A 576,716-nucleotide genomic window follows, 5' to 3' on the forward strand; every position below is an offset into this window, starting at 1 on the left:
TTTACTTTCTCATTGAAGAGAGTTAACACTCGAGTGAGCAGAAGAAATAGACCCTATTTTGTGTAACCTCAAATGCATCTGCTAGCCATTAGGATTGTGCCTGCATGAGGACTGGACTTCCTGAGAGCTCTCTTGCCCCAGCAGCGACCTGGCCTGGCATCACCTCTGCTAGGAGCAAGCAGAACAAGAAACCACTGCTCCTGCTGGAGATAGTGGCTTGAGATCTGAGCACCTTGACCTCTCCACAGGTGAAGAATTAAGTTATTAGTGGGGAGCCTGGCTGAATTAATGGGATTTTCCTAATGGTTAAATAGTAAGACTAAGCCTCTGAACAAGACTTCCCAAGTAAGCCCAGGTTTTCTCTAGTAAATGATGTCTTAAGACACTTCCTGGTGTTTCAGCTTTCCTCTTTCCCATCAAGTCAGTTCTTCTCTCAGTAGCATCACAGAGCATCCCTGTAGCAACTCCTTTCTCACAAAATTTTGCCCTGGAGATGGGTCTTATGGCAATTTTAGCTTCTTGGATTAATTTAACATCTAAAAGCACTGAAGATATGATGTCGTTATCTCTCCATACATCTCAGTTTGGAAGCCCAAGATGGGGCCACACTCTCCTCCGTGGTGCCCAGCAACAGGACAAGAGGCAACGGGCACAAACTGAAGCACAGGAAGTTCCACCTAAACCTGAGGAAAAAATTCTTTACTGTGAGGGTGACAGAGCATTGGAACAGGTTGCCCAGAGAGGTTGCGGAGTCTCCTTCCCTGGAGATATTCAAAACCTGTCTGGATGTGATCCTGGGAAACATGCTCTAGAGGACCCTGCTGGAGCAGGGAGGTTGGACTAGATGATCTCCAGAGGTCCCTTCCAACCTCAACCGTACTGTGATTCTGTGATTCTGTGAGTTTCTAAAGGAAAATCTAAATGGACTTGGCTATGAATTGAGAATTTGTCTGGTTAATGCTGGGACATGACATGTCCCTTCTCTGATCATATTACCTTCTAAGCACTTATTTTTTCACTTGTATCCCCACATATGTTTAATTTTCATGTATGCTTAAAGTCCCCATTGTAAACAGCCCATTTCTTGTGCTCCTTCTCCCCCCACCGTACAATAACCATCTGTTTTTCCTAAAGGATAAACATAGCTTGTCATTTTCATTCTGAGGCATAAAATGTTATTCAACAACCCCCAAAGAAAGATGTGCATTTTTCATACAAAACTTGCTAAAATCTACTTTCTGCGGTCTTATATCCAGCCTTGCCTGCTTCAAAGTTAATTCAAGTGCTATCCAAAAGCTAATAAAAGTTCATTAACGCTTGTTGACGTAAAGAACACAGGGTTTCTAACATCAGATATGTTAGGAAGCAGGATAATCAGGCACCAATTCTGGGTGCCTATATCACAAAGTATTTCAAATGACTAGAGTCAGACCGTCAGGAACAGCTAAACTTTCCCCTAGACATCTAAATTTGAAGATGTGCGTTTCTCCTGATGCAATGGCTAACATTATTGATTCTGAAAGCAGCAGCAGAAGTGTACCTCTCTGCCTTACTTTTGGCATTAGAGATTAAATCAGTTCTACTGGCTCTCCGCAGGTTGAAAGAGACCAAAAAACTCTTAACATATCAGTTCAAAATTACAAACAGCACACTTAAAGAATAAAAGGGTCTAAATCCAACTACTACACCCTTAGCTATCTGAACTTGTAGTTTGTACAAGTTTAACCCCTAAGATATAATGAGAGGGATGGAAACCCTAAATCTAGGCTTTTCCAAACTTGCATATCCAAATCTAAATACTGCCCCTTGAGTCTGTCTTTCTTTTGGAGCCTTTTCCCTGATTAAAGGCATACCAAATAGACAGTGTCAGTAAATCAAGCCACCAGTCATTTGTTAGGCAGAATTACTTACTGATTTTAATACAGAGACACACTTTAAAATCAATCTCATGATGTGGCCAATATTTAGGAAAAAATGTCCTCATCTCTAATATTTATATCTCATTCAATTTATACCATCTGAAGTGAACTAAATTCAAAATAAATCTTTTTTCACTATTTCATATCAGTCAGTGAGATGGCTGATTTATATGATCATCTGTATCACCACAGTGTCTAGAATTACTTGCCTACAATTTACTTTCCTGGCTCACGTGGTTTATGCAATTGGAGTTTGCAAACAATGCAAAGAAATAATCACACACAGATAAAAAATAAATACAAATGAATTATATCATTTTGATTAGTACCAAGCCCTGCAACACAAAAAAAACCACCCCATGACTAAATGAAAATGTGGGCCCAAACTACTCAGACCCTATCCTTTAAATTACATAGTCCCTCTGAAGATACAGCTCATTTATTTATTCTAAAAGCTTTTCAGGTTTTCAGTTCACCTTCATTTTCATGCAATTATAGGATGGCGAATTGTGGTAGCAATTGATTTGTCTGGACTCATACATCGCTAGTTCTCTGTATCTGCCTCCCATGTTACTATAGTTTCTCCCTGACACCTACCCTTCTTTGGCATTTTTCTAGGAAGCCAACCACTGTGTTCCAATTTATTAAGCCCTCCTCGTGAAGATATCAATGGCCTCCTGGCAACAGGAGCATTTTATTTCTTGTGGAGGGAGGGAAGGTTCGAGAAAATTTCCTGAGTGAGGTAAGCCATTTGCTGTTACCAAGGAAGGGAAGAATTTTACTTTTATCAAAATCTTATGAAGGTAGAAATACTGTCTTTTCTCTCAAAACAGTCTCTCACAGGAGAAAGAGCCAGCTTTAGAGCAGACATGTGCAATAGTTGTGTCCTGTGTTTTTAGAGCAAAAAATCTATTGAAGAGGAAAAGCATACATGACTCTGTGCCTCTGGTACTTTGTGGTTTTGTCTGTGAAGCTTGCACAAAGGTCTGACACCTCCAGGAGCCCCCGATGCGGGGGGCACGTGCACCCGGTGCTGATCTCTGCACTGGGCAAGTAGGAACCATAGGTGGTTTCACACACCCCTCTAAACACTGAGCCTTAACACTGCTCTCAGCTGCACTTAAGAAATTTTACTTTGTTCCTGACTGGCTTTTACAGACTGTTCTTTGCTTACGTGGAGGAAAACAGTGAATCTAATCTTACCAATAATTTTAAAGACAATCACTGAACTAGCTCTTTGGGATGTTCCTAAGGGACTAGATACTAACTAATAGACAAACGTATTCTTGATTCAAATCTACTAGTGTCAAGAGTTTGCAACCATTGCAATGCTGAGGGTATATATTCATATGACTGTATGAATTAAAAACATCATGTTTTCAAGTGTATATATTGCAAAACTGACACTAACTGGAAACTTCAGTTGCTAGCACCAGGCCATAGAATGCCTTTGCCAAGGCAAAATGATGTGACACTGCCTGCAGAGAACTTGTAATCCAGCGCTGGAGCCACATAAACGCTTAAATATAAAAGGTAAACGATGAGATAGAAATCCCCCTGGCAGATATTAACTTGTGAAGCCACAAGCCTACATGTGCCAATGCCACAAGTCCCAGGAGGGATTTTACCTAAGAACATGACTTCTCCCATCTTGGTCTTTACTGAAGGAAAATCTCCACTGACCACAAAAGTAGCTTTGTCTAACTGAGAAATTCAGGATTTCATCTTCTCTTATGCACGAGAAGAATAAAAGGACCTTCAGGACCATTTGCACACAGCACCTACCTCACAGCTGCCTTCATCATCCCCTTATTGCCATGATCTCTTCCGAGGACGTCCCCAGGACACCCAGCGAAGAGCAGCTCCCTGTTCACGCAAGCTGTTGTGCAGTTGTAGATTCCTCCACCCTTGCGCAACGCTTAGCGCTGAGTCAAGCCCTTCATGCCAAATGTTTCTTCCTGTTGCATGTTTCTACAGCACTGAGTAGATGAGGCCCAGGTTGAGCACCAGATATTTTCCTCAGGTGGATGCAAGGGTGGGCAGCAGCATGGGGGGAGCTTATCCTGGCTGCCAGGTGGGGTGAACCCCCCTGGAGAAGCAACAAGTCGGTGAGATTGCTCCTTCCCAGGAGCAGCGGGACATGGCCGAGCGTCCCAGAGTGAGGCGGGCAGAGAGCAAGGAGGCAGCAAGCAGCAGCATGGAGCAAGAAATGCCTGGGAGGAGCAGGAGGCTTGCCCACAGCACAAAGCAGAGTCCAAGTCAGGCCCCAGTTAGGGGCAATAGAAGAAAAGATAACTTTCCTAGGAACCTACAGAGGGCCTTAAGGAATTTGTACATCCTGGAAAGCAACTGAAAGTTGCTGGTCTGGAGCAAAGCATAAGCACCCTCTGGCATACAAGAGCCAAGCAGCAGCTTTGCTTTAAAGCTTTTTATTTGGTCTGACTCACTCATCAGTATCCCTGTTTGTTTTTCTGCAGTTGCTTCTTTCTGTGGTTTATTTTGTGTATTTTTTTATTCAGTTGTACATATTTGTGTAACAAAGCACAACTTGGGACAATGGGCGTCTTTCTTCTCTTTTCATGTTCTCACTTCAAAGAAAAGGGGAGATGAATTCGTCTTAAAGTGTTAGCCAGTTTGTTGGGCCAACCAAGTGATATAAATGATAGAACCAGGAATAAAGCCTAATCAAACAGGCGTCGCAAGGCTGTACATCAAAGAGCGTCCAGCAACTGATATGCAAGGCTTTTCAATAGCCTGCCACTGTGAGTTAACCAAGTAATCTACTAAATCTAGAAATACCCTCCATTTCACAGGCTGTTAAACCCACTTTAAACGGCAGATTACTGGAAAAAATTAAGATGGGATGAGGACTCCATTCATGTGATCTTCAAATGGCTCTGGGCACTAACAGGGCACTAGAGTAAAACCAAATAGTCCCTGGGCATTAATTCAAAGGCCCTATATGAGGAGTTACAGTAAAGACAGTTTCTTGAGACAAAAAGGAACCTTAGATACCTTGCCGACCACCCATTTGTGGCTAAGTGAAAGGACATACATCACTGGAAAATATTAATAGCTCATCTTCAGGGAAAAACAGTGGAATACAGTCAGCATTAATCACATCCCTGACTCTATCTCAGGAGCCAAGAAGAGGTCATTTTTTTTCCATCAGGAACATCTTGGTACTTAAGGAAAAAAAATGCATTCACACTTAAAGGTTTCTGTGGTGTAACCATAGAGATGTGTTAATGTAATAATCACACACAGCCGTGTAGGGGCTTGTGCTGTTTTGTGCAAAGGGAGTTAGCAAAGTCCAACCTTTCGCTATACAAATATACCTTTTTTAAACTAAATATAAGAAAATATGTAAGTTTTACAAAAATATGATTTTTATTTAAAATTAAACTAACTTAGCTCCACTAAAACTCACATTGTTTATGGTCTAAATAGGGGCCAGAATCTTCACATGGTGCAAATCAGTGCATCCATCACAGCTCTGGGGATTTGCATATGCTATAAATCCGGTCCATCAATTCCACAGGGCTCTGACATTTTAAAGACTGTGCTATGACACACACAGCAACTCTGAAATGCCAAAATGATCCCACTTTATCACTACGTGATCCCACTGAACACAATAACAAAGCCTAATTCTTCATGCACATGCAGAGTACAATTCAGCACACGTGGGTTTTTTTGCCGCAGCAAGAATTTGTCTACTTCTCCAGTTTTGCCAAGAATTGCAATAGGCCTTAACGTGTACCCATCAGGTGATACTAGCTCAGCAAACAGATCTGGAGCCACAAAACTTAAGGAGCAGACACAATAAAAACCCACAAAATACATTATTTGCCATCTTCATAAGAAGCGAGCCCACCTCTGCAGGAATCAGTCCCAAGCACAGTGCAAAGATATCAGGTACAGCAAAGCCACAAGTCATCTCTAAACTCACCTAGACAAAGCTACAGCTGACCTCATTTAGGGCTGGTGATAGAGCTGCTTTGAGTAGGAGGTTGGTCTAGGTGACCTCCAGCAGCCCTATCAGGCTATCAATAGCAAAAATAAATCCTTTTGGGCTTGAAATGAACTGAATGGGAATAATTGAGGGGGGAAGGAGAAGTTTAAGAGAAAAATTACACAAACCTTCCCCACTTACTCATGAATCCGTGTCCTTTAATCCTGAAAAAAAATTAATTTCCAGCTCTCTGACAGGTTCAAAAGCATTATTTCTATAAAAGTGCGAGGATAATAATTACCTATCTGTGCAAGAAAAAGTATTTTTCTACCTTTAACTGGTTTCCATTCCATTTATCCACACAACTCCTTTGTGTTCTTGATTGCCACTATAAACAGAATACAGCAACAATATGTTAGGTCGTTTTTCTGCTCCAAAGAGTGTTGTGAATTGCCTGAACTGTGGCACTGCAAAATATATATTGTTCTCATTGGCAGTCTGTTCTCTGCTCTTTCACTTCCTCCGGCTTACAGTAGTGCTATTGCTTATGTCAATATTTCAGCACTGAATACGTATGCAAGACCGGACTTCCACACGGCTCCAGCCCTGCTGCTCTGGCAACTGACACCACATGGAGCCCAAGTTTGCTTGGTCTATGCTGCTCTCATCGTGGCTGCAGAAGGAGGAAGATTTGGAAAATTCTCTAGAGCGTGGTTTACCCTTCAATCTGCATAGAAAATCCACTCTGCCCTAGGTTGTCATATCCTCTCCAGGAACTTCATTTACCCAAGAAAATCTGGCATAGAAGCTAGGGAGCAGTCAGAGCTCTTCTATTTCTCACTGAGCTTCAATGCCCAAACATACCACCAGCAGATAAAAGCAACGAGGAAAATCCTACTGAGTATCCATACTGAAGCAGGGAACTAACTTATTCAAAACTTTTTTTCATTAAGGTGTTTAGGCTCTTACTAGGGCCACCTCAAGGACTCAAAAGCAGAGATCTTGCTTGGAAAGCACCCCTGAAAATACAGGTCTCAAGTCCACATAGAAGTTGTCCTTTGTTGGCAATAAGGTTGTGTCTTTTCAGTTGAGAGCTGGTGATCACCAACCCTCCCTGAGGATGGGGGTCCACCCACATTTCAGGTTGGGGTTTTCAAAAGACCCCAGCGTGGCTCCACGCTGGCCTGCACCTGTCCTCGTGTAAGCTCTCATTTTGCCGTATGGTAGGCATATCAGGGAAACAACCCAGCTCAAAATGGGCATGAATAAACAATGCAAACAATCAGATTTCAGGCATCACAAACCAGCCACAGAAGCACTAGTGTCACCACAGGAAGGTGACAGCTTTGCATGGCCAGAGATGAGAGGGCAGGAGGGAATCATCCCATTTGATAATAGCCCACACTGATAATAGCCCACCAGCTTGAAATGATTGTAGGCCTGCAGCCTCTGACAACAGCGATCTAAACTAATATGAGGAACCAGTTCATTTATTACTCAGCAGCTGCAGTGGGTAGGCTTGGGGAAGAACATATCCTCAGCTGCATTGCACTGCTACTGTTTACAGTAGCAGGGATGATAACAACGAACCTAAATGCTAACAGAGCTCGAAGTCTGTCAATTTTCATTAAAAAAAAAACTTATCTGAGAAAGGATGCTGTGGGAGAACTGTGAATTTCCTTCCTCTTCTCCGTTTGAAGTCATGCCCAGTTCAAGTTACATGAACGCATGTATCTTGGATCTGTAAGGCCTTTGTTGTGGTTACCAGGAAAAATAGAAAGGAGTGACTATATTGATGATTCTTTTCTACTATGAAATAAGAGCCAAATGAATATAAAAGATGAGTGACTTATGTGGCATTTTTCCTTCCTTTGCTGGCTGCTGCCCCTATAATCATATAAGTAATTGAGCAGAGAGTGCAACATACCTTCTAATCCTTCCTCAAGGTGCTTATAATTAGGAATGAGAGAACTCATTTTGCCTCATCTTGAGTTAGTTTGACCTTTGCAGTTTTGAGAGTTCCTACCCCAGTAAATCAGATTTACGAGATAAAAGAATCATAAGGGGAATGTGAGTCTGGTGGAGAAAGAAGGGAGTGAGGGCTGATTAAGTTAGTGGTCCGTCCACAGTGTTAACTATGTTTAAATCGAGGCCAGGGAACAGGGCAATGTCCTTACCAGGCCTCCTCAATCACTCCCTGTAGTAAGAAAGTGGAAGGAAGAGAAAAAGAGAAATCCGAAGAAGGAACATAGTGGAAATAACGCAGAGCAAAGTAGAATAAGAAATAAATACGGGAACAAAAAGGAGGAAGAGACAATATTGTGCCAAAAAGCAGACACAGAGCGTTACAATATCCCATGTAACAGGAATCTCCTTAGGTCAGTCCAGCTTCTGGTTTATTCTTTTACCCTTGTTAACTGTGCAGAGTGCCTATTCACTGTATTAAAAAAATAAGATGCATTTCTTTATTTTAGGGGGTTTTTTTTAAGTTCAAACCAACTTCAAAGTGCGCTAGCAATCCTTCAACACCAAACACAGAGGAAAGGCCAACTACAGTTCTTCCTCCCCAATACAGCCGATCCGCAGCGCTGCACTCTCTGCCCCAAAAATACATGGTAAGAAAGAGGCATTCTAATCTCTACAGACCATGGACTTCAATGGGCTTTGGACTGGTTGAGCCATTCCCTTTTGTATTCTAAAGAAAATATGAGAAAGTGCTTGAAGATCAGAGGCAGCTAAACTTCTTTATGTGTAAAATAACTTGAAAGACAGGGCTTAACCCAGCAAAAGGGAGAGAAAATTCACAGTCCACCTACTCTATCCAGGCATAGATTTGTAACTGTGTCACTTGTGATAAAACTAAAAGAAAAAAGTTAAAATTACATGGAGGGTGGGGGGAGGGTCATGAGTGTGAACTAAAAGCTTGAAAAAAAATGATTTCATACTAATTTCGTTTTAAGACTGACAGCATGCCACATTATCTTACTCTAATTTTCTCCAGGGGAAAAAAATGACAGAGTATTAACGCTAAATTAATCAGAGGAGCCAAATATATCTATACGCACAACCTATCTGCATCTCTCTATCTCAGAAAACTTTCTACCCTAACCGAGCACCAGCTGGAAGAGAAATTCTTGCAATGGAGCCCTTTCTGCTTAATCCCTTAATCTTCTCAACATCCTCAAACAGTAGGGCCTCTCTCTCAAACCCAGCTGGAAAGTAACATCTGCACTGTTGAAAGAGAGGAAGCACCAGAAGGCAATCCACTAAGGTCTGAGCTCCCTCGCTCTCTCTAAGTAATTTTCTCTTAAAGATGCTAGTTAAGGCAGTTTCTAGTTAATGACAACGACACAGGCCAGGCAAGACCAGGGGGTGAAATACTTTCCAATTGTGTTCAGTTCTGCCTTCCCCGTGCCTATGCTGTGGCAAAGGCAGGGGAAATTTTTATGCCGGCAAGACCACAGGGCTGGATTAACCCAGTAAGTGCTGCTATGCCCTCAAACCTCCCCTTATCCATCACTTTTAACTTTTTATTCACACACAGTATTTTCATAGCTTAAACCACAGTGATATTCTTCTCCATGACTAGTCTTCACTGTCAGCCCTGGACCTTTATTAAGGGTTGCAGTGCCTCTTCCAGACTAGCCTGAATTCAGGGTTAAGCTACGTGGCTGCCCTGAGCAGCTGAGGAGCTGCTTCTCAAATGTGAGGCCTCTGTTTTATGAGTCTCCTGGTTAACACAGCCTTAACAAGATGCTGTGAGAAGTCAGGCACAGAGCTCACAGACTGGCTGTATCCTTTTGCAGTTTGAAAGGGGAAAAAAAAATCCCTTGTCAATTAGAATTAGATGTAGAACGTGTATTAGCGTATAGGATTTGTATGTATTAATGCATTCATTGTATTAATGGATGGCCAGAGTGGAAGTAAATTTGAGGTGAAGAATCACAAATGTCACTGATTTCATCCTAGTCTTTCTTCGAGTATCTGACTTGTTTCCTCCCTGTCCCTTTTTTAGTTCTCATAATGCTGTAGGACTAGTATCACTATTGCAGAAATGAGAGGTGACTGTAAGTAGTCTTACATTGTTAGATGGCCTGTTTCTGAAATGGCACCCACAGCCAATTAAGGTAAACTTTTTACCGATGCTCAAGAAAATTTTCAAAGAAATTCTCCACGCTTCCTTCCTTAACAGGCCTGCAGCTTTATAATAGTAACCACTTTCTCTAGAGAACAGAGCCTGACCCATGAGATACCTCAGGGTAAAAGCTAATTTTTGGAAGAAATATGAGACTAGGAGTCAAAATCAGGCATATGCTGAAAAGGACAGTTGCCCAGGGATTACAATGTACTGTTTTGGTCTTTGACACTTTCCTTCATCTATCTGAAATCTGTAACTTCTTGTAAGACATACTGGTGGTACTCTGACTTTTGGTGGGGATTAAACATAAAGAATGTTCTGGTTTAGCTTTCTGGAGTGAAAAGCTGTGACTCATTTCATGTTTGCCGTGAAACCAATGCACAGGTCCAGAGCTTCCTTCAGTCTAGATGGTGGACGCTGGAAAGTTTTTGGCTGCTCGCTGTGGTGAAGTCTGTTCTTGAACCAGTAGGTCACTGAATCATAACACCACAGAAAAGAAACCCAGATGAGACGCTTGGATGGCACTGCAGCACTGGTCGAGAAAGATATTTGGAGGAAATGGGTGCACCAGCTAAGCCTGCAAGCAGCCCTAGAGCCTTGTAAGCCTGTATGAGGCACAATGCTTCTGGGTAGTCAGTTCTTCTAAGTGAAGCTGATAACAGTAACCACTTTCTCCAGAGAGCAAAGCCCGTTGTGGGGGATGTGACTGACCAGAGCCTTGCTGCATACCTTTTTATCCTCTCCGACTTCCAACTGAACCCATCATACAAACACCAGTGTATGCCAGTTTCTCAAATCCGCTTTTATTAAAATATATACATAGTAAACCAAACAAGGGTAAGTTATTGAAAGGGGGAAAATTCAGGTCAAATGGGTGAAACAGATGATAAACTAGGAAGGCTGGTAAACAACCTTCCCTTTATCCACTGGGTCCTGGAACGGTGGGCCCATTCCTCCAGCTGTTGTTCAACTTTCTGCAGAGAAAATCCCACCAAAGCTTGGCATTAGGCCTGTTCCCTTGCCATAGGCAAGCCTTTTCCTTTCAGGCACTTCTCAGTCTGCTCCCTGCTTGCTGCCCCATTCGCATGCTGCCCACCACACCCTTCCCTCAGGAGGGCTGTGCCATGCCCACTGCTTCTTAGGGAAAAAGAAATTGTCCACTCATCTCCTTTTCAGGGGTTTTGGCCTGACCAAGTGTGCAACAGTGATGAGCTTCTTGCTCTCATAGTCTCTGTAACATAACGTGCAATAGACAAGAGTGGACAGCAAACAAATTAGACAAAGGATATTTGGGTTCCAGCTTTCCTGAGGCTGCTCTAGCTGCTCGGCACTCCAAGGTTGTGGTATGCTCCACTGCTTTCATATCTGCAGTGTTTCCAGGGAGGGTCTTTAGAAAACCAGAGTTAGTGCAACAGTTCATGAGAAACAGAGTGCAATTAATGAAGGCTCCAGGAAGGGTGCAAAGAAGGAAAATCAGTCCTTGCAAACCTTGATCTTAGCCTGCAAGGAAGTAGTTTATGACCACGATGTTTTCTGACTTATCAGTATCATGGTAGGCTATAACCAATGCTGCTGGTCTTCCTCCTTGGAGCTGCACTGGGAATAGGGTGAGAAAAGGGGCAGAACACACTGTATGGCCCCCTCAGCTACCCAAATGCAAAAAGAGATATGCTCCATAGCCAAGAAGAGCTTCTAAAAGAACAGCCCAGCGGTCCTGTTGACATACCAGCCCAGGAGAGTCCCCATGCTTTGGCATTCAGAAGATTGGATACCTTCCCCACAGTGACATAATCACGAGGCTCTGTTTCATGATGAACTCCTGTTTGTCGTCAGCATCTTTCCATTTGTGTTCTGACCCAAATCCTGAGTCCTTGCTCCAAATTGCCATGAGATCGGAGGGATCAGGAGTCATTGTGCTCTGCTGTTGGCAGCTGGGTGTAGGATTGATGGAGGAGGGAGAGGGCCTGCACATGAGGCACATTTTGAAAACTCACTCCTTTACCTGGGAAATCCTAAAATGCCACTGTGTAGTCTGAGGGTGCCATGGACATGCCATGCTCTGCCTTTGGGAGCTGATAGCTCTACTCTGCTCACAGCTTTAGTGGAATAGCAGTTGGGTAGTGAGGTAAGTACATGCACCTCTTACTTCCAGTTCTCTTGATCCCATCGCTTTGATTTCCAGATTCCATACTTGGAGAGTCTGTATAGAACAAGTTTTGTGAGAATATCTTTTTTCCTTTCTTTTTTTCCCCCTCCCTAATGAAAATCTCTGCAACTGAGCTGAGAATGGGGAGGGGGAGTGGGTTCTGCTGCAATGTTTTTACTAAGACCACTTGTGACACTTTCGCATTAGCCTGTGTAATGAGAAGCCAATCTGCTGCTCAGGAAGCAGCACTGCGAATGATTTTCAGCCACAGATGATGCAGCCTGGCTTTGAACTGCTTAGGCCTTGTTATAACAGAAGCACCAGCAATACTCATTTAATGTGCATTGACCTTTCCCTGACCTGGGAGACAGAGACGGCTCCTGCTCTGGCTTATTGCCATGCCTTTTTTTTTGTTAAGGTTTCTGCTTGGCAGTGTACAAGGAGAAAAATATTAAATTCTATCTGCAAAAGGTGTAGAGTTTGTTTGCCTTCGACATAGCTGGAGGAGAGAAGAAAGCTTTATTGTTTCCCTCCTGCAGGCAAGCTGAAGGCACGTGCCGACTCTGGAACCTTAAAGGCAAGTGATATGGGGTGAGGGCAGAAGAGTATATCTGGCCGATGGGTGCCCCCAGAGCATTAAAAAGAACTATTCTCCAAGTCATCTGGCTGCTGAAGGGGGCTGACACTGCTTGTCACTCACTGGGGAACCTGTATCACACAGGATGAACCCGGGGAAGGGACAGAGTTCCTCAGCATAGACAAAACCATGCTTTGAACACGAAGCTCTCTGAACTGCCTCATGCCTTCCCTGCTCCTAAGCTTGAATTTGCAGTTGCAGAGCCATAGGCTTTTCATTTCCATGACCTGTCGGAGCAGGCGAGAGACTGGGGAAGTGCCATCATAGGGGTCCCCGACCCCAAAGAAGCCTGGTAAATGACATATCACCCAGCAGCAATCTAACACCGCCACAGGACTTGATGCAGCAAAATTTGAGCCACCTACCACACAGTTCTAATTTGGAGAAGGGGAAACATGAGACGGATACGAAGGCACCTGTAGAAAACATGTTTTCCTTACAAACTGACCAGGGAATAGACCACAAAGGAGCAGAACAGAAGGTAAATGATTATTGAGCTTCCAAAAGCGTGAGACTTCACACCTGAGTTGAAAAAGACTTTGCCAACAATGCCACACAGGGAAGTTACTTGCTACAACCACCACAGAGCCCAGCTGGGCTGACCATGCCTCAAGCTCCCATGCCATAGTTTTATCAACTCATTCACCATTAGAAGGTCACTTTTGATCTATTTAGTCCAACTCCATCCTGTTTTATGCTTCCTTGCTCTACACATTACTCTGAAAGTTGAGAAAAATACACTGTGGTTTCAGCTGCCTCATTGCAGGAAGGTCATTTTATTTCCACCTACTTCTTGGCCTTTCTCGCTTCCCTGGGTTATGGATTGCTGACCTACTCTCATGGCCTTTGTTCTGATCTCTGCGGCACATGCCAGGGTTGGGAGAACTCATCTGAGGAGCAAATGGGCATTTCTGTTAGAAATGTCTACGCAAAGAGAGAGCAGAATAGAGCCAGTGATGTCTCGAAGAGTCTACCCTGGATGTGAAATGGTTGCACCGCTTGCATCAAGCTTTGAACAGCTCTGGCATCGGCTGTCACCGTGACTGATCAGACAGGCAAATCCTGGACTACTGCCTGCTGCAAAGGAGCTGAGAAGAAAGGTCTCACTTTTGCAAAGTGCTGGATTATTAGCTGCAGGGCTAAGAACCCCCCTATATGTGCACAAACTGCGAGGTTTAGAAGGCGGTTACTCCAGCTACATACACTTTGTAGAATCAGAAACCCAGAAAGAAGGATATAAACGCATTTCTGGCAATAAATCATTTTAAACAAATTGCAGAGCACCGCAGGACAAAGCCTTGCTGCACAGAAAGCCCAAGAGGGGACACATGCAATATTGGAGCCAATTGCATTCACCTGCTAACTCTGGCACTTGCAGAGCTCACCTCTCAGTGGTACCGCTGGCTGCTTTTTGGATAGCAAGCTTCAATGTTTACATAAAATTTATAAAAAACAAATGTTTGTAGCATCTATTTCTGGGGTTGGTGTTTCTGGTCATGTTCCTACAACGTGCAGAAAGCCTTCCAGTTCTGTACAGGCTCCAAGTCAGATCAGCTCAGTATATTCGCTGCCCTCTGTTCTGAGATGACCTCTGGGTCATTGACCCAATTTGAGATCAAGCTGAGCATATTCTCAGACAAAATGACTATATCCAATCTCAGCACACTCCTGCTCCACATTCTGCTAAGTTGATTATAGAGCTAATTGGACACAAAGAACAAAGTAATTTAACTTGCCTAGAAGATGACAGCACTGAAATGCCCATAGCCACTGAGAGTAGCTCTGCTGCAGGAGCTAATTGTTCCACGTCACTTACCACAGGCAGCCTTCATGCACTGGAAGTTTTAGGGCAATACTTTTCATCAGCAAAGAAACAAAGTGCTCAGAAACACACTGCACCAACACAGGATGTTAATTTGCTCAGTCTCTAATCTTTGATGAGGTGTGTCCCAAATTGCCTTTTTCGCTACTGGGAAACCAAAGAGCCAGTCGCCTTACAGCTCCTAAGAAAAATGATGTAGAAGGTGGAATGAGGTCACTGCCGCCCTCTAAAGATAGCAGAGGAAAATGGAATGAGAACGGGGAAAAAGAGGAAAGAGCATTTGGAGAAAACTAAGCAGGGAGGTAGAGGAAGGAGATAGGCAGTCAAGACGGGAGGCTTCTCCTTCACTACCTGTTTCTTTTTTCTGGACACATAGACCAATGGCATTGAACAGTTTTGGGAAGAGCTCTGGTCACCAGCTAAGAGTCTGCTTAACAAGGGTAGCTGAAAACTGCTCTTAAAATCAGCACCTATGGTTTCTGAAGTCTCTTAAAGGACTTTTTTCTTCCTGGTACTTGACAACGTTGGTTCCCTTTGGGCATGATGTGAAGGGGAGCCCTTTTTAAAGAGTTTTAACCTCCCAAAGGTCACCGCAAACCCCATTCTGAAGACCACAACGCAGGTAGATGTTGCTTAGGCCTGACACAGTGGCTCCAGTGGGGACACTGGCAAGTCCTGCTGCTTTCAACGGTACCAGGTGCTGCCCTGTGAAAGGAGGACAGCCCGCATATCCAAACCACCTCAAAAAGCCCCTTGTGCAGGTGAAGCCCTGCAGCAAGCCTAAGCCATATTCACACCTATGTGCCCAGCACACCGTATTCACACCTATCTGCAGGTGTGAGGCTCCATAGCGTGGGGCACAAGCCTCCTTTCCCATGCCCTGCCTTGGGAAATGCAACCTGTTGTGCTTCAGTATGTTACCCCCCCCCACCACCACCCCTTTCCCAAACAAAGAGCATCTGGGAGAAAACCTCTGTCCCTAAATGTAGATTCATCAACACTCAGCACCAGGAAAGCCAAGGTCAAGGGTTAAAGCCTGCCTTTATCCATCACCTCTCAATATGACCTTGGTGGGGCTTTTTGCAAAGGGCAGAGATAGTTGACGCCATAATGAGCTGCTTTTCCTGGGGGACCCAGCGTGATGAAACAGTGCAGAACATCCACCTTCGTGTACCGGTGCAAGAATACGGGTTTGATTGGTAATAAGTTTCCCATTAAAAATACATGGAAAATTACCTCAGAGAAAGAGAGAGAGAGAGAGTAGACCCCACAGGATAAAGTCTGCTCAGCCAGCTTTTAATGAAAGCAATTATATCCACTTATTTGAGGCTTTCCTTCCTCATTCTTCTCCGAAGAAAGCAGGCTCATTTCATGGAGAAAAACTAGAATGAAAAATAAATTCACAACTGTTATGCTTTAACTGTGTCAATTACCTTTTGATATTTGAATGACAGGTTTTTTTAACACAGCTAAGATGGTGTATACTTAATATTAGCTTACATGCAGGCATAATAGCCACTTTTCAGAGAGATTTTTTTTTTTTTTTAATCCAAGGAAATTAACAGATACTAAAGAGAGATACAACTTGGGTTGTTACTAAGACCATTCATTTTAATGAGTTAGCCAATATATCAAATCACAGGAGGAAGGATCTAATGCTATTTTATTCTGAGGAACTACTGAGGTATTTATTCATCTCTCAGTCAGACTGGTTGCCACAAGTTTTGTCGTTTGTTTGAACTTAACTTCAAAATCCAGTAGGTGAAATCCGCTCTTATTTCGATGCTCTCCTTCTCTTTCTCCTGCCCACACACACACACACACACACACACTCTAACAGGCATGGAGAACCTGAAACAGTTTGCATTGTGGATCTGCATTTTTGAACTTGAACTCCAATCTCATATTCATAGTAGACCCGATTTGAAGCAAGGAAATTCAGGGCAGACAGCAAACATCTTTTTCTGTTCTGCTGGTCCTTTGTTATTAGCGACAGTACACACATTGTACCTTCTGCACAGTAGACCATCCTGTGAGGTGAGGTTGGGGATGTGGATGGAGTTCAAGCATCTGTCTTGAAAAAAGAAGAGCTGCTTTGGAGTACTCAGCTCATGATACCTTTAAAGGTGCCCAGCAAGTTCAGAGCAGACACTGTAAAAATCAGCTCTTTTAAAGCTGTCTCCAACTGGGGACTAAAAGACAAAAGAACCATAGTCACTACCCTTTTTGAAAACTTTGGCCTTAGTTTAAAGAACTGAACTGAGAACATAGCATCGTGTGAACCGTAACAACCTCATAAACCTAAAACAGACATATGCAATAAGCCTAGCAAATGGCCAGAGAGGCACGGCCAATCCCTTCTGCCCCGACCCCCAGCAGTGGCACTGGTGAAAACAGAGGCACAAAACATCTGCCATACCATGCACATGCTCCCATCTCAGGGACCAGTGCACCAGATGGTATGAAAAACCATTAAAGGCACCCCTGGCAGGAGCCCTGGGCAAACAGAAATGCGAGCTGCGCTGAATCCCGGCTAGCATCACGGCTGGGTAGAGCTGGACAAACAGCCCGTTGGCTTTGCTGACTTTCTGCTCGTTCAGTCTCTCCAGGGCTCTCAGACCCCCTGCCCATGATGGCAGGCCACCCTTATGGCAGTGGGCTGTGCCTCCCCAGCAAGTCGCAGGGTACCGCCACAGAGGAGCTCCCTCGGTAGCGCCCATCACTGCCTCTCCCTCCCAGTGCAAGCCTTGGGTTCAAATGCTATTAATGTGCAAAATCCTCTGAATCCCCCGTGCTCCTTCTATGTGGCTGAGGCAAAGTGTTTATCTCAATACACTAGTCTTTCTTGATTGTGCACTAATAACAGGAATTTCCTGACCCAGATGCAGGAGATACCTCCCCCCACTCTACCCTCCTCTTTCCTTCCCCTCCTCCCCACTATCCTCCATAAAACTGTTATTTAAAAACAGGAAAATATACTCTCGCTAACCACCTTCTCTCTACCCTCCCTGCTATCTGCTTAAATATCCTTGACTGCAAGACATCCAGTACAGAACAGTCATCAATTTTTAATTAATTTAATCTCCTGGTAACAGTGTTCTCGTGAACCGAAGGGCCCCTGAGGAAGCTTGAGAGGAGCCTCAGACTAGTGTTTTTCATGGGATTCAGGGATGGGCCTTTGTGGATACAGTGACTCTGCCCAAATGAATGTACGGGTTAACAGGAAAAAGCTATTTTAACATGAGTACATTTCGCCTCCGACCAAATCAAAACATGTATCATAAAATGGAGCTCTGTACGCTAACACAGCACTCAGTGTAACGTGCACAGGTGAGAGAATCCCTTGGGTCAGAGCTGTTCATGATGCAGCAAATTGGGAAGGAGCCCTCCGAGTTAACATGTGGTTTGTCTGCACTCCTGGTCCCACTACTGCTTCGTTCTTGTTCCAAGAAGCTCAAAGAACATCCAAATATATTGTTGCTAATTAAATTCTGCCTGCTTAAGTGCCCTGGAAGTCTCAAGAGGGGATGTTTTTTCTCTTCAAGCCTGTAAATGTGGGGGTAGCTAATTCCATGTGTATACGCACAGCTCTCAAAAAAACTGTCCTTCAGGGATGGGCAAAATGGTACCTACAAACGGTGTGAGTGTTAATTGAGTCTGCAGGATGCTTCAGGGCAGGGAGCAAGAGGATTTTCAGTTACATTCAATCATGTCTTGTAATGGTAGCACCCAAAGGCCCCAGTAGGCAGTAGCTTTTGTTGTGCTGAGGTGCTGCATAAAAACAGGAAGAGCAAATCCCTGTTCCCAGCGTCTTACAATCTAATGAGACAAGTTAATTAACAATCTACAGCACCAGTTCTGTGACAGCTAGAAATAGTCCATTTTATCTGAACCCAGGCACCCCCATCTTCAGATATAGTAAAAAACATGGTTCTCTGTGAAGACTTTTTGCAGGAATTAATAGGTCTGATCACACTGGGTACAACAATGAACTTACTTAATGCATATATCCACGTAACTTCTACAGCATCCAAGAAACACCGTTGAAGTGTGCATGCATACATGGGTCTGGATATCGAAATTTACTGCCCAGACTTGGCTGGAAATCTCAAACACAGCACTAAAGAAAGGCAGAAGGAGAAAGGGGCCTAAAACCTTTAGACTCTCTTCCCACCTCCCTCAACCCTCCTCCCCAGTACAAATCCATTTCCAGTAGCCCTCCATTACATTGCCTGCACAGACCATGCAGAGAGGCTTCCTGGCAGGCTCTTCCGTAGTGGCAGGCCCACAGCCCAGTCCCACTTGGCTTCCAGAGGTCAGTGCTGAATAGCTCGTTCGAGAGGTTTAGTTGCCAAGACACTTGTTCACAGCTACACTGAATGACACTACATAATTTCCTGTCTTTCCACATGCACCTTAATGTAACAGGTAGACTTCTACTTTAATGAGAGGCAGCACAAGAAAAAAAGGCGTTACGCTACAGAGTAACTCAGAAAATGAATGTTTTTCTCAGGCGCCTCGAGATTATGCAATGAACAGGACATTTGGGGATTTCATTTTCCCAAAATGGTAACTAGAAAATTGTGATGCAAAATGAGTGCTCAATATTTAATGCTAAAGCTTTCGTTATGATGCACTCTTGGAGAGCTGCAGTTCAGTCAGAGATGTGGATGCTGGGACAATTTGCTTTGTTACTATTTCTTGCACAGACTTTCCCTAATCTGTGATCCCTTTTCCACCCAGGTTATTTGTCATCTGCCGACAGCAACCCCTGATTCTTTGTCTGTGAACCTCCAGCTCTGTTGCACGCTATTAAGAGTGTTATTTTCCATTCTCCTGTCAGTGAAGAGCGCTGGTGATTAGCACTGCAATATCTGGTCCCCTTTATTGTAAATGTTAATCCTTCCTTTTTGCAGGGTTTCTTTAGCCAGGGGTGTTAATACTTGGTTAATAGAATCAGGCTGCCTTTTTCTTCATCTTTTGTGTGTGTATGTGTGTTGGGGTGTCGTATTTTTTTTTAATCTTTTGGTCAGAATTTATTATAGTCTTTCTTTTGATTCTCTTTTCCCTGGAGTGTTTGCTTTGCATTTCCTTGCTTTTTTGCCATGATTATGTATTTCTAACATTTAGCACCTAGAACACTCATTGTGTCTAATTGCTCCGTGTCTCTTCTGATTTCTGCAGTCTTTAAAGAATGTTTAAGAGTACGTCCTTGAAAGAGAAGTTACCTATGCTCATCATCACCCTTTCACACTTCAGGAGGAAGGCTGGGAACCTTTCCTCACTTGCTGCGCAAATAAGGCTTTCTTTGGCACTGAACAAGCCTCCCAGCAACTTGAAGATCCTTTCTTCGTTCAGATGGTACATGGCATGAAAGATCTCCTCCCATAGCCCATAAGACATTCTTCTTTGAAAAAGGCTTGATGTGGAGCATCTGTCATCTGTTGTAACTTCAGCAATCCGTAGGTCATGTCACATGTGAAAGGTGAGGCTGCTGACATCCAAACACAGACCAGAGAAGGCTACAGGGCGAGGTGCAGGCTGATGTGCATTGTTATATTGATACAGTTTTTTAATGCTACTCAGGTACTAGTTCAGTGAAAGGTCCTCTTACTTTAATGTAAAAGAGCACGGATCCTATCTCCCACAAATTGCTATTGTGATGACTTTAAAAAAGGAAAGGCATCACCTGGAGCAAAGTAATACCAAAGGAAGAAAAGTGCAAAGTCATCTGAAGCTTTGTCTCACCTGATTGCAATCATATCTTATTCTCAGGTAAAGAGAAGCTCCCTGTAGCAAAGTGGCTAGGAAGCAGTGGTTGTTCAGCATCTGTCTGATGTGGATATAGGATTGTGAAGCAAGTTTCCACAAAGCCCCAATAAAGAGATGTTCCCTCAGCAGGGGCAGTTTCAGCAGAGATACCTGGGACTGGATGGAGCTATGGAAACTGGATGACTCTCTCCAGCCTTCCATCCATCCATGCAGCTGAGGCAGCCAGGGGGACACTTGGAGCCCTCCTTGCCTGTTCTACAAATAAAGAGCATGAGGTTGTCAAAAATCACCATTTTACCCCTTCCTTCTAAATTTCCATTAAAATATGTCTATGTTACACCCCGCACACATTAAAACACATGAAGCTCTTGGTCGCAGAGGTGCACAGCTCCTGATATCTGACCCACTTAGAAACGCAACAAGCTCCGCAAGACCCCTACCATGAAGATGGCACTTCAGGAGCCTGTAGAAGATGCCATCCAGTGGCAGGAAAGTAGTATTACAAGAGCAGGCAGTGAAATCTGCCTTTGACAACACCATCCTCGAAAAAGTTGGTCTCTGGCTGTGACTTAAATTACATAATCAAAATACCCAGGATATATTGTGGGCCGTGGTGAAGAACCGAGTGACATCCATCTCCAATTATGCTAATTGCACAGTTTTTTTTTTTCCCCACAAGTCCTTAGGCTTTTGTTTGCAGGGAATAAATAAAGAGGGATTAGTTACATTTATCCGTGTTTTCCTAAGTCTTTACAGAGTAACTGTTATGTGTAATTAAGTAATTTGACTATTCTTGACCAAGGTGATGGTAAATTACCAGCATAGGATAATATATTACTTACCAACTCCCATTCCATTTTATGGATTGATTACACGGATCTGGGATTTACTGATTTTTGTTTCTTTTTGACAGGAACAACTGGAAATAATGGTCCTATAAAGGTGAAAATGTAATCTGCTTTGACAAGTTGTCTTGGTCTAGCAGCATTGCTTCGCTATCCGTCTGTCTTCTACACAAAGACTCTGTACTGGGCCAGCTGGATAACAGGCCTTTTATTGACAGCTTTCAAGCATCTCCCTTGGCCAGTGTCAGACATGCGCTGGTGCAATATTTTCAGGTTGCCTTTGCTCAGCAATATCATCCTGGATTTGCTCTCCATGATCCAGTTATCTGATACTTGAATATTTAATTTACACTCTTCTAGGATCCCTTTTTGCTCCTTCCTGATGCTTTGCTGCCTCTTATGTCACTAGTCCGTATACTCTCTTTTTAAATCTGCTTTCAGTGAGGTTTTCTGTATAATTGTCACCATCGATTGATGAATTTCTCTTCAGGAGTCAAGAAGCACTGATGTGCAGAGAGAATGCAAGACTCCTAACACCCATCTTTTTCAAAATAGATTTTCTTGTCCAAGACACAGATAGCATTTCATTTACTTATCTTGAAGGTGTTTTTTTTTAGCATGCTTGACCCTTACAGATTCTCAGGAAATAAGTTCTCCTTAAAACAAAGACTGGATACTCAATCCAGTCAAGTATCATTTTAAGAATGATACTTAAAATGTATCATTCTTATTCCACACTTGTTTTGTAGGTAATATTAATTTTTTATAATCACATAAACATACTTCATACTAAACAAAACATACTTCATACTAAACATTCTCACCACTCAGGCAAAAGAAGGCTTGGAAACATGTCCACAGCTCCCAAGAAACGGAAAAAAGAGAAAAAGACCTTCCAAAGACACACTGGGTTGATGTGTTTGCCAAGAGGCCTAGCCAGAATTGGTTACAGTCAACCACCGTGTTGTAGAAAAAGTGCCATCAGGGCTAGGGTATCAAAACCGAAAGGCAGCAACTCATCATAATTAAAGGGTATTTGCTTTGTCTTCCCCTGGCAATTGTGCTCAGAGTAGAAAATGAAACTTTTAGTAAACCCCATTGTATGGCTTTGTCTTCCAAACCCACTGGTGGAAATAAGGGAAGGAGATTCAGTAAGTGCAGCTAGCAGAAACTTGGGATACAGCCAAGAGTCATGATCTGGACAGTGCGAAGATCACAGGCAGCACAGGAAGGAGGGGCTGCTTCCAAAAAGATTTTTGATGGGTTTTTGTCACCCGCTCTCCCCAAAATCAAGCCACGATGACAATGTCTTTTTTAGTGTATGCAAAAATTCTACTCCAGAAAAACTCTGATGTGGCCATGACATTTCTGTTGGTTGGGGAAGTCTATGTGAACTTCCCCAGAGAAGTAAGCAGGACTCATGGAGAGTAACGCACAGATGGCATTTTGTGTGTTCTTGCTCTAGAAGAGCATGAGGCAGCTAGCATCTGTAGTCACGTGGGCTTACACAGTCTAGCCTCCTGGGACATGGGACCTCAGGGTTTGCTTCTCTAATGACCTGATCTAGTACACAGATGCCAGAATATGCTCCAGGGAAGGCAACTACTTTCAACAAGAGAAGTGGGAGCCCAACCTGGGGCAGCCACTGTAGCAAGTTGGACTGAAGTGCTCATAGCCCCACGCTTTGGGTAAGGTTTCACAGGAGGGGATTGAACTAACCCTAACTGCCCACTGCCATAGCTAGAGGGTGGTCCTTCTTCCTGCTCCTCTCCTCCTCCCTCCCCTGCATGCATTTAGACATGTGTCTGGCCAGTTCCTCAAGTCAGCTCTAACTCTCAGTCTGCTGGTGAGCTGATTTAGCTCATTAAACTGGGGCCTGCGGTAGGGAAAGGGCAGGAGACACTCCTGAAAGGCAAGGGGAGGGACAGCAGGGGCCCCGGAGATGTATCTTCAGGCTGTGACAATGGCCAACCTTAACCTAGCTTCTCCTTGAGGTGAACCAAGGAGAGACGAGCAAGCAGGTAGGGTCCTCTCACTCCTCTCCCTATTGCACTGGCTACTTCCTCTGAGACTGTGTGCCCTGTCCCCCGGCTTGCATGGCCATATATATATGGCTAGCATGGCTTGGGGGATCATTTCATCCTCAGGAAAGCTGGCAGCTGAAAATGGCTAGGGAACTTGATCAGCCCCTCACACACCAGAAAGACCACCTACAGCCTGAAGGCACTGCTCCTCTCCATCTTCCTGCACACAACATCCTGGGATGACCAGTCCTTACAGCTTGCCAGGAGTCAGCCAACGGTAGCCATAGCTGTGCCACCTTACACTGAACAGAGATGTCCAAGGAAGTTTTATTCCCCCTATGTATGCAAGGGGGGGGGACACGTCACACATGTCCCTAAGGGATGATGGCAACTATTTGTTTTTAGGAGTTTGTATAATGCTTGCTTAGTCCTTGACTAAAACACAAACTTCATCATTCACAATGTTAGACACGTTGTCCTTTCCCATCCAGGAGACTTAGTTCAGTTTCCTTTTTCTCTGCCATGGGGACATGCAAAGCTGTTTCTCCAGTAGCCCAGTCATTTCCCCTTCATTCTGTCTATATAAAGCAAAGGTACAAAGAATCCTAAAAAACTAAACAACCACATTAAAATATTCTCATATTTTCATGATAGAGAATAAGCAGGTCAGAAGCCTTTTGCTTTTTCCCTTGGAACCTGTATTTTTATGTAGGCACTTGCTAAAACAGAATAAAAAAATAAAAAACCTTTAATTTACTTCCGTTTTAAATTGGAATGAGGGGAGAATCATACAACAGAAAACTTCACTTTCCTAAATGGTGTTTTAAAACCAGCAGTATGGCAACTCGGAGCGGACACTGTCTTTCTGGATCCTTAGGTCTTGGCCAGTTCACTGGAGAAAAAATAAAACAAAACAAAACAAAATACACACTTATCTGTATTCTTTGCAACAGCTTTTGCAAGTGGCTGCTCCTCCTGTTTTGCAGCTGCACCCCTATGCTTCACTGGAGAGCACTGATATGCCCTGAGCTGCTCAACTGCTCCTCAAAATGGCCTTTCCTTTTCCAGCCCTGGCACAGCTTTTCCCCATCCCTGCATGGTCAGCAGGGCTCTCTGGCAGTCCTACATGAGCACTGTCCAATGCTCTGGTCTCCCGTGAGCATGCTTGCCCTGATACCACATATTGACTGCCTCCCCAGCAGGCAGGGTGAGCTGGCAATGGCTCTGTACTCAGGTGTAGTCCACTGGACATGGCTCCCTCCACCTCTAAATGTAGCCATCTGCTCCTCCTAGTCAGCAGCTTCTCTCAGTGATACACACTGCGTTTCCCTCCTGGCTCAGACTCTGATCATTGCTGCCTTTGACCCATTCTCCCCAGGAAGTATTTTGCAAATCCGCCGACTCTTGTCTGTTCCTACATCCTGTGCTCCCCTTACATGGGGTAGGGAAGACTATCACTGAAGCATAGTCCTGTCAAAACTGTTGTAAAGTTGACCAAGAACATAACTCACACTGGTCAAAAAGATTCAAGAGTACCTGACTTCTGTCCTTTAGGAAAAGGGAGTGTCTTAGTCTCATTACACAAACTTTCTTTCCTTGGCTGCTTGAAGGTCCTGTGAACAGTGGCTAGGTGTTAGCTAGTCCCTCCTTGCGTCTCCAAGCTTCCACTGAAAAGCTCCTAAGCTGGAAAGATGCCTTGGATCAGCTTTTTCTCTCCAGACAACTAACCTGGGTCTCTTGACTTCATTTTCAGCAGAATAGAGGCCACCTGGAAAGGAATTTTCTCTTATCCTTTTGCCAAATCTGTAGAAGCTCTTGCTGTAAATCCTTCTCCCTTCTCAATTTTGTAAGACTTGTACACAAATATCTACTGCATTCAGACATGCATCATCACTCCTTTCAAAATCTTGAAGGGTTTGGGGATAGCTTTTAATTCGGAGGGCTGCAGATAGCATTGTCTCTCTCTAAGTTCTGAGTTTTCAGCTGTTGCAGGGATCAGGGACAAACAAAATGGACAAATACTGACTGGACTTCCCTCCTATTTAGAGATAGTTCCATCTCTGTCAATATTTTGCTCGTGACAGAGATGCTTTACACTAATATTTTTAATGAGCATTTCTCACAGAAGTTGCATTTGTCAATACCTGGTATGTACTGGGCACTCTTGAGATCTAATGTAGGGAAAGATGATGATTGCTTGAATTCCTGGTGAAAGATTAAATTCCTGTAGTCTCCTGAAAACAGAAAACATTATTTAGTTCTTCAGCTTTTCTTACATAGCAATGCCCATTCTGTTTAACATGATGCCAACGAGACACTTAAAAATTTCCTGGACATAATAACCCCTTCTACCTTGGCAGCTCAGCAAGAACAGCTTTTGCTGAAATCTCCCTAATCAATTGACATTGCCAAGTCTTTCGCTTAACAAATCCTGCATTAGCTTCCAGCATTTTCCCATAAGTGATACCAAATTAATGGGTTTGTAGTCTCCTAGTGGGTTTCCTGGACTTTCACTGTGTTACTAGGCACACTCTGGCCTGCTGTGAGAAATGTACTGAATTGATAAAGATGCTGGATGAGATTCATTTCGTGTCCCAGTTTCCTTCAGCCTTCTTGGACCCATGCATGTCAAAATGTTATTATGAACGTGGATAAGATAAAAAGATCAAAGTCTATCGATATGAATACATCTCACTTCACGATTAATCCAGTGTCCTGTAAAGTCAATATACGGTACTCCAAATCTGTATTGCATTGAAGATCTTGGCCCAAATTCAAAAGAACATATTCTTAAAATGTATTTGGGTGCATAATTGTGGATGCAAATAAAACATTCATACAATGTTTTGGACAAATATAAGGACCCAGCATAAACGCAAATTTAACCTTATGTCTCAGTCAGGTAATCCAAAATAAAATAGTATATGAAGCCGTTACATTTTTTTAAGCAACGATATTTTGAGAACACAACTGCTTTCTGAATGCTATTTTCTCTGTCATATGTTTAGAGTCACTGTCCTTAAACAACAGACTTTTCTTAGAAAGAACAGCAACAAACAGGGTTTTGTTCTTTTTCTAAACAATTTCATTTTGATTCCTGCCTTTTACTAGAAACTATTTCTCTCTCAGATATTTCACTACCACGCAGAAATAACCAATGGCTGCACACCCTTTGCACACTGAAATACTCACACTTTACATTCCACACTCTTCTTCTGGTCATCAAACACACTGCATCTATGATAGAGTTCTTCTTTCTTCCTTGAGGGAAATGCACCAGTGAATCAAAAAGCCAAGAAACAGCCCCCCAGCCTAAGCTTCAGGGAAAAGTTTCTTCCACAGGTTTTGAGTTCAGACTGCTGATAACTTCCAGTTCATTTAACTAGGTGTCCAACTTAACTGCTCCCCTAGAACTTGAGACACCTAGCTTGGAAGTCGATGAGAACTCAGTCCACTTTGGCTGGTTGCCTTCACAGTCAGCAGGGAGATGGGAGACATTTCTGAAGGAAATTTCTAGGCCACCTAACACACAAGCGATGACCCATGTCCACTGACTGTTTTAGAAACATCAGCAATGTCAGAGCAATCCTATTCCTCAAAGTTAGGTACCCATCTTTCCACCAGATATTCTGGTCCTAGCCTTCCCACCACGACAGATGCAAAGTCAGTGGTTGTGGGGTTGGGGAGATGTTCTAGGACTTGAGGGGTTCTGAGACCACTTTCTTCAGCATCCTTTGAGAGGGCTCCCACCACCATGGCACAAAGCCATTGAATAGCCAGGAATACAGCCGTGACAGAGTGAGGAGGAAGGGCACGCACAGATTTGTACGGCCTTGTTGTTGAGACACCAACCTGGCAGCAGAGAGACGTGTCAGTGGCTGTTTCTATTTACCTTCTGTCCAACAATAGTTCACCATATAAAAAAGAGCACAGTAACTAGAACTATGTCTGGTCCTCAGTGTGATTATTGCTTGCTCAAAACAGCCTTGGATGAAATAGGTGACTTTTACTTTCCTTTATTCTGGTGTCTGGAGAGGGCATTGCACAGTGCTACACAGCTATACCCCTGTCTAGGGTAATCACTTGGGACAGACACATTTCATGGGAAAATACAGAATATTTTTCATGAACTTGTAACCGGTCCCTGGATCTCTAAATCATGACAAATGTTTGCTTGGCTTTGCATGCCAATCCCATGCTCACAGATTATAATCCCTGATTTTAACAGTGGTATCTACAGTGTTCTTCAGTTGGCAGTTAATCACCTCATCACCAGCTGACCCATTAGACTTGAGAAAACAGGTACTTGAGGCAGTAGAGCTAAACTTTTACCTTGCTGCACGCTGTCACATACACCTTTCCTCTACCACTAAAATACATTTGATTTGCACAAATTATAATATCAGGTATCTCAGAGAAGTGAAAATAAAAGTTAGAAACCTATAGAAAATATATTTCAAAGCCAATTTATGCATACTATGGTCTAGACAATTTATCTTGTTCTATTAGGTGGTGCTTGGTAGGTGTTGCATCTTGTAACATTTTCCTTAAAGTCCACATGCAGCCTCTGTGTAGCCCCTGAGGATGCTGATGGCCCCCTTTTGCTGGTTCCTGGGTGCTTAGGTCCCCAGATGTCTGAATGTTCTAGAGATCTGAATATCTAGGAGGCCTTCTTTCAAGAGAGTACAGAGAATGGTCCTGGAGCCATTCTCTACTGACACCATTTACATTCACTCTTGGGCAGTGACAGTGTTAGGCAATCACTGTCACGTCCAGAGCAAAATCTGGCACCACTGCAGAGCAGAGCCAGCCCAGTCAAGTCCTGTGGCCGGTAGGACCAAGAAAGGATGCAATCAGGAGAACAAACATCTGGCAGCCCCTCTCATAGCCTAAATGTCTGCATCCTGTCACATTTCACCACGCAGGAAACTGGCTTTTGCCTCTGGCACCAAGGCAAAAGAAAACAGCTTCACCAGGAACTTCTCCTTCCTTACCTACATGGAGGAAAAAGGAAAGAGGAGGGCAAACAGGGACCCCACTAAAGGCATCAATATGTTCTTTCTGTTGTCTTGACTGCTGGTGCTTGCAGATTCTGGCAAGGCAGGAAGGGCATAGCAGCTTCTGGATATATATTATTTTTCCGCCACTGGTTATCATCATGCCCTGTGCATTTTTCCACAGTTTAGGCAGTGCCATGGTCTGTTTTCATGGTCTCTAGCTTTGTGACTTGCCTTCTTTTCTGCCTCCAGACTCTCTCCCTAAGATATTTCAGATTCTGTGTAAGTCAACATTGTGGGAGTACTAGTGTTATTCTTAAGCTTCAACATGAGCTAGGCAGCTGCCCTTTGCTCAGGAAATTCTTATTTTATTGTCAGGGGTTAATTAGCTTTTCAGTAGTCCTTTGTCTCTCAGTCTTTTGCTGTCTCTCTGAGTTTTAAGGGAGATTTTTTGTGATAGATCAGAGCATGCTGTTTTACCAGCCCTCAAATTGGCAAGATTGACTCTGAAACCTTAGATCAATCACACACTCTACCAGGTCTTCACCTGCTCTTTACGCTATCAGTTTAAGAACAGTTTGCTCATTTCAAGGGGAGTGCAATACTTTTCAAATATCGGTAGCAGTTTCATAGATAACCATCTCTCTCTGAGTGGATAGAAAATGATTAAAAACATCAGGTTCCTCAGGACCATCCATTGTCAAAAGTAAAGCTGTCTACTGTCTTCTTTTTCCTTTGCAGAGATATCCTAAAGCTCTCTATACTTGCCTCAGCCATCTACCATGCTTCTGGAAAGTTGAGCACAGGCATGGCTTTCCTCTGCCTTGTAATTCCAGGAGAAATGGTTGACTAGCACAGCCTACCTGTGGTGTGGTGTGCTGCTCGGCTAGTGCTTGGAGCCCTAGAGTCTCACAGATACGGGCTTCCTCTGACATCTTGCGTTCTTCCTGGTCAGCACTGGGTTAGCATGAGCCTCTGAAACACACTATGGCTTGTTCCAACTGGTTCTTGGCAGACCACTTCAAAGCTATCATCCCTTCTTGCCTTTTGTGATCCTTTGCTGGTCAGATTTACCTACCATTTCCAGAGGACCTTCTCTGGTCCTGGCCTCCAGGCAAGCTCGGGGGTTAGCTTTCATGATTATGTCAGAATAAGGGAAGTCAGCTCCCTCCAGTGGAGCAGGGTAGCTGATCCATTGCACTGGAGGAGACCAGAATAATAGAGATCTTCCTGGACAATATCCTCGATCCCTGTGGGATCATTGCTTGCATCCTTCTAAAGCTGTCTCCTGTCTTCCTGGATCCAAGTTTTGCAGTTAAAGATCCCCTGGTATTTCTTGTCTTATCCATACTCCCTGACCTAAGCAGTAGAATATTTATATGTCTGTCCATTTACCCCAGCTTCAGTCACATTTTCAGTCTGGCTGCAACCAGAGTTTGTGGAACAGAAAACCAGAGGGCGTACCCATGCATATGCCAAATGTAAAACCCAAATGGATTTTCGTCAGCGTATTTCCTGTAGTGCGAAGCAACATTCTCTCTTGTATAAGGGATGAGGCACTGCTGAACCAAATGAGGAAAGCTGTAAGTAGATGCTACTGTCAGTGCAGAGCCACTTAGCTCCTTATCATTTAGTAATACACACACATTTCACAGTGCTGCATATTCTGTCACAAGCAGATATAAGATTGAAGTGACATTGGTAGGCTGGAGGCAGGGCGAGGGGAAGCAAAAGGAAGATCTGGGGCATGATAGGAGTCTTCTAAGTAAGAATCAGGCTTTCAGGTGTCGGCTTTCCCTGCCTGAAATGTCAAAACATTTGAGCCTTGTGATAGGCAGTGGCTACACTGGGCGATATGATGAAGGGGTCATAGGCTATGTCCTAGGAGTGTGCCTTTAAACAAAGTGCTCTGCTAGGTGTTAGGCAGGGTTGTGTGAATACAGTGCTGTCCCAGCCTCTGTCCCGTTCTGGACCCCACATGCCAGCTGAGGCTGGTCAATGAATAACCAAAGAGGCTGACCTGATGCCCATCGTCACAGAGCAATGGAAAACCATAGTCTTTGGCTGCAAATGAATGAGAAGCAGGCTTGTCTGCCATCCCACAGAGGTGAGAGGCAGCTATGTGATGCTGATGTCCAGCGCAAGAGATTTACTGGGTTACTGAGACAGAGAAGGGGTACATCAGCTCAATGGACTTCTGAAGAGAAAAATCAAAAGCATTTTAGATTAGATCAGCTCAATCAGTTGAAACTAACACAGGACTTCTACACAAAACACACACTGGAACATCTAATGAGAATGGTTGTTTACTTAGCTTATTTCCTAAAAGTCTAAGTATTCACTTGCATGGCTTCATTGCGACTTCAGGGACATCCAGCAGCAGGAAGATCTCAGGAAAGTGTGTGATAAGCTTAAAATTCTCCTCTCGAGTGCCAGCTGCTGAAGAGGCCAGAGAACTTCCAAATGCAATTACATATCCAGTTCAGCTGCCAACTATCAGTAAGATAAATGTTAAAATGCAAAAAGGAACCACTTATGTTTTACTAAGTACTGTTATATAGCACCTCCTCCTGCAAATTTCTGACAGTGTCAAGTCTCATCTACAGGCAAGGCACAGTTGGAAAAGTACCACAGCTTCTTCTAATAAGTTCCTTTTCTTTTTTTAGAAAATTCCAAGATCAGGAAGTATTTTACAAATGTGTCACGGAAAATGAATCTAATTTCTTGTCATATCCCTTAATTGGATAGCGTTTTAATCAACCATTTAGCTAATAATTAAAAATATTTATATTTTGGGATTTTCTGTCTCAAAAACTACTCCTCCTCACAGATCCCACTTTAAACCCATAAACAAGAATTGTGACATCACAGTCATTTCCATGGAAAAAGCATTTACATCATAACCTTCGATGTGTTATCAGACAGAAGCAGCTGGGTAACGTGGCTGAATAATCCTGTTCTGTATGTTCAGCAGTCCCAAAATGAATACTGAAAATTACTAGCAAACTAAATAACTACTTCTATAAATACTCTCTTTTCAAAAGTTCACCCTATTTTAAAAGCCACTTGTTAAACGCTATTTAGTATATATATAAAGGCTGATGGATGAAGACCAAAGTCCTTGGTGCAGACACAGGAAAAATACCTCCTAGCTAAGCATTATGTAAACTTCGCTATCAGTTTGTCTCACCCTGTAGGACTTTTTCATTTCAGCCACGAAAAGGCAGCCTGCTTCTACCTATACCCAGTGTTTGGGCATCTGGGTTAAAAAAAAAACACAAACAAGTGTCTAATGTGTCAGCTGTGACAGCTTTCTCTGCCACTGCCTTTCACTCTGCTCAGTGTTGAAAGGTGACACGAAACCCCTGCACAGAATTAGAGCCACCTATTTTCTCCATGACACCAAGACAAGTGATGAGCAGTGAGTGAAGAGCACAAAAATCTTTTCTGGACCCACAAAGAATTTGGATTGATCTGTATCAATGGCATGCGGTACAGTGGGAAAATATCTCCAGAGTTTTATTAGCAGCCTAATTGGGACCAAATGCAAAGCTGATACTGGTGGGTACACTACCATGAGCAAAACCACTTCTGTACGCCATGATCCGAGTTGTCATGCAATCTCAGCAAGTGCATTTTAATGCCACTATTTTAATGCCATAACATTATTAAAAAAGAGAGTCCAACAGCATCTGGGCACCATGATATCACTTAGGCTGGATCAGTGAGCTCAACTGACCTCAGACCTTGAAAACAAGTTCTGAGGAAAGGTATCCTTCCCTATAGTCAGAAAAACTTTACTCTATTGAGAGATGTCTTGCCTGTGTGCCTAGATTATGAGGTAATTCATTCCAAGAATTAAGGCATACAGTGCGTATTGGATGCAAAATCCAAGCTGTAGCCAAATGATTTGTCACTGAAGGCAAATCTGTCAGCACGTGGAGAGAAAATGTGCACCAAATGGCATTGAAAGCTTTGGAGGAGATTTTGGATAACAAAGCTATTCCCCTTCCTTCACACTAAAACGAGTGAATGGGATCTTTATCCCCTCTTCTCTCTTGAAAATATTAGAAATCATTACCAAGCTTGGCTATTACATTCCCTGCGCTTAAAAGCCTGTTTTCTTCTTCATGTGAAAAGAACGTTGAATGCATCACATTTGCTGCTGAACAAATGCATTTGTCAGTTCTCTTAAATACCAGCACAATTGCTTTAGCAGAGTTAATGGGGGGGGGGGGATAATCTGAAATGCCTTATTTTTGTCCTTAATGTTCACCCCAAAAGGAAATGTGTTGCTTACTAATAATAGCGTATGTGACAGAAAATACCAAGTACGTGTAACTGTTCCCATTCACACGCCAAAATGGATAATTCGCATCAGGGCTTAAAAAAGTAAAACAAAACAAATTAAAAAACACCCCTCCAAAAAAATTAACCCTTCCTCCCCTACCAGCAATTCCTCTAAACCTGAAGCTTGAATATAAATTATTTTGCCAGTAACCAGAGAATGAGTTAAAGGGAAGAAGAACAGAGCTCATGTTTATATTCCCTGAGGCCCATGTAAGAAACCATCCTGTCTGTCACATTTTTACTCCAGCCAACCGTTAAGCGCACCCTGCCAGTGTAAACCAGACCTGCAGAGGAAACAGCTTATTCACACCCAAATTTATTTCTAGTCATCCATTTTTTGCAGTGCTCAGTATAATTCTGACAGGCTCAAATATTCCTCAGTCGTATGTCCACTTTCCTCCTACTTTCCCCAAAAATTCATGTAGTTGGGCTTGAAAACAGGGGGACTTAATTCTAATTAATCAACACTGTAGTGTTCTGTTTATTGTGGTTCCTCAATTCTGAAACTAGAAGGTGTACTCACAGTTGCACTTCCATGGTTTCCCGTAACTGCAATGACTAGGAATGATGTTCCTTACACCCCCTTATTTCCAGTGGCTGAAGATGTAGGGGGAAAACAAAACTGATTCAGTATCACACGAACTCCAGATGAAACCGAGATCTGGCAATGCTGCTGTCATGGCGGTTTGGGCCCAGTATGCTTAAACCCCAAAAACCCAGCATATAGCCCTCCAAGGTGCTGGAAGTGAATGCCACAGCTAGCTCAAGGGAGTGAAATGGTCTGAGATAGCTGGATGAGAATATATGTCTGTGTCTCATTAATTACTTGTCTCATATCCAACTCTCAAAGTCCTCTGCTAAAAATTTAACAGATAGCATTGCCTCTGCTACCTAACCAAACGTCTCTTCGCCTAACTAGAGAGACTTGATCCCACCAGGAGAGTTACGCAGACAGCAAGGAGCCCCCGGGCCCTGTGCCCGGACTGCCTGATCTGCCGCCAGTTGCAAAGGAGCCTCTATTTACTGAGCGTTGCTTCGTGGCATCGTGTTGTGCCATCTGGCAGAGCACACCAGGAAAGGGAGCTCTCCTGCATCCATGTTGCCTGTGACACCGAACCCAATTTTCAGATTGGTTCAAGCAACATGTTTCCTCTCTCGTCTTTGTATTTACAGCACATGCCCGTTTTCCGAAGAGCCATGCTTCGTCCCCGGCTGTAGAAACACAGAGGCCACCGATGCCATGAGCAGAACTGAGTGGAGCTCTTTCCTGAGAGACTTGGGGACAGCTACTCCAATTAAAAGTCTGGCCAGCCAATTTGCAAGTTTCTCATACAGGTGGAAATGGTTAGCTTTCAGTGATAAGTTGAGGAAATCTGCCTGTCTATGTGGGCCAGGGGCTTCTGGGGCTGGTGGGGGGCTGCCAGCAGGCCAGGGTGAGCCCCAGGTGGAGGCTTTGGGCATCGCTGCAGGGCCAGGTGCAGGGGATCCTCTGTCCAGGCAGGGGCTGGGGCTGGGGCTGGGGCTGGGGCTGGGGCTGGGGCTGGGGCTGGGGCTTGAGGGAGAAAAGGCTAAGGAAGGTGGACAAGGACAGGCAGCCCTCAAGGCTCTGAGGCAGGTAAGCACAGCCTTGGCAGTGGGACTTCTGTCAAACAAGGGCCCTTTTCCCTTTGGTAGAAAGAATATAGGCATGTTTAGGAGTTTTACTGTGTATGTGCAAACTTCTAAATACATAAAGCCTTCCCTCTGAGCAATAATAGGCACCCCTGAGGGAAAGATAAATTCATAAGCCCCATGTTTAAAGGGGACTGGGGGCTTGTAACAAGTCTAAACCCTCAGGATACTCTGGCTGAACCCACTGAGTACCCAGCACTAGCTTAACAGTCAGCTCCTGAAACTGCATTTTTGACAGCACAAGATCTCAGAACAGTTTCTTCATTTTCTTCCTGTTTGTGTTATTTCGGAGGCTTACACTTACCCTGAAAAGAGGGATTCCTGGCAAAACAGGAGCTGATCTACACCAAACATCAGCAAGCTCTCTGGCTAACATACCCATGACCTTAGTACAAGAGTTTCACAGCCAGGCCGCTTCTGGGGACACAACGATCTGCTGTGGTTAGGTGCAATTGCTGAGCCCATCTGTAAGTCTCAGCTCCCCTCTATTTTGCAGCTGGTCACTGTATCTACACTGTTTCTCTCAAAGGCATGTTTTATTTGTGCAGGAGGACCACAAAGGCTGGTCACATGTCTGCGTCCTTTCTAGTCTTTGGTTCCGATGATATATATCTTCTTTCTGCAGAAACTCTGCTTTTCTACTTAAACCCTCCAGGAAGAACATACCAAAATTGTGGTCAGTGGTGCAGAGTCTGGTTGGAGGCTTGTAGCTAGCGGTGTCCCCCGGGGTCAGTCCTGGGTCCAGTCTTGTTCAATATATTCATCAATGACCTGGATGAAGGGACAGAGTGCACCCTCAGCAAGTTTGCTGATGATACTAAACTGGGAGGAGTGGCTGACACACCAGAAGACTGTGCTGCCCTTCAGAGGGACCTGGACAGGCTGGAGAGGTGGGCGGAGAGGAACCTCATGAAGTTCAACACAGGCAAGGGCAGGGTCCTGCACCTAGGCAGGAATAATCCCATGCACCAGGACAGGCTGGGGGTTGACCTGCTGGAGAGCAGCTCTGCAGAGAAGGACGTGGGAGTGCTGGTGGACAACAAGTTAAACATGAGCCAGCAGTGTGCCCTTGTGGCCAAGAAGGCCAATGGTCTCCTGGGGTGCATTAGGCAGAGTGTTGCCAGCAGGTGGAGGGAGGTGATCCTGCCCCTCTCCTCAGCCCTGGGGAGTACTGTGTCCAGCTCTGGGCTCCCCAGTATAGGAGAGACATGGCACTCCTGGAGAGAGTCCAGCGGAGGGCTACAAAGATGATTCAAGGGACTAGAGCACCTCTCCTAGGAAGAAAGGCTGCAAGAGCTCGGCCTGTTCAGCCTGGAGAAGAGAAGACTGAGAGGCGATTTCATAAACGTGTACAAGTATCTGAAGGGGAAGTGTCAAGAGGATGAGGCTAGCCTCTTCTCCGTGGTGCCCAGCAACAGGACAAGAGGCAATGGGCACAAACTGAAGCACAGGCAGTTCCACCTGAACCTGAGGAAAAACTTCTTCATTGTGAGGGTGACAGAGCATTGGAACAGGTTGCCCAGAGAGGTGGTGGAGTCTCCTTCCCTGGAGATATTCAAAACCTGTCTGGATGTGATCCTGGGCAATATGCTCTAGAGGTCCCTGCTGGAGCAGGGAGGTTGGACTAGGTGATCTCCAGAGGTCCCTTCCAACCTCAACCATACTGTGATTCTATGATTCTGTGAAAACAGAGCAAGGAGTAAAGGCTTATTAAATAAAACTCTTACCCTTGACACATTAATCTGCAGTAGTATAAAGTATTAGCAACCAGTGGAGGGAAAAGAGCTGATCTGAATCCTTCCTCCTCGGCAGTGCCTGTACCCCATGGTAGAGTTACTCAACCTTCACTTCTCTCCAGGCCACTTCGGAAATACTTGGCTGTGATATCCTGAAGATTTCTTTTAAAACTGCGCTTGTTCTACATCTGCCTTGCAAAGCAAGGAGCTCCAGGCTCTCTTAGCTTGGCGTGCTTGGGTCCAACATGCTAGAGGGTTGGAAAGGCCACCAGTGGACGTTCAAAGGCAATGATGACCTTTGATGGCCGCTGATATCTCTTTGGGACATCCCACACCTCAGTTGAAATATGCAATGGACAGAAAGCAACTAACACCACCTAGGCCATCTTAACACCTAGACTGAGTAACATTGCAAACTGAACATGCATTACTGTCAAAATGGCATTCCCAGTCTGACAGAGACATGTATCCCATCTGCACAAATAGACTGTATTCTTTATTCACTTTTCAGTGGGCTACAAACATTAGCAAAAAAGGCTCATCTCCACAGTAGATTAGATTTTGGGACAAGTGATGAGGAATCTGGGATCTGCAGAGCTACAGGGAGGTCTATGGGCTTCGGGGCAGTGCTAACAGCCCTTCTACCAAAGAGCATAGGGCATCAAAGTCCTGCAGTGAAAACAAAGTCCCTTTGCCATAGCTGTTTGGAGTAAGAGGCCAGAGGTACTGGCAGCTTTCTGAATGCCTCTCTTACACCAGCCCTAAAGCATGAATGAATATGACTTCCCATGGCTGGGAAGAAATGAGGCAAGTTTATGGCCCAGGTGGTAGAAGTAATATCTTATTAAGCTATTTCTGAAGGACTGGACACAGGCAAGATTCTAAATACTGGGACTATTTCTAGCCTTCCTAGGCTTGTGGTCATTCCTAGCTCATGTAGATTGCTAACTAGCCTAATAATTTTCATCTCCACCTGTTAAAATGCAATATTCAAAGCTGCTTTCTTATTAAAGACTCAAGAGTTTGAAATGGAGAAAGTATTAAGACAAACAAAACAAAAAAACAAAGCAGAAACAAAATTAAAGCTCTATAAGGCTTGTTTCGCAATTGCTGAAGGTTTTTTTAGACTCTCTTTCAACTTCTTTCCCTTTCGAAGACTGTATTCTTTTTTTTTCTGCCTTCTGAAGACATTTGTTCATTGTGAAGGGCTCCCTGGGCAGGGCGCTGTCAGCAAACCCAGAGAGCTGCCGTGCAAACCATGCCCCACATGAAAACTTGTCACATGTCTTGGGAAGCTGTTTCAGAGAACAGCCATTTTCTGAGAGGAATGTTGTCTCCTTTCCCCCTTTCTTTCACCATCCATATTTCTATGGGAGCCCTTTTAGCACAGTGCTTATTTCTGACTCATACAAATCAGCGCCAAAGCTTGGGTAATGCCAAAAATGGGCTATTCATATTCATTCACGCTCTTGTATGCATCTCTGCTCTCATAAATTGGAACATGTGTCTGATGAGCTTATTTACTTTCTAAATGTGCGGCTAGGAAAGAGAGAGAGCGTGCAAGATATAATGGTAGTAGCACTGGAATAACATCAGTAAGGCACCTGCAAATAGGAACTTCCTAGTTTGCCTGACCTCTGCCAAGTTCTGTGCACTCTGGTTAAAATGGTGTGGAAGAAACTCTTTGGTGTGGGTTTTATGGTGTGGCATAATAATGCCCTTTACAATATAGAGACACATGCTCAGTTGGTTCATTCCCGAAATAACGATGCTGCTTGGTACAGAGATGACTCATTCCTAATATGCCACTTGACTCGATGCTGTTCACTTCTTACAGGGGAGAAAATATTTAAGATCATCACAGTGCTATCAGGTAGGGCCCCTTAGGGTCCATGGCTGCCTGAGTACCCCCATCTGCAGTGGAGCAAGTCTGCTGTGACTCAGCCTGCGCACAAAAACTCACACAGTCAGCTCCCACGCCACAGACCGGTGGCTAAGGCAATATAGCAAATGCTTGGGGAGAAAATCTCTCCCACACCCTGGTGCGTGTGTGCCCCATATGCACAACCTCCCTGGCACGGACAAACTGTCCTAGGGGAAAGGAGAGTGCCCACCGAGCTAGGCTTCAGCCATGGGACAGTTCCCCTAGCAAGACCCCACACTCAAAGGAAACATGCTTCCCACCCGCTGCCTCAAAGCCTTATCTTAGGACCCCCCGTTCCAGCATGGCCCCTCACCTGACTTTTGCCCTGCCTGCCCACATGCCAGGCTGCGGTGCTTTCTCAGGTGCCCAAGAGGAAGGACCTCTTGCGAGCTTGGTCTCTCAGCATGGGATGTCAGGGTACCACTTCCTCTGCAGGGCACTGAATAGCTGCACTCATTAAATTGCACTGCAAAATGGCAAACTGTCATCCCTCTGCTCCTTTTATTTCTTCCTCTTTTCCTTTTTCCACTGAAGTGACAGCATTATATAAAATTCTGGTTGGTTTCTCTTTGAGAAAACGTGTCAAGCAAGACAAACTTTCTCTCCTCCTTCCCTCCTGTTTCTTTTCTTTTCCCATTTCTTTTTTTCCCTAGTGACAAATGTCTTTCCATAATGAAAGCTAAATGGTCCTTCTGATCAGAAGATAGGTATTGCCTCTGACACAGCTGCTCAGGATACGCAAGTAACTCAGAAAGGCTCTTCTAACACTCTGCGGGGTTTCCTCCTGTTTGTGGCTAGCTAGGAGCACAAGCTGTTTTCCTTAGAGTCCAGGACCGCTTTGGAAAGCCTGTTGCTCCTGGCCCAGCAGTAGAGTCTCCCTGGTTGAATGACTTTGCCCAGAGATTGATTTCTGGCCCAGTTCAGCACAAAAAAATAATTTAGAAAAGAGGGAGCTCCTGGGGACAGAGAGAGGCAAAATTTTGTTCTATTCCAGATGAAGGTCAAGAGCAGAGAAGTTTGAACAAGAAAGACGCACTTTTCTCCATTGCCTTGGGCCTGCTGGGAAGCTACTGCCCAAGTACATTTCCCACACAGCATAGCCAAGCTTTGGAAGCCAGCCATGTGGCAAACTTATCCTCATGCTCACAGCAAGCAAGGGTGGCCCAGCAGGCTAGTTATGTTGCAGAGGCCTGGGAAATGTCATCAGTGCCTCTCCAAGTCTCTGCTCTGACTTCTTTCATATATAAAAATGGACCAGAAGACTCCAGCATCCTGCTAACACAATGTAACACCACTGTTAAAGTCAAGTCCATTGATCAGCGCTGTAAGATATGCAGCATTTTTTGCCAGGATAAGTTAATGTCACTTCTGACTCTTTTATATTTAAAAAATCTCTCAGTATTTAATAACTCCTTTTGAATAGCCCTCAAGTTTATTTCTGCACAGAAGGAAAAAACACTGGTATTTGCTAAAGCTGGGATTTCTGGTATTACTTTTAATTAAAACATCTTCTTCTTGTATAAGCTAGTAAGGATTCCAGAAATAAAACATCAGGCGACACTGCAGACCTCTCTTCACATGGTATAATCTCAAAATGTGAATCTGAGATAGTAGTAAACTGGTCAGTGTTCAGACCTTTCTCTGAGATTTCTCTTTGCTGATGAGAAAGCGTGCTACATAAACCACTGTCTACCAAGATATCACAGTAGAAACCACCATCCCTCTCTTTTATCCAAAAATAAGGTTTTGCAAGTGTCTTTTCTCCTAGCATTGCTGACATGGTGTCCCCTGTATCACAGGGATACTTACATTTCTGCTAAAAATGTGATGGTGCTAAGGAGGATTCAGGAAGACCTTTCCTTAGCAAATTATTTTGAAAATATGTATCTCTACTCAGAGCTATGAGTCCACTTCAAAGATTAAAAAAAAAAAAAAGTGAAAAAAATTAGCTATTCAGAAGTATTTTTATGAAATTCAGGAATGAGTCATCTCTGGCAGAGGAGATTTAACAGGATGCAAAGAGGGGCTGACTCCACCCGAAAGCAGGGAAATCGCCATCCCTTCAGTCTGATGGCTGTTTTTTTTTTTTAACAAGGGCTCCCTTTACTACCACAAAGGGCCCCTCTGTACATGACTGGCAGAGAGAGTCCTCTTCTCTTCCTTGAGGTGTATGGCCGGCCTCGCTCCTAAAATGGCCCGGGGAGTTGAAAATAACAGTGACAGGCGCTCACAGTTACCTTGAGAAGGATCTGGCAAGGCTGTTTCCTTTATTTGCAGAAAAATACAGCTTCTCTGATAAACACTTTCAGCTTTCTTCATCAGGCATGGGAATTCAGTATCAGACAGAGCCATCTCTAATCTCTCAAGCACTTTTCAATCTACTCTCTGGTAGGGCACCTAGAGTCTCCTCTATCTCTCTGGCAGACAAAATGAGCTTGAAGTTAGGCTTTCAGAGGTGGAGGTCAGTTCTCTTAGACATCTAGGCAGAAGCCTGTAATCACTTCAGTTTTTGTCTGAGTGAGAGGTGAGAATGCACTGCATTTCTTAAATCCACTTATTCAGACAATAACTAAGCTAATGGATGCCTTCAGATGTGTGAAAGCTAAAGGCAGGAGAGAGTGTGCCTACATATCAGGACAGCTTCTATATTCTTAAGCCAATTTACTACTTGCCTAGAATTAAAAAGAGGAAGTCCAGCTCTGCAAAGAGTCTAATGGGAGCTGGCAAACTAACTACAGCTAACAGCGCTGGAAGTAAAGGGGGATGACGTCTTTACTACCACACATAGGATTTTTAGTCACACGCTCAATTCTTTTGCCTGTAAATATTAAATAATGAATTCCTATCTGCCAGTATAGTGTTTGCATACAGCTTTCTGTAATAGATTTGTAAGAATCCACTCCTCTTCATTTTCCAGTCAACAGGTAAAAGCAAAGGTGAAGTGATCCCACATACTTTTGCGATACGTCTATTTTTCAATAGCAGAACATATATCCTAAGAAAAGCCATGGTTTTTATATGACCTCAAGAAAATCTTCCAACTTCTCACTTATGACAAAGACATAAGAGGAATTTGCTGTACAGAGCAGAGCAGTCCACCTCCCTTGGTAGCAGGGCACCCTTTTCCAAGTGTGGGTCAGGAACGACTTTCTAGGCATCCTCAGCACTGAATGGCATTTATCCACTTGACTTCTCCACAGTCCTGGTACAGGGTCAACGCTGGAGGGTTACCTGCGTGCCATCCAGCAGGGAAGGAGGAGTCATGCACCTTCCTACATCAATATAATTAATACACACTTGTAAACAACAAATACGTTCAGTTGCTAACTCCACAAGCAGAGTGTGAGGGAGGGTCCTCAGAGGCTTTCTCAGTCTTGGATCAAATTGCTACTTACAAGCCCTAAGTAATCATTCTCTTTAAAGTATTGTTTTACCTGGGCCTTGACCCTCCAAATACAGATAGTAAAATGCAATTTTATGCAAATATCTCTGTGGTAACTTAAATCTTCATAGAATCAGGGCCACACATTGCAAAGCTCCTTGGGGCAGAAGCAGCGTCTTTTCTGCCCCAGACACAGTTATATTATGCCATATGACTAAACAATAAGGCAAAGCAAGAGAGCAGAGAAATGCAACAGTGCTCTGACACCTCAAGTTTGGATTACTTACAAACCGCCTCAAGTCTTGGCACGGCCAGCCTGGCTTATGATCCTGAGAGCTCGATAAATTGAGTTCCACACAGTTCACCGTCTATTCGTGTTCTCATGAAAACTTTAAAAATCAAGGGTCTTTTTGCTCTCGACAGCAGTATAATTCTAACTGTATTGTATAAGCACTGTGATTTCCCTTGCTGTTCTGAGCCAACTTTCTTTCCATGCCCCAACTGTGCTATGCACCAAGCTTTCCTTGGTTTTTGCTCTCCACCCCAGAGGAAGCTAGGCTTCCATGATGTATTATTAAAATGCGTATGTTGTTTGTGAACTACTCCGGCATCTTTCAGTGGAGAGACACAATCTAAATGAAAAATAGCATCACTGTGATAAAGAAGGAAAATTCAGAACTCTGTCATCTTTACTGCATGTATGAGAACCGCTTGGATGATAAAAGTTATCCTCTTCTGCATGTAAAACACTAGTATTTTGTAGTTTCTTTGCTGAGATCTGGAAACACAGGAGCAAAGTCTGACTTTAAATAATTAATGCATGAGACTTGCTGCAGGTCTGAAAAGTTCATTTTACACCCACCTGAAAATGACTGACTGGTTCATAGTAAACAGCATTTAATAACAAGAAGAAATGCCTAAATTAGAACATGATCCTACCCCATCAGTTGACAGGAAGCCTATTAGACGTTTTGTTGATTCATAGCACATAAATGTGAGAACTGGGGGAGACAGAGGCTCAGGACCGAGAATACTTTATTCACATTAACCAGACGCCTCCCAGCCTGACGGGTGTAATTCCCGCCCCAGGAGAGCTCCTCAGGGACCGCATACAAGAGCCATCAAAAGTGAGGCAGCGATGACCCTGCTCTGTGGCACTCCTTCGACTTAATAGGAACAGCTGGTCAGTGAAGTGTTTGCTAGAAATTTAACAAGGCTCAAACAGTGAGAAGCATCTGCCAATAAATCAAAAGGGAGCACCCAGCTAAATGAGGTTTAATTTAAATTCATATCTAGGGCTGACAGATGAGAGCTTCATTGCTCTTTCACATTGCACTAGCGCAAGCAGGTCTATACCCGCATCAGCATCAGCTCCGGGAAGATATTTCTGAGTGACAGCACAGGATCTCGGGTTAAGCACACATCGACTGTGCAAAACCGCACATCAAATACAACCAGGGAAGAGAGAGCAGGGAAGTTATTTCTCCCCAGCGGTACATTTCCAAGCCATTTTAATGTGATGAAAGTAACTGAGGCCACAGACATTTTCAGATGGTGACTTAATTCCACAGCCACCTGAAAGGGCAAACTGCCATGTCAGAAAAGGTAGTTTTGATACAGCGAGGATCACCACAATGGCAGCCAGGGACAGCGAGGGGACGGAAAGCATCCAGCATCTGTATTTCCTTGCCTGAAGGGCCCAAAATAACCTTTCACAGAAGCCAAAGGAGACCTCCCCGGAGACGCCGAGCATCCAGCTCGAACTGGCCCTGCTTTGCATCCTTGCCGCCAAGACTGCAAGGCATGCTTGAAGGAGGGTGGCATTTGATCACTGGCTACACTGGCAAGGGATTTCTCTAATATATATGGGGGCGGGGATTCACCTGTTGGAAGAAACTTCACCAAACTTCTTGTTTGTAACAAGACGTTGCAGAAGTCTGAAGCAGAAGAAGCAATAGAAGTTGAAAATAACACACAACAGTGCAAATGGAAAGAGAAATTGGGAATAACTGACTTATTACATTTATTACAGTCATTATACTAGTACACTGACATTCTAGTTTGCTTTTTACGTATGAATACCTACGCATGTGTGCACACACACACACACATATACACACACACACAACATGAGTTAGTTAAATTCTGAAGCTTTTGAGAACAGCAGCTACACTTTTTACAGTTCACAGGCAGCCATATCCCCTTCAAAAATCATCTGGTAGGAAAATATCAAAAGCAGAATGTGCAGACTTTTAAAGAAATGTGTAGGAGCGAATCAAGCTTATTTCTGTTTTAATCCAAACTGAATCATATGTCTTATGTCAAAGCTATAAAAAACAAGGAAGGTAAAAGAGGTAATCCTTGTACTCCAAACTTTTTTTTTTTAATTTTATATTAAAATATTTCCTTCCCTTACACAAAGGAAGCAAAAAATTGTAAATTCCCAGCAGGGTAATTTCACCACTTTCCTACCAATAACAAGAAATCAAGGAGACTCATCCTTTTCTGGTGCAGCCTGTTACAGCTCCTCAGGCTTCAACGGAATTAGGACAATTTCCAGCAATGGAGGATGTGATCCTCAGATCTTTAGTAAGTGAAAAAGCATCCTGTCTGAAACTATTTGGGAGAGGAGGTTTCTCCTGAGCCAACTAATAAGAACAGCTGCAATGTTCTGTAAAGGAGATGAGTTGATCGCTTTTTCCTAAGGAATAGAGGAGGTGCTCGGTGTAAGGTCACTGCTGCTCATTGCCTGACAGGAGTCTTGCTCTAGCCCGTGGCCTTCTCCCAAAGCCCTAGCAGAGCAGCATGCAGGTCAGACGAGTTGTTCTGCTGGCAGTAGCTGCCATCTGTCCCGTTGGCCACCTCTGCTATTACATAATGGGCACATGTCTGGTTGACTGACCAGGAGGCCTCTGAGAAGGATGGCTCACAGATGGCAGTCTGTTGCCACCACAAATATTTATTATATTACTCCTTGCTCAGGTCTGAGGAGCTTGGGGGAAGTACAACATCCAGAAACAGTCTATATGAAGTCTTTAGGTGCCAGTAGCATGCTTCCTCCCTCCATTTTTCACGGGGACTTCAGAATCTGCCAGAGAATGGGCTGTGCAATGCTTACACCAGACTTTCTTTGCTCTGCAAAGGTACTGTGAGCCAAGTGGTTCTGAGAAGTACAGACACACTCTGCATACGCACTCTGCATGTACCATCTGCATATGCTCAACATGTATTATGCAATGGGATGGGAGACGCTGTCTTCTCTTCTCTAACACTTAGAAGAGGCTTGGAGCCTGCCTAGCTGGGACAGTCAAACACCAGAGAATTTACTGGACTAGTACACAGGGAGACTGAAAGACCTAAAAACCCTGGAGCAACCTAAAAACCTTCCAATAGCCTTAAAGCCATATTCAGATAAATGAACTAAGGCACTGATGCACCAAAAAGATGACGTGAGGTCCAGAGAGGATTTACAGGGCTTAAATTAGGATCCTATAGGACACACATCCATAGATTTTACAGACAGCTTCAGTGCCACCACAGGAGGCTGGAAACTCCCTGCTCTCCGGCAGGACCCAGCTCCATTCAAACAATAGTAAACTCCTGGCACTGCTGCCAGGTTGCTGCCTGCTCAGAAGCTGCACTGTTACATAGGTAGATCCTGTAATCTCTCTCTCCACTGCTGCAAAGCAGTAGGAATCCATTCATCTCTCTTGACATTGTATGATGGAATATCAGATCAAGACAGCACAGCTAGGCACAAACAGTCAAAGAGGTTCCTGCAAAGCATTGATGATAATTTCTTGACTCAGGTGGTGGAGACGCCAACGAGGAGAGGTGCAATGCTAGACCTTGTACTAACGAACAAAGAAGGTCTAGTTGGAGAGGTGAAGGTTGGGGGCAGCCTTGGCTGCAGTGACCATGAGATGGTGGAGTTCAGGATCCTGCGAGGAGGGAGCAGGGCAATGAGTAGGATTGCAACGCTGGACTTCAGGAGAGCTAACTTTGGCCTCTTCAGGGACCTACGTAGGGGAATCTCATGGGGTAGGGCCCTGGAGGGAAGAGGGCTCCAAGAAAGCTGGTTAATCTTCAAGCATCACTTCCTCCAGGCTCAAGATCAGTGCATCCCTCTGAGGAAGAACTCCAGCAAAGCGGGCACGAGGCCTGCATGGATGAGCAAGGAACTCCGGGCAAAACTCCAACAGAAGAAGGAAGTACACAGAATGTGGAAAAGGGGACAGGCCACTTGGGAGGAATACAGGGACGTTGCCAGAGCGTGCAGGGATGCGACAAGCAAGGCTAAGGCCCAGTTGGAATTAAATCTGGCAAGGGATGTCAAGGACAACAAGAAGGGCTTCTTCCAAGACATCAAGAGCAAAAGGAAGACTAGGGAAAATGTGGGCCCGCTGCTGAATGGGGCGGGTGCCCTGGTGACGAAGGATACAGAGAAGGCAGAGTTATTGAATGCTGCCTTTGCTTCCGTCTTCACTGCTAAGGCCAGTCCTCAGGAATTCCAGACCTTGGGGACAGGAGAGGAAGTCTGGAGAAAGGAAGACGCTCCCTTGGTGGAGGAGGATCAGGTTAGAGATCTTTTGTCCAAACTTGACATCCACAAATCCATGGGCCCCGAAGGGATGCACCCACAAGTGCTGAGGGAGCTGGTGGATTTATCGCTAGGCCACTCTCCATCGTCTTGGAAAGGTCCTAGAGAACAGGAGAGGTGCCTGAGGACTGGGAGAAAGCCCATGTCACACCAGTCTTCCAAAAGGGCAAGAAGGAGGAGCCAGGAAACTACAGGCCTGTCAGCCTCACCTCCATCCCTGGAAAGGTGATGGAGCAGCTCCTCCTGGAGGTCATCACTAAGCACATGGAGGACAAGAAGGTGATCAGGAGTAGTCAGCACAGCTTCACCAAAGGGAAATCATGCTTGACCAATCTGATAGCCTTCTATGATGGAAGGACTGGCTGGGTAGATGAGGGCAGAGCAGTGGATGTTGTCTACCTGGACTTCAGCAAGGCTTTGGACACTGTCTCCCATCACATCCTCCTAGGGAAACTCAGGAAGTGTGGGCTAGATGAGTGGACGGCGAGGTGGATTGAGAACTAGCTGGATGGCCGAGCTCAGAGGGTTGTGGTGAATGGCGCAGAGTCAAGTTGGAGGCCTGTGGCTAGTGGTGTCCCCCAGGGGTCAGTCCTGGGTCCAGTCTTGTTCAATATATTCATCAGTGCCCCTAGATGAAGGGACAGAGTGCCTCCTCAGCAAGTTTGCTGATGATACTAAACTGGGGGGAGTGGCTGACACACCAGAAGACTGTGCTGCCCTTCAGAGGGACCTGGACAGGCTGGAGAGGTGGGCGGAGAGGAACCTCATGAAGTTCAACACAGGCAAGGGCAGGGTCCTGCACCTAGGCAGGAATAATCCCATGCACCAGGACAGGCTGGGGGTTGACCTGCTGGAGAGCAGCTCTGCAGAGAAGGACGTGGGAGTGCTGGTGGACAACAAGTTAAACATGAGCCAGCAGTGTGCCCTTGTGGCCAAGAAGGCCAATGGTCTCCTGGGGTGCATTAGGCAGAGTGTTGCCAGCAGGTGGAGGGAGGTGATCCTGCCCCTCTCCTCAGCCCTGGGGAGGCCTCCCCTGGAGTGCTGTGTCCAGTTCTGGGCTCCCCAGTACAAGCGAGACATGGCACTCCTGGAGAGAGTCCAGCGGAGGGCTACAAAGATGATTCAAGGGACTAGAGCACCTCTCCTAGGAAGAAAGATTGCAAGAGCTCGGCCTGTTCAGCCTGGAGAAGAGAAGACTGAGAGGCGATCTCATCAACGTGTACAAGTATCTGAAGGGGAAGTGTCAAGAGGATGAGGCCAGCCTCTTCTCCGTGGTGCCCAGCAACAGGACAAGAGGCAACGGGCACAAACTGAAGCACAGGAAGTTCCATCTGAACCTGAGAAAAAACTTCTTCACTGTGAGGGTGACAGAGCATTGGAACAGGTTGCCCAGAGAGGTAGTGGAGTCTCCTTCGCTGGAGATATTCAAAACCCGTCTGGATGTGATCCTGGGCAATGTGCTCTAGAGGTCCCTGCTGGAGCAGGGAGGTTGGACTAGATGATCTCCAGAGGTCCCTTCCAACCTCAACGATTCTATGATTCTGTGATCAGCTGCCATAGAGGCAGGTAATGTTGTTTCAATGGTACCACCAGTTTTTGCCTAGGCCCCTTCCCTCCTAGAGCACACTGAGAGCTCTTTGCAGCATGACTCCTCTCCATGGGTCTTGGCCCATGGCAGGGGCTCCTAAACGCAAGAGCAGAAATGAATTTAAAAAAAAAAACACAGGGCTTCTGGTTACCTCCTGCAGCGTCTTGCCTTCTCATCTCCCTCATTCGGGTTCTGCAGCAATAACAACAGCAGTAGAATTGAAGAGGGAACAGACCAATACTGAGAAATTCTGGTTATCTCTGGAAAGTCTTCCCAGAACAGCCTGAAGTGGTCACATTATTTTAGAAAAGATGGGGTGATGTCCCCTTCACTCCAAGGCCAAGAGCAATTGCTGAGCTGGATCCATTAATGTCTTCTGCACAGTATAGGTCTCCAAATCTCCTGCCCTTCTAGGAACATTAGTACAATATCAAACTGATATAAAAACTATTACCACCCCAGACTATCTTCATCCAGCACTGGGAAACTATCATCTCATGCCTTTTGCACTAATTATACTGGTTCCTTATGCTACTGAAATAGCCTTTTTTAAAAAAGATTTAACCAAGTTCAGAACAAAACAAAGATCATTTGGCAGACCAGGAAGTTGCTTAAAATTGCTACCTTCACAAGGAATACATTTTTGAGCTGCTGTCTGTCTATTTATTTTTTTGCTTATGGAATCAGTCATTTTGTATGCTTGATAAAATCAAGGACGATTAAACTACACTGAGCTTTACTTTCAGATGGAGGCACACGTCTACGGCTAAGCATTCCTTCCTGCAATGTCTGGAATTACTAACCAGCAGCACAATCTAAGCTCAGATATCAGACAAGCTAGGAACAAGCTCGTTGCTTGTCAGAAAGCAGACAATGATAAAGGTGTTGGAATACCTTGTGTTACTCTGAGAAAAGAAGAGTTCAGACAAGATCTAGATTGCAGCCTAGTGTGTATTTAGGCTGAGAAGCAGGACAATAAGTGTTTCAGGAGTTGGGGACGGCTAAGACAAGGTCAAACAGAAATGACCCTGCTAATGAGGACTCCTACCTTCCTGTGCAAGAGGATAGATAAATGAGCCCCATCGAGGGCAGAGTCCTCAGAATTCATGAATGTCAACACTAGCTGTGCTCTCAGCTTCTGTCATGCTCAGCATCACCTCTCTGAGCTGCAACACTGAAGGTCTGTGAAGAGATGAACCCTTATTGCAAATACACAACTGCAACAATTATTTTTAATCGCAGCCTCAAATCCAACCTCCCTATCTTAAAAAAAAAAACAAACTTTTTTTGTGTTTCTTTTAATGTCTAATGCATAACGTAGCTGCCTATTTCAGAATCTGGCTCTTCTCTGAGTAGCTGGCATTTCCCTGTGAACTCACTGGACAATCAATCGTCCGTACAAAGTTTGGAAGTGCCGCAGACATTATTTCCGTTCTACATTAGGTGTCTGTTTGACTCCAATCCTGAAATGTCCCCTGCTCCTACACCTTTGAAGGCAGGTCTGGCCTGACTGTTAGCCTTGCACAAAGTGCTGGGTTTTGGTGATTTTGATCTTTTGCTTTCCTCCAAAATCCTCAAATGACCTATGAGAAGAACAAAGCTTTCCAGAACACAGAACTGATCAGATAGTTTGCAAGGGGATACTTGTTCAGGAAGGGCAGGCTGTGCTAATGACTTTTTCAAAGTCCCACTGTCTAGTTGCCAGTAACATCATTTCCAAAAACTGAAGCCTGATGCAAGGCAGCAAGGGAAGGAGCATTCTAACAATGCAGCACTAGGCTGTTGGTGTGCATAAGTTGTAAAGTCATTAAGGTAATACAAACACTAATCAAGCTGAATTTTCTAGAGGCTCTGGTGAGATAAGTCTTACAGTAGCGGGGGATGATGAAGGGAAGGGACTAACATTTTCTGGAAAAACTAATTCAGTTGAGGCCAATGAGTCTCAGTGAATCATTTAATTAGAGACCACATAGTGTTAGAAAGAGATTTTGATTCCAGCCAAACCTTCTCTTATCACAGGAAGCCACAGAGTAAAATACTACACAGCTTTGGAGAAAAAAAATTAATAAATCAAACTCTTTATTAAGTCTTTCTATTCCTCATTTGTGAAAAATCCATCCAGCTCACTCTCTAAGGCACCATAGCTGGCCTCCCAGTAAGTCGTTGTTCAAATCATCCCTATCCAGTGATGGCTGCATTACAGCAGAGGAGGTGTTAGATGTCTTACTAGAGTTTCACAGAGCAGCTTGCTAGGAACTGTGGGTCCTAGCATTTGCCCCTCATCTCTAATGAACACTCACATCTAGAACAATAAAATCTCCTCTTATTAGTGATCTCTTTGAAAGAAAAATCAACTCAAGATGATTAAGATGCAGTTCAGGTACAGTAAAACTTTCTAATGTACATTTCAATCTACCTTTGACATGCAGCCTGCTACACAGAGTCAACCAAATGTCCTAGTTTAACCTCTTGTGCAGTTATCAAATGCAAAGGAAGAACAATGAGAAATTCAGCAAATCAAAGGCTTTGCAAGAACATTCAGGAACATCAAAACAGTCTCTTCTCACATGCAATACTTGTGTGGGAGAACAGGAGGGGGAAAACAGACCATTCAGATCTTCAGTCAGTTTAGGACTTACTCTTATCAGTTTCTGACAGCTTCTTCTGATATAACAGAATTTGATCCACTTCACAGGTGTGACTATTATTTCCAGTTCTGTTTACCGACACAGGGTGCCAAGCAAAAAACTTCATTACCCAGAGATCAGCTTCCTGTCTCAATCTGCAATAACGAACTTACCAACTCAAACTAAATCTCCTGACAGCAGGAACCTTATTTTCTACTATTAATTTTTTTGAAGGAGATGGGCGTGCTTTTTGAATGATTAGCTGCTCAAGCACATCGGAGGGCAGACTATAAACAGGATACACTTGCAAAATGGAGGTAGAACCAACCGCTTGAAATTTGTTGAAAGGGGGTTGACTATGCCTTGTTTTAAAAAAGCAAAAAAACCGTGCCAGTGAACTTTGTAACTCAAACATCACAGAAATTTGCAATTCAGTGAAGTATTCAAAAATATTAAATTATACACTATGAACAGATACAGTTGAGAAATTACCCAAAGATTTATTTAAGAAACATCAAAGCAGCTAAATTCAATCACATTTAGCCTGGGCCGGTATTCTCTTTCATTTTCAGCAAGTTTAGGGAATTAGCAGTGTTATTGGCAAACATTTATTCAGATAAGTTGCTCTGTAACACTCCTAGTTATGGCATGAAGCCTCACTGGATCCCAGTTTATACATTATTCTATCCACCCAGCAGCATTTTGGAACACAGATCTAGGTGCTGAGGAAGTTGGCAGCAATAGAAAATGTTAGCATTCATATCCAATAATATGGATGTCATTCCTGCTTATCCACAGAAGTAAAGGAGGATCTGAGTGAAGCTGCACCAGCTGTTCTGGGTGCCCCAGGAGGTCCAGCTAATTCCTGTTAGGAACAAGCCATACCTAGAAGTTAGTAGGATGACCTGTTCAATAGGACCCTTCATAGGCACCTTACTTGTGACAGCCTTCCCTACTGCAGGTCATCAAAGGCCCAGTCTAAAACATGCCGGTAGAAGGTATCACCTCTGCTTCACTGTGTTTTGGATCATCTATTGTGTCTGGAGCAATAGAAGTTTCCTCAGTACTGAGCGAAACAGAAATAAGTGGTCTTTGTGAGCCAACAGGAACTTTGAGTTCCTATTCAGGGACAGTCAGGCATAGAAATGATCTTGGCATCACAGACATGAAGGAATGAGCTTGGTTTCTTATTTGCCAAATTACAGCATTTTAAATATAAGGCTGAGAATGAAGATATTTTTAGTAAAATCATCTCATAAATACCCCAGGCTCTTTGTATGTGTGTGTCCTTCAGTCCTCACGTCCTTGAGAAAATGCAGGAGAAGATTTTGCGTTGTCGGAGAGGCTATTCTTGTAGCATATCACAGGAGCAGGGTTCAGCAAAGAGGGGCTATAATCAGCGCAGCTATAGCTTTGCCAGGTGGCCTTGGAAACATTACTTACCGTAACTCCTCTGGTTTCTTATCCGCAGCTGTAAAACAGGACAAACACTTTACCATCTCGCAGGAGTGTGATGGGGCATAATCCACTGCCAGCGCTTGTGAGTTTACAACCCTATAACGGGAGATACTCTAGAAGTACAGAATTTTATTCTAGGTATTTTTGCCAATTAATGCATTTGTGACACCAATTAAACACGTCTGAAAGAGCATTGGCCTGGAGTACTTCGAGCTGTGAGGGACATTCACAACGAACTTGTACAGATGACATTTTTTAGATTTGATCTGAAACAGCTTTTTCCATTCTGGGTGTGCTGCTATCCCAGGCACTGCATAGTGGCAGTTAATTTACAATAGAAAGTAACCGTGGTATCCTAGATGATGATTTGTTGACTGGTTAATGGCTGTCGCTGAACATAGTGTATATACATTAGCTGTCCTGTTTTAATGAGGAACAGAAGTCTTTAACGTTCCTCTTCTGCCATTTTTTCATTTTTAATATGCAATTAAACAGTGACAAATGTAACCCTCAAAAGGGGTTGGGCTAGATGATCTCTGTGATTCTCCTGAACTATTTAAACAGCATTAGGGAGATTATCATAACCTGTGCATTAATGACTAGCTAAGCCATCAACATGGTCAGTGACACAAACGAGACTATGGTGAAATGCTTTCATCGTTATAGTAGAAGTGCCTCTGCTTTGTCACAAAATATGCAAGTGTTTGAGTTCATCATGTACTATTTCAGACAGATGTTTGTTCCACATAACTTGTTAAAACTTCACCTGAAAAGCATGAAAGGGTTCTTGCTATAGGCAAATAGCATATTAAAGAAGTACAAGGCCAAACAGTGCTCATTCTGCAGGAATGTTAGCGCAGCCATCAGAACAAGAGTCAGAAACTTGTAAATACAGAGCAGAAGTTGTTCAGGCTGAAGGCAACACAAGTTTTTCCATTCTGATTTGTGTACAGGACATCAGACCTTTGAAGGCTAGCTCTGAACGAAACAGAGAAATCAATTCCATTTTCACTGGGACTCAGCTCGGCCCCGTCGCTGGTACGCTGTCCTGCAGCACTTCCCCAAGACCTCCTCCCTCTGAAACACCTTTCAAATATTGCCCTTCAGGATCTGCAGCCAGATACAGCAGCAGTTAAAAAGCAGACTCCACTGACCCCTGGACAGTTTTGTCTGCATCGAAGAAAGCACCCTGTTATCTCACCTTGCGTAAGATCCTAGACTAGAACCTAAAGGATCAAAATCTGTCTCTTGCCAAAAATGTTCGCTCTGCTCTGAGGAAAACAGTGTCGTCTTCCTTCCCTACAGCCCTATGTGCATCATGGGCACAAGCCATTATTTACTGGTTACGTTTCAACTGGCCATTAGCCTTTCTGAGCCTTACTCAACACCTGCACACTAAATGTGTTTCTCTGTAAAGGACCTAAAGAAAATTTCACATTTCCTTAAAAAAGTACACAGCGCCTGTGCGTATCTCTGTGCTGCTGCAACAGAAAAAGGAAAGTGTATGCACCCTCTGATACAGCTGCCTACCTCCTCGAGCCTTTGGACTACCACCACCTGCCACAGCAGTACTCTGGTACAAGTCATGCTCTGCAGCAGTAAGCCTAGGCTTATTGTTTTCAGTCAGCAACATTGGTGCAGGACATCCTGCTAAGCTTGTGCTTGAAAATGATTCCCACCTCTTTCTTCTCTGTCCTATCACCAGGCCACTTCGATAAAGTAAGAGGAGACCAGCCTGTGATACAGATACACTAGTTTACTGAAAGTTATCTTCGTTGTTTCTTACTAAAACTTTTGCTTCTTGCAGCTTCATGTCAACATGATCTTCTGTGGTTGATGGTGCTCATTTTCTACTGAATAACAAGTCCAAACAAATACCACTATGTCTGTGAAACAAAATTACTGGTGTCTAATTCAGAACAGCTTGGCCAGCCTTCCAACAGCCTAATAGAATGAACGCAATCTTGCGTTGTTAGCCACCTTCGTCTGGGGCTGTAGCACTGATCACTTGTCTGAACATCAGAACAAATCTTTCCATTAATCTACTTGCAGCCGGGTAGCAGGGAGATGATGTGACATGTCTGATACCATTTCTTTTAAAAAACAACAGGAACTCTTTGGATGTGAATTGAGTCCCATTGTCACTTCAAATCTGTCCAGGAACTTGAAAACAAGAGTTTTAACACTTCTAGTGTCTGCACTAAAGTAATTTGCACAGAGCATCACAAGCCATTTTGAAAGAGCATCTGCCAATGCTGAAAAAATATGATCTATGAACAGTGCAGGAAAGGCTTTCTGGGCTCTACCTACCACAGGATAGCTGGTTATTGCTTCTTAAGAGTAGGTAGTGCTTGTATGCAGTCTTGACACTGCATTAGCTTTACGCAGTCACCCCACAGACTGCCTGGCCAGCACTTAGTTAAATAATCCTCTCATGCTTTTGGCAGCACAAAGGATCTCAGTTTTGGAAGGAAAACCATTCCATGACCACATATTGGGCAATTTTGAACGATAATTTGCATATATTCTTCAAGTAAGGGAATCTGGAAACGGCCATTTATGTGCATGGCTCTCCTTACCCATCATCACAGTGCTCAGCTCATTGTGAGCTTTGCCCTGTGGCAGGACATGTCCCTGGCAGGAGGTCCATAGGACATACCAGCCACGTTTGTTCCCATTGCAATGTCTCCTGCATCCAGTGGCAAGGATAACAAACTTCCCACATTTGCCCACTGACTAGTACCTTCAGATTCGGGCAGCTGACTACAAACATGCCCACTGCTATAACAGGCTGAAAACATTGCTGGTTCACCTTCCTGGGGGATATGGGACAACGCATAACCGGGTATTTTCTGTAAAGGCAGGCAAAGGCCATTTGACTTCTAACCTCTCTAGAAAGCAGCTATGCTAAAAGTGTTGGAAAGAGTCTCAGCTCAGCAAATGGCAGGCAAGCCTTTCAGTGTGACAGTCCATTATGCTGAATCTGCCTGTTCCTACTCCATTGACTGGGAAATGGCACAAGCAAAGGTGCATTGCAGGAGGTAACAATCTTTTCAGCTGTCAGTCCATTGGTTTTAGCAGAAGAGCTAGTGCACTGGGGAGAGGATGAGGAACTAACGCCAATTTGCTCAGGGAATGAAGCCCTGCTGCTTTGGGAGGGAGGAATCCATAGCAAGAAATGACTTTTCGAGAAATGAGCATAATTGTGAGACATTTTGTAGTCGTGATGCCTCAAGGATAGATTTGCATTTGCATATCGCACACTAACCAGTCCCTTGTGCATCATTTAAACTCTCTCCGTACAGGCAACGCTCTGTTAGTTTTCATAACCCAGCTGCCTATACAGGAATTGTTCTGTTTTGCCATCTGAAACTACGTATGAAGGCAGAAATGTTCTGCGCTCACAGCTGGCTTTAGGGAATGGGCAATTCTGTCAAACCTCCATGAACTCAGAAAACATTTCGCCTGCCGATTTAACAGCAGCGGCTACGTAACACAGTGAATCTTGTGCTTTATACTTAGAAAGAGCTGTTCTTTTTTCCTCTTTGCAGCTATCATTAGCCAACGTTCCAGGCTTTTGCTATCAGCCACACAGTCCTAGCGTGGATACAGGCATACATGCTAAACCCTCCTCTCCTTCAATGTGGCAAAGAGTCCCAGTGTTGCAGGCTGCTGTTTTCCCTCTGTTTCTGGAAGCCTCACTGTTACTCCCTGTTCCTCTGCAGCTCTGTGCCAGGGTGGCCACCTCTTAACGTTCGTGTCTGCAATTTTCTGTACAGCATCAGGAAGCCTCACTGGCTCAGCCAGACTCCAAGGGAACACTTACTACACAGAAATATACAACGCTTTATTACGCATGTATCTACTCTTGTACCAGGGGGTCGGTGGCTCCTGTAAATTGGAGGGATACAAAAGCTACATGAGTTGTGTAGTTATGTTAGCTACATAGCTAGAGCTAACAGTCACTCCCTTTTGCTTCAGAGCCTTGTGGCTGGCACATTTGTTACTGATGGACTGCAGGACCCTTTCCACTAGTGAAGATGCCTCAGTCCTGCTCTTTGCCCCTTGCTAGAGCTCAGCCAGCCTCCCTTGCTGCCTTGAGAGTGATCTGCCTCCCTTGCTGATAAAACGGTGCCCTCTGGGGACAGCAAAGGGGCTGTCCTACCACCCCATCAGACCAAAGTACCCCCTTAAAACACCCACATTTTTCTTCTGAAAAGCCCTGAGCCCTAATCAGTGGGATCCAGAAGTATAACAAAGCTGGGTGCTCCAAAAGCTGTGCAGTGGGCAAACACACACAAGTCCGCCAGCATCCAAATGACTCTCCTCCCCTCAAGGGAGCAATGTACTGTTGCAAGGTCATGCTGGAAACTGCTGAGCTTATGGAGTGGAGATGGCTGCTCTACAGCTGTGGAGAAGGCCATATCCAGGCTGTGCAGCTCTCACATTGCTCTGATTTCATTGTTGCCTTCAGCACGATGACATGATTAAACTGAAAGCTTCTCAGGAACAGGGTCATAGTGAGCCCTACTTACCTGTGCGCAGCAATAACGCTGCATGAATAGCAGTGCACGCACTTCTGTTTCCTTCCTGTTACGGCCACAGCTTTTGGGAGCATGGGATAATACCCTTCCTGCAGAGCCAGGGGTATGCCAGGATGTGGAGGGCAGAAGAAAGGGTCAAGAACAGTTTCAAGCCTTTTTTTTTTTTTTACTTTTTCTGATACTAATGCTGGGGGGGATTGGGCTGGAAGAATGACTTTTTTCCAGAGATCAAAAGCTCTGTTCCAGATATTTGAGGAAAGGAGGATGCACCATCGCCCTTTACCCTTGTACATACGCCCTTCTCCCCCTGTGCCCTGGAGGCAGCCTCATGGAGAGACTCCAGCGCTGCCTCATACGGGTTTACCGGGCTCAGCAACTGGAAGTCCCCGTCCCCATTTAACTACATGCACTTTTGAAAAATTACTTAAGCATGACACTAGAACTAAAGGAGGGCGCGTTATTCTTCTTGATGTTTGTCAGAGAAAGAGAAAAGCCAGCCAATAGGCAAACTGGCTGGCACAGGCTCCGCTCAGTTTCAGGGAAAAAATACACAGCTTTGATGCAAGCAACAAATGGTCAAAGTGCAAAGCCAAACACAACTGCTTCAAATTTCAGCATTTGTCTGCCACAGATTATTTTTGCAGAACACCAGCGGGCCACTCACTCAGATGGATAAGTATTAGCTGCCAGCAGAATTATCATTGATTTCATCAGATTGATTTTTCAGCACCGCAGTAACTTACTAAATCTTTTCTTTTAAAAGAACAAACTGACATAGCAGGAGAAAGCAAATTATTCCAAGAGCCCATTGCTTTCAAGACCAGAAAACCTTTCACAAATGTGAGTTTTCCACTGCCTGATGGAGACAAGAGGCTGCTTTTTTGCTATTTAGTGCTTTCTTAGCAGTTATTTTGTGCATCTCAAACTGCTGTATTGTCAAACCAACATTCTTCATTAAAGAGGTCTTGCATAAGATTGTAGCCTGAACCAAAAGAGAAGATTTTTACATACTTAAATACATACTGAAATAGCATCGTTTGCCAAATAAATTGACAGAGGGAATTCAAACAAGGATTTTTTATTATTATTATTATTATCTGACCTCATCACAAGTCAAGAGTTTTGCTTACCCTGGAGAGAAACTTTTTTCTTGTGTGCTTTCCTGCTGCCCCTCTCAGAATCCGTCCCCTTCTCTCACGGCCCATGCGAACAGAGATATCGCATAGCAGCGATTGCGGCCAGTTGCTGTGGCCGCTCACTCTGGAGTTTGTCAGAACAGTGCTTGGCAGGGGCAGCTGCCCGTAACTCATTTTACACCTCCCTAGTCCTGGGACCAGCTCAGATCCTCAGCATTTACACTGGCAAAACCTGTGTATCTTTATCGGCAGGATATGAAGTCAGAGGAAAGTGGAGCACGTAATGGCCCTGCTTTACCAGAAGCCCTATTCACCCTGCCCATGTGCTTGCTGATGGAGCAGGTGGTGGGAAGGTCAAGCACATACATACCCTGATTTTGGAGGAGTAAAATCTGTAACCGTGAGCCCTCTTTGGCACTCCAATACTGTGCAGATGTTTCTACAGCACTGATTTTCCTAATGGATTCAAAAGCATCCCCATGTCACTGCGCTAATGTGCAAGGATGTGCCTCACATACCTGCTATTCTCAGTTATCTGCCCCTCACAAAATCCATTGGTGAGTGTATAATTGCACCCCAGAGATTTCAGAGTTCAAGAGTAGAAGTCTCTACTCTCAGTAACTCCTGAGAAATGGGGAAATGGCTTACTTGTTCCTCTGCTCTTTCAGTACTTCATCCTGTACAGCTTGGCTCTTGGTCCTACCTAATTGCTTCTGGCCCCCTTGAGAGGCGGCTCATTTCAGTCTTCTAGCTGAAGGATAGGTACTTGCTCCTCATCCCAGACCCCATTGCCTTCATCTGTTCCCCCTCAATCTCCAAGTCATCTTTTTGCATTTAAAATGCAATGCCTTTTCAGTATCACTCAGGTCTGCTCTCCTCTGTCCCCCATTTTGACAGTTGCCTCCCGATCTCGCTCCCTCTTCACCTCTCACCCTCTGTAGCACAGGAGACGATACTAGTTTTCGCTGCCTTTCATGCCCTTTCGCAAGACCACACCTGTAACGTCAGTAGTGGAATTCCCTGTACTTTTGCCTGGCCTTCAGTTGCTCTCATTACAGCATTTACACTGCTGATTCTCAGGTCATGGAAACATTCAACATCTCCTCCCAAACTTGCTGAGGGAAAACACTCTATACTTCAGTCTTACCACAGAAGTTTGTACTCTTCTTCTTCAACACTACTATCTTTCCTGTTGAACAATCCTACCATTTTGAATTGAATTTTTACCCTTTGGATTAAAATTTCCCATCCTTTGATGACCAAATTAGCTTAGAAGTGTCTTTGAAGTGTGTTTTTGGTAATAACAAAAAACTGTTCCTCCAGTGTTATATACTTAGTGTTTATACAGAGCTATTTAATATGATAACCCTTATCACCTCCTCACATTAGAGAAAGTTCTGTGTAGAAGAGTTAATCAAAATTTAATTTTCTCAAAGTATCATAGTTGAATGCTCCTGAACCCAATTTGTGTGCTTTCTTCTAATCAAATAGGCAGAAAAATACTGAAGGTGGGAAGGACGGAGGAAAAGGACATGAACAGTATTTCTGATTAAATAAGTTCCTATCATGGGAGTCGATATGACTATAATTTGATTTTATTAAAAACTCTTTATTTTTTTATATCCAGTGTTTTCCAGATGAACTGCAAATGGGTCGCATTTAGGGTTTATTTTGGTTTTTGCCACACCGGGAAACAGATTACTTCCTGTAATCCGGTCTGTTGAGCGTCTTCCACGCTGTCACACTAACAGAGGCACCAACATCACTGGAAGGTTGTTGAGGTAGTGCTTCTTAGAAGGTGCTCATACACTCCCCTACTGCTGACCGCTACAGGCTGAAATAAAGCAGGTTAAAATGAGCCCCTGACTGAGGGAAAAAGTGTTCTGTAAATGTCTCAACAGACCTCAAGCCTCAGCCTCATCTGGAACATGTTTTCGGCATGTTGGGAAGGTTCATATAATCTCACCAGGGGAGCAGAAGTTAATTTATATTCTCACTGTAAACATTAACTAATCTATCCACATGTCAATGCAAAGACAATATGACTTATCTTTGTTTATACGTGAAATAGGGAGGCATGAAGGCGACAACTGGGAAACGCTCCTCGCTCATACGAAGAATACTGTCACATCTGATAGATTCTGCTTTGATTTCCCTGCATGAGCATGACGTGTAGGGACAGTACTGCCATATTCACCAAACTTTTAATCTGAAAGGCTGTTATCATACAGGGAAGAGTGTACAGGGCTAGGGTGGAGCACTGTCCCCGTGGAACATGAATGGAGGGTCAGCCATGGGTTTCACTCAGTCTTACATCTGATGACATGACAACTTGAAAAGTAGCTAACTAGGTGTAACAGAGGAAACGCAAGCTTGAAGTGCTATGCTGTATGCACAAACTGTAGACATCTGACAATGGAAACAAAGGGATATAGGTGAAATCTAAACTCTGTAGAAGTAGTGATTCTTGGAATGTGCGGTAGTCCCAAGACAAGGCGAAAGCAGACACTGTGCCATCATGTAGAAAGACTGGTGAAGTCCAGGTATCTAAGGCCTTTCAGCCTAACGTTCATCTTGTGCAAGTTAAGAGAATTGCTTGGATTTAGGATTTGATTAAAGAGGTCCAAAGAAAAACAATACAATTTATGGAAAATGAATAGCTCTTGATCAGCTAATTCATACTTTTAAAGAGATTATAAATTCGATTATCAATGCAATAATTTTGATGCAATAAAATATACCCTTGATAAAATATTTAACACTGTGCTCACAAAATCTCAGTAACACAGAAAAATATTACAAAATGATACTCTATAAGGGTTATAAAAGAACTGATAGAGGAGACACCAAGGAGACAGACAGACATCTGCAGAGGAACATATCAAACTTCTGCTCTCACTCTCGCCACTTGTTTGTGAATACTCTTAGGTCATAACATACAATTATGCATTACACATTATGCAAATATAAAGTTACACCACTTGGGCACAAAACTGATGAGCTGCTACCTTGAGGAGCAGTGATTCTGAAGGACTCCTCTGGAGAACAATCAACTGAACCGAACCACCCAGTACAACGTGGTGGCCAGGTGGGCCAATCTGCCACCTTCATGCGTACAGGGCAGAGCAATGAATACAGTGTTAAAGAAGTTATTGTACCTCCTCATGTGTGTGATCTGGTTTGGTATTCACACCCAAACAAACACTGGTAAACTAGAAACGGTTGAGAGAAGCACCACAATAATGCTTTAATGAACTGTAACACACACTCCACTGCAAAGCACATTAGGGGCCTGAACTTTCAGGTTATCAAACAAGCTGCAACATGATTTGTTCCTAGCCTAAAAACACCTATATGGCAGATAGAATTTTTTCAACAGAACTTTCCTCTAGTAGAGCAAGGCATATCAAAAGCAATGGCTAGAAACGGAATCTGAAAATCTTCATATCAGAAATCAGGCACAATTACTACACATTACAAGAACATACCAGCAGCTGAGGTAGGATTTTCTTTGAAAGAAATTTTTAAAAATCAAAATGAGATTTGTAACTCCTGAAAGATGCACTCTAGACAGAGATAGAATTTGAAATAGGACGCTCACCCCTTAAGACCAGGACTTGTTCCAAGTAGGTGTTTGCACAGCTAGGCACAAACAGTCAAAGAGGTTCCTGCAAAACATTGATGATAATTTCTTGACTCAGGTGGTGGAGACACCAACGAGGAGAGGTGCAATGCTAGACCTTGTACTAACAAACAAAGAAGGTCTAGTTGGAGAGGTGAAGGTTGGGGGCAGCCTTGGCTGCAGTGACCATGAGATGGTGGAGTTCAGGATCCTGCGAGGAGGGAGCAGGGCAATGAGTAGGATTGCAACGCTGGACTTCAGGAGAGCTAACTTTGGCCTCTTCAGGGACCTACTTAGGGGAATCTCATGGGGTAGGGCCCTGGAGGGAAGAGGGCTCCAAGAAAGCTGGTTAATCTTCAAGCATCACTTCCTCCAGGCTCAAGATCAGTGCATCCCTCTGAGGAAGAACTCCAGCAAAGCGGGCACGAGGCCTGCATGGATGAGCAAGGAACTCCGGGCAAAACTCCAACAGAAGAAGGAAGTACACAGAATGTGGAAAAGGGGACAGGCCACTTGGGAGGAATACAGGGACGTTGTCAGAGTGTGCAGGGATGCGACAAGCAAGGCTAAAGCCCAGTTGGAATTAAATCTGGCAAGGGATGTCAAGGACAACAAGAAGGGCTTCTTCAAATACATCAATAGCAAAAGGAAGACTAGGGAAAATGTGGGCCCGCTGCTGAATGGGGCGGGTGCCCTGGTGACGAAGGATACAGAGAAGGCAGAGTTATTGAATGCTGCCTTTGCTTCCGTCTTCACTGCTAAGGCCAGTCCTCAGGAATTCCAGACCCTGGGGACAAGAGAGGAAGTCTGGAGAAAGGAAGACTCTCCCTTGGTGGAGGAGGATTGGGTTAGAGATCATTTGTGCAAACTTGACATCCATAAATCCATGGGCCCTGATGGGATGCACCCACGAGTGCTGAGGGAGATGGGCCCTGATGGGATGCACCCACGAGTGCTGAGGGAGCTGGCGGATGTTATCGCTAGGCCACTCTCCATCATCTTGGAAAGGTCCTAGAGAACAGGAGAGGTGCCTGAGGACTGGGAGAAAGCCCATGTCACACCAGTCTTCCAAAAGGGCAAGAAGGAGGAGCCAGGAAACTACAGGCCTGTCAGCCTCACCTCCATCCCTGGAAAGGTGATGGAGCAGCTTATCCTGGAAGCCATCTCTAAGCGAGTGAAGTATAAGAAAGTGATCAGGAGTAGTCAGCATGGATTCACCAAAGGGAAATCACGCTTGACCAATCTGATAGCCTTCTATGATGGGATGACTGGCTGGGTAGATAAGGGCAGAGCAGTGGATGTTGTCTCCCTGGACTTCAGCAAGGCTTTGGACACTGTCTCCCATCACATCCTCCTAGGTAAGTTCAGGAAGTGTGGGCTGGATGAGTGGACAGCGAGGTGGATTGAGAACTGGCTGGATGGCCGAGCTCAGAGGGTTGTGGTGAATGGCGCAGAGTCAAGTTGGAGGCCTGTGGCTAGTGGTGTCCCCCAGGGGTCAGTCCTGGGTCCAGTCTTGTTCAATGTATTCATCAGTGCCCCTAGATGAAGGGACAGAGTGCCTCCTCAGCAAGTTTGCTGATGATACTAAACTGGGAGGAGTGGCTGATACCCCAGAGGGCTGTGCTGCCCTTCAGAGGGACCTGGACAGGCTAGAGAGGTGGGCGAAGAGGAACCTCATGAAGTTCAACAAAGGCAAGGGCAGGGTCCTGCACCTAGGCAGGAATAATCCCATGCACCAGGACAGGCTGGGGGTTGACCTGCTGGAGAGCAGCTCTGCAGAGAAGGACGTGGGAGTGCTGGTGGACAAGTTAAACATGAGCCAGCAGTGTGCCCTTGTGGCCAAGAAGGCCAATGGTCTCCTGGGGTGCATTAGGCAGAGTGTTGCCAGCAGGTGGAGGGAGGTGATCCTGCCCCTCTCCTCAGCCCTGGGGAGGCCTCCCCTGGAGTGCTGTGTCCAGTTCTGGGCTCCCCAGTACAAGCGAGACATGGCACTCCTGGAGAGAGTCCAGCGGAGGGCTACAAAGATGATTCAAGGGACTAGAGCACCTCTCCTAGGAAGAAAGATTGCAAGAGCTCGGCCTGTTCAGCCTGGAGAAGAGAAGACTGAGAGGCAATCTCATCAACGTGTACAAGTATCTGAAGGGGGAGTGTCAAGAGGATGAGGCCAGACTCTTCTCCGTGGTGCCCAGCAACAGGACAAGAGGCAACGGGCACAAACTGAAGCACAGGCAGTTCCACCTGAACCTGAGGAAAAACTTCTTCACTGTGAGGGTGACAGAGCATTGGAACAGGTTGCCCAGAGAGGTGGTGGAGTCTCCTTCGCTGGAGATATTCAAAACCTGTCTGGATGTGATCCTGGGCAATATGCTCTAGAGGTCCCTGCTGGAGCAGGGAGGTTGGACTAGGTGATCTCCAGAGGTCCTTTCCAACCTCAACGATTCTGTGATTTTGTGATTTACATGGTAGACTTGTGCCACCAGCTTTAGGGTTGTGCTGGATGATAAATAGGCAGTGAAAACCTCTGAAGCTGCCTCTTCCACAGCTTTTTGATAGAACTGCAGTTTAAGCTAACCCTGAATAAATAAGCTATACATATTAACCTGCCATAAAATATATACGTCACATACCTTTTTGTTTCTTTCTGGTTCTAGTGGAAGGAAGAGCAAATTGTACTTTAGAAACGGCAGAATGGATCACGACTTAAAAAGACATTATTTACTGGCTTGGGGGTGCCGGGGGCTCCTAGCTTAGAGAAGAAACATTGACTTCTGAAAACTGTCAACAATCTTCTTGGAGGACTGAACAGTAATAATAACATAGTACTCTGCTGCTTTTACTGTTACCAGGAAAGCACAGGAATCGAAAACAAACAGATCCTTAGCAGAACTATTTTAAACCATTGACTTTATTAAAATACTTAATACACAGTTTGTAGAGGAATGTACTTACATTTCATGGAAACTCCATTGAAACCAAATTTTAAGTATATATTTAACAAATGACAAATGATGGAGTCATGCTGTACACCAAAGAGCAGACAAGTTAGGGTTTTTTTTATTATTATTATTTTCCTGGCACAGACTCTTCTTTGCTTCTTAGTTTCAATCTCCGAGCATCTAGTAGCAGAAGAAGGGAGTTTAAATTTCTCATAGCATTAGAACCCATCTGGTGAAATGCCATTTGTTTTCATCAGGTTCTTCATTCTACCCTTCCCAAGTAGCTTCCTTTTCCAGAAAGCACAAGTGATTGGACTCACTGAAAAGCTACCAGGTGTTAGTGCAAGAAGACTTCTACAGTCAGATGTGAATGCGGAGCTCTAAACCAGTTCTCAGTGTCATTACTCTTTCAAAATATTCATTTCAAGCTGAGCATGGAAAAAAGACACTGTCAAAACGCAAGAAGGGCCACAATGCATTCATCAGCTTGGTGGAATACACGTGGAAGACAGCCTGTAGTGCTGCTGCTCGAAAGCAAAAGGTAAATCAGAAACTAAGTCTTGCTGAAATACAAGATGCAGGGGCTCAGAAGGAGACAAAAGGAAATGATCTCGATACATCCTTAGAACAATGAAATGTTCCAACTCATTTAAAATGTTCATCTATGTAATCATCATAGACATTGCAATTACCAGACCATGAAGATCACTGACAAAAAATGTTATGACAATCTCAATGACCAGAGTATAATCTAGGGGAAAATACTTAAACTAAATGAAGAAATAAACAACTGTGTGTTTCAACGCAAGATGCAGAGAGGTTGCATAGGTTTTCACATCAAATTCATAGGGCTCCTTTAGGAGATAATTTTGCAACCTTGCATAGGTGATATTATATCTTTTCTAAAGACAATATGCAGAAAGTATGTACAATTTGATGAACACATTTTTTCCCCTCACTTTTTTACCACAGTATAAAAAGTAACTTATTTAACTTCTTCAGTTCTCTAAAACACATATGGAATATCCCAGAAAAGGACACCAGGAATGCCATCTAAATGATTCGGCATGTATTTATACAACAGGTTGAAACAGCTGGAGAAGCCACCACAAAGCATAGTCTAGTTCCCATAGAAAAAAAAAATGTAGAAATTTAAATAAGTTTTATGCTTGTAAACAAAATTAATAGAAATGCATTTTAGTTATTACTCCAAATTATTGATGTTCACTAATCAGATTCCTGAACATGTGGATGACTTGTACTTACACATGACAAACTATATAAACAGACAATGAGATCCCTGCTTGTGAAAAGTACAGTAAACTTTAAAATCTGCATTAGTTTGGCTTCTAATTAATCCTAGCTCAGAACAACTCCTCCATTAGACAACCAGAGTGCAGCTTCTCAAAATTAATGCTATGAACAACTGTCGGCACACTGCACCAAGAGCCATCAGGGTATCTGCTTCTTCATTTGGTAAGAAAGTCAGTCAGTCAGTGGATTAGGACGCTATCATAGGACAGCCTACCCCACCTCTGAAGAGGAGCGTCCTATTCCCTGGGATGCTAACTCACTGCCAGAAATGATTTATCTTTGTCCTGCAATTATCTAAAACAGGAGACCTTCCTTGCGACATGGCTCTTTTCCACTGAAATTACTTTCTCCTTTACACAGGAGTTGTCTGGCATTTCTTTTGCCCTTTTGTGCCTGGATCTAAGACGTCGTTATGAGTACTGTTTAATACTCCTGCACATTACAGTGAAGTGTACTTTTTAATAATATTTACAATGGTATCACCACGGAGGAGTAAGCCCTGTACTAGAAACTGTCTCATAACAGAGACCTCAATACTAAGGATTTGGTGTGTATTCCTTATCTACAGAGAAACTTAAAAGCCAAAGCTAGAATCAGCCCACTATACATTTGGTGTGTTAGGTTCAAACAGGGAAAAAAAACCACACACACACATACCCAGCACATTTCCTTTCAAAAGGATGGATGCTATTTACAAGAAGAATTCACTTTTTTAATATTTCAACAACAAAAACCCAACTAATTTTAAAATTAGTGAAATCTAAGAAGGCTTTGTTTTTAAGCAACATAGTGCACAAACAACACTGCTGTTTGCTTTTAAACACAAGTCTCAAGAAATGCAGGGAAACTACGATAAATTATACTACGGATTACAAATCCCAACCAGTTGAATAACAATAATAAAAAAAAACTTTTTTTTTTTTTTAAACACAGCTTCTAAAAAGTACAGCATTCCAATGTTTTCTCAGTTCCAGACTGCTGACATTATAAATTAAAGGTGAAAAGAGATCCGTATATAAACAAGGCAGCTTTCCATTGATTCCATTGTACTGTTTTTGTTTAAACCTTTGGAAATCTCATCTTCAGACACCACAACGTAAGGTTGAATTTTTCAGTTACAAAAGAATGTCCATTCATGATGCGGAATTTGAAAAAAAACACACCTAAGTATTTACAGCCATTCAGATATTTTTTCTTCCAGTCCTCACACTCGCCTTTCACCTTCTGCCCAACTGTAAACACGCTGTCCGCCGAGACCAAGCCTTATGTTATGGTACGCGGCCTCTTGGGTGGTGGGGGTGGCATGAGCTCAGTGTCGGGATCGAGGTGATGCTTGCGCGTTTGTCCTTGCAAAGCTGCCGTACACCTGTCAATGAACTCAAACAGCATCTCCTTTGTGACCGGATTTTGGATACTGTTACACACAGCTGGGGACAAAGAGCATATTCTGAAGTTACTAACCCAATTTGTTGCAGTCAGCGCTCAAACAATCTGACCCCCTCTTTGCAAAATAAATAACGTTAATTTGGCATAAATATTGAGCCTTTAACACGTATTTTCACAAGGCTGTTGTGTCAGAAGTCCAGTGTCTCTGCTTTGCCCCAGAGGACTGTGGAGTACAGAGAGCAAAGTAACTATAAAAAGGCAGTAACTATAAAAATGCCAAGAACTGGCATCCCATTGAGGCAAGCAACAGCAACAAAGGCCTTGTGAAACTTGGCTTTAAAATGCTAAGCAAAGTATAGTTGATTAAACATAACTGGCTAGAACTGAAAAACTTCGAATTAAGGTCACCATTTTTCCCCTCCTAAGTACTACAAATATTACAAAACCACAATGTGCAGTACTTGTTTTATTACCCGCATACCTTCATGTAGCAGAAAGGACATAGAACATCTAGAACGTAAAAAGCTTATGTCTGTAAAAAGATTCAATTCTCTTTAAATAAATGAAATTTTTACACTTTTCACATGCAAATTTAATTTCCTCTAGTTAATCATGAGACTTAGGGAAACGGAAAAAAAATCCCCAAAGAGCAAGAAATTAAGTAGGAATCCTATGACTTATCCTGAAAATAGTATAACATCATTAGAAAATAATGCACAGCACAAAAAAAGCGCCACAGTATGGATGAAAGTTCATGCAAAACAGTCTATTGACTCTACGTTTCTGAACAAAATTAAATCTCCCTATGATTGACTTGAACTATAGCATTGTTACAAGTAACAATCAACATATGATTTCCTGACTCCTAAAAACACTCCTTTTCTGCAGAACCATTCACAGCATTAATTTACAATTAAAAAAAATACCTTCCCAGCATTATTTTTTGATTATCATATTTATTTTTGGTTATATACGTTTGGTGAAAACACGCTTTACAAATTCTATTATATGCGACTTCAGCAGTCAAAAAGCATTTTGGTTGTAAGTAGTTTTGGGGAAAACTTTTTTCAGTTTGAAAGGGATCAAAGTTCAAAAGCAAGAAGGAGTCAGAGACTTATTTTGTTGCTTTTTCAATCAGGGGGAAAAAAATTAAACCATATTTTTCACAATAAGATAGCAAATAGAGGAGAGAAAAGATATAGAGAAAGGAACAATGGAAGTCCCAAATGAGAAAATGGAACTTTTGGAGATTTCAAAAATGGTCAAAAATGGAAAATGCGACTCAAAAGAAAACTTTCTGTTCTAAAATTTCCCCACAGAAAATGTGAAATGTTTCCTATAAAATACTTCTGTCTGGGGCATTTTGTTTAGGAAGCTGATGATGTTTTGGTGGGAAAAAAACAGGAATAACATTTCAGCTGTTCTAGAAAAGGAGAAAATGGGCAGCTGCATATGCCTTCATGAAAAAAGGAAAAGAAAGAAGAAAGAATATGGTACTACTCAGAATAGAAAACTCCAAGGAAAAATAACTGTTGAAACAATAAGGTGAAGAGAAGTTTGGGTCCCTGTGGCAAAAAGAAGCCATCGTACTTCTATGAGTTTTGTGGCCCATTCCTCTTCCCCAGGCAGGACTGTTCAGCAAGGATTTCAGCTACATTTTCAGCTGGTTCCCTAAGGCGCCAACAGACTTATCGTCACCTGACGAAACGAACTTTTTTTTTTTTTTTTTTTTTTTTTTTAAGAAAAACTACTTACTACTCAGGCAGAAATGCAAGTGGTACAATGGTTTAGAGAAAATCCTACATCTTTTATATAAACGTCCCAGTAAATAGCACGGTCTTAAATATGATTAAACCTCATTTTGGCACTAAACAGAAGTCAGTATCAACATGACTATTATTAAACATACTCTTCAGCCTTGCCCACTATCATTCAAATTCTTAAATTCCAACCTGGAAGTAAACAACAGGGTTTTATTTCCAGAACTTGAACGAATGATTTTCTGTAGGTAAACATAAAAGTATCACAATTGTATGGGGATATGCCCTCATCTTTCATTTCTTTCCCTCTTCTTTGCTGGAAATACTATTTTAGGACTTGAGCTGAAATTTTTTTCCTATTAATTTTCTATCCCATCTGACAAATAATGTTTTTGGTGTTTTGAACAGAGGTGAAATCATCACAGATTTTTTGTTCAACTCAAAGTGTGCCAGTTTGCATTACATCCGTACAAGACAATACAGTTCTGGGAATAAAGGTTTGCTAGTTAACTGCTATTGCAGGGCTATTGTAAATAAAAATATCCTTGGATCTCATTTAAAAGGCATATCCTACCATTTAAGAATCTGTCCGAATAAGTGTTTGCAGTTCTGCAAAGACATAGGCACTTGTTTCTCTATTATCTGTGAAATACTGCCTCAGAGTATTTGTTTAACTGACTTCATTAAACAATCCTGTTGAAGCCGAAGGACTCATGGCATATAAATGCTAAACATGATATAAGCCATTTGCAATGTGAGGACCTACTCTTATCAGTTAGACACATCAGGACTCAAAATAGGTATGAGAATGCAGAATACTTTTCCTCCTTAAGGTAGAACAGAGTTAAGAAATTAAACTTGGAACCTGAAAACCTTTTAAAGCAAATTATTCTACTCACCCATGGCAGTGCTGTATGCATTTGGAAAGCTCTTGTCTATTCTCTGTCTCATGAAGACCCAACTGTTGTTTTCAAACTTGCACTCTATAATTTTATTGTCATACTGTTTCAGCTCTTTTGTCACCTGTTTAAAAAAAACAGTTTGGGATAAACATTTTCTTTCATGTTTCTTCTTTCTTTTTGTGATAAATAACAGAAGATCAGAAGCTGGTCTTCATATTTCTCAGTAACATGCCTCCATCCTACACAAAAAAACTGCACAGACTACATCTCCATTATACATATGCTCAGCTACTCAACATTTTAAAAATACTTTTCAAATCTGCTGTCAATATACAGCAATTATATTATGCTAAAACATCAGCAGCTCTAGCAGAGGGGAAAAAAGTCACTTCTGGCCCAAATGCAAATGGGTTTCCATGGGAATAAACTGCTTCCAGTGTAAGTGCTACTGCCAGCCTAAGTGCATGAAATGTATTATCCATGTTTCATCAACCTTCTTTGTTGAAGGTCTCAAAGTCAAATGTCAGATTTCAATACCAGAAAGAGCTTAGGGAAAATCATTCCACTCCTTATATTATCATGGTTTTTCTTTTTTCTTCATTTTTTTAAAAAAATATAAAATGATAACTCCAAAATAACACAGAATTTCAGATCACATACATTGAAATATCCTTCAGGCCTCCTTGTATTGATTCATAGATTTGTCAGCAGCCAATATCCTGAGTTATTCTGTCCTTCTATTTGGCAATACTGGGTGACTTGGAAGTGTAGTTTGTATGCAATGGACTTCCTAGTTGTTTTGGCTACTTCATCCTATGCATCCTAATCTACGACACAATGCAAAATGTTCAAGTAACCATGGTAACCTGAGATCCTTATCAAATGCTTTTAACAATTTTACCCATACGCTTCATTTTGTTCCAGAGAGTCTCTTCATAAGTATAAACCTGTATTTAACTGCTAGTTGTGCCCAACTCTGCTACAGTTCACCAACCACATAGAAGGTAATACAATATTTCAGACCCAGTATCCGATGGATAAGTGCTCTTACACAAAGAGATTGGTTATTTCAGTTCATTAGCATATTTTTTCATCTCTGTTGTCGACTTACTCATGAGTAGTGACACATGAATTTACTACTGTCAAAGGGATACAGATTTGAAAAAGGCCATGACTGTCTACAGGCAACTTAATAGCACATACAGTGAAAAAGCCCAAGAACCTGCCTTGCATTAATTTCCAGATAAAGGCAATTAATTAAGGGAACTGCACCCTGAGCCAGGACTTACAGTCCTCCTACACTGCATGGAACAGGTCTGATCCTTAAACCGACGAGCAGAATCATAACATCTTGCTTGGTATTTACTCTGAATACTTCTGTTCATTCCAGGGAGCCCTGGGATTTTACTTGTCAAGAGAAAATAACACTGTGAGACAATTCTGTTAAACCTGCTTACAGCAGAGGCCTGTTACGGTGTAGGGCTGACAGAGAGAGTCAGCGGTACAATTCCATCCCCCACACTATACTTTCATCCCTTCCCTCACCCGAAAAAAGCTTTTCTCTCAAATCATTTAACCTCTCCAACAAAGTTTGTGTCTGCTGATGATCACCTGGATGGAAATAACCAGCTACCCGTATCGTCAATGTTTTCCTTTTTAGCACTCGCTGTACAGCACATTGGTTCTTTATATACATGTTGAAAAGCTATATAGAGTCCAGATGTTTGACTGACACATGCAGTGGACATATTTATGCTTCTTTAGTGTATTCAGGAAAACACAATATCCTTTTCTAACCCGCTCTGGATATATAAACACAGGAAGAATCTTTTGGCTGCACACTGATTTGGGAAGGTATATTACTCTGAAAACAGCTGCACAGCGCAACTGGGGGCAGTGAGGGGTACAACTCTGTGTTCGTCTTTCTGCCAAAGCCGGAAAACGTTGCAAAGATCACCTACTAGAGAGAGATACATAAAACTGCAAGCAATTACTTCAACTAACAATCTCATAAGGCTTTGTCAGAGTTTATCATTCTCCTAGTGTCTGGATGCTCAGAATAGCAATAAATTATGTGGCAGCTCTATCTGACTGTGGCAATTAAGCAGTATTATTAACTATCTGTATAGTTGCTTGGCCATTCATTAGCAATCTGGGAGACAGATCTTTCCAGAAAATATGAACACCTGCCAAAGGACTGACTTAAGTGAATTTTCCTGAAAGGAAAGTGGTGATCATCGTTTTTAACAATTGCAAGTTGTAGCAATTATTTTAGAGAAGAAGAAATACAGCACCTATCGTTTCCTGTATTATGTTAAGTGATCTCAGTCTTGTAAAAGCAGCAATGTTTATCTACATTTTAGGAACTGCTGGGCGTTTGATCAGGACTACAAGTACTCTGAGCCCAGCACACTTGCAGCATTAAAATACTTCTCTACTCCTGTATCTTGGTAGAACCCTACACGCACATCGTCTACGCACAGGACTGAACAAGCCCATAATGATCCTTGTATCTATAATCTGCACCCACACTCTGCATATCACCTGCACGCTACTTTCTGGTATTTAGCTTTAAAGAGGGACAGGGAACCTTCAAATCTAACGAGTGTTGCAGTCTGTAAAGGCATCCGAATAACGCACCATCACCTCTCTTCCTGAAAGGTACTTCCTCCAGCTTGCGCTTAACAGAAATGGGAGAAGTGTCTTGAGAATGATGACAGTCCTCAGCCAAAGCAGCAATCCTCATCAGCAGTGATGCTTTTGGTAGGATGCAATGCTTCTGCCATATTGTTGATAAATCCCTCGAACCAGCATTCAGGGATTTTAAGTTGGAAACTTCCATCCCACTAAGGATTCTGTAGAGCCTCCCTTAATTAAATATTTATTCCCTAGCCTATTTTCAGAGAGTCAGTCAGAATCAGAATCACAGAGGAAGACGTATGAGACACGGGGCTGTCAGAGGAGCTGTACATCAGGACACTATTTCTGGTCAGGGCCACAACTGCGTCTTCGGGAAGGACGAACACCAACCTGTAATTTCCTTCCCTGTAAATTACTTCCCTGTGCTCCCCAGGAGGGACACTCGCTGTTCCGGACTGCATTTGATCTAGTTATCAGGAATCAGCATCCTCACTCCACAGGAATCACCTACCAAAAATACAGACTAGCTTCCTGTTGGAAACTCACTACATTACTGAGCTGCATCTCCCTTTCAGCAATAGCTCGCCATCAAATCAGACCTTATGTAATATAAGGCCATGCCCTAAGAATGTCTGATTACATGAAGAATACAGCTATCTTTTCTTCCCTGCTGAAAAAGGTTTCCCGCTGCCATCACTATCTATGTTATTCACTAGGAAAAGCTTTGGGGTGATAATATTATTCCTTTTTGCAAGAATGGAGATAGTTAAAGTTTAGGAAACCTCCCAGCTTCCATTCTCCCTCCCTCCATCCCCAATTTTCCAAAAGAAATTCAAAATACAGAAGAAAGTGAAATATCTAACCCATCTCAAATCATCTCACCCAGCAGAGTATTGTAGTCATTTTGAGCTGAATCACAACAGCTTGTTTATATGCAACCATATCTTATAGTCATTTGGAACACAACGTGGAAAAGTTGAAAAAGTGGAGAAATCAGTGACCTAGAATGCAGTTAGCCCTACTCCTGTGAGAACAGCTGTATTATCTGGGCTGACTACCAACGGTCAAGGATTTTGCATTTACAACCTCATATAGTGCACTTTATCATCAGACTGGGCCATAATCCCACCTGTTGAGTCCTTCTTTCCTTTACTTAAAGCATATGTATTTTCCCTGAAGATTTCATTCAAACATTAGTCTCGTCAGTCCCCGACTAATAAGAATGAAATTCCTGTGTAAGCTACTACTTCATATAAGAGATAATAACAATAAGAATTTAGATTTTAAGGCAAGTAAGCTAGTATTTCAGATAGTATGTCTACAACAGGAAAACTCAAACTTATCAATGGATCTATTTTCCCCACATTCCAGTTCTTTTGAAAGAAAAAAGGAGGTACATTTTTCGATGAATGAAGACTTGACTGAAAGAAGTCCTATGTCACGTTTCTATATGCATAATTTTTCAGAGCAATTAAAATGATTTTATTTCAGTACAATAAAGAACCCACTTTAAAGGCAGGGATGTTTGTAAGGAAAACCTTAACACATTTCCTTTCCTTTCTCTTTTTAAATTGCCTTTTTACTGCACTTTCCCCTCTATTACCAAACATTTATGGAAAGAAAATCATTCTTCAATTCACCTGTTTCTATTGCTTATTCCACCTCTAAAGCCATCAGCCTGTTTCGGAGACCCCAGAAGAAATGATCGTAATGGTAGACAGAAAATGTTAACTTCCACAAGAGAAAATGAGCAAAAGCAGCAGCTGAATTTTTATGAAATGAGAAAGATCTTTATTTTTATACTTTTATTTCTTAATATAGAATAAAAAAAGGAATCAAAATACACACACAAGATAGACTCTAAAGGTAATGGCTTTCTATTTTCTAAGCAGAATCTGCTTTCATAATAGCTGACATGCACAATGAAGCATTCCTTTTTGCTATGCTCAGATACACAAACCGGTTTTCTTTTTGTTGCTTTTTTTTTTACACAAGTCCAATGGCTGGAGTGAATAAAAGTTTAGTGCTGCCACGTCAAGTCTGGAAAGTAATTCTCCCTCTTTCTGATAACATAACTAACTTCCCTTTATTAAGATCTATTTTCATGGCCAAAGCAAACAAAAGAGTCAAGGCAACACATCCCAAAATAAGCCACCAGCTGTTGGTACATAAGGGGGAAACCTTTGGGTTGCTTCCCAGTCTCCGGCTGCAAGAGTGCTGACGCCCACACCACTAGGCAGCCATCCCGCAAAAAGTAAACCACATTTTTCTAAGGCAAGTGTCAAAAGAATTTGACATCTGTGAGCTCCTGATCCTCGATGTTTCAGGGTACACTCAGGCACAAATGAGAGTTTAGGAAATGAGACCTCTCAGCAGAATAGCACATCTCAAATCCTGACTTCTACACTACTTTCAAATGCTGTGACTGCCTCACAACACTCCTGTAAAGTATTAAAAAGACATCATTTGAAAACGTCTCAAACAATGTGGAATGTCCTAGACAACAGAGAGAATTAACCTTTCCACAGGTACTATGACTGTAGCAGCAAGGACATCATCTGAAGACCAGGCAGGAGCAATGACAACAGCAAGGGAACAAAAAGAACAATTACATAGGCATTTGAGGAAGTGAAGAACAGTCAAGACTTCTTGAAGGAATAGGATGGAGACAGAAAGGAAGAAGGGAGACAAAAAGGAAGAAACAACAATAACAAAATAAACAGCTTCTGAAAGTATAAAGATAAGCCAAACTCAAAACGAAACACTTTGAAGGCTCAAGATTTAAAGGGGATAAGCAAATGCCAAAGAACATCACTTCAAACCAAGGCCACGGAGAGGAAACAAGCTGTGAGAAACAGTGAGGGTTCCTATTTATTTTAAGAGTATAGCTAAAACGAAGCTTCCAGTGATTTAAGTGCATGTACATCCTTCCAGGAGGGGAATGCACAAGGACTGCACCAGGAAACTATTTCCATGTGTGACTGCAGAGGAGGACATGAAGAAATTTCCGTGATTTCACTGAGAACGTCCCAGAGAGCTAATGGTCAAGGTGTTATTATTTAGCCCTAAAAATCCAAAATGTAAACTAGGTCTGAAGAAGCTACATCTCTAGGTCTCAGTACTGAACACTCTTGATACAAAAAGACCCAAAGTGAAAAAAAACCCCAACCCTCTAACTTCTAAACGTTCTTTTAAAAAACGTTTTTCCTCTTTCAGATAAAGTACCTCATGTATGAGGGTAAAAGCAAAGCCTTCCAAGGAAGTAAAAATATAAGCGAGGGTTATTAAAAGCCTGTTCATGCAATTAATGTACACAGGACCTCAAATATTAACATGGCCAACTACAGAAGTTAATTGGTTAAGTGCGTCATATTTTCGTTCAAGCCAAAATAGATTTTATGATGTAATTTAACATCCATATCTTAATATGGCTTACAAGATTATTTAATCTTCTGGATAAAATGTTGGAAGTGTTGGAAATAAGATAAAAGCACTGGTAATCAACTCGATTGCTAAATTACACATATTGCTTGTGTGTGTTTTAAAGTAATATATTACCCAGTAAATAGTTATCAGCTTGGGTAAACATAATGCAGCTGATATGTTTATTCAATATTAAAGAAGGTTTCTAAGTGTAACTACAAAGTATCTTGTGTACATAAGAAATGGAAGTGCTCCAATTTTCAGATCTCATTCCTGGAAAGGAACATTAAGAGAGAGAGAAAGAGATGTTCTAAAATCACATGAACAGTTTGACTTCCAGTGTCTAGCACTCATGGTTCATGATTTGTTCTTTCCTGTTAACATATGAGAGTAAGAGATTCTCTGAAAACATCCTATATATAATATTTTCAAATATGGATACAATCTTCTGATTCATAGAAGAGGATGGGGCATTGGGTTTTTTTCTGACAAGAGATTGATGAGAACATCAGAAGTAAAAAGCCTTCCTCTTATCAGTGATATTACAAGGTTAATGACTCTCTGTGCCAGCTGGAAATAGATTTCTTATTGTATCCTGGAAGGTCTCCTGTACACGTGCCCTTACAGCACCATTTGAACTATCTGCAAGACCTCTATAAGAAACCAGTGTTCTTTCTGAACTTTGTTTGAGACTTTCAGTGGAACAGAGGTATCTGCAGTAAAGCAGACCTCCCTTGCAACTGTTTCACCAAAAATGGCTAGACCTTGATGTGGGAATATATACGTGTTTGCACAAACGTTTTGTTTCTTGATGACGTAAATTCTTCAAAATACGGACCTTTTTCTAATACTCAGCTCAGAGTTGGCACATCAAGAATAATGATGACACTAATAATCACAATGCTGAAACTTGAGGACATTTGTCAAAGTCTCAAGGAAAACAAGGCAGATGCAAGCAAAGCCACAAAATACCACAGAGAACTGCAAAATCGTTGAGCAGATTATGCAAAAACAAATAAATGACAAAAAAAAATCTCTTGAGTGAAGGACAAAGAATCCACTGGAGTTCTGAAGGAAGCTACCCCCCCCTCACAAGGAATGTAAGCAACTATATGAGAGGAGAAGACAGGGCTGGCTAAACGAGCAAGAATATGCAGTGAGAGTCGATAGAAAAGCTGTAATGATAACAGAGCAAGGATTCCAGGCAGAAACATTGCACCCACAGACTGAAATATTTTGAGGACTATATTTCTACTCATGAAAGCCAGTCTCTGCCCCAATTTCTGTTTTACTCACTCAATACTGCTTTTGCAAAAGGGAGCCAGTCCTAAACTGGGAGCACTTTATGTTAAGAAATCAAGATCCAGATAGAAGAGTCACCCACAAATAATAAACTTTGAAAACAACACTTAGCTTATTCATAAATTATGAATTTCATAACACTTATTATTCTCAATTCACAAATGGGGAAACAGAAAGAGATGGTTTGTGGTCACACAACAGGTAAAGCATTTACCCAACATCAAGTTGTCTAAACCCTGTCTTAATTACCCTTCGGGAACTTACTCTCATGCTGCCAAGAAATCCAGGGGCACAGGGCTATTGACATATCTTTAATAATTTATCAGCAAAAAAAACCCAAACAAATTTTCCAGAGGCAAAACAATGCTGTCACTGTTTCACAGACTTTGGCAACTCTACTTCTGTATCTCAAAACAGAAGAAAGAGAATCTAGAAGACTATGTCAGAACAGGACTAAGGAGAATTTATTCTGACATTTTTCTGCCGTTTGCATGTTGGACTTTACTTCTATAATAATGGTTCTTTTAACAAATGTTTGTGCTTATCATACATAGATTTTACAGTGTACTTTCTCATATGATTGTTTTCATGTTTTCTTCATAACCAAGTTCTTTTTACTGCAGTATTCTAAATTTATCTCATTTAATCTGTTCTTCTTACATTTTACAACAAGTTCCTTCACTTCCTGTCATACGACTTTGGATGGGTTTACACAGAGTATCTCCGTATGCTATTAGGAGCTTTTAATCAGCTTTTCTGCATCGTCAGAAGAAAAAAAAATATTTCCACTATTCACTTGGCCCCAGCTGTAAAAACTCTTATAAGTTGCATATCTCTAAGTACAATCATAAGATCAATTAGCTTGCATTAGTGTTTCTCAGGATTGGACCCTAAACCTACTTCTAGTCATTGCTTATCTAGGTTCTGAAATGTTCTTTGAAATGGCATTTTCTTATTCTTTCTAAAAAACATTAGCTGACACCAGAATAAACCAAAATAAATTTAAACTATGCTACACCAAGTAGCAAATAATTACAAGTGAGTCTTGTAAACCCACCTTTACTTCTAACAACATACAGCTTTCAAATGACAATCAATATGAATCATATTCTTTCACGCCATTTAGCTCCCAAAGAAGCTAGTTTTATATGCTTAAAGGTTTTTTCATAAATCAAAACTCACCACTGAGAACAATTATGTGAACACTACGAGGAAATTTGTTTGCTTTGCTAAATTGAGCTTCAAAAGCATCAATTGGACATACATTTGTGATTACAAGTAATGCCTATTCTTATATCCATTCAAAATGTTTACTTTATTACAGCTTATTATAAATGTACTGTCTAAAATGCAGCAGCATGACTGTTCAATTTCCAGGCCATAATTTTATGATAATCATATGTAATATATTCAAGTGTCTACTCCACTGCCTAACAAAGCCCAAACTGGTTTGCTAGCAGCTCTGCTTTCCTCACGGCTCAAATTTCTTTGCTTCAGAACATTACTGAATAGCAGCATTATAAAAGATTTAATCATAATTTTGCTTTATATTCCTACACTATGGTAGGCATAGAAAGAAACATATAACATTGGAAGCGGAATTTGGAATACCGACATTATCAAATATTGGTATCTAAGTGATATGTAAATTATTAAACATGCTATGCAAGCATTATTAGAAAGGTGGGGGTAGGGAGCAAGACTGTAAATTTATAAATGTGTTCAACATCTAGAAATGCTATTACTACTTGGAAATGTTGAGACGGACAATAGAGAACGTGCAAAAACTTGGGCTAAGCGCAAGACCTAAGAATGTGTGAAGACCAGAACTAAGTACACGTGCCTTTAATCTCCAATATTTAACATCCTTTTCAGTTTTTGCCTAGAACATATTTACAGAAAGTAGTAAATGTTTTTCCTTAACATATTTCAGACGTAATTTCTAGTAATTGATAAACCTGATACTAGACCATACAGAACATACAAACAGGTTTAAGGGGCTTGTTGGAAATAAAAATTCAGATTTTTATTCAGTCAACAGACTGAGTGAGTTTGTCATCAACCCAGTCTCCTAAGAACCAAAGGGTCAAGCTGGAGAGGATAGCTCTGTCTTGTCTGTTGTAGTTTTTACACAATACTCATAATATTTAGTATTTTAAAAGAGCATCAGATCTTGAAATTATACAAGGCTCTTAGATTAGAATAATATATTATTTTTTAATGTTAGTTTTCAGTTTTTGTACCTATGCATAAGAAAGAAATAACTTCATATTTTCAAATATAAAATGATAAAAAAAAGTCAAACTGCAGCAATTTTTAAAATCTTGCTATTTGGAAGGGCAAGGCTCACACCAATTGCCGAGAGCTTGGCGTTCGCAGCACTGCTGACTCAACCTTCATTTCCATAACTAGTTTCAGGTTACTACCAGGACCACTTCAATGAGAAAGCTGATAAATGCCTTAACAAAACACTGCAATATTATCAAACATAAAACCAAGAAGAGTCAAACAATAACAAAAAATAAAAATCTGTTCAGCAATCAAAAAAGCAAAGATGCAGGGGAAAAAAAGCAGTGAATGCCATGTTAGGGATACTGTGGAATTTTCATTGCATTTTTAATCAGTCTAAGCTTTCAATTAGAAGGAAAATAAGCTTTTAACTTTTTTCATTACTGATATTTCTGTCTCACCATACTCACATCAGTGGCTGCTGCCTTAATGTAGACTTTCAAAAATTAGATTTGATCAAAGTAACTGCTGTAATGAAAGTCCTCAACTGCCCTAACTCACTTCTCAAATGCCTTCACAGCTTTGAGCCAGCATGAACTGCCTCCCTTTCTTAAATAGTTTGCCTTAAACTTCAAAGCCTAACCGGCTTTGAAGCTAAAATCACGGAAAACTTTTCTCCTTCTTCTTTAAAAATCAATTAAAGACATTGAGTATAAGCTTACCCATAATCTAAAATCTAAGTGTGCTGGTCGTCTTAATCACCGGGGGACTATGGAAAGGAAGGGGCTAGATAGGGGGAGCAATGGTGGTTCACATACTGCAATTTGTTTTATGGTGTCTGCCAGCTGATGAGGTCAACCCTTTAAAAAGAAAGGTAAGGAAGGGATAATCTATCAATGGCACACATTTGATGGCAAATGAGGCAGTAGGGAGGTTCTTACCGCTCTACCTTTCACAGCATCTCCCTCTTTTCCATTCCTTGTTATTAATGAATCCGCAGATTTGGGACACCAGATTTCCCAGGACACCATGGCAATGTGTGTTGGAGTGGAGAGACAGGCAAACTGCAGTAATTATGAGGCAGAGGAATGCACAGTAATTGACACACAATATTTATGGACTTAGAAGAACTACAGCTGGCTTCAGAGGATTTTATGGATTTTGCCAGAGGTGATCCGAGAAACCTCTGAACTTCTTGGTCTGTTTGAGCAGCAGTCTACGTAGACAAATCAGTATGAATTTTATTTGAGTTTCTGCTTTGCCATCAACTAAATAGGACTACAACTTTGAACGATAAGCGCCGACAAAAGGAGAGATACTTCACGGTTTGATGAAGTATCATGGTTGGTCCTCCCAAATCCCTGAAGGACAGGAAATTTAGGAAAGCCTGAGCACAGTTTTCCTGGCTTTCCTGCTCTTACACTTTGCTATTGTATGGTAGATCAATAACAAAATAAACAAGGAACAAATTTTTAGTCTTCATTCTTGTTTCACACAATGACCTCAGACAGTTAGCCTGTGTGAGCTAAGGTATACAAATCAAAGAGAAGTCTCTTGGGTTTTCTAACCAGGTAACATTTGCCAAAACCTCTGGTGTGCAAAGAGTTCTGCATGGGCTGACCCTTAAATCCTCCCAAATTCAGTCCAATGTGAGCTCTCTGCTCAAGTGCTTAAATTTTGTTTGAGTGGTCCTCTTCCCACACCTGAGGCCCAAGACTGAAACAGGATTATTTCTTTAACACAGACAGCTTAAAGAACATGATTTGCTTCTCACATGAGGTAACAGCATGGCAAGTAACATCATAAACCTATTCTAGAGAGAGCTAGTGTCAGAAACAATTCTTTAATATTCCAGTCAGGAGAAATCAGTAGGAATAAATTAATTTTTAAAGGCAAGAATCAACAGCACTGGAAAGAGAAAAGGAAGAGAAATAGTAAACAGGTAATAGCATGGCACCTCTGTAACCTGTTGCCTGAGATTCTCAAAGTATGTTTTTAAACTTATAAAACAACTTCATTACTCTCCTTTAGATAAAGAGTATTACAGTATTACATACATCATTCTGCAACTGAAGAACCCAAGGTAAAAAGGAATGGATTTGTCATGCAGGAGTGCACACAGCGGGGAAACCCATGAATTGAAACTAAAAGCCTTGTTTTGTACTTTCCTGCTATAACTACTAGCACTAATTACTAATTACAGACTTTTTCCTTAATGTTCTGAATGAAATATTAACAAGCTAGTAATTAAGCTTTTATTTAGAGTCTGTTTGCTTTAGCGTTAACTTTAATGTTGTAAGTCCAAAACCTCTGATGCACTGGTCTATAAAAGTCCTTCTAAATTATTCAGAGATGTCCTTTGTTTTGCCTTCTGTTGTAGTTACGTTACTGTGAGACCTCTTTCTATGCATTAATGGCATCCAAGGTACAACTAGTGGAAGCTCCTACACAATGATGTAGAAAAATACAGTAAGTCGTATCTTGCGCTACTGTGTAAAAAACCAAAAACATTCTTGCCTCTGATTTTGCTTTTGCATATTCCTGTACATTGCTTGAAGGTATCTTCAGAGCTTTTGCTTATATAAAAGAAATGCTGCACCACATAGTTAAACTGCTGCTGCAGTGGTCAGCAATCAAGCTTGCCTAACCATGACCCAATAATGAAATGAAGTGGAAACAGGTTTGGATGTGTCTGTATTACTATTAGATTACAACTGGATAGGTTAACGTACGACACCAATTGGGTGTTTCATTTCTTGTGTGATGCAGCATGAAATAGCAGGCAATGGGAAGCTCCCCGCTTTGGGAGAGGACCCTGGTTGAAGTCAGACGCCTGTGGAAGATGCCCGAGTACCAGCAGACTTGGCTTGAGCAGCCATACCACATTTTGCTGTAGCCTCGTGTCCTCTGTCAGGGCCTCAAGGGAAGACACTGCAAAAGAAACCCCGCAGATGACTTTTGCAGTGCTTAACTGAGAAAACTGTCCACCAGCAGAATCGAGGCCTTTATTCTGACTGCTCTGCTTCACATAGGGGCTGAAGAATAGATAAAAATCTTGCATCAATGACTCTACAGAATCTAGCATGGCATCTCATGAGTCTACCAACTGAGAACATACTCAAATATTTTTTTACAACACATGAAGCTAAAAATCAATAATTCCTTTACTGAAACAAATTTTGTACTTCACCTAATCAAGAGAAAGTAACATATTTCTGAAAAGAAGTGACATTTTATTATAGTATTTGGCTGTAAAGTCACTGGCAGAAAATTTTTTATGTACCAATTAAATAGTAATTCAATGGGGTTAGTAACATAAAAAGCAGTATGGCATATCTAGAGTTTCCTCCCCAGTAAATGAAAGCTTCTATAGTGCTTGGCAATACAAACAGATTGACTACACAATGGTTCTAATGACACTGCCACATCTTTGATCTTCCCTTTTCTAACATTTTTATCAAATGAGAAAAGATATAACGTGCTATTTTCTCTATAATCAACCCTTTTTTCCTTTGGAGAGAAACAGAACTGGCATTTGGAAAACTTCAATTTGTTGAAATTTAACAACACCACTGAGCTCTATTGCTCTTCACCTTTATTCTCAGTTTACGCTAGAAAGATAAAAATGCAATAGTTTTACTGTTATCTAGCAAAAACTAAATAAGTCAACTTTTTTTTTGACATTACATAACACGAGACTGCATCACTATTAACTATTATTAACCTGAGTTGTAGTGTATTTTTCTCTTTCTCAGATGTGATATTCTACAATTACTGTAATAATTCTGGACTACTTCCAAGCAACGACATCTGTGAGCCTTCCAATGACACCCGTGAATATGAAAAAACCCCTTGTATTTAGATATTTCACTGTAATTCCTGTAACTAGAGGATTGAAATAAGAATGCAAAAAGAGAAGATCTAACCTGGTTTGCTGTCTGAATACAGTTTCATTTTTTCCTAGGGTAACTCCTTTCTGGGTATCAAAGACATTCTTCAAATTGTAGATGTGCTATTTATCATCTCCTTGTGTAGGAAATAAACATCTTTCTATTTTTATTAGTATGGAATTTCATCTTTTCGTAGACTGGTAAGCTTCTACTGGGCACAGTCTAGTTGGATTCTTTCTTCCTCCTTATTTCCTAACTTTCTGCAGGAGTCACTAATTTTCTCATCAGAGGTCCAACAGGGCCTGAGCTTGCAGGACACATCTGGTCTTATAAGTTATATTTGAGAACGTAAATGGTGGAAAGGACTGGATTTTAGGAAATCTATTAGCAGTAGCTAAAGTGACACTTAAACCACAGTGCTTGTCTGTGGGGAACGCTATACTGGAAATGCTCGCTTGTAGTTAAAACAGCTGTACCGTAAGAATTTGTTTTAGACCAGCCTTTAATCTCATGATTGAAAATGTCCAGAGAGGCAGGTGAGAAGGCGTATTTAAGAATTACTTTAGGTACTTAAATTCAGGACCTAGCTTCTCCCTATAATCCGCTGCAAGAGACTGGCACCTCTCGGGAAAGGATTCAAAGGACCATCAGAGGCAACTGTCAGGCTCTTTTCTTAGAGGTTCTCTGATCGCCCCTCTAGAGCTGACTATCCTCCACTGCCTACACAGGCAGCCTAGGGAGTATATGGTAGCTGAAATTAGGCAATGTGACTATCTGCCTTTATGAGTATTATAATTACACAGGATATTATCCACAACCCTTTTTCCTTTGTAAGCTGATATCCTGCATAATTATCTCATTTGATATTTCTTCTGCCTTGTGTGTTATTGTTTGTGGGCTTACACTTAATCATTTATCTAAATTTAATCTGCATTTGTCTTTTACTAGCCCTAAAATGGCACAGTACCCCTCAAGATGATAATTTTGCTGTCAACCGTTTTTCTCCAATCTTATCAGTATCCGACATTTAAAATATTTCTCATTCAGAAAGTTCACTATGTGTTTGATATATATTATAAAGAAAGGTCTCAGCAACAATTTCCTCATCAAAGAATTTCCCTGTTAGAACATCTCTCACCCTTTACAACTTCAATATCTTGATTTATTCATGGGTAATTTATTTTAAAGAGATTATCATTCTCATTTTGCAATGGTACTACAAGTTCAAGCTCATTTATCAGGTTCAACCTCATTTGTTCAATTTTGACTCAAAATAATTTAACTCTAAACAGCTTTTAAAAATTAGATCTGTCCTGAGTATTAACCGTTCAGAACGGTCCTCTCCCCTGCTCCCTTTCCCCTCCAACAAGCCTGATCTTGGCTTTTGTTCTGGAGCTACTTTAAAATAATAAATAACTAAGAAATGGTTAAAAAAAGACCTAAAGGATTTTGTCCAGACACTTTTTTATTGTCTTGTTGCATGAGAATAGATTTCTAATAGAGTCTCATTTTTATAATTTTTTTAGAAAATATTTTTGTACCCATTCTTTCTCCCCATTATCCATTCTACTGCCTTAATATCTTTTATTTCCTTTGCCTAAAGTACCAAACGCTTCCACTCTAATGCAGAAATAAAAGACAAAGAACTGACTTCAAAAATCAGAACAGAGATTAATCACAAATATGACAGGAAAACGAGAACTACTGAAGGAAACAACAGTAAAGACAGACAAATAGGACATGACTTTCTCAGAAAAGACAGTATCTGCAATGAGTTTTCTAAACTGCCTAAAACTCTGAGAAGCTTGAGTGCTTCTGCTATACTGTTTGAATATTGTGTTCTAGTCGAAAGAAAATGCAAATGCAATTGCATTGATGGAAACTAAGCATGATGATGTCTATATTAAAAGAAAAACTGTGTCTGCTGCAACTCAGTCAAGCACAGTAACTAGCCCCAGAGACAGCTGTTGTCAGCAAGGTATCTACAGTTACTCAGAACAAATTAGGGTACATACAGAGGTACATCCAAAGCAGCTTTGACAGTGCAGTGATAACAGGATTACAGCTGCAGAAACAAATTATCAAGTTCATAAGTTTAAAGATCTTTTTTCTTGGACAAATTATCCTTCTTTTGCAAGGTCATTTTTGTAAAACATAAGAAAGTAAAAAACAAACAAAAAACAAACAAATAAACAAAAACAACTGTGCCAGCTCAAAATCACAAGAGAGCCAGAATGCTCTTGAGCATGGAAGTCTGGGAAAGAACACTGAGACAAAGACGATGAGGACAATAAGAAACCAAATCTTGCTCTAAGACACGACAAATGCAGCAGTGTTTACAATGAACTGATCAGTTACTCTACTGTGACAAGTGTGATGATCAATGTAATGCAGATGAGAAACATCTGCAATGTCTATGCTCATTTATTGCTAAAACAAACCTCTCATTCCCAATATTTTTGTCAGTAATTTTTCACTTGGTAGTAAGCAGTAACTTTGTGGTTCTGTGATATAGGTTAGCCCATTTATTTCGCCATCTCTTCAATTCAGAAAATCAAACAATTTTCGGATTAATAATAAGATTTTTTTTTAATAATGAGATGTAATTTGCATGTCCCAATGTTTACATTTATCATAGTATGTTTCCATATCTCTTGGCACAGGAAAGCTACAAGCACAATCTGCATATCACTTTGAAAATTCAGTTTTCTGTATGACTGGTATTTCTCAGAATAGTATCCAGTATGGGGTCAATTGAGAATAGTGAAATATTTAGAAAATTACTCAGAAAGGTACGACAGCAGGGAATTCAAGAAGAACGAATGCTAAGACAAAAGGAGAGAATTGTAAAACGGGAAGTGTGATGGCACGTATATTGGCTCCTGCTGGTTTCAAATCTCATTATTTATAAAATGAAACAAAACAGGAAACTCCGAATCAACCATCCCTACTGTGATGCAGCATTGCTGGCTGCCTTTACCTCATAGGTATTATGGCAAGAGTATGGCTATCAAAATAGCTGAAGAATGAACAGATGAACGGCCCCTGGGATTAATTTGGGGGTGCTGCTGAAGAGTCACTGTAGGCGAGTGTCACTCCCGGGATAGGGGACACAGAGGAGAATGAGAAGAAGGGAAGGTTCACGTCAGATGGCGTGAACGCACTTTCCAAGCATATACGCAAGTTTTGTTTCCAGGAAACTCAGATGTCCTGGGTTGTGTTTTGCGACTTGCCGGTCTTCCCTTTCTAACAGCCATTATGCACAACACCTATGCACTATTCCACTCATTTACAAAATCTCCGTGGCATTATTAGACATAACAGTTACACAGCGGCAGCTCTTGTATCAACCTGTTACTCTTGAACTTTGCCACTAATACAGCCAATCTTGCCACTTTCAGCTTCTTTTCCTCTTTGTTATTATTCTTCTGAAATTAGCTATACAGCTTTGAACAATACATAAACCTCTTAAAATTTAGACATTACTGAGAACACCAGCTTCTCCCAGTTCTAGTTATGCTCACAAATTGTTACTTTAGCCAGATCCTTTTTCTCAACATATACCACACGCTCCATTTAAAAATCCATACTATCTCATTATGTGAAAACAGCTACAAAATGACTTCAAAGGAAGAAACACTTTGCTCTTCTAAATAAACTTTTTAGTGAGGAAAATATAGCATGTTTTATGAAAGAGGATTATACAGTCTCTGGAATGTAATGCAATTCTACCTCTTAATGGAAAAAAATATGTCTTTTTATATTTTTTATGTTAAGACAAAAGCACTCATTTACAAAGGTAGTCATTTAACATGGGGAGGGCAAAGAATGAAAGCACTGAAAGTCTTGTTGTATAATGCAGTAATGGTTGCAGCTATAGGAAATAATGAGGAAAAACTTACTAGTATACTGTTTATTAATATTATTGATAGAAATTGACTTCTGTTCAATCAATAATGGATGCTCAGAAACATCCAACTGTACAATCTTCTAGTAAACACAACAAATGATACAAGTTTCACACATCCTTAAGAACTAGCTACATTTCACAGTGATGATTCCTAATACTCTTGAATGTCATAGAATTCAGAAATTTTAGGTTAGACGGGACTTACAGGGATCACCTATTCCAACCTCCTGCTCTAGAGAGGGCTAACTTCAAGGTTCAGCCATGTTGCTCAGGGCCTTGCCTGCTTGAATTTTAAAAGTCTCCAAGGACAGAGATTTCACAGCCTATTGCACCAGTTCACAATCCAGGCAACCTTTTACTGTGCTTAACCACCCCTTACTGTGAATTTTTTTTCGTTACATCCAGTTGGAATTCCCCTTGTGCCACTTCTGTTCGCTGTGCCTTCTCCTTCACTGTGCACCTCTGAGAAGTGCCTGACAGTTTTTTCTGCAAACCTACCTTGAGGTGATGGAAGATTGCAATTAGCTCCTGCCATTGCCTTCTCTACTCCAGACTAAGCCATTCCTTTTTCTTTAACCTTTCCAAATATGTTATATGCTCTACCCATCCTAGTGACCTCCTGCAGGAATCACTCCAGTTTGGTGATTTCTCTTGCACCGACGAGTCCAGAACAGCATACAGTACTCCAGACGTGGTCTCATGAGTGCTTGACTAGAGGACAATAAAGATTTTCCTTGATCTACTGGCTATGCTCTAGCTCTAGGAGTAGAGCTAGCTAGCTCTAGCTCTAGCCAGGATGAGGCTGGCCTTCACTGCAAGGGCACACTGCTAGCTCATGTTCAACTTCCTGCCACCAGGACCTTCACGTCCTCTCTGCAGACCTACTCCCCAGCCAAGAAGCCTACAGCCTGTACTGATGCATGGGACAGTTCTGTCCCAGGTGCAGAACTCTGCATCTGCCTGTGTTAAACTTCAAGACGGTCCTCTATCAGCACTTACTTATCTTCCTGAGTTTGCTGAGAAATAAGGTGTTATCACGCTGATTGTCTATTGCTAAGATGTATTTGTATTCCAAAACCCAGGAAATGGGAGGCTTAAAGAATTGCAATATGTTCATTTTTACAATACTCATCAAAAAAAGCATTTGAAGATGTTTTTCTGAAATAGACAATAATAACTTGAAAAAAGTATTAAAATCTAAAGTAAATTAGCTATTATTTTAATATTTCCAGAAGGCTTAATCCACTCTATGCCTAGCAAGAACAAACTTGGATTGATTTTCAAAAAAACTACTAGGAGCTGAAATAGCAAAAGCTGCCCAACAAAAAAAGAAAGAGAGAAAAAAAGAAAACATAGTCCAAAACCAAGCACCAATTATTCTATCTCATTGGCAGCAACAACAGAAATCTGCAGAGGTAATCTTCCTAAATCTGTGGACTTCTATGGAACACCACATGCTTTGCTAAGAACAAAATTTTTAACTGAATTCATAGGCATAATCATGAGAAAAAGTAAAACTGAGGACTATCTGATCCATGAGAACACAGGGAATTCATAAATTACAGCCCATTAACATTTTGTTCTTATAGACAGCGATTGTGACAGTATATGAAATCACTGCTTCATTTTTTTGTAATGTTCATGTAGATTTGTTAGCTGCCACTCGTTTTCTGCTTACATGGACATTTTGAAGGCTAGATTTTTTTTTCTTTTGCAAGAAAGTCTATAGAGAGTGTGCCCACTGTGTGCTGGCATTTATGTAATATATACACACACAGAGCAAATGTATTACTGTTCATTTATATTATTATTATAGTGTATAGCATTCCCAAGCATGATTGAGGGCTTTCATATTCCAGGGACTATACAAACACACAGGCAATCAGGACCCCTCATTCCTTAGAGCTAACAATCGCTTTTGAGAAAACCTGCAACAAAGAATGCCAAGATGTAGAGAAGTGAAAGGAAGTCAAAGGATATAGAATAAAACCATTTTTAAATTTAATTCTTAAAGTAATGGTTCAAAAGTATCCTATTCTCAAAAAGGAATTAAATTTGTTATCTTTAACAACCATTTATCTTAGGAACCAGTAGCGGATGATTTCTTGCTAACACCTTATAACATTTTCTAACTTGCAGTTTGTTCAGTGAGTTCTCTGTAGCACCTTCCCTTTTACTCTTTACAGAAGAAAAGCTGTGCAAGTGGTGTAGTGTTTTATTTTCTGTTATTGCTGTCACTATTTCAGAATTATGTTTTTAAACAGGTTCAGATTATTGCTTAAGTCACAAAGTTAAAGAAATACACCTTGAACGTAGGAAGGATGATTTTGAGATATGTAATCACTCTTCTATTCTGTGAAGTTCACTTGAAGCCCTAGGCTGTCCTCTTCAAAACCCTCTTGCTACTGAGAATTAACTTTACTCTTTAAGTAAAACCTTCCTGCATTCCTGATGAATGCAAACACAGCCCTTCAACTAAAGCAAGGTAACTTGTTAGGCATTGTAGACCGTGCAAGTGCCTTGAAGATAAAAACTAAGATGTTGAATTTGACTCAGCCCTTCATGTGAAATCAATACAAAGGAGTGGAACGAGTAGGAAAGAAGGACAGGTTCAGGCACCTGAGGACATTTTCTCCATATTATATAACTCTCCCACAAAGAGCCTGTGGGAGACCATAAACATTAACCATAAACATTAGGAATGCTTAAATTCCCACTCAGTTCCAGTTTGGAAGTTTATTTTGAGAGACCACCTGGCAATTAGCCCCACTTCTCCGGTGTTGGTGCTAAAATTACTTCCATGTGTTGACTTCTACAAGACACACAAATACAGGTAGTTTCCAAGAAAGACAAACAGAAGAAGAAAAAGAAGCGAAATAATTCCTTCTAGCGTTTCTCAACAGCTAAATACTAGCAATTTCAATGACGCCCAGTGCAACTGCCAGGTCTACCAAGGGCAAAGAGGATGTGAGCAAATCTATTGCAACAGCCCACAAAACTCTCTCTAAAATATTAGAGCCACCACTTCTGTTTGGAAACCGTTAACAATAACAAATATATATTAATAACGTTGACAACTTTATCTCAAAGATATATTTTCAATTCCAGAAAAAGAGAGAATATAGCTTTATCACAGGCACTTTGGTTTGTGCTTTAATTCAGAGTTACTGTGACTGTGTTTAATGAAACAGAGACTCAGACTTAGATTATGAGGTCTATCTTCTTTTTTCACAGTCATCAAATCACATAATGATCACATTCCTTCTCAAAACTAGAAAGGTGTTTGCCCCCAGAGGAAGTCGAATCCAGATCTGTTGTTCTCAAAAGTCAAAATTATTATTCAGTTTTCAGAATAAAACGACTTATGTCAAACATAATCCATTTTTCTTCCTCTACTACTTTTCAATAGTCTAAATTGATTTTCTCCCATGCTTCTTCCAATTGCCCATGTTAACTCTGCTAATATTTCTGCAGATAGAAATCATAACTCTTCTCAGATACTGTCTTGCTAAGCTAAATAAGCCAAGTTAACGATATTCCTTTATTTGACAGGCCTCTGTTCAACCCACTGGTGTCTCTGTCCTCTTTCAGTTTGAAATCACTTGTCTTTTACGTGGGCAACCAGAACAGCACAGCTGCAGATGAACCTCTGCTTCCTTTTTCTCAAGAAGGGCTCCCTCCACAGATTCTAGCACTATATTTGCCTTTTTCATGGCTGCCCCAGTTCCATTTCTCTTACCCCCCTAAGCTAAGATCTTTTTTTGAGTCACATCACTGTCAAATAAGGAAGCCTCAGAAGTTGGCAGACTTGCTTGTGGTCTCGGGGTCTCCATAATTTTACACTTTGACCTATTACTACATTTCATCCTACCTCTGCTAGCTAAACTGAAGGTTCAGCCATTCCTCACTGTGCCAGTTCTCCTTTGTACTGGCGCTGCTCTCAAACATTCATTATCAGTACAAAAAACCTTAACCATACCTAGCTCATTAATAAAATTAAAATCAGCCTGTTCTCAGCGTTATATCCTCGGGTAGCTCCACGAGCAATACAATCCCAGCCTGACAGCATCCCACTCAGTAGAACTCACTAACAACTGAACGTGATTTTTCAAGTGTACTGGCAGCTTATTTTCTGGATAACTAAATCAAGAGTGAACTGCAAAGTCATGCCAAGGTAACCAGTTATTTTCTCCAATCTAAAAGCATGATATCCTTATGTTTTATTCTACGGCATTTCGTATCACATAGAATACACTAACTGTGCAAAATAATAGGAAGGGGAGACAGGCAGCAGAAATAACACTCAGATTATGATAAACTGGAAATCCTTTCCTGCTGTGGTAGTGAAGGTTAAGAACTCTGTCAATATTTACAAAAATTCGATAAGCAGAGTGTCTTATAATTACAGTGCCAACATACTGTTAGCTGCTGCCAATAGGCATAGGGGTAAAACTTTTACAGATACTTTGCTAAAAGACTACACAGACCAGGTTGCTGTCGTGGAGCTTTGTCAGGGTAGCAATTATGTGGGTGGGGAAAGCTGGACCAATTCTCTTAGCAAACTTTGAACAGTCTGGAGATCTGTGCTCAAACAAGGTTCTACGTATCTGTGCTTAAGGGTTAGACTAGCCAGCAGTAGCCTCCCCAGCTTTGGGATCACTAGCTGACAGTAGAAGTCATTGGCACACCATGGAAGAAAAACATGCCAGGTTCAGTCAAGAAGTCAGCAGCTGACTCTGGCTTAAGAAACGAGCTCTTGAAAACAGCAGGTTCACCAGTTCATGACACTGTAGTCTTCTTTTTGGAGAAGACTGTTGTGCAAATTGTGGACAATCACTCTGGCAATCACCTGCAGATACATATATCACCTATTTGATATTGCTGAAGGAGTCATGAATGAGCTCTACCTTGGTCCTCCAGACAGAAGCCTTAGTTCATTCCCTATGTCTGGACAAGGATGAAGCAGCTGTATTGAAGATATTTCAGCTTTTGGGAGCATTACAGTAAAATCACTGAGGTGCTGCTAAGTTGCTCGTGGACCTTAGAGAGTAAGGGTGGATCAGTTCACATCTGGAAGATCTACTGGTTTTGATGTGACCAGAGAAATTATTTTGGGGCAATTACCCATTGCAAGGCCTGTCTTTGCTAGAACTCTGCTATGTTTTAACATGTTTTTAGTTAAATGTGTATTTACTGAAGGAAAATGAGGCAGTTGGGCAAATAACAGCTTAGAACAAAACTGTAATCCCAGAGCGTAGGTTTTATCTACCAAAATCAGCAATACTGTTCTCAAGTTTGATAAAATTGCAGATAACAGCTACTGAGCTGCAGGTTAGAGCACAGAGCTTTATGCTCTGCTAGTCCTTGGCATAACAACTGCCGTAACTACGGCAGCATTTTCCCCAGAAGCAAATTTAAAACTTTCAGAATCTTTCCACTGGGCTCATAGCATAAAAGCAAAACATTAAGTACATATCACTACTTCCAAAATACTCTTTTCACCGTAACTGTCCTCCTATTCTATTAAATCGAACAGTTCTATTGTGAACAAAGTAGTATTTATTATATAACTTTTAAATAACTACTCTTAAAATAAATCTAAAATAAAATAGCAGTAATTAATCTTTATTTAAATGGTAATTTAATGTGTTAAGAGCCCAAAATGAAACTAGTTATTAACTCGATAGTAAAGACTGCCAGAAGATTCATTACTGATTAATAATGGAGAACCCAGTGTACTGAATAGCTTCCTTTAATCCCAGAAACAACTAGAAACTGAACTGCAAAAACTTTCAATCATAATAAATTGGTGAAGCAATATAATTTTCTTTATAGAATTTATAATTACCAGATACAGCTTACCTAAGTTTTCATTTTAATCTACATTGATCAAGTCTCTCTTTTAAAAACATCTGGACATGCATATTATGAAAACCTCTTGTGCTATAAACAGTTTAAAAATCCTACCACATACCCTTTCATCAGGTGATTATTGTGCATGCTAGAACTACTTACTTAATCACTTCTAACGAACACAAAATGTATATGATAAAATTGTTGCTTTAGTAACTTTACTGTTAGTAAAGATTACTAACAACATTTAATGTAAATAGATTTAAGAAAGTTTGCCAGTTAATCACAAGGGATGTCAATATTTTATTTTGCTGATCGAGATACTGATCTTCAGAAAACGTCTCAATTTCACCTAGTTTGTAAGACAAAGAGATTTAAATATGACCACACTTAAGATGCAAAGAAAGCTGTAAATCACTGAATTGCTCCTAAGTAGTTTGCATGGACATGTAAGTATGCAACAACAGCCATTAATAAATGTTTATATATAAATACCTAAAGGGGAAGAGATACAAAAAGCAAACATATTTACAGTGAAACTGTTCTACAAATCCTTTAAACAGATGCTGGAGTTAAACAAAAAAATAGAATAATTTTATTTAGAAATAGAATAAAATAATAAGGGGAACTACCCTATACTAAATCAATTCCTTCGACATAACCTTAAAGAACAGCTCTCTGAAAACGCAAATGGGAATTCACTGCAATTGTGAATTTGACTTTCAAATCATTAATTCATTTAATGCTCTCATCACCTCACTGGTATAGACATCACTTTTATTAGGTCACTGAACTTACTGAAACTCACTGAATAAAAACTCCAAAACAAAAGAAATAATAAACATTTTACAACTAGTTAAGGGCTCCGTATCAATAACTCCGTTCAAAACAGTAATGGACAAAATCCTATAACATCTATGAACAGTCACAGAAAGTTACATCACTGGAAAGAAAAATTCCAGGTAGATTCTTCTTGTTCTAGCCAGGAAAGCACTCTTTTTCCATTTCTGCTAATTTACCTGCTATCAGATCCAGGATTCAAAAACTTCAGGAACGAATACTTCACATTCCTTTTCTATAATGAAGTACAGAGATCAAACATCTAATGCTATCACCGATATCACTTAAAGTAAGCCAGGAGGAAGGCGATAAGGTAATTTCAGTTAATATAACCACTTCATCTATGTCTCAGAAACATTATAAATATTAATTTATATAAATATTAATGAATTATTGCATATGAGAAAAAAGACAGAGAATAATGGTCTTAGAAAAGACGTTAGTATTTCAAAAATCTTCTCCCAGACTTCTACAAACTTCATCAAAGACACTGTGCAATTATCTTCTTGTATAGTTCTGGAAAATCAAATTTGTTTGCCTTTGGGCAGGGGTACTTTAATAAGGAGCCTCTCTCTCTCTCTTTCTCTGCAGTTACATATATGTACATAAACTAAAATAGGAATTTATGAGTACTAACATGGCAGTTTATGTCTAGTATGAATATTGCAAAGAGCTGGTAACATTCCTATTTGTCCTACTGAAAGTACACTAAAACGCATTTGAAGTACTGGTATATAATAATGGTTCACTTTGAACAATAAATCTACATTCACAGAGGAGCGGTAGTGGTTTTGTACACTCCTTAATGCACAATTTTGGCACGAAATGCCTAACCTTAACAGAATACCTCAATACTCAGGATGTTTGCAAATGAACATGAGGGGGTAATTTATATTACAAGAGACACCAACATATCACACAGTGAGCAAAAGCTAAGCTAAACTAAAAGGTTACAGAGAATCAGTTTTAAGTATATTCCAGGACAAAGTTTGGCTCACAGGTCTTTTAACTGATAGAATTATTAGCAACCACATCTTAAAGATCCGAAAAACTACTGAAGTAAGAATTAAAGAAACTTGTGTCAACAGTTCCTAAGGAGCACTGCATATCTCCAAAATACGTAAATTTATTCTAGCAGCACCAACTCTTATGGTGGCACCAACCCTATTTTTTGCTGAAGATATCAAAAAAGTTGGAAGACCATCGCTATGTACCAACTCCTCCTGTCAAGCAGCTGAAGTCTCTGGAATCTCCAAACAGCCGAGGAGGAGCCTCAATAAAAAAGGTTTATCTCTTTGGTAATTGTATGCCACTTCCCAGTTGTAACTAATAATACAAGCCATAAAAAAAATGTTTCTGAGACAAATTAGCTTACCATTTCAGGATTACCTTTAGCATCAAAAACTAAGCTAAGCAACAGTGTGCAAATTTACACCTTACTGATGAGGAACTATCCTTCTGTAGTTCCAAAAATAAATGCTAGGCTTTAGATAGTAAAGTCATGTTGAATTAGCCCCATCAAAAATGTTTATGTAATCTACACAAAATTCAGTGGATAAATAAGGCTTTGTTTTCTCTAGGTAGTAAGTGAAAGCTATTTTGTATATCCAAAGTGTCTTTTCTGTGGTAAATACAACATTTAGCATGAAAATGCAGTGGTACTAGAAGTCAAATATTAATCTACTTAAATTAAATGCATTCCAAACATTTATCAAGCATCATACCATAAATAAGGTACGAGTGGGAAACAAAGCAGAAAACATTGCTGTGCCCATATATTGAATACTGTGTGCATTTCCCTACCTTAAAAAAGGCAACAGCAGAAATACAGAAAGGTACAAAGAATAACAATGGTGTTGTTCAGAGGTACTGAACAGCTTGGATACAGGGAGCATTAAATAGATTAAATTTTTTCAGCTTAGAAGGTGTAACACTGGGGTAATGCGAAAGGATAAAATCAAGAGCAGAGGACGACTGCCCACCATTTCTCATAACATAAGGCCTAAGTTGAACCAATAGGTTTAAAAGAAATAAAACAATACTTTGTATACACTGCATAACTCACAGTGATAGTATGGCTTTGTATATAGAAAATATAGTGGAAAATGCTTAGACAAATTGAAGGAGGAAGGTCCAACTAAGTCTATTAAGTACAACCGTGCAGACACAACTTCCAGCTGCGAAGTCCCTATACTGCAACTTGGTGGAAAGAGGACGGGCGGCATACTTTGCATTTATCCTGTTCTTATACTCCTTCTCTAATCCTAACACCGCTACAGGACGCGATACTCAATCCTGCAGTTTGACCCTGCGCGCCAACAGCTCCATAGCCAGTCTGCGAGCAGAAAGGCTTCTGCTTGGCTGCAAGTGACGGGCAGAGCACCACGGTTGATTATAAATACCTGAAAAAGAGTGCAGCATAAGCCTGTTAGCTTTCCAGTCCACTCAGTGAATTTATAAGCTCTTCAGAATTGTGGGGAACCCCCCCCCCCCACTTTGCTTCTTAGGATTAGAAGAGGATGAGATAGCTGGTGGGGCCCAATTTAGAAAGGGAGAGCAGTAGGAGAAGTCCGGCTATATCATGCCAGTCCTTTTTCTGTGGGAAGGATGAGATTTTTCCTTTGCTGCCTGAGAGGCCTGGGTAGCACGGGCTCTGTCTCCTCTGCTCTGCCTAGAAATTACGCATGTACAATACCTGAAAGATTCCTGCTGTCAAAACTTGGATGACACCTACAATTAGTCATTCAACACAGGTTTTAGTTCGCCGGTCAATCAGAATGCAATTTGGGGGAAACAACTCCCTGGAAGATGGCTGTGAGTGGGACCAGCTCCTAACGCTCAGCAAAAAAAGAAATAATCACTCAGCCCAGGCACTCCACTCCTTAGGTGTTCACGGATAACGGCATCTTAGCAAACGGTACTGGGACGACAGTAAAGGGATGGAGACTGATGGCAGCCCTCGATGGAGATTACGAAAATGACATACATTTCAAAGGAGGTATAATCTTCACTAGGTAAGTTATTGCCAAATCATCCAGAAGCATGGTCTGCAGAGCTGCAGTTTATTAAAGCAGATTCCTGATATCTTTTATCCTGGAGGTGATAAGGCAATTACAAGTTGTCTTGCTGACCAAGTGAGTTAGAAGTCCCCTGGAAACTTTTTGTATTCTTTATATATTTATATACAAACATCATTCTGAAGGGTTATAACTAAAGTTATACAAGTTTACTTGTGATGAAACTTCTTACAGCACAAGATTTTATGCAGGAAACATTTAAATTGCTTATTAACCAAACCAAACAATATACATGTAGGACCTGGGTGGGGGAGTCGGGAGAGGAAGCAGGAGGGAAGGAACAGGGGAGATGAAAAGCCTGCGTCTCTTTTTTAAAGCAATCTTAATAAAGTGCTCAGGTTTTAAGTTAGAAAAAGCAAGTATTTGCCAGGTACAGTTGGGAATGCTGTTCTTTAGTAACGTAACTAGGGATGGAAAAGGAACACATCTGAGTTTTAGAAATTAAGTTTCATTTTGATGTAAAACTAAAACAAGGCCTTTAAAATTCAGAGAGGCGCAAGCGTGTGCACACAGTGCAGGGAACAACGCCGCCAGCAGTGCAGAATACGCTTCAGTGATTACAGGTATCAACTGGGACAGGCACACATTTCTGCATTCCAAAATAAATACCACATTTCCACATCCCAGCATCATGACTGACATACTAATGGCGCTCTCTCTTTGCCCTAAGAAAAATCCCAATGAAACTCCTGAAAATCAGTCCATATATTATTGTAAAACAAGTTTTGTTTGCAAGGGATATGACAATAACTAATTAGCAACTGGCAATTAGAAATGTAAAAGTATTACAGTTCATCTTCCAAAAAAAAAAAAAAAAAGGAAACAATAAGTCACAAAAGACGATTTTTTTCAGCAACTGCATAAGTCTTTCATAATAAATCTAATAATACTGGGAATACAAGCTGGCTGTGCTTTTACTGTAATGTCTTCCCTGTCAAGGATCTCTTGAAAAATTACAGAGTTCCAAAAGTGGCTTTGTTTTGAAATGTCACTGACAAAGTAATCTAAAAGGAAAAAAAGAAAAGAAAAGAAAAGAAAAAAACAATAGAGAACATTTTGCTTCTGGTAATTAAATCAAATTCAAAATTAATCAAAAGATGACGATAGGAAACACTACACCTACGCTTTGACAAGCTAAGTACATAGATGTAACTAGAAACACACCCACAATATGGTAAACACCACAAAAACGACAATATTGCCCACTATTTTTCCTGAAGTTGTATTGATACGCTTGAAGCTCTTCTAAACCACGACTTAAAACAAACAAGTGAAACCAATTAAGTAGCCCCTCCCCCCTCAGCTTGTTAATCGTACCTTAATTTGTGCAAAAGGTCTGTCAAAGTTTCCAACATAAAGAAGACCAACATTCTGCGTGAGTAGCCTAGAAAAACGAAAAGAATCTTTTAAGATATCACTTTACATCCACATAAGCTTTCCGCATCTCCAAAAGCTGCTGCTGAACTCCAGCAGGGTAACCAGCCTCATTACGATACAGCAAGAACTACCTGGGCAAATGCAATCACAGCGTTCTACTCTTGCTAGTGCAAAAGGAAAGATACGCATTAAAGACGGATGGGCCCTAGTAATTTGCGTTTATTGTGCAAGAAACTCTCCAACAAAATAACTTCACAGGCTCTTTTGTGATGGATGTCATTCAACGACATGCAAGAACAGCAGGGTGCATGCCTATTCCATTTATCAGATGCCATAAGAGACAGGGGAGCAGCAAGAGAAAAAGACAAGCGTAAACACATTCAGAGCAGCAAGCTTAAGAGTTAAAACAGATTAGGATAAATAGATGTATGTAGAGTAACATGAAAGTAACAGCACTGCAAGAAGAGAAATAATAGAGAATTTCTGCGATATTTTCTAATGGCTTCCGAAACAAAGGGAGCACTAGACACAGTTTGTGCTGGTTATTCTCTTAGTCAGTACGGACACTAGCAAGATTCAGAAAGACAGGAGGCAAGAGGATTCAAAGGAGTGTTGGTACTTCTGAATAAAAGTTAGTTTGATTTCTGCAAATAGTGTGCAAAAAGTCACTTCTACTACAACACAAACCCCAAACACCAGAGGAGCATTAGGGTGCCATTCCTAAGAAAACAAAGACAAAAACACTGCAGACAAGTGACCAGCTATCAGTGCATAAGAATACTGTGCTGTCAAACGGCAGCATCACTGTGCTGCTATTGCTAAGCAAAGGTACAGCTGCCATCTCCTCTAGCTTAGAAGTTCCTAAGTGCTGGAGTGCAGGAACCCCATAAGGAGAACAGACTGGTGACAGACAACTGAAAGAGCGTGTGCTGTGATTAAAAGGGACATTCAAAACCCATCATAAGCTTCAGTAGCTCCATATTTGCACGAAGTTATCAAACACTGTATTTTCCTTTCATTCCATATCCCATTTGCCCTAATAATAAGGCACTACATATAGACTACATTTCCCTCCAGCTAGAAATATCCAGAAAAAAGTAGGAACGCAGAAATCATTCTGCTCAAGTCTAACAGTTTAATTACGGTATCTCTTTTTAATAACATGTTTATATTTTTATGTATATATATAATAAATATGTATTTTTAATTCAGAGAGCTGCAAGTTTTTTTTTATATATAAACTTGTCATTTTAAAATTAATTTCTCACCATCTCTAGACTTTTTTTTTTTTTTAACAAAACAAAACACAAACTTAGATGAAAATAAATCATTGTTTTGGCATTCATTCCACACAATGAACACATGCTACTATGATTTTGAGTCTTCTCAGTTCTCATAACATATACACATAACCTTAAATTGTTCTGTAACAATGTCTATTGGTGCAACTCAGCAAAATGCCAAAGTCGAAGCAGTCAAGTATATAAAACAGTAAGTGGTGGTGTCAAACTGTGTATCATCTTCAAAATCCTTTTGTAATTAGATACTGTATACAAAAATATCATTGGGATTGACAGAAATACCCAAAGGAAGGAAAGATTAGTAAAGATTGGAGAAAGTCAGTCACAGCATGGGCAGGCAAGTGGCTCGCTTCCATATATTTTGCCCATTAATGTGCCGGACTCAGTCTGGACGACTTTCATTGTTTCACGATGGTTCTGCAGCATTGACATATGGAACTCAGGATAAGCTTGTCAAACTCGTTTTCAGTCACGATAAATCAAATTCATTCAGAATGCAGGTCTCTGGAGATGAAAAAGCCAGCATATTGATCAAACCTTTTTCTAGAAGCATAAAGCAAATTCAGAAAATATTTAAGTGTTTTCTAAATGAAAAGAAATGTATGTGAAACAATTAGTGAGAACTAGTTGAAAGAGAACCTGTAAAAAGGATTCAAGGTATGTCAGTATACGTGAGAGAGGATTATCTTAAAGCAACAAAGTGTTTTTAAAAAGAACAGCAAATAATTTTTGTAAGGCAGACAAAGGAAAAAAAAAAATCTACCAGCTGCATTTCTATTAAGGGACGTAAAGAAAAAAAGATATACAGTGCGATTACTCTCTTGCGGTCATGTCGTTTTCTTTGCAGAATAGAAACGCAAGGTCATTATAAATTTGAGTCTTCAGGATGGCTTCATTTAGAAGTAATGAACACCCAGAGAACCTCAGGACTGATCTCTCCAAGAGACCTCACAGCTGTCTTTGTTACTTAACTTACTATTACTGGTGTACATCCAAAATTTGTAAACATACTGTAAGGACTGCTTCCTTAAATAGATTGATATGGACACAGAATTACAAGCTTACTACTATTTATTCATATTTCACTACCCCAGCTGAAAAATATTTCCTTTTTTTTTTTTCCCCCTTCTGCATTCACAAGTAAATTCACAATTCAATGCAGATTTTAGCAAAATGTTTAGGGAATGGAAAGTTGCTTGCAATTCTCCTCTGCATTCTTCTTAAAGAAAAGATGGCATTGTTTGTTTCCTCGTTTTTCAAGACTCCTATTGAGTTCTGAAGTTCAAAATTTACTAACGTGCAAAGCTGGTCAGTTTTCCATATAAGCACTTAATGGTCTTGAAATGAGCATCTCCATATGATCATAATTTACTCTCTAGAAATACTGGTTTCTCCCTTGAATAGTCCGAGCAACTAAAAAAATCCACATCTCACAACCAGTATAAACTCACTCACGTCACGGTCTTTCTTATCAGCACAACTCACACTTCTCAGGGATTGGGCTCACATTGAAGAGCCTGGAGAGGTGAGAAGAGTGCAGTAAGAGACACTGTTGTGGCTCTAGATATGCCAATCTACAGCAAGAACGTTACCTCCCCCTCAGTAACCACCAGTCGCAGTATCAAAAAAGCCTATGGACATCAAGAGGAGAGGGAAGAGACAGAGCAGGATGTAAGCAGAGGGAAGAGACAGAGCAGGATGTGTCAATCCCCAATCTACCCATAGCAGCTGGGCTCAATTGATCTCTAAACTGCTCAATTGATCATGAAGATGTGCTCCTCACCCATGAGAAAGTCTGAATTATATTTATTCTTTCTTTTTGTTCTTCTTTATGGCAAAATAAGGCTGCATCTTTAAGTACCTAAAATTAACTTTATTCCATATAGTTCAACATGTCTAAATTGATATGATATTCTCTCCTAATGCTCTCAACTAATTACCCTTTTAGAATAACAAGATAAACATTTGCCTTTGAAGACTTTTCAGCTGTATGCAGTTATGGTTATAAACACTTAAATGTTTCCCTTTGCCAATGCCCTCTTTTAAAATTACAGTCCCCTATTTCTTTTCTAATTCCACATTTGCATAGTTCTATGCTCAAAACATACCATTAACAGTACTCAGCACCTAACCATGCTATCAGCCGGACATCACCACGCCATTCTCGTCTGTATTTCGTTGAAGTCAGTATCAGCTTATGAAATAGTGGCAGTAGTATCTCAGTGCAATTATAATATTTGAATTCACAATCAAATAATTACTCCTTAAAATTACAAAACGCAATCATCAAAAAAGTATATTGGTGGGTCAATGCATATATTTAGTTTTACTTGAAAATCTGCAACAGTATATACAAAGTTGCCTAAGGTAACCATATTAGCTTATAGACTGCAGTGTATTTTATTCGTAGTCTATATTATCATTACAATTCTTATTTTTTCTGTGAATAATAATAAATAGAACAAAGAAAAGAAAATATTACTCTGAGAAGTAGCAGCTCTTTAAGATGTGTTATCCATTCACAACATCCCACTGTTGGTACTGCTGTCCCATATACTCCAACGAGGAGAGTTCTAGCCAGATAGGGCATATTAGGGCTATACCATTTCGTTCCACACAAACAGCATAAAAAACGCTTCAGGGCCGACTGCTGCTGACTTTTTCCAATATAATGTCAAGATCATTAAGGCCTTCCCAGCACGAAGACAGGGCTACCATATAGTTACAACCAGATGCCCTATTTTCTCCCTTCAGAATCCCAGGCTCAGCCTTTTTTGCACTGCAAAAATATATCTGCCCGTTCAAAATCCTACCTGCAGGAGCCACGTACTACGCATCTATGAGGGAAGCTAATTGAGGGAGAGGCCTGGCAAACCAATACTAAGAAAGTGGTGGCAATAGCGGGCACGAGGGCCAAAATTTGGCACATGAGGGAATTTGATAAATGGTGGAAACTCTGAGTTAAATGCAAATATAACACAGGGTCGAGGGCTCAGGTGACAGGAAATTTGGCATAAGGAGGAGTATGTCCTCCTATTGTAACTGAACAGGTATGAGAAGTCTAAGGGAGCAATAATACAGCCTGGATTGGAAAGCACTGGGGCAGAGCTCTGGGATGGGAAATTTTGGTGCGTTAGTGGTACTCGTGCAGCAGGGGCTGATTTACCAGAAAGCTCACCCTCCCCAAACACAGCTATGACCTTGCTTTGGGAGCTAGGGCAGTTCCAGTACTGTTGCCCTCTTCCTAACAACTCCTCTGGCCATCAGAAGTAGACCTACCCTTGGCTGTGCGCTTCATAAGCGCAGCACATTTCAAAGACTTTTCTTCTCCATACATATTCTATTCCTGGTAATAACCTACAAAGAGTTGTCTATTTCAGATGAAGTTGGGCATTTCAAGATACCCTCAACAAAGATTCAAGCACAAACCACTGACACAAAAATGCTTCCGTGAATAAGTAGTACTTCATGAAAGTAGAAAGCAGGAATCAAACAGTTCCTCCACGTGCTGTTGAGAGATAGGCTTCAGCTTGATCAGAATCCTCAACGTCTACCCCTTCAGACTCAAAGGGTCATCTTGCAGATCTGCGCTGGCTATCCCACAGTCCTATGCAAACCATGAGTCTGAAAGCATAACTTGAGACTGGTTCACACATAGTCTGTCTACGAACTACTAGCTTTCCTCTGGACTATCTGCGTCCTAGTGCTGCTGTGCAGAGCGTAGAAGCTTTCCAGAAAGGAGCATGCACAGAAATAAAGGGAGCAGGGGTGGAGCTAGGAGCCGCTACCTCTCACAGGAGCAAGTTACTGCAGATTAGCTGAACGCGGTAACTTGCTCCTGTGCGAGGCAGCAGCTCCTTCGCTTGCTCTGTTGCAAGGTTTGTGGTGTACTGTGCAGGAACACAGCCAGTGCTGGGACTTGCAGTTTTAGCCAACAGCACAGAGGTCAGACAGGCTTGGAAAAGAGGGAGTGTAGAGTGGAAAATGCAGGGTGTGCAGTAGAAGGGTTGAAGGCGCACGGCTTTAGAAAGGTCAAGTGTCTAGTAGGAAGACAAAGTACAGGGACAGTGGCTCGAGTTCCCTGTTCTTCCAGGAGGAAAGCTGCCATGAAATAGGCACAGTATCAGAGGCATTCAGAGCTGCCTAGAGCAATGCTTCCAGTATCCACTATCCCTCTGAAATTATCCCTCTGAAATGGAAAATGTAACTTCTTCCTTAAATTCCTGTAATAATGCATCATCAAAATCCAAGAACTGATGACAGCTATTCAAATAATATCTTGCAGCATCTGGCAATCCTAAAATTTATCTTGACATACATCCTGGCTGATGAATAGTTCAGCACTCCACATGAAATCAAGTCACTCGACTCTGTATTTTTTTGTTTTACTCTTGACTGTTGCCTGCTGCCTTCACTAGCTTCTGCAACCAAAAGGCCTGATCCTAGGTGAGTACACTGCATACCAGTAGCTAGCAGCTGGTGCTTTTTGTCTGGGTTTTGGGTGTCTTTTTTAAGAACTCAGTAGCGCCACAGCCGGCCTCAAGGCTTTGTTAAGTCTAACAAGACCTCAGTGTTCTATAAGATAACCAAGCAAGTCAGGCAAGAACTTGAGTGATTTCACAACTGCAGAAACTTCTAAAAACCTCAGCTTCATGCCTGTGCAAATCTATTCTTCTAAGGATGGTGTAGACAGAATTCACTGCTTTCATCAGCGGATGAGGAGCAGCACCTAGCATGATTTGTTCTGCTACCAGAAAGAACTCTCTTCAGATCAGACAGAGTTTTTTGGTTGATCAAAGTGGTGGACTGACACCTGAAACATCCTTGGTGTCTGTGTGGAAGGGATTTCACCGTAATAGATATGATTATATAGAAATAACAATTCCACTGATGAGATAGCAGGATTAAGATGTGTGTCCTAGTTCCACCTTACAGTCAGAAGCAGCAAAAGACAGCTAAAATAGGGCTGGGATCTGATCTAACTACTTTGTCCTTCACATGCTGCCCAAAGACATTTGCATCAAACGTGGAGTAGATATGAAGCAAAACTGAAAGAAAAAAGATCCCTGATGCTCAAAAGTGCTACTGACCTTTGTGCACATCTTATCTTTATTATTAAGAACAACTCAGCATATGCATTAGTGGATGACCAAGGCCAAAACTGGAATAAACGAATTAATACACAAACGGGACAGTCAGATAAAATTTAAGGACAATCACTGTAACCACACACATATTCTAAACCCCCATATGTAAAATAATATAACCCTAAATCCCTACATCAACAGGGATTAATATTAATAATGGTATGAATGCTTCTACCTTTTATTTTAAAAGACACCATTTTTGTGATAGGAATATACAACAAATTCCAGTGTTACGCTCCATATATGCTTTTAATTATTTCTAAAAGTTGCTCCTGATGCATTATCACATTCTGGGCAGAAATAATTGCTGCAAGTTACAAACACTGAAGAGCAGCAGCCCTGAGAACAAAAGCAACATTCTCATATGTTCGGTAAGTATATTTTCATACATAATTTGAATAGAGCTTTCACAAATACCTGTGAAGATAAAGATAACAACATCGTTTTACTAATTTTATACTCCATTATTCAAATAAATTATCCTAGTATGTCATTATTACAGACTAAGGCATGAATGCAAAGAAAGCTTTGTGCCATGGCAGAGAGGCCACCAGATTCACAGGATGCTGCTGGCACCCTCTTAAGAACAGAAAAAACAAACTGTATTTATCCTGTGTTCACTTAAACTGTCAAGCAGAACTGTGCACTGTGCTGCAATACCTTAACCAAGGAAAGAGAAGCAGTTTCTTAAGCAGTCTCTTAAGCTATAATTTTGATTGTACTATAGTGACGTGACAATTATATTTTGCTTCTTGCTTAGGCTAATCATTCTTCGCTGCTTTTCAACTGTTCTTATCATGTTGTCATATTTCTAGAAATATTAAATTGAAAGAAAAAGCAGAAAGAAAATCAGAAAAGTATAAACAGGAAATTATAAAAAATGGTATTAGAGTCAAAATAATTAACTTTCTACATTCAGAATAATTTTTAGCATTAATTTATTATTTTATTAATGTATTTCACAGACTATTATAAGAATAACAGTGAAAATACTACATTAGGTTATCATAAAATATAAAAGTATAAAAAAGGATCCAATAGAAATTCTGAAAAAGGCTAATATCAGTGCATGGGTAAGCTTGTAAATTTTAACTGAAAGGCATATATGGTCAGCAAATAAAATGCATTTATTTTTGCTTGAAAAGTATACAGAGCCAAAGAACCCGAGAGCAGAGACAAAAAAATGGCAGTTTTGTATATGTAAATGGGGAAGATTGTACACAGAACATTAACGGATGGAAAAGCAGCAGCTTCAAGATAGAAGCACGCACAAGATAGAAGACCTCCTTCTTCCGTTCTATAGTGCAGTTATCAAATCCCCTTTTCAGGCTATTGCAATACTCTAACACAAATTTTTCACTCTTCAGTCTTGCAAGAGTGTTTTCTGACGGCAGAATATAAGCTGTTCTAGTAAAACCATCATGGTAAGGAGCAGGCAAATAGACTATATATCTGATTTAGAATATTCTTCCTCCAATTAGAGCAAACACTGAAAAAAATTGTAAGGTAACTAGGAAAGACACTAAGCACAGTTACTCACATGGTAAAGATGGAAAAAAACTGGGTTTGTACTCAGAGGCGAAAAAGGTTGAGAAGAGATACATCTAAGTAGTATGGAAGAGACTGTAAACAGAATTTAGCACTGTAAAATTATTTCTGGAAAAAAAAATCCCCAAAGAAATTTAAGCAAAATCTTCTCATTCAGGGGATTCTGAATTTGCAGAATATCTCAAGTCAAGTTGACTGAGCAATCCATTAACACAAAATTGTATTTTAAGTAACACTCATGGAAAAAAATGCACTGGACAGCACAAACCACAGACTTGAATTCAACTCCCTCAGCCTTCCCACCACTAATAGCTTTCCGACAGTGTACATTGTGAGTCATATTAATAACTGTGCTGCTTTCTGAAACACACACAAGTCAGGGGAGATATCAGTGTTACACCTTAATTGCCTTTCACAGGAAAAGCTCCTATGCGTAGTACTTTAAAGGCTTCATGGAACTACCTCAATCTCTACAGATAATAGGAGTCTAGGAAGTAACTGATCCCTGAAAGACACACTTCCACTGAATAATGTGACCGCCATTACGTACCAAATGCAAAAAAAAAAAAAAAAAAAAAAGACATTTAGAGAGCTTGAAATTGTAAAACAAAGAAGTGACATATTCTCTCACTCAAACATGAGGTGACGGTCTGTAAGCGACTCCAGACCAAGGTCAAAAAGAAAAACAAAAGACCAAAATCGAGGTTTACTTGAAATTAGAAGAGCTTAAATGGCATTAGTTTTGATGATAAGTTGTCAGCTGTTTTGGGTTTTTTTTTTTTTTTTTGTATACGAATGTTCTCCTAGAGAGGGAGATTTTTAATAAACACTCTTGTACTTTATGAAGAAAAATATACCAGATGTTTCCAAAAACACTTTCTTCTGTTTGCTGCATTTCTATCTAGTGCTCATAATACCTTTGTGCTAATATGATGATGTTTGTCCAGTCTTTGCCTCACAAGAAAAGCACACAAAGAAGCATTTTTACGACGTTTACATATAGCTTATTCAAGAGAAGTAGAAAGGAAAAATAATAGAAAGAAAAAGTACCTATTAAATAATCATGTCCATTCCTCCACCAATGGAATATTATTCCCTCTGGTATAATGAGCAATTTGGCCAGACTGGCCATAAATTATTTGAAAAATGAGGCTGCTTGCCTCTTCCTTTGGGAGATTATTGCGTAGTCTAAGAGAATTCACTAATAGAACCTATTTCTGCTAGTAAACCGCAGCTTTCCTTTCTGAATATCATGCCTTCCATCTCACTGAAATATAGGGCAGGAGTTAGGAAATACGAGGCACTATTCCCAATTTTACAGAAGACAGCCTGTGTGACATAGGCACACTCGGCACAGATTTAACTACACGTCACAAAATAAAAGCACTCACATACACCAGCAGTAGATTAGCTGAAATGTAAATCCACATTCTAGTTTGCACTTAGTGTCCTGTCCGCTTGACCATCTTTTGAAGTAACACAGACCACAATACTAGCAACTTCAACACAGAATTAATACAAAAATTGATACTGTGAAACTAAACTTTACAACAGGAGATTTCAGTAAAATAAGGAGTCTAGTTACAGATGTTCTAAAGTTGTAATAAGGACATTTTAAAATAAGTGTCTCGGGAGCTACATAAAAAAATAGATTTCTAATAGCAAATAGATAAAGAAGAAATAAGTGAGATAAAGGCAAAAAAGTCTCAGGTATATCCAAGCACAAAGCTCGTAAAAAATTCAGTAGATTTACTTGGTCATGTGGAACTACAAGGAACAATTAAGGAAAACAGGGATACTGCTGAAAAGCTAACTGATTTGTTTGTTCCCACGGCAAAGCAAAATTACAAAGACATCTAGTCAGGGCCATATATTTCTAGCAACCAAAATGAAAAGCCAACAGAAATGGAGGTATTAAAAGAAAAGCTAGGCATAAATTGATAATTAAAGTGAAATAAATCACTAAACCCTGATGCTATATATTAAAGATTTCTGAAAGAGCTTCATATGAAGGGTCTGAATTGCTGGTAAAAACATGTCATCAGTCATTAACTTCTAAATAGGCTGCTTTCTGGAAAGTTCTGTTAGGAGCTTGGATTTGCACTCTTTAGTACAGCGTGGTTCAGCATGCCCACCTTGGCCACGTAGGGCTGTGCTGCTCGTGAGGCTGCACAGCCCCTGCACTCACGCTGTGGCGGCATCTGCCTGCCTTTTGATCATTTCAATGAAAAAGTGTTCAAAAAGAGGGCGCTGGGGAGGCAGCACCACACTGACATAATCAATTTAGACTGTCAAAAGGCTTCTGCTACAGCCTCCCACAGTAATTTATAAAAAAACAAAAAAATAAAACGCACACACACAAAGTACTTTATATATAAGAAACTACTGACGGTTATGGATCAAACCCTGATTAAGAGATTGGAAAGGCAGCATAAATGGTCAGTTTTCATCTTGGCAAAGGCCAAGTGACTATTCAATCTGTGTAACAGACTTTAATATATTTATTAGGAATCTGAAAAGTTGTGAACAAAGAAAGTCTGCTGATGAAGCAAGTCATGAAGCAAATGCAAGCAATTTTAGCTATATTACAAAGTTCATCACTTTGAAAGGAAGCTGATGCCATACTTTCAATCACCCATACAACCTTAACTCTACTTTCCTCTGCAATGAAAGATACGGGCTCCTGTGAATATGATTTAGGGAAAGGAGCTTACATCATTTAATTAAGGACTGTATCATAATGTATACAAACCTGGCAACTAGAACTCAGCAATTTCCTGATATTCAAAGGCTTGACTTTGAAGCTAAATGAACATTCTTTCCACAAGAGGCTTGGCCATGGCTTTGTCCCTGTTTTTTCTACTAGCAACAAAAAAAAACAATTCTGCATAACTATTCATATTACCAGGGCAGAGTTGAAAATTTAAATATTCAACAGTTTTAACAGTTTGTTATTGCCGAAAAACCACGACAAAGCATTGGCAGAAAAGACATGATGCGGTGGTCTCATCTGGCTATAAGCTCTGCCCTTCTGTCCTTCATTTGCCAGATGCAGCTACTCCAACAGTTTGCTGGTGTTCCCAGTGCTCCGTCCCAACGGTAGCACAACCTCGCGGCAGTCCCCAACTTTGGCTGCTAGCACTTCTGAGTGACACAAAAAGGCCATTCTGCAGGGTGGCCAAACTTAGAAGGAACTTCTCTGAGACGAGGAAAAGGCACTTCTTGTAACCTGTGGAGGTGGCTCTACCACATATCAAAAATTTGTGGAATTATGCATGCAAAAGCTTTTCAAAGAAAACACTGTAAACCAGTCTTAAGCATAAGAAGGTCTCCCAAGAAAATCAGTTGGTATCAGTATCCTTTTGACAATCCAGAGCAAAACAAGGATTGATCAGGTGCTCTGTACTTCCTTTCTCAAACCAAAAGAACAAGGAGTGGCTGAGTCAAGGAGAATTCAAACCTGATAAATACTTCATCATAAACCACACAATTAGACTGAAGCTCATTGGTGCTGCCGTAGTAGAATAGGAAGGACTGAACACGTAGATGCATAATAAAAATACAGAGAGCATTAACAACTTCTCTTTAAAATATAGTAGAAGATTTAAAATTCTCTAGTATAGATAGATCACAGACATAATCAGTACAAAAACTCCCATATTCCTACTGCAGATCCTCAGTGGGAAGGCGTCATGAAAAAGCATTCTCAGCCATATGCATGTGCATTACCAGACCGCTCTAAGCAATTTCTTTTCTTCCTGACTCCCCACATCACTTTAATGATTTATTCAAAATAAATACTTTATTAATTAATCATGTGCAACCACAACAATGATTGACTTACAGTCTAAGAAGCATTTAGGTAGTTCATGTGGGACTATGCAAATCATAATCCCAAAGTGAAGCACATAACAGACAAAGGATTCTTTCTTTCAGATCGGGTATGATGCACACAGCCATCGCCTACCCAGACACAAGCGCCACCAGCAGAACCCAAAAAAAAAAAAAAAAAAAATCTGTCATGAACAAATCTAACACCCAAAATATGGCAGGAAGACTATTAGACACTTCCTAAACTCCTCTAAAAACTTCACTTTTATCTCTGTTCTTTACAAATTAACATGACCTTTTTATGAACTCCTCTTTTACACGAATTCTTCGGGGAGTAAGAAATGGAGAATGAAGTAGTCGGCATTCTCTAGGATTCGGAAAATTCTGTAGTATTAAGAAACGCACTTGAAGTATTTGCCTGAGTGCCACAGAGGATTACTACCTCTGTAGTACTAATTGCCAACGCTGTAATACTGATTATTGCATCTGTGATCTGGAAGGCATCTGCAGCAAAGCTGCACTGCCTCTCTGGTGCATTGCTCTGCTCAGAAACCAGCATCCTTACCTGTAAGGTTGCCTTCGCTGTAAGAGAAACCACTGCTCTGACATCAAGGTGCTCTGCTTCACTTCACAAGTGCCACATCTCCAGTGGCACTTTCTCTATATCTCTTTCTTCTCTTTACTTTTAACTTGAACATGCAGCAGCTCCTCTAATCCATTGGTCCCCGGCTTTGTTTTCTACAGGCTTTTTAAAAAGATTCTCCCCGCTAATACATTTTGTGCCCCTCCTTCTTCTTTCTCCAATTTGAGAGCCATTTATTCTACGGGTCTCAAATTGAGGGAGAGGAAACATACATTTCCGGAAATGCCTTGGAGCTGCTCAGAGGGGAGCAGGAAATGCACTGGGAAAACGGCAGCCGGGGCAATGCTAAGAAATAGAGGGCAGTCAGCGAACAGACGAGGAACAGAAGAACTTCTCAGATAATCCTACGGAAAGGAGCAACAGCGCTCCCTGCCTAAAACCCACGGCCCTTCTGCGCCCCCTCAGCACTCCCAGAGCCCAAGATCTGCCTCCACTCCACACGCAACAATGGTTGAGACCGGCTCTTCCAGTCTCTCCTGAGCAGCCGCAATCTCCTTGAAAATCGAAATCAGAGCGCGCTACCGAAACACGTGTGGCGCTAGCTGCACTCCTCCTTTCCAGGCCCTCGGGGCCACAGTCACACCGGAGGTCACAAACACGACGAGAGCGCTCCTGCAGCCAGATCCACTTCCTTGCATTTGTACGGTCCAAGTAACAGTACCAGAAAGCACTGTGATCTTTCGCTTGCAGCCAAAACGTGCATATAAGCAGATGTCTCATAAGAGGTGAAGTCAAATAGGCTGTAATAGGCCATCTCCAAAGCACTCTTGCCCCGACACATTGTAATTTTGTATTTCTAAACAAAGTGGCAAACAACAACCAACTGTAAGTTAGTCAAAACCCCCTGCACTTCAGATACAGATGAAAAGTGGAAAAAAAAATTCAAGGTCATTTGCAGCAACTATATAATGAAGACGAACATAGAAAGAAAACACAATTAAAGCAAAGAAAGCACGTAACAGTGAGCTGCTTCTACAAAATCTCTGGTCTAACAGAACCATTTTGTAAGTTTTGCATATGCTATCAGTATTCCTAGTCTCTCCTTTTTCAATGCCAGTTTCATAGACTTCAAATGATTAACCTATTTTGTGACATGCTCTCTAAAAAGTCAAAGCAGCTGGGCGCTAGATGATAAGCACCTTGCAAAAATCTCTCTCCTATAAAACATGAGAAAAAATATTGAATTCTTCATAAAAATCGCTATACTATTATTACAGAAAGAGAGCATCTTTTCATTGACTGTCCTGATTTCTGCATTTTTACTATGTAGGGCACAAGCAAAAGAGCAACAATGACTGGACGCTAACTAAGCAGACAAAAAATTAGTTACTTCCAGTCTCTAGCTGATAACTACTGCTTTAACTGGTACCAGGATGACCTGCTCTGTCTCTTCTTCCGTCTAGTTCCAAAAAGTTTTATGTAACATAAATTATTAAAGCATTAATTAACAAATGTACAGTAAAGCATTTTTTTCTTTTTGCAATGTGCCTCCAAGACATCATTTTTATACTGCAAGCAATTTTGCACATCCTTTTAGACTATATTTTACCCGTACCAAAATGCTTGCTAGAAAATCAGCATAAGATTACTCAGTACATTTTGATTTCCCAAGCAGAAGATCCTCTTGGCAGTATGATAAGCTACCTGCACAGATAATAAGCCTTTTTATGCATATAGTTTATTCCAATTAATTCTAGATGTTGCAGGAAAAAAAATTCACATCATTCATTATAAACACCGTGAACTTCACTAAAAACTGTGAATTCAGGTTTGACTTTAGATAACACAAAGTCCGCAGGAAAAAGTAGTACGTTCTATTACACTAACTGATATAGCTGGGAAAGAGGAGTACAGGAGCATGCATATTCATCTTAAGTCTGAAGACAGGCTTTGATGTCTCAAAACTTGTCTATTTTTAAATATAGCAGATGGGTTTAGTAAAAGCTATTGCATTTTCCTATGTGTCTAGTCTCACCTACTTCTTCAGACCATCACAGATAGCAACACAACAATTGGTATATAAGAATGCAATTTCACTTATTTCATGGAAATCCTATGGATTTTAATTAGGACTTTAATCACGTCAGAGTAGCAACTGAGAGCAAAAAAAAAAAAAAAAATCACTTCTGTTGTAACACCAATCCTGAAAATTTGCATGCAAGTTTGGAGGAGAGAGAGGAAGAAAGGAGAAAGAATGAAACTTCAGCAGGAACACAAATGTTGTGAGTCTGTATGGGGACAGCATTACAGAAGTGAAGAGAAAAAAAGGGTAAACTTGTAGAGCACGTTCCTGTAACAGATTATGGGAAACCTACATTTTAACACATCCCTGCTGTCAAGTTTTATAACAGCTGGGAAACCCAACAAAGTGTCTCATATCTCCTTTTACAACCTGGTTTCCTCAGAGAACTGCAATTTAGGAGTGGGAGAAGTTATTCCATTTACTCAGCTACTATAGATCTGTACTTTGCCTCTAAGGGTTCCAGCACAAGTAACGTAGAGCCTCTGGGGTCAGTTCTTGTGGGGGGAATTTGAGTGCTTTCGAATGTTAGGCTGCAATCTTAATGTTCCTTTGATGCATTTTAAGTGTACGGCCGAGGGACAACGTGACTACTTTGGCAGTTCCTATAATTTTGTATTTTTTGTCTAATATATTTAATTTTGAACTCTCTTTTTTTTTTTTTTAAAGCCAGGACTTACACAGGAAGAAGACTTACCTATGACTGATACAAAACGCTCCATTGTTAAGCAGAGAAAGAATTAACTCTAGATTTACTTTACGAGCACACACTTATTTTCCTGAACGAGTAGAACAACATCTATCTAACATCTATTAATATAAATGCTGTAAAATCAAGTTTTAATTGTTCTTTTAGAGAAATCCTTTATCTGTTTAAAAATTAAATAGGCTATTCCCATCTTTGAAGCTACTTTCAACACCACCTTGTTATTACGGCAAAGAAAAATTATCAGACAGCAAACAGCCACTTAATTCAAGCATAAATCACTCAAGACTAAGATAGAATGTAATTACTGCGTTTGACATTTGAAAACTAAAAGGAAGGGATGGAAAGTTATTTTCCATAGTACTAGAACATAGGAAGAAGAGCTTTTAGACAAGCTAGAGCATTCTTCTTCTCTTAGCTGTTATGGAGACAGGCTAAAGGAGTCCGCACGTGGACAGGGGGTCCAACCTCATATCTGAGAGCTCGTGTGTTGCAAAATTCCTAACTCAACTTTGTCAAGCTCCTGCACATGGCCCAAGCAGATTTTCTGCAATTGCCCCAATATCCCAGCCAGTTCTATAGATCCAAGCCAGTCCCAGTTTGCACAGCAGCTGAAACAAGGGCTGCTCTCCTCACTACATCTTATCCTTCCTCTATCAATCAATTTAAAACAAAAACCTACCTATACATAAAGTTTATCAGCAGACTTTCCCTATGTAGAGCCTGGTAGGTATCTACAGAACACAAGAGTTCCCAGGGATGGGGGGTGAGGGGGTGTTAAGCAGGCAAACTTGAGAAAGCTGCTGCAGCTACCAGTAAATAGACAGATTATCCAAAACAAGGTCAGAGATAGCTCTCTAGAGAGAGTAATTGGAAGAGGCGCCCACCCCCCCCCCCCATTTCCCCAAATCATCCTTTCTCACTGCTGACATCATATCTTCTGCACAGCTTTTCCATCTTTACAGGTCCCCTTAGTAATTAAATTTCAGAATGAGATTTTTGTGAAAAATAAAACACCAATAACAAAAAAAAAATTCTCTTGTTGCCACACTTGCCATTTTAGAGCTTCAGAAACCCATCCAGTCTAAAAAATGTATGAAGTTGATTCCCCTCTTTCTCATTTAAAGTTTAAAAATTACTTGTGATCCTGGAACTACCACATCAAAAGAGTTAACTTAAGGTTTCTATCGTTACATTCTTGCCCTTCCATCATGGCTACCTCTCCTTCTATCATAACATCTTCTGTGCACTTTGTCTCGCAAGAAATTCAACTTTAATGAGTCAAAGGAATAATTTAGGTTGAGCTATAATAGAAATATATCTTCTATATTAAACAAAAGTACCAAACTACACTTCACTGTTTAAATATTCCCTTGGTAAAAACAGCAACAGAAAAGGCACTCTGCAAAGTCCATATCTCTACCATTTAAATGCTGTGAATTTCTGAATTCTTTAAAAATATTTCTGTATGTAGCTTTCATTTAAAGAGAATCACCAGTTTCATAACACTGCTTCTAGCAATAACCACAAGTTCAGACCAAATGCTATATAAAATCCGTTGCGAAATGAATGATCCTCAGACTACGTAACAGAAAGCAACAGAACAGACAACGCTATGTAATTTCAATATTAGTCCTGTAAAAGAAAGCCTTATCTGCGCTAGTTAGGGATCATTCTTCTTCCGTAGGCTTGTCTAGTAATCTTCCGTAACAAAGTAAGGTAAGTAATTTGTCCAACACCTTTAAAGCATGCCATACGCTGTACCAGTCTATTTTTACCCAAATGACAGTGCTTTACAAGACTAAAGCTGGACTTTCATCTTGTCATGAACTAAATACAGGTGCAGCTCTTGTCTCTACACGTTCTATGAAACCACAAAAATTAACCAGTCAAACGACATCAGAGAGCCTTAATTTTAGCTCTGGCACAGGCAGCGTATCTTTAGAAGACATTTGGAATATTCCACTGTAGTGCATGTCTCTCAATATTATACAGAGAAATAATCTGCAAAGGATAGGTGAAAGAATTTTTAACTTACATAATAACAGCTCCCTTTTATTTTTAATGTAAAATAGAAACTAAAGTAAACAACAGATTATCATAGTTTGGACAAAAAACATTCATCATTTTTAAAACTGAGTAAAGAAAATGCCCAGTTTTAATCATCCAGTCTTTAATGACATAATTAAAATAACTGAAATCTAATACTTTTGCTATTAAAAAAAAATCGTATTTATTACATGCCTCAGTTGGAAGAAAGCATTTGTATGTCCTATCATGATCTCTTCTAGAGACAAAAATCAATCTAATCTATCCAGATGCACAATTCATCTTTCGAAATACAATTTTCTTAACGCATAAGTAATGCATGAAGATTTTTATTGAAGAGAATATTGTGCAGAAATGCAAGTACATGCATCTTGGTCAGCAAGTCTTGAGAGACTCTTCTACTTTTTTCTTGAATGAGAGTAGAAAGAATAGTGAGTTCTGAATCAGATCTTTGTACAGACCATCGTCATCTTCAATTAAGACATCAGAAGTGTTGTTATTACAGTAGTTGGGAAGCGTTAATTATGCCCATAACGAATTTTCCCTTCTGAAGGGCAGAGAATAGTTCAGAGCCTTCAATAAGACTTATCCAATTCACTCCTGAGTTCGTCTGTTCTGAAATCCCTAAATACTGTGATCTCCTACACTGAATGTCTGTTTTTACTAGAACTTTGAATTACTTTAAAAAAGCATAGAAAATCTGAGCATTTGAGATTTGCTGCTTTAACAGAAAAATGAAATACTATTATAAGTATTGGGGATAGATGATGGTTTTGATATGCAGACTGGGGAGGGGGAGGAAGGAAATCAAGTTCATATGCTGCTTCACTCTCCTCGTTTCAATCTTATCTAAAGTATCCTGTACTTAGAGGCATACATACACATATATTAGAGGTATACATAATGTATCCCAGTTATAATCCACTGATAAATATTGGCCCACGGTGGAAACTTTTAATACTTTGTGAAAAAGTTTTAAGTATGAAAAAATGCAAGGATTACAGCTTTGAAAATATTCAGTACTTTTAAGGGAAAAAATGCCATCTGCTGGGTACAGCTGAAGACTGAGAGATGATTTCTTTTTCTTTCCTTACTAACATGCCATACTACCCTGAGTATTCTCTTAACTTTGGACTTAATTTTTCTCATCTTACAAATTGATACAATAAATGCAATGCTCTGGGACAGCGTGCAAGAGCTGCTTCGTTAGGACTGTGTAACACACAAAACTTCTTGCCGTGTCATTCAGAGAGCAGGAGGCCTGACAGTAATAGGTATGATGACTAGAATACGAATAAGGGTATTTTTAATCTTTCAAGAACATTGGAATTGTCTCCAAAAACCCCAGCACTTCATATGCTATTGTATCTCCATCTATATAAATTTTATGTTTAGACAATAAAACAATCTATTCAGCTTCTACCTACAAAGCAGAGCATCATACCGTGATTTTTTTCTCTCGTAGTCATATACAACTTTTCTATCACTCATAAGCCAGCAATGGAATATTTACTATTAGAGTATAGATGCTGAATGAATTAGTTATCTAGCTTAAAAGACTGAAGGATAAAAAACTTCAAACATGCTGAAAGCCATACCGCATAAGCAGAAATCAAAAACAAAATGGAGAAGTCAAGAGTGTCTGCTTAAGAAAGATACTTACAGAAACATTTTCAAGAGCTAAGAATTGGAAACAGCAAAGTCTGCTTTAATAAAATAAATAATTTTTAAAATAAACAAAAAGTACAATGAAAGAAGGACACGTTACCCATATGTAGCATGAGGAAAAGAAGAGAAGAGTTCTGTTTTGATTTATATGAGCCAAGGGGATTCTTTTACATTTTGGTCGTCTTTTTAATCTTATAATAGAAGGAAGCAGCTGTCATCTCTGTGTGCATGTGTGCGCACATACACACCTATATCTGTTCATATAGGTATATATATATTTATAAATAAAAAATAACTGATTCTTTTCACTTAAAGCTGAAGCAGCTTAGAATCTTGCAAGTCTGGGTTTCAAAATTAAAATAAGAACTTATTTCTTATATACACAATGATGCAAAAAACAAAGGTGTGAATCAACACATCTTCCTTGTGTTTAAGATAAAAGTCCGGAAGTTAATTTCATAATAAAGTTCAATATGAAACTTGGCACTTCCCAATCACTGTCATAAAACTTCTTGGTAAAAAGCAAGCAAGCAGCAACATAAAAGGTATCAAAATAAGGAATACTGGCCTTTTTAAGAACCGCTGGTAGGATGACATGCTTATATCTGTTGTCAGATATACCAGCTCTCTAACGAGAACTGTTGATGGCTTTTCACAAGGCATTTAGATACTTCCCTAAGTGCGCTACGCCCACAAGCTCCATACCCAGCAGTTCCTGTTCTTTCCTCTATTAGATAAGTAACATAATGGAACCTTCGTTACCATTGAAACATCAGGCCTTGGTTATGCAAATTGGACTCACACAGACACGTATAGTCTCATCAACTATGTTTCTACAATGGGATGAGCACCTTTTCCTAGAAAAAAACTACAAGCTGAGCGTAAGCCCAAAAGATGACAAATGTGAATTACCAAACCTAGGGTAGATCCTAAGTCATTGAAGAAATAGATATTAAAAATCCAGTTTATTTCCTCAGAAGGCCAATGTCACTAAAAATGCTAAATTAAAAAAGCAAAAATCAAACTCATAATGGACATTTTTATCAATCATCAAAACTGGAAATCCTATAAAATCAGAGACATTGGACAATTATTCTAAAAATAATTACGTAGGCTTCTTTTCTAATGTCTCTGGGGTTTTAAGATAAGCATACGTACCAAGAGTCTCTCTTGGCTATCAAACAGAGAAGGTGAAACTGCTGATAATCTCCCTGTGTTTTAGAATATCACAGTGGCATGCATACCATATTGATAACACTGTCATGGCAGAAATGCAAACAACCGGCATCAGGGTCATTTATTTTGTTGACGTGCTTTGCTGACTCTAAAGTACTTGGGAGTTCAGTAAGATACAAAAAGCTGGGCTTCTGTTTTGAAAATCCATTTCAAAACATTTTTTTTGATGGTATCAAAACAAACTGAGCAATATACTTGGACTTATGATTACCATGAATTATTTTTTTTTTTTATCTTTAATATAGTCATTACTCAGTACTTGTATCTATTCTTTTATGATTTGTGTTTGGTATTATCAGAAAATTAAATAATAAAATGTTCGGAGTAAGATCGATGAAGAGCGCAAAACATGTACAAATATCTTTTGTTCTCCAGGTTGTTCGTGTAGTTCTAGCATCATGATTTTTTTTTCTCCCTCTAAGTTTTCTTTATTCTTCTTTCAACTATACATTAATTCCAATTTCATTACATTAGTGATTTGCACTAGTTCTATACTAATGCTCTTTTCCAATTACAGACATGGTACGTCTTTAAACGCACCAGTGTAAACACTCAGAAAAACAGACAATAAAATCTCTTGTTAAGCAATAAACTAAAAAAAAGTCCAAATATTAACGATACTATAGGCAATTAATGCAGTAAAAAAAACCCTCTAAATTATCATTTACAGTATATTCACAAAATCTAGCAAATACTTCTTGTCTGAAGAAGACTAAAAAGATATTGCATGCAAAAATGCATTTCAAAGAGGTTCACACTGAATAATCAACTCCAGATTTAAAATCCTTTGAAAAGGATGTAAAATGAGCTTTAATAATACCAAAAATCCATCACTGATACCTTCTATTAACGTCCGTAATTTAATAAGTTAATTTATACCAGTGCAAAAGAAAAATATGTTCACAATTGAATTTCAATAAGTCTGAGAGCAGCACACTTATTCCTCAAACTATAGCAAAGAAAGATGAACATTTTTCCCTATTTAAATTAGTATTTAAATTATGCATCTGGCTAATCTTTACAGTATATAACACAGAACAATACCAAATTCCCCATTATGAAAAATACATGTCATTTTACTTTGTAACTTAAAAATCTTCTCTGAAAGGATAAACCTCAAATTTGTAAATTAAATATAGGTATAGTAAGTATTCTATATCTCTATACAAAAAAGAAAAGCATGAGGAAGGAAAAATAAAATTTTAAAAGACTTAGCTGTTAGATGCCTATATCGCTCCATACTATTTGCAAAATATATCACATCTGATCATTATGCAGATAATTGTATAATAATTCTGATTGGAAGGGACCTTTGAGGGTTGTCTGGTTCAGCCTCATGCTCAAGGCAGGGCCAATTTAAAGTCAGATCAGGTTGCTCAGGGCCACAGGCAGTCAACTTCTGAATATCTCCGAAGATGGAGAGTCCACAACTTCTCCTGGTAACCGTCTCATCATGAAGAATATCTCCTCATGTCCTTCTACAATCTATGTCCTTTACTTTTCATTCTTTCAATATGCATCTCTGAGAAGCCTGGCTCCATCTTCTCTATAGCCAGCCATTAGGTAGTTGTAGACAACAAACTATGACTTATTCTTCTCTTCTTTGGGCTGAACAAACCCTGTTCTCTCAGCCTGTCTTTGTATGTCATGTTCTCCAGTCCCCTCACTGTCTCAGTGGAGCTCCACTGGAATCACTCAGGTGCATCAATGTCTTTCTGGTACTGAAGAGCCCAGAACTAGACAGATTACTCCAGATGCAGTCTCCAAAATGCTGAATAGAGGCAAAAAATCATTTCTCTCCACCTGCAGCCCAGTACACAGCTGGCCTTCATTGCCACAAGGGCAAACTGCTGATCTGTTTCCAAAGCTTTGTCCACCAGGACCCCAAGTTCTTTTCTGCAAGAGCTGCTTTCTAGCCAGTCAATCTCCAGCCTATACTATTGCATGGGGTTATTCTGTCCCAGGTGAAGCATTTAGCATTGCCTTTGCTGGAGGCTTCTGTTCAACCCGTTTCTCCAGCCTCCTGAGGTCCTTCTGAACAGCAGCCACGCCCTCTACTGCATCAGCTCTTTCCTCCAATTTGGTCCCATGCATGAACTTTCTGAGGGTGCAGTCTGTCTCAGCAGCAAGTTTGTTAATGAAGATGTTAAACAACATCCTCAGCCTCGCTGTCAACCACTGAGGAACAACACTCAAAACTGGCCTCCAGTTGGACTTTGCTGACTACTGCCCTTTGGCAGTCCAGGCAATGACTGGAGATGCATGTTGCAGTCCACCTAATCAGTACATGTCACTCATTTGGCTATAATGACACTAAAGGGAAGTGTGCTGAAGGCCTGTCTAAAGCTGAAGTAAACAACTTCCACTGCTTTTGCCTTCTTCAGAGAGCAGTCTTCTCATCACAGAGGGCAATAAGATTGGTCAAGCATGATGTGCTCTTGGTAAACCATGCTGGCTGTTCCCAGTCACCTTCTTGTCCTTCTCATGCATGGGTTTGGCTTTCAGATGGATTTGCTTCATAATCTTGTAGTTTCCCAGATTCTTCTGTCCCTTCTTGAAGACAGGTTTGATATTTACCTTTAAAGATGACATAAGTCCATCTGGTTCCATGGACTTATGTATGTATGTATGCATTGCTTAAGTAGTTCCTAACCTGAACTTCCTTGCCTGATGGTAGTACTTCACTTCCCTAGACTCTGCCATGAGATTCAGGGACCTCACAGACAGGCCTGAGAACAGACCTTGCTGGTCAAGACCAATGCAAAGATGACTGAGTACTTCGGCCTTTCCTATGTCTTTTGTAACTAGGTCTCCCACTGCGGGCCATTTTCCTTAATCTTTCTTTTACTGCCAGTGTACTCACAGAAGCCCTTCCTGTTGTGCTTCACTTATGTTCAACTCCAGCTGAATTCTGGCTTTCCTAAATCATTCCCCATACACTCAAACACTGTTTTTACGTTCTCTAAGGTTGCCTGTCCCTGTCTGCAGCTGCAATACTCTTCCCTTCTGTGTTTGTCTTCAGTCAGGAATTCCCCATTCAACCAAGCCTCCTGCCGTACCTGCTTGACTTCCTGCACACTGGAAAGATGTGTCCTTATGCATGGAGGAGGTTATTCTTAATCAGCTCTTCCGGGCATTTCTGCCCTTTAGGGCAACCCACCCTGGGATACTACCTACCTGTTCCCTGAAAAAGCCAAAGCCAGTTATTCTGAAGTCCAAAGTCATTACCCTACTGCCTGCCTTCCTCACTTCTCTCTCAAATTTTCACTACCTTACAGCTGCTTAGCCAGGGTTGGCATCAGCCCTCAATTTCCCAACCAATTTTTCCTTATTCACGAATAGCAAGATCAGCAGACGGTCTCCCCTAGTTGACTCAACCAACACCTATATCAAAAAATTATCCTCAACGCAATCTAGAAATCTCCTGGACTGCTCGTGCCTTTCCATGCCGCTAAAGCTCCCCATGAGTTCAAATGCCAGCAGTCATGAGGCTTCTTCCAGTTGCTTAAAGAAGGCTAACCCCCCCTTGTTGGCCTCATCTCTGATCCTGATCCAGCAGCTTTGGACCAGCTGGCCCACCACTCCATAGCAGAGCTCTGGGCATTCCAGTTGCTTTTTTGCAGAGGGCATACCTTGCCCCATAACCAGCTATATTTACATCTGGGTTATTTCACTTGTTATTTTAAAAGGGCATGATTTTATTAACATGCGTGGATTAGTATAGGAACATGGCTAGATTTGTAAAATTATTAAGAAGGTATAATAAGAAAATGCATAATGGAAAGCTTAAAAAAATCCTATGTTGTTCATATTTCCCTGCAACTGGACACACCTATAAATAACTCAAGTATCTGGAATCCTAAGGAGCTTAATGTGAAACTGATTGTAAAACTAAATTAGTCACTAACATCTATCTCCTAATTAGCATTCATACAGGAAAAGTTGTTATAAGATGGGCCAAATACAGCACAGAGGTTGTTACTAAAGCAGCACAGCACTGCTATGGTCCAAGAGACTTCTGGTCAAACTGCTCAAAGGCAGTGAAGTAAAGGCCAGAGGTAGCATATCAAGTATCTATCTGGGAAACGTGATCACAAAACATTGCCAGGCAAACTACTGAGGATCCCATTCACTCCATGAGTTCTCCATTGTTCCATGGGAGTGAAAAGCCTTGTTAGTGCTGTTTTTGTACATCAAAATCATGAAGAAATTATCTTTTCGTTACTTTGATTTGTGTTACTTCACCCTATACACACACAGTCCACCAAGCACTATTTCTGTACCCCTAAATCTAAGCTACATGGCCAAAAAGGAAATTTAGAATAAAATATTTATCTAAATGTATAACAGGACAGAGCAGTGCATGAGAAATAAGTACATTTTAGAGGCGTATGGTATTTGGGAGCTTTTCTTGATCTCATCTATGGATAGGAGTAGGCAAGGAACTCATCTTTAACAGAATGGATAATTATAATGACAGTTGACATTAGCAACTGGAAAGACTACTTTAAGAAAGCAGCAAGTTCAAGAAAAAGAAGCAGGTTCTACAAAATATGCAAGGCGACATTTACATTCCATTTTGCAAGCATATAGATAATTTTAGGATGGTATGAGGCAAAGCTTTCAAAAATCTGGAGAAATGAGTAGCTAAAGTAGAATAATTATCTGACAGATGGAGATTGCCCAAGGCTGCCACTTGAACATATAAAAAGATGAGGCTGAGTTCATTTTTGAAATCCAACATTAGAAATTCCAAGAGCATCTTGAGTATTAGCTGTGGAAGGTACAACAGTATGTTCAGTATACCAGAGTATAAATACTGTTTAGTTTCAAAAGCCATACTTTGAAAACAGTTTTTAAAAACTGAAGCATTACAAAACAATTTTAAATACCCTTATATAAGTAACACAAGCACAAGTACTGACAGCATAGGAGACCTGAGGTATCCAGATAAAATGTACATCCTTTTACAACTTTCCCTCACAATGACAACGGTGTCAGTTGTCCATGCATATTCTACCACAGTAATATTTGTGCTTTTCATCCCCTTCCTGTTCTTTCTACATATAATATCCTCTCTTAGACAGCTTGCACAGTTCTATCTTTAAATTTGTTCAGATCTAGTAAGGCCGACTGTGGTAACAGTTGACTGTCTAAAAACAATAGCTAAACAAATCACTTGTTTACTTTCATTTGCAGCTCTTTCATTCCACAAAAAGTAAGCAACTTAGAAGCATACATTTGCTTTAACAACAGTAGAGCCATAAACGCAGCTAATACATTCAAACCTGCACTCCCTCCTGCTGTCATCCCAGCACTGTGCATCTTTGCATCTATTTGCAACATCTTGTCCTTATTTCTTCCATAATTGCTGTGGGACATCATCTGCATTATGCTTCATAACTCCACTGTATTCAACATAAACGCAGCCCTAATCTTGACTTTGCTCTCTGGAGGCTACAAGAATAGGGGATCATTATTTTTTTACAAGCAGGGTACTCCTTGTAAAACTCCCACCTGTGATGGACACCATGCACAAGAACAGGCTTGGGTTCTTTGAGAATGGGGCATTCTGCAAACAGGTAAAAAGGAAAAGAACCCACAGCCCAAGCTGGCAACTCATGAATCAAATAAGACGGGGAAGGGAAAGAGGGGAGGGAGCAATGAAACACAGGCCAAACAACTATCAGGTTAGTTCTGCAGTTCTTAGCCTATTCAATTAACTTTTTTTATTTTTACATGTCCGACTCAGATAAAAACTAAAGGAATTGCACAGGACAATTAAATATCTGTAAAAGGAGGCATGGGCATTTTAAAAATTCTGTCTTTGTCAGCTATTATAAATCTGGCAGTTTATAGACACTTTCAGCTGATATTTGCGACATTTAAAGAAGGTTCACAATTGGCTGAGGTTTTTTTTTTTTTTTTTTACTTTTTAAAGAAATATTCTTAGAGTCAGACATTTTGAGAAAAGACTTCTCTACTGTTTAAAAATAGTCTTCTCTATAACATAACTAAAGTTTTGCAGATAGCAATTAAGTACCCTCCACATTCTCTTCTGATAAGGTCATTTAACTAGTAGCTCATTTAGCAACGCAGCTGATGAGTTTATATTCCTGAAATTTTATTTTCCATGAATATCATAATAATTTAGGATAAATATAGGTTACGGTCATAAGAGCAAATGGTGTGCCTTCATATTGCTGATGTGAAACCACCACCTTAGTAAAGCTGAAAAGATACAAAAGCGTTGCAAGGTGGTGCTACCTTTTTAAAGCACAGGGAAAGTGAGGGCTTTTCAGTTCAACTTCTGTGTTTCACCAGCCAAAAGCAACAAATACTCTTTCATTCAGCTGATATAATAGTTATTTATAAAAGTAACTATACTAATGTGACCAGAATAGATTGAGCAAGCATAAACTGAAATTGTTGCAAACACAAAGTAAAAAGAGTTAATCTAAACTCATCATTCCTAATGGTTGACCGAGCTGAACTATGGGAATACACAGGGGACGGTTACCATGGCCCAGCCGATAAGCTGTAACCCACTAAGGTGCAATAACGCAATTTCTTTCAAGTATGTGCACTGAACTGGATTGTCAGGATTATGTCATCTGGGTTACAGAAATCCTGCCTTTCCTTGGGTAAGAATAGTAGTATTTTTCCTTTATTTTCATTCACTGTTATGCAGTATTCATTTTTTATAAGGAAACTTTTAGTCTAAAAGTACTTCACAGATGATAAGCCTGATCCTTCTTTTTAATTCAGTGGCAAAACTCCCTCAGTTTTCAACAGTGAAAGAACTGAACCCTCGATAAAAACAATTGCTCGTTCATGCATAACTGAATTACAGCCATATCTGCGCTGAAACACAGCAACTATTTTGCTGTTAACGTTACCATTACAGGCTGATCTATGGCTAGAAATGCACAACTGATGGAAATGCACAGAGGAATGTTAGGTAGGTGGAAAATCATACCAACTAAACTCTGGCAAACTCCCTAGAGATAAGTCCCTTATTCATATGAAAAATGCACAAGACTGTTTACAACTGTTCAGGATCTCAATTACATTTGCCATGCAAAAGGCAGGTCCAACAGCTGACAGTGCACTAATCTCATGCTAAGGTACCGAATAAGTAATGCTCCTATATGATTCGTTCCTTATTTAAGTGAACGGGGAACTATAAATACAAGTGCTGCAAAGAAAGAGTTTGGAGGCTTTTGCATGTGAGTTTTATTTTTTTTGAACATGGCTCAACCTGTATCACCATGAGCTAGACTGTGAACTGTGATAAGCTCACACACACTTGTAGCACAGATGTAGATTTCTGTCTGCATTTCACGGTTTAAAGATGAGGCTGTGAATCAGAAGAGAGGACTTGGAAATTACAGTCAGTCCCCATGCTCAACATTTCAGGCTGTCAAGTGTTTGAGATCAATATTTTGGCTTTGGCTCCTCGTTTGTCAGTAAGAGATCAATATAGAGAAATACATTCTGTTTTCATAAATAATATTGCTTAATTGTATCAAGGTAACAAACGAATTTTATAATAATACATTAAACACACTGAATTACTCTGCTGTCAACTGTATGCCAAATTTATTTCTGGATTACGGGAAAAAAAAATCTTTTTCATCTAAAAAGCTGAAACCAGTATCAATTCTCTCTTTTCTTCAAAAATCTCAGTGGGGCTGGGGAGAGGCGGGAAGCCTAATGTTGTCCTGTTTGAATTGCCAGTAGCAAGACATTCAGTTCATCAGGACAGAATTTTTAGTTATACCAGAAATCAACCGAACAAGCTTTTGTCATAGCCATTTTATTCCAGCAGTGCTCAGAACTCTGGAGCTGCCTCCTTCTAAGTCTAAAATAAAATATGCTTCTTTGGAAGCTCTAGCCAAGAAACATCAGAATTGCACTGACTTCGAACAAGTTCATCATCTTACGATTTTCCAACCAATAAACGAGATACTCAAATTAACAACTGAAGCAGTTAATCCTGTAGTATTCTATTCATTGTTTGTGTTTAACTAGGCAGAAGCTACTGTTTCATAGGTCGTTACTCAACATAAATACCTCTCTCCCAACAAAGGCAAGTTATTTTTTCCACCCAGTACTTCATTAGCTTTTCTTCTTGTTGGATGACTGCACTTGCACTTATGTCACTACTAGCAGTCAACTGTCATATGAGATGAAGTAAAATATATTTGGAAGAATTGTACTTTATTAATCAAACGTCATTGTTTTCCCCCCTCAGGCAGGTGAGAGGAACATAAACATTAAAGTACTTAAGTAAACCTATAGACTGATCCAGAAAATTATTTCCACAATATGAGCAATGCACTTATTTTCACATAGCTGGGATATGAGAGAACATTTTTCAATGGTAGAAAGTGTTTCCAATTCCATACGGGAACAACCATTCTTTATCAACTTGCTACTAACAGCTTTCAATCCAGCTTTTTAGGAACAGTTTTTGCTGCCTAATGTTTTACAGTGTTTTCGTATTCTGATCAAATAATCAGTAAACTATTAAATATAATAACACTGACATTTTTCTGTTTGAAATTAGTGTTAACTACTCAAATACTTCATTTCTAATGTAAAATGAAAACAAACTCATGTTTTGCTTTTGAATTACAGACTACGGTACATTTATAAGCTTCAGAAGAAGACATAAGAATCCCATACTAAAAATAGCCTTTTTGTCAAACACAGGGTAATTTTCTTTATAGATAGTCCTGTGACTCAAATAAAAGCTAGGCAAACATAAAACATTTGTAAACAAACACATCCGATTTTTTGAAGTCAAACTTAAATGTTCCTGTATATTCTCTAAAATAGCTGTGGTGATACTGAGTACTTAATATTCAGTTTTCATACACAAAAATCTGAATAGCTACTCCTGACCTTACGAAATGCTCAGAAGTTAGCAGCTGAGTACATTTTGTTGAATAATCTCCATATCCTTAGGTTACCATATATGCACCAAATACGTTCATCAACACGGCATACACGTGCCTAAAAGTTAGATGTGCCATTATTAGCACTCTGGAATAAGTAATATATGAATTAACTGTTAAATTCTATTCAGCTGCCTGCAGCATCAAGAAAAAATAAAAGGCTAAATGTCAGTATTTCAAACTGTCAGCTGAAATGAGTCTCAGATGTTAAAATATTAAGCAACCTAAAAATCAATTAACTTCATTTTAACAAAATCTTTTACGAGGCGAACTTAATCTAATGACTCATAATCTTCCCGTTCTCTTCCTTGCCACAACTGTACATGAAAAGTGCCCCTGTTTAAAATATGCAGTGACTGGTCTAGGCAAATAATATGTAGAATTAATGTAGCCTAAAGACTTAAATGTCTTATGTTATTAGAATTCTTTTTTCTGATAAAGATTTTCATGGCTTTAAAGACAATATTGAAGAATAACTATCAAATAAAAATATACTTATGCATAATTTTTTTTGTTTAAAAGAACATGTCATTTGTCATTGTACACAATTCTGAAAAGGAATAAAGCTTAGGTGGTTACTGTTTTCTATAAAAACAATGGAAAATATTCATTTGATGTAAGAATTTAATTAAGCTAATATAGCCTACCTAGTTTTTAAAAACATAAGGGGTATTGTCAAATCCAACAGGACTTACTTTTTTTTTAATTTTATGAAATTTAATTTATGAATGAGTAGATTCACATTACAAAGATCAGTAATTCTTTTCAGTGCAGCACTGATGTAAGCAGCAACATTTGCCTATATTTGCAGTGGAAAAATGCTAGAGAATATGTAGCTTAGCCCCAGAAAACGGACGTCAAGAAATATCAGAGGAGACATTTATTACTAAGGGAGACCCATATAAATGTTTTATATTTAAAAAGGGAAGAAATTACATACCCTTCTCCACCAATTCTTGTTATCTTTAGACGAAAATCAACAGAGTTCAGACTGGGTGGCTTCCATTTCAAGATATCATCACATCGGCCAGGCTTGTATTTCTGAAGCAAATTAAAAAGGTAGTTTAATTATGCTTATTGTCTTTTACTGGGTTTTAAAGTTACAACTCAGAATTTCAGAACTATATTAGTTGTCTCTAATATATTGCAATACTTAGACTAAAACAATGCACTCCATTACTACAGAGATAGCTGTGCTTCAGTACTTTATTTGCTTTTATAACTCCTTAGCACTGAAGCTAAGTCATTGCATATAATAAGGGATGGAGAACAGAACATAAATTAACATTCTTTGTTGTATCTACCTGGCCAATGGAATATTTCAAAGAAGAAAATAAGACAGCACAGTAACAAACAAAAATGCTGATGGGACATACGTAAAGACACGGCTTAGATAACCTCAACATTTCGAACAATTTTATGAGCAATGTTTTTGTTACCCATATTGTTAGCTGACACAAAAAGCCAGCCTCACTATACTGCCAATCATTAAAAAGGCCAGTCAGGAACATGGCTTTTCTCTATCAAAGAAATCTACTTTATGTAAAAATTAGACCATCATAATATATTATAACAGAATTAAGGGAACATTTATTGCCTAAGAGAAAGGGCGCACACTTGAGTGAACCAAAAGATGCCATACTTAACATAAAAGGAGCAATTTTCTCTTAAATTAGAGCTTTGGCATATCACAATCTCTTTCATCATCGGCTTGTTGCCATTAAGCTGCTGTTTTGTTCAACCTAGGCTAATAGTGAGAGCCAAGCCAATAGCAGACTGCACCCTTTCTTCCTCAAATATCTTCATGGCAGAAGAATAAACCAAAATGAATATGAATAGGGCAAAAATAAAAGAATGTAATTTGGAGATACACAGAATGAGAATTTTTAGTTATTAGATTCTTAATTTATTAGTCCACAGTGAGAAAATTTAGGTAAGTTCACTTTAAAAAACAAGAGGGCCCAGTGTCTTTTGGTAACATGGTGACCACTAGCCTCACATAGCACCTACACAGTGTTAAATATTTGCAAAATGTAAAAACTAGTGGTGATAAATGTAACAGTTTTAAATTTAAACTGACAAAAGCGGATGAACAATTTTGTTCTCCGATGTAAAAATGGAAAGTTATCCTTCCTAAGGTAAATACAGCATATCTTACTTATTATCTCCGAATGAAAAGACCACCCATTTCATGTGTGACTTTTGCTGGACAATTACTAAAGACAAGCTTCAGACAACTAAACCAGCTCCAAACTTTTTTAGCCTGATTTCTGAAAGGCATGACAATAATAACCTATCGGATCCTCTTCTGGTATTTGAACATGGCCAGCAAGAGTGTGCTTTCCTCTCTCATTTTTTGACCATGGCCGCAGACTGTTTGAAGCAGTCTTGTTCCGGTTCCCACCCCGGGCATTATAAACGCGTTCCAAACGTCAGTGTTAAATCACCTAACCGACTTACTATTCTAATCATGCACAGCTCTGCACTGAATTTCTCCACAATCTTCTCCTCAACATCTGAATAAAATTTAAATTATTTATCCTTGTTCTCAGTACAACACACAGAAGCTGTTTCTGACACTTCTTATCTATGCCTGCTTCCCTTCTGCTTCTTTCATTTCATTCTTTCCCAGCTATCGTCTAGCTGCAATTTGTCTCTTGGAAAGCAACTTTCTCCAGCAGTCCTTCACATCTGGAACTTTTGCCAGACCAAATCAAACATCCTCTTTCCGCTTGAATCACCAAACTAGCAAGATACAGTTTGATAGCAAGTGTGGTTTTTTCTATCTTCTCTTCTCACCTGATTTCTCATTGGCATGGTTTCTGTATATCAGCAGCTTTTTGAGGAAGGCTGGTTGTCTCTATACCTTTCCAAAAAGGAACTTAGAAAGGTACGCTTTGAGCAATTTAAAGAAAATAAATGTTTCCCAGGTCAACTGGAAATATTCCTTTAGTTGCTATCATCCCGCTATCCTCAGCAATCCTCCTGCTCACCTTTCTCAACACTGACAGGTTAAACTCTCCTAAAACTCGTTGTGAAACTGATTTTGCAATAGAAAAAAAAAATCAAATATTCCAAGATCACTGATGAAAAGAAATATTTTGATAGGATACATCTGCATACGTGTAACTGTATGGATCTACAATTTTGACCTAAGCTTCATTATAAAATTAATTAGACGGTTTGTTTGCAAGGGGTTAGGGGGAAGTGGTGGCAGTTCTTTAAAACAGAGTTACCATTTCTGCTTTTATCTCCAGGACTAGCACAATGTGAATCAAATTTCAGCCAAAATTTTTGTCCTATTAATAAAAAAATTGTTAAAAAAAAGAACGCACTCCACTACACTTCATAACAATTAGCCAATCCAAATGATCTTGGCTAGGAAACAATGGCAATACAAATATACTAATTTGGACCATTATCAAATAAGACCTTGCTCACTTTACAGCAGATTTGTTAACAATGAACACCTGGTATAGGTATCAAGTATCTTATAAATGTTTCAGAAAAATATTGGCTTAAAGGTAAAGGCATAGATTAGCAATCAGACCTTAAATCTCATATCAAGAACAAGTTGTACAGTCTCCATACTTCTCCTGTTACCATGAAAGACAGCAATTCACAGAAATTTAGCTTAAAATGAAAATTCAACCTAATAAAGGCCACATAATCCCTGTGAAGGGAATTCATTTTTGTAATGGGCGAGTCTATATGTACAATAGAGCAGTAGCAGGTTTTTGAATTTGAATGCTAGGTGCTAAATCAAGAATTCTTCAAATATCAGCAGGAACCAAACAAGAATTCTGATACTAAAGTATGTGAAAACTTTGCCTTAGATGAATCATTGCATACTGCAGGCCTGTTCTGCCTGAAGCTATTCTATATTCTAATTCCAAAACAAAATGTGAAGCAATCTGTCTGAGATCAAACTACTCCCCAGAATTTTAAATATAGCATTCATAGCAACGATATCCTAAGCATCCCTCCCCCCTTAAATATGCAAGTACATGACTATTTCTAAAACACATCAGGTCACATAATAACTGAAACAAAGTTCATGCTTCTGTCAGAACTCTTTCAACCTAGAATAAAGGCACACTTGCCAAGGTAACTTTATCTTCCTCCTCTTGATGAGGCAAGAACTGCAGTCCTGATCATCTCCCTATCTCTTCCTTTACAGTTGTTAGGAGAAATTATCCATTTGTTGTGTCTAGGCTTTGGGCTGAAGTTACTGCGCTCTTCCAGCACCCAAGATGGTCCAAAACTCTGGTCAACAAGGTATACCAGAGTTGTAAAAGTGAAGACTCACGAAAGTTGTCTACCTCAGATATGCTATCTCTTCCATGACGAGTCTTTGTTGAGCTGCTAACCTAACTTGGAGACCAAAGGGTATATAGACAACAGGCACTCTAAGGAAGCGCTGCCTCATTCATAAATGAGCTGAAACAGGAATGAGACTTGTGAGGCCTTATATAGTGACAGTAATGGGTCACTGGCACCTCCACTATCATCTGTGTGAGATGCCAAAAGGTCAATGTGGCATTTTCTACAGCGGCCCACTGCGGGGCTGGCAATCCACAATCCAAAGGTTTGTGGAATAACTCTCCTTTTGACAACTTCATATCACGCATTCAGTGAGAATCTTTGGTTCAAGGGGAGGACCAAGACTAGCTCTAATCTCCAGGAAATTTCTAAAATGACAGCAGAGACATAGGTTCCTCAGTGCCAATTACTTCCTGCTACTGACCAGCTTCTCTTGCACCATGTTACTTGCACCACTTCTAGACATAAGTCCTCTTACACCCAAAGTTTGTGTCTACAGCTCAGAGAGTTATAGAGAGGTACTGTCTCCTAAGCGCTGGATGCATTCCACTAAAATTCAAAGACTTTAAGAATTACATTTTAAAATCAGCTTTCACTGCTAAGGTTAGTTGCATAGCTGTCAAAGCATGCTGACTGTTACCTTTGCTCGACTACAGTCCTTATCCTGCCAGCAGTGACACAGTTTAGAAATCTGTCTATCTACAAAAGTCAGAAACGCAGCACAAAGGAATAATAGCAAGTATCTGCCTGAAATTTAGGAGGGTTCATACTTTTATAAAATATATAGGAAATTCATTTGCCCTGGTGGCGCAGTCATTTCAAACATATTTTTATATTTTGTTAAAATCACAATTTCTATTAAATAGTGGAGTAGTAAATAAAAACTGATTTCTGTCATGATGATTGTTTAATTTTTTTAAAAATGACTATTAGATTATGGTGCACAACTACATTTTAAAATGATAATGCATACATTAGCGCTTCTTCCTGGAAAAGGATGCAATAACTATGCCTGAATATGCAGTACGTTGTATAACTAAAATTACCCTTGAATATGAAATTGATTTAAATCTTCACGTATCTAATAATGTTAAGTTTCACAGAAAATATTCATATTTTAGTATCAGAAAGAAACTTCTACTATAATGTAAATGATATTCTAATATTTGTCAGCCTTACTTAACAGGATAAACACACTAAAATCACTGTAAAAACAATTCTAAAACACCTCAGGTTCACAAATATTTGTTATGTTGTAAAATCTGCCCATTTCAGGTACCATATTCTTGTGTTTTATTTAAACTGTTTGTAAGCACCTTTGTATTAAACATGATATTAAACCTTTCACTTGAATGGAAAAGGTTAACTATTACAAACTTGCATATACAAAAACAAGTCTGTTCTCACCCACTCAAAACGGTGGTTAAATGTTTTATCTGAAATGTTCTATTTTATTCTTAACTGTCTTAATATCCATAAGGCAGCTGCCCTGCCCAACGTGACAGTTTTCATTCAGTTGTGTAAATATAAAGACAGAATAATTATCATAAATGTGTTTGTTTTTTCTTGTATTTAAGCAAGACCCTGGATCATTTTAAAGACCCAAAAGGATTGACCATTAAGATGCCTCAATCAATCATTTCAGGCTATATCTCATAGAAAAAATGAGCCAAAGAATAGAAAAGTTCCTAATATTGTCACATTATGTAAGTAAGTTGCATCAACGGATCAAAAAAATCGCAAGATGAAAGGCAACCCTTAACTAAGTTGTATGCTCTCAGATTCTCCAAGGCTGGAAAGCATCACTGGGCTCATCAAGCCCCCTCTGTTGCATAACAGGGCAGAGAAACTCAAAATAATTTTTGATCAAGCTTATAACTTCTATTCAAATTACAGAATATTTTTCAGAAAGATACCAAATGATGAAGAAATTACAACATATATCTAGGGAGGCTATCATGATCATTTATTACTCTTATGGTTAAAACCGCATGCTTATTTATACACTGAATGCCACTGAATCTTGTAATGCCTTAGTTTAGCTTGAAGCCCATCTCTCCATGTAGTTGCTTAAAGAATATAGTCCAATAGCCCCTAATCTTCTGTTTGTTAAATTGAAAGACTGACAGTCTCACTGCACAGGTAATTTTCCAGTTGGCAAACCTTTTTGCCACTGCAAAATTTGATAAAGTTTTTAGAAGAGCAGACAACAGAACTGAACCTACTATTCCAATATTATTTCCACTGCTTACGTATACAATAGCATACAAAACATTTATACCTACTTTGCACTCCTTTGCATTGCATTGCATTGCATTGCAAGGCACTGATAACCAGCTGAAATAATCCTTTCTGGATTAGTTGTGACTTAATACTCTTGCTCATGGATGTATACTCCACATTTGGCTGTACTGAAACACTGACATAAAACCAGGTGATTCAGGCTAGTCTATACAACTGGTCTTCTGGGAAACTAAACAAGTTTGCTGAAAAAGTTAGAAATAATCACAATAGGATCACACACAAAAGTGTACATTAAAAAAGATAAAATGGGCAATGTGCTCTAGATAACCCTGCTTGAGCAGGGGGGTTGGACTAGATGATCTCCAGAGGTCCCTTCCAACCTTGGCCACTCTGTGTTTCTGTGATTCTTTTTTCAGTTCCAATTCCCTCTGTTCTTCAAAATCCCCACAGAAATAACTTATGTCCTTTCCATATTCACCATAGCCCCTCATTGCTATACCTCCAGTTCTCTCCCACGTAACCTCTTTACCATCCCAGTCAAAAGCTATGCAAAATGAAAGGTGGCACCACTTCTGACAAAGACCAGAAATGCCTTGGTCATTGATGGACTCTCGCATGAAGTAATCGTATTTGGTTGCTATTTAAGACACACCAGAGCTGATCGAATTCATTATCTACTGCAAAACAAAATCTTTATGAGGTCAAGACTTGCCAAAAACATTCCACGTACGTCAGAGTCAAGAAAGTGAACGCTAAGAAATTCTCTCACTGTGGTTTAGGTCTGCAAAGGGTCACAGGGCAGCCCACAGACACTGACCATACCAGTTCCCACCTGGTTCAGTTCTTTACATAGCTGGAAATAAACCACCACCAGAATCCTCTTCTTTGGACACATATTGTACTTGTCACTTCAGCTCACCGAATACCAGTCGGCCACCCCTTGAGTACATCAAACCACTTGTGCATAGCCCAAAGACTCTAAAACAGGTTGGAAATGAACTAGCTGAATTACAGAGTAAAAATACAGCCTAATTAAAATCAACTTATATATCACAGTTCTGCAGCTTAGAAATTTTATTTAGCTTTACAAAAGATGAGGGACTAATGTGAGCTAACCATAGTTTTTAGGAATGAGAACTTTTCAAATCACTTAAAATAAGAAAAATAAATGTGACTGCTCTCCAGAGAAAGTATTTTCCCCCAAAATAGTTTGCAGAAATTCAGTCCTATTAAGAAAACATTTGATACATAAGAACGAAGTTGAGACAGCTTACTTAGATTTCTAGAATGCCTTCCAAAAAAAAAAAAAGTCATGTGGGACCACACAGTAAAAGACATTTATATGCAGGGCTTCAAGTTAAGTTTAAGTGCTCATTATCTCTGAAGGCTAAGAAATACACTTGGGTGCTTAAAATTAGTATTTAGGCGCAGTACAGTTTTTTTAGATGCAGACAGAAAATGATTACAAGCAGGCAATGAAATAATAAGATGCTGATACTGAGGTATAAACAAAACTGGTTGATCAAGATTCGAGGAGATTCTGAAGAACTCAGAGGCAACTCAGAAATTTATATCAACGGATGCAGTAAATGAAATTCATTTATGACAAACGCAGGTTAACAAGGGGAAGATTTGTTGTATTTAACTTGACTACATATTCAGCTAAGAAAAGGTGCTTCAACGGAAACTCTTCAATGGCGCTTAGTGTGCCAAAGATAATTAGGGTTCATTTATTATTTAGAAAGACAAATCAAATGTACCCAGGACTGCTTTCTTTCATGTAGATGCTTTACATAATTTCTGTACAAGCTCTTGAATTTTTAGAGCAGGCAATTTTTATAAATACGAACCAATTTTTCCTATATTTGCAAAGGAAATACACAACGATGTGGTTTTTAAGTACCCCTAAGAGCAATCAGGCTGTAAGAAACTCCTGGGTAAACATCAGTACTTTCCAAACACCTGTCATTTGTGAAAGGCATTTTCATAGTTGAGGGAAAACAGAAGAATCTGAACACTGAATGGAAAACATAGAAGAACGTTAAATGCCTGCAAAATTTGTACCTCTACAAAACATCACCAAACACCATCCAGCTTCACGGAAACACTTCATATGCCTTGTATTAAGCCCTTCATCCAGCATAACCTATGTCTAAACATGGACAGATGGCCCTGAAGGCACTATCTAAAAGAAGAAAACAAAAGCAAATTCCTCCCTTTCAAAAAAAAACCTGTCAACTAAAAAATAAAATAATAAATGTCGCTTTTAATGTTTCATGTTCTAAATTGATTTGAACCACCTGACCAATCAAAGAACTGCAGTCCCCATGAAACATCACCTTTTTGCCTGGCTCTGTAATTTGATCAGAAAACAGAGACATGCTGATGTTCAATAACAACCTTATTTTAAAACTGATCAACTGCTTAACGAATTCCAAACATACAATTTTCTCTTGTCACAACACTGGAAGCAAATCTGTAGGCAATAACTTTTGAAGCTTATGAAAGATAGGGAAAGAAGGCTTTATTGGCTAAGCCAAAGAATAGCAGAGCTAATTCCTGATATAACTCATTTCTTGACAATGAACACTGGAGTAACAATGATGCTTTAACTCCATGTAGTCAGCTGATTCTTTCCTTTCTACACGTCAAAAAGTAAAATAAAGAACACCGAAATTAACACACGCTCTAAGACATACTAACTTTGGGGTATTAAGGAAACTCCTCCCTCAGAAAGGAAAAAAACTAAATAGGAATGACACTTTTTAATACGTTAACACTGGCTAGCCAGGATAAAACTAGCAGTTTTTATCATGAAAGTGTTATTGCACAATAATTTTTCTCTTAGGAAAACATGACTTGACGCTTACAAAGTAGAAAGAAAATGGTTATAATCAAAAGAGCTTCTGAAATATTAAGCTTAACTGTCAGATCAGTCTGACAGGCAAAATATGCTACTAATATTCACTCATTTAAATAGTGCTAGACTATGTTGCATACAATGGGTATTAACATTTGCATGCAAATAAGGTTTAGGAAGCTAACCTGTATGCACAAATTTTTCTGTTAATATTTTAATAGATATTTTTCAATTGCCTTTTCCAAAGGCACCTGCGAGTTGCAAGTCAATGTAATATTTATTGGACTTTTTTTTTTTATAATTATTGGGCTAAATGTCTTCTAGTCTTGCACTTTAATTTAGCTTTATACCTCCAGCTTCATTAAACATCTTGTTTCATAACTATACTAATAGCTTTTCTTAATATTCCATTAAGCAAGGAGAAAAATGTGATGAAATTTTCTTCACAATTAACTACATTTAAATATTAAACCTATTAATATTTGATAAATGAACTTAAGCTCACAGCCAAAGTCCATGTTTATAGCAATCAGAATATAGCAGTCAAAATTATTCATTGCTCATTTTTTTAAGCACACCACTGCAAAGCAGGAGAAACCTATTCTCATTCACTTCTGTCTGCAATCATCCTTTCATTTACTATTATGAACCTAGAAATTCCAATACCCGGTCTGAAGCAAAAAGGATAAAACAAATTCAACTTGCTGGCTAAATACATATGATCCAAAATGGACTAAATGCTGTCTGCCTTCAAATCTAAATTCTGCTTTTGAACAGAGGTAAGTTAATGTAACTATTAAAAAGTTGCATATTTTCATCTTTATGACAATAGTACCGTCCCCACAATAGAACTATATGCCATCAGTCAAAGGAACTCATGATATTCCATGGTTGCTACTTAACAACTTAATATAGTTTCATATTGCTACTGATCATTTTGTAATTTTTTTTAATTCTTCACCATCTAGCATTTATTACCTCTTTAAATCTGTGCTAGGTCTTCAAGAAAAATTAATGTAATACTACAAACAGTTTGCTTTCTATTACTTTTTTTGGTTTCATTTTGCTTATTTCACTTTATCACTTACGTGTACTGAGATGATCCTCAGAGTATAACTGCAGTGTTTGCTCTAACCAGGATGCCAACGTGACTACACAATACTACTGCATTTACTTCTCTGGACGAAAGTTTCTTTTAAATTAAGCTTCATAACTCTCTAACAGCCTTAAGGTGAAACTGATATAATGGTAAAGACCAAAGTCTACATCATTTTACCTCAGCCATACACTGTAATTTTTTGTTCCTTTAGAAACACAGATATAAATAAACCCAGAGGTAAGAAACTAAATAGTTTAAAAAATAACAACAACAACCAAAAAGCCTGGTAATTAAGAGTTTCACCCTGATCACCATAAGACCCTATGAAAATTACACAGTAATTAACCACCTTTTCCCCAAAACAATTAGACAACTCTCTCATGTGATAAGGGAACCCTTTTCTTCTTGAAGATTGCTAAAAATTATTGCTAAAAATTACCAGAGTTAGCTTGGTACTAAGGTTATGGTTATGTTTACTTTTAATTATCTTAAAAGAATCATAATTATTGAAGACTACGGGTGAAATCCAGTCTAACTTAGGCACAAATGAGATATTAGAGTTGTGTGCTTCATAAGGCAGCTCTCCAAGTGCCTGTTCCCTATGGAGTCAATGGAGAAAGGTGAGTTAACTGAAGCTTTACATAGGTGTATATATATCTAATGTAGAAGGACAGTACTCCCCGCCACATGCTCACTGACTACATTAAGTACTTACGCACCTCCTTTATGAGGTTTATCTCATGCCCTGCTCTCTATATTTTCATACTCAGTTACTCCTCTCCATATATATAAATATCTGCACAGATATAGCTACAGTGTGTGTATATATATATATATGTATATATGTCCAAGTCAATATATTACTACATATGTGAAAAACCCAATTGTTCCTTAAATAATTGAAACTTGCTTGATATCACTAATGCTGCTTATTTTTGCTATTTTTTCAGGCCTACTCCAGCTTATTAACATATCTAACAGAAATGCAGTGCTTTCCACGACAAGTCACAGTTTGGACTGTGAAAGAGAAGCAATTTTAATTCTCTTGAATTTATTAGCTGATTTTATTATTTTTGGTCTACAATTCTTGAAATTTAAAATGAAATAGAACAACCTTTGGACAATTGCACTAAATACCACAACAATGCCCAGCTTGTTTTTTTGTGAGCAAACTATAACCTTTTAAAACTATTATATAGCTAGTAACTTCAAATTTTAAATGTTCACATTCTCCTTCACTACTCTCCTTCCAGAGTGTAATATGACTCTATCCAAATTCAGCCCCAGAGGCCTGCTGAAGACATTGTCCCTTAATTCACAGATATAGAAGTTAGTTGATGGCCAAAGATGAATGGATGAATTCAAAGCAAACTGTTGGACAGCCGAGATAATACAGAAGTGTTCCTGGCACCCAATCCTTTACATTTGTTTTTAATCTCCTAAATCAATGTTTATTCTTCCTTCTCCTCTCTCCCAGGGATACTTCAACTCATCAAAAGATTCTTCAGGAGATTATCTTCCTTCTTAATTTTAATTTCACATTTTTACTGTGAAAACATCATTAGTTACATGAAGACAGTAATGTTAGAGAAAACATCGATTTTCATTCCATGAAGTGACAGATGCTGCTGCTTCATTAAATCACTTGTTTTATGAAACTCACCTTTTTGTCTCTTTATATGGTTAAACTTTTATATTTACATGAATTCATATTCATAACAAACCAGTTATATGAATTATTATACAAATAATTAGTTTCGTATCTATCATCCTAAAACTTTCATTTCTTAAAGCCCCAGTGCACCAGTCCCCAGCTCTTCTCCATATTCTATCCTTTCGTTTTTACTGCCTTGTCCCAACTCAGGCTTAAGTGTAGCCTCTTAAATTTACATCAGAAAAGGATGTAAAGAGGAAAGTTACTCTCACAGATGACAGATGAACTTACTTCTTTGGGCATGGTTGGTTTGTGGTCAAAGGCTCCTAGAAATCTTACAAAAACTGGATTAGACCAGCAGAAAGCATGAACCGCGTGAAGCCTGACAACAGAAGGATCCTCACTGTAACAAAAGAATCTCCATGAAATAAGAACTACTGCTCTTGGCTGACTATTTACCATAACCTGATTTGCAAGTTCGGGGGTTTATCAGTATTAAAGACCACATTCACAGCAGCTATAACCTGTAAATTTAAGGTCTCGTCATAACATTGGTTTTGTTGGTATTTTTCTTCTCAGTACACCAAGAAAAATATTTCAGCCAGTCACCTTAGAGTTCATGAAGATTAACGAAACGTAGCAACCCTATATAGAAAGATGTGAAAATATATCAAAATACTCTTTGAGGAATGTCAGTCAAAAAAGAAAAAAAACCACATCAAGGCAGACAGTGAGCTGTACCTTTAAGCTAATCTGAACATAAGGAGAAATGTACAAGAATAAACTAAGAAACTGCAGATGTAGTCTAATTTCTCTTTTTAATTCCAGAGCTGAAAAGCCCCTAGAGCTGAACTGATATGCATGAAAGATGATGTAGAGAATTGCCAGCAGGATTTTTTTCTACATGTTGCCAAATGTATGTTACACAAAATTGTCATTAAGGGCAAGCTTATTACATTTTACAGGGCTACAAATCTCATTGAATTAAACATTTATGAGTCTTGCTTGGAATACTGAATCTTGCAGTATTTTTAAAAAGAAAAAACAAAAACTAGCCTTTTAAGCTATATGTTCTAATATATAAATTATAAAAGACTCATCATTAAATTCATCATTATGTATCTAAATTAAAACTGCAAGAACTATACTTGACGTCCTCAGTTCCACAGGAAAACATTCATATAATTATTCTCAGGAAGGAGAGAGTAAATCCAACCCGTAGAACTCAGCATGTGCTTCACAGTCCAACTGCTTCACAAGTAGTAAGCTGATGTATTTGCAAAGGTAAAGCAAAGTGGGAAAAAAAAGTGTATGTTGAATAAATATTTGAGAATATTTTTTCCCTTTCAAGCGTTCTGCTATCAGATTAATACAATTAAAACCTTCATTTTGAGGAGAGTAATTTGGATAGCGAGAAGGGAAAAATCCTCCTGCAAGGAGAAATATCGCACGCTAAAGGAGAAAATGAAAGGGTCCTGCCTGCTTTTTGTGGGAAATTAATCCTTGCAGTTCTGATTTAGGCAAAAGAAAGTCAGTGACTCCGGGTAAGTGCCAATAATTTGAACAAAATAGCTACTTCCTGAGCACTGCAAGTAAAAGGCAAAAATGTGTAGGCTGTTGAAAAAAAAGTCACTCAAAGAACTTTAGTTACTCTAAAGATTAGTTGTTTTCCTTCTTAAGGACAGATACTGTCACATTCCACTTATGATGACCTAAAAGCAGCGGTTCCAAAATGGTTCATCTTGCCTTACAACTTGTAAGCAATTTGAAAACGCAACAAAACTATGGTTTCACAGCCACAGCAGAGGTTTCATCCCTTCCACAGGGCATGACCACACAAATGTCTTCTGCAATCTTGCAGAAGAGAATTATAAGTAAGTATGTGACTGCAATCAGAAATTTTCTGTGCAGGAGACATGCAAAAGCTGCCAGCAGATTACCATTACATTGCCATAATTATTGTTCTGGGGAAAATCAGTTAGCGATGAAAGCATCCCCTTTATGAAGATAGCTACCAAATATTTCACATCTCAAAAGCTGTGTTTCTTTCATCCTAAGGAAAAAATGGCTTTTGTAATTTTACCTCTGAGCCAATAACTGATTCTTGAACAGTGGAATACCTCAGGACTTGATTTTAAATCCTCCTGTTCTCCACAATTTCACTCCATTAGAAAGCAGACCTCACAGTATAAGGCCACCAGCTACAGAGCCAAACAATTTTTTCCTCAAACCAGTAAAAATCTGCTTTACTAGCTGTGGGTTTTTGTAATTAACAAAAGCGTATACAAGCAGAGTAAACTTATCCAGTTAAAACCAAGCCGTAAAGTATAATCCAACTAAAAACAACTTGCATTCTGGATGCTAAAAGTTTTAATAATTTTTTTTTCCTTTTTTTCCTCCTCTTTTTTTGGTCAGTCATCATTCATATTTCTAAATAATTAATTAACACACATTTGCCTTGAGATGCTGCAGAGTTTGCAAAGTAATGGAATAACACCCACCAAATCTGACAGAGGACAAAACTCTACTCCTTTCAAAGGCCTACCAAAATATGCAAGCAAATGTCATGGAAACAGAAGCTCTCTCCATGGTAACATCATCACTGGTATGGCAGCTAACCACTCTGATTTCTAACATGCTCCAAGGCAAGGTATTAGCTTAATTCCAGTTTTCATTTTATAGTCTTTCCATAAATCTATCCGTCGTAAAGATTTTTTTAAAAAATTAATAGTTCACAAGTATGCAGTATTAAAGCCAAAGCTGAACATAAGTATAAGGGTAAACCGATTAACTGTGACAAAGCAAGTCTGAGCAACACTACCTTGGAGAAAAACAAGAAGCTGGTGACAACATAAACGATAGTTATATTACAGCTGTTTCCCATTACACCACCTGTCTCAGTGCAACAATTGTCAGACATGCTTTAGTGTCTTGCACAAACATACAGAAGGAAGTGCAGTATAAAAAGGCACAATTCATAATTACAGTTAAGCAGTCCTTGCTACCTGCCTTAATAGCATATTTTAAATTTTTTATCAACCAATCCAAGCAACCAACATTCTCAAATATAGCTGAAGACTGTTACTAGTATTGTGGAATCCACAGCGATGGACCAGCTAAATGCGTAGCAATTAGAGCTGAGTAAATGATTTTCAATGAATAATTTATTTGATAAATTAGGACCTGTTTGTGAAATATCTGTAAGCAGCTCATGATTCTGACAAAATTACTATCCAAACTTATTCTACAACGGTGCTTGAAAGTATATTTTCTGATTTGCTCACTAACGCAATACACTTCATTTGTACCTAGAAACAGGTAGTCAGATAAGTCACGTGGTGTTATGTGCCCATCTGATCAAGAAACAGAAAAGACGTAGCATTGAAAATATGCAAAAAACAGATTTCTTATAATATTGTTGTAAGTAAAATACTATGTCTTGCATAAACATACAATACATACAAAAGGCTGCTGATCCTGCAGAAGACAATTTGTTTTAAAATGTGAATAAATATTCACAAAAATACCCTACCTTGTTTTTCTAATTCATATGCAAATTATTAAAAGTACACTTAGGTTCTTTTCTGGTTCAAATATTTTAATGTAAATGTAAAGTTGAAACTAAGTGACGATGAAAGTAGCATGATTATATTGCTTAAGCCTTTTAAAAGGCAAAAAATCACATTAATATCCTTCATTTCAAAAATTACACAGAGAAGGTTCAGTTTTGTTCATATACTTAACCAGTAGAAGGGAGAGGTATATTTTCTACAGTCTTATTACACGGAAATGGTACTGGACTCTTTATTTTACAGAGGGTTTCTGATTCTGATTCTACCCTAAAACATAACCTCCCAAAACCTTATCAGTGCTCTTGAAAAAAGACTTGAATGTTTCATAAATACAACAGATCTGATGTGGCTCACTTCATACATGATTATTTGCCTAAGAGAAAAATCTACATTGCTTAGAAATGATACTTTTTCTATTTTGTAAATTGCACACACAAATAATAACGCTTGCGTCTGCTGTTCTTTCATATTCATCCTTGGAGCCAGAGGCTTTTTTTTCAGAGCCAATGCAATCTGAATTTGCTTAAAAGCTAATTCTGCTGATGCTAAAACCATTGCAGAGGAACATCTTGCTTAAAAACTAGCAAAATCTGACCTCTACCATTCTTTTCTCCAACTGAAATTTCAGTTTTTTCCCCATCTCTGTGATACCACAGCATCCAACAGAAATCTGTTTAAAGGTATCTAGATAGAAAATCAGAGCTTTACATTGCATATATCAAAACATAAGGAACAACCTTGAGACCACTGTTTTGCTAACCACATATCAGAATTTTTCCTCCTTTTCTGAGCTCATCCTATGACCACCAGTTCTTGTGACAGATTTACATTTGCTAAACAACAGAGCACTTCCAAAACTATACTACTTTGAATTATTTTTTATTCTTCTGCTGTTCCAGCTATTCATTACTAGTGGAACAAGCCATATTTTCACTTAACAATAGCAACATCAATTCACAACCTGACAAGTCCCAAAGACATGTATTTTAATTGCTCTCATAAGTTGATAGCTCTCTCTAGAGAACCTAGTGATGCATAAAATACATGTTTTCTTTCAGTAGTTGGATGAATATAGAGATATGAGATCTTCTCGGGATTTCCAGTAATCATTCCTTGGAAACAAACTACTTACTATCTGTCACTTCAAACTTTTCAAAACTTTCAAATAGTGTTTTATGAGCGTACTAATTGTTTCTTGAATGACGTTGTTCCAAGTATACAGAACATCCACGCTTCTGAAGCCTGGGATATTTCCAGCTAAGACTTCTACTCATTTTTCTCTTTTGGAATGAACTAACAGATACTTCAGAGTTCCTCTGTCTTGGTGGACAGCTTCTAGAGCAACACGGAAAAAGAGAAGTTCGTTTCAGAAACACAATTATCAGCACTAAGAGAAAAATAAGATTTTGCTTTACGATTATCTGCAGTAATTACTGAAGCAGTCGTCACTCACATTTCTGACTTCTTCAGTTATGGCATGAAGGCCAGCACTGCTCTTCTAATCCTATATCTGGAAGCATATATCCTGTTTGATACAGTCATCTCTGAATTATTCAGTATGTTTATCAATGGGAGACAGTGGAATTTTCTTAAAAGCAATTTATAACTTTCATATGAAGTTCAAGACTTGCATTTTCAATTGTACATTAATAGAGCTGGTCTTCCATTTTGGTAATGTCAAAGTCTAGGAGAGCTTTTGAATTACTTTGATGAATGGAATAAGGAATACAATTATAACTGAAATGAAAGTTACCTGCAGCCAAAATGAGATCAAATTACCACAGTTATGTTCTGCCCTACCTTCTCAAAACAGAATATAATTCAGCAGGCACCACTGAGCCTTGGAGAGTATATTATGCTCTGCACATTACAGTGCTAGATAGCTAAGTGAACAACCTGCAAGTGCATTGATACCAAATATACAGGGCTACCTTCACAGATATATCTGACAACAAATCCTAGCAAGAAAACTAAAATACATGTTTTGATAAATACAATAACGCAGTTACCCATTTGTGATACTGATCCTCCACTTTCATATTCACTATTAGAACGTTGACCCAATAAACCTTTCACACTATGAGTAATAATGTAAAATAAAGCATTTCACTTTTTAAAGAAAGTATGTGTCTTTACATTAACCGTTTTGAACATCCAGATAATAAAATACAGTTACTGTTATTCCTCTGAAAGCAACCCTGCTTTCACAATCTTCAAGTGAATATACACCATCCTCCTGACGTGCTGGGCTACTGCTTACACTAAAACAACAAGATTAAGACCTAGCTAAATAGTTTTCCTTATCCTAATAAAAACTACAACATTTTGCTTTACTACACCCTTAACTAAGAAAAAATAAGGACATTTTATGAAAGATCTTCATGGAAACTTAAGAGGTCTACTGGTTCTCTTGGGCACGCACCGGTGAAAGTCCTGGGAGAAAATAACCCAAACAAGGTTGTTCTTCCAGATATTTTGTTAAATCTTTTCAGTTTGATAGAAAGAGTATAGAAGAATCATACATGAGGCATCCTGTTTATTGATAGCTCTTCCAGTATCTGAAGAAAAGAGAGTGCTGATATACTTCCCACTGTATCTTCCAATTTCCAAGTCATCATTCCTGATGAGGACCAAATCCTCAGGATAGGTAGATGCTGTAAGAGTCAGGATAAGTAGGAACACTGCCATGGAGACAGCTGACCGATTCCCTAATGGCAGCTTGCGTTAAGGCCCATGAGCAGAACCAACTAATGGAATCATCCAGTAAAAAGCTCCCATTAATTCGAAGCAAAACCTCTCCCAGACTTCCTTATCCAGCCATAGAAGAGATTTGGTTTTCAAAGTTGATCCACCACACAAATAAGTTAACCTAATTTGGGGGAATACAATTTTATTCCCTTAAGAGCACGTATGTTTGCCGAGGCTGAAAAATTGCTTTGGCATTCTCACTTGAATACCATGTTTACAGCATATATTCCGAACGTTCACTCGTTGTCTTTCAGCTAGAAAGCATGTGCAATCTGGCACAGCTGGGAGCACAATAGCAAGTACACTCAACAAGCCCCTTGGCATCTAACTTTAAGACACAGGAGCAACAAAAAAAAACGTATCTGAAGGGCTTAATGAGTAACGATTCTGTCCTACTACAAAATCTATCTTTATTTTCCCAAGATTTAAAACAGTAGCATTCAGAAAAAAGCATCTTTTCAAAGAACCTCGCAAACGACACAAATGCAGATGCCATCTTTTTTAATGGCAATTGACAATCCTGAGGATGGCTAGCCTATACAACGTAGAACGTAAGAAATAACTCCTGTCTAATGCCATTGGCAAGTACTGGCTGCAGGATGATTTAACTGCCCATCAGAAGTTTAAGAACCTTTTAGATAACTGCCGTAAATGCAATTTATTGCCTTTTAAATTAGAGAACTTCAGATGGCATAGGTCATAAGCAAACAAAGGAGATAACATATCAATTAGAACTAATGCATTCCTTAGGAAATCAAACTTACGGCACTGACAACTATTCAAACAAAAGGAGGAAGTCGGGCTAAACAATTCTGGCAAACAACATACACATTTGCATCTCTAAATATACTACAAGACCCACAGTAGAAAGTTAAGCAAGGAAAACTTTTGAGATGTTATTTCCCTACTACATTCAGAGCTAAAAGTCACTCATTGCTTCCCCTACTTGGCCATTTCTTGTCAAGTGTGGATGCTAGGAGTTTGTACCTATAAGAAACGTCCTAATTTCCTGAGGTGACAGTTATCTCGGGTTCTTAGAAAGTCAGTGGAAATAATAAGTTTACTATGTTTGAAAATCTTTTTTTTTTTTTTTTTTTTTTTTTTTTTAAGAAGTCTAGCAATTTAATTAGATGAGGACTCTCATGGGTGTTTATGTTGTATTTTTAATATAAAGAAGGGAATAAAACAAATCACCTGAAGATAGCAAAGACAAACTTGAATTGGCATAAAAATTACTTGTGTATTCACAGAAAAATACTCAGAGAAATACTGTGCATCGCTAGTATATTTTAGCATGTTTATAAAGCATATGATAGGATGGTATATTTGAGATACGCGTAGCAATTTACAAGAACAGCTGCTAGGAACATTGCCATGGAAATTGAACGTAACAGCTATTCATAGACAGAACAGAGTTGTAAAGCTCGGTGGCATTCAGGAGACTGACAGCAAGTTCTCCTTTAAGGGAAAGTCTACCACAGCACAAGAAGTGCACACTTACATGACAACAGCAACCACTGTGACTGGTAATAGATTCAGTCAGGAGCGTTCCTCTTACAGAAGAGATCACTTTTAGCTATGATATACTCTAAAGAAACATAAAAGGTTTTAGTAGTAGGGGTCAATACAAAGGCTGATGAAAATTCTTCTGTCCAGATTCTCTTCTGCTGTAAAATCTACAAAAAGCCAGGCAATCTACATTAAGGAACCACCAAAAAATCGGAAAACTAAACCAGGAAGTTGTAAAAGAGCAATTTATTATGTACGTGATTGTTAAAAGCAAAAATCTGTTATATACGTGATGGTTCCTAACACCTTATACGTCAGCTTTTGTACTGACACTACATCTGTAGCCAATACCTGCTATTGCAATAGAAACATTTAACAATAAGTGATGCCTCTTCACTGGCAAACATGATGTCTGCGTTTCAAACATTTGCCAATAACTGACCTGGTTTATGTTTTAAAATTCACAGCAGAGTTCACAAAACGTATTCTATGCTAGGAAAGGCATACCAATTATATAGGGTTATTTAGGAGAAACTGGCACTGTTTAATGAAATAAAACATGACCTTTTGGAGATACTGCACTCGGTGGTACCTTTCAGAGATATTTCATTCAATTTCAGTAATTGAAAGTTGAGGTAACTTTAGTGATTTGGGGTGAACTTTTACAATGATGAAAAATGATAATACAGCCTATGACACAATGGGAATAGTGCAAATAATTAACAGGCAATGAAGCATTTCAGACCACCACTAAGTCTGCCAAGGGAAGGGAAGGAAGATGTATTAAAGTCTCATGCAATGTTAGTCAGTAATAAAAATCTGTTTATTATTCTCCTTTCAGCTTAGAGGCTAAGCTTTTTGTTAGTGCTCAGTATTCAGAGTTATGAGATAAATAATTCATCTATTCTTTAAAATAACATTTTTCTTAGAAGAACGGAGCTCAGCAACTGTCCTTCTTCCTTCCCCTCAGAAATCCTAAACCCACACAACTGGACTTTATTCCTCATCCAAAATAAGAGCACAGAGCATCAAGCAGAAATCAGCCTAAGCCAAAACAAAAACATCATAGAACTCAGGAGGCAAAAAGATGAAATAGAAAAGAATAAATCCTGATACAAGCTTTCCACAGATGCTGGAAAAACGTCCTTAGGCCTTCCTAAGCGATGGCCAGCTAACCTGCTTTTAGGTTGCTCAAGGAATAAAATAATTCTTTCATGCTTCTTCCAAGCAAGGCAAAATAATAGTTCTAGCCAGCAAGAAAATCAGTTATGAAGAGACTGCTAGCATAAAAATTAGATAGCCTTAGGCAGATATCTAGTGAAGGTATGATTTAGAAGGCAGACAGCAAAAGTAATTTCACTGATGAGTGGGTACAGGTCAGCGAGCTGATTCTGCCATCCAAAGATAAGAGGCCATTTTTGAGAATTCAATTAAAAACACACAGGTTGGCAAATTGCGAGCATTAAAACAAATGTACAAAATTGTTCAGTGTTTGGAAGTAGCCTTTTAGAAAAAATGATTGTAAGTTTTCAATCTTACATGAGCATTCAGAATCTGTGAATAACGCATGAGGCTTTTACCTGTAAACTACTGGGCAAATTCATTCATGGTCTGGTCATAATCACAGGGCAACATACCTGTCCATGAAGTTTCCTGCTGGCCTGTTTCACTCCTCCTAATTAGCACTTAGCTTCGGTCCCTGCTCTGCCAACCTGTTACATGTAGAGGGATCAGAAAGCTGATCAGATGGAATGGGGCTGACTCAGCAGTATGGGGGTTATATCAGTAGCATCTTAAATGGACAGAAAATGATGAAGAGAAAAAAAGCATTAGGGAGAAAAGACATAAAAGGGAAACCAAAAGGAACGTGGGAAATAGGCTACGGGGCAGAGAGGAAGCATGGAAAGGAAACAGAGGAAAGGAAAAGAGTACAAAGGAAAGAAGAGAAACAATAGTAAGAAAACATTGTCTTATATTTGTCTCTCACCATGGAGTTGTTAGAGGATGGTAGGTATGACAGGGGATGTGCAGGGGGCACTATGATGCACACATCACATCAAATCACCTACAAAACGTTCTTAGGTTATAAACTAGGCAATCACTTCCACTAAACACACTCTTCTCATGATCTGTGAAAGCATTTAGCCTCTGGAAAACGGGGAAGAAAGGAGGTCTTAGTCATTGACCTTTTACAAAGTTAAAGTACTTGCATGCCCTGAGTAACATCTCAATAAATAACAATTCAGGTAATTGGTGAATTAGTTAGGAATAATCATGCACAGTTAACATGATCTCGCAAAATAAACTAACCTGCACAGGCAGAATACAATCTTCTTACTTCTTAACGACGTGTCTACCATCACCAGTCACAGTGCAAAACAATTTATGTTTCAGTACAAGGAGCTTACAACTCATATTATGAGTTTAAATGGAGATGCAAAGACCCTGTTACACCTAGCTGAAACACTAAATTTAGTAGCAAAACTTTTCACAGATCCTTTTTCATCAAAACATCCTGATTTCTCCAAATTGAACTAACTCTCACGCACTATTATGCTGAAGGTCTTGATATCTGAGACAAAAGTGAGAAAAAACAGAGCTTTCAGAGGCTGCGACTGCAAGCACCATTCCTATTCACAAATAATTTCAGGCATGCTGATTTTCATTACAAGTCATTCTTAAACCAAACTTCAAAGTAGCAACATCTTCTTTCTCCGCCCTTCTTTACTGTCAGTATCACTGCTGCCTACAGTTAGTGAGGACTGTATTCAGACACCCAGGTCCAGATGCCTGTATCCAAGATCACAGATCAAGAGAATAACATCTTTGAATAGACTAAAAACACTTTCACCAAACAGACTGAACTAATAATCTCAATTTTCATTATAATAAATAGTTAGTTAACTTAGGTATTCTGCTTTAACTACCAAACTTATGGAAAGTGTTTTTCCCCTATCTCAAATTTTCCTTTCTGTAAATGGTCCCATCCCATTCAACCTCCTCTGCTGCCACTTTATCCTTCTTCATGACCTTGCTTAAATTCTTCTCCACCTCTGCTTCCCTCTTTCTCAAAACGCACACAAGACTTTACGAGCTCCCACAAGAAATTCCTTAAATTTCCCTGCTTCTCCAGAGGTCAACATCATGTCTGTCTCTTTTTCTACAAGATCAAACATGTCAATAAAAATGGTTACTGAAATTGTTTTCTTCTGGATATGCCATGGATGTTTTGCCATCTGGCTTACTGTGCTTTCACTTGAGACAAACTAGTTTTATCAAGGTTTCTAAGTCTCACCACGACCAAAACTCAGCTGTCTACCCCACCCAGCAATAAGCATCTTTCTCTACGAAAGCTACTTAATAACATCACAGATATCACTGCAGCTCCAAGGTGAAAAGAAAAATTATTTCAGTTAGTATTCTCAAGGGATCATTAGCGCATTGTTATACTCTGTTGCCCTTGTATTGTTGCCAATTATTCTATGCTCTCTGTAATGCTTAAAATAAGAAAGCAATGTCATCTATATTCCTTCACTTTTTTCAGTTAAACAGGCCTATTATTTCCCAATTAATAGGTCTATAATCATTTCTTTTCACTAAATATTTTATCTATATTTTCTCAAGTCCAAAAAACATTGAGAAAACTGCACACTGCTTAATCTAAGGAAAAATCAGTTTAACCACAGGTACAACGAACTTACATATGAAAAACCCAGAAATAATACTGAATTGTGAACAATAAATTAGACTAAACAAATACAATCCATATTTTAAAGAGAAACACTTATATAAATATTTATGCATCAAGAGGTAGTTTTATTGAGTCATAAATCTCCCAGTATGCTAAATCAAGGAACACAAATTCTAGAACGCAAGACGTTATCAGATATTAATTTCCTGCAACAATAACAAAGATCAGAGACACATTTAGGCAATTTCATTTCAAGTGGAAAAGGTAATTTCAAATTTAATTGTAGTAAATCTGAATAGCATAACCTCTTATATTCAGAAAAGCAGTCCTGGGAAACTTTTACAGCCACTTTAGATTTTAACAACATTCTGTGATAACACCAGGACTTCCTACAAAAACATGAATTTTCTTCACCTTAGTATTTCACTTTAATTTTTAAATAGCTATATATTAAAGTAATAATAAAATATGTTTTATAACTAACTGATAATTTATTTCATGGTTAGCTGATGCAGAAGTAACAATGAAGAATAAGGTTAATCTTATTTCCAGATGGCAGTGTCATCATCACCCTTGCTAAGATCTACAATAGAGAAAGTAGACCAGGAGAACCCATATCAAACTAAATACAAATGATTTTAACGAGCAGCTGCCCGGGTAGAAGTTTTAGTCCCCTTTAAAATAATCAAAAAATGATTCCTTGCTTTACAAGGTAAGCACAAACGTCAACATGGATGATGTTTCAGTAATAAGGTGTAAGTACATAGATTGTATTTGCTGTATCAGAGTCAGCAGTAGTATTAGCAGATTGGACGAGGCCATGTTACTGCTTTACCTTTTATAAAGCCACTCTTCCTGCTTGAGAACCTTCTATTTATACCCTTTTTTGGTTACTACGAAGTCTGCCTGCAATTCTTCTGGTGATTTTCCCCATCCCATCCCAGTCACATATGTTTATATTGCTAAGCAGGTTTCAAAGACATATCATGCTTTAATTTCACTAAAAATAGTATGCAACACACAAATTTTACTAAAATTTTAGTGTATGAAACATCCCGGAGGAAGAAAAATAACTTCAGGGCTCAGATCAGTGGCTGAAAGAGCTATGGAATTCAAGCAATCACAAAAAGTCCTTCCTAATTTAGTAGCACATTATTTTACACAAGTGGAAAAAGCCCATCAGTTGATTCTTGGAAAATACTATCTTGGATCAATCTAAAGTCATACATGCTACAACTTAGATTGCAACTAGCTGAATTTAAGCAGTTTGCAGAAACAGAAAAATCAGAATCAATTTTGAAAAGTAATCTTGACTGAAACAAAGATTAGGCCCTAGATGAAGGGGGGAGAGGGAGGGGGGAAAGGGGGGGGATCTCATTAAAAAAAAGAAAGAAAGAAAGAAAGAAAGAAAAAAAGAAATTCTTATATTACTTACTCCTGTAGGCTGAAAAATCAGTCCATCCACTTCATGGCTGACTTCTCTAGCAAAGTTTCCTTCAAGGAGCTGTAGAACAAAAGGAAAATACAACTTTTTGGCATAGAAAAATATTTCCCTTAGAAGATTCCACACTGAAGCAGATTCTAAACCGCTCCTGTAATTGCTCTCTAGTAAACAGCTGCAGTTAAGATTTACTGTTACAGCTTGGGAAATGTCAACATAGAAAGCCTCAACTAGCAGCTTGAGGCTCAGACAAGTTTCAGGGAGGCTACCGAATACAGCATCACTTTGAGAAAAAGCCTTTGTCCAAAACGAACTGCGGAGAGCATTCCACCTAGCAGAAGAGAGAAACAGATGATGAAAAAGCAGTTCTGAGATGGGACAACACAGTCATTCGTGGCCAAATTAAAAAAAAAAAAAAAAGCCAGTTCAAAAAACATGTAGCACCTATTTTTGCTTGAAAATATGTATTGAAATATTTCTAGGAGCATCATTCAAAATTCCAGTTTGGCAGATTCCTTTACTGCGGTGTATCCCAGTAACGCTGCTACACTAGTGCTAAACAACCATCCGAATTAATTCGGGTCGCAGACATTCTGTTCCACATTTTGAAAGACTGAATCCCACGGAAGTGAGCAACAAATTGTTTTTACCTCAGAAACATATCTAACTAAACAAACTAATTAAACTAGCCAGTCCACAGTTATGGGAACTGATGATATATTTCCGTGTTTAATTTTGATGTGCCTAAGGAGAAGCAAAGAATTAGTGAGGATCACTATTTTCATAAGCAATAAGAAAATTAAGAGTAATTACCGGGATGTCTCTTTACTAATTTCAATTTATGTTTTACTGTAGAAATGAAGAATCTGTCCTAAAGTTGCAGGTGCATTTAATAATGCTTGGAAAACTTTAACAAATTAACGTGTGGTCATACAATACATCAAATACAGAATTCATTAAATCATGCTCACTTTTAAAAGCAACACTTTGACCTAGACCATGGTAAATTTTGCACCATTCCAGCAGCACAGTCCAATTTACCTGAATGAACTACCGATTTCAATTTAAGCAAACTCCACCTTCAGTAAGGGATTAATTTTAAAAGCATGAAAGGGGTTGAGGATTAACATTTCTATCCTAGTATATGCTGCATGACTCAAAGTAGTGCAGTTCAACATCTAATAAATCAAAAAGCTTTATGATCAAATATTTTAAAATAATAATACATTCTATCATATTTTATCCAAAATCTGTAGATACTTGCACATAATAATTCATCACTTTGCTATAAAATAACTAACTTTTCTTACATAGATGCTGATTAGAATATTTCTGTTTATTCTGTATAGTTACAGCTTTCATTATCCAATTTTTAGATACAATGTAATTGAAAACCACATTTTATGGGAGTATGCCTAAGTGGTAAAATACTTACGGATAGATGCTAAGCCAAAAATAATCCAGTGAAAGACTATTTTTCAGCATACACAGCCCTAGTTCAGAATTTGAAGTTCTAGCATGTATTTACCTAATTATCATCTTGAAATTTACAACTGAGGCTCACAAACAGGCGATCTTAAGAAAAAAAAAAAAATCTGATCTTCAGAATTGTACGATTACATAGGAAACCCAAGTATGTAGAAAAATAAACCATTCTAGATTTAATGCATTTTGTATGAGACGATTATAAAAAATCCACCCCCCATTGTTAATCTTTGCTTCAGCAGAACAGCGAGTACATTGGAAATCTTTTAAACAAATACTCCAAGAAATTTTTTTTTAAATCATCTAAATAAGTCAAGTCTTCTGGGGATCACTTTCAAGATTGCTGTGTTGAGAAATATTTCCAAAATTTACAGGCCAGTGAGAAATCTGTAAGAACACACTTGATGCTTACAAAAGCATACGGGAAATATTTTTTGAATTCAAGTACCAAAAAAATTCCCTTCAAATACAAAGATACGTTCAAAATAAAATACAAACTTCAAATTAGCTGAGACCATACTTCTTATATATACATTTCTACCTATATTGTTAAAAGGTACTAATCAAACTGACAAATAAAAATCAATCTCACTTTTACTTTAGCTGAAGTCCTTAAAGGGATTTTAATTTGAGGACAGTGTTACTTCAGTATTGGAGATTAAATAAAGCGTATTATTTAGTCCTCCCCAAAATAAAACTTAAGAATATAGGAACTATCTTTTAATTCAGAGTGCTCGACTCTTTCAGATAAAACATAAAATCATTATTGCTCGCTGTTTTACCTGTAGCTCTCTGTACTCTGATCTAAATGTAGCTTTAGAAAACTAAAGTATTATTAGAAGTTTAAAAATGGGAGGAAAATAATAAAACAAAAAAAAGAAAAATTTACCATTTATAAAAGTATACTCTGGTATTCCCTTTTATTCACGTAATTTATAAAAGCACTACTCTCCCAGAATGACAAAACGCAAGGGACTCCCTCTTATCACGCTGACTTCCAGCTTCAGATTTGTTAGGGACTTGAACTCATTCTCCTCATTTGGGAGGCACGTGGTATTCTTACTAAGATATCTTCTCTCAAGTGTCCATTAGATATTGAAGATAAAAAAGATATTAGAAATTAGCATAAGTCTCAACAGATAACTAAAACTTCTTCGTGCTCCTAGCTACTCCACTTTCAGTCTCCTTACATCAACTACAAGTAATTCAGTGACACTATTCTGCAATAAAATTTTTCTACTAGAAAGGATCAGCAATTTTGTTTTGAGGGCAGGCAAAAAAATAAAAGCTTCTTTCTATATACTTTTTCTTGAGATTTTAACTATTTAGACAATATCTGCGAACAACAGAATATAAACCTATTTGACAATCTGGAAAGTCTGAAAAGAGTAGAATGAACAGGAACAGGTACTCGACTTCTAAGTAAAAATATTTTTGACACTAAAAAATATAGTCGACATCAGGTTTCTAGTTTCACTAATTTCTATACGCAGATATACATGCTTCATCTTTTAAAAAACCTATCTTCCTGTTTAATTTACCACACATGCTAACATTTCTAATTAACTTGAACAGTATAATCTTTTTAATAGGCACCATGATAAATGGCACACCTGCTTGACTGGGACCACTGCCAGGGACCAGATAAAATGCAACGCATCTCAATGACGTTTTATAAAAGATGGCTAAATGATGCATGCAAGCCAATTCTTCTGGCGTGCTGTTCCTTGTAGCCTACTGGTATGTATTTCCACCCGCAAAATCCTTCGTTCACGTCTTACAGCTTCCTGCTTTATTGTGAACGTTGCAGGGAACCATGTATTCACATTACAGCTTATTAATCAAATTTTGTTTTCATTATTACTTTAAAATTAAATCAAACTGAAAATAATTGCTACACCTAACAAGAACGTTCCTCTGATGAAAAGAGTGGTAGAAGCACACGAAATGACTGGAGCCGGGTGGCAAGTAAAAGCATTTCTCCTTACTGTTGAACCGCTGTGATTAGGCGCAGCAGTATGACACCAAAAGCAGTACTAACAGCCTGAATCACTGAAGCTGATTTTGCTCAAACTCTGAATCAGTCAGCAGAATTTCTCGAGTGGATAAGTGAACAATCACACTTTAGAGATCTCTCTGTACTTTAGAGTAACAAAATCACTTGGCTCCTCCAGCAGGAAGAGGAGGAAATTTCCATGCATACAGATTCCACATAATCCTAGTCATTTTTAATTAATTTTTCCTGTAATTCCAAGGCAACTCACACAATTCTTATGAGCTTTCAGATGTCATTTTATTCATAAAATAAGCAAGTCTTGGAGGTACTACTGCGTCTGCCTTTTCCTTTTAAAAATCATCTCACGGAAATACAGATTACTGTGAGTTATGCAAAACATAAAACATCTACTAATGTCCTTCTGCTAAGTCATATTGACTTTCTACACAAAAAATTTGTCTAGGGTCACTGCACACAATTATTACTTGGAGATACAGAAAAAAATCACTTTGTAATACAAGACAAATACATACCTGGTTTTCTTGCTTCTTCAATTTCAGAACTGCTATAGGCTTTATTCAGTTTTAAGCCAAGCTACAGCAATTCTGCATGCATCAGCCCTCATGTGGTTTTTCAGTTATCTCCAAGTTACTAATCACCTATTTCTTCACTCCACAGTGAAACTTGTGAAAAGGAACATGCTTTCTTGAAAAGTAATAGATACAAATAAATGAACAGTTGAATTAACTGTCCCTTGACTAGAATTTGAAAGACCTTCAGACAGGCACATACTGTTATTCCTGATTTCATATAGACAACAGCTTAAGTTTCAGCTCAACTTCAAGGCCACTAATTTTATCTAACGATAAAAGTCTTCAACATGACACCACAGACTAATCCTCACATCTTGAGAACGGTCAGCTTTTACAGACGTGGTTCCATAAATGGTATAATCTCTGTACAGATATTGTAGCTTTTTTTCAAACGCATTGTACAGTTTTCAGAAAAAGATTTAGAAGTTACCAGCACTAATTACCACCTTATTTAAAAGGAAATGATTATTCAGTCTCTTTCCTTGCCCTTCTCTAAAAGAGATGGCATATTCCTTTTTGAAAATAGGATATTACTTCTGGTTTATTTTTGCATTAATTTTCTTGGTCTTGCTTGCCAGTTTTTATATTTCTCTAATTTCTTCTGTCTCTTTTTACATGACAGCCTCCTCAATCTCTCTCTCTCACCTCAGTATACCCTGTTCCATGATGCCTCAATTTTACAAGTTTAATATAAAAATTATTTACTCTGACACTGGTGCTGAAGTGTTTAAGAGGTCCCAGAACAAGCATTACTTCCAAAATGGGAGGCACAGATTTTTTAAAATGTATGGTGGTTAATAGCATTCAACCAAACTGAGGAATATATTCAAATGAATTTAATGTATGTCTGCTACTAAGAGAGTTAGTTAATGCATGTCTGCTAAGTCATAAGATCAAAAATAAATTTTCACCTCTATTATTGCATGCAGGAGTTTTTGAAGAAACAATCTCTGAACCACATAAACAGTTGAAAAACTGTGTAACAAAACCAATCTTTTTATTGGTCTTTATATATTTCCAACTTCCAATTTGCCATTTTCCAATTTTTTAAAAAATATCTCCAATATTTTAAAATTTCCAGGGGTGGCCTCCCTGAATATAACTTAAGAATAAATAGTCCAAAAAAGAAAAAAAAACCTGCTTGGCAAAACTATTTTGCTTAAGAATCAGGACAGAAATCTGGAAGTCCTTTATTTTGGGGGATGTCCTTTATTATGGGGAGGAGAAAAATATACTGAGAATAATCTACCACATAATATTTCAGAAATCCTAATTTTGAATGACACCAGAAATTCTACCAATAACATCATATATGTTAAGTTCAGTTAAGTTAAAACAACACAGAAAAGTTTGGCTCAGATTCATCCCAAAAATTACATCTCCCAAAATAAAGCAATTAAAAGTAAGTGGCAACAATAGAGCCGTCATCCAAACTATTCACATTCTAACCTCTGGTTTTCCAACGTTACCTTTTGAACAGGAAGCCTCCTGAAAACATTATCGATTGCAGTGTAACATCAGATGACTGGAGCTGGTTTCTATAGGCTAAGGTTAGTCTTTGCTGTTCCCTTCTCCCCAGAATCTTCCCCCTCTCCCACAGCATATTTTATTTTATTTTATTTTATTCTTATAATCAGAGAAGGCATCAAGAATCAAACGGCTAAAAAGCTGCTTTCAGTCCCAAAGTTAAATAGCATGAAATAGCACGTGATTCATTATATATAGTGTGTGGGGAAGGGTTAACATATATTGAGGAAAAAGCTCAGAATTTCAAACTCTCTGCATAAAGTTGTCTAATTCATATTTTAAGAGAATTACCCAAAATGAAGTGTTAAGATCTGATTTTGAGTCTCTGACAAAGCAGATATTTACTGGGACTGGAATTACTTCAACTATATTGTAAAACTTTCAAGAGTCTTTAGGGACGCAGAGGAACACACAGCTTTTGGGAATTAATGAGAGCAATTCCCTTCTGAAAAAATGAGACAAACTGAAGCCACTTAGATTTTTATCTTTTTCGTACTTGGAGCACAATTCACCTTACCTACCTTCAGCATCTAAAAGCAAAACTGTTAACCTAAACAAATCTAGTCTAATTTAATCAGTGTTGAGGGAGAGAGAGGAAGGCTCAATTACCTCTGACAATTCTACTGCTTCCTTCCTTCCCTCCCTGCCTAAAAACAGATCATCAGTCTAGATTAACTTTCAGCTAGCTATAAGGAAGATGAGACAAAAAAAACTACCCTCATATGAATATTAAAGTAACTTTTAAAGTGATCTTTTGGAAAAGTGTTCAGTCTCAAGTTATAGCAGGTAGTGATGGAGAACCGCAATCTCTGTTCAAAGTTGCTCTTACGAACTATTGAATGCATAATTAAAAAAAAGATTTTCCCTCAAATCTTTTCTTGCCTCAACTTTTCTTCCTTGTTCCTCCATAGGTGTTTAGACTCTGAACAAGTCTCCTCTTAGCGTTTTTTTTTCCTGAGGAAGACACAAGCTGCAGATTCCAAAACATCTCCCAAGTAAGTTGATTTTACTCTCTGAACGTTTTCATGGTTTTTCCCCCAAACTTTGATGTATCAATTTTTTTCCACTAACTGAAGACATCAAAACTAGACTAGACAGAGTATTCCAGAAGAGCTGTATCATCAAGAAAAAAAATGCACTCCCCATTGTCCTACTCAAGAGTCTCCTTTCAAGAAGATCCTTGGTTAAATTAACACGTGCCAAAGTATTTCACCAGCTGATTCTTCATTACATCTGGATCCTTCACTGAAAGTGACTCCTAAGCAACCGTGAAGGTCTTGAAAGCACGGCCTATGATCTCAGAAGTGTGACTCGACACATAGCCATAGAAGTAAACATTTTTTGCTTGTATCCAGTGATTCCAAATGCCATAAGTGGTATTTCAATATTAACATTTACTATTCACATACAAACACATAAATGAGAGACAGATTACTAATTATTTCGTGTTTCTCTCCAAATCACCAATAGGAATGCTAAGAGCAGACTTAATCAATTTTGCATGACCCAGTTTCCTTTGCATCATTCTCATTTCCTAATCAAAATATAATATGCTATTTAATGTCAAATAAATGAGGTGAAAACAGTGCTTAATGTATGAATAGAAGTGCATCTTTATGGCAGGTTAAAGTCTGATTCTGTAATGTATTTTCAATCATTCATTGTATTTGGCTATATTTATCTTAAAATCTTTGATTTGCTGGGAAACAACAGTCTTTTAGGCAAGAAAGGCATGTAGCACGTTAACTGAGAGTAAATTCACGAAACCACAGCTTGTACTACATATTCTTAGAGTAAGACACTAAAAAATTATCAAGTGAAAAAATATTTTCTGTTCCATGGTAATGGTCTAAAATATGCATAAAGGAAGAGAAGGATTAGAAATTGTAGAATTTAAATGAAAAAATTCAATTCCCTAAAAATAGTTATCTAAAGAAGTTTTATATGCTCATTAAAAAAAACATCAAATACTGAAAGGTAACTGCTCCATTTTCAGTAAATCAGTGAAATAATCTGCTTTGCAGTAACGGCATAAGGAACTCCAAGTGTAAACTTTTTGGTTGCTCACTGCTTGCTTAAAATGAAATTTCATGCTCTTTGGCTGTAAAATCAGTGTGCAATTCAATTTGCACGAAAATCCTCTAAAAAATTCATGCATGTAGTTCAAATCCTAGTTTCATGCAGCCATCCTCTCAAGATGTTGATTCATATAGACAGAGAAAAGCTGTGTTATTTTGTCTACATATGTATGTGTTGAAAGTATCTTATGTTAACCAGTAACTTGGTCCTACACAGGAAGAATAAAAGCAATCTTCAAAGGCTCAGCCATTTAATAAAATTGCTACTATTTTAAGTAGTATTCTGTTGCAATAGTTGAAACATATTACGATGAAAATTACACCAAATGGCTAGGTTAAAAAAGGAGGGGGGGGGGGGATTTTCTCAGCTGATAAAATTAAAAAACATTTATTTTTTATAACATATTTTATGGAAAGCTTTTCAGCTTGATAATTTACTAGAAGCTCCAAAAGCAATCATACCGAGAGACCAAAAGACTAAAAATAACCTCTTTGCCAACTTAATCATACAGAACATTTTGGCTCAAAAGACATCAAAAACACCTAATTACTGCAATGGATTTGTTCCCTATCAGAATGAAAGCAGATAATGGCAGCAATGTGAGACTGATGTTCACTAATATGATCAAGAGACTAATTATTATCTATGAATCATTTGTAGCATTCAAAACTTGATTAATGTCAGGTCAAGTTTAACATGTGATAGGTTTTATTAGTAATGCTCGGCTATCCCACAGCTTGTCAGTTTAAGCGAGTACCATCTGTTAGATGCAGGAATAGCCAACAGTCAAAACAAAAGCACAGCGGACACGACTGGTCATTGAAGTACACTTTAAGAATTCCGTAAGGGAGCGACACTAATAATTTTAAATATACTAGACCAGAATCCAGCACAAAAACACCTGCTAAAGATAGCAAATTTGTAGCCCCAAAAACAAGCACGAAAGGTAGGCTTTTACCCCTTCAAAGCTCGACGGAAGCCGTGCTTAATACTACTGAATTTAGCTTCACAGTTTGATCAGTGTCGAGTAAGAAAAATTCAGTTGCAAGAGGAACATGCACTGCTTCCTCTCTATAATTGCTCATCATCTTTAGTAAGCGTTTTCTTGCATAGGCTGCCACTTACTAGAACAGTACTTTTCAAAGCATCGCCCACTGTTTTCACACACGTATGGCCCTATGGCTCACGGCTCACGTAGCAGAGCACTGTTAGAGGACAACAAACCTGATAGTCACATTCCACAAGAAAACACACTGACAATCTTTTACTTGTTTTAATTATAGATAATTACAAGAAGAAATCTTTTTGCAATAGGCTCACTTTCTAGTATTGTACAGCTACTTTGTGGGAGGCCAGTTTTACTAGCGGTCCCTTTGCCCATGTACCAGCATAGTCGCAGTACTTCCAGCACGATGGGAGCTCACCTGGTCACCTCCACGCGACCTACCCCAGCTCTGCACTAATAATAGCAGGAGCAGCAAGGCTGAACTAACACGAAGAGGCACGAGCCAGGTGCAGGCACAGAGAGGAAGGAAAGTGACCTCATTGCATTCGGTGCTGTTCTTGCACCCACCTACTCTCCTTTCTGGCTGAAAACTGGTTAGAAACTCAGCAGGAGCATACATTTATTTACCTCACAGTTACAACAGCCCTTTCAGATGTACAATAGATCTGTTCTTTTGCCGGCTCTCTTGCGTTCTAAGCGGATAAGCCGAAAGCCGGTAGATTCAGGCAGCCACTAGCAGCATTTGTGGCCTGCACTTCAGCTCCACGTGTTTGGTTTTCTGGCATGCAGGGCTCCCAAACACGCCTTGGTGTCTTCATGCATAAGGCAAGTATTCTGAAGACTTGGCACTAGTAGGCCACAGACCATAAGTAACATCGCAAATCAAAGAACCACAGTCACTGTATGGTTTCCTCTTTGATCATTTGTCCATATAATTTCATAGCTGATGGACCACAATGACCCAAACTAATAGCGTGTGTGCACTGGCCTTCTAACTAATGACATGACTCTTCAGTAAGTCATGCTCTTTTCAGAAGAGCAGTTCTGTGGAAAGGTCTTTACAGGAGTAGGCGTATTCTTCCCAGGTGAACTGGGGACTACCTAAATGACCATGGAGGAAGCCAAAATACTTTTTAGAAAGTCTTATTTTAACTTAATTCACAGTCAAGTCCAATATGGCTAATACCAATTCAAAATAAGCACAGCAAAACCTGCCAATCATTTACCCTTCCTGTAACAGCCACAAAATAACAGCAGTATCACCTAGCCCTTTCATTCTGGAGATAGGTCGCATAGCCTTTTATGAATATTCAAGAACTATATGCCTCAAAGCCTTCCTTTGTCACAGAAGCACATTTATCATGCAATCTGATGTACACATCAAATTGCAAGGACACATGCTCTATAGCTATGCTTTTTGTCAGACGTTCCTGTTTGTGCTCATGTGACAAGGAAAGAGCAACACCTCCAAGCAAGAAAGCCAGAGAGATTGATCCATCCAGTCTGCAACTTTTTCCTTGTCCACGATCATTCTTACAGAACGTAAAGCAAGAGAAGACCAAATATATCATCATCTGATACTTGCTTCTTAATCCTTTCTATTACCTTCTAAAGGATTTAAAGAAAATCTGTTTTCAGATACGAGATTGCCTGGGAATTACTATAGTTGGTAACGGGATACAAGTTCTGGTATTAAAAATGTGAAAGAACCATGCTACCTTGATTTCATTACCCAGCCACAAGGGGGGGGAAAAAAAAAAGTGTTACAGTGGACAACAATGCAATATATTGCATTGGGTTAGGGGTGATCAAGTTTGATGGTTCCTTTTGTTCTATTTAATTTTTGGCTTAGGAGCTAGTTCATTAACAGTGTTCATATCCTTAAAAATATTAACACTAGTTGTATGTTTTCTTCCTTATTATTTGGATAGGGAACTTCAGAAAAAGGAAGAGAGCATGTTGCAGTAAGAGTCCCACCGAGTTATCACCAGTTTGCTGGTTCTGAGTGTACATACCCAAAGGTCATGCACCTAATATATGCAAAACAATACCCAAGAATACTACAAGTGCTGTGTGTGCTAATACTTAATTTGACAGCACATCTGCATTACTGAATTCAAAACAGGCATTAGGCATGTCTCCCTGTCAATCTCTTCTCAAAAACACAATTGAGAAATTGACATCAATTACCTAAGATGTTTTCCAATGCTTCTTTCAAATAAGAGAAACAGGCCACACGTAGAAAGTTTAAATTACTTTGGTGACAATTTCAAAAGGAGAGATACAGGGATTCCTCAGTGCTATTGAGGAATCTTCCAAAAGGTAATAACCTTTCATATTTATTTTAACTGACGGAGAAAGAGGTAGTACATTTAATAGTTTTTCAGTTTAATTTACTGTATTCTTTTCATTTCTCTACTTTAACCCACAAGGTACCTTCAATTTTGTATTTCAGGGACTGAGAATTTGCACCCATCGCTTTCCTCACCTCTCACCACCATCCTTGGGACATAACGATTACGGGTGTCAACACATTGTGCACAACTGGAAGGACACACCTGTGTGAGACTGGAGTTCTTCCGGAGCTCTAAGACATTAAATAGGTGTCATTCACAAATTCTTTCATCTACTGGTAAATGATCTACAATCTGTGACATCAGTGAATGGATGGCAGAGGTTCTGTAAAGGCTGTGTCCTCAGCTCACCGATTCTGCCCATTAACGCTGAGAAGGTCCCCAAAACTCTGGTTTTGATCAAACATAACATTTGAAAGTTTCATTGTCAAATGAAAAAATGGCATTGAGTTGAGTACAAGACCTTGCAAATGTGGCCAAGTACATTGTAATTTGTTCTCTAAATGATCTTCCAACATTTAAAACTTGATAGGCTTTATTTGTCATCCAACTCCTGAGTAAACTGCTACAATATGATCCAGTTTCCATATGTCAAGAACTGAGGCAGGCCTGTTTAATTAAACCAGATAATTAAGGATCAAGTTTTATTAAGCATTTCCACTAAGACTCATCAACAAAGACAAATTTGTATATACAATAATTCAATTAGATATAAAAGCGATATTCAACAATACAAAGTCTTTGCACATTTACTGTCACACTGCCTGATTCAAATCAGGCTAATGTATTCCACTGGGCACAGATGCAGTGATTTTAACACAAAGATTAAGATTTAACATTATATTCTGGATGCCTAAAAACATCTGATTCTCCAGATACGCAACACCACTTGAGGGCTTAACTTGCTAAGAAGCTGAATTAAAACTTGCTACTGTAAGGCCATAGCAGTAAAATACCACAATTTTATTACTTCTTAATTTAAAAAATAATTATAATAATTTTGTACTTTTTTTTTTTTTGGCAAAATCAGGCATACCATAAGAAAAGAAAGATCTAGCAGGGATGTCCTATAATCTTTTGTCATAATAAATTGCTTTAAACTTCACCCCCACCTTCACTATTTTCATTGTGCTTTTAGCCAAATGAAGCGCATGCCTCTTGAAAATCATTCCACTGCGAGAAGGCTGATGGCTTCCCTGTGGAGCCCTATTGCCAGGAGGCAGTTTGGAAAGTGACAGGCTGTGAAGTGGCACAACGGACAATATTAAACAGTTGCCCCTCAATTAATGAGTAGAGTGACCCACTTAGCCACCACAGCTGAGCCCTCTAACTACTTCAGAAGACATCAAATATACCAATTCAACTGCCCACACTGGGATACCAACTGGTAATTAGGTCCAAACAGATTTGCGTTTTCTCTATTTAGCTAATATAGCACAATGGTGAAAGTAGAAATCAGTGTTAAACACCTATGCGCTTTTTTCCTACAGAGGAAGGTATATTATTTCCATTGCACAAAATACAGAAGAAATAATTTGTAAATTAAAAAAAGTGAAGGATGTTACCAGCTAAACTGAATATGTACTGTTCTAATGTTTAAACTCACAATGCGCACTGAGTATAATGGCTCGTCCACATGTGCTTATTTTTCTGCTAGTTTCATTGTTTTCTTTTCCATGTTGTAATATGGCAGGGCAGATTTTAATGATATATTTCACATCTGAATTATTCTACGTTAATTTAATTTGCACCAGTAGCAATATCAAACATGGGTCACTAGTTAAGAAAACAATCCTTCATGAGAACATTCAAGATTGCTTGTTTTAACTTTTCAGGTCATTTCCTGAAAAACGTGTAACGTAACTGAGGTGCAGAATAATTTCTTAAACCAAAAGCACAAAACTATTCACCCTCCTCCGTAATCAAACTTACACTGTGCTGAAATATTATACTTGAAGTTCAACATCACAAATAATATAAATAATCAAAAGCAAGCAGCCTAATCCTTCTTTGTTAACTCTAGGAAATGAACAGAGATTCTTGTTCTTGCATAGGTCTCCTCAAGTGACCTCACCAGTGCAAGGAAGCTGAAAGTTAGGCATAGCTGAGTCATTTTTTTCTGGCACAGGGGAAAACTTCTGGGGGTAAACCTGGAAAACCTAGCTCTTGAGATGGTGTTACACTGCTAGGAGATGCTCCTTGAGCAAGGAGGGAGCAAAGCAGATTTTTCCTATGAGCTATGCCAAACTTCAGGTGGTACTTGAAGTCTCCACAAAGAGGTATTTTCCCCACATCAACTCTTTTCCCCACCACGCAGGCTTGCCTGGGCTAAGCAGATTTTTGAGGGGAAATATGGTCCATAAACTGCTTCACGAATAAGATTTCTGAAACTACAAAGGAGTAACCCGTCAGACATCTCTGACTGCATGGTTAGTGCTCACTGTGCAAAATGAGCCGTTCATCGTGCACAACAGTCTCTGCCTATCCAACTTCTTTCATGTAATTAAGGAATAGCATATAGTATGCTTCTATTTGATATCACCAGAGGTAGTCTAAAGCATATAAACAGAGTTACAAATTCTGCTTGGTGTTGGGAAGAGACTAGAAACTCTACCTTGATCGTGGAGGCAGGATGTGAATGTTCCGAGTGCCTGAGCACTGCCTTCCCAATGGAATAAATACCTCCACTGAAATTTCCAAACAGTTATTCGGAGGTGATAAAGATTAATCATAAAAGCATGATTCCCACTCTAAGTGGAACACCCCTTTGCAAGAAGATGACTTGAAAGACTTGAGAGAGGGGAGAAAAAAAAAAAGTAAGTTTTCTCCAGTTTCATTATCTGATGTCAAAGGCAAAAGAATTTCCCTACAGTTGCATCCCTTCCTCAAAGTACTAGAGTCTAAATACTGAGCTGTTAGGGGAAATTACAGATACTGGAAGCTTATACACGGTCACAGTGCAAATGACAAGGTATTTTCATACAGCCCCAGTAGAAAGGGGAATACTAGGATCCCTATAACACATGGTATATATCTGAAGAACGATCTAGAATAATACTGAAATTAAGGCGGAGAAAAAAAATTGTACTCATTATTTTAATGGATATGTAATTTTTGAGCTAAAGAATAACTATTTAATAATTCTTAGAATCAGTGTGCTTTCAAATGTTTCTGAAAAATTGAAGAGGGCTAATGAAGGAGGTTCAAGCAGTGGTCACAAAACCCCAGACAGCTGGGTCACGGGACCTGAAAAGACAGTATCGCAGCTTTTCTGGACCACAGACAGCGAAGAACACGCAGAGGCAGCTGGATGCTCCTTCAACGCTGGCCTTAAGACTTCCTCCTGCTTACCCTCTTCCTCCCACAGCCAAAATTATGTTTATTTAACAGTATCTATATCATTCCAGTGCTGCAGCTGGCTGCATGAAAAAGCTCCAGTTAAAACATGAAATTTTAAGTGGTAGTAATCTACATTCGGCTCAAGAGCCACAGTTTGGTCATGTATTTCATATTATAATTTGCAAGGCTTCCATTTGGTCTGGTTGGTGGTCCTTATCTCTACAAATAAATTGAAGTATCGTATTGCTCAACAGGTTTAACATTCACATGGTAAAGCATTGTGAAAAATTAGCCTGAAATATCTACATGCTGGGATACAGGGCATCTGTAAATTGAAGATTTTTGAATTTCAGAATGTTCTAATATGAATCCGAGGTAACATCTTTCCAGCTTCTTATTCACTATTTATTTACTAAGTTCACCAGGCCAAATATTATTTGCATTGGCAGGAAGAAAAGCAGTCGAAAAAAGATTTGAGTGTGAATAATCATCAGCAGAAAAGCACAGAAGAGTGGATTCAGGCAACGCTGCCTTGATAGCATTTAACTTTCAATTTTTAGGGAGACAGCATATCACAAAGTGAGGAAGGAAACATATAAAGTAAAGAAATAAAAGCAAACACAAGCAAAATGGTAGAGGGGAGACAGTTAGCAATGAAGATAATTAAAGGAGATGATACACAGGCCAAAAACCTGGAAGAGAACAGATGGAGCGAGGACTATGGTGTAGGCCAGACACTGAAGAATGGCTGCCAATTTTGGGTCAGGAAATGGAGGATTGATAGGTGAGCCGATTAAGCTACTCCTCAAGGCATTGAAAATAAAAACAAAAATAAAAACAGAGGAAATAAGTCTTTTTGGCATAAAAAGGCTTCCAGATGGTACCATTCTCCCTCCACCTAGATATGGAGTTCTGAATCTCCAGTAAGTATATAGAGATTATTTGACACTTCTTCGGCTGCCATATCTACCATTTAATTCTTCTGGTTTTTATCCCATGACTGCAACCCTTCTCCATATCCTTGTCAATAGGCTACTTGGTGACCTAAGGAGATGGCAGTCACTTTTGCGTTACCAGCTCTCTAAGCAGACAAGAATGACCTATGTTATATTTTGTCTTTTATTAGGGCTCAGTTTTTCATGCCTGCACCTCATGAACTCTAACCGTGCAAGTACTAGTTTATAACTGTCACAATTGGCCGCAACATGTTGTATACCATCATCAGTGTATCATGCACTTACACCATTTTCTTCATCATGACAGAGGTCCACAGTCACTTAATTCTCCAAAGCAAGCCACCTCAACAGTGGATATAAGATTATCAGAATAACCTTCTAAACATGTTCCCAAACTATGAAAAAAAGAAGTTTCAAAATGAAAAAAAAAAAAAATCTAAATGTCAAATAAACCAGGAAAACAAAATAAATGATCTGTCAGTTCACAGATTTGGCCGAAAACTTTCAAGAAGGTCCTAGACCATTTAATCTTCTAGCAGAGATTACTCATCTTCATTCTAATCCCTCTAGGACAAACTGTCATTTTAAAATCAGATAATCGTCTAAGAACTGACAAGTCATTGATATAAGTGTGCTAGCATTTGAAAAAGGTTGTTCATTTGACCTGTACCATTGTTTAACCTTTAGCCCTATTGCACCATTGAGAGCCATCAGCAACAATTCTCCACGGGACCACGGACTGCACAGAATGAAACTTTTTTCCACTTTTGCTAGACAGCATATTCACTAGACAACAGGCTCTGGAGATGACATCCTGGCTGTGACTGCCCACAAAGAAAAGCTTTGCAAAGGAATTCTTGGTTGTCTTTGGCAATGAAAGACAAACACTTAAACCACTTTTAAGAGTTTTATTTCCTATGTACCTATACTTCCTGTTCAATGTAACAAAGATAACTTCAGTTTTGAAAATCATGAAGTATACCTATAAATAAAAATATGGCTCCCGGGCTAAGAATATGCAGCATATAAAACATTAATCTTACGGGTCTTTAATGTTTTAGCATCAGGGAAGATGGAAGACAAGATATTAACATTATTAACTTTTAAAAAACATAAGCCAGAGAAAGCATTTCAGCTGTGCCAGGTACATCTATACAGTTAGTAATTGAAAACAGATTCATTTCAAAAAATATTTCAGAGCCTTTGAGTGAACCAGAAACCAAACAACAACTGGCAGGGACCTTTCTGCTCCTGATTTGCTTGAAAAAAAGAAGAAGAAAAAAGAAAGAAAGTACACATTACACAGATTCACATGAAAAATCATTCATTCTTAATAAAATCAGTTTAAACTATAGCCTGAAGTTTCTGGGCAACAATGAAAGTAAACCAGAAAAAAAACTAAATAGTTTTATGAGAAATCCTAAAACTCAGCTTATTCCACAAACTTCTGCCATCCTTCATGAGGGGATGGAGAACTGATTGATTTGACCATATTACCCTTTGAATTCAGTTCCACACTAATTAATGAAAAGAAAACAAGCTATGCAACCAAATCATACAAGTGTAATGGCAAAGAGCAAAGATTCAACACTGCTTACAGATACCTTCCTAAAACGTACATATGAAGAATTTGGAAGTTACATAAAAAGGTAGGCTTGCTCACAGAGTAGTTCTGTTCCCAGCTAAAAGAATAAACTGTGTTTAATAATTTTTTGACTCCAGGAGTTGACAAATTTAGTGATATTAGTGATATTGTAGGAGAAAACCCCAACAATACCAAATTTCAACACAGTAAAAGAGATGCCAAGGGTATATAGCCCGTCAGCAGGTGACTGTCTCTTTCTTTCCTTCTTCTTACAATGAAATCTTAGTCTTACCAAAAGAAACAGAAGCTCAAAAATTGTCTTAAAATAATGTCCGAGACAATACTGTAAAGATACAGTCCTTGTTTCTGAAATCTAGTACAACCAACAGACAAAAAGATAAAACTATAGATGCTACCATAATATTTACTAATTGCAGTTTGAAGAACACACTTCATTTCACAAAAATGAATTTTCAGATCAGAAGAAAACAGCCAGTGCTCTAACTCTAGTATTAGATTCCCAAGTCCACAACTTCAAGAATAATTTCATCATTTGATATATAATATATGCTATAAAAATTTACTGCTGCTTCAGGTAATTACTTTCACATTTTTATGAAGACAGAACATAATCAAATCTATATGGATAACATTTGTTTTTGCCAGTATAATTAAAATCACTTCTGATCACTCATTCAGCTATTAAATATAGAGCTGAGACTCCTGCCCTTTTTCAGCATTCTTCCTACAATCCACCCAAATTAACCCACATTTCTTGATATGTGATATTGTTAGTAAAGAATTCCAGTTTGGAACACTATAGCTCAACTCATTTTACAAAAAGGAATGAAGGAGCCAGCCCATGGAAAAACAGGTCCAAATTGTTTACTTTTGTGAAGATCAAACTGGGTCCGGGGAGCACATTTCAAATATTGAACTTTCTCAAAAGAAAACTAAGATGTGATGTGTGGTTCCAAATGAGATGATTCAGAGGTACACTTGATTCTTTTTCCTAAGTCTAAGTAAAATTCAGCTAAGTTTCAAAAAAAAAAAAAAAAAAAAAAAAAAAAAGAGCGAGCTATTCGGCTGATGACACATTCTACTGTTTACATGTATTACTCCAGGCACTCAAATTGAGATGCCTATTTTCCTCTAACAGCAGCCAACCACTCTACATATATCCTGCTTCTTTTCAGGCTCTGTAAGGAGTTAAGGAGTACAAAGTATAACATACATTTTTCTCCTCGATTTCTTCTCAAATGGAGCTGCTGAGATTTTGCAAGAACAGAGGGAGGGCTACAGAACGTGCATGCATATTTCACGCTACAGAACATGTATACATATTTCACGTCAAAGTCAGCCTATTTGCTTTTCACACATACATTGGCTTGCAACTCGCAGTGCACAATTACAAGGTACCACCTATTTCACAGGCTGAATCTCAGAGTCCCAGATAAACTGGACAAGACCTGCTTCCCAAGCACAGCACCTGACACAGAGACAGCAAAGCGGTGCTTGGCAAAAAAGTTGAAGTTGTGCAAAGAACTCTAAGCAACTGACTTGCAGATGTCCGTGATGAAAACATTATTAAAAGAGACTGTCCACTTCCTGAATTCTGATGAAGTACCTTCCAATCAGTGGTATGGGGTTTCTACTTTCAATCTCACATACGCTGATGTTATCAGAGATCCATCTTTCTCTCTGGCCAAAAACTGCTATGTCCTTTGATCTTCCTATGACAATAATGAGCCTTGATGACCTGAGCAGCTACATCTTCTTGCAGTTAAGTGCAAGAGCTGGAGGTAGCAAAGAAACTCATGCTTATGAAACCACATACTTTTCCTGAGACCACTAAAAGAAATCCTGAAAGACTGACACCATCCAGTCAAGGAGGAAAGAATCCTGTCGGATCTTTCTAAAGAAGAAAGGATCCTGCTGTTCTTGAAGAACAAGTGAAACAGCTGGTTAAATGCAAGGAAAAGATCTACCTTGAATGGTCCCATATGGTTATTTCTTTAACATTCATTCAAGTGCCACCCTCTCTAGAGATGCATGAATGGACATGCTGAATCAAGGTGAATATGAACCGATTTAGAAAGTAGAAAGAATTCCTTGCCTCCCTCCAGACCCTTGCTGTGCTGCGCACAGAGCCAGTAAGCCTTATCAAGACACTTGTCACAGATGCAAAAGAAACCCAGCTTGCTCTCTCAGCTATACTAACGCTGTATTCAGATCTATGAGTTCATTTGTTGCTATAGTTGCAAAGATGACTGAATAAATAGAGGAAGACTATTTCTTGCGCAGTGATACTATTTTTAAATAGTCTTTTTCCATAATAAGACAACTTTTTTTTTTTTTTTTTTTTAATAAAGCGTCTTCTGGTCATATGTAAGGAAAAATATTTTTCATCAAGTGGTAAACAATATGAAGATGTTATCCTTGCTTCATTATATTGAGGGAATGTTAGAGGAATTGTATGTCCACCAGTCTTTTACCATCAGGATAGGGAAGCACAGCCCAATACTTTCAGAATTTGGCAAGGTTCCAACGCCGTCTTATCATTTTCATACCAAGTTGCACAATATGACTTATGTCCTTACAATTGTTGAGATATAAATTTGTATTTTTGAGGTAAATAAGAGCAATAATTATTATTACTCTAAATATGATTCTTTTGAGACTAAAAGCATTCTTATAATTATTACTTCAAATCTTTATCTCCTCAAAAAAATAAATTTTGGTCTATAATGATTCCTCTTAACCATTTTACACAAAACTCCACATCAGTATTGATACTACCACCTAAAATTCCCTTACTTGTCACAAGGTGTACAAACAATATCTACATAGTGGCATAAAACTTTTTACCTATTTAAAGTAATTAGCAGATTTAAAGCCTCATTAGCAGTTTTCTGTTCTAACAGTGGTACAGCGAACATGTTTCACTAGCGAACAGTTATTTTAAGTCCGGATAAAGACTCTTCAAAATGTAAGAAATACATTGTACAAAATGAATATTTAAAAGTCTACATTATTCCAAATCCAAAAGCAGAAAGCTTTAGAGTTTGCCCTGCTCACTGACCAAAAAAAAAAAGAAAACACACTACTCACACCCCAAAATACCACAATAAAAACACAGTCTTAACTTAAAGATGCTTTTAGCTGGTGGTAACATGAGGATGAGAATTTGCTCACTGAACTGTATTTGCAATACAGTAATATCAGGTGCAAATTGTAACGTCCTTGAAGTTTTATCTAGTACTGCAGCCTTACCGGCATCTACAAATATTATTTTTAAAAGTTTGAGGTAAGTAACAAAGAAACGTCCATGCCTCATATTTTCAGATGTCCTGCTCTCTTAAACCATATGTCACCACTCCATCTGTTCCAATGGTATATTCATCTCAAAAAAGTAGCAGAACTCTCGCAGTCAGAAGAAACAGGACTCTCAGGGAGGTGGGAATATTACAACTTACGCTGTAAACCAACAGTGACATTTTACTCTATTTAGAGGGAAGAGAACTGTGTAAAGGAGCCCTATTAAAGGAAAAAAACTAGGAATTTTTGGTGAAAATAATCTTTCAAAATATACAGTTGAATAAAACTCAGGATATGGCTCCTCTTTGCTGTATTTTCTTACCATATTTGATCTAGTATAGAACGGATAAAAGACAAGTGGTTTGAAATAATTAAAAGAGGAGAAAAATAGCACTGAAGCTTGCTCTGCACAGAAGAGCATCTCCTCTGCTTTCTGTGTGTGTATCTGATCGCTGCATACAGTCATATTCTTCACAGTAATGAAGAAAATTCACCAGAAAAAAAAATGCTTCTTTTCATAACGCACAGTTTAACCAAATCTGGTAACAAAGACAAGGATAAAAAAAATTGTCCAATCATCAAGGTCAAAAGCAATTATAAATGTATTTTCAAATAAATTCTAGTGCTGTATAACACTTTTTTTCCTTTCCCAGCCATAATACATTGAGACAAGGAAAGTTAAAACAGACAATGCATGCAAAAAGCAATTGACAGTCTTTTTTTTTTTTTAAATAGCAAAAAAAAAAAATATTTGACATTTTACTGATGGTTGATAAGACAATCACTGTCTTAAAGACTTTATGAGGTTTGAGAAAGAAGAGAAAGAATACTAAATAGCATTATTTCATTGCTGACTTTGAAAAATGCCACAGTTGCAAGTGCTAAAATCCAATATGTTGGAAACGATAGGGACAATTAAGAAATCTTATTTAAACAGAAAAAAGAATGCAGTTGAGTAGTTAATTTCCTAGGTTTTGGGAACACAGCTTCAAGAACATATGCCCAATATCTGCTTAAGATTCCCAGAGGATCATCTGCTGGCAACTCATTCTGAGTTGTACCAATTCTGATAGAACTACAGTACAAAATATATTTTGCTGAATTTTGAACTCTACGTCCCGGCAGCAACCAACTCTTAATGAACGTCAACAGTTAACAATTTCATGTAAAATAAGCATTTAGGCCTTTTTCCCTTTTTTGAACTTTGCAGATATTGTTTTCATGTTTTCTGGCACAGAGATTGATGCAGTTCTTTAATTTCCTTACTATTCCATTACCGTAAAAAAGAACAATGATTATCGGTCACATTGATAAAAATGTCATTGGCAATGCATACCAATATATTGTTCTACCTCTAACAGAAACAGTCACTGTAATAATTCCTCACAGTACATAAAATTCATTATAGAACTAATTAGCAGCTTCTTAATAAAAAATTGTTATCTGAATTGACACTTAAATCCTATACTTCTTTGAGACACTTATCTTCTTTAAGCTGGTCTACTTGGTATGTTAATTTCTTTTCTTGTTGATAAAGCTACTCTTTTGCCCTGCAAATTTTGATATATTTATGCCCATGTATTGTTAGATAAAAGAAAAAGTTTGAAACAAAATTCTTATTTAAAAACAGTTTCAGGTTGATGTCTGCTTATGCAAGTACGTGCTATTTTTTGCAAGTAAGATAAGATTACTGGGGTTGCTTTTAACTGTTAGGTCTACCAAAAAGTTTTGCCAAATCAATGGGTTTTTCCTCTAGTGTAAGAGTCATTCACAATTTTAGAAACTAGCATCTGTCCTTGTTCTGCTAACAAATCGAAGAAAATATTTTTCAAAGAAAATTCACTATTCTGGAATTATTTCACTCTTCTTGATCTGTTTTAGGAGCTATTTCAGTGACTTAAAAAAACCCTAAAACTCTAGAGCTCCCACACGTATCACTAGACTGGAAATAGCCTTAAGGCATGCATGATATTAAAGGCAGGCTTCAGTTGAAGATTAAATTCAGGTATTTATGCGTGTACTATATGGCTAAACTCCCATAATAGTCAATAAAAATGTAGTTAGTACAGTCACTGGCATTGTGACCAGAAAACAGCTGTTTTCTGTAAAGGGTGATTGTACCACTGGCCACTGCCTCAAGGGTTCCCCGGACTATATGGGGAGCGTAGACATTCAGCACTACTGAAGATCTCTACCTTTAGAAATCTTTAATGTAAGGGGAGCTGCAGTTTAACACGTCAACAGCTGAAAGCGTAAACAACAAATGCTAGTTCCTCAGTTTAGAGGACAGTGCGTATCTTTTGGATCCAGATTACTGTAGGAACAATTTTGGTCTATGTCTACTAGAAATCCCAAATAGACTGTCTCCTTAGAAGATTTCAAAGATCTTCCACTGTGCTACAGAATCAGGTATCTGAAATACACGTACAACTTATAAATGCTCTAAAAAAAAAAAAAAAAAGGATACTCTAGTCAGTATGCAAGTTCAAGCTAAAATACATTCCTAGAGCTCTCACAATTACCACTTTTTAAAATAATATTTAGGTACATGTCTCATGTTGGTAGAAATATGTTTTACAAAAAAAAAAGAGGCCACAGGAGAAGGATGGAAATATATTTCATATGTTTATGATCTCTTATAGAAAAGCAGTTTTAAACTTCCCACGTCAGAAGAACTCAAAATCCACTGAGTTACTGGAGCCTCTGTAGTCCAACAAAGGAAAAGGACTATAGCCAGAAGCTGCTGCTCTTCTGTGACCGTTGTTTTGCATTAGAACTCTTTCTTGTTGTTAAGTACCATCTACTCTTACAGTAAGAAGGATAAAAAGAATGAGGTGGAAAATAGGACCCTTCCACTGTATTATTATACTTTCTCATTTTTTCCATCATTAACTGGCTTGGGTTTCCCAAAAAGTGGAATATATACACCCAGCCAGGCTAACTGAGGCTGCAGTTATGTTGTAAGAATTTCTCAGCCAGCTAAAGATGCCTCAGTCTCTCAAGTGCTTTCTTCCCACTGGCAGAATCCTTAGTGAGAATCTGCTGTTCTTTCTCTACTCCATTACTGCATCTTCACAAGAAGCATGAGATCACCATTAGTACTGAACGTGAGGAAAAAAAAGCAGTCTCAATATCTTCATCTTGTTGAATTTAAGGTATTGTGTCTCACCCTGTTCTTATTTCCCCAGGATGACCCTCTATACATATGTATAGACGGTCATCATATATGCATAGAGATATATGTGCATCTCTATACATATAGAGATGTATGTACATATGAACATAATCTGACTGTTGGATCCCATCTACTTGAATAGGCAGTTACCTTTGTTTCCACTGTAGTTTTTGCTTTCTTTTCTAACTGAACCTCTACCCCTGTAACCACTTGGGAACAAGGATTCAAAGAACGCATGTCAGCAGCTTCTGTGCATTTTTTTTTCCCCCTTCTCCATCTGGGAGGAGAATATATGTGGAAATTTCACATCATTCTGGGGAAACAAGAATTCCTTTCTAAAAAATGTGACTTATTTTTTATTAATACTTTCTCTTTACTTGCTTAGGACTAAAAGGAAACAAAAGGGAAACATATCAAAATCTTGCTTCCAAAGGATGACGACATACCATATTCCTCTGCTCGGGAGTATGAGGGTATTAATAAAGGTTTAACCGACTTCAGTACCTCCTACAGGAACCATATAAAGAAACTTCTATATGGCACTTCAGAACCACCAATTTAGATTGGCACTCTGAAAGGCTAAAGCAAGCCTAAGCTGCCTCTGTTTTCAAGAGGTGTACACTAGAAGACAACCCAAGACACAATCTTAATTCAGCTATTCTGAATCTCCCTACAAAATGAGCTTCAACAAGGTTACAGTTAATCCTTGAAATTACCCCTCCCCCTACAGGATATATTTTTAAAACATGGGGAGACCTTGTCACATTCTCTTTAGGAAAAAGCCATAAAAGCTGTTTTGATCTGCCTAGAAAAATCTATCCCTGATGAAAGCAGGCACAGCTCACAAAGCCTGCATCTTGCTTACTTATTACTCTGTCAGGCTGTGGAACAAGGTATCTTTCTCCATTACCCTGGATTTTAAAAAGATTTGAAAGGGGGAGGGGGGAATGGAACAACCTGACCATAAGAATTAGGCTTACAAGGTTTTTAAAAAAAAAAAAAAAAAAATCTAAGGCCACATTACACCTGAATTACTAGGGGAAGACAATAACCAGGCAGCAGCAGGAACGAACCTTGGATTTTAAGCGACTAAATGAACTGACCCTTCTAAAAGAAACTGAACTGAGGAAGAAGCTAGGATCCAGCAAGAAAATGTTTAGATAACGATAGTAACTAATTCTTCAAACTATTCTTAAGACCATAGCGTCCATTGAAAAAGATCGTTCAAATCTTCTACGAATGCTTTCTGGTTTCTTAAAAGAGACACCAAGGATCTTAAGCGCAGGGTTCAGGACTCTTATGTGAGAGGACAGAATGGCTATACTCAAACAGTGGATCCAATTTATATTGGTTGAAAAGCTGCAAAACTCATCTTGGAAAGAAGTCAGTTGTTGCTCATCAGATAAAGCCTATCTTTCTCAGTGTTTTCCGAATAGCCTAAAGAATGAAGAAAACAGGACAATTTCCTCTAAATCCGAGCCCATTATGTCCTGAGACCGACATAAAAACATGGTGAAAAAGCATACTGGTTAATATTTTTTCCTCAGACTACAACAGGAAAAATGTATTTCCATAAAATGTGACTTTTTACCTTAAAGTTCATAATTTATCCAGAACACAGTTCACAGAATGATTTGACATAACTAGCAGGAGATTTGCTTATAGATGTGTTTCACTTACAGATTTTTCTAGAAACACTTCTGAGTCTGAGTTTTTCCTGTCTTTTTTAGATTCCGTTACAGAGTCTGAAACCTCAGAACACTTCAAGCAACTATAAATTTATGTAAGACAGTAATTTTTAAGAAATTGGTTCCTTTTATTCTAGTTTCTTTTAATTTCAAGCTCACAATGTGTTCTAGATGAACAGCCTTTTTCCCCTATGAAAATTTACTTTGAATTCATGGTGTCGATAAATACTACCTTAGTTGGACAATATCCCAACCTGACAACCAAAAAATGCGACAACACAAATAAAAAGACATGATCAAAACGGTGCTTTATCTGTACAACAATCGGATACAACTTTTCATGGCTTAAACTTTCCCAGGACTCCTACTTTTTCAGAGCCCAACTTAGGCCTTATCACGTTATTTAGTTTTCAGCCACCACCTAGTTAGCCAAAAATTCCACGATCACTCCTCCTGGGAGGAGACTCATTACCTGCTACACGCTCAAGGAAAGGACAAAAGCAAGCGGAAGGAGACAATTTGAAGTTTATTGTTCTGTGTCGATGAGACACGGGACTACTAACAGCAGCGCTAACCAGAAAACTGGTTACTCTAGGAGGAAGTATTATCCATGGGCTACTTAATTCACAGAGGAGAATACAAATATTTTACACAGTGTTAGGATATTTCTATACGGAAGGAAAGAGCGCACAATGACAGATAGGAACTAACATATTTATAAGCCATATACTTTACCTAAGATGACCTAGGGCAGTCTATTAATAAAGTAAAATGTGGAGACTTCAGCTACCATGGGTTCTTAGTAATCACTGCTGAACATGAAGTGGGAGTTCAAACACAACTCATGATTCTTATACTATGGCCAAATTAGGACTGGAAGCAAAAAGAAAATTATATTCTTACCTATGAAGGAGACTAGTGGAAACAAAAGAGCTTTCACACATTCCCATATGCTCAGAGACATTTCCGATTTAAGCTATTAACTTTCTATGTCATCACTCAACATATGAAACTAAATAACTAGATTTTGCCACAGCAGTTTTTTAAAAAGGGAAACAGTAATTTAGGAGGAATAGGCAGCCTAAAACCACCTTCAGAATATCCCAGCCAAGGTTTGCTGAACACTTGCTTTGCAGAGAAATTTGCTGGAAGCTAAAAAAGCTAAAGGAAAGCTTTTACTGCATTACTGCCTTCAGCACCACAACAAAAACAATAACTAAAATCAAGTTTACCTTTCTCGCAGTGTAAATGTCAAAAAATGGTTTGTTTCGAACACTGAACGGCTCCTGAGCTTTGTCAATAAGACCAGTCTTCATCTTTTCATGCCGTGGAAATATTATCTCTTTTTCTATACATGCGAGTCGAATGTTAAAATCGCAATCTCCAACCGGCTGTCCCTGCCAAAAAAAAAAAAAAAAAAAAGTATTTAAACTAATACTTACCAAATTATTTGAACAATCTGACATGTTCCTTATAAAATGTTTATAATTATACAGATACACAAAATATTACCAAATATTATCAAAATACTATCACTAATGTATAGGTTTTTGCTAAATATTTAGTTTTCAAGCATTTGTCTCAGGTTATAAGAGGTTTAACCAAATCAAAGGTCATAGAAAAAAAAAAGTCTATAATTTGTATTCAAGCATATAAGAGCTAAATACCTTTTAAAATTTAGCTACACAGTATTTAAAGTTAAATAGTTCTTAATTACAGCTTTGGATATAGGAATCACATACTACTTTTCTATACAGTTTACTTCTGAAGTAATTCAGCTCATTTGTTCATAATACTTTCAACGTCAACATAACAATGAAGTTTACAGAGCTAAGCAAACTCACTGCTTCAAATGCTTTGAAAGAAGCATTATTTGTGTAAATGTTAGCTTTTCTGTTACAGAAAAGAAAAAGATATAGCTGTAGTTGGAAAATTTTCCAATACACAGTGGCAGCAAAAACCTGCAAAGCATGTTACAAGGCAGCCACAAAAAAGTATAAAAGTTCTTCTTTAATTCTCAGTAGTATACTGACCTTTCAAGATCTGAAATAAATCACTGACTTTACATTGTTCTTTATACATTTGGTGCATTGCACCAGATCAATACAAATGTTCAAAACACACATTCGTCGCATTAATAATTACCCATAATGGAGTTTATTACATTTTGAGCATTAGATAGTGATGACAACACACTGCAGATATCATTAAGTGAAAGGGAGCAACAGGTAATACATAAATTCTAAAGTTAGGGTCAATAAGATGTGCCACTTTTAAGCAGTAAGGCACCAAACTCATACATTAGCGTTGTTTCAAGCACAATATAGCATTGGAAGTTATTTCAATGAGATCATCCTTCATTTTGCCACCTCATTCGCACACAGAAATAACTTTGAAAAATCCTCCCTTTCAAGGTCCACAGAGAATAAGCCCACAAAGTTTCAGCTTCAATTACAGAATTTTTCAAAAGCTAGAAGCAATGAACACAGGATCCTGGCACTGCAGCGTGTATACCTCCAGCCATGATTCTCATCATGAATGGCAGTTGCACAGCTGAGCAGGAGAACCAGGAACCACAGATTCCCTGTATTAAACACAACTAGAGGGGAAAGGACAGAATCTAGACAGAAAACAGCCCCCCACTCCTCAGCACGGATCAAAGCAAATCAGAACTGCTCAGTCAAAAAGAACACCAAGTCATTAAATGGCAAAATGACAACCTGAAGAACTTCTGAAGAGAGAAAAACTGAGAGCTAATTTTAGATTCACTTGAGTTTAATCAAGTTCTTTTCAAATTTATCACCCCCTCATTGACGACACTGGCTTTCTCCAGAATCTTCTAATTCTCGTACTCCCAAGAGGGGCATGAAGTTTTTCTTGGACTCCCTTCTTAGCACTAAATCCCTACTGGACCTCTACCAAAAGTCCTCAGTTTTTCACTGTAACAGCTTGAAGAACTGTTCATTGGTTACATTCCACACTGCTCGGAATAACTCGCAAACACTTTCTTACATGACTCAGCTTGGATCTATACCAGGAGAGGCAGCAGAGCCACCATCATATGAAGGGGAAGCACGTCCTGTGCAAAGCCAGGACTAAAACAGGTGAAATGCCTCCGATGTTGAGCTCTGATCGTTAATCTGTGCTTATTAAGAAGAAGAAAACGTATTTGGTCATTAACAACTTGCATCTGACACTTCAGAGGCCGGACAGTCAAGCCACACTGCATAGCTTCAACTTTCCCTTCCTTTCATATATTGGAGCTGTTATTAATTTAAAAAAAAAAAAAAAAAAAACACATGTAATGAATGGAAAAATCCTAGAAGCTGGATAGCGGCACATTCTTTATTCACCCTTCACAGAACACGGCTGCATGATCCAGAAAGTTTTAAATGCTGCAAGTACAATTCCAGAGATTGATGTACTCCTTCTGCCTCCACGTACAGCATACTTGAGAACTCATCTATAAAGTGACTGATCTTGTGTTGTTTTGTATTTCTAATTAAAGGACAGAAAATATCACCATCTTGACCTCTGTAATAACCACTGGAAGATTGCATAATTCTATAATAATAATAAAAAAAAAGTATGAACCTTTTATTATTTTGAAGAACACCGTAAACTGTTCCCTAAGTAAGTTTGAGCAAAATCTGGTGCACGTCTAGTCTTTCCTAAACTACCTTTCCCACTTGGTCACATTTTATGTGTAGTTCTGAAAGAGCAGAAGAACTAATTAACGTTTCAAACACTTGAACCTGCAATAAACAGTAAAGCTATTTAGAGAGCTTCTTTAGAGTGATTCATTCAAATGTGTTTAGTATAGTCAAAAATTTATTTCAATCATTTAGTAGTGAAAATAAAAGCTCAGACAACCTTATACATTCCACAAAGTAGTCTAATTTTCCCTTAAATAATCCTTTCATTTTTCACGTCTACTCAGAACTAATTATTTCCTGCAGCTCTGCCAATCATATATTTTTATTTGAAAGCTTGTTAAGCAGAAGACTATATTACCAGTAGGCTCCATCATATAAAGGTCAGAGCTAGGCTGACACAAGATCACGTGGGATAGGAAAATACAGACAGTGCTGCCAAGCAAATTCTTCATCAGCCAAGTAAACTGAGTAAACTAAAAAGCTTAGGAGTATTTCATTCTCCCAAAAGCACAGGATGGTAGCAGTAAGAAAATTAGCATAACTTTGAATTTAAATCAAGGACATATTGAATAAAACGATATTGGGGGAGTGGGCTTTTTCTTTGTAGTTTTTAGAAGCTTCTTTTCTAGAAGCTTGCCAAAATTACAAAAAGTGTTGCTAATACAGGATATATTTATCCTAGACAGATCTAAAACTTTCAAGCAGTAAAATCCTAGCTTTTAGCAAAAAAGTAGGAGGGTAACGTAGGCTGCAATAAATAATTTGCAGACATTAACAAAAACAGGAAGAGATGATTTAGTATGTAAAGCACCCATTTATAAATTATCCAACAACAGACTGCAATGCATTTATAATCTAACTTCAGGCACTGAACATGAGTATGTTTCTAGGCAATACAGACATATTATTAAACATTAAGATAATCTCATTTTATTTCAATATGCAAGCTTTTACTCTTTTGAGAAGGATGACGGTCAACACTGCCTAAGGGCACAATTACTGAAGATTTTTCAGTGGGTTAGATAACACCTTTTCTACACATTTTTGTCCCACAGTTAAGTTAGTTAGCGTAAGGTAAAACATAAGTATCAGGTAGCATGTGTTTCCTAGCTATCCTAGAAAGTAAAACTTCCCCCTCCCTTACAGTAAATAAAACCTCCTCTAAAGCAAAATATCATTTAGACAAGCCACCAGAGAGAAGATTCATCTATTGAATCAACACCTTTTGCCAGATCAGCTGAATTTTCTTCACCTATCGAAACTTGGCGCACTGCACTAAGAGGTCACAGCATAAAGTGGGCTTGCAGTCGATATGACATTTAAAAACATACAGTTTTGATTTTAAATACACTCCTCCACAAATCCTCAGCATTTGAAATGAAATAGATTTCAAGCCCAACAGCTTTCAAATCTATACAGATTTGAACTCTTCAAAATTTGAACTTACAATAGATCAAACGAGCTCATCAACTGAATTCATACACAGTAAGTCACACAAGAATCTGGTGTAAAACAAAAGAAAACAGTCTAGAGCTCATGTAGTATCTATTGTGCAAAAAAAAAAAAAAGGGGGGGGGAGGGGGATCTTATTGGATGAAATGAGCTAAAAGCAAAAAAAAAAAACAAAAACAAAAAAACCCTCAATCTCAACAGGATTCTTCAGGATGGATGCTGAGAGACTGAATTTGGCCAAGTGTCAGCCTGTCCTGTTCAGGTACATCAGAGGTGGCCAAATCGCAGCTTCTCAGCTCCATTTGGCTCTGAGGGTTGGTGAGGAATTCAAATCTCAGGTCATTAAATGAAAGCAATGCAGAAAGAACTGTTGAGACGGGTTTCACAAGATAACGGGAATCCTGTTGTGCACCCAGCTCAGGCCCCTCTCTTTTGAAAGGGGAAAGGTACCTCTGAGGAGCCACTGCCATCCTCCAATTTGAAGTCTCCCTCCCCCCTGCCTAAGGCAGGCCTGGTGGCCACAGCTCAGGAAATTTGGTAAGTTTTAGATACACTATGGAAAGTCTTTCTACTTAGATTGATGTGGCACAGATGGTAAAGCAGGGTCTGCAAGGGTATGCTAAATCCCATTAGAACACTTTCTAAAAGAAATCGATACTTACCTGGCTTCTGTCAGACGCAACCATAATAAAAAGCTGTCTGGATCTGTGTACAGTTGATAACTAGCTTGGTCTAAGATAAATTAAGCATGTTTATTCTCTTCTTCTATGAGATATGGTTTGAAGTCTAACTGCCAGCAAAGCACAATCCGTTTGATTCCTCAAAGCAGTAACTTAAACATGAATAATTCAGTACATACATGCATATACGTTCCACACACGTCTTCACTTATTGAGCCATAACAAAACCTATGTCAAAACTGTCTTAGCTTTAATGATTTTGAGAGAAGAATAAAGACTAAGTGCAGGCTGATATTCTACTCTATGTTTAACACTGCTATTGACAATCAAGGCACCCACAGCTGACATCTGCATTTCCAACTAAAGCCTGCTATTAGTTCTTTCTCGTCTAATATTTTGCATTTCATATTAATGGTATAGCATGTATTTCCTCTGACTGTGGATTTATAATTGCTGCCAATTGTTTTTGATGCACATAGTTTTTAAATTAAAAAAGCTAAAGGTACTGTTGCATCCTCCAAATAAGATTATTACTACATACAATCACTTAACAATTTATTTCCCCATTTCTGAAGTTTTCTTTCTAAAGGCAAGAAAATCATTATTGTCTGAAAATACAATTTAAAATTTGAATGAATCAATCATTCACATATTCAAAACAGATATGTTAATGGCAAGGAATTTAGTAGTTTCAGTATGTTTTCTAGAATTTATTTTGGAATCAGTGAGGTACAGCATGTGAAATATTAGCTGAATTGTTACAAATGAAACAATGGGGTACAGAAACATAATTCCTATTTATATCTTGTCAGTTTATACAATGGAATATTGCATTGATTTACCACAGATCAAAAATGGTTTGGGGAGTCAGACCTATTAAAAGGAATACTTAAGACAAGTATTGAATTATTTGCATTTCCTTTTTTGAAAAAAAAAAAAAAAAGAAAAGAAATGCAAATACGTAAGAATAAACAAAAGAAAGAAGTTTATATCCCACGTGTAAAGGCCAAGGCCTAACAGAACAGACAACTGTAGCTGAACATATGGCTTACTAGCAAAGATAACTTTAAGGAAACAGCATGACAGTCAGAACTGTGACTAAATGGTAAGAAAAACAGAAAATGTAAATTGAACTACAAACATTGCTCCCTTCCCCACGTTTTTCTTTCTTGGATTGCTCAAAACAAAATACAAATGCAAGAGGACAAGAGGTACACTTCACAAGTGTTAAAGTAATGCATATAAGGCAAAGCATTTGTGATCATCTAAGTGACTGAAATATGATTCTTATTCTTAATGGTGTGTAATAAAGAGGCAGACTTACGGAAACTGACATCTACCATGGATGAATGCCTGAACCATCTCTTTTGAAAACAAGCTCTAATTAGGCACCAAAAGAAGTGATCATTCTGGCTTAGTAGATGTTAGTTTGGGAACACAAAATATAGTCCAATTCACTGTTTAACTGTATATACAGTGGGTTCATTGGGAATCCTTATAATCCTTATAAATCCTTCTTGAGTCTTCAAAAATAAAATTCAATCTGTGGTTTTACTGAAATGTAAATGATTAAAAGCAACAGGAATGATGTTCTGTCTAGACTGGTTGCCTCCCTCAAGTAATCTGAGGAATAGGTCAACTTCCCATTTTTAATTACAGAACTAAAAGTCATAATTCTAGTAATCCATAAATGTCCAGTAGATTCTCCATCAGATATTTACACACACAAAGACTGCATATGATCTTCCTATGTGCATATAAATCTCAAGATTTATTTGGCACTCAATTTAGGCTATGTACAAAATAAAATATTGAGCACAAGGCTTTTACTGCTTTTATCTTTTTCCTTACCATTTTTACTACTGCTATTGTTGCATGTAATATAGAGGCACCCAGCTACAGCCATGAGATGGTTCAGTTTTCCTCCTGCCAACCTCCTCCTTTCCCAGTATTTTCTCCTTCTGCCCCTTCAGACTCCTCCTCTTCCTACTAGCCATTCACAGTAACTTTTCATGAGAATAGTTCTTGTTGGCTTTTACAGTGCTGTCCTTATGAGAAAGGATTATCCTTCCAGCGAGTTAAAGGACCATGGGAAAAGCCCAATATCTTAGAGACATTGTTCAGGATCTTTTAGTCTTGAAAAAGATTGTGGTTTATCCTTGCTTCGCATTCAGTATGTCATGCGAAACTTTCTTCTGAAGAATCAGGGCCATGAAATCTACTTATATAGCTCAAGTGTTTGATATTGCTACCTAGGCACTGGTTCTTTAGGATGGTAACCACTTCAGAGTACTTAAAATAAGGCTCTTACAGTAAGCACAAAGTCCCTTGCAGGGGGAGGGGAATCAAGCAACAAATAGCACTGGTTCGTAAGGGCTGTCTTAGAGGGAACCATATACCTTTCACAAACCATGACAGAATTAAAACAAATAGCTGCTTATAATAGATATTTTTTTAATACCTGAATTTAAAAGAAACATGAGTACACAATCTTTTTGTCTCTCTGGTATCTAGCTCATTGTATGCATTGCTAGTTTACAAATAAGTAATACTTAATAATTGCTATTGCATTTATTTCAAAAGAAAAGTATCATTTTACTTCATCTCTCTTCTAATTAAGAGAAATAATCTAAACAGGATGAAAATATGGCCTTCATCCTCTTTCTTACCACTAGTCCTACACTAAACCATAAAAGTAATTCAAGTTATCAAAAACATTGAGAATAAAAAAGAGAAGATATTAGAGAGGTCCTGCTTTTACCTTTATAAACTCTATCCTAAATTATGTGGTTATTTTAGATTTGGCAACTCCTTCTGATTAACTCTGATTTTTTTTTTCTTTAGTACTTTTCTGATGTAACCCCTCATAAAAAAAAGAGGAAAGAGACGGGAGGGCAAGACACAGAGAAAGCTAACACTACGAAATATTAGGGATGGGTTAAGTGTAGAATGGGAGGAATCAAAATTAAGCTAGAGAAATAAGATGTGACAAAATGTGAACATGCTCCCTTTGGTTTCCTATAATCATCAGCCATCCTCTGTTTTGCCTACTTTGATGTATAAGCTCTTAAAAGCAACATTACACTTTTTCCTTGTTTGAAATATACTGGACAAAAAGCCTTGTGTTAGCCTCCATGTCCACTCTCCTAAGGCCTGGCAATGACCTGCCCGTGACATGCCCCGCTGTAAAGTTTTTCACACTTTGCACTTCAGTTGCAACCACTGCCAGATTTTTGAGAGGATCCAAGTACCTGACTGAAACAGAAGTTGGGTCCAGTTCCACTTGGCAATTCCTGTAGTATCGGCTATTACTAAACTGCAAGGAGAGGGAGATACTTTTTCTATTTAATCACATATCACAGTCCCTTAGACAACAATAAAAAGGTACAAATAAATAAATAAATAAATGGTGATTTTTAAGGCTAGAAATATGAGAAGTAGAAAACACAGACCTTAGCAAAAATAGGGAGAAAAGCTCTTCAAAGAAACACTCCAAGAACAAAAGGTATGCGGACTTTCTCTGAATTGTGTAAGGTCTGAAATATTTCAGGATTACTTTCCATGTAGAATGCAACTTAAACATTCAGGTCTTACTACAGTTTGCTGAAAAAGTGTCATGTCACGATAAATAAAACTTATATAACCCAAGCACCTGAAAATATAATGGATTTAATATCATGATAACTTCTACAGCTGTTCCTGGAGGACTACTTGTAGTAGTCCCCTTGTAACTCCCCCAGGAGCAACATTGCGTCTCTCCTCCTGACAATTACACTGGTGGTAATCTGCTATTCAAAAGGCTCTCATGAACCACACTTCATATTAAGGTAGGGAAATATTGACCTTTGGGAAATAATAAGACATGACAAAGTTTGAATGCACTCCCTTTGCTTTTAAATAACAACCTGTTAAGCATCCTCTATTTCATCAAACATGAGAAATATCTGTAGTGCCCCTGAGGTTGGGAAAAGGAGGATCTAACCCAGAGGTGCAGAGGAAAGGAAGAAATTAGTTGCATTTTTCAAACAAACAAATCAGCAAGTAAAGCTGTCTTCCTTCAGACGAATCACACTGTAAAAAGACCGCTTCCCCACAACAAGTAGCTTATTAGATTTAAAATATATATATATATATATGAAAATATATATTAAAAGAAACAAGAAAACACCAAGGCTATCCTATTCAGCATTCACTAGTTATAACACTCAGCAATAATTTACTTTTTGTAGGCCTCACAGCAAAAGTTTTAAAGAGGGGTGCAAAAGTGCATAAGAACGCAAGTTTTCAGTTGCTTATGCAATTTTCTGAAGCATGAGGAGCCACAGGGAAGAAAGTTTAGGGAAGAGGTGAGAAGACTTGCACATTTTGCTGACCAGACATGCAAGTCCATTTTTCAAGAATAAATAAAAGATGAACAACAGAGAAGAGGGATAAGTCAGGTAAGACTGAAAAAGATAACTAACTAAAATACATTTCTGTCCTGTCTTCATAACCCTGAAAGCCTCTGCACCACCATTCCCTTATTCTGTGGAGATTCTATCTTACAAGCTCTCCTAGCCCGCTATTTGTTGCCCTCCCTATTCTGTGATACTACCCTATTAATACAGCCTAAAGAAGAGTAGAGGATATTACTAGGTTTACCTGGCCAAGCTCGCCCTGCTCTCTAATCATCATTCAACAAACTGCACTATAAAAATCAGAGGAGGAGAAGAAGCAAGCAGTGGAGCTGCATGAGTTCAAGTACAAAGTAGCTGAGAGGCTCTACAAGGTTATCAGAGCACTGCAGCAACAACCAACCATAATATACCTTTTCCAGTGTTACACCAGAAAGCAAGAAGGAGGTACAATTTATCCTACATAATTAATGGAGTAGACGCTCTGTATTTCATTTACCTGACAGCTTTTAGCCATGACAGACGAAAAAGAAACATTAAGATTTTCAGGTCATAATGCAAGGTAACATCATGGTTAAAAATATCTGGGCCACTTGTTAAGTATGTCTCAGCACAAAGTAATTAATAGAAAGGATGCAAGACTAAACATATACACAGCATCTTCATTTTCCAGGGTACTGTTAGTAGCAGAAACATTCTAAACCCATATCTGTATCACCAAAAGTGATACCATTTGAGAAATAGGAGTGGAGGCTCATTGCTAGTCAGATACATTTGTAAAGAGAAAAGATTCTGCAATTAAAGTTGCTTTTTTGAATTGTGCCCTCAAAATTTTCACAGTACATTTTTAGATAAGGCTAATAGACTAATAAATGAGAGACAGCATGTACTGTGAGCTTTAAATCACTTTAAAATGAGGTTTATAATGGAAAAGTCAGATATGGTAGTATTTTACAGGGATTTAAGCAAAAATTTTTCATGCATGAATTCAATGAACACAATGGCTGTGGGCAGAATTTATAACCAGAATATCCGTTTACAGTGACAAATGTTATTTAATAGCAACTACTTTGTTATGTATATTGACAACCAAAAAAATGTTGATGTTAAATATTACATTTTAAGCATAAAATTTAAGGAAAGTCAAACAAAGTGCTGTCTCCTTCCCAAACATTAAAATTATCATCATTTTCCTTTCAAGCATTCAGTCTATTCTTACCATTGCAATCTGCTCTCATGAAATCTTGGCTAGAATTTAAAAAATTTAAAGGCCGAGGTTAGAAAGGAAAAGGAAAGTACTATTAATTTTCAGTTCCTCTCTTAAGAATGTATTAATTGGATCGCGCATCACGCCAATTTTACTTTTTTTTAACTTTACTAAAGAAAAAAAATAGTTGCTTAGCTGTAGTGTCTACACACCTATATGTAGCTCCTGAATAGAGATCTAAGAAAAAGCTTCTCCAAGTAAGGTTTCTCATGAAGAGCTGTCTCAAAGATGACTGATCAATGAAGACATTTCCTTTAGGAGATTGCTTCTGATGAACAGGGACTTGAATTTACTTTTATTTACTTCTACAGCTGTTTACTATTCTCTTGTCAGCTTCCTCGCTTACACTAGAATAACCCACCAAATCTGAATTTTTCATTAATTATTTGGATTAAAGCGGTAATGTTATACAACTACAGTTACTATTAAGATGTACTCAACTACATGCACATACTTTTCAGCTTCCTGATTTGTAACAGGCATTGCAGAGATTTATCTCCGTACTCATTAAGAATAAAAACAATAAGGGATGTTGTGCACTGTTAGCCTTTTGTGTTCATAGGAATATGAAAAATTCAGATTTCATGCATAAAATGAGAGTGCATGCATAACCAGTGACAAAAATGTGGACAAAGGACTGCAATTAGGATTTTAAAAGCCAAATAAATACATGCACTTGTAATTTGTCATTTTTCAGTAAGAGAAAGATTCTTAGAAAAAATTCTATTTAGATGGCCTTGAAAAATAACTGATACAGTTGTTTTCTACTTCCAGAAATATTCACACGCCAGACACAAGACTTGACATGATAGTGACATCTTCTCCATAGACAAGCAGAAGTGACGCACTAGTTTGAGCTTGACGTTTGGGGATGAACAGACACCTTAGGTATATTTACACTGGTGAACGGAACACTGTCCTGGAGCCATTTGGCAGTCTGACCACGTTCATACTACTAAATTCGCTTACCCTCCAAAAGAGGATGGCAGCATCTCAAAAAGCTTGCTAAGTACAGTCCCGTGAGCTCTGCTAACTCTTGAACTATTCCTAGGAACTGTTTGAGAGTACGCTAGCCAGCCAGGACCAAGACTGTGCCAGGGATCATTCTAACTACTTAAAAGAGGATTAAGTTTCAGTACCTGGACCCTGTCCCTTGCATAGTTTAATTTACTAGTATAAGCGTAGCCTCCTAGGATGAGGTTTGAGACATGATTTTATATATGTTGAGTTGCTTCTTCCAAAAGAACCAAATGAAGCAGGAAGAAAAGTAGGGATTGTTATAGGTTTCCTCAAAGACTGGAGGTTGCGAGGTTGACTTCATTCTACTTCTGTATAGCTTCCTTTCTGTAAACTTGATTTTAGTATGCCAGATGAAAGCAGTAATATGGCAATGTCATATTTTGAATTGCTATTAAAGTTATATTCAGACTGAAGAAAATGACAGTAAGAACTTTTTTTAATCACCTAAACATGTTTTTCCTGACACAGGCATCCCTTGTAACACAATGGAATGCATTATCACAAGCTTCTAGAGATGTCACAGAAACAGTGATTAAAGATGAAGGAAATCAAAGTGTTCCATAAGCATCCCTGAAGACAACTTTTTCAGCAGCTACAGGTGATAAGTATCAAAACTCAATACAAAATTTATCATGGAAGCAGGCTTCAAGGCAGACTGTTTGCATCCCCTAAGAATTCCAGTACAGATCTCCCCCAAACATAGAAATCAAATATTTATTTTTCTTTCTTCCTAATATTTTTCCTGTCTAGACATCTGGAGCCAAATCTTCAAAATATATTCCAACCACAATCTATCTTCTCTGCTTCTTTCACTTCTTTCTAGACGCCTGCTGTAGTTTCTTCCTGACACATCATACCCACATTGAAGCAAAAGCTAAGTAACAACAAGCTTCGCTGATAACAATGTGATTAAAATTTTTTAAGAGTAGGTCTTTTTCTACTCTCCCTCAGTATTCTCCTTCATCTGCTCATATAGCCTCCAGTCCCTGTAAAGTTTATGTTATCATTCTTTCCTGATGACCACTTCAACTTTACTTTCCTTGCCTTGTCTTCGTCATGCTCAAATGAAATGCTGACTAAGCCTGAAGACACTCAGGCTCACTACGTAGTGAGTCACTGACTCCATGATTCCGTGAAGTTCTCCCAGATCACCATATCACACATGAAATGGAAAACGTTATTTTTTACTCCCAGCTAATCCATCACTGGCTGCCGCTCTTAAATCTTAAATCAACATTTGTCTCTTAAACAGTTAACTGCAAAGTGGCACAAAGTTGCAGGGAACAATTTGAATGCAGCTATTTAGGTTTTTTTTCTCTTGTTTAAGGCTGAAACTTTGCACGTAGAACTTGAAAATTCTACAGAGGCAGTACGTTTATTTTTAACTACTGCTCATGAAGGCAACGGTAGTCACAATATTCTGTGACCCTACAGAAAGAGAAGCCAGGCTAAGCTCCGTGGGCTTCATTTAGGCATCAGTCTTCGTTTTTTATGTCCCCTTGTTAAAGGTCATAAAACTATGGCATACAACAGAGATAAGGTTGCCCTGCGTCACCTGGTATATTTCCAAACAATCGTAAGAATACTTAACTCCCTGAAAATAAGAGAATGAAAAACTAAGTACAAAATTGGGATATACTCCGTACTTGAAGCACAACAATAGTGCTAGTTGAAAACACTGAGAATAGCTCAAAGCCATATTACACTAAATGGTATTTGGAAATTTTAAGTTATATGGCATTATTTTGCTGTGGTCTAAACTTTTAATTCCATGATTTTTCTGTATGCAATGTTAACAGTCTTCACTGTACTATTTACAGCCATACCAAGGGGCACAAGGTGACTTAAATCTTACTAGAAATATACAATCCATTCGGTAAAAGAACTATATATCACCTTATTTTAGTACTAACTGCTGTATTATTTATTAGCACCAATCATCCTAACACACAAATTCTCATCAGTGTTAATAGCTCGCGTAAGTCTTTGGGACTTAGTGTGGAAATGCAGTTTTTCAGAAGGAATTTTCTTGACAAAGCCAAAAGAAATCACAACTTTTAACTAGTATGGGAGGAAGTGCATGCAAAATAAGGTCAGCATTTGAGAATGAGGTCACCTGAAAGTACCTCTGGTGCTCCATATTGACTAAATATGAGGTTTGGCTGAGCAGACAAAGGTGTTTACGGGTGGGGTTCATGCTCACATTTCCTCAAACGCAATGTAGCATCTCTACGCTGTACTGTGTCTCAGAGCATGCCGAGTCACTGCTCAAAAAGGGCAAGGGCAAGGTTGGCTCCCTGAGTTACGTATCAGCTCTGTTTAGAGTTATCTAACATGATGCCTCATAGGACAAACAACCCATATAGAAGCACTGGTACTTGAAATTTTATTGCATTTTCTGAATTTTGCTGCTTCTTAAAGATGCCTTTGGCCCCTATACACCATAGATTCAGTTCTCTGCTTTTATGTGCATGTTGACTGCAGGCTTTCTTGGCTCCTCCCTTCAAATTAAGGCTAAACTCTTGCACTGCACAGTGAACGTGCGTATAGCTTTCCACCCAAAGTAGCTTTTGCTCCTCGCAAGAGTATGCTCTGCTTTTGAATTTGGGATTTTCAAAGTATATGAGCCATCATTCAAGCTTGTCACTCCTATGCTGACACTTTAATAGGTAGGCCAGAGCGTAACGTGAAGATGTAAACATTGGTAATGTAATAGATTAATATAGGCCCACCATGGGGAGTCACTATCACTGCAACAGATGCCTTGTTTAGGACTATGATCATAATTTCATTCTAATATGATTTTGTAGATTGCTGATTAGGACAGAAGATGAGGTAGGGGGCAGGCTGGAAATCCTTTCATTTACACAATGACCAGTCAGTTCAGGAACTCCACTATTCACCTTCAGAAGGCACAACTACTTTCAAGATCAAAAGAGCAACACAGAATTTTTGAGCACATCGTATGGCCGTATGGGTTTTCTTTTTTTTTCTTTCTGAGAAACAGAACTGATGCTGTATGCAATTATTTGATTTGAAGTTCTACTACAAAAATGCTGAATTACACAATCTAACCTACGCAACTTAAGCAAGGAACTTATCCGGTCTTGCCAACTACAGGTTTTCAATACACCTACCTCTCTTACTGATAAAATTCTGTTGATCACTTCTTGCCAAGCCAAACATCCTCGCTTGCCCAGTTTTGTAATTAAGCTTCTAAAATTAACCTAAAAGCCGCTGTGCTTTTTAATCTTTCTAGTAGGACCACTGCTAATGACTTCTTGCAGCTGCAGCCCTGCTTGTACTCATACACTCTCTTAATTTGTCCTTGACGTTGAAGTTGTAGTTGAAGTTGTATTACTCTCACATTCCCAATGCATCCAAAAAAGGAAAGGATGGGGAGGACGACTTGAAGGGGGGGGGGGGGGGGGGGAACTTTACAGCATTTGTAGCCCTTTTCTCCAAACCTTAACAATCCTCTGAAAGTACTCTGATCATTTTTGCTGTTTGCCAAGCAGGACTTTTCATGTTAAGTCTGAATACTTTGCTATATATGAGGGTCTATTACACCCCCTCATACCCCTCCAAAAACGTCCATCAAAATATTTGTGACTTTTGAAAAGCTCCATTTTGCTAAGACAGTGTATGCATATACTAAACTGAAGGAAGAGGGAAACTGTTCACTTTTTACCTTACTTTTGTTTTTCAGAGGGAGAGAAATATCAGTGAGTGATGGACTAGACAGAGTAAGACCAGAGACAAGGATTATGATGACATGAAGGAGAATAAATGTGGAATGACAGGTGGAAGGGACAAGTGAAAAAATGTAAAGGAAAAATAAGAACCCAGGAATTATTATAGAAGATCATATTTTTCAGAATTCTGCAATGAATTTTTGCTTATTGAAAAGTCTAAACCATAGAAAGATCCAGGAAACCACCAGCTACTTTTCAGAAGAGGTTTAAAAAAAAGTTCATCAAGATTCAGCAATTAAAACACGTTAACAATAAACTTGTATTCCTAATTTAACACGTATTCCCACAAAGTATTACTTCTAAAAGCAGATATCCAGAATGACATAAACAGTAGCTGTTCTAATTCACAGTGTGGCTATACTGCTCAGAATAGTATTTTTCAAAACACCTAATTCCGCAATTTCCCCTTACACTGAGTGACCTACTCAAGCTGAATAGTAGCTTGCTCAAGTCTAGAAGAGTCGACGATAGTTTAAGAATTCTGAAATGCATTGTGTCTTAGTAATAATGTTTGTCCTGTTAGGAAGATTAAAACAATAATTCCATACTTCCAGAAATATTAACAGATACTACAGCATTTTTCCACGGACTATTTAGTCACAGCTCTAGTGACTAAACAATTTAATGCATTCTGCTTTCACAAAGTTATTTTAAATAGTTTAAAATATATATATGGTTAAATTAATCCTTCTTAAAGAACATTTTCTCTGACTTCGACACAACAGACCAATCACTAGAAAATTTATTTCATGATAAGGGTGACAAGTGAAACACTTTGTAAAGGCTATTGCTTTAAATAAGCTAGGAGATCACGCTGTAAGACCCCCATCAACTTTAAATTCCTCGTATATTTCAGGGAGGGAAATTAACAAGAAATAAACAATATGGAGAATGGGATGAACAATTTATTTTCTTTAAAGCAGCTTTCAAACGTAGAAAACACTGGAAAGGGACTTGAAGGGCTCTTGCATGGTTTTTTTTCATTTTTATTTTTTTTAAACCACTCTGCCGTGACCGTACACTTTCTTCCCAGCTGTCAGCAAAGGCTCCTCCTTGCTGACAACTCCTGTAACATGTTTCTTCCTTACATATTTGCCCTACAACCTGTGTAAACAGGAGAACCTGCTGTTGAGCACCTAGAACCTGCTGCTGAGTACCTAACAGAGGACCAACTGCCTGGTTTCAAAGAGAAATTTGAGAAAGAGGTGATGGAGTAGCCTAACAAGAAGCACTGTGATGCTCTGGGCACATATATATAGCATTTTCAGGCTAACTTCTCCATCCCCTCTCAATCTCCCTATCTACATAAAAGATAACTGTCACTATTGCAGTATAGGTTCACCTATTAGAAACCTAGACTAGGTAGACCTTGCCAGCTAGACCACCTGTTTCAGAGAGAGAATTCCACGCTCATGCAGTGGCTTCTGCACTAATTTTGGTATAGTAGGTTCATTATATGAAATAACATCAACAAATTGTTCTTGGTTTTTATCCATTCCAGTCAAACTATGACAAAATAAGATGACTACATGTCTGTGAAACTTTTCTGCTTCTTTGGGACTGCAAAAAATGTCAGAATTTCAAATCATGCCCAGACTCCAACTGAATTGCTTATCTAATAGTCAGTTTTACACTGGGGGAAAAAAGTTTGATTTACTATTGCGAAGACCTAAACTATTTTTAAACATGCTCAAACATGCTCTAGAAATGGAAAAAATTTTAAATGGTGTTTAACAGACCTTTTCAAACCACCACCTTTCATTGAGCATGTGGAAAAAAAATCTGTAAATACTATAAAGCTGCTTTCTGTCTTAATTCTGATGCATTACTTGTTATCACGCTACACAATACCCAGACACTTTCGATTATTAAACTTACTATCAATTTCTTAATTATACAAATAAAATTAAAATAGATATGCAAATCAATAACTAATGATACATGCAATAAAAGTGAAAAAGTACTTACATTAAATTTAATAATGTCATATATTAAGTACCGAGGGACAACCTGTCCATTAACCTTGTCGATGATCATTTCCTTAAAAGAAAAGAGATGACATTTACATTTATTTCATGAATATAAAAGAATGTCAACACATTTATACCTAGTGCATATACGTGTATGCATTATGTAACCAAGTGCTGGCCATATCTTTATTACAAAAAAGATTTTACAACAGATCAAGATTATAAAAATAACATTATGGTATATTAAATGCTTCTCATGAAGCAGTCAATTAAAATCCAGAAAGCTGTACTGAGAATCCACATTCTGATCCGCAACATTTATACATCAGTTTTCGCCCAGCTTTCAAAATTGTTACCTTTCCTGAGTGAATAATATTTTTTAAAAAAATCTCAGTAAAAACTGTGATCAGTTGAGTAATGACTTTTGGAAATCTCCACAATAACAAGCAAGTAGAACAGCAAGGAAGTAAAGAACAAGCATCAATGTTCATTTTCTACGTTCAGATTTTGTCTTTCAACGTGTTCTAAGCAACAGTAACAACTGCAACTTGCTTGAATGCTGCATTGTGACTAAGCAGTGGGACTCCTTGAAATGGAAATAACACACACAATAGCTATATCACATGAAATTATTTAAATTTCAATATACACTGGTAATCTTGAAAATATGTCTGCAAGGAGAGAGTCTATTAACTGTCAACATACAAACACAAAAGTGTTTCCTGAAATTATGTTACAAACAAATACATATACATCTGACATGCTGATGCTTACATCTGTAACTCAGACTTGCTATTATATGAATTCCACATCGTTTATTAATAAACTAATAAAAATGATTTTGTTTGATAGAAATTAGTCATGACTGAAAACGGTTACATCTTCGTAGACAATTCTGAAATAGTCCCTTCTCTAAATGCAAGCAAACTCCCCCTGTCCCCCTTTCCTGGAAAAGGGGAAAGTTGTGCCAGCTAAGGATTTTTTGCTGCTAATAACAAATTAAAATGCCCAATTTACACGTGACATGAAACAGAAGGAAAAAGTAAAAATAATTCACTATCACATGAGGAAAACAAGATTATGAGCTTAACAACTAACCCAAAAGAGAACCTTAAATCAAATTTGTTTCTTGCTAGGCCAGTAGAATTTTTACATTTATAACGTTTTAACCTCTCTTAGGATCCATTACATCTACAAAGTGAACCAAAACAAGACCGCCAATGTAATTTAATTCAATGAGTGAAAAATACTCCTTGGAAATATTACACCACCTTATTCTTAACTTTAAAAATCATTTAATCATAGATCCTGTCAAAAAAACATTGAGAAAAAGTCTATGTAGATGTGATGTAATGAAATGTCATTCCACTACTTCCCCAAAAAAAAAGATGCTGGCAGACTACCAAAGGAACAGCAGAACTTCTTCGACACTAAATTTTACAATTAACTGTGAGAAGACACAGAACTGGTACACCCTACAACAGAAGATGACATGATGCCTAACCTTGGAAGAGCGTGTAAAGATACCACTATTTAAAAATAAATATAAAATCCTGACATGAATCAGGTGAGTGTTTTCCCATTAGAAATGAGGAGTAAAGTAAAAAGAAAACAAAAAAAGCTACCATATTCTTTTAAAGTTTCACTTGCATTACGCAGTAAAACTAATTTTTGAAATATAATTAACATATATTCTAATACACCACCACTTAGGATTCGGATTTCAAAATTTTCCTTGAAATTATGTGAACTGAAGAATACCATGGGGATTACATCTCAAAAGCAAGTCCATAGCGTAAACTACTGGAAAAATGTAGTATTTGACACACTAATCAAATTTGGGCTCAGTAATTCTGATTTGATAAACAACCTGATACTACTATATCTAAGTCAATTGTTAGATAACTAAAACAAAATTTTAACCCCAAAAAACTCAGTTGGCAACATAATAGAACACCATGCTAACAAAATACACTCACATCCATGCATTTCTATTTACGTAGCTTGTGTGGATTTACAGTCACTATAGTGTGTTTTAAAATTCCCACTGCTAAGAAACAGGATCTTTACCACCTGTCCATTAGCCGTTACTTTGAGTCTTAGCTTAATCTTCAGGTTTGCAAAACAAGGTCCAGTGGCCAGCTCCTTTGATGCAAACTGACAAAACTGTGCGAGTGTTAATCTCCATTTCTTAATCTTCTGGTGTTGCAGAACACAGTCTTCGAGCATATTATAACAGCAACTGTGCTAAGAGCTTCTGGATGGACAAGTGCCAAAAGAACAATGCTGGAGTGACAGCTCAGTTTTTTCCTTGAATCATGTATCTAGCAAACAGCTTGGACTTAAAAAATAATCCAAAATTTAATCATAAATCAAAGGACCTTATTTTACCAGCAACTTGCAGAATGTATTTTTAGTTGAGACAGAGAATGAAATCAGACCTAATCACACTTTTTTTTGTTCCTTTCCCCTCCCGTCCCTTGCCTTTCTTCTACCCATTTACTTTCAATATAATTTTAGCTGCTGCTGTATTTCAAGAATGAAAAGAGCTCTTTTTTTTTTAATCTATATTGCACAAAGTGCCAGTCTTTACAGGCTTGCAAGGTTGTAAGTTATGCCATTTCCAACAGAACTTACAGATAAGTGAGGTCTATACTGATTAAAAAGAAAGAAAGAAAGAAAGAAAGAAAGAAAAGCCTCCACACAACGAGCTCTTACCCTACAGTAACTGCAGTTCTTCAGGATGCTGTCACCAGCACGGATCTCACACTGTGCTCATGTGCCCAGTAAGCGCTAAATTAGAGCTCCATGAGAGAGCCATGTCCAACTCCGACCACGTGTGTCAGGTACTCCACCTGGAGGGCATTAAGGGCAGAGTGGCTGCAAGTTTCCGTTAGCTCCTCCATTTGAAGACTAGGCTAGGCAAAGACTCCAAGAGCCGGGAGTGATAAACTCTCAAGAACAACACATATGCCTATATCACTTTTGCTGTCTTTAAATTTAAAGTAATAAAATTTGACAGCCTTAACTGCTTGGAGAAAACCAGAAACGTATCTGTTTTCTCGTAGTGTGGAGTTACTAAGGAAACCCTCACACAGATGAATTTTATTGGACCTTCTGCCACACTCGTGAGCAGTTTTGAGCACCAGACGTATTGCTCACAAACATAGACGGCTAACAACCAGTTTTACTTGGGAGATGAAAGGAACATCCTTGCGGCTCAAAGATTAGTTTATCACATTTGCTGAAAAAGAACATTTTTAGATACTTAGATGCTTTTATATTTACAATAAACTTACAAGTCCTTGTTCACACAAATATTAAACAGCAAATCAAACGAACAAAATATGTCAAGTCTATGGGCACCTCTGCATTTTCTAAGCAATTGTTCCAATGATAAACAGAATGAGAAGAAAGTTCCTGAAAACAACTAACTAGTTTTCTACTAAAACATTGAATTCATAGAAACTGCCTTTATGAAAGTTTTATACATGTGTCATTTTAAGTAAAGGTTGGGGGTGGTGGGAGTACATACTCTTTCACACTCTTAATACAAAAAGTTGTTTCACTGCATGGCAGTGATAGTCAGGATAGGCCTGTTTTGTCTTTTCTTCCTTCTAATGCATGAATATTAGCTCCAAACTTTGTAGGATTAATATTAAGCAGTGCCACTTGGGTCACCTCATTCTACACTTTCATTCTCTTAAAGTGAAGGAGCTACTTCAAGGGTAATATGTATGAACTACTTCAACGTGTAATTAAAGAATTAACTTTAACAACCCTTCAGCATTAGTTAGCAAAATACATTAATGCAAAAAAAGCTAAATTTTTCTTCCCATGGATTAAAAAAAGAAAGCAATCATACACATACATCCAGACTAAAGGAACAGTGATAGAAATAATCATTTGGCACCAGCATAAGGAAACATTCAACTACTAAGTTGAGCTGTTGTGGTGCTTCAAACAACAGGCAAATTCTGTTCTCCAACATGTTGACAGGAATTTCTGAACACATAGAAAAAAAGTTGATGATGGAATTTACTAATTCATCTCACTTAAATTAATTTAGAAATCTGAATTACAAAACGTATCTTTATCCATAGAAAAGTTTTAGTTTTATCTCAAAGTACTTCACTCGACCAAGATTTCTTAATTTCATTCTCTTTTCCTTTTCACTTCACAAAAAAAAAAAAAAAAAAAAAAAACAGAAAAAGACCACATTAAGACTAGCTTATGGCAATAAAGTGAAATACTGTGATGCACTGTAACAGTCAAATTTTTAGAAAACAACAGATTAGATGAAGTTACAGTTCATGTCCTGGGTAACTGAGAGAATCTGACATGATCAGTAACTGGTTATGTTTTTCTAAATTCATCTATTCTTAAGAGACTTCGGAAACTATAAATCTGGGAGTTACTGGCCTCACAAAACACAAGAGCAGAGCATTCCAGTAGCCACTGCCACATCTACGCACATTTATCAGTAAATATGCATCCTGTCCTCTACTCTGTACCTACTAGCCAGCCTTACTACATCATCCATTTTGAAGTGCATGAAGAGAAGCAGCTTCCCTCAAACACACCCATCTGAATCATCGTTTCCAAAGACTTCCTTATACTGACTGCTGCAAAAGCCTGACAGCAAACAATTTGCTCCTTTACAATTATGTGGTGAGAGACAATGAAGGTGAAGGCAACCTACAGTTTCTCTTGGAGACTTGCCAAAGCTCAGTCTAAAGACTTCGCCCTAGCTTAGTAACTTCCGTGCAACTTTTGCCTCCTGAAGTGTTCTTTGTTAATAAAACTCTCGGTCACCATCCTGGGTAGGAATGCTCTGCACAGGTCATGGCGGCCGTTAAAAGAAAGGCACCAAAAGGACAGGATTTATTTTACAGCTTATTCCCCACTGGCTGATGGCCATAATCATACAGTAGGTACTGGCACGGTACGCCTCTCATATTCTTAAAAGTGTCATGAACCAAAAACATTTCTGAAATCTTTCTCCAACTTATCAGTTTTTCCATTATCTCCTCCAGTGGCTGTCTGGCGATGCCATCTTCCTCTCATAAAGGAGAAGTTCAGTAGTTTTCTTCCTGATACAGTTAAGACCTTACCCAGACTCAGGTTCTAAAAGAAAGCGCACTTTATTCTGTGATTACCTCTGATCATTATTAGCAAGATGATCCTGCACATACAGACCTCCTTCATCCAATGTTAATATGACTCTCAAGTTCTCTCCCCTCTATTTCACCCTCTATACAAAACTTACTTTAGTCTCCCTTCCCTCTCCAAACACCCTGTACATCACCAGTGTTATTTCATGAACTCCAGACATTGTCTATTTCCATTAAATTGCTTCATCCCGTTACCCCATCACAACTTAAGAATCCTAGTAATTCTGAAGTGCTACTTTCCTTTTAAAGGAACAATGTCAGTTTAAAGCTAACAGCCTGTTCACTTCATCTCAAAGCACCTGACATTTCAACGAGTTTAGAGTTTAGCTGCTCCTGAAATATGATGTAGTAGTCCACAGCTAAGGACTATTTTTTTTTTTATTTTTAATTCTGCAGTCCGGGCACAGCATGCTATTCTAATGAAGCACTGCATATGTTATCTAGCTGTTCAGCATAGCCCTTTCTGAAGCCCCTTCAGGAACAGCTAGCATCATGCTACTTAGTCTGGTTTTGTTCCATCGTTTTTTCTTCCATGCACTGAAAAACAGTAGGTTTAAGGTCAGTTAATTTTGTCTGACAGCACTAAAATCATTTCACTGCTATCTCCAAGACATCTCTCAAAAGAACAAGCTCACATTTTTCTCATGCTTCACTGCAAGCTTACAGGAACACCCCATAGTAAGCACAAAGCCAACATTTTCTTCTTTCAATACAAACTCTAGATCCTTCCTCACAAAAGAGAGAAAAAAAACAGAGAAAAAAAAAGCACAAAGCAAAATAACATAAATCCACATTCCCCAGTAGTATGACTAGTGGTGAGCTGAGCACTGTCACTCTTACTACAGGCAATTTCAGCAAGTGACTCAACAGCAGCTTCAGAGACTTTGCCAAATTATCGTCCACAAGCACTGCCTGGGTTAGGGATGAATAGTTCCTATATGGGTTCAACAAAATAATATTGCAGTTTTGAGGAAAAAAATAATGGTTTGCCAGTGTCCCTAGAGCCTTAGAAACAGCAGAAAGACAAAAAATAATACCAGTCTTATCTCAGCAGTATGGAACCTAATGTATGTCCTTAATAACATTCTTAAGCACGTCATTAAAAATCTGCCTGGCTGAAGAAGTTCCTATCAGATATGCCAGCTTGTGCAACCACTTTTGGGCTGAGAACATCTCATTTATTGCATTATGCTCTCAATCTTTCAGTGAAGTAAAAATGGTGGAAACTATTCTATTATATGTTTCTCTGTCTCTGAGAAGGTTTCCTTTTCCTTGCAATAATTCTCCTCACATATTTGATTTATACATGCTTCAGAGGTTCCGTAGGGCAGATTATTCAAAGAATTGACATTTTAAGAAGGATACTGACAACAAAGGCCCCAGAAAGGAAAGAAAACAGCAGTGAGAATGACAATATGATCTTCCATATCTGAAAGGTGCATTGGACTTCTGAAGACCAATGTGGAAGATCATCTCAGATACTCGGCATTCCACCAAGAGTGACACAGCCAGGCAGAGAGACTCCAGCACTAACGAAACATAATAGCAAACAACATTCACCTACATTGACAAATATTTAGCATAGGAGCTAACAAAGCCCTTTAGCTAAAATAGAAAGATCAAGAAGAGTATCCTTGTGGCTACTGTTCTGAAAAAACTTAGCAAGTAACAGTAAACGCCTCAGGGCAGCCACTGAACAAAGAATACATCCATTTTACAACTTGTTTTACAAATAATTTACAGAGATCAGCTTAAAATAAAGACGACCAAAGCAAAATCATTAACAAAAGCTTATCAAAAGACTATGAAAGCCTTATCAAATTTTACGAAATATATATTTTGATATAGTAAGCATAGTCAGTATAAACTATAACAAGAAATGAGGCTCTGCACTTATGTCTTTAGATTCTCTTCAAGTCTCTTCTCATAGTCAGAGAAGATCATCTCAATACATTGTTTTACTTTAAAGACAAGCAAGCAGCTGCCTCCAGAGCAGTCGTCATTGCTATTCTGTATGTAAGAAGTGACTTATGAACAGTGTGATTCCCACATGCACCCAGTGATCAAATCTATATTACTCCTAAAACTCCATGATTCACTGATCCAGGCATAAAACTTAGCCCAGTTTCTGAACTGGAGAAAACAGCACTAAAAACATTAAAAGTATTAAATACTATGCTCCTTACCCCATCCAGAAGAGTGTTTGTTAGATGGCTGCGAAGATCTTTACGAAATGGAAATTCCAGATTAGATACATGAAAAATTGAATTATCTCTATCAATCATATAAACTTCATTCTTGCCATCAATCAGCATCATGTACCTGTAAAGACAACGTTAAGATATTATACTTCTAGGTAGGTCCTCTAAACCTCTATTTTAATTTATATTAAAGTGTTAAAAAAGTAGCCATGAGAGATGTCATTAAAAAAAGGCATTAGAAAACAAGTTTTTACCATGAGAAGTTAGAAGTTTAAACCTTTTGCTTCTTAACAACAGTGAATCTAATTCAGTGCAATTATCACTAATGAAATATTTCATGGCTAATAGTTTGGAATACACATATAATGATGCCTGTGCATACAGATACAATGGTGCCTGAAAATCTTGCAAAAATAACACAGGTTTCAACACTAAAAAAAAAACACATGAAGCTAATTCAGTTTGATTCAGCTCAAAAGATCTTTTATTTCTGCTTTTTCTTTATTAAGCGGATCAGAACTTTACCTGGTATAAACCTGCAGAGTTTCATCAAAAAGAAAAACCTTTTCCTGACTGTCACTGGTTATTTACACTGCGGTACTGCAGAGTCTCAGCTAGCTATGGAGTCTCTTTCACTAAAACATTAACATATTTAACTAAGGAAAATGCCTCTCTCAGTACATATTTAAAAAAAAAAAAAACACAAAACCCCATAGCTTGCTACAAGCAACTTTTAAGCTTAGCTCAATTGCTAACATCTAAATTTTCAAAATACATGCAATTTGTTTATGTTATTACAGCATTTGTGAGCCCCGGTTATGAATTTTGACATATCTGTGCTAAACCCACAAAAGACTGTTTTAGCCCTATAGAATTCACATGCTGTACTCAACAAAACCCAGTGAACAAGCAGAAAGACAAAACTTAAAAAAAAAACAAGACACACTAATCATCATGACATGTATAATATACATGAGGTACCTTTGTAAAGTTTCTTTCATTTTTGCAATAAGTATTAAAATGAGTTTCAGGAAGGACAGTAAAGTAGCTGAGCAAAAAAGTTCTTCTCATAAAAACCTAAGACATTTTGGTGGAAACTAACAGCAAGGGCCAGATGCAAGAGTCAACGTCCTGGCAGTGAACGATAAGCAGCCCTGGAACTAAACACAGCAGCCTGAATCTGATACAGTAAAATAAGATAGAAACTGCTGAGGGACTCCGAAGGTTGGCAAAGGGAAAAAGACCAGAAAAGGGCCTTTTCAGAACCACTAAAGGGATAACGACAAGGCTTGGCTGCACTTGGTAAAATCAGTGAGAAGAATATTATCAAACGCTATCAATATGCTCTATGTTACGTTATGAAATTCATACGGATTATGAATGTTATCAAAATGCGATCCAATGGCAGCCTGAAAGGGCCTTTAAGACCACAGACAGAAAAGATCCTGGCTTAAAAGTGGTAGAAAAAAAAGTCTACAAGAGAGTAACTTGACATGAAGACTTGAAAGGAAGTCCAAGTTTGGGCTCAGTCAAAACTGAGTTATGTCAGTATAACGAATTACCACCTGCCAGCTGAGCTGCTATAACTGAATTTATGCCTGATCGTGCCATAACTAACCATGTTTTTGGCCTACACCAAAACTGAGAGCATTAGTTTAAGTCGAAGTTTCTTTCGCCGCAGGCAGACATGCTACAAGCACAAAGATGGCAACAGAGGTTCTACTGACTCAAGTCAAGATCACCAGAAAAAGAAGAAAACCAGAAAAGATGAAAACAGGAGCACCAGCAACTGTCGAGATAACTACAGTGGTTCTAAAAGTTCACAACAGTCAATGTTCTCCAGTAGTCTCTGACATAAAAAGAGAAGGTGCGTAAACCTTCCCAGAGCAACGAACCCCTTTGGATTGCAGTACAGTTTCCTTTGACAGCACAGAACAGGGAAACACCTAATTAAAAGATCACACCAGGCACATTTTGAAGATTCATTCAAAACAAAACAAAAACAATACTTACCACATTTGTAAAAGCAGAAACCATACCCTTTATACTTCATCCATTTCTCCCTGAGAAGTCCTGGTTTTGCAGAAATAACAAGTTTCCAGTAGTCTTTTCTAAAATTCACCGTTGCTCTCACAAGTAATGCTGACAGAATCGCTGCTGTCCAAACAAAACAGCAAGCATCCCCCAGAAACCCTTCAGGTGCATGGTCCACGAAGGCAGCTCAGCTGTCTTACGCAGAGATCTTACCGCTCAGTAAATGTGACTTACCAGTCAGTTTTCTGAATTTACCAATCAGTAAATCTGATCACAGGAGCACAACACTACCCATGCAGCTTAAATAAATACTTTCTTTCAATATTATGACTACAATAATAATCCACTATAGATCAGCTTCACTAATGTTTCCCCACTCACGAGTACTTAAAGATGTAACATATCAGTTACACAAAAAGAAACACGATGTATAGGAGTGGAAAGTGAACAGGAGATCTATTGGACCCCATTAAAAATAACTAAAGTCTTCAGAAGGAAAAAAGCAGAGAGTATACCAATGCAATATCAGGAAGACTGCACATGAGATGCTTTATAAAAAAATAATTCATTAGACATGTTCAACTACGTGACTTGACACCATTCATTGGGAGGTGGGAAACTGCAGAAAAAATTAATTCTTCAAACCAGGCAAATTTACACAAACCTAAAACTGATTACAAAAAGCATGTTGCATTTTTTCTTAAAAATTAAAGAAACCATGGGGAGGAAAGGACAGATGCATAAACGAGGGGGAAAATTACATGCATTAATGCATTGTTTTAAATAAAGCTTAACTGGCTACCTCTGCAGTCCCACATTCATTATGTTTCACAGTGCATGTTTTCATTGTAATTTGCCTTCCATACGAAACAGCTTCAGAAACAAGTTCTAATGTGTCAAAAGAACTTGCAGCTACCAAAACAATATTTGTATCATGATTAGAAATACGATACAAAATAAGATTTTATAACTGCTTTGAAAAAAACTAAGTTGCTAAAAGCTCTGTTTTCGGCCACCTGGAGTATCCACAGGTTCTCATGACATATGGAAGGCTTCATCAAAATCTGTTGCTCAAACATCAAAAGTAACACTAACAACAACACTTTCTCCAGATTGTTCACTCAGGAAAAAAAGTTACAGAAACATACTTAAAAATTGATAGCTGGATAGCTCAACAACACTGCTAAGACTCCTTCTCTTTCCAATCACTGTGCTCATGTTGCATCTCTTCTCTGTCCAGTTATCTGTTTCTCCTTTTAAACTACTATTCTTTGCACTGTAAATCCTGAACAGCAGGAACAACATCACATTTTATGAATTGCATGCAAAAGATTTCCAATTAGAGTTCACCAGGACTCACAACCAAAGAGAGAGCAAGAAGGAGCATGTGCTTCCTTGGGTGGGGGGATCTGGATCTCATGACAACAAATTAGCCTAAAGTAGACCCATTTGTCATCAGTCTCATGACAAAATATTTGCCTAACTTAGAAGCTGCACCAGATATCTGCATGAGTAAGACAGGAAACAGGCCCAGATGTGCTTGTTCTGAAAGAGGTTTTTTGTTTTGTTTTGCTTTTTAACTGAAAAACTGGACTCCCCTTTCCCCCCTCCCCGAGATCTGATAAACTATTTTAAATTAAAGATTTAATATATTCAGGCATAGCAAGGAAACACAGATATACGCACCACATACATGTTTTACTTACTGCAAACTAGAACTCAAAACCAATTAGGCAGATGGAAGAAACCTTTTACGTTATCTAAGCCATCACCTTGACATAAAACAGCTCCATATTACATACTTACACACTGAAGTCTATCTTTAAATTGTCTCCCATAGCTACCTTTTGAAAACACTTCTTCCAGTCCATCTTACAATAATCATATATATTCCTTCTTTGAATTTCTTTTTACTGAAAAGAGCTAAGCATATTCAACTCGTATTTCGGTTTAGAACAAGGACTATATAAAGAGTCCTTGAAGTTTCATTCTCTCTCTACACTGTGCTATATTTAAATCACTATTACATATTCATTTCAATTATCAAAGCTTTCTCAAAACAGAAAAATGCAAGTTATTTCAAAGAATCAGTGCGAACTAGCAATGCTGGCAAATCAGCTGGTAGTTCTGAGGGAAAGTTGTGCTACCTGCGTAAAGGTACAGATGATTAATTGCACATATACTTTATCCCAGCCCAGCGAAAGGGAAAAATTAGCCCTGAATTCCTAATCCATATACAGAGAACTGCTCTGTATAATGGAAACCAAATCTCAAAAAGCTTAAAAGCTTTAAAAATTTTTAAACTCATTAAAATCTATATAGTGGCTAACCAAATGCATAAAATTTAGCATAAGAGCTATAATTAGATACATCACATATATCTCAATGGTTACTACCAGAAAGTATTAGCCTTTCCTTAGGAAAATAATCAGCAAAAATAAAAAATTAAAAAGATTTTTCTGATCATGATTTCTTGCTGCTAACACCTTGTTCCATCTTCGCACTCACAGGGAAAAGCACCACGGTGCTTTGCTTAAATAAATGTTACTGCTGAGAGTAGTCATATGTGTCTGGATGTTTGAGTGTATTTCCACATATTACTTTGTTATAACAAATGTTTGGTAACGTGTGGAAACAAACTCAAACATCAACTTTCTATGCAATAATTTCAAGCTTTTAAATAGTACTAGCACACACAGAGCGTATGGAAGGGGGCGAGTCATTTTCCCCAGAAATATCATCTGAAGATTGCTTTCAATTATCCCTCAAGGTCAAGAATACAGCCTAGTTTTTAAATGCCACTATTATAATTCAGTAATTCAGAATGGCTTGTTACAGCTCACTCGTTCTCCTGCTAGGCAACACAGTAAAACAAGCAGCAAAGCTGCCAAGTGAAAAGGTAGATTTAAAATATACGCGTGGTTTTAGGAACTTTCCACATTTTAGGTAACTTATAGTGAGGCTAAAAGTAATCATTTGAACTTAAATACAAAATCCTAATCAGAGAAAACAAGCCACGACCTCATCCACTTCCTCATTAAGTCTCTCTTGTGTCTCCAGTTTGCCTGCTTGGATTTCAAATACTACAAACTCATACAAGTGACCTATTCCATTGGCTAAAAGCTGTAACAGATTCAGTGGCTGGGAAGTGAGTTTAATTTCTTCAACAAGCCACTAGGGAACACTAAGACAAGGACTATTCCAAGTCTAATCTACGGAGTCATGCTCTTCAAGACATACGATACATGTTTAGCATGCTCAAGACCATGAGCATTTTTATTTTATTTATTTTATTTTTTTAAACCAACAGTATTTATTTATTTGGTCCACACATGCATGCAATACATTGAAGCATCCTTATTTAGGTTGAAAAATTTTGAGACAGGGACCCAGTCACCACAAGTCCTTCCTTCATAGCATATAAGCAATGCCTGTTTCTCCAAGTACTCATTCATAGCTGTATTTCACTTTTCAGCCATCTAAACCAAGGCATGCCACAAGTTTTCTTGGTTCCTTATTAGCGAGTGCCACAACACCTATGAATTTTTTTTTTTTTAATCAAAGTATAGCAGCTGGAAAAAAACATGATGCAATTCATAAAATAATCTTACAGGTGTCAAATATGGGAATATTTATCAGCAAATCACCTACAGTTACCTGCCTCACCCATAAGTAAACAAAATCTCTTTATTCAACTACAACCAAGTCAAAGCTAGATATTTCATGAGACCGCCATTAAAAGTTACAAGAAATTTAAAAGGCTACCTAAAAAGTTTTATTTCTTTGGGATTAAAAGTTATGTTTTTAAAATATCAAGTTTAGTCTCACTGTGATTACAAAAAGCAGGATTTTAAGAAAAGCGTGGCAAAATTAAATTCAAATAAAATATTCATTCTTTATATAAAAATTCTGAAAGTTATCCAAGCAACAGAATTTGTCAGAATCAGAATATGAACTATTACCAACATAAAATAAAATAAATTTGGTCAAGGATGGTCAGGAAACTCCGGGCAGCGTTCCATAAGCAGGTGATAACTGAAAATGCACAAGAATCGTAAGAGCTGTGCAAACATGTCAAGGTTTTGGTTAAACTGAATTTTTTAATTTATCAGTTCTTTTTTTTTAAGTCAAAAACGTAAGTTCAAATGCTTGATGTCAGGCTTCAAGTTTTCTCCAGACCAAATTTTAGACTTTCTCAGAGTAATTTTGCAGACTGCTGATATTTCTGAATATTATCTGGACGTACCCTGACAAGATATATTTGAAGAAGTTAATAAGACTTAGCAGCATAAGCGCTTACACCAGAACAGGGAGCGAGCTTTTGTGGACAACACCACATACGCAAAAAAGGAACAGCAATTTCTCATATAAATTCAGCAGGAACTGAAACAGCATATAGGAGCTTAACTGTCATGCTTTGTACTGCACACTGTGAACTCTACATGCTATTACAACTGTACGTTTATTACTAATTAGCTCTACTGTGCAAGCACCCAAAAGCTCCAATTAGTATCTCGGGAGCCCCATTGTATTAGATTCCCTTAGATTCCCTGTAAGTACACAGGATGACATGGTCCCTGCATCAGAGAGCACAATCTGAATTTAAAACAAGACAAGCGAATAAAAGAGCAAGAACGGAGCAGCAATAAAAGACTAATAACAAAACTGCACGTTTACATAAAGCTGGAGAATCGCCCTTGAATGACAAACATCAGCTCTCCAAACCGCCAGCCTGGCCATTACAGCCACCTGATACTCATCACAACAAAAGTTCTGACCAGCACTTAGAGAAGAAAGGGCTACACTGCCCACACAGATTAATCTCACAAGCAGATAAAACATCCACAGTTATAGAAATGGTGTAACCTACAGTTTCATTAGAAGCTACTTTTCCTTCACTTCGGGTCCTGCGGCAAGGTTCATTACTAATTCTAATGGAATATTAGTATTAACAAGATAATTCAGGAAATAGGACGAAAGTTTCATTAAGAAAAAGTTACAACTCTTGGCATTAGACAAACAGATCACCAAATCATTCACCAGAATATTTATTACCTTCATCTTGAAACTTTAAAAAAATTTCACCAACCAAACACCATCTTGAAAAATTTCTATATCCTCCTCAGAAATTATTTATTTTTAGAATGCCTAAGTAAAGGTAACTCAATCAGAGGCCCAAGTTTGTTTGCTTCCTCATGTATCCTATAATTGTTCACACACTCCATAACAGTTGGGCACAAAACATACATGTTAGAAGAATTATTTTATTAAAATTCGATTTTTAGTTTTTTGTTTGTTTTTACAATCCCAAGGCTGACTCAGGCTACAATGAAAACGATAAATTAAAAACTCAGGTTCCTCCCTTCTACGGATGCTTAGTATTTCTCATCATTAAATGTTAAAGAGAATTTCAGAGAAGTATCATTTAAGGCAAAATCAGGCAAATGATTTACATCTCCCCCAACCTAAAGTCATTCAGCCAGCCAGCAACCGTGTCTCCCAAACTCCAAACGCGGTCCTGCACCCTCCCTAGAGCACGCTGCCTCACTCCTCTTTCCCAGCTCACCACCACTGATAAAGCTGGTTTCGAAAATACTCCTCAGCACAGTGCCTAACAGTCTGCATGACAATTGCCAAAAATATTTATGGTGAAACTGGTCTCCTACAAATTCACAGAAGTTTTGCCACTGACTTCACCTTCTGACGTGCATTTACCTACGTTTAACTTACTTTCCTCATTCACAATCCCAGCAACTACTCTACCAATCAGATTACATCTGCTTATTTTGTACTTTAAAAGGGTTTTATAACTTTAGGTGTAATAAAAAAAATACAGTACAGCCTCCTCAAAGTTTGAGGACTCATCTTCGAGTTTGAGTTCAATCTACAATTGAAATCTACAAATAGTCATTGGATTGGAAATAATTTTTAAAGGAGGCTTAAAAATTCAGAAGCTCTCTTTGTCCTACATTATTTCATTAGACAGGATCTATGAAAGAAGACTTATTATTTCAACAGGATACCATTGTTGTTGCACTTGTGACTATATCATCACATTAAAAGACAGTAAAAGGTAAGGAATTCCATCATTAACTCTAAGTGCAAAATACATGACAGTTCTTCATTCCCATGGCAGTCCATTACACAGGCTAGAATTCAGTTTTCCGAAAGCTCTGCCATCCTACACAAATAAGCATTACCTATTTCAGAATAGCAATTAGTATCACTAATACATTTGCTCATGCGGAGGCAACAATGACATCTTGTAGTAGATATCAGTTTTAACTTCTCAGTTTCCTTCAAAATCATAAACATGTTGCCACTCCTTAGATCCATCCCCCCGGGCAGGCTGAAGTCACTTTACCACTTCACTTTGGACCCTGACACTCGTTTTAGATAAAACAACACCAGCTTCCAGCCAGAAGCACCAAATGCTGTGGAAAGGCCCTCGAGAAAGAAAATTAATCACTCTTTGCCCTCTATCCACTGACACCAGGAGAGCATCTATCACTGTCACTAAAGCAGATTCACTTCCATGTCCTGGCCCAAATCCAGATTGTGCTGGGTCTAGAATAACAGTTTAAATTAGATGAGCGTGAAGTTGGCCTGTGGCAGATGGAGCAATACACCCTAAAGTCCTGATAAACGGGGAAGGCTCAGCTTGCTTTCTTCTCCTATATTAATTGCTGCTGGCAATGGTCACCGCTTCAAACTATGTCTCCTGAAGGATTACAAAACCTGGATATAGGGACACTAATGTGGGAAATGATGTGAAAATCAGTAAAACTATTTTCAGTGTGTAAACAAAAGAAAAACAATACATTTTTAATAGTTTACTAAGAGCTATATCACAAATATCATTTTCAAAGGTATACACACCTATTTTCATTTGTACAAGCAAATAATACATCAAATAGCATGAAATACAGTTGCATATAAACACTTGTAGAACTACATATTTGATATGGTCATCCAAATTCTGAAAAAAAAAAAGAAAAAAGAAAAAAAAGCAAGCCCTTGGAATTTAGCCTGCTCTGAAAACACCAATCACATCCTATATCACAATGAAAGGGCTATGCTTATTTTCAATATCATACCATTCATCAATTCCATCTGCATATTTAATACCTTAGAACTTCCTTTCCACAGTACTCTTTAAGGTGGTATTCCCTGCATACATACACCTTTTATAAGTTACCACTATGGGATAAAGGACATCCCACAGCTTATGCAGGTGATCAGTCTTCATTATCTTTAATACTCATCACTATTCATCCTACACCGCTGTGTCACTCAATATCATATTCTTTTTCTTATTCTTGCCTGCCTCCACTCTCCTTTCACCAACTCTGACAGGGTTTCCCTTTTCATTTGCTTCCCTTGACAGCTCAAGGTCCAAAGATTTTTTTTTTGTAACTATCACTACCCTAAAAGTCATAAAAGGCAAAGCAGATGACAACATATATTACAAAAATCTTCAGAAAGCCCGAAGCTACAACAATGAACACTGAAAGTTTCAATATCTAAAAAGTATCAAGGCACAGGCAAGAAAAGGTATGTAACACCACACACATGCACATCCCTTACTACTTTCTAACTTAGCTCTGCTGGCTGAGAAAGCCGATATAGCAGCTACTTTACAGGCATCAGTGAGAGCATTAAGTGCAGCTGCAATCAAAAAAAAAAAAAAAAAAGCAAACAAGTCATTAGGTCACATAACTAATAGGATTGTGCAAATTATCGAAACAATATTGCATCACTATACCACTTACTGGCATACTCTCACGTGGGATACTATGTGCACGGCACATTCACAGAGAATCCCTTCAAGTTTAGAATCAGAGATAACGGTAAAGTGATAGAGCATGACAAAACTCATGCATAGCTAGTGTAGAAACTGGTATTGCTTCTCTCAATAAAGTAACATAGTTTAGACTGAGTCCAAACTTCTGTTTTTCCTGTTTTATAAATCAAGACTAAAGATGCATCTAATTAATTTAACAGATGGCAAATTCAAAACCAATGTGCAACTATATTTTCTATATAATTTATTATTAGACTGTGCAGTGCTGCAATAGAATTGGTAAAAACAAGAATTTAGCAAGGTTAAAAAAGACTATCCAGTTACAGTGTTTTTCTTGACAGCCCTCCAGGGTTTTAATTAAGTTAGTGTGCTGCAGGTTTTTTTGTTTGTTTCTTTCTTTCTTAAAGGCTATTAAGCCTTATGGGTTAAAATTAAAGCCATCTTGTTATTCATGATCTGACCTACAACAAACAGTACATTAACCTACAACTAATATATACTGGAGCCTTCTTAGAGTTCATTATAAAGAATCTGATGTTCAAAACAAAGGAAGGGTAGCTAACTAACTAGACAAGATGTGACCCAGATATATAATTTGTATACTATCAGATTTTAATAGATTCAACTTTGTGTTACCAAAATTTTAATGATGCTAAGTGGCCAGCTACATATTAAAGCAGATTTTTGTATTCCAAGGACAAACCCTATGGGAAAACAACCGCACACAAAAAAAATTTACTTAAGTCTTCTAAAATTACCCTCTCAATTCTTACTCAATGTAAATGTTCTGATTACTTCTTTGAAAAGCTAATCATATGTTCTATTAATCTTGTATCTCAAGCTGGAATGAACTACTGAATTCTCTTACCAAAAATAAATTTTAACATTTACTGCAAATATTCAGCTTCAAGATTTCTTGAACTTTGTTTGACTACATCCCTCCTCCACAAATTTTAGTCTGAAAATATCTTGTAGATTTAGAGAGAAATTCATGCCTCAAGCAAAGGGCTCAAAAACACAAAGCAGCAGCTATACAGAGGTATACCAATAGCATAAGTGAATTTATCTTCTGGACAGCAAGTAGTTCCTTCCCCAAACAAAAGAATCATGAAGTGTGTCACAAAGGTCCATAATGTAATAGTCAAGAAAAGGAGCATCACAACACTGAAAAAGCAGGTACCCTTAACTTTGAACTGATCCATGCCAGAACGTATGCTAGATCTATTCAGTCTACATACATGGCACAAGCCAGAAAAGAGTACAACTCTCACTTGTGCTTACAGGTTGGAAGAGCAGCTGCAAGTGAAAAGTGCTGCCCTAAGTATTTATGTAGTTCTACTTTACAGACTGAATTTCATTCTTCTCTGAATAAGCTTAATAAGTTACACTTCATGAATGTGCCCATAGTCCTCCTCCCCAAGAGGACCAGCAGCACAGGACACAACGTTCCACTCTCAAAAATGGTCTATGAGAAAGGAAGAAGGGTGGGGGGGAAAAAGTAATCATTGATGCACATAGCTTGAACATCAGGTACGCACATGGGCATACCATTTATCTTGATTTAATTAGAACATTTTAGGACTAGAGTTGAATACTCTAAGATTAGTATTCATAACACAAGCTACTTAATCAGCATTTTAATACATTAAATCTTTATAAGTAATCAAAAGAGCTTGCTTAGCAGACAGTCTGTCCAAATATTCAAACAATTTTATATGAATAATTAGTTAAGTAGTACTTTTCAAAAGGCTCAACTTATCCTTCAGAATCACGAAGCATCAAGCCTGGTATTTCACAAATACAAAAACACATCCTCTTCTATGGTATGCTATCATACCAACAGTACTTCTTAACCACCAAGGAAAGGGACACCAAACCAACAACTTTCTTCTATCATTTCATTTCATTGTAACCACCAGAGTCTTGGCTCTGTTGTAGGCACAAACAAATGAAAAACCACAAACTATTCAGAGTAAAAATACGCCTTTTTTGGCCATTCAAGTAGATGTGAATTTAAATGGGGGATGATATATCCTGTCACACCTATTTATTCATTTCTTTACGTTAATTGAAAGAAAGAAAGACAGACCGACCCAAATGCAGCATTAAGGTAAAAAACAACTGCAGAAGCATTACCTAGTACAACAGCTGTGAAACTAGTACCCCAGCCTATAATATACATACATTTTAAAGCGCAGTTCTTCTTTGTGGGAACTTCTTAGGATGAATAGTAATTACATACAGTAGTTACAGACATCAGTCTTTCACCTTATGACACTCGGTGCTGCCTCATTTGATCTACAGTCCTTCAATTAAAAAAGACTTTTCCTGGTTCCTAATTAATATAGTCAACAAACAAAACCAATGAGTGATCTGGTTACTCCCATGAGTCTGACTACCCAAAAACACTGACAACTTTCTTCCGCTGCAAGACCACCAGAAAGTCTAGGTATGCTTTCATTTCCGGTAGAGCACATAAGAGGGCAGAAAAAGACAACATGTCCTATCAGGTAGGGATGATGAAGACAACCTTGGGCTGGAGCTTCTTTACCTTGAGAGAGAGGGGGCAAACTCAGTATGCTGAAACTGCCCTCAATCTTACCTCAAATTATAAAAGGTTTTTTTGGTTTTTTTACCCACTCTGAAATCAAAACTCAAGTAAGGATGCAATATTCATGGTTTCTACCACTCTAGGAAACAGGCTGATCTCAAACGAATCTTGTGACCATAATAAGGTTATTGCCCAGCACATAAGGGGCAACTATTAAGATGCAGAGTGAAAACTCACATACCTCAGGTACGAAAAAAAAAAGCACCTTTCTACTCGCAAAATACATCTTGCCTCCTTCTCCCTCCCATCTTCTCTTCTCTGCCTTCCCAAATACACTATATAAAACTATGATTCAGGTATCTGCTTTTTCAGAAAATGAAAAGTGATTTTAGAGTGCTGTAACATCTATGAACTGCTCTTTTCAGCAATCATAAGAAAAGGGAGTTTATATAGTTTTCTCTTCTCAAAAAGTATAACTTAAGTAGGTGCAAGTTTTGAAAGGGAAAGAAAAAACCCATCACTTTATAATTCAGAACCTAGTAAAAAGTTAAACTATTCTTAACTTTAGAAGTGACATATGTGACCTCTACATACTTTAGCAGAAGCTTAATATTATATCATCATCATCTCACACCTCAGAGCTAAACTGCAGGTGCTCCACAACTGATTATTATAGCCTATGAAAGCTATTTATAGCTTTTACGCTAGATTGGAGGGATAAAAAAGCTTTATTACAACTATTTCAATAAATTCCACAATTTCATTTTTGCAGGCAGAACATATGCTACCTCCAATTAAATACATTCTTTAAAATAAACTCAGCAAAATAAATCCTCTGTGGATTCCAGACTCATCCTAAACCAAGATTCCTCCAACTGTGGAAGCAGAACTACTGCACTAGTTTAAAAATGTGCAAGTTTGTTTCCCCTTGAACAACACTGACTAATATTCCAAAGTGAAGACCATACTAGGGACTACACCATGTAAACAAAAAGTACTTCCTGAAGATCTAAAACGGTAAGATACAACAAGGTAGTGCAGATTTAGGAATAAGGAAACTGCAACACTTACTTTACCCTTTTTACTAAGGTTTCTGTTTCACGTCTTCTCTTTAAACGCCATCCTATTTTGACAGTTTCATAGGAATAACAGAAAAACCCTTATAACTACTACTTTGAGATAGTCAGTGAAAATAATGAGTGTTTGAACAGCAACTGTCCTACATACACTCGAACAAAGTATATAATTAGCACTCAGCAATTGAGGCTTTGCACATCACTCAGTTACATAAGCATGTGCTTTGAATAAAGCTTGTTCAGCTTGGAATCCAACCACTTGAGTTAAAGTCCAGTTGTTCAAAAAACCTGTCACTCCTATAATAAACACAATTGTTTCTGAAAAGTCTATTCAATACATGTTCAAACCCAACCCCCTGAACATTTGTCCTTTAAAATTTCAGACCATAATAACGTGCCGCAAAAGAGGAAGAGATACACAGCATTACCACTTGATGGTGCAAAAAGTTGGTAAATGTTTAAAGCATATTTTTTAAGATGGGAAGTAGGGAGAGGGAGAAGGACAAAGACAAAGGAAGGGAAGGTGTGGTTTAAAGGTTGAAAGTGCCCAGATGAGCCTAGTGTGGAGTCTTCACTCCATCATATTATTAGGGGCAAGTGTTCCTTCCTGACACCAAAACAGGCAACATGTCTTGTTGTGTAGTCATGCTCAGGGTTATACATCCAAAATGCAATACATAATTCGCTAATACACTATCCATCTAAGTCCAGAAATGAGACCTCCAGAAAGGTGAAATTCTTACCTGAGAAAAGCTGTTTGCTGATAAACGCTTTTCACAGACAAGTGGCCCCAAAACTTTCTTGTTAGAGCACCACGTCCAAAGCCACGTGTCAAATCTCAAAGCCCTACATCTTTGTCCTCCTTCTCTAAAACAGGAAAGGATCCACTAGCAACTGTGTAAGCCTCCACCCCAAACATTTTCCGTTCCCTGGCATAAACTTTCATGTCCACAAGAATGCGATCATGTCATTTGCACCACTCTGAAGATTAACTTACGGCTTCTTTCTCATTCCCAACAGAGTCTCCTTCAAGCTCAACTCCAGAGTAATACCTTTGCTCCCAGGAGACAATCTTTCTGTTCTCTAGATCTGCTTTCATGACAAACCTGCCTCTTGCTCTTAGTAAAGAGTTCTCAACTGCACAGATTTAGGAATTTTAATTGCATGAGTACTACTCTCCAATCTTCTCTATCCTCCTTTATTCTAGCTATTATCCCAACTTTCTCTAACCTTCCCCTCTCTCTCAGGGATGACAGTTTTTCACGAACACACTTCACTCTCTCCTTTAATCCTTTGCAGACTCGCTACCATTTTTCTTCCTTGCCACCTTATTTTAGGTTACCTTTTTTATCTCTTGATTCCTAAAACAGCAAACCTTTTTGTCAGTTTTCCCCCCTTTCTTGTAGAGTTGTTCTTTAGCGATGCTCGTGTATTTTCACAAGTTACTCTCCTCACAAGAGACCTTTGGATCCTTTTCATAGTAAGGATCTGCAATTTCTCAGTTGCGCATGTAAACGTCATCTCATCATCTACAGGGTCATAAGATGGGAAAAAAGTACATATTGTTCCATTCAAATTCAAGGAAAACCTTAAAGCTCTGTATTTGCTACTTTTTAAACAATAAACATGAAAAATTATCATAAAACATACCAAGTAGACATCCTTCAAGTAATTGTCACAGATATGTTTTTGGAGAGCCTGTAACTTCCAATGACAAAAGTTCTTCATAAAAATAGGAATTTTCTTCAATTTATACAAAAAATTAAACTTGTGAAACCTAGGAAGCTATCATTAGTTTGATAATTTGAGTAACTTATGTGTGTAGGAATCATGAGATTTATTTAATAAATGATTCAAAAATTTTGACCATTTTTATCACATAGTTAAGTGTAGTTTTGCTGTTTTTATTTTGTACGATTGTACTGACAAAACCAAAATTATTTAGGCAACAGACTTTTCTATAACGGAGTGTGCTAATCGTGTAAAAATTATTGCCAGAGATATTCCCAAATATTTTGTTACAAAGGCATTTTAGGCAATTAACAACAATTCTCAAAGAGGTGCTTTACATTCTGTACCTACTTGTTTGCATTTAGATTTTTGTAAACCATTAAATTCATACGAACGTTTTTTTTAAATACAACGGCCTTTGACAAGCACAACCTGTTCTACATTTTTTTAAATAGCTGCCTGGCCATAATTGAACAGCTATAGTATGAAGATTGTGGGGGTTTTTTAATTAAAATTGCATGTGTACAGATGCAAAAAACAAAAAGGTACTCATACAAATTTAGGAAAGCTATTAAAGCTATTAATAGCATTTCGTTCAGGTCACATTTTAACATTATAAAATATAGTCTTGTTTGATTTTAGCTTGAATTACTCTACAGACATTTTAAAGCTTTACTATTCTTAGGGGCAATACTCTTTTTTTCAAAATTCGTGTCTCACTACCTTACCTACACAATCCTTGTGTGAACATTCAGCTCCACTCATTAGGACAAACATCTGCTACAAAAATTATTAATGAGATATGCATCAAGGGATATAGGCAAGCCGCTAACCACCTGGGCTAATCGCTTTACAGTACAAAGTTGGTAACAGAGTCGTGCAGTATGCCTGGAACATACTGTAACAATTATCTGATCCTGACAGCAACTGCTATTTCTGAAACCTACCCGTAGTTAAATTGATACATTTGTAAAGCGATACCTAGATTGTAGCTACTGCTAACATACAGCATATACTTGTATTAACAAAGTCAAAAGGCATTATTTTAGTAGTGGAAATTTTTCAATTTGCCCTTTGAATTTCTGTGCCTCATGAATAGATTAGCATAAAATATTGTTCAGACATCAGAGGTCTGTACTGTTCAACTGTTTTGGAACAACTGTTCCAATAAATATACAGTACAGAACTCACACCATCCAAGTAAAACAGTTGCAGAGAATTTTTTTTATAATTATTATTTAAGAAGTGTTTTTTCCTCAGAACTGAATGGCTTACATATAATATTTACATATACGCAAATAATTGGCACAAACAAAATACTTTTGGAAAAGGACACAACGATAAGTGAACTACAAAGCTCTTTTAATTCAAAATTTATTCGTCTATATCTCAGTTGAACGAATATACGTGTTTACACATAAGCCTGATAAGTTACTATTATAGCTCATGAGATCTAGTTAACCCAGAAAATGAAAGCTTGAGTGATTCAGCAGACCAGCCACAAAGTATCTACTGCAAGCGTAACTGAATCACACTGTACAAGGCACTGACTAGGATGGGAGCTTAGATATCTCCTGTGTCTGCAGACACTGGGGGGTCTTAGGGTGGAATTCAGTTTGAGACTAACTGTGGACAACTTTTCCATATCACATTTTGCTACTGCTCCATAGAGCACTGTTTGTAGCACACGGCTCACTCAGTCACAGTCCCTCTGTAAAGACAGAGGAGAAAATGAGATCAGGTCTTAACAGCCTTCAGTACCCATCATGCTACACATCTGGACTTTCTCATATGCTTCTCAACACCCACAGAGGCATGACAGTCCTGAAATATTTGCTGTTATTTTTCAGCTTAAAAGGGTATAAAATAACAAGAGCACTGTGTTGCCACAGGTGCTGTTTTTATAGCATGTACTATGAGTACATATTACATACTAAGGCATACAGTGTAGGAGAATTCAGGAGTATTTGAGAGCACAAGGACAAAACTGAAGGGCTACCCTGGGTAGGAAGAGACAAGTATTTATCCATACTGTTTGCTTACACTAAAAATTGGACCAAGCTATCCAGATACATGTACCTGAGTTTCCTTTTGGAGTGAATACATTGGCTTGCTCCAGAAGGAAGTCTGCAGAGAGAACAAGGTGGTGTGCAGTGGGGATGCTTGTGGAACAAGGGCTCTGAAATAAGGCAAGGAACGAGCAAAAGCACCAGTGTGGACACACACACTGGGAATCAGTGCAGGCTAGGTAAGGACAAGCCAAAAGTTTTTGAATTCAGATCTCCATGAGAATGGAGGAAGATGAACCTCTACCCAAATCTGACTCAGACCCCATACACTTACGTAACTGCGTACAATGTTACGCTACCTAAAATTCCCAAAAATACATTATAGACTGAATTACTGTCAAATAATTTAACTAATTGATTGCACATTATTTAGTCAATGCAAAACACTAAACAACAAATGCACTTTTTTTTAAATTAGGCAAAGAAATATATAGTCATACTAAGAAAGCAAGAAACATGCACTGTTGTACCGCTATAAAACACAGCTCTTAAAACCAAAAGGGTAAAAATTCAGCTCCAGCTGAAATCAATAGGAAAAATAGATGCCTTTGGGGGAAGAAAAAAAAAAAGTCCTCAGTGAAATTACTAACATTGTATGTCATTTTAAGGCAATCTACAAAAAGGGCTTAAACCATGGAACCTCTTGAGAAAACTACTGCTGCAGGAATAAAATGCGAATATTTAACAATGGCAGAATATAAGATGTTTGGCTAAGCTGAGCAACTATTTTTATTAACCAGGATGAGAATGTTTTATTTAAGTAAGAAAGTATAAAACAAGGTTTTTAGTTAAATATCTAATTTTCTGTAAGTCAATATAAGAGACTACATAGCCTCTCTAAGAGTCTATATGAGTCTTCTATAAGAGTCTAATCAGCTTGATGAAACAGCAGCACTCTTCAAAGGATAAAGAAAAAAGCCTGCAAGCCAAATAATCTTGTAACAGGCAAGCCTCAGACTGCTATATCTAAAACACACTTATCAGAATAGCTTCAGAATCGTAAGGGATTAGCAAACAGATATCCACTCACTTAGTATATCTTAATATTAATTAATGAAAATTATGCCTATCAATACAAGCATTCAGAATAATTAATGAAAATCTGTTTAATTGCATATGGAGCCTAGGTCTCTGGAGAGTTATTGGAATTACGTCCAATGTAAAAATTGCCATAGTCATTTTTCATTGTTGACTAGGGTAACTATCATGACACACTGTCTAAATGTCCAAATGGTAGCTGAAGTTTTCATCTGTAATCTTTCTTTTATAACATTCCTTCAGCTCAATTTCATTAATCCTGGATCTCTGTAGCACACTCTTCTCTGAATATACCTATCAGCCTCAGCATCTCTGCTCTCAGCTTTAAGTTGCCTTATGATCTGTATTGAAAAAATTCAACAGAACTATTTAGCTCCCTCAATTTTATTCTTCAAAATCCATTCTGTTTAGGCAGCAGTCTAGAATTTTAAAAACACAGGCTATAATGTCCAAAATATTTAGAATTACTACACGAAATTACATGCCCACTTTAATTTCTTTCACAAAAGGCAGTCTTTCAGGTTTCAGGCACTACTATTTTATATACAACTATTTCACTACTATTATTTCACTATTCCCAATGTACACATCCTGTACACTTGAATAAGAAAATAAGAATATTCCATAAGACTTCATTTTCCAATTGAATAACAAACTATATGATAAAGAAATTTTTTTCATACTGAAAACAAGCACACAAAAGGAAACGTGAAAGAAAATAGCTTGCAACCCTACAGCATAGCACTTATTAATTTTTTATGGCCTCTTACTATTTGTTCTAAATCATATCAAACTATATTAGCTAAGGACCTAGACTTTCAAACACAATATTCTCCAGTGAAAATGCACACAAGAGGCATTGCAGATGATGCTTTTTTTTCCTTTAACACCAAATGGCTTTCTGTAGATAAATTATTTTAAAAACATAAAATTATTTTCTGCTATTTCTATTTCTAGAAGCAGTACACTTAGATTTTTCTAAAGCAATTTCAAAAACTCATGCCTTTAATACATACAAAAGTACCAGTGTAAATCACTCTCTAAAACAAAGGCTTCCTTAAGGACAGATACGTAAGAAATATGAACTACACAGGACGTTAATGCTTTGTAAACATATGAAGTTGACTTGTGAAACTATGAAAATAAGTAGTGTATCTGGAATGTGGATTAATTGCATAATGAGTGCAAAAATTCCCATCTGGTTCCCTGCGTGGTCAGTTTAAGCTGGATGGATTTGTGCACTCAGGCTCAGCAACATTTGAATGCACCTGTACTACTCTGAGAATAAGCCTGGATGTCCCAGCAAGCTATTTCTGTAACCTGGCTTTCCGAGAACGCCTACATCACTTTTCTCTCATGGTTATGCATACAGTTAGCCAATGTCAATAAGCCCAGTATTCCTAGCCAGCTCCTAATGCTTGGATGCAATACAGAGTGTGAGCTTATTTCGTACTTTCACATCGTGCTCTGCCCAAACTAATAAACCATTAAAGTAAGGAGAGCACAAGAATTCAGAAAAACTCTAGAAGACAGCCTACACCATTTGCTGGTTTAGTATCAAAACTTTACTTTGTCTCAGGATATGAAAGGGAGTATGCTTTCCATTACATAGTGCTAGAACTAAACAGTTTTTACCTATGTCAGTACACAAAAACAGTACTTGAACTTTACCGGCCTGAAAACACAAATCCTCACCTCCTCTTTCTGAAGGCATACATCTCATCCATATAACTGATGCTTTCTAACATGTGCACGTGTGTTAGTCTAAAATGCTAAGCAGAAATGAGTGTAACAGTCCTCTTCTGACCACATTCACATCATAATTGCACTTCTTCTGATGAAGTCAAAGCAGACTAAAAAGATATTCAATTTTTATTCACTTAGAGCAAATGACGTTATTCCACTCAGCAGATTACAATCACTTTAATATTATTGTATGTGAAGAACATTTAAAAAAAAAATCAAACTATTGAAATGAATGAAAAATATCACATTATTTAAATTCTTCCTGCTGTCGAAACATTATTGACTATGATGTAAGAAACATCATTATCAATTACCTCATGGTAATGCCTACAACCAAAAGGAAAATTGTGATCTGAATGCTATGAGTAGCATAGGTTAAGGTCATTTCCTGGGATTCTATTTTAGTTTTGAAACCAGAAATACTGAAGAAAAATAGAAGGTTCAATCCCTACTTATGATAGTTCCAAAACCTCAAGAGAATGGTTGTAATTTCAAAAAAATGTTTTAACCTACTAAAAATATTCAAATTACACATCTTATGAAAATAAGCACAATTTTGAAATTTTATTTGCAGAAGATTTGCTTATAGGAAGAGTCACAGTATCTCTTTGTAAGAGAAGGACAATGGGCTGTCTAACACCTGGGGTTTTTTGAATGTGATTTACTGTAACAACATACTGGAATAGAACATATTTGCTATCCCTCACCCAGGTTGTTCAAGGTGTTGGGGGGAGAAAAGGCAACCTCTGTGATGTGACTTTTTCCCTGCAAGACTGAAAGCCAAAAAAGGAAACACTGTAGATGATGTTCAAATCAGAGTTTCACAAACTAGTTACCTTCAGTCCCTATCCTGGAGGATGCATCATGTAAAATCCAGTGTTCTTAATAGGCTGAATTGCTTTCATCTTTTAGGAGGCTCTGGCTCCAACCAATACAGGGAAGGTGAAGGTGATGCCTAGTCATGGTAGGAGTTAGCTAATACTGAACGTATTTGCTAAAACATTTACAGCTATTGATTGACCTCTGCCAGCAGCGACATTCAATAAATCAACAGCCAGCACAGCACATTTCATCATAATTCTCACAAGCTGTTTAGTGATTTTGACCAAGATCACTGGGTTTTGTTAATATTAAAGTAAGTGTTGAAATATTAAAATTGCAAAAAGGCAACTGTAGTTGTAGAAGTTATAAAGTAGTAAAAACAGGAATTCCTTGTTTATTAGCACTTTGTTGCTGGTATTTTACTTCCATCACTCATACTGTGCAAGTACTTATTTGACTTGTATACTGAGGAATAATTGTACTATTTTTCAAGTGTAAACAACTGACTCCTGGCCCTTTTCAGCAGGGCTTGCTTAGGTGCAGTGCACACCAAGTTAAACATAAGCCAACAATGTGCTCTCGTCACAAAACAAAAGCCTCCGTATACAGGACTGCATTAGAGGAACTTGGCTAGCAGATCACAGTACTTATTAACTCCTTCTGCTCAGCACTGGTATGCCACCCCCAGAGGCCTACACTCATTCTTGAGGCCCTGGTCCTGGAAAGGTATAAAGAAATTGAAAAGGCTTCAGTGCAAAGCTACAAAGATGCTCAGGAGCCTAGAGGACATGACCTGCAAGGACAGGCAAGAGGAAGCTAAGCAAGGATCTAATATCAGTCTACAGGTTTCTGAAGGGCAATTGAAGACAGAACCCAGAAATCTTCTCAGTAGTACCAAATGATGCAAAAGCCTATGGCTACAAACTGTTCCTTGGAAGGCGGGAGGGCGAGGCGGGGTGTTTAACTTCCTCCTAGGTAACTAGTGCAGCACTGAACAGATTACCCAGAGGCTGTGTAATCCTTGTCACTGAAGGTTTTCAAGATGTGCCTACAAGCCACAATTAACCTTGTTCAGTGTTGGAAATAATCCTGCTTCATGCAGAAGGCTAGATTAAATGACTACCAGACTTCCTTCTAACAGACTTTTCCATAATTTTATGATTTTTGTATGCAATGCCTCAGAATCTCTTACAAGCAAAATATTTCTGTTTTGAAAAATATAAACTGGAAAATAAGTCAAATGAATCGGTCCCTAGAATCCTAGAATTAAGACTGCAAGAGCTGGGCCTAAGACTGCAAGAGCTGGGCCTGTTCAGCCCGGAGAAGAGAAGACTGAGAGGGGATCTCATCAACGTGTACAGGTATTTGAAAGGGGAGTGTCAAGAGGATGAGGCCAGTCTCTTCTCCATGGTGCCCAGCAACAGGACAAGAGGCAATGGGCAGAAACTGAACCACAGGAAGTTCCATCTGAACCTGAGGAAAAAATTCTTCACTGTGAGGGTGACTGAGCATTGGACCAGGTTGCCCAGAGAGGTAGTGGAGTCTCCTTCCCTGGAGATCTTCAAAACCCGTCTGGATGTGATCCCGGGCAATATGCTCTAGGTGACCCTGCTGGAGCAGGGAGGTTGGACTAGATGATCTCCAGAGGTCCCTTCCAACCCAAACGATTCTGTGATTCCGTAATCCTATTACAATTTTTATTACAGCAATCAGTCAGAATTGGGTGCAACTAGCTGCCCAAATACAAGCATCTAGTACCATCTGAGACACCACAGAATAGCTCAGATGCACACAGGATGGAGCAAACATGACACAGATCCTGTGTGAAACCTACACTATTCTGTACTGGCAGTTGGAGATACAGTAGAGCTTCCTGCAACACCTAAAAATGCAAATATTTAGACAAGTGAATTCCATCGTGTTGAGACAGATACATAACCAGTTACAATCAGAGAAAGAAGTTTCTTGCCACTCTGTATTTGGTAATATATGGAGTTTCTTCTATTTTGAAATGCTAACATGAGGAAAATCCAGAAATTAAATACAAGGATGCGTTTCAAACCAGAATTAATATCACTGAACAGCTTCAATGCATCAATCTGATCAGGCTGTAGTCTGTTACAAGAAAACATCACTTCTACAAAGAAAGCATCGGCTCCCTAACCAACTAGAGCTACAAGTTTGAACAAAGCACCACAGTATGAATAAAAGAAACCTATGAAGTTTCTAATATAGTTGACCTCTGAAGGATCAACTAGGTGCTTTAATTTAGTTTTTATATTCTTTACACAAATTCTTTAGCTAGATAAATTCTTACTGCTACCTCAGTTATTTTAAGATCTAGTCAGTCTTGCCTGACAAACAGGCAAGGGTCACAGAAGAAGAATAAGAGTACACACATTTAGCCGTCAGTCTGCAGAACAGCTGCTAAAAAGAAACTGGACCGCAAACTTTAGTAAATGTTAGGTATCAAGACAACAAAAAAAAGTAACCTTTGAAGTCAGTTTTGTTGTTGGAATATGCTTGTCCACCATAAAACCCAATCTGCTTTCCTAAGAAAATACAAACCATCTACTTTATTTGCTGTTTTTTTCTTTTTCCATTTAAAATAAACTTACCGAGTGCCATCTGCTTTCCAGCTAACTTTGTATGGCTTCTGCTCTAAAAATTTAATATTTTGCTTGTCCATGGAAACAGGCTGTGCTCCCGGGAATCCAGACCTAAAAGAAGAACCATGTTTGTTTACTTTCTGCAAAGAGTAGCCACAGAAGGCAATGCATTTTTTTTTACATTACACTCACAGAAGTCGCACGTTGTACTAGACTTGCTCCAATGTTAACTTTCAATTAGAACATCTTCCCCAATATAAGGTATTTTGCAGGAGAATCCACATGCTTTTTGGTAAGAACATAGGTATTTGTTCATGATAGAAAGCCGATTTACATAAAACTTCAAAGCTATATTTTTTTTTTTTAGGGGAAGAGAGATTTGAATTCAGAACTAAACTGTAAGCATCAGCAAGTTCGGAAGAACTGTGAGCAACTCCCTGAGTCTTCCGTTTTAAAAAGTTGAAGTTAAAGAGTCTGAAACATTAAAAACAGTGTTCCCATTAACAGTGGACAATTTCAAGTCGACTTTAACTATTTTAGAAAACTAAAAGTGAATACTATACCTCAAGACTGAACTGCAACGGCAGTTGTATGAAAAAGTCTATTGCTTAGACAAACACTAGGTTTTACACAAAAAACTGGACTAGAACTACCCTTGGAATTTGCACAGCAACTACTCATATGAAAGCTTGTGGTTAATCTCAGTGTAGAAGTAATTTTAGAATATTGTTTCTTAATTTCAACAGTTGATTGTTCTGTTACATAAGAGAATGTATGATCTTCATTTGTTTCACTTTGAGTGCTCCTGAGGCTGCTCTTTTGTTTTTTGCAACAATTCACCTGAAAATATCATTCCCTTTTTTCCTTTTTATAATGAGCTTTTTCCTTCTGCAAAACTAGAAACATAACATTTACTTGTAGATAGTATAAATTAACAAATTCTAAATATTCTTCTCATACCCTTCCCATCCACAGAACTGCTGACATTTTTGCTGTATCCCTCCTAACTTTGGTTGCGTTGTCACCTGGGTCACACATCTAACTGTTACTCCTTCCAAGAAAATTGCACCCTAAATAAAAAAAGAATATTAAAAAAATTAGTATTTAAGTCTTCATAAAAGCAGATCAGAAAATAGCTGTGAACTTCTACACTAAAAGTTAAAGCCAAAAAACTCTTTGAGATAGAGAATCTTTGGTCTGCATTTTAGAACACAATGTTAACACAACACGTCAGCTCAAGAGTTAGGCTCTTTTACAATACATGACCATCACTAGCAGTACTAGCTTAAAGACTTCTTCCAGTCTTCCTCAACACTGCTTCTTCTCCAAATACCAAGATAACCTGAATTCTATGAAATGTTAAAACAAAATTTTTTAGTGTGACTACAAATTCATAAATAGTATTTTTAGACCAACAGTCCAGCGCTTTCTCCAATTCGTAGAAAATTAAAGCTTTTCACTAACAGTAGAGATTTAGCTTATGACACACATTTAAGTAACTTGGTCATGAACGTATTAAAGTCATTGGGAAGCACCTATGGACACTACTTTTGTAACAGTAATCACAGCAGATGAAGAAATTAAATCCTCCAAATCTCTTTGAGAAGCACGGTTTCAAACGAACGCATTAGTTTTACCACACCTAGATGGTGATTCCAGTACAAGAAGTTTAAATAAATAAATTTTACCTCCTCTTAGGTGATCTAGCACATTCTAAGTCTCAAAACAAACTTACACTAGAGGGGGAAAAAAAAAATAGAAAGACTGAATATACTCATGACAATGCATATGGCTTCCCCCATTTTACACAGCACCAGATTTCAGGAGTTTTAGCTGATCTAGCACAAACTCCTTAACAAAAGGAGTTAAGAATATAAAAAGCTGCTTTCTAACAAAATTATTTGTGTAAGAACGTGCTGGCAGGATTTCATCTTCAGTCTAAATCAGGTTACTACAGTGGAGAAGTTATTCTGAATGCCACAAAAAAGCCTAAGGAGTGATCAATAAAAGAACACTAAAAATAAAACTCAAACTAAAATAACGCATGTATTCCGGAAAACATTTGATGGTGAGTGAAATAAAAACAAGTTCGGCACAAGAGAACAAAATAAAGCCATAAGGCCCAGAAAGTTCCATAATTAAAGATTCCTATAAAGGAACTCAAACCTATCAGACTTATTTCAACAACATTTGGAATAGATTCTCATTGCAGACTGAGAAGATCAAAGCATGAAATTTTGTTTACTTGGCTATGAATCCTGCAAAGGAAGATAGACTTGTTCCCTAAAATGCTCGAAACTTGCCTTAGCAAATCTAACCGCACTACTGATGAAAAGAGCCTGTTTGCTCCCCTAGCACTCCATAGCACTCATCTGTTCTAGTCTTGAGCCAGTTTAGGAATGATGCTGGCAAAAAATAACACAAGTTAATAATTTTCTGCCAATCGAGTACCCTAAACTAGCTCACCATGGGAAGAGTCAGCACCAGCCCAAGAGAAGCTGAAGGCACACAAGGTGGGTAAGGCAAGCAGCACCATACTTTCCACTAGCAGCTTGGGATTAGTTACGTTTGTCTCAGTTGCGTCACACAATCATACCCTGAGAACAGTACAGCCTCAAGAATTAAGCTATTTCGTGGCCTTAGTTACCTTAACCTCTATGAGTCACTTATCCCTTATTATTCACACGGACACCAACCAGCAGGAGGGAAGTAGAGAGCTACACAAGGCTGGTCAGCACTGTGGCTGAATTCTCAAGCACCGCTTAAGAACTCCAGGGAATAATGCAAGACAGTTGCAACTTAGCGCCAAAAGCAATGCCACAGTGTGATGGCCCTCCGGACTAAGAGTAAAGCAAAACGCAGGCAACAGTGAAGACTGCCCCTCAAAAAACATGAAACGTGTGCCTGCCATTTGAGAGCATCTCTTGCAGATTTTCCGATTAAGACAGTTATACAAATTCAGAACTGATTTTGGAGCCACCGATATCGGAGTGCATAGTACAATCAAGTTTCCCGAAAAACGGGAATCAGCTGCATGCTGCTTTCACACTCGATATAATTTTGTGCAGTTTAGAGAATTCTCCATATGGTGAGAAAGCAAAAAAAGTTAGTGAATTATTCAAAATTACAAAAGCTTTAGCTTCTTAGAATGTAAAAGAATATATATATACACACACATATCCTAATTTGGTTGCAGTTACTTTGCTTACCAGCTGGTGTAATTTTTTGTTTTTGTTTACTATAAAAGCTTTTAATTGTTTATTGATTTTAAACACCTGACCAGACACAACAGGCTCTATTGCAAAGGCAGCACATGCTTGATGTACATAATTACATATACACATGTACATGATTGTGTTTTGAGGTTGAAGAGGGGTGCAACTTTGAAAGAATTAAGGAAACAAGTACAGCTTATAATTGGGCAAACAAGCCAAGTTCCTTTTGTCTTCTCACACAGGCTTCTCCGTTCCCCTGACTAAGCAGCCTGCTAACCCCTCCGCGCAGCGCTGTCAGTTTGAAGGACGTAGAGGACTGGGGCAGGGCGAAGCAAAGCGCTGAGGACCCACAATGAAGAAGAGGTTGTACACTATTAAAGACAGCAGAGACAGAGAAGAGTTTCATTGACTACAGCAGGCTAAGACTATAATCAGCTCAGCTATCCTGAGACTTGATGCAATATGATGGTTAAAAAATGCCATAGAGGCAGGTGGACCACAAGGGGCCTGACCTTATTTCGTGTAAAGCCTCAAGTATACTCATCAGCTACGGCACAGCACTATGAAAACAAGGTGCATTCCCCAAAGCTAGTTCAGCAAACCAGTACTTTCAGATAGTGTCAAAGTTTGCTCCAGTTCTGTCAAGAGCCACCTGGGTACTTGCACTCAGGCAGCTCAGGGCAGGGGTGGGAACAGCCCCAACCCTGCACAGCCCAGACCTTGCTGGCTTCCACCAGGCCTGGGTAGGGGAGAACCATCTTCAGCTCCTCAGAGAACTGCCCGAGTGCCAATAAACTCAAAGAGTGCCCTCCGGAGGATAAGAAACAGTCCAAAAAATAACAGAAAAAGACAGAATGAGTAACTTCTAAAAGGGAAGAAGGGAGAGCCAGGGAGTTAAACTGATCAGTGTATATTTAGTTCCTAGAAACGGAGGAACAAATCACAAAAACTGCTTCTGATCATGTACAAGCAAAAAAGGATACAACAAATTCATACTGATTCTCACTCAAGAATAAACTGTGTTCAAGAAATCACTTGTCTTTTGTGGTGAAACAGGCTTCATAGAATGGGGAGAAGCAGAAAGTATTACATCTTTTGGATATTGGTTTTTGATCTTGTCTTGCACAACATTCTCATAGGTGAACTGAGAAAACACGGGGCAGATGAAACTTCTGCAGAATAGGAGAGCAGCCTGTTTCAAAACCAGGTTCAGAGGAGTTATCAGTGTTTCACTAACAAACTGGAAGACGACAGCGAAGAAGCTCTGCAGGGTCTGTTTTAGATACAACAGAATTAATTCTTCTTCCCTAACTTGGGTAACAGAATATTCTTAGTTTTCTGACATGTGAATTTAACATCACAGATATAGACTGCCATGGTAGCTTCAGAATTCAATGCTATCCTTAATTTTACGACTGGACTGGAAAAAATAGGGTGCAATTCGTTAAACACAAATGTAAAGTTCTGCATTTAATAAGGAGTGAGCAATTACACAAATACACAAGGGTGGACAACTGGAAAAAAGATACAAAGGCAGCAACAAAAGCTGAGTTAGTGTCATTCTGCCTTGTAAAAGGCAATTATATTGAGGCATATAAACAGACATATAGCCTTAAGACATGCGGAATATAATTCCTCCCTTTAAGCACTGATATGGCCTCAGTTAGAGGCTCATGTTCAGTTATGGGCACCACAGTCTCAGAAAAGCATAGGTCAACACGATAGAATGCAAAGAACGACAAGAATGGCTACAAGTCGGAAAATACAGAATGTAGAAAAAAGTGAGCAAATTGGTATTTAACGTGAAAAAGAGAAGGCTGAAACGAAACAAGACATCAGTTTTCAAGTATAGAGTCTCTTATTTTGCAGCAGCATTTTAATCTTTTTTCCTTAGTCATCAAAACATGTCCACAGGCAAAACAGTAAGTATAAGGGTTAAACTTCAGCAAGAAAAAGTGGGTTAGATATAGAAGAAAATAAAGTCACTAATATTTAGAATCAATGTACTTCAAAAGTTAAACAATAAATACCCTCTTTGCGGACTGTGTCAGCCATGACATTTACTGGTTTCCCTGGTCTTACAGATGACCACAAGACATTTGCCCTCAAAATTGTGAAGAAAATCATTAACAGTAACAATCTCTTCCAGACTGAGATGTAACCACTCATTTTAGAAGCACTATACATTACACCCTATATTTCCTGTGAAATATGCAATTTACATGGGAATATAACAGACGGCACTCCTTAATAAACAGTAAAAGATCTGGCTGGCCCATGAAAAGTTTGAAAGTTCTGGCTCAGAACTGTAACTTTTTGTCCTATTTACAAAATATTTGGAGATTTATTCTTTTTTGGATGAAATGAGATTCCAAGCATCAGCTAATAATGTTGTTGCAATGCTACAATCATTTTTGGTGTGCACCAGTCAAAATATGTTTGGATTTCTTGTGTAACATCAGAGATTGGAGCAAACAGGCTTCCCGTTACCTATCAAGTACATTCAGGGGATGATGAAGGAAACTAGAACGGCATTGTGTTCTAACCGTCCCAACAGCTTGTATACTGCAAAAATAGAGGCTGTCAAGACTTCTCGCAGTCAAAACATGGACGTTTTAATGAAAGATTCTGCAGTAAAGTTTCTCATGTCCAGGACAGAATTTCTGAAGCAGAGTGCATGTTAACTTCACTTCATAGGCTATTTCGGCAGCTGCTTTTGTCTACTGATTATCCTAGTGAGATGCCTCGGAATTGTCTTTTCGTCTGTCCCCAAACCTTCCATTCCCTCCAGAGATTTGGGTCAAAAGGAAAAGATTTCAGAACATCAGTATCGTAGAACGAATGTGTTCCAGTTGGCTCTACTTTGACACTGTATACCCATCCCAGGTGTTTAGAGGAGTCGTCAAATTAGAATGCTGAAAACACTGGCTGCAAAAAAAAAAAAACCAACTGCAATGCTGACAATTTAGCCCTTTAGACAATGAGTAAAGTGAGAGAATATCTAAGTAAGAGGTATTTACCTGATAATCATTCCCCTTGTGGATCACATATTTACAAGGAATCACAAATAGATTTTATCCATCGCTACTCAGTTACAGAAGCAGTCCAATCTGTCAGCCAAGAATCATGGTAAAGAATTCTCCTCGTCCTTCCTCTTCGTGCCAAAGAACGTTCCTCCAGAGCTGCAAAACCGAATTATACGAATATGCATATTAACTAGATGAATCTTTCGTAAATTCTCTTACTCTTAATGACGTTTTAGTTATTAATATGCTTATTCGTATAATTTAGCTTCCAGCTTTCAGAGGACTACATTGGCAGATAAGAAAAAGCCTGGGAAGCCTCTATCATGATTCCTTTTAGACAGATCAAATTTGTTCTATACTTGAGGAAAAGAGGCCATCATTGGACCTCACCTTCACACCTCGTTTGCTAACGCATCAAAAGGCAAATCAAAAATCAGTTTTGCGACTGAGGAAAAAATTTTAAATATCAAGGTTTTACTGCAAGGCTAATGGATGTAATGGCCATTTAATTGAAAACATTTTGACTTTACAGATATTTACAGTGGTAGACAACCTTTCATTCCAGCTGATGACCTATTTAAAAGTTTTCAGAGCATATCTTGCTTCTTTGAATCAGATTTTCTATTCTTTTCAGGCTAACTTCTTCCATACTCCATCTGTAAACCATAACAAACAGCTGCAGTAACAACAAAATGAATTTTTGCAGCATATTTCACGTGAGGATTTCCAAGTGTTTGCAAACAACATACCTCAGCACACAAGTAAAATAATTCAGGAGATATGCAAAAAAAAACTGAACATATTTTTGCACTCAGCAATATTCTCTCCAACTTTATTTGCAGATACAAAAATGATGAGTTTGGAGAGAACTGAGCCATCAGTCTTCAGGACAATACAAGTACATTCTTCTTATTTGAGTACTAGTTCCAGATCATAGAAAAAGTAGCTTATAATAACTTAATCATAATAATGCAAATTTATTGCAGAATAACCCCAATCAGTGACCAGTCATACTCTTTAAATTATCTGTATATAATTTAGACAACTTTGAGCAAATAAGTTTTCAAAACTGTCTTGGGGTTTTTACATATTACTGTCTCCTAATTAAATTCTTAATCCTCTAAAAATTTTCCAAAGCAAGAATATTTATTACAATGAGCATAGAATTTTAAAAACTACTCTGAATTTCATCCATATGACTAAAAGTAAACAAATAAAAACATTTACAACCCATCACAATATTTTACCTCTAAAGATCTAGTGCAAATTTAAGAAGTGCTTTATCACCTCCACTCAAGCTTTAAAAAAAAGTTATCATATCAGAAAAATTTTAAGTCATTGTTACAACTAGAACAGCTGTAGAATTGAACATTGAAGTTCAACATTCATATAAGAAACATAAGAAAGTTTGCATTGAGCCTATCGGTTATTCATGCTTAGAGTCAATATTACCAGTTTCTTATGTGCAAGCACGCTGGCGTCACATAGCATGTATTATGCAGTAACTGGTGACTATGAGTCTATGAAATTCAGTTCAGCAATTAGCATATTAAGTTTTCAATCAGAATTACCAGTTTTAGGCGTTCTTTTCTCCTTTTACCATAGGAAGAGCTTGATGACCCAGGTTCTGATTCTTGGCCTCCTGTTTTACCATTATCATCATCCTCCTCTTCATCTTCATCAAAACACCATTCTGGTAGCTCAGGTGGTGATGGTGCATCATCTTCATCTCCATAGCGACGAAATAATTCCTTCAAATAGTCACCTTTATAAATACCTGGTGGTCTAGCCTGAGCAAAAGTAGCCACAGCTGCCTCAACACTGTCAAAACAAATTCATAATTACTCTGGATGCTTAATTTCTGTTTTACTCATAATATGTCTTAACAAAGAGTTATTTTGATAGTAAGAATTCAGGAAAAAAAAATCCCCAGATGACAACTGCAAAAATATTCATTACATTCAAAATTAGGTCAACGTGGCAACTGTCGCCCTTGCACAAGATTCTGAATAATTATGCAGGTATTGCTTATGTTCTCAGAAGTAACTGCAGTTTGCACTGCTTTATCTCACTTTACAACTGCTAGCTGTAGCTAACAGCTCTCTGCTGGACTCCTAGGTCATGCTTTCATTAACGGTATAGAACAGGCAGGGGTGAAACATAGGTAAGTATAGGGCTGAACGGACAGGAGAAAGACCAAGGAAAAAGATGAATAAACTTCATAAGCAAAAATATAAGTGCTAAAATTCAAGTATGGCTACATTTTCCCCCTAAGACCTATCTTCCCTTTCAACAGAGGTTTTGCCATCATGCTGAGAAAAAGCATCTAAATCTTTTGAATTAATGGCTCTTTCCAGAAGTTTCTCACAAAAGCTGTAATTTGGAAGCCTCTTCCTACGCAGCTAACACTTAAGATTAAGTGCTTTAATAAACTGGAGACTGGATCACAAAACAATATAAAATGAAAATAGCGTAAACTTAAAATAGAAACCAAAACTAACAAGGCTGCTAGTCATGCAGCTTTACGATTCAACTAGAAAACACTCCAATATATATGGCAACGAGCACAGCACAAGAACCTTTAGGCAAGCAGTTTCCAAACTTCAGAAGCCAGTAGACTAGCATCACCATTCAAAGGTCTTATTGTCATTGTTTTCACAGATGCCATGAAAGTGTTTAATGGAAAACACTGAACACAGCTCCATCTAGAATTCATCATGGTTTCATGGAGCAGGACTGCTCCACCTGTCAACATTTGGAAATCATGCTATATAAAAGAAGAGAGATCACTAAAGCTACATCCCTCTACTAGGCTTCTCAACAAACACATATCTTAAACCTGGAATAAAAGCACATATTCCGTGCTGTGAAAAGAACTTTTTCAGATAAGATAGCCTACCACTGGCAGAAAAACAAGCATATAGCTAAAATTGAGAAGAAAAAAAAAAGTTTAAACACAAAAGGCATTTTTTTCTGAGCTGTCCAGTATGGAAAGGTGCCTGAGAACTTTAAGAGGCAAATCTCCCAAAACAAGCAGAAACAATTCCTAAGAACCAGTAAGTTGGTTCCTTCTCCTGATATTTGGTAAGAGTGGAAAACAAAACACTTTCACAAGTGAGACTACCAGATGGGCATCAGACCTCAGCAATGACAATGTAAGAATCTGAATTACTTAGAAGAATCTTTCTTCCACATTCTGCTTCCTAAAAGTCCTAATTTCCTTCTCACAAGATGTTGGTTTTATGTTGGTACCTTTTTTTAAATTGTTTCACATCTTTAATCAATGACTTTGAAAGACGAAAACAAACCCAAAGGGAACGATGCAGGAAACAAGCTCAAAGTTAGTCTCTGGCGATATTAAAAGTACAGAGTACACGGTAACGAAAGCCAAAAGATGCAGTACAGATTTCAAGCACAGAAATATAGCCTGATAGAAAACATACTTTCCAAGTTCTAGAAACATGCAGTCTTAGGGGAAAATGTGTTGTGAAAAGAGAATCAAGTAAGGTTTCTGATGGCTAGCTGGAGGGCTTTCACTCTGGATGACCTTTCTTTAAACTAGCTGTAAAACACGTCTCACTATTCACAATGCATCAGCAGCAATCCTGCATCATACACTTAAGGAATGAACATGGATGGATTTTTCGGCAAGGAAAACCTTATTTCCTCAGCAGCCAATAACAAGGCCTTATTTTAAAGAAAAATATAGCAAACAATTTATCTTGATACAATGCTTACAGTTAACTGTAAGCAATTTACAGAAATTCTTTATTTTGCAGTAGACATTTTTACCTACCAGGTGAAATCTGGGTGTTCTGTTAAAATAATTTGACAGAGATGAAAAAACTTAATACATTTAATTATGTGAACGAAACAAAAAATAAGACTTGGCTGTTTTAACGCTTTTCCCACAAAGGTTTGAAAATACAAAAAGGCTGCATACAAGCAGGAATTTTAAATAGATTTAAGCACATTTCCTCTTCAGAACAAAGGACTAATGCTGATTCTAATTACTGCAGCTGCTTTTAAGTTGTTAGAGAGATTAAAAATACACAAATCTGGTACTTATAAGGACAAATTATAGCCATAAAGATACTTGTACCTGTATCTACTTCCTACACTCAGCTAATATTCAGCCATCCACTATCAGTGGTGTTCTATCTCCATTACTCCAACGTCCTTATTCCAAGTTTGCTTAAAGATAGAAAAAAAATGACCTAGTTGTTTGCAAGCAGCTTGCATATGCATGCCAATCACCAAATAAGCTGCATGTTCAGTCATAAGAAAACGCAGCAACAGGAGTAGAGTTTTAAAGGATTGTACAAGAATATCATCAGAATCCTTAAGGAGCATGGTCACATGCCTTGCACCTGACCCAGTCAGACAGCAAGGAAATAGTGTTTCACAGATACTGCTAAACATGTAAAAATCATGCTCATCAGCATGGTACAAGCCATTTTTTTTATGTTATCTGAAAAAGATCACGACTCTCTATGAAAACACCAACACTTTGAAATCATCCAAAATACAGATGCCTCTGTGTGTATGCATGCTGTAGACTTTATTAAAACAAAAAGCTATGACATGGACTGTGTCTTCTCCCCAGCTTAAGAAAGCATCACTCTGCTGTTGCTCTAGCTGATCTGCTCTTTTCAGAGCTCAAGAAACTAAAAGAGCCACAATAAAACTATATGACAAAGTAACAGAAATAATCTTTTAGGCATCTATGAACTCTTCATGCCTACACAAAATGTGGGACATGTCACAGGGAAGAGACAGTACAATATATACACGTCTGAAAGCTTACACGTAGCAGCTATTGCCAACTATTGCCCTACCAGGCCTGAAAAGCTTAACTGAAACAGACTAAGCTGTCACATGATGAAAGGAATAACGTTAACACAGGTCACTGCTCAATATTAGTATTTTCCAGGCAACAGCTACATAAAATAAAGATTTCAAACACTACCTTTGTTGTTACTTTTAAGTCAGCATTCCTCAACTGAAGACAAAAAAAAGGTTTAAAATAAACAATGAATACATTGCAATAGCTGTCAGGGCAATGAGTGAAACATATTGAAGATACCATTGGTCATTCTCCACGAATCCCCAAGAATTAACACTCAAAGTTACCTCCAGTCCAACTTCTCCACCAAAAAGGCACAGATCAGAAATCCAGTTCTATTGAAGCCATGTGTGCAGTGGACACCTATACGACAAAAGAAAAGGACGTAATCATTTAAAAGCAGTTTTAATAAACTAGCTTTAGTTTCACAAGCATATTTTTTAGATCATTCTATCTTCACAGCAACATTTGAGATTTATCTTCCTTCCTTTTACAACAGCTCAGACTCCATAAGGAACATAAGCCCGAAAGGCAATTTATTACATTTTTCCTGAAAATCATTAGCAACAAGTGTATAGGACACTATAGCTGATCCCAGCTCAAGAGCAGTAATTAATACAACTGAAATATGTTTAATAAAGTTCTAAGGGTTTTGTTCACATGCTGATCAGAAAACAATATAGTTAAATTTAATAATTGTGCTTTTAATGGACTCAATAAGCATTACATTCATTTCACACCATCAGGCATGGAAATTATACTCAGATTACCCAACTTCAAGCTTGAAAAGCATTGTCAATAGATGACAATTCTACATCAAAATTCTTACTACCATGCTAAGATCAGACTTTGAAATATTTTGAAAAAAAAATCCTAAAAAAGGAAGACTATACAACAATGCAATCACTTTGAACTACTTATCTCCTCAGTTTAAGATAAAAGAATTAAATCTTCAGCCTTTATTTTATAAAATTCTTTCCATAGTGAAGGGAGGGGAAGAGTCAAATACATTTGAACTGCTTTTTTCTCTCAAGGCAACAGCACCATCTAGTGATAAACAAACCAAGTCTGAAAACGTCTGATTTTAAAATTGTATGAAAGAGTCAAGTAAGATGCTGACTCTTCCGATTCTTCACATTGAATTTTTAAACGATAAATATTGCAGTATTAAGTTTCCCCTAACCCCAAACCCAATTCTTCTGAACTTTAACGTATTTTTCCGCTCTGAGTATCAAGCAAGTCACTTGCATTTCTATTGCTTTTCTTACTTCTCCCACAATACTTAGAAGAGTAATTCACTTGAAACTTATTTGGTTAAAATGTGAAGAGCTATTTTCCTTTTTTTGTATACTTTCCACAATATTGCAAGCCAAATTTTTAGCAAAGATCAAAGAAAATTGCCTATAAGGATTAGACTGATTAAGATGAGAAAAATCGCAATTTCTTAGATTCACCCATTCTAACCATTTAATAGTAAAAAGTGTGTAACTTTCATCAAAAGAAATTAATTTTAGTCTCCTTAGAGGATTCGTTCCCAGTAATCACTTCTCCTTTGTTTCCTGCTTAAGTAAAATCTTTGCATTTTGTTTTCTCAAAGTTGGCAGGCATACTCCAGTCCTTCAAGCTGCAAAAATAAAGCTTCTATCCTATATTGTTAGAGCTGAATGGAAAATTTTGTTCATTTATCATTCACTTTTCAGTCTCTTTTCATGTCTAATCTTGACACTGTAAATTAAATTGCATGCAGTTGCCATCAATAAGCCCTGCAGCAGTTACTGCTACCAAGAAGGTTAAGTCAATGATTTTATACACATGACAGAGATAAGCATAGCAGCAACGAAACCAACAGCTTGGCAGGGAAAGATCACACAGGATGCAGTAGCATCGCAGCTGCAGACTGCTTTCACTTTTGATTAAATATCCTGCACACTGGTCTCTCTGGTGATCTTTCAGAGGGAACAGGCTTCCAGAACATGAAACGACTTTTACATAACTCACAGAAAGGAAATGGAAAATCCCAGCATTTGACTTTTACTACTAAAGCCCAGACCATAGGTTATCTAAGAGTTAAAAAAAAAAAGTCAAGAAAAAAAAAAGTCAAGAAAAGAAATAATATCTAAAAAAGGGAAGAGCATTCCAAAGGTTATAAAAGTCAAAAACTTAATGGTCAAACACCACAAATGACATTTTAGAAGTTAAAACACCAGTTAAATGAGGCTGCTATTTCATGCACATCACAATGCTATCCATATTCCATAAAAACTGCTGTTTCATAACAATATTTCAAGTTTTGAGATACTGTTGATGGCTGACTGGGCTCGCTAATTCAGCAGTTCTTCATTTTTCATATCATATGCTTGCATTACAGTTTAGGAAAGAAAAGATAGAATTAAATTTTAATCTGAGACCTATGTTAAATAAAGAAATAAGAGACTATCTAAAAGAAAATTATGTTCCCCCATTACAACTCCCAAGCATTAAGATCCTCAGTGTTATCCAGTGACAGGACAAGAGAAAGTAGGCACAGACTGAAATAAAATGAAATTCTGTTGAGGGGGGGAAAAAAAAAAAAAAAACATTTACTGTAAATGTGATCAAACACTGAAAGGCTTCAGTTGCCAGGAAAGGCTATGGAGTCTCTATTCTTGAAGATATTCAAAACCTGATGACAGAGTCCTGGGTAACCTGCTCTAGATGACCCTGCTTTGAGAGCAGGGGCATGGAGTAGATGATCCCCAGAGGTCCCTTCCAAACTCAACTGTTATTTAGGATTCATATAGAATCACAGTAATTTACTATTATGAACACAGTAGCTTAGTTTACTAAGTTCTTATCAATGATATCTACGCAAACAACTGTTCTGTGCACACAGACACTCAGATTCAGCAAGGCTACAGAACTGTCATCAATGTTGCCTGCAGATAAAACCCCATCTGACTCTGGAAACTCAGCTGCACAGACCAAACAGGAGAGAGAGAGGAAAAAAAAAAAAAAAGGGGAGGGAGGGGGAGCATCACAGTAATTTCTTACCTCTGACAATTTGCAGATATAATTAAACATTAATATGCTCAAGACAAATCAGAATAAAATGGTTTAAATTAAAACTAGAAGCCACTCAAATTAAACTTAGAGCTTATTTTGCTCTGAAAAAATTAGCCTTAAGATCATTCACATATTCACTGTAAGACAATACACTACAGAAGAAAACTGTAGCCTAATACCTACCATCATTTTCTAGCAATTTAGCAGCTGCTTTGTAAAATTAACTGAGTAACCAGAGATTCTTTAACAATCTAATATGCATTCCAGTAAACTAGGATATCCCACTTATCAAATGCAAAAAAAAAAGTTTAGGCAACACATAACCTTCATGCGTACCAGCAGAAGTTACAAAAACATAATGCAGGTATCATGTATTTGTAGATAATTCGTAAGCCTCTGGTTTTTTGCATAAAATTGATAGCTGTAATCAAATTGCCATATGCAGAAACATTCAGCTTTGTGTGTCAAGAAAAAGTCTACTTTATAGTTAAAGCAATCAAATTGAGATTGGTGTAAACACTGTAGTGAGGAAATTCCTTTGCTTAGATTTTCTAGAATCGAGAATTGTAGTTGTGAGTGAATAAGTAATAAATTAATAGGAAAAAACTAGTGAAAATGAATGCAAGATGACACACACCTATAAGCTCTGAGGGATTCTTATCACTAAAGTGTTCACATACGCGGATAAATGTTTCTGTATTCTCAGGTGTAGGGCACTCACCATGCCTGAAAAAGACAAGAACACAAAGGTTAGATGATTTGGAGAAGGGGGGGAAGGCGATTACTTCAGTGTGGTCTCTCAAATTAAAAACTAAATATTAAAAAAGTGCAGTCGACTTACCCTTTACATTGAAGTTTTATATATTTAATCCCCTCTTTCTCTATATCATTCCTATCATAGAATCTTGTGGTATTGGTCAAGTCCACCAGCAAACCCATTTTAACCTAAAAAATTAAAATAAAATAAACTTATGTATTTGTTCACATATCAGTGCATACATAGTAATTTACTATTACATATTATGTACGTAATACGTACATAATAAAAACTAAAATAAAAGCAATAGCATGCTATTCTTGCAAGTTTAAGATTTCTTAAATATTATGTTTGTTCACAAAAATCTATACAAACTTGATTTTACCACCATCACACTCAATTCTCCTTAGTGTGCTCCCACCAATATTTATAATACGGAAAATTAACTAACAGCAAAAATATCTGGTAAAGAAGTATTTTAAACTGTTATAAAGATAGATAAGGTTAAATTAGGCACTTTTATGCTGTAAGTAAACCAGTGTTAAAACACTGGCACAGCAGAAGTACCATAAGAAAAATTAACTACTGAGACTTCCATGGAAGTACCCTTTCAGAAATAAATAGCTGTGCCAGATTTATCCTTCCATTAAACTTTAGTGCAAAACAAATGAATGCATTTTCAAGCTCTAAACAAAAATTCCCTTAACTTCTTAGAAACTTTTGACTCTAATCTAAAATAAGAAACAACTTAAAAATCTTCAAAGTTGCCGTCGGTAATTCAGGTGGCCGCGTCAACCACACAGACCTTAGGAAGCACCTGAACTAAGGCTGCCTTGCCCACTCTACCCTATCGTGCCCCCTCCCTCACCTGCAGGGCATCAACTTGCTTTTTTAGTGTTTGGTTTTACTACTGTAAAAGTACTATTTCAAAGCAGCCTTGCGGAAGCCATCCTGTTTTGAAAAGGCAAGAGAGCGAGCAGAAATTCCTCTGGGTGGCAGCCCATCCACAGGGCTCATACGCAAGGCGCATCCCACAAACTCCTCACTGGAGCTACCGAGCAGTTGCATTACTGCACAATTAAAGGGAACTGAAACTCCTTGATATTCATAAGATAGTTGTTATTAACAAAATAGTGGAAAACCCTTTAGGCTCTGGAGAAAAGCGTTCCTTTAAACCATGGTCACAGAAAATCACAGAAAAACAAAATTTGGGGGGGGGGGGAACGCCACACACAACAGTTGCATGGCACTCTGCTGAGCTGGTGCAAGTCTGCTCTATTTTAGGGAATTTTCATCCTTGGCCCAATCAACATAATTTCTTCCAAGCGTAAAATCTCCAGTATTAGCGTGCACATAGCTCACTAATACATCTGCACACTAAAACTATTCCTGGTTTCTTGCTTTGTAAGTATAAAACATACTTTACATCAGATGCCTCTTTGGCATATACACTGTATTCTGTAAGTGCACTGTACAGCTTCTGGTCAAAAATGCTAAACGACACACTACCAAATGTCTTTTTAAAAGCCATTTTAACAATGCTATTTTAGTCACATCATTCTTCTAGTTCCACTGGGTTTTGGGGGGAGGGGCAGGGGTTAAAACATCAATAGAGCACTGAAATACATCAATGCTGAAGCATGTTACACTTGTAAAAATCTAACAGGACAATGTATCTTCAATATATTCATAAAGCCGCAGCACATATTCATTAACAGGATTCTGATTAACAGAAATCAACTGTCTAACTTATATTTTATTTACCTTGAGGCCAACACTTTGCCAACAATTTTAAACTGCACTTGGAAGAACTACAAATTAAGAATCTTCCTTCGTGCCCAGCGTCCCACCTATAGGGTGGTCAGAGTTAGCAAGAAGATTGATACAAGAATCAGATGCGTTCTTCCCAGGAGCTCTAGACTATGCACTCATGTAAGTGGCGCTGCAATTGCCTTTTTCCCTAATTGCTACATAGTTCATCTTCATAAACTATTCTTCTATTTAAAGTAGGAATAATATTCCAGCACATGCTCAACAAAGGGAAAAAATGGGTTATTTTCAAAGCATATTTTAAATATAAGTTTAAGATTTAATGACAGCACCATTTTAAAGTAAAGCTTTTTGCCTTCAAGTCTAGCAATAGTAGGAAAGATGACCTTCAACAATGTGAATTACTTGTGAAATAGTGCTATACCATCTGTCCTAGTTTGGAGAGAGGGGAAAAAAAGCTATGAGAAAAGCAAATAGTTTAATAAAAGCATGAGGACAAATTAAAAGTCAGCATTGTCAAATATTTCAAATTGTTAAAAGGAGAGCAACAGAAGAAACTCAAGTAATTTGCAGAAGTTTCACCTTCCCCCATTCAAAAGTAGGGGAAAGAGATACAGTTCAATTTTAGTGATGAAAATTCAAAAACTAATTTCATGTCAAAGTGTTTAACCTCAAAGAATACTAATAATATTTCCTTAACTTTCAGAATTTACTCTTTTGAACATATTCATCTATAGACTTCAGTTTACCAACTGATAGATGCAAGCCAGTAGAACACCACAATACACATTATATCCACATCGTCACCAAATGCTTGGGGATGTTGCTCCCTTATTTGAACAGCAGAATGAAATTCAGCAACATGTCTGTTTGGGAGGAAAATCAGAACCAGTGGATTGTAGGACTTCTGGGCAGCTGTTCTTTCACAATTACCGTGAATCATTTCAACCATACACAAGTGAAGATCCTGGGAAGTCACCACGTTCTTCACACACTTCAAGGAGCAGTAGACCTTTAGCCAAAGCTACAGAGTATATACGGCATAGAGAGCATATCACATGAAAATGAAGTCTCCCTGCTTTACAGAAGGCATAAACATTACCACGCTCAGTTCATGAGATCAGTTGCATGCAGTGCACTGCAGTGTAGAAAGAGCAAGGTGAAAGAAAAGGATAGATAGATAAACAGAGAAGAGTAACATATTGAAGTAGACAATTATGATATTCCAAAACCAACGTAAAGAAACACCGTTATCATAGGAACCAAAACATAACCCCAGTTCAGTGACTGAAATACTGTGCTTGCACCTGGTCCAACCAACCAGAATTCTCACCTTCAGGTTAGAGTCTAGTACATGTACATTTATCACACCCGTAATTTGATCTGCTGTGAAACACTATCACATCACTGTCCTTCTCAGTCATGTTCTCAAAAGTTTGCTCCTAGAAAGTCCTTAATTGGAGCTGATTTCTGAAAGACTATCCAAAGTAAAATAGGTAGTTACCCACTGAAAAAACTATTTTTCTAACTAGTGTTTTGCATGAATCATGCCTTCCAGCCCACCAAGCCTAGCTTCCACCGTATGACACAGCTTTAGAAGAAAGAATATTTTTGAATGGTTGAGCAACTTATCCCTAAAATTTACATATATTTCTCATAAGGACTGTTGCAACATTAAAGTCTCCGACATAGCACTGCAACACAATAGAATCAAGTTTTTTTTTCTTGTAATCATAAAAGATGACTGAATAGAAAAAAAAAATCATTAAAAAGCTCATCAGTACAGTAGAACTGTACTACCCATACTACACTACAGTCTTCATATTGTCTCCACTCTCAGCTCATGATTATCTTGGTCAGTCTCTCCATGTCCACCTATGGTTAAAAAAAGCCCTCCTCCTCTCACCTGTTCACATTCCAGCTTCTCAAGCTACTAATGCCTTATGCACGGGCTCTTCTGCTGCTGTACAAATAAATTAGTTTGACAAGGTTCCCAACATTCCCTTTGCACGACCTCAGAAGCTTCTCACTAGATGTGGGGACTTGAAAATGTCCTCCCCGAGAGAGAAAATAGACTACAATACAGTAAATTCTCTCCAGTTCTGGGATATTTCCTTACATTTTGTATTTGAGAAAAATTCATTTACTGATTAAAACTACTTATCTGTGAAACCCAGAATGAGTCTGAAAACTGATAACTATTTTTCTAATAGGAATATTGCAACTTCTACACATTAATTGCCCTACCTTTTTTATGAGTTAGTCAGTCTCCTAGCACTATGTAGCAGGAATAACACTACCATTTACAAAGCACAGCCAGCATTTCTAGCACTTTTAATTTATTTTTTTTTCTCTGAAATAAATTAGAAAATTCACACTGTAGCCAAACGCAGCCAGCTGCTCCTGCAATGTCTTCCTTAATGAGACCACTAGGATACAGTGTCAATAGTGGCAAGCAGAAGAGAAAGGGATTTGCTAGTCCTTATCAAACCAGTATATAACCCCTAGCCTTTCAGCAACCAGTTCCAAAAGAAAAAGAAAATAGAATCTTACAGGAAGCCATAATTAAAAGATCTGCCTGTTAGGGAATGTACCTCCCAACTTCCACCCAGCTAAAGGCTGTCTGAAGTGCTGAACCACTGTCCCTTCAAACACCCACAGTAAGAGCAGTACTTCACCCTTATCAGTTTCTGCCAAATTCCTGCCAAACCTCTTATTTTGGAGAGAATTCATATGGACTGAAGTAATAACCAGGTTTCAGAAGTGATCCATTATGCAAAGTCCAAATATTCAACATACAGAAGTAAAATAATGACAACTACGCAGTGGGTTACTTTTGACTCTGTGAAGTCTACTTTCCAAGGTCTCCTCAACTACATATTCATCTGATGCTGCCAAACTGCTGCTAAATTGCTATTCTAGTAATACAGCACTCCAGTAAACCATTGCATATCTTGGCAAATCAAAAAACTGTATGTTTTCAAATAGCGAACATTCAGTAACAACACTGAGACTAGGACAACACTAGGACGCAACACCGTTCATAGATTTTGCTAGACTAGGGAGTTTCAGAGAACTCAGACACTCTGTTTATTAACGGAAATCAACAAAATAAAAGTGGACATCCTCATGCTACCAATTCTACTATCAGATCTTACTCACCTAACATCTCTGAAGAGATTCTGAATTTGTGATATTGCAGACTGACTGATTAACGTGCCTAGTGTAAAAGCCATTAAGGCTTACCATTAACACTTTTTGGTGACAATCACTAACAAGCAAATATTTAGAAATTCTGAAAACCTCTTATGTCTCTTACGTTCTTTACAACATAAAAAACAGCATTTTAAGTTACTTTAAATGACTAATAAAGTAGCTTTTTGAATATTTCTAGTAATGACCATTAAAGCTGGCCAGAGTTAAAAAGCACGTAACGTGTGAAGAACTCCAGTAGAATTCAGATGCGCAGCCCCCGGAATTCAAATAAGAAAGATCCCGCCAGTTCAGGCACCTGAAAACAAGCGCTTATCTTTCACTAATAATATTTTCTTACCATGCTCTTATGTTTGCCTACAGGTACCACTATCATAGCTACACTGAGTATCTAAGCCCAAATAGGATCCATAAAATGGAAACCCCCATATTTTAGTCACCTGATTCTTCTGATGTTTAAGCTCTGATACCGTTAAACAAGGTAAAAACTTCTATCAACAGCAAAAAATTTCAGAAACAAATGTCACTAACACGATTGGTTTTATCACATACACAGCCAAAAGAAATACTTCCCATCTTTTATATAACAGTTCAATAAACAGATTTAGAAGACTTAGGTTGTAGGCCTTTCTTTGCTTTGGGATGTTCAAAATTCCATTTCTCACATCTCCAGAAACACTGCACAGACCTCTATATTACGTGCAAAGCTGGAATGGTGCCGTTCCCCACCTTCCGTGTGAAAGATGTGCTACGACACAGAAGAACATGCAAGTTGAACTGGACAGACAGAAATGAGAAACTGGCTAGACAAAGACTGAACAAGGCTAGACAAAAATAAGCCAGAAGCACGGCTAACCTAATGATAAAGGTGTCCACCTTCAAGAAGAGTATCTTCCTGGGTCCCAGTCCACACTCCTAAAAATTGTTTCTATTTATGCATTTTTCCATTAAGAGATTACTGTATAAAATCCAGAAACTGCTTGCTTCCATATTCAAACATGACTGGTTAGATATTAAAAATTATTGTAGGCATCAGAAGAAGAAAGTCATGCACAGAAGTCAGAAACCACAGAAAAAGAGTGCAACAAGATTTTCCTTTTACTTTTAAATGCTTTCATTCCCATAAGCAAAATTGCAACTTAAACTCCACATACCTCATAGTCATCGATAAAACTACACACTCACGCTATTTGAAGTTTGAGAATGACATCTCACCAAGATGTGACAGTAATAACAGAAAAAATGAGGGCTATTTTGCTAACACAATGAATGGAGAATTTAGCACAATTCCTGCTTATAAGAAAGAATGTTTGGAAATTAAGGTATTGTAGTGAAAATGGAAAAACACCAGAAAAAAATTAACTTTCTGTACAGATGTCTCAAAAGAAGTCATCTACTTCATTTCCTTAAAAGCTGTAAAGCAATATTCAAATAAATACTAACAATAAAAGTTATGTTTCAGTTAATAGAAAATTTAACTTTACCTTCAGACTCTTTAAGTAGTTGGACAACATACTTGGGTGAAAGCGGTTTTCTTCAGCAACCTGTTCATCATATCTTGGTCCTAACATTGTCTTCAAAGGTAAAAACTTTCCTATGAAACATAATCAAATTTGCAGTATTTTATGTACACTTAGGTAAAATGTACACTAACAACTTAGTGATTTCTAAGCAATATGCTGAGCGGTTTTAGAGGTTCATCTTCAATGGAAAAGAATTGCAGGAAAAGTATCAATAACAGTTTAATTGGAATTATTAGTTCCAAGTTCTCAGAATTTGCAAATAAATTCAGAAGTTTAAAGGAAATACATATTATCTCATCTAAAACAGATGCAGCAATATTTTAAAATATTCACCTAGCTTTTAGTCTGCCTTAAGCTGTGGAACTACAGCACATTAACAGAACAGACAAAAATTTTAACTCAGTGGTTAAAAGCATAAAAACAGAATTTAAAATAACAGTTTGTCTACCCAACCTTGTAAACCTCAGATTTGATTACTCGTAAGCCTAAAATGCAGTAAAGATAGCTGTAACACTGCTGCATTGTATCCAGAACACCTATGCACTGCAGGCACACTCTTTCTAACGGGTGTTACTTAAGGCTTGTTGGAAGAGTTTTGTTGCTGCAGAGCAGCAGGGTCAATTTTTCCTCTAAAATGCAATGCTTATATGTGGTTCAGACACAAGGCAAAACAAAATTGTAAGAAAAACTTGCTTGGAATTACCCCATCGAAAGCCAAGCTCTTCTGTTTGTTTATTTTATTTGTCGTTCATCATATTTACCAAAACGTGTAATAATTACACAAAACGTGTAATAATTTCATTAGAGACCCTAGCACCTTACTGCTAACCTCCAGTAAGCTGTAGGTATGCCATACTGTACTATGCAATAGTCAGCCAATTATTCTTAGAAATTAAAATACACTGCATAAATTCCTATTCAGAAAAATACTAAAAAGATTATCCAACATATAAATTCTACTTGCAGATAAACAAGAATATTTTTAAAGATAACTTTTAAATATAACATTTTAAGGGTGTCAGCCATTAGCAGCTATCTAACTATAGCAATGATTCTAGCTTTTTTGTTTAACACGTTGATATCTTGTTTGATTTGGTTCATTTCCATACTACAAAGCATTTCAGCTGCAAACGTTCTGCAACCACAAGTTAAAATAAGAAAACATTTTATTAGGCTAGTATTGGAGATTATATATGACAAATTAAACTGTTTGTTTTATAAGAACTGAGAGTAACTTACTAGAAACTATAACCAAAAGCTGCTCAAACAGGTGAGGGAATAACGCTTTCCCATATCTGTTCTGTGGCACATTACAATTGCATTGAGCATCACCTCATTTTGCATACTAAACCCTCCCAGTTTTAGCATTTTGGAGAACACCGTAGGCAGCAAACACAGACCGAACGAAGCCCAGCTCCATACCACAGCCCGGAGAACTGGATGCATTCTGACAGAGCTTGCCAGAGTCACTATTCAAGAAACTGATACAGAATAGATTTTCCTTCTTCCGATGCGTTTGACTAGGGCAGAATAACAGCGCTAACAGGCTGTTGAGGGCTATTTGAAGATATCAACAATGCAAAGACAAGTCGATCTTGTAACCTCAATATTAATAGGGAAGGAAGAAAAAATAATATTATAAGACGACTGAAGAGACCTGTAAGAAGACTGATCTTTGCCCAGATGAGATGCTCAGGAACTCGTATCCTTACACCCGTATGGAGAGCAGCTTCATCAAACCGGAAGATTAGCTTTGCAGGACTACCTGTACCAGACAAGCATCTCCTCCTCAGACAGAGGCAGAAACAAGCACTCGAGCAGCAGGTACTAACTCAGCAGCTCAGTACCTCTTCCTGCCCTTCTCCACAGACAAGAATTTGGAGCCCAAGTCACTGCCACCACATACGTCTAGGAGGCAGCACACCTCCTCTCGTGCTTATCTAGCCTGCACTGCTGTTAGTTGTGAAAAATGAGTACGAATTGAGAGCAAGAAAGAGACCTGGCATATCTGTCAGGCACACCAAGATTAATAATATGGTTAGGCAATTAAGGTGGGAGAACCTCCGCATTTTCTCTCTTATGAAAATGTTTAAATGAATTATATTCTGAATTATACTCCAAGACTGATCAAAGAAAACTCAAAAAGCAAAAAAGGCTTTGGCCTGAAAACTTTTATTTAAAGAAACTCCCATCCTTCTTTTAATAAAATTGTTTCCGTGTTGTTATAAAGGCAGCCTTTCTATAAACAAAGGAAATGCAAGCATATAATTGTATGGCACAGAAGAGTAACAAAGTTTTTAAATGCAGGAAGAACCTCAGATCTTTAAATGCAGGTAGCACCAGACATAAGTCTTCCAGGAAGCAAAGCGCTGACAGTTCCTGAGGTTGTGGAATTATATTTTTTTAAATTCTTCTCCTAGCAATTATTCTACCTATTTCCTGGAGAAAAAAAATAAAGTTAATTTGATAAAAAATATTTTTTTTTAATTTAATAGCTTTAAAAAAAAAAAAAAAAAGCTTTTCCTACTTATAACACACATACCCACATGACATCTTGAACTTACTCAGGAAAAACATGCACCTTTCAATACTACTCCTGAAACCATCTCATATAGCTGTTCAGCTGTGCAATGCGTGTACTGTAGAGTAAAAAACAGCACACCACCTACTAGTGTTTATTCAGTATTTAAACTTTCGGTTTCATATTCTCAAATGAATCAGCACAGCTAGCCTTAATCTTAATAAATTATCCTAAATTACTCATAAAAGTACTGCTTTCTGATCAAGATAGAACATTTCCATATAACGACAAAAAAATTCCTGTTTTCAGCAAAACAAAAGCACATGGATTGAAAAGACACTATGAAAAGATCTGTTTTAGTAAACTAGAAATTAAGTTTGGAGATAGAAGTTCACTAACTTTTGTAAAAATAGACAAATGCATGCCATTTTCACCAAATGAACCTGAAAATGACTACTTTTATGTAATAAAATAAATCAGAACTCATAGGTTTTCTGCAGAAAATAAATGCTTTTGGTACAATGATACACACTCAGAGTAGTTGTCACAAGAGTTCTCTAACGTCTATTAAATATCTTATGCATTTTCAAATAAATACATAACTTTTCATAAAATCCATTAAAAAAAGAGAAGACAGTTATGAAAAGGAAACTGAGAAGCTTTACACAATATGTTAACTCAAATTTAGTGCTAATCAGCAATATGAGAAACACTCTTATTGTTACACCTGCCTAAGATAATTCAAATCTTTATAGCTTAAATAAAAGCTATATAGTGAAGATACTCAGTCAGTCAAAGTGATTATAAATTTATTACCCTCTAACTTCAACTTATTTGATTGCTAGAAAATTTCCTGACGTTATTCTACTCCCCCCTGCCTTCTCATTCTACAAGTTATGCAACATTCTCCTGGGCCGGGGTTACTGTTCTCCACCATCCCCCCCCCCCCGCCATTTTCTTATTTTTTCATATGTCTAATTTAATTTTGTTCCTTCACTGTGTTCCATATTACCCATCCTACCTCCCAACACTAACATTCAGTCTTTCTTGATAACCCTGCCTCATTAGCTCGTGAACTTCCTCTCTACAGATTAATTTTGCAAATCCTGATTTTCAATGACTTTAATGCAGAAACCTGTCATTGCCATAAATTCTGGAAATCATCAAGCATGCTCGAAAGTGTTTTCATTAACTTCACCGCTTGTCATTCCCATCCTAATACGTTCCCTCACCCATTACAGAACATGAAAAACATATCTAGACTTCTTTTTTTTTCTTTTTTTTTTTTTTTAAAGTCAAAGCATTAACTTAAAAGAAGGAGCCACACTGATAAAAGACTCAGCTGGTATACAAGAAAATGACCATCCTTTAAGAGATGCAAGAGAATAAAGTTGGAATACAATGCCTTGGAGGTTTAGAGCATTGTTTCCTATAGCATCTGATTAGCGATTGATTGTACAGTCATTCTGAAGACTCTTCTGTTCTCCATCTTCTAGAACAGAGAACAGACAAGTTCAATCTGTTCTCAGTAGATAACCTTAACAAGTCTTCCTAGGGCCTGATTTTCATTCTTAATTCCTTTGGAGCAGCCATAATACCTTCCCGTTCATAGCCAGCAAAAGGCAGCTAAAGTAATCTTGTCAGCTTGCACTGCCAGCACTTGGATGCCCTTACACAGCTGTGGAAGGGATGAGTATTCTAACAGAGACCCTCTGATATTCCTTGCCGAAGTACTAAAACTCGAATCTTTGGAACTATTTAAGTGCCAAGCTGCTACAGATTGCAGTTTGGCACTCTCATTAAGAAATAGAGCCCATATGGCAGCAAAGAAGCTGTCCGCAAAAGGTCAGAAAAGGGCAGTGCATTCATGTACACTTCGCTTCGATTTGGGGAAATGTTGTAATCAGATTATGAAAACAATGGCTCTGAATTTGCTTCTTCTAAATAACACAGTTCTCTACAATCCCATTATACATCATCCTTTTGCAGTAAACATGAACTTCCTAATTATTATTTTGTTGTACTGTTATTTTCTTGCATTTTCTACATTGCAATTGTTTCATGGCTATTCAAGATCTTGAATATGACAGCATATTATGTTTCTCCTATGACAGAAAGCCAAATTTCTCCAGCTAGCAAATTTGTTATTTGATCTTTGTACAGAAGCTTGAAAATCCTCCTTCCCAACATGCATATAAGCCCTTCTCAGATAAGCGTCATCAAGCCATAGAAAATCTAAGCTTTTATTCAATGAAAGACTTCTAGCCTTCCTCAGTAATAAGAACAAGTATAAACTGAGGCAGTAGCCTTCTCGCAAGCCTAGGAAAATGTTGCCCTTGCTACAGTTTCTGATAAAGGAAAGTTATAATTGTTACTAAGACACAACTTAAGCTTCCAGAAACTTTAAGTGATGATATATAAGGACTTAAAAATTAAATAACCAACTATTTATGTTGAATTAGATTAAGTAACAGGGCCATGTTTTTCACAGATATCAAAATATCCAAAGAAATTACTGCATCTAAATTATGATAATAATTACAATCCCTCGATCCAATTTTCAAATTAGCTTCAAAATGTTACTGGAACTTTGACACTTGATCATTACCTACTTCTATGATTAACTTCAAGTAGGTCTGATAGTTTTGGAAAGTGTATATTAGAAACTGGTTTCAGAACTAGAATTACCTGCAGAATGGATGGCATTTCTTTAGGTTGAAAGATAAGGAAAAATTCTGAAAATAAGAGCCCAACATGTGAAAGCACAGACAACATATCGCTAAACTGGAGAGAAATTAAAGTGAAGCACAGAAGATTCCAAATTTCCTGCGTGTAAAATATGCAGACATATTTCCCATCTTTTCTTAAAACTCCAATTCTAGAGCGTACCAGTGAAAAAGCTACTCTTAATTCAGTCTAACTGTTTGTAATACAAAGGTGTTAATTCAATGTGTAACAGTAGCCACTAATTATTTATGACCATGGTGTGTTCAGACTGAGAAAAGCTGAACACAGAGGAAAATTACTAAGGTTAAGAAAGGGAAATTTCAGTAAGTTGAAGTAGTCCGTTAAAGTTGTGATTAAAAAAAATAAAAATAAACATAGATAAAAAAAAGTTAACAGTCTTATGTTTCAAGAAAAACTATACTGGATCAAACCATCCATTTAACCCTGTAGCTCATCTCCAAAATAGGCCAGTAACAGGTGTCTAGGAAAGAGTATAAGAAAATGACAGGCACAATACAGCATCAGCTTATTCTCCCAACCTGCAAGAAGTTACTGTTTCCAACTTTCTGAAACAGAGGTGTTACAGTTCTACTTAAGGTCCTATCTTCATATCTGTGCTGTCATTCAGCGGGACCTGGACAGGCTGGAGAGGTGGGCGGAGAGGAACCTCATGAAGTTCAACATAGGCAAGGGCAAGGTCCTGCCCCTGGGGAGGAAGAACCCCAGGCACCAGGACAGGCTGGGGGTTGACCTGCTGGAGAGCAGCTCTGCCGAAAAGGACCTGGGGGTTCTGGTGGACAACAAGTTAAGCATGAGCCAGCAATGTGCCCTCGTGGCCAGGAGGGCCAATGGGATCCTGGGGTGCATTAGGCAGAGTGTTGCCAGCAGGTGGAGGGAGGTGATCCTGCCCCTCTCCTCAGCCCTGGGGAGGCCTCCCCTGGAGTACTGTGTCCAGCTCTGGGCTCCCCAGTACAAGCGAGACATGGCGCTACTGGAGAGAGTCCAGCGGAGGGCTACAAAGGTGATTCAAGGGACTGGAGCATCTCTCCTATGAGGAAAGGCTGAGGGAGCTGGGCCTGGTTAGCCTGGAGAAGAGAAGACTGAGGGCGGAATCTGATCAATGTGCACAAGTATCTGAAGGGAGGGTGTCAAGAGGATGGGGCCAGACTCTTCTCCGTGGTGCCCAGTGACAGGACAAGAGGCAACGGGTACAAGCTGAAACACAGGAAGTTCCGTCCGAACATGAGGAAAAACTTCTTTGCTGCGAGGGTGACAGAGCACTGGAACAGGCTGCCCAGAGAGGTTGTGGAGTCTCCTTCCCTGGAGATATTCAAAACCCGTCTGGATGTGATCCTGGGCAATGTGCTCTAGAGGTCCCTGCTTGAGCACGGGGGTTGGACTTCATGATCTCTAGAGCTCCCTTACAACCTTGGCCATTCTGTGATTCTGTAAACCCAAGATGTATGTTTTTAAGAATATCTCACAGTTCTGCATGCAGTATGTATGACTAAAACAGGATTAACTAACACAAATCCGTAATAAAACTTGAAATGTTAATCAAGTAAAAAAAAAAAATGTGTACAAGGAAAATAAAAGATTCACTCGATCAGAACTGGAACTGAGACTGAAGACACTGCAGAGAAGCATCCTATCCTCAGCATCTCGACAGTGCTCAATATGGTGGTAGAGGGGAGGGGGAACAAAAAAAAAAATAAGGAAAGGAAAAAAACGTACAGACTTGATTTTTTGTGGTTATAGAAGTAGATACGCGCGGAGATGAAGATGGCAAGGTAGTAACACTAAAGTAATACAATAGCTTCAGTTCTACAAATTCAGAGAAAGCTTATTTCCTCAAGTACAGCATGATCAAAGTGCTAAAACAATGCGGTAAAAATCCTACATGAAAATCTTCTATTGTGAACAATTGTCACACCATAGAACTGCAGAGTGGCAGCAAAACACCACTATTTAAAGAAGTGAGCACGAAAATAAAAGAAAATGGATCAATTCACTTCATTCAGAATGAAGATTCTTGCTAACCTGAACAAACCTCAGGAACACAACTACTTCAGGCCTCATTACACTTGAATATGAGGTCACAGAAATTCCAGATGCCACAAGGATAAGACAAGAGGGTCACGATCAAACACTCGATGAACATTAGCCCACAAAAGTCAGGCAGACTTCACTCAACAGCATTGCTACTGTTACGCTACTAGATAATAGAAATAGAAATAAAGTCATCATGCACAGATGCTTAGAAATTTGATTGTAGTGCTAACTAAAAATGGAATATAAAACATCTGGGAGACAGTACTAACATCAATAAATTCTAAAAAAATATGTCTCACTAAAACAATGAGATGCCTTTGAATGTAAAATAGCGAAAAAAGGAGAGAAGATTGATGGTGTACTATGACTTTCAAAAAATTGGTAAGTTGCACGCAAAAAACACTAAAAATTAAGTGAATTAATATAAGAATGTACTAGCATACAGCAGCCAAAGTAATGAATTAAGCACTTTCCTTTTACTTTGTGCAGTAACTTCTCATGTATGATCACAATAAACAGAAAAGAATTAGCCTTCAGTTACAGAGGGATAGGATTGTCACAAGCAGTCTTTGCACAGCACATGACACGCTGATGAACTGCATTCTTGCTTACGTTATGTCAATTTATTTGTGCAGGCACACTCTAAGGAGTGTGCCACTCTTGTGTCTTTGAAAATAAACTTTTAGAGATCAAGAACTGGCTGAGAAGAAAAACAAAGACAAAACTTTCACTAGTCTATTTTTGTTGTGGTCATAGGCTAACAGCCTAGGCTATCAAATTCCTTATCAGTTACAGTGCAACAGTGATCACAGAAAGGGAATAAGGAAGATAAGCAATAATAAGATAATGCTGCTTTCTAACAGAGCCAAGTTCAGAGAAATATAAAGAACGTAAGGGGAACGTAGTAAAACAGAAAAACCCACAAAATGAACTACTGAAATTAAATACTGGTAAACGCTAAATGATGCAGATTTATATGAAGATTAAGCCTGCTTAGATGCTGCACGAGGTTCTAAATAAATCTACAAATGCCAAGGATCACTAGTGACTGATGTCTTCAGTTCTACAACTGAGTTGATGTTGCAGAAGTATGGGATAGGAAAATGTAGACGTTTTAATTATTAACCAAATCATGGCACAATCCCATCTAGAACATTACGCTCAGTAGCAAATACCGTGTTTTGAAAAAAAATAGATTAAAATTATCACAGATAGGAAGATGAAAGCAGTAAAAACTAGAAAATATTGTGACTAAAGCTGGGCTTTGGAACTGCACACCTTATACAGGAAAGGAGAACATGAGAAAACTAAAAACAGCAAAGTCTGTTTACTCTGTCCCATACTAGATAGCAGGGAAAACATTCAGCTGAAGCCATAGCGTAGATAACTCACTGTCAGAAAATGTGAGTTAACATGGTACGTAACTCACTATCACAGGATGTCAGCAAGGCTAGATATCTAGGACTTATTCAAGAGAGACAGCACACTACAGGTGAGAACATCCCCGATGATCGTGATTTTTGACAAAACCTAAACCACACATGAAACCAGGGCGTGCAGCACTTAAACTGATCCTCTAGCTGCGTGGCCTAGGAAATCACTGCGCAGGGAATTCAGAATCAGCGTAGTAAGAAACCTAACGCGGACAAATATCAGGAGCTTCATTTTTAAAATAAAAATAAAAAATAAAAAGGACAGAGCAGGGAGGACCCTTGACAGGCGTGGTGCAGGGCAGCGGTTTCTGTATTCCTCTCCCCCCAGGCACACCACACAGGAACACCGTTAGCGCTGGCCGCAGCCGCCGCAGGACCCCCGCCCCGCAGCAGCCCGCAGGAGGGAGCTCAGCCGCCGCCGGCTCCGGGCGGCCCTAGGGCAGCGCAGCCCCCCCGGCCGCCTCCCAGGGCAGGCGGGGGCCGGGCCGCCGCCGGCCGCGGGCCTGGCTCGCCACGAGGCCGCCGCACAAAGCGCCCGGCCCGCCACCCTGCGCGGCCCCTTCCCTCCCTCCCTCTCCCCCCCCCCGACCGCCCGGCGGGAGCGCTGAGAGCAACTGCCGCTGCCGCGGAGGGCCGGCGCCGGATAGGAGGGCTCTGTCTGCCCCCCCCGCCCCGCCGCCGCCGGAGCCCCCGCTCACCTGCCACAGGCTGCCCCCGCCTGGGGCAGTGGAGCCAGCGCGGCGGGATCTTGTTGTACGACATGGCCGGACCCGGCGGCAATGGCGGCGGCGGCGGCTGCCACCGCCACCGCCGCCTCCCGCCCGCGGCGGAAAGGGGGAGGAGAGGCGGGGGGAGCGCGCGCGCGGCCCCTCAACGCTCACCGCCCGCAGCGGCCCCTCGCCCGCGGCGCCTTCATTCAGACCGGCTCCGCCTCAACCGCCGCCGGCCCACAGTGCACCGCGGCGTGCGCCCCTCCTTCCCCTTCCGCTTCCGGGGGCGGGGCGAGGTGGGTGTCGTGTCGTGTCGTGTCGTGTCGTGTCGTGTCGTGTCGTGTCGTGTCGTGTCGTGTCGTGTCGTGTCGTGTCGTGTCGGCCGCTGGGGGCTGCGCTCCTGCGAGACGCCGCGGGGGAGCGGGCAGGCCGCTGGCAGCACCTTCGAGGGTGGCGGGCGGGGGAGGGCGGAGGCCCCTGTGGAGCGGCTCGCCTTGCTCGGAGCTAGCGTGAAAGGGGCTGGAGGACCAGACAGCCTCGTTGTGTGGCAAAACAGGTAGCGCCCTTGTGCCGGCGTGTAGCTCTGCAGTCACGTGAACCTCGAGTGCTGGCTGAGTTTTGTTCTCCTTGTCCCAAACAAAAAAAAAAAGGTAAAGCGGGGCTGAAAAGATTCAGAGAGAGGCCAGAGGTGAAAGGTGAGGAACGCTTTTCACCCAAAGAGGACTAAATAGCGTAGGACCCTTCAGCCTGGAAAAGATATGGTGTAATGGGGGGCAGCCTGGACAAAGAAGTAGTGACAAACTGCTCGCCAGGTCCTCCCGTTGAAGATCACGGGGCCAGTAATCGGAAACTAGCAGTAACTTGGTGCAAAATAGTCCGGGGCTCCTTGTGCAACAGGAACTGGAGCTGTGTAACTCCACAGCTGTGGTAAAGGATATTGTGGATGCCAAAACTTTGCGTGGCTTTAAGGGAAGGCCGGGCAAGTTCTTGGAAGATAAATTAGCTGAAGGTTACCAAAGTAGCAAAGCACATCAGGCTCAGAAAAATGTCCTGGGCTGAAACTAGTTGGAGGCTGGGACAAACGTGCTTGCTCTGTTACTTCTCTCTGCATGTTTCCTTATGGCTTCGGCTGGAGGTGGGTTTAGGTAGATCCAGCTAGCAGTGCAGCTATTTTTCCTTTCTGTATGTTAAAACATCTGTTACTGTAGAAGATGCCTCTGTAAGTGACCTTCTCTTTCCTTTGTAAAAAGGTGCGGTCGGAAAGACCTAGCTCTGCAACTACAGTCACGTGAAACCCGTATGTCTACGCAGAATCCCAGTGAAAGCCCTCTATGGGATTAAAATGGTGTGCCTAGGTGGACTCTGTTTACAAATTGTAGCCTAACAGTATTTGCCTACATAAAAGGAATGTTTAAGGTGGCTGCAGTGGATTGTTAGAAAGCAGTAGCAGTAGATTATTTTTATTTTGGTAGTTTATTTTCCAGTTACTTATATTTCAATACTATTCTGTCTGGACTTTCTGCTTTTCCATAAGGTAGACATGCTGGTTTTAAGAGCTGATAGGCGCAAGAGCTTACAGAACTAACTGTCTTTCTGTGTTCAGATGCAATAAGATGTAATAGGTGTGTGTGAACACATCAAAGCAACTGAAATAATTTGCTCTGTCCAGAACTTATGACAACCTTTATTATACAGTGACCATGTTTCCTGCTGGATTTTATCACTCCAGATTTTATTTGACATAGGCTATCTTCCCAGAATATCCTCTGATGGTAATTGAGACCATCAGTTAAGTAGTTTGTGTATTTGAGTCATTGGGTTCTCATATTACATTAGAAGTTTCTAAATTTTGTCATTAAGGCTCTTAGGTATTAATCTTTGCGTTCTAGTTGAAATTGACACACGTGTTAATTGCCACATCTAAAGACAATAATTATTTCAATTATTTTCTATAACTGCTCAGTACAATTCCATTAAAACATTACTATGTGATGTTCTGAAAATAAGGTAGTAATTTTCCCTTAACAGAAGAAGTGATAGTCAGACAGCAGGTGGTGCAGGAGATCAGATGGAGAAGAAAATGAAACTTTAGTGTAAAAAGTCAGAAAAATGTTCAGAAAGAACAAGAAGCAAAGAACAGCCACAAGTGTCTCAGTTTCTGATTTCAGTAGGACTAGGAGCAAGGTACAGTGAGTTCAGCGGCATGGCAAAATTGGGAATGAAACCATTTGCAGAGGTAAAGAACAGTATAAAAATATGTAGTGGACTCTGCTTTCCTGATTAGGTAATACTTATCTCTGTCCTTATCATGTAATTTTAAAACTCTGGTATGTTTTAAAGCAAAATGGACAGCTGCAGAAAGCAAAAATACTGTCATGTAAAGTGGTATAGTTAAACCGGGAATATACATACATCTGCTTTTATTTAGCAATGCAAATGGCAAATAACGTATTTGGGATTTTAAGTATAAGGTGCAGAGTTAAAATGAGGCATGCAGTCAAAGTGAGCTTTAGCAGCCATCACTCAGAATTTAGCCTTTTGGTGATTCTGGGGTTGGCTGAGCGGAGTTTAAAAAGTCCTTCTGACAAACAAGTGTAAGGTGAGTAGCCATTCAGTGGAGCACCTTCAGCCACGCTTGGAGAGCTTTTCCTGAGTTGTGACACTTGTCCCATTTGCCCCATACTTTCATGTTCCACATGAGGTACCAAGCTATGTGAGAGTTTGAGCGTGTCTTATTTAAGACATTAGTTAAGGCATTTGTCAAATGGAAAAGGCGTTTCCTAGAGTGGGAGAAGGCCATTCAAATTTTTTTCACCGTAACAGCTGCTATTTGGCAAGATGACTGATCACTTAATAGTTACGTGAGAATGGTGGTTTTCATCCGGATTTGAACAGTGAGTATACTACAAATATGACATTAAGAGGTGGAAAATAGGACACAGAATAATCCCTGTTGCTGTCATCATTTTTCAATGTATTCCTTAGGGAAATTTACATGGAGGAAAAAATGACCCCAAAACCCAGTGTTCTCTGGTAGAGTGATAGAGGATTCACACTTCTGGGAAGATGTTGCCTCCCACAGACTGAATACAGATTTCAAGTGATTCTGTTTATTTTCAAACTGTTTCAGTGCTGCCTTCGTGAGATATTCCTTCTGCTCTGGAAAACATGATTATTCATGTAGGCTGGTGTTATGTATTTTGCATAGATAGTTTACACTGGCCATGTTAACCAATTTGAAACACTTTACACAGACAGAGGATGATAGTTTCTGTGTTACATCAAACGTTCTTTGTGAATGAACGTTATTTCCTCCTTGACTATGTCACGTTCGTATTTAAGAGCGCTTTTTCCTGTTGTACCAGCAGAGGGCACTGAGTTACCAGATTCTTCATATGGCTTTCAGAAGTCTATACTTCCCTTGTTTGAACAGAAAGAAGATAAGTGGACTTAGCAGTTGCTTCAGGGATTGCTTTGAGAAAGCAACTGCAAGTGTTTTGTACAGACAAAAGAAGACTTTCAGTATGCACGTTGAATATCTGTTGAGCAGCTCTCAGTATTTTCTCTGGTCTCGTTTTCTTCACTTCTTCCCACCTAAGCGATGAAGGCTACTTTGAGAATCTGCTGTGGTAGCCAGTCTAGAGCAGGATGATGCTTATTGTGGCAATATCATCCACCCAACAGGGTATGGGAAACCCTGTTAGGGATAAGGACTGCTAGTGATACCTGGCTAGTCCCAAAAAAGGCAGTTTTTTGGCCTTTTAACTTATCTTCTTCTTGGCCCCACGGGTTTTGACAAATGAATTGCAAATTATTATCTTCTCTTTAGTCACCTCAATTATTCTGAAAAAAATGATTCAGGAATAGAGGCTTCACTGTATACCTATATTGAGGCACAGCTTCTACCTTAAGGAATTTACACTACTGCATTCGCAGACATGAAACCTATTTTAGTAGTCTATGAAACAACATTATCTTAGCTCTTTTCTGTATATGGATTCTCTTTTTTTCTAGAGAAGACATCATTCTAATGCCTATATGCTCAACATAGTATCTAGTTGCCAAGTTAAATGCTTTTCCTGGCAGAACAGACACTGGGATCACAGAGTTGTTCTCCCAAGACGAGGTTCATCCTTTGTGCCGGGGGCGGATTTCAGTTCAATTGCATTGTTTGTTTGTGGTAGTGGAGGGCTATGTTTGTGTTCTCTGTTGGCTTGAAAGGAAAAAAAAAAATTTTTTTTCCTGCTTACGAAGTGACCATTTGTCCAAATTATTGCTGATAAAGACTCTTGCACTTTTGACATGGTATGTTGTAAATAACTAATTAAAGTACATCAATCCTCTCAGCCGTTCTGAGGCAAAGGGGGACAATTAGGTGTTTGGCTTGAAAGAAGAGCATATAGCATGGCTTTGTTCTGTAGTGATATAGGTCAACAACCCTAATGCTATTCTGGTTCAGTATAATGTTATCTTCTATGTGTTGAAAAGAAATATTGAAAGTAATATGATGCAAATAAAACTGACCGTCCAGATGCTCCTTGAAGTAGACGTATCTGACTCTCTAATAAACAAATATTCTTAAAAAAACAAGAAACAGATTATTTGCTAAAATGAGACTACAACACGATTTATTTAAGTGGAAGTAATTATGAAAGAAGCTGTGTATGCAAACATGCTTCATGCAATGTTATTTTTCCACTCCATGGTGTAAATGTTTACCTGGAAATAAACTTGATTCTGTGAACTAGCAAGTTATAGTATAAATAATGTAACATAGCAAAATAAGTTTTTGATTTATTGATTCAATTCATTGCTTTTTTGTTTTGTTAATATTCACAGCAGACTGCCTTTGTGTTACTCGTGTTATTTAAATGCTCAGGTTGACTGTTACAATGTTACTTTATGACTGATTTATTTTCAGCATGTATAAAGCTTTTGTGGGGAGAGGTTACTACTATTTAATTTGAAATAAATATTTGAATTTCATTGTTAGTCTAGTCATATTTTGCGCTAATAGCATTTAGATTCTAATAGCATCAGAAGCAATAAAACACTACAGTGAAAATACACTTTTAGATTTACCTGAAGATTAAATTATGGCTGCTTATGATTAGGCTCTCTAATGCATATGTAGGCCTCTACATTTAAAAATGCTGAGCATGCACTGACTCTTAACAAAAATCAAAAGAAAATTTTAAGAGCTCAACGTTTTTTTTAATTCATGCCTGCTTGTTTAGTGTCGACAGATAATAAAGAACCTAGCTTCTGAGACAAATAAATTCATTTTCCCTATGTGAAAATGAAAAGCAGCCCTTCAGAGGAAAGTTATTTTACTCCTTCTGGACAGACAATACCAAAAAGAGAAGTCCAAATAAACTTTTAAGTGCTCCAGGTTTTTTGAAAAAATAAAATTTATAGTGTTCCTGCCCTAGAAAGCTTTGAGAGGAATTCTGCAGTAAACAGAATCAGTCTTTAGTCCTCAGGACATTAGGGGGCACCACGACCTCACAGACTTAAAATGATGTAAGCCTAAATACAGTTCCTTTTCCTGTTGAAAATAAACAGGAAACAGCAAGAAAATAGCAAAGCCAACTTCTGGAGTGCTCCTTCCTTGTGCAAGACTGTGATATGGTTCTTAATAGAAATTCCAACAAAAAGAACCCAGACTTTAGTAGAATATAGACTACAGCCTGCTTTCTGTAAGAGTACTAAAGCTAACGGACTAATGGATGCGATATAAGCAGATAACTTTCAAGTCTTTATTTAAATCTTAATTTTTTCTTCAGGGTTTCATTCTGGGAAAGCGACATTTTCAGTTCAAGCCTCTAAGGTATCACAGTGTTAATTCAACCTATAGAGTAAAACTCTTTACAGGCAGGGATGACACAATGAGCTGGGGATGGGGCCACCTTAAATACGGGTCCCTGAATTAGGCGCAAGGTGTCAGAGTGGTTGCCATAAGCTATCAGACAGCAACACCAAATCTGTGCATACTGTAATGATCATGTGTAAAACTCACACCGGTACAGGAGACGTTAACCGTTGTAGCTGTAACATGCAGATGTAGCAGGTGATTTACTTAGCTGATCTATCTAGCGAGGAATTGGAAAGATGTGTCTGTGCGCACATGCATTTGCAAAGCGGAGAAAGTGCCTGTCCACAGGGCTGCTATTCTTGCAGAAAGACAACAGGTGTGACTTCAAGCACAGACTCGTAGGCATGAAAAACAAGATGCCTAGCTGTTGTTCCTCTGCAGTTGAAATGGCAGTGTGTTTGATGTGACAGAGAGAGCCAGCTGAACAACACGAGCAAGATGCTTGTCGTTCACTGGCGGACTAATGCTTGTCTCCTCAGTTCCTAGGGCTTCACCTAGACGCCTGTGGCCTGACTTGCATGAGCTGTGAAGGATAATTTGCAGTGCAGATCTACACTGCGGAGAACATCCAGATGTGACATTCAACAATATAGCATCTACTGCGCTACTGCGTGAAATGAAATCATAGCGCTAATAGTGTGGTTATGGTATGAATAAAGTAATCAACAACTAAAAATTCATGATCTAATCCAATTTATAAAAGTGGAAACCATGACTCAGTCTTTGGAGTTGGGCTGCTGAGTGACTTGACTCCACCAAGTAAAACAGTATTCTGTTGCTAAACTTATGCAAGTGCAAGTGCAAGTGGCTTGCACTGTCTGAACAGGGAAACCTTGGTAAAAATCTTGTCCTGAACGGAGGCTCTGGTTAAGAGTAGCAGCGTAACTGAGCCCCTGCTCAGCGTGAGAGGCAGACTCTAGAGCAGTCGATAGCTGCTAGTGGGTTATTGCTCCCCTACCACCTGAAATATTCAAGAGAGGGTCAGTGTTTCAACCTACAAACCCTCTGCTTACGTGAAGATCAAGTTCTGGGTTGCTATACTGGCAGTGAAAAAAATTTGCAATGTGATCTGCCAAACAAAGTAAAGAACATTGCCCGAAGGTACTCTAACTTTCCTCCTCCATCGTAAGTTTGCACTTACCTATGGATGTATGTGATACAAAGCCTGTGAAGAATAATACATGTATGAGCTATAATATTAGTATATACGGACCTCTTTACATACCTGTATTAGACAAATTATGCAACATACAGATGTAAACGAAGACCACAGTGTCTCTCTTGAAATGTTTACACTCTTGAAAATACCCCAAGAAACTGGCCAAAGGCAAAGGAAAGAAATAATGTCACCAGCCTAGTCGCCATACAGGCTCTTTTATCAAATCTGATTATATATTTATACTGTCTACAAATTATGGCAAAATGTACATATGCAAATATATACAGAAAATTAGATGTTCAAATGTTGCCCTTGTGAGGTTAGTTTTGCTTTCTGTCAGGATGCATTGTGCAACGTGCTTGACAAGATCCCATGCTACTCTTTGCAGGAAAAGCCTCATTCGAAACCAACTCTAGGACTAGAGGAATATCCTAGTTGCTACAGTAAAGGAGAAAACAGGGAGGTTACTTCACACCTCCCCAGTGCTTCTTACAATACCAGATCAATACTTCTCGGCATAATTTCACATGGACCCTCATTTCTGCAACATCACTGATCGTGGGAACCTTAACAATAAGTTGGTGAATGTCGTTCTAGACAATGACATTGTATAGGTTGTAAATTCCTCTCTTCTAGATATTCCTTAGAGAAAGGAATGTTTTTTATTTTAATATATATTTGGAGTTCCCTAGAAACGCTCTTTTTCACGTTCCTGCCACCGTTCAGGGTTCATAGCACAGTAACAATGTATGGTGGTTACGAAAGGGCTTTGCCTCAGAGTAGGTGCTACCAGCAGTTTGTTGTTGCTCGTATAGCTGCAGCTAAAGTCCGTGCTACTTCTTTCCACTGCTGATTATACCTGCTGTAGCTAGATTAAAACAGATAAACCTACCTTCCTTGTGCTAAAACCTTCATTTGGTATGGGTAAGAAATTGTCTGGATGGATCTTTTTGTAGTTACTCAAAGAGATTAAGGTCTATGAGAAAGAGGTATGAGGACTATTCTGTACTTGTTTGAAAAAAATGTTCTGAATGCCTGAGGTTTGTACTGCTTTCCAGTGTTTTAAGTTTCTGGGTTTGGCCAACAGCCTTTATCCACTGAAAAGGTCCAGGCTGGAAAATCTTAACTCTTCTTCAGTAAAGTCGTTTTGTGAATTCTGTTATCTACCTCTGCTCTACAGAAACAGCTTTTCAAAAATCCCTTTTGTGAAAAACTTCCACATATCCTTCCATCCACTGGGAGTTAGATCTGCTAAAATGAACCTTTTTTGGTTTTGTTTTTAACTATAATTGGATGTTTTGTCACAGACCCGCTATGGGATACATTCTAAGCTTTGTAAATTTAGTGAAAGAAAGATTTTTATCAGATTCAATGGACTGTGTGAATCAGGCCCTACCTATATATATTCACTGATGTGGACAATTAGAAAAGCATGCCAGCAAAGGTTTTGTACACATCAGCAGAGTCGTGAATAGAAATAAAACATTTATTAAATGTAAATTAGTGAACAATAAAAGGGTGATAGAAAGAGTCTCAAGTGAGCATAAGCAATACGAACACAATCCTGGTTATACATAAGGGTGTGCTGGTTTAAAATAGGAAATCTGTTTCATTTTGACTTTTTAGATGTTAGATACAAAGTTGATTACCACAAAGGGAGCAGGTAGAATAAAGAAGAGGCATTTTGTCCTGGAACACAACCCACTTAATTTTACTTCCATTCCTCTTCACACTGCAGTTTATACCAGCTTCCAAAATGGTACATCTGCTGCTAGGTAATCTTTCTTACCCACTTAGTAGCTGAGGTTTCAGCCAAACACAAAAAAGATTTTTTTTTTCCATCTAACTGCATAAAATTAAAAAATCTAGGGCATTGTTTAATGAAAGTTTCCAGTGCAACCCTGTTTCTAGTTATGGGCCTCTTTCCTGGGAGGCTTGCAGCCCCAGTTACCACCATAGGAAACTTGCTTTCTTAGACAGCAAGTCTACATGTTTTCGGTGGCAGTAGCTGCAAGCCATCCCCAAGTGCTTTCTTATCTTGGCTATGAGCATCAGGCTCACTCACCTTCTCATTTCTCTGTTGATTCCTCCCTTGTGCTGAGCTCTTGGGCAGTGAAACAGGCCAGGGAGTTGATTCAGCAGAAAAGCGAACGACCCCCGTCCTTTGCTGGGCTCAGCTGGGGCGAGCTCCCCAGCCTGGCTGCATACACAGCCGCATGAACAGTACAGACAGGGCTGGTGCAGGAAAGGGACTGCTTGGTGCCTTAAATGTATCTGGCACCAAATGTCAAATCATGGCCTTATTTTTTTTGAGATTCGTGATCAACCAAAGGTGTTAAGGAAATTTGGGTCAGCTTGAAGTGTGAAGCGTAACTAGTAAAAATACACGTTATTCCAGTATAAGAAAGAATAACTATGGTGGGAATTTTATGGCAGTATCTTTTAGGCTTTCCAATGTGGAGAAGACCAATACAAAGTTAGACTCAGGACAGCCTTAGGATAGATCACAGACAGCACACTATGGTTACATTCACTATGGTTCCTCATCTAACTAGCACCTGTTACCGACACCCACTGTCACCATGAAGAAGTTGTTGGTTTTTTTTATCTGTGGGTGGCACAACTACAGATACAGATGGGAAATTTGGAATTGCTTTCTCAGGGGTGTAGGGTATAAAGGATGGTCCCATTATATTCATCATCTGCTTAACATCAAATATTTTCTTCTACATGAACCATGGCATCCAAAAGCATTATAAATAAATGTGTGTCCAGTTTTGACAGTCTCTATTAATCACCTCAGAGGTAAAGTAACTTGCGGCACTGAGGGAATCCAGCTGCAGTGAGTATTTGCCATCCCCTCACACACACTGACAGATCTGTGAAGAGACAGGCTAGCTAAGACCTAACTGACCTGTTTATCCTTTCTTACTGGAAGCAACCTGGAACCACGCTTTCAGATCTTCCCAAGGGCATGCCCCTTCTGCAGCAACTCCCAAACTTACTGTTCTTCTCCAGTGGGAATTCACTCTGAAGAATCAACTGGTATTGAATAGGTTTCCAAACGTAACAAGTATTTCAAAGTACTAGCACCCTGGCTATGCCAACGTGATGTATGCATATAACACCTTTGTTGATTTACTTTCCTAAGAGGTAGTTTAAAACTGCAGCACTACTTAGAAAAACGATTGAGTATCTAGAAGCACTGTTGAGAATGGAAAAAAGGCTCAGTTGTGGCACTCCGCAAGAGAACTAATAAGAAATGAAAAGGGATCAGAAGGAAAAATCCTTAACACACAGAAAGCTGTGACAGAGAAGCTTTTTGTTATGACTTCCCCATGGTTGCATCAGCCAGCTGCCTTTTTCCAGAAGTAATGTTAAAGATACACTATCTAGCTGGCAGCAGTGACAAGTCATTCCACTGAAGGTACATAGTGTAATAAGAAGTTGATTTCCTATGTCCAACCTAGAAACTTTTGTTTCCAAATCACTACCACCGGAATATACGAATCATATAATTTCACTTAATACGTTTGTAGAGAAACCGATGCAGTTTTGACCCAGTTTTTTGTTTTGTCTGTTAGCTAAATATAACATAACCATTTCTGGGGCAAAGTATTCATCCCTATCTCAAAACATAGCTCAAATAACCAAGGCCAAACACTATGTGCATTTGATTTCACAACCATAAGTGCTGATGAATGAATATTGCAACCAAGAATTTCTACAGTGCTGCGTAAATTCCAGTAGTCATCAACAAGTTACACAATTTCACTTCTGGTTTATATTAACACATAAAGGAAATATGTTCCATGACTCTCACTTTACATAACGTCCAAATCAGTTACTTCGCTTATTTAAGGCTCAGGTAAACTGTCAGAAACAGACCCTGCTTTAGGCTGCATTGAAATTTTTGTAATTGTTGTTGACAGGTATTTTAATAAAAAGATTGCACACACTAACTAAGAACTGCCTAGTTGGTGTAATTAAAACTTGAACTTTAACAACTTTTAAGCTTGACTTTCAACAGCTATTCAACTCAGTCCAGCTCAACATTAATTTTTGTTTTTAGGACGGACATTATAAAGCCTATGTAGAATTAGCCTTTTGTTTATGACTTGAATTTGTCATGCACCACTGACAATAAGGGAAGGAATAACCTTGTTATAAAGCAAATTATTTCCCTTTCTGAAATATGTAAGTTTGAATCTTGTTGAACAAATGGCAAGATCTGGTGTGGTACATCCTATGCTCCTAATATTCAGGCCAATCCTTTTTTTTTTTTTTTAACCACTGTTCATTTCAAAGATTTTTTGTAATTAATAAATAAAACATATCCCATTAAAGCTCTAAATTCCACATAAATATAAGCAGTCATTGAATACATGCCAAAAGTAAGGCAGGGAGAGCAGAATTCTATTTAACAACACTCTAGTATTTACTTTGTCTTTCTATGATTAAAAGGAAAAACAACATAGTTTGCTTTCTGGACTTGCATATATTTCATAAATATTGCATCACCTTGCCATGTCATATGACATTTGGTATTCCATAATGCAGTTCTCAGGAGCAAGTGTAAGCAGCAGCTGATTGATTTTCCTGTCTCTTACAACATACAGCACAGCACACAGTTATACTAGCATTATTTTTACAAGTAGTTTGTTCAGTTTTATTTGCACTTCTCTTTGCAAATTATTAAAATAGATCAGAACCAATTAAGAAGACCCAGCTCTGGTGACGTCAAAGGAGAATTAGGTCAAGGAAGCAGCAGAAGCTAGCCTGTGCCAAGACTTGGAGAGGAGTATTTGGAATTTGAGACAGAAAATGAAAGAAAGGCAGCAAGGCTAGCTGAAAGAGGACATAAAGCAAATAAGGAAGCTTATCCCCCTTGGTAGTATGATAGCACAACCGAAGGAGTAAGACATGCAACTGAAGACAAAAGATAAGTGTGATGAAATAATAATGCTGAGAAAAAGTAAGGTACAGAAGAAGGACATGAGGTACAAGTGACAGCTTAGAAAAATACTAAAGGCAGGGCAGACTGTGATATATTTTAAACCACTATCAGCAGACCCGAGAAAGCTGATGACCTTGGAGCAGGAGAGCAGATGAAAAGCCTGTAGCATCAAATCTCTTTCTTTAAAGAAAGAGAATAACAAATCCAAACTAGATCTGCATCAACTGTAACTTGCATGCAGGAAGCTTTGGAAAATGGAAAATCCCAATGTTGCTCAGGAGGGAAAAACTCCCCTCTCTTTCCAGCTCAGGAAACGTCACTGGAAAGTCCCAGCCTGAAAAAAAAAAATCCACCCAGTAAACAAATTGCCTATGCATTGAAAAGAGAAAGAGGAACAAAGTCAAGAGATACTTTGAGGTTAAAGGAGCTCATTTTCAGGTTAGAATTTCTTTGAATGACGACAGTTCAAGTTCAAACAAGAAAAATCTCACTAGGATGAAGAAACTAGCAAACTTCATTGCTGTTATTAGGCTACAGAAAGTAAGCTCTTCAACTTGGGATTTTTTGGGTTTTCTGCTGAGTGTACTCAAACAATCCCAGTGACAACACAGATACCCAGGATTATTAGATCACTGTAAAATTAGAAATAACTGTCTGGCAAGTTTGTGGGTTGTTGGGGTTTTTTTCCCCCCTTGATTGACCTGTATTTTTAGACAAGGAAGCTCTGCTCCACAATATGCTTCCCGACAACCTCACTGGGCATGGTTGTTTTACAAGTAAGTTCAATGCTGGGAACTTTTCCAGCATTGTCTGTCAAGAAAACAAGGAAAAACCATGGCTAGTCACTTTGAGACAAGAAATATAGCGTTGGGCAACATTCTACGAGTCTTCTCTAACTAGTACTGATGAAAACAGAAGTATTTTAACAGAAAAATCATTTACCTTTCTCTGAAATAAATCAAAATTCAACAAAGCAGCAGTACAACCATACTAACACAAAACAGATGACGGTTTGGGAAGTGTCACTTGGACTGCCCTATTTATAGCCCGATAAATATTAAAATAATTATTCAATATTTTATTATCTTCAAGCTCAGGTTCTCTCAATTATTATCAGGATTTAAAGCTACTGCAGATAGCCATCTCAAGTATGCTATCCTAACAGACAGTGACTTAATACTTGTGAAACTACAGTCCTATTCACATCCTCACAAATTTGGGACAAAGGTTGCTTGGCAGTCTTTTTTGGGGGTGGGGGGGTTATGTTTCAGATTTGTTTTAATACATTGCTCTTAATGCATATAAATAGCAGGAGGGAAACAAAATCGCAGGGAAGTTAGCAAATACCATTTTTTACCATTCTTCCTGTTACCAGGTAAGGGCATAATTCTACTGCTATTGTCATAAAGGAGGGTAGGAGGATATTAACTTCTGCAGTGGAAGGTCAGGGCCCAAGTCCATTGATTCCATCTCTCATTCTCAAGCTTTGAACAGTAGGGATTAACGATCACAAAAGTTTTCCCTCGCCACCAAGCTGGAGCAGCAAATTAGAAAACATATCCAGTTTCGCTTCCTGTATCTGATGCAAGAATTGTATTAAGCTCTCTAGGAGAAACGTCATGATTCTCTCTCTAAGTACACTCTTACATACACTGCAGGAAAGAGAACCCAGGATGCGCGTCTCGGAAGAGGTGCAGCAAGGGTGAAGCCAATATTCACAAAAAATGTACAAGCTGTATGCCTCATGATTTTCAGAGGAGTGTCTTTGCCCTTCTCAAAGCAAGTTTCTAGCAACAAATGAAAGTAGACTGCGCCTGCAACATGAACATGACCTGCTGATCTTCTAAGGGCTTTGTTTCAGGTACACTTGCCACTGTTGATCAGTGCAAGGTAGCGTGGAATCAGACAGTAAGAACGCCTTATGCTGGATAATGCCTACTGCAAGAGGCCTCTCCCTTAAACTGTTTTCACACCTTGAGTTAACATAGTCTGCTACAATAGCTGATGTACTACTGTACTGGAAAGCGGCAGATAATTCTGAAGCTTTAAAATTCAGGGTTTTGTATACTGGCACTGCAGACATGCTATATGAAACCATTTCAAAGTAGGAGCCTCTTCAACGCCAAGCGGAATGCTCTTGGATTCAGCTAATTTTGAGAAGGAGAATGCTGCTCCATACCACACTTCATTTCTCAAGCTCCCACAGCTGATTCAGGAACTTTGCTCATTGGAGTAAGTAAAACCATAAATCTGGAAATTCCAGCCAAAAGAGTTATTTTAGTATCTGCCTGGTGCAAGACACATAAATCAGTTGAGAATAAACTAACTATTTTTTTTAAAAAGGTTGATGTATTTGCCTATTGAACACCCACTGTAATTAGGTAACACTGAAAAAGGCATAAGATGAAACGTTAGTGATATTCATTCATGCTTCAGGTAACTTTTTTTTTAAACATGTTATAAGGTTTTATTTCGTAAAATAGCATGGATATGGAATCAGCTAAGCATCGCGGAATACAAAATTTCACACAGGGGGAAGGGAGAAAAAAAACCTTGAATCAAGCAGAACCAACCACACCTTCATCAAAAGAAGGACTACTTTAGTCAGATCAGATACCTGACCCCAATAAAAATAATTAACAAACCAACCTAATTCCTAATGGAGTCAGTGATTATAAGAGGAAAGTCATTTCTGGAACGCAGCTAATTCTGAATCTGGCTTTGCACAGAGTTCTATGTTTCATTTTCTTTTGTTATTTTTCCTCTCTGACCTTGTCAGTCTTGTTACGACGAAAGTTGATTTGTCAGCTGACGAGAAAAGAAAAATAAGATCAATTGTAAAGCTGAGCGATTAAGCAAGAAAAAGATATGCAAACGCATTCTAAGTTCCTGCATATGTAAACATGGTTTTACTCCACTCTTTGACAGATTAAGCAAAAAAGGCTAAAAGAACCTGAAAGCTTTGAGGCTGAACATCTGAAAGTTGGAAAGTGCTAAGAATTAACACAGAATATGCAAAGGAAGCCTGGACTAGGATCAAAAGGCAATACAGTAATTTCTAGCTGCAACAGGGACACGTTACTCGAGCAGTAGCTCTCGAGTAGTTCAAATGTAACTCCAAGGGCAGGCCTGGCATGAGGGCTGCACCGATACAGACACAGCAAGTGTCACCATTCCTACAGCAAAGGAAGCAGATATCGGGCAGGGAGGCTGTATGGAAACCATAGTAGTTGCGTGTTAACATATCGCAATTGGTTGAGGTGGCGACAGAACAGGTTCTGATCACTTCAAACATGCCTGCCCCAGGGACAGTAAACATGTGGCAGATGTACGAAGCGGACGCCTGGCAAGAAGAACCACTGCACCCAGCTCAACTAAGTCTGCCTTCAAACAAGATGGAGCCTTCAGACTGACAACGTTAAAAAAGGAGAACAACCCACAGAGTGCAATTACCACTTCCTTCATGCTTGTAAATCACTAGTCATCTCTTTTTCATCACATGAATGCCATCACTGCCAGAAACGACTGCCTGAGGATCTAGACTGAAACTGTTACAGCAATCACATTAATGGGCCTCTGCAGATGCAGGAGTAGAGTTTATTTTACCAAATAAGAAGTCATAATTAAGAAGTGAAATACTTCCAAAATAGCTGATCATTAACTATTTAAAACATAAAAGCAATAGTTTTATTCTATAGGCTTGACAGTTTAGCACGGAATAAGCCTTACATGCAGCTTAACTGCAAATGAAATACTCTTGAAAACCATTTGTGTACAAAAACACGTATGCTTTAGGGCTTAACTGTAGGGTGTATGAATAAATAAAGCGGAGTTGTACTTATTTGGCTTTACAAATTAGCTTCCAGGTCTTTTATGTACATTTCAATAATACTTCATGCTAAGCAAGATTAAACTTCAATTTTAACTCCTGGCATATACAAGAGAAAAATGTAGTTGGTGAAACTACTGCATCTCCACGACAGACAACACTATTTCAAACTTTCCCAAGAGTGATACCCCCAAAACTATTAAGATTGCAGCTGTCGCTACGGTATTATGAAACCTTTTAGGCTCAGGGGAAGTAATGATTTCTAAGCCCATGTGCAAGGGCAGTTAAGTTCTCCTTTTTATCTCTACTAACCTCTACTCTTTAATGTTCCAGTCTCTTTCTGAAGCCACAACTATCCCTTAGAAGACATCATACACCACGGGAGCTGCTGACCACAAGGAGAGGGGAGCACAGCACAGCTCATTTCCAGCCCACCCCCACTGCTAAGGCTGGCCGTATGTGAAAGACATCCCTCTTGCTGAGGCAAAAGGTGGAGGCATGGCCATGCTGAGAGGCCCAAAATAGGCCAGAGTGACATTACGCAAATCAGGGTAGTATAAAAACTAATTATTTTCTTACAGTACAGCAGCATAGCGTATAACGATGTCCACCTCTCACTCACTGATATTGTGTAGTGAGACTGTAATGAGGGAGCAGCTACCCCCATCATAAACTTACCTACTCTTTAACCAAAAGTTACAGGACTTAAGTAGTATTTCTGGATACCTTTGCCCCAGGGTTTTTAGGAGCTGTAAGCCACCCAAAGCACCATTACGCACACATAACATCTCAGTGATCATTTCTCTGATGAAATCTTGTTGCAAGGATCCATACATTTGTTACCTAACTGGATTGCTAGGTAGCATCTTACAAAAGGTTAGTTGCACAGGAACCCTAGCTAGCAGAGAATTCAGCTACTCTCATGACTCAGAAGAAATACTTACTGATACAGCAAAATAACTTCTGCATACAGTGATGCATATACAAAAGCTTCAGGTTAGACAAGGAAATTCTCACAAAATACCCATTCCATGACAGTCACACATCTTTGTAATGCCATGTATTCATATTCCTCAATTAAATAGGTATTTTCCAAATTGAAAAAAAAAAAAAACAACACAGAAACATCTCACAGTGATGCCAGTTAAACTCCTACACTGCAAAAACTGTAGACACTTACACAGGTAAAACATATTTTATCTGGAATCTGTTTTTAGAACTTTGCTTTTAGATTTGTTTTTATCTGAATCTCAACTATAGTCCATTGATTTTATAGTCTTCTCAGAAAACAGGTGTCTTTGTTATACATAATACATTTTCTCCTATCTATCCTCTCTTATACCAGTGACTTGTAAGAGACAGCAGAATTACATCCTGCACATTTGTTTGCTGAAATAAGGACTATTCTAGACAGGCACAAAGGCAACTAGAAATAAACACGAAGCCTCAAAACATCACGCAAGTATTCAAAACAACTTATGTTTTGGTAGAAAAAAATATTAATAGCTGCTTTTAGTTAAGGGCTTCTGTTGGTTACTTCTTCCTAGCCCTCAATAAACAGAAGGTGTAAGGCATGTGGATTCAGAACTCTTTAATGGTACTCAAGCTAAAAAGCACCGTGTAAAATTTACCAAGTGATTTAAACTGGGACCTTTTTCCTTCATAGTTTGCAAAAATTTCACTTTCTCCAGATAAAAACAGTAAGCCGGCCACAAATGTAGGCTAGTGAACGTACAGGGGAACGAACAAACAGGAAAGACACACACGTGGAAACCTCAAGACACTGGGTGTGAAAAAAGTGACAGGGCCTATTTCAGAGGGAGTGCAGCAGGAGTGCAAGGCCTGAAGGCTGCAATGTTAAAAACACAGCATCGCTTTGCAAAGTGACACTTCTGGGAAAACACGGGCGTCGATCACGCACACTGGGACAGAACTGCCGTATTTCAGGTGAAGGCAACCCGAGAATGACCACCCTCAGGAAAAGCAGCAGCTGCTTCTCTCGCTAAAAAAGAAACAAACAAGAAGTGAGGAAAAGCCTGAACGGCTCATAGGGCTGCAAGAGGCTCTTTAATAGTCACATGCACTCGGGGCGCGCCGGCAGCCCCGCAGCGGGGATTCCTGGCCCCGCATTTCAGAGCTGCGCGTTCTCCAACCCTGCCCGGGCGGCCAGGCCCGGCAGCGGGGGGGTGGCCGGGGGGCTGCGCGGCCGCGGCTACTTGCAGAGCCCCTCCAGCCGCTCCAGGGTGCCCTTCATGTCGCGGATGCGCTTGGCCAGGGCGGGCACGGGCTGCATGGCGCGGTCCAGCTCCTCGCAGCGCGCCACCAGCGCGTACATGGCGCGGATGCTGAGGTCGGCCGCCTCGCCCAGGCTCTCCACGCCGTCGCGGTAGGTCTGGATGCAGCCCACGCTGAGAGCCGTCAGGGCCTGCAGGCCGCAGTGCACGTTGCGCAGCAGCTCGTCCACCTGCGCCGCCACCTGCCCCGCCAGGGCCACCACGTCCTGCAGCGCGCCGGGGTCGATGGCGGGGATGGGCCCCGCCGCCGCCGCCGCCTCGCCCCGCGGGGCGCCGCTCAGCCGGATCCGCCGCTCCAGGTTGTTGGCCACGAACTGCGTGAGGCGGCCCTCGCGCAGCACCGTCCCCTCCAGCTCCAGGGCGCTCGCCAGCGTCGCCCGCCGCCCCTCCGCGGCGGCCGCCGCCGCCGCCTGCTGCTGCTGCCGCGCTGCCGCCGCGCCGCCCGCCAGGCTCAGCGCCTCCAGGCTCCGCTCGTCGCGCCGCGCCGCCGCCGCCGCCCCCTCGGCCGGGGCCGGGGCCGGGGCCGGGATCGGGGCCGCCGCAGCAGGCCGCAGCACCGGCACCTCCATCCCCTGCAACGCGCACCCGCCTCCCGCCGAGGGGCGGGCCGCCCCGTGTTTACGTCCTCGCCGATTGGCTGCGCGGCGGCGCGGAGGTGTGGCCTAACCTGCCCGCGCGCCGCCCGATTGGCCGGTCGCTCTCGAAAGGAGAGCAGTTCGTTCCGTCCCTTCGCTTCGCGCTGTGGGCCTGTGACTCGGAGACTGGGGCGTGTCCGCTGTTTGTGTCTGCCCGGATTGGGCGGCGTACGGAAGCGGGCGTGTCCCGAAGTGTTTGTGTCGCTTCTGATTGGCAGAGGCGGGGCCACAGAGGCTGTCGTTTCCCTGCGATTGGCGGTATCCAGCGGAGGGGCGTGACCCTTGCGCCTTCCTCCCGCGGCGATTGGCGCGGGGGCGGAAGGGGGCGTGGCCGTCTCGTGTAACAACACTGGGGCGCTGCTGCCTGCTCCTCTCACTCCCCCGCCATGTTCTCCTAGCAGCGGGTCTGATCGCGCCACCATCTCAGCCCACAAAGCCCAGGTGGACACTCCCTAGCGACCCGAACTATCCATCCCTGCCTGGGCTCGACCCCTCTCCCCTCTACAGCTCTGGGTACCCACAGCTCACCATGGTCACCACCACGGCGCCGCCGCCCTTCCTGGCTCGGATCTCGGCAGGCACCGAAGACCCCAGGCGGCTGCCCTCGACTCTACTCCAGCACCTCAGGCGAGGGGACAGCAACTGTGAGAACCAGCCCAGCTGCTGCCTGGCGGGTCCGGGGGGCAGCGCGCGGCCTGCGCTGAAGAGAGTGAGGCGGAGGAAGGGAAAGATCCGGCCCAGCCCCGCGGGGCTCCTGCCGAGCCGCTACCAACAGTACCAACAGCATCGCGCCGGCCTGGGGAGAAGGACCCCGCTGGGAACACACGGCCCGGGCGAACTTCGCCCTCCCCCTGCACCAGCTGTCTCCGCCGCCCCCAGCATGGTAACGAGTCCCCCCGAGGAGCCCCCTGCGCCCGCCCCTTCCAGACCAGCGTCCAGCAAACCCCTCAGGAAGGAGGTACAGAAAGGGCTCCGCTACTTCCATTTACTTCTCCTGTTCCTGCTCGCGCACTCCGAGACGGGAGACTTGTTTTGTCCCCGGCGGCAGGGGTGGGCGAGCTGCGCCCCCCCCCGCGCCGTGTGTGTGTGTGCGCGCGCGCGGATGGACGGGCGGGCGGGCGGGGCGGGGCGGAGGTGGGCGCAGAGTTTCCGTTACGCTCGCTCGGCGGGCGGGCGGGGGGGGGTGGGGGAGGAGTTGCAGGCGGCGATTGGCTGCTTGGCTCCACCAATCAACGCGGCCGCTGCGCCCAGCAACAGCCGGATTTAGCTTGCTGGCCGGGCGCCAGCGAGCCCTGCGCGCGCAGGCGGGACGTGCGAGGGGCGTAGCGCCCCATGGCGGCGGGCGGGCGCCCCCGCGGAGAAAGGGAGAGAGCTCCGCTACCCCCCCCCCCCCGGGGCCGCCTTGAGGCTGACGAGCTAGCGGCGGCTTCTCTGCGCCGCCGTTGGGGTGGCAGTCGGTCTCGCTTTGCTGTGCGTCGAGAGAGGCAGGCGAAGGGCGTCCCGGGAACGCCTTTGCGAGCCCTGGCGGAGCCCCCCCCCCCCCCCCCGCTGGCACTCGTGTGCCTTAGCGCTGCCGGAGGCCCCTGTTGAGGAGGGGGGTCGTGCCTTGACGTGAGTTCTTTGTCTCCGCAGTTCTTAAAGAACAAGATGGGAAAGGCTGAGAAGGCTGCCGCCCCCCACAGCCAGCCTGTTCACGGTATACATCTGTGTGAACAACCAAAGATTAACAGGCAGAAGAGTAAATGTAACATGCCACTAACAAAGATCACCTCTGCAAAAAAAATAGAGAACTTCTGGCAAGATACTGTGTCGCCCGAAATAATTCAAAAGCAGGAGAAAAAGCCACTTAAAAACACAGAGAACTTCAGAAATGCAAAGTCCAAGAAACCTATCACCCTAACTGAAGCAAGCCAAAAAGAAAACTATGCTGGGGCAAAATTTAGTGACCCACCATCTCCTAGTGTCCTTCCAAAGCCTCCCAGCCACTGGGTGGGTGGCAGTGCTGAACCTTCTGACCAAAACAGGGAGCTGATGGCAGTCCACTTGAAAACTCTCCTAAAAGTTCAAACATAGTTTCCGAGATCTCTGGGTAGTAGCAAAGAAAAGTCCATCCAGGAAACTCAAACATGCCTTGTTGCAACATGAATTGCAAAAGACTGTCAAGTCTTATAATCACATTTAAAAAAAAAAAAAACTTGTATTATATTTTTTATGGTTGTGTAAATAGTGTACATCATGTATTATGTGTATATTCTTGTTCATACTTCGAGAGGTACATTTTAGTTTTGTTATGAAAGGATGTATTTTGCACTGCCTGAATGGTAGATGTCTTGTATATAAAATATGGACAATTTTAAATGTGTGCTTGGCACATGAAGACTTGACTTGATTTGCACAAGGTGTTGAAGTTTTGAAAGGAGAGTACAGCTTTCTGGTATTAAGGTTCTAGATCAAATGTGAATGGTTTATTCATGCACTACTGATAATAATTTTACATTCTGTGGCCCAATCAAGTATAAACATGGAATTTTCATGCAAATGTGAACTTTTGCTCTCTGCTCTGGAAACAGTGTCTGGAATTCCTGGTCATCTGTTTGTTGTAAAATTACCTGGAATTTGAGTAAAATTCCAACCCATCAACTTGAGCACTGCTGATTTCTTTAAAGGGAAAAAAAGAAAAGAGCAGAGCTCTCTGCCAAAAATATAATTGGTTACGAAAAATTGAAATAAAACAATTTGGCCTCCCCTTAAGCATGTCTGTATGTTTTTTTTTTTTGTTGTTGTTGTTTCTAATGCTCTTAATTCAAATGTTTGAACTTAAATTATATGATTACTTTTGTTAGGGCATAACTAAATAAGATGAATTTTTATGTCCTTCTCATGACCTTTAATTATCTGAAGAGTTAAGAGGTTTGATAGCCCATCAAGAATCCCATGGGGTTGTCACAATATGTTGCCTTTGAGATGTATCATTTGAGAATCCCTAATCTTGTTTCTTGACAATGCAGATTTCGAGACAGTTCGGGAATTAAGCATTCAAATTTCCATTGGAATGCTACTTAACTGCTCTCATATTAAGTGATCATTAAAGTACCGATAAAGTACTGATGCCAAAGAGCAGCAGTGAGAAAGGCATGGGGAAAGTTCATATTTTTTTCACCAAATTTCTCTTTTGGTGAAAGCTATCCTTTGAGCTTGTAAAGGAGGACTGCTGCTTAAGGAAAATGAGGGAAGCAAGAGCTTCTCTTCTAGCGTAAATGGCCATAGTACAAAGTAGACTGCAGCACGCTAGAAACTGAAGTAAATCCAACTTACAAGAAAAAGGTAGGATTGTTGACGTTCTGGCCTAAAATTCTTAAGGAATTGGACTGTAGATTAATCTGATGGGGATATTGGGGAGATAGTGTGGATTTGGGGTTTTTTTAATAGTCCAGTATTTAAAAAAAGATGTGTAAAGCAGAAAATAGAGAAAAGCCAGATGCACTGAGAACGTTTATTCTCTGGGCACTAGTGTACGAGGAAGACTACTGAGGAAGAAAGCACTGCCAGCATAGTTGGTTTCTCAGCATGAATGATATTTTCACAGCATGGTTTAGGTTGGAAGGGACTTCTGGAGATCATCTAGTGGTCACTAGACTAGTGGTCACTTTCAGACACTGCTCAATAGAGGTTGTGTGGGCAATCTTACCTACATTCCTTCTCCATGCATTACTAGTTCTGATATATATGCTTGTTTTGTTCTGCTTGTGAGAATTGATAGTTAAAATAGCCCTGAAGTGAGGTTGTTTAAAACCTAGTGGAGCAAAGGGAGAATTTCTTTCCTTTGTTTATTGAAATGAGCTATAGTATAGTTACAAAATTTCGTTATAATTTCTTTGGGCTACTTAATTATATGTATTCTAAACTAAAAGTTCATATGAAATGTTACATTTATCCCAAAGACTTTCAGGTTTTCCTATCTTATAAAACATACCTGTTCTGCTTGACTAGTAACCCTACATGCTTGCAGTAAATTTATGGCTTCAGTAGCCCAGTTTGCTGCCTAATCTAAATACTTCATAAAATTTGGCATGTTGTCATTGCAGCTTGTCAGCTGCAAGAATGAACCTTTTTTTTTTAGTAGAAGTAGATGGTGTGAGGGCAAAGAGAAATTCCAGTAGAACCTCACTGAAAATGTTTCTCTGATCATAAGTTCCAGCTTTAATATATTTGGCATGTGCTATATTGATCTGCTGTTTCTTTTTCTTCTATTTTGAAATGTCATCAAGCACAAAGGAAAATGCCTTTCAGAATTCTCCATAGCTTTAGTCAGTGGTTAGTTTTGTCAGCTGAACTTGTGATGTTGAATCTTGATAACTAGCTTGACAGGTCCTATTTCCCATAAGCTGTGTTGGTTGGCTCTAATTAAATAATGGTAACATTTTTTTCCTCCTCATTACCTTTGTTGCTATCAGGCTTCCTTTGCTCCTTCCCCCTTGGGACTGACATCAACTTATGTAGTGTGAATGGTAACTCTGATCCCACATAACATTTTGCAACGTGTATCTTTTGTTTTTACTCTGTTCTGCTAACACATCCCAGAGGATTACAAAATTTGTTAGATGTTAACATCAGTGGTTCGCACCTTCTCAGCCAAGTCTTTTGAAACTCTTGGATGAGAGTTCTGGAGTCTTGAAAATTTAAAACATGTCGTATTTTGTAGGACCATAAAGGTTATCAGGGCGAGATACGAATGTATCTTCCAGTCTCTCTTCAAACACAGCACGGGCTTATTTAGCTGTTCTTATTTCTACATCGTTATTTGTGACCTCGATGTGAATCTGGCAGAGTCTAGGGGCGCTTCATGTTTAAATGTTGTTCTTAAGATCTTTGGGTTGAATCCCTTCCTGGTCAGTGGCCTGGGTTATAAAACAAGGCCTACAGGCAATATATGCTTCATACACACGAAGATCACCTGGCAGACCAGGGCATGGTAGCCTCTTAGGACCATATTCTTCACTTAAATTTTTATTTTCCCACTGTCTTCTGTTTTTACATAATTTCTTTCTTAAAGTGACTTTGAGTTTCAGGATTTCCTTGATTTTACCAGATTTCTCATCCCAGTTCCCTGAAAGCTAAGCATTGTATTACATGAAGATACTATTATTTGATTGTAGAGCCAGTATCTCTGAAAGAAAAACAATAGTTCCATGTTTGTAGGATTTCTTCACAATAATATAGTCGAAAATCTTTTTTGATGTAAATAGACGTCAAGGGAGAAAATGAACAAGCTTGATGGATGTGATCAGTTGGGCATGCGTCAGCTGTGTAGGAACTAAGAAAATTTTATTAACTCTTCTGAGTTTAGAGTAGCAATGCTGAACATACTGCATTTTGGTCAGTCAGGTCAATTGAAAATTTTTTTGTTCAAAATCGTTTTCTCCTTAAGTGCGATACTGTGTTGCAAGACTGCAGAGGAATCAACTGTGCATGTTAACTACCAGCTAACTTTTAAACAATTAAATGCTGTGTGATGACAGTCCTAAAATTGGCTTTCATGGAATGTAAACATTATCCCTTGCTTGGTTTTTGTGCTTGGCTAATTTTCAAACCAGCAGACACAGCTTCATTAATAATTAGTGGTTGACTTTACGGTCTACGAAAGCTAAAATGCTTCTCTCTCCTAATGCAACAGGAGGAAAGGCTATAACACTCTGTCAGAAATCCCATGTGCACTGGAACTCTGTTATACCGGTATCTTTTGGGAGATGTTGCTACATTCATAAGTAGTAGATACAATGTTGTTACTTTGTCCATAAATTGATTTTTGTTTCATCTGATTAATACTTTATCTATACACTCATTTTAAGCAGTTCCTGTAATTATTTGGAAATTATATTTTTGAAGCCTTTGCATTATAAAGCATTTGGTACCTGCCCCGCTTCAATTTAATTTTTTTTTCTGCTTTACCAAGTTTTGACATAGATCAAATATAAAAGCCTAGATCATAGATTGTTTTGGTTGTAATTTTGGCAATAAGTTTGGCCTTAATTCTGCATATCAGGTCCTTAACACTTCTCTGTCACGTAGTCAGGCATGTCCTCTCCTTCCACAACCTGTTGCACTGTGAATTTTGATTTCACAGTATGCTCTTTAAAATTATATGAAATTTTAACATATGCCTAGCAGAGCTATTTAAAGGGAATTATTTTCTATTGTAATTTCTAAGAAGATTTTATGTTACAAATAGTCTGGTTCTTAAGAGGGTTGGAGGTAAGCAAGTAAGAAGAGATGAAAGATTGTAAACTGTTAATATTTAGTGTGAAAAATTCATGCTAGCTTGTTGAACGGGAATCACTATATTAATATTTTCAGTAACAGGAAGTGTTTAGTCGCTGATTCAATAGAAAATATTAAGGGAACAGTTACAAATTAAGGAAAAATACGTTATTTGATAAAAGGACCTTCCTGTACCGGTGCTCAGCAACAGAATGCTATCGGCAGTGAAGAGGCTTGAGCTGTTTGTTTTGCATTTAGAGTACAGAAGAATGTTAACACAACTAGGACAGGAAGGTCAAGAAATTCAGTTGATTTTGGAAAAAAACCCTCAGGAATGAATTTTCGTGGTGAACATATCCTAATAGAAGTACTTCTTCCTCTGTGCTGAAGTCAACGTTCCACTGTAACTTTGTTTCTCCGTGTAGATGATAAAAATCTCACTTACTAGATCACTGGTTCCCAGAAAGTAGGCTTTAGGTGGTACTAAGCCATGACTGTATGAGAAGAGCTGTAATTTTTTTTTTTTAAGTTAGTACAGTGACATCACTGCAAGTTACACACATTAGATTGTGTGTGGCAGACGCATTCCTTTATTTCGAATTTGTAAGTGTGTGTCTTAATTTAATTCTGAATTACACTAGTTGTATGTACTGATGTTATAAGTTACTGCTGGTGAGTGAACTAGTCTGCCTTCTATAATTTGTAAAAAACAAGTATCCCGGGAGCAAGGACGTTTCTGAAAGCAGTTATATAGTTAGTGTATGGTTATATGTATTTCAAGTAGAGTGTAATATCATTACCATTTTGCTGTTCTTCAGAAGCTCGTGAAGCATTGAGTTTTGAGAAGATGCTGTTTTTATGAGACGTCATTTGCTCCTTTAATGAAGGAGCTTGCTTTCATCAGGTAGGTAATATGAAGCTTAATTTACAAATGATCTTACAGGGGGTGATCGCAATGGCCACCAAAGTATAATTTATTGGGGTTTTTACACCTTGATAAAACATCTAGAGCTACATTCAGTAAAAGGTTTAGGATATTGAGTCAGGCCTTCCTCTTCCTTTCTTTTACCACTTGCATTCTTTATTGCCTGGTGACACAACTTTAGCAGAAAGAATAGGTGTTCTCTTACCTAAAGTAGTATATAGCTTGCTATCTGTTATTTGCATTATATATAGCATGAAGCTTGTGTAAATTGCATTCTTAGCATATCATCAGATATATTTAGAATATTGATCAGTCATTTTAGGAGTTTATTCAGTAGTGAATTGATAGGCCTTGTCAAAACTATGCATGCTGTGTATATGTAAGTACCAAAGAAAGTGCTGATAAATTTTTGTGTCCTCTACTAGATGTGATAAACAAGGAAAAAATAATTGATGAGACAGGCACAAAACATGCTGAAAAGCAAGGTCAGCTAACCAGAGATAAGAAAGAAGCAGCATAGATGTCAGCATTGAATTATATGCGAAAGAAAGATACTCCAGCAGAAATTATTTTCAGAAGTGTGTGATGCTATTGCAAATTTAGAGGATTTGAATGAGCAGATGAAAGGCAGTTTCCTACCAATTCTTGGCTGGAACCATCTGGAGAAAGATGGGATGAGCGGACAAGTCCTGCAGCTGATTTTTTCTCTATCTGATCAGTATATATCATTCGTGACCAGAAATTGCATGTTGTGGCATGACATTCTGACATTCTTAATGGGTAGCACAGCTTTAGATACAATAAAATGCTGTGTAAGTACTAATTACTCTCAGGTTTTTGTGATCTTGCAGATTAGTTTCAGAGATGATCAGTTCAGCTGTTAACATGAAGATGCTGGGTTCTTTGACAGAGTAATCACATGCCATATTCTTTAAGGGGAGGGCACTACCTGGAAAAGCAGTGTGCATTTGTGTTATTTTGGCTCATGGCACAGAGAAGCGAGGACTCAACTACAGAGTGAGAACTCATCAGTCTAGCATGGCACAACACACAATAACAAAATGACTCCATATACAACTTTTACCCTCCATTTGTGATGATACAAGGAAAAGGGAAAGAGATTTTTTGTTCATGTTTTCATTTTGGTTGCCTAGTTATTTTAACAGGAAGAGACGTGTCAGGCAGATACTTAGACTGCTGAGCTATCGTGTAAGTTTACAGTTGATGTACGTATGTGGGTGACAGCAGCCTTCTTCTTTACAGATGGAAAAACAGTCATAGGATGTGAACTAGCTTGTTTAAGGTCACTCAACAGGCCGTTCACAAGCAGAGGAATAGAACCACAGTTTCTGGAGCTCCAGGCAAGTTTCAGCTTTGCTAGGATACATGGTTGCTATGCGATTTGTAAGTATTCCTCATCCCACTGTGCAGAATGTTAAAATGGAATGAAAATAATGCTCTGCTTTGAAATGTTTGGCAGAAGTAGTTGTTGACAGGACTGGTGAGATAATCAGGCTGGGTTTAGGTTTTGTGTTGTGGACAGTTTTATTATGAGATAAGTTCAGTAATCTGCCTATGAAAGATAACTACTATATTTTCTCCACCTCTATTTTTCACCCTCCAGTACAGTGTATAATAGATACACATCACTGTCATTTTCAGTTCGTTCTCTTTTCTCTTCTCACAGCCAACAGTGGGAAGACTGATGATGTGTCAAAACCTGCTACTTGTTGACTGCTGCTCTCCACTGCTGCATACCTATACTGCAGGCAGCAGCCAGCTTAGAGGGCTATGGACTTGCTTGGTCAGGCAGCATGTGCTGTGCCCTGAGTGAGGCTCTGGCCCGCTCTGTCCTTCTGTGCTTGACTGTGTTTGCTCGAATCCACCAAATTTTGGCTTGCCCTCCTATTCTTATTGCATGCACAGCATCCTTGTAGTTCCTGCACTTACCTCTGCATTATCTTTAGGCTCTTACACACCCTGGAAAACAGAAAGAGGCCCAGTCTTTCCCAGGAGAGGGGGGGTTTTCGTACAGGAGGACAGAATGTGAAGTTCATCAGTGAGCTAGCCTCTACTATCAACCACTCCTCAAGATCTTCCCATCACCATCCTTGACTATGTTTTCTTTTACTCCTCACTGCAGCTGCAAGTTTCTCTTTTCTTGTATTTCCCCCCTAAACTCATTTCATAGTTCTCGATTTCCCTCACTTCCCTGCAGATGTTTAGACATGCAATTTATTTCCTCTAAAAAGTCAGTCTGAGAGTGCACCACATTTATCTGCTGTATTGAGAGTACATTTCTTCCAAAGAAGAATGTAGTTTTTCTAAAGGATGGATTTTCTAAAGATGCAATATTTCTCTTCCTATTTCTCCTGTAAACACTGTTTCAGCTGACCTGGCAAGCACATAGGTTAGGCTCAATAACCATAGCATGTCCTACTTGATATCTCGAATATGCTGACTAGCTGGTCCGCACAGGTACGATCTGCCAAACCCAACTTACAAAATCAAACGAACATATTTGGAGGGTTGTTTTCTCAAAGGTCAGGTGGTCTGAGAGGCCTGACCTAGTCTGTATGCTATCTCAACAGAATGAGGTCATTCCAGGAAGATAAACGCGGTCTGCAAATACTAGCTCTGAGACACATGAATTGTGCCTTTCATCTAATTTGCCAGGCCAGGTCTTCTGTTTAAGAGTGTATCATATGTACTGTGTGTGCTTGTTCCATGTGTCCAAAGGGGTCCTTCAACTTGCTTACCCATACGGCAGTTTAGTTAATTAGCCATCCACCTTCCCGTGAAGTAGATCACAAATGCAATTCTATTTGCTTTAATATGTTTTTATATCGTGTGTCATACATGGATAAAATAGTCTTTTAGTACCCATAGCTTCAGAAAGACAGCTATCACAACTGACTTCCAAAGGGAAGGGTTTTGACCCTTTCAAGAGAAACCCCTATATATATACAGGGTGGGGGGTGGAGGGGGGTGAATTCATCCAAAAGCCAGAGACAGGTTAGACAAAAGGGTAAGCTCTTCTACTTTCCACACCCCTGGCCCTAAAGTTGCTGCTTCCAGTGCCCCACACCTTTGTTTCACTCCTCCTGACCTATGCTACTTACTTCTTTTGCTTTCCCCTGTGCATAATCCTCATTTATGCCAGATTATAGTGCTTCTTTCCTCACTGAAGGGAGGGGACCATTCTCTCCTGATGCCTCATTATTTTGCTGCTTTTCTACCACTCATCTGCCCATATGCGTTTGATTCATGACAGAAATATTTTCAACATCCTTTGAACTATTGTACTGAAATTACATTTCCTTTGCATACAAATGAAAACGAATATCCCAAAGGTTTTAGCAAAGAACCTACAGAGCATTTTGGTTTGTTTGCTTCTTCCCTCCCCATTTTGGCCAAGGGTAGGATTCAAACTGATGATAATAGAGATCAAATTCAACAGTTACTATACGACTTCTTGCAGTATGTAAATTAACTTCCATAAAGAGAAAATGGCAACACTGTTTTGTCCACAGAAGTATGATAAAATAGCTATGCCAGTGCACTGAATTCCTTTTCATGGCTTTCATTTTCACTTTTCATTTTTCTAAGGAGTAGTGACTAGCATGTGCTGTTTGAAATATATGTTAAAGTGTTGAAGAGCCATAGCTGGATACACAAGAATGAACAAATAACAAAGGGATTAAAATTTCTACCTTTAGGAAATGTTGGGGTGAAGGAAAGGGTCAGACAAGAGCCCCTGATTCAGGTCGCACCCTATCTGGATTATTTAGTCATCACCCTCTACAATCTCCTCAAGCAGACCAAATTTGTTGGCCATCTAAGCATATGTTTAGGAGGTTCAGAGAAGCTAGCCTTCCGACAGACAGGGGTTTTCCCTTCACTGCAGCAGAACTAAGACTCTTCTCAGTCACTCAATGACAGGATAAATCCGGAGTTGAATAACCCTGAAATGAAACAGAAACTTCTGCACAGACAAGATGATAGCCTGTTTTTACTCCTCCCCTCTGGCAACTCTGAAGAGCTAGACTGTATTGATATTATAACTGATTACTTGCACCATTCCAAACTGTTGCACTTTTATATAATTTTTGCTACAGCCGTGCCCTACATTTTGAATACAATGTGAATGCCATATGAGGACATGGGGGAAGGGCAAAAATTATTTGATGCAATCTTGGTTCAAATGCCAGCTTAGTCACAATTTGCTTAGGACTTTGCTTGTTTTTAACGTTATTGAGATAGCTATGTGCGCTAAGCCCTAAGGGCAGTGCTTTTCCCACTGGCTGGAGAGAAGATACTGAAGAGGTGAAGGAGCAGAAAGCTGATATATGATGACCAAGAACAGCTAAGAGAAAAGGAGGAGTTTCTTTGCTCACTTAGAAACTTTTCTCCATACTGTCTTTTTCAACCACAGAAAGGCCCACTAATCTCACCTTTTAAGGTCATCTAGCCAAGGCTCCCTCCTTCCTTTATTTCCTTCTTTTTCTTTCTTGCCACTGTTTTACCCAGCCCTCAGTAACCAGAAGAACATTTAGTTATGTTTTGGTTCACCTTTAAATAACACTGACATTGCTTGGACAAGGAATTGATGAGAAAAAGAAAAGAAAAAAGAAATGAGAGGGAAATAGTTAAATAACTACACTACTACTAACTCAGAAGATGAAATGTGTTATGTGCATGTTTTGTTTCAAACGAACAAGCATGTAACAAATGGCTGAGGTATTATAATGGTGGAGATACAGAAGAACACTAGCACATGTGGATGGAAAACCATGGGAGGTGTATTTAGTAAGTATAAGCACATAGCCTTAAGTAGCTTTACGTAAATGTCCAGATGAAAAATAGGAGTACTACCAAATGTACAGTACAAAAGTCTGATAAGATGTAGGCATGAGTACCCTCTAGTGGCTTTCTGGCATTTTGCAGGGTTGGTCCTGAAAGGTGATGAGCCATTTCTTCTTTCGTGCTCTATAGCGCAGGGCAGCTGCACATCATTCTTCATTATAGATTTGCCCAGAACCCATGTTTTTATTAGGCAGCTGGATGATAAAATCACACAATAATTCTCAGTGAGTGCCTAATTGCAACTTAATTTTAAGTGAGTTATATAAACAGATTAGATTAATCCTTCCCTGTATTTATCTTTTATTAGTTAGCATGCACATGCAATCAGTCTTAAAAGTTCACTATCCAGTTTAGCTCTGTTGCTGCGCTGAGCAGACGTATATTGCTAATACCTGTCTATTGCTCGTAGCTGCACTACGGAGAGGCTTTGTGAGATCCCGGTGACTCAGAATAATCTTTGGGATGTCATTAGGCAGTTTTGGAGAAAGGCTCTGCAGATGGGAAAAACAGCCAAATAACAGCTGGCATTATATCTGTAGCTCAGTTTAATGCATTGTTTTTAAATGAACATCAGGCAGTGCTTTGTTAAGTCAAAACATTATTGTAAGGGCTGGTAAAATAATAATTCCTCTAGAGATTGATAGATGGTTTTAAATAGGCTGAAAAGGTAGGGTTATATGGCCATTGGTAGTGACGCTGTCCTCCAGTGAATGCTGTGCTACGTGCAGCACTTCTTTAGTACATGCAGCAGTCTATAGTATAAAACGAGCTGATAAGTCTTGTATATAGATATAATATAAAATAATTCTTTAATAGGGCCAGTGAAGAGCATTAGAACACTGAAAAAATAACAGACAAGAAAGAACAGAAGTGCTAGTGTTAATAAAAAAAGTTAATGTTTTTGTTTCTCCTCAGTTCAAGCTTTACTAAAAAAAAACCACAAACCAACAGCTGGAAGATTAAGGCAATAAATTAGGCAGGACACGTCCGTTTCTAAAAGAAAACATCCTGTGCCCTGCACTTTTGGCAGATAGTATTAAGAAGAATTTTGTAAAACATAAACTGATGACATATTATTTACTGTGTCCACGGTGTTTTAAAAATAGAAAAACAGATTTTCTACTGTGATCTCATGAGCTTATGAAGACATTGCAGTAACTAGTAGTAAAACCATACCTTATTGCTCTCTGTTCTGTGCTTTATGTCTGTATTTTTATCATCAGATACGTACTATAGATTTGCCCTAAATCAAGCACCTTAAAGTTAGACATCTATGTCTAACTTCAGCCTCTACCTACAGTCAGCAAACAGAAAAAGGCACCTTCATTTATGACAACAGTACACTATTCTTACAGGTTTGGAGGAAATGATAACTAGCTGTTTCTACGTATGAATTCTCACACTACTTAATCTAGGCTGGTATCTATCATTAACAGCACTCATGTAGTCACAGAAAAGAGGAGATACCAGGTTATATCCCTCCTGAGAAATCTCCTCTAAGCTCTTAAAGACTGGTATAAAATCTGATGCTTTCAGATTTCATCTCTCCTTCAAACTCTTCTTCCTATATTTGTTGTAAAAAATTTGCTTAATTCTAGTACTCATAAAAATTAAATATTAATAAATTGTAATTCTTTTCAGGCCTGCTGGGTTTTAGCTTTGGAGACCAGGGAGAAAGCCTGGAGAAAGGAAGACTTTCCCTTGGTTGAGGAGGATTGAGTCAGAGATCATTTGGGCAAACTTGACACCCACAAGTCCATGGGCTCTGATGGGATGCACCCACGAGTGCTGAGGGAGCTGGTGGACATCATTGCTAGGCCACTCTCAATCATCTTTGAAACGTCCTAGAGAACAGGAGAGGTGCCTGAGGACTGGGAGAAAGCCCATGTCACCCCAGTCTTCAACAAGGGTAAGAAAGAGGACCCAGGGAACTACAGGCCTGTCAGCCTCACCTCCATCCCTGGAAAGGTGATGGAGCAGCTTATCCTGGAGGCCATCTCTAAGCGAGTGAAGTATAAGAAAGTGATCAGGAGTAGTCAGCATGGATTCACCAAAGGGAAATCATGCTTGACCAACCCAACAGCCTTCTATGACGGAATGACTGGCTGGGTGGATGAAGGGAGAGCATGGATGTTGTCTCCCTGGACTTCAGCAAGGCTTTGGACACTGTCTCCCATCACATCCTCATAGGCAAGTTCAGGAAGTGCAGGCTAGATGAGTGGACAGTGAGGTGGATTGAGAACTGGCTGGATGGCCGAGCTCAGAGGGTTGTGGTGAATGGCGCAGAGTCTGGTTGGAGGTCTGTAGCTAGCGGTGTCCCCCAGGGGTCAGTCCTGGGTCCAGTCTTGTTCAATATATTCATCAGTGCCCTGGATGAAGGGACAGAGTGCCTCCTCAGCAAGTTTGCTGATGATACTAAACTGGGAGGAGTGTCTGATACATCAGAGGGCTGTGCTGCCCTTCAGAGGGACCTGCACAGGCTGGAGAGGTGGGCGGAGAGGAACCTCATGAAGTTCAACATAGGCAAGGGCAGGGTCCTGCCCCTGGGGAGGAAGAACCCCAGGCACCAGGACAGGCTGGGGGTTGACCTGCTGGAGAGCAGCTCTGCCGAAAAGGACCTGGGGGTTCTGGTGGACGACAAGTTAAGCATGAGCCAGCAGTGTGCCCTCGTGGCCAGGAGGGCCAATGGGATCCTGGGGTGCATTAGGAAGACTTGCTAGCTGGTGGAGGGAGGTGATCCTCTGCCCCTCTCCTCAGCCCTGGGGAGGCCTCCCCTGGAGTACTGTGTCCAGCTCTGGGCTCCCCAGTACAAGCGAGACATGGCGCTACTGGAGAGAGTGCAGCAGAGGGCTACAAAGGTGATTCAAGGGACTGGAGCATCTCTCCTATGAGGAAAGGCTGAGGGAGCTGGGCCTGGTTAGCCTGGAGAAGAGAAGACTGAGGGCGGAATCTGATCAATGTGCACAAGTATCTGAAGGGAGGGTGTCAAGAGGATGGGGCCAGCCTCTTCTCCGTGGTGCCCAGTGACAGGACAAGAGGCAACGGGTACAAGCTGAAACACAGGAAGTTCCGTCCGAACATGAGGAAAAACTTCTTTGCTGCGAGGGTGACAGAGCACTGGAACAGGCTGCCCAGAGAGGTTGTGGAGTCTCCTTCCCTGGAAATATTCAAAAGATGTCTGGACACAATCCTGTGCAATGCACTCTAGATGACCCTGCTGGAGCAAAGTGGGTTGGAGTAGATGATCTTCAGAGGTCCCTTCCACTGGCTCAACCATTCCATGATTCTGTGATATTTTGCAGCAGTAAATTCCATAGACTAGATGACCACTAAGTGATAAATGTGTTTTTAAAAAGATCAGGTGGTACATAAATGTACATAAAATATACAGACAATCTAAAAAGTCATGAAGAAATCAATGCATTTGGCAAAAATATTTAGGGAGAAAAGAAAAAAGTCATTTTTTTAAAAAAAATCATAAGAATGGAAATCAAGCTGTTTATAAGGTACTGTCTAAGTCTGTACGAAGCTAAACTAATCAAATTGTATTCTTGGACTGCCCCCGTATCATATAAATAACACCATCTTGATCAACACATTTTAACTAAAACCGCTACATTATCACACATGAAAAACCTCCTTTACATAGAATAAAATGTAAATTATAACAGCTTTCACAGTGTCCTTAAAACATTTAACTTAAGAAGAGTCTAATGTTCTTTTCATCTTTCCAAACAATTATCCTATTTGTCAAAACTGTGGTGAAGTTAAGTTTCAGATCTGCTGTTGGGACAAATTTTTTCCCAGTATATAGAACTTTGTCTTCTCACACGACGTAATTTCAAAATAGAGTAATAATAAAATCAAGATTTTTACCACAAAATTCAAAAACTTCAGATGACACAGGCCTTTCCCCTTCCCCGTTCCAAAACTCATTTAGCCATATGTGAAAGTTACCTATTTTGACACATAGAGGTTTTAATGTAACAAAATATGGCCTTATATACGTAAACACATTTTTTACATAGATGAAGAAGGACTGTAGTGCTGTGGATTCCTTATCAAAAAATGAAAACAATACACATTTCAAGAAGCAGTGGCAATAAAAAATAATTTATTTTAATTATTTTTGAGTTTTTAAATAAAGCTTTTATAAGAGATGTAAGATGCATGTTATGCCTGGTTTACCTGTTTCTTCTTCTATGCCGCTTAACACAAGCTTTCTAACATGCCCCTATGAAACTAGCTTGCCTGTTTGTCTGACCTGGATAGGCTAATTCCAGTTTAGAGCACTGATCGTATTGCAGACTCACTCAATCTGTCCTTTTTCTGCGTTAATTATTTTTGAAATTGGCAAACTTTTTGACAAGTTTTTCAGGAATTTACAGTTTATCCTTAGCTTTTTTCTGCATGCACCTAGATTGTTGGATTGCTGGACTGCTTCAATGTCATAGACAGTTGAACAACACCTAAAGAGAGAACAACAGAAACTGAAGTCCTTGTACTCTGCTTTCGCACGTGAACAGTCATACTCATTTAATGGATTTGTAGCATCACTGTCAGCAAGACTGGACCACAGTTTCTCTTGCTAGTGGAAACATTTAAGTGTAAGTCCAAATTTAGAGTACTGAGAAGAGGATATCCCCTTCAAAAGAAATACTGTACATCAGTGAGATTCTTCATGGTGTTCATTTCAAGACAGCAAAAAGATAACTTGTATTCATAAGGTTATTCAGCGTTGAACAACTTTATAATCTATTTGTTCTATACTCCTGAGAATGTAACCATTTGAAATAAATGAACCGAGGCGTCAGTCACGTTGGTCAATGACAGATACTCTGAGATCTAGAGCATAAGAGAGAACTTGGGTGTCGTAAGGTGTCTTTATATTGCGCTTTAGTTTGAACGCCAGTGTATCTCTGGGGAGATTTGGATGGAGATCTCACCATTAAAATAGAACACTTGGATGAGATCCTAATTTTGTTCCTGAACTGGAAGACCTTTGTTGTGAACTTGGCTCTGCTTTTTCCACATATCTTGGTCTTTTCTTTAATGTCTTGGACTGTGACTTTGTCCTTGATCAGCTTTTTGAGATAGAGCATCTTTGAAGTGATCTGGGCTGGGACTTAGACTGGCTGTAAAAATACCATCTATACCCTGACCTGCAGAACAGCTGTAGTGTTATTACAGCACTTCTTCAATACAACAGCAGTATTTGCTATTACAGAAATTACATCTTAGATCCTTGAGCTGTCTTCTAAATTCTCTAAACAGTGTTCATATTTATTGCTTTCAATTTTGAAATCTCTTGCAGTTTTTTAAGTAGCTTGGCCTCATATCGTATGTACCACACAACACCATTTTTCATGCTTAAGAATAGATTCTTTGCATTCAGACTTCTGAGATCTGACGGCTCTGAATTTGTGCTGCAAAATTAGTCTCATGAGGGATAAAAAAATCTTGTTAGTAGGTGCTATCATCAGCTGAATAAATATAAGAAAATATTTGTGATATTGCATTACTGCTACGATCTCCTCAGAATAAATTGGGTTCTGGTACATTTTTGTGAATCTAGTCCTTTGTTCTAAGTAGTATCATAGCCCTTCTTGTACATCTTGTATGCAAACTGAATATTCTGTATGAGCACAGAATCTGTGGAAGATAAAAGCAAGAGACATGTAACAAATGAAAATTTAAGGCCATCTTAGCTATTTAGCTGAATAAAGCCTCATTAATGATTTAATCCCTTATAATACTGATTGAGATGAAGTGTCTTTTAGGGAACCAAGCTTGCAGATCCTCTTAGCAAAGGTAACGTCTATGAGTATTTATTCTGAGAAACATTTTAAAGATGCCTAAATGAGGGATTCATACAAAAACCTGAGTAGCACCATTGCAACCAGATATAAATCCCATAAAAGAAGGATTCCTGTAACAGCAGAAAATGTATCAGTACCTACTAATATCTACGTAAAGAATGCAAGTACTATCTAGCATAGCGAGAATGAATGTTCAGAAATGCTGCTACTTAAGCCCTGTTGTAAGAGATATTCCAAGACTGGACAGCCTTTATCTCTTTTTCACACTGTGAGTTATTTTTGAGCTATGACTTTTTGAAGTTCTTTGCATGGAATTAGGTAGGTCATGCCTGATGCGAACACAAGTCCCTCTTTATCTGTGAGAAAGATGCTTCTAAAGCAGCAGAAGGTGAAGCAGCTGTTCTTTGTATAGTTACAGAAAATCTGTGGGCAAATATCATTTAGACAATGTTACTAACTCTTGGCCTTAACTGTTCTTCTTATATCCTCCTTATGATGCACCACTGGAAGAGAAAAAGAATGCTTTTTTTTCTTTTTTCTTTTCTTTCCTAGTTAGAATTCTTCTGGAGACCTCCAAGTTTCTTTTTATTCCTCCTCTTGTCCTAAATATGGTTGAAAGAAGTTCTGGAAGCTCCCATCTTTCTTGGGATGTTAACCAGTCCTGGTTGTAATGGTGCACAAAAGAATCAGCGGTGACAGCAACGCAGAAGCAGAATATCAGAGTGCCAGAGGAGTCACCCATGACACAGCCTGCAATATCAGCCAGTCCTGAGTAAAATGTCATGTTCTGCTAAGTGTTGGAATATTTTCTGAGGCAGGGAAGAAGGAGAAGGACATAGGGACACCAGTTTCTGGCTGAATATGAAGAGATGGCTTAGAGGGTGTTGAATTTTTTTTAGGTTTCTTTGAAGAATACTATACTGTATAGTGACCTTGTTATCTCTTCAGAAAGTAGGCAGCTGAAGGCTGCTCACCTGTAGTAAGAACTTTCTGCCTTTGCTCATCTGTGAAGAAAATGTATCACAAACTGAACTGGGATACAATGAATCTCAAATGTATTTGTATAGTCTTTTATCTCACGAATTAGAGGCAATCAAGATGTGAAGCCTTGCAGGATTTGAGCTATAACATAATGCTGAGAATTACTGGGTGAATACCCTGACAATCAAGTATAATTAATGTAATAAACTGAAGGAAAAAAAAAAAAAAAAGCATTAACTGTCCTGGGGGCATCATTTCAGCAGAGCTGCGTGCACTCTGCACTGCAGGAACTGAGATGGCTGCAGGTGGGGGGAATGGCAAGAGTGGCTCTATACAGACAGTGGCAGAAACATCCTTCTAGCCAAAGAGTTAGATGTAGTTCTTCCATGGAGTCTCACAGTCGGAAGCCAGAGCACTAAATGCCTTAAGTTTCAATGCAAAAAAACTTCAAAGCTGTCTCCTCTAAGGGTATCTGAAATTTCCCTACAGAGTCTCATTTGATCAGAGGTTATATGCTGTGACTTAGGCAGGCTAGGAAAAATGTGACTGGGCTAAAATACCAGTGGTGCTAACAACTCCCAGCATCATCAGTCTCTGCAAGGATGAGCACCTAAATCAATGGATATTAGTGCTGCCCTTCACCACTCATCCTGTTTTGCTCTTACTCACTTTAAATGATATATTAAATCACTTCAAATGATAACGAGTTCAGAACTGCATTACAATAATATACATTATAGTCTCTAAGAGGTGATCACTCAGATCTAAGTTCGTATCCTAATTGACCCTGGCATCTACAACACTCAAAACTGTTCGTTTAGTTAATGAGGCATGACAGTGGACGTATTAGTACATCTAAATGATCACATAAGTAAGTATGTCCTGTCATTTATAGATCTGAGACCATAACCAAAATACATAATTTAAAACCTTATCTGATACATGTTCAGCCCTCAGATGACACATGATCTGGAGAAAAAAGTCTCACAGAATATATTATTTTAAAATAATTAAAAAATTCTAAAAATAAACCCTAAATTTAGTTCTTTCAGGTATGAAAAAAAGTGGCAGTGAATACTGATTCTGTGCCAAACCAAAATAGTTGAGCCCGTCTTCTTTCACTGTCTGCCCCCTTCCCATCACATGCCTCTCACACTGGGACCTCCACTACATGTCCAGGTCTGTCTCCCACCCTCTTGAACCAGACCCTACCACATCTGCCCACCTATCTACCCCAATCCTCCAGCTTACAAGCTGTAACTGTCTCTTTGCAAGCACTTACCCCCCAGATCAAGCCTATCCCTCTGCACACACTCACAAGTAGCACACACGCAGCAGTTCCTATGTGCATGTAGGTGTTTACCCAACCAGCGAGTAAGGACATCCACCCAAGCAGGTGTTTGTATAGGTGTAATTAAGTTTCTCCAAGGATAGTCAGGAGCTGCCTCCATAGACCTCCTGAAAACAGCTCATCTACCATGCATTTGGGAGTCCCCTGAATGAAGATAGATAATGCACTATTTGCCAAGTAATTAGGGGCTGTGGGAATCACTTTAAAATATGCCCATATCACAGTACTGTCTTTCTGGATCTGTCTGAAGAAAAATTCATCCAACTTTTATCCATTTAAGTTTAACGGGGTCTGGAGTTCCTCTTTAGACAGCAAGACATCTGCAAAACCCGAGAAAGGGTATCCAAAGGCACTTCTGAAAGAAAGCAAGTGCAAATAACGCACAGCACATGTATTTGATCTCAGAAATGTTACCATAAAGCCTAAGGCCTGGCTCTATGGACACTTTTGCACATGCTTTTTTTTTTCTCCTAGTGAGTGGGCTTACTGATACAACAATTCACAGTAACAAAATTAAACACATATCCAATGCGTCTGCACACCCAGGGCCTTACCAAAGATCCATGTTTACATGGTAACCATGGAGTTACTGCTAATTTCTCCATAAACTCTGTGTGCACCTTCATCATTTTCATTACCTCAAAGAAGGAGCTACAGTTGGGTGCCACAAGGGGCATGAGGGAGACAAAACCTCGTGGGCGATGGTTGCATGGTCCGGGGCAATACCTGCCTTGTGAGAAGGGTGAGTTTTTCCTCCACCATCACCTCAAAGTGGTACACACTCATGCGCTTAGCACAGAAAGGATCATCCATGTGACACTTCAAGGCAGGAAGACACGTCAGGTGTTACAGGCCCACTGCCCCCATGTATTTGTGAACTCTTTCTATCCCTCTGTGGCCAGGGAGAGCACGGCAGCACTGCCACCGTGGCTGGGCAGCGAGGATTCGTGCCGTGCCTGGTGGGAAGGTCTGTGCGTCACGCAACACAGCAGCAGTGCCTCTGCAGCTCCCCTGGGGCCTCCAGTTGTGGTGATGGATGGTCAGATGTCTGTAGTAAGGGAAGGAGAAGACAGAGAGGTAATAGACACTTAGGAAATGAGCCACACATTTTGAGAAAATCTACTTAAAAACTCTGAGTTACTCCAGGAAATAATTTTCCATCAGTGTTGGCAGAGGGGCAAGGCCTCCTTCTCCTTCGAGGCAGGTGTGTGGCTCCAAGATGGGATAGCTGAAATGTTTTTGTGGATACTCAATACCCCAGCTACAGGAAGAGCTGTGTGTCTATTAGCTGATCTTCATGCACACTGTATATGGAATGCGTGTGGGTTCAGAAATTGCTTTGGACACTCAAGAAAAATTACTTTGCTAAGGCTTTCCATAATTAAGTCTAATGCAAATAATAGTTCCAAATATCTAATCATAGGAGAATTCAAGTGGGAAGGGACCTCAGGAGGTCTGCAGGCCAACCTGCTGCTCACAGCAAGGTCAGCTACGGGGTCAAATCAGGTAACTCTGGGCTAAATCTGATCGTTTGACGTGGAGTCGGGCAATGAGTTGGATGACTGAGCTGCTTTAACCTCTTCCTGTCATATATTTCTCCCTGTCAGAGTTTTAAAATGTTCACATACTCTTAATGATTTGAAAAGGTTTTCAGATCCTTGTTTCATTCCTGACATTTGACCTCAATCTGTCACTTTTATCTGCGTGTCAAGGTAAAAATGTCTGAAAGGTATACAATGTTTAAGAATGAGCAGGAAGGATTAAAAATCATGATGGATCTTGTGTAGTGTTTTAATTATATCCTATGCGATTGCCATCTAAGTACACATGGATATTTAGCCTGTTGTCCCTTCAGGGTGTTTGTTACCATGTGGGAGAAAGCAAATCCTTACGATACACGCAAGCAGACAAGTGTATACACCCTAGTCATAACCGAATGCCAAATAAACCTGGTTAAGACAGGGGAAGCTTGTTTAAATCTGTCTGTACAGATATGAACTGTAAAAGTTTGAACAGGTGAGAGCAATTAAGTGATCCATACTGGATAATTAATTTCTTATATTTTTCTTACAAACAGGACACCCATCAGGCTTAAGATAACTTGTTCCATTTGCCAAGAGTCAAATAGTAGCTTTGCATTAGCTATCCATAAAATCAAGCCAATACGTGCTAGTACTGTGAATTTCACAGCCACGTTACTCAACACGCGGAGCCCAGCAAAGTACTGAGGTACCGGTACATTCTATTTCACAGTTTTAAATTTTATCAAAGTTTAATTTTCCTTTATACGTATGGAAATCTGGAAGGATTTGTCTGCACTTTGTTTAAGGAAAGTGGAATAGGTGGAATTTACAAAGATTGTTGGTATGGGGGAAGGGTGAGGACGCTTGGCATTATAGAAATAAACAAATTTAGAGATAACTCATTAAAATTAGCAGTAGTACTAATAGATGGTATGTACCCTAAAGCAACTATAAGAGCTGAATGGAAAAACCTGACATTTTTGTACGTATGGTGCTTGTGAAAGCACTGGATTTTTTTTTTCCCCTTTGGAGAATGAAATCCTTCACTTCTTGTTAAGGATCCATTAAAAGTAGAAAGTGCTATTGTAGAATCCCTGTGCCAACCTAACTCCAGAGAAGACATCTGTAGGGTTGGAAAATTTAATTTTGCTCTTTTGACTCACTCAGACCTTGGACTTCCTGCCAACCTGCAAAATAATCGTGGTAGAGAGTCTTCTGATACAAACACCTGCTGCTAGGGAACCCATATTAATATTGCTAGCACATATTGCGTAGGTGACAGGAGAGCCTACACATACTAATGAAGTTCCTGCTGCCACTCAGCTGGCAACATCATGATGCTCCATTGTCAGTCCCTGAGCGCCACAGTCACCTCAGCTTCCCCATACAGGCACTCGGTGCCAGAGCAACTTTAGCCTCTTTTTTTCCTGCCAAAGTAGGTCACTCTGAGCCATCTGTTGACACTTAAGAGCCGTAGAATACTCCAGACTCCCTATGGTATCCTACAATTTAACATATATATATATTTAATTCCTTTTGCTGTACGTAGCTATTGTATGTATTGAGTGCACTAATTGGTAGGGTTCATTCAAATAATGATTTTAGGAATTGAGTGCAGGTCGTAAAGCTATACGATAGGGTTGAGTACAGTTCAGTGGGGAGCGAATGCAACAGGAAAGGCCTCGTTTTTTTGCTCATGGTGAATCCTGGGCAAGCGGTGCTATTCAGTGAAGAAGTACTCTTGTCTTTCTACTTTCCTCTTCTCCAACAGGCCTGTCAAGGGCTAAGGGAAGTAATCAGTCCCAGACGGCTATACAGTGGGGTTTGTCAGGCTCCAGATACATTTGCTTCTCTTGTTAATCTGATGGTGGGTGTGAAACAAGGAATGTTTCATATCGACTCCTGTGTCTCTCCCTTGCTTTCACAGCACCCTCAGCTCTCTCCTATGTGTCTGTTCAGTACAGAGGAAACCCATGCTGCAAGGGTGATTTTTTTTACTAGTACTCTTGATTTGAAGTTATCCATAGATAGATTTCTGGGAAGGCTCCTCTCTGCCTGGGTGAACAGGCACCACACGCACAAGTACCTTGGGGACAACCTGATAAAATAAGCAGGATTGATAAGGAATGGGGGGTGTCACATGCATGTAATGCAAAACATACTTAAAGCACCCTATAGAGCGTGTGAATACCTGTTGGTGTTGAAACATTGTGCGTGAGAAAGCAGGAAAGGAGCATTTTAATTACAGGAACTGGGCCCTGGCCGTCTCACTACTAAGCGTTTGCTGTAAAAGGCATACACATCTCCCACCTGTTAATGTTGAGCCATCGCTGCCTCCTGTTTTATGACAAGATTAGGGACAGTAAAAGGAGAGTTAGACCTCTGTAAAGTGTAAATGCACAGGCCAGATCTAAGAGTTATAATAATCTGTGGCAAGGTAATAAGGTTATGTATTATATGAAGAAACTGCAGCTCAGTCTCTAGGATGTGTTTAAAAACAAAAGAAATAGATGAAGAGTAAGGAATAATTAACAGGCCACACTAACTAAAGGTCAAGCTCTTTTGGACTAGAAAAAACTAGAACATATTACCTAAATTTAACAGATGTCATTGTGCGATGCGTGACTTAGAAACCATTCCTACCATTAGCTGAAACCAGTACAGATTGGCCCAGCTATTTCAGTAATACAGTTTGATCACAACTGCTTGTGATTTTCAATACTCCTTCATGGGTTTCTGGATATACTGGATGTCCCAATTGACTTAGATTCTAAAAATATACATACTTATTTTATCTCTCAAAGCAGTGTAATGACTGCACATGCTCAAATGACACTAAAACGCTTCCAGAAGTATTATACATGTGTGCTACATTGACCTGAAAAAATCAAACTGCACTCTTTTGAGTTATTCATATACACAAGGACAGCTATGGCCATGTTCATAGTAAAGGAAACTACGATTATGATTTTTAATAACACTGCAGACAGCTATATTTTTCCTTTTTTATTAATATAGTTATTTTTTCCAGAAAACTGATAGAAGCTTGAAAAAATCTACAGATTTGCTATAGCTTTAAACCTTTTCTTGTCTGCAGTAAGCCCAGGAGTACACACAATGTGTGTAAACATATTCCATAAGTGCTTATTTAAGTTTGCGATATCACGTAAATTAAGTAAAGACTGAAAGAGTGTTGTGTGTTATAATGGCTATTGCCAGCATAAGTGTTATTTGGCTTTGTGCATTCCATTGTGAATAGATGAAGTATGGTTATGCAAATATTTATTTTGAAATGAATAATTTAACCTTTTCATTAATCTTTATTAATGAAAACTCATTAAGCTTGCTGTGTATGTGTTTGCATGATTGGTACCAAATCTGTTCCGTATTAGGAGCAAAAATAATGACTCTATTTTCATATAATCTTCCAAGGTATTATGGAAAATGTCAACACTTAATACAAGTGTATTTATGATTACACAATCTATCATACCTCAGGTTTAAAAAAACTGATAGCAAAAAAGCTTTGGGGGTAAAAGGGATTTGCAATTAGACACAGTAAGCTGCTGGTTTTCTATTTCAATAACCCGCTAGTACCACTAAATCCACAGTAAAGTACTTAATAGTAATACTATGATGCCTAACAGAAATAACCAACTTTTTCTGGCTTGTAAAACATATCATAATTTTGCTGTTTATCTGCAAAATAGCAGACTAATATGAAATAAACCAGAGACTTTCAATAACATTTTTATAATACCTGAGATAAAATCTCCATCTGTATTTAAATTGAAATTAAAAAATAGAAAATTGAATGTTGAATTGTTTTGACTGAGCAATCACGTTCTCTTTTTTTTAACTCACAAACAGATATTTTCTATGAACAAACAGCTGTAATACTTCAAAGAGTCAATGGATTAGAAGTAAAGGTCTGTAAGAGCTGCAAAATATTTTTTTCTCCAGAGGACTAAAAATGCTGGGGTCTGACTGCTGTTCTGTCAGAATCAATAGCAGAATTAGACTTAGTTTCCAACAGAATGGGATCTCACTGTAAATAACTGGTGGCATACATACGTTAATAAAGGGGTATTTTAACATGAATAAAGATCAGACCTTTCTTCACTACTTTGGAAAGTTCAGCTTAGTCCGGATTTCATTTTTCACTTATATTTGCATTGTCATAAATATTAAAAATATTATTAACTATTTTTAAAATTCACAGAGATGGAGAAAGAAAAGCAATTAAATGTGTGGAGATATGTTTAACAGTTTTTCATTTTCTTGTTTATCTGTATAGAGCTAAACAGAGAAAACATTTGATTTCCTGGAGATTGAATTAGCTGTCTTTTACAGGAAGTAGGGGGAAGTTAATGAAGAAGTGGAAATGCCTGCAATTTTTGACCGTTTTGACCACCGTCTGTCTGTTTTCTGTGTGATTGCCCACTGTGTTGTCCACAACACAAATGATCTATGCCTAAGCAGGTGAATTTACAGCAGGAAAGCCAGTAGTAACTGTTATGTGCATGCTCTCATCCTTCTTTAGGGTGAAGTATTTTTTTCCCAGACTGTAGTTCATGTTACAGAAGATTTGGCAGCAATACGTACTCACGCCATTTGAATCTTATCATTACTTGTTCCTTCCCCTCTGGACTGTTTGTGTTTATAGAACAATTAATGACTCATGTTATGAAATGAATCACTGAATTTCTCTGGCTTTTAAAAATGCAAAATCTGCCTTTTGCAGGTAGAGAGAAACCAGACATCTAAGAAGTAATCAAATAACAAATCACCTATATAACAAATAAAGGGGTATAGAGTCAGTAACAGAGCTGCTTTAGTATCAAGGGTGTTGAGAGGACATGCATATATAAATACATAATACACAAATTTAAGAATGAAGGAAGAAAACGGAACGTTTGAGGCAGGACTTTTTATTGGAGGAGAAGGAGGGGTGCAGAATGGTTTTCTCCAGTGTAAGATCTCTGTCATTTGTCATTTTTGCTCTTGCACAGCTAAATAAGTTGGAATATGGCAGAGGGAACAAGCAGTCAGTAAGTTTTGTGTGATAAGAGTACTGGATATCAGTAATACCAGAGATTTAATTCTCTCCTTGTTTACATCCTGCTGTGCACAATTTGCAGAGCCCCATAATAGCTGATAAGCTTTATGCAACTCTTCAGAGAGATAAATCAAAGAAAGAAATATGAGTTTATCTGGCCCTGACTGTTAAACAGCTACCTGCCCAAATTGGCAATACTTAACCCAGATAATTTTTGAACCGTTCTTGAAGTTTATTGATGTTAAAAAAACACACTCACGATGGAAAAAAAATGCAGAATACAACTAAGTACTGTCTGCATTCCTGCAGCTTTGAGAGTGCAAACAAAAATTTGCACCAGATACAAAAGCACTATTTTGTTAAGCCAGTCTAAAGCTCTTAAAGCTTATACCCGGGTCTTTGTGGTTAACGGTGCATGAAAACGGTGTTTTGAAAATAACTGTGTCAGCTTAAAATATTACTGCCTCTCTCCCAGAGGTACTACCCACACAGCAGAGTCATGAGAATGAAAACACAGACATTTCTAAGCTGCTTCAGGATAAAGTCCAGTGATGTAAAGCATGAAATGCCAATGGGGGCTAACTTGAGATAAGCTGTTGGACTTTTCACTGAAGCAGCTCAGAGACATTTGTGTTTTTCCTTCTGCCACCAGAACTAGGGCAGGCATCTTTGGCAGTTACAAACAACTGGGAACAGTAACATCTTAAAATAGCCAAAGTTATCTTCTAAATGAGTGTATCTGAGGTCTAAGCATGGCTTTTAATTTACCCTTTTGGGTACAGGTTCACAGTCTTTGGATAAATGCTGAGGTCTCAATTATTGAGTCAAAGTGCTAATGCACAGACGCCTGGAAAGGAAGAGGAAAAAGGTCCTGAGGAATAAAAATGCTGTGTGAGGAATTGCAGATTTAATTCCAAGTTCTGTACCAGATGTAACCAAATCTGAGGGAAACATTAAGTTCATGCTTTCTAATTGAGTCTGGTCAGGACAATGAAAATCTAACAACACTATGATCAACTCTTTAGTGGTGGGAATGGTTTGGTGATAGAGAGAAGGCTTTGCTTTTCTGAATCCATCAATCCTGTATTCCTTTTCCTTTCATAAGCAATGTGTCATACGTAATGGCTATCTTGATCCGTTAACAATTAGGTAAGGCAATATACTTTGGCAACTTAAGCCGTTTCTCAAGATCTTTAGAATTCTTCTCCTATGCTGTAATTTTAACATTTTTGATCTGACCAAAGACCCCCTTGTCAGGCTTGCTTTTTAAACATACGATCTACTTTTGTAGAATGTTATGCCTTGATGAGTACTTAGTTATATAGACCTATTTGTAAAGCAGATTGGAATGTTATTTTAGGGAAGTCAGTGTATCACTTCTATACACAGCATCAGCCTACTTTTTTGTTTTTAATCCTTACTATGTTATTATTTTTAAAGCTTTGGATATTGTCTTGAAATCTAGGCCACCTTGAATTTAAAAGCAAAACATTCACTGAGTTCAGTTGGATCTGGATTTCAACCTAAATGCCTAATGTTGCTAATGCGGGATGTGGTAAACTTGATCATCAAGTTTTTTATGGACACAACAGATGTTCCTTCTTTTAGACCAATGAAAAGCCACCGAACCTCATCCACCCTCTAAAACAAAAATACAAGCATTTGTTTACAGCTTGATTCCAGGAATATGAATTGAACTAGCAGCTGCAAAGTTTGTTCTTGCTTAATTATAATTGAACATATGCACAATTACTTGCTTTTCCCAAAGAACCAGGACCATATCTAGACTGTATTTCCTCTATATATTAATAGCATATTTAAGTCTAATACTGCATTATAATGTGTTTAGCACAATAGAAATATCAGCATAGTATTTTTAATCTCACTTTTTAAAAAATACATCAATATATTTTTGTTTCTTATGCCTAGCAGACCACAACAACATGGTTTGTATTCATATATTGTGCATTTTGTAGATATATGAGTTAGACGGACTATAAAACAACATTCTCATGATCACAAACCAAGGCATAATTTGTAGAAACTGAAACTAGTAAATATAAATGTTTTATTCCTACTGGTGCCACTTAGCAAATACTTGCCATGAATTTTTAAACATTAAACATTAAAATTTCCATTCAGCCAACCTTGCGAGCTCAAAATATTTCATGACAAAAGATTTTTGCAGCAGATTTAAGGTGCAGGCATTAGCACATATACATTGCTGATGGAAAAAATGCTTTACACCTTTTGACCTATCTTTCCTGAATTGATATGATTTCAAGAGTCTTATCACTGTTCTTATTGCTAGAGAGAAAAAAATTCTTTTTGCCTTGCGTAGTCGTCATCTTACGTTAAGCTGTTCCTTTGCTTCGCTGACAGCCAGGACCTCCTCTCTGCTTTGATAACATGCTACAAATGCAAACGTCTTTAGTGTCTCTCCCTCCAGATAGCCTAGACAGTGAGCCAGTAGCTCTGCCAGGAGGTGATTTAGAGTGTGGTTCCACCAGACAAGCTGAGCTGTCTTAATGGCTTGCTGTTTCCAAAGAGGTAAACTCACTACATCTTCCGTGCTTCCAGTCATGGCAGCAAGTTCTGCCCCCAACTTTGGCACTTTTTGGACCCTCTCCTGAGCCAATTCAACTCACGAAAACAGCAGGAAATTACCTGTCTTTGGGGTGAGTTATTTTTCTGCCATTTTAGTGAATTACATTGGCTCAGATAAAGGTCTAACAAAGACAATATAGCATTTGGCAGGAGTGTTTGTCTGGGAGAGGGAAAATCATGGTGGAACTAGGGAAAACCCTTTTGGAAGCAGTGAGCTATTATGCGTCTTGTGAAACCGTATCCAGCTGAAAGATATCCACTTTCTTTTCTGAGCTGTTTTTTACTGACTTAATTAGCTCATTGAAGATCAAATGTTTGCCAGACCCTCACAAGAGAAGCAGCAGGAGTTCATTCCTAGAACTGAGAAGGTATGGAGGGAGGCTGTCCCCTTTCAGTAACAGTTCCTCTCAAGGAACTGCACTCTCAGAAACACTCTTCTTCGCCTCGTTGTGTACAGTGGTCCTCGTAGAAAAAGAACAGTTTTTTTTCTGGTAGTTTGTGGTTTCCCTGTTTTAAAGAATAGTCGAGTCCCTTGAAGCACCTCTTCTTTGATTAATTGCTACGATGTGCAGATGCATTTTATATAATTTGCCTGTTATATTCTTTGGATTTGTCCTTTGAATGTTTTCTGCCATCACCTACCATTATTAACTGACATGCTGTCAAGGCAGTTTAACAGCTTTATATGCTTAAGATGCACCTGCAGAGGGTATCTCTAAATCGGTATCATATGTCAATTTGTTGATGTTGTGTCCTTGAAAAGTGAGCCCTTGTATTAAAAACCTATCACTAGTACTAAGTATACAACGGGAAAGACGTGAAATAAGGTGAAAAAGTGGAAGTAGGGCTCCATTCTCAGCACGAGTTTGTAAAAAACCTGCTGGCTTTCATTTTTACGTTGTGGGAAGAGTGACTTCCAGCTCCCATTGAGCTCCTGCAAGTGAAAGAGCCATTGCTTTACAAGGGCCAGAGCAGAATTCCTGCTTGTACCTGCTGGATCCCTGCTGGAAGCCATAGGTGAATTTGACTGTTATGTCTGAGGACGCAAGGGCAACCCATCCTAGTGGTCAGTCCTAGGATGCATGAAATGTCAAGCTGCTGATGGACAGTTTGGAAGGCAGGGGCCACACATTTTCCACTTATGCTTGGTATTCTGCTTCTCTCAAGCTCAGAAACCAGTGGAAGCCCAAATCCTTTGCTAGATACCGCTAGTTGGCTGCACCCACAACCTGCAACACTCTCCAGCTCCTTCTGGGTGCTTCTTCTGGTAATTCGGTGCAGATGGCATCTCACGTGCAAGGCAGTTGCACAGAAGGCAGTGCAAACCATCTGCCTAAGAAAACACCAAGTTGGTGCTGTTCCATACAGAGTAGCAGCTGAATGACTTACTGCTTCATCCAGCCTCACTTTGAACGCTGTCTTTGAGAGGCTGCGGCATACAGCAAGGCCACTGAAAGTCCTTGTATTTTTATGGGAGAGTCCGTAGCCCTCTTTACTCCAACCTGATTATCTGGGAAATGCTGAGAACAAGGAAATCGGCAACAGACCACGCTTTTTCTTTGTGAAAGAAAGAAAACGAGTAGGGAAATTTTATACAGTGATTTTTCCTCATCTATACAAGACACATGAAAGTCCCTTCTTTTGCCTGCTCTATCCTATACTGAACACTTCACACTTTTGCATCAGGAAGGACAGATTCCACATCTCAAAGGGTTATTGTAAAAGATTAGCGCTGCCAACCTGGACACCTGCTGAATATGTCATATTACTTAGATTCAGCATTTGTAAAAGTCTAACACATATACCACTGTAAAATATTGTAGCCAGAACGATCGGTTACGTACAGAAGGAAAATTGAAACCCGGCACAAGTAGACATACAATACTAATGATAGAAAGTTATATTGCACGTGGAGTATATAAATTATCTGGGATCGTGAAGTGGAATGTATTAAAATAACATACCCATTATCATGCTATCTGATGTTAGCCTGAATAACGGTGCATACTATCAGTTTTCAAACATACAGTTTGGAATTGTCAAGCTGGCATAAACTCTGTAATGCTTAATTTTTAAAAATTATTAGACATCTTGCTGATTTGCATTTCACAGGTCCTCCAAACAGACAAGGAGAATTTCAAGTACATTCTAAAAGTTAATGGCAAAAGATTAAGACAGTGGTCACATGAGTAAGTTAACCTTGTGACGCTTTGAGATGTCTCAGTTAAGAAATAAAAAAAGCTGTAAGCAGATGACATAATCTCTAAAAGTAATTCAGCTGCTCCCCACGAGTAGTAAATTTTCCTCAGATGAGCCAGAGCTAAGTTTGTCTTATTTTCAGATGCCTACATTCCTCTGCATACCCTGCTCTTTTTTCAGCCTTTCAAATGGGCAGCCTGTTTTTCCAGAGGCAGCTGCCACAGTGCAATTTGCTGCATGTTCAAGCCCCGCCATTCCTGTGCCCGCTAGCTCAGACTCAGCTGTGGCTCAGAGCCTCCACATCTCAGGCTGTGATGCCAAGGCAGCCAAAGCCAGTCCTAGACTGGATCCAGTCTTTGCACTGGCCGCTTGGGTTCTGCTCTTCCTCTCATGGTCACCCTGATCATGCACTGGCCTCTCCTCTGCCCTGCGTGGCACTGACTCTGCTCTCATCTGACCCTGTGTGGAGCTATTTCAGCACAATGACCCAGGAGAAAACTAATTCAGCCAGAAAGTCAGTAGTTTTCAATTTGCAAATCACAGGTGCATCACGAAGAGAGATCTCTGCATCAAATGCAAAGGGAATATATAGGTCAAAAAAATACAGGAGAGGTAGGAGCAAGGAGGAAAAGTAGAAGAGCACACTTTAAAAGCTGGAAAGAAAATAGGGTTTAGAGAGACTGGGATAGGAAAAAAGGGGAGAGGAGACCTGTGCTGCCTGGGCAATAAACTAATGGGCAAGGAAAACATGAGTAGGGAAACCTGGGATTGTCTTCAGCAAAGAGACTGAAACAGCTGGGAAGGAGAGACTGGTGCCTAGTGCAGTTTGTGGAGTCTCCATCCTTGGAGGTATTCAAAAGCTCCATGCAACCTGCTCTAGGTGACCTGGGCAGCTGGCTCTAGGTGACCCTGCTTGAGGGGGCAGGGGTTGGACTACATGATTTCCAGAGGTCCCTTCCAACCTCAACCATTCTGTGATTCTGTGAGGTAAGAAAAGCAGCTAGGAAGAGGACTGGAGTCTGGGGTAGTAAGACAGTAGATCAGTAGTCTGGGGTAGGACAGGAGAATTACGATCCACTAGTTGAGGAGAAGAGGATTGGAAACTCTGACTTGGAGCCTGGAGAGACACCGTGCTACTTTTGGGGAGATGCTAAGGAGAGAAGACTAGAACTGGCTGGATGTGGGGAGCGGGGCTATAACAAGCACCCAGGGCTTGGGTAGACTAGGAGGGCATTAGGTGAAGAAGGTCAAGGCTGGGGAAGAAGGGGGTGAAAGAATTTGTGCTCTCTGGAGGACACTCCTCTTTTGAGCCGAAATGGAGCCCAAGAGTCCTGATCTGACTCTTGATCTTTGCCCCACTGTCAGCAAGTATCTATGAAACCCAATGCAGTGTTCCTCCTCTCATACTACTCCATTTGGAAAATCATGACCTGCTACGTTGCTACTGCTTGGTTACATCAAATGGATGTGGACTAGGCAGAAGATTTGAAAGAGTTCAACTCTGCTGAAGAATCACACGCATGTCACCTAAATGTCACATCACAGAATTTTTATTTTTCCGGTTGACAGTTTTTAAAACTACTGAAAGCACCCACCTGTAAGTGCAGAACTACTGATCGGGTATATAAATTTATACAGTGTGTGCAAATAATCTGTTCTAAAAGTACAGCAGGGCTGAGAAGCACCCTGCATCTTTCTCGAAGAAATCTGAAGCTATATAGTGCCTCAGTGAACCACATACTCTGAAAGCAAAAAAAAAGTGTGTTTTTCCCTTGCTAAACTTGAAGTAGGAGCCAGCTTTTTCCAGACACAGGCATGACCTACCCTTCTCAGAACAGCAACTCAGCATTGTAGAAACAAATGAGCACAAAAACGACTGAGTTTGATTGACGTCTGGAGTGACCGTTTTCAAAGAACACCAGCACTAGATTTGGGAACGCGTAGTCCCTGCGCCATTTTCCAGTCCTAGAAATCACTTGGCAAACAGACCTGCATTATGCTCCCCCTTTGGCTGAGTATGTGCACGCTCTGCTACTAATAAACACTAACTTGATGCATTGATAAGGTAGCAGAAAGTTTAGCTTATGTTTTTGACTGGAGGACTTCATCTTTGTAGTATTTGGGAGTGAAGTGACAAAAATAAGCACAGGCGTGACAATTGCTGGAATCTGTTACAAAAGGAAAAACAGCTTGTGACAAATATTTATGTAAGGTACATGGGAGATTTAATTCTGGAACGACTGAGGATCACGTTAAGGCTTGGGTGTCACTAGGCAAACGAACTCCCCCTTCTTCTGCAGAGATGGGAAACCTCAGTTCAGTAAATCAAAGCACTCCTGAGATGACAGGTAAGTTGTGGAGGAAGAGTTCAACGGATAAACCATGATTAGAACAAACAAAAAGTAAATTTCTAGTAATGAAATTTCAATGAATACAGGAAAAACACCGGATATTGTCTTTCGGTTTGTGTTGACTTCAGCCTTTTTCAGGTACTGATTAGACAGGCAACGTCCCTGCTGTCTGGCCTATATCTAATATTAGCTCATGACGAGATAACATTCAAGCCCATTCTAACTACTGACAGAGCGTAGTTAGCGATATGCACGTGATCGTCAGGATTTCATCAGGAAAGTCAGCAAAACCACCGACTACTACTGTCTGGCATTTTACAACTGCAATGTATGTACACATACCACGCAGCATGGACCATACAGACGATCAGCCAACGCGCATTGCATTCAGCGCTATGGACTGCGTTGGGTTTATCATGCCTAAGCAAAGCCCCCACGCTGCACGTTGCTGTGCACGTTGCTGTACGTTCAGGTGTGCAGGCGTGCAGTGCACGGGTCCCCAGCGTGCAGGATTTTTCAGCCTTTGAGGAAGAGTTAGGTCCAGCACACAGGCTGCTGGGTTAGTGGACCAATGTGGTGCAGCGCGTCTGGAGCTACACGGCGCAGAAGCCCCAGCTGATTTGGAGTCTGGGAATCCCAAAGAAAGCTAAAGGAGAAAAACAAAATCCAGGCAGATAGGACTTCTAGTTGAAAAAAAAAAAAAAACACAAAAGGAAGTAATCTAAGAAAACAAACCAGCAGCACTGTATAATGGTAAAAACTCTGAAGTGGGAGCTGCAAGTAATTCCATACGTTTAATACAGGTTAAAACAGGTCTCATGCTGGGGACAGCGCGAGGACTCCTGGCACTACCCATAAAGCCCAAAAAAGGCAACCCCCGGCTCGGCGTTAGGCACACCAGCCCCGCACCGAAACCGCCAGAAATAAACCCCGACCGAGCGAACCCAGCCCCCGCAGCCGGGCAGAGGCAAGAGCGGGTAAGCCCCGCCCCTTCCCCCCGCGCTGGGCACACTGGGATGGGTAGTTCTGGCCGGGCGGCACCTATGGGCCGTGAAGAAGGAGCAGAACTACATTTCCCAGCATACCCCGCGCGGCCGGGGAGGTGATAAAGGGGGCGGGGGCGGGGGCCTCACAGGGTGTCTGGCAGGTGCGCGGGTGTTAGCAGTTGGGGGCGGTTGGCCGTTGGGGACGGTTGGTGCGCGCGCGTTGACAGTTACTTCTCGGGCCGCTTCGCCGCTCCCTCATGAGGCCGCAGGAGCCGGCGCAGGGCGGCCCCGCCGCCGCCCTGCCGCCACCGGCGTTGGAGAAGCTGAAGCAGCGGGCGTGCGAGAGCGTGGAGCTGAACGCGGCGCGGCTGGGCGCGCTGAGCCACGACATCTGGAGCCGGCCCGAGCTGGCCTACGAGGAGCACCAAGCGCACGACGCCATGACCCGCTTCTTCTCCAGCGGGGAGCTGCCAGGCGCTGCCTGGGCCGTGCAGCCCTGCTACAAGCTAGGCACGGCCTTCCGCGCCGAATGGGGTACGGCCGCCCCCCTGGACCCGCGTCCCCTCCGTATCGCCTTCCTCTGCGAGTACGACGCCCTGCCCGGCATCGGCCACGCTTGCGGCCACAACCTCATCGCTGAGGTGGGCGCCGCTGCCGCGCTGGGGCTGAAGGCCGCCCTGGAGAGCTTGTCTCAGCCGCTGCCCGCCGCCGTCCAGGTGAGACCCCTTCCCAGAGGCCGGGGGCTTCGTCCTCGGCCTGTGACCCTGACTTCTGCAGCCCGGTCGGCCTCTGATTCTTTGTGTTTATGCTGCAGATTACAGTGCTGGGGACCCCTGCGGAAGAAGAAGGGGGAGGCAAAATAGATCTCATAAAAGCTGGAGCATTTGATGACCTGGATGTCGTTTTTATGGCACACCCATCGCAAGAAAATGCAGCTTATCTGCCCGATGTAGCAGAGCACGAGTGAGTGAACGAGTTGGGGTGGAAAGGGTTGGTTTGCTGTTATCCTTTTCAGTAGGAGAGCTGCTTTGGAAGAGGCTGAACTTAGGGTCTGGGACCTTGCAGGTGCCCTTCAAACAAGATGTTTACGGTCAGCTAAGGTCACTGTCAGAGCAGTTATTCCAAAGCACTGTGTTCAGCTTGCAACGGCTTTTGTACAGTATGTTTTGTTTGTGGGAGTTCATTAGGCTTTTATCTTTTTGTTTCGTTTGTAAAACGTTAGTAGAGAGGATAGATATCTCAAGGAAGCCATTCAAGCCAAACACCAAATTGCTTGTTGTAATATAGCGCAGTGTCTGTGGTAGAAAGTTCTTAATGTTAATGTTGATGCTCTTCACGCTTAAAATTTAGTGTTAAAGATCATTTATGGCTCAGAGGTAATCTTACATGGGTCCCCAGAATTCATTTTTTCTTCTGATGTATTTCTTAGCATTCCATTTTACGCATGCATACCATTATCTTCTCTCTAAAAAACAGTTTCCTTTGAAAAGCATCTCTTCTTTAAATTTTATAGCATAGAACTGGGATCTCATTGATGGTAGTTCCATGCTTTCTTGGATACTAAGTCATACTCCTTTGTATAAATGTTCCAATCATTTTTGAAAGTGATTCTGTTTTTCTCCCACTTCTGAAACAGGTAGTCAGCTGAACCTGGCGGTTGTGAGGATCCTTATTAACTTCCAGCCTAAATTTAATGCTGGCCATTTTACATTTGTTAGCTCTCATCAGCTTGGGTATTTTGGTTCAAATTAATTCTCGGCCGTTCTTCATGTTTATGCCCAGGATGTGTATAGACAGCAGTCACATCTCCTCTAAGACTTCATTTTGCCAGCTAGCCATATAGCTCTTTGGAAACTAGATCGTGACTTCTTTTGATTAGTCCTACTGTTCTTTCTCTGCACTTGTTCGTTGTTTGCGCTTACAGCAACTTGTTTTGAAGTACTCCTTGCTGGATGTGCATAATCAGGATTGTACACAAAACTTAAGGTGGGATCTCAGTAGGCTTTACTCAGCTAATACTGAGACCACTGTGTGTCTTTACTTCCTGGAAATTTCAGCGTCTGTGCATCTTAGGGTTGTTTACTTTTCAGCAAACTGGTACTTCATAATCATTCTGTAGACAGCTGTGTGTGTAGACAGCACATATGAGGGTTGCTCTTCAGTCATTTTCCAGCAGTGAGCTCTTACAAGAGAAATACACAGTCTGTAAGTGCATGGCTTTTTTACATTTTTCAGTTACATCCTATTTCTGTCACTATTTCAGTCTGCAAGGTCATGCCATTCTTTCTTTGATATTATAAACCTCTTCTGCTTTCCTGATGTCCCAGCTGTAGGCTATCTATCAGCAAGCAGTTTTCATTAGTGGATTTTATGCAACATGGACACTAATGTTTGGTCCCAAGGACTTATCTTGCAGGGATGCCACCCGTTACCTCCCTCCAGTGCAACAATTTTTCCTTCAAGTATTACATTTTGTTGTCTTTGACTAATTTTTTTAAAATATTTAATTAAATGGGTATTCCACCGTGCCTGACCTGAATGCACTGAGTGCTGTTTTCTTCTTAGTTGTGCTGCCTTCCAGCCCTTTTTGCTTGCTTTTATTGGCCATTTTGCCTTTGCCCTCTCCTTCAGTGGTTTTCTGGTGAACAATTTGCTTTCATGGCTGCTTACTTTTAGGGTAGAAAGGAACAAGGGTCGGTAAGGCCCAGTCTTCCTTGAATAGCCAACCCTGTGTTATATTACTTCTTTGTGTTTCTAAAGAATCTTAACTGTTTGTAATCGCTTTAAGGCTGTATTTTTAATCTTCAAGATGTAGCTTTTATTGATAGTTTTGGTTTTCTGTTCATTCTTGACTCTTAGCCTTTTGAGACTGATACAGAAAGATTTGAAAATCTCCCTTCAATCTCTCCTTGTGTCTACTGTAGGACACAAGTCCTAGATGGACTTTAAACCTTGAATATGAAAGAGTACTGTGTGAAACAGCTTGCTGCCTCCAAAAGCCTGAAATATTTAACCTTGGTCATGGCTTATATAATGATGAGGTATAAAGATTTGATCTTTTGATTGTTTCCTAGGAATTTAAGGTCTGCAGATCCCTAAATTATTAGTATTACTATGTCTGCAAACTCTGAAGCTGTCTCGTGCATGAAATGTAAAAATAACATATTGAGATGACTTGTGAATCCATGCAGCAATTTGCTGATACTTACTCATCTAATCAGCTTGGATGTTTTGTTGATCAAATAAGATCTGTGTTCTTGTGCTGATATTGTTAAGGTTGTTTAGGGTTCCATTGTTCACGAAAAGTCTGACTCTTTTTTTCTTTGAGAGTATGTGACGTTTGTGTAGCAACAGAAACTACAAGAAAAGGCATTATGAGAGAAAACACATATATATATGTATGTGTGTGTGTTATATATATGTAAAAATAAGAAACGTGTGTTTCTTTTGGAAAAGATGACTACAGTATCGCCGTTTGCTTTACTTTCCCTTCCCTCCTTTTCCTGCGAATAACTACCCGGTGATCTGTCCTGCCACCTTTTTTTTTTTTTTTTTAAAGGGTTTGCAGTCTAACGCTTGGAATGTTAATGAATTAACTTTCTTATCTTGATTCATATGTGATAATCTATTTTAAATAAAACTCGCTTTTCACAGTGGGATGAAGGAGGAAAAGAAAGGCATCGTGGTGGAATACTTGCTTCAGATTGCAGGCGCAGTAGCATGAGACATTTGCTCTACTATTGCAGTATGCTCCATTGTGCCCCTTTTTCCCGTCCAGTATTTACGTTCTGGTATTAACTTAACAGCCCTGGCATGCTCTGAGGCATGTGAGGTTAGTACAGGGTAAGTGGTTAAGTTGACTTCTGTGCAACACAGGGTCAAGCTAATTTTTGTCAGGCGTATATGAGTTTGAATCATAGAAAAGGGCGTATTATCCTCTACTGAAGAAGGATTTGTTAGGAACTGTAAGCCTCAGAGTGGTCAGGCAGGCATACAAAAGTATTGGAGAAATATACTCAGTATATGAAACTTGTACTTTGCAGAAAAAGACTGTGTAGTGGTACGTTAGCAGTAGCTCCTTTGCCTGATTGTTCTTGACATCGCTTCATTTCATTGATCTAAAAATCTTTCGGGATCTTTTCTGCATTCAGAGGTAGTTTTAACTTTGCAGTGGTATAGTGCCTGGTAAATTGTTGCTTTGTGTTCTCACAGGCAGAACGTAAATAACAACTGTAACTGTGTGAACCAAAGAAACTTTTTATTTTAGAGAGTTTTTTCAATGAATGAAAAACAAATAAGCAATGCCTTTTATTTCCTAGTGTGACTGTGAAATACTATGGAAAAGCTTCTCATGCTGCTGCTTATCCTTGGGAAGGAGTTAATGCATTAGATGCTGCTGTTCTTGCATACAACAATCTGTCTGTTTTAAGACAGCAAATGAAACCAACCTGGAGAGTTCATGGTGAGAGCTTCATTAAATCTAATGTCCAGCAAGTAAGACTTTAGGCTGTTCAAATACTAACTTACAAAATCCCACAATTTAAAATATTACATTATTTGACTAAATTACTATAGTCACTTCAAATATGAAAAAGCAATGTTTCATTTAAATATTTTTCTCCCTGACTTTTAAAATCACATCGGTGTCCAGAATTAACGGCTGAAAATAGACTTACGGGTCAGATTCAAAAGAGGACAGTGATACCTAAACAGAGATTAGAAAAATTTTGAATGCGTACATTTGAAGTTGCAATTCAGAAGGAGAAAGAACATAAGACCAAATTTATTTTGGTACAACGCCTTGAAATCCTTAGTTGTTAATGTATGTATTTTTGCAAAGTTGGAAGACTAAATGCTTCTAAAAAATGAAGTGTTATTTTCTGCACATTTTTGTAGTAGACATTCCATTAATTAGATTGTCTTTATATTGACATTTTCGAAAAGGTGTGTTGGACTAGAGTGACTCGCACTTGTTCCCTGAGGTATGAAAACCAAGTGGTGGCAGGAATCTGCAGTTTTGTTTAGTAGATGAGTCAGCTAGATATGCACTGGAGTCTAGTATTTAAAATCTAGTAGATCTTGAAGTAAAAATGTATATTCCTTTTGCAGTAAAACATGTTAACCATTAAGCTTGACTCATGCTCCTGGAACATCTTGCGTTTCTTTTTACACAGTGGGAAAGTTTCAGGTGTTGAAGTGGAAGTTTCCCGTTAGCTGTAATCTCAGATTTCCCTATCCCACCCTCCACAGTTTTTTCTAAATGGAAAATAAGAAATCCGGCTATTTCTGCAGGACTTCTGAATGAGCCATTTATTTGGAACACTTGCTGTGAGCTATTACATTTCTAGAAATCCTGAACAAATGATTATTACTTGTGTCTTGGCTGCTTGCGCTTAGGTGATCTGTATAAAGCATGTGCACATTTCTCTCCAGGAAGATGGACGTCTGGAAGCCATAGGCCTTTGGACTGTGCATGAAGATACATTTGCAGTTCTGTTAGGCAGCCTACCTGAAGGAATTTCAGCCAGTGGGCATAACCTTTTTTCCCAGCTAGCTTTAACTGTCTATCCTGTTGCTCTGTAGGAAGCTACACTTAATTCTGAGTTTTGGTACATGAAACTTGCATTGCAGGTTTAAAATTGGAGGTGCCTCAGTCTTTTGTTGGACCTGAGCCTAAACTAAACACAACATGGGAAATGAGTTAACTGTCTAAACACAGCTAAGGGGAAATAACAGTTTCTGAACCACTGTGCCACTTAAGTTACTGTGCTGATGTAACAGCAGTCATAAAACTGTTTTTCAAACCAGACATCTTTCAAATATATTTGGGAAGGTGTAAGCTGCCAGAATGAGATTTGATTTTAGAAATATTTCCCCTAAACAGTGTCTTGCAGGTTTTATGTTGCAGATTTGCAGTAACAGCAGTAGCTATGTTAAAGCAACTGATCCTAACGTCTTTGTCTTAATCAACTAACAAGCATTGAAATAGTTTCCATCACTTGAAGTCTAGAATTTCTAAGCAACGCTTTAAATAATTGACTGATGATGTTTTGAGTTTGTCTGGTATTTGATAGGTCTATTGTTCCTCCCCATTTATGAGTGCAGTAAGCATAATAGGAACGTAGATTCTTTTTCCTAGATTATATTTGTTATGTTCAAGAAGTTGTACGAAAGAGTTTGTAAAAAATTAAAAGTCCCATCTACAAGCAGGGTAAACTAGGTGCTACAACTACTGTGCAAACCACCTGCTTTCAAGCTAAGTCTGCTATCTGCTCCATATTGCAGTTGCTTGAAATTTAAGTATAGACGTACTCTTAGACTATCCAGTTCTGTTTACAGATGCATTAAAAACAAACAAAAGTGGTTTGCTCCATAAGCTGCTTGTTTCGAGCAAACATACTATGGTATGTACCATGTAAATTTGCATGGTTGCTTACTTGCTGGTTTGTTTTGTGATGTGTCTCCCTCTGATGTGAGCTGTTCCTTCTGTTATAGATTACTGCTGATCATTTGGTTGAGCACTTTGTTTACTTTGTTGTCTGTGTGCGAGATTGGAAAGACTTTATTTGGGGAGAGGTTCACAGTCCTAATCAGTTCTCTGCAGTAAAAAGTTAAGATTTTTTTTCCCATTTGCATCCTGATAGTGCAGCCTTTTCAGGCTCAAGCAATACACTCAGTAACTTTGTGCAATGTTTCCATTTAAGAGAAGATGATCGCTTGGATTCTGCTCGAAACAAATCTGATCCCACATAAGTTCATGATAGCAGGCGTTGGGAACAAGGGCAGCCTGTTTAAAAACAACTAGCTATTGTTAATGCATTGGCATCTAATATAGTATTGAGATATACAACGTTGTATTGTTGAAATAACTAAATGTTATTTTTTATGACACCATTTCTGATGCCATAATTGACAATTATGTAGTTGTCTTATATTTCCTTGAGGGAACACTTTCAGCTCAAGCCTGACCCATGAATAAAATTGTGTGTGCACACATATATATGTGTGTGTGTGTGTGTGTGTATAGATATAGAGATAATATATATATTTAAAACACACACTCCAGTATTGCCAAAGAATTAGTATGAAGAATTGACTGAACTTTCTATACACTGCAGCACATGCACATTGCTATAAGTAAAGAATTTTAGCATTGCAGAAAAACATAAAGAGTCAATACAGTTCTCTCCAAGCTGGCAAAATAAGTTGGAAACATGACGTAGTGGAGGAAACCTTAAAAGGCTGGAATCCAAAGTAGCCTTTATAACAGATTTTTTTCCCGTTTCTCAAAAACAGCCGGATTGATTAACAGCTCTGATGCATTGAATTCCAGGGGATTAATTACAAATGCTAGTTTGGTTTTTCTTTAGGATAATAACAGACATCTGATCAGATGAATGTGAGAAAAATACACTGAAAAAGCTTTGCGCATCCCACTTACTGATGTGACATGGTGAAGAAAAGGGTTGTCCACCTACTATATTTTTGTCATTCTTTGCATTTTATGCTCAGCTTATGCTTTGTCATTTTTGTTGATTTGGTTCTTAAGAGATTCGTGACAGGGCTGAAGGTCAAGCAATTGTCTGCAACATCAGTAACGTGACCTTTCTCTTTTTATAGGCGTAATAAAAAATGGTGGTGTGAAACCTAACATCATTCCTTCTTACACTGAACTAGAGTTTTACTTGCGTGCCCCTTCAGTGAAAGATCTTTCTGTTCTGACAGAGAAAGTTGAAAACTGCTTCAAAGCTGCAGCACTGGCCACGGGATGCAAAGTAAGAATGTCTTCACGGTCATATATTTCTGTTACGCTGGAGATAAGGTAGGCCAGAACATGAAACTGAGGCTTACAGCATTTGTCTGCATGGTGCTTAACTGAAGTTAACCTAAATTTCTGTGACACTGTTTGCTATTATATTGCATTGTGTCCTGAAAGCAAGCTTTGGTTTATAAATAGAATGCCAGAGAATCACAGAATAATCTAGGTTGGAGAAGACCTCCAGAAGTCATTTGGTCCAGTGACCCTGTTTAGAGCAGGGCCAGCTAGACCATGTTGTGTGGGGCCTTGTGAAGTTTTGAATATCTCCAGGGACAGAGATTCTTGCAACCTTTCTGGGCTGCCTGTTTACACTGTGTGATTCCCTCTTTTCGCCCACCCCAAATAAGATTTTCCTAATATTCATATCTCACAGGAATGTTCTGTGTTGCAACTTGTCTGTTTCCTCTTATTCTGTTGTTGGACATCTCTGAGAAGTCTGGTTCTGTCTTCTCTGTACCCTCCTATGTGGTAGTTGTAGAGAGTAGTGAGGTCTCCCTTCAGCCTCCTCTTCGAAGGCTGAACAAACCCAGTTCGGCAGAGAGAATCTCTTCCCTCAACATGCTGGTTACAGTGTTACTAGTACAATTCAGTTTGTGTTTGGTCTCATTGCTGCAAGGGCAGGCTGCTGACTCATTGTCAACTTGTCCACTAGGACCACTGGATCCTTTTCTGCAGAGCTGTTTCCTAGACGTTCAGCTCCCAGCCAGTAATGCTGCACGGTATTATTCCCTTGCAGATGCAAAACTTTGCACTTATATTTGCTGAACGTCATAAGGTTCCTGCCAGCCCATTTTTTTTGACCAGTTGAGATCCTTCTGAACAGTAGCTGTACTCTCCAGCTTATAAACTGCTTTTCCCCACCCCCACTTTGGTATTGTCAACAAACTTGCTTGGAGTGTGCTCTTACCTGGTGTCTGAACTGAAGATATTAAAACAGTAATGGCAGCAGTATTAATGCTGAGGGATACCATTTGGATTTTTGTGCCGCTGATCATAACCCTTTGAGTCTGATTGTCTAGTCAATTTTTCACCCGTGTTGTAGTCTACTTATTCAGGCCCTATTTCCTTAATTTGGCTATGAGGATATGGTAAGAGACCAGGTCAGAGACCTTGCTTAAGTGAAAGTAAATAACAGCCTCTGCTCTTCCTTATACGCTGAGTTGAACATTTCATCATGCAAAGCTAAGTTTGGTCAGGTGCAATCTGTTCTTTGGTAAATCTATGTTGGATGTTCACAGTCATCTTGTGATTCATGTGCCTGGATGTGGGTCCTAGGAGGATTTGGTCCATCATCTCCTCAGCAGCTGAGGATAGGCTGACCAGCCTGTAATATCCCAGATCCTCTTCCTGGACCTTCTTCAAGATGGGGATGATGTTTACCTCTTCTTCCATCAGTGGAAACATCCCTCAATGTCCGTGACCTTTTGAAACTGATAAAATGGCACTGCAGTCAGGGAGCTCACTCAGCACCATTGAATACATCCCATCTGCTCCCATGGACTTATGTTTGTCCAATTTGTTCAAGTGTCACCTAATTCTCCTTCTGTTGATGATGCTGCACTCCTACAGACTGTGCCGGTAGGCTCAGAGACAGGAGGCTTATGGGTAAGCCTTACTAGTAAGAACAGGCAAAGCACATTGAGTATTATATCTTTCCTCTGTGTTCTTTGTTACTAGGTCCATTGCCTCATTGAGTAGCAGGCTTGTGTAGCAACGCAAACATAAAAAACGGCTGATTTCATTTAGCATTCTTCCCACCTTTTTGCTTTTAGTCAGTAGTGTCTCCTATAGCTGGTTCAAACTGTATGATTACCTTGTAGTGTATTGCTAAGATCAGCAGTTCTGCTTGCTCTGTAGTTACAGGCTGGGGGCTTGGCTATCTGTGAAAAACACACTTTTGTGAAAAGAATGTCACCAGAATAAATGGGTATATTGCACATGAACGTGAGTTAGTGAGTTTTAAGGTCTACTTAAGTCATGCTGTTTTCCTAGTAAGGTCTCCAATGCAGCTAGAAAAGAGTTTCAAAAAGTTTTCTTAATTTTGTTTTATTTTTACTTTATTCTCAATTGAAGTTAAGGTCTCTTGAAACTTGACGCTGATACTTTTTTGCCTTTATTTTCAAACATTTTTCCTGTGTGAAGTCATTCCATAAATATTAATGGAGCTGTAATTATTGGGACTGTTCTTAACCTAAAAATAGTAAAATGGAATTTGATGGAAGACTAAATGTTTTTCTATTTAGTTTAATAGTATCTGCACTGAAACCCATTAGAGGCCATTTTAGAAATGTCTGCTTACTATTTTTAATTATTGATGCTATCCACAAAATCCATACTTCTGGAATTTGACAGTCCTGTGGAAGCTTGATGGAACCCCCAGTTGGGTTTTGATCAAGGATAGTATTTGGCTAAATGAAGAAAGTAAAAAGCTCGTTACATTTTTTGGAAAGGAACTTATTACTTAGGTCTGTTTTGATATGGACCAAAAATGTGGACATGTATTTAAATTTTCGGGTCATTAAACAGAGTTAGGCTAAACTGATTTAGATTGAGGAATAATGTCTAACCGTTTGTTTTTCTTGCTTAGGTGGAAATAAAAGGTGGTGAACAAGATTACTACAATGTGCTTCCAAATAGGAGCCTGGAGAATGTTTACAAGGAGAATGGAAAGAAGCTTGGAATAGAATTTATATCAGATGACTGTGTTTTGAATGGCTTGTCAGGTAACTCAAATCTGGCTTTTTTTGTTATGACAAGCCTAGATTGATCAAATCTTAAGTGTATAAAATAATGGGATAGGGGTAGGTTAAGCATACTCTGGTCAGAAGAAAAAAATCAAATTAGAAAATCGAAACTTCGTAAAAGGATCGTACCTCTGGCCTGTGTATTTGTGTTTGCTCTGGAAGCTGAGAAACTTCCCTGACAAACAGGAAAAGCAGTCGATATTTTCACAGAATATTTCATACAAGAAATATTTTGGTTGTGGAGGGATGGAAGGAAAAGAGCCATCTTACTGAGAACATGAGTATGTGGAATGAAATGAGGCTCATCATATTGCTCTGAAATACAGAATCCTGCTATTATTCATAGGAATAGAGATGAGATCTAGTTTTTAGGAACTTTGTTTAATAATTTCATCTAAGCCTACTGATAAATGAATCAACCTGCATCTAACTAATATTTTAGAGGGACTTTTTGATGCTTAAGTGGAAGCTTCTTTAAGTATCTCAGTAACCCTAATTTTAAAAAACCCTTTCCATTATCAGGTAATTCTCTGCTTCTTACTTCCGTTCACAAATTCAACAGATTAATTTTCCAAAGGATGCCATTCAACTAGGTGCTTGTTTTTGGGTCCTGACTCTCTGATCCAAAATATCTCAAGGTATTAAACTTTCTTGGTGCCTCGGGGCTGTGGTAACAAGAGTGTGAATTCTTGAATGCTTAGGTGAGTCACTGGTTACCCTAAACGGTTGTCTTTTAGAATCCTCCTACAGGACCTCTCTTAAAGGTTTCTCTAAGTACTGCTGCTACTTCAGCATTCTTTGATCTTACTCAAAAGCATGAATCTTAGAAGGTATTCATGGTCTTGACTACTGGTCACATAAAACCATTTTTACTCCACTCCTGTTAAAGGTATTTCTCTTTGGTTGGAAATAAAAGATTTTACTCATTCAAAAATTTGTACTCTCAGTGGTTTGATTGCAACACTAATCTTCTCTGTATTAAACACAGATCATCTTTAGACAGTTGAGATCTAGAGGGTATGGGAGTGGAATTCTCCAAACTTCCAGTTGCGTTTTGGGCGAGGGAGACAGCATGCCTCACTGTGTTCTGGGTGTTTTTCTCTATCGATTATTGTCCTTCCAAATTAAGGTAGCACTAGCATATTTTCTCTAATTCACTGGTTTTCTTGGGTTTAGAAATGCAATTATAACTTAAGACAGATTTCTTTATTGATCTTTCAATGTGGTATAAGCAAGATGTATACTGTTTTGTTCATTTGGCCTTAAAAAGGGGCTGAAGGACCTTGTTTTCCTGTCTTTAGAACGCTAGCTGTAGATAAATTTTCTGGAGCTCTGATAGTTGCTTCCCTCACAAACCATTGTTGTTAAGTGTTCAGAAGACCATGAATAATGGTGGTCTTGCTCTTTCAGAGGCCTTTTGGATGAACTTGGTACAAACTCCTAACTGTAATACAATAGGGCTTTCATATGTAAGTTGCATAATGCATTGTGTTAACTTGCTTAAACTGAAACTCCCCATATGCCTGTCCTTAATTGTTTGTCAATTGTCAAAATATTCTCAAGCAATTGAGTTTTTATCTCATGCTGCAGTTAGGCCTTACTGAATTTTCTTCTCCCCGCAGCTTTTCCTGTGAATTGTTGTGCTGGGGATTTGGGAGTGATAACTTAAAGCTCATCCTCTAAAATTCCATAGTAGAATTTTGTATGCTGCCCTTTTTGGAAGTTTGAGTGTTTTGTCTCATCTTTTTCAAGACCTCTATTTCTGTTCAGTTTTCATATGGTTTTTCAATGTTTTCTTTTAGGATATCCCTTCCTTCTGTTGAAAGGGAAGGAAGATAGCTCAGTTGCTTCTCCATGTCTGTGCAGCAGAAAAGTCGTTAGCAGATGAGCATACTCACTGCCACCTCTACATGGGTGTTAGTATCGGTCTGCTTACAGGTATCACTCTAGGCAGTTAAGTGTTTTTGAAGAATACCTTTCATCCATCCAATTACATTGCCTTGTGGAAGACTCCACTTATTTGGCACGCAGCCAGAGTGGTGTGAAGGAATGTGAATCTGAGTTGGCTTTGAGCAGGTGCCATGACCTATTTCTCCTTCTGCTGTTAGGATAGTTCTACTACAGGATATTGGTGTCTTTCCAAAGTAAATGGCTTAGCTGAGCACATTCCAGGCCCCTGCATTTGTGATGATTTATGTTGATATTTTTAACATTCACTGGCTTCCCGTGCACAAGATTTGATATAGGTGATGTTAAGGAGGAGCCAGTATGTTTTGAAAATGCCGCTTTTGAAGCTTAGGACTCTATGTAAAGGCTTCCTGAAATCTTTGCGTTTTTCCCTTTTTTCATGTTAGTGGCAATTTTGAGTTCCATTATGTGCTTAGTGACTTGACTAGGTTGTGGTATCTGCTACAGGACATTCCTCTGAGAAGCTGGTATCTTTCTGTTGAAGGTATTGCATAAGTCTGTGTATTGCACTGATAATTACCATTTATGCTTCCAGAAGCAAATCTGATCTGTACACCTCTAGCAAGTGTGTAGTTCCAGATGTTTGTATGGGAACTATTGGAACAGCTGATGTTTTAAACAAGTTGCTAGGTTATAGCTAAGGGCTTAATATTTTTCTGAAAGAAGGGAAAATTTGATTGGCACAATTTTAGTAAAAGCTATCTGTATTTTGACTTGGTAAGCTCTAAATTTTACTAGAAAATGCCTGGTCAGATACCTTACATTCAACAAAAATAACTTGTAAATTGGTAGAGGTTTGGATATGAACAGCACTTCAAGTGGAACTGTATGGTTGTGAGCTAGGACGCACTGGAAATTTCTAAAGCTTCATTTGCTGGATGAAAGCAGAAAAGAAACCTACGTAGTCTTTCCAGCAGACGGTGTATTGGAGGTTAGTAAGGCAAGTCTAGAACTCCTCGTGTAGTTTGGAGTAGAGAGAACTCCTAGACTTCCATTTTGTCTTTCTAGATTTGATCAAAGAATGGATCAACGATATAGACTACTGAAAATTAAAATAAGCTGCTGTACTAGGAGTTGGATTTAATTGAAATCAATACTGAATTTGTGGGAAAAGGTCATTGAACAAATCTTTCTGCTTCCGTTTGTATATTAGCAGAACAAATAGCAAGCTAGAGTCTTGTCCTCTTTGATCACAAAATGCAGGTTCTGTGGACTAACATTTAATAATCCTAATCTTTCCAAGTAAAAGCTGTAGTCTTTAGTCAATTCATTGCTAAGTCTTAAGGCATAAGTGATACCCTCTCTCCAATAAGGTTACTTTGATAAGGAGGCTACTTAAGAGCTAGAAATAATTTTAAGTCTTTGGAAGAGCCATTTCGTCTGCTGTCTCTAAAGAAAAATTTCTCGCAGCTGTGGCTGGCCTGAAAAAAGTTAATTGAGATCTCTGAACTGATCATCCCTTTTCCTCCCTACCATTGAGCAAGATGATTTTATACATCCTTTAGTACCTGAATTTCACAGTAATCACATGTTGATTTCTCAAGTTTCTAAATGTAATTTTCATAAATAGGGGAGTACTTGACACTGTATCGAGATACTGAGTGAATTGCTTGTTTGAGTAGAAAAAGGCACCTGGTAATAGTTGCAAACTGTTGGATGTCTTGCTCTGAGGGGTGTACTGCTTCTGGATGGTATCTTTAAATGGATAATGTAGTACCTGCAAGACAGTTAGCATCAGTAGGCAACGCATTGACAATGCTACTCATGTATGGAAGCAGAATTGTCCTGTTATTAAAATTTGCAGTATTGCTATCAAGAATTCTCTGTAAACCATTAGCATTGTGTCTAGAGTTTAGTTCTAATGTCTTGTTTTTCACAAGTGCTTGAGCTGTTCAGGTTTCTATAACACAGAATAATCACAAAGCACAGAAAAAACAGTTGTCCCCAATCTATTTTTGTTTGAGGGTAGTATTTTAGAATATTCATACTTCAGAGTCCCTCCTCCTATCCCCCCATTTTGAACACTTGCATGCTGGTGAAAAACGGTAACTGTTGGGCCTGCAAAAGTGTCATCTTAGAGACAGTGATTCTAAGATCTGTAGCTGGATTTGAAATAGGTGTGGAGTCCCAATCTCCAAGGTCTAGAGGTTCCATCTTTTCTGAATTAGCAAGTGACTATCAGGAGACACGTGCTTCATGAAAATTTAACAGTAAACGGGTATTGTTCAGAAGTGCAGTGGAGAATAGCATCTAAAGATAGCTAGTCAGCGAAAACTCAGCTCAGTGGCAGGAGTATTTGTATGGATAGAGAGTTCTTAAAAATGCTTATATTGTAGTATTTGAGACAAGAGATATTCTGTTTTGCATATAGACTGGCATATAGGCAGTGTATATCATACATTGTCTTACAGCATTCAAAATTTTAACATGTTCATTTAGAAACTTTCCCCACTCCTTCTAGGTTCCACTGACTTTGGAAATGTTACGTTTGTAGTTCCTGGGCTTCATCCTTATTTTTATATTGGCTCAGAAGCATTGAATCATACTGAGCAGTACACGGAAGCTGCAGGTGAGTTGAAGTGAAAAGGGTTAGAAGTTCAAATTTAGAATCCTACGCCTTGTAGGGACTGGTTGCTGACTCTACAAAAAATCTAGATATTATAAATATTTGGATTTACAGAAGGTTAAAGCTTTCTCATGGTATTCAAAGCTACTGTAGAGTAAAGCTATAAAAGAATGAGTACTAGACCTGAACATGGCTGTCCTCTGTAGCAGTGGAGTTGATGTTTTTAAGAATTATGGAATCTGAGCCGAATACTGACCCTGAAACAATTAACTTAGTTAATTGCAGAGTTGCAGGAAAAAAGCTAATGATATCTAGAATATCTGTTTTTATATTTGTATATGCAAAAGCTTACCACTCATTATAGTGGAATGTTCTCTAAAAGCCTGACTTCTTTTCAATATACCATCTAGTAAGAAGAAATTAGAAGGATTCGTCCTACTAGCATATTCACAGAAGAATTTCTAAATGTGAGCGTGTTAAAGCCAAGAGATAAAAGTAAAAATTTTTACTCTTAAAACAATGCTTTGGAAACATAATACAAATATGATTTAAAACTCTCCATTTTCTAAAAGCATAAATGTGAACACTTTCATTTTCCTGTTTTCTATCTTGTTTGTTTAAATCAGTAGCAGAAATAAGTACTTGCATGTGGAAAATTGTTTTGGGGCATTGGAAAATAGGCATACTTCATTCAGGCAAGCAGAATTTCTTTGAAATTGTTCTTGCAATTTAAACTCCAAAGTCTTATTTCATAAAATATGCTTTATAATAAATAGTGATTCTGTATTACGCAGTGTAATATTTAACCTCAAATTTCTCTTGCTTTTCTATAGGGTCACAGAATGCTCAGTTCTATGCTTTGCGCACAGCAAAAGCTTTGGCAATGACAGCACTGGATGTAATTTTCAAGCCAGATCTGCTCGAAGAAGTCAGACAAGACTTTAGACAGGTGAAACTGAGAGAGGAGGGGCAACTAAATCCGGTAGAACCAAGCAAAGAATCTGGCCTTGGCATAGGAGCTGCATGTGCATCACACTAAACATCTGTTCTCCACCTTAGTGGGGGTGACTTGATGGTGAAGCTGTATTTGAATTCCAGAAGAGTCTGGATAGACATAGTTGAAGAAATATTTGGGTTTTTTTAGGAATAGAAAACCAAATAGTATCATTCAAAAAATACTTAATTTCATGTAGCTGTAGTGTTTGCTGTATTAAATATGGTGATGAATTTTAGAGATGGTCTCAAATACATTGTTTTTCAGTTGCAATGTTGAATAACTGATAGGGTTTAGATCACTTGCGCCAGGGTTTTTTTCTGTACTGCTATAGAAGTATCCCTGATATGGAAAATATAGCATTTACGTGGACATTTTAATTCTAAATAAGCATTATTTACTCAGTGATCTTAGGCCAAATCTGACCTACTAAGCATTTCCACCTGGCTAGTCACCTTTTCTTGGAACAAGACAGAAGCAAGCACTAGCAACAAAGCTCCTTCTGGCATGCGTCCATATGCTTAAAACTTGAGCTGCTTTCATTGAAGAGAAGAGTGTGTGTTTGGAGGCGTGCCTGTTTTTGACAACAGTAGCTCCTAGCAATGGCAGAGAGGGAACTGTATGTATAGAAGCAGAACCTGTCAAGGCTGAACTGTCCTGAAATGCATTAACTTTACTCCTTAAAAATTTTTGGAGGTGTTGTGGAGGAGCCATTGATTAAAAAAAAAAAAAAAAAAAAAAAAAAAGCAATGAAATGTTTATTTGTTTAAATTAACATATTTAAAGCAGTGCAGAAAAATGCATGCATATCTTCTTTAGGTTCTACCCTAAGACAAAACAAATGTCCACATAAGGTTTTGCACGAGGTTATTTGATTTGAAGAATGTATGTAAATTTAGCTAAACCAGAGAAAATGTGTTGTGCAAAGGACCCAAATATTGCACCGTGGAGTAGTAAACAGATAACCTTAAACTGTGTGCACATCCCTGTAGTAAGGTGTGAGAAGCTTGCACTGAGGATTACTTATGCAGGAACTGCCTTCTCAAACCTGTTTGTGCCCATATCCTAACAATCAGATCTGTTCTCTAAGTCTTGCCAGTCCTCCTTTCTGTAAGATTACCCTACAGTTAGTCTGCCCAGTTCCTACTACTTGACTTCCTAGTGATTGAGATTAGCGTTGCAAAATGCACCTAGGTAGTTCTGTGTGTCCAAACCTGTTAGGATTTTTTTTATTTGGCTTGTTAAAGGATCATGTGAGCACATAGAGCAGGAACTAATCTTTTGGTTGGATGTAAATTGCTGAGATGGCAGACTGAGTGAAAAGCAGCTACTGCTTACCATTTTCCTAAGCATAGGTGTTATATTAAGCTTCTGAAAAGACATCAAGCTAAACATGTTCCCTAGGAGGAAGTCAGAGTACCTCAAATAAATTCTGAAGAATTATTTTTAACAGCACCAGTCTCTAAATGATTAATAAAAGATAAATTCTAATTAGAATTTTAATAAAATTTTGATATAATAAATTTTCCTGCTTTAATGTTGATCATTCGTCAAAAAGCCAGGATTACACTGTATAATTAAATTTTAACTTTAACATTTGCAAGAACACTGGTCCATTGCACTGATTGAAATAGTTTAACAGAGAAAAAAAAGGTCTTTGGTATAAAGGCAGGTTTGTTATCCGTGGTCTGGATGTCTAATGAAAATGTAATTTAAAAAACAAGTATTCCTAATCTTGGTTTAATTAAGTTCTCCCTCTGTGTGTGTTTGCGTGCACACGCTCTTTAACACAGACTTCCAGCTGCGAGTTAAGAACTGTCAGGAGACTCTTAGAAGCAAAAAACACGACTGGGCTGGCATCTGTTTGTGTGATGTCATGCAGACAGTGTAGGACCAGTTATAGGCATATATAACAGACCTTTTAAACTCTGTAGTATCAAATATTTGCTGTAAATACTTCAGTATTTTTTGTGTGTTTTTGGCAAAGTAACAGAAAGTCTTCTCTTCACAGCTTTTTTGTGCATTCTTAAAGCTTCATTTGATGATTTTTATACTTTCTGATGCTTCAGCCTCTGTACATCTGCTAATAGGACACATACGATCTGTTAGTATATTAAACGCTCACAGTGCCTTTGGAAAAAGGAAGTAACTACATCTGTGTATATAAAAAAGAACTGGAGGCACAAATGAAGGGATTTGTTTTGTATTGCAAGCCAGTTAGAAGAACTGGAACATGATTGCAGGTCTTCCAGGATGCGAGGTGGTCCTTATATACGCAAGCATTTTTTCTTTCATCATCAGACACTTTTGACAGATGAATGCATGAATCCACATTCAAATGAGGGTTGGACTCGGAGCTATGGATATGTCCAGGATAAGTTGGATACTAAAATCCAACTGAAATGTTAGATTGGATCGTTTCTATTGATCCGTGTTAATCTTTGTCTAAAGCACTTTCTCCTTAATGTTTAATTCAAGCCCTGCCTTGCCAGACCTTGGCCACAGTTCTGACGCAGAAATTTCTACTGGGTTAACAAGTTTGTGAACTTCCTTAGCATATTTGGCTTTTTGTTTCTTCCTGTATGAACTGCTTAATTTCTTTAGAAGGCTTTAGAACTTCTTTCTGAGAAGGCATGACAACCTTTTCAGTTCTCTTTGTCCAGACTATGTGGCTGTTGGCTGCATTGTTTAATTAAATGATGAGATCATTTAATTAAACATCTCTTCTATAAAAGCACATTTTAATTTTGCTGTAATCATTGCTGAAATTGAAATGAAAATGTTTGAAGTGGTGATTAAAGATGGATTGATCAATTAAGCAATATAGTTGTGACTTAATTTTCTTGTCCTTTGATTAACATTGGGAGGAACGTTCCATCTTAAAAGTAGGTACGTCCAAGCGTGCCTTCTGGATAGTCTTTGGAGTAAATAGCAGTTCAGACATGTTACAAGAAAAAAATTACACTATATTTCAGGTATTTTAATCATATGTTTTACTATTTGAATTAAAATTTTTGAAATTGGTTACTCTTTAGCACTTGCATCTACTTGGGCAGGTGACCCAAAGCAGAGGCAATTTCAAACATACTGAGTCATGTGTGGTTGATTTCTTCTTCATCTAGTGTTCTGCTAGAGGGTCTGTTCCTAGTATTCTGGATGAACTCTCCAAGTTGCTTTGCTTCTTGTACCACTGTTTCACCATATATACAATGGAGAATATTTTGTTTGCTGCCCTTTAAAAACACTATAACAGGCAACCAGGATATTTTCCCTGTATGTTTATGCAGGAGGTACTTGCCTTTGAACTTAAAATACTTCTATCCAGAATGAAAAAAGAAAGGGTACTTTAGCTGAAGACTTGTGGTTTTCTTTATCCAGCCTACAGATATGTTGTAATGCATTAAATTTCTGAAATTACTGGTTATGTTCTATTAAAACATCGATTTTAACTGATTACAAATGGGAAACTTTGGGATGACATATATATCCCTTACCATGCTTTTCTGCAGCTTATTCCTTGGTGTATCTCCCTTTTGGCAGTGGTAACTGCTTAAGCTTCATGTTCTTTGCCTTGATCATGTTCGTTAGTAGGGAACCTGTTTCAGTTGGTGGCACTCTTCATTACGCTACAAATTCATAATAGTGACCTTTTCTGCTGTTACCTTGCTTCATGACTTTATTTGAACACCATGTTTGATTTTTTCTAGTTTGGTATGATTATGTAAGTAGTCTTCTTTAAGCTTTTAATTTGTAAAGGTTATATGCACTTTTTATATACCTCCTACTCTACAATAATAATGAACTAACTTTGAAATAATGTTTTTCAGGACAAGTTCAACATGCAAATAGTTTGGGGCCTTTCCCATTTTTATAGTCTGATCACAGAGCAAGGATGCTTAAACTTAACGAAGTCCAAAGTGGTTACTCTGAAAACCTGATGTTTGAGCCACTTCATTGCATTGCTGACCAGACAGTCTTGTAATTTCACATTATGACATGGCCTCAGTAGTAATGGGTGTAGCTTCTTGATGAAGTGGAGAATTTAAAAGGTAACTTCAAGCTCTTATGCCGTGACTTTTCTATGGTCTAAGCTGAGTGTGTTCAAGGTAGGTGGAAAAGATGTAAAGATGCATGTACCCTGTAGACGCGAGACAAAAAAAAAAAAAGTCCTCACTCAAATACTGCACATCTTATATTTCCCTACAAGAGGAACATTATCACTTTATTAATTTTAGGTAACTGGAAAGTTAATTTCAGAGTAATGTAAGTCTGTGTATCTGAATACCTACACCTAAGAACAATTCCAATCTGAGAGAATTGACTGATGATCTCTGCTAGACCAAGCAGTTATTTTGTAGGAGCGTAATGTTTTTCAAACATTAATGGCAGCCTTTATCATCCTAGGGCTGTTTTAACTATTAAAATGTGTTAGGATTCATAGAAACATAGAAGTGTTGCTTGAGAGGGATCTTTGGAGGATCTGTCTTATTCTGGACCTGGTCTAGCCTCCAGCTTGAAGTGGGAGTGTCGTCAAGATTAGATCAGGTTAGCCTGGCTTCATCTGCTCAGTCTTCAAAGCCTCCAAGGACAGAGACTCTTCACCCTCTCCAGGCAAGTTGATTCAAGTTTCTGCACCTCAAAGTTTGTTCCTAAGGTCCAGAACTAAAGCAGCTTGGGGTTTAGCTTTAGGATATTACTACCACAACAATATTACGTAGGAGAGAATTTATTTACTACGGGAATAAAACTCCCTTTGATTTTCAGTAATTTTTGCTCATAAATCACTTTATATGAAAATATCTGGCATGTTTTTTTTAAGTTACCATAACTACTATCTTTCCCCAAACTGTAAAATTTGAGACTATCAGAATGTTTGTCAAGAATAGTGCTTTTAGCAGTGAATCAAAATGTATAGGTAATAATCTATAAGAGTTTTATTCAAGAGGAATCCCTCATAGCCTCCTGTGTGTATACATCTTAGGATGCTTGGAGTTGATGGACACAAAAATAAAAACAAGTGTTGTCTCTGTAGTTCACACAGTAAAGGACTTTTTAAAAATATGCTGCTAAGTACATCCCTCACTATGCAGTGGGAGCCGGGGGCAGGAAGAGGCGCAAAACAGCCAGTGTGAAGACCGCTTTCCACTGAGACATAACAGAGTCGGGCTTGTGCAGGGGCTCAGAACCAGACCCGTGCTCTCCTTTGTATTGATGCAGAGCCTAGCGAAGGAGGGATTCATGCACTTCAGTGTATTGATACATAAATACATGGACTGCCTTTGTCCTTACCAAGATTGTAAAGAAGCCTTATATTAGAAGACAAGTATGCAGCTAAAGGAAAGACTACTTCCATAGTCATCTGGCTGAGTGTTTTTTAAAATTTAGGGTAATAACATTTCCCTTGGCAGCTTAATGGGAGGGAGGAGCTGTGTACATTTCCCTCCCCCCCGCCCCCCCCCCCCCAATTAGTTAGCAGGACACAAGGCCAGTGGATCAAGAGGAAGATACCTTTTTCTTCCAGGCATTTATTTTTCCAGGGCACAAACAATTCTACTTACTAACAGGCTTTGGAAGTCTAAACCTGACCTAAAAGCCTGCTGCAACTTCATGAGGATATGTAAACTTCCCTGTAAGCTGTAAGAAGGAGGACGCTATTTTACGATCTCAGTCCTTGGACTTTGTGTAGATGCATTTCTTAGGGCCAGGAAAGATTGCAGGTGACCAGTGAATGAATTTATGGTAATTTATGAATCCTGGTTACTGGCTGACTAAAGAATGCAATGTTGGGATGTAGGCCTCTGAGGGCCTGCTAAGGATTACTGATGTTGAGTCTGCTATTAGAGCCCGAGCTGATTTGAGGCAGACAGGTCTAATATTGGCACTTGTTTTCAGCTCCCATCACTTCATGTATATGGGATAGTGTATAGGGGATCTGCTTTCAAACACCTCAAGGCTTACTTGGAAGAGGAGGAATTCTGTGGTCTTTCACTTTTTCTCCCCTCCTAGCCCTAGCTCTTCTTAGGTTTCCTTGTTTAATTAACATGCTGGATTGCTCAGATTTGCAAATTATGAAATTTTGTATCAAATCTCATTTCTAATCTCTCATTTGCCTGGAACTTTAGTTTTCTTCACAGCACAATGTCTAAGTGTCATGTGGATTAGCTGACTGTGTCTATACCAGTAGGTTAATACACTAAATGTGACTGGGTGTCAAAAACGTTGCCCAGAATGACTTGCATCCATGCTGTTGAATACATCTACCTTTCCAGGCAGGGTGGCGCATCCAGGCTGCCTGTGGGGAACGGTGCATGGCTTTGCTAACTCTGTACCTGGGAATTATTTAGGAGAGTGTTGGTTGGCCTGGCCAAAACTGTGCTAAAGACTATTTTAGAAGCTTAAAGTCGGTTAATTCACAGTGCCTATGAGCATTCCCTGCTGTGCTTAATTTCCTAGCGTAGAAGAAGCAGCAGCTATATACTTCCTGGTACTGAAGTGCTGTAAGAATTACAGTGGCACTCAGATTTTCAAACCTCATGCCCAGTTCTCATAGCAACTAATTACACTAGATAGGTTTAATTAAACTTATGCATAGCTCCTTAGTAAGTGTCTTAATATAAAGGGTTCACATACGTTGCAGCTTCCCTCCTAGAACTTGCCCCAGTGCAAGATGTGCTGCAGACTTGCAGGCTGCTTCCATGAGCAAGATGCCAAGTAGGATGGATTTTGAGAGAAGAGGAATCTCTCCCAGGAGGTGGTATGTGACCTATCTTGCAACTTGTTGTCTTTCCCTCCATGCAGGGAGCTGCTTTTGAATGTTGTGAGCAAGGTGCAGACTAGTAAGCTTGGCTATAGCAAAGTTTCAGTAGGCTGGCTAGTGACACTGCTGCTGGAAGTCAGCAAAACACAAAACGTGGCATGAGTTTTTGAAATATGCATACACAGATGAGTTCCAATGTGCTTTTTTCATACTTCTCCCATTACATTGGAAGGATTCATTTGCATCCTAAAATCTTCAAGGAGATAATTATGAGAAGGAAGAAACTGTCACCTCCCAATCTGTGCCTTGTTGAGATGCTGGAACAAATCCAAGGTGTTAGCCAGGTGTCTTGGCCTATTGAGCTGAAATAACTTGAGTACTTAGGCTAACATTCAAGGCACGCTATTTGACCTTGTGTTTGTTGCCAGGTGGTTGGTAAGGAGGTAACTTTGTTAGACGAAACATAATTAGACGGTTGTAATGAAAAAAACACGTGCAGCTTGCAAAAATAGCAGAACTAAACTTACACGAGAATATTTGCCTAACAGCTCACTACACTCATTAGCGAGCAGCAGCTTGGAGTGGTCCAACACCAGTAAAGATCAAACAGTCTGGAAGATGTTTTCCATCTCATAAAACTCATCCACCTCAGGCTGCGGAGGGGATGGCATGACTTTACCTTCAGAGATGCCTGACTGTGGAGGACCTCTGGGGATGCCTGGGACCAAGCTTGTGCAGCAAGAACCGCCACATTTAACACCCTGTTCCTCCTGACTACCAACAACTACTGCTCCTGACAGCCAGCAAAGGGGAAGTAGAGATAACCATGTTTCTATAATTTTGTATTGTTCTGTGCATTAATAATGCATAGAACATTGCCTCCTTCATGGAGGCAATAAACATCTAAGCTCCTTCACGTAAATCCGGTTATTGCATAGTCATTCACGAGTGCTTTTAGTCTGTCCTGATCTACACCATGGCACCAGGCTGCTGTCTGAAAACAAGGTCCAGGACATCAGCATTGCCCACAAGTATGATGTAGCAGTGGAGGAATGTGTCTCTGAGGGACTGGAGATCCCACTAAACAAGATGCAGAAAAAGAGGTACCAATGAACACAAGGTTGGGAGCAGGTGGTAACAAAAATCAGATAACAGTGCTAGTTCACCATAAGTTAATACAAAATTGCTAATAATTGTTTTTTGAAATCTCTTTACAGCTGATGCCTTCAGATTTTACATGTTTGTAGGCCCCTGTTGCCTGTTTGAAGACACTTCTAAGCATTGTATAGACTAGGAAAGGTTGAAAGGTGTCGTAAAATACTGTGCTTTTGTACACAGGCAATAACGTATGTCTTCTAGGGTTTTTATGTGTGTATATTTGGCATTCTGCAGTTGTTTGGTGCAGAAAAAGTGTTGCAAATCTGATAATGCAGGTTTTGGCGGAGGGAATGTTCTTTCAATAATTAAAGGTACAGTAAGTCTTTCAGCTGAAGCCATGTAGCTATATGGCTCTCAGATACGGCTGTCTAGTCTGTATACAAAGTAGAACAGGTATTTCTGAAAATTAATTTATATGTGGATGCCATATAAAATGGCAAGCCAATTTGGTTGTGCACTTTTTTTCCAAATGAAAGAGTGGTTTTAAGTGTGGTTTAACAGCAAGAGACATTTATGTAAGCCGGGGCTTTAGGTCTAAGAGACAAGGTGGGAGGTGAAATTCCCTTTAAAACTTTTGCTGAGTGATGCATGCCTCACAAATAAGAGATAAATATAGGTAAGGAATTTCTAAAAGTTTCTAAAGCTGTTTAAGACAGTGCCGTATTCACCTTGTCCTTACTAATAGCAAAGGTAAAGCAACAGCTGTAGAGAGCTTCAGACCTTACTTTTTTTTCAGATGGAGATATTTTGCAGCCCACAGGCTCTTTCTCTACACTGAAACACTGACAGCATTTCCTTAAAACTGTAGTTTCCACAGAGCGATATATGCTAGTCCTGAGGCATCTCAGATTCCCAAGTATTTGGGAAGTTGTTCTGAAGCTGAGTTTTAATATCAAGAAAACCTCCTTTTTACCAAAGTATGATGGTATCTATAAATAAAAATCTCTTGTGAAACATAAATACTTGCTAAGGAAATGGTCATAGTGACGAAATCATTAGCTTTATAGCTGTCGTAGATTTAAAAAATAACTATGAAGGGGTTTTTATGAATTGTTTTTTATCCAGAAGGGTTACAAGTCTTCTATACCAAATAAATGGGAATTGCAGAAAGAGTTGTAGCCATTGACAAAGAAGAATAAAGTAGTTATTGCTGAAATGCTTTGAATAACTTGCTAAATTTAGCGTTTGGGTTGAAGTTTCTGGTTTGTGACGTTCAGATATCCTGCTCTCAGGAGAAAATATGAGCAATAGGGCTTTCTGCATGACTGTCCAAGAATGCTAATGTTGAGGTTTTTCCATGAAATACTGAGTTGAAACTCTTGGATCACCCAGGTTTCTGGGAAGTTGGTACAGTAGAAATGAACTACTTCTGCAGCTGGACCACTGTCCCAGAATATGCATACTCCTTTCCAGAGGGTAAGAATAATACATTTTCCAGTGAGGTTATTATTCAGTCTTTCAGGAATTTCTACTTCACATGGACACAATTATCGTGAAGAAGGCCACATCCTCTGAGGCATACTTGATCAACAGTATGATAAATGGAAAAGTTAATCTGAAGATCGCTGTTGCTGGAATCTGTACAATCCATAGTACAAAACCCATAAACTCTCCTGTAATCCAGACATTACCAGAGAACATAATTCTTTGTTCATACCCTGCAATGTCTGAGCTTCTATAGCCTATTACATTGTAGTCATCAAGAGAAAGATTATATGCTCCTCTTAATAAGTATTATTACGTATTAGCTGTTGAAATAATCCTTTTCTAGCATTCGTTAAGGATGATCTTCTCACGACTGTAACAGCATATCCCAGACCAACTTTTTATGTAAGCAAAGCAGTTAGGACTAACTCGTTTTAAAACAGACAAAAAAATCAGTCTCCGTATTTGCCTGTCTTTTCTTAAGGCTTAATATTTCCTGATCCTGAAAGTAGCAGCCCTCTACAGAGTCTTTGTCTGCCAGCCTGTCTACTTCGTTGCTGCTGGTCCTCATTTCTCTTTTCAATAGTGCTTTCTCTTCACCTCTACTCCCGAGCCTAGCAAGCCTGCCGTGTAGCAATGTGCCACTGTCTCAAAACTGCTATGCAAAATTTAGATGTTTTTTGGTAGAGAATACCTAAATTCTCTAATTCCTACCAAAATTCTCTAATAGGCCAAGGTGCTGCTGTGTGAGATTTCTTTAGGCACTTTTAGAAGCCAAGAGTATCTGACAAACTGGTCAAGGTTTTTTCTTAGCCACAGCCGTAAGGGAACTTGCTTATTTAAAAATAGTGAGAAGGAAGGAGTGAGGATAGCCTGTTTAACAGCCATAAGCTATACATTGTTATGCAGTACTATCATTTATGAGTGTTCTAGAGTACCTATACAAACTTATCGTTTCAGCTGTTTAGTCTAAAAGGTAATCAGCAAATGTAATAATGGATCAATCCATTTGACTGATAGATATCGGAGTCCTCAAGACCCTATCAAAGGATTAAAAAAAAAATCCACAAATGCAGTACATCTGTTCATCAGAATTAAGTTGCTGGAGTCTTATTTCATCGTAACCATTTGATAGGTACTTAAAATTCGTCAGTAGTTGTAATTTCCATAGTTTCACCTGTTTCTATAAATACTTTCCGTTCTGGGAGGCTGAAGCTTTCCTCACAATCTACAATTTGTTCAGCTTTCATATATAGAATCTGAACAGCCCTCATGCATCGTGTGGCCTCTGAACTGGTAATGTCTGGTTGTGGAACACGTGATAGAGGTGGCATCGCAGTTGCTTCTCATTCCTCATTGCTTGTTCTTCAGTCCTCCATCAAACACCATATTGCCATATGAGCAAGTGTAAGAGAAGTAAGTCTCAGGGATGGCTACATGTTCCTCAGGGCTTGCAAGGAATTTGGATGTGCTTTGTTTGGGGAGGATCACTTGCTCAGGCATGAAATGTAGAGAAAGATATCTAATGATTTTATGATTATGAGAAATCCTTTCAATGGGAAAAAGAGATTATCAGTCTTTCTTCCTGGCTTCTTCTTCTTCTGTTGTTTCTGACTAAATTTTCCTCTTGCCTCTCCTTGCTGCTTCACCTTATCAGTAATTATCAGCATCCTTAGAGACTATTAAAGGCTTCAGCGTCCAGGGCTTTTAATCTAGGCATGTGATAGGCGAATCCCAGACGCCCCTCTGTTGGTGCGTCACAACATGCTGACAGGCAAAACTAGCGAGCGTCTAATCATAATCTGCACTGACCTGCCAATACACATCAGCCTCTAAAACTAACAAAATAGGATTGTTGTCATCATCCCAAATGGGGGTTTCAGTAAACCCCAAGAGTTTGGCTTTAATTATATCGTGAAGAAGCGTCCTAAACAAGAAAAATGAGGATTAGAACCTATAAATAGTCTAGAAGGAAAGAAGCTTAGTGTGATCTTTCTTGCGATTTAAAATTTGCGTTCAGGCTTCTCATCCAAGCCCTGCCTGTGAAACCTCAGAGATCCCCATCTTAACAGGTGTAAGGATCTGTGCAATGCAGAGTATCTTCATGATTAAGGTTATCAGTTCAAGGATTGTTTCAGTGCAAAGGGGACAATAAGGAAAGGAGGAAGCAATAAGGAAGATGCACAGAAACACAAAACCTAGTAGGCAAGTGATGATGAAGATGATGACAAAGAGCAAATCCTTGAGGCATTCATCGATGGGCCACTACGAAACTGCAGATATGGCCAACCTGGACTCTGTAACTGATAAGAACAGGGAAACAAGATGAACATGAGGATTTTTAGATAAGAGGGGGGGCCTGTGGGACTATGTAAAGCTTTCTAAGGAATATTTGGGAGAAGGAGATTGGGGAGGAGCAAGGAGGGGAGTATATATTTATGGGGGGAGTATAAAAGGGAACGTTGAGTATAAGGAGTGGCTGGTCAGCATGCTTGTCTGAGTGAGCCCTGCACCCGATCACCGCAGTCTGTCCTGTCTTCTCATTAAATCTTTTCTTAACCTTCTGTGTTATCTCACTCTCTGCCCCATGTGAAACTGCTGTAAGGATGAGGCACTGGCAACTGGAGAGACAGGAGCAAGGGAGCTTGGACGAACAGCTGGAGCCAGACTGTGAGTGATGGTGGCCACATCTGCGGTGCTGGTAGCCAGGTGTGCGGGAGTCCTGGTGTTGGCAGCCAACACAGGTGAGGGTCTCGGCGCCAGCTGCAGGGGACTGGGGCCATGACCTGCATGGCTTGCAAACCACCCCAGGGGGCCGGGCAAGGGGGAGAGAGCCTCCACATTAACCACATGCGTCATTGTGCCCATGGCCCTGGGCTGCAGCTGCAGTGGCCAGCACCTGGGTAGGAGGAGTGCCCACGTCCCAGAGGCAGCCATCCTTGTAGCATCTCTCAACACCAGTGTCACAGAATTTAAGGACATCTGGTATTTGACAGGATCAGGTGCTGCGCAAGAAGGTCTTACGTGCATTTAGAAACTCATGGAGATAATTCTTTTGAAGGTAGAGAACACACAGTGCTGTACAAATGTGAAATTTTATTGTGGTTTTGAGTGTTTCTAGAAAGAAGCCAAAACAAACAAATCACTCAGATTTATTGCAGAAATGAAACGGAGTGGAATGTTAATGATTGGATACAAAACCATATGCTGGAAGGTTAAAGTCCCCCAAACTGTTTTTTTTTAAGTATGTTTAATGATTATAATCCTTGATAGCAAACACTGGCTGTATGTGACATATCCTGTTGTTATAGAATATATATATATATATATATATATATATATACACACATATGTATAAGACTGAAAAGGCACTAGAGTTTGCAAAGTAAAACACAAAATTTAACACTGTAAATCCAAACATGGAGGCTGGGGAGTCCATTTAGGAAGATAGGTCAGAAGGGAAACTTTCAAAATCCGAGAAGCAGTTAGAAACCAGTCTCCCACTGAAAGTCAGGGAACTTGAAAGTCCAGCTACCATTTATATCTTCAAAATCTCCTTGAACATGTTGGTCAGAAGTCAAAGAATATTTGTAGGATGAAGTTAGTGAGTCTATAAGGAAAAGTAAAGTACTGGTGCAGCAAACTACATAGCATTAGGCTTCTTGTGAAGTAAGGTAGTTCACATATTTAATATCCGGATAGCTTACTATAAAGTCTTGCACTCCTATTCATGCTATTTTTATAATTGTGAAAGCAAATGGGTTCTCGTAATGCTGAATATCTGAAAACATTCCTGCACAAGTCATCCCCAGAAAATCTTGGAGCTATTTGTGGAGTAAAATGCCATTACGACTGAGGGAGGGTGACCAAACCTCATGGCTAGCCTTTCTTCTGCTTTTGCCGGTCATCTTCATCTGATTGAAATGTTTATGGTTTAGGAAAATACTTATTTTTTTTCATCTCTTGGAAAAATTCATTATAGAATGATACACTATGAAGGAAACTTGGTAAGACAAAGCTAAGATTGTGTGTGTATATGAAAAAAAGCTATTTAGAAATTAGTAGTAAAACTATCTTATGGCCGGCTGTGTCTTTTAATGATCTTAACTTTTGTGATCTCATTGCCTCACCTAAGGATTGTAGGCTGTAGGTGCAGTATGCAGTGCAGTTATGCTTTTGTAGGTCATGATTTTAGCAGTTTTAAGAAATGCTAAGTATTTTTACATTACATTTATTTACATATGAAATTAAAAGCGAGCATCAGCAGTGTTCAAACAATTGCAATGTCTGTGCATTATGCTAGAGTAGCATATCAGTTCAGAGCAGATTCCGTGTGAGAAGATTCATTTGCCTTTTGGAGATGCTATTTCTTTGGTCTGATCCTTAGAGCAGCTACCCGTGTAAAAGACAATATCATCTGCTCTGCAGGGAATAATGTTGCTCCTGTGCATGTGAAGAATTTTACAGCTATGTGCAAAAGTGAGCACATGTTTAAAATTCTGCCACCCACCACCATCATTTAGCCATGTGGATATAGTCAGAGAACATATAATGGCAGACTGACTGAACAACCCAACTGTCTTTGAGAAACCTTCAGTACTGCTGCTATTATAAGGGCCCCTGACTCTATTCAGCAATTCTTATTTTCCTGAAATTTATGTTTACCACTTCTATATTACAGATTTTGCCTTTTCCATGCAGAATAATTATGCTGGCTAGTTGTTCTGCAGAAACTGTGATGGAAAGTTGCGACTTAAACGTCGAATGCCCTCAGCTCCCATTGTGTCTCCTTGCTCCTACCCGGGAAGCACGGGCATGGTGGGTGGTGGGGTGCTGGTGCAGTGGATGCAGCACTAAAGCAGAGTTGGTTAGAGGTACCTGGGTCTGCAAATGGAAACTCCTTTTACTTTATTCCAAAGCTTTCAGCATAGTATCTTTAGTAACTCAGATACAAGGTCCTTACAACGGTTTTGTCACCTGTTGAGCATCGTTCCATAATGCTTTTCCTGAAAATGGACTAGGTTCTTCCTGGAAGGGTGTGTAATTACCAACGGCTCTCCCAGGAACAAGAATTTGCAACAAGCTGCAACAGGTTCTTGACGCTCAGGCTGTACAGAGCTCTCTGTTACTAACCAGTACCTAGACAATCTTAGAGAGAAGTAGTTTGTCCTGTAATGGGGTGGGGGGGATTGTAGACCTGTTTGTCTTCAGCGGAACATTTTGCAGAAAACCCTGTTCCCTCTCCCAGAAAACTCCAGAAAGCAAATCCAAGGAGAGCTCCTGTGATTTGGTTATCACTGAGGAAAATTTCACTTTTGTCCTGACTGAGTGAATTCCTTAGGAAGTGTACACTGTAAGTAATTTAAAAAGGATAGTCAAAAGAGCCTGGAAATATTATTTTTCCTTTAAGTATGATCAAGACAGAGCACATTTCTAAAATGTATTACTGCGTGGATCCATCAGTTCAGTACTGCTAGCACAGCACGTGCTAAACAGTGAAAGCAAACTTCGGCCGTTAATAACCTTGCCAAAGTGTTTCCTGGTACTGGACAATTTGTGCTTCTGATAACCACTTCATCTTGCAAATACACGTGTATTTGCATATTCTTTGTATTTGTTGGTATTGAATTTGATAGGTCTGCTGAGTCCAGAAATGTTTGCATGCACTCAAGTACATAGAGAGATAGGATTTCAGGGTCACAAAATGGAGGATGCACTGTATATAAGCAACTGGCAATTACTGTCACTTGTTAAAATAGTTTACAGTGCCCTGTGAGGCACAAGAAGGAACATAGCACAGCTTTAAGTATAAAATGTCAGATTGTATATCCTATATTTAGCTCAAATGTGAAACGTGCACAGAGATATTTATGCCACACATGAGACATACATAGTAAAAAAAAATTATAAACCCTGAAAACAATCAATTTTTCTTCAAATTAAAACATTCTTCATTTTCTTTCTGTTAGTCTGTAAGACTGTACTTTCATATAACGACACAATGCTCTGCAAATACAGATGTTATTCATGTTTATGAAAAAATGGACCAGTATATCAAATTAAATAGAATATATGCACCAGGGAATATTATCCTGGAGTATTTGTCAATGGCATGAGTGTCGATCCGCATGCTGACGTACCTCTGATTTTTCCTCCTGCCCGAGCCCCTTTCAGATCCCAGTGCCAGCTGCACCATCATTCTGTCTTGTTTGTCTCCATTCTCAGACACATAGTGCCCCAGTTCGTTCACGTCGCCGTCATTATAATTGCCATCCATCATCATGGGCCGCGGCTGAGGGAGGCTGCATGCACAAGGAAGCTGTGGACACAGTTCTGAGTTACATATAGATATATAGATATATACAGAGCCCTTTTCTCCTGCAAGGGAAGAAAAGCCTGTGGATTCAGGCTTCTGGGACACAAAAGGGAGAATAAGAAGAGTGGCAAGGATGGAGCTGGGCAGCAGCTTTTCTTCCTTCTCCAGTTTCACATCTGCAAGACAATCCAGAGCTGCACAAAGAGCAGCTATGCTCTAGCATAGCTGTGGGCTAGCTGTGAAAAAGCTTATTTGGCTAAAGAACAGGTATCAGGATGTAAATAAAGGTTGGGCCAGTACCCTGAAGCTGAGAAAACCAGAAAAAAAGGCAGAGTGACCTGCGAGGAAGGATATATTAGGCTTACCCAACTTGAAGAGAAGAGCTGAGGCTGAGATTTTGGGTGGTTATAATTTAATGTATATAATTTGCCTTAAAGGCAAAAGGAGGAAATCTGGACCACTGTGTATAAACTAGACACTGCCTGGGGACAGATGAGGGAAATCTGCTTTGTTATCTGCACAGTATCCATCTGGTGCAATTCACAAGTTTGTATTTGTATCTTCAAAATAACAAAACATTTAAAGGTAAAATACTAAAACCTATTCCATTCCATTTATACGGGCTGTGGAAGACTATATTTGGGGGGACTCAGCTGCCCTCACACCCCAAAGAAACACCAGTGAGCTTGGGTGTTAGATATCTGTAGCTAATCTTTATAACCAGGAACGTTTTACTCAGGTTGTCTTTCTGCATACATTGTGTTCTCCCAAGGCAGCAGAAAGCAAAACACTGTAATTGCAAACTTCAGATCATTCCTAGGCATATGATGCACCTTTCCCAGTGGCAAAGAACAGCATTGGAGATAGAAAACCTCACCTTGTCCCGGAATTTCCTCTCCTTCCGTTCTTGCACTGTAGTCAGGTAATTCACTGCTGCGTATTCCAGCACCGAGAGAAAGACAAACACAAAACTGACCCATAGGTAGATGTCCACCGCTTTGATGTAGGAAACACGGGGCATGGAGGCATTCACTCCTGTGATGATTGTAGACATGGTCAGCACGGTGGTTATCCCTGGGAATATACCAGGAGAGAGAGCCCATAAGGCATGTTCCAACCAGACTCTTCCTCACAAACACCAAATGCAAATATAATTTCCTGACATCAGAATTTACCTGACGGTATTATTTTTCACATTTAAGTGATGGGTTTCATTGCCTGAGAAGGGTCTGGACAGCCTTGACTTCTAATTGAGGTTTTTCTGTCTTTTCTGTCAGAATAATGCTAATTCTGACGTGAGTATGTTCCTAACCTGGTTCCTAACCACCACCAGAACCTCTTATTGCAAGGCAGCAGCGCTTTGCCCCTGTGATAGCTGGCATCATCACCAGGCACAGGACAATTCCATGAGGCCTATGAATATCTGAGCTTCTACTTTAAGACTTCAGCAACATGGATGTGAGGAGAGTAAGTCTGCTGCTGCTACAGCCACCACATTCCCCAGGCCTATATTTTCCAGCTGCACCCTGCCCGGGACTCCTTGTCCCTGCTGCTGTACTTCCCCAGTACCCGGGCAGCAGGTCACCTCCCTGGAAGCAGGATGCCTGGCAGGCTCTGACTGGGGAGCAGGCAGCATCCCGCTCTGCAACCTGGCTAGGAAACCTCCAGAAGACAGCAGAGGAGACCTGCAGGGCAGGCTTTTTCCTCAGGGAAGACTAAATGCATACTAAATGCAAATGCAAGACCCAGCTGTCAACCAGCAAGTCCCATATGACATGCACACTATGTGCAAGTGATCCTCCTATCTATATCACAGCTCTCCTTAAGGACACAATCCTTAGTTTCCTCTCTTGTTAGAGAAGGAACAAACAGGGCCTAGTGAGGAGAAATGCTGTCCCGCATTATCCTGCAGGTGACTGTAACAAATACACCAACAAGGACAGGATCTCCATGGTTCAGTGTTAGTTGGTCTCTGAGGAAGCCTGTCTGAGGCCCTCTTATCACAAGGACTAATTCTTTCATAATTTCAAAAATTGAAATGATGTATATATGCATAAAGGACTGAATTCACAGGAATATCTAGGGTGTGCCTACATCTCTTGGAGAGCCTAGGCCCAGACATATGTGCTCCTGCTCAATGATTTCTCAAGGCATTGAATGGTGCTTCTGAGCATGGACATGGACATGCCCCATTGCCATCTCCCTTAGGGTTGTATAAATGCTCTTCCCTGAAGAACATAATTTTAACAATAAACAATAAAATAAAAATCCTGAAATGAAATGAAATGTGTTCCCTGAAGTAAATGGAAGGAAGCTTGGGCTCAAAGTCTGTAAGAACACAAATAGTACTTCATTAAGGACAAAGCATCCACTTTAAAAGGAGACTCACGTCCATAGCATAGCTGTGCTCCTATGACAAATCCTGTGACATGTGGCTTCATGTGTCTGAAGGCCAATGTAGAAGTGGAAGCTAAATCCCTCACACTGCAGTGCAGTCTTATTTAACAAGTTGAACAGTGCATCACTGCTTACTGTGTTACCTCTACCCTCCCTCCTCTAGAAAAATTCAATAAAGGTTTGCTAGTGTTGCTAATATTGATTTTCACGTTCTCGCTCACTAAAGTTTCTGAAGGATACTGAGACTTCGGTTCTGTATGTGTCATGTATCTGTTAAAAACAATAAAGCAGAATTTGGTGTTTCCTCCCTGATTTGTCATCATAGTTAGGGCCTTGCATGCGACTGTCTCTTAGGTCTGCTGACTACAAGATCATTTTTACCTAAAGGGACTCTGGCAGGTACTGCTCGGCGATCAATCCAGAAAGACACCCAAGACAGCATTACCATGAGAGTGGCAGGGAAGTAAGTTTGGAGCAAGAAGAAGAAGATGTGTCGGCGCAAGGTGAAGTTTATATACAGGCGATTGTACCATCCTGTATAACAGAGAGAAGAAAACAGGGCAGTCATACCAAAGTCAAACTACTTTCAGGCAAGGTGATGGTGCATCAGTGAAAGAGTGCCACATTTGGTTTTTGAAAAACACAAGCAGTGACCACAGGTGTTGCAGTTTACAGAAAAGAGTCCTTATGGAACTGACTACTGTAGTCTAAGCATCTTTCAGGACTAGATCTTCCAGAGAAGATAACATAACCCGTGCACCCAGGGCATTTAATTCACATTAAGACCTAGTGTGATCTTGAGGAGGAATAGCCTTTCCGAATTTACTAACCATAGAGATTAAGTGCATTCAGAATAAGATGCTCCTCATTCATGAAAACAGTCAATCTGAAGCAACTTTCCCTTTTGGCAAGTGCTAGCCAACTTTTGAAAAGCCTCTGGGCAAGTCAGTTCTTAGAGGACTTTAGGGTGCAAAGATCTTAGAAAATCAGGGTCCTGTTTTTGTATGCCTTTCTAATTAAAAATGCCTCTGACAATTTTGTGACTATAAACATGGAAGGGATGGCATAGCACAGGCATCAGCACAGTGAGCAAATCACGCAATCTGCACCTTGGATAGCTGGCACCTTTTTCAGTGCCAAGATTAGTCTGATGGTCACCACCAGGACCTCCCAATTGGACCATCTTCTGTGACGAAGGATGAGAGAGCTGGGCCTGACCCCTTTCCCGCAGCTCACTCTCCACTATGCACTCCATTACCCACCTGTGCTGCTGTAAAAGGCGAGCTTTGTGGTGGTGTGAAACTCCTGGATCAGGAACTGGGACAGTGATATCCTCTCATCTGTTTTTAGGGAATCGTTCCCATTCTTCCAGTACAGCATCAGGTCATCTTCAGTGTAGGCATCTAGGGGAGCACAGCAAACCTTGGTGCAATGCACTGAAAAAACCATTATTGTACCTACAGCTCAGCATGTGCCAATGCATATTCCAAGCTAAATATAAGGTCCTGGGTAAAAGGGCCAAATGCCACCAGCTGACTGATACCCACAGAGGTGATGGGCACGGCTATGGAAAGGGAAGGGCTAGCTAATGGTCACAGCCTTCAGTCTTGATGACTGATATGTTTTGTAACCCCCTTTTGTTCCTCTGAGCACAGTTTCGCATGCAAAATCTGTGCATCAGAATTTGAAAAAAATGTGCCCCATAATCCACCTAAAATCAGAAACAAAGGAAGGGAGACTTAGAAGAAAGAGGCTGTTTGGGGTAACAGGAGGAAGAGACTATCAGTGGTTTGAGGCATGTAGGGGAATAAACTCTCAGGTAAAGTTTCTGCCTGTGATGCACACATGAACGTTGCAGGTCTTGTATTTTTTAATACACTTGAAAATATAGTAATGTTAATGCTTTCAGATGGGTTTAATAACAGCTGTTCCCTAACAGAGAGAAAAAAATTGCACATAACTTCATTACAGTGGAATTAAGCTTAGAAGTACTTATTGTAAACTTAAGAAAGATTAAAAAAAAAAAAAAACTAAAAAGCTAAAAGTTTAAAATGTATCTGTACGAAATGCAGGAAATTAATAATTTCCTGACAACAGAGCTACATGTGGGTATATACTGGGTTTATCTCACATAGATGTAAGAAACATAATAGGCAAGGTGATTATGTTGCTGCTGCATCATGGTTTATATACCACGGATAAGCAGAGGGTGCATGTGAAGGGATTAAGAACATTTGCTTATTTGTTTAAGAGCTATTGCGGAGAGGCGTCTTGGACAAATGGCTGCTGCTGGGGACTGCTGACATGCAGGCAAACTGCCTTTGAACCTTTGGAGATGGAGCAGAAGCCTGGTGCAGCCTAGCTGACTTTTATGGGGGGGCGGGGAGGAGGACTGACAAGATTATAGGATTTGCAGATGGTGTTTAAAGTATATTTGCTTGTTGCAAAAGCCATCTAAAAGAATTCTAGCAAAAATATATTTAAGTACAGGGATTTTTTTCTCAGTTTTGAAGCTTGCTCACTTCAGTTAGACCTCCGGTTTGTTTAGCAACTGCTTATTTTACAGTTAAACCTAGGCGTAGGTGACCACAGTGTGAACTCCTTGTCTTACACACATTTCCCTTGTACTTACAGCTCTCAATCTCTAAGGAACACGTTTGTGTGTCCAGGGGAAAGCGACTGAAATCCATGTTGCACATTGCTGTTACTGTAACTCTAGGAATAATAACAAATAGCACATTAAAAACTTGCCTTCTTATGTAACTGAAAAATAGTAAAGCTGCAAGTTTGTTTTGTTATTAAATAGCTACCTGGCCAGTAGCAGTTCACTGAAAAAAAGCACCTTACGTTGAGCTCAAGCCATTCCGCTTTAGCTAAAGCCATTTCTTACTCCTAGCAAATTAGTGTTAGAATCGGTGACTAAAAAGGCTGCCATAAACTTCTACTAGATGAAGAAAGAAGGGAGAAGAAAACAGCAAAGGACAGAGAGGGAACTTTTTACCTTTTGTAATTTTCTCTGCAACTCTTGAACACCTAGCTACTTATTCAAAACCTGGCAATCATACCTTGATATCAGCCACTAGAGGGCACAGACAGTACTTACAGTTGGAACTGAAGCTGCTCCAAACCCACGACCACCGAAATGCTCTGCACTATGAAACAAAACCTCTGGTCTTCCTTTAGTCTAATTATCAAATTTTTAATAGTATAAATTTGTATTTCCACTGGGAGCCTCTATAAATCTTGATTCAACTCCCTTGAGGAGTTGAGGAGAGGAGTCAGGTTGAGTTCCTCCAGCACTCAATGGGAATTTGGATAGCTAAGGTGCAAGCAGCAATCCTGAACGACCCCTCCACCCACTGCCTCCCACTTTGCAGCTCCCCTGACACCGACAATTCAGCGTTGCCTCTGTTTGCAGCACAGACATCCCCAGGTGCCTGGTGTCTGGTCCTGCACTTTCCCAGTAGGGTCTCCATGTGGGCAGGACAGAGTAGCTCAGTTTACACTTAATCCCCACCAAGTTTCATGGGCTGAGCCTGTGCTGCCTGTTTCGCGTGGGGAATTTGTGATGGTGAGGGTCTCAGAGGATGAGTGAGAGCAGGCTGTGGGAACCCAAGCTTTCTTTTAATCACCTCCTTGCCTCTGACAGACCGCTCACCCTGCCAGCTTAACTGCTCAGTGATCAGAGAATTGCCATTCATTGGGGAACATGTGGATTTACACTCAGTTCCCTTCATAGCAAAATCAACACCACATCTCTCCTGAGATGCTCTCTGCTCCCACAGCTAGGTTATTCTGGATGGAGAAACATATTCCTTTCAAAGATGTTCCACCAGGCAGAAAATAAGGGAGAAAGCCAGGGTTAGTATCAACCCGTAAACTAGATGTCACAACTCTTACTTGATCCCACACTCCTTTCAACGAGCATTCATGAGTTTCACCTGAAATAGATATTAGGTAACAAGCACAAAGGGTCTAAAGTCATCAGAGTGTTTGAGCTGCTCTAGCTGTACAGGTGAGTCACTAGGAGCTGTGTACCCTCGTGGTGAAGCTCATTACTTTGTGTGATTAAGGATTTCAGTCTATTTCCTTGCTTAATGTAAAGGTAAAGTTGTATTCAGTGTAATTTATATCTCTCTGTAATTACCTGTAAAAACAGTAATTGTACATTTCACTAGGCCCCAAGACTCTTATAAAGAGAAGTGAATAAATACAACTGCTTTGGCCTTCTGTTGATTATGAGACATCGCCTTAGATTGTGCCTTGTCTCTTCTGCAATGCTTTGCAGTGATCACCCCTTGCTTTTCCAAGGTAAGCTCCCTCAAGGAACTGCAGTCTGTGGCTGGTTAACCACACATACAAGGCAAAGAGGCATTGATGGCAGGAACCAGGAAAACTGGCTTCCTGCTAAGGGCACTTAATGAACTAGCAGAGGTTATTGCCGAAGGGAAGTCTCCAGTTGGAGCTCAGGGACTCAGATTTCCTTCCCACTGGCCCTAGGCTAGTGAGGTTCAGCAGGCAACAGAAATGTGGTGTGTTAGGAGCTACAAAGGGGATAGAGAAGTCACACTGGGGCAAGTAGTTAGGAAATCCTGCCCTCAAGGCAGACTAGCTGGAGGGACAGAAACCGGCTGGAAGAAGGTGACACAAGCTGCTTCCTACGAATGAGTTTCAGTCCTGATTCTCACTCTTTTTATATAATACTGGCCTAGCTGGCCTCTCTGTGCACATGCGCATTTTTATTATTATAAGGGAAGGGACTTTTCCTCCTGACTGCAGCGGCTAGTCAGTACCTTCAATTTATTTATGTATTTATTTTTAGCACGAAGCCATGCAAAAATGAAATATAAGAAGACCTATGCTTTCTCTCTCATTTCACTAATAACTAGCACTGACTGAATGCAATTTTACCTGAGACTATAAAGTACCTTCCCATCTGGCTGGACTCGCAGCATGACATTATCAGTGGTGGTGTCATGGATGAAGGAACGCTTGGAGTGGACAAAGAACATGTCGGGGACCCAGATCTTCTTCACGAGCCTGCCATCAAATGTCATGCTTTGGTTGTTGGTGCTCGGGAAGGACAGCCTTTCATCTTTCCAGTAGTGCCTCAGATAAAGCGTCATGGTGAAGTCCTGAAAGAAACAGGTTTGTATTACAACTTACATCTTATCGCCATAGGCAAGTTTGGAGATCCTCTTCCCACCTGCCTGCAACGAATTCTCTCCTCTGGTACAAACAGCAAGTTATAAAGGCCTGTTCCTGAAGTCACATCTACTCCCCAAGCTGCAGCAGTCAAGATCAGCTGTAGCTTCCTTGTTTCTCAGGTCAGAATGACTTACTTGGTTCAGAAATTGGAGGCCCTCCAGAAATCAGATCAAATACTGTTTTTCTTGTCTGCAAGCCACTCCAGGGACCAGAGGGCAAACATGCCAAGGTGGTGGGAGGTGATGAGAGCTATCAACCACTTGAAGACGCGTTTCTGGAGCTGACAGTAAAGAAGCAAGTGTTTGCTCTTCGAGGTGTCCCCACCGCTCCTCTGGCAATGCCTTCACCAGGGCAGCCGGAGAAAGTCACTCAGATGTGGGAGCTCTTCCTCCATCAAGGCAATGGCAAGGGCACAAGGTTATCAATGTAAGGTTATGCAAAGAAATCATGGACCCTCAGCCAAGGTCCTAATGGTCATGAGGCTTATGTGAGGATTTTCTGGGCAAGATTTGCAGGGGGAGGAGCTGGTGTTTGAAGTCTACAAAAACCCAGATCTATTAGGCTTTCCTGGGACATGATTTTCCTCTCCTCCCATGTGAGGTTATTGCAGCTGGAGGCAGATCTCCACATGATATAGACTGGCACAGTTCTTTCAGTCAGACTAATTTATAACAGGAGAGACCATGGCCAAACTCTGTCATTTGTTAAATCTTTTTATTGCTGCTTTATTTTTTTCCTTTTGTCTTGACCTAGAGAGGCTTTCTGCATTTGGCTGAAATTTTGGGGTTTTTTTTTTGTTTTTTTTTTTTTGCTCCTCACCCCCCTATATTGTACTCTTAGATCTGATGTATATTCCTTCTCTTTTAGCTCCATTGTATTTTCTGGGTCTGACCCCAGGAACTTGTATTTGCCTTCTTCCTCATTTCAAAGGATCCCCTCACGTAGCTGATGTGTTAAGCTCATGCATAAGTGTCTATAAGCGTGGGGTCTTACAGTATAATGTAATATATTGCCCATAAGCTGAGGGAAGTGTTTAAGACTGACCAGTCTGCCGTGGTACCTGACTCAGGGAAGTCAGAAGGGTTTAGGCAATTTTAAAAAATTATTTGTTATTTTGATTTTTTTCCACAATACTTTCCAATTCCTTTGATTTTTTTTTTTTTTTTTTGCATTTTGTTTTCAGGAGAAGTGATTTATTAATCCCAGCTCTGCTATAATGACACTGAAGGCCAATATAATTCCTGGAAATGTTTTATACGGCATCCATCTGAAGCTCCCCAAAGCCACTGACCATATCATTCCTTTCTTTTCTTTTGGTCCATTCTATAGCGTTCTTTAAGATCTTTTTCCTGCACGCAGGTTTGAAGAAATTGGTTCGGGAAACCTTTTTCATTGACTCCTAATTGGTTAATATCTCCTTTAAACAGTAATAAATTAAGAGAAGCACCACTTTCTTGCATAAAATTTTGCATTTATGGTGGCTGAGGAAAAATTAGGTATTTTCAGCTCTCATTAGGAATGATATATGAATCCTAGTTTTCTGCTATTGAACTGGGAACCACAATATTTTATAGTGTGGCATCTGAAATTCCCCCAACCAACAAGCATGTAATTTCTCCATCTTTTTTTGGTCCATTTCTCAGGGACATTATTTATTCTCCTGTTATTCCTGCAAACAAATTTCCAGTTCTGGGTAACAATTTGATTTTTCTTTTCTTCCTTCCTATCTTTCCTCCAGATAAAACAGCTGCCCTGCACATCCCACAAAAGCTGCGTTAGTTTCAGAGTCAGTTGCCCACAATAGACTGTTACAAATTTTAAAGTGAATTGGACAGAAAATATCTGATTTTTGACACCCTAAAGAAATTTTAAAATGTCCTCTATTACTTTATCACTTTCTTGTAAATAGGCAGAAAGTAGGAGAAAAGGAAAACTTGATACACTTAAGTCGGTAAGTGGAAATTTAGTACACAATGAAGAACTCTGTAATTGATGTATGTTCATTCAAAAAGCAAACAAGCAATGAGCTTGCAAAGCACCATGGCCCTTTCATATAAAGGTGTATGAGTTAAAAATAATTGATTTTGACATTTAAAGTCTTTCTCATCATTAGTTTGCTAACAGCCAAAATTGACTCTGAATGCTTATTCCCCAAGGCTATAAAGTACTTTTCCCATAGGATGGAGTGTTGTAGCATGATATTATCTATAGCAGCATCAGGGAGAAAGGTGTTTTAGGAATGTAGGCATGCCTCGCTGGTGGCACTGACTGGCCATGCAGCAGCAGCAGCCCTGTTGGCACCGACGGGAAAGGCCCATGTTTCCTCCTTGGAGCCCAGGGAAGTGAGCAGGGGGCATTGTGAGGAGCAGTGGCAGCATGCAAAAACAAGAACTCCCTCAAAATCACAATGCTTGCTTAATAATTGAGGGTATTTTTAAACTTTGAAATAATGAATATTGAGTTCCTTTCCTTTGTCTTTGAGTGTTCAAGCCTTTTGGGAGCTCTCTGGCCACCTTCACAAACTTTCTCCACAATCCCCAGGGTTGGTAACACACTAGGAGAGGCAAAAGCTGAGAGCCCCCATGGCTTGTGGTCAGGCTGCGAAGAGCACTAGAAACGTGGGAGACAGCTGGAGGCCTTCAAACGGGCTGGGGAAATATGTGGGCACAGACAGACTCTGTGTAGCCTCCAGATGCATTCTGATGTGCCTCAGCTTTGTAACCCCACTGCACCTTGTGAGTGGTTGAAGTCCAAGCTGACTGCAAATATCCTAGCCCATGCAAAAGCTAAAATTACATGGTGGAGGGACAGGACCAGGGTTATAATCCCACAGCAGAGAGTATGTCTGATGCTGGACAGACATGATGCAAGGTGGGTCAGGTGGGTGAGCCTGCACTGCTGTCAGTGCTCTAAGCAGTCCTGTTCAGCTTGGCCGAGTGTGAATAGGATGTGCATGTGCACACACGCGTGCGCTCACACACATGCGCACACAAACACAGACCTGCCTCCGCTCAGTTACTGCCTTTCACCTGGGAGGGAGTTACTGATAACGGCTACTTCTATGGCATATGGGGCAAGAATAAACATGTGCTGACCTTCGGCAGAGCCTAACGCACAAATTTTGAATTATATAGGTCAACAGTGCTGAAACCTCTTTAGGCTGGAGAGAGCAGGAATGTTTAGTTTAACTGCATGCTAAGAGAAGTCAATTGGAAATAACCCAATATACTCAGAAACTTCCCATGAAGGATCAAAAACCTTGGTGAGCAAAACAGTCCCATCAAATGGCTGAATAATTCTCTTTCTTTCTGTCAGACCGAGGGAGAGACAAAGGCTGTCTCTCACCTCAGTGATTCCCCGCTCATCCCCCACACTGTACTTTTACGTCAGCTTTCTCAGAAATTGCTGGCATGGGAACAGTGCTGAAACCACGGACATCAGTGGGACTCTGCTGTTGAGCTAAGAGGAGCCTGGCTGGCCACAGACCACAGAGCAGGGCCGCTACACCCAATGGGCAACAACCTGGATGCAGATAAATAAGAAACACTGACTATGCTGCCACAAAACTCTATTCCTGGTTAAGGCATGGGAAGAGGTCAGACGAGAGCTTTCTAGTCCTGTAGCAGTCGTTAATTAAGAAGGCAGAGAAGTCTGGGCTTTCTGCAAAATCATCAGAGCTGTTAATACATTTGCTGGAATAGTGAAAAATTTTGAAAAGTATTTTGTGTTGGGCTGTGAATTTTTCTTTTCTTACAAAGTAAAAACTGTGCCATTTTGAAACTCCAGAAATGATCCAACAGGGTTGGTCTGAAAAGCTCTTGGTTTTGAAAGGGTTCTCAAAACTGGTGTAGATCTTGCAGTGTACACATGGGGCCATCTCCCACTCTCCTTCTGTGGTCCTGCTCTCCTGCACAGCTGGTTATGTATCATGCATGCATGTAAAATATTTCCAAGAAAAATGTCTTCCAGAAATCATACCCTACTTTCAGTGATGTTTTGTGATGAAAAAAGCTTCTCAAGCAAAAATCATAAAGCGAAAATCCGCAGCACTTTCAGAGCAGTTTTCACATTACTAATTGTGTGGTGGATAGGAAATGAAGGCCAGAGACTCAGTAATGAATTTAGCCTGTGCAGAGTGCTACCATCAGTCCTGTGCGCCCCTGAAATCCTTCTTTACCATCAGTGAGAAGATTTAAGAAAGTCCTACAAAGCCTTATGTTGGTCCTCTGTACACAACAGGAGTGCAACTGCTAATGAACTGAAGGCAGATTCTAGAGAAACTTCTGCCCTCCGAAAACTTTCAGCCTCTTGTGACTGTGCACTTTGCAGTAGAAGGAATAATCTGACCGAATAGAGAGCCTGTCTTTTCAGGTGACATTTAAATGGCTGGCATTTCTGTTCTCACAGCAGTGCTATCACATGACAGGTATGCTGTCACTGTCATTTGTAGGCTGTTGCTCACTCTGGCTGCCTTGCAGAGAGCAGGACTTACCAGTCTGAACCAGTGTTGCTCTAATGGTAGCTACGTGGCTTCTGGTTTGGAGCTAGCTGGCCCCTGACCAGCTCAGTATGTGGCCAGAACTAGGTTGCACCTGCAATGTATCACACGGAGTGTAATAAAACTAACACATTATTTGTTCTCCTCTCCTCAGAGCTTTCAAATGCTACCACTTGTTAACAAAACAAACAAACTCAAATCCTTTGGGGCAATTTTGGCAGCACTGCACCATTTTGTCCTAGAGAAAATAAAAGGTCAGATTAGCTTTTTTTCCTTTTGCTCCGAGACATTCAGAGAGATAAAATGGTAGTTTGAGGTCAGTGGCATTAACTGCTGGCAGATTCTGATCATACAGGTTGCCCAGAGAGGTTGTGGAATCTCCTGACTGGACATGGTCCTGGGCAGCCTGCTCTAGCTGACCCTGCTTGAGTAAGAGGTTGGACTAGAGGATCTCTAGATGTGCCTTCCCACCTCAACAATGCTGTGATTCTGTGATTCTTACCATATCCACTTCAGAAATACTATCCAGACTTTCAACTTGGACATCTACCCCAACAGGAATTGCAGGGCCTGGAGAAAAAGTTAAGAAAGTATAAATGTGGTGAGATAAAGTAACGTAACCACCTGGTTTTCATAACTTAGAGTTAAAGATAAACATTAGTGTTCATCTGGAATAGAAACAACAGCAAACTAACCGATGGTAGCAGTGACTGGGATTCATAATAAAAACTTATTAATAATAATGAAAATCAGCAATTAGACTGACCTGTTACTGCCTTCATCTCTACTATATTGCTTTTTACTGCTACGTTTTCTAACAATCAACATATGCATTTCTTAGGCTATAATATGCTTTGCAGTCCTTCCAAAATGCAGAAAATCTTGGTGGAGCTGCAGCGCTTGGGTCTACCTACCTGATTCTCAGAAAAGGATGGGACCCTCTTTCTACATCTGTCCCTTCAAATTTTAAAAATAATGTCTCTAGTACGTAAGTCTAGTACTCCAGCACATCTCACTCCTATAGAGAGCTGCAGAGATACAGTTAAGATGTGGGAGAAGTATTCATAATTTTCCCCTCACTTCCTCTTCTCTTCTCTCAGACTAATAAGATTCCTGAGAGCTACTCCAAGTATTTCGCTTTTACATCATTCAGCGTTTGGCTGTGGATGAGAAGGTGTGAGGGCTGCCTGTAAAGGGGAGGCTGTGTTACGTGACATAGGCATGTGCCACTGGGCCTGGGGTTCCTGAGGGGAAGGGTCAGGCTACAGTGGGACGTAACAGGGATTTTGTTTTTTCTTCTTCTTCCAGACTTTAAGTAGCCTCTGCATACCTCTGGCAATAATAGTATAGGAGATCTGTCAAGACAAATAATGGTCACATTAGTGGACTGCTATGAAATTGAAACCATTTTAAATTAATTGAACATGCTGGTATTTTGTATATTGAGCATTTAGCAATAAAATCTGCTTCTATCAGAGACTATAATGGCATCCTGGATTTGAATGACCATCTGTCAGCCAGAAAGAGTAGATAAATTACAACATTCTTTAATCCGATAGGTTGAAGAAAGCATGTTCTCCTTAATCCATTTCTCTAAAAGCTTAGCTTGCTGTAGCACACAGTCACAAAACTGTGAGCAAAGTATTAACACACAGCAGTCAAAATATTTTCTTTTTTATTATAAATGAAATGGCTGGCTCTGTAAATATGGTACATCATTTGATTATGCACATACATTGTCAGAGTAAGACAACGTCCCGGAATTCCTGTCATCTAGGAATACATGTAAGTTGTACCAGCAGATTTTATCAGAAGAAAGTGTCGTTGAATACCAGGAGTAATAAATTGTCTCTGTTCACATTTCCATGCCTTTCACTAAGCTATTTGTTCAGTCAAGAGGTAAGGCTATTTCATTGCAACCCTATCCCCCTAAATGCATCATGAATCCACAACACAAAATAACACAAATTAGAGACAGAAAAGACTCTGCTTCATTAATCTGCTTTGTGTTATAATATTAAAAAGTTATGGTGAAAAATACCACTGGCACGTGGGCACGTTTCATACCTCCAAAACCTGGTCTCATGCTGAAGTCGTGATCATCTATTCGCAGCAACTGCTCTGACTTTGTCAGTGGAGATTTGGTGATGTCAGGGCTTCGTTTTAGAATTGGGCTACCGGGAAAAGAGAAGCACAGCTATGAGTCCTGATCGGCGCCTGTAAGAAGTATGCCGTTTCACTGCAGTCTAAAACTAGAGCCCATTCTTGTTCATTTGCCTCTTAAACCATGACTGTGTGATTGCTTGGAATGGTTGGTAGCATGTCATCAAAAAATGATTCCTGTATTCAACATTCAGCACTTACACAGCTACAATAAAGCTGGCAGAAAGATAAAACATTTGTTTTGTGACTTTTGTCTCTGTAAAATTATCTGTGAGTCTAATACCGTTTGGATACAATCATTCAAACATGTGGGCTAGAAAAACAGCGTGCATGGGTAAGTGGGGAAATGGAAATGGGGGAAAGCATTTCTGACAGTGATTTATGACAAGGCATGAGGACAGGAATTAGGGAAACAATATATCAAATAAGCTGCTGGCTGTAACCCAGGAACAAAATGGAGATAGGCTGGGGACCATGCCAGGAGGCAGGCCCTACCATAGCTCAGGATAAAATGATTAGCTCCTGCCCCAGATTTCTAATGAAAGTAAAAAGGAGCATTAAAGACTGGAGAGTTTGGAAAGGGTCGTTCCAGACGCTGGCAGAGTCACATCAAATGTTGGGCAGAGGATGGTCTGCTCATCCTCCAAATCCACCTCTGAAAGTGGAAAATAATGTTCAGCTCCATAGCACTGAGGCCTGAATTGGAGAGGCAGCAGCTCTTTTATAGCTCTATAACGTAATTAAACTTTTGTTACACTCCAAGCTAGCCACATGACAGCTGATAAGACGGCATGAGAGCTCAAAAAAGGGAGGAAAGATTTTGCTGTATCTGAGTCTGAAAAAAGATGATATGCTCAGAGGGATGCTTGCCTGAATATATAAAAGACAAGTCAGAAATAGATCAAACAAAATCAGAGTAATAAAGACACTTAACACAGAATATTTCCCCAAGATGAAACTTTTCATAAATGGGATTGCTTAATCATGCTGTATATCTCATAGGCTCATAGACAATCATACCACAAGAATCCAGTACAATAATCCACTTTGATGTCCCATCCTACAGAAGCCAGAAGTGTCACTAGCAACTCCTCTCTTAAAACCCATAGCTTTACCTGAACTACAAAGTATCTTAGAAAGGTAGTCAGTCTGAATTTAATGCTTTCTAAAAGTGAAGAGTTCCTTATATTCATCAGCGAGTTCTTCAAGTAACTAACTATCCATATGGAATTTTAAAAGGTGCACCCTACTTCTGCTTTAGATTTATTTAGTTCAGTCTCTATCCACAGCACCTTGCCCTATTCTGTTACATAGAAGTGACCTCACAAACCAGAGCTCTATCATCCAAAACAAAACCATTTCTAAACTATCTCTTTGCTACAAGAAATTCACTGCACTTCTTTCCTGTCTCGAAGAAAAGCATATGTCCCAGAACTTGAACCACTCTCACACCTCTTATCAAAGACTTTTCCTATTTGTCAACATCCAGAAACAAATAGGTGAGTTTCGGGAGTAAAGAAGCAGGTATAGGGTGGGATTAAGTAATTCAAAAATGTACTGCCAGGCCCATGGATTTTAATAACAAAATATTCAGCTATGAGCCACAGTTGCCTAGAAATGACAGAGAAGAAAGGGAGGCAGCGGCGTATCAGAAAGAGACATTTTGAGCTGTGAAAAGACTCCTGTGGCTGTAGCGTGCACTAGGTAAGGTATATTCAGCATAAGGTATATTCAGCTGAGGGCCGGGAGTGTTTTTAGCAGGTCGTTGGCTTGATCTTGGAGATTTGTGAGTAGATTTGATCCCTGATGCTCAGAAAGCTCTCTCTGAGACAGGTAGAGGGAAGGTTGAGCAGTGCATTGCAGAGCCTGGGATGGCAGAGGGGCTAGTTCAGCAAAAGGAAGACTGACAGGGAATGTGTCTGCTCATATGATTTTGGGGTGAATGAACATGAGCTGAAAGGACTAATCAAATGAAACAACAACAACAGCACAAGAACAAGCTAAACTGTACAAAACAATAATGAATAAATCTAGGGTCCAAATTAAAATGTTTCTATCCCAACAGAGAGCAGCGAGGTTCTGCTCTCCTAAACCCAGGTTTGGAGGGGATTTTCCTTGTGCTTGTGGCAGACAGACAGTCCATGCAGACATCGGGGATGAAATCTGGTGACCCAGGGGTCCTTTCCCTTCCTGTGATTTTAGAGATTGGACATAGTTCCTCAAACTGATATTTATATTTCCTTACTCGCTGCTTTTGCTTGTGCTCATACACGATGAATTTCATGGGTTAACTGTCTTCCAAAGTGTGGTCTTTCATCCTTTGGGACCTACATGCCTTGCTCCTAACCTTGCATTTAGCCATCAAAATGCATGTTGTTCAAGCAATTTGGGATCTAGATTTCTTGGCAGGACTGACAAAATCCTACAATTATTTGTCTCGCCACTAAGTTTTATGTTGCTTATAAACTTTGCTAGCAATAGTTTCATGCGTTTTATCAGATCATTACTAAAGATCCTGAATAGCCCTAGGCAGATGATAGATCTCTTCACATTGCTGCTGTAAACAACGTGCACGGTAACAACGCTCCATCTACAATGAGCTTCTGAGATACCAGTTCACTGGCTTTTAATCCACTCACTGTGGACACCCTGTCTATTTATGTGATATTGTCTAGTACTAACTTTTACAAGTCTCCTAAGTCTAAATCAAATACTCTGCCATCTCAACACTCTGACCTTCGTCTATCACACTTGTAATCTCCCTAGCAAAGGGTTTAGCTGGGTGTCTGGGGGGAGAGAGGGGCAGAGCAGGGGAAGTTAGAACTACATGTCGACTCTTAAAGAACACTTTTTTTAAGTCTTCTCCTACAGTTGCTGAAACCGCATCGCTCGGGGCGTATGATGAGAGGGCTTTTTGCATTTCCAATCATTATTCAAACGTTTCGTGGCTGTGGCGGTGTTTGTTTACTCTTCCTGTCACAGAATGCAGCTACTCAGTTTCAAACAGTATCTGTGACAATGGGGATCATTTTTGCCTGCCTTAATTTTTCGGCTGTTTTGAAATATCCCTATCATGGTGGCTAATTTTGAAAATTTAAAATATATGTATTTTATATATATATAAAAATTACATACATAAAATAAAAAGTTAGCAGATAATATTTTTCTCTTGAGTAGTGATTTTATCTATTAATTTCTGGTAAAAATGGGAGAAGAAATAAAAGTTTTTTCTTTTAAACAAGACGGTGAAACATTTTTTTTAAAGAACTGGTTAATTTTTTTTTTTCATTTTCCCTTTAAAATTTTCCCATTTTTAAGTTGATGAAAAGGAGAGAAATACAATCAGAATATAAATAGTGAAAACACTTCTGCCCTGCCAAAAAAAAAAAAAATGTTTATACTGTTTTGCTTTTGGAAGACTAAAGCCATAAATCACTTTTTTTCCATTTCAAATAAATAGGATTTTTTTTTCAGTTTGATTTTATAGTCTCTATTGAAATACAGAAAAAGTAAAAATATCTTTCCAGTGAAACAATTGGATTGTTCAAAAAACTGGTAAGTTAGTTTAAAAATAAGGATGGGGTGATTTTTTTTTGGGGGGGGGGCGGAATTTTTTTTGTCCAATGATGTGATGTAATTTATAGTTTTCCACGGCTGCCTTTTGGAGGGCAAAAAAGGGAAGTGTCTCCACCGGAGGCTACAGCTGAAACCGCACGGCGTGAGTCAGGGAAGTTTCGGGTCCGCCGCTTCGGGGGACGAAGAGGCTTTGGCCGCACGGGAGGGCAGGGCGCCCGCCGGGGTGCCGGCGACGTCGCGCGGTTCGGCCCCAAAGAGCCGCCGGCCGCCGTCAGGCGTCGGGGCAGCGGAGGGCGGTTATACATGACCTAGATACCGTCCCAGCCGCTCGGTGCCTCCCTCGACACCAATCCCGCACGTCCTGCGCAGCGGCCGGCAGAAAGCCGCCTCCCTGGCCGCGGAAAGCAGCCGTGACGTCAAACCTGGGCCCCCAAAGCGGGTCTGGTTTGGCTCGCGGGCTTCCTCCCGGCCTCGCTTGATCCTCTTAAATGGCGCAAATCCTATTTATGGCACGGCTTCTATACTTAAGCGAATTTCCTTCTCGCCGCTTCGCTGGGAGGACGCTGGCCCCAGTGTAAAAGCCGAAACGCACCGGCGCTCGCGCAGCCACGGCCACCGGCGGGGCCCGGCCGCAGGGGCGAGCTCCCCGGCCCGCACCGGCGCGCGACGTGCGGGCTCTGCCCGTACCCAAAGCAGCCGGACTAAATGTCCCTCTTCGTCCTCGTCAGCGCTGCCCTGCCACCTGTGCCCTCCAACGCCTAATTTTTAGGGGCAGGCGCACCCCCGGGGCAGCGGCACCGGGAGGGCGAGGGTCCGGCTCGGCGGCGTCGGGCTTCGCCTACCTGCCTTGCTTGTGCGCGTCGCCGTGGGCTTCCCGTCTCTGCCTCTGGGGCCGGCTGCGCAGAAAGGACAGGGAAAGAGAGAAAAAAGAAGCCATGAGACAACCTGTCACAGAGAGCAATCGTCTTTCCAGATTAAGCCGTTTCGCAGCGTTGGCAAGACAAAATGGCCGTGGCTGGGTGGGAAGCGCAGAGCTCCCTCTGCTTTGTCCCATAGACAAGCTTTTTATTTTTTTAACCTTTTTCACCTTTTTTCGGTTGTTTTATCTTTTCCAGATACGGTGTTTCCCCCAAACCACCACCCCCAGGGGGCTGTGAGCACCCCGGACAGGCAGCGGCGGCCATGCCGGGGTGGCAGCTGGCAGGCTGGGAGGTGCCGGCAGCCTGCTCGAGGGGCCAAAAGGCGGGGGGAGCCATGACGGCAGGTGAAAAAAAGGCCGGAAACCGCTGTTTTGGATTCCTGGCCGAAGGACTGAGACCAACGGATCCCGTTTGTCCCTCTGCAGCCGAGGGCAGCTCTTTCAGGGGAATTTGGTGAAAAGCACAATACTCGGTGGCTACATGTGGTTGGGGTGGGCTCTAGCTGCAGCACCGCGCGTTTTTCCTGGCGGAAGAAGGTAGGGCTGAATTTGAAAGGATGGAAGCTTTTCCTTGGTTTTTCTCACTTTCTGAATATTGGGATATTCCAGGCCACGAGGCTTTTTGTTTGTTTGTTTGTTTGTTTAAAGAAATATGAGAGAAATAAAACTCTGCGTCTCTGTGTGTCTGGGAAATCCCCAAGGCAGACAGCAGCAGTATCTTGTAAGACGGTAAGACGAGTTTTTTGTTGCTTGGGACCTATTTCAGGCACCCAGCTTTTCTCCTTCAGAAAGCGAGGGTTGAAGGACCACCGTCAGCTTGAGCAGAAGGGTGCAAACCCTACAATCCCCGTGAGCAAGCGCATTCAGCTGTTCCTGGTGGCAAACGGGGATTCACTCGATTAGTCCCGAGCTCTTCAGAGATACGCAAAGCCTGTGAGCAGACGATTCCAGTTATACAGCCCCTGTGCATTGACTTGTACATGCCATATAACAAAAATCTAAAGTAATCTATATTCTTGCTTTATTCCAGCATTTCCTGCATTTGGGTGCTCTGTCTGCTCTGCAGATATTTAATATGAGAAAGCAAGTAGCAAATATATGCAGTAACACACCTGTAGTGAGAAGAAACTTCCAGCTCCAGCAAACCCCCACCACCATAAAAGCACTGTTACGATATCCCTAAAAGACAGGTTTTAGGGAATCTGTCAGCGACGTGAAGCTGACAACCAGCATGTTTAGTTTCAGTTGGTGGCCAGGAGTGAACTGCTTGTCTTTATACCATGCGTGTGTTAGTATTGAATATGTTTGTCAATATGCAGCTTGAGGTTAAAGTAAAATTCTGTAGATGGAAACAGTTCACACCGAAATACGTGTTCTGAATCTGGAGACAAGATTTATGAGGAGCTTCATCTTCCCATGGCAGATTCATGGGAATGGAGAAGTATCCAAACTATCCCCAGTTTCTCGTTTCTGGGAAAGCTAAAGGAGAATAAGCTTTGGAGAAGAGACGCTGAATATGATCCACATTCTTGGGAAATTGATGAATGAATGCAAGAAAACAGTTGGCTCTAACAGCTGGTGTGTTTCACACAGAAGGGGTGAATCCCTACTGTTGGATGTCATCTGAGACATTGAGCAGGCAAGGTAATCCTAAGGGGGCCAGAGGAGTAGCTGTAGTAGGGCAGCTGAATACAGAGAGATGAAGGGAGGTCTTTTAAGTTTCACCTTAATGCCAGTTGATAATATATGAGGCATTTTTACTTTATTTTCTTCACCAGTGTCTATAAGCTTTTGCCATAAATAAACCATTTTTTAAAATTCATTTTAACCTGGGTAAGGTGGTTGAGTTAAGGGTGAATTCACAGTCTAAAGGTGTCATCCAAACCCTGCTTCAGCCTGATGAGCTCCAGCTTCGCACCTACTTCTTCCTCTCTCAAGGGGGATCCAACAGTTTGACTGGCAGAGAGCACCCGGCACTGACACCCAGAGATGAATGAAAGGTCCACAGGGACAGAGAGGAACTAATTCCTAATAGTTTTTCTGAGGTATCAGGTGCAATGATATCCAGTTAGTCTTCCTAAAAGGAACTATGCCTGACTGACCTAGAATCAGACATGGGTGATACTGGCTAGTTTATTATACTGTTGCTTAAAGGGAGATCCTATGGCAGGCTGGTTATCATAGTCAATATTTCAGCCACAGATTAGCCTTACTGTGTTTGCCATATGCTTACTGTGCTGCTGTTGAGTACTTACCACGCCAATTTAATGTAGAGCTTCTGCCTCCTAATGGCTGGTCCGTACTGCAGCTCTCAGCACGCCAGGGCCCTCCTCGCCCTTCCTAACTGCCTCCCTCTGACTTGGGGTCACAAACCAGCAAACCTCCCTCTCTCCCACCAGCCATTACTGTGCAGCCATTGCCTCCTCCTCCTCGCAGCCCCGCACAACTACCCATGGAGGAGTGCGGCTGCCACCCTGGTTCTTCCCATGAGGAGACTAGCGCAGGGCAATAAGGCTGCACAAAAGCCCCAAGACTGGGGTCGACGTTGGAAACTGGAGTCTTCTGCCTTGCAGATACACACTTGGGCTGCCCGCTGACATGTCTCACTGCTGCCCTCTTCTAATCATCCAGCCGTTAGGAAGTTATTTCACATATTTTGAATATAAGCAGATTCTGGCAAAGATCTGACCTACTTACATGACTTCAAGTGCCCTAGTAAACTGGCTGTTTAGGAATAATGCTGGTATTCAAACAGGGAGAAAAGAGGCTATGTTCTCGCTATTTCTGATTTCCATTTCTCTTTATAGAGCTTACCTAACACTTCACGTTAGCCCTGACCCTATGCTGTCAAAGGAGGCCTGTCAAGGCGTGGCCTTATAATTCATGGCTGAATACTCTCCCTTCCTCTACACCTGGCAAACCCATACGGTTCCTCTAGTTTCTTCTATGTGATTCTCCACTTCTTCTAAACTAAGCTTTACTTCTATATCTGCAAAAAATCTGCATAAAATGAGCATGCTTCGGCCACCGCAGGAGACTGCTCATTTGTGCTTTTGTTCAGCACTTTCACTCCTTAACATCAATCTCATTCACCTTGCTGTAGCTCTGAAGCCACTGCGCTTCCCTTGCTTTTCTGCTCCCTTTTGCAGCAGCGAAACATTTTTACCTGTTCCCACTTATTTCTCTAGTTTCTGCAATTTGAAGCCCCATCTCCATCTGCTCAATAGCTTTTCTATTCCAGTTTCTGAAGAGCGCTCTGCTGACTAAATGATCAATGGCAGCTACATTATGGGGCCCAATTAGCCTGCCCATTCTGGCTGTGAATCAATCACAGGTTGCTATGCCTTCCTCTCCACACATTTGCTGTCCCTAAGCGCTTGCACCAAACAGCCTGCAGTCAGGCGCTTCGGTCCACAGACTGGTCACAGATTGCTCAGCGCGACTGCTTGTCAACACAGTCACACACCATGGCAGAATTGCTCCTGCCTCCATTTGGATGTCAGGCTGTTTTTAAAACAAACCAATAACTCCTGAGGTAAAATGCAGTGAATAATGAATAACCTTTTTTTTTCCATGTCAATATTAACTCCAAACAGTTACAGTGCCAAAAGGCATTTCACTGCACATGAAGCTCACTGAGACACTTTATGAAAAAAGCAACAAACATTATTGGAGCAGACTTGCATTTAGTCACAGTTCTCTTCATGCATTGCTAGAGCAGCTCTCAGGCCCCTGACGGCAGCTGGGGTGATGCAAATGCTCCAAAGCCATGTTCATTCCCTCAGATTCTCCCACCGTTTCAAGGGATTGTGTGTTATCACTGTCCCAAAGGCTGAAATTTACGGATTGTGGGAAAATGATTGCTAGGGAAAAAACATTCACCCAAGACCAAATTTTCCTATGAGCTATATAAACAAAGCAAAAGGTGTTTACTCCTTTTTTAAAGAAGTCTGAGATTTATTGTGGCATTCACAGTCGCTCCAACTCAGCAAAGAGGGCTCTAGGGTTAGGGACAGCCATGTCTAATTTTTTAAAGAGACAGTGCCAACACGAAATCTGAAGGCCTCAGCAAGCATTTGTGAATGCCCAGCTTCACAGAATGTGTGCCAGAGAAATGTCAGGTTCATTTCAGGAAATGAAAGGTATGCCAGAGAACTCAAAGCATTTTGAATGCAACCATGCAAGTATGAGACAGGTCACTATCCCTTCTTGGCATTTTGATTTACAATTACTAACGTAGTTTATGTTTCAAATCTATAAATCATACTCTGTATTTTCTCTACAAAAGGAAATATGCCTGTTATAGACGGTGGCCTATCTAACAATCTTATTAGGATAATCTTATTAGTATTTGAAAACATTTCTTCCCTGGGGAATGAAATCAAGATATGAAAAGTAAGACCTGGGGTATTTTCCTGAAGAAAGGGGTGGATGTAAGTTGCTGGGATTCATTATAAGGGATTATAAAGGAGTGGCCAGTGACTTGGCCACTAGCCTAGAGTGTGGGAGAAATTTCTTCTTTTCTTACCTACTTGCTATGGAATCAAGAATAAGCTTTATAATATCCATGAGTGTTGGATAATGATGGCAACTGTGAAGTGGTTGTAGTACATGTATGGCAGGGTGATGGGGGCAAAGCAAGTACCTCAGGCACCTCTATGAAGGATGGCGCTCGTGCAGTGAAGATGTCTGAACTGGGTCTGCACGGACCACCCTGGATTTGGAAGTGACGGAGCCAGATTCACATGGCCTTCCCTGAGTCTGAAGGGGGATGTCCCCAGGGACCAGCGCAGATGGGTTTAGCAAGCTGGGCTTGTGCTAGCCTAGGAATCCCAGCAGCACACCCCCTCTTTGGTGGAGGCACGCCTTCAGCGTGAGGACGTGTCTTTGACGTGGGGACTCACAGTGCCAGACCAACTCTTTGCCCATGTCAGGAAGTGCGGGTTACGGACAACAAAAATTGCTCACTTCCATATTCGACAATTCAAAACAATTTAGTGTGTTATTATTATCAACTCTGCAAAATGCTTTATGGTCTTTATATGTCAAACTCAAAGAGTGTCACTCGATTGATCATTAACAAAGTCTTCACAGATGGTGTTTCCAGAAGGAATTAGTTCTGCTGGTCTCTGTTGCCTAAATCAAGATTGATTAACACTTTTTATTAAAAAAGGAAAATTATAGTAAATATGGGGACACTCTGGCCTCTCCACCCTTCACAGTATTCTTAGGTCTGCAAGGAGGATGGCAGATCAGACAAGAGATGTCAGATCCGATCCTGTCTCAGGAAATTTTTTTTATATGTGACTGTGACATAATTGCTGCCCCTTCAGTCACTTGCGTCACTGCAACGTTTTGGCCATGGGCTAAGGGCAGCAATTCAACCTGAACTTGCTGCCCTGAGTGAAGGCACCCGCTGCCCTGGAAAGCCTGACAGCTGGAAAAGAGAGACCCAGGATGCCCGTTCCTTCTCAAGGTTATCTATCTCATGCATGGATGATGCCCCCACCCCTTCTCCGGTGCAGAAAGACTGTAGACTCTCCCCCACCATCCTCTGACAACACCACATACTTAATTTTGTCAGATGTAAGACTTCTTCTGTTATAAGCTCATGTAGTAACTTCTGCAGCTTATACTCTGCTGCCGTGCAGATGATCTGCAGCCTATCCTACCATTGATGCAAGGTAAGGGAGGATGTTGAGCTTACTGAGCCTGCTTTTGCTCAAGCTGTGGCCATTTTTTATTGGAGAGGGTTTTCTGAACAAACTGATTAATAAATGAATGAAATCAATGAAAATTCCCTCATCCCTGCCAGCTGTGTTATCATGCTCAGCTCCGAGCTCCCTGTCCCTGAGGGAGCAGCCAGCCCACACTGCACCTAGATCACTGGTGGGCAGCTTGTGCAGTGCCTCAGATCCTGCACCCTTCTCACATAGACCTTGTGACACATCGTGCAGGGAAACTGCAGGAGCACTCCTTAGTTTCCCTATAAAACCACAGCTGGACAAGGCACTGAAGAAATGTCCATCAGGCAGAAGCTCCAGGAGAGAGCAGAGGAGAGACCCAGTTTCCTGCAGAGAACAGAGCCTTGGGGAGAAGGGCATGCAAATGGCAAAGGCAGAGATGCAGAAGCAGATGCTTATACAAAGGCCAAAATGTAATGTATTCCATGGTTTAAAAAAAAAAAAAGTTATTTGCTGTGGAAGGCATTCTTATCCAGAGATAGGGGAAAAGAAGGACCTGTCAGGGCTGCCCGAGGCCAAACACACTGTTATGACAGTGATGAACACAGTACTGAGCCCTAAAAGTGATTATTGTTCAAGATTATTAACAGATTAGGTAAAATATTAATAAAGAGATATGCTTAAATATTTGACTAGCTTTCATTTGCCCCTCTGTTTTATCACTGGTTAATGACTTGGGTTCGTACCACATCAACATCATGTTAAAGGCAGAAAGCAGACTGGCTAGTGTCAAGCAAAGAAACAGAGAAGAGGCCGGAAGGAGCTTGGTGAGATGTGGGTTTGTAGTTGCATTACACCAATATGCAGAAGGTTTCTGCAGAGAAAAAGAGAGGCGGAAGCAAAGAGAGCTTGAATCTGCATAAGAGCCTGTGAGCCAGGTGAGACTAAAGAGAAAGGAAGAGGCTGGATGGGGGAAATGAGGATGGAGAGAAGCACTGGATAAGACCAGAGAGGAAGCTAGCAGAAGTAGCAGAAAGGAAACATCAGGTTCAAATGACACCTCCTCGTTGCACAGTGAAAGTCCTGCAGTACAGGACCTACCTGTAGGTATCTACCCAGGCTGGTCTGGCTGAGTAGGGCTATCTGCTCATCAGAGAGTGGCACTAGGCAGAGGTGCTACCTGGCCCATGGACAAGCATCGCATCATCCTGGGTCCTCGCTGGGCTGCTGAGCCCCCCTGCGTGCAGGTGTGTGGGCTGCTGGCTGGAAATGAGCCTCACCTCTCTGAACTGCCTTGCACTGCACACAGCAGACATATACCCAGAGGATCCCTTCCCCTTCCCAAGTGAAGGAAAGGAGGTCGGGGGCAGAGGAACCACAGAAAGTTGCCATGTCATGTGGCAACTTTTTTGATTTGCAAACGAATTGGGAAGATCTTAACAGCAAGCAGGAGATACCAGTGCATAGGTGGTGCAAGGGATCTGAGTGAAGACTCGGAGGTAATCCAAAGTCCAAACAAGTGCTTTGAGGAAGGAGGAAAAGTGAGGTAGAGGAACAGGGAGAAAAAACATTCCATATCTGAGGGAGGATAGATCAAACTCACAATGAGAGGAAGCTTTCCGTATCCAGTAGCATAGACAGCAAGAGGTGGGACGCACTGTATAAAATATTAATTTCCAAGGATGGAAAGAATGGTAACTCACTAATTTGTTCTTAAACTGTGAGACTTGCAAGCTTCTGAGTTGTAGACAAGCCATTCAAAACTGAGGAAAATTAATCACAGAATGCACTTTATCTTGGCGTCTGGCAAGCTCTTATTTGCTTCTAGTTACGTCCAGTCATGTATCCTTATGCTTAGTAGGTTTAAAGCTGTTGAAGAAAGATCACCCCTTGCTACTGCAGGTGGTTAAATTTATGAAAAGAAATGGAGAGAGTGAGCTAGTTTCTGCATCCAGACTACAAAATCTGAGAAACAGTCGGAGGATGTCGAGAGGATGGGGCCAGACTCTTCTCAACGGTGCCCAGGGGTAGGACGAGAGGTAACAGGTACAAACTGAAACACAGGAAGTTCCCTCTGAACATGAGGAACAACTTCTTTCCTGTGAGGGTGACTGAGCACTAGAACAGGTTGGGCAGAGAGCTTGTGGAATCTCCTTCCTTGGCGATATTCGAAAGCCATCTGGACACAATCCTGAGTAACGTGCTTGAGGTGAGCCTGCTTGAGCAGGGAGGTTGGACTAGATGTTCTCCAGAGGTCCCTTCCAACCTCAACCATTCTGTGATTCCGTGATTCTGTGAGAGCTGATCTACCATCTTATTTTTGAATGATAGAGAAAATTCAACAAGAAGCCTATTTTAATCCAGTATTACTTAAATATAAAGCAATCTTAGAATGCAAAATAAGCTAAGGTGGGAGACATATATATTGTGCACTTCCTTTGTTTTTTATCTGGACATGAGCACAAGCCAAAGAAAAACATTTAAACAAAGCTATACATATTGATTTTTCACAGAAACATAATGCCAGCTGAGATCTTGGTACTGTGCCTGAGGTTGTACAAATAAATGCACAAACAGCCCATATGTGCCAGAAATTGCATCCAGAGGGTTCAAGTTTGTTCAGTTTTGTGTTATATGGATTGAAAGGAAGGGACTGAGGGAGAAGAAGGAGCATTACTGAGGTCTGTTCTGCTGGCTGGAAGAGTAAGCAGGCATGGTGCCAGGAGTGAAGTACGTAAATAGCAGAAATAGATGGATGAAGTGAAGAGCGGCAACTAACCGGGTAATGCAGAAAGCACTGAAATGTTTAATGTCTGCCTTGCTCTTCAAATAAAAGTTGAATTGTGACCAGTTAAATCGTGTCAGCGCAGTGCAGATCAGGGAAAAACATCTTTAGGAGCAGTTAGAAAAATTGGATGCGTTTAAATCAACAGAGCCCGATGACTCTTCCCCAAGAGCACTTAGCATAGCAGCTGATAAAATCTCTGAGCCATTAGCAATTACCTCTGAGAACTTGTCATAGATGGGTGGTGTCCTTGAGAAATGGTGAAGGCAAATACAGAACCTGCACTCAGAAAGGGGACAAAAGAAAGGTCTTCCAGTTTTGATATTTGGAAAGAAACTGGACCAAATTCATGATCCATTTGTAAGCATGCACAAGAAAAACAAGATTTTAAAGATCACTCAGCGTGAATCTTTATAATAATTTATGTCAAACCAGTCTAACATGCTTTTTGACAGTGTAACTGTCTGCCTTAATGTAAGTAGGAGGAAAAGTAGATTTCATTGCTAAGTGGAATATGGTTTAGATGGAACTGTGACAATGACCATGGCTGAAAGACTTTGGTTAGAGTAACTGCCACTACTTTGCTGTCAGGCTGGGAAGACATATTAACCAGGTTTCACAGATTTCATCCTTGACTTGCTACTAGTCAAAATGTTTCACAGTGATGCAAATGCCAGTACTAAAAAACTTGTGAATGACAGCATGCTTGAAGGAGATACAGACACTCTGGAGAGTAGGATTAGAATTCAGAGCAACTTCAGCACATTAGAGAAATGGTCTGGTATCAATAAGATGGACTTCCTCACAGATGGACTGTGAGGGTGACTGAGCACTGGAACAGGTTGCCCAGAGAGGTAGTGGAGTCTCCTTCCCTGGAGATATTCAAAACCCGTCTGGATGTGATCCTGGGCAATATGCTCTAGAGGTCCCTGCTTGAGCAGGGAGGTTGGACTAGATGATCTCCAGAGGTCCCTTCCAACCTAAACGATTCTGTGATTCTGTGACTTCAGCAAAAGAGAATACAAAGAACTACATGGAGTACAGAAAAAGAGTGGTACAAATACAGAATAGGGAATAAATAGCTAATTAGCAGTACTACACTTGTTTTAGTTCCTTCCTTATGGCAGTGAAAACATTCTGTCTTTATAAAAGCAATCAAAAACATCAGCAGTTAAGGAATTTACTTGCAGTACCAAAAATACAGAATTGTAACAATTCCATTCTTTGGGAGAAGTTAAGAAATACCCATATTTGCACAAGACCAGAGATAGATTAAAATAAATGAGCTGGATACTAACAAGTCACCAGGATTTCACCCAGAAGAAAGCCAAATAAGAAACTGTCAAACTATCTTTTAAATTGGCCTTGGTGTCACAGGAATGAAAGGTGAAAACATCACACTGATTTGGAAAATAGCTGCAAATGCAATCCAAGGAGCTACGGACTTCTGCCCTGGACAAATTAGCTACAACTGTAGTAAAAATTACCCAGAGTAGACAACAGATAAATATCGTATATATTGAAGAAGAGTGAGAGAGATTTTGATTTTTTTTGAGGGATGTTATGCCCTATAAATGTAACAGGATTTTCTAACAAAGGTAATGAACATATGGATAGGGTCAACATGACCTTATCTAATCCACGTGACATAGTGTACTTGGATTTCCATAAAGGTGTTGGCAGTTCCTTTCCAAAGGCTTGTAAAGAAACCAAGCTGTCAGAAAAAGAACTCCTCATGCAGAGGATTATAAAATAGAAATTAAAAGGAATAATGGACAGTTTTCATTATGAAGGAAAGATGTCAGTATAGTCCCATGGGAACTATATTGTTCGGTAAGTTTATAAATGATTTTGGAAAAAAGGTTAAGTACTAGGAAACAATATTTTCCGAGGATATATAACTGTTCAAGGTAGTCAAAATTAAAACTGGAGGTGAAGAGTTCCTGCAGGATCTCACGATACCAACCAACGTAAGATAAAATGGCAGCAGAAATTCAACAGACCAGTGCACATTGTTTTACACTTCGTACTTCCACATTTTTTCAATGTACATTCGGAAGCAGCACAAAGATAAATGTAGACCTCTCCATTAGCTGTTACTGTTGAGGAAGGAGGTCTTAGTATCAGTACCATTGTGACTACTTCTTCTTAAACATCAGCTTAACATTCCACAGTGCTCAAAAAGATAAACAGCATGCTAGGTGGTGTTAGGAAAGGAGCAGCAAACCAAATAGAAAACATTTCAATGCTACTAGTAACTCTAAGGCACGCTCACATCTCACCTATCCAATACCCTTACTATAGAAAAACAGAGCAGAGCAAGGGGAGAGAGCCAAGGCTGGTCAGGGATGGAGACTGACTGGCAGACAGACTGAACAGAGCAGGGCTCTTAGATGAGGACGGAGACAACTACAGAGTGATATGATGTAGTTACATAAAACTACACATAACAAGGTGAAGAAATGAAAGGAAATACAGTAACACTGCATATCATAATGCTGTGAAATCCACTCTCATAGAAAGCTGAATGCTAAAAATATGAGTGAGTTTGAAAGGTGGCTAGGCAGTTCATGTTAAAAAAGACCAGCAGAACCATTTTGGATAAGGACCAACCTGTGACTCAGGAGATCCAAAAGCCAGGAAGTGCAGGAGGCAGAAAAGTTGTACCTGAGAAAGGTCTCCCTAGAGGTGCCATTTCTTTTCTGTTCTCTTTACCATAAGATGCTTTTGGAGACAGCACACAGAGCTGGTGCCCCTTTGGCCAGTAGGGATGTGCTTATACTGTGTAATGTAGCATTATAGATGATTAGCAAACTGCAGCCTTCCTTCAGCTCTGTAGCTGAGGTTGCAGCCGAACCGGTACCTGACCACAAAAAAGTAATAGGCTGAGCGTTACAGAGAAAGAAAAGGTGGAGCAACAACTTGGCTACTCTCTTCAGATTTTTCTTGCTGATTTGCCTCTTTGCCAAATGTTGACTTAAGGTGGACGACAGCTAAATTAAAAGAAAAAAAATACACAAGCTGATGAGAAAATAAATGGCCTGGATAGTAGGATAGGAAGGGTAGGATGGATTTGCATATGCATATGGGTCTATGGAGTTGATGGTTCATGCCTTATGGAGCACAAGCAAGACAAAGCCTGTGGCAGAGCTGTTTGTGCAGATGTGTTCCCAGCCGTGCGCAGGGGCAATTCCTCTCTCCCTGAAGATGGACCGCACACAGGCCCTGTGAGAGCCTGCTCTGAGCTATCGGCTCAGCCTTCCACTTATAACAGCATAGTATCCTCAGCATGGCAATCACCAGCCTTAGGAGTGATATCTTAGGTAAAACAATTTAAATGTACTCAGTAGAGAGGAATCTGGCCTGCAGCATTGCTGGGTTTGGCTGGGGTTTTTTTGTTTGTTTTTGTTTTTTTGCTTGCCTACAGGTAGTATTTTAGAGCCTGTTATGTCTCCTTATGCGAGTTTGCAAGCTCATAAAGTTCACTGGAGTAATGGTAGGCTAAAAGACAATATGAAGTTTCTGATCCTAGGCAAGTTACATAGTAGCAACATTGACTGGTGATTTTATCATCAGTGGTATGGTAATTTAATGGTACCTGGTCTATGAACTTCACTACAGAAGTGGAGGTAACCTTTTGACTTGAATCACCTGAATAAAGATAAAAAATTACATGAAGTGTAGGCCCAAAATAAGTTCTAGAAGGGATGAAAGGAAGCTGATGATAATGAGGAAAGCAGAATATATCATTCTTACGGAAGGATCATTTGCAATGGCAATAAAAGCAAAGATAGGCGATTTGTGGTTGGGTTGTAAGAAAAGACACAGGATTTCTGAAGAAAGATGTTATGCAGGATTAAAGTTACTTGAAAGAACAACAGGGATGGAAAGGAAAAAAACAGAGAAATAACAAAGGAACAACGAAGAGTAAGATAATGTATAATAGGATAAAGGATAGGAGCACTGCTGGAGACAAGGAAAGGATTTCTGGCAAGTGGAAGAAGAGGTAAGACAGCCAGTAGCAACAGTTGCCAGAGGAGAGAAGGAAGTTATAGAATAATATTGAGCAAGAAGCAGCAGCAGAAAACCTGGCAGGGAAGCCTGGCTGTGTGACAGGAGAAATAGATGTGGCTGGGGCAAATAAATGAGGTAGATGAAGAGGAGAGCAGAGAAAGTCCTCGGGGAGAGAGAGCAAGATGTAGAAGAGGAGGAAACTTGAATGGGGGAAAGAAAAGGAGAAAAGGAGATGGAGGTGAAAGGAGGAAAGGGAAAAGCAAGTTACCAAGAGAGGACATGGAGACAACTCAGTTGCACTGACCTCAAGCCCATACTGGGTCTCTTACTGCTCTTGTGATACCCAGTGCTGTCAATGCATATGCTGATCTTAAAAAACAGTGGCTTGGGAGCTGTGAGTGCTCAGTGCCCCACTGGATCTGGCTCACTGCTGACAATGCTGCTCATTATGGGCAATGCTTTTATGGGGCTTTTCACAGGCTTATCTTGCACTCTGAAGATCTGCTCTAAAGACAACTTGCATTAGTAAGCCTTCCTCATGCAAATAAAAGTTTTCAGGATCGATCCTCACATTAACATAAAACAAAAGAGCAAAACTCTAGGACTAGAGAAAAAAAATTATGGATTACTGGAAGGTAAAGGAAGAATTCCTCTCAGGGCTCTAGGATGAATTTACAAGGCCAGAGAAGGCATTTGAAGGGTGAAAAGGTACAACCTGCTCAACATGTAGCAGGCAGCTTCAGTGAAGGTACCAGAATAGTCAGACAACATAGCCAGGTACTGATGACCCGATTGTGCAGAAGTCCTATCTGAATTTAACAAAAGCAAGGGAATGTAATTTTAATGTTGCAAAAGTTCAGCAGGATGCTGAGTCTTTGAGAAAGAACTGGGAAGGAACCATGGCCGTAATGAAGCAGGGTAGCTCCCATCTGCTACGAAGAGTGTCACTAATTGTAATAACATCTGAAAGTGTTGTAAAGAGAAAGATCTTTTGCTATGAGAGAGACCTTCTGATAACAATCCAAGGGCTTGTTGTAGAGGATGTCATTCAACTACTCTAAAAGATAGCTGTTATTGGTAGAAACATGGACAGGGAGCACTAGAAGAGCAGAAAATCAGCTGCTATTTGAAGAACAGAGTGAGGTAAAATGATTATAACATGGGCAGAGAATGGTAGGGACATGACTAAAAGCGTGAAGTGAGTCTCTCAGCTAAGATTAAACAAACAAGATCCATAAATCTTGTACAGTGAAACCTCTTCCACTGAGTGTCCTTTGCCTGAATAGTGATTATAATGCTGGCTGGGGAGATTTTAGTGTTAAAAGAGGGGTTTTTTTCCTCTTCACTCGGCTCTAGCCGAACAACCTGGGCTCAGCTCCAGGCTAGTTCTTTTCCTATTGCTCATCTTCTTTTGTAGTAATGATTCTGTAAGTCTAATTAGCAATACAGACTTCGACCTTTTGGTTGGTTGAAAGATTTGTGACCTTTAGACTACCCTTCTGGTGCCCCCTGGGCAGCCTGGTGGCTTTCCAAGAGATGGAACATTTGGGAAAGCAGCAGACAGCCACCTTGCTGATGCCCTGGATCTAAGTTCCTTCCTGTAGGAGTTTTGGCACTGTGGAGTTAGCAGGAGTAGAAAGCTTTGCAAGCCCTGCGTGATCTGCACACAGCTGACTGCAAACTGTGAACGGGTCTACGAGATGTGAAAGGTTTTATTTTTGTACTGCTACGCTTTAAAGTGGGATTCCTTTGAGCTGACTTGTTCTGGAGATTAGCAAAAATCAGAAGCTGATTATTTGACTGTCACATAGACATTTTTCACAATGAACTGCAATATTAGAAGGCTCTGTAGTAAGTCCCATGCATTAAAGCAAGCTACCTTACCACTTTCACTGTGACCGTACGCATGCTCTGACCTACAGTTATTTGCCATTGTCTTGGCACACTTTGCATTGCGTTCCAAAGCCTCATCAGCCTTTAATTCAAGGAATTATTCAGGAAATTTTGCAAAATTTCTGTCATGCCATACCAGCCCCAAATGGCAGTGTTGCGTGTGTGAACTCTGATGGGGAAAATCATGCCTCTCAGCCCATCCTTCTTCAAGGCCATTCTGTTTCATGCTAGAATAGCTACTTTGGGGTACCTGCAGTGCCAAAAACTGTGACAGAATTGGTGTCTGACCCTGCGGACACCATTCACTCCCTCTATCAGCAAGGGTGCAAAGGCTGTGGGGTCAATTAGATTTGGGCAAGTGAACAAGCAAGCCTGGGGGATGAAAACTGCTGAGCAAATGGTGAGTTTTTATTTGAAAGCAGAGTACAGAGCAATTGTGAGTCTTCTTGGAAAAATATAACACTAGTGGAATAGCACTATCAAAAGAAACAAGCTCAATGCCTTTACATTTCCTCCAACAGCTACAGCATGAGCATCAGGAGCAAAGCTGGGCACATCTTTTAAGGAGAGAAGGAAAATAGCAGCACAGCCAAAGCAGCAGCTAACTACAGCAGGTACACGCATCAGTGGTTGACTTCGAGCTGTAGCAGTTGGGCATGCGGATGGTCTTATGCCCCTAAAGGGCTTCTGAAGGCTAGAAAGGCCACAGGTGCAAACTAAGCCAGCCCTGAGCATGCTGCTGTGGTGTGGAGCCAGCCTGGCCACTATGTTTTTCACTTTTCCCCATAGCAGCCCACACAGCTAATGCACATGCAGGCCCCTCTGTACCCCTGAGTGAGCCTTGTGGCTTCTTCAAAAAGTTTTAGCCAAAAGACAGAGGCTTCAGTGAAAGGATGGACTGGACCCTCTCGATTCTTGCCTCAAGCCTTACGGAATAAGAGATAATAGTGCTCAGGGAGGAGTAACACAGGAAGTTGCAGTAACTTCTGCAGAGCGAATATTCAGGACTGAGTCTTGAAGAAAGGGGGAAAAGTGTCAATATCAAAATATTCTGGAGCAATTTTCACTACAAGCTTCTACTTCTGGTTGTCTAGAGGATCCCCCTATATCTATCTTTCTTTCTCCCAAGATTTAATTCTCCAATGGGAAAAGGCAAGACTGAAATGCAAAGGAACCCTGCCTACTTCAAAATTGTCTCATGTGATTAGCATCTCAATGCTGTTTCTACATGCAAAGGTCCTACATATAAAAGCAAAGAGGACTGGCTGTACTTGTAAGATCAAGTGCGCACCTATGTGAGCACTACAGAAATAGTGTGCCCAGTTCTGCTGTTGACTGTGCAAAAGCAATAATGGGATGAGGAAAAGAGGCAGAAGACAGAGTCAAGGGAAGGGATGTTTGGGAAACACCTTACAGTGAGAAATTTAAGAAGCTTAATCTTATGAATATATCTAAGAGAAGATGAAGAAGTGGCTTGATCCATCTACAAACACCTGGCTGAAGAAGAGACAATTTAGCAGAAAATAGGACCAAACAGCTGGAAGCCAAAGTTAAAAAAAACACTTGCCATCCTATTCTGATTTTATCTGTCATTGAAGATAACTGTCAGAAGTACAGTGTACAAACGACATAGAAGACTCTGTTGCTTGTGCTAAGCGGTAAATATGATAGATGACCACAATGGTCCTTAAAAAGTAAAAGGCTGGTGAGATCATTGGCCTGTCTTGGCCTATCACCTCATAGGGTGAAGTGAGCACCAAAGTGGGCACCATGCTGCTAGTGGGCTATACTACCGCTGGGCCCCTCTCTCTCCATCAGCCCTCCTGACCGTAGGTACTGCCCACCACTAAGGCTGAAACAGGCCTGAAATGACCTCCCAGACTAGTGCAGGTGCGCACAGAGGGCAGTGGACCTGGCTCCTCAGGGTAGAGACGCCTTAGAGGCTGCCTGACAGGGTCGTCTTCCTTCACAGGAGTGGCTCTGAGCCATTGAATAAGTATTTTTTTTTTCCATTTTTGCATATTCTTAACACTTACTTCTGCTATGATTTGTTATATTGCTACTTAATTGCACCAACACTTTAAAGTGTTTAAGCAGGAGGAATTTGTGTTAAAGATCCTAGATGAGAAAATGGTTGTATGTATGGGTTTTTTTTGTACTGGAAACTTTTCAGTTTGAGTTGTAATGCCTGCTCCTCACCCTTTGCTACAGCCAGCATGTCACCTCCGCTGCCACTCTCATGAAACCTTCAGTGAAAATAAAAGTTTCGTGGCTGTCTTGCAACAGTACTCTCTGTGGTAACGTATCCCCTGGGGGCTGATCATGAATAGAGCAATTGCATCCATTTTGCCAGTTATACCTCCACTAAGGTGTCATCATTGCCGAAGCCATTTCATACATACAAGATGGCTCATGGATCCCCAAGGGCTAACCGTGACACTGCAATTGCTCTATAATATAGTCCTGTCTTGCTTTTCTTAAGCAATAGGTGCAAGGGGCTACTGGAAAATAGATATGCACCATGCTTTCCTCCATTCCACCTTTTGATCATTTTTCCTGAAAGCAAATACTCCTGCGTCTCTATTGCAGTGCACTTTACAGTGTTAATATTGATATGAGTCATTAAAGAACACAAAGAGTGACTATAGCAAAGCAGAAACTAGAGTTTCAGTCTGTGACTAGCAGAAGTAAGTAGAGATTTATTATTTAAACAGTGATTCCATATAAATACACCAGCTATGTCCTCCCAAAAGAAAAAGATTTTTCCTCCAGATATACCTTTGTGATGTCCCTGAATTTAAAAATCCTTATGCAAAATTCTAAATATTCTCCAAATAGAATATGAGTAATCAAAACTCAACCTGAAACAGTTCCTGTAGCAGAAAACCTTTCTCAAATCAAAATCTCCTAAAGTGGCTGCCTGCAGGATAGTGGGAGGAAAATTTTCACATAGCCTTTTTGAGAGTCAGAGAGAGAGAGGGAAGGGAAGTATGGACTGAATATTTGATCTCCGTTTAATACTGAATGCCCTTTTTCTGTTCCCTCTGCTAACTGACTTGAAGTTTGCAGAAAGCCTGACATTCTTCCCATCAAAAGCACTATAAAACAATCAGTATGGGAATAAGAAAACAAATTCTGAATTTCTTCGTATCAGATCCCCAATCAATCTCAGTCAATACAACAACCCTTACTGACTTAAGCTTCCTGCCCACTCTCATGTAAATACTCCATCACGATTTAACCACAATAAATACAAGCCAGTGCTTCCTTTTTGCCCCATTCCAAACTTTGAATTGAATCACAAACCCAGATTTTTGGGGACAAATGGTTTTCACTGTAAAAAAATGCATTAATACTTATTCACTGGCAAAAACAGCAAAAGAAAATATTTTAGAGCACAATCTCCACATGCAAACTCCAGCTTTCTCTTAGACATTATATGTTAACTTGAAACATTACATTTGTCCAAATTGCAGAAACCTGATTATAAAAAATGAGACTCACCTGCCTTTCTTGTATACTTCATGTATTTCTTTTCCTTGTCGGTGGGCTCTGCATTCAGTGCACAAAAGCCATCCCCACAACAGCAAGAAGATGCTAAAATGCATTTTATGGACAGTCAACATGATACTTTAAGGTTCTGTATCCAGAGATAGTCCGTATAGGAAGAAGAAAACCAAAACGTAGATTCTGTTTCTCTTTTTAAGACATTATTGGTCTGAACGTTTTTGGAAGGATGTTTACTCATACAAAAAATCATCCTGCAGTATTTAATCTGGACAGTGGGGAAAGCAATTTCCACTAAACCTATAAATCCCTCTACGTCAGATGGCAGGGATTTTCTAGCAGTGTTGAATTCATGTATTCTCAGAGAACAATTATTTTTTGTCCAAACAGGCTATTTTATAAATTAGTTTAAACTGAACCCTTTTCAAGTACCTGTGGAAAACGGCCTATATGTATGTTTCTGTCTGGTTAACCAAAGTAGTGTAGTTGGTCAGACTCGTGTCATAAGTAGTGCTTTAATCACTGAAATTATCTATATAGTAGTGGCACGTGTCATAGGTACTCCAATACATTGAAAAGTGTTAACAAGCATGTATCCGCTTCCACCAAAGAGTCATCATTCCTCTTTAGCTCTACAGCATAGTATTTTGATCTTCTGTATTTTTCTACATTACTTTAATATGCAGTGATCCTGTGGCTGGAGTGCCTGGTGCTTTCAAGACTTGTGTCACGTACCTCCCTGCTCTACCGCACAGCTTGGGTGTGCACAGGGTCTATGGAAAGCAGCCAGGAGGGCAGGGGGAGGGCATGGAGGGATGAGAGAAAGGAGAGCGTGGGGAGACATTCATCCTCTCTGCATACGCCTGTCTAGAAGAGATCCTACCAAAGCAGAGTAGCATATGGCAGAGCCACAGGCTCTTTTTGGGAAAGGCCTTTCTGAAGGCCCTGGGGAGCGGATCTCTACTTGGTCCAGACTGCCTCAGCTTTATTGACTTCAGTGAGCATTAGCGCTGCCCCAAGAGCCACAGAAACAACACATCAAGGGTTATTGAGATTTCATTCCATCTTCCAAGATCCAGCTTAGTGATTAGCTGGGCTAAAACATTTCCAGCGGAAAGTCATGCAGGCTTCAGGAGATGGCGAAAGCCTCAAGAAATGCCAAATCAGTCACCTGCAATTTGTTCCGATGGTTAATCTCTATTGCTGCTTAAACAAGCTCTACTGATCTTAGCTTTTAAAATTATTTGCTTTCATTGTCCATTGATTCACATCTCCTCCTCAATAAGGATAAAAAATACCTTAATAACCGGTTTTTCCCTCTGCGACGATAGATGCATAAACTCAAACCAAATCTCTTCTCAAACTTCTTTGCAATAGTCTATATAAAGTTTTATGAAGGTTTCCATCAAAAGGAATTTCTTCTTCTCTTTGGAGTAGATTTTTGCAACTTTGTATACATCCTTAAAAACTGCTGATTCCTTGCTTATGCACCACTTTGCTTCCTGGGAGCAATGGGGATTGACAAGCAATGGATAAAGATGAATTAACTTAGCTTTCCAGTAAAAGCTGGTAGTCCCCTGTTACATATGAGAGATCAGAAACCTTCATCCTCTGATTAATAGAGGGAATTTAATAAGAGAAGATATTGAGAAGCCCAAAGAACATGTTCAATTCCTTTGGTTGTTTTGCATCATTTTTCACAGAAAAGTTCGGAGATGGGCAATTCATAGAAAAATTCTGGAACAAATCATCGGATGAGTCCCGGAAGAAAACAACTGCATAAGGAATAGATAGTGTGGATGCATCAAGGACAAACATGCTGAAAAAAATTAATTGCCTTCCATGACAGGTTTAGTATCTTGGGGAGAGGCAGTATATTTAGATAAGCTTTTAACTCCATCTCACACAATGTTCTCGTAAGCAAGCCAGGGAAGCATGGTCTTGATGAAACGTACATAGGGTGGATGTAAGCCTTTGATAGGTTTAGCTTTGTTTATCTAGCTGTACCTCAGGAGCAGTTATCAGTGACTCACTGTCAGCGTGCAAGAACATATCATGCTTCGCAAATGACGTACAAGGAAGCTGTGAACAAGCTGGATGCTTAGCTCAAAGAGAAAATTTGGCAAGGGTAGAAATGGCACAGTATCTGCCTTCAGATATGCAAAAGTTATTGCAAAGAGAAAAATACTCTGTCTCGAACGACCATAGCACAGAGAACAAAGAGTAAGACGCTGAAAGATTTGTAAGGGAAAAGTGAGATTGGGTATTAGACGCTAGGAAAACTTTCTAACAGTAAGGATAGCAACAGAAGCATGAATATAGATCATGTGGGAGGGTTTGCACTTGCCATCACTAGAAGTCATTAAGACAGGTATAGTTGATCCTGACTTAGAAAAAAGGGCCAGACTAAATTACTTCTTGGAGTCCCTTCCAGCATTATTTCTTTATGATTTTCCTAGAAGAAAAATGATAGGAAGTTGGTATCTTAAAATTAGAACAAAGGTGAAAAATTCAGACATCAAGGGAAAAGAGAGCAGATGGCTATGTGACTGATAAAAGAGAAAAGAAAGAAAATTATTTTTAAATATTGCCCTCAAATTCTGCTCAATCTTGAGCTTATCAGTAGGCGAAGGGTTAATTTTGCCTGCTTCCTCCATGAGGGGCATAAAACTACAACTAGAGATTAAAAGATATAGCACTATTTTCATTCAGTAGATAGAAAGCCCTGTGGATACTGAACAAGAACAGAATGAGTAATTTGCAATGAACAGCATATTCCACAAATTCATCTGATTTTACAGCTTGTAGACTAGTTGTGAGTAGATTGCAATTTCCTCAGATTGCTGTGTTATTTAAGCTTATGGACTGACATATTTTTGTTTTGGTTTGGTTTCTAGGAATTCATGACAAAATATGGTAAATTTGAACCACTGTTTAGTTCAACTTGGATTGATAATCTCATGGCATTTTTTCCTGTTCACTCATCAAATGAGTGGTCATAAATCTGAAATTAAACACACCACCTGCATTCCAGATCCCACATTAGTAAGAATGGAAGCACCTACATCCCACCCACATCTAACAACATTCACTGGAAGAACTCAGAGCAAATTTTAAAATATGGTTGAAAGTTACAGTTCCCTTGAGTCTGATAACTATACGACCAATTCTCCAGAGAGGCGACAGTCATCAGAGAGTGAAATGGTTGTGCCAGATCCCTCACAGTCAGTCAGTAGCTGATCCAGAAACAGATCAAGAAGACTACAGACACAAATTGCTCAACCGAGCAGTTTTGAGCTTCACAATAGGAAAGGCCATTTATTTCCTTTTTAAGGCTGAAGTTGTCTTTCTTCGAATGTTTTTATGCTTCAAGTCCGATACTGTGCTTATCTGGGTTGCAGTGGGAGCTGAATACAAATGATAATCCACTAAAAAGAAAAACATTTTAGGCAGCTGAAACAAATGAAAACTCAACATGAAAGGTAAAAATGTAGAGCTCTTACTCAAATAGAAATGAATATGTTTTGAATCTTTATAGTAGGTTCCCAGCTACCTGGTTGCTCAGCCAGTCTATTTATAAGTAGACCATCTTCAAAATGAGAGCATAGTCAGAACAAAAAAATTGAAGGTTTTTATGTTTTCTTCTTTGTCTGTTTGGTTTTTTGCCTTTAAGTCAGCTGCACCGTGAGATCCTGATCTTGTCAGAAGTAGAACTCTTGTTTGGAGAATGGTCCTACAAGCCACCAGCAGCCTTAAGGAAGCAGAAGTACTCTCGGTGCCCAAGAAGCAAGGCACAATGCAATTTGTCTGCCACAGTGTTAACTCTAGTCAAATGAACCTGGCTTTCTCTTGCTCAGTTAATTACTCAGACCTTTAAATATCGCAGTAATACACAGTATTCATAGTGTAAATATACCTGGAGACTGCAGCAGTGTGTACATAAAGACCCAGCCGTGTGTACATTTTCTGTCCTCTTCCTATTGAGGGTCAGCCTTTATCTAAAAGCTTTTAATGCAAACAAAGACGAATGTGTCTCTGCATCTGCGCTGTGACTTAAGTTTGCAATAGCTGGAGGAGGACAAGGGTACCTGTCTGATTGATAAAATACTATCTGACCTCTGGAAAGTTATTTACCCTATGCAGCTCTTTTTCCTTCAGAAATAGCCCTCTGTGTCTCCAGGGCACACTGTCAGAGTACTCGCTTTTTACTCCGTTAGTGCATTCATTCGGGTTGTTGTCGGAGACTTTTAAAATTGGGGTTAATATAGAGTTAGTAGGGTTTCTGAATCTTGTGACCCTTTTTAACAGGTGTGCTTACATCCTTCGGGGTGTTCATAGCCCTCAACACGCTATGTGTAAGTAAATATGTCAGCTGGATACTTCATATTTTTTGTTTACAGAACCCTCTCCAAAGACGGTATTAACGCAGACGCTACATAAAATTTGAACAACCTGGGGATGAGTGGCAAATTCCCTGAATTTCACTGTGGTGGTGTCAGCAGTGCTGGTGACTGTTCATAACATTTGCAGCTCTGTTCTTTACCTGCCTTAAAATCAAACTCTGCAAGGAGCTGAGCGGACAGAGCGAAGCGTGGAAACATCCATTTGCACTGCCTTGATTAAAACTAAAGGAGTCTAGGCAGAAGGGGAAAGACTATTTCCTCTGCAGGCACAAGAAGCAAATACAAATACAGATTCTCGGATCCGTAACCCAGGGTGCCATGTTTATGGGAGACCAAGAGCTGCTGGGAAAGGGAAAGGGGGAATGTCCTAACAGGAAGATTTTACTTTCCAGTGTTAAAAGTCAGCGTACGAACTGGCATAAGTGTGCACCCGCATGGGAATCATGTCACTTCATACTGGCCAAGGAGTTCCCCCCCTCCCAGGTAGCTTTTGCACTTTATTATTCTATTTGCCTTTATGCCTGTGCTCTCCTCTGGTCTCTCTTTCAGCCCTTGCTTACAGCACCACATCAGAGCAGGCCTGCACGATCTCTGTGGCAAACACTGGGATTTCCCCTGTGAGTGAGCAGGACGTCGCTACACCTCAGGAAACCACAAGCAAAAATGAATTAGATTGCTATTCAATGTGAATGGCAGAGGGAAAGAAATGCCAAAGAATGTATAAACCCAAGCCTTCTTATCACAGAATAAAAACCAAATAGAGGCAAGGCACAGTACATGTCCCCCTAAGCCGCTATAAATCCCTAAATGGATTGTACACTGTATAAAAGGAAGGGGAAATAGGCCAAGCCTGCAGTGGGCAGGAAGCTGAAAGGCTGCAGCTAACAATGTGCTTCGGTGAATTGCAGTGCTTCAGGACTAATGCATTTGGATGCTATTCCCCGCTGCTTAAATGAATAACAATGCTACAGCACCACAACGAGGCAAGTCTTTAATACCGCTCTGGCTTTCATTAGAGCTCCTTGCTCAGTGATGTCTTTGTCCCTTGAATGCGTCTTTTCTCCGTACATGATGTGTCGCTGTGCCCAGGGAGACCTATCTGAGTCTGCAAGTGTCTTTTGGTAGACTTACGCTCTGTCTGAGAGATTATGTGCATTGTGTCCTGAGCCGTGTCCTTTTGCTTCAGCCCGTTCGGTGATTTCCCAGCATTGTGTTAGCTGCACTAGGCAGCTTTGTGTGCACTCGGCAGCAAGGCACCAGCCCTTTTGCACCGAGGCTCTGCTACCAAAACTGGAAAAGAATACAACTACTCTTAACAGTTTTAAGAGGGTTAAAATATTGAAATGTGCACACGTTAGTGCATATTGCAACCCACTGGGAAGTATTTTTGTCTGCTAGTAGCAGGTGTACTGGAGGAGGCAGATGTGGGATGCTACGGGTGTTAAGGACTCCCCTGACGCTCCCCATATGTCCTAATCCACTGAGACACAATACACTCGTTTGCCAGGAGGCACTGCTCCTTCAAGGGTGTGAGTTTAGCTGGAAGATCTGGAACTAAAAGGGATCAGAGCGTTCACAAGGAGTTGAAATTGTACTCTGCACATCCTGGCTAGGCACTAATTCTGCTCTGTCTACGAGATTCTGTTCTTCATCTCTCCTACTGAGCCCACTCCATTCCCCTTTTTTGCAGTATGCACATTTCCAGCCTAAAAGGGTCTCTCAGTTTTCTCTTCTCTTCTCAACGGCCCCAGTGGGGAGTTTCATCAGTAGTATGCCAAATGCCCCTGTCTGCCCACTGAGGAAAAATTCAAAATGCTTTTAACAAGACGGTGACAAAATGGAGCAAAAGAGAAGGGTCAGCTATTCCTGCAACACGGACCCAGGAAACCTGACAGGGCCCTCTGAAGGCAAAAGATGATGCAGGTATAAATAACAGTTACAGAATTGTCAATAGTAATTCAGAGAAGGTTGTGCTTTGTAAGACGGTTGTTCTGCCAATATTTAGAGGGGAATTAAATGAACAACTGGAGTAATTACAGCCCTGTCAGCCTGACACTGATCCCAGGCAAAATATTGGAGTGGCTGATATGACACTCAGTAAATAGTCAGAGGGCAATTTAACTAATGCCATTAGTATATCTTTAAAGAAAATAGTTCTTTCCAAGCTAATCCTTTTTTGATTAATTTAAAATATGTTTACGAGAGGAAATGAAGCTATGTCATGTAAGGCATTATGCCTTCTGTAAAGCATTTGGTATTGCAACACGTGGCATTCTGATTAAGTAGCTACAACAATACAATATCAAGATAAAATAATGAAAATATTTAAAAACTGGATAGTAAATACATCTCAGATTTGACTGTAAATCGTAAAGCTTCATCAGAAGAATACGTTTTCCAGCATATTTCCAAGAACATAGCTCCCCAAAGAGATGGGCTCTTTTTCCTGTTCTGTTCTTGCCAATGAGGAAGAATAAAACAGAAGCTGCTTCCTGATTAAGCCTACAGTGACATAAAGTAGATCAAGAAAGCCAAGAGATCACTGACAAGGAGCAAATGGAATAACATAGGGAAAGGTCCAGAAACTAGTAGCGTCATTTGAATTTACCTCATACCACACACGGTCTGCAGAAGAGGGCGGCTGCATGATGAAGCTTATCTGACCTCTCAGTGGACCTCAAAACGGTGTGAATGGCAAGCGGTACTTGATGAAACACAGCAGGTGGCAAAGCCGTATGGCGTAGCAACCCTAACCGGACTGGCTGGCAGGGTCTGTTCCCACTTATGGGCAGACCTGTCCAGTCATGGGTGATGTGTGCAGCCCTATCCCCTCTGGGTATTCCAGCGGTGTGGGACTTGTGGTGTTGGGCAGGTTGTTCAGCACTAGGAGGCGCCCGCTTCCCTGGCTTAGTTTCTTTTTCCTCTCTAAGTGTTATTCCCTGGGCCTCCATGCTGAGATATCTCAGGGACTGATTTGAGTCATGACTCAACGACTCATGACTATTAATCCTGTTATTTCCCAGACCACATGGCCAGAAGCTGCCGTCAAGTCTTAGTGGTGTCACAGATTCGTATTTTGAATAGAGCTTTTATTAATTTCAGTCTTCACATCATTTACAATTTTTTAATGGTGGAATTTTGACATTTCTTTTGCAGTGCAAATTGTAATTTATCCGTTAAGAATTTTTTGAAGTATTTGAGAAGCTCTTTTCACATCAATGTCATAAAACAACAGGGTTTGGACATGAGACTATTAACCTCGGTATCTGGTTCCTTGCTCTTTCAAGAGATGGTTTTGAGAGCCAGACTTTTTATTAACACAGCCACCGTCTAAAGCTGATATATTTATCCCATGTTACGGTTTTAATTTCTCCCGTTGGTTTGCTAGGGTATTTGAACCTTTATACAAGTATAAACTGACCTGTAAGAGGACGTTTGATGTTTGCATTTCTTTTCTGACCAGCATACAATGAAGAAAATGCTTATTTGCCTTTATGAGCTACTAAAAAAATCTTGACAACACTTTCTGCCCTTACACCTGGGAGACCAAAATTAGATAGGGTTTCTCAGGGCCCTGGTACAGTTTAATTTTGGATACCTCCGGGGATGAAGTTTCCATCGCCACTCCAGGCAGCTTTTTCCTTGTATCTAGTAGGAATTTCCCTTTCTATAACTTGTGCCTGTTGCATCTTGCCCTTTTGCCAAGTATCTCTGAGAAGAGTTTGGCCACATCTTCCCCTACAGCCACTCATTAGGTAGATGAAGACAGCAAGTAGACCCCCCCCCCCATCACCTTCTCTTGTTGCGGCCGCACAGTCCCAGTTTCTCTTACACCCAGCCACCGCACCTGCATCATGCCAGCTCACCTCATGGCCCACAGGCCAAACAGCATTTATCTCCTGGCCTCGAAGCCAGAACTTCTCTTCCTGAGAGACCTCCAGTCCAGGAGCAATTTCCTTTTTAACCAACAACTTTTTTCTTTTTTCTTTTTTTGTTTTTTGATAACTCAGATAGATAAACAGGTTCGTCCCTGTTAGAAAGCATAAAAGCCTCTTGTAGGTGCTGTCATCCTTGTTATACAAAGCAGGGCTTTCTGCATTGACCTGGGAGCAATGATTCAGCAGGGGATAGCTAGCTCAGCAAGGACAGAGAGGCCTTGACCTGCTGCAGGTAGAAGCTTTATAGAAAAAATAAAATGCCAGATGTTGACAAGGAAGAGCCTGCAGCATTGGGATTGTAACATGGCAGATGAGCTGTGTTACAGAAAAAGCCAGCTTTTTTTTTTTTACTTACCCACATGGTTTCACCATTGTTTCTTATTTTTCCCTTCCAAACCGGGTCGATGCCAGTTATATGAATCTGTGCACGTCCCACTAAAATAGTCAGCTGCTGAAGCCATTCAAAAGAGCCACTGAACCGTATGAGGCTCAGCATCGGGGAATCAGGGGGAACAGAAAAGGTCTGTCGGAAAGGTCTCAGCAGCTCACTGAGCGAGGGGAATAGACAGAAGAAGGAGCGTTTTTCTTACATTGCTCTAGTTCCAGATAAAACAGAGAGAACTGAACGTATGCCTTTTCACAAGCACACTAGAGTAGAGTTTAAAGCATATTAAATACACCCTTAAGAGAGGAAAGACCTCAACTAAATGGCAAACCTAATTAGTAAGTTTTTTGCTATGCATTTTGGGTTCTTGTATTCTTACTTTCTCCACGTTTATTACCCTCTCGCAGTTAGCATCTTACCTTTTCAATTCAACCTATTGTTCTCATTTCATTGCACCTTCAAGCCAACATACCCCGAAGTGAATGAGCAGCAGCAGCAGCAGCAGCAGCAGGACATCTGCTTTGTGTGGCTGGGCCAGCGCTGATTGCCCCAACTGCAGCAGCGAGTTACCACTTGTCCCCAAGGAAGCGCGCCTGTACCCCGGCCGGCCCGTCTTCTGCCACCACTGTTGTCCACCTGCTGCTTGGCTTCTGTCTGGGATGAGCCTGGTGAGATCTTTGGTGACTAGATAGGATGGGAGATAAGCCTTACACCCACACAGTGGAGCCTTTCAGCAGAAGTTTCTGACTGCTTCTGTAGTTGCAACCAGAGAAATGGGAACATTTGCAATTTTCACCTCTGCTGAGGTAGGAGGACATAAAGGAGAAGGAAAGGAAAGGGGAAAAGTGAGATATTTATCGCTGTTCAGTCCGTTTTGCTTGTGCTTTTACTTTTGGAACCCTGGGTCGGTACTTTTTGTTGCTGGAGCCTGGCGGGCTCTGCAACTGGCCGTGCACTGGGAAACGAAGCCGGCCCAGGCCTGTTCTCTGACCTTCAGAGCAAACCTTTTCCCCTTGCTAAGATGGAGCTGATGGTCATTTTGGCACTTTTAACAGCCGGCGGCACCCAACCTGTCAGATGGCAAAGGAGAACTTCAGCTCAGGCACCGGCTTTCAGCCTCAGCAGTCATGTCTTGCAAAAACTCAACAAGACTCCCCTCTGGATTGAATAACAACGCTTCAGAAAAATGCGCTGACTGCTCTGTTGCTGAAAGGGAAAAATCAAAAAAGAAAGTCTTGCGCAAAGTGTCCCACTTCAGGAATGATGACGTGGTCTGGTTCGGATGCCTGCATTCAGGGAAATTCAGGCTAGGGCAGGCGGGCAGCGGCGCAGGCAAGCAGCTGTGCAGGCAGCAGTGCAGGCAGGCGGGCAGCAGTCAGGCCAAGAGGCTGCCAAGAGGCAGCAATGCAGACCATGGTGCAGGCAGGGCTGCAGCAGGGCAGGCAGGCAGGCAGCGATGCAGACCATGGTGCAGGCAGGGCTGCAGGCAGGCAGGGATGCAGGCAGGCGTGCAGGCAGGCAAGCCACAGTGCAAGTGGGCCACGGCGCGGGCAGCGGTGCAGGCAGGCTCCCACCTGCTGGAGACAGGCAGCTCTGCAGCCCCTTTCCCAGGCTGCCCACTAAGGGGGTTCCCAGCCAGCTGGGGCCTGGCTGGGCATCGCCAGGCTGCCCAGCCCCAGCTGCACCCTCCGTGGGGCCGGGAGAGGCCAGGGAGGAGCTGGAGGGTGATTTGGAAGCAGCTCAGGTGAAGCAGGCCCGGCGTGGCCGCGTGTTGGCTGCCCTGGGCAACCCGTGGCAGGAGTGGACAAGGGAAAGGGGCAGATAAGCAATGCAAACCTCCCTCCCGAGGGAGGGGGGAGAGCGTTTTTTTCATACAAAAACGTGACCAAGAGACCCTTCTTTAGCAGATATGTGGCTTAAGATGTTCTCTCGCCTGTGAGTTGGCATGTTAGGGGAATTAACCTCAGCATGAAAGAGCGAATGTAACCTGATGCGTATTTGCATCTAGACAGAAACAACACCTTTGGGGTACCCTCTGCGAAAGGAGAGGATAGGAAAGGTCCCTCGAGGCCCATAAAATTGCCCAGTGTGGGGCAATGAGGAAAAAATTCAGGTTACTACAGTCCCCACCAGCCCTAACACGTGGATAAACAGACTTCCGAGCAGCCAGCCTAGCAGCTTCCACGTGTGCTAAAATTCACAAAAAGCTATGAAAAAAAAAAAAATCGAACCTTTCTTCCCTCCCCCTCACCAAAAGGCATCACACCTTACAGAAAGCTGCTTAACATTAGTGTTTTTGTTTATGGCTTTGGTGTGAACGGGGCTTTTCACCGACCTTTTTCAAATTTGAAAATGGGCTCTGATTTCTTAGGTCCTCTCCTTCCCCTCACCCAAGCAAAAGTGAATTTGTTGTTGAAGGTTTGATACTAATAGCATTAGATTGCTATATCTTTAAAGGAAAATAACGTTAATTACTTCAGAGAGAAACCCAGAGCAGACCTGTCTAATAGAAGAGGAGACAGTGGTTTGAGATGCTCTGGGCAGGGACCCAAAATGCAGACTACGGGCCTATATAGTTACAGGCTTACGGCTTTGCAGCGCGGCACGCTGATGTCAGCCCAGGGATAGTCAGGAACAGCATAAATCTCTTCAGGAAATTCAGCCCTTGGCAAGCAGGAATAGGAAGGCTGAGTTTTGTGCTGAATATGCAAAGCATAACATATTTGGGAAAGCAACATGCCTTTGCCAGAAAAAGACTATTCTAAGATAGGACTTTTGTTTTGATTTTAATGAGAGACTTGAATTTCCGTGACCAGAAATGGAACTATAATATGATTACACTCTTGCATGGAATACAAAACTGGAATCACCGTAGAAAATTAAATTGTCGGGCTTATTTTTTCAAATATGTGGTATTGCAAAGTGTGGCAAAGAGTCTTGGGATGCGCTTTCACTGTTTTATTGGGTGCACGCACCCCTGTGAGTGAATGCTGCCTTACCAAGAGGCTCTGCCCCTTTCCGCGTACGGTTTGTGAGAACGCAGAGGGAGATGTGCTTCGTTCTGGGCTCCCGAAAGGACAAACCGAGGCCTCCCTGTATACAGTGGAGCCGAGGTAGGAACACCATATTTCTAGCAGAGAAAAAAGCGGTGGTAGACAAACATATGAGAGCGCTGTGCTGAGCAGGGAGATGTCGAAAAACCGCCCCATGCGTCTGTGATGCCCCAGCCCGTGGACGCTCATCAGTTTGGCCACATGTGATTTCCTGCATCACCACCTGTGGAGGAGCCCTGAGAAGGCTGCATTTCTCAGCGATTTCACCTAAGGAGAGCAAAAAGCCCCAGACACGCAGAATCTTCTCCCACTCTCCACGAAAACGACTTCAGCAAACCTTGCATTTTTGTTTCTCTCTTTCCCTTCTCTTCCTTGGTTCTTAGCTTCTTATAATAGCACGACTGAGCAAGGAAGTGAAACAAAAACAGAAAAACTACAAAGTACACATTTCTAAAACGGAGCATTTTGAGACAGAAATCGTGGGATTTTTTTTAACTTGATTCTTTCCAAACGCCGAAATCAGGAACATATCGGCATTTCTTTGACATATTGTCTGTTCTTTTTTGTCTTCCTCTAGTCCCAGAACAAATAAAAAGATGATAGTTATTAACACACAGGTGATTTTTGTGTATGGCTTCTGCAGCTGCATCCAGAAGCTCGTGTCTCCATCTGACATCCACTACGTTGTCCAGTGTGGCAGAGGCAGAAAGGCAATTACCAGCCTCCTGCCTTGCATCCCTTTACCAGTAACTCTTTTCCAGGCCAGACAAAGTATTAGAAAACATAAAAAGAGCAGTTCAGCATTTCTGAGAGATGACTGAGGTGATCTAACAGCCATATTCCATCTCTGATGTCAAGAGTCAAAGCCTTTCATCTCATTACTCTGTTTTACTGCAGCAAAATTTTCTAATAGCTGTGAATGCGGCCTGCGATTCCTGTTGCAGCACAGGTAGCCTCAGCCATGAGCAAAAAGAGGTTGGGTTTGGCAATGTGATGAGAAAACGCGTGGCCCGGGGACCTCTATCGGCCGCAGGCCCCTTTCAGGTCCTGATAATGCAAGTAACTGGCAAAAACTGGAATGAATTGCTTGAGCGGAGATTTGTAGAAACACGAGGCTCCTGCGGGGATTAAATTCAGAGTTAGCAACCTCTGGGCGTCCTCATGGCATCTACCGGTGATGGGGCCTGCACACCCCGTCTCGTTTGCCATTTGTAGCCCTTTACATTCACAGAACTTACTTTGTTCTCACACTTACATATTTAATCTGTTTTCTGCTGCTTGATAGCACTGGAGAAAAGCGAGGCAAAAGGGAAAAGAGAAGAGAGCAAATGCCAATGTCGACCAGATCCCCACTGCCCCAGTCTTTTCTCATTTTCCCAGCTGAGACTTAGCAGCACTCAGGCTGCTGCCCAGCCCAGGGAAGCCTTGTTTGTCCTGTTTACGGGACAGCTTATGGGGTTCTTTTCTGGTTTTATGAATATTTAGTTTGAGTAAATCAAGATATTGTAAAATATAAAATGTTGAAATAAAATGGAATCATTCTTTCTTTAATCTATACTATTACATTCCTTCCAACTGTTTCCTATGAGATCATCAGCAAATCAATAGAACGATTCCTATCAGATTATCAGTAAAATTAAGTTGTAATAAAAACCAGTACTCACAAGTATAAGCCACATCTGTTTTCCAGTATGTGAGTCAGTTTTATTATATCAATATTCTAGGCTCACGGGATAAACATAATGATTTCTCTTCTTCACCACTGATTAGTATTGACGTTTCTGTGGATGTGGCTTTCCAGTTAGTTTTGCTTTTAATCTCAGGCTTTTAGGGGAGTATCTCAACCTCTTAGGCCAAGATACAGACGCCTCTGTAAGTCCTCGCCTGCCAGGGGAGCCTAGAGAAGTGGTAAAACAAAGTATTTCCCCCCAACCAAGAGGAGCCCGGAAGTCAACTCCTAAAGCCACGTCTCAAGGAATGTCTTAAGGGTGGACAAGGAAATGGGTCATTATTAAATGCTATCACTTCTGAGTGGAAAAAAAAGTACCAGGAGCCTCCCGATGGCCATGAGAGTGAAAGCCTGCTTGTGTTACGGGAGGGATTCGGAGAGGCAAATTTCAGTCATTTAGTTTGTCATATGTCCAGGGTGGACTGCGGGACAGATCCTGCGGCCACGATAAAAAGATATTGTCCAAAAGCCTGGACACAGGAGCCTGCGCAGTGCCTCACACAACTAGCCACCAGCTCCTCTGCAAAGCCCGCAGAGAAGCGGAGCACATCTACACCACCAGGCGATGATTTAACATACTGTACTCTTTAGGAAATAAACTCAGTCCTCCTGGAATTAGGATCTCACTTAGGCTGGCTGAATCATAACCTTTAAAAACAAGAGGATTTTTTGGGTTTTTTTGGTCTATTTTTCCTGCAGAACAAAGCCGGATTTAAAGGTCTGCCGTGGGTGGATGATTGCAACCCTTGATCCACAGCCAAGAGCGTTACATTACATAAAGAGGTTTTTTTTTTCTTCACTAGGAATTAATCTGTGCTAACCAACTGTCAACTGCTGGTAATGACAATTTATTAACATGCTGCCCTCACTGAACTAGGGGCATTTAACTGACTTATTACATTAGATGTAATATGAAAATGCACTTATGTATATCCCAGATACACATGGGCTTGCGGCCTGTCTGCCCACATGTGCTGACGTAGGAGAGCAAGGGTGGCCGCAGCAGTGCCTGCCTGGCCAGGGGCCCGGCACTGCTCCCACCTCTCTTGCCTCACTTGCCACCACTGGAAAGCAGAGCTGAGAAAATCCACCCATCTCTTGAAAACCCTACTTTGAAGTATACTGGGGGACTTGGCATTATTTCCATGCCGGAGAAGGCATGGAAGAATCCTTATATGCCTCTGTGGGATACATGAATTTGTTTATGCTTAAGTCAGGCGAGGGGTTTATTCTGTCCTGTAGTGTTTTTGTAAACGTTCAAAAACCAGCCACTTTTTGGCTGCCGAAAAATCTTAGCAAGTTTCATGAAGAAGATGGGAATGTTGTTCATGGAGGAGTTATCATCTCTAAGCAATATAATGGCATTTAAGGAAACGAATCAAAAACCAAATATACTCTGAGGGCCTAAAGAAGAGTAACAACAAAACAGAGGATGCCCATGCCGGCACCGTTGCCTCTTGTGAATGCAGACGGTGCATAGGCAGAGCTGTAGCTTATTTAGCAGAGAAGCAGATGGAGCTAGAGAAATGCACAAAGTTCTGTTAGACCAGTCTAAGAGGCTGACACCCATCTCCAGACCCTGCCCTACTACTTCTTGCCTGGAAGGAAAAGATGCAGGCTAGTCCGGATCATACAGCTTGATTGCAACAAGGCTTTTGCAAGGCTTTTCTATAAATAAGCTAGGGACACTTTGAAGAGGGACACAGACAGAGAGGAACCTGTTTAGGCCAGAGAAGGGAAGAACAACGGGAAACCTGATCGATAGCTGCAGATACATAAGAACTGTGAAAGCTTTCCTTCATATCCACTGCAGGTCAGACAAGGAATAACAGGCCTGAGTTACAGCGAGGGAGATTTAGTTCGGATCCCAGTAAACACTTTCTAATTTTAAGGCTGGTTAACCACGGGTATAAACTGCCTGGGGAGGCTGTGGGAGTGAAGGTTTTTAACAACAGGCTGGACAAGCATCTGTCAGAAATGATTTAAGTGCAGTCGATCCTGCCTTCAGGCAAGGGAACAGGCTAGATGGCCTCTCGACATCCCTGCCAAGTCTACTCTCTGTGTAACTGCTGTGGCAGAGCCCTGCAAACCAGCCCATTTCCCGTTGCAGGGCCACGTCCCTCGCCTGCCCTTGCACCGAGCTCCAAGGCACTGGCGTGGGAGGCCAGCGAGCGTGCAGCCCAGCTGGGCCGCGCTGCGCCGCGCTGCCCCAGCGTTGGCCACCTCTTCCCTGCTCCCTCTGTCTTGCTTGTCTTTCCCTTCTCAACAGCTACTGTTAGCCTGTTTGTGGGTCACTCCTGCTCTCCCTTCGCAACCCCCTTGTACCTCATGGGAAAGAGAAAAAGGGGTAGACACCAACGGCAACATTTCCTTTAGGGAAAATGCAGCAGAGCCCAACCAGCGCTGATCACGATAGACACCAGAAGAGAGATGGCTGCTCGACAGAATCTCTGCTTCCAAGTTTGTTATCTGCTTTAATTAGAGTGGAAAGGAGGAGAGGCTAGTCTGAGAACCAAAGACAGTACGGAGGTCGCAGCGCTGAGCATAACTAGATAGCAGGCTGTACCAGCCTGAATTCTCCTTATAAAACCTGTGGAGAGAGGAAGGCACATAAAGCTGTGCCAACGCCAGGTTCTGCTGCAGCATCCAAACCCTTGAGTTAGCTTTAGTTTAGCTTGCTCGCCTCCAGTCATGACTATGGGCGCAGAGCCTGAACTGTTTCTCTTCCCTTGCCCAGGTGAGTACCAGGCCATAGCAAAGTTCCCCCTTCTTTTTCTTCTTCTCTTCCCTAGTCTTCTTTCCTTGGCTTAATCTATATTAAATTGTTCTAAGCAAACCGGAAAAGCTTTAGCGGGAAGCTGTCTTTTCTCCCCAGCACTGCAGAGGCTTCAATGTCGCCTTGCAAGCTTCTCAAACACTGAAGAGGAATGAACCCAGGTTGCCCATTTCAGGAGAGACTGCTCAAACTATTGAGCCACAAGGATTAAGGCATCTCCATCTCTGAGTGCTTCTTGCAGCCACCAGTTTGGCATGTGCTGGGAATGCATACCGGTCAAGGCCACACAAGGCAAGGGAGAAGGAGGCAAGTGTAGTTTGTGAATCCTGATATGGGGTTTGTGTGAGATGGGTATTAGGGTATTCAGCTCTGCCCAGGCTGAGCCAGGGACCAGGGGCATATCTAGGAGCAACCATCAGGCTTCTGGAGAGCCTCAATGCTGTGAACAGAGGTGCCCTGGAGTAAGTGTGGGCTTTCTAGGGACTGGGCAGCAGCTCAGTTGCAAGGCAAGGAGAAGCTGAGGAATGAAATTCTGGATTTAAAGTGCCCCCTGGGTGGCTGAGAGAGTCTTGATTACACTGGTGGGTCTAGCAGCAGAGGACAGCCTGCACCTGCAAGCACTCAAATGCTGTTGGCAGGGCAGGCAAGCTGCCACCCTGATCTGAACCTGACAGCCAGCTAAGCCAGGCCTCTCTTATGGCTTTTCGCTTGGTCAGTGGATGAAAAGCTCAGTGACTACCTGCCTAAATTCCTCACCAGCCCAGGAAGATAGTCCCAGCATCTGGCACTGCAATGCGCCTATATGACATTCCTTGATACCTGAAGTGAGTTGAAGCCTCAGACTTCATTCTGAGGCTGTTTCCTCCTTGTGTGACACCAGATAGAATATTTTTTTCTATTTGTAACAGGCTGTTTTACCGCCTTCCAATTAACCTGTTACAGATTGTTAAACTAATCGGTTTATCGGATTCATACAGTAAGGAAATGGCCTTACAGACAAGGTTTATACCTGGAAAACAGCCTCAGTGATTTCTTCCACTGGCAGAGCACCAACACAAAGGCGTTTTGCATTGGAGCAGAAAATTTTGATGGCTTTTGCCACCAGCTGGGACGTGGGAAGAATATTGACATGCTGTATTGTTTACGTCAGCGCCCAGAGGACTAAGGAAGAGAAAGCACAAACATTATAGCCGTGAGCAAAGAAAAGCTAGAAAAGTGAGGAACAGCTAACGGCTTGGCAAAATACTGCTTTTGGCGTCATCACAAAAATGCTTACTTTCATTTGGTTGGGATTTTTTCCCTCGTCTTGCCTCTTTTCCTTTCCCTTTTTTTTCCTTTTCTAAGGAATTTAATTAAAACATTTCTTCCCTGGGCTGTGTGGAGAGAATACAGAGGCTGCTCTTTCACATTTCAGTCCCCTGTCGTTATGCTAATCATACTGGGGAGTCCAAGCATAAGGGGGAAGGAGTCATTCCCCGCCTCCAGCACTGCAATGACTCTGAGGGCAAAAAAGATTCAGGAAGAGCCTTTCTGCAGGAGGGTGAGCCAGGAAAGGGCATGCTGCGCTGCTGGTGGCATTGCCACTCGCCTGCTCCTTGCCCAGCTGCTGGAGGTCGTGGTGCTGTAGCACTGAGGAAAAGCCAGGTTTCCATGCTTGACAGTTGGGTTTGCTAAATTCCCCCGTTTCGCACACGGGTATTCTTGCCCATGAGCTTTACAAACCTCATTAACACCAGCACGGGGGTACAGTGATTGCCATGGCCTCCCAGCAGCCATAGACAGCTCAGGGTCAGGGACAAGCGTCACCCTCTGAAGCTCATGAAAAAAGCAGTGCTGCTGGCACACGGTCCGTGTCTCTCCTTTCCTGCCTAGCAGTAATTTCTGAACACATTAATGAGATGACGAATGACATCCATAGAGCTTGTACACAATCTGATTCTGTATCAGTTTTGGGGAGGGCTCTGGGCAGTTGGGCAATTTTCACAAACTGTCAGCCAGATCAAAGAGCACCTGAGAGTGCAGGGCACATCACTGGACCCAAATTAATGAGCAGGGCCAGCAGCTCAATCCTTTCCTCTGCTTGCTGTATCTCTACACCAGGTCCTTTCCAAACAAGCCAGCGCTTTGAGCAACGGCTGTTCTCCTCCTTCTTCTCCCCTGCTGGACCATCTCTGGGAGGTCTGACATGGCAGATATCTGACCGAGAAACCATGCAAATGGCAGTCGCTTCTGCAGACCAGTGTCCACTGTCCTTCATGGATAAAAATCATACAGACTATTCACTCCACAAGGAAGAGAAGCATTTCGTTCAGCACAAAACGTTGATTGGATCAGAGAGCCGTTGGGGCAGGCAAATGCCAACCCAGAAAAGACTATTCCACCACTGAGGCCCAAGCACGGAGGATATGTCCATTGTCACCTTCCTCAGGGTGGCAGTGTGCATCAGTGTCATGGATGTGGCTGTGGGATGACCGCGCTGAGATGGCTTAGGTCTCCAGATCTGGTCCAAGTAGGAGTTTCCTTTCCTCTGCATACACTGTTATAAAGTCCTCCTCAGCCCCTAGTCTGAGAACCTCTCAGTATGTGCTAAATGCCAAGGCTGTTATCTGTTGCAAGTTATATGGTCTTTCTGTTGTCCAACTGATTGGAGAGTGTTTTATCCTTCTACCTAATGGCTCAATAATTATGCCTTTACCATTTTGTGGAATGGCAGCTGTTCTGAAACTATAAATGAAAAAGAAGCGATATTTTTACCTGGAGGCTATTGTAATTGCAATCCATGTGCAGCATTGAAGGTCTCCTCCCAACTGTACCTGACAAAATTGTGGTCATTATGCACTTTACTGGAAAAGGTTTAAAATTTATTGCTCAAAATGAATTTGGACCCTACTAAAAATCCAGAAAAAATGCAAAGAGCCAGGAGGCTAGATTGTTTTACAGCTTTAATGATCTGTCCCATTTCCCAAAATATATTTGTTCAACTAACTCAAACTGTCATTACAATTAACTTGTTCTCTCATTTTCCCCTCTGAATTCCCTCTAAGCTAAACATGCAATTTTCTTCTATAAATCTGTGTGACAAGTAGAGCAGTAAGATCTTTTTCCTTTTCCACATCATTTATATGCATTTTCCACGGACTGAGTTCTCAAGCACTTTTCCTAAACTAATTTCTATGGTTCCGAGTGCATGGATCAACACTTGGAGCCCCCTAAAGACCCAGGGGAGAGATTCAGTTTGGAAAACTGGCTGAGACAAGTCTTCTATATTTTCTCAAAGGCATGACATTTTAACAATTGGTCTTCCGATAGTCTGTTAATGACTTTGCTGCTTACTCTGAGAGGCAGGGACGTCCAATTTCATGCATCCCTTGCAAAGGGAGGGTGGGGAATAGTCTTCATGACCTGCAGACAAAGTGGTCTGTGGCTCTCCAGAGGCATGCAGGACATGCCAGGGGGCTGGAGGGAAACCTTAGGGCTGTCCAGGGCTCGCTGTGCTTTCTGTCACTCCAGAGAGACTTCTCTCAGGGGTTTCTCCACCTGGGTCTCCAGCAGCTACAGCATGGCAGACCGCATGTCTGCAGCCTCCACCACTCCCCTGCTCAGGATCTTCCAGGATGCCAGCAGCTCCCATGTCAAACTCTCATTAAAGAACAATTAACCATTGGTTCGGCTGCACAGGGCCAGAAGCGATCCAAAACTTCCAGCTGAAACAGTGCCCATGGCAGTTATTGTCGCCAGGCACAGTGGGCCTGCTTCCACCCCAGATGTTGCTCATTAGCTGCAATCCTGCTCCCCGAGCCGGGGACGACTCTGTTTTCACCCTAGCCTTGCTGCACTACACTGCACTTTGGGGATGCTAATGAGCTGCAGAGAACGGCTCCCAAGGAGCCACCACGGTGGAGTTGGGGTTGCCATGGCATTGCTTGCATGGTGAATTAATGTCCTTTTCTGCTTCATAGGCAGCCCAGCATGACAGGCATGAGGCCAGCTGCGCCCATGCGGTAGAGTCCCTCATGGAAGCCCAGCAAAACAGCACCACAAAAGCAAATTGTTTCTGGGGTGGAAGAGAGCCGAGGGGAAAGAGGGTGGAAAGGAAGAGGTTACTTGCCTCAGCATTATGCTGCACCCATGGCCTGTCCAACACCGGGACAGTGTGAGCAGCTCCCTGCATCTCTGCCGGTCACGCCTCACCCCAAAACTTCTCTCCTGTGATCTTTTAGACTCCCTCCTACTTGGGCCAGTGTGCTGGGGGGTGGGGATGGCGTTGAGGAAAGAAAACTAGTCTGTCCATACCTCGCTGGCTCATAAAAGACCGCCTCCAAGGAGCAGGACATGGTCCCAAGATGGGATGGTGAAGGGCTGCCTTGCATTGCCCCCAGGCTCAATTTGCAGGCTGATGTACAAGGTGAGATGTAGCCTTTTTTATGGGCACAATGCAGGCTAACGTCAAAAGCTGTCGGCATAAGGGCACAGTTTATTTGAAGAAAATTGTGTGGCTGTCTAGGGGTGCAAAAGGTGTCTTTCATGGTGTCTCCACCTCAGGCCCCAGCAGGGTGCCCAGCCCCACTCCTGCAAATGCTCACCTCAAAGCTGAGTGTCTTCTGGGAGCCAGGGGCCTGGCAGCCAAAGGATGCTTTTGCAGGAATATATGGCGCTGGCTCTTGGTGGGGTGTGGAGAAGGGCCTGAGCAAAGGCAGCAAGCAAAGGCAAAACATTGGACAGAAATGCCTCAGAGGCACCCCGATGCTCACCACAGCAGCAGCACCCACAGGATGTGCCAGGATGGCCCCAGCAACCTCACTGCAATCAGAAAAATGTATCTCTGGTCCCCTGAGCCTCAACCCCTACACCAAGCTCTGAGTGAGCCCAGTGGTCACTCCTGCACCTCTGCAAAAGCTGGACCTGAAGAGCAGCCCCCTGCCCTTCTCATCTGTGGTTTCTCTCTCCATCATCCTTGCTTCATCTGAAATGGCAATTCCTCTACCCAGGGAAGTACTGACTCTGACACTGTATTTCAAATATCATTTTTGTAAAGGAAGTTATCAGCTTAGTGTGAGACTGGATTGTATTTTAATTTGAATAGTGCTAAAGTCTGGTTATTTTTAAATACATATTTTTCACTTTAAATTTTAGCAGGGCAGTATCTCACCTACCTCATGCCTTACTGTAATCTTTTCATTGTGGAAACTTGGCAGACAAGAGCCATTCTTCAATAGTCCTGGTATCAATCTAGTTTATGTGCATTTCTTTTTAGTCTTATTATCTGCATGAGGCATAATAGCTAAGATCTGGCAGCTAGGATCTAAGAGCAGTTTTATTTTCCATTAGTGATTGCGGAGGCAATCTTTTCAGAGGCTCAGAGGAGGAATTAAATGGCCAGTTCTTATTTATAGTCAAATGGAGACTCAGAAATCTACCTGCCATTTGGGCTTTTGAAAATGTCCTCTTAAATTTAGAGTAATTATTAAAATTTCTTCCATTGTGGGTTGCAGTTTTTACAAAAGATCTCTGCCGCTTACAGCTATAATTAATGGCTCAGTTTTGCCAAGGAGCTTTGCATACTTAAAAGTACTTGCATGCTTCCACTGAATTTCTTCTGTCTTTTGAGACTGGTTTTTATTTAAATTCAGTTACAAATGAGGTGTTTATTCAAATTCTTTACCAGTAGGCATTAACTCTTAGTTAGCATCACTCCACGTAATAATTAAAAGTAATGTTTTAAACTTCACACAATGAAATGGGCCCATTTCCAGCCTTTCCATTTGTTTTTTTACTACCAAATTTGATTACAGAAATCAGCACAGTGGATTGCAGCAACTGTACAGCCAATTTAGCATCAGCCTTCCTTGCACGTTTCTCAACACAGCCTTCTCCAGAATAAAAAGGTTAAGAGAACCCATAATTTTTAATTATGGAATAACTTGCCAACACCCCGTTTCTTAGCCCTTGACCAGCCAGTTCAAAGCCTTTCTTCAGTCCAACATAGTCTATAGGTTTTCTTGGGCATAATAAATGGTAGTTTACATACAACATGCTACAATTTCATAAATGTACTCTATTTAACATAAGTATACGTCCCAGTGTCTTCCTTTGTTATAAGTTACATGCATGCACATTATACATATGTAAACATATTTATAGTTGCTTTTTTTCAAAGACGTGATTTGGTTAGACAGAAGTAAAAAAAGTATAATCTAGCCAGAATGAGCTGGGCTGACGTTTTCTCTCTTGACAGTTGGATCAGGTTATTCAGAGATGGCGCATTCACCAATGGGCTTTCTACACCCAAATCTCTTATACACTTCCGAAAATCCTGTCCATTGGTAAGTTAATTTTCCAGATGCTTAGTGTTTCACCAAATTGGGCTGAAGCCATCCGATGGTGTTCGGAGCTTAACTGTAGGCACCAGTTCTTAAAACATTGGTTGGATCTTGCAAGCGGAAGTTAAACAGTGCTAATGAAGCCTCTTCCAACCCGGGAGAGAAGAAGGGTGAAATGCATGCTCAATAATCACACTCCAGCTATTCGCTCTGGCTTCATGCCTAGCCAGTCCCCTCTTAATAAGCAGGAAAACACAACTGATAAGCTGTAGGATGCAGATGTCTTTGTTTTATTTGCATCTATACATTTTATCTATTGTTTTAACCAATAATGAGCATAAGCAGTACCCAGGATAGAGACTTGTTTTTCCTTTAAGAAAAAAATACCCTCCTTGAAGATTTTATGGACTGTGTAATTGTGTCCGGTAGAAATAAACATGGATATTTCATTAAACACCAATCTCTATCACTTATGCACACACGCATGTAAAATAAGACTAAGGTAAGGGGGAAACCTCTTCAAAACTGGTTTATTAAGTAGCATTTAAACTATAGGTAGCACTAGTGCAAAAGATGATAGGCTAGAAAGAACTGTCTCTGTCATCACATAAGTTTTAAGGGAAAAAGAGATGCAATAAAAGAGTAAAGCACTAGGTCTTTTTTTGTATGGCAGGAGGCATTATTTATAGACAATATTTACTTTTTGGCTATTGGTGTATATTTAGATACCACCCCCCCCCCAAATTAAAAGTGGCCTGTTAACTCTACTCTTCCAAATGGCTGATATAACTGAAACAATTTTATCTTTTGCATGTGGATATCTAACAAGATTTTTTTGATTTCTTCCAGCTAGACTGATTCAGAGGACACATCTGAAGAAACCACTGGTAACTAAGAGAAAATACTTCAGACTCCTGCAAGGTTTTCTGCTCAGAAATCACAACCGCGCTCCACATATATGCTAGTAAGTTAAACCTCCCGGCAACTCCTGAGGTAGGTAAATATTATTGCTCCCCATTTCCCAGATGGCGAAGCTGAGGCACCGAGAGGCCAAACGGCATGCCGAGGGTAAGGTAGAAAGCCGGGCAAAATGAGGAGTAGGATCCAAGTTTCTTACTTCCCGTCTCAGTGATTTAACTTTACCGTTCAGGTGCCTTCCTTCAGCTTACGTCCGACAGCCTAAGAACGGGCCTCTCAGTTTGCTCGCTTTTGCCTCCGAAACACGGCAGCGTTTTTTTTTTAAAAAGGGCTAAAATTAAAGAATGCATTTTGTTATGTAGGGGTTTTAACCTCTCAAAAGTCGGGCGGGCTATTTCTTTAATATTTCTTGCCTCTTTACAATAGCAACTTTTTACCTCCGCCAGTAACCGTGAGAGGTATCCAGGTTTCAACGTGGAGAAGGGTGATGCGTGGTGAATACACTGCTCTGATGACACTGGAAAGAAACGGCAGGCTGGCATATAGGACAAGCCTTCCCTCAGATATTGTCTTTTCATGGCTTCCCTTCTGCTCTCTCTAGCAATTTCAGGGCTGTTTTTTTTTTCTTTTATGATGATGCAGAACTCTGTTTATTTCAGTTATTAACATGGGTGATGATCAATTCCGTTTCCACTAAATTGGCGTGACCATTGAAATAGGCTTCAACGTAGGCAGCAATATTTGAGGCAATAGGTAAATTCTAGGTATTCTGAAGATGACACTTCCAAGCCTGCTTCTAAACCTCCTTCAGATTTAAAATGTAAGTATTACTGCTACAGTAAGCAGAAGATTTCAAAGCCCAAGCAATAGTTACAGTCTTATTAGTATTTCTGTTTGCTTTTCGGGTAAAGGGGGATGGATGTTACATTTGGTATATGCGAGAGTATTGTTAGAGATTAAATGCCTGCACCATTACCTCTGTGATTTATTCAAATCTTCCTGTCCAAAACACTAGTCAGATGACCTAATCATACTGTTGAATTGGCCTCCAACTTCCATATCGAGTCTTGGTGCTTCAAGCTCTTCCCACCTGGCTGAGTTTCAGCTTGGCAACCAAATGTTTCAATGAACATAATCTCCTCCACAGCCCAACAAAACCATGGTGTTTATTTAAAAATAAAGAGCATGCAAATCCAGCTATCACTGTCTTGCCGCTATCACACAGATACGCCTGTGTCTTGCTGTCAGCATCATTAGCAAAGGAAGGGGGGATAACAGAACACCAAGCACATAAGCTTGCTACAGTATTCTCCAGCAGCTTCACAGGACTTATGTTGACCTTGTGGTTGACTGAATCCCATAGTATTATTTTTGGCTGCTTTAATTTCTGAAATGATTATACGTCTGCAGAGACAGGTTCTGGCAGGCCTCTCTCCCTCTTGATCCAAAATGACTAAACTGAAGGACAATGTGTATCTTTGGAGAGGTATATCGGGATATATAGTTTCTCTGTGGGCTGCACTTTCCTCATAGGGATGAGGAATGCCCTGGAAAGCTACCAGTGCTGCCCTCAACACTGCTTTCTACTTTCCGCTGTGAACAGAGAAAGTGATGGTCCCAGAGACACTGCCCATTCCTGTGTGATAACTGCATGCCACACGCTGGTTTCCCTCCTATTTTAGAGGGCAGGTGCTACATACCATGTGCTGTGCTCCACTTAAAGGGTGAACACTAACTAAACCTGCCTAAACTTCCTTTTTTGATTATCCATGAACTCTGGAAGCCATTCTCTGTGAGTTCATGGGCTTCTCTGCTTTGCTTTATCATCACTCCCTACTTCTAATTTGGAAAAAAATTACTACAGACTCAAATGTGTCACCTGCACTCTGTAACCAACCCTGTTGATCCCATCCAGTCAATAGTCCTATTGGCATCAATGCAAGTCCTGTCCAGAGACCAGAATTTGCATGCTGCAAAGAAGTCTTGTTCATAAGCCAATGAAAAGACATATGATGTTCATAAACCAAGTCTAATCCATCAGGACAGCCCAGGTGAGTGTTGTCTGCAGTTTCCCATTGCACAGCAAGCACCAGCAGTGTTGCCAGCTCCATATGTATGTCCAGCACCTTTTGGGCAAATGGTGAGTGCGTATTTTCAAGTATGAGAAACAGCATGTACCACAAAGCAAACTGGAACTGGGGTAGGGGTTGGACAGTAACCAGCATGACAGGTTTCTCCATGATGTCTGTGCATGGAGTTGCCCACTGGAGGCTGTGTCCTCCCCTTCACCCTTCAAAGAAGTAGCAAAATAATCAGTTTTCTAGCTTTCCAACCAAACTGGACTTTAAAAGAACCAATAAAAAAGAGCTTGTAGATGTTTTCTGCTTCAGTTACTGCCGCCACAGCATGCCTAGCTAAAGACAGACCAATATATCAAATTAAAAAATATATAGGTGCCTGGAAATATTAATCTTGAGTATTTATCAATTGCATGAGTGTTCTGGATGATGCGAAGGCCCACATGGCCCTTCAGGCCTCTCTTCCTTGATGAATTAGATTCACTGCTCATAGTCAAGTGCACGACCATCTTTTCTTGTTTTTCTTCCTCTGGGACCACCTGGCTTCTCGTATAACCTGCCAGGCTGTTGGCATCAGATTCACTGTAGTTTCCATCCAGCATCATAGTTTTCGAATGAGGTATCCCACACATACACGGAAACTAGGAACACAAACAAGAAACATAGCTGAACACTGGAAGAATACATTACCAACAAATATGATGCCTTTCTTTTTATAGACAGCTTGTAAATAGTAGAGCTTGAAATTTTAGCTGACATACTGTAAGTTTCTCTTTCAGCAAAACTCCCGTTTTTTCGCTTGTGTTCCAAAAGACAGAGATGTAGTTTAGCTACGCTGCTTGGACAAGCTGCTTCAGAACAAGCGACTAGAAAAGTGCTTTAGTGGACATAAAAACTAACCAAAAGGTTTTCTTAGCTAGCTCTATTCAGGCTGGCTATTTTGAAATTCCTTGTTATGCATTCTTTGTTTCTATAAATATACAAGGGCAAGATGCAGTTATACCTGTGGAAACAGCTTTTTTCAGTAAATATTATGGAAAAAAGGGCCAAGTTCTGTTTTCATAGATGTACATGTTTCCTTTGTAAATCTGATTTTAGACCAAGGCAAGAACTAGTTAAAAGACCACTGTAAAATCCTAGCCCTGTCGAAGTCAATGTCAAAACTTATATTAACTTCAGCAGCACCAGAATTCATTCCGCATGTCTAAGAGAAACACTGAATACAGGTAAACTTTGAATTGCAAATACTGTCTTTTCATACTTAAAATCTGTAGGTGTTCTGTCTCAGCAACATGGATTATATAGTTGCATGCAAGGAAAATGGACTCCAAATGCTGCTTTCTGCTAGGACTTACTGCCTCTGATCCCTCACAGACTGCTTTCCTTACCCAATAGCACATTGCCCCAGATTCCCTCTTCTGCTGACTTTAATGTTTGTGTTATCCAAGGACTAGTATTCAAGGATAAGTTCAGCTAAAATAACAAAAGACATAAACAGGAAAATACAGTATATTCAGCATGCTCCTCAGGAAACTATGCACTCAAGGCTTTTTCTTCAAATTATTTAACCAACCAGCCATGTTGCTTACTGATAAACTGAAAATCAGATTATGAATTGTTTTCTATGTTCTAGTCAAAACCAAATGATTTGGCATCAGCAAACGATGTCAGAAAAACATGGCAAGATTATAGCCCGTTTGTTTTACTTGCTAGACCCATCACTCTGGGGACCTTTCAGAACATTCTGTGCATACAGTTGAACGTAAACTGGGTTTTGAGACGTATTTTATACTAAGCAAATATACCTAGAACTTGAGATTTTTTGTGGTATAAAGACTTATTTTTGACTCTCTCTGAAGATAAATTATATCCCTTATTTCCTCCTTCTCCCCTGGAAAATAAAAAAAAAACACAGAAAGAGTTGCAGCAGGATCGTTAGGTATCAGCTGACAGGTCCAGGAGACAATGGGTGGAAAGGTAAGCAGTTAATGCTGTTAATGCTGTTAATTGCTGCAGGACCCAACAGGAATTAAAATTCAGTAGATTTACTTTTAGTCCCCAGGTGGAATCAGTTTGGCTTGAGAGCATAGGGTTATTCCCTTTAGCTTAATGTACTGTGTGCACTGACAGTCACCCAGGCGGACAAGGGAGCCTAAAACACTAAAAAGCAATTTGCGTGAGGTCTTAAATTGCACCTGTCTTCACATAGATGCATACATACAGAAGAAGTACGTTACCTAATTTTACTCCACAGTAATTTTAGGCTATGTCTACACTAGTAAATTAAATGCTGCCCGGGAACTTGACTGACTCATTTTTGTCCAGGCCAACTAGCACCTAAAATTTCCCATGCATGGCTCAGGAATTAGTATCAGCCACTGACCATTCCCCATAGGCAGTTCACAGGTAAGTACTCTGGATTTGAGGCAAAGAAGGTTTTACAGTAGATACTCCATGCCAACCAGTCTTTTGCCTGGGCACATTTAATGTATTGGTGCAGACACAGCATGGAGCCCATTTCTGGGCAGTCTGAAGTATTCAGGTTCAGATTCTTTGGGTCTTTCACAGGGGAGTAGCTTTGGCTACTACTTCCTCAAGAGTCCTTAAACCTACATTTTACCACAGTCCCCTCAATTGTGCTGCTTATTATCTCTGTTTCCGTTACCACCATTGGGGATTGATATGGTAAGAGGTGGAAGATGGAATCTTTTACCTTGTATAGTAAAAAGGCATGTGCTGCATGAATATAGAAGATGGCAATGCAGAAGGCTCAATAAAGGAAAGATGTGGGATATAAATAACAAGCTGTGCCTTCACTGGATGTGAGAAAACTTTCCTGAAAACTTAGCAGAACAGTAACAAAGTCTTTCATCTTATTCCTGTGATACGTTTCAAGATAAAAAATAAGAGTTGTGTTGCATTAAAATAAGGGTTATGCTGGGCAAGTCAAATCTATCAAGGATCATTTTGTGTTATTTCCTGAGCACGGACAAGATGTGCTGGGTTTATACAGAACACCATCTTCCAGGGACGCAGGCGGTCTAATCAAGGTTGGCTAACAGGCCACAGACCGCTGCTCACATACAGCAAACTGGACACACTGGACTCACTGTGCTTGCACCGAGCAACTCTATCTTGTGCTGCAGAGAACTGCTGTGCTCTGGATGAAGACTAGGATGTTGGCACAGATAAATCAGACATCCAGAGGTACAGGCAGATTGGGATGACACTGGGCCTGTTTAAGTAAGCTTTCCAGAGTCTCACTCCTGTGGAAAAGGCCTTGGACATAGATAAAATTTTGTCACAAGAGTTTATTGACTTTATTGTAATCAATTTTTAAAATATGTCTGACTAAATTTTTGATGGGATGTTAACTAGGAAAGCTATTGGGCTGGTAGGGGAGCTGTCCTATACTGCCAGGATGCCACAGAAGGAAGTACAAGGGGATGAGAAGGAAATGCAAAGCTGAAAGAGTGGTTCAGAGCTTGTGGTCTAATCTTTAGAAAGATGCTGCCTGCCCTGGCATTTCTGAAGTAGTTTCTCCAGGAACAAAAGGTGGTAGGTTACCAAGCTGTAGACTTAGTTTCTAACGGGAGGAATGAAGTTGTATAATATGGTGGTGTTCTAAATGTGCTGGGGCTGGAAAAAAAAATGGGTCCCAATCCCTACTGCTCAAAGGATGATGGTGTTTTGCTTAAGAACAAGGAAGAAGGGGTTGGAAAGGACCTCAGGAAGTCTCCAGTTCAACCTCCTGCTCAAAGCAGGGCCAGCTATGGGATCAGACCAAGTTGCTCCGGTCTTTTTCCAATCGAGTCTTGAAAACCTCCAAGGATGCAGGATAAGACCTATCATAGCAGATAAAAAGTACAAACATAAACTTGGCTGAATGGCTTTTGCGTGTGTTTGGTTTCAGGAAATAAGTCTACTATCACTTTCATTAAATCCAGTTTCCAGAGTGAAGCTGACTATTGAGGTGGGACAGTAGTTCACTCTGAGTAGTACCTTTACTTAAAAATATAATAGTTGTAGCCTCCGCAGTGAAATATCAGATTTAATGTTTCCTCTTTAATCATTCTCATACAGTCGCAGGTTGCAGACTTCCCCAGTTCTGATCATGCTCTCCTCTCCTCTGCTGTTTCTACAAGGACCCATGAGTCCAACACCTGTTTTTGTGGTATCAGCACTTCAGCATCAGGTTGAGCAGTGTAAACAAATTGAATTATACACACATGGATGTCATGTTTTCCTATTTACAGACACATGAAACAGCCAATATAGAGACAATTAGCTGTTAAAAGAAAAAAAGAATACATGGGTAAACAAAATAAAAACTTCTTTCACCCTCTCCCGGAGTTTCCTCTCCTTCCGTTCTTGCACTGTAGTCAGGTAATTCACTGCTGCGTATTCCAGCACCGAGAGAAAGACAAACACAAAACTGACCCATAGGTAGATGTCCACCGCTTTGATGTAGGAAACACGGGGCATGGAGGCATTCACTCCTGTGATGATTGTAGACATGGTCAGCACGGTGGTTATCCCTGGCAAGAAACAAGAGAAGCAAATGCCATTGGCTCATACAATCCATAAGGCCATCAATGTAGAGTTTTTGTCTCAAAAAGCCCCACAATTGTCCTCTGTATTGGCTTACAGATATTCAATATGATGCATTCAGTGATAAGTATCTCTCCTACCAATATAAAACCACTCGACTGCCTGCACTTCTGTGCACATGATGGGTTCAGTTTTGATGAGCAATGGAGCAGCGTTTCACCTGGGTTAGTGTTTAACTCCCTCCTTAACCTGCAGGTTTAGGATTCCTCTCTCCACTGAGGAAGTTGCTCAGATTTCCTTTAGCCAACTTTTTCTACTTTAACACAGTGCTGAGAGCCTGGTCCACTAATACCTGTGGTGAAAAGGACTATTGTTTTCTAGCTGCAGCAATTTGTGTTACTGGGACCATCAGAAAGCAACTGAGTAGTTATTGACTTTTGGTCACAGCTAAAGAGGATTTCTTCTACATCACTGACCTCAAAAGGGACATGCAACAAAGATAAAATCTATACCATGTGGTTGCAGAAATGTTTTACATGAAACAATGCAAAAGAAGGTTTTATGTTTTTATCTCAAGGAATCTCAAGGAACCTACAGTTCAAGACACGGAAATCAAAAAGTTTTGAACAGTCATTATACTGTTTGTGTGTGTGTGTGTGTGTGTGTGTGTGTGTGTGTGTACGCACACGTGCACGCATTCCTCTCTCTCTCTCTCTCTCTCTCTCCCCGTACATATATGTATAGATATGGATATATGGATATATATGCTTGTGTATGTATATATATATTTAGATATATAGAGATACAATCATTCAAAATAATACATACTTCATCTGGATAGTCATGGGGAGAAAAATATTCACAATTTTCCAAAGCCTCTTAAATATAGAAAATGGAGCCGAGAAGCATTTGTAGCTTCTTCAGCCATTTTAAACTAGTGACCACTGCAAGCACAGACACTGTTCTACACTTTTAAACAGCTTTTTTTTTAAATAACATTCACTGAACACATTTCTTTCAGTGAAGTAGACTCTTTGCTGCCTCTTCTCATATGTGTGCTGCAGTGCAAAGCTCTCTGACTGAGACAAATTATAGGGCTAATATACTGGCTTTACCCTTTTATCAGAGGTGCTCTGATTGTCCCCAGAGGCGTGATAGGTTGAGGAGCATCTAGGTTTGCAGATGTTAATAGGGTTTGATCCCCTGCCACCTTTCTTCCCTAACTTTGTGAAGATGTGCCAGGCTGACTCCCTCCAGGCACCCTGGAGTAGGAGACTGGCCACAGCAGAGGTGCTGGCTGGTTGGGAAGACACATACCTGGGCTGGGGTACCCAGTCAGGCAGCTGGGACACAGCAAGATCCTTTTCTGGATCTAATCCTAGGCACTCACGGCAATTGTAGCAAAAATCTATATCTCTCCGTAGGTCCCTAAACACTCATAAAAATCCAGCCTCACTGATGGCAATGTTTGTCTCAGAACTGCAGGATTGGACAATGGTGAGAAATCTTGATTCATTAACTCAAAAATATTAGAATCTCTCTTTTCTGCCTGGCTTTCTTTATAAAAAGAGAGCTCTTTGCCATGAGCTAAATATCAATCAGGAGGACCGCTTTGATGAAGGACTTAAGACAAACTGCAAGTTTTACGCTATATTAATCATCTGATAAAACAGACATTTGCTTCTCCAGTATCTTTAACCAACAAAATGGGCCATTTCCATTCCTGACAAATCTTTAACGTTCAAAGATTTTAACATTTGTTTGGCTTTTTTTAGTTGCACTCACCCAAAGAGACTCTCGCAGGTACTGCTCTGTGGTCAATCCAGAAAGACACCCAGGACAACATGACCATCAGAGTGGCAGGGAAGTAGGTTTGGAGCAAGAAGAAGAAGATGTGTCGGTGCAAGGTGAAGTTTATGTAGAGGCGATTGTACCAACCTTAGAGAGAGGAAAGCCAGGATCGGTGTGAATAGCTGGCATGGTAAGATACTAGTCTTTTGATCTTTTATTTCTAAAGAGCGGAGAAAAGATAAACCAATCTTTCATGATATTTCTGATCATCATGTACTCTCCAGACAGTGGAGATCACATTTCAGTGTCATACCACAGAAGACAAGCACAAACAAAGTCAGACAAGAAGTCTCACACAAGTAGTTAATATAGAAATGTTGTTAATATAGAAATTAACAATAGTTAATATAGTAGTTAATACAGAAAAGGCCAGTACCTGTGCTGCTGTAGAAAGCCAGTCTTGATGTAGTATGGAATTTTTGTATCAAAAACTGAGACAAAGAAATCTTCTCGTCAGTTTTCAGAGATTCATTCCCATTTTTCCAGTAAAGCATCAGATCTTCATCAGTGTAAGCATCTTACAGAAAGATGAAACACAATATAGCCTGGCTTTAGCTTGGAGGAAAAAAAATGGTTAACAGATCCAGAGAAAATTAAGAAACAGAAAGGCATCTTCTGCAAGTAGTAAAGCAACAGAAAAGTTTGATAAAGACAGTGGTTTGAAAAGATCTTGCCAAATGATGTGCCATAGCCACAAAAATAAATCAGATTATCCTGATTCAGGGAAACGCATCCTCACTTTATTCCACTGCTGGAATGGTGCTTTTCTGAGCATCACATACCAAAAATTATAGACAAAGGATTGCTAACTGATTTGCAGCATGGACTCATAATTCAAAGGAAGTAGCCATGGGTAAAATGGCTGAATTTAGAGCAAGAGGGAAATACAGACAGCTTAAACTATTTTAAAATGATAAAAGCAAAACTGACAGGTATGATTTCAAGCAGCAGTCTAGAAACATTTGAAGACTGAAAACTCAAAACTTGAAGGACTACATAGCATGATAGGAATGAGGAATGGAAAAAGGACAGTTAAGATGGTTAGAGGCTGGAGCACGTAACATAAGAGGAAAGCAGCTGGATTTATTCAGCATTAAAAAGTGTCTGCGGTGGGATCCAGCTGCTGTCTTAATGGGGGTTATAGAGAACAGGGAGCCAGACTCTTTCTAGAGATGGAGAGCAAAAGGACGACACACAACGGACACAAACTCCAGCAAGGGATTTTCCAAACAAGTATAAGGAAACTTCTTCATGATGAGGGCAGTCAAAAATCTGAACAGGCTGCACAGAGAGCTTGTGGAGTCTTTATTACCATGGCAATATTCAAAACCTGATAGGACATGGCCCTAAGCAACCCACTCAAATTGAAGGTTGTCTCTGTTTTGTGCAGGGAATTGGACCAGCTGATCTCCAGAGGTCCCCTTCAATGTAAACTATTCTATGTTTCTGTGATTCTGGTTTTTTGGTATAGGAAAATTTCAGTTAAATACCTAGGAGGACTTCAAAACGATTAGGCATTAGTCTTGGAATACCCTGGAGAAAGTTTGCAGAACAGATGTGAGAATCTTATTGTTCAAAGCATTTTTTCATCAGACAGTTAATTCCCATTACAGAAGCTGAGATCAGAAGGACAAGTCAAAGTGTTTGCAGGAACAGGATGATCATACGTAAAGGTCATCGATGATGAGATTTAGAGAAACCGAAAACAACTATCATTAAACTCAACATTTTACTGTGACATTTGAAAACATCACCTTCCAGCTATAAGCAATGAACACTGCAAAATTCACCCCAAAGTTTCTTATGCGCAAGCTCTTGGGAAACAACGTATGTTAAACACTTCCAATGGTGGGTTTTTTTTATAAATGCCATCTACTAAAATTCATACAAGAATGCTTTCCTTGCAGATTCCCCTCTGTCTTATACCAGAAAGGCCAGATACACCACCCAGTAAATCAATAGAAAGACTCCCAGTGACTTCAGTGAACGTTTCTTCAGGCACTAAAATAGACTCTATTCTGAAACGTGTTAGCCTATGTGTGTGCAGCCAGCTATGGAGTGCATTTAGCTAGGAAGAGGGATATAACATACAGCTTTCCAGCTCCAGAGAACATGTCTGAGAATCCAAGGGAAAGCGACTGAAGTCCATGTTGCACATTGCTGTCACTGTGATCCTAGACAACCAAAAACAGAAAGGTTGTTTTCCATGAGGATCAAAGGTGGGAGCATGTTGATATAGATAAATCATTTTGCAGCTTTAAACCCATCAATTATGCGTAACATTAGCATAAAGCACCCAAGAAAACACCTAGCAATTATTCAAGTCCAGGCGAGATGGACTACGCACAAAAACTCCAAAGGAAGCTGTAAGCTCAATACCTATCAAGGAACTAAAGCACTACCTTGGACATTACAGTATTACTAATGACAATACTGATATTTCTACTCTCTGTTATATCCAAGTTTTTCCCTAAAAGGAACAACTCAAAAAATAACTTCTCCACTTACATTTGAAGCTTTCTCTATATCTGGTTTGATAAAGGTTTCTTCATTTTTCCCTTTGTTCAGTTCCCACCATAGTCACCCCAACAATGACCAAAGCCTAAGCCATGAATATTGCAAGGCAGAATATTCTTCCAGTATATACAACATTAAGGCAAAAATGGCTTCTTTCAGTGCTGGAGCAAATTCTTTTAATCTGGAAGGGTTTTTTATTACTGAGGACAGGAGGTGGAAAACGGGTGTAGCTATTCTTGAAGGAGCAAGATTTGTCTCTGTTAAATTCAAGTCTTAGCTAAAGATCTGCAGTAATTCCAGGTTCATTTTTTAAATCTGAGTCTAACATTATGTGACAAGTTTTCCAGAGGACCAGTAAACTTTCCCTTGTGGACATATTTGCAATGGAGTTCCCAAGGGGTAAATGAGCTGTAAGTCATCGTTTCAGAGGCCCACTTATATTGGCTGTGACCATTTTCTGGATTCACTGCAGATGTTGATAAAGAACTTTTCTTCTGTTCAAGGAATTGTAATCCAAATGCTGCTCTGACCTATGTACTATCACCCCTAAAAAGCACATGGCTTTGACTACAACGTACAGCAGAATTTTTCCATATGAGCTAAATTTAAAGAAGCTTTTTGGTAATATGTCCCAGAAGGTACATTGTAGTAATGACTAGTAATGACTAGTTTTGTGTAGCATTTGAACATTGTACAACTTGGTGCTATTTTCCTTCTTCAGGGTCACCTAAATTGTAGCATAGCCTGTAGTCATTAAAAATTCATTACTCAGGAACAGAAACTCAGCTCACCAATAAAACAATCTTCAGTTAAAGTGCAATTATTCCAGTGGCCTTGAAAGCATGAGGCCCCCACGAGGAATGAAACACCTCTCATTTCAGTCTGCTTACATTCACACTACTAACACAAGGCGTATGGTAGACACATATCCTGAGAGAACCTGCATGTGCTACAAAATGCTTTAACAAAATGGTCTGAATACCCATTTTAATCAGTAGAGATCAGACCAATCAAATCAATACAATCAATAGGGCAGAGCCTAGAGAACAAGTTCATCTGTCCATCCCAGGGTGAGCCAAATCTAGTCCCATTGACTGTATTCGCAAGGGGCTTGATTCAGCGGCCCACAGGCAGACAATCTTGCAACTTTTGAAGGTATCTGCCTGGCCTCCTGCTCCCTCCAGAAGGGTACAGTTGCCCATAGGTCCTGTGTCATATCACCTCAATCCCATGAGGACATCTCAGACACTCAAGGACAGCCCAAATGGTATCAGGTGCTCACATGTGGGCAACTGAATCAAGGTGTAGGTCTCTGATGACTAAAGAGGAGTGTAAGGCATCTTGCACATCACTTACATCCACATTTAGGTGACTTGATTTGGAGCTGAAGGACACCCCAAAGGCTTCACCGAGTTGCTCACAACTAGGTGTCTCACAGCACATCAGGGTATCTCGTTTGACCTCCAGCTGCCACTCCAGAAGGCACAGTCTGCCATCAGGTCTGCATCATAACACATAATGGGTGCCAATCCCATGCAGATAGCTCAGATGCCCGAGCCCAGTTCCAATGCCACTAAACATCTATGCTTAGGCAGCTGGATCATATTCTGAGTGTCCCGAATGTTGCTAGGACCAAATATCACTCGCATTATCATTCTCCCTATTAAATTGTTAAGTTCACAGTAAGGAATCAAATTATCCATCTAACTCATGTGCTGAGGTTACTCACACACTTTTCTCATGGGGTAAGACTACAAAGTCATATTACCTGTTTAATCACTCACAGAAAACTGTGAAAGTAAATAAACTGCATGTGGGCAAATGGGCAGAATTGAACAGAGCCAATCTTTGCCATTAAAAATACTCAACCTTCATTTTGTCTGTTGAACACTGCTAATGAGTAGCATGCTGCTGGCTTCAGTGCATGAGAATTGTAGGATGTTAGCAATGGAAATGGATGATTAGTTTCTCTGAGCAACATCTCCGAAGGAGGTCTCTATCCACCTCCTGCTCTTCTTCCCTCAGCACCAACCTAATCTTTCACTGAACCTCTCTCTGGGTTTTTCTTCTGTCCTTGTCTCTGCTTCCCTGTGGTACCTTCTTTCTAATCCAACTCTAATAGAATGGATAGCATCTTTAGCTGCTTAGCTAAGGTGTGAGTAACTGGGCCTTTCACAAAATAAATGAATTCAGTAAATGGGTTCAGAACAGGGGAAGAGTACCTAAGCATTTGATCGAGATAGAATTTTCTAAATCACTAAGACTGGGCAAAATGAAGGGGCCATATGGTACATATTCACATTCTTACACACACACATTTCTTTTGTGGTTTTAATAATTTGTATATTTGTTAATAAATTCAATAGAATTATACTCGGAATACAGAGCCAATGAACATTAGAGACCCCTAGTTCAGTGGGATATTGCCCTATCTAGGACAATATCATCCAGTATATTTATTCTTCAAAAAGAAATAGTCTCCTAAATCAAACTTTATTTTAAAAAAAAACTTTCCTTGTTCTTGAGAATTATTTCATCATGACTGAAGTGAATAATTTCCAAAAAGATACTAGAACAGAAATCCTTGTGCTATACAACATTCGAAAGTCACTGTAAATTGTGAGCAAGTTTTCTGCCCTGGGAAAATATCTTTTTGTCTGGGCTCTTGAGCTTTTCTCCTCGGGCAGTGTGTTAGTCTCCACATCTCCTTTTGTATTCTTCTAAAGGAAATGAAATCTGCTGGGAAATGCCTCAGGATTGTTTCAGCCAACAAATACGTTAGAAAATCAGGGTGTCTTTAAAGCGGTGCTTTCAGCGTCAATAAACTTAAACCTTTATATCAACATGCACAAAAACAACAAAAAAAGGCTTTTCTAGACAAACAGGAAGCAAAATAGGATAATTCTAGAGGTCACCATCTGGTTTATCAGCAGCTTCCAGTTTAATCACACACTGACCCTGGGACAAACGCTCCTGACCGACTAAGCCCTCCTCTGACTGCGAAGAGTTAGGAGTACGCTTCCCCAGGGAGGAGATCATCCTATTACTGCCCACAGCAGGGTTTCATGCAGCTTCCTGTGAAGCATCTGGTACCAGGCTCAGCTGTGGCAGTAGCAGGGTTGGTTGTAACTGTTTGTGCGGTCACCAAAATGACGTCAAGAGCAGCATTCACAGGGAAGAGCCGGGGGTGCTCGCAAGCCACAGGGCTGCGTCTTTACCTCATGCTGTAGAGTACGTGACCGTCAGGGAACACTCGCAGCATGATGTTGTCCGTGGTCGTGTCATGAATGAACGATCTTTTGGAGTGCACGAAGAAGACATCTGGCACCCAGATCTTCTTCACAAGCCTGCCGTCGAAGGTCATGCTCTTGTTGGTGATGCTGGGAAACGAGAGGCGCTCATCCTTCCAGTAGTGCCTTAAGTACAAAGTCATAGTAAAATCCTTCATGAAAAAGGAAGAGAACCAGAAAGAGGGCTGTCAGTATTGCATTTTACAGCTACGACACATCAGACACATCTACCTGCTACCAGGTAGATGAAATCTACCCCCTTCTAAATGCTGTTTCTTTCCTAGACCAACACTCTTTGGGAATGGATTTTGCTGACAAAATAATTTCCAGTCAAAGCAGAACATGCATCCACAATCCACTCATATCATAAGCTATAGTGCAAGCACTCTAGCAAGGAGGAGGTGCTGGAGCATTTCCCATCAAGCCCTGCAGGGTCCTCATGCAATATGGCAGCTTTGTAGCCTGAATTGCCTACACGGGACGAACTGCAGAACCCAGTTATGTTCAGTCCTGAAAGGGGCACGAACGTGCCCCAAGAGAAGCGCTGCACTACAGGAAAGATTCTTGAATCCTGGCAAAATTCTGTTAACCATACGATCGATAGCAGGTTCGAAAGGAAATCCTTTCAAAATTAGCTTAATGATCAGGCTAAACACAAAGCAATTCATCCTAAAAAGGAACTAAATTATTGCAAACAGCAAGTGAGAGAACTGTTTTGCCTACTATACAAGTGTATAAATAAAGCCCTCTTTTAAGCTTGTTAGGGGGGCAGCAGCTTCAGTCACACGAAGGAAAACATCTGTTTGTTGATCCCAACCTGGCCGCTGAAGCTTTCAGAGCTGAATCTACTCTTTCATGGTGACAGATCAAATCCACTTTTTCTTTATACTCTCAGCTAAGCAAGTGGTTATGGCAGCTACAGCTGCCAAGTCTGGGCAGGCAGCAACACAGGCTACGATCTCTTCCTTAGCACTCAACAAGCCTTTCTTAAACCCACCACCACCAAGTCCTCATTTTTGCTTTGACAACAACAAGCCGTCTATTAATCTGACTTTCTGTTTTGGTTCTTCACAGATGGGAAGGTTTCCTTGGCAAGAGGACGTGTGCGGCACTGGTCAGGGATGCACGAGCGAGCTGTAGCTGCTGTCAGGGAGCGGGGAGGGCATAGAGACTGCCTGTGCTGACAGCAGGCAAGGACTCTGGCTCCTAGCTGGCCCCTTGACTGGTCCCACCGGGCAGGAGCCCTCTCCTCTCACCCTCAGCACCTCTGCTTCACCAAATAGGCCTCTGACAGCCAATGCACAACCACTCGCTGCAAACGAACGTCAAGCCAAAGTGGCAGCTGACAACGGCTTTTAAGTATAAAATTCAATTTATGGATGTTTCCCTGCAGCGTGAGTCAAAAAAAGCAGTTTGCAATCATTAATGGGTTGTTCCTTTCTGATCCACGCACACAGCCAGCTACAAATTGAGAAAAGGGGTTTATTTCACAATTTGTGGAAAGGAAATTCCTTAGAAAACAGGTTTTCTATTCAATATGAGAATGAGAATATATGCCAGAGGCACGGCAAAGGAGTCAATAGAAGCGCCTGGCATTGAAGTGCATACACTACATCCCAGCACAGCTGGGAGCATGCTAAGACCCCGATGGCACTCCCAACCGGTGCGCGCAGCTGCAGACCATCTGTGCCAGACAGGTTCCATTTTTAACAGTACGTTGCTTTAAATGTCCCCGGGCTGCTTTCAGTCACACACTCCGTCTTGCAGCATAACGGGTCCCGAGTTGGTCTGGTTACTTCTTTGGGGCAGGCAGGTGCCCTTAGTAAAGAGGTAAAGGCTGGCAGACTGCAGGTGTGTGATTTATAGGAGCACTAACCCCATGCAGCGATTCGAAGCAGCCCCGCGGTCCCTCCACCAGTGAGGGGGAGCACTCCCACCGGCCGGGCAGCCGGCTCCCTCCTCCGCAAAGCCTTACTCACCACGCTAGCACAGACCATCAGGAAAACAAACTAACATAACGCAGACTGACCAGTTCTTCCCTCACAGAATACAAGTCAGCAACTGCTTTGGAAATTACTTGTCCTGCACTGGGAAAATAGGATTGTGGAGATATTTATAACTCAAGGAAAGAGAGCTGACCTCAAAACTTTCTGACAGGCAAGATTTCTGCTGAAATCAGACGCTTCTGAGAGAAAGCCTGGCAAGTTACTTAATTTGCACTAATTAGGTCTCTTTGCTGCTATGACATTATCTTGAAATATTAGTCCCAAATCTCCTTACAACAGCCTTTTCCTGTGTTTAGAGCTCCCTCCCGCCCACTTCATTACATGCATCCCCCAAAAACCTCCCTTTCAATATCTGGGCTGACAAGCCCTGTCCTTGTAATGAAGATGCAATTTTACTCCAGGAAACCCAATCAGCATTTGAGTTATTGCTAGAGAAAGACTATACACTGCTCTATAGCTGGCAGATCCCCTCTAACCTTTTGTTGTTGTTGTTTTTTAATTACCATGGCATCAGTGCTTTTTCTTCTAATTGTTACCTGTTTTTTTTTAAAGAAGAAACAGTGGCAGGAGAAAAGTGAGTTTCCCCATTAAAAGTCTTATCATAGAAATTACTTAGCAGTTCTAGAAACAATATGCATTACAAACTGCAGATTCTCTTAAGCTAAAGGTCTGCCTTTAAGTCTTCATGTTTTGCCTAGACACCTCCAGGGATGGTGCTCAAGAAGAACTAGGAAGAAAGGACAAAAGGAGAATGGAAACAAAAAGATTCCTCTTCTCTGTGGTCCCCTTTCCATTTCTCTTTCCAGTCTTTTTATTCCATTTACTATAGTCAAAAGAAACAGGAAAATGCTTGCAAATGCGCCTTTTACTGACAATACCTTGACACCTGTTGAGAGTTAACCCCTGCATCTTTGTTTTCCCCTTTTTTGAAAAAGTAAAAAATAAAGAAAATCACAATCCAAGTTAGTTCAAATTTCTTGAACTACATCAATGATGGAAAAATGGTTCCCAAATGGAAATGGTTTCCTAATGGAAACCAAATTCGCCTTTGGTAGGGGTAGTTCAAAGTCACCTTGACTGTTCCCCGTTGTATGCCTCAGCACTGAATTAGAGAGATTACCTCCAGTGATGAAGGGGTAGAGAGGAGCTAGTTCTCATTTATGATGCCAGCTTGTTTTGCTAAAGTGTCTCCTTTAAGCATGCATTTAAACAAATGGACTCAATGGTTCCCGAAAGAAGAAAACACTTGTAATAAGCAGGACTTCTGTGAACTTCAACACACATCTTCAAACCTCCATAAGCAAACCAAAGAGGATTCCCTGAGAGATGTAATGAAAGGCATGCAACTCTTTATGGTTTTGGTTGTAATATATCCTACATAACACTGATTATTCTCCCATTTTATGTTCAAGGTTTTTTTTTCCCCTTTGAAGCTGGAAGTTTCTATATCTGAGGATGGAGGGATAACTCTCTGATCATCATTGTGGCTAATTCAGTCTTTAGTTCTGAATATCAGCCTCTCTTAATTTGCTGAATGCGGCCCTTACTTTCAAGACCAATCATTTGAAAACTATGGGTTTCAAATGGGAGAGATTTTTCATGACTAGGAATAATCAAAGCTTAAAAAAGGCTTACATACCATATCAACCTCAGAAATACTGTCCAAGCTTTCAACCTGCACATCCACGCCAACAGGAATTGCAGGGCCTGCAGGAGAATGAGATTTAGACATGTAAACAACCATTCTTTTATACCATCTGCATTTAATTAGCACTATAAGGTAGCATGCAAAACACTTTTGAGCTTAAGTCATACTTTTCTGTCTATGATTCTTCAGGAACGGGGCAGAGGAAAGAGTCAGTGAGTAACTCTGCAACGCACCTTTTGAAACACTAACTTCTCTTCCACTTTGCATGTGCTGTAGCATTGGCAGTCTGCCCAGCAAATCCAAAGCTTTGATGAAATAGTTGCGTATGTTTTTAAAAGCTGAGCAATCCTACCATAAATTTTAGGTCTTTATGGACAAATTTAGCCCAAGGAACAGGGGACTAAATGGAAGAAACTGCGAGCAATGAGCTCTCACTTGTGGGTTTCTCATTTCTTTTCTTATCAGTAAGACATGCTACATTAATCTCTCAAGAGCTCATCATCATTTTCATTTATATGACTCATTAGATGTTAATAGTTTTTCACAGTAGTTTTAAAATTAATAACCAGATAACTCACAAAAAGTAAATGAGCAGAAAACACTCCATAACGAATGCAAACTCCTATATTAACAGAAACCTTTTATCAAAATTTCACTCTAAACAGTTGCTCTTAAGTGACCAAGACCTCCTCAAGTTATTCCAGTTGTAGTAGTTGTAGTAGTTCCATCTTCACACAGCTTTTTCCTTTTTCCAGTGAGGACAATCATTTCTTCTCTCCCTCCTTTTCCATCCTCTCCTCTGAATCTGAATATGAACTCAAAGAGATTGAATTCTGGTTCAAAATTTCACAGCTTTTGCAATCAAACTGGTTTAGAGGCTCTGTGCCCGGAAGATGCTGTTGTTATCTGATCAATTTTCTTGTTATTTAGACAACTGGGGAGCTTGACAAAGGTGTGTGTCATAAACAGAGCTGATTGTTGCAGTAGACCTTGACTCTTGATGTACTCTGTGACCTCCAGGTATCCCACCTCTCTGACTGGTGCATTGAGACACCTACAGGGCACGCACACAAAGCACGAACCACTAAAGTTACTCAGCAGGAAATGCTGGAGAACAGTCTGAGTTAATTCACCGTTGCTTTGAACCCTCAGCCTCTGGCAGGAGGTCTCACAGGGCTTGCACCAACACGTGCACTCAGAGTGCACCTCCAAGCCTGGGCACTGCCAGCGAGGGGGCTGTGGCTAAGGTATGGATCCAAGCAGCAACTCTGCAGATGTGCAGGGTTCTTGGCCAGCACAGATAAGCTATCTGAGGACTTCCAAGGAGGTCTGCATGGATTTTTAGGACCTATGTTTTGAACTTGATTAGCAGTTAGATGGCATTTAAGAGATGCTACAATATGTTTCTAGACCTAAACCCATATTTGTGCAGCGCTCAGCACAGCGGGGCCTGCTGCCATGCCTGTATTTAGTTACAGCATCATCTTCCTCAAGACTATTCCAAGCTCTTTATATACCGTACACCTAGCAAGACAGCTGAAAAACTGCTGTTCTGAGAACACAATGTACTTTTGCAAGCTGTTATCCATCCTGCTATTGTATCTGCTGCAGCATGCACAGGCTCCCACGCATCTTCGGGGTTTTTGAACAAAACCTTACATTTGCCTCAGCTGGAGCAGAAGGAAGAGCCAACCTGGCAACACGAGGGAAAGGGAAATTTCAACACCCATGAGACAAGCTGATCACTGTGACTGGTCCTGATGCAGATTTTGCTAGGGCTTTGATAAGCCAGCTTCACTGAATTACAGCAGAGCACACTGATGGGGGCACCATCCCCCTTCTGCGTGCACAGCTCTAGCCTGTTGCATCCACGCCGTCCTTTGGTGGCTGTGCTAGGTTACAGGCATCTTGAAGCAAGCAGCGTGAAGCAGGACCGGGCTCCTCTGCACCATCAATTCTAATTAAAGTGACCAGTGTCCCTGGCAATGAAGCTGAAATATTGCTAACCAAGCACTTTTAGATGACTCCTAAAAGCTTACAAGTGCATACATGTCACATTCAGATGCACAGCTGCAATGGCTGTGCACATCACGCTTAAAGAAATACCAACAAATATTTTTTTGCTCTTATTCAAATCTTGCTGGAATTTGTCCCAGTGCAAGGAGGTTTGCCTGGAACTTTTATTTTCCACAATGCAAGAGAGTAATAATTCAAACTGCTCCAAAAAATTCTGTGTGCCTGATGGGGAAAAAAGCAATTCCAATTACTCAGAATTGGCATGTTTCTCAGGAGTCCAGGGATTTCAGTAAGATTTTTCACTCCAGACAGACAAGCCTGCGTTGCTCCCTTCCCTCACTCCAGCTGCTCTGCAGGCTCCAAGCTCCCCCACGCTACGTCTGGCAGTACTTCCAGCCTCCCCTTGTGCTTTCACACCTTACCAGGATGTCTGCTGAAGAGCCATAAACTGAAAAGCTCTTAAACTTTCTGGCTCCTTCACAGCTTCCCTGGGAAGGTCCGCACAGACCTGAGAGCTGAAAGTCCCTGGAAGGCCATCTCCCAACTGCCAAGATGCTTTTGAATGCTGCCAGGTGACTCCTGCTGTTGCTGCTAAGGAGTCCCAAAAGAACAGAATTTAACTGTTTCCAGACCATGCTCCAAAACAGAGCTGTTTTCAGACTTTTTCCCCAAAATATTCTGTATAGCCCACTTAGTGTTCCCATATGGTTTAACAGCTAGGTCAGTGACTTTGTTTCTAGCTGCTGCATTGTTTTGAAGATAATTAGCAACTTTCTAAATTCTTTCTGGATGTCAATTTTTTCCTTTAAGCAATGAATTTAGATGCTATGGGAACACTATACTACAAGGAGCCAGTGGAGGGCTGAGGAAATTCACTCCCTCTTAGTATTCAGTCCTCTTTATTAAGCATACCTGAAACTGGGAATACCCATGAAGCCCATCTGCTCTGGCTGACAAAACACAAACCTGTTGTCGCAGCTGCTTCCAACAGTAGAACTGAGAAACGTTTAAGATTTTTCTTCATTTAAACAAGGCTTGAAGACATAAGCATGCTTGTTTAATAAGTGAGAACAGTTCTCAGTTGCCTCCCCAGATTACATTGGCAACAGCTTTTAGCAAGGGTAGTTACATAGATGAGTAGATTTATCTTGTGCTGGGGCCTTCCATAAGACTGTTCAGCTCACTAACCTGGCAGAAAATTAACCCACCCAAAAACAAAAAAAGTGGATCATTTTCTTCTGAATCAGTGACTTGAACCAGTTCAGGGAAAAAACCGCCAGGTGCACGAGTCAGCCACTGGGACCAGAGCAGACAGGCATGGAGGAAGAAGGAAGGTTAGTGAGACCTCTTCCTTTGGAGGGACTAGCTTAGCTACTCATGATCCAGTCCCTTCCTACCACACGAGAAACTGCGCTCATCTCCTACTGATCCAGCTGCAGGATGTGACTATTAGCCAGTGCATTCCTTCTCACACCATCATAACTCCTCAGAGAGGCAAATCCCTGGCAAAATCAAATATATTTTCTCCTTATCTTTCTTCTGACTTCCCCCTTGATCTTGGAGGAGATGCTGCTTACATCCCCTGCAGATGCATCATTCCTAACATGCAATCTGGTATCCATCTACCAGGCAATTGCCCAAACATGGCCTTTGTATCACCCCAAAAGTATATCATCTTCTGATTTGGCCAGATGTAACAGACGCTTGATTAATTGCAAATATTGTGTCAACAACTTTGCAGTATTCTGCTCGCATTCATCCTCTTCTTTGGAGTAGCTGTGGAATATGATAAGGTCTAACAAGTAAATTAACTTACAAGGGGCTGTTTTTAGGGAGCCAGTTTTTAACTTCCAGTTCTCTCAGCTGACCTATTAAGTGATGCTACATCTCCCTACAAATCTTGCCTATCTTACATACAGCATTTTAATGTAATTCTTTGAATCTGAAATTGCACTATGAGTTCATGCATTGGTCATAGTCACACTTCTTTCTACTCTCTGTGATTTTCTAGATCACTGAGTAAACCAAAGTCGTTATTAACATTAAGACAAAGAATATCTATGCGACATTCTTCCTGCTCAGTTAAATGCATGGGTGTTTTTTTTTTCCTTTAAACAAGGTAGACTTCAAGTAGCAAAAAGCATTGTATTTGTAGTGATAATAGTGATTTTGACGTGCAGCATAACCATGGGGAAACAGTGCAACTCTGCTGATAGATAATGCCTTGTTAGCAGACATTTAGCCTTTCTTTGCTCAGATATGCAGCAAAGTCATACATGGTGGTCAAGAAGAACCCTGCGCAACGATTCAAATGTTGATCTGTTCTCTTCATGCTTTTAAATAACCAATAGCTATTCAGTATAGCCATGTTTTTGATACGTAACTTGGGCCTCTGGGACAGGGTCAATGTTCTGAGCAAGCCATTCGTCTGCTTCCTTCATCCCCTTGTGTCGATCCCCTTCCCCCACTCTCAGAAAAGCACAGCATCTTGCAGTTCAGACGTGATCTGACGCAGGCCCAATAATGTTATTACATCAGATGACCCAGCAGAAGGAGGATTATGGGATATTAAAACCATTGATGTCTGAGTCTCATAAGGGCTTAATCCATACACTAGCAAGATGGCTTTCAATTAAATCTCTCAAGGATCAGCTCATTGTACATTCCTATGATTGACTGTTTAACGACTCCATTCGGCTTCCTTTTCTCTCCAACCTGCCATGCCGTTAGCTTCTTGGAGCTTGGCGGGAGTGTGGTGGCATCTCTTCCTGGGGTCAGACAACCCCACACACCCCAGGCTGACCCAGAGAGCCTGCACGGGCCAGCACAGCCCACATCAGGGCAGGCACAAGGCTGCCATCAGTGCTGCCTCTGACTCGTGCTCTGAAAAGCATTTGTTATACGCGACTGCTGACAACACAGTGGTGCCCAAAGGCTGCAATCCCAAATGGCAAATGCATGGTGCTAGGCATGGTGCTATCAGACAATACCCAATCCCCACCAGGAAGGATTTCCATCGTAACCACCTTGTGTTAGAAGAAGAAAGCAGCAGCAGCAGCTGCAGTGCTTCACTAATATTGGATCTCCCTTGCATCAAGGAGTTGCACAGCAACCCTGGCAAACGCTGAGCAGCTGCCCCCACAAGTTCCACAGTGCAGAAGACTCTCTGCATACAAACACTTAATTCAGGCCATCACTTCGCAAATCATCATCATTCCAAAGTCTGTTTACTGCTTCAGCTTCCACACTTGACTGAACACCAATTACAGATTGGAAAAAAAAAAATGCCAAGGGAGAGGAGGGAGGATGAAACAAATTTATATTTTTTCCATCTCTTATTCATTCCTTTCCCTATCTGCCCTTGAAAATAAGATACTAGGTTCATGTTCTGAAGAAACATTTCTTTTCTTTTTTTATGCTCCTGCACCAAAGGCTCAGTTTGGCTCCCAGATAAGTGGCAGTTATCTAAAGACAAGGACAAAGCCTAAGGTTCAGTCTGGAGCTGCTGTGAAGCTTCATTAAACCCAAAATGAAAGGAGTCCAGTGTAAGGTGTGATGGCCTGGAAAGCCCTTAGGAGAGGAGATCTGAGGTTAGCTTTGGTGTATTGTACACAAGTGAAACTGCTTTTGCTTCCTTTTCTTCTCTACACTTAATTATGAAGTTGAGGGATGATAAAGCAACGAGTGGAAAAGAGGGAGGGAAAATCATTTGAACTCTAGGCTCAAATGCTACTTTCTTGATTCAGATATTACTAAGATGAGTCTGTAAAACTTCCGTGTCAGTGGAAATGTTTACTCTGCTTTTTTTCGGGCAGATTCCTACTACAATCAACAGGAGCAATCACTGCTTTTTTTTCTTCCTGCTCTTCGTTCAGCATGCAAGACAGTTAACGAAAAAACATACAAATGATAACAAGGGCCTCTTGAGACAGTGAGACCCTCTGGTGAAGGGTTGGATGAGAAGAAGTTGGGCTGGGCAATGCAGAGATGGTGAGGGGCCAAGGGAGCTGTCGGAAATGATACTGCCTAGGAGCTGGTGACATGATTCAAATGATAACTGAGCCTATGCTCTAGGTAATAATTGTAATTAGTGATGATAATAATAATGCAAATAAGGGTTAGTAATATTATTTCCTGTTGATATTACCTCAGCTTTGAGGAAACTTTGCTGTGACTCAGAAGAACCACTCTGCACAGTGCCATGGGACCTTAATTCACAGGGACGGAGACACTTTTACAAGCTGCAAAACTGAGGCACAGAAGTGAGATGCTTCTGTGAGATCACAGGAAGTAGATACAGAGCTGGGAAAGGCCCTGAATTAAGGTACTCTCTGTAAACCATTTTGAGGCAATAGAGGACATAGGAGGAAAAGAAGAAAACAACCTCCAAAGCTATTTCTTGTCAAAGGAGACCATTCACCCAGGTGATTACGCTAGCCCTGCCTGGGCCCTGCTGCTCAGGTTTCTTGGTCCTTCTGCTCTCGACAGCCACATGACATTGTCTGCCTCTCCCCATCGGGTGCCACGTTCCAGCTATAGACATTACGAAATCTCTCTCTTTCGGATCAAGCAGCCACTACCAGCTCACCACAGCATCTCCTGAAAACACGACACTTGCTTTCTTTCCTGTTTCTTTACTGTTATTTATCCCCATCCCAGGCTTTAAAAATACTGGGGTCAAATAGACAAGTAGGACAATTTGTACTAAGAGCACAAGAATATTTGTCAAAATACCAAAGTAGCAAGTAGCAACTAGGACATCTTGTGGTTTCATTAACCTTTACATTGTTGATCTAAATTATTACATAGCATTACATCCTCAGTTCTCCCAGTTAGAGACCTGTCTGGCAGCTGAAGTCACATGAATTCCCCAGGCTCCAATTTCAATCACTATTTTGTCATAGCTTTTATGCCAACATTTCAAATTCTGCATATGAAACTCTTAAAGTGAAGCAAACACAGTCGGTGATGACCGAATCTGAGGGTGAGGTTTCTGCGTATTCATTTGGCCCATCAGTCTTCAAAATTTCTATCGAGATGCAGTTCTGCAGAGGCAGTGGATGTGAGCAACACTGTATTTGTGTATGGTGTCTGAGGCAAAACAGAAACCCTGTGGAAAAATGCTCTCTTTAAACCACAGAAACAAACCCTGGGTTTCCTTAAAGGTCATCTTGGCTACAGAGCATACTGTTGAATTAAACAGCTGTTGATCAGTCACAGAAAGATGTCAAGAGATTTTTGGTCTCAATAATCCTTGGAATCAGTAGGGAACTGCTAGATGTTTAATCCCATCTCTCTGTACGCTAAACTGTTCAACCACTGGGGTTCCAGACGCCTCGCCAAATTCCCTACCAAATGCCACTAAGGATGAGCAAGCAAACAAAATCTTTTTATCAAAATGGAGCAGAGGGATGAGAAAGGTGCGAATGGCAAGGGAAAAGAACAGCTGAGATAGCAGGTAAACAAAGGTAAGCAAGTTAGATTATAAGGTTAAAAGCAAAAATAACCCTCATCAACCAGCATTTATTTGCCATACAAAATATTCTATAAATATTCATATTCTCTTCAGAGGGAGAAAACACCACAGATTTTTGAGCTCTCCTACACAGAAGGATCAGCTTGCAGAGTTACAGGCGAGCACAGACCTGAATACTGCGACACTGCAGAGATCTCAAAGCTCAGGCTCCTCTTCAGCAAGTTCATTGCTGAAAGGGAATGAAAAAGGAGCCCTAGTGAAAGCCATGGATTTGAGAGAAGAGGAAGCAGCACTGCTTTATTCAGAGACTGCAGCCCAGCAAAGCTCTTCAGCTCATACTTTAGGACCTCTGAACAGCGCCAATCAATCATGAATTTATTCAAATTGAGCAAGGAATCAAATACTTATAGATCACGGTCTAGAGATAAATTATATAACCATGAACTGAAATATTTCTTCCAGAGAGAGAAAACATATTAGTATCAATTATCTCTGTCACTGTCCACAGAAACATCTTGCAGAACACAAATCCTAATTTGGCAGGACTGATACAGTCAGAAAGCAAGCCCTGGACTCTTAAGAAACTTCATAAATTCACAAACCTCTACTTACAATACAGAAATGAACCCATCAATAAACTTTGCATCTCGTTGCCTGGCACATCCAGTTTTGGGCTAACCTCCCACAGGAGCCCATGAAGTTTCCCTAAATCCAGTTCAGGAATGACTTCAGAACATGCCCAAGTTCAAAGCCTGTCGCATCCCAGCATGTCTCATTACCTAAAACCACATGCTCTGAGCAGCAGCACGGAAGGCGCAAAGGTCCAGTCAGTTCCCTGCATATCAGAAACATGCACTTGACATAAACACTTTTTTTTTTTGAAACATTGCAGCAGTCTTTAGAAGATAGGGAGAAGTATCCTACCATGAAAATGCCTGGCATCAGTTTTCATCCCCAGTTCTGAGACTAAGACTTTGTGACATCTCTTTAATTTCTTTCTTTGGCAGCGATTTCAAAGGCTCACTGTTTTCCTTTGAGGCAGTCTCTATGTCCCTTCATCATTCCTTGAAAGAGTGAGGGAGACAGAGACCCTGAAAATAAAAATATCTACATGTGAAACAAACAGGTTCGAGACTTCTTTGCTGCTTGCGCACACCTGTAGTCTTGTTAGTGTTCATAAGAGATCCAGTGGCTGCAAGACTGCAATCTTCAGTGTATAAATAATGACATATATACGTATGTTATAATTAGATAACTATAATGTATATAATATGTATATGTTTATATGTGTATATAAAAACAACCTTTTTGGCAGCAATAACCTTCTCATGGCGTTAGTGGCACGCTGTCAAGGACCCTGCAGATTCTAGGGTTGTCTGCAGGCTTGAGGGGCAGCTGAACCATCAGCCGTCAGGACCGTGTAGCCGTGGGCGGCTTCCAGACAAACACAGCCCAGTAGCTGCCACACCACTGCAGTGAGCTTCATCCCTCTGCATCTCTCACTGACGGATCGTCATTGAGGGAGAAGTGAGTTTTATTCCCGCCACTGATACAAAGCTATTGATGCTTTCATTCACCACCACCACCCCCCATTCATCCATTCAGAGGAAAATACTACCTGGAAAGGCCAGCAAGGACTAGCTAATGTTAGTCTGTGAAGAAATATAATAGAAGTACAGCATTAGGCTGTTCCTGTGCAAAGAAGATATAGCTATTTTAAGTATCAACTAAAGCTGCTTATTCACAGGCTCCCTGTAAAATACGAGATGTCATAGATGAAATGCTTAGAACGGGTGTTTAAGGAAGACAGCACAACAAACATTTACATAATATTTAAATATTAATATTTGTAAATAATACCTGAACATCTGCTGGCTAGAACAAGGTCACTGACATGGAGATAACTCCTCAAGGGTCAAAACAAATGCCATTTATTTTAGGTTATGGAGGCTACTTTGAACTTCAGCAAACCAAAAATCTGTGTCATTAGCACTGGACCGAATAGCCTGTCTCTAATGGGCTGACAGCAGACAGGACAGCCATGCCTATTGGGCTGTTAATAACACAATTTATATAGCATTTGCTTGCTCGCTTGCTCTTTCCAGAGATATCTTTTCTTGAAAAACCTTTCACCTTCCTCTGATGTTCTTCCATTTCACCTTGCATGACCTGAGTCTCTTCTTTCTAGTAGTCACAACTGTGTTGTGCTGGTAGCTTTCTGACTGTCCTCTGCAGACAAGCAAAAGTCCCCATGGCCACCATAAATCACCTACTGACCCTGTCCTCATTTTAGCGTTTTCCATTACAAGTTCAGTGATGAAGCTGTAAGGTGGTGGTTCACCAAAAATTTTGAATGTTAACAGCTGTTCATTATTCCACCAAGCTTGGGAACCATCACATTTACAGAACTGGACTTCATTATAGTCTAATGTCACTCACAGTTTCCTTATGATATCTTTTTTTTTTTTTTTCCAGAGATGAGTTGCTCTTTTTCACTTGCAACATAACATTATGGGCCTGATGCAATACCATGAGGCTGGATTCTCAATTAGACCATGGTCCCTTAGCAGCACTCAGAGAGCAGAAAGGACCTTACGGCTGTGACCAAATACAATTACACCTGTCCCGTAGGCTCTTCTACTATTGTTCAGCAGTACAAAAACCTTTATGTCACATGCAAGTCAGACTACATCCGTTTCACTGGCATTTACCACAGTGAAAAACTGGAATAAATCACAGTGCCTAGCAAATCACAGTGACTGCGTGATGAATAATATTATAGAAGAAATATATGGATCACCTCGTAAGAAGCTTTAGTTTTCTTTCTTTTATATTCTTCCATCAAGCTCATCATCTGTCACTAAAAACATACTGCATATATAGCTGTGCAAGAATCTCTAAAATTCAAGCCATCTCCTTGCATGTAAGTTATGCTTTCCAAGGCTGGAAATTCTTGCCATGTTTTGTTCTTTATTGTATGCAGCTTTAGCACAACTTTGCGGATACTCCATCTCTGCTCTGGTCAGCTCTGCGAGATGAGGTTGTTCTGAACAAAAATTACAGAAATCCAATGTTTCCTTCACCAAAAGCCACCTTCTCATCAAAGCTATCAGGACATTTCTGAATTATATAAATTTTATAAATACTACTCCAAGCTTTTAGGCTCTAGCACTATTCTAATGCTTATAGCGTGGAAGATAGTATAGGAAAACAAGAACAGAAGGAGATTAAAATGCAGTTATATTAGAGCTGGAAGAGTAACTGTGCAACAAGTGTCTGCTTGGTGTGAACTGTGCACAAAGATCTTCTTCATGGACTCTGGGATACCAATAAAAATAGTAAATATTTGATCTATTTACAGAAGCATCGCACAGTGATAACAGTGGACGCCAAAACCTAAACTATCAGCACAACACATAACAAACGCCCTCAGCTTTCCCAGAAGCACAGGAATCCTGTCCCTGACACACATGCACCCAGGGAAAGACTCACTCTTGAGTCCCAGCTATTTCCTAGTAAGTTGAGGGAAGGAGCTCAAAGGAGAGATCCTCTCCCAGAGCAGTGCTCACAGCCCACCCGCCTCTACCCAAGGAGTCAGCAGGTCTTCTGACTGCAGTTGCGGTGGTTGTCCCAGGGAGAAAGCAGCGCTTCAATTCTGTCATCATCAGACATTTAGAGGTCGTGAGCCAAGCTCCAAAAACTAAGGTCGGCTTAAAAATCTAAAAACCCAACACACCACGCCAATCTTTTATGATTTGAGTTTCTAAGATTTATGAGGCACACATTTTGAGGATTTTCTCCACAACCAAAAAGACTAGAAACATTCCCTATCTGTATCTTTCTTACGGATTTTCTTTTTTTTTTCCTCCCCACAATGGAGGAGATCCTGCATAAACAAATAGCTCCGGGATCTGACATTAAAATAACTTTTAAAAGAAGATAAAGTGTCACAAGAGTCAAGGCAAAAACCATGAGAAGCACTGGCTTGGAAAGGTCAAATCACATTGCTCGTATCAGATCAAAATCCGTACTTTCAGCTCTGGCCAAAAAGCATACAACAGCCAGTTCTCATATGCCATTTGCTGCCATGAAATATCCTAGTTAAGCAGGTGGCTGCTGCAGTTTCTAACCTCAGAGTGAACCTGCAGAACCTGCTTAGATGAAGGATATGCTTCCCCAGCAGGCTGTGAATTGCGTCTCCTTGCCTCAGCAAGAGAAATCATCTTTCACTGCTTTTCGCTCCTGTCAGCACTGCAGAGGTAAACCAACTCCAGGAGAGCCTAAAATCCTGGTGTGACTCATCCAGTGTTGCCAGACCACTAGATGAGCTGCAGGCTCATTCATACATCTACATGACATCCCAAATGACTGACACTGATTTCTGCCTCCCAGAGGCAAAGTCTGATCCCCTTCCGCTTTCCAATCAGCAGAGTTTGCCATTGACTTCACTGGCAGCTGGCTCAGGAAAGGAGTTTTCCTTAGGCAACAGCTAGGAAAACCATTTACTGCTAAAACCAACTCCATTAAGCTGATATGACCAAGACAAATAGTAGTCCCATATTTGCACTCCCTCTCTGAGCTGGTTACTTTTTCTGCTTGTCCTATTCCCTTTAGCTTGCATTTAAAAACGATGCAGATGAACTATGGTTTGGGTGGCCACCCTCAGTGAGACAAGTTAGTGGTCACTGCTGGAAAAAGGCAACCGTTTGGGATTCTCCTCTTTCCTACTAGCGTATTTTGCAGGCTGTGCATGGTCCTGTCCACCTAGGGCCCACAACTGCACACAATGCATACTATGTCCATGTTATGGGCATGCAGGTATACCTGCAGGTTCTGAATACATCCCACTATGGGACTTTCAAATCTGGGCCTGTGTCTGAACTTTGCTTCTCCCTCTCTTTTGCTCCAGGAGTGCCACTGGAACAAGCACATTCACCTCCCCCACGAGAGTGGCGCACCAGAAATGATCTTCAGCACCGGAAGCACTGTCTTCTGAGGGGAAAGGAACAACTCTGGCATAGACACAAGACTTGTAATAAACAGTGAAAATGGTCATCAGAGGAAAATGTATTTGCAGCCAGATTACTATACAATAGTGCTTCCTATCTGAATGCAGGACAAGAATAAAGCAAAGAGAAAGTTACTGCTCCAGAAGCAGCCACAGGAGCACTCCACTTTCCCCTCTTTTAAAGCCTTGGAAAGGGAAGAAGAAAAAGACAGGGGATCTACAGAGATGGGGAACAGGGGAAACTCTGAGCTTGCAGCAGGACAGGACATTCACACAGAATTACGCAGAATCATGCAGAATCACGCAGAATGGTTTAGGTTGGAAGGGACCTCTGGAGATCATCTAGTCCAACCTCCCTGCTCAAGCAGGGCCCTCTAGAGCATATTGCCCAGGGTCACATCCAGACGGGTTTTGAACATCTCCAGCGAAGGAGACTCCACTACCTCTCTGGGCAACCTGGTCCAATGCTCTGTCACCCTCACAGTAAAGAAGTTTTTCCTCAGGTTCAGATGGAACTTCCTGTGGTTCAGTTTCTGCCCGTTGCCTCTTGTCCTGTCGGACAATTCCTAGTATTTAAGGACATATTTAGGGATCTTAGCAAAGAAATTACTCAACATAGCATGGTATCTACTTCTTATTCTTGTTCGGAAGGATGAATCATATTTAATTAGCGATCTATCTTCATGTGTGCTGAACCATCTATTTCTTATCCTCCTTCAGAAGACAATATATGATCTAGTAAGATAAGCCAATGATAAAGCACTGCTATGTTGAGCAAACCATGTAGGATGCCATGTGATTGCCAAAACTGGTGACAGAGCAGCGTGCCAATTAAGCAAAGCCAGACTGATTGGAGCAGATATCAAGCCAACACCTCACAGACCCAAGCTTTGCAGACAATACCCGCCCTACAAGATTTTATGTGATCAAAGACGTGAGACCTGCTTAAGAAGAACAGAAGATGGGAGAAAAGAAGCCTAAAAGGTCCGGTAAGGAAATCAAAACCAGTGGTGAGAAATGGGTCATCAAGCCAAAAAGAAGGCTGGCTGGACAATCCTGACGATGACCATCTCCTCCTGGAGCCAAGTGGATTTAGCCAGGTCAGTCAGAGAAGCCAATCCCATGACTCATCGGTCTTTTTGTTTTTGAAAGGTCATGTTCCTTCCCTAATCCACCCTGCAAAGTGATCCACCTAATAAGTTCTTTACTATGCAATTTGATCAAGTCAACTGAGAAGCTCCTTGCAACTTCACAACTGCAAGTGAACATTAAAACCTGCAGCCTGTCCTCCTTCTCAACCGAGTGAAATATTTACCATGAGGCTCACACCCAAGCTTTGGAGAATACTAGCAAAAAGGAAGCGACTTTAGCAACAGAAGGAATTGTACCTGTACGGAGTGCAGGTGATGAGGTGAGGATGAGGCCTGCTCTGAATGACCTCAAAGTATCTGCTGAAAACAGGCAAGTCCTTTCCGTTCCACTGGTGTAGGGAGGACTTATCTGGCCAGATGCACTTTTTAAAACAGATGAGCATAAAATTAACAGAACCATATTATTCTCACCTCCAAAAGCCGGCCTCATGGTGAAATCATGGTCATCAACTCTGAGGAGCTGCTCAGTCTTTCCTTTCCGAGTTTTGGTCAGGTCATGATTCTTCTTATAGATGTGACTGCAAAAGATAGCAATAGGATTGATCTGTTGCCTTCATACCCCAAGCAGCACGCTGAAGCTGATTTATGTCTTTGTTATTTCAGAGTCCCTGCTAAGATTTACAACATGAATGGTAGTTTTGAGAGAGCAGTCCCCATGCTGGGAACTGGGAGAGCAGCTAGCACTGCAGAACAGACCAGCGTGACAAGCCCTGAAGCCGATTCTCCACAGTGTTAATTTAGATGATGCTTTCCCTGCTGGCACTCTTGCAAGTTCAGCCTGGCTCCAAGGCAGACGCTCCACACTCTCTGCTTCAGACATTACAGTTCCCCGGAGAGGTGCTAGGACAAATAACCTCCTTATGGAAGGTATGGCTCCTTATGGAGGAGTCTGGATGCAGAGCACATAGGAAGCACTTTTTTCTGCAAATGCAATGGCCCAGAATAGGCAATAATAAAACATGCAGATTCTGAACCATAAACCCTGTTGTAACTTTGCCTGGTACCATGGTGATATCATGAAAAAGTTCACTCTTTCCAATGACAGTCATGCAATGTCATATGTTATTCTGAGAATATCTGCCCCGTACTCATCAATACCAGCCAAATATCATCTGTTTGTGTGGGCAGAGGGATAGCAACTTGTCTTTTAATTTTAAATAATGACAAAACTACCCATTGTCCTCCACAGCATTGGGAAAACACGGTTTTATCTAAAGAAGTCAGCAAGACCTGCAACCCTTCCCTTCACTGAACTTTAGGAAACAAAAGAAACTTTTTATTTGAAGATCATAGATTATATCAGCATATAGAGCAAGGATGACAACAAGCCCCTGAGAAAACTGCAAGAAAGTCACTAAAATGGCAGACAAACAGATACCGCGTACACTTTCAGAAGAAAAGCTGGATCAGTATCCCCGCTGTTCCCCAGTGGTGCAGGAAGGAGGATGAGAACCATTAAGATTCCTCAACCCCTTTGCTTTGGACTTAAGATCTGATAAAGTTCTAAATATTTCTGACAAATGGCTAATTGCAGAAACTTAATAAAAATAACAATAGTAAATAAAGAAGACAAGATGCAGAAGGGTTAAGATCTATTTGCTTGTGTGGGAGGAAGGTTACCGGCTAGTAAAGAAAAAGATCTCTGAAGAAAAATAAGTGGACTGCTCTAATAGGTACAAAAATGAGAGTAAATTAGGTGGAAACATCTCTGCTGAAAACTCACAGTGTACAAAACAATCACCACACTTAGAAGTGTGTGTGCCAGCCCAACCTTGCGTGCAGCACTACTCACAGGAACAGCCTCACTGAAATCAAAAGAATCAAGCCCACGTGGACAAGCTGGGCAGCATGAAGGCTAATTGAACTGCATGCCTGTAAGTAAGAGCAAAATTTGGTCATTGTTTCCACCTGGCCAGCTGCACGCCCTGTTGCACAAATATAAAACACTGCAACTGTCCAACAACAGGAGTAAGAGACCTCTATAGTCAGGGACCATTTCCTGCAGAAATGCAAACTGATTTCAGTGCTGGGCCCCAAAGTTACTCAGCTAAACCGACTGTATGAAAACGTTACTAAAATTCATTTCTCCAGTCCTCTCATGCAATTCTCTCTTGCTTTGCATGTCGAGTGCTTCTTTAAGTCCTCTCTCCTCTCTGAAGGGCTCCTCCAGTGAGCTTGTGCATAAGTTTCCCATAGCCCCCTCAGAAGCACCCCAACCTAATAAGGCTACTGTACAAACACTCTCCATCCTATATAGGGAACCACATCTTTCCTCTTCTCTCCTCCCTGAAAGTGCAGAACACAGGGAAGGCCATGGAGGTGCTTAAGGGTCATTAAAATGCAAAGCAGAAAGAGTATGAGCAAAGGGAGCATAAACTGCAGATCAGGAAAATATTTCCTCTCAGAAGATTCAATTCAGAAGAGCAACAAGAAAATTAAGGGGCACTGATAACAGTTGATAATACTGATAACCTATTCACTTTAAAAAGGAGACGAAAAAGAAGCAACAGAATAAAAATCAGGTCAAAAACCATAACAAAAGTAAAATAGAATGGAGGAGATGGTTCAGGAACATCTTACTTGACATCCCAGAAACAATCCACCCCTAGAGTCAAGGGCTCTAAAAACGTCAGAAAAGGATTTGGCATTTCTGTGATTTATATTAAACGGGTGTTCTGAAGGAATATAAATCCTTGTGCTCCAGGGCACATGTCACATAGGAAGGTCTGGATTTCTCTCACCCAACTTTGGGCTCCTATTTGAATCAGGACCTAGGAGTCGTTCTCTCTCCCAGCTAGCTGTAAAGGAGAACCAGCTAGAGCAAGTGCACTTCCAACTCAGGTTCATTAAAAGTTGCCTAAAAGTAGGGGGATAAACCCAAGCATAGCACTTAACAGGAATGGTTTGGAAAAAAGTTCAGCTCATAAGGGCTAGCTGCAGAGGGAGTTGGTTGTATTTCCTCTTTGCAAGTTAGGGCTGGAGACACCGTTTCACTTGACAGTCTGTAGTATGGCCTCTGACTCTGAAAAACTGGAGACGGAGAAAAATGATCTTATTGAGTCTACTTGACTTTAATTAGTGGAAGACCTGAGTACCAGTGAAACACTTTTCAGTGAAATCTCTCTACTCAAAGAATTAAAAAAAAAAAAAAAAGCAACAATCCAAGAAAACATTGGATTTTAGGCTATATGAGGAGTAGTATGGAAAACCCCAACAATATAACAATGCCATCCTGTAAATCAGTGGTACAACCTCACTGAAATAGCAGTTCATTTAAAAACACCTAACAGCAGACAGCACACAGGAGAGACGCTAAGTACAATTATGTGCCTTGCAAAAGCAAAAACAGGATCGCACACCTTGTCGCTGTGAAATCAGTGCAAGCTGCATCTGTGTTAAAAGCAGCAAAAATAAGCCAGTGTATTTAACTGCAAAGGTACAGCACTGTGACGATGCTTAGCTTTCCAGTATAAAAAGGCTGCTTGGGCAGTGAACACTGCAAAGAGCCAAATGACGCCAACATATCTGGCTATGGGAGATAACTGGTCTAGCGAAGGGAGCCAGAAGCCACTGTTATTTTGAATACAGAGCCAGGAGGAACTGTTATTTACGATACGACGGTGAATATATGCAGGCTGGCGAGGAAGAAGGGTCTATGCTCTAACATCTCACAGTCTAAACAGACAACTATGCAGCTAGAGCACAGTCAGAAGGAGTAAAAATTGAACCTCCTGACTTTGCCAATGCCCTTAAGCAAGAGACTTCACCTCGCAGTTTCCTGGCTGGACAAGAAGCAGCCGAGACAGCACACACAACAAGTAAGATTCAGTCCGCTTTGATTCCACCACAAGTCTCAAGGGCCAAGTCCTCCTGGACTATCCATCTGGACAAAATTTCTGTTTCAAAAGCACAGTGTTTTTCCTGGTTGAAGCATGAGGCTTCACACAACTGTGAGGAGATTAAAAGGCAGAGGCAGACTCAAATGCAGACAGGCAAAAACCACTGGAATCGCAGTATTCCAGCCAAGGAGACAAGCAAATAGGGCTGGATGCCTCCCGAGCCCTCCCTTCTAGCACAACTTACACAAAGCAATAAACATTACCAGAAGCGTCATTTTTTTACAGTTTTACTTTTTCTAGACAGAAGTTTTGTCCAGATGGATAGTCCAGGAGGACTGCCAGCATTTGTTTATGGTTCCTGATCTGTAGTCACCACAGAGCTACTGAAGAGTACCCCAAACTCTTTCAATTCCACAAGGTTGGTTATGCCAAGAGCGCTTACTTGGCACTTACAGAAAGGCTGATGCTTCAAGGAAGCTAGAAACACACACACACTGTACAGTTAATACTACACATGACAAATCTGCCGTGCTCCGGCAACGGTACCTTAGAGTGCGTACAGTGCTGTCTCTGGAAAATCCAGGTTAGCAACATGGGAGCGCTGACCATGGCCCATATCCTACATGCGCCCTTGCACCTTTACATACTTCGCAGTCCCCTTCAGCACCAACGCCTGCACGTCCTGTCAGGAAATTTATTCACAGTTGTGCATGTAAGACCAGGGCCCCATGTCCCCTGCCCAACAGTCACATCAGTGACTCTGACAGCAGTTCTTCTTTTGCAGTTCATTTATCACTCGGTTTCTCAAAAACAGAATGAAATGCAAAATATTTAATCAACAATTCTTCTCTGTTAGGTATGAGCCCTTGTTTTACCTTCACGGAGGAACAAACGGATGGTTTTGTGCAGCATTCATCAGGCTTGTACGTCAACGAGAACGCACTCAACTTCACACAAATAGGTGTCATTAAATCCCTTCACGCAGTTTTGTAATGCAATGACAGACTGTACCATTGGAAAATGTAAAAAATACCATCAAAGGAGCTGTTACTCTGTGACCACATATCAATTTTCTACACAGTGCCTGGGCCCTTCAGTGTATAAAGTGAAGCTTCTCTAGGCAGTGATGATGGCAAATGTTATGTAGAGACAGTTGCTCCTATAAATCATGCCTCATTTTCTGGAAAAAGAGGTGGATTGTGAATGAGGTGGTGACTGCAGGAGTAAGGAAAAATAAAAACACAAAACAACTACTCATTAAGCAATCATTATCCATTTAGCTTGCTGAACAAGGCACCATTCTCACAGGAAAAAACAATATATTACAGAGTTCCAGATTAACCTAGAACAAAGGGAGTTAATTATGGATGCACAGGCAACCCTTCAACTGGCATTTCTTAATTTGTGTTCCTAACCTCACAGCTCTAATCTTGCTTTAGCATATTCTTTATCTGTTAAGGCACAGGCCCAACAACTCTGTGCACACTTAACAGACTCTTGACACCTTAGAAACCTCAGAGCCTGAAGGACCTCCATAAAAGCTCCTAGAGACCCTTGCATAAGAACCTCTATAAAACGTTCAAGTAGCGAACTACAGAACACAAGAAGCTCTGCACTTACACAACCCAAGCTAGCTTCTTCAAAATAATATAAAGATCTTTAGGCTAGGTTGATGTATCGCCTTAAAAGAAACAAAATATCAAATTCACTTCTCAAATGTAGAATTCCACAGATAGGAATACATTTTCTTGGCAAATACATTTACTGCAACATAAATTTACTATATTTTTACGCTAAGTCAACAAGAGAAATACTAAGCAGAAAGTGCGACACAATTATTAAAAGACATTTGTTTTTATTTTTCTGTATATGATTAGAAAGCCAACACAGGAACTTGTTTTCATTTGCTTTTACTAGAACAGTTCACTATTCATTGTTGGTTTAGCGATAATCAGTTTTTCGATAAAAAGACAAAACTGGAAATTTAAAATATTAATGTCACTGCTCAATATGCTTTATTTATAATATTATGGAATTCTCTATAATTTACATGTCATTTACATTTGATATTTCCAAATACTTTTATATACTTTTAAATACATGTATTTGCTGTATAGGAAGAAACAAATGTAAACAGACAACAGCCCATGCTCTTGATTTATTTTTGATATTTAGATAAATATGTGTAGATAAATATGAAATAATTTCCTTATATTTCAGACATGTGATACTTTAGGCTTTACCTGGCTGGAGAACTGTTTATTAAACTCATTATATGTCATTCCTTATAGTAAATTAACTTATACAAGCAATTATAGCAATGTTTTAACTTCCACTCTTTCACAGCTTCCCCCCAAAAATGGCATTATAGAAGTTGTCCAATATCTTGCAATATTTAAATAAAGTAAAAAATACTCTAATACCACTAATGCAGAGAATAGCACTACTTTTGGAAAAAGACATGTTCAGAAGAAAGATTTATACTGTTCTGTCCCTTCAAAGTAGAATATTTCTACTACACATAAATTGTTTGCAAGAAAGTGCTACTCCTGAATCTTTTATATGTAACAGAACATAGACTTGGGAAATTTTTTAGAATTCAAGATTTCATTCAATAATGCAGAGTCTGCTGAAGTCAGTAGCAAAACTTCACTTGGCTTTACTATTTCAGGATCAGGCCCTAGCTGTTTCAGCTTCATGTCACAATATTTCTTTATAAAACAGGCAAGCAACAACACTCCCCACGGATTAAAAAAGCATTCAGAGTGTTACGCCAAACAAAACAGAGTAAATAAAAAAGATGAAGGTTTACCGCCAGAGTGAAGCCATTTAATAAGATGGATTAACCCAATTTTATTTTTCAGCCCTTCAAAAAACAACCTTATGAGATATAATTGTCACTGGATGACATAACCATACAGGAAAGGATAACATACTGTGACTGTCTGACAGGCTTTGAAGATTATCTTTTCTAATGCAAACCTTGCAAATCTTAGTAACAGTAAATCTAATAAACGTTACTAAATCTAATAAACTTTACTAAGACATTTAACTCTTTGCTTGAGTTTATTAAATATAAAATTAAAATAAAATTAAAAATTCCAGATAATTTTTCAATTTTTCAAAACATAATTTCAATTTTTCAAAATATGATTTCAAAAACCCCGGGTAACTGCCTAGGTTAACTTTCTGTGTTATTAATACCACGCATGCTAGCCAACCTCTCCACTCGCAAATTGTTAGAAAGTAACATGGGTTTCCAAGTGAATATAGGTAGCCTAGACATTTCAACTACCAGAGTAAATAGAATAATTGCTTGAAATACTTACTTGGTTTGATACTGGCACAATATGCAGATATCAACATACCTATTCAGTGTGTGTAACTTAAAGAGTTCTCTCTGTAGTTATACTATTCATGTGTATGTCTAAGAATATTTTTTATCGTGATCCATGCTGAAGTGGTCAAGTTATCTGCTAAAAACTGCCCTATTAACTGTATCCATTTACAGTTAAAGCTCAATACAGTACCAGAGGCTGCCTAAAATTATTTAGAAATCATCATCTACAACGCTGTTCTCACCTACAACTAAAATGAATTTTCTATACACAAACACGCTGACAGTGCAGATTTTGAGGTCTGCATAATGAAGAACTTGTTTTTAACAACCCTTACCTTGCCTTCTGCACTTCCAACTGGCTTGTCCACCTCCTTCTTCTGTGCTTTCTGCTTTCCACAAGAAGAACCAAACAAAAGATTAATAAAAAGAGTTTTGCAAAATAAGGCATCTCGCAGGAAACAGCAGTTAGACACTCTGCACTCCAGACACCGCCTGTAGTAGAAGTCCCCCCTGGTTTAAACATTGAATCAACTCTAATTCCAGAGTTGTGTGTTTGTCAGTGATCATCGGTACAAATGCTGCTTTTCTGATTTAATATTTCAGACAGGCTTTCAAGGGCTTCTCACTCAAAGCTTTCCCCTGATCATCGCTTAATGATTGGCCATTACCCATGAAGTTTGCCTCGCCAAACGTTTCCACTGGGTCCTAAAGGATATTTACTAAAGCCATTATATAAAAACTGCAATTCTGCATGCCAGCTTTTTGCTCAATCCTCTAATCTCAGGACAGTGCTATCCTTCTGCCAGACTGCATAAAACCATGCTGTCCCTTTTCATTAGGCTTTCCAGATTTTCTGTTCATTATCATGGCATCTTTTTCAAGTAGAAGACTGCCTGTGCTGTCACATTTCAGATATGTATATTTTACAGTGACATGTATTTTTGGTGGTCTTATGGCAGCGGACATTTTATTTTCCAGTTTAGTCAGTCCGGCTCTTTATGTTGTGGAAGACAAAACATGAGCTAATTCCTCTGAAAATGATTTTTTTTATTCACTGTTAATTTTTAAAGGGAAATTAAAACACAGTAATCCCCAAAACACCCAGACATGCAATAGACTCTCCACATTAATCAACAGTCACCATTAATATTCACTTTTTCAAAGAGATCTTTGCAAAATCAGGCATTTTAACTTTTATAAGACTTTGAAGTAAGAATGAAAAGCTAAAAAAAAACAGCTTTTGTTTTTAAATCACAATGAAGAGCTTGTTTTCAGGGACCGTTCACCTTATTTTTAACAGGACATTCAAAGGGCAATCTAGACTGCCTCTCTGCATAGGACTTAATTGCGTTAGTAATAAGAAGTGTGCTGGACAGATATGCAAACAAAACTCTGACGTGCACAGCAATGAGCGCCTAGGAACACACAAGCACATTCAGAGCAAAACTTTGAGAGGAGCAAGCAGGTCGAAGCCCAGCAAAACTGCCTTTGGGATCAGACCTCTTTCAGAACTCTCTGCTGTGGGCCCAGGTTTGCAATGCTTGACTAGAATGGGTATTCAAACAGCATACCAACTAGGAAAAATAGCACTTTTATTTTAGAGACTATGGGACCTGGAGAATTTTTAAATATTTCCAACAAAATAAACATACAAATTAGGAAAACATACATCACTGAATAGAGGACACCAAACTGTTCTGCAGCGGAATGTGTAAGTAATTGGTGAATTACCTGAACAGGCTATATACTTTTGCCTAAATTGTTTAAGAAAATATTCAGTGTTTTGATGTTTGTTCCATTATACCTGCAAATGGGAAGACTATCAACAATCCACAAGTGCTTAAAAAAAAAAAAAATTTTTTTTTAAAGTTTCCAAACACACTTAGGGTCCCCTTTAGACACATGATGGGCTTCATTTATTTCTAAAAGTTGTTATAGCTACTTTAATGTTTCCAAACATTCTAATATATACTGTATTCAATAAAATTTAGGAAAGTTGTAATTAGCTTAATAAATATTTGCTGAGAAACAGGATGAGAATCTAGCTTAAGTCCCTACTATCATATGTGACAATAACAAAATGAAAATTAGCTAAATTCCATTGTCTTTTAAATAAACATGTTAAAGTACATTGAAATCAGAACAATAATACAAGAGGAAAATTATGCCATGGGTTCCTTGCTTCTACTTCACTGCAGCACTTGAAAAAAATTCACATACAAACCCTCTTGAAGACCTTAAAACTTCGGGTCTATTGCGTGCATATGACTTCACAGCATTCAAGAACACGTCACCAGTTATTCAGTTTTATAAGCCAATAATACAGAAAGCCTCTGTGTCCAATATTGATTTTAGATTAAAAAAAAAAAAAAAGATTCAAACCAAACAAAAACACATGTGATACTTGAAACATAACTGAAGACTGTCTTGAAACTGTTTATTACTGCCAAGGCTTCAATAAATATTTCTCTCAAGTATGTTCATATATATGAGAGTTTAAGTATGATAAGATTTAAATTTGCTTTCGTAAATAAACCCAAATATGAAATACTCCGTTTAATGCATTATGTATATTTCTCATATAATTACGAGACAATAGATCTGGCTAAATAATTATATTACATATTTATAACTATTGCAAGAATAGACATGTTTTATATAATCTTCAAATTTAAAAAAAGCAAGATATACAATCGACAGTATTAGAAGAAGATATTCAAATCTTGCAAAAGATTATATAATCTTACTTCCAAAAAATTTAAAAACAAAATAACGCAACTAGTTTTCTGGCCCCTTCTTTGCTCCACTACCCCTTTCCCCCTTTCAGACACAGAAAGCAGATTCTCGATCAACTGGTATGTGTTTCCCCCCCACCAAGAAATGTGTCATGGTAAATAAAAGTGGTTACAAAACATTATTCCCCGTAAATTATGAGCTCACTGAACATAAACACACAATAGTGTTTCATTTTAAAATCCCTTCTCCAATGTTAAATCTTGCACTAACTCAGATGGGGTCATTATTTGCCTTCATGTTCCATAAAAAGTGAGCCTTCATGTTCCATAAAAAGTGAGTCAACCACTTTAAATTGTCTTTTTCTAGTTAATAAATTACTCACACATTGAGACCTTTCCCACATGCCTAAACTTTACCATTGCACTGCATTGTTTCTCCAGCTATCCAGTGGGCACTCAATTAACACTTGTAAGAAAAGCAAAGTTGGACATTTAAGTGTAACAAGTAATGTATCTGTAGGTACATTAACATTCATAAGGACTTAAGTGTAAATATAAAAAGTAATCTTTGTAAACAGTTCTCATATCATACCCAAAACATTGTTCAACGAAGCATTCAAGTCACAGCTCTTAAGACAGAAACAACCTTATAACTCAAATATATACTCATTAGCCAAATATATTCTTCTAAATATAAGAGCTGCCAATGCAAAAGTCAGAAGGACGATCAAAACAGTTGATCCAGTGTGGTTCATGTTGACCCTTGGTTGCTGGACCCGATTAAAGTCAGTTGAAGACGGAGCCCTTCTCTGACTCTGCTGCTGGGCACGGCGCTGCCGAGGACTCATAGAGGTATTACTGGACACAGGAGGAGTATGCTCTTGACTAGATGTTGCACTGCTGTTTGGACTTTCAGCCTAAAAAAGAAGCATGAATACTTGTGAGGAAAGACAGCGTATAGAACTAACAATGTGTATCCCACATAAATCGTGAGAACTAAAATGTACTCTTTAGGTAGTTTTAATTACTTGAAAAGCTGAAGACAAACATGTCACCAGTAGTTATGAGATCCTATTATAGGCATCATTTTTGTCCTTGTACTATCTTAAAAAGAAGTCTACTTAAACCTGCAAATTAGCAGTTCTATGGAGAAGAAAAACATTCCTGAAAAAAAATGAAGAAAGTTTGTCAAACAATGTTTGAAATTTAGATTACTTGAAATATCCTGACTTGAAACTGTCTTTGTTTAGGATTTGCTTAACTCCTTGCAGTTCAATAAAAGCTTTAATAATCCTTCAGACAGTTAAGTCTCTGAGGATTTGTAATGTCACCTATATCAAGGGGGAAATAACTGGAGGAGAGCAAGAAAGGGAAGAGAAGAGTCCAGAGAGTTATAATTCAGCAGTGTTCCAGTGCTTCCTGTGGTTAGCTGGGTCCAAAATTCTGTTTTCATTGCCATCTCCAACACTGAAACAAATAAAACTAAACACTTCCAAATGGTTCCAGAATGAATTACTGAGCACTGTACCTATATATGCACACATCTATTGCCCTCTACTGGTCAAAAGTTGGTCTACCATTATGTGCAGTAAAAAAATAGACACGTATGTGGGCAACTGATGTTCAGCTCTGGAGAGTAAAGAAAATCATCTTCCAGTTTCTGATGTTGTAGCTATGGGTTCTAATAGCCCATTAGCCTAATCCAGCTTGCAATGTTAAAAGGGTCAAACTTGCAATGTTTTAGTATTAAAAATAATGACATAGCACAGTTGTTGGAGTTAAAACAAACATTTCAAAAAGGTTCAATTTTGAAGTGTTCAGAGAAAAAAGGCAGCTCGGGTAAAAAGAAAAGTTGCTTCTTCACAGTTGTATTCTCCCATCTCAGCCCAACGCGCAGAAACAGTCCCACATAAAACCATCTGCAAGTATTTCCAGAGTTAGAAGTCTTAAAAAAAAAAAAAAAAATCCTGATCATCATTACAGCAGGTAAAACTGAGGTTTAGGACACTATTTTTTTCTCCCAACAAAAGCCTCTTTAACAGACACAATATCCGCAACCCTGAACACTGGTCTGGTGTGTCAGCTATGACACTCAAGAAAGATGCAAAAGAAAAGAGAACTAACAGCCAGACGCTCTGTGTCCAGTGATATTCTCTCCACGTTATGCAGAGGAAAACGTCCTCAACTGTGTATGAAATCTGACGATCCACAAGACAGCAGTACCAAGTCCTGTGACTCTCTGGCCACATATTTTGCAAGCTCCAAACGTTTACCTTGTCAGTGATCTAACTAGCTCAGAGAAGAGATCTTCCATTCTTACCTAATCTCCAGTACTATTTCCCACTGTTTATTACGAATAACAGCAATGAGGTACTGATGTAATTACTTGCATTATTTGACAACTTGCCTGTTTACTTAGGTTTCCTGCCCAAGCAAGCAAGCTCCTTGGGCAGCTTCAGAGAAATGGATGTTTAAATAGACATATTTCCATTTTGGGTTTCATCAGCAGAGAGAGCCAAGAACGCCACTAGCAGCTGCCATGATTTCTATTACACCACAGAAGAAAGTCATTCAGCTTTGTACTGAACCCACCTGAAAGCTCCTAAAATAGAAATTCTCATTGATCCTTGATTTGCTATGGGGCAAATGGCCTCTTGCCAAGGAAAAGAAAGACTTTAGAGAAGTTGGACCTTTGAGAATGATGCTGATCGATTCATTTTCACTCCCAACTTTCAGAACGGAGATGGAGAGAAGTAAATCCAGGAAGTGAAACCTGCATTCTCAGCAAGGGCAAAGAGTTAGCTCAAAAAAGTAGCTCAAAAAATAAGAAGTCTAGAAACTTTCCTGATTCTTCATAATAATTACCGAAAATAATGAACAGTGGATGCCACATTGCTGGGTTTCTTCTTAAAATTGCAAATTTCATATTTAAAAATAAAACAGAAAGACCCTGTTCTGAATGAGACGAGGTGCTACACACCGGCATGAGCTGAGCTGTAATTCCAGACACACCTCGCTGACAACTGCAATGCTATAAATCAGCTTTGGAAGGAAAAATGATATAGGTGGATCACTGTAGCAGAGGATAGACTGCTCCATCCAACGCTGAACTAGTCCACTTCCTTGGGACTCCCAGCACAAGCAACATCCACTCAATATTAAAGGACATGCAGGAGCAGGTTAGATCAGAAAGGGAGTGATCATTGCTCGACACAAAACTTGGGAATAGATGCTAGTGCATCTTAAATAATATATATATATATTTGCAGATTACAAATTTTTTGCTTGAAAATTTAATTATCAAATAAGAATCTCATAAATGGCAGATGAGCTGCATTACAAATCAAATATCCCTATCCCCTTGTCTTCACTTACGGCGAGTTTTTAAATGTTCTTCCTATGCAAGAATGTCAAGATTTTTAGACTTTCTAACACAATACCTCATATTACACATTTTCACTCTGATTTTAAGTCACTTTCCTGCCAAACTACACCTGTAATGAAACTGGGGGGATGGGGACTATAAAATGCTGAAAACAAAGTTAAGTAAGAGCACAACATTGTAACCTCCTTTATCCTTTCATCTTTACACTCAGTGAATATTCACCACATGTACCAGATTATTTCTGAAGCTGCTGAAACTTGTTAGGACTGACAGAAAAATTTTGCTCCGAGGACATCCAAGCTTGGTAAGTATGGCTAGTTTAGTAAAATGTACATATATTAGATTTTATGAAGGTTTCTGTCATGTAAGAAAATGCAAGTAAGGAAATCTACACTGTGTTCAGTCTGTTGAAGAACAGTAGCATTCACTGCACCGTTTAGATCTCCAGATCATTATTTTAAGTTTTATCAGATTCTGGAAATACAATATATCTTGGAAGGGGATGTTTTTAAAAAATAGAAAAACTCTAGCAACTCAGAACCATATAAATCCTCTGGGTTCCTGAAGCCTTTGTCTTTCAGTTATACTCATGATCTCTGGAAGATATAGAAATAGGAAGAGACAGAGATTTGTTAAATATTAGTTTGTGCATCTAGCTCCCAAATGAAGAACAACTAGAGCCTGACATGGCATTGCTTAAAAGCTAACAGGAAAAATGTTTATTTTTTAATGAACCAATGATAACGTTGAGCAAGTACCCCTAATTACCAAAACTCATTTAAAACTATTGCTCCAGCATTAGGAAATTTAAGACGCTTAAGACACTTATCTTAATAGTGATAAAAGAAGGAAACATTTTTAAACAATAGATCCACCTTTCAGTACATAAGACTAAAAACGACAGCTTCTGTAAATCCTCATGTATCAGAACATGTCTCATTTTCTCACAGGAAACTCCCTCTCATTAGTTCAAGGTTAGTTGATTTCAGTGACACTATTTATTTCCTTACTCTTCATTATACCACTTAATCTGTCTGCTACAGTAGTACTAGACACTACTATAGTATTCTGGTTAATAATAGGTGTACTATGATTTAGTATTTTGCCAAATTGTCAATAAAAAGCTCTAACAACAGTTTTTAACCTGACACTTTTTAACTCTTGTCAAATACCAATTGTATTCATTGACCATAAGGCGGGACTCCATTCCACTTCAAGATACTAAATGTAGGTTGCTACAAGTGTGGTAAGAGTTTAGACTCCCCATTATAGTCCACGGGGATCCAGCCACTACCATCAGTGGGGCAGAATGAGCAATGCAGCTGAGCAGCCTCTACTTCTCAGTGAGCTGCTGCACTGCTCCCTACACTCCACTGACTAGATTCCCATGGACTATGACGAGAGCTTTGGAATCTACTACACTGGTAGTCACCTGCACTTTGGTGACCTAATCTAGAGCTGAGTCCAACCTGAGTAGCTATGATATATTCACTCACAATATTCTTTTGCTCCAATGCAGAAGAATTTCATTTTCTTAACGCTAATAATATTTACTTTTATCAAGTCAGCTTCCAGCAGTACTTCACTTGCAATTAGAATATTCAAGCACAAATGATGTACCGTTACTTTGCCCTGAGCAGATACTATCAACTACTATAAATTAAAAAAAATGCTGTATGTACCTGTTCTGGAGTAGGCTAGTCAGAGTTTTCCTTTCATAAGCCTATTCCACTTTGCCTCCTGACTCCTTCAGAAGTACTGGGTTGCATGATGCCTTAGGAAGCCTAGTGTCTTAGCCTTAATAATTCTGAGGGTCTGCTATCTGCAGCTTTGTCACCCTTCACCCAAGTTGCGGTGGCAGTGTTTTTCAGAGTCTCCATGACAGCATTTTTGCTTCTATTGTTCTCATGTTGTTGTTCTGGAATTGTTGTTCTCATGGTCTTGCAGATCTCAATACCGCTGTTACGACAAGTTCTCACGGGAAGCAACTTCCACTGGTGTGAGAATCGTCCCTCTTGCCTCTCTTCTCAAACAATAGAGGCAACACACACACACCCACATGCGCACACATCAATTACACCATATAATCAACATGGTGTAAGCACACTACACCGTATTTCACATGCAAAAACTCTGTAAAAGAAATACTAAACAACACAACAGTTCACACTAGGGTAGTGTTGCTGTCAATATTACAATTGTCATTACTAAAACAGAACCTGATACAGCAAATTGAGTTTTAAAATCTAAAAAAAAGATATGCTGAACAGAGAACTATTATAATCATGAGTTTCTGTGCTTCTTTACTAAAGTTAGGTCTATAACACTTTCTTCTAAGTGAAAGCTCACAAAAGAGAAACTTAATTTAAAATATTCGTCTGTTGATGGAACAAGAAAGTCTTTCTTCATATAGAAGGTCCTGCCTGCACGAGTGAACTCAAAGCTATGTCAAGCTAGAGACCCATTTTAGTGCGCTCTTCCAAATAGGAATTTAGTTAAACCCATCCCTGAAGGAGCATCACTGTACTCATAATTGTCTTGCATTAAGTCACTGCAAAAAAACCCTGTCCTTTCAAAAGCTTAAGGTAAAAATCACAGAATTTACAATTATTCCTGAAAAAAACAAACTTATCTGCAAAGAAGTAGTCTGTAGGAAAGTTTTTTTTTCCTCTAGAGTGAAAGGTAGTCTAAAGATTCTCATCTCTTCATCTACAACTAGAACCTTTCCTTAGCATCTATTTATCATTACTTTTTTAATGAAGACTGGTTACAGCTGGTCCAAGGGCAGAAAAAGATAATACTACACAGGCAATGCTCCGTTCTCTCTGTAAGATTACTACTATTTGATGCCTCTGAATTGTGCAGCAGGACAAAGTCCTATGACTTCAGAGTGAGGCACATTAAATCTACTATCCCAAAATGAATTATGCAAGCTAATACAAGGATTCAGCATTAGTTCAGCCTTGTTCTGATTATTCCTCAAGTGCTGTGAATTTCAAGTTCACAATAGCAAATTTTCTATAATAATTTTTAATTAAACATTTGTTTCTATAGTAAGTGGCAAACATTTTACCCAAAAAGGGAGAAAAATAGCTTTGATATTGACCATATCTAATGTTTACAATTGCCGAATTAAGTCTTCACACAGCAATAACACAGCAAATTCTTTTAGACTTAAATAATTTTACATGTGTAGGTAGTCCAGCTGAGTAGGAAGGAAACAAGGTTTGCATGGACACTCTTATGCCTGCCAGGTGAGGAACGGAGGCCTTGATCTGCTACTTTTAGAAGATTTCTGCTAGCTTTAGCATGAATAAGAATGTAAAAGTAGCAAGCTCAAATTCTTTAAAATAGTCTTTCACACCACACATCTTGTTCTTCCACTGTGTTTCTGTAAGCTTTCAATCCCCAATGGCTGCAGAAAATTCCCAGCTCCCAAAGTTTGGCAGTTTGGAAACACAGGTATTTTTTTCGAATTCAAAATAACAATGGTGACAGAGGGTGACATTCTGATCCCTTAAAATATTAATCCACTTTTCATAGTTACAGTTTATCACATAAAAATGTTTATGTACATTTATATAATGTTTAAAGCTTTCATTTCATTTGAGGCCACTCTTCTAAAAATCCAGTTAACCATCACTTATAAAATCAGCATAACTGATTCTTGGAAATGGGGTAATTAAAATCAATCTTTCATGAAGTGTCTCTTTTTGCACAATAAAATGCTACCAGTGCCTTGGTATTTTGGCTATTTCTACTATAATAGCCAGGATTTGTAATGAGAAAAAGAGAATAAAATAAAATGATTTGTTAAATCCTAAACAATCTGGAAAAACCTTATTGTGGGGAAAAAAAGTATGCTATTAGCATGTTCATATTTCTACATAGCTTGAGAATATGTGGCAAACATGCAACAGATGGTCTGACAATATTTGACACGTTTTAGTTTTTTTTTAACCAATCTGCAGCCTCATCCTTTCTAAAAAACACAGCTTATCTGGGATTTGTCTACAATTTATCAGCGAATTTAGATTGCATTTGCAGGCACAATAGCAGCTGCCTTGGCCCAATACCATGCCTCGGTCACTTCCGAAGTTATTATGTAAGCCTATACCTAGCAGTATTAAAATGCAAATGTCATATCACTTATTTAATGATTTGTTTATTTAAAAGGTTATGAAAACAAGAAAATATTCTTTATTAATATTTAAAAGCTACAAATTTCCACAGAAACATTATTTTGCTTATGGCTAAGAATTCTATTGCAAGAACCTGTGATATACTACGTAGATAGTAAGTTGTAGTACTCAGACACCAAAATATTTGTATGAATTTGTAACCAACGCATTAAAGGAATTACTCAGAATAGGAGTTATAAGAAAGTTATTTAAAGTCTGTTACTAAGGGACGGAAGCGAAAGTGAAGAGATTGCTTTCTAAAAAACACACTATTTGCCAAAGTTTACATGAAAAGATTTTGTATAAAAATATGCACAAATACTAGAAGAAATATATGGACTGCACACTCTTAATGAAGCTTCCTATCAGCTTAATAGTACAGATTTCATATTCAGACCATGCATGTACTTGCATCTGATAAAACTCGAACACAGACCATACCATCGTACTTGCTGGATCCTGGAATGCTCTAGCTACACCATCCTGCTGGGGCTCAGGTAAAGCAGCAGAGTGATTCAGTCCTGATGTGTTTGAAGGTTCAGCATCACACTTCCTGGATGAATTGACTTCTGCCTACAAGGAGGACATATGTACTTTTCAGACACGAGATCAAAATTGCTCCAAAAAGATCTGGCCTGGTTTTGAACGACCATTTCAATGTATATAAGAGACTTACTGAAATGTTATCATCAGGTATGCCAACTGCACTCCAATTGCACACCAACAAATTTAAGAGATTCTAACTCTTAAGTAATAAGACTACAGATGAACAAATATCAGTTTAAAAATGCTAGTTCTAATGTAAAATGTGTAAGATTGATGGAGCAAAAAAGAAAATTCTTCAGAAGATCCAGGACAAAATTATCCCAGAGATAGCACCATTTTTTAAACTTCTGTTTCTCGGGGTCCTTAAGTAAGCACTGACTACTTTTTACACATGCAGTAATATAGCCTATTTCTCAGCAGGGCTAACTAGCCTCAGAAAAATGCTATGTTACTGTGGATATACTGGCTCTAGGACGGAAGCTACCTCACGGCCAGAGTGCGTATACATGCATGGCACTACACTGTCAAGCTGGCATACCCCACTTTTCAGCATTTAAATTTCAGCAGAAATAGGGCAAAAGGAAAAAATAATATTGCTTTTGTATGCCTTAATAAAACGTCTAACAAGCATCACTTCCAAATATTAATCTCTCACACTTGGAAAATCTGAGGCATTGACAGATCAGAAATGCTATGCAAGGGATCATGAATGGACCTGTATTATTAAAATATACACTAGCAAAATCCCTAAAATCCCTTGCAAATAGAAAAGGACACAGCATTATACTCCTGAACTGAAACACTTTACATTCCATAAGTATCCAAAAAAAAAAAACAAAACACAGGACCACATCAATTTCATCAGCAAGTAGTGTGTCTCTGCCTCCCCCAGGACCGTAGTGCTGTACCTCCCAAATCGTGTATCTGGATTCCAAGTTATACCAAAGACAACAATTTCAAATCTAATACTAGGTAAGTACCTGTTTTCAAATGCAAATAGAAGTAGTAGTAGTAGTAGTAGTAGTAGTGAGAAATATAAACATTGTATTAGAAAATAACCCATTATATAAATAACAAGCTGATAAGATCAGGAGATAATAATTCAACATTCTTCCATGTTACTATTTGACATGAGAGAATAAATTCTGTTTCCTGATACATAACATTTCAGAAGGATCAAAATGTTATCTGTCACTGGAATAATCTGAAAATTAATTCAAGATTTTAAAATGCCTACAATAATTTGACAATATTGCATCGCTTTCACACTTTACTCTGAACTCTAATACTAGATAGCACAAATTATGATTCCAATATGGGCCAGCAATAAAGCTACACAGAATCAGAGAATAATTTAGGTTGGAAGGGACCTCTAGAGGTCTTCTGGCCCAACTCCTTCCTCAAAGCTGGCCTGTTTTGAGCATCTCCAAAGGCAGAGATTCCACCACCTCGCCAGGCAGCCTGCTATGGTGCTTGGCCATTCTCATGGTGACATTTTTTTCTCGTGTCCAGTTGGACTTTCCTTTCTTGCAGCTTTCAACCGCTGCTTCTTCCAAGAAAAGTTAATTTCATCTTTTCAATTAATCTCTCGAAAGCGTGCACACTATAAAATACTTATTCAATCTAGCTTATGAAAATACTAAGCGGTCTTGAAACATGGGACTGATGATTAAGTCAGAAACATTCAGATTAGCATTCCAAACATCATGCCAAAGTTCCCAAAACTGAAGTGTCTTTCTCACCGCTCAGTCTCTCTTTTCTCCAGCCCTTACCTCTGCTCCCAGAAAAACTAGACTAAACAGACTTTAAGGAAATAAGATCAACATATTTAATGTAACAATGAGGGTGGGGGGGAGAATTAATTCTACTGCAAAATACACCTCAAAATCGGTGGCATAAAATGGCAGGTAGACGCATTAATGCATATGCTGTTAGTTATATATCTTTTCTTATTTTCGTTTTTTAAGGTGGAATGTAATTTATGGTATATAGCACCTAAAATCCACAAAATAATTTGTAAATCAATATAATTCTGATTAGAAAATGTAAATTTTCTACTAAAACAGATAGGAAAGCAAAGGTGGAAGCTCACAAAAGTAGAAAAATTGTAATTTGGAAACTTCTTTCTGAATTTCATGTTCCTTTCTCAATACCAAATACAGGCAGCGATTAAGAAGTTATCCTTTTGCTTAAGGCTAGCCTAAAATAATTTCTTATAATCTCTAGAAAAAGATAAAGGCGCCTCTTACACGAGGATCACAATAACACAGAGATTGCTAATACATTTTCTGCTAGAGAGGCTCTCCCAAATTATATACTCACCTGGCAATCTGTTGTTAATTCTTATCTCACAGGTTCACACAGAATATCCACATGATTAAAAACTAGAGTGACTTTTGTACTTCCTGCCAGTAACTCATACTATAATTTGTGCGTCTGTGCCAAAATAGTGTGCTTTGGCCTAACATCAAATAAACAATAAAAAAGCCAAGCAAAGTAGAAATGTAGAAAGCTTAGAAAATATGATCAGTGAAACATTATTTGAGAAAAGGAGGGAAGGAGCAACTAGAGCAGAGGGCTGACTTCAGGAGTGAGGGACAGGACGGGACTGAAAAAACATTTTTAAAGGCTGTAAAACCTGAGGTTTTGCTCATTTTTCCCTTGTTGAGTGCTTGCTCTTAAGAGGTGGCATTAAATACACAGAATGCACCAATATTCTTAAGAGACTGATCTCCCTCTTTCGTTTCAAAACTGAAAAAGGTATAAAATGGAGATACCTTCCTTTTATATATATTTATATATATATATATATATATAAAATATATATATTCTAATATTTCTGATATCTCTGTGATAAAGATTAACAGTTCTCAAGCAAAAACTAATCCTACACATTTTTTTTTTACAGCACGTAAGGGTTAAAAAGTTTTGAGACCTTTTTATGATAAGTATTTTTACAAACAGACCCAGCCACGTCAGCAACTAGATGCAAGATCACAAAGGAATACACAGGTCCTGCAAAACTGGCAGTGATGCTCAGTATGAAGCAATCTTCACTTTCATAGCACACAGAAGCAGTATTTAGGACAGTGTTAGGAAAACAGTGGTGATACAAGGGAAAAAATGGTTCCCCTGACCTCAGTGAGGATGTCTTCGGCACCAGCACGTTGCCACAACATGTTTCACTGTAGATACCTGCCTTCATGCACAGCAGTCTTCCTTAATGGCTCATTTACAAGTTTAGTGAAAAACCTAATGAAAAATAACACTGTGCATGCAAGACATGCAATTTTCTATGGTACAAATTTGACTAAAGAAACCTTATTCTCACTGAAACACAAGCTAGAGAACACATTTTTGGGGTAATAGCCACTTCCATACCAGAGTTCAACTTTCAGTATCTTCAGCTGCAGAGCAGTTCAAAAAAACTTGCAATCATTTTTCTGTGTGAATATGTTTTATTCCTTCCATAAGCCGAAAGAAAAAAAAAAAAACCACAAAGGAAAAAAAAATTAATTAGCTTTGCCCAAACTTTCCTAAAATATTTATGCTCATACCAAGTCTGGAGAATTTCACCACGTTACTTCTGACTGAAAACATGGAACTAAAAACAACATAGTTAGGCAGTTTCTAGCACAGGAGTCATTCACTGGCACTATAGCTAATCAACCAGTGCTTGAGATGCACAATTTATTAGTTGGCACATTCTCACACATCTAGTGCCATTTCCTTCCTTCAGCCTATCCACCCAAAAATAGGTTCCCATGCGGCGATTATGAATGTTTGAGGAATTAGGAACATTACTGCAATTTACACATTTTTCAACTTCTGTACAAGAAACAGAGAAAAAAGTTCAGTTACTTCACCTTGAAGCTAATTTGTCTGGCAAGTTCTTTAGCCTCTTTGTCTGCCTGGCTTGACATGCTTCCTGACGTTAGCGGTAAGAGGGCTGTCTTCATAGACGTGCCACATATTTCACAACAGAAGTCTTGTGACCTAGCCACACACAACATAGCTCAGAATGGCAGGTTCTTTTCTTGTTCTCGTATGCTTGTTTAAGCAAACTATTAGCAAAACAATCCACAGAAAGACAAGTGGTGCCAACACCAGTAGTTTAAAAGTATTTCCCCCCGCCTCCCACTTGCACTATTTTGAAAAATTAGGTCGAGAATGATCTTTACTACAAACATAGTCTCTGTCATCAATATTTTCCTGAATGACATGAGATATACATATTATTGATATCATCTATTACTATACTAATAATTTGTTAACATTTTAAAACTTATTTCACATATGTAGTAAATTAAAAGTGCAAATTATACAGAGTTAACTCTGTTATTATGAGCATAAAATTGGATGTAGGAGTTTGCACTTCATAAATCCAAGAGTTTCACTTTCTGTCAGAGCGCTCCCTCTTGCATACACAACAGTTTACCTATAGGGCACACCGCAGGCAGCTCTCCAAGCCAACCAGAAACCACATAGCTTTGGCAATACATATCGAGACTAACCCAATAAACACTACCTTTCAGCAGGATTTATTAGCTTTGACTCAGTGCTATGCTAATAGGAAAGTCACAGCTTCTGATTAGCTCACACTACAGGCCAAACTAGATCACATGTGCCTGCAAAATATGAAGTTAGTTACAACTCAGAACACAGTAATTGTCTTTATAAGGTATGGATATGGTCTTTCAAGTATCTTCTCCCCAAATGGGGGGAATGGAGGGAGGAGGAAAATGGGCATAAGCTTTCATTTAGGGATAACCACAGAATCACAGAATAGTCGAGGTCGGAAGGAATCTCTGGAGATCATCTAGCCCAGCTCCTTCTTCAAAGCGGGATCAAGTAAAGCAGTTGCTCAGGATCATGGCCAGTCACAATTTGAGTATCTCCAATGGAGATTCCACAACCTCTTTGGGCAACGTGTTCCAGTGCTCAGTCACCCTCAAAGTAAAATTTTTTTCTCTTCTCCAGCCTAAATAGTCCCAGCTCTCTCAGCCTCTCCTCATATGACAGATGCTCCGATCCCTTAATCATCTTAGCGACCCTTCACTGGACTCAATCTCTCTTGTACCAGGGAGCAGAGAACTGGACCTAGCACTCCAGATGTGGCCTCATTAGTGTTGAGCACAGAGGAAGCATCATCTTCCTTGACCTGCTGGCAACACCCTTCCTCATGCACCCCAGGATACCATTGGCCTTCTTGGCCACAAGGGCACATTCTTGACTCATGCTTAACTTGTTGTCCACCAGGACCTTCTCTGCAGAGCTGCTTTCCAGCAGGTCAACCCCAGCCTGTACTGGTGCATGGGGTTACTCCTCCCCAGGGACAACACCCTGCACTTGCCTTTGTTGAACTTCACGAGGCTCCTCTCCACCTATTTCTCCAGCCTGAATGACAGTACAACCATGTGGTGATTCAGCTACTCCTCCCAGTTTCTCACCACCTGCAAACTTGCTGAGGGTGTGCCGGGTCCCATCATCCGGGTCATTAATGAAGATGTTAAACAGTACTGGACCCAGTATGGGCCTTTGGGGCACATCACTAACGACTAGCCTCCAGTTGGACTTTGTGCTGCTGATCACAACCCTCTGACCCTGAGAGTTTCCAGTCCACCTCACTGACCACTTATCTAGGTTGTACTTCATAGTTTCTCTCTGAGGATGTTAGGGAAGACAAAAAGCCTTGCTAAAGTCAAGATAAACAGTAGCCACTGCTTGCCCCTTTGTCCACTGAGCTAGTCATTTTGTCAGAACCACAAATCTAATTTTAAGTTAATTCCCTAAAACTATTTAGAAGCAGTTACCATGAGATTTTTCATTGTTGTTTTATTATTTGCTTATGAAAATGATGCATTGTTTTGCTTTTTTCTCCCTCACTCACACTTATCAATTCCATCATACTTTTTTTCTCCTCCACACTGCAATTACCACTGTACAGTAACGTTAATTACACAGCTAAGGAATGAATTGCAGAAAATCTGTAATATGACCACACAATGCTGACAGGAATACAGCCCTTCTCAAAATAAGTATTTTGTCTGACCCTGAGCTCTGAGTTTGCACAATGTTCAGGAAAAACAAGAGAAACAAGATCTAGAACACTTTTTTATTTGGAATAAATGTGAGAGAATACTAGTTGAAGCGACTTGCTATCTCCTTAATGCCCTACTCTCAAAAGAGAATACACTGGCAAGAGACAGACTCATTTTCCATATTACAAGTATTGCACAATTCTGCAAAACAACCTGCACCAAGAAATCTGAATAATAAAATGTAAAAGCATAGTAAACTAAGTTTTACACGACAGTGGCACTCTACAGTAGTTTAGTTCACACTGCTACTGATCCATGGCTGTTGCCTTCCCTGATACCACAAAACTCAAGGATCATAGAGGGTAAAACCCTTGAAAATGCAAGCAATAAATAACAGTATATGATGAGACCAACTGGCCTAAAAGCCATTATTCTGTTCCAAGCAGAGATGGTTTCCTTCTTCCTTCCATTTGTTTTTTTGGAGTTTCTATATAAGGTTTATATGTTTTCATATATACGGGTTTCTATATAACAAATACATGTACGCTTTTACACATGTGTGTGTACACATATAGACATATGCACACTTCACAATTTGTCTATTGGAAAAGCATTGCCAGCAGGTCGAGGGATGTGACCCTTCTCTACTCAGCTCTTGTGAGGTCACACCTGTAGTGCTGGGTTCTGTTCTGGGTTCCCCAGTAGAGGGGAGATATAGAGCTACTGAAGCGAGTTCAGCGAAGGGCTACTAAGGGGACTGGAGCATCTCTCACAGGCTGAGAGAGCTGTGCCTGTTCAGCCTGGAGAAGAGAAGAGAAGACTGAGGGGGGATCTGATCAATGTGTACAAGTATCTGAAGGGAGGGTGCCAAGAGGATGGGGCCAGCCTCTTCTCCGTGGTGCCCAGTGACAGGACAAGAGGCAATGGGCACACACTGAAGCACAGGAAGTTTCATCTGAACACGAGGAGAAACTTCTTTATTGTGAGGGCAAATGAGCACTGGAACAGGTTGCCCAGAGAGGTTGCGGAGTCTCCTTCGCTGGAGATATTCAAAACCCGTCTGGATGCGATCCTGGGCAATGTGCGCTAGGTGCCCCTGTTTGAACAGGGGGGTTGGACTAGATGATCTCCAGAGGTCTCTTCCAACCTTGGCCGTTCTGTGATTGTGTGATATTTATATATGCACATGCAAGCACTAAAAAATATAACAAATGCTAAAAAATCAATCTGAAGTTGTCACCTGCATTAACAAACGTAATGCTTACTTCTTCGCAAGAGCTCTTCTTTCTTCTGGTGTATAATCTAGAGATCCTATGGCTCCTTCACCTTTGGTTGGCATAAATCCGATAATGGCTAGTAAAGCTGTTCTTACTAAAATTGGAAAACAGAGATACAAACTAGGTCGCGGAAACAATTGCTATTTCATCTGACCCTACATTCAATATAAAACACATGGAGTTTTGCTTACAAAATGAACTTTTGTCCAAAGAAGCCTGAATTTCACGCAAGCAGCGCTAGGGTTTTGCAATTGGTTTTGCTGTTTTTTTAAACTTCACACTATAAGCAAAAGGTACGGCCTTAATCTTCCATCAACTAACAGAGAGAAGAAAAGCTAAGTTGTCACAAAAATGCTGTGTCAATGTAACGATTAGCATATTTGATTAAAACAACGTTCTCAGAAATGTGAATAATTAAAATTAATCTTTCATGAAGTTTCTCTTTTTCCACAATAAAATGCTAACAATGCCTTGGTATTTTGGCTAGCTCTCCTATATTAGCCAAGATAACGAGAATAATAGAATAAAATTAAATGGTTTATTAAATCCTAAGCATTCTGGTAAAATCAAGACTTTAAAAATGGTCTCTGAGGAAGACGGTAAGGCAGAATAACATAAAAACGGGGACTGCAAAAGAGACAGACCCATAAGGCATTCTACTGCTTGCGTGCGTTTTTTCTGTTAGATGCAAATCCTGCAATTTAATGCACACAACCTCAGCCATTTACATTGTGGTACAGTGGTCTGCAAATTTTGTTCCTTTTACGTCACTGTGTTGGGAAAGGGGCTAGCTTACCTAAAAATGTGCAAAGCTCATAACAGAACTGTCAAATAAAGCATCTCCTCTTTTGAAAACATCTATCCTTCAATTTTGCTTTACATACACTAATGAAATTTTAAAAGTCACAGTACTTTACCAGTAGATTTGGTAAACAAATAACATGCGCAAATAAATATCACAAAATTGATACAGCATATATACCCCTTCTCTTCAGAAGACAATATTATCTGCTCTTTAAAAATATAAATGCCTTCATGAAAGTTGAAAAGTGGTCTGCTAGAAGACTCCTAAGGCCTTGTCCAGCCATATGAAATATCTGCATCTCTCCTTCAAGAGAATGTGCTGACTTATACAGACCACCAACAGGACTCTTGGTTTAGCACAACACTCTGATCCAGCTTTAATCTTATCAACATATTGAAAACATGTAACTGATATCCAAAGAGAACGCAAGAACTGCATTCACTAAAATCAGAATTAAATACACACACACACACACAAGAAAATATTGCTTTGGCTGCATCTTGCTGACTCTCCCAATCTCTGCAGGAAAGGCACTTACCAAAAACAAATAAATAAATAAATATTCTGAACTAGGACTGTGTTGTCTTTCCTCTTCAGTGTTCACTTACTGTAGGGCACAGTGTGAGAATTAAAAGCTGACCACACTCAACACCATCAGTATTTAAAGCTGATTTTAAGGATTAGAAGAAAAAAAAGGTAAAGTAATAGGATTTAAAAGTATTTTACATAAAAATAATTAAAACAAAACTAAAATATACTACGTGGTTGGAGAATTCCCCTTATTGATTTGGATGCACAACCATTAATGGCTTACCATCATCCCTCTGTTTCTCAAATCTTTCACCTTACCTTTATTTAGTGTCATTCCTAAATCCTATGTCCCTCTTTCATTGCTCTACATTTTTTCCAATTCTCCCATCTTTTTTTCCTTCAAAAACCATTCTCCAACTCTCATACATATACCGCTCCTAACCGAAAAAATGTGCCACTAAGAAAGTTCACGTGTTTGTGTGCAGTGGAACACCTACAACAGAAACTGGATTCCATATTTTTACTCAAAGTTACGGTCTGCGTAATGAATTAAAATGTAAATACAATTTCCGTTTATTCTTTTAACATCATAATAATCAAACATTTCTGACCACAGCATCATTAGTTTATAATTCAGTGGGGCTTTGTTCTGTTTTCTTCTTCCAGCTTTTAATAAAAGGAATTTCAATAAACATTTCAACTGAAGTTTACTGGAAATAAACTAATAGGAAATGTAACTACTAACACATGCAAAATCATAAAACTGTGCTTTCTTTCTGCTCAATTCTCAAAGATCAGAGTTTCAGGAACCACGGGGTTTCTTAGAGTTCAGGGAGACATGAGAGAAGTTTTGCTAAACATCACTAAGAATTAGTCCACTTATCAAGACAACTATCTGTGAAACAGTACTATAGCATTGCTTGTGCGATTTTTCAGTTTAAAGATCTGCTTGCTTGGTGGGGATAACATTTTCTGAAAAATTGTTACTTACTACTCCATGAAGGCTGCCATGTTTCAGGATGATGCCCTGAGATGCTTAAACAAATTTTCTTCCCCACTTCAAACCTACCATTGGCCTTTAAAGGAAGAAGGAAGATATAACAAAGAGTGCTTGAAGTTAACCCATGTTTTTTGGTAGAAGGTATAAACATTATGATAAAATAAATCCATTTGCAAACAATATTTGATAATTAAATTTTAATTAAATTCTTTGATTGTTGTTCAAACAGGTGGCTTCACTGTTGCTCCTGTAATCCACAAATCATACAAAGAGAGCTTGAAAAGCTGTAGCTCTATGAAACTGCATAGAAATGTAGACCTTTCCCCCATAACACTGGTCTGCCTTGTTACATGTGCCAATACAGAGACTGAAGAGGTCCACGGAGGGAAGAAAAACATTAGACCATCGCATTCACATTAGCAATGCGCTTACTCCTGGGGAAAATTTCCATCTATAGGGGCAAAACTTTATATAACTACAAAATACCAAAGTTACCTTGGAAGACTTCTCATTAAATTAGCAGTATTAACTGTACTATGCCACCTTTATTACAAAAAGAATGATATCTTATATGCCAGGAATCTCCCTCTCAGATATCTAAGGTTAAACTGTTCATGCAAAAAAGAATAACTGGTAAATATGCTTACCGTCAGCAAAATAATGCTTGGTGGTTTCATGGGATATTCAGGTGGTAGTACTATTCGCCCGTGATAAATTCCTCCATCGAAATCTGAATCTGGAGGGCCTCTAACGGTAAAGTGCCATTCAAAAAGATTATCCTAAAATGCCCCCATGAAAAAAGAAGAGTGCGTCAAAGAAGCAGACACCTAATTACCACTTTCTTGGAACAAGGACAGCCTAAAGAAACGCCAAATAGAAAAAAAAAAAAAAAAAAAATCAAACGGAGAACAGGACAGTCAACACTGTACTAAGGTTCTGATTAAAAGGATGAAATATCGTAACTTCAGGTAATTTTCTTACAAAATGGCTTTGTTGGAAAATTCAAGTTTATCATGCAAGCTTTTCACAGGAGTTGTACCAATTATGACAAAAGTTTTATTACCTGAAAGATGGAAAACTCAGGATCAAACAAGGGAAAGCTGGGTCTTTGCCCCAGTGAATAAGAATTTCTACAGAATTGGGAACAGAACCACCCAAAATGAGAACATGTAAAGACAGTCTCCCCTCTGAAAGCCCCTCCTATGCCCAACACAACACAGGGCTTTGACTCTGGCCCTATAGAATTCCCATTCTCTTTTGTTTCTCCATGAAGAATTCTGAAAAAGCTATCTTGCCTTACTGCATAGTAGGCATGATTTGAAATTTGGAACATTTTCATTGGACACGTAATTAACTTCTCCTTAAGTATTATTTCTTTAGGATTCTGCATTTGGCTTTCCATATCAGACCTCCTGACACCCACAACTCACAAAAAAAACCTCCTACTGTTATCATAGGAGTCCAATGAGGCCTGCTGTCAGTGAATGAGATCTCATGACTCATGCTGAATGTTAGCATCGCAGGGCTGTGACAGCCCATCTAGTTAAAAATTTTTTCAAGGACAGAGGGAACCGTCAATATTTCCAGCCTGTCTTTTTATCTGTCTCTCACTGCTCTCTTCCCAGTGAGTCACTGTTTTTACCCTGAAAAAAGACCTTCATGCAAGTTACTATTGACTGACAGTATGAATTAAACCTTGCATTTCACCTCAGGAAGAAGAGGGCGGGAAGAAAACAAGATACAGACAAAAACTGGTCAATAATAAAGTATATTTTACAGTACCGAGAAACATGCACCGTGCTCTAAGTATGCTGTGTGCTACGCATTTCTGCGAACAGTCAAATCAAATCCCAAAATTGACCATCACAAGACATTACCTTTTTAATATTCTAGCAGAATCAGAATAGGTTTCCTTTTAGACTTCTAGCCACCAGAATTTCACTGCTCTCTCAGCTCAGAAACTTAACTAACTGTTTAGAGGACCTCAAAGTAGTACCTATCTGTGGCGGAAACCAAGTGTTCTTTCTTACAAGTCAGTGCATCCATGGCAGACCTGTACTCATTTAAAGGTCTTTCATGCAGTTTTTTGCACTCAAAATAGGAAGTCCATGTAGCTCATCTAGTTTCAAGTGTTTTGTTGAGCAACTCAGTAACTGAACCAGATATCAAGTTGAGCTTTACACGCCCAAAACTAAAACATAATATATTTATGTAGACTCAGAGCCTCAGGAGGGTGAGAATAAACACATTACACCCATGTGATGCAACTGCTCAGGTGCAATGTAAAACCATTACTATCACGTACTCTCATTAAGAACCTGGTTCCATAATACCATTAGATGTGGAATTCTACCACTGATTTCCATCTTAGGAAAAAATGCCAAAAGAATGGAATTAATTTTAAGAAGGTGTATTAATATCTAAAAATACAAACAAGTTTTTAATATATATGCACACAGAGAACTTAGAGTATATATATTACACAGGCTAATGACAAGCTCCTGCAAACATACGGAGAAACAAACCTCCAAAGGTTGTGCATGGTAATGATCTGTAGGATCCTTCAATTCTGCAGCTTCTTTCATTAAACGTTTGACAGCTGGAAAAACAGAAAAATGGGGACAGGAAAATAAAGAAAGAAATTACTTATACATACTGCATAAAAAATAACAAGCATTTCTTGAAGGGCTCCTTTCCGCTAACTCATCTTTTTCAGCACATCACACCTTCTTCACATGAGTTAATAATCCAAAACAAGATAAATTACTCACGCCGAATAATGATTTAAATGAGCCATACAAACACAAAGTTATGGAAAATATGTTCCATGGTTAGACTTTCTCAAAAGAATGCCTCAACACTGAGATTAAAATGATGTTAGATTATTAATGGCACCAATGATATGAGGAAAACCATAAATGTCATTAACAGAGTTTCAGTGTTTTAATACAAGATGTACAAGACCTACCCACCCTAACATTTGATCATCCTGAGTATCTCTGAACAACTGCTGAAAAGCTTTACCCTGACACCTCATGGCAGTGTTACATGACTACTCCCTTACTTATCCAAAGGGGTTAAAATAAGACTTGAGAAAAACTGGTATATTGGGAAGTGCAGGGAGATGCCGTATGCTTTATACTAGACTATTTGAAAACACATATGCCCAGTCAGAAGAATTTACCTAGGCCTTTGCATTTCAAACGAGCTAGTGAATGTGGACACACAGGTGTTCATCCTCCTTAAAATTCAGGATGGGCTGTAGTTACCTCTGCAGTTGTCTTCCATTTCAGAACATGCAGTATTCTCCGTATTTTCTGCATCTCCTTTCTCCTTCCCCTTCAGGAAATTTTGTTCCATCACTTGTCCCATCACTTTGCTCCGTGCACATCGTGCACTAACTCCTAATAAAAAGTCAGCTACACTGAAAAGAGGATTAAACCTAAGAATCACAGACAAGAAATCCAAGGATGCCACCTCAAGAATGAAGTTAGGTAGAAAGTCTTTACTCTCGCCTGCTTGCTGGGAAAAGTGAAATAAAATACTTGTGAAAGTCCCACTCACATAATTGCCTAACTGTGAAGAAGGAGAAACACCATCCAAATTCCCTTTCACAATAGCTTAATGGTAATCCTGAAAGTGAAACATAATTCCTCGATTTACAAAGTCTGGCATCACCATCCAACCATCACTTACGCACTTTCGAAACGCTGTGAGGGAGGCTATTCTAAATTCCATCAGAATAATTTAAATTTCTATCTACTGTGAGAAGTTCTCCTGGCTTCTTCTTCCTTTGCAGTTCTTGAAAGCTCTAACCAACAGCAAAAGTTCAAGAATTTCACCTCTTACAAACTGAAAAGCAAGCAGACTACACCCAAATTTGCTACTGCTTAATTTTCAGCTAAATTTGCTTAATTCTTGTACTGCCAGAGCAAGGTGTCAATAAAATACACTGTAGAACACATGAGATCACCTAGCAGATAGTAACATCCAGGATCCACTGAAAAATGTTTCATCTCTCATCTGCATTAAGGTTTACCCGTTCATTAGCAAGGAATAGTAAGAAAACCAGCCTGAACCAGAAACAGCTTCAGACCTGGAGCTGCTTCACAGCTCTGGATACTATCCTTTCAAAAAAAAAGAAAAAAAGAGAAAAAAAAAACAAACACCACAAGCTAACTCAGACCTGGGCGCTCCATCAAGAACAAAAGGCTAACCATGAAAAGACTGAAAACACATATAAAGAAACCTAACAAAGACAAGACAGAACAGTTCTGGATTACAATGCAGACAACTCTGTTACTAAGCTTTCCTGGACCAGGGACCAACCTAGAAAACAAATACAGTTCTCCTTTAGTAACATTGTATGCGGTTACCCTCGGTAACTGACGAAAAGCTAACTATTACAGCAAAAATAGTTTTCAAGACTGTTCTCCAGAAGACTACTGACACTCCGGGAAAGGCTTGCACCCAGCCCTTCTGACTTATTCCAAAAGGGACAGCCTTTTGGCTACTTAGATACAGGGCTGAAAGTCAGCAGCAAGAGTCAGAATTAGAAAAAATAAGAATTTGCACTAAGAGGGAACCAAGACAGCAGACAGGCGAGGAGCTCAGGCAGGAGGGCTCCTCTTAAGTAGTGTAAAGCATTCTGTTTTAGATGCTTTTGTACTTAATTAACATTGATAGCAATACTGTATATATTTTCTTAAAACACTACCTTACTGTCAAGAAGCCAGACTACAGGTATTTCATGCTAAGAAGTCAGCATAAAATATGCTGGAAGAACATGAAATATTCCGCTCTTAGAGCGTGCAATAAATATACCAAAATACATAATTTAGCTCTTGTATACCACACAGATCATTTGTCTGTCCAAAGTTTTCAATATTAAAAAGCCTAGTATGTCTTAAGAAAAAGAAGCATGTGTATTTGCATGTTGTTTAAAAATGCCAGCTAGCAAGTTGCAAGGAATAGTCTTGTCCAATAAAAGTTTATAAGAAAACATAAGCAAGTGAGAAAGGTGTTAAACTGCTTCTTCAAATATAGCACCGTATTCCTAAACACAGTCCCTCCTTTTGCTAGTGGAAACTGCAATGGAAGAAGTACAAATAATTTACAAAGTCTGGCTGCACTAGCACATGACACTTATCAGCTTCATTAAAAGGAGAGTTTCGATGCAAAATGTGGTACTTCAACCTACTTAAAAATCACATGAGTCATCTGAAGTTGTTTGGCAATGTCTGAAAAACTAGAACATTTTGTACCTACTCAAAACAAAGAATTTCAAACTGTCAGTGAAGTCAAAAAGCATCACTAACTCAACCAAAAGAAATTTCAAATCAAGATGTTAGAATTGCCCAAGATGAGTATTAAAGCCAAAATAAATCAAGGATTTTTTTTGCTAAGGTATGTCTATCAACATGAAAAATAACTGTAGTTTCACAGAAACAAGCTGTAACAATTTAAAATAATGTTCCTTGGAATTAAATATTGAGGAAATCCAGTTTTCTGAGATTACTCTACAGAGCAAAGAAGAATCTCACTCTCTGGCAGGAGAGGACAAGGAGGAGGAAGAGCTCTGAGCTGATCTGGGGAACAAAGGAAAGTAAAAGCTCTGTGGATCAACAGCTCTGCTTGACAAACTGTCTGTTCTTCTACACAGAACTCACAGGATTTTTCTGAAAAGTAAAATGTGGATGTCAAAATACAAGAAATACAAAAAATACAATTCAAATTTGAAGCTAAGTTACTTTGTTTTTGCAAAAAAAGTATCCAGGCAGACAATTTTTGCTTGTTACTTATGTTCTTTCCCAACACCACCACCACGGTTCCTGGTTAAATCCAATTTCTTGCTATTATGCCCGGGTTAAGCCATCCTGCATTTCCTATTCAATATAACTCCTTCTCTTGGACCCATCCTGAAGTCGTGTTCAGGCATTTCTGCTATCGCGCCCACTTAGCGTAGCCTACACGCCACAGCCAAGGCAAACATTCTATAGACAGAAAAGGGAAGCGCACAATCTTTATAAATGTAAATATTACTGCTTAAAGGGATGGCAGGATTTGAACATCAGGAGCGTTCATCTTACTACAGTATTATACTTTTAAAAGTCTGTTACCATGAAAATAAAAATATAGCCTTAAAACAGTTATTTTTAGCCTTGCAGAGGTCTGTTTTGTCAGTACTCCAAAGTGTTAACAAGGAGAGATTGTAATTCATTTTTATAAATCTATACGCTGTACACATGGCAATCAGATGAGCCGACCAGGGTTACTGTGTTACGTTAATGAAAACGTAACACACAACAGCGCAACAGGATTTCCTGTAGTATAACAAAGTGGTTTTCCTTTTTTAAGCAAAAACCTAGACACCATTAAAGCTTCCTAAAGATCTGCTATAATATCTGCAAAAAACACCAGCAATCAGGTACAAGAACTCAGCAAAAGGCACAGACGTGGGTGAGGGGAGAGGTAAGGCTGAGTGGGGAGGCACTCTGGCCAAACTGAAGTTAAAGGACACGGATAGTTAGGCCTCAGTTCAGCAGGGCTCAACCCCTGCATGTAAAAAGAAGTCCTTGTGTGTGTGTAAAGGTGATTACAGGACCATCAGAGAAATAAATTTATATTTAAGTGATCAGGGTTCTGTGCGACAGTATCTTCCTCAATAGAGAGCAACAGTCTCATTCTATCAGATTTCAGTTCTTCCCTTTGGAAAAAAAAAACTTAACAAAAAATAGTAAATAAAGAAGTCCAAAATAGTTGGTATAAAGCTAAAGATCTTTTAATCTTTCAAGTTGACTTATTTGATCTAGAAAAGAAGGAATAAAGCAATCTGACAGCTTCTACTGCTGCAGCAAATACTCATCGTTTTTTCCCTGACTTATAAATAAAATGTTTCCATTTCAAACAAGACTTAGAGATCTACTTAAGAGAAAAAGAGAAAAAGTTATTTTTCTCATGACTCTGTTGACTAAGACAGCATTGCTAGAGATGCAGTTTACTTTTCAAATCTGCCCAGGTTTTCCAATTGAATTAGATTGACGTAGCATTTATACGACACCTTTCATCCCACAGAATTTTAACTACTTCGCCTACTTACCATATTAGTAAAATACGGGTGCTTGCCTATCAATGATACTACTATCTACAATTAGAAGAATAAAAAGAGCATCAGATTTCATTGAAACTGCACAACAAATTTTAGATAAGAATCAGGTCTCTTAAATTAGACTATACTCAATGTCATGGGTGACATCTTGGGAAAGTCCTTTCAAAATCAGCTGTGACAGATTCGGATCTCCTTTCCCTCCCCCAAATCAATACCTGACTGCTGAGCCAACAGCGCCTTGTCCCCTGGCCAGGGTAATCACCCAGTGACTTAAGAGCCCCAAGTAAACAGTGTCACCTACTGAATCACCGGCAACAACTTCCACAGCAACCTCACATACCTTTGAACTCACTTACTCAAACACTCTGTATTTGCATTCAAAAGAAAATGCAGGCTATTATAGGCAAGGTAAAATTCATTTCAGGGAAGGAAAAAAAAAAAAAAACTCCAACAGTAAAGTCAGTCAATCTTTTAATTGTACAAGGACTGAATCACACCAAGAAAGAGGCAGGAATAAATTTTTGTTTACAGTACACGGGATTTCTCCTGAGATGACAACACCCAATGAGCTTCGATATCTTAAATCAAAAAAATCACTTTAAGCAATGAGGTCGCCAAAGAAGCAAGCAAAAAAATAATAATAATAATAATAATTAGAGCAAAGAGTCTTATCCGACTGGACATTTATGCATTACTTTTCCTACAACTCTTTGATATGGAGAATATCATACATAGGTGCTGTACTCTGTAGAAAATGATTTATTAAAACTGACCATAGAGAGACACTAACAGGTTCACAGTGACCTGCAGAGCGTCACTGTCTAACTATGTGTCACCTACTCCATCACAGACGTGGTTTTCCTGGACAGCTTAAAACCCGTGAACGACACGTGATCATTAGTGAATTAAACTACAATAGAGAAAGAGGGATTTGAGGCAGAAAAGTACTATGAAATACAAGTTATAATCCTTTTACAAAATGCAGTATTAAGCAGTATCCACTCTAGAAATAGAACTAAGTAACCAGACTTTTATTTCTGAGCTCCACCTTACTAACGCTTTTCCCCTTCCCCCTGCCTTCTTGTATTTATTTGTTTTCCATCACTTTTCTTTTCCCTTTTGAGTTCACGTCTGACCTCAATTAGATCCATTAAGTTCCTGCATATATTTTTCCACGTTATTTTACAAAAACGTAACTACATTCTCAGTAAATAAATCATTCCATCACTTATTCAGGCAACTAAAATTTGCAGAGCAGTTTATAGTCACTTCTTAATTTTGAAAGAGTACATTTAAATTAAGATACTATATTTAAAGTTTCATTGGGCGTGAGAGACAGAATCTTTCTTCGCAAGAAAAGCATGCACGTCCCAATCACATACATTCAAAATAAAACCCCTGGAAGACAGATGAAACTTTCAGTTTAGCTAGCCCTTAAATCACTGACTAGGAAAACATACTACATATTCTGTTTTTATGCTCTTTTCCTAAGCATTCCCTACTGCTTCTGTCCATGACAGGATAGCGGACTGCATAAATCTTTGCTCTGAAAGCCCAGCAACAGAAGCATAAAAGAACGTATTTAATCAGACTGAAGTTCACTTACATGCAAAAATTTCCAAATTTTTAGTGTTCTGGAACTAGAAAGCCAGCAAGGAAAGCAACCCCTAATGCTAATGATCCTTTCCACAGCACCAGTGACCACCTTGTCCTACAATATGAGAGGAATGGGCAAAATGAAGAAGAAATTAAAACTTCAGTTATATGTGAACAGCATCACAGTTCCCATTTCATGCTGATCTTCCACGTGACGAGTAGAAAAAAATTGCTCTTACAAAACAGAATTGTGTGATTACAGAACCATAAAAATTCTCTGGGGCAATTATAGGATGCAAAACTTTTCTTTTAAAATTCAAATTGACAGTTGCTTTAACTTCTGCTGCAAGAACAAATGGAAATACTACTAGGTCACCAAGAAACAGGCCAGGTGGAGCTAAGCAATAGATGCTTTACGTGTCCAGAGCCTCACGTATATCCTTTCCCAAGACCCACCAGTCCTCTACTCGTGCAAAGTATTCCGAGAACTGTAAAAAAAAAAGAGAATACTTTCAATTAGTCTATTCTCTTTACTCTCACGCTTGGAAGTGATGAACCTTTATCCTTTGCTTCCCTCAGAATAAGAGGCAGTACAGAACTCTCCCATACTATCTGTACTTACATTTCAAAACAAGCACTGTTCAGTCAACTTAACACAGAGGGACAAAACTTACGGAAGGTAAAGAGCTTGTTAACACACTACAATCAAATAACGTCCTCCGCTTTGATCAACATTCGTTCAACTTCCTATTTTAAACAAATTCTGTTTTTATTTAATACATGAAAGGTACCAAGTAGCACAGGAACTGTTGGCTATTTTCTATTAACTGATTTTTATTAACAAATAACTGAAGTATGTTCATTGACGAGGAACACAGTGGACTTGCAGTTAAAAAGACTAAAGTGGAAAGAAAAGCACAGTTTGTAGGAAAAGCAGCTACTGACCCTGCAGTAAATCTGTCGAACATGACAGCTAAGAGGATCACAACCTAGGCTCAGGTGCCTCACGCAAACAACATCCAAAAACATTATCTCCTGGCCAGCAAATGCAGGACACACACTCCACACCTCCCTTCACTTGCCCTCCCCAGCCCAGCAATACTGCAGCCATCCTTCAGTGCCCTCACCAGTCAAATACTGCATAAGGAAGTCTCCTAAAAACAAACAAACAAACAACCAAACAAACAAGGCCCTCAAAAACTAGCAGAAGAATATAGGTATGGTTGCTGTAGGCACCATGTGAATCACTGTAAATAGCTGTTCAAAATTCTTCAAATGTATTGTGCTAACAACCGCTCAGAAGACTGGTAACACCCAACATAGATGATGATACTGATGAATCCTGTCACTACAAAATAACGACTGCAAGATTTGGTGTCTGATCTTGCAGCAGGCTAAGGGTCACAGCACTTGAAAAAAAAAAAAAAGCAAAGAGATTATTCCAAGTAGCTGTCTTATAAATTTCAGAAATAGAGATGCTCCTGAAACATGAAGAGGATGAAGCTTTAGTCAGCTGAGCTTTAATATGGATGGAAGAGGTTTATCAGCCATATGGTAGCAGCCTGATATACATTGACTAATCCATTTTGAAATCCGAAGACAGAAAATACCTTGCCCTTTTAGAAGTGCCAAAAATAGAAATAAAAATATGAAGCAACAGTTTGAAAGGCTTTGTCTCATAGAGGCCATACAAAAAAAGTCTTAAGTGTATAGTGTGAAATGTCTTCCCTTACAAAGATTACTTCTTCCCCAAAAGACCATTAAAAAAAAAAAGCATATTCATAGACTGTTTGAGAAGACAGCTTCAGATAAGTAACCCTATAGTCCTTGATCCTTTAGAGAACAAAAGACAGAAGTGAGGAGCAGCTTAGCACACAACCCTCCCCAAGCCCAGAACCAGAGCGGCCATGACATTTAACTATGGATAACTTCAGTAAAGTATTTTGTGCTGTGGGCAGTTGCTGTCTTTTAAATATGCCAGGATGAACATTTAGAAGGCAATTAACACTCTTAACATTAATCAGGAAGATGAACATTCTGACTAGCATCAATTAGTGGCAGGTCAAATCTGTGTAGCAATATTGCTTTATATGTGATCTACTCCAGAGCACAGACACATTGAATGGCACTAGAGAGTCTAACTGATCCTCATTCATGAATCCAGTCTAGTACACCTACTCACAGAAGTGGGATTCACACAGCCACAGGATCACAGAAGCACTTCAGCACGTCTCATAGCTTCATAGTGGAATTTGGCTTAAGACGAAGATCAACAGAAGCGCAGGCTTCTTTCAGCAAGAATTTCTTAATTAAAAGGTGGTTTTCTTTAAACTCATGTTCAGTCTTTAATATTTTAAGCTATTTTTGATAAAGCCTGAAGGTACTATAATCATAAAAAAAAGTATAGTAAAAATAATAAATAGTACCTACTCTCTTCAAAGCTACTGAACTGATGGAAGTCACAAGCCAAGCGTCTGAAACCTGAGTTTGCTCCAGTCTGAAAGCAGTGTTCAACAGAAGAAATCTCTTGTGCAAGTACAGAACGATTATTTTCCTCACTTTATCTTGAGACAGTGCACTCAAAATTCCAAAACCTGACCAGGAACTGAAGGTTAGAAGATTTATTTTTCCTCTATTAACGTCAGAACAACAAAAACAGGCATGAGGACAGCTTCTGTTTCTAAAAACCTTAAAGAGCTCAGTTACCAAAAACAACCCATTCACTCTGCAGCTGACAGACAACTATTTAAATATGGAAAATATGGTGCATTTGTTCTTCTGCACTTCAGTGCATTTACATTAGCTAGAATTTTCTAATTTTAAGGTAGCTTTACATTTCCATCTTAAGTTTTCAGTCAAGTGGCAAGTATTAAGTGTCGTTGTTAAACTACACATTTAACCCTAACAAGACAGAAATTCATAAAACATACACTGAAATGTTAAATAGTTATATATGCATACCTATTTGGTTGGCAAAAGGAAATGCCAGTGTAATGGCTCTGCTTAGTAGAAAGACACTTCATTTTAATGAATAATAACTGTTAAAGAAATAATCTTTCTTTTTAAAAAAATAGCCAAAGGAGGGGCAATTTAAATAAATATTTCATGCTTACTGATTTAAAGGACCATTGAAATGAGTGATTTAAATCAAGCCAAACTTTTTATAAACTTTCCAGCATTCATATAAAAACAAAGATTTTAAATCAATTAATATGCCAAACAGCCTGTTTAATTTGGGAGAGTAATACAGATCCATTGAATTAATCATTTATTTTTGGCAAATAAGCTTCACTTTGCTACGGAACAAGACAAATGCTGAAAACTAATCCCGGTAAAGATAATTTTCTCTTGAAAACAAGCAGGGCTACTAATAGCAGAGGGGAAGAACACGTCTAAATTAAAGCAGACGCATTTGCCCTCTCCACCCAGATCTCCTGGGCACGTCATACAGCACACCCCCATTATTTCCAGTGACGTGGCCAACCATAACCAGTGAGCATGTTTGCGTGGCCTTGGCAGTTCGCGTGTGCAACATACTCAGCGTATCGACCTAAAAAAGTCTGCCTTCTCGATATTTTAAAACACAGAGAGTACATGATTTGCTTTGTGATCCTTTTTGCTCTTTACGTGAAGGCAACTGAGGCGCGAAGGGGAGGAGGGAACAGAAAACATAATTCAGCAACAGATTCATCACCCATACGAAGCATGTTTTGCAGCTAAGCCTCTCATTTACCTTTGCGGAGTACAGGTGATGGCCACGTTAAGTCTCTCCCCCCCTCCTGCGTTGGTAACAGGACAGCGCGGCTGGAGATGGAAGCCACCGCTTCATGACAGCACAGCTGTCCCTACCTACTTCCCGAGGCAGGATTAGGGAGAGCAGGGGCAGGGACCGAAGCCCAAACCCAACCAGCCCTTTCACCTGCGGAAGAGGCTATGTGATGTCGTTCCCGCTTCAGGAGCGGGCGCGCTCCTAATTTCCAGCAGGCCTAAGTACGGCACTGGCAGGGAGAGGCCACCACCGCCGACAAAGCCATACGGGACCCAGCCTACGTCCAGCTTCCCTCCCTAGCGCAGTGCTGTGTCCGGAGGCGCCCCTCACATCCCTGCAGGCATCTCCCTCACGGCAGGAGCTCCGGATAACTTCTAGAGCCCGTCTGAACAGAGAGGGCCACCAGCGCGGGCGCCGGGGCAGCCGGGGTACAGCGACATACCGCACAGGCGGCACCGCGAGCGCTGGGAGGACAAAGCACGCCAGGCAGAGCAGCCTGGCCGCAGGGATCCCTCTGCTAACACACCGGCGCCTGAAAGGAAGACGCGACGCGCAAGGGAACCGCCACCTGGGCCCCGCAGGCCCGCACGGCCGCTCCCGGCCCCCGCCGCGCTCGCCCCGCTCCGCGCAGGCCGGCAAGGCACCGGCCCTGCCCCCGGCCCCGCCGCCCCGTGTGCCTGGCGGCGAGGCCAGGCCGAGCCGGGCGCCCTCCGAGGCCTCCACCAACGCCGCGCCGCCTACCCGGGCTCTTGAGGTTGTAGCGGGCCTCCATGGCGGCGGGCGCCTCCCTCTGCAACGTCTCCGCCACCGGCGCCGGCGGCCGCTCCCGGCAGCGGGCGGAGAGGAAGGAGGAGGAGGGGGAGGAGGAGGAAGGCCCGGCCCCACCCCGCCTCGCCTCGGGAAACTCCCCTGACGTGGCAGCGGCCGCCCCGCCGTGACGGCCGAGGGAGGCACCTGCCGCCGCTGCCGCCCTCCGGGCCGGCGGCTCCGCAAGGCGGCGGGGAAGGGGCGGCCCGGAGGGCGGCGGGGGGCCCGGGCCCCTCAGCCCCGGCCGGAAAGCGCCTGCCCGGAGCGGCGTTGGCGGCTTCCGCGTGCGGCGTTTCGTGGCGGTTTGCGTGGACGTTTGCCGGCGGGCGATCGCGTCTCTCCCTGCCCGGCTCCTTGCAAAACCGGCGTCTGTGCGCGGACCCAAAAGATTTGACGCTCGCCTTTCGGGAAGGGCGAGGTGCGAAGCGTCGCGACGCGGGCAGGGGAAACCCGTGCGGTTGTTTTGCCGCGTTGTGCACACGAAAGCCGCCCGTCCCTCTCTGCCCTAGCTTGGAAGACCGAGCGTTGGCGGTACTAAGAGCGATACCAAAATTATTAGGCTGCCGCCGTACCGCGGCGTTTGTGCAACGGGTCTCCCGCTCTGCGCCGCGGTGCTGGAGGCCGCTGCGTCTCTCTCTCTCTGCCTGGAGGCAGGCCGGGCCCGGCTCCCGCTTCGCGGCAGCACCGTCTTCTCCGCGTCCGCGCGAAAGGCGGGAAGAGAGCCGAGACGCTCCGTGGGGAGCAGCCCCAGAGGGCTGAGGTTTCCTTGAAAGGGGGCAGGTGTGGCCCGGGGTTGTCCGCGTCTCGTCTCTGCCCCGAGCTGCTGGAGTCAAGGGGTGAGGTGCTGGAAGACCTCACGGCCGGAGGAGGTTGGCTTGAAAACCAGGGGTGGTACGAGGGACGTCCAGACCCCGCTGGCCCAAAAGATCATCCCAAAGACTTACTAGTACCATAATGTTTGGTGATGTGGGACTGAAATGATGCCATCCACCGTTCTAAGTTTAGGCAAGAATTATCATCAAAAGCTTGCCTTGATGGACAACTCCTCTTTCCCATGGCGCTTTTACTAGAGGAATTTTTGTTTGCACCTAGTGCTTTTGACAATTTGTAGCTAAGTAGATACCTAACATATTAAAGTGGCCAGATTTTCAGCAGTATCAAGTTCCCTTTAATTCATTATAAGCTGTAAGTGGCAAACGTGTTTGATGTTCTTGTCTTCAACTGCATAAGCTTGGAACTCATTTTCATGCTTCGTGAATTCCCCTTAATTTTGTCTCAGTTGCTTTTATATCCTTTTCTCCCTAATCGTCTTTATGAAATAATTTTTCTTCCTGTTTCCATTCATAGTTCTCTCCTCTTTCCTTCTTTGGTCTAACAGCAATGAAAGCAGTTGTAAACAAAAATTGAGTACTTGCTCTTTTTTCACCGCCTCTTGTTTTCAGAATTGCAATGTAAGACTAACTCTTCCCTTTCCTGTTCTATTGCATAGGGATGTTATGAAAACAACAATGAATACATAAAGCAGCTTTATTCCACCTTAAAAAGTGACTGAATTTTTCCAAAGAGCAAAGTTATCATCCTTTTTTACAGGACAAAACTCTGTGCACAATGAATAGCGTACATAACGTATACAGCAGAAGTGCAAGAATAGAGCCAGACCTTGGGACTCCTTCTGACACCAAAAGTGCCCCATAGTATATTTAATGGCCAGTAACTCGTGATCACGTTTCAGCAGTTTTTATCAACAATTTGCTGATCTGACAACTTGAGATGGTGAGATGTTTGTGAACTGTTTTCCTTATTCTTAACAAATATGTCCCATCTTTCCATATTTGCCTGAGTTATCTTGCTGAGTAGTGGGAGAAAAGGCTCTGGGACTCCCATGACTGAAGCTTGCCTTTCCCCAAAGTAGTAGAGCTGTTAGTGCTTTGCATTCAGGATGCAGAAATTCTCCGTAAAGAATCCTGGAATCTACTTTGATATAAAATATTTCAAATAATGGTATGATAATGTGGATAATGGCTTGATTCAAGAAGAGTGATACTCATTGTGAATTAGTTACAGATACATACTACGAGTTCAGCCTTCTCTTCTGGGCTCTGGTCTATGAACCTCGCAGCACTTACAATGTAATTTTATATAGTTCAAGGAGGAAGCACCTGTAGTTAATATGAAACTTTGGGTTTTAGCTAAAAAAAGAAATACACAGTCACTGTAGCTACATGAAAGCTAAATACCACCGAAAACAAGCTGAACAGACTTAAATTTTAAATAATAGAAATTCACTGATAAGATGTAGAAGTTTTTTCCATTCTTTTAATTAAGCAATACCATGGCCTGTTTTGGTGCTATTTCACATTTCACCGTGTGAAATACAGTGCAGGGCTACTGAGGAGAGACTGATTTCATTTTCCATCACATTATCCAGGTAGAAGTCAGGGCTCCGGGAGAGGGATGCTGACAGATGACAAAGTTTTGAAACCGTTGATTCCTGTGAGGTAGTCTTGTAACTCAGTGTGTCGTTAGAAAGCTGAGGCTTAATTCCACAGTGCTACGTGTCACCAGCTGCTTGTGACAGACTCGAACCAGACGCTGCACAGCTCTTGCAGTAGGAGCCATAGTCAGTGTTGCCAGGGTAAAAAGTCAGCTTCCCTCCTCTTCCTTCATGTGATCAAAAATGCCCTAATCCTTTTGGATTTGTGTTTTCATTTGTCTTTTGTTTAGATTTCTGTACGCAGGGGCCATTTTGTTCTAGAAACTTGGGGTTTTTTTAAGCAAAATGCCAAATATAGTAGGGAAATTGCAGTCAAATCCCACATGTTGGCAGCACTTCATGTAGCTTGTGTATCCTGTCATATGATCTAACTTGTTGAAAAATTAAACATGCTCAGCTGAAGCATATAGAAACTGAAAGTTTCAATCTGAACAATGCTATGACAAAGATTTCCTTATTTAATATCTCACAAAGTCCTTGCAGAAAGATTTTATACACCGTCGCCAGATCGGTTGCAGAATTGGTTGCAGCAAGAATAATCAGTTAGGACAGTTCCAAATATTAAAAATCGTTTGGCTTTAGTAAATGGCTGTAGTTTTACATTGAAGTAAGGCTTCAGTTTGACCAAAAAATAACATAACACTTGTAACATTTTAAATAATCAATTTACTTTTTTAATTTCCAGTTTCTGAGAAGAAGATTTTTCTCCTATTTCTAAATATTCTTCTGCAGTTATGGTGCACTGAATCTTTTTTCTGTTGGATGAAAACAGAAATCCTGATCCACCTACCTAGCTTCAGAGCAAAGTAGCATATAGGCCTCTCTGTTGCAAAAAAATACGAAAACATTAATGACTGGATCATAAGGTCTGATAAAATGTGTAAGTCTTCAATTGCAGCTCTTTCTACTGAAGTAAAGGCCAGAACAGAGTAAATGTATGGGCAGAATTTCCCTGGACAACTGTAGACTATGGATATAGATATCTGAGCTGGTTACCAGAGGCTCCCTTTAGAGTTAATGGAGAGAAAGAGTCACTTTTATGGCACAGTTCATCTTGTCGGAAATAAATCTTAAATATAGATCACATGAACCATGCTTTAAAATTTCCCGTTTCTCTCCATTAGCTATAAAGTGCGCTTAGACTAAGTCATCTATATTGTAGATAGTTATAGTTAGGTATTTCAGATGTGTAGATAGCTATATCAGATATATCTCTATATCCGATACAAACATATCGTGTATTTCTCCTCAGTTTAAAAGAATTACAAACATAAGTCAATAGATAGAGCCTTTTATTTTTAACAGTAAGACTCTTGTCATTGCTGGATTAATGTTGAACAGCCGGGGAGGGGAATTCAGCGAATAGAAATGGGAACCACAAAGCTCAGCATGCTGACCTGGGGGAATGGACTCCAAAAAGCCTCCAGCAGGAACCCCTGAGGACAGTGTTACTTCTGAAATCTCTCCTTTCTCTTGGAGGCAGGACACCAGCATGATGCTGCAATTCACCAGCTGGGTCCCCATCTCGAAGTGGCTCCTTGGTCTGCCGAAAAACAACCAGTGGGGAAGACAGTGACAGCCCCTAAAATGGCCTAGACTAAAAGGAGTTGCCCAGAAAACCATACAGGCAGGAGTCAAAGCCCTTCTCATGCCGGGCGGTTTCAAATCTACCCTGGCCACCACTGTCAGGTGGGCTTCTTGTGAGAGCTGGGTCACTTTGAGGCCAGGACTGAGACCCACTGAGGCCAGAGAAGGAAGAGGCAAGGCTGTGTCACATGGTGGTGGAAAGGGCCTCCTTCCCTGGGAGGAACACGGTGCTCCAAAATCTGCTCCAATACTTTTGTGGAGGACTTCCTTGGATTTAGGTTCTTAAACTGTTGAAGTTGCCCTGCCCATGGTCTTTTGGATCCAGCCCATTATTCCTGATAAGGAAAAAAGAAAAGACTAATTCAACTTTCGCACATTTCAAAGGTGCACACAATACCTTAGGTGGTTACCTAAAGCCAGTTCAGAGTGTCTTTTTGTATGCTTTGATCTCAAAAACTCAGCTACAATTCATTTCTTCTAAAGAGGATTTGAGATCACAAAAGCTTATGACAGTAAGTTATACAGCAGTTCCTTATACGAAGCACTCATACCCTGCTAGCAGAGATTCACCAAACGTAGGCCAGTTTGCTTCATTTATAATACTACCCTTTCAAGACAGACAGTTGGTTACAGAATTAAACTGTAATGGAATTAAGGAATATAATATGTATATATAAAGGATTAGAATATGCCTATATTATCAGTGGTAACACATATGACTCATCTGGAATAGAACTCATTGTTGTGTTCATTATATATGTATAATAGTATGGTCTTAGCTTTTAAAAACCTTTATGTCAAGTCAGACCTGGTAAATCTGGATTCACTGAGTGTGCCTCCTCCTAGCCGACAGAAGGAGCATAGCGCTGTGTAACAAATGGCCCTGCAATATTGGCCCAAATGCATTGTACTTCTGCTCAGGGAAGAGATTACTGTCTTTTTGTTAAGCTTAATTCTAAAGCAACTTTCTCACAAAACTGTTGGCTTTGCAAATGGATTTTTAACTGGTGTTATTTCAGAAATGGAACAAAAGGAATGAGAGGGGAAGTTAACAGGTGACTACAACTTCCCAAGCAAGCAAATGCCTGACGCGCGAATCGCTGAGGCAGAGTTTTTGGTGTATCTTGCAGGAATTTACATTGTAAGAAGTCAGAATGAAGATATATTGGTTCTGCCTTCTCTCTTTTTTTTTTTTTCCCTGAGGAATGAGAAGAATCACATCAATTACTTCACTCACTTTCCCCTTGGCATCATAGTTGTAATAGTTCAGATGGTTACCTTGCTCAGAATAAACCTGCAAAGTTATATCTCAAAGCTGCAAGCTAGTGTTTGAATGACAGCTGTTCATGACTTGTGATTTCACTGATCTGGGTTAGTATATCTTTAGTAGATACAGATAATGGCAAAAATCATCTCCAGTGCATGTTCTGAACCCTGCAAAATGCAGGGAGTAGTTAAGAACAGCTCCCACCTAAAATTAGTTTGCTGCTATACCACTGTTCAGGGAGAGAATGCCAGGAATAGCCTTTGTCTCCTTCCACACAGCCAGTTTTTCATGATCCTCCCTCTTCAGGGCTTCAGGTCCAAGATCAAGCGGAGAGTTGCTTTTCTGTCATGTTTTCATTATGTGAATTGTTCCCAATTCCCCTTCACTTTAACTTGCTCTCGTAAGCTTCCTTCTGTGAAGGGAACATTTGTCTTTACAATGACACAGTAGCCAGAAAAAAAAGCAGTCAGGATTACGTCCATTGCCATCGAGCAGTCTTTCCACTCTATCCATTCCAAAAAAATTGCTCAGCTCAAAGGTGAACCACTTGCATGTAGCTACTTGCATTCAGCTACTTACATGTAACTACTGCTGACTCAACAATGTGAAGAAAAGATTTACGATCAGGCTCTTATTTTAAAGCTTCTCCAAAGGTGTTTTACAGTCAATATAAGGATGCTTACAACTTACTGTGTCATTAACCAAGATATATTGAGTCATCAGTCATACCCACCAGCCCTGTATAGATATCTTGGACACCCAGGAATTTTTCAGATTGTCAGTGGAAGTCTAGGGCTTGATTCAAATGCACACACATAGGCATTTTACGCCATTTGAGAGATCCTAAGGTATTATGCAAGACATCCATGTGGAGCAGGAAGGTATGGCATGGGAGTGCTAAGGGGCCTTGTTGCCGTTCTGAGCGAGGCAGTAGCAGAAGGCCAGGTGGAGCGCCTAGGCCGTCTTAAAAGGCAACACAGGGGCAAATGGACTAAGGCCCTAATCGCAACAGTCAAGAGAGCCTGGAGAGTGGCTCTGCTGACCGAGAGTGTCTACCTTCTAGTGAATTCAGTTCCTCTCTAGGCTCTAACTGACTGCATTAACTAGATCGCTGCTGACTGTAACCTCCCTCCCTTCACTCTTCCACCTCAGTTTCAGCTGTCTGGGCTCCACAGCCCAGCCCTGAGACGGCCCAGCTGCGTAACCTTGGTTCAGACTGCTGAGGAAATTGCTGCACTAGGGGAAAGGGCTGTGCGGAAGTCTGTGCAGTAGAGCCAGACAAGATAAGAAAGGTAAAAGTACAGACAGAGGTAGCATTGTTGAGATGAAGTTGAAGAGGAAAACACCAATGTGAAATGTTGTAAAATCCTAGAGGGAATCAGCAGGGCATCAGAAGATGACAATGCAGCAACAGTGGGGATCTGTTGCAGGGAGCCGTGGAGGACAACCTTTCCTTTCTTGATACATGATGGCCTGGCCAAAAAAGACTCATCTGGCGTCTTACAAGGGGAGGCAAGCATGTTAATGCTTAGCCTAGTAGCTGGTTAGTCCTTGCTATCTGTATTAACCAATAAATAACCACTTTATACTTTTAAATTGTGCATGTCCTGCCTGCAGAAACTCTTTTCACATGGTGAAAGGTGTCTAGCAAAGTGACTCTTGGTAGGGGGTTGTGGCCTGGCAGAGAAGGCAGACAGCAGAGGGGCTATGGACTGAGCAGAACAGGAAAAGCTGAAAAACAATGTGCAGTCTGGTGTTGTGGTAACTATTCAAATTTTAGATTTATAGCTTGAATTTTATGAGGGCTCTGTCTATATTACTGGTAGCGATATAAAGGTGAATGACCACTTCCTGCGGGGCAGAGAAGGGAATGACCTTCTCCCATTGTCAGGAAATTCCAAAGATGGGAATGGGATGGGAATTCCAAGTTCATAGGAATGGGAAGATTTCATGGGAGAAGATGCACTCAGAAAAGTAAGAAAGGTATTTATAATCTATCAGGAGAGCACTACATTTAAAGCAAATACCCCAGTGACTGCATTGTGGGCTTTGTGAAGAATTGTAGCACTTGGAATGGACTGCTGCTTTATAGAAGGAAATTGGGATATGAAATATGAGGCGGACTTGCTGAAGGAACAGGTCTGGAAAACAGCGCTGAGCAAAGGGAACAGGACTGCAGAGACTGAGCTGATCAGTGTGCCTCTACTGCAGAGAGCTTGCATTTGGCATTTACAAAGATGTGACAGCCCAGACAGTGTAACAAATGGCACACTGAGTCAAATGAAGCTCAACCAGCTGTGAGGGGAGTATTGAAAGAGAAGTGATTTGTGGATCAGACCATTCTGCTTGCCAGAGGATGATTTAGTCTTTGAAAAGGGCACTGCAGGAAAAGCAGAATATGAATGCATCCCTCAGTGCAGGATTTAGAGAAGATGTTGGTCCCAAGGACTTGGTGAAGGATATGATCCAAATCCTTTTGATTTGGTGCCACTGATTTACCCAGAAGGCATATTCCTGTTCTCTGCATATGCTCTTTGGAAAATCAGGTTGGAAGAGATGACATTTCCCACAGCTCAGATGGCTCTGGTTATTATCAAAGTAGTCCCCAAAACAGATGTGGATGGGCATGAGCAACATGGGCAAATTCAAGTAACAGCTGATTTAACCCCAGAACTAGTAGGAATTGTATCACAGGTCCTAGGACCCTTAAGTGATGCCACTGCATAGTGGATGGTGAGGCTCCTAGAAACCACAGGAATGCTGCAGAAGGATTATAACGCTATTGCTACAGCATCCACAAGCCCATCCAATTAGAAAGTTGGATCAGCAGCACTTGCTCCCAGCATGGAGTGTGGAGGTTTTTGAAAGAGTTACTGGCTCCCAAACGGTTGAATGGTTGTTTTGTCTAGAAGAATAGAAAGCTGAGGAAGGACTAGAGTGATATGCAGCAAGGAAGCAAGTACTAGGTGGACAACAGGTTTTGTATGGAAAGGAGCAAGGAGACAGCCTAATTACAAGGATCAAGAACTTAAAGCTTACAGCGATGAATGGAATGATACTGGCTGGCTGGACCCCTACTTTAACATAGGAACACCTAAATGCAGACATGAATTCATCTGGATCTGAAACCCACAGTGCTGATGAGAAAGTGAGTTAAGACTACAGCATTCCCCAGTGCTTGCCCTCTCAGGGAATTGGTGTGATCACAGCTTATAATCCTTTTCATGGGCAAACTGAGGTTCCTTTTGAAAGTAGTAGGCTGTCTGCTCTCCCCACACTGAACAGAGGCTGCCCCAGAACACTGCTACTCTCTTGATTTAGAAATCCACCTCTCATTTCCAATGTAAATGTGTTCCTGCCCAATTTATACTCTCTTTATACTTGCACCAACACTGTCCTTTAGTTTAGCAGAGTCCAGAAAGGCTTTTATTTCACATTGAGTGGAGAGTAAAACCTATATAAAGGCTGAATCCTGCTGCAATAGCAAAGGCAACGTTGATATGGTCCTGTAACTTGCTGCTGGGGCACTACCATAGGGGCCTTTGAGGACCACAGGGTGCAACTGAGTCATGCAGCTGAGCTTACCCAGACCACCTCCACACGGCTCAAAATATATACGTGCATCCTGTTGTGACTGGCCCATGGTCTTTTTTTGGCTTTGTGAAAGAAGGCAGTTTGGAATACACTATGAAATGTCCTGCCCTGTATACTATAGCTTGGCCACTCTGTTTATTTTTTCTCTCTCGGGTCTGCACCCATCTATAAGGTGTTTATCAACTGTAATCCCAACTCTTCTCAATTTTGGATAGTGCATGCTTTGTAAAAATATACATATGTAAGAAATGGGACTTGAGTGGTTGTTCTCTATGTTCCAGTACTCAGCAATTCAGAAACGAATAAACCTTTCTTCTGGTAGCAATTCCTGGTATTGGCATTATTAAGGAAAGTACTCAGCAGGGTATTTCCTCCGACTAGGCTCTAGAAAATCTATTACCTTATCAAAGAAAGATAGCACGTCAGCTTAATCCAAGAGACATTGTTGATAGACTACGCTGTATTATATCAATTTTTCCTCGTGATGTCTTTAGCTATACTAATCTTTTCTTTTAAATGGTTTTGAAGCCTATTGAGAAATGCTTAAAATCTAATTACCAGCATAAACTACCTTGAATATGAATACGTACATATATGTGTGCTTATGTGTCAAGATAAGCACATGGTAACTTCAAACATCAGTAGCATTTAATGTATTTTATATCTGTATATAATTTAGATACTTTTGGACTTGAACAATATTTTTTTCAGTAGATTTTTGCTCAAGACCTAGCCTGTAGCTCATAACGCTTATAAGCCAATGAGAATAGGTTAGCAGGGTCCAAGCAGACTGGGTATCTCACCTATCTATAATGAAACGTGCAAATCAGAGAACAGAAAATGAGAAAGTAAGGCAGAAAATATCAGGAAAGAAACAAATAAACAAAAGTAGTCTGTTGAAGTCTTTTTTTAGCTACCAAAAAGAACCCAGAAGCAAAAGCATTTCAATGTAGCCATTTGAAAGTAAGTACATGACCTAATGTGTGATTATTAAAAAAAGCTGGAATTCCATCAAGTAGGACGTCAACAAGATGCCACCATAAAGAAACAGAGGAATCTGAAAGAATTTCCCAACCAAAATTCAGTTATTTCTAATTTCCCATGCAGCTGAAATGGGCAAAGTCTGTCTGTAACTAAGAAAGTTCACATGCTACTATCAATAAATATTCAGAATTTGCATAAGAGATTCTGATGTCAACTATTTAATTTCTCTATTGAACAGGACAGAGAGGAAGCAGCAGCAGCAAAAATCACTATGTAACAATGCCATGCATACCGTTCAGTAGGGAAATAGAAAGCCCCCAACAGTCAATTTAAGACAAAAATATTCTGCAGTGACTATTGCAAATGAAAGGGACAATAAATATTTTATTAAAGAAGAGTCGCTACAATATGGTGACCTGTTTTTGGTTATTTGCTTTAACTCTTCAACTTAATCTGATGATGCATAAAAATGGAGGAGGTTATAGGTCAGTAATTTTGGAAATACTATGCTATTCAGAAAATGTTAGCTCTGCGTAATTTTAAAAAATGATGTCTGTAATCCTTTGGCAGAATCAGCTTCCTTTACATAAGAGTTCATCACTGTAGTACGGTTTCACTTGCAGGAAAAGAAAACCTCAAATTGTTATCTTTAATGAGAAAAAATTTGTTCCAGCACAGATGAGCTCTCAAATGATGTATTTGCTCCTGCTGATTACACTTCAAAGTTCCTATGCTAACGCATGGTACATCTGTACTCGCACAATTTTAGAAAGACATTCCAGCACTGTAATATTTTCAGTAGCCCATGTTCCAGTGCACGTTCACACATTTTACCTCCTCAAAGAATCCAGGCCACTAAGTACTCTGGGCTGCTGCCTACTGAATTACTTATAGAGACTTCCATCACTGCAGCAAGTTGGTAGAACCTGTGTTTTACAGCTATTCAGCTCCTGAGATTAGGACTTTAAAATGTCTATGGGACGCTACATTGGTTTGGGTTTATTTGTTCAAAACAAAGTATTTTAAAGGGACACGGCTAGTTCAGTAGCGGTTCCTCCTATGTTTAGACAAATCTGATTATACATAAAAATGGAAACTTACAGATCAGCCATTTTGGAAATATTACATGATTCAGAAACTGTTTACTTCTTGCATGATTTCCAATTAAAAAATACCTATCTCCACAAATGCTTTGTCAGAATTAAGTCCTGTAGCATAAGGAATGCTTCCTCCCTTGAGGATAAAAACTAGAACCTCAATAAAACTTAAAAGAAAGAAGAAGAGACTGAAAATAAAATGTTCAAGAAAAAAAAAAATCCCTTGCCTGCCTCACTGCTCAATCACTTCAGCTAACACATTGAAATCTGAAGTACTGACCTGAAAATGACTAAAAGTGAAACACAAGTCATCACCTAAACTGGGTAATACCAAAATTAAGCAGTAAAGGTAACTGTAATAGTCTGTAAGTTTTGTAATCGAACATTACAGATCTGAGAAAAATTATATTTATCTTAATAATATCCAATTAGAAGTTTTATATGCTAGCAAGTTATCTGGTACCACTAAATTATGCAGCATAGTGTATGTCACATTCTGGAGGGAATTATTAGAGATAAGTTAATGGCAAATGAAAGACTTAAATAAGGTGAAAGTTTCTCTAAATATGAGGGTATGCATGGTTGAATAGATGTAAAATATGAATAAGGCCAAACATACAGAAACCATGTTCTTTAGTCATGATTCACACCATAGGCAGTATGAAAAGGCACTGCTACTCTTAAGTGTCTGGTCCAACAAATGACACAGCCTGGTAGGTGCTTGTCTCATACTCGCACATATCTGAAAGGAGGGAAGGGAGGACAAAGATTGAGTCACAACGGTGGATTGAAAAAAAATTATGGTGGGTTTAAAAAAAAATTATGGCTATCTTTCAGTGAAAGCACTGTGGAACAGAGAGCTGTCAAAAGGCAGCTACTCCCCACCATCAGTGGGATAAAACTCTGAAGAAAACTCTACTTTAATGGAGAAGTTAGTGAAAAGAGCTGCCCATTCCTAAGATGGGTGGTGACAGTACCAACAGGAATTTGAACTCTCTGTATTTTTGCAGCATTCTGCTTGTGTTACACCTACTGTCATTATCCTTCACGCTGGCACCAGGACCAACCTTTCTGGCTATTTTGGTGTTTCCCACCTTCCCAAGCACCCAGAACTGCATTATCAAGCAAGACAAGTAGCCTAGCTCCATCTATTGACTAACCTCTCCCTCTCTCTCTTTTTTTTTTTTTTTTTTTTTTTTTTTTTTTAAGAACTCCATGTATATTCAATAGACTAGTGCCAAAAGAGCCAATTTGTTCCAGAAAGATAAATAAGCAAAGCCATGTGCATCAGGCAGCAGTAAAGGGCTAGAAACCATGGTCTCTATTTAGGCAGATGCTCAGGTAGAAAGAGCCTTTGCATTCAGTGCCAACTGGTTCTTTAGCTCATGCATTCAGTGCAGCACCAGAGCCTGACGATCTGTCAACATGCCGTATATAGCATACAGGAACTTTGCATTTGCATTCAAACCATCACTGAATTTAGACTTGTTTATCATAGGCGAAAACCCTCTTAATTTTCAAGAGAAGCTAGCAAACACCAGGGGCTCTTGAATCATAAATAAAGATGCAGCACTATGCTTTGCCTTAGTTAAAAGAAAGCTTTCAAATTCAATCCTCACTTCTGTCTCCACAGCTGTGTCAGCTAGGGGCAGATTAGCTGATGACTGGGCAAAGCGTAGCTCCCCTCACTACAGCTGTTCTTCCCACTAGGAACTAGAATTTTATATCATTAATTAAACAAAACCAGTGAATGTGGAATTCAGAAGGTAAGTTTTACTTCTTCTTACATTTGAAAGTGCTCTGGTGTCCTGGTTGATCTTGTGGCAAATACACCCACGATCACTATTAAAATAAAAAGTAATTATGTATGTTGATTACTACAGCAGGTAGATTCTCCAGTCCTCATTTTAAAGGTCTCTCTGATTTCAGTAACAGATGTACCTCTATTAGGGGAATCAGAACACAGTGCAAACATCTTTAGGATTTCCTATCAGTACATTTGAAGTTTTTGTACTGGCAGGATGAAAACACATATAGATTCTTCACTGCATCAATTGCAGATGCACAGACTCTGAAAACAAGCTTAGCAATGTAAATTCAACCTTTCACATACACCACCCTCCTCTGGAGCCTTATAAAAATACCAGTGCAACATAGAGCCATTTTACAAAACAATTATCTTTATAGAAAGGTATTTTAGTGGTATACGTTGAGGTAAAGAATAAAAATAGACCCAGCAGAGGGCATTACCAGTGTTATGGAGAACTCCGGGTAAAATTTGGCCAAATGCCATTTTTATAAAAGCTAATATTTACCTACCAGTTATGATCCCTGGCAAGATGCTTATTGCTATCATACTTCAAAATAATTCTTCAGTTTACAAATTGAAAAAATATGAAATTAGATCTGAATGTTAGGTATTAGCTGTCACAAATTTTAAAAGGCATTATATCAAGTTTTCTTGATTGTTTACTAACCGATTTGATTGTAGCAGGTAAATAAACTACAGCATACATTTTACCTGACAACATGCATCAAAATCACCATAAAAACTAAGTTTATCAAAGTCCAACTCCACAAGAAAAACATGAAAAAGTGCAAATTATGTACCCAGTATTTCTGTCACAGCTGTTTTTTCTTAATATGGCATGAAAAAGGTTTACAGCATATATTAAGAAAATTCTTACAAGTGTTCACCTCAATGCTTATATATACAACATTTTGCTCAAAGTGCTCACTATATGAAAAAAATGATTGGATAAAAATATTTAAACAGTGCTTTCTGAAGGGTCAGGGAAAATTGATATAATACATCAGTCCCATTTGTTTTCCTCTTCACTCAGTGCAACGAGATGCAGAAGTCGCATCAGCTTGAAGAAAAGCTTTGCTCTCCATGTACCAGTAGGCCTCAGTTACAGTGGCATTCTTGGTGTCCCATTGGGGGTGGGTCTTTTATTTTTTCGCATGTGGCTTTGATGTTTTCGAGATCTCACTACTTTCATTCGTACTTCAAATACCTCTTGTATGGCTTTTCGAAAACAATGGAAATTGTAGTCTATTAATCCTAGAGAGACAGAAATGTTTTCCGTATTAATAAAGATCTTTACACAAATTAAGTTAATGAAAAAATGGCTACATTTACTGAAGTACCTCACTCACTCTCTAGAGGTCACAACCAGTGAATCTTCTGGGCAATTTTTTATATACTATGCAAAAGCATATTTGATAAATACAAGTAATTCAGTGAGCATTATAGTTTCACACTATGTCCTGTATTAAATATACTTACTAGTCTTACAGAAAATGGTCAGAAAAAGTACATTTGCAGATGGAGCTTTAAGTTAATCAAGAGCTTTAGGGAAATACGCTGCATACTAAGATAAAAATTAAACTCTTTCATAAATTATGTGTCATTTTATAACTGCAATAAAAATGAGTAGGATATAGTAATCAAAGGATTTGCGGGTTTTTGATATGTAAGATTTGAAATGGATACTCAGAAATATTACCAAATAACAGCTTTTCATAACAGCCAGTTATACCTCATCTTACATTGTAACTGAAAAATAATACATTAGACATGTTGTTAGATAACACATATGCGTAACAGGCAAAGTTACCACGTGAGTGGGCGGAATGGGATCCCACAGAAAAGCTGTAAAGCCATATTGGTATTCAATCTGAAGACTTACTGAGTGCTACCAATTGTGCAATACTGCAATACAATTTTAGGATTTCAGTACTGAGCTTATGACCTCGTTCAAGGTTAATGCCATAAGCTCTCTTAACTCCGATACTGTAGTGTTTTCCACTTTAATTTCCCTAACAGGAGACGATATATATTTTAAGTGGTTTAAATCTGCCACTGTACTTCTTCCCCACCCCAGGAATTATTTTCCCTCTCACTGGAGTTCAGACAAAACATTATTTGGAAGTCACCAGGGACCAAAAAAATCAATCTACACCATAATACTAGAGCTGTACAGTTAAAACGTACAGCATGAACGTATAGCATGAAGCATCCTAAACTATGTAGACACAAAAACCTGACAGTTGCAGACAAAGCCTAGCGAGCGTTTACTCAACCTGGTATCTCTTCTGGAACAGTCTTGTTAGTAGGTATGTCAACGTAACACAATAAAAGAAAGTGACAGCATCTAACGTTCATAAATAATAATGCTGGTACAGATGTGAAAGAGAAAACTGAGCACCCGAAGTTCTATAAAAGGAAAGCTAAATACTCTGTCAATCCACCAGCAAACGTGGCATGAGAACTGCGTTCACAAACACATCAACACTGCCAGGGGAATTAACAACACAAGAAGGTAACACAAGCCAAGACGATGGCTCATTCTTCCACAGTTCAGTTCCAGTCTCAGGGATTCGACTAAGACTAGCGACGCAGTGAACACCATGCCAGTGTACAGAGTGATAATGAGCTAAGCCTTTAGTATTGACTTTGACCAAGGTCAGCGAGATTACCACAAAGTTTTATGTACTTTAATTGCAAAATATGAAAGCTGCCCAGTTCATAAAGATTCAGCTTCTCAAAGCCTCCTTCTAGAGGCAAGAAAAGCAGGAACGTATTTCTTTCTATTTGCCACTTTCAATAATTTTCCCTTAGTTACAGCACGCAAGCTGTTCCAAATATATATGCTAGTGCCAATAAGTACAAAGCAACGTTAGCTAAGGTAAAATGACACATTCTACTGTTGCAGATGGAAGCTCATTGCACTGGATGTAAACTGTGTATGCTTTGATATCAGAAATTTGTCAAATATATTTATGATTTCATCTTTCCTTAATGCCAGCACAAATACCTCATACCTTTAAACATAATGTTCTGTAAGCTCTGTCAAGGTGTATTTACCTTTTATAGTTGTGATACAGCTAGAAATTGTATCAGTGAATGACAGTCACAGAGTTATTCATTAACTCGCAAATGTAAAGCAAAAGTAAGGCCATATTAGACAAGGGAAAAATACCTTTTCTCTCAAAGCTTTCTTCTCTTACAAAGCAAACAAGAGCAAGGAATTTTGTCACCTCTTTCAAATAAAGGACAGTTGTATTGTTCAGTTTTATGATTGCCATTGATTCTTTGTCATAAGGAGTCCCGGTGCCATCATCTTTGAGCCTGAAGTGCAATATTAAAATAACAATAATAATTAAAAAACACACACACACAAACAAGGTAAGCCACCGGACGAGCTAACAAAAGTATCCTGCTTTGGTTCTTTCATCACATAACCTCAAACTAAGAAATTTTCATTTCAACCTTTTAGGGAGACTTCTTTAAACTAGAGACAGTGTAAACTAAGAGACATAGAGATTAAACCATTTATCCAAATGCACACCAAATCTGAGACCTGGGGCGAGAAATCAGATCTCTCAACAGCCAAGTAGCTGAACTGGAGCTCAAATTCTTCTCTGTTATTTGCAAACCATATATCACAAAGTTGTCTGTTTTCTTATTAATGAACTATACTATGACTATCTAAAATATGTGAAACGGTAAGTCTGTACTGATAATTCCAAGCCCAGTAACCTGGCTTGTGCAGTGGCAGCTCACTGATAGTTCAAGTCATCATGAAACCTTCTTCATGAGATGTTCGCTTTTGCAACACTGCAACATTGTGAAAAGAGATTTCTCCTTCACAGATGATATTCACCACATAAGCTTTGTGCCTTGCAGTTTCAGCCTCCCTACTAAATGCATGCACAGATGTTGTTAAATGGGTAGCTGTCAGCTATCTCCAAGAATTATTGCATCATTAATATATTAAGGTAGCAAGTTCCACAGATGCTTCAGGAAAGGAGGAAGAGAAATGAACTGCAATACCACATATCTATATCTAAAAAACAAGACAAACAGATTTCTGGTGACAAACACTAAACCGTTATGCAAAGACGGTGGCAGAGTGACATCTTGTGAAAGGAAAGGCCCACAAGTGCTGTACAAATAAGAACTAAATGCATTATTTTTTGGGCTAAACAGTAGCTTCCTTTTCTGTACAAAAAAAAGGCCACAGAATCAGAATTCTGTATTGTACATCTCTGCAAAACACAAGTTTTTGTACAGTTAGTGTACTGATTTTGGACTGAATCCAAAATCTGAAAGGTATAGTAGAATATATAAACTTAAGAAATTTTACAAAGGTATTGAATGATTAGTTGTTCTTTCAAAGTTCTAATGGCTATTGTGCTCTTCACCATGGTTCTCCCTTGTAACTTCTCTAAGACCGCAAGAAACCTACACATCAGTACGGATTTCAGGCTACACTCTCTAATAAGTATACTGTGGTTTAACCTAAAAGTCTATGCATCTTAATGCACTAGTTCTACCTTAATGTGCTCCTGCCTTTCCCAGGAATAGCTGGCATTCCATTTGGCCAAGGGCCAAGCCACGTAAAACAGTTATACAGCTTGCAAGGAGATGTACATGCTACTCCAGAAATTCTACAGTTGCTAATGGAAAAGGATAGGAAACAGAATAAAAAATAAGGCCCTGGAGGGAAAAGAGGACAAACAGATGACTGAAACAAGAATGAAGCAGCTCTTTGAGGCCATTAGAGGCGACTAGCTATTAAAGTAAACAAAAGTAGTAAATATGGCCCTCCTTTTATTAAAATGGAAAGCATCCTTCTGTTAAATTTGGCCATGGGAAACGAAAGATAATGTTAGTATCTCCTTTTATTTAAAGATAGTTACTTCCCACTCCTTCCTCCAAATAAAAGTTATTAGTATAGAGTGAGGAAGGTGTTCACAAAAGAGGCTGTGGCAGGGAACAGTGCTTGCTGCTGGCAGGGGAATCTGTACCTCAGAGAGCTGCTATTTCCTCCTCCTGCCCAGCCCTGACTGTTGTGACAAATTACTCATTCTTGTTATTGCTTATCATTCTAATTTTGAGGTCATTCAGAATCTAGGTACACAGATCTATGAAAAAGTAACAATTTACTTACCCATATATACAAGAAATGTCAATCACAACATCTATCATATCACAGCAGAGTTCATAAGTCTGCATATCCACTGGAGTACTGTCCGTTGCAATATAGATTTTACTGACTACATCAAATAAAAATGCTTTTTCAATCCCAGAATTCTATTTAAAAAAGAAAAAAAATAAAATGGAAACCATGTCTTCAAATTAATACCAATCTTTGTTCCTCTATTTGCCTATTATATAAAAAGCTAGGCTGAGTAAGTGAAAGTTATTTTGCAGTCATGCAGATTTTGAAAGAACTGCCCAGCACCCTCATAGCTTTGTAGTAAACGGTGGTGCTCACAGACTTTCTAACAAAGATAAAGGTTCACTGCACTGATCTATACATCCCTGCTCAAAAAAGCTTGCCTTAACATTCCCAAAGAAGAAAGGAGCAAGTGATAGGAGAAAAAAACCCAGCCAACCAAACAAACAGTTCCTGGCTCTGAACAGACATAAGTCAAGACTCCTGAACACCACCTCTCTGGAAAACATCTGGATAGCTTACATTTATTTTCTGTGGAAAATGCACAGGGAAAATCTTTTGAGGTCAAGGTTTGGGGTCTTGCTCCTGATTCTGACAGTGGACACAAAAAGAGGGCTGTAATTTGAAGTTATTCTAGCTGGACATACACCAAGGTGGAAACAAGAAAAGAAAAAGATATAATGGACAAGGAGGAACTGAAACACTGTGAGCAGTAGGGACCAGGATTAATTTCTTAAGGAAACTGAGAAATTGTCTCATCAGGGTCTGTAAGTGTGGTTCTGCTTGGCTCCTTAGAACATCTTTTAGGATCAAAGGAGAAAGATCAGTATTTTGGTGATGATCTTTCAGCATTCAAGAAGCATTAGTAGTCACAACCATGTTGATACTGCTAAGCCTGGCCAATGTGACGACAGCTATGTTCTTGTCACCCTGCCAAGCTGATTCAGACTCAATCTATGCTTAGAGCTGCAAATATGATACATCTCCAGAGGCTAGCCAGGAATGCTAGCTCAGTCCCAGCTCAAACTCTTTGTGCAGATAAGGTAAAATGTCATAAGCCTCTGTTTCCTGAAAAAAAGAGGAGAAAATGTGTACGGTTTAACTGAACACAGTAGCTTTGCTTGCTGATACCAAGGGGTTGCACCTAGGCAGCTGTCCCAGCATGAACACAAAGGGCAATTTCCCAGTACTGCTAAGGCTCAGGCTTATCAAATATGCTTCAGAAACCAAATACACAGGAAGAGAGGCAACTTTGTCCCATCAAACCAATTTTTTTTCCATATATGGGCTTCCCTTTTAATAGCTTGGGACTGTTACCATAACAGTTTTGTAACTGCCACAAACACTCTGAAAACTCCTAACACATTTTAATAGCTTTAGCTTGGCTTGTAGTTACATTTTTCCTTTTTTTCTTCTTCTCTCTTCCTAAGTAAACCATTTCACAAATAGTTAAGAGACTAAAGTGACCTTCCTACTTTCCCACATTTCCCAAATTCCCTGAAATAGGTGCAAAGATTCCAACCTGGTTATGCTACTGCACAATAGCCAACAATACTTTGGAGAGTTTCATTCCGAAGATGTTTAATTCTTCCACCAGCACATAAGACTGGAAACACCCATCAATAATGCCACAGTATGAGGTAAATGTATTTCATTATGGCAAAGACTACATGAACAGCATACTACAGTAATTCATTAATAAAAATATTATTCAAAACTAAGTATACACTCTGGATACCTTATGTACATGGATACATGGGCTGCAGCACATGATGTACAAGGGCTAAGGGGAGATCTTACCGCTACGTACAACTCCCTAACAGTAGCGTGCACAGAAGACAGAGCTAAATTCTTCTCAGTGCTGTAGAGCGGAAGGACAAGTGGCAACAGCCACAAGTTGGAATTCTGACTTGATACAAGGAGGGGCAAAAAAAAAAAAAAAAAAAAAAAAAAACTTCTTCCATAAGAGCGGACAAACACTGGAGCAGGCTGACCGGAGAAGCTGTGGAGTTCCCATCCTTGTAGCTACTCAAAGCATAACTCAGCATAACCACTCAAAAAGCATAACTACTCAAAGCACAACCCTGAGCAATCTGCTCTAACTGGCCTGGCTCTGAGCAGGAGGTCGGCCTAGCTGACCTCTGGAAGGCCCTTCCAACCTACCTGGCTCTATGAGTCTATGTTCTCTAAGCACTAAGAACAAAGATGTAAATATATTATTTTGCTTATTCTGGTCCTATTTGAAAATTAAAATCACACAGCTATCACATAATACATTAATTCTCACAGCACCTCAGACTTCAAAAGATGCTGTCAAATAGGATTAACCACAGAATTCGGGGTGTATAATAATAGCTGTAAACATAACATAAATAGATATATATTGCCAAAAGACATATTTAAAAGGAGAAGCATTTATAGACAAAAGAGTTTGGAGGACAAACCCTGTAGCATCATTCCTGAAGAGCTGATTGTAAAATTTTCTGTTATGAAAAGAGAGACATACAAAAAGAGAGACAGCTATACATTCAGTTGTACAGGTAAAATCTTCTTTAAGATATTAAGATTTCAGTAGCAAATATAATAATCTTTAATAATGAGAAGTGTTTTTTCCACCTCAGAACTCTAGAAGCTGCAGTCTGTCTATTCTTCCAGTGACAGTTTAAAAGGTTTCCATCCTGAGATGTCTGCCATGCCTGGTGGTAGGGGCAGCAGAAAACCTGAGTAGTGACTGTTCAGTTACTGCAGGTTGAAGCTTGGTGTCTTAACTTAAACCACCAGAATTTTCTGTTTAAACCAATGCCATGCTATGACCTGCTGAGAAACAGGCACACATTTGTTTCTGCTGACCTTTGCATGGTGACAGAAACTTCTGCAAAGTGGTACGATGGACTGCCAGGACTAGTAACCACTTAAATTGTGCAAGCATGACTTGACACATTTCATTTGCCAGAGTTTTTAGCATGCCTTTAACTGACAAGAGAAAGGACTTACTGCAGTGTTCACAGGGAAACAACTTAGGGGGGGGAAAAAAAAAAAAATCAATACAAAAAATAATTCCAAGCTCATAGGAAGTTGGGAAACACTGGATACAGAAAACACTATTCAAAGAGACATTATATAACTAATGCTCAGTGACAGAAAATGATTGTAAGAAATCAACTATTTTTCTTTCTAGGGCATGAGGCACCTTATTAGAGAACAAAAGCCAATAGCTGCCTTATTCAGTTGAATGAAATTCTGCCACTGATGTCAATGAGAGCAGGGTCAGAATAAGCATGAATCACCTATGGCGTAGCTCTGCCAGACTAAGGAAATGCAGTATGTGCAAGGAACTCCTCTGTTCACTACGGAGTGTTTGACAGAAGTTGTCCCATGGCTAATAAGAATAAGGCAATTCATTGTGAAAAATCCTCCACTATGAATATATATGTGAGACTTCATTTCAGATTGGTCAAAAGTATCAGGTAGCTGAAATTCAAACCACGTCCTTCAACTAGTAGGTCTGATAAAGCAGAGCGCAGAATGCGGTTTCTACTCTTTAAATGGGATGGGTTCAGTAAAATTGGTGGTATTACTCCTGCTTCTAGGTTAGATGAAGTGGCATAACCTTTTCTTTCTTGAAATTACAAAGAGTAAGCTAGGATTTGGCCCTAAAAAGTCAGTTTTTAAAGGAACTTTGAGGATATCAGCAGTCATTTACAGTTAGATATGAATTTTTGACAGTTACCTAAATAGGTTTTGTGGCAAATAGAAGGTTTAGTGCATTTGGATTTACAGATTATGAAATTTAAATAATCATTAAAAAATTAACAAAAAATACCCAAGTTTATTTGCTCCATAACTCGTTGATGGGTTTTAATGCAGATTTTTTTAAACAACAAAAAAAGTCCTAAAAGGAAAAAGGAAAATCTACATTCTCGTGCCACATAACTTGATCACTCAGTATGGCCATGGCAGTTAAAAAGTACATTTTATATGAAGCTCATATGGTGTTAGTCAGTGAAGATTTACATGGTTTTTGAATGCTAAAGCAATAATCTTATTTTATGCTTGACAGGCAGCTAGAGTAAAGCATGTAGAAGCTCACACTCTGTGGCACTATAAAAAGTTTGGCAAAAACCTGCTATGAACTTAAAGTGACCACAGATCTGTTTTCATAATCACCACCTATTTGTGTTGGAACGTTTTCATGGCATAAATTAAAGCATATCCTCATGAATACTGCTCAACTGCAAAAACTAAATCAGAACACCAAACTCACACTTTGCTATCCAACATATGGCTTCCTGAGGTAATGCATGATCAAAATCCATGTCCAGATTCCTAACTTGATTTGTTCTTATTGAGTTTAGTTAAAGTAAAGAGGCACCCTATTTAATTCTACTCTGCAGAATAATGTTTTCTCTTCCTATGGTTGCACATAAACTCTTTCCAAGTCTCCTACTCACAGCACCTTTCCACAACAGAGGGCAAGCAAACTGAGGACACAAGAGGAAGACATAGCTGCATGCCATTAACAAACTGGATTATACTGTATTTGGACTTAAGAAACAGTTTGAGACTCTTTCCCCTACTGGGGAACATCTCTTAGGAACATTTTTTCAAAGTTCCCCTTCATTTAAAGGGTTGTTCTTCCTTACCAATTACATGTAATATTCTAGGTATTATTGAAGCTGCCTCCTGGGTGTCCAAAATACACAAAAAACTGCCACCAGTCACTCAGGAAAAAGGCAATGATTGATCTGTCGAGAGGTCCGGTACAGACTCTCCACTAATTCTAAACAATAAGCAGACCCCATATAGAGACCAGAGTCACAATCTGAGTGACTGGGATGACTGGCACCAGGAAGGCGATCATCTGGAAGAAAATAGCTCTAAGATTGTGTAGCGTATTCAGCATAGTATCTAATTGCTCCAGAACTAGATAATCATCACCTTTTCATCACCTTTCTACCTTGTGTGGAGCCTGAGACTGGACGACAACTGGGAAGTAGTCCGGCAACTTTAGTAGAAATAGTCCTTTGCAACAAACTGTTTATTATGAAGCAGCATCATTTTTTGCTTACTATTAAGAGAGCAGGTTTTTGAAGAAAGACCTTCGTGTAAACCTGGCCCTCCCTTTCAGCAACACATCCAACTTCTTTCTCCTTCTCTCTCTCTCTACCTTCACATCCAGTACTGAAAGACTGTGAAGTCTAATTTTATCTCACCAGGCTGTTGAATAATATTAAATAATCCCATTATGTCAAAATCACAAAAAGGGACAACAGAATATCGTGCTTGGAAATTGAAGGCTGACAAATTTATGCTATATGCAAGGTTCAAAATTGTAACACTGGGAAGAAGAGTACAGTTTCATGACCTGCAGTGACTTAACTACCACCAAAAGAGGGAGCTCCCCCTTTTCCCAATCTACCCACTCTGTAACCTTTGCTCACGGCCACATGTTCCCATATCTTATCTTGTGGCAAAACAAGAGCACGGTGCACTCCTCTGTGAGCTGCTTTTAACTAAGGAGTCAAAAGAACGGAGCAGTCTTTTGCTGCACTAGGGTTTATCATAGTCACTCTATGAGGCAAGAGGTGAGTGCCAGCACGAGTACAGAGGACGGGAGGGGACCACACAGACAGGAACAGCGGAACAAGCAATCACTTCCTTCAGTGGTAAAAGCAATTAGATATACAAAGCTCCCTAACTGCCCTTGAGCGTAACTATGAGACTTGGAATGGACTCTTATCTCTGTAAATTTCAAGACAAGTGAAGATTTTCTTAAGCGAGGTAAGCTTCAATAAAAAGTAGAAATAATTCTAGGAGGTACTATAGACTGCTCTACATAGGAGGCCCGACTAGACAATGTTCCTTTAAGAACTTATTTACACAAATTCTAAGTACTACTAAAAAACAAACACACACACACACAGCTTTGCAACGTTCAGGCTAACGTATGAGTAGAGAAGTAATGACTGCTAACCCACTTCACGTGTTGCCTTCATTCAGGGGGTTACTGTGAATATCTCAGTAGCACAGCAAGACTGCTGAATAGATAGGAAGGTGGGGCCAAGCTTTCTGTCACTGCATTTCAACTAATTTTTGCTGATTTCTCTGGAAGCTCGCATTGCTCACAATCTCTCGGAAGGTTCTCAACAGATATCTGAATGTGCATGTTGTACATAGCTGGATCTACACACAAAGTATGTAACAAGTACTTACTGAAATAAAGATGTTAAGCAGGTTTTCCAGTGTTGGGAGCTGTGGAATCAGTTTCTGTACCACTTTGCTAAAGGCTTCAAATATAGAATGATCATATATGCTTGTCAGATAAAAGCTGGAAAAAAATGTCACCATATTTTCTTTTTAGCCACGTACTGTGAACATGATGTACCTTTCATATGAGTGAAATGAAATCTTGTCAAAACACCAAGTGCCTAAAATTATGCAATTACCCCTTGTGATCAAAAGTTGCATGTTTCAATTAAACACAGGACTTCATACAGGAAACTATATATTGTTATGATTATATTTGGCACGATAGTACATATCTCTATACCCACAATTCTAGACGCTGCAATCTAGCACTTGATGTAGAATTTTATGATGCAGTTCCCACCTTGGTATTCCTAGGAAAGCATTTTTCACATCGCAGGAGAGCCACACTACCGAATCTGTGTGTTGTGATTTACATTTTTAAAGCTGTGGACTCAGTTAATAAAACAATGATGTAGTCAAGTTGTTAAAAGTTCTATGAGCCAGCATGTTCATGAAACAGGTCTATTTTTATTAATGCATTTGTACTTGGCTTTAAATCCTAAGAATGATATGAAACGACATGTCTGCAGAAATACATTATGCTAGCAAATAATAAAAAATAATCTGCTTTATCCACAGACATAACGCAGAGACACAGCATCTGTCTTCCCAAGTGGCTCTGAGCAGGCTGCAGCAGTGAGGACTAGTGGTTGGGAGGGGATTAAGAGGCAGAGGGATGCTTTCAAAGAAAGCAAAAGGGATGTGACTGGCAAATACACTCTACTGCCTGCTGCCATTTTCCAAGCTAATTTACTTCAAGATAGCAGCTGCAGCAAAAACTAGTAAGACTCAGGCCTATTCACCATCTGTTTGTAAGCACTTCCCTTCCCCATCTTTTTCTCCAAGACAGCTCCCAGAAAAATAATCCTTTGTTTGGCTCAGGTCAAATGCAATGCCTATGACTAAGCTCTTCCTTTATGCATCAAAGTCTTGTTGCTTGCTGCTTTAATAGAACAGAAAATGATAACTTGTCAGATAAGCTGCTCCCATCTTTGACTTAAGAATTTTTGCACAGCAACTTCTCTCACCTGAGGTGAATTTTCTCCAATCCAGCATCTGCAAGGTCATCATTTGCCCTCTGGTGAATATCTCTTTGCGTTTCAATCTTGTGGTCATCAGATAAGCCATCCACTTTATGGATAAAGATTTCAAAGTTGATGTCTGGATTCACTTTATAGGCTCTGGTTACAGTAAGATGCAGCCGAGCTAACGCTTCCATATAATCATCCTAATGATGGAAAAATAAAAGGTACAAGTGTAGGAATGTTTAAATTTTTTTTTTTTTTTTTTTTAATTTCTGATGTTGTAAGTAGGAGCCTGAGCCTACATCCAGCATGTGCACTGATCTCATGCAGTCAGCACTTGCAAGTCCAAGCAAGAAGTTTGAGATATTAAAGCAAACTAGTTAACAGGTTTTGGACGTCCTGAAGAGAGACATTCAAAATAACTAAACAGTTCTTCCAGTTTTAATGACTTTCTTTAAATGTGTGTTTGTAACCGTAAGTTATTCATTTGCTTTAGAAAAATCTCTTTATGCTTTCCACTCTATTTCGCTATTGCTGAAAGAAGAAAAGAAAAAGTAGTTTAAATGTACCCCCTCTTTTTCTTTTTTTTTTTTTTTTTTTTACCTGAGAATCAATAACAAATATCAGTGCTCCAGTGCCTCTGAAAATCATTTCATAGTCAAATGTAGGATCAAAGAAATCAATTTGCCCAGGAAAATCCCATATTTGAAAGTTGACAAAGGAGCTGTTGGAAACATCCTCTCTGCAGATCTTGTTTGTACTCTCCAAGAAGAGGGTCTCATTTGGTGACATTTTGTGAAAGACAACTTTCTGAATGGAAGACTTCCCACTTCTTCTCAATCCCATGAGCAGGATTCTTGGCTTAACTTCAGTACTGAAGGGATCATTGAAATCTAAAACTGAATGAAATAACAGAAGAAGAAAAACAGTATACTATACCAATATAATGTAATCACATACAGACATCCTACAATAGCTAATTTCCTTCTCCATCATAATCAGCTGCAGGTTTTGAGAGTATATTTTTGTGTAGTAAATGACATCATTACCATCCAGGTAAAGAATATACTCTCAACTAAAAGAATAGCACCCTTTTATGACCCTTCAGCAATTCTCCCACAGCAGTCTGAAGACTGACTGTTCAATAGCTTTTTACGCTAGGCACTTCATGACACACTAACTGGCATCATAACAAAGCGGGTGGGTTAGACCAACCAAGAAAATGGGATCTGACTGCAAACTCTCAGTGAGGTAATCTCAATGCAGTGTCCTCTTAGCTTGCAAGACCTGACCCTGACGTATGTAACGTTTTCAGTTACATACACTAACATGGGAAGGGGAGGTGGAGTTGCAGTTCTTTTTTCCATAATGTAAACCAACAGCGCGCTTCTCTGAGATTAAGCTAACAAAAAGTAGGGTTTAAAAAAAAAAAATTCTTTACTGCTACAACTTAAAGCCTAGAGCCTAGACATGATAATGTTGCAAAATTCAGAAGCTACAAAAAAGCCTTTTCCCTTCCTTACCCCAGCATGGATTTTGGAGAAAACCTGATACATCTTCTCTACTGCAACTTAATATTCTTTTCCTCTTTAAGAATAGGTGGAATACTAGATACAATTTGATTAACATGTAGAAAATCAGTGCAAGTATAAATAATTTACTTTTGAATAATGGCAAATACACTCAATATTTGTGTAGTACATCCATCTGTATGACTTAACTGTATTTTTTTCTCCAAAACAGAAAATTAAATAGCTGGTTTATTTTAAAAATATAACTGTTGACTTGTAAATGAAATGGCAGGTTATATCTACGTTTATCTGAACATAAACAGGAGGTGGGAAAAGACCTTATGTTACAATCCTGATCCAAAATAAACTCATATTTCTAGACAAAAACCTTGAAAAATGAAGGCAGTGGTTTTATACATACTTACTACTGTTTGGTCCAGAATGTATATAAATAAATAGATGGCATGCTGTCCTACAGTATCATGTGCAAACTGCCTTAAATTTTTTTTTTTTAATAATGTAATTGAAAATATTTAGTAGAAATAAAAAGCATCATAAAGGACAGATGCAAAGTACTGCTAAATACCATTTTCAAACTGTCACTGACCATTCTGAAAAAAATATCTTATTAAAAAGTATGTCAGTTTTCGCCTATGTTTCCAACTTTTCCATAGTATGCCTTCGGCAAGAGAGAGAAATAACATTCCTTCTCTCCAAAGGGGAAAGGCTTTGTTTTTTTGTGTTTTTTAAATCATGACTGTAGCAAATCATTCGTCTGATACAGAAAAGTTTTCTTCATATTATTCTGCCCTATCTGTTATTTCCGACTACAGGTTCTTAGAAATATGATGCATCATGATTAATGCATTCTCCTTCTTGGAAATCTCTGTAAAACTGCTCAGATGATTTATGTAAACTGTCCTTCTCTTATTACCCTGCACTGAGGCCTTCCAATAGCTCTTTTTCCCTGACTGTACCAGATACAGGCTCTCTCTGCTTTTCAGGTTCCCCGCAAGTTAGGCCTGCCAGATCCCAGCACAAAATAAATCCCTGTTTGTTTCCTGCCAGGAATGCTAGGGTATCTCCCGAGTTTATCTGTTCCTGTCACATCTTCTCTCCTGCTCCTCATATCTTTGGAAAGATCCCTCAATGATAGCCACAAAGATAATTTCGTATGAAGAGTCACCTCTAACAGAGGCCAGTATTTCCTGAAAATAGTTCAATAGTTAGCAAGAGGCTATTATTGCTGATTGGCTTATTTATTCTTATAAAACACGCTATTGTTTTCCTTTTCCCAGTCATCTTGCCCTATATGATTATTTTACACATGTCCTGTACTTGCTTCAAATTATGACCTTTTCAGGAAAGTCTCATTGAAAAAGGGTACAGAAATAGGCACTATATAGAACTAAAAATCTCAGATGTGTATGATTCCAAAGCTAGAGGTGCTCCTTACAACATAATTAGAGAAAGTAAACCAGAAGCGTGCAAGTTATTTTCCCACATTTTTGGATAAAAGTCTTCAATCCTACCAAGCTTGTCCACCTTAGCAAGGGGGGAAAAAATAGTAAGATTGCCCCGACACAGAATTATCTCATCTCTGTTAAATTCTCATTTTATGAATCAGTCTTTCCATCCATAATTTCTGTGTTCAGCAATTATCATAAAAAGTTAACACCAGAAGTAAGCTTCTTTTTGTATCAATAGGCTCTTGTTCAAGCAATTGACTTAAATCTGTTTATGAAAACAAAACTAGTAGCATTTTCCTCTCCCACCCATCTCTAAAAAATCTGCATGTGTATACTTGCATGTGGTATCTGTGCAAACTCAAATTTCAAAACATGCAATACATATCAGTACTAAAGTGATTCTAATAACACAATTCTACATAAGTCTCTAGCTCAGCTTTAAAACATTCTCATCCAATTACAAATAGCCTTGACAATAGATAGTTACAACATGCTGCAGGAAAGGAGGAGTGAGTTTGTGTTAGTTAAATGTGTGAACTCCGAAAGCCACAGGAGGGCTTCTTTCCCTTAAGAAACTGGACATCCCAGAAGCAATGGGAAGCAAGAGGTCAACTCAGCAGGTATGCACTTCCTCTGCAACGGGACTTACAAAATAGTACTGGGCTCATGGGGAGTTCATTTCAAAGGTGGTTAGGATTTCAAGTGCTATTGAGTAATTAGTCTTAAACTCTGTAAGAGGTTCTTCTCCAATAAATATGATTACAGCACGCCCCCTGCCAAGCTGCAAAACAAAAGCCTGGGAACACACCAATTTCTTATGTTACCTACCCTAGTTTGAAACAGGTATCACTAAGATGGAACTTTTTTCAGTGTCCCTACAGTTATACTAGTGTTACAGTACTTCCGGGAATAAACTATACTGTTACATCCATAAGGACATAAATAGATAGCTATCCACACCTGGGGCGTACCAGGTACGCCTCTAGGCCTTAGAGTGGCCCTGTGACTTTGAAACGTCCTTTGATACCAAGCTGAAAATGGTAGCGTATGTGAACATAAAAAGCTTTCAAACACTCCTGTGATATCCTGTCTGCAGCGTCAAACACAAGCAACAAGACCCGAGATGCCAACGCTAAACCTGCGCGATAAGGCTCACAAGCACACAGTGGTCAGGTTTAAACAACTATCAGACTGCAGGCCAAACACACTAGCTGTCAGCCAGAACCAGACTTCTCTCACTATTTGCGTAATAGACTATTCAACATAAATTCAGAGCACAAAACAATTATTTTTCTTTCTCCTTTTCTGCTGAGATGAGTTTTGAGTCACAGAAGAGTGGTGCACACATCTGTTCATACACATGTCCTTCTTGCATATTCTCAACACACTTTAGTGATCAATTCTATTCCAAAAGTACCAAAATACAAGTGAAGCAGCTTCAGGAACAGCAATCTAAGTTTTGATCCTGTAGTTCTTGGACAGGCAAACGCACTTAAGTTATGTGGAGTTCTTCTCAAGTTAAGACTGTTGATCAGGAAAAGCTAAGTTGGAGAAAGACAACGAGCAAGATACCTAGAAGAAAACTTGGCAAGGAAACAAAGTTTATTAAGCTTTCTATCCCCTTCTTATCACTCCTCCCACTCACTCTTAGAATAAGTTTATATTTATTGAGAGTCACTTGAGAGTCAGTTATCTTCGTATTACTGATTTCTTATTAACCTAAATATTTTCATTATTTAGATTAGAAATGGATTTCAAATAGATACCCTAAGGTTTTGATGACTGGGCCAATCCCAAGTTTTAAAGTAACGGAATGATATCAGTCCCAGCCTCATCGTTCAGCTTTAAGAGGAACAAGAAAGCAGGAGTTAACTTTCAAGTTGTGTTAAGAGAGAGATCAGGACCATTTCTAGTCACGAATTATGATTAAGTATAACATGGAGAAAGACTATAGCCTAGCAATTCAGTGCAGCGTCACCACTACAGAAGTTAAAGCTACACAATAGATGCTTCTAGGTACTAACGTTATTAAACAGATGTTTTATTCACAGTCAACATCTCAGCAGAGGGGACCCAGAAAAGAGCCTGTCCGTTTATGACAAAACTCAATGGGCTGAAAAACATGGAAAACGTGAAGGAATCTTTTGCACAGGAGCGCGCTTCACATCCAGAAGCGATGATCAAATTTGTATTCTGTTCTTCAAGCCTCACGCACAGCTTTTAGAAACACAAGGGGAAGATGTGCGTCAGGAATGAAAATAACCTTGGTCATGTCCATTTGTACCTCCTGAGTCTTAGTGACCCAAGAATTATGGTTTCACAAGTAAAGGTCTTACAATGTTAGCATGAAACATCCCTTTGGCACCATCTACTGGCTCATGAGTGGGTACGCCACTCAGTCTGAGCCCGTGTCACTACAGTGACTGACACAGCGCTGAGAACTCATTAACTCTAGGATCCTACGCATTTTAAGTACATTTGAAAGGCCTTGACATGTATTACCACATACTGTGCTCTTGTTAATTATTATCTGTGAAACACTGTCAGGTTGGAGCAGTGCACAGATGAAACCCTTTCAAGCAAAATAGCTGCAGGAGGTGATGTCGGTAACTCAGTAAACTGAAGCCCATCCTCCTAATGAAGCACAGCCAACTTTTGCTAATTCACCGGCAACGATATCTAGATAAGTAATAGGCTGCAGTCAACACACTGCTCTACTGCTCCTGTCAACCTGAACAGTAAGAACAGCATCTTTCTGTGACTGGAAAAAAAACGTGCCACAATGCTTCCCCACTTATAGAGGAGTAATAAGCCTTTGCTGTAGGATGATGTGCTACAGTACTTTCTGTTTTGGTGGCTACTGTCTTGTCGATAAAACAAACCCAAGATGCAGGATTTAACAGTGTTTCCTCCACCCCACCCTTTCCTTCAACGCACAAGTTCTCTACAGCTGCCAAATATATAGCCACGATTTCATTAACGTGCACATATCCATCTACCCTGCAATTTGTAAAACATTTTGGCCATCAGAAGGGAAAATAACCTATTCAAAGCTTTACAAGTAGCAGTTTGAATAACACACTTTATAACAGCCTTTAAAGAACAGCCTTCTGGCTGATGCTTTATTGCATTTTTCAAAGAATTAAACTCAAACTCACTCTGTATGCAACAGAACTTACAAAGTCTAATTTGCTATGGATTTGTACTTTATGTCCCCTTCCCACCACAATAACCCCAACTTCCCCCATGTATCTTATGACGACACATCCTCCAAATAACAGATATAATATGCTGTGGCTGATCTGGAGCTAAACACATGTCAGTTGGCTAGCCAGTTCACACGTGTGCTCTGGTTAGCCAACTGCTGCCAAAGAGAACACGTACATCTGCTCAAAGAGGCTTTCATTTCTGTCTCTCTCCTCCTCCCTAATACCAGTTTTCAGACTGGTAGGAACTTAATTATCTTTGAAACTTTTCTCCTTTCTTTCATATTTGGTTGAAAGTGGCCGGCAGTTACCAAAGTTCGGATAGGTGATGAGAAAGGAACAGGAAGACACACAGGCTAGCTTCATAATCCCCTTTTCTTCAAGGGTTCAGGTCAACACCTCACACGCAATTTAAAAAAATGGTTTAAATAACTTGGAGGTTTACACTGTTTTTATATTAAATTTTTCCAAGCTTGCACATTTTTATGAACCAGAACGCTTACTAACAAAGAACTGCTTTATACTACTGCTTTATACATACTGAAAAAAAATACAGTTGCAAGTGCAAGTAGTTATTAAAGAGTAAAATGAACATCAGCTCTTTTGCTAGTCAGATGTTATTTAGACTTTGAAATTCTGCCCATTCAAAGATCAGGAAATGTAAAAGGATATCATCCAAACCTAAGACTAAATTGCAAACGCTATAGCACTTTCCTTTGAGAGAGATTTAGAGATTACCTTATATGTAAAGGAACTGCACGATACACTGCCTGCCCACATTCCTTTGCAAAGTACATGACAACTCCTTCTTTAATTTGCCATGGAAATGCCAGTCGATGTATCACTGCAACTTCCCAGACAAGGTTACAGAGCATGATTGTAATATGAATAACAGAAACACTATTTTCTATTCTGTAATGAGAAAGATAATTTTTCCCATTGTTAGCTGAAACACATTTCTTATTTCATTCATTTTTGCACAGAGAAAATGTCAAGTTTTAACCTTTATGTACAGGGGACATACCACTCCTAAACTTTCCACTTATGTACCTTCAAGTCCATTTATCTTCTGCAAATTCCAGGATTACTGTGACTGTAATATTTCCAGCACATTACAGTGCTGCCAAGACAATAGTCTTAGAAAACACATACACTGAACATCTTCAACGGTAAGAGATGGCCTGAGCCTAAAGAGTTAACAGAAAAAGCTCGTATGCAATCAAGAAAGCTGTTCAACTACTGTCGGTTTACAAACATTGCAGAAATGCCTGGTGGACGGAAATTCTTGTGGCTAAAGAAGAGACTCGGAACCAAAAGACCTGGTTCTACTCTGCCACAAATGGTGCACTCTGCAAGCATATGACTTAAAGCTACTTCCTCAGACACTATGCAGAAGATCTCCCCACTTGTAAATACTTTTTAATTGCATATATCAAGAAGATGGCTAGGTTTGACATAACACTAAGTGCCTTTAAGGTATATTAATATGACCCCACGTGTAAAGTCAGAAGACTGAGGAGGACAAGAGCACTGGTTTCAGCATTCAAGTGGGAGATAAGAACAAGTATGGGGTAAGAGAGGACCAACAGCAAGCTTTGAAATCTCCCATGTGCCTACAAGCACAATTTATTTTTTTACTTTTATGCCTGGCTTCTTCCTTCCTTCAATAGCCATGCATAGAAGTTACTAAGTTACTCTCCTTTTGTTGCCCTTTCTGTTCTTTCTATAGAGAAAAGTGGAGAATTTTGCGCTATTTACTGCGCAGATCTAGGAAGAGATGAGACAGAAACTGAGAAAAGCCCCTTCCCCTGCAGCCAACTCAGTGTTAAATACACAAAACTCTGATCCAGATCCCAACCCCCTCTCTTAAATATGCTCTAACCCTCATCCTCCAGAGACTTTAGAAGCAAACAGAAAGTCAGTAGATCTGGACAGTTAAAATGATCCTTTGTTTTCATCCTGGATAGGAAGAGGTCTCTGCATGGACTGTCTTGTCCTGCTCTTCTGGATATAAAGGCTTGTGTTTTTATTGAGTACAAAATTCTGATGTTCCTCTGAAGAAATTTTTTAATTTTCAGCAATTTAACAAGGTTCCTGTTGAAAAATAGGCAAATAAATTCCTCTGAGGACAGAACGTGGATTACTTCCCTGTAGTAAATACTACGTTAGCTTAGCATGAAATAAACAAGCTAAAATACATTCTCCTTGCATCAGAATAAAGGCAATTCCTTAGTAGTTTCAAATAAGAGTTTAGTCAGTCTCCGCTACAGCTTTACATCCTGGCATGCTGCATACCTAAATCTACACTATGGAGGCATAGCATTCAAAACACCAAGGGGAATAACTTTTTTGCTTCTCACCTTGAAGTTGTATTAGTCAACACAATACCTCCCGTGGCAGCTTGTGAGAGTGGGCCTTTAGGAAGAAGGGTTCTAGCAGGCTAATAATCAGAGTAACCTTAAAACATGGCCTTTTATTATGCTTTTACAAGAAGAAGCAATTTTTTTTTCACCCTTATATATCCAGAGTTCTCCAAGCTCCTTTGTGAAAAAATACGTCAGAAGGATGAATTCACATTGTGAATGAAAGCAACAGGCACTGAGCTGGCATGCCTTTTTACTGAATGAGATTGCTTTTCCTGGTAAACCTGTCCTTTCTAGAATCATCATCCATATTGTCACAGATGTGCAACGAATAATATGGGTCCTCATATGTACAGACAACAGACATTTAGCAGAGTATACCGCTGTGGGGACTGACATTCACAGCTGCAGAGCAGCCCTGGATACAGAGCTGTGCGCTGCTGCTGCCTTTTATAGCCTGACACCCGTTCCCACCCCCCCCCCCGCCTCCTTGGCACGCTCAAGTCACATCACCAGGCTGTGACCACTCATTTCTGTAACTAACTTGCACTCCAAAGAGGCAAGAAGACCTGATTTCTCCCCCTTTGTCTGCACTTCTTTTACCTCCTCTTCTGCTCCCAGTGTTTCCTTATACCTGACAGCCTTTGCTCTGCTCCTGTGTTAGAGCCTCCCCGACCCCGCAGTAGAGCCGAACTGCCCCACTGTCTCCGTCCCCTCTGTCGGTCACTGCGTAGCATCCCTTGCTCAGCCCTGGCCTCGCAGCTGACCTCCCTCTGACCATCGCCCCCCAGGGCCCAGGAGGCCTGCTCTGCTCCAGGCTCCCATCTCCCCACATCTCCGGTCTCCCTTCTCCCCACACCTCCAGCCCTGGTTCCCTTCATGCCCTGCTCTCCCTGCTCTGTGCCCCATATCCCCTGCGAGACCGGCCTTGCCGAGACCGGCCTTGCGCTTCCCTGACCCACATATGGGCAGGGCCAAGCCTGACTCACCTACAGCCCCCCCCACCTTGGCGCTCAAACCTTCGCCTCCTCCAGGGGCCCCTTAGCCCAGACACCTGCCCTGCTTCACCCCATACCTGCACCCAGGGCCAGCCCCTGCCCCACAGCTCACACCTCAGACCACTCCACACCTGCATCCATGCATAGCCCCTGCCCCACACCTCGCACCCCCACCACGCCTCACCCCACACCTCCACCCATGCCTAGCTCCTGCCCCACAGTCCACACCTTGGATCCCCACCCCACCCCACCCCTCCACACCAAGGGCCAGCTTCTGCCCCACAGCTCACACCTCAGACCCCCAGCATGCCTCACCCCACACCTCCACCCATGCACAGCCCCTGCCCCACAGCTCATACCTCAGACCTCCCCACCATGCCTCACCCCACACCTCCACCCATGCACAGCCCCTGCCCCACAGCTCACACCTCAGACCCCCAGCATGCCTCACCCCACACCTCCACCCATGCACAGCCCCTGCCCCACAGCTCACACCTCAGACCTCCCCACCATGCCTCACCCCACACCTCCACCCATGCACAGCCCCTGCCCCACAGCTCACACCTCAGACCCCCAGCATGCCTCACCCCACACCTCCACCCATGCACAGCCCCTGCCCCACAGCTCACACCTCAGACCTCCCCACCATGCCTCACCCCACACCTCCACCAATGCACAGCCCCTGCCCCACAGCTCACACCTCAGACCCCCAGCATGCCTCACCCCACACCTGCCCCCACGCACAGCTCCTGCCCCCCAGCCCACACCTCAGGGCCCCACTCCACCTCAGCGCACACCTCCGCAGTCGGGGCCGGCCCCTGCCCCCCAGCCCACCCCAAAGCCAGCCCCTGCTCCCGCCGGGCCGCCCCCCAGCCCGTGCCGCGGCCGGCAGCAGCCCCCCGCCCCGGCAGGGCCGGTGCCGCCGAGGCGGCCGCCGCGGGTGACACTCACACGTCTCGTCGCCGCCGCTCTCCGCGTCCCCGTCCGAGTAGGACTCGGCGCCGTCCCCGTAGCCCGCCAGCCCCACGATCTCCTCCTCCTCGTCCTCCTCCTCGTCCCCCTCCTCCTCCTCCTGCAGCTTCCTCGGCACCTGGCTCATGCCGGCCGCGCTCCGGGGACCTCCCCGCCGCTCCGAGGGGCCCTCTGCGCCCGTCCGTCCGTCCGTCCGTCCGTCGGCGCCTCGGGCGGGCAGGCCGGCCGGGGGGGGGGGGGGGGCGGGCCAGGTGCCGGGCTGGCGCCGTGCCCCGGCGGCGGCGGCCGCTCCCCTCCCCCGCGGGCCGCTGGCGGAGCGCGAGGCAGAGCCGCCCGCAGGGGAGACGGAGGAGGGAGGGGAGAGGGGCGGGAGGGAGCTGCGTGACCCGCGTCACCTGACGCGGCCGGTCGCTGGCCCACAGGCGCTGACGGGCGGCGCGCACAGCCCGCCCACACGCGCGCGCACACACACGCACCGCCGCCAACGACACCCCCCCCCCCCCACACACACACACACAGGGGAGCGGCTCCGCGGTTCGCTGGCAGCCGCCAGAGCCTGTCGCGGTTACACACAGCCTCCAGGGCCTGCTGTGCCCTGAAAACCCACTGTTACACACACACACCATGCCTGCACCGACCCCTTCCACTCTTCATCGCCAGCCCCTCGCAATCCTGCCCCTCGCCTACACCGCTTACACCTCGGCGGCGTTTGCCCCAGCCCGGCCGCAGCGTCACATCCGACGGTCCCACCTAAACCTAAAAATATCTCTGGGAACAGCACGTGGCGCGGCGCACCGGCTCGCACACGCAGCTGACCGGGCATGAGTAAGCCGAGGCCCGGCGGCACTCGCGGACGTGCAGCTCCTCTAGCACGCCGCACAGGCGGCCGCGCTGCGAAAGGCACACCCACGTATTCCCGGGGGTACCCCGGCACGCAGGCTCAGACACACACGCGCTCATCAGTGCCACCAGAACTGTTGCTGGCATTTTTATTATAGATATCCTCCCCGGAGGGTTTTGAAGTCAGTCAAATGCTGCGTGCTCAGCCCGTGCAGAGCCTAAATGCAGGCTCCTGGGGCCTTGGCGTACCGCTGCCGTGCATGCGTGCCTGGAGCCGGTCGGAGATGTGCGGGACTTCGGAGGAAAGTCCGTTTTTCCGTCCGCCTTTGTGAGAGAGGCGTCTGCCTCTCTCTGCCGAGCTCACAGAATCCATCACACCTGCTCCAGCGCTCGTGTCCAGCAAAACGTCCGCCGCATCGCGTGCTGTCTGCTGTCGCGTCTATCCTCACTATCCTCAGGGTTGCACTGGTGGCCAGGCCCCGAATAGGGGCCCGAAGTAGGGCCTCACAGTGGATGATGACATACTTGCAGTGTGAGTGAGAAAGATTATTTTAGAAATAATACTCTGGATGGTGTGGATGAAGACCATTGCGAGAGAATAAGGAAGACTAAAGGAAGTCCTCGTAGTAAAAGCTATTTTTGCAAACGGATGGGATTTTTAACAGCCTGACAAACTGAGATGCACTTGGCTGCTTCCACATGATCTACAATGTGAAGGTAGACCATTCTGCACCTCCCGTATGGGCCCTCCTCAGGAGGTTTCAGTGGTGCTCTTGTCCTCTAACACCAGCTTAAACACTGGAGCATGCACGTTAGCCTCCAGCCATCGTCCTACCTGCTTGCTTTGGCGATTGCATTGCCTGCTGCAGGGCACTGCCAGAACTGCTGGCTTGAATATGGGGCTAGACAGTCTGCGACCTGCTGCTGGTCTTGCTCCTACATCTGTGCTTGCGTTCTAGATACTCCAGCACCACATTATTCTCACTGTTTCTCTCTTCTTTCTCCCTCTTGCCATTCCATTCTCCCTTGTTGCCCTCAAGGTAAGGTAATCATTTGACTTGTGCTCAGAGGCACTGTGTGTTATTTCCTGCAGCTGATTACTCTCCCACCCCTACACTGCATGACAGTCTTCTTATCAACAGGCTGCATTTATCCATTGGAGATAAGGGAGGATCACTTTTATCCAGGGCAGGGAAAAAACAAAACAAAACACAGATTCCCCTTTCTGCGTTCCACATCATGACAAATCTACCAATATGTGGATTTATTGAAATGCATTTCTTTAATCTCAACCTATCAGCTTGCTTGGAAGTTTTGCTTGAACAGATTAACAGTGTACTGAAAAAAATATGTGAAATACTGCAAAGTTAAATCCATTACAAAGAACTAGGACCCATAGTAGAAGTTTGGAGTAGGAACTTTTATCAGTGCTGGTTTTAGCATTTGGTCTTGGGATAGCCCTGGAAGACATTAGTCTGCTGAAAATTCCTGACTGAAAGAGGAGGAAAGTTTGCAGATCTTCAGCAAAAGACCATCTATCTCACTGACTGATCGCATCTGCACGGAAAGGACTATTAAGCTTCAAGGCTGGCTACGAGAAATGAATCTTGTCCAGAAACTGACTGTATTAGGTTTCTCTTACACGAGGAGCTCTGAAATGTCACCAGTCAGAGATAGGGAATAATGTGGAGAATATTATAATACTAAATTAGGGTGTAGGAGCTCAGTAATGACAGGACTCATTGCAGTGCAGTTCTTCCCACAACACCAATGTCAGCGGCCTCCTACTTGACTACAGCTTCAGGTTCAGAGCCACTTTAGGTCTCCAGAGCCATCTCCAAAACAGGTTTTTAAGAGCATGGCTAAAGGATTTCTGCCAACCCTTTGGCAATACAATCTGTTCTGGGCTCTACTTAAGCTTCAGGACTTGTTTCTCCTCTGTCCCTTTGCCACCAACTTGTTCTTTGTCCCCTCTGCACTTTTTTTTTTTATTTTTCTCAGATCATTTAACTTCAGAGCCTGTTGTGCATAATGGTGAATTCCATTTGAAATAGTGCCTTTAGTCACAGGTCTTGTAACGGCAGATAGACAGGGGGTTGAGTCTTCAAATATATGACACGTATAATATGAGATGTGATTGGCCTTTGCCAGAGCGGAGCTACATTTCACAGGCATGACAAATACTTTCTGTTTCAGCCAAATGAGGGAATCCCTCATGATTTCTCGTTCCAACAGAAAAAAAAACCCCACAAGAATGACAAAATTGGCTAACTGTCTGGATTAAAAAGGTTAACAATAATTAAGCACCAGAATGGTCCCACTGACATCCATGCAATTAAGGGAGCCCATCTGAGCCAAGTTTTGCAGGATCATGACAGTATCTCACCCTGCTTCTATTAAAGGGGAACAACTTAAATAGATTGGTTGCAGGTCAACGTCATAAAATCTTTTCTTCTGAAAGGTGCCAACTTCTTCTTTGTCAATAACACTCATCAAACAGCCAAAATAGTCCTGCAAACGCTTGCATACATGAAATGTATATAGCTTAACTGTTACTGACAGAAATAATTCCATTCCTACATCAGAATTTTATACAGCATCAAGTATGATCAAATTCCCATGAACTAGGTACGTAGTCAACATGGAAACGAGCAAAAGATATATAGGATAAGGTATCAGAACATATTTTTATGCATTTTAGCAATTGTATTCTAATTTCAGTAATGATACCAGACTTCAGACTAGTGCTGTAGCATATGTGACAAAACTACAAAGCTTTGCTGAAACGAGACATCAGAACACAATATTCTTTTTCCTGCAAAATATCAAGAAACAGAGTTTTTATGTGAAGCTATGGTGTGAATTTTGGCACAGAATGATTAATACCGTAGCAATTATTTATAGTGAAAAATGGATAAATAGAATCTCACATAAGTACTTTCAAAAGATTATATTCATCACACAACCAAGTAGATTTTAGTGCCTGTGATACTTCAGTGTTTAGTTCATTTAGGGCATTATCCCGAGAATGTCTTAAAGCCAGAGGAACCGGCCTCTGAAACCAATGTGTCTGCAGCATCGGGCTTTGTGTTAAGAACAGAATTACTCTTTCTGTTTTTCCTCTCCTCTTTAGATCCCTCTTTTATTATTTTCCTTAACCAATTCTTTTCTCCTGTGCCGGTGTCTACAGATGTTCCCGTCTAACTTGTCTTTCTAGTTTGTGAATTACCAATTTACACATTTAATTGCTGTCACCTACACCTGACTTCAGCGAACCACAGGTCCCAGGGACATCGTGGTGACTAGAGGGGTGGGTAACCCAGGGATCAGGCACAGCAGGCTTTGAAGTCAGCTAGCTGTCTCTGATCCTTAGCACAGACTTCAAAGCCTGCTGGCTGCCTCCCGAGGCACCTGGCCTCCCCAACATCGGTTTTGTGGCACTTCGGCTCCCACACGTACTATATTACGAGCTTCCACAACTAGGTCGCAAAAGAGCCCCGGTTCAGAGGAGCGCCTTCAGCTCTTCAGGAACATCGCTCCAGCCAAACCGCAGGGTTCCCATCCGATGGCTAGATAACGTCGTCTAAGTTAAAAAGCGCCTGGTTATCAAACTCCGACTCCTCCGAGCGGGCATCAGCCCTCCCTTCCCCGGCGCGACGCTCCTCGCCCGGCCGGCGCAGGGTGAGGCGGCCCCGGCCCACGCGCCTCCGCCGCGACACGCGTGAGCGTCGCCGTTTGCTCGAGGGACGCAGCGAGGCGAGGGTCCCAGGCGGGACGCCCAGCGCCGCCAGCCGCCGGGGGCCGGGCCGGGGACCGTTGCCCCCCGCGGTGGGGCGCCGCCCCCCGCCCCAACCCCAGCCGCGGCGGCGGCGGGGCGAGGCGGAGGGCCGCGGCGAGCCGGGCCGGCTGCGGCCGCTTGGTGTCGCCCTCGCGGCGGGCGCCACCTCAGCCGGGGGCCGCCGGCCCGCGGAGCCCAGCGCGGCGGCGGCGGCGGCGGCGGGGCGCTGCTTGGCCGGCGCACACGGTAGGGCTCTCCCCTGCCCCTGCCCCCGCCGCTGAGCCGTGCCCTCTGCGCCCTCGCGACATGGCCGTTGGGGGGCGGCCGGCGGCGGTTTGGCGAGGCCGCGGCCCCGCGCGCGCAACAGGTGGGTGCGGGGCGGGGCGGGGCGCGCCGTGGCGTAGCCGCAGCCCAGCGGGCTGAGGGGGCTCCGGGCTTCAAGGCGGGCCCAAGAAAACCGATAGCCCGTGCCCCCAAATCTAAGGGCTTTTGCGTGCGTTTCCTCTTGCCGGACCCCTGCCGGTGCCCCTGAGGGGCTCTGCGGTGCCGCATGGCTCCAGGAGCCTGGCTGGAAGGTTTGAGTTGCGCGTTTGGGCTGTGAACCAAGGGCCTTAACGCGCTTGTTCCAACTTTTAAGGCAGCGCCTGATGAGACATGGGAATCTGGCTTAAAGTCGTCCTTCCAGTTGTTGACATCACCTGAAAACTCGACAGAAAATATTGCTACTAGTTTATTGCAAGCATCAGCATCCCCCGGGGACGTGACACCTCGTGAGTATATGTTACGCTGCAGCTAGAGCTGCCTGTTTTTTAGAAATACATGGCTAGAGCATGTAATTGTTCTGCAGTGTTCGTTTTATTGCTAGCATTAGCACAGGGTAACGCTTATCATGCCCTGGGGTATCGAGTGCAGGAGCACTCTGTTTCTTTTTAAAAGCCTAAACCAGTGTCTTCTTATTTTCCCGATTGATTGTGTAGTCACTGTATGGATTTGTGTGTGGTATTGCCAGAGTATACCTGACGGAAAGGACGTACTGTTTGCTACAGAATCCCTTTCATTCTTAGGGAAGATGCTGAAAGGTGTCGACAGCAAAATGAGTTAAGTGAATGTCCTATTGGCAGGCAGGTCAGTGATTTCCCCCCCCCCCCCCCCATAGCTTTTAGGATGAAGACAGAGCTTTTTAAATGAAGTTTAAAAGACCTACGAAATTTGAAAGCTGCTTCTACTGAGAAGATCTGTAAATCAGTCTCCGTTCAAAGAAGGAAGAAGGTATCAAAGGCTAAATTCTTACGTAGCAATAGACGTGGTCCAGATCCTTCAGTAGGATTGTCTGCGAGTATGCCTTGCCCTTGAGGAGCACGGTGTTTACTTAAGCTGTTTGCTTTCAATGTGATATGTCCAGGTGTGCAGATAGTTCTACAACAAGTTATTTTGGCAGGCTGAAGTTCCAGGTATTGCCTAATCTTCATTCTGTAGGTATTTGGAAAACAAAGTGTTTCTGGAGATGTATGACGGTGTGTTAAATCCTTCAGCTGTGATGCAGACTGCAAGAAAGGACATAGCTGAATGAGGTTAATTCAAAGTTTCATAATCTTAACTTCTGAGCAGAAAATGCCAGTTATATTCACTGAACGTACTGAAAGTATCATTGGCTACATAAGTTACTGGGTACCTACCTTCGGTAGATTTCAGTGAGAGCACATAAGGTGTACATAAATCCTTATCTAGATGCTTAGTATTTTGTCAGTCTAGGAGAGTGAAAGGGAATTCACAGTAACAGCGATGCTCTTATTCCTCTGTTTGTTTGTTTGAAAAGAACTTTAATCAAATTCAAAAGTAGCTCTGTAATAGGATCCAAGGGGGAAAGTTCAAACTTTCCCTTACTTCTTGTATCTACCCAGCTGTCATTCTCACATGGGAGACTGGCTGTGAGCACTAGAAGTGAAATTATTAGTAAGTGATCAGCAAAAGTAAAATGATCAGCCTTCTAATCATCCAGGTACTTTTCGTTAGGCTTCTTACAAAGATCTTTTTTTTCTTGGGGCAAAGAAACTGTGTGAAACTGGCTCCGTAAACGTAGCTCTGCTGTATGTAGATATAACATAGTTGTAGCACGTGGCTCGGGATCATGGTCTGTCACAGATGGCGGATTCTGGAATCCGCCATATCAGACTTATGATGTCCTTGAGCTTGATGATGATATCTTAATAAATCAGGTCCTTGTAGGCTGTGGTAGTGTATAATTAAGTCTTGAGCTGTATTCCTCCATTTATCTTCAGCTCCTTTGCTTGCCTTTGCCAGTGAGTCATTTTATGATGCAAGAAAAAACCCTGCTGCCCCTTACCCTCTAAATCTGTATAACAGGACTAACAGTATTTGTATGTTTGGATAGAGAGTGTAGCAACAAATGTTTGTAAAGCACTTTCAGGTTCTTAAATTAAGTATGCCATCTGACAACGATGTTTTATTTATTTATTCTCATTAGTTTCAGATATGCAATTCTTCTTTTTTCCGTCCTGAAGTTAGGACTTCAGGTCAATTTCCAGGGAACTCACAGTCCTATCTTTCCTTAGAGATACATCACTGTAACATTTCACTAGAGGAAGTATTTTATTTAAAACTGCAAATGAGGTGACATATTTCACAAGCGAGGTTGGCCTAGGCAGATATTTATAAAAGACGTAAATGAATTATAATTGCTTTGGGCAAATAAAAAAATAGAGATGAGTCATTTTAGTTCTTTTTGTTTGTTGAGGAATGAAATATGTGACTTCTTTAAAAATTGTCTGTCTAACCAAGAAATAGAAGCCAGAACTGCACTTTGGAGAAAGCTCAGTCAGGAACAGCATAGCAAGCAACTAGCCAACTCACTTCCCCTGCCTCTAGTCCAGCAGCTAGGACTGTAGTACCTTTCATTTCAGGATTTCAGTTTTACCTCTCGCGATAGTCTCAGCTTAGTATAACAAACTATCCCTCACCAGTTCCAGCTAACAGGAAGTGGAATAGTCAAGAGAGAAGGAACTAAGCTTTTCCTAAAGGGTCTGCAAGCTAGTGATGGTATATGGGAATATTGGCTATTATTTTACTCAGAAATTATTCTGAAGTTTTTTTCAGTGGAGTGCCATAACAGGTGGATGTACTTATACTAATATAATGTGCACACTGTGTAGAATTATTGACAGGTTTACAAAAATGTATGTGGTACATAGCTTCATCTGCTGAATGTGTGTACTGCTTTAGTATCAAGGAGAAATGTGAAAGGACTGAAGTACAGCCCAACTTGTTATGTAAATAGAGGTTATTTAAATTTCAGACCAGGATTTTATTGGATCAAATTTGGGTCTGAAATAATTTTTCCCCCAAAAAACCCTCATCAAAACTCAAGATTACAGTCCAGATGGTTAATTACATGAGGCAAAGCAAAATTTCAGAATCTCTTAACAGCTCCTAGTGTGTGTTTAATTCTTTAAGTTTTCTCAGCTTCCTTCAAAATATCTTGGGCATTAGTGATACCAAACAAAAGGGGTGTTTGTTGAAGATTGCTTTTACTACTTTGGTGTTCAAAGGCTTGTAGTATTTCTAATGAGTAGCAGAAGCAGAGATTATTAGTAGTGGAAAACCCTTGGCAGCACATTATAGTGCATTATGTTGTGAGTGCCTTCACAGGTTGCCCTCCAAAAGTGTGACATTTTTGGGGGAAAAAAATCCACTTTTTCAGCCTCTAATTAAATGAGGAATATATTTATTTAAGGCAGCTATGATTTTAGCATCTCATTGAGAAATTTAATCTAGATATTTTGTTGAAATTGGACGAAGCGCATCCTAACACATCAAGCAAAAAATACCTTGATTTCTGCCTATTCAGGTTCATACAAATAACTAGGTTTGGGCTAGTTGCCATAGGCCTTACAATGATGATGGTATGTCTTTAAAAATCATGTTCAAGTACAAATGTATTTATTGCAGGAATTAAAATTTTATATATTATGCAATGATATGTAGTGGGAAGGAAAATAAGCATGAACTTTGTATCTTTATTTTCTACATATTGTAAACAAAACAGTTTTTGACATATAGCTGATAATGTGTTTCTTGGTACACAATACGATTAGTTAGGAGGAATTCAAACAAGAGGTGCATTTAGCTTTAAATAGTAGTTCCTCAGATTTCATTAGTCCTAAAGCATGGTTTTAGGCTGAGAGCTTCTAGCGCTAGTAATATCATGAGACAGCCCTTGTTTCTGGCTCTGGGTTCCTGCACCTGAATTGTCTTAAGTTTTATACATTTTTTAGCTGGATTGATGAAAAGGGCTATTTAAATTGTAGCTTTATCATTGCAATCCTAGTTCTTACCCAGTCCTGAATTATAAGTATAGCTTGTAAAAATTTCAGTTTAAACATTGATTGCTAAACTGATTTTAAAGTTTAAAATCCATTTTTGCAGATAATTTTCTCATTAGCAGTGGCTGGGGGAAAGCCTCTTCTGTATCTTGCTGTGACCTTTCCCTGCGTTATGTGCTTCTTTCTGAACTTCTCCTCTTAGTCCTATTTGGTTTATCTCATGAGATCCAAAGGAATATTAGACTTGGGAAAACAGATTTTCAAAAGTTAGGAAGAGCCAGAGTAAACAGGTGTGAATTCCTGCCTTATTCGTTGTATAACTTTCAATTTCTGCAGAAATGCAGGTGTTAGGATGTTTTCAGTGTATTGCTTCCTGGTAGGATGTGGTTGTGTGATGCTCTGCATCTCAGATGATAGTAATCTGGCCATACAGATATTTTCACAGGAGGTCTGGTCTTGTGTGTTCCATGTTTTCTTGAAGTCTAACAGAGCTTGTGAGGTCTTATTGCAGCTGTGCAAGTACTTACAGTGGTGGAGGGGAGGTCAATGTTGGTATGTGATGGTTTGATGCCAGGGTGAAGAATGCTCTCTCTCAAAAAAAAAAAAAAATTGGTGAAGAAATTAATACATCTCTATGTAGGACATATTTTTGAAGAGTGTGTGATAAATGAAGCATAAGGCTACACATAATTTTCTAGGTTAAAATAAATTTAGCTTAGTGCTGCTAATCAATCAGTTGTGTGTGCTGAATGAATAAAATGTCCCATGGAAACAATCCTGTTGCGACCAATGAGTACACATTGGGTAGCCTAGTTAATACTATTCCAAGAGCTGGAATTCTTACCTTGTCCAGCTGCGGCGGGGTTGCCTTGGTAGCCTTGGTAACACCCTTCTAATGCAGCATTGTGTGCATGAGCAGAGACTAGCATCATGCTGTGGTGCAGGGTTGTTGTCTTGTTCTTGCACCATTTTACTTTCTTCCTGTAGGTCTTCACCAGTGATCCTGCCTCGTATTGCATGAGATGTGAGGTCCTTATAATCACCACCCCAGCACAGCTGTGCTGTTTGTCACCTGACTGTGCCGCTAGGGAGCAGCTCTCTGGCACCAGGGGGGATTTGGGCTGCAGGGTCTTGAATTGGAGATAAGCTCTAACCCTGCTGGGAAGACCAGGGGTGCAATTCGGGCATACCCGTGGGAAGTGGGGGACGAAAGTGGATAGTGGCGGTTGTGGCACTGGGCTTGTGGGCAGAACGTGTTGGGGCTGTGGAACGGCTGGGATGTGGTGTGCTGAGCATGGGCACCCAAATGGCTCTGCCCTAATGCTGAAGAAAACATATTTGGCAGCAAGCCAAGAAAGCCTAGGCTTTTTGCTATCTGTTATGATCAAAAGCATAGTTGGGAGTACTGTTCAAATCACAGTCTTTCAAATTGTGATTTAAAATGAGCTTCTTCTAAGAGTTTGTTCCTTCCTTTCCATTTCTCGTGACTTGCTTTCCTCCCCTTCTAGACAACATCTGTGTTGTTTTTTTTTTTTTTAATGAGCCACTGAAGATGAAATTTTTGTGTCACTGATCTGACCTGGAGATAGACGAATGCATGGAGATAGACAAATTCATCTGCATTACAGAAAATGCATTTGGATTTGATGGAGGTGAATTCCATAAGGGTGTACTTCGTTGTGTCCGCATTGCAGCAGAATCATTTTCTTTTCTAATTTGAGATGCCAGTTGCTTTAAGCCAGAGTGAAGAATATTTTCTGGTACAGTGTTGCAAATAATTTGTTTTTATCAGCATCTGCAGTGTGACAGCTAAGCAAGACCTGTTGCTAGTCTGTTTATATTGTGCTGATCACTTCTGAGTTAAAATTCCTTAAGTTGTTTCAGATGGGTCAGTTTCTGAGGAAAGTGCCAGCTTTGCAGAGAGCACTGTAAATGTATGGGAGTCCTATATCAGCTCAGTATTTGAATTTTTTTCTGTAATTGTTTATAGTAATCCCAGTTGAGAGTTTGATGTCTGTACAAGTGCCAGAGTTGCAGAAATTGCAGCTAATTCAAAATCCTGAGCACAGCACAATCTTTTTACCATATCACTACTTTAATATCAGTGAGTCAATAATTGCACTAGTATCTGCAAAGTGTACCCATTACTTAAGTTAGTTCATTAGTATATTGTAAAGCCTGCATATGAGTAATTTTACTTAATTTTCTTTCTGACTGCTTTTATTATTAGACTGTGACAGACTGAAGTGTTCTGAGAGGATTTAGAGATGGGGGCTAGGGGGTTATTTTCTTCTGGCTGTGGAATTATCAGCCTTCCATCTGCAGCTTTTCACTGATGTTATTTTCCCGTTTTAAATCCAGATTTTGAAAGTACAGCACTTGTTTATAGTTTTGTGTTTTCCAGACCATATAGCTGCCTCTGAATTTTTACAAGTGTATTTTTTGTAGCTTTTCACAGCTTCTATATGAAATAGAGCTGTGTGCTCTCTCCCTCTTTTTAACTATCAGTGATACTGATCTTAAATCTTTTCGTTCTTCTTTTTTCATCACTACTGTGATATAGGTTCACCCTTTGACTAGCTCCCAAGATCTAAAATTTGCTTCTATGGGAGCAGAAGCTGTTCATATTGATTTCTGTTGGCAACAATAGTACTGGGTGGAGAAAAGCTATCTTTAAATGTACGTTTTTCATTGAGCAGTACCTGATGATTGAGTTGCAGGCAGGCAGATGTTATAGCAGCTGTTTCCAATGAGCTTTTTTTTTCCCCCCCATTTCAGAGTTTGAAGGTAGGTATGAAACAGAAGAATAAATGTTATCATTTAACATGTAGTGTTGTTACCATTTTTGTGTGCGGTCGTATGGTGCCCTTCAGGTAAATGTGAAAGTCTCTCTGCCCAGCAAACTTGTGTAGTATAGTAAAAGCTCGGAGGCGAGAAGTAGTTAGAGTTTTTTCCCCTCCGGCTCCGGTGTGAGACTGCCTGTGTAATTGGTTCTTCCACAGATTCACATTCTCTTAGACATGCAAAAAGGCAGTCTCTGCGCTTACTGGAGGAATGTCCATTGTTATGTTAGATGCTTTCCAGGAAACAGATTGTGGAAGATCACATGTCACAACCTTGGAAAAAATAAACTTGCTTCAACACAGGAAACTGTACCCCAGTTTTAATGTGTGATGCTTTCTTCCAGGGGTGTTCTAGTTTCTTCCACAAACAGCTGTTTAATATGGATGGTTGCCTTGCTTCATCAGCTGCAGTAGTATAACTGTGGCTTATGTCTATCAATATGAAGGGGAGACACTTAACAGTGTATTATGGAGTAAGCTGAATTGTGAATTTAAAGATCAGCATTTTATTACTGAATAATTTTATGTTGGATACTTTTGCTCCACTTACTCCTATGCAGTTTGAAGAAGCCCAGATGTAAGAAATTCTAACCTGGCAGGCACTGGGTGTTGTTGTGATCCATTTCATTTTCTCTGATGTCTTGATGGGTAAGTTAAGATATCTCTGTACTCTGAAAAGTTTAGTTATGTGTAGGCCAAATCCTGCCTATGCAGGACTGGATTCACAGTGGGTGAGAGCAGCTTAGTCAGAAGAGGTGGTTGATGTCAGCTGCTTTAGTTATTAAACAGCCTCAAAATAAGTAAGAGCAAATCTAATTTGTTTAGATTTTTAATAAAATGGCCTCCCAAAACTTGCCTAGCAATATAGATGCTTTTGACATTGCTTAATAAAATAGACTGTGTAAATATTAGCTACTTGTCTGTGGGACTGTCTTCATGAATCAGTAAAACTGAGTATTTTGGTGAATTTGAAGGTAGGGAGAGAACTACATCTCTTATTTGCCAGTAGGACAGGACTGTCCTGTCTTCTGAGATTTCTTTCGGTTCTTCCTTTTCCACGGCCAGCAGCTTAGCAGGTCACCTGCCAGCAGATATTGTGAATCTGTTTGAGTTTTAGGTGAATAGTTTAGTATTTGTCTGGCTAATATTCTGCTGTGTCATGTGGCTGTGTTTCATTTGCAGGGAAGGGTGGCATATATCCTCCTTAATTCCATGTCCTCTTTTGAGGCATTCACCTCAGTGAATCTCTCAAGCTGAGGAGGGAACGCGAGTGAGTGAGAAATAGGTTAAGAAAAAAAGAGGAGAAAGGTTGTCTTCTCACTCTCTTATTACCTATCTTGGCACAAGTATTTACCCAATATGTGGGTAATGGGCAACTTTCACACATAGTTTAGTCCAAACGGAGTTTGTTCTGGCTCCTGCTCTTGACAGAAAACAAATTGGGAATTCAGCAGGAGAAGAGAGACTGGCTGTTTTGGGTACAACAGTGCAAACAAATTATTCGGGCCAGGCTATATGGGGTTGTCCAGCCCCTTCTCAGAAGGAAAGGAAGCAGGCAGGACTGGAAAAGAACTGTACGGTATGCCACTTGCCATTAACCCAGTTTCCTGCAGTTCTAATTGCTAGTGTTATCTTTGCTTTTTGACTGTCATGGTGCTGATGCTTCCGTAGAACTATCTATTACAAATCCAGATCACATTCCTGAATCATTCAGAGCCCCTCATTATCCATACGAAGTTTAGGTTGTTTTTTCCTCATGGATATCAGTCTACATTTAAATTATGTTGAATTTCACTTGCCATTTTACTGGCTGGTTATTTGGTATCTTTAAGTCCTTCTGTGTCTCTTTGCAATCAGCACTTGCTTTTATCATGAATAACTTAATATTATGAGCAAATTTTGTCATTTACCTGTCCTTCCCTGTCCCCGTGTTGGGATTCATTAACAAGCATATTGAATATGGTATATTCACAGTGCAGATGGCTGTGGGGCGCATGATTAACTTTTCTCCGTTATGAAGATGGGCTATTCTTTCCTTATACCTTTTATTTCCTATCTTCTGATTGGTTCTTAATACAAGTGAGGTCTTTTCCAGTTATCCCATGGCTGTCTGGTTTTATAATACTGGATGCTGGATACTTATCTTCAGAGACTGGATCTTTCAGCCTTTTGTGCTTTGCTCCCCTCCTCATCCTCTTTGAGAACAGCATAGTTGCAATGAAAGCAGAGAAGCGTAAGCCCTGGGTCATGTGACTTTCTTTAAGCATGTGGGAGAGGTGCTTAAAAGGGACTCGGACCATGTCTCTTGGGCCTGCTCTTGACATGTGCACATGAGGCTTGGACATGAGTTACCGTGACTTGAGGAGAACCTATACATCAGCTAAGTTGTGGTAACAGGCTACATGAAAACCCACTGCAACTGTGAAGTAATTAGCTTAATTTAAACCCTTCCAAGTGTCCAAAAAATCAATATTGATCTGTAACTACTTTACTTTATGACCGTATCCTAGCTTACTATGTAAAATTTTGTTTCAGTATACTGTTTTGGGATTTAGTTTTGGTGAAAGAGTGCCCTGGCTGAATTAGTTTGACAGGTCTCAAAAATAAGCTATTTAGAGTAAATAATTTCTAATCCTTGTTCTTCTTGCAACTTTTCAGACTAGGTTGACCGTTTTTACATTTAGGCCTCCTTTGCTTGCTCAGAAGGTATCCCATTCATTTTCTCAGTGACAATTTTACACTTTGTTTGTTTGGAAGCAAGATGGGACCCAGGGTGGAAAGCTTTTGGCAGATCAGTATGCCTCCTTGCATCGCATAGCATGCTGCATCAATGAATTGAAGAAGAATTGGTAGGTATAAACATCAGACATACACTCTTTGGCAGGGTTTCTTAACTGTGGAAAAAGTCAGTACTTTTGAAAATAATTTCCAGATTTGAAAATGATAGTGTGCGTACAGGAGTAACTTAAGTCAAAAAAAACCAACAAAAAACAACTTCTTTCTACCTCTCTTCTATTCCCACTTATTCGTGGCCTTCAACACATACACTTGAGAAGTCTAAAATCAGATTTCTGGCTTCCACACTCCATTACTCTTTAATAGAATCTAGCCTTTAATAACTAGTAACTGTGCAGACATACAAATGAGGATACTATTGCTTCAGTAATTAGAATCATGTAGTTTTTTTCTTCTTTTTGCTTTTAATCCTCAAAGGGGAAAACTTGGCATGGAAGGTAGAAGCGTATTTTATTCGAAATCTAGCATCCGGAACTTAGACATATGTATTTCCAGCTTTTAAGCATAATTACTTTTGGAATATTGTATTAGTATGAATTTGCTTATGTATCGTATGTGGTTTATTTCACCCAGTACTTCGGTGCGTACACTTGCTGTGGAGGTACGCACATAACGATGAGATGAGCCGCTTTTGACAATAAACGGGCAAATCAAGAAAACAGATCCTGGTGCATTCAGTAGAAGTGTTTCACAATACTTTAGCATTTTAAATGTTTGTTTGTCCTTCTCCTCATAATTTGAAATGAAAAATCTCTCCTTAGCTGAAGCAAGTGTTGAACGAATCATTAGGTTGCAGCGCAAAACTAGTTTTATCTGGGATCTGGTCTCTGTGTGTTCCAGAGATAGAACAAAACGTATTAGTGAAATGGAAAGCTTGCTGTATCTTTCAAGTTTCTGTAGTTCCCATGAAACATGTAGTTACTCTCCCTTGATTAAAAAAAAACCTGAATGTACACTACTCTGCAAGTCAGCCAAGCCAGGGAGGGTCAGCAGAGTATAGTCATAATATGAAGGAATTTCTCGTCACATGATTAAAATACATGACACTGTTTCACATTAAGGCAGCTGTTTTTCATATCATTCTGTGGAGCTATATTCTGTCATCCTCTCCAAATGACTAAGCTTTTGAAATACGTTAATCATACATCTAGTGTCTTGATCTGATTGTTTTTAATAACTTAGTGTTTTTAATTCTAACGTGGCAGACAAGCATCTGTGGCAAGTCTGTGCTTTTTACCATACTTCAAGGAAAAAAAAAAACCACTCAGCTGATTAGTTCTCGTGCTTCAGATTTTGAAGCAATGTACATGACTCTTTGCTCCTCTTTGCTAACAGACGAGTTTCTCTTGGTCTGTGTATCTCATGTCTTAAACTTACTAGTTCTCCAGACATAAATCATCTGTCAGGAAAAACAGGATAAGGTAAAACTATTTCTAATGCGAAAGTTAGAAGATTTCACCAACAGTGATTTAAAAAAAAATGTCTCTTATGCTCTCTAAGTGGAATTTTGAAGCCTTACTTAATTAAAAAGCAAGAACAAAATAATATTAAAATAATTTTTCTTCTTTTACTAAAATGCTATTGGTTTATACATGAATAACGTTATTGTCCATTGACAGGTAATTATCCACAACTTGTGTCTAGAAAAATTATAATTAGTTTACAGTATTAAACCTCATAAGGGTAGACCAGAAAAACAAAACTTTCAGCTAGTCTTTGCTTTATTAGATAGTTTAAAGATAGGTACCTACTTTTTAAATGAATTTTTATGCTGTGTTCTGTAATATTAATGTTGGATCAAAACCTGATTTTCCTACTTGTATGACTGATCTCATTTCATTCAGTGAACCTGTTTACATGAATAAGTCTCAAAGAATTTATCTTTGTGTAGAGAATCCCAGAAGGAGATGTAGTAAGGTTACATTTAATATTTAAAAAAAAAAAAAAAGAAGAAAAAGGAAACCAAGGCTTATGTTTCCTTGTTTCACTGTATAATGAAGTGTGGTCTCATATTCCCTGAAATTAAATCTGTAGCAAAGATGATCTGATATTGGACAATTTTTATACTTCAGTGTGCACGTCTGTGCTGTTGAAACAATGGACCAAGTGTTTTAAGGTGCAGATAGCCTGACTAAAATAGCATGTGTTGCAAATGAAGTTGATATTCTTTCTCAGTGGAGATTGTTCAACAGAGAAATATTTGTGAACGCTGCATAATATATTACAGGTAGTTAAAAGGATTTAAAAAGCCCACAGCTTTCTTTTTGTTTACAAATTTGGGCCTATGATGGTATTGGAAAACAAGATACAAATGTATAATACACTTTTCTTTCTATTTTTTCCTCTTTTTTCTGTCTCCCTGTACTGAGCTAAAGAGAAAATAGGCAGACTAACTGCATGAAAAAAAATGGCGCCAGAATATGTCCTCCTTTTCTTCCTCCTCCTTAGTTTTCGTTCTCTGTGTTATACATTACCGACAGATGATGGTTACGTGGCAGTACACCATCGTAGTTAAGGTTTGGTTCAATCCTGTAGCGCTGATACATTAAAACTATGATATAAGTTTTCCTTAATCACATTCTAGTAGGCAAGAGTCCGAAGATTGGCATAGTTCAGGAATGTGATTTGATCACGCCTGCTCTGAAATGCCAAAATGTGTTTTAGCCATAGTAGGCCACTGTTTTGGTTTTAGGGTAATAAAGACGTTCTCAACCTTTTCTTTGCAGCTCTCCATCTCATTTTCCCATGAAAAATTTCTCTTCATCTTTTTCCATTTTCAAGAGTTTCTTGTTATTGTTTCCTACCTTTGTCTTCTCCCCTCTCTTACCCTAGACTTACTCTCTTATCCTTGATCTAAGAATTCTGTTTTTCTTTATTCTGTTCCTTCTCCTTTACAAATCTCCTATTATTCTACTAGCCACCTTGTTCTTTATAGCAGTTAATGAGAGTACTGAGTCAGAGCTTTGAACACATCAGGTAGTTTAACAAACCGTTAAAGCCTTTTAAAAAAAGAGTTTATGAGAGAGCAAGAAAGGATCTGTATGTCCTTCTCATGCTCTTCCAAATGCTCTTTAACAGAATGGTGGTTATAACACCTCCTGGAGGTTTTTTAAAAGCTAGCTATCTCTATGTTAGGGATTTTCTTCCTCTTCTTCCTCCTCCTCTCCTCCTTCCTTAAGAATTTACCTTTCTCAATTTGTGATCTAGTTGTTCTTTCTGCCTTCACTTCTGTCTTTGTCTCTTTGCATCTTGGGGCACATCTTTCCATCTCTGACTCCTTTTGGCTCTGTCTACTCCAGCATCAACAGCTCCCAGATTTTTGTGGCTGCAGTTCCAGCTTTGTTAGGCTTGCGATCTTAGCACCACAGTGCTGTTTTGATAATGCTGCTCTACCTGCCTTGGTAGGAGCAATGGGGGAAGAAATCTCTATTCCTATCCTATCAGACAGAAACTCCCTCCTTCTTGAGTCCCTTGGGGTTTTGTTTTGTTTTGTTTTTGTTTCCATTTGCTATATGAATGAAAATGGAATCTGTCTGGAAGGAGTCTCCTGGAACATTAAGAGATACAGGAGTGCTGAGCATTGTGAGGGTAGGGAAGTGGAGTGCTAGAAGGAAAATCTGCCCAGTCTTGGGAACGCAGTCCAGGAACATGATGTCCCTGTAATCATTGTCCTGCCCTTTTCCATATTCCATCATTCTTCTTGTTCTTCACTTCATATTTCTGTTCAGCAACTGAGCAGCCTTTGTGGGCAGATAATGTGGATTTTCTCCATGGTGTAACACTTTGCACGAGCTAGTTCCTCATAACAGTACAAAGGAGAGTCAGATATGCTGAAATCTGAAAATGTTTAACAACTCTAAAGCAGGCATACAGAATTGCATGGTCCTTTTTGGTGTCATCCATTCCTGGCTGTAGGCAAACTAGAAGCGAATGGAGATTGTAATGGGTGCAACAATAGTGTCATGCTATGCAGTTCCTACTAGTGGCTGACCAAGGAGGTGCTTGTAAGAGTAAGTTACAGTAGCCTGGCCTGTGTAGTGAAGCTTTTCCAGCTTTCCCTTTCCCTCCCACAGCTTTTCCAAGCTGTGGGAAAACATCACAGGCAGTAAGAGGCTGAGTCTCTTTAAACCCAGCTTCATTTCCCAGGTAAGAGTTCCTCCAGGACAGGGATGGTTAGGAGAGTTTGTAGTCCCCTGGGGTCCTGCTGGGGCCCATGCCCTTACTGGGAAAGGGAGAACGGGGAGCAGTGGGGATGAAGTGGGGCATCCTATACCCCTAGCACCCTTGGCTCCCTGAGGGCTGAAGCTTGTGGGGGCTGGATTTGTGTCCATTCCGTAGCACTTTGTTCTCAGTGGGAAGAAAGGGGGAAAATGTCACAAGTACAAATATTTCTGGGTTCTTTGCAGCTGATGAACCTGTGACTTCTTGTGCATAGCTATTAGGACAGAGTCTTCAGTGGGAGTGGAGATGCCACTCTGTTAGGAGGAGTAGCTTCCAAGAGAATCAGTGTCTGTGGTAAAGACTCTTTTAATCCCCTAAAATGCTTGCTTATTAGTGAAGCTGCTTTTATCTGTACTAAGAACCTGCTTGTACAGGAGATTTTTATTTTACCTGATGAGGTATCACATTTCTGTGCAGCAGATGGCATGTGTCTGACAAATGCCCTTTAGTAAGGTAATAAACATTGTGAAAATGCCCACTAACCCATCGGTATTTTCTTTGGTCCTTTGTAACATCACCTGAAATGCTCCCTTTTATAGTCACCTGATGCAAGACCCAAGCTTTTGTGATACTGACTTTGTTCTGTTATAGGTATACTTGTACAGCTGGCAAGACTGGCAAGAGATACATAGAAGAGCATATGGTTTTTAAAGTAAGTTGTGTTTAGTCAAGCTGTAGCCTGTATTGAGAGGTTACATAAGATTAACTTCAGTTAATTTGTCTGAACGTACCTTGGGTCAACACACAGCTTTTTAAAATTAGTTAATTAAGATCCTAATTTGCAATATAAGTAATCTTCCAGAGAACCAGAACATGTGATTTTGTTACTTTGAGCTTGATGTGGAGGCACTCCTGGTCAGTCAAATCCTGAGCTGAAGACAGCAGACTGTTGCCCTGCACTGCCCTACCCTGCTAGAGCGAATGAAGAAGGATATTTTGGAAATTGGTCTAGTTGATTGGTTTGAGCAAAAAAGCTCTGGGGGTAGGGAGCCATTAAGTCATGCTCTTGTTACCTGCCTGTGATTCCTACTGCCTCAGGCCAGCATGATATGGGGAGTAGTTTTTTGCAAAACTTCCAGAGAATTTAGCAAGTACTGAAGAGAGTATAGAGGGTGCCCTTGGTCCCCTGAGAGCTCGTTCAACTCCATATTTGCTATGGGATTGGTCAAGGGGATCGGGATTTCCATGTCATCACTGCTTAGAGACTACCCCGAAACCTCACCTATTCAGATTCTCTTGCAGAAGGCAGCTTGACCATCTGTCAGCCTGAAAGGTCCAGAGAAAAGAACTCTATTGCTAAACATCAGCTGTTTTATAGCATTACAGCTTCATAGAGGGATTTAGACTACTTTTTACAGGTGTTGCTTCTTATGATAGTCTTCCTCCTGTGAGGAGCTTGGAGCATGTCTTGATATCTAACTCATCCTGTCCCTGACCATTTGCTGATAGAAGTGACAGCATTATAAACACTGAGGTCTTGTTTCTCTGGGCAATCATGTCCCCAGTCCACTACCTATACCTGTCAACCTTTTTGACCCTTCTCCATTTTTAATTACTTCAGACATCCATCTTCCACTGATATTTACCTGGGGTAATTACCTGGGGTAAAGTTAAGCTGTTCCTTTGTGTTGTTTGAAGCATCCAGTGAGAAAGGTTTCAGAAAACCTTCAGCCTGATACGGGCCATGAAGAACAGGAATATATATTCCCTCTCTCTAATTTGCAAGTCTCGTCCATGTGCTTTGTGGGACTTCTTGAAAGTCCATGTTTCTTCTTGTTCGTGCAGCTACTCTGAGGGTGATTTGCTACACCAATGCAAACTATCCAGTGACTCTTCAAAAACAGAGTGAACTGGTATTTCAGGTAGTAACGGTGGTTAATCTCTGTGCAGAGAATAATTCTTGTGGTGGTGTTGTGCCTCTGCAGCTTTAGGGGTAAGCGCTGTTTGTTCCATTCTTCTGCTTCTTTGCATTAGCTGCGTTATCCTTTTGTTTCAATAACAAAAACATTAGAAATTACAAATCCAAATCTAACCCCCTGCACTGCAATAAGGGCATGTGTGGTACCCTTTTGTACTTACTGTGGTCACAGCACTCACTCTTAGATCATTTAGGCTGACACATTAAAAACCTCACTGACAGAATGAATAGATAAGAGGAACAGATTCAAGGAGTTCTTAGACTACTGCCCCTGTTTTAGGCTACCTGCAGTTTTTATTTTATATCTTGTTAAGTACCAATAATGAAGTCCCATGGTATAGATCTGAGCCTTAGAGCATTGTATCCTTGGATGTGAACAGAACAGGTCATGAGTAAAATACTTTAGTAGGCATATTAAAGCAGTATGGATTCATTTGCTGCAAAGAAAGTGCCGCCCTTTAGGTAAAGCAAGGTATTTTCAGATGCGTTTGAAAGAGAATATTCTTGCTCCCAATCTGCATGTTTCCACTGCTTTGTCAGAGGTTTTTTTTCCCTCAGTTTAGGCAGTGGAAGGGAACTTGAGAGTGCTCCCTAATCTGGTGCAGTGCAAAATGAACTAAATTTGTTTATGCGCTCCTTCATCACTGGCTTCAGACTGCTACATTTTTACTGACATGGATGAGGAGTCCAGATGTCAAAGGGCAAACCTGAAGACGGCAGTGATTTAAATTCAGACCGTCACTTGCCCAGCTCAGCTGCATGGCCAAACCCAAGTGGGAGCACCTGCATGTTCTCTTCCAGTGGCTTGATACGAGACTATTGCAGCCTTCAGCCAAGAGGCAATAATACTTAAAACGATTGCAGCCATTTTCAAAGAATAATGTCTTTCAGCCCTATGAGAAACAAACTTACCCAGTGCAACCTCCGCATATAAACATACCAATAAACGTGCAAGCACCAGATTACAAACCTTTAATGACTGCTTTAGTTAATAAGTAGGCAGTGTTTTTCAGTGGACCAGATAAAAGAACTTTACACAAAATATGTAATTAAGTGTCTTTTCCCATTTTGTACTCTTTTCTTCTTCAATAGTTAGACAAGCCAGAGTGAATTAAGGGAGTGGAGTAGTTCAGTTTCTTTATGTGGAACTCTTTGGTCTGGTACTTGTTTATCTGATGACTGTGTCTTTGTTTTCTCATGAGAATAAATGGTTGAATACATCTTTTCCAGTCTCTGATTTCTAAGATAGCTACTCAATTTATTCATCGTGATATGCATAACTAAAAATCATAAATCTGTATTGTGTAAGTCACTGTGCATGTATTTTAGATGGATACTTTAGTTTCTTTTGAATGTTTTATATCAATGCATTATATATATCTGCATTTGAATGTTCGGTATCTTAAAAGCAATTAATGTACTGGTATCTTAATAGTCTGTAGTGCTTAAAAAGGATATTCTGCCTCTTTTTCTTGGTTGAAAAATCGTTGCAGCTTTTGCAATCCACAGTGCTCCATTAGGCAAGATCGTATTTAGGCTGTACAGTCCATAAAAACTGCAGATAATGGGTACACAGATGACTGTTTAAATAAAGACTGGTTTCATAGATATGCCAAAAAGACGAAAAACAAGGGGCTGAAGGGGGATGGGGGAGAGATTTGTCTCAAAAAGTAATTCTACAGGCAGCATATGTTTTTTGTGCTTTAGAACATTACATAATACTTGGTATCTAAAGTATTTGAAGGTTCTGGAGTTGGAAAGAGCTGGGGCCTTGGCAAACAGTTTCAGCTTTGCTGATCCCGTTTAGAGAGTGCAACAAGAGTGGACATGGTGTGGGGCAGGTTAGTGCAGCCTAAGGCCTTTTACAGATAGTTCTTCAAACCTCTGTCAGCAAGATTATTCACCCATATATTGGGGCTGTCTTCAGAAACAAACGTGTATTGCATAAGCTAAACTTATTCCTGGAATCACAGGTTGTAACATCTGACTCAGCAAATATTTCCTACTAATAAATTCAGCCTAGTACATTTTGATGAAGGAAAAGTCTTGTACCAGAAAACTGCTTCTGTCATTATTGTGCAGTCTGTCCCAGCCTACAACTTTCTCAGGCATAATGCCCCCTTCCCCCAAATCTGCAGTTGTAAAAATTCTGCTGTCATGTTGGGGCATGTCTTCAGGGAACCTGAGGGGCGTTTTTAATGAGCATAGCTTAGAATTCCTGGCTTGATTTACAGAGAAAAGAAAAGAAAAGTCTTAGAGGCAGTATCCTCCTACCTATTAAAATGTTTGCAGTCTACTTAATGATGGTATCTGCTTAACTTTTGCAGATGCAAACTGAATAACTAAATGCTTGCCTGTTTTCCACTTAGAAATAGACTCTGGCTCTGCTTAAATGCAGTGCAATTCCATAAAGAAGTAGAGATTTTTGTTCTAAATGTTATAGGAAATAAACTCTGACGTCTTCAGCATTGGATATTTCCTGCAAACTTTTCCTGTAACTTGTCTGTGAGAAACAAAACTGAAAATACTTTATTTTTTTTAGCAGTTTGCTCTACTGACCTTAGTAGCTTTTTTGTGTATTTTACAATAGTGAGCTGTACAAGGCAATATGTCTTTGCTTTATGTTACAGTCACAGGGGGAAAAAAAAAGGCAAATGTAATCTTTATGCAATTTGTGGTACAGAAAACCTCTGCAGCCTGTGCTGAGAATACCTATTACAACAGGTGCCCTAAGTCTTATCTACATCACCGTTCAGAAAGTGCCAAACCTGTCCTCATTTATGCTGAACCCAGACACTAGACATCATTTCGCACCGTTCAAGAACGTCACCCTCTCTCCTTCCCCCGTCTCCCCCCCCCTACCCCTCAAAACAGCTCAACACCCAACATTCCTCTCGTGTCTTGCAAATATTTGTGTAAGTCCTTGGCAAGCAGCTGACTGTGTCCTCACCACTGGCTAGTCCACTTCTACTGTCTTCTATACCTATTTCTTCTGTCACTAACTCCTGTGGCCCCAGTAATGGAAGAGATGTGTACTGCAGTTTGAAATATACTGAACACAAATCCTGCAGAGTGTTAGCACAGGCAAGTAGTATGAGAGAATGTGGAGGCACGGATTGAAGCTGCATATTTGGTTTTCTGTGGCTTTTATTTAAAAAGGAAATTAAATATGAAAAACTGTACGAAAGGAACGCTGTGGTGTACATCTTAAAGACATGATCGTGTATGTGTTGCTCTGTGGGAGACTTACCTTGCCTGGTGTACAGGATAAGCAGCGAAGGAGGCAGAGCTCTGGAGAGGTAAGAATGTGCTTTTGTGCTGAAGCCATGAACTGGAACCCAAGAGCAAGCTTGTGCCGCCAGGAATAATGGTTGACTAATGCTAGTGGTTCCTGACTTCTGTATGATTTGCTTTTCGACCTTAGTGTTATGTTAACTCCTTCAGGAGAAAATATTTTCCATAGATTTCTTGTTGCAATTCTAAATCAACAAATTTGTCAAAAATAGGATCACTTTCTGTATGTCCATTTCTTTTACTGCATGAGAATTTACGTTGCATGTATATCTGGAAAATATCTGTTTCAGGATTGTTTTTTCCTCATTGTAATACCTACTGCTACCTTCTGTGTGCAGAAGTCCGATCTCTGGGGAGGTTTTTTTGTGATATATTAATGAACGTCAGCTCATATCAGTTTAGATTAGGAGAACTGAATAATAACCAGATTTTGTCCCATGTCTGGTACTGAGCAGAAATACTCTCTGGAAGTGGCCTATTTTGCAGAAAAAGTATTATTTGGACAGTGACAATGTTGCAAAGGGGCCCAGATGCCAAGTCAAATACTTGATTAAAAACTTCTTGCTCCTTTTAGTTCCATAAACTTTCTTTCAATCTCTTAATTGAATTTTGGGAGCTTTGGATCAGAGCAAGAAAGAACAACGTTCCCATCTTAATAGCATGGTAAAATCTTAGGCTTCTGAAGCAAGTTCCATTGTTTCATTGTCCTGAGAGGTATGTTGTTACCATCAACATGCAGTGTAGCAAGGAGGCAGGATCTTTTCAAACAGAACTTTTCCTAAGGAAAATAGGAATTTGTGGGTCTTAGTCTTCAAATCTGTTTAATCCACAAACGAGATACTCTGTAAGTACTCTACTACTGTAAGAGCAGAGCCAGAAGGTTGATGGCTTAAAATCAAAAGTATCTTTCTCTTCTGGAAATAATTTGTCAATATTACGGTCTGCATCAAAGTCTGTAGAAACGGAAAACTTTTTGTGTTCACTAAGGGTGTGATCCTGTTCTGCTTGATAATTCTGAGAGAAATTCTGTATTTTAAGATGGGAGCAGGATTGATTTCAGATTCTTAATTTCTTTTGCCTTGCTGCCTCCTGCAGAACTATCTTTTTTTTTTTTCCTCCAGTAGCCTGAAACACATTCCAGAAATGTCTCTATGAGAGAGAAGAATAAGAATGCCAAGTCTGCTGATGAATAAAAGACTTTGTGATGAGTCTTGTAAAATTGGACCTTTTCATTCAGAGAGTAAATCTCCATTACTGAGTCTTTTGTTGCTGTCTTTTGAACTGGAGGGGAGAGGAGGAGATGTTAATTGTTGTCCTGTGACACTTGTCTCTCTCCTACCTGAATTACCAGAAGGATTAGTTGTTTTGACTCTGGGAGGGGGAAGAAAGGAGGACAATGCAAAGGGAGTTAATGCAAATGTAGTAGGATCCACTGTGTGGTTTTTAAATCTGAAGATGCAGCAGTGGTATTGCTTCACTTTCAGAACTACACAATTTGGGGTTGTTTAAATTTATCTTGAAAGTTTGATTTTGATCTGTTTTGATCTGGGCTGAGAGATAACAAAGAAAAACTTCAGTTTTAAGAGCACAATTTTTTTAATAGACGTTCAGGTCTTGTTGACTCTTAGTTCCTTGGAATAAATCTGTCTTGCAATTGAGGGTTTTTTCCAGTAGGAAGCTATTTCACAGCCTTGTTGTTCTAAGATTTGATTTGTTAGTACATCAGCCTGGAGCTTCTTACATGGTGAATTTGGATTGCATGTATATTTTATCTATGCATATTTTATCCATGTCAGAATGCCAAACCGATGATTTTTTTTTTTTCCCCCCTGCTCAAGATCCAGCATTTGTTACAATTCTCCTGGTAACAAGAGCTGGAGAACAACCATGGCAGTTTCTAAGTAAGTAAGTGACATGTAGTATGTGTTCAGGGCTAGAGTAGCTATGCTGTGTACCAGGGGTGCATGTTGGTAAAATTACTCATCACACCTCAAATAATAATAGCTGACTACGTATTATTTATTACTCATTAGTAAACCTAGGCATTGTCATTTCAAGAATATGCTGAGGTACTTGATGCAGTGGGGGAACTGCATGGAAGAGCTGTCTGAAGTTTTCCAGCTTTAAGAGTTTCTTGCTTGTGAAAGCTTGCAGTGGTCAGAACTAAATATGATAACCTTGCCTTGCAAGCTTACTTTTTCATTAGGTATAGCATGATATCATGTAACTGTCTTTGAGGGGAAATACTGAAAAGGTTGGGGTTTTTTTCATCCCATTATTTAAAACTCCTGGATTTTTTATTTTGTTAACTTATCTAAAACACCTTGAGAGGGAGGTTCCTTTTCTTAATAGTTCAGTACTTCTGCCCCTTCAATTAATGCAGGCGCTCCTAATGTATGTATTTGAGATGTTTCCTTCTCCAAGTTAAAGTCTGAAGCTCAGCTGTAGTGAATATCACAGCATCCTTTTAGCATTGCTGCCGGCTCTGTCCGTCTCTGGAGTCAGGGGAGCTGCCCCGACTCCCTAGATGCCTTTTTGCTTTTTATTGTCTACTGATCTGCATGCCTGGCAGTCACTCTCATCTGGGGGAGCTTTTTAAAATGTTCTAATCCTTATTCGCATTAAAATCTTTGGGACAAAGAACCTAATTCAGGAATTAGGCTGCCTCTCTCCATGGTAAGTCCAAATCCTGTGTTTGACTTCTTTATAATGTGTGAGGGAGTTGGCTGGGAAGACCGTCCCTTACTGCTATTTCTGAACACTTGTTTCAGCTGAGATCCATTTAGAAATTAATGCACACGGATTCAAAGGCAAGCAGCTTCCTCACCCGTTGTCCGCAAGGGTAGAGGTACCCCATAGTCCACACCACCAGCTACACCCCCTGATGCAGAGATGAACTGAGTCCTCTCTGTTCCGCCTGTAGGTGAAAGGGGTCAGATGCACTCTCTGCTCCTCTCAGTGTTTTTGTTGTGGTAGGGGATCCTAGGACTTATTTCCTCTGAAGAACCTTCCTCTTACCCTGTGCAGATATACAGGGTTAATGCAGATCTACCAAGATCATGCATCACAGATGAGCAGAGTTTATGGTGAGCCTGTCCTTGGTTTCTAACGTAGTATTTTCCTATTTGAAACTTTACAGACTGGTATGGAGGGAGAAGGCAAGCATATTGCTCTTTTCAGAATGCTTTCCATGACTAGTTTTGTCCTTTACCCTGCACAAGCTGATAGTACAGGGATAAAACGTGAAGGGAACAAATGATGTGTCATAAACTACCATTGGTCCCATTTTAAAGGATGTTCTGTTGCCTAATGTTACTACGGCAGGTCTTCAGGACCTAGTATCCAGAGTTGAACTTCTGCAGGCTTCTCTGCTTTCTCATCACTCCACTCCTCTCCTTAACCCTACCTTGCCACTTCCTCTTCCAGGACTCTTTATTGTAAGACAATCAAAACTTAGTATGATAGTGTTACAGCAGATGGTTTAGTGGCAGAGCAGTCATTGTCAGATGTGTGGCATTTTTTCTGTATCAGGAAGGTCTGTAGCAGTAAGAATGGATTCTGTCTTATTCAGTCCCTTTGCAGGAAGGGAAGGCGGGTAGGCGATGCCTTGTTGTATGACACTGTCTGTGCACCCATGTGTCTTCCCAGGGACTTCAAATGGATGTGATTGGTGTTCTGAAATAAGTCCTTCTTAACCTCCTGAGGAGGAATGACACCTACTGCTCAAGCACGGGCAGAGGTGCAGCTCGATCTCGTAATATGTGGAGACCACTGAGCTGGCTAACCAAATGGATATGAAGTCCCATAACAAATGTCCAAAGGATCAATTTTTATTTCACTTTTCGTGAGGGAAGGGTGGACAGATCTGTGGGGATATAAGGTCATCCAAGACCATTTTGTCTTTGGCAGTTGGGAAGGAAGAAGCTAAGTTTTACTGCAGGATGCACTTTTAGTTTGTTAGTCAGATCATCTGATCTGAGAAGAGGCTGAGAGAGCTGAGACTGTCTAGCCTGGAAAAGAGAAGGCTTGGGGGATCTGATCAGTGTGTATAAATACCTGATGGGAGGGTGTAAAGACAATGGGGCCAGACTCTTCTCAGCGGTACCCAGTGACAGGGCAAGAGGCAATGGACACAGACAGAAACGCACAAAATTCCACTTGAGCAGAAGAAAACACTTCTTTACTGTGAAGGCAGTTGAATGCTGGAGCAGGTTGCTCAGAGATGTTGTTGACTCTCCATCCGTGGAGATGCTCAAAACCTGACTGGACAACATGCTGGGCAGCCTGCTATAACTGACCCTGCTTCAGCTGGGGGATTGGATCAGAACATCTCCAGAGGTCCTTCCCATCCCCAGCTACTCTGCGATTATATATTCCTGCCATTTCTGTTTCACTTTCTTTTTTACACAAAGTGAGCTTGCATTAGTTACAGTGTTGACTTTTTTTGATAGTAGACAAATAAAGCAGAACTGATCTATTCATTTCATAACTGTCTCTTGGAAGACATGTTCTGATTGTTGAACTTGTTCTCAAAGTGATATCTTCTTCGTTTTTGAAAATGTGGATCATCCAATGGTTGTCCTTTGGAAAGTAAAGTGAATTTTAATGCATTTTGAAAGTTTCTGATAAGGAGAGCATGCATAGTCTATAGGGAGAAACAGCTTCACTCTCTTTAAAGATCGATTTTATTTGGAGCTGCTCTCCCAAAAATATGATTAAAATATGACACTGCCAGTAGTTGCTTTGGACTGTTGAGCCATTAAGGCTTTCAGGATTTGGAAAGCACTCTTAAAAATGAGTTAGGAGCAATATCAGCCTGCCATTCTCTCAGGGAAACACTTCTATTTTTTCATTTTGTTTTGTTTTGCTTTTTCTCCTATCAAATGGTATATAGTTGTCTTACAAAGGCTTATTCTAAATATTCATTTGTTGAAGGAAGATTCCACCATCTTTGGATATAATTATATTCCTTTATGAAACCATCCTTTGACCTAGGTTAGTATCTCTTATTTCTTCTGGCAAGAAGATTAAATACAGCATAAGCCTTGAAATTGAATTCTTGCTACATTCATTGTACAAATTAATTTTAAAAGTGACAGTGGATTTTCATATATGTATATTATGCTTATTAATATTCTTTAACTGCATTTACTTCACAGAATGACAGAGTAGTTGTGGTTGGAGGGGACCTCTGGGGATGTGTGGAAGCTGCACACTGCTCATTAGAACAGCGCTTTAAATACCTGACGGGAACTAAATCTGCATATACTGTGTTACTCTGTGGCTGATCAAAGGTGAAACCACTTTCAGCTCAGAGGCTTTCAGATGGATTGCTGATCTCCAAGCAAGGAATAACCCAATACTGAGTATGTCTCTAGCAATCATTTCAGAGTTATCCTCATGCCATTGCCATATTTTTCTCTTTCACCCTTGATTGACCCTCTTGGGCAGTGAGCATCTGGTGAGGGTGATTCTGAATGGCTACATTGCCATCATTAAGAGGCAGCAAGAGTGTTTGCACTCAAAAATTTACATTGGGCGTTGTTTCATAGGTGAAGCAGTGAGATCTTTCAGGATGGCAGTTGTTCCAACAGCAACTGGACAAAGTCACCAGGCCATTGCAAGGTGAAGATGAAGAGAGATTGTGCTGATCAAATTCTCAAGCCAGTAAGCAGTCATTTCTTGATTTTTATTTAGAAAAATAGTCAATGTCTCTAGCTGCTAGAAAGCTAGCCTCTGAAAAGTCAGCATCTTCTCTGTCTTTTCTGTTGTAACTAGATGTTGAGTTGGCCGTTGGCAACCCTCGGGATCCTGCTCTTGCATGTTCTTTCTGCATGGAAAACTCTGTACTTAAAATTGGGTGTAGTTCTCAAGTCTCTTCACACGTTCACTCTCTTATGTTAATTGCTTTGCTATTTGTCAAATCACTAATGGCCATACTTTTAAGGAATGCATACTCTATGGGTTGTAGCTTATGCCTGTGTTGACACAGCTTGTCAATCAGGAACTGATTATTCTAATTTTGGAAGGTATGGATGGAGTTTTAGGAGGCAGATATTTTCATGGTGTCAAAGATAGGTTCTGCTCCCATGCAATTAGAATTGTAATGGGTGACCCTATGTCTTTTCTGTTTATGAAAAAGAGATTTTGCACATCAGCATAGTCAGTTTTCTCAGTTTACATTCTTATACTGGAAAGAAGGGAAGATTTTTATTTCCTAATATTCTTAAGGAAAAAATAAAAGGGAGAATGAAGTGGGCCATTTAGTCATAGAAATTTGGGGAGGGGAGTAGGGTAGCCAAGGGTGCCTACCACATTTAGACAGCAAGACTTTTTACACAAGCGCTTTTGACATTGTTCATATGTTTTATTTCATGAGTTTTGAATGTCAGCAGCCTGATGGTTAGAGCCTGACTAGAAAATGTATGTTTGAACTCCCTCCAACTGGAAGTGGAGGATTTAAGATTTCCATTCGTCTTTCCTCCCCTTTAAAGGAAAAGGTAGTCATGGCTTTCCAGAATGGACAGGAAGAAGGTGGCTCCTAGTTACAAGCTCACTTAGGCAGCTCCTTCCTCCCCATGCGTGGAGAAGTGTGGGATTTCAGGCATACCTCTCTCTTTAAGTTTCTGAATGACTGGCTTAGCCCTGCTCTGCACGCTTGCTGTTGTGACTCTTTTTGTGAAGTGTTTGACTCTTCCTGTTGATAGGCACTGAACTTCCTGTACAAACTCTGACGTGTACGTTCCTCTCTCCAGTGCCAGAAAGTTAGGCGTACTTCACCAAATACTAACTTGCTTGGGACTAGCCCAAGGTCTAATCTTGTTTGCAAAAAATGGCATTCCTATATACATGTGTACTCATGTGTGTACCACATCAGGGGATTTTAAGCTGTGAGAGATGGTTACTTTCTATTAATTATATATTAGGTAGTTGTTACTTCATTAATGATTTTACAGTCTGTCCTGTGTATGTGTCTTTTTACCTGCTGTATTCTAAGTTCATTTGGATCCAGCCGTTGCTATAATAAAAGGCTATTTTGCCATCTGTGTTCATCTGCCTATACAGCTACTACTGAGCAGAGAGGAGATGCTTTGAATCCACCTGACAAGTTGAGAGCACTGTTTACTCCCATGGTTATCATCACTGTGGGCATGTGAGAACTGAAATAATAATTTTAATAGCTTGGTTTCTTTTAAAGTCCCTAAAGGCAGGAGCTTATGATTATTTGCTGTTCCATATAAATCAGAAACAACATGTGAGTTAGGATTTGGGAACCATTACATTGGCATTTTTTAAAAGGGGAGGAAAAAAAGGGGTGAGTTCCTATGTACTAAGGGATTGTCTTGCAATATTGGTTGCCTTTTTCTCCGGGCAACTTCTTCCCTTTTTTCTGCTCAATATGATGAGGTATTCAAAATAAATTCTTTTAGCAAACACATTTCTGAATTTCCATGTTTAGTAGGAGAATCGGAACAGTATTACTCTGTTCTAAAACTTCTGCTCCAGTGTGCTACAAAGTACTTTTTCTTCTGTTCATGCTTATTCCCATCATTCTGTTAAGTAGCGGAAAGCGCGGGAGGAAGGAAGGTCACCACGTGTTATGAAACCTCTCATCCACCTCCTAATTAACAGGTCTTTTCCTCCAGCCTTTATAACATCTGCTGGCTGCCCCTTTTGGTGGGTTTGCACAAGCATCATTTGCACTATGCATGTGTCCCTAGCCTGTGCTACAGTTGAATTAGACCCTTGCAAACCCATATGTAAAGTTTTTCCCTTGTTAGATTGACCTTGGAGTAAACCAGTCTCTGGGACTATTTTCAATTATGTGTTGGGTCATGTGTTGTATGTGTTGGATATTAACCGTCAGTCAAAGTTCCTAGCTAGTTCACGGTTTATTAAAAGCAAAGCAAACAAACTAGTGCTGAACAGACTATCTGAGGCTGTTTATAGTGTTCTGCTTCCTGCTACACTCAGGAATCTAGCCTCTTTTCTCTTACCAGCGCTTCTGTGTACAAACAGCTTAACTTGTCTTTATAACCTCACTTGTATGTAAAAGCAGCTGTGATCTGAAATACAAAGGCCCATCTCACCTGCTAGAGAAAAGTTCCTTTACTCCCTATTTTATGAAAGAGAACACTACAGTGTAGAAGTGCAACCTGCATATCCCGCAGAAATGAGTAGGTCAGCTCTGAAACTGTTAGAGATACAGTTTATTCAACCTTAGTCGCTTCTCTCGTGTCCTGAATGCAGGTCCCCTAGGCTGTTTAGGAACTGTCCAGGGGATGTTAAAGGCCAGTGTTGGAGCTGAATTGCTGGGTAGTCCTAGGCAGCTCAGCTGCCTTGGCGGGCAAGGAGGGGGCTGTGTCCCAGTTTTAGGGCTCCTCTTACTGCCACCACGGAGGTGACGACCCCTTCTAGCTCGGGATCCTGAGCAGCTGTAGTTGCAAGTTATTTCTGGCTTTGCCTCTTCCCTCCTGTTTGGAAGTGGTGGTACCACCTTATCTAAGAGAAAGATGGTGGGTTGAAAGGATTCCCTGTAGATACATCTGGTTCATAATTCCTTTTGTACCTTAAGTGGGACATATGTTTTTATAGCTGCTGTGCTCTGTTTTTTTGACGGTTTCCTTTACTATGCTAAAAAAAACCTAAATGAGAACTCCCACCCTTTTCTGGCTTCCTCACAATAAGATAAATATTACCTATAAGATAATAATAACACTAATAAATAAAGAGTTTGGAAGGGTGATGTTATATTGCTTTTTAATTTTTATATTAATTCCACAGTGTTTCAATTAAGGTAAATAACAAACTAGTTATACAAGAGAATATATGATAAGGTCATACAAGTTAGCAGTATAACCTCATTATATATGATATATGGAGCTTCAAAACAGCATAAGAGGTTTCGGGCATCTTAGGATGATAATTCATTAGCAGTGAGCAAAATAACAGACTGATATTTGTTAGGCTCAGCAAGATCCCACATGCAGACCTATGGATGATTTGATCATGTATGTTGCACCACAGTTTCCTTGCCAGAGCCAAAAAAATCCCAAATGGAGACAAAACGTGATGTATACTTCCATGTATATGTCTGTATCCACAATGAGTAAGTACTCTGGGCTTATTTTAACGTAAGTAGTCAGCTTGCTGGCTGGAGATTTGCTGCTACTTTCAGCATCGGGTTGGGATATTGGCAACACTATATACCTTCTTGAACACAAAAACTAAATTTTAGGGTTTTACTGGCTGTGGTAATTATTTTTGTAAAATATTTTACAACATTTTCTAAAATTAGAGCACCAGGCCCTAAATAGCTGAGCTTCTAAAAGGAGATGGAATGAGCAAAAAGAGGCATTTGTCAGAAAAACTGAGGACAGTGTGAAAATAGGCATATGTTCCTACCAAGAGCATTAGTCATTTCTGCTATTATGTTATGTATGAACCTCTGCCTCATTCCAAGTAGAAGACTGAGCCAACAAAGCCAGTTTTAAGGGCATTCACACAGTGTTCTTCCATTCCTGAAAGTAAGTGTCTGAAACTTGGGGAAATTGGAGATGCTTTATGGCCAGAAGAAATCTTTGCCCCAAGGACAATTGGATATGGATCCTAAATTAATCTTCTAAAAGCAAATTGGGAACTTTTGTGCTGCCCTTAGTTTATTTAATTTTTTCCTTCAAGATGTTGTTTCACTGGAACATGTGTCCTGTTTCGTTGTGGTCGGTCAATATGATGATCTTGTAAAATATAACTTAAATATACTCTATTCATTTGCTTTCATAGCCTGTACAAAGTCGGTAGCCTGCTTTGCCCTAGGCTTTGGTACATTACTTGTACCAAATAGAAAACTATGTTTCAGAAGCAGCATTAATATTTCTTCACACTTTTAATCTTGAGTTAGAGAGTCAGTTTCAAACTTCTGTCCTTAACTCTGTTCCTTCTTTCTATTCCTCTCTTTTTTTCTTTATACTTTCCTCCCTCACTCTTACTTTCTCCTATTCTACATTTTCATCTTTTATAGTGAAGAGGATATTCCTGACACCCTAGGCTGTGTTCCTTCGGAGAACTGTAACTCTATGCAAACAATGTTGGATTACTCTTCAAAGTGCCATTATATGTCACGGTAAATCTGGAATCAACATTTTCATAGCTTGTAAAACAGTAACATAGAGAAATTAAATGACTCTTTTAACAGCACAGAGAAAGTCACTGTCAAACCTGGGACTGGAGTATAGGTCTTCTGGTCACATTACTACTTTATTTGTCTGTCTGACCTTTTCAGTGTTTTGTTCTCATTCTTCATGTTTTCTATCCTGGTTATGGCATAGGCAAAATACCGTTTTTCTAATATCATAAATACATTCAATAATAATGTGATGGAATTAGTTTTCAAATTATGGATGACTTACATGTTAAGGAGGACTACAGAACATACTTATTCTGTTACCCATGGAGAACAGATGCTTCAAGTTTATTTCCTGTTATATAATTTTGTGCACCGTTTATCTGAGATACATTTGGAGAACGAATATTTTTTGAAGTAAAGAGAACATTTTTGGCAGCTGCTTGAAAATTCCCTCATGTGTCACTGAGTACATTGTACAACCAAGAGTGTAGTTCACAGAAATCTGGTGTAATGAGCTGGGGATATTTTAAATGTGAAAGAGGCATTTTCCTTTAATAATCAAACCACAAGAGTAATATACTTTAATAAGGGAAGGCTGTTGATAATTTGCTACAAGGACATTTTCATAGCTTCAGATTTTAATAAAGTTATAAATACAGTAATCATGCTTCTGACTGTGAAATGAAGACTGCACCAAAAGCAGCTTTTTATGCAAAGACGGTCAAAATTTCACTTTGAAATAAACGCCTCTTTAGCTATTCAGAAAGTGGTGAGAGCTGTGCAATCTTGACGTAGACACAGGAGAGGTTCGGTATTTGTCTTACATGGCTTTTCTTCACTCTCTTTCCAATGTTTTTGATGGTGAATTCAGACATCGTATTTCTCCATTGTGAAATTCAACTCTTACCTTCCTTCAAGGACGTACTGACATCTTGGGTGTTGTAAGCGTGTACCTGCAAAAGGAACAGTTGCGTCCAGAAGTGCTGCATGGCAGTTCGGGTTACCTTTACCCTCAGGTAACTTACTAGGCTACCTTACCTTTTTCAGCCTGAGGAATGGCTCCTTTGCTTATTAGTGTTGTTAACTGAGATGATGTTCCCTCATCTAGGAGGGATGGAGGGTAATTTATCAGTTATGAAAACAGATGAGCCTTGGAGGTGTAAGTTAAAGATAATTACTTCTCTGCGTTTATATTCCTTTATTGGCTACATCCTGTTTTCCAGTAACTGATGCCCCTATCTATACCTGCAGCTACAGTTAAAATATAAATGACCTATTAAGTTTTGCCACTTCTGATTTCCTATTGAATAGGCCTTGGGCTTCTTCCATCTGCAGAGCTGAACCTGGGAAAATATATTTCCTGAAGGATTGACTTTGGCACAATTTCTTTTCCAACATGTCCCTTCCAGTTTCTTAATCTCTTATGTATTTTAGATTAAAATCTTGAACCCCAACTGAGATGTTACTCCTTTTCTAATCTACATGTGTGTGTGGGTGTATAGTTCTGTGATTCAGAATATTCCCACTTTGCAGTGTGCCCTTGCATCTTGTTTCAGCTTTGTGTATAGTGGAACTGTGATGACGGAAAATTAGGTGTATCTCTTTGAGAAGTTCATGAGAAAGGCTCCTTTTACATATTAGGTTAACATGCACCTATAAGAGGCCTGTAATGTGATTCAGCATCTCCGTTTGGTACATGATACTTTGGTCTTCTCATGCAAGTTCTGTTATTTAGCAGCTGATGAGTACTGCCTCCCAACTTGCAGCTCAGTGCTGTATGACAGGAGCCTCTGTTTCCTACTGCAGCATTTGGTGTTTATGAAAGTAATGTTGTTATCCAAACTTAATTGTGTTTTATGTGTAATTGTCACATTTACGGTGGAGCCAGCGTAGACAGGTGCATGAGAAAAACTTTCTTTTTTCAGGCTAGACTATTGATTTCAGATTTTTACATTTATGTTAACAAACATTCTCTATTCCCACATTTTAAATTGTGATATCTGCTGTAGTACCCCATCTACAGAGAGCCTGAAGGATTTGAAAAGCAGCTGCAAATGCTAAGCTTTTAAAGGGTAATTTTAAAGTTCTTTGGTTAGCACAAATGGGATGATGTAGTAGTTATTTCTCTGAGGGGAAATACACTGATGAGGTTTACCATAACTTAATATTGTCTAGTGATCACAAGCAAAACGGCTAAAATACAGATTTATATCAGTGTTCCTGTACTTCACTCTGTCCCTTGCTGAGGTGGAGGGACCTAGAGGAGGAACGTGATTTGGAGTTTGGATGAATAGCCTAAGATTTCTTCATCGAGCTATACTAAAGTGAATTAAACATGGCTTACTTTACAATAGCTTTTCTTTCTTTTTTTGCATCAGTTTAATTAAGTTGCTTTTAAATCACAGTCTAAGTCACATTGGGGTGTCTTGCATTTTTTTTCATTTGCCTATGGAAATCCACAGTTCTCTAGCCATTGCTAACATGTCCCAGCCTGAAAGGTATCTTTTATCCTTGAGTATTAGAATTTTTATTTGCATTTAGTTTGTGATTCACTGTGTGTAACAGGTGATTTCCTCCAGTACTGCTGCTTAGTCAGTTGGTTCCTATTTTAGTATTTGTACAGTTGATTATTCATATCTAAGTACAGTGCTTTGCATTGTATTTATTACATCCCCTATATTTCAGACCACTTCAGCAATTTAAAATTACTTCTAATTGTGTATCCTGTCTCTCTGCAAAGGACTTGCAATTTTACCCATCCTGATGTCATGCAGATGTTTTATAAGTGTAACCTCTGTTCTCTTGGTCACCATAGAGACTATTGAACAAAACAGAAATGTTAGAAATGGCCTGACAATTTGATAAGGAAACATTGATAACTGTTCTCCAAGTAGATTTTCTAAACCACTTGGGCACCTCGCAGTGTTGCCTGTAGATTGTATTTCATTAGTTTGTGTGTCAGTGTCAAAAGCTTTACTGAAGTCAGGATACGGACACTGCTTTTCTTCGTACCTACTAACAGATTACCCTGTTGAAAGAGTGTACTACAGCAAACATCGTTTTTGACAACTCTTCTGCTGTTTGTTTTTTCTTACCTCGTTGTCATTTTTTGTACTCACGTTTTGGCTGTCTAGCAATTTGTTTCTGGGTGGTAAAGTTAGGATGGCTGTCTGAAAATCTTTTAGTCTTTCCTTATTCACTTTTTCAGCTAGTGTTAACCCTCCATTTAAAGTTCTATGTCTTCTCACTTTTCTGTGAATTGCTGTGAGTAATAACTAATGATTTGGATATTGTTTTGATTACTCTGTATGTTAAATTGATAGCTTGGTGGCGTCTAGCATAGTGAAATATTATTAAACCTGTTCTTTATTTGCATTGGCCTATATGGCTAGTTCTTACTTGAATTAATTTTATTAAGTGTCTGGTCACAATTCGTTTTCTAAAAACAGGAACAAAGCATTAAATTATACATTCTTGTTTGCATCATCTATTGTTCTTTTTTCTTGAAGTAGCTGGTACGTGCTTTGCTTTTTCCTCCTCATACTTCTAAAGCAGTTATTGGAAACTTTTTATTTTGAGCCCTTTCTGAACTTGATCCCTTTATGGTATTTATTTCTGCATGACTGTATTGCTTCCTTGTGATCAGATTTTAGTCATGTGTCCTCGTCTCTGTATTTCTTACATTTCAGTGTGTCCTGAAAGTTCATTTCTATGTCATGCCTTTTGTATATGTTGGGATAGCTTTGCTAATATGTTTAATAAATACAGGTACTTTGAGTTACAGCTGCATTTATTCTCTCCTTTTACATGTAAAATCAGTGATATTCAGCCACTCCTGCAGAGTAGGCCGTGTGCTTTTCTCCAAAGGTCCAGCAAGGGCTGTTGCATGACCAGAGTTATGGGAGGTTGGCAGTACAATCAAGCTGCCTTTCCACCAGAGGCTCTCCTGCAGCCGTGGGCCTACTGCTGGAACCGTCCTGAGACAGGTGAATCTTCTGGTTGTCACAAACAGGCTTAGGGCCATTGGTTGAGTATTTTGCTTTGGATTATCTCCCAAAATGTTCCGACTTCCCTGAGTTTTTCGGACATACACCTTCTTGGGTACGGTAAGACAAGGCAGGAAGAAGAATGGCTGTACTGGATCGATTGAACTGCAAGCTTCTCCACTGCCTTGTCTCAGTGACCAGAAGTGGATGCCTAGGAAAGGGAAAGAAAAAGAAAAACAAGCATATTGTTACTTCCTCTCAATGCCCTCCAGCCTATTATCAGCTTAGGGACTTTCTGAGCCAGATGTCATCCTGTATTTTTTTCTCCCTCAGTAGATTTCTCTTTCACGTGTTTGTTCTCCCTCGAACCCATATAACCTTGCAGCATCTACAACAGCCTTTGCCAAGGAGTCCCAGAGGTCTCACCCACTTGCCTGAGAGCCTCCCTCCTCTAGTTTGTCCTTAAACTGGCTTCTCCCAGCTTCCTTTGACATTCTTCAGGCTTTGCCTTCAGGAAAGGACAGTGAGACCTTCATCTATGTTCACTTGTGTTCCCTCACATTGTGCACTCCTGTGTCATATCACTGCTACGTTTTCTGTGCTCCATTCTGAAGAGTTTTACCTTATTTAGACAATTCTTGCATGGGATCAGATATCTCCTGTTTGGGCGAGGAGACCAGAACTACATGGAGTATTTGAAATACGGATTTTGTTTTATGGATCATAGATTTATTCAATGGCATTTTGAGGAACTCTTGTATTTGTTCCATAATAGTTCCTAAAGCTTGGTTCAGGAATTCCCAAGATTTTGACTGCTATTGATTATTGAGCCAATGTTTCGTTGACCTTTTTGTCATAATCCCAAGATCTTGAATGTCAGGGATCAGTTCTGCATCATTTCACATGAGAAATCCAGCTCACCAGTTCTGCCAGAGACGGTCCGGTTCCTCCTTTCGCCTCATGCTCCTGGCCGCTCAGTCCCATCACTTCTTCCACTCTGGCCCTTGCCGGGTTGCTCAGCTTCTTTGACTCATACTCCACGAGAAAAGCATTCACTTCCCTTCTCCCTCCCCACTTGGCTTTGCGCCAGGTTAGTGAGTTGAATGAGCCCACCCAGGGGTCAGACAAGAGAAATGTCAGGAACGTGTGAACAACTGCACGGCAAAGAGCATAGATGCCCCCTTTTCGGCAGGGGTGTGCTGTTAGATCACCTTAGCCGTGTCTGTAAGCTGCACGCTTGGAATTGACTTGCAGTGTTTGGCTGTTATTTTGCTTTCCAGGGTTAATGAATTCTGTCATTTTGTTATCACTGTCACTCAACTTACTTTTGCTCCGCTTTTGTACCCCATTCACTAGAATGAAATCTGAAACAGCACTGGGAGCCCACCCCTGGGCAGAGCGAGCCCTTCCATTGAAGGCTGTCTGTATCCGCCTTCAGAGCAGTTTGCACTGATCTTTTTGAGCTCTTTGGAGGTTAAAAAAAACACATGGCAATTGAAGTGGATGGCAGTCTGGCCAAACACATTTGCACCTCAAGGACCTCTGCCGATGAGGCTTTTCATCATTACCTGTTACTCTTCTGTCCTCTACACAAAGCCCCTTGGAGGTATCGTCTTGCCCTCTCTCCTAGCCCTCCTCCCTCCCCATCAGCAACTGCTCTCTTACGCACAGCCTCATTCTCACACTAGTCTTCCCCAGCACACAGGACCACTGGGTTCATACCTTGTTGCCATTTCATCAAAATTATATTTTGCTTTGTTTTACCCTTGAGGCTGTACCAAAGAAGAAATATCACCCTTTTGTTTCTGAATCTCTCTCTGTGTATTGGCATCTCAGTGTACTTATTTTTAAGGCAGACACTCACATGGTATAGGCCCCTACACCTAGGGACCAAAGAGAGAAATGGAGTCGGGCAGTGGCTGGCTGTGTGTCACAGTGGTGCCTTTAGGGATGGAGCAGGGAGCACGGCCCGGCTGGGAGCTGGGGTGGGCAACAGACGGCCCTTCCGTCGCAGCTGTCCTCATGCAAACACCCATCTGCCAAATCCCCTCTAGGCACCTCCCTCCCCATGCAGCCTCCATGAGGGCACCCCAGCGCCAGCTAAGAACTGCAGGGATAAAGTAGAATAGTAGGAAAACACTGCGATGGGAGCCCTGGCCAAAAAATTGCTCTGTAGATGCATTGTTTACAAAAACGGGGAATATTTCCAAATTTTCCCAAGCATTTCCTAGGTGCAAAACTTCTTACCGTCCTCGTTCGTGAAGGTTTAACGCAGTGCTGAAGCTGCTCAGCATGTCTCACTTGACTGCAATGACTGTTCAGGCCTGAAGTCACCAGCCCAATGGGCCCCGGGGATGCAGCCATTGACGTGGAAATGGGCCAGACTGGGTGAGCACGCACCGTGGCCTTGGCGCTGGCCGTCCCCATGGTGTGTCATTCGCGTCACGCGAAGGCTCCAGCAGCACCTTTTGCAAACATGCGGCGCTGGGAGGGATTCAGTGCTCCTCTAGCTTTCCATGTTTCAGTACGTGTCTGTGAATAGCATGTAACGATGCTGGGTTTTGTCTGTACAATGCAGTATAACAGCTGCTATTTTTCCTGCATGCAGCTAAAACTGAGATACATCTGTTTGGGTCTTTGAAAGACTTCCTCTTTCTTGCTTCAGGAAGAACGATTGAAAAATTCAGAACTGAAGACTTGTTTACTCTTCAAACTGTGGCCCATAATATGTTAGTTATGTCCTGTCTCTGGATTTATATTGGAATAATTGACAGCATACTAATGGCCCAGTCTTCATGGGCTGAATTTCATAAGCAAATGTCTGTTACTTTCTTAAGGTGAAATGGTTCTTTCGCTGCAGTGTAGTTATTGCTGAATATTTTATCAGACTATATTCATATAATAATTTTTTCTGTCTTCAGAAGACCTTTCTTGTAACTTTTCTTAGTATTAGGCTATCACTGTTGTAGATGCAGATGGCATCTTTTATCATAAACCATGGCGTTACTTCTGGAAGGGTATCTGACCTAGGGAGCTTAGACAAATACTTATATACTGTATGTGAATTAAATGACTGCAATATTATTTTTGGAATATAAATACAATTGATGTAAAAATTTTATCTAAAATGGTTGGAAAACCCTTGTTTGTATTTTAAATGAACTATGGTTAGTAGCCTTCTTTTAGGGGAGGCTGATGAAAGAAAGATACCAGATTCAGATGGAACAGAGGAAGGAGAGAAATACAAGGTGCAGTATGCACACACAGGACAACTGAGTAAGCAAACTGAAGTCACAGTGCTTTGACATGAGGAGAGAGCTGTAAATTCATTTAGGTATTAAAGATAAGTCTTTGAGATTTAAAAGCCAGTCTTTCTTTTGTGTTTTTTTACAAATCAGGTGAAACTGATGACTGGAAAAGTTAGAGGCTGCATAGTACTGAACAGCTTTAGGAATCATCCCACTTTATTTGCTTAGAGTTATCTGTGAAAGAAGGAAAACACATATGTATTTATGCAGTAAGGCTGAAAGGCTCTGAACTTTCTCCTGACTGCTTCACTTATTACCTTTACAGTGTTTCAAGCACCAAAGTTTGTCTTTTCTAACTGTGGTGGGGGTCTCCATGGAGGACCAGCGCGGTTGGGATGCAAGTGTACCAGGCTCTACACTGAAATTTTGGATAACGCACACAGTGCTTTGACAACTGTAGCAAAGCAACGTTTCTTCCTGAATGCTGTCTGAAAACAAACAAAGTAACAGGAAGGAGTTTTCCTTTCCTTTGGCACTTTTGCAGTGGTGCTAATTACTTTAATGCCTCTGACATAGCGTTTCCAGTCATTCACAAAGCATCCCAAGAGAGCCAAGAGGCAAGACCTGAATTTCTAATACAAATAATAAACAGAATATTAGAGAGGTACAGGATAGTCTTTCTGTGGCAGGTCATTTTGTGCCTTTCACACAATTTTTGTCCCAAATTACTTCACTGACTTAAATTTATACTGTTACAGAAATAATGAGAGAGAGGAATAACAAGCTTAGGCAAGAGCAAAAAGGTGCATTTTCACCAGGGACTTGAAATGACTTAGAAAGTTGATGAGGCAGAGGGATGCGCGAAAGCTGTTCTGGATGACAAGAGCAGCAGAGAGAAAGATTTTGCACCGATAGTGAAGGCATTATTTTGGAAGGGTGAAAAAGAGGCCTGCAGCGCTCGAGTCAATAAATCGTGTTTATGGAAGAGACTGGAGCAGAATCCAAGAGTGAGGAAAGCAATACTGAGCTGAGCCCTAAATTAAAAATGCTCCGGGAGCAGGAAAAAACGCTCCAGCGTTTGAGGGGCTGTTGGTATGGTTGCAGCTCTAGGCAGCATGAGGAGGAGCGCGAATAAGCATCGTGCAGGCTTCCCTAAAGAGTTGTGGCAGGGCATCTCACTTCCAAATCTGTACCATGCTGCTTGTTTTCTGTATACCCTGTCTCCATCATGAGCAGATACTGCCAGTCATGTAGGGAACAGTGCCAAAACACTGTAGACAAATGTTCACTGGGGGCTAAAATAAAGCTATTCAACTTATTTCTGTATGGGGCTGCATCTAATTTGCGCAGAGATGAGGAATTGGTGCATTGATGCATCATGTTATTTAAGTCTTCTTAAATTTGTTAGTGCATAGCGATGCAAGAATTTAGCAAAAACTATTTTTTCTGCTGTCTGTATTGTTTTCATTTTTTTTTCTTTTTGTTCTTTCTTCTATAATACTCACCAAATGTCAGAGATAATAGAGTTTTTCACTACAACAGCAAATGGAACACCTGCCATGTGAAATCTCTCTTTCTCCCTGGAGTGAAAGCTTTAACTGACACTTCTGCTAGACGGAGATTAAAGCCTTGGTAGAGCTGTCTCGGGTGGACATTTGATTAATACCGGGTCTCTTTGTTGTGACTCTGCCTTTCTGCTCCTCCTCATTAGAAATGGGTGACTCTTCGCCAATTCATTCATGACCCTGAGAAAAGAATGCTTAATGATATAGCAAAAGTTTACATAGATAAATAAAACATAGAGCATGCATTCAGCTAGTAAAATACGCTATTTTCCTCTGCAGAGAAGGGATTAAGCAGGGTGTGCGTTTGCCTTCTGCAGCTGCTGCAGGAAGCTCTTGACAGATGTCAGTGTAACACACACATACGTGTGTGTGTAAAATAATGGAGTACAGTCACTTGTTGTGTGTGTCTGCGCGCACATATGTGTGGTTTTTTTTTTAATGTTTTGATGAAGTGACGTGGGGGGTTTCATTCTTTTGTTTTTTCCCTCAGTAGATTTGAGATGTTTTTTGCTTTTAGAGCTACCAAGCGTTTCCTTTACCAGATTGACAGCATGGTGTCAGCAGGGAGAATATTTATTTGCTGTGGCTTTTTCAGGAAAGAACTACAAGAAAGTGTGTGTGTGGGGGGGGTGCTGTTTTGGCCACAGTGCAATGCCCTTGAGGCAGAATCCTTGCCTAAATGAATCGCATAATTTATTGAGTTAGGAATGGGTAAGTTGATAATTTGCTGTAACCCTTTTAGCAATTGTATCATCTAGAGCTTTTTTTTTGGATTTTAGTGATGCAGTCCTTCCCTATACAGACTGTGTAAATATCTGCGGCAGCGTGCCCCGGGGTTGGATTTGAAGAGCACGGTCTCGTGGTTCGTCCCTCGTTGCCTCCAGGCGGAGGTGCGGGGGCGCTGACCACGCTGGGGGCTGCTCTTCGGGACTTGCCACAGGTCCCTTGAGCCGAGCCGCACCTTGCTGGTGGGAGTCCAGCCATGGAAGGTGGGATGTGAAGCCCAAGCAGACAAGCTTTGCTGAACACATGCTGGTCCCACGCAGGGGCCACCCTAGATGAACTTCTGATGGGAAGAGAGGCTGGAGTAGCTCAGATGAGAGACATCTCAGATCCAACACCTACGGAAAGGGGATTTGATGTGCAGTAGTGACTGTGTGGGTATCGTGGTGGTGGCGATATCCAATATCCATATGGCCAGGGCTAGCCTTAGCCCGGGGCAAAGTGTGGGGTTGAAGAATGGGCTTTCTCAGGAAAAGCTCTTGTGGCTCTTGCAGGGATCAGGAGGGCTGTGGGTGCAGATACTGGATGGGCAGCGAAGGGGGGCAGCCCCTTTTGGGAGCTTATGTTCAGAGCTTGAGTCTGGAGCAGGCTAGAGCATGGCTATAAATGTGTGTGTCAAAGCTGTTGGGAAAAGGGTTAGCTGGCCCAGCATGGTAGGTGGTATTACAGAAAAGAAGAAGGGAAGGGTCATCTTAGAAGTTTATAAGCCCTAATGTGGAGCGTAAAAAGGTACCCGAATAGGAATGTATGTATATATGCTTCTTTCAGAATAAATTCAGCTTTAGGAAAGACTTGAATGTTACATTGAGGTGACAGTGAACGAGGGAAAAAATCCTAGCTCTAGGCAGCATGAAGAAAGGAGCTGTGAACAAAGCAGCAGTAACGCTGGCAGGAAAGGGCCAGAGATTTCCTAATTACCGAATACGCTTAAATGACTGTGGGTCAGAAAAGAAAACTAGTTAAGGGAAGGCATTTGGGGGCCAGCACTTGAATATATTTGACATAAAGTAGCGCAAATTTGGATCTTTCTTTGTAACCTTGGGTCTTTACAATCTTGGGAACGTAATCATTCCGGATAAACTGTCCAACTGTTGTAGAAGATTTTGTTTCCTCTCACCTTCAGATGGAAACTCAGCACAACCAGTTCTTGGAGCTCTCACCTGGCTTCATTTAGCTCATTTTACTTCCAGCCTGTGCTTAAAAGCCCCATTTTAGAAAGTCATTTGAATGTGATTGCAATGCAACTTGCAGCAGGAGAAAGTAGAGTGCTTTGTTTTAACGTTCGTGCTGTGTAAATTCCTAAGGCATAGCAGCAGGCCTTGGCACTTGCTTCTCGTCTTTGCTGTTATCTTTTGCTAAAGTGCCGTTGCTAAAGCTTTTTTAGCATTCAGAAGGAGTTCTTGTGAAACTGTTTTTGGTTTTGCTATGTTTTGTCAAGGTATATTGCAAGGTGCAATGTTTGCCAGAGATGTCACCTCCTTTCAGGAGCTTCATCGCTGTTACTCCCTGGCATAGAAGAACTTTTCCATCTGAATACGCAGGTCTGAGCCAGTTTTGCAAACACTTCATTCTATATTCCTTCCCATGCGTGGGTGTTTATTTTTTGCTTTACTTTCCTTTATTTCACTCAATCTTTTGCAAAATACTGAGACTCCTGTTGACCTGTGGAGTAGGTACTGAGTGGGAGGGAGGTTTCACCAGGCAGTGCTCACTGTGTTTCATTCTTCACCTGTAGCCGTTCACTGTAGCTTTCCTCATCGGCAGTAAGCGTGATCACAAATTTAAGGCGTCTTGGATCTGGAGATGTGAATTTAAACCTCTCTCCAGTTCACGCGCAAGATTATCCATAGCTAGCCCATCTATAAAATTAATAGTGATTATTCAGGCTTAAAATTTTAAGGCTGCTGGCTGTGATAGTAGTTACATTGGGTAATGATGGCTAAGCAAACCAGTGTCTTTTACCTGACATAGTTACGGGACCAAGGCAGATCTTTGACTTTTATCTATTGATACGGAAACAAATCATGGCACTGCATCCAAACATCCCTCCTAAACTATATGTGTGAAACTTCCAGGAAAAAAAGAGAGTGTTTCTCACAGCCTAACCAATTCAGCCCGAGCACCAGCTTTTCGTTATAAACAAGAGACAGCAAAGTACACCTGCTCTGACTAATTATTATATCAGTCCCTTGGTGAACATATAGCTATGCTGTGGAAATAAGCAACTTTTTCTGGTTTAAGTTTATTTCTGAAAAATGTAAAATGAAATATCCTTAAGAAACATACAGAATATAGTAGGCTTACGTGTACCTCATTGCTCTGAACAGATATCACCCATTTAATGTTCAGAGTCCCGTGCAACGTGGCTTGGCGAGCGCTCCAGTTGAAGGTGTACTGTGTGTGTCACGGCTGGCGGTCTGTAACTTCAGTATTCTGCTCACTGAGGTTTTACATTTCCTTCTTGCTGAACTTTGGCAGTCTTGTGCTTTTGTGGATCAAATATCTGAGAGAAATAAGGATCAAGAAAAAACTCTGGCTCAAGATCAGCTCAGGTGAAATGATGAATGGAAAGGGGAATGGAGGGGAAACACACTTGAGTTGGTACTATGTGACTGCTTTCTCAGAGAAAGGGACTTCTCTGTGCACTGGCTTGGCAGTGCGCTGCCTCCAAAATTTACTGGATTCACCCTGAATCATAAGGTGGCAGTGGCCTTAAATGCCTCCCTTAATCTTTCAATTGGTCTTACTTCTGTATTTAGTATTTTAGCATAGCAATGTGAGCTTTTTTCATTGCAACACTTCAATTATGCTGCTGTGTGAACTAGTCTGGTTAACAGTCCATTTCAAGACCCTCCCCCCTTTTTCATTTCTTTATTTTTTCTTTTCTTTTCTTCTTATCTTTTCTTTTTTCTTTTTTTATTTTTTCTTTATTTTTTTTATTTTTAATTCTTGAAACTCTCACTACGTGAAACTGGAAACTTTTGATCACTCTTGTGCTATGGATCAAGAAACCAAAGTCTGACCTCAGAAACAGCGTATTTGCAGCAGTGCCTATTCACTTCATTTATGGAGGTAGGCCTCCAGCAGAGGCTGAGCTTATTTCTTGCAGCTTTGGCAAATGAGCTGTGATATGCCCTTAGTCACGATGATACTGAAAATAATCAGCTAGAGGTTACTTTCCTAACTGAAATAAATTTAATCCACAGAGAGAGCGAGGACTCTGGTTTATTTATATTTTTTCCCCATGATATTTGCATACTGCAGTATGTAATATGAGCAATCACAGATAATTTTTTTTTCTACATATAACACTGTGAATCAAGAGAGAGGTAAAAAATGTGCTTTTAGTGATGTTGCCTTCTCCTTTAAAGAACCCAGGAGGGACTTGGATATCCAGACTTTTCAAATGCATACGTTGTTATTTTTGTGTTGGATATCGTGATCCATCGTCACCTGGCTACAATAAGCATTTATAAACAGCCTTATCTGGTTTTTGTCCTCATTCTCACCTCAGTGTTAAAGAAATATTTATAAAACTATTAGAGGTTCTGATAAACATTTTTCTATAGGTAGTAATTAAGGAATGGTTAAGATTAAGGAAAGATTAAGAATTGATTAAGATACAATAATTTATTTGAGATGGGCTTGAAAGGAAAAGCACTTTATAGCATAGCACTACATTGCAAAACAGCTCTGTTTCTGTTCTCCTTACTAAAGAGGTTATAAATTATGTGTTTTACAGTACAGCCTCAGTCCTTTTTCTTGTATTCAACTTTATTTACATTGGCAAGAACATAAAAATAAATTTGACAAAAATGTCAATAATCACTAAAAATTCTACACTAAAAATGTATGAATGTGAATTCTGAGGACAAAAGTATTTGAGGAAAGAGAACATAAGCTGTATCTGTAATCTTTGTGTAACAAGCTCACATGAAACCAGTTTAAATAATATGAGAGATTCGGAAGGAAATTAAGCAGAGATTGAAGAACTTGATTTTACTTGTTTCCTGGCTTATGTGCACATATAGTTCTCTTTCAAACGATTGTGACATAGAAATAACAGTTTTATTTTAGCACAAGAACAGCAAGCCAAGAATGTAATCCCATTCCCATTTGTTTCATCCCAGCATCTGATGAGATTAAGTGTTAGTCCTGCTGTTTAACAAACAGTTTGCAGATGTGAATGAATATTTCAGGTTAGTTTTGTTTCTTCTGGGTTGTAGCCAACAAAGCCTTTGGGAAGAACAAAGCACAAAGCCTTCTGGACTGCCCACTATATAGATTAATTTACAGCTGCCAGTTTATATTAGTAGTTCTGTTTATTCTGCTTGAGTGCATGTTTGACGAAAAGATTATTTTCTAGTCAACTGTCTTGCAAAGGGAGCAGAATTAAAGAAATATAAAGCAAACAAATTCCAGCTAAGTAGGCAAGCTTTTGGCTGCTGAGTTGCTTTTTCCTTTTCTGATAATTTTGTGTTACATGAAAGGATTCAAATTAGAAAACAGAACTTAAGTTGAGGTTTGAACTTTGTCTTTAGCCTACTCCACTGTGCTTTGGTCACGCCGGGAATCTGAGAATAATAGTACCCATCACTTAGGCCGTTTTAAAACTAGACTAGACAAAGTAAGAGAAAATGTTGCGGAGGGAACAATTCTGCATTGATAGAAGCAGACAAGATGATCTAATAGGGCGCTTTCTTCTCTCGTCCCTGTGATCTCTTGGAAACATGTGCAGTCGTAAGGGACGCATCGTGGGGGGGGAATTCCAGCTCTAACTGAATTTGTCTTCTCTCTGCTTAAAGGCCTGGTGGTCCTGAAGCTTTTGATAAACTGGACAGTGTACCTCTCTCGGCTCTGGAGCTCGTAAGCGGCCAGACGTTTATAAGGAGCTTCTGATGCTCTAAGCGACTTTTCTCAGCTGGCGTTTCGTGATGTTTTGCTGTTACTCTCCTCCTCTCTCAGTTGCATGGCAGGATTAGGCCTTTTGGACCATTACAGAATGTAAGATTCCAAAGGAGATCTGGTTCCTTTTTAAAACTTTTCCAAAGGTTGCATAGTGTGAATAGTCTAATTCTCCAGCACAGCAGCACATGAGGAAGGGGTTACTATATGGCTTCTTTATTTCAATACAAAAACAACAAAAAAAAGATGATTCTTGCCTCAGTTGCACTTAAACCGCTTCCTTCTGCCAGTGCGTTTTTTCCCCCGGGGCGATGAGTGCACTGTGCTTGGCCTGTGCAGCATGGCTGGGTGCTGGGGAGGTTGCTCAGCGGCAGCGGCAAGCCTCCTGGCCGATTTAATTCCCCGAGGAATGCAAGCTCTGAGCGCAGGCAGAGCTTCCCATGGGCACGGGAAGTGCAGCGGTGCAGGGCCTGTGCTCGTTACCGTTTGCACTGAGCCATGGCTGCGCGGGGAGACGTCGTGACGTGGCCGTGGGCTCGTCCAGATCCATGTGCGAGCCCTGTGCTGCGCAGGAAACACAGTGCGGTCCCTGCCTCTTAGAGGTGGCTCTGGCTGTGCTTTAGATGCCTCACACTGATGACATGGCAGAAGTACGTGGTGGTTTATCCAAGAGTCATATGAACGTATGTCAGAGGATGTAGGTGTCAAGCCATAAGCAGCCAGCTTTTCCTTTGCCTTCCTCCCCCTGGAGCCTTAACAAAGACTGACTGAAGCCTTCGCCCCTCTCTAAAATAATTGCTTTGAAGGACAAAAGTAGTTCAGAAGGGGATTAGTTGGTTTGCTTAGGGCAGGATCAGAGTCATTGGGAGATACTGCTGTCTTCCCCTCCCCCAGCAAAGCTCGTGCTCTTTGTTGCCCAAATTGCTGAGAACGGGATCAGTCTGGGGCTTTCAGGGCTAAATCCTGCAAGGAGGGTTCCTTCTCCGCCTCCCCCCTCCCAGATTTCGGGATGGAGAATAATGCAGGCATTATGAGTCTGCTTGGAAATCAAGTGAAAGGTAGCAAGAAATTAAATATCCCAGACTTTACGAACAGACCTTCCACTGATCCCAACAGCTGCTATCAGGTTCCCAGCAGATGAGTAGTATCTGTTGGATGGACGGAAGAGGGTCTGCACCGTGCAGAGCCATCCTGCCTGCCCTGGCTTTGGCTGTGGTTGTCAGCAGTGAGGCACTGCAAGGAGGGAAAATCTCTGTGGCTTTTGGAAAGAATTTTTCTCCTCATTGCAACCAATGCTTCCTTCTGTAAGTCACTGTTAAACTTTGCTAGGTAGCAATTACAAAATCTCAGGTATTTTGATACAAGAATTTGATGAGAGGTGTACACATCCATAGATATGTATACATATACATATATATATATGTATGTATGCATGCATGTATTTTTTTTTCTTGGTGTGAAGGTGTTTCTGCTGCATAGTAGGTAATTAGTAGAGGGCATGATACTTGCCCTTTGAGCTCTGTTTTTTCTGTCTCTGTGGGACTTTGACTTTCTGTTGGAGCTTGCAGATGTCTGTGTCTGGTGATGGTGCAGATGTTTGCTATGCATTGCGCAGCCTCATTCGAGAGAGATTTTCTGCTCCTTTTCTGGTCTTTGTTCATTTGAAGGTCTTTTAATTAATTTTTGTTATACGCATTTAATACATGTCTTAGTTAACTGTTTCCTGGCAGATGTTAGAAGTGTGCGTTTGCTGCATTTGATAAGAATGTTATTTTTAGAGTATGTTGAAAGTGACTTGTTTTGTAGTACGTGAAATACTTCAAAACCTTAGACGCTAGTATTTTTAAGACTTTGCGGTACAATGGAGCTGGTACTGGGTTTCTTCAATGTAATATTTGCCCTGCAGTGCGATAATTCCAGTGTGTTTAAAAAAATAAAAAAAAAAACTCAAAAAAACTCCAGTGCTTTTGGCTATTTTTTCTACTAGTTGTTTTGAGGCTTGCAGTGCAGGCAGAATTAAAGGATTAGTCAGGACATTGAAGATTTCAGTGATCAGTTTGTATTTATGCTTTTATTTTTTAAATAAGTAGATATTACTGTGGGATTCAGTTGACGTTAGATTTAAACAGAAACTGAAATTCTCATTGCACATTTTTACTGGAAAGATGATTCACCCTTTTTTTTTTTGAAATTGATGTGTTTTTACATGGTGAGGTGGAGGACTGACAGGAGCAGCCACGACGTTGCACGTGTTTGCACAGCACTTGTGACAAGGGCTCTCATCTTGACTGAGACTCCATCATGAAATACGCATTAGGAAAAAAAAAAAGTGGACATCCTTCAAAGAGTAGATAAAATTTACTTGTTAAGTCAGTGCTTTTAAAATCAAAGTTGCAATTTCAGAAAAATAAATGTAGGTATATATGAAATTGGCGATGTATTCTCAAGCTATATTTCCTGTAATCTGACAACAGCAGTTTATATAAAAACGTGGAAGCAATGCCTAATTACTGCTGAAGTTTTAAAGAAAGTAAGGCCATGAACTGGCGAAGAGGTTACAAACGCGGGCATGTGTTGTGTAGAAGTCATAAGCTTTGGGGGACTGTATACTCTCTTGCAGATACAAAGAGGAACTCTTTGTTTTAAGTTTCTTTAGCTTTAGGTCAGTTTCTTACCCAAATGATTTAGAGTGGAGAAACTAATTCTAACAATCTTCTTCCTCCTCCACTCCAGGAATATAAACAAGATGCGAGAATCTGAGGTCTGCTACTTTAAACACTTTGAAGGATAATCTCACAGGAAATAGTCAGTGAACTACTGAAAAGAAAAAGCCATATGTGTTTTTTTTTCTTATGTAGTCAATGTTTAAGGTGAGATTCTTGAAATAATTAATAAAACTATTGTAAAACACTGTTTTTGTACATTATAATTGAATTCTGGTTTCTTTCTAAAAGCAGCTTTGCACAATCTTGTGAAGTAGTAATCATGTTGTGTCAAAAAAGCCCGCCCAACGATTCACTGCTTTCAAAGCTTTTCTTTATGCTAAATACACACTTATGAAAAGATAGTATCTGCCTGGTTAAGAAACAGAAATTTCAAATTTTACTGTAAAGTGTATGTTCTGTTGCAAATCATTGTGCGTTTTTCGTCACCAGGCAGTGAGACTTCACCTTTCTTGTATCGCATATAAAATTGGTTCCTTAAGTTAAGTGAATCCCTCCCAATGCCCGACTTCTGCGGCAGGGGGGTTTGCTGCTCCCAACTCCAAGGAATTCTCTCTTGGGACTTAAAAGCCCAGTGTGTGTTGGCTTTCCTTCAGAAAGTCTGAAGCAGAGTGAAATGCAGTTGTGACAGCGGCAGTTGTGGAAGTTTTTATTCTTGGATATCAAGGGGAGTTACAAAACGAAGGAGGAGATATGCTTTTGGTTTGGATGCTTTCGAAATATACAGCCTCTTGAATTGTGTCCCACATTGAATTTAGTAATGGTGTGTTCCCAGCTGAGTCAACAAGGTGTAACACTACGAGCATGATTACTGTTCTAGTTGCAGGCGCTTAGTAATATGAAAGAACAGCTTTTCTCAGGAGTAGTGACATGGGGGAAGGCTTTGGGAATAGCCCATTTAGAATGTAATACACTCAGGAGGATATATTGCTATGTATGTTTATATACCAAAGGTGATGTTTAGCCTGAACAGTTCACTAGCTGGAAAAGTGTTTTATGTAGCTTATTCTAAGCTATTTGATGTGTGAACTGCTCCTAGACATATGTAATAAAGCTAAAGCCATTCCAAAGGCTTCCCAAATGTTTAGGCACTGCAGAAGTTCTCCTCGTTAAAATAAAAAGGAGCCCACGAAGACCTGTGACCCAAATAAATTCAAGCAATGCCTTTTTGTGGGTTGCAGTGTAGCTATTGGGCAAATTGGATAAAATGTGTCCTGTTTCAAATTCTGTAAAAAGCTATTCTTTCAAAAATATCAAGATTATTTAACATAGTTTTATTAATAAAGGTACGATGAAGCTGCCTATGATTTTAGCAGATCCTAACTTAAAATGCTCATTTCCATTGAATTAACTTGTTCCAAAATACCTCCGATGCATGAAAGGACTGATTGAAGGCTAAATGCATCTGACTTTCCTTCAGGGGGATACATCTAATTCCAATAATACTTTATGTCAGAATATCTTTCTCTGAGTTGGTGCTGGGTCACTTCACCGTTGATGCCTCATTCAACTTGGAAAAGTCTCTTAGGATTTCCAAGATCTGTTGAACCTTTTTTTTTTTTTTGTTCTTTAGCCTTGGTTGCGGAGATGGTTTTCCAGATAAAATTCTTTAAAAAGGGTTTGTCACTTTTTAGGTGAGCATTTTCTTTAGGTGAGAAAAAAACCCATAAATACAGTTATCTGATTGGTTAGCTGGCTCGTGTTGGTTAGATGTGGGTAGATTCAGGTTGGAACGATTTGCTTTACATCTAGCATGGGTTTTACGAGGGTGTTGCTTCGCTCTGATCACGTTGAGTTTTGCGGCCATGCATTAGAGCAGTAGACAGCCTAGGTACCTAAGTACCTGCTGACTACTGTATCTCTTTTTGTTGAGAAGATGGGGGCAGATATAGGAGAATCTTGTATAATACTGCAGTTAAATATTTTCCATTCTATTTTTAGTACAAACAAGATTATCAATCAAATATTTTTTTGCCTTAAGTTATGAAAAAATTTATAGACCTTTGAATCCTTCTAGTGCCTTTTTTGCCTGTTATTAAATAACTATTTTTGTTTCATAGAATCATTTTTGGAAATTCTCTAGTGTTATTGTTTGCTAAAGAAATCTTAGTTATTACTTGATATCTTATTTGTTGTTTTATGTTTTAGCTGAATAATCAGAGTTCTTAATTACCTGCAACGTATCCTTACAATGATCAGGTTTAAGATCTGATCTGATGGCGGAGAACTCAAGTACTTATCGGAACCTGGCATATTTAATCCATGTAGTTTTTTTCTATGCTCTATTTCTGTATACCTCTAGAATCATTATGCTTATTTTTATTTTTCACGGCGAATAGTCAATAAATAACTGCAGAGGTATTTAATTTTCTTCTTTCCCTTTCATTCTGCAAAAACAAATATCCAAGTGATTATCTAAATCAATAGAGGCTTAATCCTCATCTGCATGCTAAGGGGAAGTCTCCCTGCCTTGTAGATGGACACAGTACGGGAACTAGTCATTATCTCGCTTAAACTTACTTAAGCATTCTTTAGGAATAAATCCTTTGATGACTTCTGTGGCTGAAAAGCTCTACGTCAAATTGTGGTTTGGATTTACTGATAAGAACCTATATTTTCTTTCATGTGTTCAAATTACTTAACAAAAATAATGATAGTTGGCTATATTGTAGAAATATATATTCAGAGTATATATAATTATTAAGACCTTGCAAAGTAATATGTATGTATAAAAACCCATGAAAAAGACTTGAAATTGTATATGTTTATTTCTTTTGAATATTTTCTTTTCAATGCTTCACTTTTTTTCTTTCTTCTGGTGATTTTATTGGAGCTGTTTATTGTTTCAAAAAGCAAGCAAACTTTTTTGTGCACCATTTTTCTCATCACTTATATTCTTTTTACCAGGATCTGATGGGCTAAACTCAAAATAGTATCTTTATTAGTTATTCCCAAGAGAACAAATAAAACAGAAAATCTTTGAGATTTTTTTTTGTTTTATTTTGCAAGTAGTCCAAAAAAGTAGATATTAAAAGTTACGTTACCTGATTTTGAATTTTTTTCTCTTTCATTATTCCTGCTTCAGATCAGAAGCAGGCAATGTGCTGAGCGGGTATGCATTCACGAGCGTGGCAAGTGTACTTTCATACAGATCGGCTGGGGTGTCCAAACACCTCTCTGTGTTTCGTCTCAGGACTGAGTCTCTTGTGTGAAGCCTGGAGGTGAGTTGGTAGTTGCAGTGTGATGTGAGCCAGCACTGACTTGAACAAGCTCATTGTCAGCTTATCTGAACCCCCTATCTGAGTCTCTGTATCCAGAACAGAAATTAGACTAATCTCATGCCCTGACATAAATGCATGAAAAGTATGCCTTTTAGATTTAGTTATCTAGACTAGGAAAAAATAGTATATGTATTTACTAATGTACTTCAACCAGTCTGATTTTGAAAGAATGTGAGAAAGGTAAACATGTAATTTCCCAAAATCTTTTGGGTGTTGCTGGAATGGGAGGCTATTCAACTCTGGAGACTACACTCTTAGCCAGCCTGTCTCCCTTTGCCTCCATTCTACTGAAGGGAAGGAGAGGTTTCCTCCAGAGGTCCATCCAAAATCTCTAAAGTCAGTGTCTGATCTGGGTTGCCTTCTGAAGGAACCTCTGTGTTTGCCTCCGTAGGATTTCTGTATAGGCAGCAAAGAGAATTAGGCTAAGATACCTGTGGTTGGGTGATGCGAATATACTTCCATTCCGTGTCTGTCTCGTGGGGGTTTTTTGACGGGGGGAGGGGATTTGTTTTGTTTGGTTTGATTTTTGGTTTGTTTTTTTTATTTCTTTTTTTTTTTTTTTTGGTCATGAGGGAGAGGAACGAGGCAGTGAATATCAGATCCTTGAGTTGTTTGGACATAGTTTAGGGGGGGAATTTGACAACTTGTTGATTTGTTAAGTGGATTTCTATACCTGTTGCTCCTAAAACTCTTCATATTTTTTATATCTGAATAAGTGACATTTTGCGGGTTAGCTGTTCTATTGTTATCTAAAGAGTTATTCTGTTTTAATGTGGAGGGCACCTCATTCCCACGGTTGTACTACTCTATAGCCTTTTGTTCATCTTCGCCTCTCTTTTTGCCCATTTTGGATGGAGGGGCGTAAATCTTTGAAACATCTAGCTAAAATGTCAGAGGGCTTAACCAGCTGTGTCACTGTTTTATTACATTTATCACAGAGAATTTAAAGAGAGAAGAATAAAACAAAGTTCATAAGTATAGCGGTATGTTTTCCGACAAGAACATTAACAGTTCTTTAGTGTCTGTGTATTGTATTCTGTTAGAGTATATGGTTTTAACATTTATGCTGTACAGTAAAAATGCAGTTAGCAGAATTAATGTTCCTTTGGCAGCCATAACTTTGAATTGTCTACCTTTTATGTGTTTATACTTCTTACGCAGTATTTCTCCTTTTTCTCATTTTCTTTGCTTCTGAAAAGGAGTGAAAAGAGAAGAAAGGAAGACACTCTGGAGAAATGCTGTAATGCAGTTAAATACATATTGGAATTGAGAATAACTGTTCTTTCTAAAATTTGCATTTTGGAGTTGTATTGCTGCCTGGCAATCCTGTTGACTTGAAAGAATATGTACAGTTTTAAATTAGCTAACGTTAGACTCACCATAAGGATTTCTTAAATTGACTTCTTCAGATGCTGTGTTACAGAGAGCTGGTGATGGAAGAGGTTCAAGAATAACTATTCTAAGATCCCCAAAAGATCCTCTTTAGGATCAAAAAGCCATATAACGTGCTACCATTGAGTTCTACTGAGTTTATGGTCATTTTCTTATGTTCATTCACTAATGGCTTGCGTGGAAATAGTACTCTGACATTTTAGCTAGTGATTTAATTGATTATTTTCCAAAGGAACAATCCTGCTCTTTTAGAATGTAATTACTGATTTTTATGCTGTTTAAAATACAGTTAGGATGTATAACAAGTCATGCTTTGGGCTAAAAATGGAGATGTAAATCTTAGTTTGTATGCTTTTATATGTGTACACAGTACAAATGAACTCTGTGTACATCAGCTATATTTAAACGTAAGCAAAATACATCGCACGTTGCAAAACACATCGCAAAATGCATCGTACAACTTTATTACTGTTTTGCTGTCACATTTTCTTAAGTTCAAATTCTTATCCTACTGTGGTAAATGAAAATTTTGCTGTTGATCTCCAGGGATTAGAATTTGCTCCCTTATATATCACAGCCTGTTTGGTTTTTTGTTTTTAATTAATTAGTGCATACATCAAAAACGAGAAGTTTTTTTTGGATGAGGATGACCTGATGTTCAACGATGCATAATTTCTGACAGTTTGTCTTTAAAGTTCAGTCTTCTGGAGAACAGAACAAATGAGACTTTGTTACGTATTCTTGGGAACACGTTCAGAGCTGAGGTTATGTAATTAGCCAGCTCGCAAATATTGTTTATTTTTAATCACCTTTGGATCATTCAAAGCTCCCGTAGGAGCAGAAACAGATATCCTTATTCCTTTGAAGTAATTTTGTAAATCAGTACGCATCTATGAATGTTTTCAACTTTTTCACTTATAGCGTGAAAATTCATTTTCGCTCCATCAGCGTGGACTGCTGCCAGCACCAGCCGTGTCGTGTGCTCAGAAAGCCCAGAAGACAGGACACAACTTCAGTGGCCTGCCCTGTTATTTGCTTTGGCAGGAATTACCGCACTTCCGATAAAGGCGAAAATGTGAATTTGCCTGATTCAACAAGAAAAGTTCCTATTATTCATTGGTAGCCTCCTTTCTCTTGGCCAGAGAACGGTCCATTTTCTCCATGTGCTGCTAAATTGTTTTTGGAGGTGGCATTGGCAAGTGACCCAAACCGGGGGGGGGGGGGAGGGGAGCAGTGGTCCAGTCCTCATGCCCTGGCATCCCACCAGCTGGGTGGCCTGGGCGCTGCGGAGGGAGCAGGGCCGCAGGGAGCCTCATGCACCAGCTCGCCGGCAGCTTCCTAAACCCTGTCCCACACACACATCTCCTTGGGACCTTGTCAGAGCCGCTCATCCGGCTGAGCACCCAGCCCCGTAGAGCTCCTGGCAGCACTTCAACCAGAAGCAGACGAGTCAGTGGATTTTCTGTACCGTTTATTCTTGAAGAAGAAGCAACAACAACAAAAAACCTGCAAAAAAGCACCCATGCCTGCTAAATTTAATGTTTTAAAATTAATTTACGTGAAAGGAGGCAGGCAGAGTGCCATAAGTACAAAGTTGCTGTTCCATCTGCTGTGATGTTAGATCATATTTTCAAGCATCTTTTCAAGAAAAGGTACTTATTTTTAAAAGTAAATCAAAAGTGAGCCTCTACTCCCAAAAAACGTTTTAGGCTTTTTGACGCACAAGAATTACTTGGAAGTTTGCTTATGCTGCAAGATGCAAACTGTTTCCCTGTTTTAATATTAAAAGAAAAAAGAAAGAGTGTAATTAAACTTCCTTAGAGGATACCTGCATAACTAAGGCGAAAGACAACAGGATGTAATCTCCTTTTCCCTGCTAAACAAAATCAGAAATACCTCCTCCTGAATGGGCTGCCATGCATTTTTCAAAATTGGGAAACACCTCTGTGTTTTCCTGAATCATCTGCGTTAAGCAAATCTGACAGTTTTTATGCAGATGTAGTAATTTATTATAAATATTTATTTAAGTATGGCCTGCATTGCTTTATGATGGCAAATACATTGACCAGTAGACCAAAGGATTTTATGTTACATTTTCAGGAAACATTCCACTATATCTCTTGTTTGGTCTGGCTGGTTATTGCCTTGTCTAACTTCCTAAGGAAGGAAAAACAATGTAAAGATAAGCAACACTTCAATGTTGCAAAAGAGAGATTTGGTCACACTGTAAAGGAAGGATGTTTTTTCTTCCCAAGGAAAGAATATGATAGGCATGCAATACATTTTTCTTCGAATTAAACTTATTCTATGCAATTTAAATCATATCTGGAAATTTCTCAATAATCATTTTTCAGATCTTTCTAATCTCTCTCATTACTACTTCTGAGAGAAAGTATAGTCTTTTATATAGAGCAATGAACACGAGAGGAAAAAGGGGAAACTTCTAAACAGCTAATCTAATATGGCAGTCTGCCAAATAATTCTTGCATCTTTTAGATCTCATTAGATGGGATAAATCTTTGTCAAGTGAAATGTTCAGCTTTCGCAGAGAGCCTTAATGCAGGAAGTACATAACTTAAAAATGGAAATTTATTAACAACATAATCTTAAGCACACACCAAAATAACATAATTCACACAATTAATGCTTTGAGGTGTGTTTGCTTCTTTATTATATATCAAGTATCATTCTGGTATTTTAAGGGCCTAAAATAGTTAAAGCATATATTTTTTTCCTAATGCATCTTCTATCTCATTGTTGGAATAATGCAAGAATCTGCCCTGACACCTCTGCAGGGTCCTCCTAGGCTGACTTTGTGCTGTGTGGATGGCTGCTGATGCAAAGCTCAATGCCAGGCTGGTTTCCCGTGCTTCTGGTAGATTCATGATTATGCAGTCCCTTCAGCTTAACAGCAGTCCGTGTCCACAGTGCCACGTAACTTTTTGCCACTTGGGCTTGTCCCTCAGGGATTTCCTTCTTCCTCCCTCCAGTTCCCTCTCTGCAAAAGAACTCACCAGTTTCTTTGAAGAGCAAATTGGTAAAAGAAGTTTTTTTCCATTGGTTGTATTTTCTTTTGCCTTCTTAAAACTTTCTCCAGCACAAGCAGAAGTCCTTTGTCTGCCCTCTTTTGCTGACCCGTCCGTTTGCCCTGCTGATCTCATAGTGTCTCAATTATTTTGTTGCATTTTCATCCCTCCTCTTAGTACTAACTCTCACCTCTTGTTCCTCCTGTTTTACCAGCAACATAAGGTCATTTGAACCTCTTCCAGCCTGAAAAGAGATCAGTTCATCACTGGTTCAATTTTCATTTCTAGGTACCCTCTGCAACTTTTTTTTTTCCCCTCTCAGTACGTATCATACTGTTAATAGCTGCTGGTTGATTGCCTCTTACCTATGCCTTTTCCAGTCCAGCTTCCCACATCTCTTTCTGGGCAGCATCTCTACTGATCTCTTCCTAATCAAAGTTTATAACATGCCCTGCCTCCTCTTCCTCTGTTGAAGTGTCAGGTGTCTTCAGTTCAGTCACCTGTGTTGTTCTTGTCTCCAGCCTACACTACGGTCCTCTAATCTTGTCCTCTCTGGGTTCTTCTGCCACCTCAGCAGTTTGCTTGGAGAATCTTCTCCCATCCAGCTTTTTGGTAATTGTTCTGTATGGTTGTGCCCTTTGTCCTCTTTGTCCTCTTTTTCTATGCCTTGTGGAGATTACCTTGAGGTAAACACCACATCAGCCTCTGTCTCTGTGCTAAAGACTCTCATATTGCTGTGTGCCTGGCTTGTCTTCTGCATGAGCCAGAAATATCTGTCTTTTCTTTCCAATGTAGTCTTGTGGATGTGGAGATGTCAGCTGACACTTTTCTATCCCTTAACCTCTGAATTGTTCCCCTTTCCCAAAACTCTCACCAGCAGTTCTGTATTTTTGATCATTTGGACAAAACTATCATCCTTCCTGCCACTCGAATTCATAATAGGAATATCTTTAATACAGGCATCCTTTAGGTGATTGTGTCCATACTGTACCTAAAACTTGCTGAATCCTTTTGCATATATCTCTGACTTCTGTACTGTTGAAACTGTATCCAGGATTTCTGTCTTGTAATTTGTGCGTCTGTTACTGTAACACGCTTCACTGATGCTGGTAATGTTAGGATTTTACCATGCTGCTACTCTGGAATATCACTGCAAAGACTTTATTAGGGTTTTGACCAAACCACCTTCCTCCTCATGACAATCTCCCTTTTCCCTACCATAACAAACATAAGGTGGCTACCGTCTTTTTGGGGGGCACTTGTGACTTACTGTCCTTCCTTCGATGTTAGGAGCTTGCCTTGCGTCTCTGACTGATGGCCAGCCACTTCTGTCCCTACTTGGCACATCTTGACCTGAACGCTGGGGTGGTTTCTCCTGGGCCATCCCTCGAGCTGAGGAGGAACTACCTGAAAATGTTGGTGATGCTGCCTTGGCAGCCACGTTCAGAGCCCTCTGCTTGCTTTACTGGGATGCTTACAGACTGATGGTAACACAGAAGTTGCCAGGATGCCTGAGTTTTTAAACTGATCACAGGATAGTTTCTGAATCTCTCCAACCTGTGTTTCTATCAGTTCATTCGTTGCCTTTTGTTTTTCTCTCAAATTTTGGGCAAGGATCGTTTTATATTTAGTGTCTGTATAGTCACTGCAGAGTGGTGAGGGCTGCTGTATGCTATATGAATACAGTTCAGTGGTGGTTATAATAAAAGTTGAGCTGTCTTGGGAATAACATCAAACTCAGAAGATGGGGGAGGGGCTGGGGGAGTATGGATGATTAAACCTTGATTGTGTGTTTTGCCTTTCAACTGCCCTCTTTGCAGTTTTAGCAGTTTCTGTAATAAAATGAGGATGTGTGTCTGTCTTTTTAGAAGACCTGCTTTACAGATTGCAAGCCTGTATCATGTGGTACTTCTGACCTTTCATATTTGTGTAACATGAATGAGCTTGTAAACCTGTTGGCTTCATCTCACCTCAGAGCTGTCTGTATTTGTTCTCAGGTATGTCGTAAGTTCTGTTGGTTGCTGTTGATTTGGAGATTGTGTCAAAACAGAAAACAAGGGAAAAAGCAATGGAGCAGTAGAAAAAGAGTAGAAAGAGAAGATTTCTGAGAAGGATTCTGGAAGTACTGGGATGAAGGCAGCTGACGATAAGACCAAATCACTAGTTTTCCGTTACTAATGGGTATCTTTCTATTTCAGGCCAATTATGATTTTCCAGAACTGAATGCCAGTCTGACTGGGACTAATTTTTTCAGGAAAATAAATATTTCGATAATAATTATAAAAAATAGAAGGGTTTACTCTGATGGTACCACAAACTTAGGTTTTTCAACACATAGCTAATGATCTCGGCCTAAGTTAAAATACTTTACTTTGTTTCTTTAAAATAGACACTCCTTACAACTTTTCTTCTTACATTTTTGTGAGTTTTTTGGTTTGTTTTTTTCAAACTGGCTTCCACAGGTAATAGGTAGGGAATGGTGTTTTCCTCTCTGGCAGCGCACAGGTTCCAACTATATTTCTACTAAAGAATCCAGAGTAAATGCATTTAGATCAGTAGTTTCCAGGAAGCAATTGTAGGTACACACTAAAATAATCCTACATTTAAAATGTATTTGTAACATGTAAATGAAATGATAAAAGAGGAAAATATCTTGTTTGATCCATTGAAGGATCCGTTGAAGTTCCATGGAGGAAATAAAAAGGATTGGTCAGAATCTCTACAATGAAGGGCAAGACTGTGAGGAGCTTAGGGGATACAGCACCAGGGAAGGAAGGTAAAGTATTGCGTTAGCAAGAAGATTTAACGCCAATGGCTGACAGGAGAGTGGTGTTGAGATGGAGGCCTGAAAAAAAAGAAGCAGAGCAAAGAGAAGAAAAAGAACATCCCAAAGAGATAGCAGTGTCACTTAAAAATGGCAAATGAGATCCTTTGCTGTTCAGTTTTTTGGTGTTTTTAATTATTTTTAAATCTTTGATTTATTCATAATACCTCAGTTTGTAATGTGGGAAAAAAATGGTTATACTCTATCTGCCTCCCCAAATGTTACATAATCATGCTGAAAACTGCCTTGCATATAAAGATCAAACTATATTTATTCAAATGTAAAGGAAGTACTTTACAATAAGAAAATTAGCCTTACCATAGTTGCCCAAAACTTGTCACAGTGGAAGATGAGGTATGAATAAAAAGCAATTCAATTCATGCTCTCCCAAGTGAAATTCAAATGCGTGGAAGGGAGAGGCTGAAATTATTTTCTTCTGTGTCAAGGTCTGTTTTCTGACAGCTTGCGAGGGTGGAAACTGGGGAGCAATTCCAAAACAAATTTTTGAAGATAAGTAGTCCAGATGAGCGTATTTTGAAAGAAATTAAAGCTATTAAAGAAAAGGAAGTTTTCTCCTAGAGTCATCCTCACTCTGCAATGTGAAGTACTACAGTATTACTCTGCCATACTTCAGCCATCTGATTTATGGTAATAAACATAGCAGGGCTGTTTTGCTCGGACTTCCAGTTATGGATACTTAATTGGTCACATATGGTCAGGTAGAGATCGCAGTTTTGATAGAGACTGAAGAAGTTTGAAAACATTGACCTGAGTTTCGAGGTCATCCTCACTTTTCATTTGATGACTGATGTAGCAAGCAATGTTACTGTAAGCCCAACTTGTGAATAGTGCCTGTCCTTCAGCTGCGGGCAAGGGATTGGGGGACATAGTACCACTCAGTACTGTTTCCCATGTTGTTTCAAATGTTAAGCAACAATGTTGTGCCCTTTTTCTGTTTAAGCAGCAAGCAAAGATACCCGACCATTTTGAAGATAAGACCTTTTCAGCCTCATTGCAATGTCTCAAACTCATTTTTAAGTATTCCAGCAAACCTGGGGACTCCAGGTGGTGCCAGACTGCTTCAGCCTCGCCTCCACAATAGCCTTCCTCAAAGCAGAGGTTAGTGGCAGAGAAGTAGCTGCCAGGACTATCAACATTAAGAAGTGATTTACTGAGCAAGGGGCCCAGCAATTACTTAAGAGTTAGGGGTACTTTACTCATCCTTAGGAAGGGCATCGTCAATCTCTACCACTACTAGTTCCATTATTTCTCTGTTGGATTTATCTAACAATAAAGGGCATATATTCGACTCGTTGGTAGTGGCGTTAAGTTCAGAACTTCCCTGAGCAAACTACTCAAGTGCTTAAACAGACGAAATAAAAAACTGTCCAGTCAGATTCAAATGTGATCTGTAAAATAACAGATAATATATTCTATGTATTATCAAAGTGTTCCTTGGGAAACAGTGAGATATTAAGAATCAACTATTTTTTAATCTCTGTGTACCCATGTAAGCTTGCAGTGTGAGTTTAATATAATTTTGAAAATGTTTTGTAGTTTGTTTCATTGGACTTGAGAGGAGGAGCTATTACGAATTTACGGTAAACTCTTTTTTGTACCTAGGAAAAGTGACATTATTACTTTTAGTAGCAGGGTTTTACCCGGTACTGGGGACTAAATAAGTGGAATTGTTCAGCATTTTAGCTTTGTTTACTCTGCTGGGAAAAATATTAATTCTTTAAAACCCTGGTGGTCATGGATAAATGCTGTGAGAGAAATATGGATTCTTTCTAAGGCTGCCTTGTAAGCTGGTAACACTGAGGGACCATTATATGCAGCTAAGAGCTCACATCTTACTAACATTGTGGATTATTCACTTTTAATCAAGGAGTCTGTTTCCAATACTTTGTTCAGCAATTTTCTCTGAAGAACTGAGAAGATTAAGCGCTTTCTCAAAAAAAATTTTTTTTGAGCTAATTTTAATGTGCAGATATACCCTGAAAATGATGCAAAAGTGCCATCCTTATGGTACAGAGCTGATATCTCTTTTGTTTTAGAGTCCTGCTTTCCTGACAGAAATAAATATAACTCTGTACTCTTACTATGTATGAGAAAGTACTCGAGAAACTACCCTGGCATATGCATCTGTAGCCTATTTGTTAGTGGACCTGCAACTGTGAGGATAAGCTTCTCAGTAAAGGCACTGAAAAAACGGGGAGGATAGGGGAGGGGAAATGGAGGGGAAAAAGTTGACCTTTGCATTGCAGCTGCATTTACAATTCAGAAAACTATTAGAAAAGCCATTAATTTATTTTTAAATTGAGCAGGTTTAAAATAGACTTATTGGGACTGGTACTCTCTGGACCATTTTCATGGAACAAAATTTCAGATTGTAGGTAGCCTTTAACAAATGACATGTAAGTTAGCAGTATGTTGTAGTAATTTCATAAACTGCAGTTTACGTTTTGCATATTAATTGCTATCTGAACTATTTGTGTAGGTGTAAAATTAATTCTGTTAGTTCAGGTGGGAAGTGTACAGTTTCCAAGAAGTAGAGGTAAGAAATAATATACCCAAATGAAATCACATTAATTTTATTCCTCATGAATCTGGTGGGATGATTGGAATGATGTAGCTAATCAAAATACAATTTAATTAGGCTTTCATTCTACAACACTAATGTTTCTGGTTTGTTTGTTAGTTATTTTTTAACAAGGAACCTGCTGTTTTTCCAGTTTCCAAATACATTCAGAACAGCATGTAGCCTGTGTTCCTTGTGGAGTCTCTGAAATGTTCTGGGAATCTGTTTTCAGGGTACGCCATTTGTACCTGAGTAGTGTTTATATTTGTCCAAGGAGGAACAACAATAATGGAAATGAATTGAGCAGTGGTATCTTCTGATGGTATTCAAAACTTGGGGATTACCAGAAGGAGAGAGGAGAAATCTGCCTCATTTGATGAAATGATTGTGTACTGACGAAAGGAACTATGATATAAACATATTCTGATCACTTTTATTGGGACAGTTGCTCTCATCATACGTTCCTATCTGCAATTAAGTAGAGCGAGGAGGGAATTACGTGAATTCAGAAATAACATGAGCCTACATGTTCACCATTACATCCTCTGTAGTGTAGTTTTTCCTACTACAGGTGCATTGACCTTATAGAATGCCAAGCCTTGAGCAAGAGGGTAAAAACTATGGGAAATAAACATCAGAATACTAATAAAATGTATTTGAATTTAAGAGGCAGAGTACTTGGTGCCTATATTTTGTAATAATATCTGTTTCTTTGTGCTTATGTCATCATGAGGGTAAGGTGGTTTAGTCCGCAGTAGACTCATAGGATGTTGGTTGGTAAGGACTTCCTGAGGTCATCTAGTCCATCCTCCTGCTTGGAGAAGAAAAGACTGAGGGAGGATCTTATTAACATGTATAAGTATCTGAAGGGAGGGTGTCAAGAGGATAGGGCCAGACTCTTCTCTGTGGTGCACAGCGATAGGACAAGAGGCAACGGGCACAAACTGAAACACAGGAAGTTCCATCTGAACATAAGGAAAATTTCTTTCCTGTGAGGGTGACTGAGCACTGGAACAGGTTGCCCAGAGAGGTTGTAGAGTCTCCTTCCTTGGAGATATTCAAAAGCTATCTGGACAGGGTCCTGGGCAACGTGCTGTAGAGGACCCTGCTTGAGCAGGGAGGTTGGACTAGGGGATCTCCAGAGGTCCCTTCCAACCACAACCATTCTATGATTCTGTGAGCAGAACTGTCACTAACACCAGATCACATCAGCCTTGGCTTTGTCTAGCTGGGTCTTGGAAATTTCCAAGGATGGACGTTCACAATCTCTCTGTGCAGCTTGTCCCAGTGGTG

General features: G+C 40.1%; 9 protein-coding genes and 1 long non-coding RNA gene across 26 annotated transcripts in view; 4 read left to right on the forward strand and 6 right to left on the reverse strand.

Annotated features, from left to right (window-relative positions):
- Positions 1 to 63,780: 63,780 nt before the first annotated feature.
- RNGTT (RNA guanylyltransferase and 5'-phosphatase) lies at positions 63,781 to 257,258 on the reverse strand. 3 transcript variants are annotated; one of them, XM_068937747.1, is made up of 16 exons: positions 256,959 to 257,258; positions 247,489 to 247,598; positions 241,106 to 241,209; positions 240,902 to 240,990; positions 237,510 to 237,585; positions 233,948 to 234,197; positions 227,096 to 227,205; positions 226,145 to 226,246; positions 202,641 to 202,776; positions 195,279 to 195,350; positions 178,319 to 178,483; positions 151,980 to 152,048; positions 127,785 to 127,885; positions 97,673 to 97,739; positions 69,189 to 69,312; positions 63,781 to 66,570 (listed from the first exon to the last, which is right to left on the reverse strand). In XM_068937747.1, the coding sequence occupies exons 1-16, from the start codon at positions 257,020 to 257,022 to the stop codon at positions 66,407 to 66,409; spliced, it is 1,803 nt and encodes a 600-aa protein (XP_068793848.1). In that variant the 5' UTR covers positions 257,023 to 257,258; the 3' UTR covers positions 63,781 to 66,406. The 3 variants fall into 3 exon arrangements, 2 of the variants coding, with proteins under 2 accessions (XP_068793848.1, XP_068793850.1); XM_068937749.1 differs by having other exon boundaries at positions 257,142 to 257,230; XR_011140132.1 differs by lacking the exon at positions 97,673 to 97,739.
- Positions 257,259 to 265,476: 8,218 nt separating this feature from the next.
- BORCS6 (BLOC-1 related complex subunit 6) lies at positions 265,477 to 276,141 on the reverse strand. Its single transcript, XM_068937750.1, is given in 3 exon segments — positions 265,477 to 275,743; positions 275,745 to 276,071; positions 276,073 to 276,141. Coding segments are annotated over 3 exon segments (1,137 nt in total). The 3' UTR covers positions 265,477 to 275,002.
- Positions 276,039 to 278,470, forward strand: PNRC1 (proline rich nuclear receptor coactivator 1). Its single transcript, XM_068937751.1, has 2 exons — positions 276,039 to 276,677; positions 277,352 to 278,470. The coding sequence occupies exons 1-2, from the start codon at positions 276,249 to 276,251 to the stop codon at positions 277,790 to 277,792; spliced, it is 870 nt and encodes a 289-aa protein (XP_068793852.1). The 5' UTR covers positions 276,039 to 276,248; the 3' UTR covers positions 277,793 to 278,470.
- A 4,168-nt stretch (positions 278,471 to 282,638) lies between these two features.
- LOC138066717 (uncharacterized) lies at positions 282,639 to 292,686 on the forward strand. Its single transcript, XR_011140133.1, has 3 exons — positions 282,639 to 282,881; positions 284,166 to 284,306; positions 289,410 to 292,686. It is a non-coding gene; the product is annotated as an uncharacterized lncRNA (long non-coding RNA).
- An 18,076-nt stretch (positions 292,687 to 310,762) lies between these two features.
- PM20D2 (peptidase M20 domain containing 2) lies at positions 310,763 to 329,553 on the forward strand. The gene is made up of 7 exons (XM_068937752.1): positions 310,763 to 311,360; positions 311,459 to 311,607; positions 314,964 to 315,106; positions 318,265 to 318,419; positions 321,051 to 321,186; positions 325,637 to 325,744; positions 326,575 to 329,553. The coding sequence occupies exons 1-7, from the start codon at positions 310,902 to 310,904 to the stop codon at positions 326,778 to 326,780; spliced, it is 1,356 nt and encodes a 451-aa protein (XP_068793853.1). The 5' UTR covers positions 310,763 to 310,901; the 3' UTR covers positions 326,781 to 329,553.
- Positions 329,554 to 339,184: 9,631 nt separating this feature from the next.
- GABRR1 (gamma-aminobutyric acid type A receptor subunit rho1) lies at positions 339,185 to 386,186 on the reverse strand. 2 transcript variants are annotated; one of them, XM_068937753.1, is made up of 11 exons: positions 386,047 to 386,186; positions 379,033 to 379,125; positions 361,076 to 361,129; positions 356,562 to 356,668; positions 354,997 to 355,064; positions 349,700 to 349,923; positions 347,421 to 347,503; positions 346,051 to 346,191; positions 345,170 to 345,322; positions 343,269 to 343,465; positions 339,185 to 342,394 (listed from the first exon to the last, which is right to left on the reverse strand). In XM_068937753.1, the coding sequence occupies exons 1-11, from the start codon at positions 386,049 to 386,051 to the stop codon at positions 342,107 to 342,109; spliced, it is 1,413 nt and encodes a 470-aa protein (XP_068793854.1). In that variant the 5' UTR covers positions 386,052 to 386,186; the 3' UTR covers positions 339,185 to 342,106. The 2 variants fall into 2 exon arrangements, with proteins under 2 accessions (XP_068793854.1, XP_009666652.1); XM_009668357.2 differs by lacking the exon at positions 386,047 to 386,186 and having other exon boundaries at positions 379,033 to 379,277.
- Positions 386,187 to 400,975: 14,789 nt separating this feature from the next.
- On the reverse strand, positions 400,976 to 442,762 carry GABRR2 (gamma-aminobutyric acid type A receptor subunit rho2). Of its 5 annotated transcripts, none has more exons than XM_009668360.2 (9): positions 441,664 to 442,762; positions 434,561 to 434,667; positions 420,490 to 420,557; positions 416,773 to 416,996; positions 413,129 to 413,211; positions 411,414 to 411,554; positions 410,972 to 411,124; positions 409,076 to 409,173; positions 400,976 to 405,276 (listed from the first exon to the last, which is right to left on the reverse strand). In XM_009668360.2, the coding sequence occupies exons 1-9, from the start codon at positions 441,849 to 441,851 to the stop codon at positions 404,968 to 404,970; spliced, it is 1,371 nt and encodes a 456-aa protein (XP_009666655.2). In that variant the 5' UTR covers positions 441,852 to 442,762; the 3' UTR covers positions 400,976 to 404,967. The 5 variants fall into 5 exon arrangements, with proteins under 5 accessions (XP_009666655.2, XP_009666654.2, XP_068793856.1 ...); XM_009668359.2 differs by having other exon boundaries at positions 408,977 to 409,173; XM_068937755.1 differs by lacking the exon at positions 410,972 to 411,124 and having other exon boundaries at positions 408,977 to 409,173.
- A 141-nt stretch (positions 442,763 to 442,903) lies between these two features.
- On the reverse strand, positions 442,904 to 475,292 carry UBE2J1 (ubiquitin conjugating enzyme E2 J1). 2 transcript variants are annotated; one of them, XM_068937760.1, is made up of 8 exons: positions 475,044 to 475,292; positions 464,355 to 464,428; positions 462,477 to 462,608; positions 461,821 to 461,905; positions 459,482 to 459,587; positions 456,042 to 456,171; positions 452,071 to 452,202; positions 442,904 to 444,980 (listed from the first exon to the last, which is right to left on the reverse strand). In XM_068937760.1, exons 1-8 carry the CDS (start codon positions 475,072 to 475,074, stop codon positions 444,711 to 444,713), a joined length of 960 nt encoding a protein of 319 aa, XP_068793861.1. In that variant the 5' UTR covers positions 475,075 to 475,292; the 3' UTR covers positions 442,904 to 444,710. The 2 variants fall into 2 exon arrangements, with proteins under 2 accessions (XP_068793861.1, XP_068793860.1); XM_068937759.1 differs by lacking the exon at positions 475,044 to 475,292 and adding an exon at positions 465,099 to 465,228.
- A 13,000-nt stretch (positions 475,293 to 488,292) lies between these two features.
- RRAGD (Ras related GTP binding D) lies at positions 488,293 to 511,247 on the reverse strand. 3 transcript variants are annotated; one of them, XM_068937762.1, is made up of 8 exons: positions 510,933 to 511,155; positions 507,359 to 508,714; positions 501,038 to 501,333; positions 500,438 to 500,637; positions 499,314 to 499,428; positions 493,092 to 493,234; positions 491,118 to 491,266; positions 488,293 to 489,196 (listed from the first exon to the last, which is right to left on the reverse strand). In XM_068937762.1, the coding sequence occupies exons 3-8, from the start codon at positions 501,278 to 501,280 to the stop codon at positions 489,045 to 489,047; spliced, it is 1,002 nt and encodes a 333-aa protein (XP_068793863.1). In that variant the 5' UTR covers positions 501,281 to 501,333; positions 507,359 to 508,714; positions 510,933 to 511,155; the 3' UTR covers positions 488,293 to 489,044. The 3 variants fall into 3 exon arrangements, with proteins under 3 accessions (XP_068793863.1, XP_068793865.1, XP_068793862.1); XM_068937764.1 differs by having other exon boundaries at positions 507,359 to 507,532; positions 510,933 to 511,135; XM_068937761.1 differs by lacking the exon at positions 507,359 to 508,714 and having other exon boundaries at positions 510,933 to 511,247.
- A 4,508-nt stretch (positions 511,248 to 515,755) lies between these two features.
- ANKRD6 (ankyrin repeat domain 6) overlaps positions 515,756 to 576,716 on the forward strand; it is a 125,507-nt gene continuing 64,546 nt past the window's right edge. For 2 of the 7 annotated variants that reach the window (XM_068937765.1, XM_068937770.1), the window contains exons 1-2: positions 515,758 to 515,817; positions 516,209 to 516,341. The gene's annotated coding sequence lies outside the window, so the exon portion shown is untranslated. Of the gene's footprint in view, positions 515,939 to 515,961; positions 516,342 to 530,362; positions 530,424 to 540,535; positions 540,651 to 576,716 lie in introns of those variants that run through there. The other 5 variants (XM_068937769.1, XM_068937767.1, XM_068937768.1 and 2 more) reach the window with 5 other exon arrangements.

The sequence above is a fragment of the Struthio camelus genome, chromosome 3, assembly GCF_040807025.1.
Source record: "Struthio camelus isolate bStrCam1 chromosome 3, bStrCam1.hap1, whole genome shotgun sequence".
NCBI classification, from domain to species: domain Eukaryota; kingdom Metazoa; phylum Chordata; class Aves; order Struthioniformes; family Struthionidae; genus Struthio; species Struthio camelus.

Bases quoted from the DNA above. Each gene is read 5' to 3' on its own strand.
- RNGTT (XM_068937747.1), bottom strand. From the start codon at position 257,022: ATGTCGTACAACAAGATCCCGCCGCGCTGGCTCCACTGCCCCAGGCGG. The intron at 97,740-127,784 runs GTATGTAATTTC...TCGTTTTTCTAG, and splicing joins ACAAGAATTGGTGGAGAAGG to GCTACTCACGCAGAATGTTG. The intron at 66,571-69,188 runs GTGAGTAGAATA...CTTTGTCCCCAG, and splicing joins TGCATACAGCACTGCCATGG to CTGTGTGTAACAGTATCCAA.
- PNRC1 (XM_068937751.1), top strand. From the start codon at position 276,249: ATGGTCACCACCACGGCGCCGCCGCCCTTCCTGGCTCGGATCTCGGCA. The intron at 276,678-277,351 runs GTACAGAAAGGG...TTGTCTCCGCAG, and splicing joins GCAAACCCCTCAGGAAGGAG to TTCTTAAAGAACAAGATGGG.
- PM20D2 (XM_068937752.1), top strand. From the start codon at position 310,902: ATGAGGCCGCAGGAGCCGGCGCAGGGCGGCCCCGCCGCCGCCCTGCCG. The intron at 311,608-314,963 runs GTGAGTGAACGA...TTTATTTCCTAG, and splicing joins CCCGATGTAGCAGAGCACGA to TGTGACTGTGAAATACTATG. The intron at 321,187-325,636 runs GTAACTCAAATC...CACTCCTTCTAG, and splicing joins TGTTTTGAATGGCTTGTCAG to GTTCCACTGACTTTGGAAAT.
- GABRR1 (XM_009668357.2), bottom strand. From the start codon at position 379,154: ATGTTGACTGTCCATAAAATGCATTTTAGCATCTTCTTGCTGTTGTGG. The intron at 347,504-349,699 runs GTAAAATTGCAT...TATTATTCCTAG, and splicing joins AAGGTACTTTATAGTCTCAG to AGTTACAGTAACAGCAATGT. The intron at 346,192-347,420 runs GTAAGTACAAGG...GTGCTCCCCTAG, and splicing joins TTCCTTAGAGATTGAGAGCT to ATGCCTACACTGAAGATGAC.
- GABRR2 (XM_009668359.2), bottom strand. From the start codon at position 441,851: ATGTTTAAACCAGGGGGGACTTCTACTACAGGCGGTGTCTGGAGTGCA. The intron at 420,558-434,560 runs GTGAGAATAATA...ATTCTCCTGCAG, and splicing joins CATGAGGCCGGCTTTTGGAG to GCCCTGCAATTCCTGTTGGC. The intron at 411,125-411,413 runs GTACTGGCCTTT...CCTCTCTCTAAG, and splicing joins GGCTTTCTACAGCAGCACAG to GTTGGTACAATCGCCTCTAC.
- UBE2J1 (XM_068937759.1), bottom strand. From the start codon at position 465,201: ATGGGACAAGTGATGGAACAAAATTTCCTGAAGGGGAAGGAGAAAGGA. The intron at 464,429-465,098 runs GTAACTACAGCC...CTGTTTTTCCAG, and splicing joins AATGGAAGACAACTGCAGAG to CTGTCAAACGTTTAATGAAA. The intron at 444,981-452,070 runs GTATGGTCTGTG...CTTCTTTTTTAG, and splicing joins AGGATCCAGCAAGTACGATG to GCTGAAAGTCCAAACAGCAG.
- RRAGD (XM_068937761.1), bottom strand. From the start codon at position 511,080: ATGAGCCAGGTGCCGAGGAAGCTGCAGGAGGAGGAGGAGGGGGACGAG. The intron at 501,334-510,932 runs GTGAGTGTCACC...TATTTCATTCAG, and splicing joins GAGCGGCGGCGACGAGACGT to TTTTAGATTTCAATGATCCC. The intron at 499,429-500,437 runs GTGAGAGAAGTT...ATTTTTTTCCAG, and splicing joins TTGGAGAAAATTCACCTCAG to CTTTTATCTGACAAGCATAT.